Here is a 411408-nt window from a genome sequence, read left to right on the forward strand (position 1 = left end):
CAAGGGAAATGAAAGCAAAAATGAACTATTGGGACCTGATCAAGATAAAAATCTTCTGCCTAATGAAGGAAATAATCAACAAACTAAAAGGCAACCAACAGGATGGGAGAAGATATTTGCAAATGACAAATCTGATAAAGGTTAGTATCCAAAATCTATAAGTAACTTATCAAACTCAACACCCCAAACCCAAATAATCTAGTGAAGAAATGGGCAGAGGACATGAACAGACACTTTTCCAAAGAAGACATCCAGATGGCTAAAAGACACATGAAAACATGTTCAATATTACTCATCATCAGGGAAATGAAAATCAAAACCACAAAGAGATATTACCTCACACTTGTCAGAATGGCTAAAATTAACAACCCAGGAAACAACAGATGTTGGTGAGGATGCAGAGAAAGGGGGAATACTTTTGCATCATTGGTGGGAATGCAAACTGGTGTAGCCACCCTGGAGAACAGTACAGAGGTTTCTCAAAAAATTAAAAATAGAGCTATCCTATGACCCAGCAATTGCACTACTAGGTATTTATCCAAAGGATACGAAAATGCTGATTCAAAAGGGCACATGCACCCCAATGTTTATAGTAGCACTGTCAACAATAACCAAATTATGGAAAGAGTCCAAATATCCTAATGAGTGGATAAAGAAGATGTGGCATACATATATAATGGACTATGACTTGGTGATGAAGAAGAATGAAATCTTGCTATTTCCAACAGTGTGGATGAAACTTGAATGTATCGCACTAAGTGAAATAAGTCAGTCAGAGAAAGAGAAATATTGTATGATTTCACTCATATGTGGAATTTAAGAAACACAACCGATGAACATATGGGAAGGGAAGAAAAGATAAAAACAGAACAGTCCTAGCTCCCTTCCTTCCCATCCATCCATCCATCTTCCCATCCATCTAAGTCTAGCAGTAGCTTCTCAGAACTCCCCAGAACTTGTACTGTCTTAAATTCTTGTTTCTCTGCATGAAAATCCTCAAGAATGTTTATGAAAAAAACTAACCTGTATAGTGTACTTTTGTGTGCCAGATACTCTTAAAGTTCAACTTATTCTTGAAACCATCCTATGAGTTTGACCACAATTATTATCCCCATTTACAGATGAGGAATGAAGCACAGAGAAGATAATTGCTGAAAATCACAAACCCAGTAAGTGGTAGTGTAGGGATGTAAACCTAAGTAAGTTTGACTTTAGAATCTATGCTTTTTACTCCTACCTTCACTATGTCATAGTGAAGGCTGTATTCAAAACAGTGATTACCAAAATGTTTAACATGTTCTTTTTATTTATTTTTTAAAAAATGTTTATTTATTTATTTTGAGACAGAGAGTGAGCAGGGGAGGGGCAGAGAGAATCCCAAGCAGACTCCTTGCTGGCAGGGCAGAGCCCAGTGCGGGGCCTGATCCCACAAACCATACGCTGAGATCAAGAGTCAGATGCTTAAGTGACAGAACCACCCAAGCACCCCTGTTTAACATGTTTTCGAATATATGCTGCTGGCATACTTAACAGGATTAACAAATGTGCTGGTGCAGCTCATTTGTGAGGCTGCAGAACTAAGTGGATCTGAACTGGGCTGGTGGGCCTGGTTGTCATTTATTTTTGCAGCCATTATTTTGAGGACTTACCTTTGGTAAATGCCACCTTTCTCACAAGTTTTAGGTTTGGAAGTTACCTATGAATACAAGATTCTTTAAAAGGATTGTGGCTTCAAATTAAGCCAATATGTTCTCTTCCAATTTTTTATTATTGGTAATTGTATTGCTCCTTTGAATGCTGTCTTCCTAGGTGGTGGTCATCCACGTGGGCTATTATGGCAGAGCTCTGTTGGAAGTGGCGAAAGAGATGAAAGTAAAGTTAACAACTAAGCTTGGATGAAGCTTGAGAATGCAATAGGACAAATGGGTTATTGCTTTGGAGAGGTTTTGATCTAAATATGGAGAGTGATTGGGGCGCCTGGGTGGCTCAGTCGGTTGAGTGTCCAGCTTTGGCTCAGGTCACAATCTCGCGGTCCGTGAGTTCGAGCCCCGCGTGGGGCTCTGTGCTGACTGCTCAGAGCCTGGAGCCTGTTTCACATGCTGTGTCTCCGTCTCTCTCTGACCCTCCCCCGTTCATGCTCTGTCTCTCTCTGTCTCAAAAATAAATAAACGGTAAAAAAAAAAAAAAAATATGGAGAGTGATTATAAACTGTCTGTAAGGCTTAGAAGAATCAGTATGACCCTGTAAAGATAACAGGCAGGAATGCCATGCTTGAATCTTAATCTGCAAATTAAGACTCTGCAGTGCTCATGACTCTCAAGAACATTTCCAATGAAGTCAGACACATAGTGTGATTGACAGCCTAGTGAGATTAGTGATAATGAATGTGAATTCAGACTGGTCAGCGTCGTGGTGTGTTTTTCTCAAGCCACGTTCAGCTTTGATGGTGCAAAATTAGAGAAGGCAGAGTTGGATTTAACTGGGGTTGTGGTTTCCCAGAGCCAGATAAGGGAAGGGAGTTGAGGGAGTCTTTGCTATTCTCAACTACTCATTAAGTGTAAATTTTGTAAACATCCCATCACCCTTCATGTGAAAGTCTTGGGAATTTATTTGAACTCTCTTGAGCATACTAATCAATTTGGGACTAATCACCTCCTTTATGATATTGAGTCTTCTCTTTATAAGTTCCTATAATATCTTAAAAAAAAATTTATTTTTTACATTTATTTTTGAGAGACAGAGCACTAGTGGGGAGGGGAAAACAGAGAGAGAGAGAGAGAGAGAGAGAGAGAGAGAGAGATTGAGAGAGAGATGGAGAAGGAGAGGGAGAGAGAGAGGGAGACACAGAATCCAAAGCAGGCTCCAGGCTCTGAGCTGTCAGCACAGAGCCCGACACGGGGCTCGAACCCACATACTGTGAGATCATGACCTGAGACAAAGTTGGACGCTCAACTGACTGAGCCACCCAGGCACCCCTCCCTATAATCTCTTTTAATGTAAAGTTTTCAATTTTTCTCCAAAAAAATTTAATCACAGATACTAAATTTAGTATCAGTAGACATGAAAGAAATTGTTTATCATATTCTTGCTCATTGTTTTCATATCTAAAGTTGTCTTGTGAAAATTTTCCATCTAAGTTTCATCATAAAATTATGAAATTATTATTGCTGTCAAATTCTTATTTTGAGACTTGAATGGTTTAGTAATATCAAGTGTTGTAACTCAGCTGCCCATTTTGTAATAGTTCTCTTGAAAAAAGAGAGAAAGAAAAAAGAAATAATTCTCTAGTAGCTGTTTTTCTTTGAGTTTTCATCTTTTGAGTAGGCTGCCTTGCTTCTCTCAAAGGTACTGTGTTATTTCTCCGTTGTAAATATTTGCTTTTTTTTTTTTTACTTAGTACCCTTACAGTTCAAAATATTTGGAAATGTAGTACCTTAAAGAAATTGTGTAAATGTTATAAGGCATCATACATTACTATAATTAATAACTCAAGTTCACATCCCCAAATCATCATTATTTTAGATTTTTAGAAATCCAGTAATTTGGTTAAAATGAGGGTTCTCTTTGTGTGTGTGTGTGTGTGTGTGTGTGTGTGTGTGCGCGCGCATACATGTGTAACATTTGGCTGTATATTTGGATTAGTTTCCTATGGTTACCATAGCAAGGTACCACAAACTGGATGGTTTAAAACAATAGAAATTTGCTCTGTCACACTTCTGGAGACTAAACGTAGGAAATCAAGGTGTTGACAGAGCTGTGCTCCCTCTGAATCTTCTAGGATCCACTCTTCCCTTTCCAGCTTTTGGAAGCCACATGTATTCCTTGGCTGTGGTTCCAACACTGTAATTTCTGCCTCTGTCTTCACATGGCCAACTTCTCTATGTGTTTTTGTCTTCTCTTCTTCTTAGAAGGACACCAGTTAGATTGGATTAAGAGCCCACTCTGCTCCAGTAGGACCTCATCTTAACCAAATACATCTGTGACGACCCTATTTCCAAATAAGGTCATTCTGAAGTACTGAGGATTAGAACTTCAAAATACTTATTTGGAGGGAGATACAATTCAACTCAAAACAACACCTAATTACTTACTAAGAGATCCCATGTTACTTTTTTAGGAATATGTGCAAATTCATTTAAAAGTGTAGTTTCCAAAAAAATAAATAAAAGTGCAACTTTGAAAAAATAAAAAATAAAAATAAATAAAAATGTAACCTGAACTCTATTTGAAATAAAGAGATAAATGAAATAATATACTGTTAAAATCTTCAGGAATGAAATATTGTACATCAACTAGGTCTTTATGGTGACTCTCCATTTTTTACTTCAATAAAAATTCTGTAGGCAGTATATTTGCTTAAGGAATTTGGCTGAGTCACTGACTCTACTATGGTTTACTTGAGTGTATTTCCAAGTCTATTCAGCTTTCTACATAGTTTCATATTTGCTTCTAGAAATGAGAAAGATAAAGTTTGAGGAAAGAAGCTCATCTAAGTTAAACACACTGTGTGACTTTCTTCTATCTCTTTATTTTTTGACATTGAAATGTGTAAAAGGAAATTGCCTTCTTTCAAAAAAGTCTCTAAAAGATCTTGTTACATTTATAAAGCCTTCTGAATGCTGTAATAAGTCTGCCAGCACCATCTTTAGTTTAGAGCATTGTTGCAAATGTCCTTTTGTAAAATAGATCTTTCTGAGCTGGTCATCCCAATATTTGGTGTTGGCTCGAAAGAGAAATTAAGGTTAAAAATAAACAACAGTAAAAAAAAAAATCTTGAAGGTAGATCAGAGCTAGGGCAGTCATCTAGTTCAACTCCCTGATTTACAGTGGAGATATCAAGGCCCAAAGGTTCCTGAAGGTCACTTTGCTGAAGCATGGCAGAACTGACTCTAAAATCTTGCTCTACAGAATCACATTGTCTTTTCTTTCATATCATATTCAGACCTTGTACAAAGGTGAACAATGGCTGGCACTGAATTGTACACTTTTTTGTTGAAGTATAGTTGACACACAATGTTATATTAGTTTCAGGTGTACCACAGTTATTCAACTTCTCTGTATGCTATGCTCACCACAAGTGTAGCTACCATATGTCACCATGCAATGCTACAGTACCATTGTCTACATTCCCTATGCTGGACTTTTCATCCCCATGATTTATTCATTCCATAACTGGAAGATGGTACTTCCCACTCTCTTTCATTCATTTTGCCCATTCCCCCTTCCTCTTCCCTGTGGCAACCATTAATTTGTGTTCTGTATTTATCAGTCTATTTCTTTAAAAAAATTTTTTTTTAATCTTTATTTTTGAGAGAGAGACGGAGAGAGAGAGAGAATGAGTGGGGAGAGGGGCAGAGAGAGAGGGAGACACAGAACCCAAAGCAGGCTCCAAGCTTTAAGCTGTCAGCACAGAGCCTGACATGGGGCTTGAACCCACAAACCAAGAAATCATGACCTGAGCCAAAGTTGGATGCCCAACCGCCTGAGCTACACAGGTGCCCCTGGGTCTGTTTCTGCTTTTGTTTGTTCATTTGTTTTGTTTTCTAGATTCCACTTATAAGTGAAATCATATGGTACTTGTCTTTCTTCATCTGACTTATTTCACTTAGCATAACCTCTAGGTCCAACTGTGTTGTTGCAAAAGGTAAGATCTTATTATTTATTTTTTTAGGGCTGAGTAATACTCTATTGTACGTGTGTGTATGTGTGTGTGTATCGTCTTTATCCATTCACCTATTAATGGACACTTGGACTGCTTCCATATCTTGGGTATTGTAAATAATGCTGCAGTAAACATATATCTTTTCCAGGTAATATTTTTTGTTTTCTTTGGGAAATTACCCAGTAGTGAAATTATTGGATCATATGGTATTTCTATTTTTAACTTTTTGAGGAACCTCTGTATTGTTTTCCACAATGGTTGCACCAATTTGCATTCTCACCAACAGTGCAGGAGGGTTCTGTTTTCTTTACATCCTTGCCAATGCTTGTTATTTCTTCTCTTTTTGATGCTAACCATTCTGACTAGTGTGAGATACTATCTCATTGTGGTTTTGATTTGCATTTCCCTGATGATGGATGATGTTGAGCATCTTTTCATGTGTCTATTGGCAATCTGTATGTCTGATGAATTGCATACTTTATATTTTTTATGTTTATTTATTTTTGAGAGAGAGAGAGACAGAGTGTGAGCAGAGGAGGGGAAGAGAAAGAGGGAGACACAGAATTTGAGGCAGTCTCCAGGCTCTGAGCTGTCAGCACAGAGCCTGACACAGGGCTTTAACTCACGGACTGCGGGATCATGACCTGAGTGAAGTCAGACACTTAACTGAGCCACCCAGGTGCCCCTGAATTGCATACTTTAACTGCATAAATCTTATGGTATGAGAATTATATCTCAATAAAATTGTTTTTAAAAAAAGATGAATGGCTGGCTTTCAGGGCAATAGCAATGAAAGTACAGTATGCTTGAGAAACATTTATTTTAAATAATAAATGATTTCTTCTAAAAAAAATTGCACAGGTTTGTTCCTCTTTCTCAAGATTGCTTTGGCTATTCAGGGTATTTAGTGCTTTGACACAAATTTAAGGATTGTTAGTTCTGTTTCTGTGAAAAAGGTCATTGAAATTTTAATAGGGACTGCATTGTATCTGTAGATTGCTTTGGCATTTAACAACAATAATTGTTCTAGTCCATGAGCCTGGAATATCTTTGTGTCATCTTCAATTTCTCTCATTTATGTCTTACAGTTTTTTTTTTTTTTTTTTTTTTTAATTTATTTTTGGGACAGAGAGAGACAGAGCATGAACGGGGGAGGGGCAGAGAGAGAGGGAGACACAGAATCGGAAACAGGCTCCAGGCTCCGAGCCATCAGCCCAGAGCCTGACGCGGGGCTCGAACTCACGGACCGCGAGATCGTGACCTGGCTGAAGTCGGACGCTTAACCGACTGCGCCACCCAGGCGCCCCATCTTACAGTTTTTAACATATAGATCTTTCACCTCCTTGGGTAAGTTTATTCCTAGGTTGTTTTTTGATGTAATTGTAAATAGGATTGCTTTCTTAATTTCTTTCTGATAGTTCATCATTAGTGTCTAAAAACACAACAGATTTTTGTGTATTGATTTTGTACCCTGTAACTTTACTGAATTTATTTATTAGCTTTAACAGTTTTTTGATGGAATCTTTAAGGTTTTGTGTATAAAATGTTAGGTCATCTATAACAGTGACAGTTTTTTACTTCTTTCCAATTTGGATGCATTTTATTTTTTTCTTGCCTAATTGCTATGGCTAGGACTTTCAATACTATGTTGAATAAAAGTGGCAAGAATGGGCATCCTTGTCGTGCTTCTGCTCTTAGAGGAAAAGCTTTCAGCTTTTCACTGTTGACTATATTAGCTGTAGGCTTGTTATATATGTCCTTTATCGTGTTGAGGTATGTTCCCTTTATATCTACTTTGTTGAATTTTTATCATAAGTGGATGTTGAATTTTGTCATATGCTTTTTCTATGTCTATTGCGATGATAATATGACTTTTATCCTGTATTTTGTTAATGTGGCATATCACATTGACTGATTTGCTGTGTTAAACCATCCTTGCATCCCTGGAATAAATCTCACTTGATTATGGTATATGATCCTTGTAATGTTTTGCTGACTTCAATTTGCTAATATTTTGTTGAGGATTTTGTGACTATGTTCATCAGGAATATTGGCCTATAATTTTCTTTTCTTATGGAATCTTTGTTTGCTTTGGTATCCAAGTAATGCTGGTCTAATAAAATGAGTTTGGAAGAGTTCCCTCCTCTTCTATTTTTGGTAGAGTTTGTGAAGGATTACTATTAGTACTTCTTTAAATGTTTGATAGTATTTACCAGTGAAGCCATCTGGTTCTGGATTTTTGTTTGTTGGATATTTTTTGATTACTGATGCAAACTCCTTACTAGTAATTATTCTGTTAGATTTTCTTTCTTTCTTTCTTTCTTTCTTTCTTTCTTTCTTTCTTTCTTTCTTTCTTTTTTAAAGTTTATTTATCTTGAGAGAGAGAGAGAGAGAGAGAGAGCGAGCAAGTAGGGCAGGGGCAGGGAGAGAGAGAGAGAGAGAGAGAGAGAGAGAGAGAGAGAGAGAGAGAGAATCCCAAGCAGGCTCTGCACATCAGGGCAGAACCCCATGTGAGGCTCAAGCACATAAACTGTGAGATCATGACCTGAGTTGAAACCAAGAGTCAGCTGCTTAACTGACTGAGCCACCAGGTGCCCCCTGTTCAGATTTTCTATTTCGTCATGCTTTAGTCTTGATAAGTTGTATGTTTTTAGAAATTTATCTATTTCTTCTAGGTGGTCCAATTTGTTGATATGTAATTGTTCATAGTAGACTCTTATGATCCTTTGTAGTTCTGTGGTGTCAGTTGTAACATCTCTTTCATCTCTGATTCTATTTATTTGAGTCCTTTTTTGGGTGAGTCTAGCTAGAGCTCTGTCGATTTTGTTTATCTCTTAAAATAACTACCTCTTCATTTCATTGATCTTTTCTACTGTCTTTTTAGTCTCTATTTCACTAATGTCTGCTATAATCTTTGTTATTTTCTCCTACTAACTTCAGCTTCATTTGTTTTTCTTTTTCTAGTTCATTGAGGTGCAAAGATGGGTGGTTTAAGACTTTTCTTTTTTCTTGAGGTAGACATTCATCACTATTAACTTTACTTTTAGAACTGCTTTGCTGCATCCTGTAAGTTTTGTGACATCATATTTCTGTTTTCATCTATCTCAAGGTATTTTTTATTTACTTTTAAAATTTCTTCTTTAATTCATTGGTTGTTCCATAGCAAGTTTAATCTTCACATATTTGTGAATTTTCTGGTTTTCTTTGTATAATTAATTTCTAGTTCATACCACTGGTTCAGAAAAGATACTTGATATAATTTCAATTCTCTCAAATTTATTAAGACTTGTTTTGTGGACTAACATATGATCTATCTTGGAAAATGTTCTTTGTGCACTTGAGAAGAATGTGTATTCTGCTGCTTTGGGATGGAATGTTCTGTAAATATTGACGTCCATCTCATCTAATATGTCATTTGAGGCTGATGATTCTTTATTGATTCCATCTGGGGGATTTATCCATTGATGTAAGTGGTGTACTCAAGTTCCCTACTATTATTGTGTAGCTATTTCTCCCTCAAGGTCTATTAATAGTTTGTTTGTTTTTATCTGTTAATACCCTCTTTTACAATTTACAATTGTTGTACCCTCTTGTCTGATTGACCCCTTAATCATTATGTACCCTTCATTGTCTCATTACAGTCTTTCTTTTAAAGTCTATTTTATCTGATGTATAAAAAAATAAAGTCTATTTTGTCTGATGTAAGTATAGTTATTCCAGCTTTCTTTTGGTTTCCATTTATATAGGATTTTTTTTTCCATCCTGTCACTTTCAGTCTTTGTATGTGTTCTTATGTCTAAAGTAAGTCTCTTGTAGGGAGCATATAGATGGAACTTGTCTTTTTATCCATTCAACTACTCTATCAATTGGAGAATTTAGTCCATTTACATTTAAAGTAATTACTAGTAGCTATGTGCTTATTGCCATTCTGTTGTTTTATGGCTGTTTTGTAGTTCCTCTCTGTTCCTTTCTTTTTCCCTTGCTCTCTCAATCTCTCTCTATCTCTCTCTCTCTCCCTCTTTGTGTGTGTGTGTGTGTGTGTGTGTGTGTGTGTGTGTGTGTGTGTGGTTTGGTGACTTTCTTTACTGGTGTGCTTATATTCCTTTCTCTTTATTGTTTGTGTATTTACTATACATTTTTGCTTTGTGTTTATCATGAGGCTTACCTATAAAACTTGTATCTATAACTGTCTATTTTAAGTTGATAGCAACTTAGGTTTGATCCCATTCTAAAACTCAACAATTTTACTCTCACCCCTCCCCACAGGTTTTGCTTTGATGTCACATTCTACGTCTTTTTCTATTGTATATCTCTTGAAGAATTATAGTAATCATAGTCATTTTTATAATTTTGTCTTTTAGTCTTCATACTAGCTTTACAAGTGATCAATCCACTACCTTTAGTATATATTTACCTTTCCAGTGATGGTTTATATTCTTGACTGGAAGTTTTTTCTTTTAGCACTTTAAATATATTTTGCCCTTCTCTTCTGGTCTACAAAATTTCTGCTGAAAAATCTGATTCATTGTATGAAGGTTCTCTTGTATGTTAGAAGTTGTTCTTCTCTTGCTGCTTTTAATATTCTCTTCTTGTTCTTTTTTTTTTTTTTAATTTTTTTTTAACGTTTATTTATTTTTGAGACAGAGAGAGACACAGCATGAACGGTGGAGGGGCAGAGAGAGAGGGAGACACAGAATCAGAAGCCTTCTCTTCTTGTTCTTAACTTTGGACATTTTAATCATGTTTTGTTGTGGATCTCTTTGAGCATCACAATCCCTGATTTTTAGATTATATTACAAAACAATAGTAATTAAAACAGTATGGTATTGGCATAAAAACAGACACATAGATAAAGAGAACAGAATAGAGACCCCAGAATTGAACCCACACTATATATGGTCAATTAATTTATGTCAAAGGAGACAAGAATATACATAGAAAGGACAGTCTCTTTAGTAAATGATGTTAGGAAAACTGGACAGCCACATGCAAAAGAATGAAATTGGACTACAATTTTATACCATACATAAAACTTAACTCAAAATGGATTAAAGACTTGCATGTAAGACTTACCATAAAACTCCTAGCAGAAACATAGGTGGTGAACTCCTCAACTTAGGTATTAGTGATGATTTTTTTTTTGAAACTGACACCAAAAGCAAAAGAAATAGAAGCAAAGTAAACAAGTGCAAACTACATTAAACTATAAAGCTCTTTATAGCAAAGGATGCCATCAAGAAAATGAAAAGACAATTTACCAGATGGGAAAAAATATTTTCAAATCACATATCTGATAAGGAGCTAATATCCAAAATATAGAAACAAACTGCTATAACTCAATAGCAAAAAACAATCTGAATTAAAAATGGGCAGAAGATCTGAATAGGTAATTTTCTAAAGAAGACATGCAAAAAACCAACAGGCACATGAAAAGATGTTCAACATCATTAATCATCAGGGAGATGCAAGTCAAAACCACAATGAAATATCACCTTAAACCAATAAGAATGGCTAGTATCAAAAAGACAAGAAATAAATATTAGCAGGATGTGGAGAAAAAGGAGCCTCATGCACTATTGGTGGGAATGCAAATTGGTGCAACCATTGTGGAAAACACTATGGAGGTTCCTCAAAAAATTAAAAATAGAAATACCATATGATCCAGTAATTCCACTACAGGATATTCACCCAAAGAAAACACAAACACTAATTAGAAAGATATATGCACCCCTATGTTTACTGCAGCATTATTTACAATAGCCAAGATATAGAAATAAGCCAAGGATTAGATAGAATAGATGAATAGATAAAGAAGATGTGGTCTGTATGTGTATATATATGTTACTCAGCCACAAAAAAGAATGAGATCTTGCCATTTGAAGAACATGGATGGACCTACGAGGTATTACGCTAAGTGAAATGAGTCAGAGGGAGACACATAGATCCCATATGATTTCACTGCTATGTGGATCTAAAAAACAAAACAAAACCCAAGCTCATAGATACAGGGAACAGACGAGCAGCTGCCAGAGGTGGGGGTGAGGGGTGGGAGAAATGGGTGAACTGTGTATTTTTTTGTTTGTTTTTTAGTTTAAATAAATTCAATTTTGTGGGGGGCGGCAGGAGAAAAATAGAACTCAAAAAAAAAATTGCACCTTACATAATCATCTGAAAATAGCAACCAAACCCAACTCTAAGATCTAAATAAGAACTTAAGGTAGACTTAGATTGTATTTACAGCACTATCAATTTCATAGAGATAAAGGGTGATTGATTTAGAGAAGGAAAACTGTTTAAGAAATAGTCTTAAAACATTTCTTGACATTCAAACAATCTGCACACAATTATAAGGTTGAGTTAAAATGTAAACTCTTAAATAATGCTCTGTCATGGAGCATGTAGTACTGTACTGCAAGTTCACCTTTCTAGAGGGCAAGTTAGATTAATAGAAAACTTAGTGTTTTTTCTGGTCTTTCTTTGTGGATCTCTTGTTAGTGATTCATAGGCCTTCCAAACTGATCTTCTAACTTTCTTTCTTTTTTTTTTTAATTTTATTTTTTTCATTTACATCCAAATTAGTTAGCATATAATGCAACAATGATTTCAGGAGTAGATTCCTTAATGCCCCTTACCCATTTAGCCCATCCCCCCTCCCATCACCCTTCCAGTAACCCTCCGTTTGTTCTCCATATTTAAGAGTCTCTTATGTTTTGTCCCCCTCCCTGTTTTTATATTATTTTTGCTTACCTTCTCTTATATTCATCTGTTTTTTGTCTTCAAGTCCTCATATGAGTGAAGTCATATGATATTTGTCTTTTTCTGACTGACTAATTTTGCTTAGCATAATACCCTCTAGTTCCATCCTTGAGATCTTCTAACTTTCCTATCTTTTGTCCTCTGTATTATATCTTTGTCTTTTTTTAAAAAAACATCTGTATTGAGATAAAATTTTTACTCAATAAATGTCACTCATTTTAATTGTACAGTTCAATGAGTTTTGACAATGTATATAGTTGTATAGCCTTCACCACTATTACTCCAAAAAGTTCCCTCATCTCTGACTTTGACTCAGGTCATGATCTCATGGTTCATGGATTTGAGCCCTGCACTGGGCTCTGTGCTGATGGTGTGGAGCCTGCTTGGGATTCTTGCTCTCTTCTCTCTCTCTGCCCCTCCCCTCCCCTTCTCTCAATATAAATAAACTTAAAAAAACCAAACAAACCCCCAAAATTCCCTCATCCTCTCTGCAGTCACCCTCCTTCCCTTCCCTACCCCCTGGGAGTTTTGCCTGTTTTAAAATGTCACATAAACAGAATCATATAGAATGTAGGCTTTTGTGTCTTGCTTCTTTCATTTAATATAATTTCTTTGGAGTTTCTTTTATGCTATATACATCAATAGTTTGTTCCTTATTATTGCTGAGTGGATTTCCAAAGTCATGTGTTGTTGGTCTATTCACTAGTTGGTGGACATATAGGTCATTTCTGGTTTTCATTTCTTCTGGATAAATACCCGAGTATGGAATTTCTGGGTCATGTGATTAGGTATGTTTAACTTCATAGGAAATTGCCAGATGATTTTCTACAGTTATTGTGCCATTTTATACTTGCAAAAGCGTTTATTATAAATCCTTGCCAAGATTTTATTCTATGTTTGCTTCAAGAAATTTTATTGTTTTATAGTTTATAGCCGTTCTATTTAGGCCCATGATTCATTTGGGTTAATTTTTTTGCATGTGAGATTAGAATCTAAGTTTTTTTATTTATTGATTTCTTTTTTTTTTGTATATGGATATCCATTTGTTCTAGCACCATTTATTTGAAAAGACAATTTTTATCCCATTGAAATACCTTGGTACTCTTGTCAAAAATTAATTGGCTATATATGTGTGTGTCTCTGAGTCTATTTTTTGGACTCTTTATTCTGTCCCACTCATCTCTTTGTCTATCTTTATGCCAATACCACACTGTCTTCATCGTTGTAGCTTTCTCATAAATGTTGAAATCAAAGTTGAAGTCCTTTTAGTTTTTCAAATTTCTCTCAGCAATATTTGTAGTGTAATGGTAGTGGGCATATTTTGTTTAATCCATCCTTAAATATTTCATGTTTTCTGATGCTATTGTAAATGATATTGATTTAAAAAAAGAAACCTTTAATTTCTACTTGTTTGTTGTTGATGTATCTTTTTGTTCTTTTTTCTGTTTTCTGGGAGATTTTTCAAGTTTATCTTCTAACTTATGTTAATTTTTTTATAATTGCAATAAAAATTTTTTAGTGTGGTCAAATATGCATGGCATAAAATTTACCATTTTAACCACTTTTAAATACACAGTTCAGTGGCATTAAGTACATTCATATTGTTGTACAACCATCATGACCATCTATCTCCAGAAATTTTGCATCATTCCATCCTGAAGCTGTCTACTCATTAAACACTAACTCCCCATTGCTTGCCCCTCCCTCTAGCCCCTGAGACCCACTGTTCTACTCCCTGCCTCTATGTATTTGACTATGCTAGGTCCTTATTCACAAATGACTTACCTTTCTTTTACCACCTGACAGGATAAATTTCCACCTAGGACAATAAATAATACTAAGATAAGATGGAAATGTAGATCACAGTGAGTCTGTAGCAATAAAAGGAAAGGGAGTTTCAAAAAAGACACAGGCAAGGCAATATATTATGGCATTTCCAGTGATGAATGTATTTCTGAGTTCTCTGGAAAGCAGAAAACAAGTTGAGTATGAGCAATGTAGATCTGTTGATTAAAAAAAAAAATCCCATACCTCATAAATACAAGTAGTATACAAAAGAACCATTTATTGTCTAGTTAATTTTTTAATTTAATGGAGCTTGCTTAATCTCTTATTGCTTTTCTTTCAACCATTTCCTTCTCTTCAGCACCTTCATTAGAGGGTGGTCAGTTACACGTAGAGGTTAAAGACCACCAGGCAATTCTACTACTTGTTTTTGGCTAAGAGGCTGGTGCTACCAGCTTAATGAGGGTTTAAGGATTATCTGTGGTTTAAATTATTGGTATTGTCCCTACTGCTATAGATTACTTAGTGCTAAATGTAATTATATTGAGTACTTACTGGAATACTACTTGGAGTTCTGAGTTTAATATTTAAAGAGGATGGAGAAGATAAAATGAAACTGAACAACTAGACCTATGAAAAAAAGCAAAAGGGAGGTTTTTTGTTTTGCCCAGGAAAAGTAAAGATTATGTGGAAATAGCATTGTTCTAGTACATCCAGAGATATTTCGTGTTGGTGTTTCCCATGGCTCCTTTCTAGGCCCTGTTCTCTGAGAATAGCAAACAATATGCATCAACCTGCTCCACTGCCCCCACCCCACACTTTCCCCCCAAGACTTTACCCATGAAACTTAACTAACACTTAGGTACCTGCTGTCCAGACTACAACGTCATCCTAAGTCTCAGCCCTGGCTTTGCAGCTGCTTCCTGATTGTTTCTACTCAATATTCCAAAGGCAACTCAAGGTCACTGTATCTAAAAATTAAGGTCATTATATTCTCCCCAGCATTACTCACCAGTTCTGTGCTTCCTCTCCTGATTTCTTTGCTTTCACCATGGTAGCACCAATATACCTTGCCACCTAAGCATAAAGCTTATTTCAGCTCTTCTTCTTTTCCATCAGCCCCTCCATCCTATTAGTCACCAAATTCTATGAATTCAGCTTCTTCAGTGTTTTTCAATTTTATCTTCTCCTATTTCCTGAACTATTGGTTCAGGCTTTCATCAATTTTTTGCCCAAACTCTAAGCAGTAATTATGTTTCACTTAAACTATAGTAGCTATAATCAAGTTACTGGGCAAAGATTACCTGTAATATTATATAATTGCATCCTAAATGTTATTTCCTTATTCTAGCATCCATACTCATCTATGTTTATAACACTATCACTACTATTTTTGTAAATTAGCAATCAGGTCATCTCACCATTTTACTTAAAGCCTTTTTTTTTTTAAGTTTATTTATTTATTTTGAGAGTAAGAGAGACAGAGAGAGACAGAGAACATGGGGAAGGGGCAGAGAGAGAGAGGAAGAGAGAGAAAATCCCAAGCAGGCTCTGCACTGTTAGAGCAGAGCCCAGTGAGGGGCTTGATCCCAGGAACTGTGAGATCATGACCTGAACCTAGATGAAGAGTTGGATGCTTAATCCAATCAGCCACCCAGGTGTCCCCATTTTGCTTAAAGACTTTTAGTAACTCTTTACGTAGAGAATAATAGCTTCACTCTTTAGCATGGCATTTGAGACCCTTCATAGTCTGTATTTGATTTCTTTATTTGGTTTTATCTTCAGTCATTTTCTACCTCTCTAACCATACCTGATGTCTCTCTATGCCTTGAATCTATATTGGAGTTTAACTCCTCTTCCTCTATAGGTGCTATTTTTCCTTCATTAGATGCCTTCCCTTCTTTCTTTACCTTAAAAGAGTAGCACCTTTTATGAAGCCTTCCCAAACTCTGCTGGAATATGTCTGTTTCACTCTTTCTCTAATATATACATATATATAGCATGAATTATATTGTATTAATTATGTAAGTATATAATATACATATTATATACTTAGAGTATGAATTATATTAATATATGTATATTCTATATATTCACATACATATATACACATATATATGAATATGTTTACACATATATGTGTATACATACCTATATATTTTTCTGTAAACTAGATTATATGTTCCTTGATGGTAAGAAGTGTGTTTTATTTACCCTTTATCACCAGAACCTAGAAGCTCAATAGATTTTAGTTGAGTAAATGAGTCATGTTTATTGTAAAGATAGTGAATACCTGGTTTCTATTTCCACTGAAAATAAAACAGCAGAAATTATACTTCAGTTTTTAGGTATTAGGAAGAATAGGTGAGATGCTGGAATGAGTTATTTATAACTCAGATCATTTTGTGAACTCTTTTCTGTAGTTCTTTTTTCTCATGAGGATAGATTTTTATTTGTCTAAGATGGTTTAAGAATTTCTCTGCTTGGATTTGTGCTGCTAGATCAAAATTAATTTTCTTCTGAATCAAAAATAGTTTTTATATTAGATCACAATAAATTTCACCAGAGAAATGGTGCATATTGAATTTAGCCTAATGGAATGCAGTATTAATGTGGAGGACCAAAGAAGGTTAAAGGAGAAAGACTAGGTTCAATTTTAATTATGACTTTCATTTGGCTTTTATGTGATTTCTTCTTGGAACTTAAAAACTTGATTTTAGGTCCAACAGTAATTTTCTTTCTTTCTTTCTTTTTTAATGTTTATTTATTTTTGAGAGAAAGAGTGAGAAAGACAGAGCATGAATGGGGGAGGGGCAGAGAGGGAGGGAGACACAGAATCCGAAGCAGGCTCCAGGTTCTGAGCTGTCAGCACAGAGCTCCACACAGGCCTCTAACCCACGAACTGCGAGATTCTGACCTCAGTTGAAATTGGACGCTTAACCAACTGAGCCACCCAGGTGTCCCAATAATTTTCAACGCTTAACTAGCATGGCTGAAGATGTTGATCTTATAATACTTCTATTTCTATTCTCATTATAGAATGAACTTAGTATAAGTCAAGATGTTAACCAGAACCATGAACTGCATTTCATGAAAAATGGTAGGGACAATGACACAGCAAGTTTTTAGTTTTCCCCTTAGGACTGCCAACATGATGTTTCAGGTTTTGTTTTGTTTTGTTTTGTTTTGTTTTGTTTTGTTTTGTTTTTTAAAGACAAAGGTTGAATGTAATTCAGTGGTGATCTTGAATATTGGCAAGTCATTTCCAGTAGACAAAAAAGTTGTGCACAGCTCTTGATATAAGTTTGTCAGGAATTAACCTCTCATCTTTCTCCTGTGGTTGCTGAACCCACTCTACATATGTAGACAAGAATATAGCTATCCTATGCCTTTTAACTCTTTCATGGGGCATACATGATAGAAGGACAAATAACCTGTTCTGTGTACATGGATTAGGTATCAATTGAGCTTTCTGCAATAAGGTATAATATAATAGAAACAGGACGGGATATTTCCTTAAGCGGTGAGTCTCCCTGAAAATGTCCAGGCACATTTGTGCTGAGTTGTTCAGTGCTGTATTCCATGTGCATGATGAAGAGTAAATACCCAATAAATATTTCATATACGAATGAGTAAAGCACAAAACAGATGATGTTTAAACTAGCTTTTGTTCTGTAATGAACCATCCCAAAAGGTAGTAGTTTAAAACAATGATTTATTACTTTTTATGATTCTGTGGGTTGGCTGCAGAATCTGAAATGGTCTCACATTTCTGGGACCTCAGCTCCCAGAGTCAGCTAGGTCTCTTTCCCCATGTGTATCTCATCTTTAGCCTCAGTGTTCCAAGACAGTGAGAATAGAAGCTGCAGTGCCTTTGCTAGTTAGGCTTGGAACTCACTTCCAGAGCATTCTATTGGTCAAGAAAGTCACAAGGCCAGCTCAGAAGGGGTGGGGAAACTGACTTTACCTCTGAATGGGAGTTGTTGCAAAGAGTTTGTGGCTGTTTTTAACCTAGCACCGATGGTCAACTTGAAAAAACCTTCTGTAGGGAATTCTTGTAATGGTAAGGAAATTGGTCAAACTGATCTCCCAGATTCCTTCCAACTCTGAGATTCTATAATTCCATCAGGATGAATGGATTTCTTGTAGTGTTCTAACAGAACAGTTACTAACTTGTGGTATCTGAAAACTTTAATCTTCTACTTCTGGTAAGATAATTTCAAAAGTAATTCATTGAATAATTCTTTTTCTAACTATTATTATGATCAAGAATTTACATTCTTCCTTTAAGCATTTCAAATGCCCATCAGAATTTTCTTGTTAGCGAGAGTGATATTTATATGTAGTTATCCTAATGTGTAACTAACTCTACTTTTGATTCTGGTATGTCAGCAACAGTCTCCTTTCCTTATCCTTTGTTGATCATTCTACGAACACTGGGTAAACTCTTTACTCTTAATTCATCCATCAAATACTTACATTTTAGAAGTCCCTGAGCTCAATAAGATTGTTATTTTTCTTCTTCTTCAGAGGAGAGTGCTTATCTTATTGCCTCAATATTTACCATTTATTATAAAAGTTGTAAATCTACCACTTTTCCATAATTATCCTTTTACGACACTTTTAATAAATTAAAGATATTCCCTTGAGACTATTTTAGTAATAGCAGGCACACATATATATGAATGTGGAGATATCATATAAGCAAGCAACTTACAAATAATATATGAAAACTGTAAAATTTTTCTATTAAGGAGTTTCAGAACAATTATAGTGGGGAAAACAGTACAGTGAAGACTGAACTACTGATAGCTAAGTTGCTACATAACAGAAAAAGTTCATACCATAAAATTTTGCTAGTATATTTTTGTATGTGTATGCGGTTGAAGATCATATACATTTCTGATAATTTTTGACGAATACTTGAAACATGACTTTTAATAATCATTGTAGGTATCTGTTTTGTTTAAAATTTTTAGTTTGGCATTAAACTTTCCACCCCCAAATTCTACACTAATGTTTCTCTCTTCCTACTCTTCAAAAATGACACAAAATAAAAAACAAATAAACTCAAAGTACCTCAGCCATTTTGTAGAAATAAAACCAGTTGGTCTTTGTGGAATGGATATGCCAGGTCCTGAATGTCGTGGTGCTAACCGGATCAGGTAATGTTCCCAGGAAATCTCGTTCTACCCTTCCCTTCTTAAAGAATTAACACATTTTGTTTCTTAGGGCAATTTTAGATTTACAGAAAAATTGAACAGAAAGTACAGGGAGTACCATGCCCACTCTCCAACCATCCCCTATTACTAACATCTTGGTATGGTACAAGTGATGAACCAGTATTGATATATTATTAACTAACCTCCATTACATTAGGGTTCACTCTTTGTGATGGACAGTCGATGGGTTTTGCCAAAAGTATAATGTCATGTGTCCACCATTACAGTATCATACAGAATAATTCTGTTGCCCTAAAAATCTCCTGTGTTCCACCTATTCATTTCTCCTTCCTTCTTCCCTAACCACTGCCTTTCCTTTTTAATACCTAAATTAAGCCTGGAGTAATATTAATTAGTTTGAGCTAAGAATTTACTTAAATAACCCTAATGATTCCCCATGGCAATCAAAATTTCTTAATTATTTAGACTAGCACTGCCCAAAAGAAATACGTAATCTTACATATATTTAAAATATTTTAGAAGCTACATTTAAAAAGTAAGAAAAAAAAGTGAAAACAATTTAATATACTTCTTCCAACACATCAACAGCATGAATTACAAAATGTAACCATATAGAAATTGAGATGTTTTAATTTTTTTTATACTGATACTCAAAATCTGTGCATTTTAAACTTACGGCACATCTCATTTCATGTAGTCATACTTCAAGTGCTCATTAGCCACAAGTGGCCAGTGACTAAGATATTGGACAGGGCAGGCCTAGACTGTGAGCAATCTGCAAGCAGGTCATCCTGTCTCCAGGGCCTCCACAGTAGGAATGCAGTGAATATTTCTGTAAGATATACCAGAACCATAAAAGGGACTCTAACCCCTTTGCATGCTGATACTTGTATGTTCTGTGACCACTTTCCTTTAAACTCCCTCTCCCATTTTGGAAAAAGTAGAATGGGGATCATGCTCATTCCAGCATATCAAACAAACCAATACTGGGCTTCCTGACTCCCAGAAGGCCTGAATCATCTGAAATGTTGACTCATGAGCCTAAGGTGACTGAAATGTAATGTGAATCAAATTTGCCTTCCAAGGCATCGTTTTGTTTCCACTTTCTCTCTCTCTCTCTTTGGGTGACTCATCTTTCTACCATGTGAGTCCAGCAGCAGGCAGATCCCAAAACCGTCCTGGAAGGAGATGAGACGAGTTTGAAATGATTTTAGTCCTCCAGACTGTCCAAGCCCAGCTCTGTTTTGCCTACTTCATCCAGGGCCTGCAGTTTGAATAGAGAACAACATTAAAGCTGTCAAAAAAATTTCTTTTCTTTTAAGGAGGTTGCAGGTAGTACTGATGAGTCGGTCTGGTAATTTAAGTTTGAAAAAATGTAATCTTTTTATTTCAAAATCTTTTAATTCTTACTGTATACATAAATCTTTAGGGCCTACTTCATAGTACATTTCTCAACCCTGGGTTTTTCCTTTCCTGGGAGGAAAGTTACCACCCCCAGTCCCCCAGGATAACGCCCTTCCGGGGGTGCGGAGCCAAGAACCTCTCGGACCCTTCAGGGCAGACCGCCAGCCCTACCGCACGCTTATGGAGCCCTAGGGCCGCAGGCAGACCTCTAGCTCCAAGACAAGTAGAGACCCCGGCCCAACCCGCAAGTACCCAAGGTGAAGGGTGGGTCTCCCAGCTCCAAGCCCCACCCATCGAAACCACCCCAGCCGGTAGGAGAGAGGAAGTGCAAAAAGCCCCACCCACTTTTCTCTCTTTCTCTTTCCATTGGGCCAGCTGGTTGCCCGTCGTCTCTATCCCGTAGCCGATTGGCTCTCTCCCTCCCGCGCCAGACCCTGCCTCTCCCCGCCCGGGAGGGTAAGTCACGCCAAACTGGGCGGAGAATCTGCTGGCCTGTCTCCTTCGCTCGTCTGGGCGGTGGCGGCAACTGGGGACTGGGCGGGTGGCGCATCACGGGCGCGGAGGCAGGAGGAGCAGTCTCATTGTTCCGGGAGCTGTCGCCACTGCAGGTCCCTGGGCTTGTTCGGCCCTGCCCCTCTCAGTCCTCCCCAACCCCCACAACCGCCCGCGGCTCTGAAGAGAAGCGTCCCGTGGAGCCAGCAGCTGCAGCATCATCTCCGACCCGCAAGCCATGGAAGACATGGACCAGTCGCCTCTGGTCTCCTCTTCGTCGGACAGTCCACCCCGGCCTCAGCCCCCGTTCAAGTACCAGTTCGTGAGGGAGCCCGAGGACGAGGAGGAAGACGAGGAGGAAGACGAGGAGGACGAGGACGAGGACTTAGAAGAGCTGGAGGTACTGGAGAGGAAGCCCGCCGCTGGGCTGTCGGCAGCCCCAGTGCCCACCGCCCCCGCCGCTGGCGCGCCCCTGCTGGACTTCGGCAGTGACTTCGTGCCTCCGGCGCCCCGGGGGCCACTGCCGGCCGCGCCCCCCGCAGCCCCGGAGCGGCCGCCGTCTTGGGACCCGAGCCCTGTGTCGCCCTCGGTGCCCGCGCCATCCCTGCCCTCCGCTGCCGCAGCCTCGCCCTCCAAGCTCCCCGAGGACGATGAGCCTCCGGCCCGGCCTCCTCCTCCTCCCCCGGCCAGCGTGAGCCCCCAGGCCGAGCCCGTGTGGACCCCACCCGCCCCGGCCCCCGCCGCGCCCCCCTCCACCCCGGCCGCGCCCAAGCGCAGGGGCTCCTCAGGCTCAGTGGGTGAGTGCCGTGCCCTTACTCCTCGCGCAGTCCCTCGCGCCCTCTGTCTTTTGTGTGCACCCCCAGATGCCTCGGGCGGAGCCCTCCTCTCCGGCCCCGAGGGGCTTTGTCCGTGGACCTTGGGGCGAAGGCGCCCCCGCTGGTGGGAGCCGCCAGGAGCAGGGTGGGGCGGCCGAGGAAACCCGGGCTTGTTCTTTATTGTCTGTCTCGGTATCGGGGAACACGTGCACCCCGTCGGCTCCCGGCTTCTTCCCTATAGTCCCTATCCCTCTGCGTCCCGGAAGTTAGGCATCCACCCCTAATAGGAGCTGGGTTTGTATCGAGGAACTAGGGTTGAGCGTTGGGCTGGCTAAGTTCCCGGGTGAGGATGGAAAGGCCTTGGCGCCCTTAATCTTTTGTCTCCCAGGCTGGGTCATTCCTAGGGAAAAGGCGCAGTTTCGCTGCTAGTCTGTTTGCCAGCGTTGAGCCCTGGGCCCCCTCCTCACCTCCCTGGCTTGGGTGGCCCCCTAGCACCTCATCCCCCTCCCTCTCGATTCTTGGCGCTGGTGGGGAGCTGGCCCAGTGGAAAACATCCACACTGACCCAACCGCAGTGACGGGAGAGCGCCTCCAGTGGTGTGGCGCGTGGAGAATTGGGAAGGCCAGAGTTCTGGCAAAGTCCTGGCACCGCCCAGTTTATCCGGGTTGTGATGTGGCGACTCCCTAGCTAAACCGAGCCTGGGAAGTGGGATCTGGGCATTTGTGGCCCGAGGGGAGCAGTTCTGCCAGGGTCTTAGCTGCAGAATGAGACGGATTGCTGTTGCTGTGGTTTAGGCTCTTGATGCATTATAATGAATCGTAGAGGAAAAAGGCAAAATGGTTGACGTTCTTAAAGAAGAGGAAACCTGTGGATTTTTTGCCGCGAATAGGCCAATTGAATTTGTGGCAGATTTGTCAGGAGCCTTTAATACAATGTTTTGAGACAGATGTTTTCTTATAGTGGTTAGAAATACTATTTCTTAGAAGTTCTATGTTTTAGGTCGACAGAGACAAATCTGCATAGTTTATAAATAGTTTCCAAATATTTTCATTCACTTTAGTACCTGATTGTATTTTTTTTTTAAAGGAACATTGTTTTATTACCCTTTTCATTTTGGGAAATTTTTTATTTTGGAAGAGAAAAAAAATCAAGTTTGTTAGAGATGTTAAATCTTATTAGACAAGTTACTAGTTTATTAACATGTAGCTTGTTACTTTGGGGACAAAGTGTCCCACCAGCAGTAGGATCTTTCTTAATGCATAAAAGGGCAAGAATCAGGTAGTTTAACTGCCTGCTGAGAAATCTTCATAGCTTTATTGGATTTTAGAAATAGTTCGTTTTCTAGAAGAAGAGAATCAATCTGAGATCACAGAAAATACGTATATTTTTCAGTTCGTTTCTCCACAGCAGTAAAATAAACCATTTGTGATGTTTCTGAATAACATTTTGATGACACACCCCAAAGCATTAATCAAAACAATAATCATTACACTGAAGATATTAGAAGATGAGGAGTAACACGATTTTTTTCTTTTCCTGAGTCAAAAACACATTTAAGAGAACTAAAGTGAGGTAGAATAATATAAAGTAGTAAATTTGCAAATGGGCAGTTTAAGGATTAACAAAAGCATACCAATTTGTCATCTTGTATTCCAATATGGAAACAGGAGAAGGGTTCTGATCTTTGAACATTCAGGATTCAGGAGGTGACAGCATTCTCGGAATTTTGACTTTTGGAATACTAAGTTTGGAAGACAAAGGAGAAAGAATATTGCCTACTCAGGGACTCTTACCTTTATATGGTTCCCTAATTCTGTATTTATGATACCTATTTAGAAACTTTAGTTGCCTTAGTGAACCGCTGAACATCACGATTATAGTCATGGATAGTTAAACCATTTTAGTGAGTCTTAGGTTCTTAACAGTTTATTCATTCATTCAACTGAGACAGGTTCTGTTCTGGGCTATGAGGGTATAGAAATAAACAAGACACATATGTTCCCTATGCAGGGAGTATAGATAATAAGCACATAAATAAGAAACTCAGAATAGTGGTAAGTGTTACGAGGAAAATAAATTGGATGATGGCATGGAAAATTACTGAGGTGTGGTGGGGGGGAGTGCCTTTTAAGTAGTGTGGCACTGAGAAAGGCCTTTCTGAGGAGGTGAGATTTTAAGCTGCAGATAAAAATTTCCAAGCAACCCTCAAGGAGGCAAAAGCCTTGAGGCAGGAATTAGCTTTGGGTGTTTGAAAGTCTAGTAAGACTAATGAAAAAAGCTGGAGACAGAGTGGTGTAACGTGAGGGTGGGGAGGTGGGCTACACTTAGCTCATTTGGGGTCTCTAATAGGCCATTGTAAAAAGTTTTTTTTTTTTTAATTATTTTAGAAATATACTCTTTAATAATTATATTGTGATTTGAAACAAAAATACAGTTTGAAGATTTAGAGGAACCAAGAGGACTGATGTGAGTAAAGACAAGGTGAGAGATGTGCAGAGCATGGTTCAAAACAGACCAGCCCTATGGGAAGAGGGTTATATTTACTGAGTTAGGCAGACTCCTGACACTTGTGCATTTAACATTGTTTACATTATTTTTGAATAATTTTGAATTTTGTTGTTTACTGTTCTTGGAACATCCCCATTGTACAGTAATGAAATGAGATGGAAGCCTCTCACTTGACCATTTTCCATGGAGAAACATTTGGCTTCAAGTTGAAAAGGTGCTTGGTTAATGGGCTTTGAAGGTACTCCAGGGAAATGCTGCATAAAAATTGCATTGAGAGAAATGTAAACATCATTAACAATGACATTGCACTGGCCTTTGGGCATGTTCTAAACCAGTGTTAATTAAGATTGAAAACTCGCGGTAGATCTGGATTCTGAGGGGTATTGAATAACTGAATTAAGGTATTAGGGTTTTATTATCCTGTTTTTATCCATGCTCTGCCATCCACAGTTGCTCTTGGCTTTGGTAATTTATATTATGAAACAAAAAATGTTTTTGTTATTGTTTCCAAAATGTAAAAGTTCTTTCATTATTTTTCTCTTTTGTCCTGAATTACTGCTTTACGCATTGTGAGGCCATTGGAGATTATTGAACTGAGGCATGCCATTGTTAAAGCAGTGTTAGAAAAATGAATTAACGACAGTACTCAAGTTAGGTTGGAAAGAAAAACAGAACTATTTAGAATGCTTTTGCAGGTGTTTTGAAAGAGGTGAGTAGAGCCTGAACTAGTTTACTACTACCTTCAGTCAGTGAAAATGGAATAGAAGGGAAGAATATAAGAAACTCTAAGAAGTAGGATTTTTTTGGCTGCAAATCTCAATTTTTATAGTTAGGTTAAAAAAAGGTTTTATGAAAGAAGAATTGATAGAGCTTGGAGGCAGGGGATGTAAATACAAAGAAAGTGTTGGGCTTACTAAATCAATTTCAGAGACTGTCCAAATTTGTTAATTGCAATGGACATTTGTATAGAATTGAATATTGCTCGTAAGTATAGTTTATGGCTTGGGACTAAAAATTACTAGTCTTTTATGAAGTCATTTATTATATGATCATGTGTATTGGCATAGGAGCACATAGTAGAAATGCTAAAAGATTTTGAGTGATGTATAGTTTAAATCTTAAGTACTAGTTCTTAATACAAAGGCTAATTGAACAGTGATATGCATTTCTAGGAAGCAGGTGCCTCTAAAGAAGGAACTCTCATGCCCTATCCATTCCCCATCTTACTTTGAAATTGCAATCATATAGACCCTAGAAGGTCCCTCTGGGTGTGGCAGCACCAGTAATGAGAACTGTAAGGGCAGACCATAATTCATCAGTGTTTATATGGGTAAATGTGACTTTTGTGGTTAGCTAGTATAGGACATAGGCATGCAAAATGGTGGGACGCAGCTTTACTGATGCTGAGGTCTTCTCACACTGATGGCTTCATCATTCTTTTAAACTCTAAAGGAGGAGTTAATAATTTTACATTTAAGTGGTTGGTTTTTTGTTTTTTGGAATGGTGATTATTATTATTTTTTTGGAAGTAGATCGAAAGTTTATTTATTTATTTTGAGAGAGAGAAGAGTGCACCCTTGTGCATGTGAGCCGAGGAGAGGCAGAGCGAGAGGGAGAGAGAATCCCAAGAAGGCTCTGTGCTGTCAGTGCAGAGTCCTGTGTGGGGCTCAGTCTTACCAACTGTGAGATGATGACCTGAGCTGAATCAAGAGTCCAAGGCCTAACTGAGTCACCCAGACACCTCTAAATGGTGATTATTTTTAAGTATTCTAATAACATTCTATATATGTATCATACTGTATATGGTAATAGTATGTTTACTTATTTCTATTCTTTGCCAGACTATATGCTCCTTGAGGAAAGGGGCTATATAACTTTTTTTAAAATATTTTTTTTTAATGTTTGTTTAGTTTTGAGAGAGAGATTGAGAGAGAGTGAGCACGGGAGGGGCATAGGGAAAAGGAGACAGGATTCCAAGCAGGCTCTGTGCTGACTGCAGAGAGCCAGATACGGGGCTTGAACTCCGGAACTGTGAGATCATGACTTCAGCCAAAGTCGGATACTTAACTGACTGAGCCACCCAGGTGCCCCTGAACATTTTTCTCTTGAGGAAAAAGACTATGTGACATATCTTTACTGTTGATCACAGTGCATTAGATGTGGTGTTGGCACTCAGAGATTTGTTGAATGGATCTGATATTATGGATGTAAACTGATATTATGGATGTATAGTCCTAGAAGTACAATACATTCTCAATAAAAATCATATGAATGAAAGCATTTATTTACATATACAAGGTATATGGATGTTCCATATTTTATTCAATCAGTCTCTTATGGATAGTTAATTAGGTTGTTTCTCAACTTTGTTACAGATAATGTTGCTATGCACTTACTTATATATATTTCTTTGGGAATACATGCTGTTATATATATATTGTGGGATAAATTCATGCAAGTAGAATTACTGGTTCAAAGGGTATGTGCATTTAAAATGTTGATAAGTAATGCTGAATTGTATTGCAAAGTTACTGCAACCTCTATTCCACCAATAATGTGTTTAAAGTGCCTTTTTCCTTATGCCTTTATAAACACAGTGTATTGGTAATCTAGTGAATGGTTTAGCAAATTTTCTTTTTTTTAATTTACATTTCAGAGTATTTTTTGGCATAGGTGCCAGTAACTTTTTTTCTGATTACAGCTTTTGCTTATTCTTTTGGGTTTTTGTTCTTACAGATGTAGGAACACTTGATGTATTGTAAGGAAATTAGCATTTTGTTGTGTCCTGAAAACTTTTTTTCATGATTTGTTGTTTGTATTTTGACCTTCAGTATATTTTTTGCAGAAATTTTAAGTAATCACATTTAAGTATCGTTTTCTTTTATGCCTTTGAATCATACGAGTCATTGAGTTTAATGTAATTCTTAGAAAGGCCTTCTCTAAGATTGTAAAAATTTCTCCCATGTTTTTTCTTAGTACTTCCATGATTTTTATGATTTCATTTTAATATTTGATCCTTTCATTATCTGTAGTTTATTTTGTTGTAGAAAGTGAAGTAGTGATATAATTTTATTTTTCAATATGATATCTCATTTGTCCCAACACCATTTGTTGAATCATCCATCTTTACTATTTAGATATGCCACTTTTGTCATATACTTGTATTATCGGTGAAATATGTCCTCTTTTCCATTTCTTTGTCTTTTCATGTATAGGTATCAGACTGTTTTAATTGCTATAACTTTCCAATGAAATGATAGCTGATAGGGCTTTTCCAGAATGACTTTTTCTGGTCATCTGCTTTTTACCTGATCTTTAAAATTTGTTTATTTAATTCCCTCTCCTCTGTTGAAATTACAGTGGGGCTACATTACATTTAATCATTAATTTAGGGGAAAATTGATATTTTTTTGGACCAGTATTATGTATTTTTCTACAAACACGGTTTTTATTAACCTGTATTTTTTTTAACCTGTATTTTTAAAAATTAGTTTGTAATTATGTGAAATACAGGCTTTAAAAAGTAATTATTAAATACTCTAGCCTGCTTAGTATAAGACACTTGATATACTGGGTTATATAGATATTTGGACCCCTCTTTTCAGTTAATTATAGATAGACAGGTAAAGAAAGAAATCTTGCTTTTTTATTTCTAAAAAAAAAACAAAAACAAAAAACTTGTTTTGAGAAGGGGAGAAACATTTTCTATACTCTCATAGTATAGAGCTATGGCTACTAAATATTGGACTATTGTTTTAGCAGTCTCTAAATTCTTAAATTTAGAGAGGGCCTTAAGTGGTCCTCTAGTTTTAAGGAAAAACATGATTTCTTTAATAGTTTGTTCTTCCCATTGATGGAATTGTTACCATAGGTGAAGAAGGCTTATAAAGTTTTGTTATTCAAACAAATTTAGCGGTTGTTTGGTTATGTTAGTATTCCCTTGAAGTTCAACGTTAGTTAAAAAATTAGCATACCCCTTTTCCTTTTCCTTTTTTTTTTTTTTTTTTTTTAAGCAATGCTTAGGGCTAAATATGGGGACAAAAAGATGAGTAGAGGTTGTACTTAAGAGAGGCATAGGTAGCAGATTAAGGGAAAAACACAAGTTCCTAGTTGTAAAGAATTTTCTGCTGTCTTAAAACTGGAGGAGCCTTGTGATTGTACTGTAGGGATAGTCATAAACTTACCTATTTGTCAACAGCTTTTGTGAAAAGAGAAAAAACCTTAATTGAGTTCTAGGTCAGTCTGCATATTTTTTCTTCAGTTTTACAGATTGACTTGTAAACTTGAGTAGTTGGAAGGTGCCATTATTAAATTTACTTATATTAGTGTTTTGACAGTGCTAGGTAAAGCAACCTAAAGCATTAAAAACATTTTTTTAAGTTACTGGTGTCTTTGATCTCAGAAAAGAAGGGAATTTCCTTTTGAAAAATTTTCTTTTTCTTTGTTCTAAGAAAGTTGTTAAACATGCTTAAACCATGCCTTTAAAACTTCTCAGTCTCGCGGCACCTGGGTGGCTCACTGGTTGAGCCTCTGGCTTCGGCTCAGGTCATGATCTCACAGTTTGTGAGTTTGAGCCCCGCGTTGGGCTCTGCGCTGACAACGCGGAGCCTGGAGCCTGCTTCGGAGTCTGTCTCCCTCACTCTCTGCCCCTCCCCAACTCATGCTCTGCCTCTTTCTCTCTAAGGAATAAAGATTAAAATAAAAAAAATTAAACTTCTCAGTCTCAACTAATCATCATTTTTAAATTATAGAAAGGTTTACTATTCTATCAAGTTCTGATATTCTGGTATTTTAATTTTTATACAAAACAATTTGATGAAAACTTAGGTACTTTTGCTTATATAAGGTGAATTATGAAAATCAGAACTTAGGACATCATATATTTCATTATGTAATGTTTTATAGGCCGTTCTACACTACATAACAGAGATATGCTATAAGGATTTGGGCTTTAAGATATCACTTGAACAAGGACTGAAAAACTACCTTTTACCAACATACTTTCTCATTTACTCATTCTTATCCCACCAAGCTTTCTTTTGACCTTACTAAAATTTTGTTAGTGAAACATGTTCAGCATGAGCTATAGTTAGCATTGATAGAATCAAATATACATATTTTAATTGCTATAAGAGTTGTGGATAAAACTGGTTAAAATTGCTTCAGTATATAGAATTTTAGTGTGCTTACATTGCCATATCTCTTTTTTGAAGGGATTTTAAAAATTATACTTCTCGTATGGAAAATTCCAAACATAGAGACAGAATAATGAAAGAAACTTGATTAGCTGTCACTGAGCCCCAGTAGCCATCGACCCATGGTCAATCCTACCAATCCCACACCCTCATAAATATTTCATTATGTATTTTGCAAACTGTAACTACTTTGCAAAACATAACCGCAACACTAAATAATCAAATGTTTCCCCAACATATTTAACAAAAATTAATGTCCTCAAATATCCAGCTAGTGTTTATATGTCATAAATGGTCTTTTTGTTTGTTTGTTTGTTTGTTTTTATCACGGTGTTTTAAGAAATCAGAATCCAAGGGCACCTGGGTGGCTCAGCTGCTTAAGCCTCTGACTCTTGATTTCAGCTCAGGTCATGCATAATCTCTCATGGGTTCATGGTTTCATGGGTTCAAACTTCACATTGGGCTCTTCACTGGCAGCAGGGAGCCTGCTTGGGATACTCTCTCTCTGCCTTGCTTGCTCTCTCTGTCCCTCAAAATAAATAAATAAACTTTAAAAAAATCAGAATCTGAAGAAGGTCTGCATATTAAAATGGTTTGATTTCAGGCGCCTAGGTGGCTCAGTCGATTAGGCTTCTGACTTTGGCTCAGGTCATGATTTCATGGCTCATGAGTTCAAGCCCCATGTGCTGACAGCTCAGAGCCTGGAGTCTCCTTCAGATTCTGTGTGTCTCTCTCTCTGCCCCTCCCCTGCTTATGCGTGCGTGCGCGTGCGCTCTCTCTCTCTCTCTCTCTCTCTCAAAAATAAACATTAAAAAAACAATAAAATGGATTGATTTGTTTTATAAGTCTTATTGACTGTCCCTTGTTTGTGTGCACTGTCTCTCCAAAATTTATTTGTTGAAGAATGCTCATATACTTTTTTTCATTTTAATGTTATTTTATTTTTTTATTTTTAAATGCTTATTTATTTATTTTGAGAGAGAACATGCATGTGTAAGCGGGAGAGGGGCAGAGGAGGGAGAGAGAATCTGAAGTAGGCTCCACAGTGTCAGCACAGAGCCTGACACATGGTTTGGTCCCACAAACCAGGAGATCATGACCTGAGCAGAAATCAAGAGTCAGAGGCCTAGCTAACTGAGCCACCCAGGCACCCCTTTGTGTTTTTTTATTAAGATATAATTTACATGCAATAAAATGCATAGATCTTAAGTTTTAACAGTTTTGTGTTCTGACAAGTGCGTCCACTCATTGACTCACTGCTGTCAAGATGTAGAACATTTATATCATCCCCAAAAGATCCCTTGGGCCCTTAGTAGTCAGTTCAGTTGAATTCTTGTTCTGTCCTTCTTCCAACTCCCCAATCCCAACAACACTGTTCTGATTTCTTTCACCACAGATCAATTTTGCCTGTTTGTTCCTATTCACATGATGCTATGTAACAGGCAAAATGCATCATGTGAATGGAATCATACAGCATGTACTCTCCTATGATTACTTGCATTAAGTATGTGTTTAAGATTTACCATTGATGTTGCAGGTCTCAGTAATTTCCTTTTTACCACTAAGTAGTATTCCATGATAAGAGTATACCACAGTTTAATTTTTCATTCACTTGTTGATGGACATATGGATTTATTTATAGCTTCTGGCTATTATGAACAAAAGAATGCCATGAACATTCTTATACAGGCCTTTCTGTGAACATATGTTTTCATTTCTCTTGGGTAAAGAGAGTAGAATTGAGTAACCAACTGAGTAACCAGCTAAGTTATGGGCTAAGTATATATTTATAAGAAATTGCCAAACAGTTCTCCAAAGTGGTTCCACTTCCATCAGCAATATACGAGAGTTCTGGTGGCTTCACATTCTCAACAACATTTGATATCAGTCTTTTTAACTTTAGCCATTTTAGTGGGTATGTAATGATTTCTCATTGTAGTGGTAATTTAGATCTCCTAAATCACTAATGAATGAGAGGACTTTTACATGTCTGTTGGCTACCTGTATATTTTCTTTTGTGATGTGTCTTTTGCTTGCTGTTACATAGCGTTGTAATGTCTTTTTCTGATTTATTGTAGGGAGTTCTTTATATACTCTGGATAAGTCTTTTGTCAGATGTATGCATTGTGAATATATTCTCCTAATCTGTAGCTTGCTTGTTAATTTTATTTATGGTTTCCTGTTATTTTTATTGATAGTTTCTTTTGATGAGTGTAATTTTCTAATTTTGAAGAAGTCTTTTAATTTATCAGTTTTTTTCTTTTATGGTTAAACCAGTGCTTTTTTTTTTTTTTTGGCAGATTACAGATACATTTAATTTTTTTTTCCCTTCCAAGATTTTACTTAAATTCAAGTTAGTTAACATATAGAATAATATTAGTTTCAGGAGTAAAATTTAGTGATTCATCACTTACATATAACACACAATGCTCATACCAACAAGTGCCTTCCTTAATGCCCATCACCCATTTAGCCCATCCCTCCCACGCAACACTCCTCCAACAACCCTCAGTTTGTTCTCTATATTTAAGAGTCTCTTATGTTTTGCCTGCCTCCCTCTCTGTTTTTATCTGGTTAGTGCTTTCTGTGTGCTGTCCAAAACATCTTTGCCTACTTCAAGGTTGTGAATATTCTGTTTTTTTCTAGAAGCTTTCTTTTAGCTTTTATGTTTATTAAAAAAATTTTTTTTTATTTTTTTAAGTTTATTTATTTGGGGAGAGAGAGAGAGCGCGCGCACAAGTACAACAAGCAGGGGAGGGGCAGAGAGAAGGAGAGACAAAATCCCAATCAGGCTTCCAGCCATCAGTGTAGAACCGATGAATTGTAAGATCATGACCTGAGGGGAAGTCGGACACTTAACCAGCTGAGCTACCCAAGTGCCCCAAGTAGCTTTTATGTTTAAATCTAACACACATTTTGAATTAATGTTTGTCCGTGGAAGTGTTACAGATCCACATTCACTTTTCCATAAAGATATCCAGTTACCCCGGCAGATTATCTTTTGGAAAGAATTTATCTTTTCTCATTGCTTTGGCACCTTTGTTGAAAATCAGTGACCAGACATACATCTGTTTTGTTCTGTTGATTTGTTTTTTCCTATCCTTTTGCCAGTATTAGACTCTTTTGATTGGTATAGTTTTACAAGCTTTAAGTAGTCTTAGAATCAAGTAGTGTGCCTACTCCAAGTGTTACTTTTTATTTTCAAAATAGTTTTGCCCTTTCTATGTCTATTGTATGTGCATATACATTTTAGAATCAGCTTGATCATGTCTACAAAATGTCTGCTTGGAATTTGATTGGTATTGCGTTGAGTCTAAAGAGCAATATGGGGAAAGTTGACATTTGAGGGTTTGAAGCATTATAACAAGCTAACAGGATAGTCTGCCGTAGTTTCTTGAATGCTGGCAGAAGACACAGATACCTGGGTCAGAGATAGAAGACTTTATTACTCAGCAATGTAAATAGCTGGAATATCAGCATTTTCTTGCGCACGTTCCCTACTCCCCATTTCCTATAGAGCAACACTGGAGAGTGCCAAATGACACTTATTCTTGCCATGGGCTGAATAAGGAAAGGAACTTAGGGAAACTGAATTGTACGATGTAGTAAGTATGCCTGGTGCTCAAAAGGAAGACACATATCTCTGTCTCCAGGATTGTTCCGTATATAAACATCTTTGAAAAGATAGTCAGGAACAAAGGTGTTCAGTACCCAGTCCTTCTGCTTATAAAATGTGCAAAAACACAGGAAGCATAGAGTACTCTTTCCTAACACTTAACATTAAATCTTTCAATCCATGAACATGATGTCTCTTTCTCTCCGTTAAGGTCTTTATAATTTCTCAGCAGTGTTTTGTAATTTTGTTTAGAGGTTTTATACGAATAATTTTTGTAAATTAATTTTCTTGTAATATCCTTGTTTAGTTTTGGTACTAATGCATAATTATAGAAGATGTTTTGGGAAGTGTTTGCTCTTTATGCATTGAAAGAATTTGTATAAACATCTTTAGATATTTACAGAGTTTAGCAGTTTAGCAGTGAAGCCATTTGGGCTTAGAGTTTTCTTTATGGAGAAGGTTTTAAATTGTAAATATACTCTATTTAAGTGATATAGGGATATTCAGATTTTCTATTTCTGCTTGTGTCACTTTTGGAAGTGTACGCCCTTCAAGGAATTTGTTCTTTCCTCTTGATGAGTGGACATGAAGGAATTTGTCCACCCATTTAAGTTGTCTTATTTGTTGGCATAAACTTGTTCATAATCGTTTATGGTTTTATGATCGTTGGTGATAATTCTTTTATTTTTAGTACTTGCTTTTCTTTTCTTTTTCTTGATCATTTTAGGGGTTGTCAATTATCTTCATCTTTTCAAGGAACCAGCTTTTAGTTTCACCGATTTTTCTCTATTTGGTTGTTTTCTGTATCATAGGATTCTGCTCTTATTTTTATTATTTATTTTCTTCTACTTATTTGGGTTTAACTTGGTTTTCTTTCTCTAGTTTCTTAAGGTGGAAACTTTAAAGTTTGAATATAACTCTTTTTTCTCAAAGTGTTTAGAGCTGTGAATTTCTGAGCATTACTTTAGCTATATCCCACAGATTTCCATTATCATTCAATTTAAAATTAAATCTTTAATTTCTTCTGTGTTATTTAGAATTGTGTTGTTTACTTTTCATACATTTGGGGATTTTCCAGATATTTTTGTCTTATTGTAATTTCAGTTTAATTCATGTGGTCAGAGAACATATACTTCATGACTTCAGTCCTTTGAAATTTACTGAGACTTGTTTTATAGACCCAGAAATGGTTAAATTGGTGAATGTACCATGTGTACTTGAGAAGGTTGTGAATTCTGTTGTTGGTTATAGTGCTCTATAAAAGTCAGGTTTAGTTTGTTGATAGTATTGTCTAAATCATCTGTATTCTTGGATTGGTGTGTGTATGTGCATGAGTGACTAGTCTGTCAGGTGAGACTTGAATGTTAAAATTTTAAAATAAAATTTGTGGATTTGTCTATGTCTTTCTTTAGTTTTTGCTTCATATATTTCCCATACACTTTAGTGTTGGTGTATCTATTTAGTGTTATGTCTGTTTACTTGTTTATCATTAACTGATGCCCCTCTTTATCTCTGGTAATCTCAAGGTAATACTCTGTCTTAGAATCTGCTTTGCTCAACATTAACATTAGGCACTTCAGATTTTGTAGGGTATATGTTTGGATGATATATATATCCTTTTACATTCTTTTACTTTTAATTACCTATGTTTTTATATTTAAAGTGTGTCCCATAAAGGGCCAAAGTATGGTTTTTATCTAGTCTAAAAACCTCTGCCTCCTAATTGGATCCATTTACATTCAGTGTGATTATTCATATGGCTCATTTAAATCTTCATTTTCTTGGGGCGCTTCGGTGACTCAGTTGGTTGAGCCACCTGGTTGAGCCCAGGCCATGATCTAGCAGTTTGTGAGTTCCAGCCCTGCGTCAAGCTCTATGCTAACAGCTTAGAGCCTGGAGCCTGCTTGGCATTCTGTGTCTCCCTCTCTCTCTGCCCCTCCCCTGCTTGCGCTCTGTCTCTATCAAAAAATAAATAAACATTTAAAAATTAAAAAAACATGTTCATTTTCTCTTTGTCTCTTCTGCTTTTGTTCTTTTATACTTTTCTATATTCCTTCCATTCTTTGTCCTTTTATTGTCCTATATTTTGCTTCCACATATATTGCATACAGTAATTAGAGCTTCAGAAATCAATTATTCTTTAAAGAAATTAAGAAATGAGAATAACAATATATATTTATCATTTTATGATATTCATCATTTCTTTGAAGAAATTATGGAACGAGAATATTTTGTGTTTACTCAGGTATTTACCAATTTTGTTTTTCTTCATTTGTTCCTGAATATCCAGGTTACTATCTAGTATCATTTTTCTTCAGTGTGAAGAACTGCATTTAACATTGATTGTAGTACAGGTCTCTTGATGATAATTTCTTTCAGTTTTTGTTTTCATCTTTTGTTTATCTGATAATACTTTTATTCATCTGTATTTTTGAAGGATATTTTTGATGAATACAGTCAGTCTTACTGTTCATGGTAGTTCTGTTCTCTAAAGTCAAGGAAAACACTTAATTAGCGAATCCTGAATCATTGCCTCAAGGGAAAATACAGGGTTAGATTCCTGTGAACCTCTAGTCACAGTATTGTTACCTGATGAATATATCTTTGTTTCATGTGTGTTTCTATTTAAAGACATGTTACTTAATATATAGTGTTGATTTATCAACATTAAACTCAAGGCCAACAGAACTATAACTTATGCCTGAATGAAGCTCATCTAACACACGTATTTTCTCTGTAAGGTACATCATGGCCTTCTTGTGGTTAAGAATACTAGCTAGCACTTAAGCACTATTCTTAGTGGCCATTTTAAACAAATCACAAAAATTTAGTGTATGACACTAAATAAACTGCAGAAAGCACACATATTTGTAGTATGAGAGCTGAAACAGGAAGGCATACGGTTGCCTTGTTTGACGTTACCTGGGAACGTGTTTTAGATGACTGGAATGTTGTGCTGCTCTGCACATGACCACTGCTAAGTATTGATCTGGGGAATATCAATTTAGTACACAATCTGACAAATAGCAGTCAGTGAATAATGATTGTATGTAATTCTAGGTTGGTAGATGTGTCATCATATAAAGATATTATCTTCCGTATTCCATTGTTTCCAGTGGCAGCTGAGGTCATTCTTATGGCTGTTTCTCTGCCTATTTCCTTTGTTTTTAAGATTTTCTATATCTTTAGTTTTCAACAGTTTGATCTCTACAATGTATTTCTTTCTGGTTTATTCTACCCAGGGTTCACTGAGCCTCTTGGATCTGTGGATTTGGTATTTTCCATCACAGTTGTCAAATTTTAGGCCATTTATATCTTTCCCTTTGTTCCTCCCTCCCTCCCTTCCTCTGCTTCAGTCACTTTTGCCTTCTTTAGGGACTCCAATTACATATACTTTAACTGCTTGATTGTCTTGCAGGTCACTGAGACTCTTCCTTTCTCTTTTTTCCATGCTGTGCTTCAGTTGGGATAGTTCTGTTGCTCTTTCTTTAAGCTTATTGATCTTTTCTTCTCCACTGCCCAGTCTGCTTTAAGTCCATCTAGTGGGTTTTTCTTTCACTTAATATAATTTTCAATCCTAGGATTTTCATTTGGTTCTCTCTTCTGTATTTCTCTTCCAGGAGTCTCTCTCCATTCACTTGTTATGTCCATCTTTTACTGTATCTACGTAGGAATATTTTAATAGCTTTTGTAATTTTCATTTTAGTGCTTATGAATACAATGTTTACATTATTTCTTTGTTTATATTGGATGTTTCTCTTTCTTATTCTCATATTTTCTTTTCATGTCCAGTAATATTTTATTCTACACTGGTTGCCATGGATTTGGTGTTAGTGTTGTTCTGGAAGTCAGTTTGCTGGCAAATCATCTTGACCTTTTCAAACTTTGATTTTAAAGTTAGGGTTTAGAGCAGGGCTTGGCTTTTTTTTTTTTTTTTTTTTAAGGGTAAAGCAGTAAATATTTTAAGCTTGTGCATCATGTAGGTTCTTTCCTAAATACATAAGTTTGCCCTTGTAATGCCAAAGTAGCCATAGAGGATACATCACACAAATGGACATGGCTGTCTTCCAATATAACTTTGGCCCACGAGCCATATTTTGCTAACTCGTGGTCTAAGTCTAGACCAAGTAACCTTTAGTTTAGGGTTAGAGTAATCCTCCTCTTAAGATGTGCCTTTCCTCGGGTCACATTTTTATACTTGGGGTGTTCAGCAAGATCTCCCCACTCTGGCTTATCAAAAACTTTCGATCATGTCTTCCAGTACAGAGTCTGACATCCAGAATATATGTTTAGTTCACAACTCTTTCATAGATTCTCTGCTTGGTCTTGGTAGGTCTTGTGCTGTATATGTGTTGCATAGTTCAACCAGAGATTTAGAAGGAATCTCTATCCAGATTTCTGGAGCTCCTTTTCTATGAAGTTTTCCTTTGTATGTTACCTTGCCCCACAAATTCCAGACAGCTTAGCTGTTAACTCAACTTGGCCAGAGTTAGTATTCTTGGGCTCCTTTCCATGTGCTGTAGACAGAGTGCCTTCAAGTAGAAAGCCAGGGCATCGTCTGGCATGCTTTCCTCTTCTCAGGAATTATACCCTTCATGTTCATGTACTTCATGTTATCCAGTGTCTCATGACAGTTGCTTCATATATTTTGCCCAGTTTTACAGTTGTTTATATGAGAGAAGTTAGTCTGATATAATTATTCTCCTAGCAAAAGTTTTTTTCTGTGACTTTAAAATGAAGTTTATTTCCTGTGCTTTATAAATTACTTATGATTTTTATTGACTGACCAGTTATACTTTTGGCTGAAAAACTGGTTTTGAAATGAACATGTCAAAGAAAATATTTAGTATGAGAGTATGTGAACATTGGTGAGATCGTGATAGCATATTTTGAATTGACCAGTAATAAATTCAAAACTGGCATACCACTTTTACTTTTTAATATTCAAAAAAAAGTTTTTAAATTAAAAAATTTTTATTTTAGAGAGAGAGTGTGAGTGGCAGAGAGGGGCAGAGGGAGAGAGAATCTTAAGTAGGCCCCATACTCAGCACAGAGCCATTGGACTCTATCCCATGACCCTGGGATCATGACTTGAGCTGAAAATCAAGAGTTGGACGCTCAACCAACTGAACCCAGGCACCCACCTTTTACTTTTTAAAAAAGTGACTTAAAAAATAAATCTTTTTCGTGAACTTTAATTTTGAAACTGATCCTTGTGTGATGGAAATAATTAGTATTCAAAGCATATAGCCCTGAAGCTTTAGTCTAAATTTACACTCTAGATTTAAGCTTGGGTAAGGAAATGAATCTAGCATCAGGGCTAACAAAGAGGAATAGCTCATTTGGAAAAAGTTTTATGAATGGTATTCATCTTTCATACTGTCGTAAGTATAGTGATTCTGTTCTTTTTACTGAGGGTAATAAGGAAATAAATGTATATCTGTTTGTAGTCACAGTTTAATTATAGTTTTCTAGCTTTGTCATTAACTAGCTATGTGACTGAATAAGTTACTTAATTCTCTGAGCTTAGATAACTGGAAATGTTATAGAAAATGAGCAGAAATAAGGATAAGTTTTAAAAAGAAAGTAAAGCTGAATATGGTAAATTTGTGTTTTAGTGGATGTCAGCATTCAGATATGCAGGAGGTGGAGGCGTGGGTTTGGTTGGGAAGAATTATTTATGTTTGATTAACATAGATGGCATGTGAGAAATTGTTGAAATAAGTTTAGACAGTTATGTGAGGACCATAAGGTACAGGACCTTATCTGAGAGTTTCAGGTATAATTCAGCAGATAACTGGGAGCTTTTAAATTTTTTTTTTCAACGTTTTTTATTTTCAACGTTTTTTATTTATTTTTTTTGGGGGACAGAGAGAGACAGACAGAGCATGAACGGGGGAGGGGCAGAGAGAGGGAGACACAGAATCGGAAACAGGCTCCAGGCTCTGAGCCATCAGCCCAGAGCCTGACGCGGGGCTTGAACTCACGGACCGCGAGATCGTGACCTGGCTGAAGTCGGACTTAACCGACTGCGCCACCCAGGCGCCCCAACTGGGAGCTTTTAAATGTTTTGAGCAAGAGAATAAATAGAACTGTCTTGTTAGAAGTATTAATTTGATGGCAGTAGAGAGACTTAATAGAAAAGTTCTGGCTTCCCTTTTGTGTATTATTTAGTGAAAACTTGTTTTTGTTTATTTAAATATGCCACTGTGTTTTTACTTAGTGTATGTATAATTAAGTCCTTAGTGTTATTTTTTCTGTTTCTTCAAAATAGCACAAATGAGGTTGATGAATAAAGTTTCAATTTCATCCAACAGTTAGAATTTGACATAGTCATAGACAAAGATCATAGAAAGAGGGGGACTTGTTGACCGTTTTTGTAAGACCAGTAATATAAGTATGTACATAACATGTCTCAGTAATTCAGAATATTATACTTTTAATACAGTGTCCCATATTATAAAGTAGTTTTTTCACTTGTGAAAGTTAGGGTCTTTTACAGAAAAAGGAAGACTAACCTAAAATTAGTAATTTTTTTCAAAAGAAGAAAGTAATTAGTAGGCATTTTAGTCTTAGAAATTTGGTAGCTTATGATATGTAAGTGTTGTCAATCAAAATTTTTCTTTAACATCCTTAATTTAGTTTATAAAAATTTTTAAACTTAAGTCCAGGAAGAAAGTACTGCAGGGTAGTTAAAGAAAAGAGCATGGACCTGTATACTCTGGATTCAGGTCTCAGATCCATCATTTTTCAGTTTTGTAACTCTGGGGAAGTTCTCTAAACTCTTAGGCCTGTTTCCTCATCTCTGAAATGAGGATAACAGTAGTACCTACTTCATAGGGTGGTTTTGAGTATTGAAAGAGCATCTGAAAAAAATGCCTGGCCGGCATTACCGTCTCTCTAAATGTTATTGTATTGTGAAGTAGAAGAAAATAACCAAATATTTCAGATAACTATAGGGTATTTCCTGGATGACAATTTATCATATTTCAGGAGATCAAACTTGAGGGGCTGATTAAGAAAGAAGACTTCACACCAGTTGCACTTATATTATAAACTCATCCCTCCAAAGATAAAGCACATAACTTAAGAGTTAGACATGTTTACATACTGGCTTTCTGGCCTCCTAGCCCTGAGACTTAGGGCAAGCTGTTTCTTATTCTTCTCCTCTTCCTCCCGCACAACATTTTGAGGGAGGTACTATTATTCTTATTTTACCAATGAGGAAGGGAGGCACAGAGGGGATAAGTAATAACTTTTCTCAGGGTCGCACAGTTGTAAGTGATGAATCTGGGATTTGAACCCAGGCAGTTTGATCCCATGATCCATGATTGTTTCAGGAGAAGTCAGAACAACTGTCCTTCTTGAGGGCCAAATGATAGTGATCTTTTCTGAAAAATTTTTTTTTTGCTAACTGCTTTTAGAAATGCAGTTCTTGTTTCATGATTAATTTTGGATTGAATCTCAATGTACAGTTTTTCTTTTTTTCAAAATTTAGTGAATATTTGAAATACCAGTTTATAAACTTTCTCAATTGGTCAAGGGCCAGGAATATAGTTTTTACTATAAGAGAGGTTCTGGTATTAGATAGGAATAAGGATACATTTAAAAAATACTTTAAGTTTTTGGCACAAAATTTTAGTTGTTGTTTGTTTTCCCTCTAATTTTAACAGTAATCAGTAACATGTTTCGAATTCACTTTCCAAGAAGACTGACCTGCATTTGTGGCTTTCAGTTATATTAACTCAGTGAAGAAGACTGCCATTTTGTTAAGGATTTGCTACCTTTTATTTAGATGTAGTAGCTATGTAATTATTTGGTTTTGCTCTTTGATCCCCAAGTCTCAGTTTTATACAAGATTATAATTCATTATTTTAGCTGAAAGGAATTTTCAAATTCCTTTATTTTACAAATGAGAAACTATGTAACAAATAAGATCACATAGCAAGTCATCTTTAAGAAGGGTGCACACAGGGGCGCCTGGGTGGCTCAGTCGGTTGAGCGTCCGACTTTGGCTCAGGTCACGATCTCACTGCTTGTGGGGTTGAGCCCCACTTTGGGCTCTGTGCTGACAGCTCAGAAACTGGAGCCTGCTTTGGCTTCTGTGTTTCCCTCGCTCTCTGCCCCTCCCCCATTCGTGTTCTCTCTCAAAAATAAATAAACATAAAGAAAAAAAAGTTTGTCTATATGTGTATGTTTTATAAAATCTCAAAAGGTGGTATGTCTTACTGGTTTGGATGAGTTGCCCATCTAACCTATTGTTCTAGGTTATAGGAGACTTTTTAAAACACGTATAATGAATTTTCCCTTCGTCACCCCATCTAAGAATCCTTTAGATATGACATCATGTCCAGTATGGATTTATCTAAAATTTATACAGCATTGTGAATTTAACTCTCTTATTCTTCAAGGGGAATATCCTTAGAAGGTATGTCCACGTTAATGATAGTCACATCTCTGTTTCGTTTTGATCAACCTTGCCTAGTTTGTCCTTCCAGATACAAATATCCAAATTTTTTAGGTTCTCTCCACTAAAGGAATACCTTCCTGCCATTCTTCAGGCTATCTCAAATTGTTTTTTGCTAGAGGCCTTTCTCTAGTATAAACCACAGAAGACCTTTAGCTCAAGATCTCCCAGCTGCAGGTATAAAGTGATGCTGTGCAAGCTTAATATACCAATAGGTACTGCATTAGTCGTCTCAGGCTGCCACATTAGAGTACCACAGACTGTGTGGCTTAAACAACAGAAATTAATTCCTCACAGCTCTGGCGGTTGGAAAGTCTAAGATCAAGATATGGGCAATGTAGGTTTCATTCTGAGGCCTCTTTTCTTGGCTTATAGGTGGCTGTCATCTCACTGTGTGCTCACATGGCTTCTTTATGTTGCTCAGAGAAGAAGAGGAGGAAGGGGGAAGTGGAGGAGCTGTTGTCACACAGGCATGAACAAGCTCTGGTGTCTCTTATAAGGGCACTAACTGTATCAGTCATGGCCCCACATGACCTCATGTAATCCTAATGACCTCTCTGCATGGCCGCATTTCCAAATGCTATCACACTGGAGGTTAAGGCTTCAACGTACGAACTTTGGGGAGGAGGACACAAAAAAAATTAAGTCCGTAACATATAGCATATAGTGGCTAAGAAAATGAGCTCTGGAGTTGCATTGCCCTGAGTCTTACTTAGTTGTAGATGGAGTGAGTTACTCCTCTGTCAGTCAGTTGTGTTTTTTGTTTCATTTTGTTTTTTTTATCTGTTAAATGGGGGATCTTAACCCCACTTATAACAAAGAGTTATAAGGAGTAAAATGAATTCCTGCATGCAAAGAACTTAGTATAACAAGTATCCCTCAGTGTTAATTTTAAACAAAACAAGAGTGATGATAATAATTATCTTCCTAATGATAATTAGTATTTTCTTTGCAATTTGGACAGTGGCACATAGGACTAATATCCTCAAGGAATAGTGCACAGTGACTATTAGAATGTTTTTCTTTAAAGGTAGACAACCTGGAATATAAGAAAATATGCATGATTCTCTGAAAGTGTTCTTCTGAACTGAACATATGCCAATAAAAAAGGATTAAGCAAAAGTAATTATTAATTTTACTCATGCATCTTTTTAATTTTAGGCTTGACTAGGGCAAATAAGTTACCTATCTGAAAATGTGAATAAAAGCTTTGGATGTCATGTTAACTGAGAATAATAATATCTTAAGGTGACTTTGGTTTATGAAATTCTTTAACATAAACATGTTATTGCCTCTTGAAAAACGATAGGTTCTGTGGATATGATTTAATCATCTTTATAATATAAATATATAATGATAATTTAATCCAAATTAATGGTACTACTTTTTCCTTTCCATCTTGGCTTTTTCTTTATAAAAGTTTTGTGTTAACTTATTACAAACTGAACCCTTGCTTGCTCCTCTTATCTTTAGTCTCCTTCAAACTCTGTCTTTATTTCTGCTGAGGTTATATTCTATTTGTTTTTCAGATGAGACACTTTTTGCTCTTCCTGCTGCATCTGAGCCTGTGATACACTCCTCTGCAGGCAAGTTCTTTCTGCTAGCCTTTTATCTTCTGTGTATTCTAACTTTGACTCTTTAGTTTTATTAACTCTGTACAGAGTGGATTCAGTTACTAAAATTTAGCATGGTTCCAAGAATGTTTGTCTATTGAAAAAGTTGAAATTTGCATTTTATATGCTATGTCCAAGAGACAAATGGGCAGAACATGATTAATAATTGATTATATGTAAGGAATTCTTGGACCCTTGATTTACATTTGTATATTGATTAGTCCTTTTCTCCAAATACAGTTTACTTGCTTATGGCTGAAAGGCTTTCATAGAAATGAATGCCACTCTATCGCATTTAATTATTCAGTGCCTTTTCTATACTGCCACACCCTCTTTTCAATTCTCTTGTCCTCTTCTAGTTAGAAGTAGCTTTTCTCAATTGATTATACTTGAGGTTTTTTTTCTTAGACTTGATTTATGTCTTTTCATAGCATGCAATTGCCTCTGTAGCCATGCACGTTTTGACAATAGCTTTAATTCTTTCCGTAATGATTCAAGACTACTTGATTATTATTTATTGTTATTTACATTTAAGTTTAGTTAACAGTAACTCTTTACTAATAGTATTTTGAATCTGTCATAAAACTTGCATTAACTCTGAGAACGCTGGCATTCTCTAACTTTCCTTTCTGTCCATGGTCACAGAAAAAATTATGGACTTGAAGGAGCAGCCAGGTAACACTGTTTCCACTGGTCAAGAGGATTTTCCATCTGTCCTGCTTGAAACTGCTGCTTCTCTTCCTTCTCTGTCTCCCCTCTCAGCTGCTTCTTTTAAAGAACATGAATATCTTGGTAATTTATCAGCAGTATTACCCACTGAAGGAACGCTTCAAGAAACATCAGCAGAAGCTTCTAAAGAGTTCACAGAGAAGGCAAAAAATCCATTTATAGACAGAGATTTAACAGAGTTTTCACAATTGGAATACTCAGAAATGAGAGTATCATTCGGTGGCTCTCCAAAAGCAGAGTCTGCCATAATAGCAAATCCTAGGGAAGAGAATAAGGATGAAAAAGAGGATTTAGTTAGTGATAATATCCTTCGAAATCAACAAGAGTTACCTGCAGCCCTTACTGAATCAGTTAAAGAAGAGGACAAAGTTATGCTTCCAGAAAAAACAAAGGATAGTTTTAATGAAAAGGGAATTGCAGCAGAAGCTCCTATGAGGGAAGAATACGCAGACTTCAAGCCATTTGAACGAGTATGGGACGTGAGAGATACAAGCAAGCAAGATAGTGATGTGTTGGCTGCTGAAGTTAATATAGAGAGCAAGTTGGAGAGTAAAGCGGATAAGAAGTGTTTTGCCGATAGCCCTGAACCAACAAATCATGAAAAAGATAGTGAAAGCAGTAATGATGATATTTCTTTTCCCAGTACACCAGAAGCTGTAAAAGATGGTTCAGGAGCATATATCACATGCGCTCCCTTTAACCCGACAGCAGCTGAAAACCTTTCAACAAACATTTTTCCTTTGTTGGCAGATCATACTTCAGAAAATAAGACAGATGAAAAAAAGATAGAAGAAAAAAAGGCCCAAATTGTAACAGAGAAGAATGTTAGTACCAAAGCATCAAATCCTTTCCTTGTAGCAACACAGGATTCTGAGACCGATTATGTCACAACAGATAATTTGTCAAAGGTGACTGAGGAAGCAGTGGCAAACATGGCTGAAGGTCTAACCCCAGATTTAGTACAGGAAGCATGTGAAAGTGAATTGAATGAAGCTACAGGCACGAAGATCGCTTTTGAAACAAAAATGGACTTGGTTCAAACATCAGAAGCTATGCAGGAGTCCCTCTACCCTGTGACACAGCTTTGCCCATCCTTTGAAGAATCCGAAGCTACTCCGTCACCAGTTTTGCCTGATATTGTTATGGAAGCACCATTAAATTCTGTAATTCCTAGTGCTGGTGCTTCTGCAGTGCAGCCCTCTTCTTCACAATCAGAAGCTCCTTCTTTAGTTAATTACGAAAGCATAAAACCTGAGCTTGAAAATCCCCCACCGTATGAAGAGGCCATGAATGTATCACTGAAAAATGTATCAGGAATAAAGGAAGAAATTAAAGAGCCTGAAAGTATTAAGGTAGCTGTTCAAGAAACAGAAGCTCCTTATATATCTATTGCATGTGATTTAATTAAAGAAACAAAGCTCCCTACTGAACCAACTTCAGATTTCTCTGATTACTCAGAAATAGCAAAAGTTGCACAGCCAGTGCCTGATCATTCTGAGTTAGTTGAAGATTCCTCACCTGATTCTGAACCAGTTGACTTATTTAGTGATGATTCAATACCTGAAGTTCCACAAAAACAGGATGAAGCTGTGATACTTGTGAGAGAAAATCTGATTGAGACTTCATCCCAGTCAGTGATAGAACCTGAACATAAGGAAAAACTCAGTGCTTCACTACCACCTGAGGGGGGAAAGCCCTATTTGGAATCTTTTCAGCCCAGTTTAGACACTACAGAAGGTACCTTCTTACCCAATGAAGTTTCAACACTGACCCAAAAGGAGAAAATTCCTTTGCAGATGAAGGAGCTCAGTGCTGCAGTTTATTCAGATGATGGCTTATTTATTGCTAAGGAAGCAAAAATAAGAGAGAGTGAAACATTCTCAGATTCATCTCCAATTGAGATTATAGATGAGTTCCCTACATTTGTCAGTTCTAAAACTGATTCTCCTCCTAAATTAACCACTGACCTAGAAGTATCCCACAAAAGTGAGATCGCTAATGTCCAGGATGAAGCTGGGTCATTACCTTGCTCAGAGTTACCCCATGACCTTTCTTTCAAGAATGTACAACCTAAAGATGAAGATAAAGTCCATGTCCCAGATGAACTCTCCAAAGATAGGTCTGATATTTTGAAGGTGCCCTTACTGCCTCCAGATGTTTCTGCTTTGGCCACTCAAACCGAAATAGGCAGTATAGTGAAACCCAAAGTTCTTGTGAAAGAAGCTGAGAAAAAAACCCCTTCTGATACAGAACAAGAGAACAGATCACCATCTGCTTTATTTTCAGCAGAGCTGAGTAAAACTTCAGGTAATCAGTCCATATGTTGTTTTGTACTTTCTTGCTAGCTTTTGACTTACAGAATATTCCACTACATTTTGTGTGGTATATTACATTCATAGTATCTAATATATCACATTGATAAGAATTCTTTACTACTGTCTCAGAAGTTCAGTGTTTTGTTTTTTTTTTTTTTTTGCACTCACTGTTCGTCCTTGCTCATAACTTTTTCCACACAATTATTTATTGCTCCTTTTTATATTGCACCATGGAACTAGAAAATTTTATTAGAATTGGCTTCATGTCTTTCTTTTCTTTTCCTTCAGTATTTCCTCATAGCATGGAGATTAGGAGATACTAAAACATAATATTTTCAGATGCATTTACTGTTGTTTTCCCAGAAATTACTTGATTTTAAATTTTTATGAAAGAACATTTCTGTAACAAGTCTCCAATATTTCAATATACTGGTGTATTTTCCAGTAATAGGTATAAAGTCATGCATATTGAGTAGTATTTTGTTGAAAAGTGTAAATTGAGGTATGCTGTTATGAATTCTTCTGAAAAGTAGGGATTGTCATTTTTTTTCTTTTGATGCTATATTCTTACACACTTGTGTAAAGTGATTTGCACCTGTGTTTTTTATTTAGCATTCTAATTTAATTGTGTTTTCTATGAAAATGTGTAGTGATTACTCCCTATTTCCTGAGTATATTTATACGTTGGAGATGGGCAGTACTAGTGGCAGAGAGACGAGGTTAGAGATTGTTGCTATAATTTAAGAAAGAGGAGATGATAAATATTAAGGCAGTGGGATGAGCATGGAGACATAGGACCTGATGTTTGATTGGATATGGACATGAAGGATAAGGGGAGAAGTTAGAGATGACTCTAACCCTGGGTTCCATGTGTTTTCAAGTACACATATGGCGGTATGAGAAACTGAGTTAGAGAACATGAGAGAATAAAGTGGGTTTAAGGAGAGAAGATGAAAAATTCAGCTTTGAATATTTTGGTGTTAAAGTGCCTATGAGGTATCCAAGAAGTGACGGATGTTGTACATATAAAGCTTTTGAGAGACCTTGGCTATATGTGTTTGTTTATCATGGGCTCAGAGATAGTAATTAAAACCACAGATATTGACTAGGGAGAGCCAAGAAAAAGAGAAGCTTTAAAGGTGGAAGGATTGGACAGCATTATCAAATGCAATAGAGCTTGGTTAAGATAAGGATTGAGAACTTGTTAAAAAGTAGGGAAGGTGTTGGCATGACAATGGCAGGTAGAGTAAATGGGCAGGGCTAGGGGTGCTGAGGGAATGACACTTGAGCAAATGGATGCTGAATGCTAATTTTTGAGAAATTTGAGATCATGGAGAAAGTGATAGCATGAATGAGGTAGAGGATAGACTTGAGGAAGAACCTTTTTGTTTTTTTAAAGATGGGAATGAAAGTCTAAAGGTGGTAGTAGAAAGTCAGGAGGGGATGGGGTAGGATGAGATCCAGAATTCAGGTGGAGGAATTGGCATATAGAAGAGGAACAATTTTGGAAGATATTGTAGTGAATGGAAGGGAAACTGTGGGTGTTGATACTGCTCGTTTTGTGGCTGGAAGTTGAGGGAGTGTATGGTGGTTTATGTTTATTTAAAGCAGTATGTTAGGTCATTTGCTGAGAATGAACTAGAACATGCTTGGGTGGAGGAGGTCTGACTAGGGAGAGAGAGAGGCATTGTATTAAGAGTCCACTCAGGGTTGGAGGTTGAGTCCATACAAGTCTGTATGGTAGAGTGACTTTTCTCTAACTTTGCCCAACATCCTGGGTATAGGTTCAGGGAAGGCAAATGCTTATATTGATTCAAGCTTCTGTTTTGCTAGAGGGCCCAGTGGAAGGAGAGTGAATCAAAGGAATTGAGGATTAATAAATAGTAAGAGAGTAGTTTGATGTGATGGACTGTGGCATCTAAGTTGAAGAATGTAAAGAAGAGAGCAGAGGGAGTTGATAGGTGTTTTTCCTGAACCATTTGACAGTAAGTTATATACATTGTTTTATCCTTAAGTTCTTCAAAAAGGGCATGTTCTTCTATAACCTCACTACATCTATTAACTTCATAAATTTACATTGATAAAGTACTTTTTCTAATCTATCTGTATTCCAGTGTGTCTGTTGTGACCTAATGTGTCCTGTACAAGTGTCATCTACTACAAGATCCAGTCTAGGGCCAAATTGTGCTTTTAGTTGTCATGTTGCTTTTGGCTGCTTTTGTCTGTTACATTTCCAGTGTTTATCCCTTACATTAACATTTTTTAAGTGTAGGCTCTTCCCCATCTCCCATTTTTTTTTTTTTAACGTTTATTTATTATTGAGAGACAGAGAGAGACAGGGCATGAGCAGAGGAGGGGCAGAGAGAGAGGGAGACACAGAATCTGAACAGGATCCAGGCTGCATAGAGCTCTCTGGCAGCACAGAACTTGACGCAGGGCTCGAACTCACAGTGAGATCATGACCTGAGCCGAAGTCGATGCTCAACTGACTGAGCCACCCAGGCGCCCCCCGCCCCCATCTCCCTTTTTAATAGAATGTTCTTATTTTACATTTGTCTGCTGTTTGTCAGAGATTCGATTGGGGTTTTGGATTCATGGCCAAAATGAAGATGTGTAGTACCCCTTACCCTTCTCATAGTATCATATCTGAAGGTACCCACTATTCATTAAGTCCCTCATTGATGAGGTTAATTTCTATCATCTGGTTAAGGTGGCCCTCATTTCCTTACTGTATAATTGCTTTCTTCTTCCCTTGGAACTAATAAGCAGTCTGAGGGGTGACATTTCAAGACTACAGATACCCTGCTCCCCATCAAAATTCCCTCCTAGATTTAGTGTCACTGTTTACCATTAAGGTTGCAAAATGATAATTTTTCAATTCCAACACTCCCTTCACATTTATCAGTCATTCCATGGCATTCTGCCACTGTTAGCATTCTGCTTTTCTGTGATTTGATTAGTTAATTACAAATATGGATTTATAAGTTTCTCTTTTCCCCCTAATGGTTTATAATTCATTACTGAATTATAATTCATTAATTGTTTTGTTTATAAATTGTCCCAGATTAGAAGGGCCCTGTTCAGGTTGGCCCAAGGATGTGCAGCTATCCTTCTTTTTGGGATGGAGAGAGAAGCTCTTCCGACTTTCTAGCCTAACAAAATATAGGCTCATCTATGTCTGTTCTACCGCAGCCCTGAAATCAATCATTTCTTGAAGGATCCCTGATTCTTTTTAGTTGAGAGTCTATTTCCAGAAGATTGTTTCTTTCTTCTCTCCTTTCATATTTGTATGTTCCTTCTGTAGTGAGAACCCTGGCAGCTAACACATTTACTCATTTACTTGATCGTTTAATATTTCTAAGATAGTTTTAGAATGTTTTCTAATATCGTTATAGTAAACACAATAAAATAATTCAAAGTTATTCTGCAAATCTACACCCCAATCCTGCCCAAGATTGAATGTATATAGTCAAGTACAAGTTACTTGGATTAGTTACCTCTCCTTTCTCCCCCTTCCTTCTCTCTTCCCCAGCCTTCAGTGTGGTTATAATTCTCATTTGAAATATAGTTAGATCAATTTGTTTAAGTTTTCTTTCTATTTAGGAGGTTTTTAACTTGAGAATTTTCAAAGACTGAGAAAAGCTGAATTTTTCTCATTTTATCTGGAAAAGGGAGCTGCCATTTATAGGAAATCTTCTAAACATCAAGCACTTTGACATAGTCTCTATGATGAGAAAGAAGGAACCATTTTATGAATGACAGCACCACTGTGTGGGACTTAGTCTTATTTCTCGAAGTTACATAGCAAATTATATAGTAAGCACAATACTTTTGAACCTCTGTATTCCAGACATTGGGCTATAACTTTCTTAAGTAATCTTAACTTAATTCCAAAAGGAAGATCATTCCACAAGGAAAATCTTTTTCCCAACAGGTGAATAACGGATTCCAACCTAGAAGGGATTTCTCCCCTTCTCAGTCGTTTTCCATTTTGGAATGAGCATTTATTATGCTAAATTTTGCAGCAATTGAGGTGCTGTGCTTTTATTACATACATGTTGTGTTGTAACCAATGTTAAGACAGGTTTTAAAAGTCAAGAAAGTTGGGTTACCATGTATATTTTTCTCACATGATTTTCCATATGTAGGGATATCAAAATGAAGGTAACAGTTTTGCTTCCATGTAGAGACTGAATAACCCTCTTGTGAACAGCTCCTATCTTTATTGTTGGTAGGCTGTTGGTAAGGAAAGGTGCTAATGTCTCTCATCCAAACCACTGACATCTTCACTTCAAAGACATTGATTGTTTACTATGTTTGTTGGTTTGTTGGTTTGCCAGTGATGCACAGAGTATTTTTAGTTCATAATTAGAGTATGGATTGTTTTGCTGACCGGCTAGAACTTTCGGTGAGTGAAGTGTAAACAACCAACAACGTGATTGTTTTTTCATTTTATTTAAAGTATGTGATATCTACGTAGTATTGCCATAATAAAGTATTGCCATAATAAAGGACTCATTTAAAAGGGGCCCTTTTATCTAGGTAAAGAATTAAAAATTATCGTTTGCAGATTTATATATGCTTCTTAAAGTGTTCATGAATAAGAGCTTTCTTTAGATAGTGTTTATAACTTAACATTTTTATTATTAATTTAGGAATTTATAGCCTTTGCAATTTCTCAGTAAAGTTTTACAGATATTAAGGTTTGGTATTTTGGTTTAAATATATTTTTAGTAAGCATATTTAGGATACTTTGATAATTATTAGTTGGACTTTGATTCTGACACTGAGCAGTTAATCTGATAAAAGTCAGAAATTTAGGGGCACCAGGGTGGCTCAGTTTGTTAAGCATCCGACTTCCAACGACTCAGGTCGTGATCTCACAGTTTGTGGGCTCGAGCCCCGCATCGGGCTCTGTGCTGACAGCTCAGGGCCTGGAGCCTGCTTTGGATTCTGTGTCTCCCTCTCTCTCTGCCCCTCCCCTGCTTGCAGTCTGCCTCTCTCTCAAAAATAAATAAACATTAAAAAAAATTTTTTTAAGAAGGAAGAAATTTAAGTACCCTGAAAAATTAACACGCTTAATCTAACAAATTGAGTAGAATACCTTTAGGTGGGAATCTGTTAGTAAATATAGCTAAATTAGAAATGCACTGTTGTTAATAAAAGAATCAATTATATTTACTTCAACAAATGTGACTTAAACAAATATCAAATTAATGAGGATTTATTTAGTGCTCACTATGAGCCCAGTACAGATTGAAAATAATTATGAAATATGTACTATAAAAGGTGACAGTAGTGTGGTTGAAAGACTTCATTTTGGGCATCTTAACAGACCTAAGTTCTAATCGTGGCTTTATTATGGATTATAGCTGTATGACCTTAAGCAAATGTTTTAATCTGTTTGAGCTTAGTAGTTAGAATTTGTCTGAAGGACCTGCTATCAGTAAAGTCAGATCAATGATACATGAAACATTCTGTAGTAATGCATGCTTATTGTACAAATTTGAGAAGTAAACTATTGAGATGAAAAAAATTTGTAATCACATTGCCCAGATATAGTAATTGTTAGTATTTTAGAATATATTCTTCTTGTCTATTTTCAATGCATATAGATACTTTATGAATGGAGTAAAAAAAATGTGTTTTAACAAATAGGGATCATAGTCTACATATTGTTTATAGCTTTAAAAAAATCAGTATCTTATATAATGCTGACATTTCCATGTCCTTATTCTGCTGCTGCATGATTTTTTAATGCTTACATTTCATGTGTATGTATATAAATATGTATATAATTTGTATATATATGTATACATATATATACATAAATATAAGTATGTATATAAAATATGTATATAATTTAACTAGTTTGCTATTGTTGGATTCTTAGGTGGTTTCCAACTTTTTAGCTTATAAATAAGGCTGCTGTTAACCTATATTTAAATATTTTACATATCTGAATTACTATTTTTCATAAATTACTAGAAATAAACCCTAGGTAAATGGGTATGACCATTTTTAAGAGTTTTGACAAAACTTGGCTGTCAGAAAAATGGTACTAATTTTTCCCCCCCAAAAGAGTAAGAAAACATCCATTTCTCCATTACCACCTACAGTTGATACTATTTATTTATTTTTGGATAGGTAATACTTCCATATTATACAAAATTCAAAGAGCCCTATGACACGAAGTCTTCTTCCTGTCTCAACAAGCTACCTTGTACTCCTTCAGAGTCCTGTGCTAGGACTTACTTCTTAGATATCCTTCCAGACATTCTGAATTTGGCACTTAAAAAAGGAAAAACCTTTACCAGTTTAATAGGTTGAAGTGGTATCTTGAAGTTTTGATCTTTGATTGTTAGTAAAAGTAAACATGTTTCATGTGTTTATTGGCTATTTTTATGTCTTTTGTGAATTGCCTGTTCATACCCTTTGCCCATTTTTAAATTTAGATGTTCATCTTTTTTCTGATTTTATGAGAGCTCTTTGTACAATGGATGCAAACTCCTGTTATGTTACAGTTTTCCAAACAATTTTTATTTTATTTTATATTTTAGTGGACATTTTCAGTTTTCACATAGGAAAATTATGTATGTATGTATGTATGTATGGTTTTATTTTTATACTTGATTCTTACCTATTTAAAATTTATTTTGAATACTGCTCAGAGATCCCTTTATCCCACATGTGTTCTTGGTGGTGGAGTTGTTTTCTATTGCTGTTATATTCTGATCTCTAGTTCCCTATTGTCAGGCAGAAAGAGCCAGAAAATTAAGAACATAGTTTTTGTTGGATTGCATGCCTAGAAAATTAGACAGTCTACTGTACTATGGGTGTTGGTGCCATCTAGTGTTGTATATAGAAAGTGAGGTCTATGGAATGTTCTGTAATTGACCATATGGAATAAATTCAGATGATCAGAGAAATTTAGTGAGTTGTGGATATTTGGTTTATATTAACAAATGACTTTATAAAAGGATTTTGACACATTGTGTTGAATCAGACAATGCTTGAATCATGTTATTTTAAACATTATGGAATGACCTTTAAGATTCCCCTAAACCTGTTTACTTTAGTGAAAACTGAAAAGTTTTAAAACATCTGTCCAGAGCCTAGTGACTATTAATTTTTTAATTCCAAATTTAGAAATGCTTTGGATCTTTTGGAATTTGTATATTTATTTTAGATTATAATACATGAAGCCAGCATTTATTTAGTTCTGGGTAGTATCACTTTAAATTTCTTTCTCTGTGGACTTTCATATTCATTTTTAGCAAATTACATGAAATTGTAGACTTTCAAATGCTCTTTTTTTTCCCATTTGAGGTTGTATTGTCATTCATTTTTCTAGACTAAAGTATTTTGCCATGTCTTAAGATTCAATTTAGTAGTTAATGTTGAAGTGCTATAATTTAGTCCATAGAGGGCATTATGATACTGCGTATGGTATTAAGCAACATTGGTTAATACCTTTCAGTAATGGAACATATGTTTAGTTTCATATTTTTGTATAGCTCAGAATAATTAAATATTTAAATAAGTTTGAAACTCCTGTGTAACCATAATTGTTTCTTTATTAACAAAAAAAAGAATCTTGTTCTCTGTTTACAGAAAGTAGAAATACTTATTTTAGCTATTAAGAATGGTATACTAGCAATCCCCAACTTAGTAACACTTTAAATCTAAATGACTACCTCTTTTTCATTTATTTCCCTTGATTTCTAAATATTGTGGGGAAAAAAAACAAATAAAAACTTGATTTTTTTCTGGGATTGAGAAGTAGAGGAAGGAAAGAAATGGAAAAGGAGGAATATCTTGGGAAAGCTGGCTGGAGTGGACTTACTGCTTAGGTATTGCTGCCTATTCCAAAATACAGTCTTGAGTCTGAAATCTTGCCACTTACAGATGCAAGCCACACACACACACACACACACACACACACACACACACACACACTTCATTAAAAGGTTACAGAGAAAGGAATTTTTATTCTTTAGCAGGAAATGATTTAATCATATGATTCTACTGGTGAGGTTAATTACACTAAGAAAATGAGAGTTTTTATTCAAGGTATGAGGAAAAGAGATATCTAGGTAATTTTAGAGCATGATATCCTTTGGGAAGGAGTTAGGATTATGCTTGGGCAGGTTTTCATTTATTTTTCTCATGCTTGGAAGAAGTACTGGGGATGTGGATATTGAGGAGTGGGAAGTTGCCAAATATGGACTTTGAACAATTTATTTCAAAAGTTCTGTGTAAGGCTGATTTTGAGTTTTAAAGAGGAAAATGCCTTCCACTCCTCTGCATATGCTGTAAGACTTAAAATTAGACTGCACTTTTATTTTACTTGCATTGTAAATAAAGGAATCTTCTGTGGCCCCCTCCTTTGAAAGCCTTTACTTTTAAGGTAAAATAGGTTTCTGTCCCAAATAATCAAAGTGCTGTTTTACAAGTTGGGATGTATCTCTTATGTTTGAAAATTGTCCTTGAAAGTATTCATTTTTTAAAAACGAAATATTAAATATTTGAAGGAAAACAAAATATGAAGGTAAGTTTCTAACAGATTTATGTCCTTTATTTGTCTGTTATGTTGGGATTTAATGTTGGACCTATAAACTCTCCCTATAAAAATTTTTCTGAGCTGGAGTATAATAGAACTGTGTAGCAAAGTATGTGTGTGCATGTGTGTGCGCATGTGCTTGCGCTTGTTTAGAAAGGTTTTGGGTTAGTCCCTAGAATGGCTTAATATATATGCTTTTTTAGATGTGGCTTATGTACCTCGTCCCTACTAGTTTGACTATTATTTGTAGCATAACAATAATGTCTAAGGCTTATATAGGGCCTACTTTTTGTCAGGCCACTGTCCTAAGGCCTTTTGCTTACACTAACTCATTTGATCCTCACTATAAGCATAGCCCATATGGTTTTATATTTTTAACAGATTTGTATTATTTATTGTGTATTTATATTTAATTACTTTTTTGCTTAACTAACCAAACTGAACCCTTTTAAAACTTTTTAAGAAAGAAATGGGCAAATGTCACATGATTTACATGAGTTAGTTTTTCCTGTAAACTTAGTAGTTTCAATTGCAAAGATCTTAATAATTAAAGAATTAGATGTCATTATATAAGATCAAACTTTAAGGCTCCTGTTTTGACTTTTAATCTACCAGGGGAGCTTTTAAGTGTATTTAATGTTTTTTGTTTGTTTGTTTGTTTGTTTGTAATGTTTTATTTATTTTTGTGAGAGAGAGATAGTGCGGGCAGGGGAGGGACAGAGAGAGGAGACAGAATCCGAAGACAGGCTCCAGTCTCTGAGCTAGCTGTCAGCAGAGTCCGATGTGGGGCTTGAATTCACTCAGGAATCGTGAGATCACAGCTTGAGCCTAAGTCAGATGCTTAACTGACTGAGCCACCCAGGTGCCCCAAGTGTATTTAATATGTAGGTAAATGGTTATTATTACACATTCTTGCTCTCTGAGACTGTTATTAAATATTTTGAGTCAAATCAAGTACCAGCGCAGGTGAAAAGTATAAATGGTAAATACCTTTGTCTCAAGAAATCTTTTTTCCCCCCTCTCTCCTATTTGTGTAGTAATCTCTGACTTGAAAACAGTTTGGGTACTATTTTTGAGTGCTTTATTCTAATACAAAAGTATTTACATGTCTTCAGTTTCAAAGGATTCATTGTTAGAAAATAAGTATTATGGAAATATTTTATACTTACTGAATAGTTTGAGATTTCAAACTATTGTTTGGAGAAGCCAGACTTTTTTAGCCATAGTATAACTTAGCAACAGAGTTGTCAAATACTCCATTATGCATAGGTCCATTGAATAAAATTTAAAGTTAGGTATTAACTTTTAAGCTTAGAATAGTAGACTCTTTAAAAATTACTTTGCTTTTTTTATGTATGGAGTTAGAAATGCAGATAGTGAAAGAACTGAGTCCTTGACCAGGCCACTTCTGATACTAAGGATTTTGCAGAGTTTTTTACAGGAAGTTCCAGAAAATATTATACCTATTTCAGTGTAGCTATGTAGTCTTAAGAAGTATAGTACATAGACTATATATCTTATAATACTTCATTATATTACACATTTTAAAATGTTTTAGCTGATTTCTCATTTTATGTTGCCCTTTGCTTGGTTAAACACTGAATCAGTTCAGCCAGTTGTGGAACATTTGTAAAGACATAATTTTCTGCACTGGAATGAATGTCAGTTTTATATAGTTGAGCAAAAATTTCAGAAATTCTATGTATAGATTTGTTTTTGTATTTTTCAGTTCAATTCTGGTTTGGTCTTAGGTCATTTTCCCAAGGCAAATGATATAATTAGCACATGAATATTTCTCTTCAAGCTGGGTCTATTAATAGTACCTGCAGTAATGTTTGATAGATATTTATTGAAAGATTGAGTTATAGCAGGTGATGATTAGGAATAAATGTATATTCTTAAGTCTGGATTTCCATAATTGTAAAAGAAGAAAAACTAGGGAACATTACATTAGAAAGATGAGACTCCCGAGATAAAATAAAACCTTTTTTCTTTTGAAGTAGCATACACTGAGTAAACATTAATAATTTGACTTTGTGATTCTCTACTTATACCCTCATAAGGATACAAAATGCTGAATGCTCTAAGCCTTAATAAACGGGAGAAAGTAAGAAGAGATTCAGCATTTCCCAGGGTTGAAATTTAAGCTATTACTTTTCTTTGGATCAGTCCATTTTTATCTTATTAGATAACTATTGATTTTAGAGTTTTAAATGAGACAAAACCAGCAGCATAATTCACCCATGTACGAAAAGAAAAAACTTGCATATGGCTGTAAGTACATTTCGCATATAATCAATGGTTAACTGTGTCACAAGAACAACCTTCCTTTCCTTTGTTTGGTAGCACTCCCCTCCCCCTGCAAAAGTAGCTCCCTTTGGTATGAGCAACAAGCAAAAGACTAGAACAATAAACACATAGGAAGAAGGCGGTAGTGCCTGAGTATTAGTAGCCTAGTTACAGATTGCACTGCGTCAGACTGTTCCACACCCAGAAGACGTCAGGTGACTTCAGTCCTGCTGCAGTTGTGCAGCAGAGACTGCAGACTTCGGTTGAGGAAACGGATATTTCATGTCTCACAGGGTAGATTTGTGCAGTTGCAGCTTTTCTGTTGGTATGCATAATTGATAATTGCATCTGGAGGGGGCAGATCGTGACAAGAGATGGACTGTCAGAAGAAAAATTGGAAGGATAAGGGTATATCTGCTTTTTAATCTTCTTTTCAGTTTTTTTCGTGTGACCGGTAATATGTTTCTATGAATAAACTTTGCAACTTTAGACACATTTTGGATTGAAAATGAAACCTATGAAAGGTTTAGGAGTAAAGGATTAAAACAGCTATTTGGTATGTGTTTTTATATTTGGTTGTGTATGAGGAAATGTCATGCTGTTCTGTTTCACTGGCATTTGATTTAGGCTTCACAGTCCTGTAGTTGATTAGGTTCTATTCTTTAATCTTGCACATTGTAAACAATATAATTTTAACATATTTCACTTGTTGGTCACTTTGGTGTGATAAATGTACATAGCTATCTTTGCATTACATAATGACATTTTCTGTGACTACGTTTTTTTTTTTTTTTAAAGCTGATTTGGTGTAGCTGAAATTCTATCCAAGATTTGTAGGTAGCAGAATACTGCGTTTGCAATAAGCTTGTTTCTTCTTTGGAAATCTGTTTAAACCTTTAAAGTCATTACCATTCACTTTTTAAGTAGATTATATTTTTATGTATCTTGAAATCATTAAAATGTATGCACAGTAGTTTTAAATGCATGTCTATATTTAAGTTGTTAACCTTTGTCCTTGTAGTAACCAATCAGTGATCTTGATCCCCTTTCCTCCCCCTTGAAAGCCCAGCAGATCCTTTCAAGTCTCAGTGGGTCATTGTGTAAGAATTTAAGCCCATAAGTGATAAAATGTTGACAGTAATGGATATTTTAAAAATACTTTATTAAAAAATATTTTTAAAAATAAAAATATTTAATATATTAAAAATATTTAAAAATGGGTTGTGTCCCATTTTTTTAAAAAAGAGAAGGTGGTAGGCTATATATCTGACCACTCATAATAAATTGTTAACAATTATTAGAACTATTTTTAAGTAGTCCATGTAGACCTTACTAAACACAATTTTTTTTCTGGCCATATTCAAGTTTTATAGTTTCTAAAAAATGTTATTTCCTTTTATGGCAGAATTATTAGCAGGATTGGTAATAATGTTTCTAAAAGCAATATGTGGGGCTAATTACAGTAATGTTCATAACATCCTTTTAAAAATTGGTTCAATAAAGAAAGGTGGGGAAAAGGTGAGTTTGAGATTGAGTTCACACTCAGATATTAGAAAGATTTTTATTAGTTATAATTTAAAGAATAGAAAACTATACAGCTTTGAAATTTTACCTTTATGGTTTCTTTATATGGGAATTTAAGGAAAAGAACGATTTTTATTTCATCTTTCTGACCATTAGCATTACAAAAGAAAGGTGAATCGATACACTAGTTTTTGATAATTAAATTGTTAGTAGTGATAACAGTACAATAAAACAAGCCTTAAAAATAGGGAAAAAGTTGTATCAGGGCCTACTCTGCAGATATGAAGGTTCTGTATTAATAATTTCCATCTTAGACCGTTTAATAACATCTTAAGTTATTTACTTGCTGAATTTAGGGATATTTTGACACAGGAGAAATTAAGATCCAGTATAGCCCATATTATGCCAGAGATTTATTTTGATTATTTTTAGACACTCAGTATAAAATTATATTTACTCTTAGAGCTCTCCGGGAGCCTGTATGTTAAATGGAATGGCTTAATATTTTAGTGCTTGTCTTTGGTTTTTTTTGTTTGGTTTTTTTTTGTTTTGTTTTTTTGCTTGGTACCTGTCTTTCTGATTTACTGGTGAAGTTCTATTTTATTATTTATCAGCAGCTAATTTTAATGTTGTAGATTATAGGTTACAACTTAAATGGAAATCACTGAGAGGTGAATCTGCCATAGAATGAGTTTTCCTCATATGTGAGGAAATGAGTGTTTTTCATTTTATGATCTGGGCTCAAATCTAGACTCTAGGTACATTTAAAAAAAATACTTGGGTCCATATTTTTTTCTGCTGTTCCCCTCCCTGCCTCCAGTGCCAGGGTTGAAATACAAGTCAGGCCTCATAACGATGATGAAGTAGAATAGTGTGACAAAAATGAGAGATACTTTGATTTCAGTGTTTTAAAAAGTTGTTTGGTTGTTTTTGCTGATTAGGCAAAGTAAGGCATTTTATCTTTCAGGCCAAGACCAATAGTAATAATTTATATTCTTCTATATGTTTTTTAATCTTCAGTTTTCTATTCTTAGCACCATACTTACATAATACCTGAGATCCATATGGGTACTTGATTATTGGGGTTATATGGAAAGCATTGATTAAGATTTTGAAGAGGTTAGAATAGGAAGGAATGAGTAGGTTTTGAGGGTTGGGTAGGGTGGAAAAATGTGATATAACCTCTAAACAAGGTATAAGTGAAAGTGAGTAGAGCTTTTTGGATAGAACAGTATTTATAAGACAGTAGTTGAAAGGTAAGATTGATACAATCAAAGAATGTAGAAGATTTGCAAGATTTAGGTCAGGTTTCCTCAAACTTCCCTGAAGATGAGAGAGAATCACCTAGTGCTTCTTAAATATTCAGAGTCCTGTGATTGTACTCAGACCTACTGAATCAGAATTGACAGGGGAAGGGTCTGGCAATCTGTATATTAAACATCTTGGTGTAAGTAATGTTATAATCAGGCAAATTTAGGAAATACTGATCTTGGTTTTTAAGTTTCTGGTCTGGTAATTTAATTTTGGCCAGAGTAAGGCACTTAGCCTTTTTGGTCTTGATTCAGTTTCCTCATTTGCGTGATTTCTAGGCTTCCAGTTTTGAAGTTCTCTGTCTTTATGAAAAGATACCCTGGACCAGATTGCAGAGGACATTGGCTTTTGGATTTTATCATAAAGGAAATAAAGAGCTTTTGGAAGTTTTAAAGTTAAGAATGATAAAATGATTATCCAGTTTGAAAGACTGGTTTGGGGTGCTGTAAAAGATAAATTCAAGTACTTAGAGGCAGAAGTTAGGATGACTGTATTTGTGCCCAGATTTAAAGCAAATAGTGCCCGAACTTGGCCTGAAATAGGAATGAAAAGGAAGTGACAGATTTGAGAAACTCAAGCGAGTAATACTTGACATCTGACATAGATTTGTAGGACTAGAATGAGGGAGGTTTTCAAAGGACAACATGAGATTCAGTCGCGTTGAGACTGGCAGTGCCAGTGCTTTTTAGTGTCCATGGAAATAGGCACAAATGATGCCAAGTTCAGTTTTAGAAGCTTGAAATTTGAAACGACTATAGAATTTCTCTGAAGCTCAGAGAAACGTTCGGTTTAATAATAAAGAACTGGAAATTGGAATGGCTAAATACTACAGAAAAGCTGTTTACTATGAAGATTGAGATATGGTTGCAGACCCTGTTGAATGAATTTTAGGAACATGTGCAACACTGTCCTTGGTTACTAATGCTTTTTGAATTTGGCAGTTAACACGCTGTAGGCGATCTTTGAGAGAAGTTTCTGTAGTGTGGGGACAGAAGTGTCTCTAGCATTAAAATCCAATTTGATTAGATCTTAAGACGAACTGCTTTTGGCCCACTTGTGGAACATATTTCTTTGCAGAGGTCCTTGTTGGCCCCCTGGTCTTTACTTCTGATAAACCACTTTCAGTTTCTTTGGAGGCTTAATGTTAACTAAGTATGTGGGTATGTTTGTTTGTTTGTTTTTAAGGTTTTTTTTATGTTTATTTATTTTTGAGAGGGAGAATCCCAAGCTGCACTGTCAGCACAGAGCCTAACGTGGGGCTCAAACTCAACAAACTCTGAGATTATGACCTGAGCCAAGATTAGGAGTCGGACGCTTGACCAACTGAGCCACCCACGTGACCCGATATGTGGGTACAGTTATATGTGCATACTGACATTCAGGTAGAGAGGAGCAGGAATCTTGCTGTGTGAAATAAATGCCTCCCTTAACTCCTGTGAAAGCCAGAAAGTACCTCAGAAGGGAACTGTGGAGTTAATCAATTTTGAGACCTGTTTTTGGGAGGAAGGTCCTTGCTTTCCATTCTAAATTTAGTTGAAACCCAATGTTTAGGCAGTCATTGGATATTTCTTTCACATCTTGGTTTAGCACAACACTATATTTGTATATACACAGATACAGATATATATAGAGAAATATATAGGTATATACATATTTGTTGTATTAGGTGTCTTAAAGAGTAAAACTGTTGTTTCACATGGAGTGGTTTTGTTTTGGTGTTTTTAGTGGTGTGTGTGTGTATGTGTTGGGGGACATATGGTACATTTTATTCTGTAATCTTTCACTAAATGGGGAAATACCTTTCATTTAAAAAATGTTCTATATTGTTTTAATGGCTATAGTATTCTAAGTATGTACAATTAATCTCCCCTAGTTAAGTATTCAAGTTCCTCATGATTTTGCGAGTATAAACAATGCTAAAGTGAATATAAATCTTTGTTTTTATCCATGATTATTTCCAAATTGCTGGTTTATAGTATTTTGGCTTTTGGTTCATGGTGCAAAATTGCCCTCCAGAAAGATGATACAAATAATAATAATTATTATTATTTTAAGATGGTACAAAGTATTATACAAATGTATGGAAGTGTCTGTCCTGAAGCTTCGGCCATATGCATTTCTGATGGTTTTAACTCTAAGATAGTCAGTTTTAAGTAGTTAAATCACTTGATGAGAACCAGGTTTATATTAAAAAATAAATTTGCGAATGCTTTCCTCTATCTGTGGTTTAAAGTCTTCTATGTGGGAGCGTTGGTGGAAATACCCTCTCTCTTCTATTTATTTATCCAAGTTTGGGTATTCCTAATTCCTTACTAAGACTCTTAACTGGTTTTCCCAGTAAATCCTATGTATTGCAGCCAAGTTAATCTTCCTAAAGTGTCGCTATAATCATAGCACTTAAGGAGTTTTTCTTTACTTTTCAAATTAAGTTCATACTGTCTATCCTGGACTTTCAAAAGGCATTCTGTGGTTTAGTCCTAACTATTATAACCTCTCATTGCTCTGTCTATAGACATATTGAAGGACGTGTTCCCTAAATATGCTAGTTCTTTGAACTTGCTTGTCTTTTTTCTGTCTAGAATGCCCCTTCTCCCATTTCATTTTGCCCAAGTATTACTTACCAAAGCCCAGTCTTCCTTGTGGTCTTTACTTATCCTCCCATGTGGAGGTTCTCCAGTGTTCCTGCAAGCTGTGCAGAGTCAACAAGGAGACTGATCAATGAAGCCACCTCTGTTTCTGCCTTTGTGGAATTTAGAAGCTAGAAAAAGTCAAGAGATCTATATCTATAGGTAGGTGTATAGATGTATATAGATATGTCTCTAGATTTACATGTATATCTAGCCTGTGAACTCCGTGAAGGCAGAGACAGTGGTGGCTTCATCGTTGGGTTTCTTCGTTGATTCTGTACACCTCAGTGATGTAAGAGGCTGGCTGAGAGCTGTGATGTTCAGCTGGGTTTATTCCTGGCTGGAACCCTATACATATATTCTTGAAAAATGCAGACAAGGCATCTTACTAGTGTTTTATTCTCACTTCCTCATTTTATAGGTAAGAAAACCAAGAAGAGTAAAGAGATTAAATTATTCAGGACCACATAGCTTATGGCATGGGGCTTTTGTTTTTATTTTACAATTTCTATTTGTACTTGAACAACTGAAGATTGAAAAATGTAAATTGACCCATGTTTTGATTTTTGCTCATTTAATAGGCTGTATCATCTTATTGAACATGGTGTATATTTCTTTTTTGTATGGTGTTTACTCTGCAATAAAATAGGCAGTAATCTTTCACATTAGCAGTGAAAGAGGGTAGGTGTGGTTAGTTGTTGAGTATTGTCAAAATGTTAAGCCTAGTGAGGATTCTGTGAGCCAGGAGTATAGTTTCTCTTTGTCCTTAGAGATTGGATTACATGCTTGAATATAGGAAAAATACTTAAGCATTGAATAAAATTCTTATTCTGATCTCTAGGTTCCCTTGTTATTTATTCAGTTTAACTCATCTCATGCTAGAATTTAGGCTAAATTATGTTAAATTTAATTTAACCAGTGTTTCTCTTTGCATCTTTGAAGTAGTATTCTGAGACCAAATTTTTTGTTTCTGTACTTCATCATGGATAATGCTGACTTTTGTTACTGGTGTGTGTGTGTGTGTGTGTGTGTGTGTGTAAACTGGCTTTCACGTTTCAGTCCAATCACCATCAGACACTTATGTTAGGTATTGATAGACACTAAAATACTGTTGTCTCTCCTAAAATACTGTATCACCACCATCTTATATTTATTCTATATAGCATTTACTTAAGGAGCTCAAAGCAACTTAAAGATTAAAAATTAGCAAATGATAATGGTATCTCTGCAGGTCCATTGTTAAAAGCTAGGCATTGACATAGATTCAGTAATTTCTACTCTCAAACTACAGACTTGTTAAAATTATGATTTTCATAAGAATAACAGGAATTATAGCTGTTCTTTGTTGTATGCTCCCATTGTGTATTTTTCTCATATAAACTAAAATAATGTAAAATATGTTATTTAGTATTCTGATATGAATACTACCTCCTTTAATCGTCTGTACTATCAGCTATTTATTCATTGAGCATTTATATTCAGTGTGGATGATAGGTATAAATGGTTATAGAAGTACAGATCTTACTTGACTTATGATGGGGTTACATCTGATAAACACATCATAAATTGAAAATACTGTAAGTTGAAAATACATTTAATACACTTAACCTACTAACCATCATAGCTTAGCCTACTTTATTATTTTTTTTTACTGGTTAAAAATTGATTTAAAATTTTTAAAGTTATTGTTTAATTTACATTCAAGTTAGTTAGCATATGGTGCAACAATGATTTCAGGAGTAGATTCCTTAATGCCCCTTACCCATTTAGACCATCCCTCGTCCCACAACTCTTCCAGCAACCCTCTGTTTGTTTTCTATATTTAAGAGTCTTTTATGTTTTGTCCCCCTCCCTGTTTTTATATTATTTTTGCTTCTCTTCCCTTATGTTCATCTGTTTTGTATCTTAAAGTCCTCATATGAGTGAAAACATATGTTATTTGTCTTTCTCTGACTAATTTCGCTTAGCATAATACCCTACAGTTCCATCCACGTAGTTGCAAATGGCAAGATTTCATTCTTTTTGATTGCCGAGTAATACTCCATTGTATGTGTATACCACATCTTCTTTATCCATTCATCCATTGATGGACATTTGGGCTCTTTCTGTACTTTGGCTGTTGTCGATAGTGCTGCTATAAACACTGGGGTGCATGTGTCCCTTCGAAACAGCACATCTGTATCCCTTGGATAAATACCTAGTAGTGCAATTGCTGGGTCGTAGAGTAGTTCTATTTTTAGTTTTTTGAGGAACCTCCATACTGTTTTCCAGAATGCCTAGCCTACTTTAAACATGCTCAGAATATATACATTAGCCAACAGTGGGGCAAAATGATCCAACACAAAGCCTCTTTTACAATAAAGTGTTGAATATCTCATGTAATTTATTGAATACTATACTGAAGTGAAAAACAGATTGCTTGTGTAAGTTGCTTACCCTCGTGATCCCATGGTTGACTGGGAGTTGCAGCTCACTGCTGCTGCCCAGCATCAAGTGAGAATATCATACCACATATCGTTAGCCCAGGAAAAGATCAAAATTCAAAGTATGGTGTCTACTGAATATGCGTTGCTTTCGCACCATCCAGCGTAGAACCATCTAAGTCAGGGACTATTTAAATATCACTGGTTTACCTACTACTGAAGTTCATTTTCTTTCCTTGTACTAATAATTTGCTTTGAGTGCCCTCCGCCATTCCAGTCTGTTAAGATTTTCAAGTTTCTAGAGTTAGGGAATAGTGTGTTTTCCATTTAGTTTATTAGTAGAAAATAGAATTTTGAGCAGTGATTTTCTACTCCTAAGGTTTGGTTCCTATTTCTTGTAATGTTGTAATGCTCAGATGCCAACAAGAAATAAAATTTAAACTATAGTATAGTATAGTTTGTATAGTCTTGTATAGTAAACAAGAAATAAAATTTAAACATTGAACCAATGTCTGTTCTAATTTTAGGTTTACATTTGTGTACGTCTGGATCAATTCTAGTAATTTAAAATAATGACTCCATACTTAACTAAAGTTACCAGAACTCAGGTGTTTTATAGGAAGAGTCCTTATTTTTACATACTTTACAACTGGGAATTGTTTAAGTTTGTGCAGGCAGGGAGAATCATTGGTTAGGACTATGTAAATTTAACATGCTCAGGGAGAAGATATTTATTTAGTTTTACCTTAGAGAAAATGGAATTAGCTATATAAATTTTCCTGTGGAGGGAAAATTATCATGGTTTAGAGAAATTGGAAGTGGGAAATTAGAATCTATCTTCTGCTGTATTTTTTGCCTTTTAATAAAGCTAGAAATAGAATGTGGGTTTTTTGTTTTTTTTTTAACGTTTATTTATTTTTGAGACAGAGACAGAGCATGAACGGGGGAGGGTCAGAGAGAGGGAGACACAGAATCCGAAACAGGCTCCAGGCTCTGAGCTGTCAGCACAGAGCCTGATGCGGGGCTCTAACTCACAGACCGCGAGATCATGACCTGAGCCGAAGTCGGCCGCTTAACCGACTGAGCCACCCAGGCGCCCCAGAATGTGGGGTTAAAGGAAGTATTGAAAGATACATGAACTACTTAAGTAAATTGATGAATTTAACTTACAAATGAGGCCTGTACGAGTACTGATATATTCCTTTAAACACAAAATGTGGTATGGTGGAAAAAAGTGAGACTTTCATGGTCAGAGCTGAATTTCAATCTATGACCTTACATAATAATTTAATACCTCTAAGCCTCACCTGCCTCATGTGTAAATACTTAGTAGAGGAATGAGATTAGTGATAATGTATGCAAATTACTCAGAACAGTTCCTTGCTCAGAATAGGGGATTACTAAATTATTATAGAAAAAGCAGGCATAGAGTTTATGCTGATTTTACTTGAAATGCTTTTTCTGCAGGTGTGTGGTGGTTGAAATTGGTCAGTATACTGTAATGTTGTTGGAAGTAAAGCAGGGAAAGATTTAATGATAAAAGAGACAAGGACCTGAAATTGTGTGAGATCTTCTCAGAAACTCTAGTTATAGGGAAGAGCAGATGACCAAGAGAGATGCTAGTATTTTTGTCAACTATTTGGTTGAAATACTTGGTAGCAATAGTAGGGATCCATCAATCTGAACTGCTCACTGAAACTAAATTAGCAGTGCTTTCAGAGAAAGTTGAATCACCCTTAAAAAAAATCTGGGCTTAGTTAATAAGCATTGCATGTAATATTTGATTGCCCAGCTTGACTTTGTCTCATAAGATACTTGTTAGTTCATCAAGCAACTTACACAAGCAATCTGTTTTTCACTTTCAGTACAGTATTCAATAAATTACATGAGATATTCAACACTTTATTGTAAAAGAGGCTTTGTGTTGGATCATTTTGCCCCACTGTTGGCTAATGAACTAGTTAGTTCATCTGTGAAATCTCTTTTCAGCTTCAACTAACTACTTAGTTTGATGTCTGTTTTCTAATTTTATATATGGGGAAACTAGGTTAAGTGATCTAGTCTAGGTCATACTGATTGTAAATCGAAGGAAGAAACAGGACGCAAGCCCATCTTAACTGTCTTTGCTTAAAGAGTTAAGTTCCCGCTCTGCACAGATCTTTTTCTGGACCTCCACCTGTCATTTATTAGCTTGGTGAGTGCTCACTTGGTGGTGGTAAAAGCTTATTACACGGGGCTAAATGATCAACTCTGAGTTTGAGTCAGCTTTTCCTGGCAATTGGGAAGAAATTGATTTAAAGTTGTGGTTCCTAATAAATACATAATGATTTATATAAAGCTTATGGTTGTGAAAAATAACAATTTTTATTATAACTTTAATATATGTTTATTAGTTTCTTATTTAACTGCCTGACTTTATTAAAGAAAACTTAATATTTGCTTTTGCTTAGGAAGAGGCATTGTCCTGCCCAGCCATTCCCTGTACTTAACAGTATTTTTAGGACCAAATAGTTCAGCTTTTCCCCCCTAGACAAAAGATTTTAAAATTGAAACCTGGCTTCAGGCTATTCAAGGAAGAGCTAGTAAGAATTTGATTTGAGGCATAATGTAATTGGATGACTTTTGCATGTAAGGCATGGACGGTAGCACTATTTTTAGCTCTGACAGATGACACTTTATGATTACCCAGTGTAGGCAAGCAACTCTTCTTACTCTAGATTGGGCCAGAGGTCTTTATTTTGAAGAAAAGATTGTAGTGTAGAGAGTTGTTTTTAAATAAAAATATTAGTTTGATAAGGATGCTGCTGCTCTGCCCACTGCACAAAACACTAAAAAGTTTTCACATTTTTATTTTGAAAATAAAAGTGGGTAGGCACTGCAGGGAGTAAATCACTTTTTTCCTAAACAACCAGAATGTATTGAAGTTAATCAGCATTATTTTAGTACAGCAATGCATAAGCATTTCCCACAGTTATAAGAGGAAAGGCACTGTTAAATTAATCTCAGATCTTTAAAAGGATATTTCATGAATATTTAATTTTTAAAAAATATTTTTATTTATTTTTGAGACAGCATGAGCAGGGGAGGGGCAGAGAGAGAGGGAGACACAGAATCCAAAGCAGCTCCAGGCTCTGAGCTGTCAGCACAGAGCCCGATGCGGAGCTTGAACTCAGGACCACGAGATCATGAGACCTGAGCCAAAGTCGGACGCCCAACCAACTGAGCCACCCAGGCGCCCCTCATGAATATTTTATAAAAGAGTAAAGTTAAGGCTACAGTAGGTTACCTTGCATGATTAACATTTTATTTTGCAGTGTAGAAGGAGACCTCAGGATCCATGAAAGATTAAGTTTTTCTTGCACAAGCCCTTTGTCTTAATTTTGGTATCTCAAGAATAAAGAGACCATTAAACTCTTTATTCATAAACAGAACTAATAAGTACAGAAGAACCCCAAATCAGCATTATAGTGAACTTAGAGTTCTTATTTAAAGATGTCCTTTATTTTAATTTGAAAATAGTATAGTCTTTAAATGTTTCTGTTCCTAAGAATAATCTGGCCTTTATTCAGACAATGCAGCAAATATTAATGAAGCAGGTAATGGGAATTTAAAGATGAGAGGTATTCATCAATCCTTTAGGGTCTAGTAAGAAGAGACAAGCCTGTAAAACAGTATTTGCTGTTTTATAAGTTACCAGACAGCAATGCTATTTGTTACTGAATAAGTATAGATATCTGAAAGTAGTTTAAATAAAACAAATGTGAAATCCAAAGCCCCCCCAAAAATTGAATAAGTTAATTTACGCCAGTTTGTTTTAAACTGGCATAAAGTATGCATTCATTCTAATCAATCAGCAATATCTATTGAAAGTTTAGTTGATTGAGGCTTTGTGCTGAGCTCTGGGGATATGGTAAATAAAGGCAACATGCTGTCTTGTGGGGTTTATAACCTAATAGAGAAACAGATGTTAAAACAAGAATTTTTTAAATTTACTTCTAAATTCTTTTAGGTATAAAATTCATTGATACTTAGTATATTCACAAAATTATGTAATCATCATCATTATCTTAATTCCATGATATTTTTATCCATACCCCCCAAAACCCCATACCCATTAGAGTCACTCCCCCATCTACTTCTCCCAGCCCCTGGTGACCACTACTTTCTGTCTCAATAGCATCACCTAGTCTATATTACATATAGACATTACATATAAAGAGAAACATATAATGTGTGACCTTTTGTGTTTGGCTTCTTTCACTTAGCATGATGTTTTCAAGGTTCATCCATGTTGTAGCATATATCAGTGCTTCATTCCTTTTTATGGACCAGTAATACTCCATTGATTGGATCTACCATATTTTGTTTATCCACTCATCAGTTTTTCAGCATTTGGGTTGTTTCCTCCTTTTTGGTTATGAATAATGCTACTCTGAACATAAGTTTTTGTATGGACACATGTTTTCTAGTCTTCTGGGTGGAAATTTCTAGGAGTAGAATTGCTGGGTAGTATGGTAACTAACTTTTTGAGGAATTGCCAACCTTTTTCACAATGGCTAAATTTTACATTTCCATCAGCAATTTAAGAGGGTCCCAGTCTTTGGGACCTTCTTGTCAACACTTGTTACTGTCCATCTTTTTAATATTAGCCATCCTGGTGGGTCTGAAGTGATATCTGATTATGCTTTTGGTTTACATTTCTCTAATAACTAATGATGTTGTTTTGTAATGAGCATTACATTGCTTTATTGGCCATTTGTATACATTCTTTGGAGAAATGTCTATTCAAATCCTTTGCCCATTTTTAATTGCCTTATTTGTCTTTTATTATTGTAAGAGTTTTTTATATACTATGAACACAAGCCCCTTATCAGATGTTCAGTTTGTGAATATTTTCTCCCATTCAGTGGGCTGTCTTCTTACTCTTTTGAAATAGTGGTTTTTGGGGGTTTTTTTTTTTTTGGCAGTTGGTTATCCAGTTGTCCCGGCACCATTTCTTGAAAAGTCTCCTCTCCACTGAATTGTCTTGATACCCTTGTCATTCAACTGACCATGAATATTAAGAGTTTATTTCTGGACTCTTAATTTTATTCTGTTGATCTGTCCTTCACCCTTGTGCCGCTACCACACTGACTTGATTACTTTAGCTTTGTAGGAAGTTTTGGAAAAAGGAAGTATGAGTTCTTCAACTTTGCGGTCCTTTTTCAAGATTGTTTTGGCGATTCTGGATACCTTGCATTTTTCCATACGATGTCTCCCAATTTCTGCTAAAGGCATTTAGGGTGTTGATAGAGATTGCGCTGTATGTAGTAGTTCAGTTTGAGGAGTATTACCATTTTAATAATCCCTCTAATCCATAAACATAGCATGTCTTTTCCATTTACTTAAATCTTTAATTTCTTTCAACAATATTTTGTAGTTTTAGGTTTCTAAGTCTTGGGTTTTTTTTTTCATTTTTCATTTTGTTCCTAAGTATTTTATTCTTTTTGATGTTAGTGTAAATGGAATTCTTCTTCTTTTTTTTTTTTTTAATGCTTATTTATTTATTTTGAGAAAGAGGCAGGGGGCAGAGAGAGAGAGAGAGGTAGAGAGATAATAAAGTAGCCTCCGTGCTGTCAGCGCAGAGCCTGACTCACTGGTAAGTCTCATAAACTGTGAGATCATGACCTCAGCCAAAATCAAGAGTCGGATGGTTAACTGACTGAGCCATCCAAGTGCCCCTGGAATTATTTTCTTAATTCTTTTTTAGGTTGTTCATTGCTTTTATAGACGTATGCTTGATTTTTTTGATACTAATCTTACATTCGGCAACCTTTCTGGACTTGTTTATTCTAGTAGCTGTTCTGTGGATTCCTTACGATTTTATGTATACAAGATCATATTATCTATATACATAAAAATAGAAAGTTTAATTTTTCCTGTTTAATTTCTCCTTTATAATCAGGATGTCTTTTATTTATTTTTTTCTTGGGGGTGGGGGGCTGATTGCTGTACCTCATACCTCCAGGACAGTGTTGACTAATGGAAAGAATGAGTGTCCTTGTCTTGTTCCTGGTCTTAGGGGGAAAGCTTTCAGTCTTTCATTAGTAAATATGATGTAAGTTGTGGGGTTTTTGTAGATATTCTTTATCAGCCTGAGGACGTTCCTTCGATTCCTAGTTTGTTGAGTGTTTTTATAATGAAAGGATGTTGGATTTTGTCAGATGCTTTTTCTTTGACTGTTGTGATGATCATGCAGTTTTTTAACCTTAATTCTGTTTATTAATATGGTGTGTTAAAGTGCTTGGTTTCCATATGTTGAACCAGCTTTACATTTCTGAGATAAATACCACTTGGCCATGGTGTATATAAAGCTTTTTATTTGTTGCTGGATCCAGTTTGCTGTATTTTGCTGAGGGTTATTGTGTCTGTATTCATAAGGGATATTGGTCTATAGTCTAAATTAATTAATGGATATAAGTCTTTTGATGAATATTAGACGCAATAGCATTTGAATATATTTCTCAGAATTTTGTTAAAACTTTGTGACTACTCCCTTATAATTGAAAATAAACAATCCTGGATAAACTTAATCTTCCAAAGTTTTTTCATTAAAACCAATTTAAGGAAATCCAAGAGACTAGAAATACTGAAGAATGTCACTTAAGGTGGCAGCCCTGTTTGCTAATATTTTTATAATCTAATATTTTTTCATCCTTTAATTTCATTAACAATCTTTAAAATTTCTTTACACAAAATTTATTTCTTTGCACAAAATTTATTTTGCACAATGACTTTGGTAACAGTGTAGACTGCCTCTCAGCCCTTCCTAGTGTAGGTTATATTAATTTTTGTCTTCTGTGTGACTTTCAGTACCTAGTTGTCTTGACTCTCTTGGCTTTTCTTCCCTTTTTTCCTCCTCAGTGCCTTGAAGGTCTGCAGCTCCACCACCACATCCCTAGGGCTTATTTCAACAAAGCTTTCAAAATATCTACTTTTGAGTATTCTTGTATAGCTATTTGCATATGTTCATGTAATCTGTGGAGGCTTGCATGTGTGATTTTCAAAGCTTTTCCAGTTTTTGAAAAGACCTTATTTCTAGGAATCATGATAGGCAGAAGGAAACTAATAGTTTAGGGTTTACTGTACCTTCATGCAGTTAAATTTATTTTAGGCTGTAATCACTGAATACTACTACACCTTATACATGACTATTTCAAGATGATGAACTTTGGGGGAAATTGACTTGGTTCAACCCAAAGCCCCATGTTAACAGCTTAGCTATATACTGCTAAAGTTTTAAGTATAATAGTAATTCATGTTTGCCATTGAAGGGAGACAATTTCAAATGGTATAGAAAGGAATAAAGCAGCAAGTCTAGACCCGGGGGTAAAAACTGTGTTTGCTAGATATCCATTCAGACTTCATGGTTACCCTAAGTTTTTAAAATTTTACTTGATGAATCTTTTTTAACATTTTGTTTCTACTTATCAATATGGACATGTTTCTTTGGTGATATAGTTCTGCATCACTGTACTTAAGGACTACATAATGTTCTTTTGCATTGATGCATTTTCTAATTTTACTTAATTAGATTCACATGGCTTTTAAAAGCTGTTTTTCACAACTTGATTAATTATAGTTTTCTACTATGGGAAGGTACCTTCAGGTATGTTGGAATAGAGCTCTTTCCTCCCTTTTGGATTTAACCATTGGTTAAGTATTCACATTAAAATTTTTGTCTCATTGATTAACAACATCTCTTGTTAGTCTTACCTTGACTTTCCTGGCCTTTGTTATTCATCTCACATGTGATTATCTGCCAACACTGCTTATTCATTATGTGTGCAAATGCATGACATTTTGAAGGACATTAATGTGCTGAACCTTCATTTTGGCATTATACATGGGGCATATGAGTTTTATCAATAGGAAGTTTGTGTTGAAATCGGTGTTCTTACCATTTACTAATTAAGTGATATCTGTCCAGTCATATATAAGAGCTTGGCTCTCACTTTCTTGTCTGAAAGCCTGCCTTTTAGGGTTTTAAGAATTGAAAGAGATAATGTTATATAGTCTATAGGTAGTATTTAGCACAATGTAAGTGCCTGGTACATACTGACTCCGGAAATAAAGGGAGGTGTGGAGAATGTAGATCAGCAACTTGGAAGAGATTTCTGAAACATCTTTCAGTCTGTCAGCCTTAAAAGGTTTGTAGCTTTCCATTCTTTTTTTTTTTTTTTTTTCTTTTTTTAGCCTTTCTCATACTGTGACCTTAATGATACGGTTTATAATTGCTTGAAAAATTGTAGAAATAAGAATTTATTGTTTTCCTAAAGTTTTAATGTTGTTTGGCACTTATAAAAGCAAAGTGTCTTTGTTAAGATTCATTTTAAAAGACTGGTATGAATAAACATATTTAAGCCCCTCCTGAAAATCTAGATCTAAAAAACAATATATTTTAAAATTTATATTTGGCACAGATAATACATGAATAAAATCTCATTAATTCAGACCCACTGATTGGGAATTTGAATGTAGGACTGATGTATATCTTTGTACTAACTGTTTATTAGTTTCTGAAGGGAAAAGAAAAATCTTTTATCTAATGCCCTGTTTACTAATGATAAAACTGAGCTCCAGAGAACTTGGAAGTCTCATCCAAAGTTGTACGGTTGCAGAGCCAGTACTAGATTGTGGTTCTCTTGAATCCCAGCCATGGGCAGTTTCCCGCCATATCTATATAGAAATTATAGACCAATTAGAAATCATTCTTATCTAGTCATTGAAACTGTTCAGACAGTAACTCTTATATTAGGTAATTTGGTTAGTCATTGATATTGTACATCTCAAATCTGAAATCATTCCTTTTAATAAAATTAGGTCTTACTGAATAGTTTCTAATGATAGTAAGGAATAGTGAAGATATCTGCATTTATTTTAGCTTATCACCAGTGGTGATTTTGAAGGTTAATAAATGTTGGAGCACATTGAGAATCCTACATTTTTATAAAGCAGTATTTGTTCATCTAAAAATTTGAGTGCTTTAGTAGAAAAATAAAGTACTTTACTTGCTGATTCTTCTAGGATGCTTTTTATTTGTTCAGTAATAGTGAAATCTTAGATAAGTTTGAAAATCCTTTTCCATGTGGGTTATAAAGTAACATGTTTATAACAGCAATACAATTCATTAACTTACAAGTTAACCATAAGGTTGAAATTTTCTTTTCTTTTTGTTCATATTTAACACCTGGATAAGATTGGTGATAGTGACTGTGATGGTGTTCATAATAATAACAGCAGATAACAGCCCTACATTTACTAAGAATTTATCATATGCTATGCACTATATTATGTCCATTATATTTGTTATCTTATTAATGAAAAATTTTGTTAGTTCATTTTCTCACCTAATCCTCACAATATCTCAATAAGATCCTTCCTATTTGTATATACATTCTATAGATGGAGAAACGAGGTACAGAAGGATTTTAGTGACTTGCCTGAGGTCATATAGCTAATGTACGGAGTGTAGGTGATAACAACACTAGAGTCTAATTGCTTGGCTTGGGGCACAGGGGAGCCTCACAGGAAAGAATTACATTACCAAGGGCAGTCTTTATCATTTGCTTCCTCTACTCTTTCACTGTACCCTGTTTTAAAAAACTGCATTAATTATGAGAACCATTCCTAGCAGAGACTTACAGTGAGGCCTGCATGTTTATATGTTCTATATCTCCCCATTCTTTAGGACCCAGCTCAGCTTCTTTTTCACAGTCTTTTAAAGTTTCCTCCAGTTTTTTTTTTTTTTTTTTTTTACTGATGAATTCTCATAGTGGTGCAATAGTTATTTTATTATTTTTGTCATTGTTTTATATGTCTGATCTTCCTAGAATTGTAGTGTTGTAGAGTTAGACAGGGCCTTAAAGAAAAGTCCACATCCCCATTTTTAGGTTTTTATTTCATTCTACTAGGTTGAATTTCTTGAACAGTATCAGCTCAATAAATGTTTGCTGAATGTCATAAAACTCCTAGCATCACTTGCTATCTCTTTATTCAGTATGATATTATTCATGACATCATTTTGATAGCATAGGTACACTGCTTCAAGTTCTGGTTATTTCTCAGTTGTGCTAATGTATTGGTACAATAGTAGAAACAAGTTGAATAGAACAAAACTGATGCAGATGTTTTAGGCAGGGTTGGAATGAACTTGAGATGGGGAAAATGAATAAATGAAATCAAAGTCTGAAAACAAAGCTATAAATCATATATAGAATATTAAATTAATAGCATTTGAATCAAATCATGGTTAGGAGAGTAGAATAAATGCTTCCCAACCATAATGAATGTTGAGCTCCCACTGTGTGTCAGAGACTGTGATGGGCATTTAAAATCTGTTCATCAGTACTCATGGTATATATATACTAACAGGAATTCAGGGCTTCAAGATGATCTTAACATTTTACATTTCACATTTCACATGCATAATTTTCCCCACAGAAGTACTGCTAACAGTAAAGGACAGTTACATACTTAAGAGAGCCTCAAGACCAAAGCAGCTCCTGGAAATGTGGTTTTTCTTTGTTACCTTCTTTACATTAAACATTAACGGATATTTAAGGGGCTCCTGGGAGGTTCAGTCAGTTAAGTGTCCAACTCTTGATTTCAGCTCAGGTTATGATCTCACAGTTTGTGAGTTTGAGCCCTGCCTAGGGCTCTATGTTGATAGCAGGGGGCCTGCCTGTGGTTCTCTCTCTGCCTCTCCCCTTAAAATAAATGAATACACTTAAAAACTAACAACTAACTAACTAACTAACTAACTAACTAACTAACTAATGGATATTTAATATTGTACTCAAGAAGGGGCACCTGGGTGGCTCAGTCGGTTAAGCCTCCGACTTTGGCTCAGGTCATGATCTCACGGGCTGTGAGTTCGAGCTCCACGTTGGGCTCTGTGCTGGCAGCTCAGAGCCTGGAGCCTGCTTCAGATTCTATGTCTCCCTTTCTCTCTGCCCCTCCCCTATTCATGCTTTGCCTCTTTCTCTCAAAAATAAATAAATGTTAAAAAATTAAAAAAAAATTCTACTCAAGAATATATCCATATTTATTTTACTGTAAGATTATCACCCCTCCCCCTGTTGTTCACAATCCATAGACAAATTATGTTTTGCCTGTGAATTCAAGAGCTCTTGGGCACACTGCAGAATTCTCTGTGGGTTGTACATAACCTGAGCTTAAGAACGTGGGCCTATGCTTATTTGATCCCCAGTGGCTCTCTGACCATAGGCCAAGAGCAAATTTGCTAAGTTTGGCTTTGTCTGACTCCTTACTATTAATAAACATTATATAACAGTGTAGCACATTTAGTTTTTCTCTTTTTCTTTACACCTAAATTTTTATGGCATTATATTTATCTACACTCACAGAGAAGTAGCTTTTCAGGTAATCCAAAAGCTGTTTCCCTTTGTCTTTAGTGTTTTATAGGAAATTTTTGTTTTAATGATAGCCAGGTTAGGTTACAATTTTATTATGTTTCCCAAAGACAGATTTTTTTTAATGTTTATTTTTGAGAGAGAGAGAGAGAGACATAGAATGAGCAAGGGGAGGGCCAGAGATAGAGGGAGACACAGAGAATCCCAAGTAGGCTCCCAAGTAGCTGTGCTGACACCTCAGAGCTGTGACATAGGGCTCGAACTCACAAACCACAGGAACATGACCTGAAGTCGGACACTTAACCAACGGAGCCACCCAGGTGCCCCTCAAAGAGAGATTTCTTAAAAGAAGAACTGTAGAACACCTTTGCGTAGTTTTTTGTAGTTTTAATTTCTTAATATTTTTTGAGTTAGTGGTTTTTCTGCAGATAAATACATTTTTACATCACTGAAGTAGCTATTATTTTAGTGAGTGTGTGTTAAGATTTTTTTCAATTAGTTGTATTTATATCCTGCATTGAACAAAGTTTGAAAGCCTTCAAGATGGTTTTTAAGAAACCTTGTTTTGGATTAGAAGTCTGCTGTACTGGGCTTGAGAATGGAGCAATCTTGTCTAGCCAGACTGATTTGGACACGAGGGAAATAGATTTGCACGAGAAAAATTGATGGTAAATAGAAATCGATGTAGGTATGATTCTAATTTACAACTTAGATGGGTTTAAAATGCAGCTTACAAAGTTCATTTTTCTTTAACAATTTAGGTTTTGATTGTACTTTAGAGACCTTTTTATTTTTATAGGTGGAGCAAATATAAGTGTGCCAAATCCAAATGGATAAAATAATGTTCTAATTTCAGATTTCTTCTTTTTTAATTTTTAGTTGTTGACCTCCTCTACTGGAGAGACATTAAGAAGACTGGAGTAGTGTTTGGTGCCAGCCTGTTCCTGCTGCTTTCATTGACAGTATTCAGCATTGTGAGTGTAACGGCCTACATTGTCTTGGCCCTGCTCTCTGTGACTATCAGCTTTAGGATATATAAGGGTGTGATCCAAGCTATCCAGAAATCAGATGAAGGCCACCCATTCAGGTGAGATGTCTGGAAAACAAGGCACACGTTGGCAACGCTGTAAACAGGATTAATTTTGAGACTTCATTCTATTTGTAGAATTACAGGCATGCATTTTTTACTGTTTAAAGATAATTGTAGATTTTTGCTCAAAACCTATTCCAAAAGCATCTGCTTTTGAGATTTTTGAGATTAAAGGTCATTTCATGGGCTCATGATGGAGAAAACTGGGATTGTGTGTTACTCGCTTAACTCTGCTGTGTGTTAGTAATATATATTTATTAGAACTAGGTATTGGTTCCCTAATTTTACTTTGGAAGCTATCTTTTTAACATGGTAAGGATTGGTGAAAGTTATATTTTCTTTACTGCATACTTTTCATGTTGATATTAGAAATACCTTTCTTTCCAACAGTGTATGTTTTTATATAATGCTGTCTTACCATCCCTTCTCTATCTAGTTTCCTCTTCTTGTTCCCTAAGGCATACTTTTGTATTACCCTTTGGTGAGCATCTGTATTAGCTTCTTGTCTCTAAACTATCATCTTCTGCCCTTATTTTTTACAAGTACACTCTAGCATCATATCTAACTGGTAATGGGACAAACCTCAGTTTGGGTCTTCTGCCCTCACTTCAGATTTACCATGTTTTTCCCTCACTTAAAAAAAAAATGAGATTTAATTCACATACTATAAAATTCAGTGGTTTTTAGTATGGTCTCAGAATTGTACAACTATCACCATCCAATTCCAGATATTCTCATCACACCAAAAAGATATTTTGTACCCATTGGTAGTCACTTCCTACCCAGCTCCTGACAACCACTAACTCCTTATGTCTTTAAATGAACCTTTTTTTCTCAGACTTGTCAATTTCTATCAGTACACCACTATTATCCTCATGTCAGTCTCCCAATTTTGATGTTATCTTTGTTAGCATCTCACATAAAGAAGATAACTATGTTGTGTTGTTTCCCCCTGCTTCCTCAGTGTAGACCACAAGTCCATAAGCTGTATCCAAATCCAGTCTGCTGCCTGCTTTTGTAAATAAAGTTTTATTAGAACATAGCCATATTCCGTCACTTAGCTGTTTTCATCATGCTCTAATAGCAGGGTTAAATACTTGTGACAGAGACCATATAGACTTCAAAGCCTGAAATATTTACAAAAAAGTTTGCCTACTCTGGCTGGACTTCACTTGTTACCAAATTGGGTTCTGGTTACTTTGGTTTACTTTGACTTTTATGGATGTTGTCAGATTAATTTTTCTCAAATACCACTTTTATTGTATTTTTAGGCATATGGGCTCCCTGTTCACTACAGGATGAAGTCCACATATCTTTATCTTCTCTCTCATGTGCCCTTTCTAGGGTTTTGTGCCCATTGATGCTGCCTTTTTAGCTTCTCAGATGACCCTATATATTACGTTTTTTTATTTGGTTCTGTGTTTGATTTCAAGATGGAGCTTTTTGAAGAAGGCTTCTCTAAAACTAGGTCCAAATGATCTGAGGATTGATTTCCTATCTCACTAAATATGGCTTTGAAATGGTCTCTGATTGTTTTGTATATGGAATTTTTTTTACTCAAATGGATCCTGAATATTTAAAAAACTATTTGGTAAGGCAAGTATCTATGTGGGCATGAATGAGTATGTAACTACCTAGAACGTTATCTAGTTGGTATTAATATGTAAATGTAAACTGATTTTCACACTTCACAGAAGAGAGCTCCATCATTTTGCTTATTGTAAAGACTGGTTATTTGTTTCTCTCTAGCTCTCTTCGTATTAAGTAATGATGCTACATAAGTTTTAGGGAGAGACCAACATTGATGAATGGTTCTTATGTCCCTAGCCATTTATGTACAGACTGAATTTTCTGTACTGAAAACTCAATGAGACCGATGGTATTATTCACTTCACAGAGAGGGAAACATACTTGAAGTTCAGTAACTTGAAATTGCAGCTTCAAAATAAATGGCAGAGCCATATCATGCCATAAATCATAGAGGAATATGGTTTTTTTTTTTTTTTTAATATATATTTTTTTTAACGTTTATTTATTTTTGAGACAGAGAGAGACACAGCATGAACGGGGGAGGGGCAGAGAGAGAGGGAAACACAGAATCGGAAGCAGGCTCCAGGCTCTGAGCCATCAGCCCAGAGCCCGACGCGGGGCTCGAACTCGCAGACCGCGAGATCGTGACCTGAGCTGAAGTCGGACGCTTAACCGACTGAGCCACCCAGGCGCCCCGAGGAATATGGTTTTTAGTTAGTTATACTGAAATATATAAAAACATTATCAAGCCAAAACTTCTAAATTATCTACGATATAAATTTCAGACGTTGTTTGATTTTAAAGAAGACTTTTGGGGAAAAACCTAGTGATTTCCTTATTCTTTATTTCCTTAGAAACACTTTATTTTTCATTCAGAAGCCTTTTTTATAGTCATTATAAATTCAGCCAACATGCCAGTTTAATCCTGTTGGACAGTTTTTGTAAGTCCTCCCAGTCACACTGCTAGCAGTGGCACCCTTCAGTTTGTATTTGATACCTATGGTCACTGGACAAGATGCTGGCGGTGCTGGCGTGGGGTTATACTATCATGTCCGTGCCGGTTGAATGAATGGAAGTATCCATGGGACTTCATTGGTTGAGAGGGCCACATGTGTGCCTGCCTGCCAGGCGTCTTGTCTTCAGCAAGGATAAGAGCAGTGGTACAAAGGAACAGAATACCAACTTCAAGCTCTGTCTGCTTCTGTTCTGTGTTTCTTAAAGCTATACAAATAAATTATTGCTGATTTAAGGGTAGATGTGAGTCTTTGATAATTTTTAACTTGATAATAACAATTTGATATTTGCTGGTTAATCAATAAAAGTTGGCTGAGTGCTATGCCATTGTAATAAAGATATATTCCTGGTTCTTAATAGTTTATACTTTAGTAGGGAAAATGTACAAGTATACACATTTCCAGGGCTGGATATGGCCAATACTATAATACTGCTACAAAAGAAAGCTACAAAAGAGTGCATTAGAATTGCATAATAGTGCCTTAGAGAAGAAGGAGCCACAGAGGCTTCATGTATGGGTGAGATTTGAGACAGGCTAACTGACTAGATATGCTATTACTAGAGGTGAGAGGAGAGCAGTGTGGATTGGGAAAACAGTATGGTGAACAAAGGCAGTAAGATTAAAAAATGTTTGATGAATGGCTCATATTTGGCTGCATCATAGTGAGTAGTGAGAAATCAGGTTGGAAAGGCTGAGGAGAGCTCTGGTTGAAAATTTGGAACCATAGAATCACAAAACATTGGAGCCTGAAGAGATTTAAGAAGGTCTGTTTCTTTAATTTTCAAGTGGGAATCATGACCCTGAGAAGTCAAATGACCACAAAGTTACCTTATCTAGATAGTAGCAAGTGTCCTAACTCCTACCTGAGGTCAATCTAAATAGCACTGTTTAGGATAGCTCAAATAAAACTGATCTGGCATTGGCTGAAGGAATGGATTAGGATGCAGACAGATTAGAGATTGGTTTGGAGACAGATAAGAATACCCGAGTTGTAAATAAATGAACACTTGAACTAGAGTGCTAGCATCGTGAGTAAAAATGAAGGGACATAGGGGCGCCTGGGTGGCGCAGTCGGTTAAGCGTCTGACTTCAGCCAGGTCACGATCTCGCGGTCCGTGAGTTCGAGCCCCACGTCAGGCTCTGGGCTGATGGCTCGGAGCCTGGAGCCTGTTTCCGATTCTGTGTCTCCCTCTCTCTCTGCCCCTCCCCCGTTCATGCTCTGTCTCTCTCTGTCCCAAAAATAAATAAAAAACGTTGGGAAAAAATTAAAAAAAAAAAAAAAAAAAAAAAAAAGAGGAAAGGAGACACTTATTAAAAAAAAAAAAAAAAAAAAAAAATGAAGGGACATAGTTGGGACATACTACAGAAGGAAACTATAGGATAAGGAGTTGTCAGAGGACTGTTGTTTCCAGTATGAGTAGCTAGTATCCATAGACATGGGGGAGTGATGAGGAGACTGGGGTTATAAGTAGCTATTTCTGACAGAAAAGTTCTTAGCATTTCTGAGTTGGTTATACTCTGCCAAGATAAAATGGCTGCTTTGAAACAATAACTGATAAAACAGTTCTTGCATTCCTGCAGATGACTTTTCTTCTTCATTACAGTTCTCTTCTTAAATAAAACAATTCCAGCTATCTTAGTATAGATTAGGGCATCAAAAAGGGCAGTAACTATTATGTTTTACTAGCATTAGCACTATACTTCTGGCAGCCATTTCACAGCCTGGGCCTTGAGATATTGGGTAGTTTCCCCTGAAAGTTAGGCTGCGAGTGTGTAGTATTTGGGAACAGATAGAATCTTTGTTAGGAAAACCCAGTGACAGCCTAATGTCGGCTTGAAGAAAAAAACCAAGTCCTTAATAATAACTACCATTTTTTGAGTGCTTCTTTGTGCCTGCTTGTGTTAATAAGCACTTTATTCAGTGACTCCTCATGATAGTAACTTTCCAAAGTGACACAAGACAAGTAAGTGGCAGAGTTTAAGATTCAAGCCCAGGTCAGTCTGACTTGAAAGCAAATGCTTTTTTCTGTGCTCCTCAGCTGACAGTGTGCATATCAATGAAATCTGCCCATTGCTTGGTGAATTTTTACATTGTGCTTCATTTAGAAAGAGTAGGTTTTTTATGGTAAAGTATTTTGTTAATGTCTTTTTTTACAGATATGTAATTGCTGATTGACAGACATCCAGGAAAAATCACTCTGATCAGTGACAGGATGTGTTTTGTTTTCCAGGGCATATTTGGAATCTGAAGTTGCTATATCTGAGGAGTTGGTTCAGAAATACAGTAATTCTGCTCTTGGTCATGTGAACTGCACGATAAAAGAACTGAGACGCCTCTTTTTAGTTGATGATTTAGTTGATTCTCTGAAGGTAAGTTTATTTGCTCTTCATTTTTGACATAGAATTCAATATCAAAAGACTGGAGTGTAAAATTCTACTTTTCCATATTTAAATGACAAGTATGTAGTGAAATCAAATGACAAAGATGTACTGTCAACTTAAGTGTCAAAAATTAGAATCCAATCAACTATTTGAGATGGAAGAAAGTACTATTCTTTTTTAAAGGAAAATAATTTAGAAATTCATACTTTTGGAGATGATAAAGATGAGAAGTGGGAAAATTATACATTTATGATGAGCACTGAGTAATGTATACAGTTGTTGAAACACTATACTGTCCACCTGAAACTAATATAACAGTGTATGTTAACTGTACTGGAATTAAAATAAAAAATTAAATTTAAAAAATGCAACAACAAAAAAAGTGAGAACATTAAAGGGAATTTTCACTGTAGGAATGAAGATTAGATTTGATACCAGAATGTGATTTAATCTCTTTGCCTTTCTTTTAGAGTCTAGCACTTAATTTCTTAGCTTATGTGTGATTTATATACACACATAAGCTATTTTATATCTTGGACTCTTTCCCGAAATGTTTATTCTGGAAAAGTTCTGATACTTGGAACACCTCAACTAATCTTCAGTTAGTAATTACTGGAAGTCTTCAGTTTTTGGATTTTGCTAGAGTGACTGTTAGAGTCTCACCTTGCAAATAAACTTTCCTGGAGTTCACTGACTCAAAGCAAGCACTAAATCACCTTGTAACATGAGTTCTAAGCACTGAGACTTGAGTTCTTTACATAGAACTTACCATTTGTGTTTTGTGTGTTACTGTCTGTGATCATGCTTAAGATAGACTCATTTCCAGTCTAAGCCTGGGTAGAAATGTACTACGGTGGTATTTATAATTTTTCTTTGGTGAGAGATATGTACGAGATAGCAATTTATCATGCAGACCAAGGATATCATAGCAATACCGTGATTGGGCCTTTTGACTCAGTGAAGCAATTTCTGAACAAGTTACAATAGGTTTAAATGCTCAGTGCTTTTGACAAACATCTTAGCTTTAATAAGCCAGTAGATGGACATTATTTTCAGCTGTGTCCTTTCAGCGTCGGACTGGGAATCTCAGTTACTTACTAATGGCATTAATGGAAAATCATTTAGTTTCCTTTTATTAATATTTCTTTTGTATTTATAGAGTGCTTGCTTTTAGTGACATTCTGCAGTAGTGCTTTGATATTATCTGATGTCAGTCTGTAAATGAAACTATGATGGCTGTGTTATTTGGGATGTTTGATTAATTACTTTCAAAGGGAAAAAATAACAAAATCCTTTGGAGTAAGTGGAATAGAACCTTGTACATATGAGTGCCACAAAAAGCCAGTTCCTATTCATTGAAGTGATATATGCTATATTATAGCTTATAGCTGGGGTAGATAGAACGTGTAAACCATTGAGGAGAAAGGTACTAGTGTGGTTTAAGAGGAAGTGGTTGTGGGTGGGAACTGGTTGAGAAAACACACTATACGTAGTGATAAAAGTTTCAAACAGCAAAGGACCATCTCTGAAGTTAGCAGTCAAAAATTGGTGGTGGGGGGTGACTTCAAACAAAAGCATTATGAAGCTTGATAGAGGAGAGTCATTGTTTTTATAGACTTAATAAAAATTGCAACACATAGAAACCAAAAGTCATCCTTCATGTTTACACAGTTTAGCCATGAAGGCAGCGCTCTGTATGTCTAAAAGATGTTCTTAAAGAAATCTGTTTAAAAATAAAACAAATTGATCTGGGAATGATGTGTTATGTTCCAGTTTTTACAAATTTTAATTGAAAGTTTCCACATGTCTTTAGTCAAAAGAAAATTCTGTTCTTTCAGATTTTATTGTCATCTATATACATTTCTAGGCGTAGACAGTTATGTGTGGAAATACTTGGCAAAGGCTAGAAGAGCATGAAAATGTTAGAGGAGGCTTGATGAAATACTCTAAACACCTTTTAAATTACAGATACGTGAAAATAGGATGAGGAAATTATATGAATAAGTTACTTCTAGAAGATGAATTATTTCATTTTGCTGTTAAAGCTCAATTTTTAATTTCCTTTGAAAATTACCTCAGGTCTTTGGTTTTTTGTTGTTTTTTTTTTGTTTGTTTGTTTGTTTGTTTTAAGCAGGTATGTTATTCACGATGGAGCTAGCATAAGTGAGAGAAACTGAACTTGATAAATTTTTGCCTTCAGTGACTTTTATATGTGTGACTTTGTAGCAGAAAATGGCACATAATGAGGCAGATTTAGTTTGTGAAACACTTTATTTTTATGAGGGTTTTTTATTTTTTTAAAACAAACATTGTTTCTTAATGTTGGGGGGAAAAAAGGACATGTGTTAGAATTATAGTTTACTACTTTTTCTCCTTACAGATTAGCAGTACTTCTGAAAAGAGAAAAAGAAAAGTTACTTGAATGGTTTCCTTTAGTAGTGTTTTTTGGCAATCCCAGAGCTCAAGGAAAGCTGCTTGATGACTTCCCAGGTGGTGATTCTTCCTGGGCTCCAAACAAGTAACTGGTGCTTCATATACTAACATATAGAATGAACTTTGTTTGCATTTAGGTCTCAAAACCTGTTGAGGCAAAAGAATAAAAGGCAGGGTGTGTCTTTTTCTCCCTACCTTTGCGAAGGTGATGGGTATGAAGCACTTGGTAATTCAGTTGTAAATTCTGATAATACACACAAATGGTCTTCCTTGATAAGCCTGATGGTTCTATTATTTGGGGGACTTCAGTTAAACCTTTTCTTTCTTTTTTGTTTCCTGTCCTGGGGTACGTAGGGTAACTCCAAAGCCAATAAACTTTTTCTTTTTACCCTTTGACCCCCTTTAAAATTAAAAATTGACCCCCTTTAATTAAAATAAAATCTTAATGTCATTGTATGTGAGTGGTACACATTCCATTTGTTTGTTTCCACTGAATAAGGGTACTGTATGTAGAAACACAGGATACTTGCCTAAAATGTCTCTTATTGAAAAAAGCTGACAAAAATCTTGACACTCTTGGCTCTTTATAAAAAATACTTAATAGTATTCCTTTTCTATAGATAGATTCTTGAGCATTTACCACTCTTAGTCCTCCACAGTTTTTGTTTATATAGAAAGCGTTTTCTTTTTAAAGAAAATGATTTTCCTTCTATTACTTTTTGCCTTTTAGCCGCAGCAGCTAATAGGGAGCCCTATTCTCTCTCCCTAAAGCAAGCAGTTCTCTCTCTCTCTCTCTTTTTTTTTTTACTTTTTCAGTATAAGAGAAATGTTGGCCCTATTAGACTGATTCATTGTATTTCCTATATTTAGATTTTCAGTGTTTTGAAAGTTTGCTAATAAATAGTCCTGGTCTCTCCAGTTTCCAGATGAATTTGTTAAATAACACTGAATTTTCAAAAACTTACAAGTACCACAGGCACCCGGGTGGCTCAGTCATTTGGACATCTGACTTCATCTCAGGTCATGATCTCATGGTTCTTGAGTTTGAGCTCCACGTTGGGTGTCAGCACAGAGTCCGCTTTGGATCCTCTGTCTGTCTCTGCTTCTGCCCTGCTTGTGTGCACACACTCTTTCTCAAAATTAAACAAACAAAAAACTTAGAGGAACCAGCTTTTTTTTTTAATATGAAATTTATTGTCAAATTGGTTTCCGTACAACACCCAGTGCTCATCCCAAAATAAGCACCAGCTTCTAATTGGAATTACTTTGATTTTGTATGATTCATCATTAGGAAAACGGATACCACCCTAAATTCAAGAAAATGAGTGGGAGTCTCATTTACAAGTTCTTAAATGTAGTTCTTAAATACACACGGTATCACGCTCTGTGGCATATTTAAAATAATAGCTTTCAAACAAAAATTTGAAAGAGGTTTCTCTATAACTCACTGCCTTCATAAATTTGGTGCCCTCAAATTTATATAATCTACATTTCTAGATTCTGGGTCACAGTTACCATTACTTTTATTTGAAACCTTCTTCCTTAGAAAATTTTAGAGCCACTATTCTTAGCATGTGAAACTTTTTCATCCCTTTGCTCATTACTTTTTTTTTTTTCCTTGACAGTGAGAGAGAGGAGCCTATTCTTTCAAATGTGATTAAAAACAAAACAAAACTCTCAAGGTTCATGAGCAGTCAGGCCTATTGAAAAAGACCTGATGTGAGATGGTGGTTATCTTTGTGCCTGGCCTAAGACTCCTTTTGGCATTTGACTTGGACAGATACAAATAAGACATGTTTTTGCAATTTCTCCTTTTTAAATTCCCGTGCAGTAGTTCAATTTGTTTTGCTCCTTTGCAGGGAATTACAAGCTTCTAAGTCCTAGAGAAGATCTCACATGTCCACAGATGTAGCAACAATATATTTCCCAAAGGATTAATTTTAGTCAAATATGGCAGAATTACTAACAAAATATATCTAATTCCATTCAGTAGAACTTATTTCAAACATTAGTTTTTCACTGCAGCCAAATATTTTGTCCAGCGTTCAGGATTTGTTTTAAAGGTTATATTTCTTAAAGGGGTTTGTTCCATTGAGTGCCAGACATCAGGTGGGGAAAGGAGAATGAATGAAAGGAAAGCAAAGGAGGAATGTTCTGTAGTAAAATTAAGTAGCAAAAGCTGTGTATGTAGCCTTTTCTTAGCCTGGTGTACTTTATTAGTCTCTGAGAAGTCAGAAAGAGGCAGGATAATTTTATTAACCCAGTGATATTTGTTAACTTCTAAATAAGATCCATGACTACCAGAAAACAAGTTTAAGGTAGTTGAACATATTTAGACCACCTAGTTAAGGTTTAATTCTGTGATTGCTCTTATGTGTGAGGGATCTTTGATTGGGTTCATTTTAAAACAGTGGTTCTCAGTCTGGGCTGCAGATTGGAACCACCTGGGAGCTATAAAATTTACTTGCTACTAGGAAGGGGGGTTGGGGAAAGGAAGGAATATTGGAATATCTGTGGATATTGCCTGGAGAATCACAGTTTTTGAAAGCTGTGGCATTAAACTCTAAGCCCCAGGCTATTGTTTTCCCCCTACTCCTTCCTCCCACTACCACCAGGCCTGTTGTAAAAGGAGGATATTTGACAGTCCCCACTGGGCTCAGCTTTGGAGCTTCATGAGTAAGGCTCCAAGTTTCATTAGTGGGATCCTGGCTTTTGAAACCTCAAATCTCAAGAAAAAAATCTAATAATTTTATTTACCAGATGCCATGTGTTTTAGGCAAAGGTTCTTATTTTTCTGTAACACAGCTTTGGGTGATAAAGCCTGGATTCAGTATGACAGTTCCGTGACTTTCAGTGAAAATATGTTAAAATTGTAAGAAAATTTCTAGCTATAGTTGTCTGAACATCAGGCATTCATAATGTTCCAGAATACAGTTCTTAAATCTGAAAGTGAGCCAAAAAAGGTCTGCACTCCAGAAATAGCTGACCCAGAAGAACTTTGAAATTCAGTTCTTGGGCTCTTATATAGTTATTAACATACACATTTTGACAGTTTCTGCTTTCTCTGGCTCACAGAAAAATTAGAAGGGAAATGGGCTAGGGAAAATGTAGGCAAAGTGATACCAATGAATAAGGCTGTAGATGTCAAAAAAAGGTCAAATAATTTTGAGTTTAAAAATGACAGCATGCACATTCGTGACAAATTTCCATTAATAATGGTTACTCTGTAGGTGGTTTTACTGTATGGCACAGCAGATAGATTCTGGAGTCAGATAAACTTTAGATCACTGTGACCTCTGGTCTGGCAACTTGCTTAATTGTTCTTTGTCTCGGTTTGCTCTTTGGGGATAATAATAGCACTTAACTTTTGGCATTGTGATGAGATTAACTGACCTAATATATTTGCCAAAGGAAAAAAAAAGTTAGTTGCTTTCATTATGTAACAGTTCCAGTAATTGTGCAATTGCTAGATGCATGTCCTTAACTACCATTCCTTTCTCTCTGATGGTGTATTCTCTGGAAAACCTTACTTAACATTTTTGTTTGGAGCCCCTGAAATGTAAAATTTTTTGCAATATTTAAAAATTCTGTGATACATAAAAATGTGAATTTCTGGTTTCTCTCTCAAAATGGGAAATTTCGGCAACATTGGCCTGACATACTTGCACGGCAATATTCTGTGGAGCCGGGGTGTACATGCCTCCCCTAGAGGGAGAATGTGTATGTCTATCTGTCTGCCTCCGTCCTTAGTCATGCTTCTTCGTGCCTGTCGGTCACTTGTTCCACATTTAGTCCTCCCTCTGTTCTTTTCTTTGCCTTTGGGTAACGTGGCTTTTAGGAAGAGTGTCCTGCAAGAAGCAAGTCCAATGACATTTGAGTCCCTTAGATAGCCTAGGTGTGAAGTCTTGGGCTTCTCTTCTTGCTGACCTGGGAGTGGAGCCTTGTGGGTGACTTAATGACCAAATTAGGACTTATTTTTAGCCTGTGTGTGTGTTAGTATCTGAATTCTGTCATGACAAAGGTGTCTTTACTGCTAAAGCAGTTTATTCTAAAATGTGGAAGGTTGATGCTTTTCCCTTTTAGACTTGTTGATAGTGATGGATGGAAACATGAAAATGTTCCTTAGCAAACTTGCTTAAATGCAGAAGTTAAAATTAGCTTCTGCAATAGGAGTCTGTAAAACTCCGAGACGGAAAAGCCTTGCTAACTGGAGTCATGCTGCAGACCTTTCTTACCTTGGCACTTGCTAAGACTGAGGTGGGGTGGGGAGGGGGGTGGTGGTGGGGGTGGGGGGGGGGGAGGTAGCATTTAATTTTTGATTTTCAGTTGGCAGGTATTAAGAATGCTTGGCATTTGGTCACTTGAACATTAAATTCAGTTGTAGAGGTAACCAGAGTGTTGCTATTTGTAGAACTGAAGTTGGTGGAGGAATCCAGATTGTATTCCTAACCTGTAGTAAATGTGAGCTTCAACACCTTAATTACTGCGTGGTACTCAGCTCTTAGTAGGTGATCAAATTTTGTTGAATGAATGAGTATCTGGAGGAAGACAGTTCAAGGGTCTGCAAACTACTGTCTGACCCATGGCGGGTTTTGATACAGCCTGAGAGCGAAGAATGGTTTTTATGTTTTTTAAAGGATAATATTCAAAAACTATTCAGAGACAACATTCCAAGAATATATGAAAGGCCCCCCCCCCCCCACTATGGCCCGTAAAAGGAAACATGGTTATTATCTTATTATCTTACTTGAAAGGAAAGGTGTGCTGATCCCTCCTCTAGGAGATGGAGGGCTGTTGTCTGTCCCTGACTAATCACTGTAGACGGTGGCATCATATTGTGTTACCTGCTGACTAGGGCAGAGCTAATGCCAGACACATGAAGGCTTTTAATAGAAAGCAAAGGTATTACTGATTAAGAATAATAAAATCCAGACTGACTTTGTGTTTTAAGTCTTCCAAGAACTGTTTCTATCATGTCATTGAGTCTGTACTATATGATGTCACCAAATTTTAGAATGGAAAGAAAACTCTGCAATCCTCTTGTCCAGCCTTTCATGAATAAAGTATGAAGAGGAAGCAAAGGACTTCTCAAAATGAAATCTCTTTTTAGAAGAGCCTTTCCCAAACTGCTTTATTTGATGATTTAAACACACACACACACACACACACACACACACACACACACACACACACACACACCTAGATTTTAAGACCATGATTACTGAAGTAGGAGAGTTTAGTTAATTCACTGCAGTCCCCTACCCGTAAAGAGGACAGTGAAATCTGACTGCTAGCAAGGTATTAAAACTCTTTATTCTTTAGTTGTCTGTATCTGCTGTGGTAATAATAGCACCCACCTCATCAAGTTAAGAGGAATAATTGAGTTAATATTTGTAAAGCATTTAAAACTGTGCCTGGCACTAATATAGTAAGAACTATATTGGTGTTTGTTAAATAAAGAAAGCAGTGACCAAAAGAATAATAATGGTTTTATTAATACATATACAAGTTTGAGACATCCTCATTCCCAGGGTTAACTGTGGCTATTAAAACATGTATCACTCGGCAGCCAGTGCTTCTGTTCCTTTGTAAAATGCCGGAGCTGGTAATTTTGGTACCTGAAACCCATTCTCGCTGATCATAAGTACTCCTGCCTGTTACTTATTCAGATGTCTGAGATTTTAATGTTTGAATTATTCAGCTTATGTGGATCTGAAGTACTTGTTAGTGCTTTAAAATCAGGTTTAATAGCAAATTCTCATCCCTTTTCAGTCTTCCCATGTAAAAGCTAAATGCTGTATTAAAGTTGAAGGAGGAAGGTATACCTTTGGCATGTTTTCTGATCTCAGAGAAAATTGAATCAACTACTTGGTAGTGTAGTCCAGACAAAATGAATCAAATCTATTTTTTTTTTTTTTTTCAACATTTTTTATTTATTTTTGGGACAGAGAGAGACAGAGCATGAACGGGGGAGGGGCAGAGAGAGAGGGAGACACAGAATCGGAAACAGGCTCCAGGCTCCGAGCCATCAGCCCAGAGCCCGACGCGGGGCTCGAACTCACGGACCGCGAGATCGTGACCTGGCTGAAGTCGGACGCTTAACCGACTGCGCCACCCAGGCGCCCCGAATCAAATCTATTTTAATTAGGATTCTGAAATTTTGAATTGAGACTGGTGACTTCAAGATGAAATATCCATATGTACCAAATCTCCAACGATTAGGCCTCTAGTAGGTTGGCCGTTAGATGGGATGCTTTTATTTGAAAGCTTCAACTTCATGTGAATTGTGGTTTTAATAGGCTAATGTTATTTTCTTACAGTTTGCAGTGTTGATGTGGGTATTTACCTATGTTGGTGCCTTGTTCAATGGTCTGACACTACTGATTTTGGGTAAGTCTATAAAACTATTTGAATGAAAAACTGTACAATAAAAGATGATTGTGTGTAGGAGCTTAAAAACATTTTAAGGGATTTTTTTGTAATGTTTATTTTGGGGAGAGAGAGAGTGAGAGTGGGGGAGGAGCAGAGAAAGGAAGACAGAATCTGAAGCAGGCTCCAGGCTCTGAGCTATCAGCACAGAACTTAATGAGGGGCTCAAACTCAACAAGCTGTGAGATCATGACCTGAGCCAAAGTCGGACACTCAACGGACTGAGCCATCCCGGCACCCCAAGAGACACTGTAGTGGAGAGAATTCTTATGTTGTGGGGAAGACAGGACATATATTTGAGGTTGTGATCTCTTCAGCTAAATTGCTGATACTGATACTGTGTATTGAATTGCTACTTTAGTTCCTGAAGAATGCTCCAGTTAATAGTGATAAACCAGATGGGGGCTGGCCTCATCTGATGGTGCAGGCATAAATCACACTAACCTGGGATGCCTGTATTTTATAAGGTCTGTGTGACGTGATTTTAAGCTAGGAATGGTTCCTGCAGCATCCCTTGGTTAATTCACTCACTGCTCTGCAGTGGTTCCCCACCAGCAGGTGCCTCCAGGAGATCCTTGTGTATTTATTCATTCGTTAGGAACACTGCCTAGCTATCTTAAGAGTTTACCATTGTCCGTGTTTGTTCCCTAAACCCTCCCAGTCGATTTTAAAGGCTGTGTATTTCCTTTTTCAGCTCTGATTTCACTCTTCAGCGTTCCTGTTATTTATGAACGGCATCAGGTAATTTCTTAAGTATAGATTTCAGGATACAAGTCTCACTTTATTACTTCAAACAGATGTATTATTGCCAGTTTCCATAGCCTTATAAATATGAAAAATGTGGTTTCTTAAGCCTTTATTAAGCCCTTAATTTGCCGGAACAGAGTAACGGTTAATAAGACTCTACCAACGTTAATTTTCTAGTAACTCCTTTATACCTCTCTTTCAGGCGCAGATAGATCATTATCTAGGACTTGCAAACAAGAATGTTAAAGATGCTATGGCTAAGTAAGTACTTAAAATCTGCAACTCTTGTTTTCTTTTTCACTAAGGACAAGGTGTACTGGACTTTGAGAACAAAATGTAGTATTTTCATCTTCTAGGCATAATGGGTAGCAAATCTTAATCACACTTAAAAAGTGCGACAGTATTGCCACACGATTTTTCTCTACATTTGGAATCGTTGATTTCTGTTTGCTTTTTGTTGTATTTAAGGCTTTGTTTAAATCCAATTCATCAGGCAAGGTGGCATAATTACAGCTTGTAGTTTGACAGCCTTAAGATTTCATTTCTTGTACAAGCTGAGCAATATACAAGTAGTTCTTGAAGGATAGTGTTTTAAAATACTTAAAATTTAAAAATATTTATATTGACCTTTTGTTCCAACCTTTCCATTTGTAGAATCCAAGCGAAAATCCCTGGATTGAAGCGCAAAGCTGAATGAAAAAGCCAGAAATCATTAACAATAGTTTATCTTTAAAAGGGGATATTCATTTGATTACATGGGGGAGGGTCAGGGAAGAAGGAAACCTTGACATTGCAGTTTCACAGATCTTTATTTTTAGCAATGCGGTGTCTGAGGAAAATTACCTGTCTTGACTGCCATGTGTTCATCATCTTAAGTATTGTAAGCTGCTATGTATGGATTTAAACCGTAATCATACTTGTTTTTCCGATATGAGGCACTGGTGAATAGAAAAAGATCTGAGTAAGCTGTATATTACACTTTGTTGCAGGTAGTCTTGCTGTTTTTTGGGAATTGCAGAGAAAGTGAAGCTGAAAAAAATAATCCTTTTCACAGTTTGTGCACTGTGTATGGTCTGTGTAGATTGATGCAGATTTTCTGAAATGAAATGTTTAGACGAGATCATACCACTAAAGCAAGAGTGAAAAAGCTTGCCTTTCTGGTATGTTCTAGGTGTATTGTGAATCTTACTGTTATATTAATTGCCAATATAAGTAAATATAGATTATATATATATCTATATATAGTGTTTCACAAAGCTTAGACCTTTACCTTCCGGCTACCCCACCACAGTGCTTGATATTTCAGAGAGTCATTAGTTATACGTGTGTAGTTCCAAAGCACATAAGCTAGAAAAAGAAAATCTATTTCTAGGAGCACTACCATCTGTTTTCAACATGAAACGATGCCATGCACATAGAACTCCTCAGCATAAACTTCATTGCACAGACTTACTGTAGTTCATTTTGTCACAGACTCTGAATCTATGGACTGAATCTAATGCTTCCAAAAACGTTGTTTGCAAATATCAAACCTTGTTATGCAAAAAATTATAAAATGAAGATTTATACATTTGTGGTTTAAGCTGTACTGAATCTGTGGAATGCATTGTGAACTGTAAAAGCAAAGTATCAATAAAGCTTATAGACAAAATATGTTTGGTATTTTGGCTCCATGAAACTGCACCAGATTAAAAGTATACACACAGTAGACTTTGCTTCAACTAGTGAGCCGTGGCTTGTACTCTTAGAAAGCTTTCCAGTGCGTAGTGCAGCTGTGTTTACATAATCAAATTTATTTGACACATACAAAATGTTTTCAAATTATGTATTTTTTATACTTTGCTAATTGAAAATAAATTCATGCACCAATATTTTAACATATAGAACACAGTGCAGGATAAACATACATAAAATCATACCATATAAATGTTTACAAATAAGATTTAAGAAGTTTTCTTGACACAGACACTATTGCTCTTTAAATATAGTTGTACATATCCTCATTGATCAATTTATTTCCACGTGGTTATTTCAATACAAGATCTGATTATTATGAAAGGTCGGTGGTACGGTATAGGCAGACATGGTCATCACTCAGCATCGCCAGTTACATGGTTACAGAAAACAGAATCAGGACTGCACAGGGACTCTTAACTGGGGACCCGACAGCCTATCAGGGGATTAATGTAAGGCATTCATAACTTGGCATATAAAAATAGCTTCATGGGTGATCTAATCCATTTAGAATGCTGAAGCACTTCTGGGGTAAATGTTAGTAATCTGTTTAATTGAAAATGCTTCATTTCACTGTCGCTAAACTGACAACTGCAAATAGCCAGAAACTCAAGACCCAGAATTTTGGTTCACTGATGGGAAGGACTGATGGGTGCACGTGTGCTCAGAGTCCCCAGGCCCTCACCAGCCTTCCTCGCGGTGTGTGCTGTCAGCCCCTCCTGGAGTCAGTGGTGAGCCAAGTGTGAAGTAGGAGTGAGGCAGGTCAGGGATGTCATCTGGTTAATACTGTCCATTGTGGTCACATTGTGTCATCTAGCCAGCTCTGACGAACGCCAAGCTAGCCTGTTTTTGTTGAATAATCTTTCAAATATTGCTTGGGCTTAGGAATTTGTTCTGCTGAGATTTTTTTCTTTTTATCTGGACTTGACCTAGATCAGTTCACCTGAACAAATCCGTGGTGTCAAGTCAGCCCCACTGGGTGGTAGACCCAGTGCAGCCTTGGGTCCCCACATTTATTATCTTAGGATTAAGAGTTCGTTAATCCTAGACCCACTTGAGCTTTTTTTTTCTTTTTTTCTTTTTTTTCCTACTGTTTTGTAGTAGAGGTTAATTTTACTTCTATTTTGGATTTTGTAGGTTTGGCACTAAACAGTGAAAACCCATTTTTACCCCCTCCCTCCTGAATTTAAGTTTCTTTGCTGCTCACCTGCCACTACTTCTCAAGCAGGTAACTGATGTCTTTCATTTAGGAAGCCTCGACATAAACACATGACATGGGTGACAGACCAGGAATCTGTTAAGGGTCCTGTAGCCCTCCTCAGTTTTGAAGTTTTAGCACCATATGTAGAAAGGAGATAATTTGTGGGAGGGGAGACAGCAGCCCACACAACTGGAAACTTTCAAAGGCACTTAATGGATATAAAACTCTGCAAATGAAACGTTAAAAAATTAAGTTTCTCAACTTGTTTGTACATGGCTCATTTGGTTTTGAAAGCTAAATGTGGAGAACTGAGGCTATCAATATTTCTAGTGCTTTAGGCGCATCTAAATTAAGCTGTCTTGTTCAACTCATTTGTAAAAATGAACATTTTTAAAGTATATAGAAACATAATAGCAAAACATCTTTTGTAAAAGTTGTGATGCAAATTAAAAGCTACATATTGGTCAGGGTAACTGAGGCTTTAAATTTCGTTGGTGGGCTACATTAGCAGGATTTTTTTGTCATTGTGGTCAGTATAGTCTCAGGAACAGAGGAAAGCACTCTTAACATTTTAGAACTGACCTTCTTGGCATCACAGTTTTGGAGATTCCAGAGTCTGGGAGCAGTCACCCCACTGCACTAGCACTTGGAACTTGTGCGGCCCGCAGCGTAGGCCTTTCCCAGCAGCTGGTGGCAACGAGGGGCCTCGTCACTGCCCCTGCAGTTGCTGGGTGGTAGCAGCAGCAGCAATAAAGAGGGTTCCGGCATTTACAGACATCGCCACACAAACACACTGAAAAGGCAGATCAGACCGTCATCTTGCGTGGCTGGGCATCATAATTTTGTCAAGTGACAAAAAACAATCTTACCAAGTGCTCTCGAGTCCAACTCAGCTGATATGTGTTGGGCATTTCAACTTCTAAAGGCAAATCGGGGATCTTGTCACCGATTAAAGATTTATTGCTTGCTTTTTGGGGGCGCCTAGCTGGCTCAGTCGGTTAAACATCTGACTTCGGCTCAGGTCATGATCTCACGGTTCGTGGGTTTGAGCCCCACGTCAGGCGTGGAGCTATGTGCTGACAGCTCAGAGCCTGGTGCCTGCTTCAGATTCTGTGTCTCCCTCTCTCCCTGTCCCTTCCCCACTCGTGTGCGCTCTCTCTTTCTCGCTCACAAATAAATAAACATTAAAAAAAATAATAATAAAGATCTATTGCTTTTTAAAAAAGGTCTTGTTTTCTGTTTTGTTTGGTTCTCAGCAGCCTGAATGTGCTGAATTTAGTAAGGACTTTTGGCAATTTGACTTCACACTATCTCTCTTGTTACTATTGAAAAGGTTTTATCAACTCCACTTGAGTAGGAGAACCCTTTCTAGTGTTCAACATAGAGCCAGGGATCAGAATAGGCTCCCAGGACTACAAAGGCCTAGGGGTCCTGCATTTTAAAGGTTACTTCTAAGCCTTTCATCGTAATCAAAAGTCACCTCGGATCTCAATTCACTTATTGCTGGCTTGTTCACAGTCTGGCGGGTGCTGCTTTCAATGGGTGTTTCCACTCCACAGGGAGCTGCTGGCAGTATTATCTCAAGGGCTCTAAGCGCCAGCCGCTGTTGGCACAGCGGACCTGGAGATGGTGCTCTCCCACGGGCTATCAGCGTCCTTGGGGGTCATTTTCTACACCATGCTTTTGGATAGGAAGTGGGTTGACATTCTCTACAGGTGCCTTTTCCACAACCTCTCTCAGACCACTAAAAATATCTGGGGGAACCTGGGCAGCTCAGTTAGTTAAGTGTCCGACTCTTGATTTTGGCTCAGGTCATGATCTTCCAACTCATGGGTTTGAGCTCCACCTCGGGCTCTGCTCTGTACTGACAGTGTGGACGGAGTCCACTTGGGATTCTCTTCTCTCTCTGCCCCTCCCAGGCTCGCTTTCTAAATAAATAAATAAACTCTAAAAATACATATATATCGGGATTGGTACACTTCTTTATCCCCCCCAAGAGTTTTGCTTGGGCTGAATAGAAACCTATATTCATGTTGCGGTAAAGCCCTTCAACTACATTAGAGGTGGAGAATGAGAGATTCAGGAATGACTTTGTCCTGTTCCTCCACAATCCAAATAAGGAATGCACTTGGAGGGACAAGAGAAAGTGGCCTTCTTGGAAAGGCTGAAGAGGCTGATGTCATCTCTGGAGCAGGCTGGTAAGGGTCCTTCCAAATCACTGGAAGGCCAGTCACACCTCACGGAACATGTGCCTGTTTAACACTCAGCAGCAGTTAAGGTTAAAAGCAGCCCAGTCCAGATAGCTGGTTGAGGATCTCCTGCTACTAACTAGCACTGGGCCTAATGGCTTCACTTCTCACCAGATCTCATGTAAAACTGGGTGACACCCTTATTGTTTCTCACGGTGACTGAGGCTTTTTTTTTTTTTTTTTTTTATAATTTTGAGAGCACCTGCGAGTGCTCCTGATCAGGGGCAGAATGGAGGGAGAGAGAGAATCTTAAGCAGGCCCCATGCTCAGCATGGAGCCCAACATGGGGCTTGATCTCACAACTTGTGAGATCATGACCTGAGGTAGAATCAGTAGTTGGACACGTAACCAATGTTTAACTGACTGAGTCACCCAGGCCCCCCTAATCACCCATCTTAAGAATCCTGGTGATCAGCTGGAAGTTACGAGTTAAAAGACCTATGGATCAAGGCCATTTTAACCTGATTATATGCAATGATGCCTTGGGTTGTCCTACTGAAATCAGCCACCTGGAGTCCCTTACTCACCTGTCCCTCCACCCAGCAATGTTCAGAGGAGGAATCCTGTCCTCCCCTTCTCACCAATCCCAGGACAGCTCTAGTGGGGACATGGACCCTTCAAGACCTGGGTTCGGAGTCACCAGACCATACGTGACAAGTCCTTGTCACTATGATGTCAGCCCCTCCCTGTGTCCCATGGGACACCTGATGTGGGGACCGGAAGAGGGAGTAACAACCAGGCCCGGGGAACCAGAGCAGGTGAGTCAGGTTCATACCTGCAGTCGTCTCCTCCAGTGCTGACCACATACTTGTCATCGTGAGAGAAACGGATGTTCGTCACATGAGCTGAGTGGCCAAAGTAACGCTTATGTTTGGCCTGTGAGCAAAAGTGAATGGAGACCACTGAGACCCTGCTCCTCCTGGAAACCACAGACTACTTCCAGGACTCAAAATCTCCCCGTCCCAGAATCCTCCACTCCTGGGATTCCCATTTCGTCTTTTAGCCAGCCTTTCACTGATGGGTTTTCCTGTCCCATTCTTGCCTGGGATGGCCAATTTGTACCCCTCCCAACCTCCCTTCTCCCGGCTTCCAGAACTTCCCCTCCAAAGGGAGATGCAAAAGTTACGGGTCCCCAAATCTCCACAGGACTGGAACAAGATTCCTCTTGCTCTAGATTCTCGATGGCCATCTAGATATGGCCACTGCCTCCTGCAGACTACAGGAAAGAGCCTGGAGGCCATGTAGGGAGTTCCTCTGAGGAAGACTCACAAATTTTTCTGTGCATGGAAAATCAAAGAGCTTCACCAGCCCAAAGTCATCTCCTGTGACAATGTTGAGGCCAGCATGGGTCACACACGCGCAGTTGACATCAGCCTTGTCCGCATTTCGTGGCCAGATGCCAATGACTTCATCCCCCAGAATGCTGTTTTGAGTAAGAAGAGGTGTCAGAAGGAGGTGCATGAGAAGGCTTCCTGTAGTCAGGTGTTGCCTCCCAGGGATAAGAAGAAGAGAGGGCTATTTTGCATCATTGGCTATGATCATGTGTCTCTTCTGTCCCCTGCCCCCCTGTGCACTGACCTAGCTCTTACTGCTCTGCTCTGCCCCCCTCCTTTGCACCCCAAGAGAAAATTTACCTCCATTTTTGATTCACTCCCTCCGCCCTCTAGTCCTTTTGGATGTGTATATGCTTGGGCACCTTCAAGCTCACAGCTTGGTGGTGTCCTTTCCCTTGAACTGGCAACGCATTGCTCCTTATCCTGCTAAGTGGCAATGCCGGCCCTCCCACCCTCCCGTCCCTCCTGGCGACTGGAGGCCTCCACTGCAGTGCAGTGCCTGCAGTGCACCGGGGCTGAGCCAAAAGCTGGGAGGTAATTTCCCTTTGAACATGCTGGGTGAGTTTGCGGAGGTAGGACCAAGGGATCACACAAAAGGGAGGGCTTTGCATTTCAAAAGCCCGGGTCCAAGAAGCCTCCTGCCCCCAGCCCCCAGTCCCCAAAGACCAGACAGCTCTATCTCTGAGCTTTTTTTTACATCTGGGCCACATACAAACTTGGAGGCTGAGTCTGGCATAAGAAACTTCCTTGTGATCTTTTCCTTAAGAAGTGTCTTCCTCCAGGAGCACCTGGGTGGCTCCGTCGGTTAAGCGTCCGACTTTGGTTCAGGTCATGATCTCACAGTTCGTGAGTTTAAACCCCGTGTGGGGCTCCTGTACTGACAGCTCAGAGCCTGGAACCTGCTTCGCATTCTGTGTCTGTCTCTCTGCCCTCCCCTACTCGTGCTCTCTGTCAAAAATAAATAAACATTACAAAAAAAAAGTGTTTTCCTCCAGTCACCTTGTCCAGGAGGCCCAGGTGATCTTCTCAATGGCCACAGCTTCAGTGACCCGCTTCCCCAGGGGTACCTCATGCACCTGGCGCTTGTAGGCTCCTGTTGACACCTGCAAGGAGAAAGAGGCAACCATGTCCATCAGCTTTCTCTCCAGGCCAAAGGGCCCCCCTTTGGGTGTACTATTTTCCCAGAACACTGGCCAAGCCTCTGGATCCCTGGGACTCTTCAACAAACCCAAGTTCAGCTTGAGGCTGCAAAACCTGTGGTCAGCCTATAGCGAAATTCACATGAGCAGGACGGTTTTCCATTCATTTTCTGGCTCTTTCCAAAATCCTAAGGCAGCGGTTCCCCAAATGTGGTTCCTGACCAGCAGCTTCAGCATCATCTGCAAAGTTGTTAGAAATGCATATTCCTGGGCCCCACCCCAGACCTACCAGATCAGACACTCTGAGGGTGGGACCCAGCAATCTGTGTTTTAACAAAGCCGCCGGGTGATCTGTGATCCTCACTTAAGTTTGGGAGTCCCTGTTCTGGGACAAACAGATCCTTTGGTTCAGATGTAGGTGAATTTTCTCACAGACGGCAACCGATGTACCTGAGTTTTGAACCATCTAGGACCTGACCTTTGCTTCTTTGGGAATGTTCTAGGGGGAGATAAGCATTTTCTAGAAAATCTCCAGCCCCATCTACTGTGGGTGTCTCTAGCCTGGCCACCCTAGGTTTTCCTGCTTTTCATGGAATGCGCTGAGATCTTTCCCACCTCAGGGCCTTCATACAGATGGCCCGGAACAATGTTCCCGCCTGTCTTTGTTGGCTAACTCCTACACATCCTACCGGCCTCAACTTAAATATCACTTGTGTGGAGAGGAAGTGAATCTAAATTCAGCGACTGTTATATGCTCCCGCAGCACCCTGTACTTTTCCTTTGCAGCACATAATCACAATTTGTAATTATAGGTATATTTTGTGGTTATCTGTTCGATGCTTGTCTTCTCCCTTATAGGGAAGCTACAGGAGAGCAGTGACCAGGCCCATCCTGTCCATCCAAAAGCCTAGCACAGCACCTGGTTCAGTAAATAATCAATGAATGGGTCCCCTCTCATTTCACAATGGGTTATCCACTCCAGGCCAGCTCACTAATGCACAATATTTGTTCAGAGTGCTGGACAAGACATTGTTCTCTTTTCAGCTGTAAGTCCCAATGGTGGGACCCCTCTCTACCCCTTCCAACCTGTCAGTTGGGACCCAGTGAGGGACCCAGTGAGGAGCCCCCACTCCAGGCTTGGTGTCTGGCATCCAGACCCCAAGTGTGGACGGGCCACACCCGCCCCCCCCCCCCCCCAGACTTGCAAGTGAAATGACTAAATATGAGAAGCCACGTGGGCTTAGGTGTAGCCCTGGAGAACCAGAGGTTAGGAAGCTTTCAAAGGGAGGAAGTAAAAGGAGGGTTAAAGTTATTAGGGCTTGAGCTGCCTGCGTCTCTTACTGAAGGACAACTCTACTTTAAAAATTCTATTTCTTCAACATTTTTAAGTTCTCTAGGCCCCTGCTTCTTCATTTATAAGGTAGGGGAAAAGTTGCAATACTGAAAACATTCCTATAAAGAGGAGATGGGTGCACAGCCTGGCGCAAAGCAAGCCCTCAATTAATATAAGCCACCACTGTTGCTGTTACGATAATGGTGATGATTCTTGGTTGCCCCAGATATTAGCAAAGCTGAGACATACCTGGATGTATCTGCCATCCGCAGAAAAATCCATCTGAATGACAAAGCTTGGAATATCTTTGCAGTAGCCAATGCGGTTCAGGCTTGTGCCCTGAGTGAGGTCATAGAAGTCAACTGTGTGTTCAGAAGAACCAACGGCTAAGAATCTGCTGTCTGGGCTGATTCTAGAAAAAGCAATCCAAGAGCATGGTCTGTGAGAAGGGCTAGTCAGGTCTGCTCTGGAATGGGCCTCCCAAGCTCAAAGGCAATGAGGTCTCACTTCATGACTCACACGTGGTTAGCATTCTAGGGAGTTCAGCAATTTCTCTGTATCCAATCCCATGGAAGTACGGGAGTGGATGCATGCAGCCTTATGCAGAATGGCGTCGTACACGCAGTTTTTACCACACTCTTCGTGGAACTTAGCAAAGACATGTCTGGGAATTAATGTGTGAGGGAGTCTCCTTCCACGGCTGGCTCGTTGAAAGGGACCCTCCCACAACTGAATTCTTCATTCCAGTCATGACCCTTCCAGAAAGGTAACCACAGAGAAGGAGAATGGGTGCCCTTCTTTTCCCTGCCCAGATGACCTGCTATGTACCTGATATCTTGGATAGCAGACTTCCGGTCTCGTTTCTTCCCCCAGACTTTCAGGCTGTTCACCAACAAGATGACAAACTCTCCATTCTTCATGCCAATGGCCACCATCTCCCCGTCAGGGCTGTAGGCTGCACATCTGGCCGCGTGGCCCAGGTTCACCTTGTTAAGCAGTTTCTACATAGATACAAAGTAGCATGACCTAAGCCCTAGGCCTTCTTGGCTGGTCTCCAAGGGAAATCATGCACCCAGGCCAGAGCAGTCAGGCCATCTCTGCTGCCACTTTGGGCCTCCAAACATCTTGCTTCTTAGAGTAACTGTCCCTGAGGAACCAAGACGGGCAGTATGTTTTCATCAGAACAGCTTGGGCAGAGGTTGGTCAACTTTTTCTGTAAATGGTTTGGTAGTAAACATTGTAGGCTCTGTGGTCCATATGATCTCTCACAACCTAGACACTATGTAAACAATGAGCATGCTTTTACTTTGTAGAAACAGGCGGCAGGCCAGACTGGATCCTCCCAGTCTTAGACTGCTGACCTCTTACTCAGAGAAAAGAGTTTTAGCTTTGGCACCTCTTGGTTCAAATCCTGAATCCTGTCTGTCACTACTGGCTGGGTGTGTTTGTGTCAGTTACTTCCCCATTTTCCCATTTGAACTTTTTATTATTATTATTTATTTTTGAGAGCATGAAAGGGGGAGAGGGAGAGAGAGAGGGAGAGAGTGGGGAGAGAGAGGGAATCCCAAGCAGGCTCCGCACCATCAGTGTGGAGCCCAGTATGCAGACTGAACCCACAAACCGTGAGATCGTGAGCTGAGCTGAAGTCAGACCCCAACCAGCTGAGCCACCCAGGCACCACCCCCCCCCCCCCCATTTTCCCACTTGAAAAGAAGTGATACCAATACTAGTCTTGCAAGGTTATTGTAAGCATTGATGATCGTGTATGTGAAGCATCTGGTGTATAGCAGGTATTCAATAAATGATAGCCAGTGTTCATAATACACAAACAATTCTGAAAAGTAACTTGAGTAAAACAACTATACCTTGAGTCTGTTCTTTGATCCTCACACTAAAAATATGACTGAAATATTTACTGACTATTTTGTAATGAACCCAACTATTTTAATGATTAGAACTTACTTTTTTTAAATATCAGATACGACATGGTAACAATAATTACCGCCCCGGCCCCAACCCCGACTATTTCCTGCTATTTTTTTTACTCAAGATGAATTTTTTAAATTATTTTTTTTCCAAACTCCAAGAGGAACTTTATTGGGGATTTATTTTTTTGCTTGTTTGTTTATGTTTATTTATATTTGAGAGAGTAGAGAGAAAGAGAGAGAGCGCACATGAGTGGGGCAGGGGGCAGACAGAAAGGGCCACACAGAATCCGAAGCAGGCTCCAGGCTCTGAGCTGTCAGCACAGCCCAATGCGGGGCTCGAATTCAGGAACTCTGAGATCATGACCTGAGCTGAAGTAGGATGCTCAACCGCCTGAGCCACCCGGGTGCCCCATGAACTTTGTTGGGGTTTTGACTGAAATGTCCTATTTGGGAACATTTGAAATTTTAAGTCATTTTTAGTCTTCCCATACAGGGAAGACATATCTCTTTATTTTTTAGGTTTTGTGGATTTTTTTTACAACAAAGAAACTTCATTTCCAGATTATTCCTGTCCTGTAGTTACATGTGGGTATATGCAGCTAACAGACAGACAGATTGGGCGTGTGTGAGTGGGACTTTCATCACAAGGCTTTCTAACTTAATTGCAGACCCACTGCATCCCCCAACTCTGGATCCAACCCTCCTCACTCTGGGCTCTGGCCAGGCCCCACCTGTGGGCATCAGAGCACAGCGGACCCCTCACCTTGTCGGCCAGGTCCCAGATGCGGGCTGTGCCATCGTTGCTGGCAGAGATGAAGATGTCCTTGGAGGGGTGTGTGGCCAGACCCCAGATCTCCCCTTCCATGTGCCCATCAATCAGGATGTTAGAAGCGGCATTTTTCTCACCAACTTCAATTATTTCTCCGTCTTTGGTTCCTACTAAAATTTTCCCCTGTTGTCATAAAAACATTATTAGGAAAAAGACAGACGCTGTATGATAGTACTCCAATGGTGTACCTGGTCCAACATGTAGAAGTCCAACGGTGGTTGCTGAGTGTTGGGGAGGGGGAGGGGCAAGGGGAGTGAGGACTTCATAGCTACAGAGTTTCAGTTCTACAAGACGCAAAATGTTCTGTGGGTGGATGGTGGCGATGCCTGCACGACAGTGGGAATGTACTTTATACCGCTAAACTGTACACCTAAAAATGGCTAAAATGGTAAATTTTATGTTACTTATATTTTGCTACAATTTAAAATGAAACATTTTTATGATCTATTAGGAATCTAGTAGGTGAGAGATTGGTAGGCAAATAGATGAAAATAGGTAAAAAATAAGATTTGTATTTTAAATAATAACTTAAAGGCAAACACTATTAGAGCAACGTGGGAAAGTGGCCCCTGCTGGCAATGGTATTAACGCCGGAAGAGCCGGAACAGGTTGTGTTGTTAACAACAAAATCGCCCGCCCTTCCGTGACCTCCTCACTTTTCCTTTTCTCCCTCAGCCATGGATGAGAGCGTCGGCACAGAGATTGCCATCATCTGGTCTCTGCCAGAACATTCCACTGACGGCAAGCTCATTACAGAGCGGGGTAGTCCATTTCTGTTGTTGGACCGTTCAATGTCTTCCCAAATTCTTCCTCGCACTGAACAACGAGCCATCTCTCGAGGACTTCCACATTCCAGGCCTACCTCTGCCTTCATCTCCCAGATGTCTGCCTACCTACCAGATGACTGGTATTTATCTATCTAAAAACAAAGCTCTCGATTTCTAATTATGGAGACTCTAAGTCAGGTCTGCCTTTTTCAATGGGGAACATCCAGAAGGCACATTCTTAGACTGCTAACAATTCCAAAGTATAGACACAGGGTATGAACCAGAGGTTAAGATTTATTTTTTTAAGGACCTCAGAATTTCTTGGGGAATTAAAAAAAGAAAAGAAGAAAAGGAACACACAAGTCATGGCTAAGACTCTGATTTGGCAGCTCTGGGTAAGTATGTGGACAGCCATATATTAAAAACAACAACAACAAGAAACAACTCCACAGTTGTTTCTGATATTCAGCCCAGGTAGGACTTGACAACCTATGGCTTTGAGTCAGACAGTTTGATGGCCCTTTACTGTCCCCCCTTACGGACCATGTAACCGTGCGCATGGCAAATTATTTACTATCTCTGCGCCTACAGTAATAATCACATCTATAACAGTAGCAGCTGACATCCACAGAATGTGGCTCTGAGCCAGGCATAATGGAAGGCATCGCGCATTATAACGCACGCGACCCTCACAATCACCCGCCTGGACACAGAAAGGGTACGTAACACACCCAAGGTCATACAGCCAGTGCTAACTCGGAAGAGTCTGCGCCTGGGTCTGTGGGAGCCTGCTAAGCCGACTCCCACCGCAGTGCAAGTAGCACCTTGGAAGCCTGTTTTAAGGATTTAGCACCCGGGCACAGGGAAAGAGTATGGCTGAAGTCCCTCTCTCTCTTGGGCCCCTTCTGGGCCCAGCCCCCTAGGGACAGCTGGGGGAAGACCGGCCCGCCCACTCACTTTGCCACGGCACACAGAGCGCACACACTCCACCGGCTGCCCCGTCTCCAGCTGGAAGGCCCGGCAGCGCTTCATCTCCTGGTCCCACAATTTCACAGCACCTCCTTCTTTGGTCCTAAAAAGGAGTGAGAGGATCTTGGCAAGTTGGGCCTTGTCCTAAGACTTGCCCTTGATGCTCCATGTCCCCTGTCCCTATCATCAAGGCCACCGGGTCCCAGCAGGACAGACCCTCCAGGGTGGCTTCTTTTTTGGCCCTGCCGACGGGTAGTGACAACCCTTTCACTAGAATACTTTCAAATGCCACTATGGCAGAAGGAAAGAGGACTGCGATCTAAAATACCAAACCGTGTCTTGATTAGATCAAACACGAAGAGAAACGTTTCTCTGCTGCTCTGCTTCCTTCTTACATCTCTGTCCCCAGGGGAACTTCTCTCCCCGCCTCTCCGTCCTCCCATCCCCGAGACCTACGGGAAGTAACACTCGATGAAGAGCATAGTCACTCGAGTCTATTCAAGAATACCTCTCTGGATTTGCCACTACCATTAAACCACCTCTCTCCTTCTCTGACTTGTACTCTGAAGGTTTTTGCCCAGGGCCCTCTTGGAGAGATGGCAGACTCATCTCCCTGATGCAGGCAAGATGGGGGAAAGAAAATCTGCTTTTTCTCCCAGTGGGAGATGCTTCTGTCAGTTTCTCCCAGCACAATAAGAAAAGATCGGTTGTTCCCAGAGGAGTTTCGCCTTACGGCCGCTCTTTGCCACCGGTCACTATGAGTCCATCCCGGAGGGTCGTGTACATGGTGAAGACAGGGCCCGTGTGAGCCTTGGCCACCAGTCGGACGAGGAAGTGGTCCTTCCACACGTAGACGTCTCCGTTGATGGCACCCGTGAAAGTGAGGTTGTTCTGTAAACAAAGGGACACCTTCCACACTAGGACACTCACAGCACCTCTCAAGAGGGTCCCCTCCCAGCCACCTGCTCCTTGGTTAGGGAACTAGAACTAGAGAAAGAGAAACACACTCAAATCGACCTTCTGTGCTAAGGAAAGGGATAAAGGAATAAAGGTTGCAAGTAAGCCAATAAAGGTGAAAATGTGGAAACAGCTTTCTTGCTGTTTGTAGCTTTGTGGCTATCTGTGCTCCCCATGCCCATGCCCGGGGTTCAGGGTCCCCTCTCAGGAAGCTTCTGCTGGAACTCACAGCACCGAAGGCCACGGAAAGCATCGTCTGCATCTTGGCAGCCTCCATGGATCCAATGACCCCTTTCTTGTAAAGCAGGGCACTGCCTGCCAGGGTCCAGAACTTCATATGTTTGACCCCGACAGACACAAATTGCGTGTCCGAGTCAGGGCGAAATTCCACTACAAATATGCGCTCCAGGTGACCCCCTCGGCTGGCAACCTTGGCGCCTGTATGGGTGAGAGAGTCTGGTGAGGTGGGTCCTCCCACACTCTGAGCTCAGGATGGCTCTCCATCCAGCAAAGCCCAGGGTACACTTCAGGTGTTCCTTCTTCCTCCACGGTACCCTCCCTGCCTCAGGCATGACCCCCAAGGTGGGGAAGAGAGAGGTTGGGAAATTTCCAGAACAGCAGGTGCTGCTAACATAACCCCAATCCCGCTCCACCCCCACAAAGCCACATCCAGGCACCCATGAATGTGCAGGAAGGGATGGCCCTGAAGATATAAGCTTCCAGATATCAGAAAAGGACAAAGGACACCCTTCATCTTCCTATCTCCAGTCTCTGACCTCATCACAGGATTCCTGCCTACCAGAAGTTGAACCTTCCCCTCGAGTGTAATTAGAGACTCACATTCCTTTAGACTGTTCTTAATTTCTTTCCAAGATTCTCTGCTTTTACTTTCCTAAGAAAAAAAAAATCCTTCATATTCCTTTGTCTTTCATGGCTTTTAGGTTTAAAAATTCTACCTTTAATATTTAATTACCAGTTTTTTTTTCCTCAAGCCCATTCATTTATGTTTTTGGATTCATTTGCTTTTTAACTTTTGTCCCCACCAAATCCCAGCTCCACCATTTATCTGTAGAGCAACTTTGGGAAAATTATTGTCATCTCTCGGTGCCTCAGTTTGCTCATCTGTAATTTGGGGATAATAACAGTTCCCATTTTATAAGGTGTTGTGAGGATTAAGCGATCTGGTGCAAGCAAAGCCCCCAGGAGCTGAGCCTGGTGCCACGACTTCTCCACAAATATCCACTTAGTAGTGTCACCACCCTCTATACCTCCTGCCTTGTTGTCTTTCAGCCTATATTGTAAACCCATCTGTTTTTACCTCATCATTATTTTTCTGGCTTCGAGTTTTTAATTTTTATTTTAAACTTTTCTTTCCATTTTCTTCTAATTTAGTCTTAATGTTTTAGTTCCCATTTCCTCTTAATTATCTCCCCTATTACCTCATGTGTACTTTTTCCTGCCCCTCCTCATCATTTACCTTTTTAAAAAATTCCGGTATAGTTAACGTACAGTGTTATGTTAGTTTCAGGTGTACGATATGGTGATTCATATGGTGTCTAAACATTTCTCCGTGCTCATCATGGTCAGTGTATTCTTAATCCCCTTTTTCTGTTTCCCTATGTGTTTGTTTTTAAGTGGCTCCCCAGTGGAGTGGTGGTGGGTTCTGGCATAGCTGGCCTGGCATCTCAGACTCATCCTCCTGGAGGCCCTTCCTAGGACCAGCTGCACGTCACCTCTCACAACAGTCATTCCCTCTCCACATATGGAAAGTTCGACTTACCAGAAAATACCTCCATACTGAGAGCTCAGAGGTTTAAAAACCCATGCTCTTCAAGGATACCGTAAACTAAGTTAAGAGACAAATACCACACTGGGGGAAAACAATTACAACACTTACAGGAGATGAAGAAGTAACCAGATCAGTAAAAACTACACATCATAAGGAAAACACAAACAACTCTCCCTTCCCCAGCAGAAAAAGGATTCCAATGACTGGATTACAGAAGAAGTGGCCCAAGTGGCCACTAAAGACATAGAGGATCATTCTTGGGAGTCAAGGGGGGTATGCCGTTTTATTTTGCGCTTTCTTCTTTGTCTTTAAATTTTTTAATGTTTATTTACTTTTGAGAGACAGAGAGAGACAGAGGGCGAGCAGGGGAGGGGCAGAGAGAGAGGGAGACACAGAATCCGAAGCAGGCTCCAGGCTCTGAGCCATCAGCACAGAGCCCAAGGCGGGGCTCCAAGTCACGAACCCTGAGATCACGACCTGAGCTAAAGCCTGATGCTTAACCAACTGAGCCACCCAGGCACCCCTGCACTTTCTTCTAAGCAAGTGTTTGTTTTTTCCTGGTCTTAATCTATGGACACTTCTGACCGTGGAAATGCCTGTATCCTGCCTTACATTGGCTTCTACGTTGCTCAGAACAAGTTTCATACAATTATCTAGGACCTGACAACATTCATTTTATACATAATAAGCTCATTTCTTACTCAACTTTGTTTCTGAACTACACACACACATACATACCTGGAGTTCGACAAAACAGTCCTTTAACAAAAGAAGAGTAACACGCATATAAACCTCTCTCAAAACTGTCTCATTTATAAGCAGAACTTGAAGCTAAGGGAGGCCCTCACACAACCATCTCAGGAGAGGTGGTGGTTGGTTACATACCATTAGATATCAATGGCTCAGAACCCTTCTGCAGACAGCCACGGGCCGATTCCAGCAAAGACAAGGGGAGAAAGTTACCAAAGAGAAGGCATCTGTTGACCATGTTTAGAAGCTGGTTTAAAAGTCCTGGCTCCACCAGTCTGCCCTGCGGTGGTCAAAAGGGGCCCAGGGTGAGAAGGGGTCTGTGCTGGGGCAGGTCCAGAGCAGGAACTGCCCAGAGGAGCGGATGGCAGAAGTGAGGACAGCGAGCCTGGAAAGACTAGCCTGTGCACAGGGCCCAACAGGATTAACTCTCTTCTGAGGAACTAGGCACAGACCTGGTCTTGGCCACTGCAGAAGCGGAGTTAGTGCAGTACAAGAAAGGCATAAGGAAGCAAGTTAGGCTTTATGAGGAAGGGCTTTATGAGACATTTCCAGCAGGGGGTGGCTGCCTTGGGAAGTGATACAGGCCACAGCCCTGCAAGTGTTTGGCGGAGGAGGGGAGTCAGCCTGTCAGGAATGCACTTGTAGGAACTGCCCCATGGGACGGTCGGGACCAGGCAGGAAGACTTCTCCAGTCCTTTCAACACCACGAGGCTATGAGTCTGTTGTTTAAGACACTCAGCGTCTCATCCGGGCCTGAGTCTATTTCAGGCCAACTCGACAGGACAAGAAATGAAGCTGCATCCCCAAAACATAGATTGTGGGGCCCTCTGGACACAATGCACTGATGAACAAGAAAATGAGAAAGGGACTGAATATGATAAAGGAATCTCATTAAAAAAGTCTGTAGGTCCCCAACCTCTTTTTCTCACATGGGGGCTCAGGAGGGATTGGAACTTAGCTGCCATCTCTTTACAGCTCCCTCCATGGGGAGGTGCTGAGATAATAGGTCTCTAGAAGCCCTGAATTGGAGAAGAGCCACCTCTGTGCGCGCCTGGCTCTGAGTGCCCTAGATACAGGCTGCCCTGCCGGAGACAGACCTCATTAACGTCCTAACTAATTGGATCTGTTCTGCCAACCTGAGAATACACTTGAAAGATTACACATCTTTGGTTCTAACATGAACATAAATTTAACAGCAGCATGTGTGTGTGTGTGTGTGTGTGTGTGTGTGTGTGTGTGTGTGTTGGGCGAAGACAAGAGAGAAATCCTGTTACGGGAAATGTAAACCTTGATTATAAGGTGAGTCCCCATTTTACAAAAGCGAAATATAAAGTGTTTTTGAGACTACGGTGGTAAGATCCTGTCCCAGTTCCTGGAATAAGGGAACCAGGGTGATAAGGCTGTGGCAGGATCTGGAGGTCACAGAAGGAATACCAAGGACAAGGAAACTTGGGTAGAAAGGGAGTTAAGACGGAAAAGGGGGAGGCTGAGGTCTTCTTTGTGAGGAGGAAGGCTGCCTGCACTGGGTCACTTTTCCAGAGTGCACAGACCCTCCACTAGCTAGCCCAGCACTCCCCCGGCCATGGAGTCCAGGGATCTGATAGGCAGCTTCTCCAGGAACTGGAGATGGCCGATTTCGGCTGACCCAGCAGCAGTGCCCTTGATGGTTTTCGGGGTGAGGCCCCTCTAGGTCTGAGCCCAGCACGCAACACAAGCAAGCCTCCCAGATGGACAGACAGCCCGGCTCCTTTTACCTTCCTGCCAACGCCAGACAGTGATGGTGTGCTCAGGGTCCACTCCCACCGATACAAGGAGCTTCCCAGTGGCGCTGAAGTTGATGTAATTCACCCCCTTCGAGTGGAAGCACCGCAGCATAGACAGAGTGTGTTTGGTCATGGCGTCCCAGATGTGGATTGAGGGTGTTGTTCCTGAATGTGGGAGGCATGACACACAACTAAGGCTGAAGAATGGCGGGGCCAAGGCAAAGCTTACGTTCACCCGGAAGACTTTTTAAGACAAATACTTGGGGGTGTTACAGTTACTGGGCCTAAGAGACCTATAGCCTGACCTGGCCGGAGATGAAGCAACGAGAAACATCTGTTGTGCTTTTAGAGCCAGAGGCCTAAGAGCGTTTATGTCCACACACACTTGTGGAGGAGTTTACACAGAGGCAACTGCTGAGATCAGTGATTTGTATCTGCAGTTTGGCCAGATACAAGCAGCAAACACGATACAGCGACACAATTTTGCTGTGAGGATTCAAACTACTCACGGATGGAACAGCCTTACCTTGGGTCTCCGTAATATCAACTGCATTGGGTGGGCAATGGCAATGAGGAAGCGTCAAGGGAAAACAATAGCTAAAATAAGTCATGTTTCTGATAGTGAAGCACTTAACACCAGCATCAGGAAGTTCCAAATTAAATTTAAAAATGGACATGGGTTCAATGAAAACAAGCAGAAGGGCGTGTTCATAAAAAACTGCCTTTGAAACGACAGAGTTCAAAAAAAACACACACAACTTTTCACAAATGTGAAGTGTCAATCAGTTCACATTTGTCATTGGCAGTTTGCTAGGGTGCAGAAGAGCTGGGCACACAGACAAGCTACCCTTGCCAAGGACAATCACCAGGCTTCGGACACAGGGCTCTTTAACTGACACCTGGCCGGTGAAAAATTATTCTCCACAAGTCCACAGCGATAGGGGCATCCATTTATTTGGATTATCGGGCTCTGGTCTGACTTTATGATCCCTAAGAATCAACAATCACTGGCTATTTCAACTGAGATGACACAGATATACTGAGTGCTCAAAAAAGAACAGCAATGTCCAGAATGGGTAGATGTCCACAACCCACCAACCCCCTTTCCAGATATTTGCTATTAAGTCAATGTCCCTGCTCAGCTGGGAAAAAGCTCAGCTAGGGCACGACCCTCCTACCTATCTGGCTGGTGGCCACCACGTTCCTGTACTTGGGGTGCTGGTTCACCGTGAGGCAAAGGATGTCATCCGTGTGCTCCAGGTAGAAGCTTTGGCTCCCTAGGGGGAAGACACGGGATGGTGAGCAGGGGAGCCTTCGAGACCTCTCAGGACAACCTTGAAGGATTATATAGGGTCTGGAAATGCCTTGTCAAAGTGAGAGATCAAGGCCACAAGCTCGCAATTTTAGAATCATCCTTGGGGAGATGGGAGATCATTTTTTCACATTTACACATTCTCTTCCAGGCCTGGCGGAAGAGCTGGTATCTATTCTCTAGCACACACCAGCTCCCCCGCCATCCCTCCCGCAGCCTGTGTGGGTCCAGAACACAGTCCAAGTGCAAGGCTTCCAGGGTCCAAAGTGATAATGGAGATAATACTTAACTGAACAAAATGGCACCACTTACTCATCTGAAAGGGAAGTCTGTGGAATAAGAAAATACTTCGGGTATCTCTTTTAAACCATTGTTATTTCTCAAAGTGCCAATCCACTTGGGAGCCTACTGGATGGCACAGGTGATGTATTCACCCCCTAAATGCCCTAACTCGACATGTAACACAGAAAATAGAAGAAATCACAGGAAGTATTTATTATCTACTATGGAAAATGGGTTTGTTGACTTCCAAAGTGGCCACTGTAAACCCATCCAAGTAGCCAACACTACTAGGAGGTAAGTGATGGCACTGATAGACAAGGAAACAGCACATTGTTGCTAAAATGATAGTATGTCTAAAAAAAAAAAAAGGAGAAAATGTATAGAAAATTTCAAGGTCCTCCTCCCCAAAAAGAGATCATTATGTGCTCAGTGACTTCCCTGTCTAAAAACGTATGCATTAAATAAGTGTGTGGAATTGGGAAGGAGCATAAAAATTTGAAAAAAAGAAAGGGGGTCTGTTTTAAGATATAAAGCAAATAAGGCAAGAAGTTAACATATTTAAATCTGGTGGCAAAGGTACGTGTCAAATTCATTTCTACATGCTCCCTTTGCCTTGCAGTGTTTTTTTTCAAACTATTTGTTTCATGTGACTCACCCTACCAGTTAAGGGACACTTTGGGGTGTTTACAGTTTAAGTGTTCTCATCCTTATGGTAAATCTGGTTAACTACTCAAAACAAGCAAAACTTGAAAATTTGAGCTACTAAAAAATTGGTCGCCCCTAACAAATTAGCAAGAAAATCTCCCCTGTGCTCTGTTCTTGGTAACCTGCCACAAGGAATTTCTCCACTCCCTACACCCTCTTTCTGGCTTCTGTCCATCCCTCCCAGCATCTGAGCAGCTGATGGGAAACAGGGACACCTCCCTCAGAGGGCTGACAGCAGGGTGTTGTTCGAAAGAAAGACGGCTGTGACCTTTGAACGAGGCCTCCACACTTTCTAGGACCAAATGATACCAGTCTGGAATCGAGTGAAAGGGCTCTATCAGGATAAGAATGCGTCAGTTTGGGGGGCATCTCCAGAGTGGGTGAGTACACACAAAGGGACTAAAGAGTGGGGTCCTGTCCTCAGAGGGGGGTTCTCGGGCTGAGTTACCCGTGGAGAGGCTCTGGAGCACGCCAGCCGCCGCGGTGTGGAAGATGATGTCCGCACCGTCGTTCAGGTAATGCAGGTTGTTGCGACAGTCGAATCCCCTGTAGCCAAACACGTGATCGAGAGCCAGCTCCTACGTTCCCACACACAGATAAAAGCGGCTCTCAGAGGAAGTAAGCGCAGAGGCACAAACCCACACTCTGGGAGCAGCCACTTACCTCATGGGAACCGCATGGCTGGTTAGACAGCCAATACCCCACAAAAAGCATTTTGCTTCTTGACTAGCTGAGGCTACAACGCAGCCCTTTCTTTAGTTCCCTGAAAAGCTAGGGGGACAGGCCAACACACAGAATTACAGGGAGCTTTCTAAATAGGCTAGATAGGTTTCCAGGCACTGCAGGGGAGTCAAGGTCTACTGATTAGAAGCCCTATAAAGGTCACCTAGAAGTTGTATGTCTGTCCCTTGGCAGGCACTCTTCAGGGGAGCTGAATGGTGGCCTGGAGGTTTGCTTTGATTCCCGCAAATGCCACTGGGCCTGGCAGGGGCCGGATACTGAGGCAAATGCCACGTTCATTCTGTTGCTTGGTGCTTGCCCTACAGAGTTTCAACATAATTTGCATTTTTTCCCCCAACAACTAGATGCTGTTCTGGGTTTATAGTCTTTTTCTTCTTCCTGTCTTATCTTCCATGATTAAGCTCAGGATCAGCTATTAATGCGATTTGATGCACACTTCCTGTTGCCAGCACTTCTGTGCCAGGCACTGTGTTGGTTGGTGGGATACAAGGTTAAGAAGACGTGGGTCCCTGATTCTAGGTTCCCTGATTTCTTTCCCCAAAGCTCCTAAAATACCACAACCCCTCCTTACTCCAGAACATTCACTGACTTTCACTGCCTTCGGGATAAAGCCCAAACTACTAAGGTGGCACAATTACTTCTACTCACACATCTCCTGTACCCTCTGTGAAGCTGCATTGTCTATTTAGCCCATACATCATGAGCTTTCCTACCTTTATAATTCTGCTTTGTAAAATAGCCCTTGCCTGAAGAGCATTTCTCCTCCTTTCATCTCAGCCTTCCCCTACCCCCACGTGTTTCCCAGAAACTGTCTATGTAAAATGTGACCCCTCATCCCAGTGGACAACTGACTCAAGCTGGGCCAGTCACATGGTTTCTCCCAGGAATTTAGAATTGAGGACACTGGTAGGCTGGGCTGTTTAACTAAGTGAGGAGATATAAACTCAGGTGCTGGGTCATACCCATTTGTCTACCAAAATAGTTCAGGAAGTGTGCAGAAAAAGAGAAGAATGCATCAGACAGACAACCACAGTGGGCAGAAAGTGGTGCCATCTTGGTTTATGATGGCTTTTCACCTTCCGGATCCTGCATCTTCTGGCTTGTGCTCTGTTTCATGATAAATTCCCCAATTAGTCCCCCTTTTCCAATAAAAAGTTTTAAGATGGATTCTTCTGTCTTTAGAGAGTTCAAAGTGTGGTAGGAGAGACAGATGAGTAAGAAATAATGGCAGTAGTGTGTGTGACAAGGGCTGTGAGTGAGGGGTGTGTGTGAGGGAGTGTAGGAATGTTCAGGATGAGGAGAATCAAGGAAGACTACACTGAGAAGATGCCAGAGAAGAGCTTGGAAAGACCAGGGTGTGGGCATAGAAGAGGAGGGGACTGAAAGCCCATGGTAGCTTCAGAAAACATTAGGTATAGGGCTTGGGGGCTGGAGATTTGAGTTGCAGTGGCAAATCACAGGTGCTGAGGCTGCAAAGGTGGCTCCTGGGTCAGGTTTTGAAACCATGCACTTGAATCCCACAGGCAATGTGGGAATCTCCTGGGTCTTAAAGCTGAGGTGAAGTGTGAAGTATTCTATTTGAGAGAGCTAATTCTGTGGGAAGCAAGACGTGTCAGAGAGGGAGGGGACTCTGGAGGCAGATACAACAGTTAAGAGGCCTCTCTTAGAAAAGAGCAGGTCCACAAAGCTGCAATCCTCAAGTATGAACAACTAAATTTAAATCTCTCTGCACTTCCTGGCTTGGAGATCTTGGGCACAGGACCTAATTAGTCGCTTAGCTTTTCTGAGCTACTGTCCTTATCTGTAAAATGGAAATAACAGTGCCTTCCTCATGGGTTTGACAGATTATATGAAATACTTCATGGAAAGTACATACGTAGTACCTGGCTCATGGTGGGTGCTCAGACAACGTTAGAGACAAAGAACAAGCTTTCATTCTCCCTGTGTCTTCCCTGCCCCTGAGTGGGACTGGTCTAGGGGAAAGGAGACAGGTTTGAAGGACATGGGACATTTGCAAGTCAGGACCTGGTGGCAGGGCTGAAGGAATATGAGCCGGTGGGTGTGATTCTGGGATGGGGGACACAACACTCTGTAGAAGAGAGAGGAGACAAGAGAGACCCATCAACTGCACTCAAGTTTACTTGAAGGTATCTCGCCATAAGCAGATGGTAGTGTCCACTGGGCAGGTCTTAGAACACTGATCCTAGAGGAAGACCAAAACAGCTTAACTTTCTCACCTCAACCAGTTTCTTTTTTTTGGTGATGTTGTTCTTCTGGAGTTTCTCAGGCTGGGGGGCTGCTCTGCTAACAGGCGGTCTGGAACAGAGAGTGACAAAAACAGAACAAAACAAAACAAAAACAAAAACACAGTGTTGAACAAAAGGCAGCAAAGTTGCTTGTCCAGTGTGCTCAGCTAAGGCCAGAGCCAGGCTCCCCGCTCTCTTGTCCCCCACTCTGAGGACCTTCCACTGGGTTTGTTTGGTCCTGTTCCCTCCCTTGCTCCCCCAGAAAAAGTAGATTCTGACATTCAGGGTCCCATGTGATGGGGCCTGGATTTATTGGCGTTGGGGTGGGCTTCCTCACACACCTAAGGCATCATAGTCAGGGATCAGTCCCTCTACCTCCTGGGAGCCAGGAAGAACACCTGGGCCAGAGAGCCTGGTTTTAAAACTAAAGAGAAGCCTAACAATGAGAAGGAAGGGGCTGTGCTTCCCGAGTCTACTGGCCATTTTTCACACAGGGATATGCTTATGTTGTTCAGAATTAGGTGGTCAGAGATCATGCCGCGGTGTGAAGTGGGCCTTACAAGCAGGTTTGGGAAAAGGCTTGGCTGGCCAAGTGCCCAGGTCATTTATGCTACACAAAAGGGCAAGTAGGAAGTATGGGAATAAAAGACAGAAAGAGCGCCCACTCTGCCCTATACCTTAGGGTTATGGTCTACATTAAACTGCTATCATCATCCCAAAGTTTGCCTTTCCCTTCTCAGTCTTGGATCTGGGCCTCCAAACTTAGGAAAGAGTTTTTATAACGGGTAAGCTCTCTACTCTTACATGAGCAGGCCAAGGTTTTGTAACACGGGGCTCCCTTAAATCAGACTTCTCGGAGTTTAGGAGATGGGTAAGGGAGACCTGTAGCAGGTCCTGCTGCATGTTGCAAATCCATTAGTTATTGCTCTTGGGCTATGCAAAGAGAAAGGATTACCTTGATCCCCTTGTAAGCAGCAAACAAAGCCAAGTGAGAAACTTAGTACAGTTTAGAGCCGCATTAGCAACCACCTCATTCATGCACAAGCATTATCCAAGTGAACAGACATTCCTGTGTGGCACAAACCATGCTTCCCGAGCATGCCAGCAAAGAACTAAAACAGAAATGAAAGAGTGCACCAGTCTACAAATTCAGAAAGCTCATACCCTGGCGTCTCTGGGCAAACTCTGCACTAAAGCGCCTACAGAATAGGGAGAAAAAAGGAAGCCTTGTCAATGCTTCCCGCACGCTCTCCGCGCCTTTGCGGATGCGCCTGGGGACTCTGCTTATTTGAGAGTGTGCTGGGGGAAAACTTGTTGTCAGAAAAACAATAACATCCTCCTGGATGTCGTTGGGAGTTATGCACAATGGATGCTTTGTTTCCGAATCCAGTTCGACTCATAATTTAGCCTACTAATTCCCAGTGTTTCTTGGTAGGGCAGCTTGCCCGCTGGAAAGGCTTGCATTTTCAGGCTGGGGAAAAACAAGTTACCTTTATTTTCTGAGAAAGTCTTCAATCAAAACATGTTATGTAATCATAAGTGATAATTGGACCAAATGGTATTATTATCTGCACTGAAGAATAGGGAGTGAGCACATCTCTGCAAAACGACACCCCCGGCTGATGTCACCGCTGCCAAATTGAGCAAAACCGGGAGGCTGGGGGCATGCCAGTTCTCGCAATTAGACACTTCCTTCACATTAATTATCACTTCCCAGGACATCTGCTCTTTCTTCTGTTTTAGTGGGACTTTCAAATGAAATCCGTGGGTTTCTTCTTTCACCTAAGAATGTTTGAGTGTGTGACAAAAGCAAGCCGAGGTCTGAGATGGGAGCAGTACACTGGGGCTACAGCGTGGTTCAAAGGCAGAACTGGAGATTAAACGCAGGGCTTGTTCCCAGGGTACACACAGGTTGTATAATATGTCACATATTATACAGTGTATACGAGGTATGCATACAAGCACAAACACTGCGTATTTATATATACAGGAGATTGTATATATATACACATAAAGGCAATCCGATGCTTTTTTTCACCTTGATTTTCAGTTAAGAACTGAAAAGTAAAGCAATCTCAGAATGTTTCTTTCTTATTTCACAAGCATATGTTTATGGCTGTATTGCTTCAAAACTGAAGATGAGAGGGGCAAAAGGAAGAAACCTGCATGGTGGCAAATTCAGCGGATTGTTAAGTATAGACCCTTCGCGGTTGTGGATTCTGCATGAACGCTTAGTACTGGATGCTCATCGAACACCTGGGCTTTTCCAGAGTGCTGTGAATACTTACTTGACAATTCCCTGCCTCCAAAGGAAAGCAAGTTAAAACACAATACAAGCATTAAAGGCTTCTTTCCAGGCATCTGTAAACAGTGTTCGTAACATCAGACGTGGGAGGAACTGCCAAAAATCTCAAACGCAGCCAAATGCTGGAGGTTTGGCATTTTTCAGCAGATCTAAATCCTTCCAGATTCAGATTCCATTGGAAATGTGACTCTGAAAAGCTTTGCTGAGGTGGGAAAGAGCAGGGTGTGTGAGAACATTCACTCACTTTTCAGTCCAATAAACTCTTTATAGCTGGTTGCCCCAGCTGGCACTCAGGACGGGAGAGCCAGGAAGGGAGTGAGAGCAGTGAGGATTAGCGCTGGAGGGTGGGGGGGGGGGGGGGCGGGGGGAACTCAGGAAGGTTAAGAGCCTGGTAGGTAAGGTGGTGGGGAGCCCCGGTTGGGGGAGGGGCAGAGACACAAAGGGACCTCTGGGGGCAAGTGGAACTTTGAAGTCACTCAGGGAAACAAAGAAGAAATAGAGTTTCCACTGGGCAAGAAACTTAAGAAGGGAACCTGGCAAGAGAGCAAACAAATTGGATAATCAGGAGACAGGACTATGGACTGGCTTGAGCTCCAAGAGAGCACAAGAGCAGTTTGCCAAGGAAGAGAGTAGAGGCAAGAAGCCAAGGGGAGGCCTGCAGACTCAAGCACGTGACTTGGTGTTAAGTAACGAGGCAGCACTGTTCTTGTCCAGTGCCAGGGGTGCAGGCTGCCAAAGACGCACCCCTACCCGTGGACACAGTCCCTACCTCATGTCCCCATGTCCTCTGTGGAAACAGCACACTCTTGGGCAGGGAAGGACCATGAGGAGGTCAGTCCATGCTGCAATCCTGTTGTTCAGCAGCTGGGCTGCTTAAGAGAAAGCTTAGGCTCACTTAAAGATGAGTGGGGTCTTAAAACATGGGCTTGCACCTCACAGAGGCCACCAGAGGTAGCCAGTGCCCAGTGTTTGCCCCTCTTTGTCCCCTCCCCAGGGTGCTGGGATGACAGAATGAAGGGTAGAGCAGAGCACATGATTACCTGAGATGCACAGGAGAGGGTTCGGAGCCAAGGTTTTTAGGGAAGCTTCTGAAACGACTGAAGATGTAATGAAAATCAGTCACAACCCCAGATGAGCACAACACGAAAGCCAACTGGAGAGTGAGGTTCAGAAAGCTAGTAAGAAACAAAGTTGTTGCAAACAGCTTCTATAAAGAGGGGTGTTGGTGTGGAGAAAATCAGCTATATTTAGCCAAGAAATGCAAGTTTAGATTTGTTTTCAGTGTTGTTAGTCAGACAATGTTCAAAGTGTCCTTGGAGTATGAAACATAGCTTTCTTCAGATTCCAAAATGGGCCATAAAATGCTCCAAGGGTTTTCAAAGTATCTTGGGAAACTAAACTTTTGATCCCTTTTGGTGGGAGCCAGCAGACGACCTGAGCACTATTTCAACATTGTCTTCCAGCAAGACCTATCAGCCCAGGTGGGCTTCAGGTACTCAGGCCTAGTTGTGTTTGCACCTGTGCATTTTTCTGGGGGAAACAAGGCTGTTTTCAACAAATTTTCAAAGATGTACATGATTTGAGAGAGAGAGAAAGAGATTAAGAATCATTGCTTTAGGATAAATCCATGTTGAGGAAAATGCTACAAAGCCATGGGAGATCTCTATTATCAAAACAAAAGGAACTGGATTCTGTTAAATGTATTCCTATGTCTTCCAGAACCTCCTGTAGAGCTGCTCAGTAGTAAAGTGGAGTGGAAGGAAAAGAGTCAGACAGGAGAATTATGGGATGCCCTCAGGGAAGCCTGCCATCTTGAAAATGCTTTGGACTGAAGCCTATAACACAGTCTCATCTCCCCACGCTTTTGAAAAAATGGGGACACAGTCCCAGACTTGGACATTTTAAATGAGTATCAATTTATTGGGGGAGAGGGTGAAAAACTGAGGTCATAAAGGATGGAAAGGAGGGAACTATGAGTAAGGTGGGCAGGCTACTGAAGAGGCTACTCTAATAATCCAAGGGAGGGATGATGAGGATCTTGACTAAAGCAATGGTTGTAGAAAAGGAAACAAGTGAATATTTAAAGAAATAGTGGTGAAGTAGACTTCAAAAACTCTTGAATTGATTAGATCTAGGGGTTGAAGGAGGAAGAGAATGCAAGTGGAATACCAGTTTTCTGCCTGGGCACCTGGCAGGAGAAGAGTGAGGTTGTAAGATGGTGCCATGTCAAACTTCAGACGTCTATGGTCTGGCTTTACTCACTAGAAGTGCAAGTCAGAGGTGGGACTCAGAGAATCATCAGCCAATGGGTGAAATACAGGAGATTAATCAGGAAGAGAGTTGCAAGCCTGAGGCCCAACAACATGTGAATGGCTAGAAGAGGAGGCAGACAAGGGACACTGAGAAGAAATGATGGAAGAGGTAGGACGAGGGCCAGGAAAGATGGTTTCTAAAAAGATATAACTTCACTATCCAATATGGTATCCACTGGCTACATGTGGCTCGTCCAAATTAAGGTGTGCTGTAACTGTAAAATATATACCAGATTTTGAAGACCCAGTAAAAATAATTTTTAAAAAATATAAAATGACTCAATAATTTTCACGATGACATGTCAAAATAATATTTTTAACATATTGGGTAAATAAAACACATTGTTAAAATCAACTTCACCATCTCTTTTAACTTTTTAAGTGTTTTAAATGTGATTACTAGAAAAATTACCTATGTGGCTTGCATTGTATTTCTATCGCACAATGCTACTCCAGAAGAAACAAGTTCTTCCTTTTTAACAAGACAAAGAGAAGATTTGGGAATCAGAAAGTCACCATGCCAGCAGAATGGCAGGGACAGAAGACAGATGGAATGGACTAGAGAGTGAAGGAGAGATTTGGTAAAGCCTGGATGAGAAGGGGAAAGGGGAAGGAAGGTAAGGGTTGGAATATGTGTGTAAATGTTTGGATCAAAGGATTTACTTATTTCCTGAACAGAGTTTGGTAAGGACGGCAAAGACTGAAATGCATTTCTTGGCTGAGGACATGAATCCTGAGGGAGCAGCACAGGAGATATAGGAGAGGAGAGCAATGGTCAGGGAGCACCGATGGCTGGGAGGCTAAGGTCCAAGCAACCGCTGAGGAACCCACCTTGAATAGGAGGAGGGACTTCATCTCTCTGAGAGTAAAGGATGTGAATGGTTTACATGGGTTGGAAGATGGGAAACAAGATGGAGGAGAGATAAAGAAGTGCCAAGATGGAGTTTCATGCCCAATAGCTTCTGTTTTCTTGATCAAGTAGGGGAGGAAAGCCATCTACCAAGAGTGGAGGGGTAGGGTTTGGGCAGAAAGGTAAGGAAGGGGCAAAATTGTGTTTGACTGATGAGTGGCTGGCAGAGGGAGCCAATCAAAGACAAGAAAGAAAACAAAGGAACAGTGGAGAGCACCTCAGTGTAGGTGGCAACATGGAGTCTGGTGAGGGCAATCTGCACCAGCGTGACCTTCTAGTCAGAAGAATGGAAGTATGTGCTGTAGGAGAAATACAGGGATGAAGGGCCAAGAAGACTGGAAAAGTGGCATTCAGGCAGAGAAAAAATGAAGGTATCAAGGCATATAGGATGCTTTAATGAGGATCAAGATTAGGATTACCGGGGATGAGAAATCTAGAGGAGAGAAGTTTAAGTCACTGAGGGAGAGGAGAGCTACTGATGGTGATGTAACTCATGGCTGGCAGGAGCCAGCTCAGCCAAGTTGACCATTAGCTGAACTCCTCAGACAGGAAGTTGATAAGTGACAGGGACAGGGAGGGGGAGAAGATGGAGCATGATGGAAACTTCAAAGGATTGGGGTGGGGCTGCTTAAAGAGAGAGCCAATATGCTTTACACACACCCACAAAAACACCCAGATACTCCAAACCTTACAGTCAAGGACACTGTTTCAAGGGGGGCATATCATGCACCCCAACAATTGCTTCTGCAAACACCTCCCCAGTTACCACCTCGTGACCATACAACAGTAGAAAAAGGGAGAGTAACCACCCCGGTAGCGCCCACTCCCTCCAAATGGAGATCTGAGAGATGTTCAGACACTTGATAAAAATAACTGTTTCCAATCCTGCCACTGTCATGTAAGAGAAGTTCCCTTTCATCAGAAAATCCCTCACCTGTGTGTGATGCATTCTTTATCCCCAGGAGCAAGTGGGTTTGAGTCAACTGATTACACTGTAAGAAGATGATTTCCTGGGTCTATTAATCTTTCAAAAAAGTCACTTTACCTCTGCATTTTCAAGCCCTGGCACATTTTCTTTTTATGATAAAAAGTGAACAAACTACTCTTTCATGAATGGCAGGTTTAACTCCTAAAATTATCAGTTATACGGAAGTCATTATTTTGCTTCAAACAATATGTAAAATCAAGAGAATAAGGAAAGTCATTTATGAAGGTAGCTTTAAATTCCCTTTAAAGAACCAACTATTCGGCTTTCGGCAGAGTTACATAGCCAAACAATAGGCCTTTGAAATGGTTAATTTCAGCATGTGGGGGGTTTAATAGATATTGTAACTTCACTTCCTTCCACCCTATTAGAGAACAGGAAACTTGCTACCTTTTGTAGCAGCTGTGAGTGCAGAACTCTACAGAATTAAGGGGCAGAGTAAAGAAAAACTCTGCCTAGAGAGAAAAGCTCTGGGTGAATGAGGTCACACTTTGCCGAGGTCACGGTGTGCACTTGCTGTCCTAGAGGAAAGTTTGAGCCTAGCTTACACACAACAGACAGGCAATGGCGGGTCTCTGTATGAACTCTGAGGCTTGTTAAGATCACTCCATCATCACAGATTGGAATGAAATGTAGAATCAGAGGTTCCTCCCCATTTATCAGACCAAGTTTAGGATAGGATGTAGTGGTTTTGACAGATCTCAAAATAGTAAATTTTAGAGTAAATTTAGAAGCACCTGTTAGCAAGATTGTCAGTTCTTAGCAGCTCTTACAATCCGAGCTCACAAAGCAGCTACTGATCAATGATGACAAAGGGCCTATGTGAGGCCAGTGGAGCGAGGAAAAGGGAAGTGCCAGGCTGTTTAGTCGTGTATTTCTCCATGGAGGGGAGAACTGTCCTGATGTGTCAAGCTCATCATGCTTCAGGCAGACGTGAAATGGGCAGTGACTGATTACATACAGCATCTCTTAAAAACTGGGGGCAGGTTTCTCTCCCTAGATATAGCATAAAAGGTTAGAAGAAAAATTGGGATTATCTAGAGATGGTGGTTTCTTCCAATTCAGGGAACTCTATCAAATCTTTGCAGTATTTTTACACTTCGCCACTTGTGAGCATGATCTTTGTTTCACTGTAAATCCGCTGACAAAGAAGGCCTTGCATGTAAAATAGGTTCGGATGGCTTTCAGTTCTTTTTGCCTTGGGTTATTAGATTTAAACCAAACAGACATTTAATTCCTAACAGACAGATGGTACGAAGATAAAATTATTTAACCAAGAGCAGTCTCATGGCCAGATTCTACATGGGTCACACCATTCCCCACAAAGATGAGATCACCCATCGGTGCTAACCAAATGAAGGTAAATGTGGTTGTTGACCAAGAAGGGATTTGTAGAGCATTTTGAGAACAGATTAATTCATGTATATATTAAGAGAAGCAGGCTAAGTAAATTCATTCATTCATCTACTCATTCAAAAAATATTTGTTGACTATGTGCTATGAGCAAGACACTGTGTTAGGCACATGGTGAGAACTATGACAGTCACAGTGCTGACCCTTAAGGAACTAAGACACCCATACGCATAGTTTACAATCCAGCAGAACTTTAAATATCTTGATACCAAGGACCAAAATATTAAGAATCCAAGGATTTGGGGCTAAAACAATGAAACAAAAATAAAATTTCCTTTATGTTTCTTTATAAACCCGTAATGTATGGTTTTCTTTATAGGATCTTCTTTTTGCTTAAGTTCATAAATCTATACAAGTGGATTCAGAGGGGATATGATAAAGTAGGAGAAGATAGATTTTAGGGCCTTCCCCGTTCAGCCCTAAGCACAATTTAGGAAAAGGTCTGTAAACCCCGAGTGCTGGAGTACAGCCTTGAGGTCATTTGGTGGTGGGATCCATCAGTTCAGAGATGAGGAAACCAACATTTATAAAAGGCTCAGAACCTGCTTCTAACTGTGGATTGGTAAAAGTTTCTTGGTTTCCTAAGGAACATATGGCATAAGATTGAAAGTTAAAAATGTATCAGGGGAACTAAAATATTAATGTAGAAGCATTCCCAGATTCCTTCGTTATAATTCTCGGCTAAGAATAATTCTGGCAATGCCATCCCAGAGTCTCCTCATACTGGGTGGCTGAGATGGATGGAGGGTGACATTATTTTGTGCATCAGGAAGGACTGGGAGAGGGATTCCGCTGAGAACCAAACATCCCCTCATACATGCTTGGGGGTACCCAAACCATCTCTTCATAGTGGGGGGCTACTGAGATGGGGAGGAGAGGATCGCCCTTCAGGATCCTGGTTTGCCTATAGGTCCACAAGTGGGGGTGACTGAAAGATACTGAGATGCTGACAGCTGAGGTTAGTCAAATGGGGGTGAGTAGTGCAGGGGCCCCCTGGTGCCTGGGGACAAGTCCCTGTGTGGGGGGACTACTGGAGGCACCACTCATCCACCCACATGGAAGGAAGCTCACGGCACATATGAATGAGGACGGGAGGTGCCTGGTCCCCTGGATCCCTTCTAATCACCTATGTCACACACTCCCTGCCAGAAAAAGGGGACAGTTACCCTCAAAGCTGCAGATACTAGGAGTAAGGACCTCTCCATTTTACGCCATTGTTTGGAATTGCCTAAAGGCAGGAGCCAGATGGTGACTAACCTGAGAGCTGGAAGGATAGCCAGGGGTGCCAAATGCTTAAGAGGCAGAAATTTCCAAGCTGGATTATGGGTATACAAGCAAGATGCCAACAAAATCTCAGATTTTGATACCTAACCAGTGGGTATCAGTGACTAGAAATGAACCTAAATCTTGTTAAATTGTTAAGGAGTTTATTCACTCAATCAACAATCATTTACTGAACGCTAGCAGTGTTATCAAATTTGGAGAAAAGGCAGTGTATCAGAAATTTTGCTTTCACGGAGTTGACATCCTAGCTGCAGGAGAGGAGCTTTATGCCCCAAATCTGGCAAACAACAAAGGCTTGTGATTTCCCAACTCTTAAGGCCTCCAACCAATAGGAGGAGAATAATAAAGTGAAACCCAAAAAGGTCATCCCCCACAAAGCCAATCTCGACTTGGCAAAAAAGAACAAGGACAAACAAAGATCTTGGCAAGTACAACACGTAGACCAGAAGGATGACCAAGGACCCTATCTCACTGTGCTGGAGATAACCTCACACAACCTGAAACCAGAGCATGCTGAGGCAAGATTCTGGTAAAGCCAAAGTCAGTTTCCTTGATCTCATGTAAACACATTGCAGTGTGTGAGAATTGTTTTATAGTGGTTATACCTCCCGAGCTTGTAGGCATGGATTCAGACTATCCTCAACATTTGGGTATGTGTTTACGGCAGAGAGAGAATATAAAAAGGTATAAGATAAAACCTCAGGAGAACATTAAGGGAAGCCTCTTCTACTTGGAAAAAAATCCTCATAAGCATGGCTGTCTGTCTCACTGGGGCACTCTGGGAACTTGGGAAGCCTTAACGCTGGCTTAGGAAATGCTGTTAGTTCCTGCCTTATGTAACCATGCCTAAAGCTTTCCAGTACTTCAAAATTAAAGAAACTGTGCATCTCTAACTTTTGTATTGTCATCTTTCCATCATTGGAATGACTGTCCTATTGTGATGACCAAGCAGATTCCTGTCACAAGTGGGATTAATGCCAAGGACTCTCTCATGCCCTTGTCACAATGTAGCCAGCCACTTTCTAGATAAACATGACATCTACTGAGATTTTAGATATAAAAGGAAACCCCAAGGGAGTGGAGTGTTGCTTTGACTTTCACTGAGCCAACTCTTTCTGTAAAAGTTAGAGACTCCAGAATCAAAAAACAAGAGGAATTCAAAGATGCCAAGGGTTTCAAATGTTTGAGGTAATGGAAGTAATGACAGAGTTGATATAAAACTCTGTTACCAATTAACATTTACTTTTAAAAATGGCCAAAGTGGAGAATAATTTCAAATTAAAAATTGTAACTGAAAATTTCTACTGAAAAATATGTGAATTATCCCAATGAAGGAAAGCCCAGAATGAGGTGGCTTTACTAGTGAAATCTACCAAGCATTTAAAGAAGAATTAACACTAATTCTTCTCTAACTCTTCCAAAAAAACAAAGAGGAAGGACCATTCCCAAACTCTTTTTACAAGGCCAGTATTATCTGGATACCAAAACCAGAAAAGGACACCACTAGAAAAGAAAAATAACAGGTCATTATCTCTGATGAATACAGATGCCAAAATTATCAATAAAATACCAGCAAACTGAATTTAGCAGCACACTGAAAAGATCATTCACCATGAGCAAGTGGGATTTATTATGGGGATGCAAGGATGGTTCAAAATATGCAAATCATCAGTGTGATACATCACAACAGGATGAAAGAAGAGAATCATATGATCATCTCAATAGATGCAGAAAAGGCATTTGACAAAATTCAATATCCAATCATGATAATAACTCTTAACAAACTAGTCACAGAAGGAACAAATCTGAACATGATAAAGGTCATACAGAACAAGCTCACAGATAACATTATATTCAATGGTGAAATGTTGAAAGCTTTTCCTCTGAGTTCAGGATGAAGACAAGGATGCCCATTTTCACCACTGCCGTTCAACACAGTACTGAGAGTCCTAGCCACAAACAATTAGCTAAATAAATAAATAAATGTATGTATGTATGTATGTATGAGAATTGGAAAGGAAGAAGTAAAATTGTTTTTATTTGCAGATGATGTGATTTTATATATAGAAAATACTAAAGACTCCACCAAAAACCTGTTAGACCCAATCAATGAATTCAGCAAAGTTGCAGGATACAAAATTAACATACAAAATATCAGTGGCATTTCTATGTGCTAACAACAAATTTTCTGAAAAAGACATAAAGAAATTGATCCCATTTACACTAGCATCAAAACAATAAAATACTTCAGGAATTAATTTAACTAACAAGGCGAAAATCTCTATGCTGTAAAGTCTAGGACCTTGATGAAAGAAGTTGAAGAAGATACACATAAATGGGAAGGTATCCCATGTTCACAGATTAGAAGTATATTGTTAAAATGTCAATACCACCAAAATCCATCTATAGATTCAATGCAACAATCCCTATTTAAGATTCCAATGGCATTTTTCCAATGGTCAGAGGTAGAAAAAAACCCTCCTAAAATTTATATGGAACCACAAAAGAGCCCTAGTAGCCAAAGAAATCTTAGGAAAAAAAAGAACAAAGCAGGAGGCATCACATTTCCTTATTTCAGGCTATCCTGTAAAGCTACAGTCATTAAAGCAGAATGGTACCAGTTTAAAAACAGATAAATAGACCAATGGAACTGAATCAAGAGCCCAGAAATAAACCCAACCATACGTAGTCAACCTAACATTTGACAAAGGAGCTAAGAATATTCAATGAAGAAAAGACAGTCTCTTCAATAAATAGTTCTGGGATGATTGGATATTCATATGTAAAAGAATGAAACTGGACCCATATCTTATACCACTCTCTAAAATTAACTCAAATGGATTAAAGACTGAAAAGGGAGACATGACACCTTGAAACTCCTAGAAGAAAACAGAACAACAAAGTTCCTTGACATGGGTCTTGGTGATGAGTTTTTGGATAGAACACAAGCACAACAAACTAAAAAATAAACAAGTGGGACTACATCAAATTGAAAAGCTAATGCACAGCAAAACAAACCATCAAAAAGTGAAAAGACAACCTACGGAATGGGAAAAAATAATTGCGAACCATGTATCTGATAAGGGGTTAGTATACAAAATATATTTTAAAAAACTCATACAGTCCAGTGGCAAAAAACAAAAACCTTAAAAAAAAAAATGGGCTAAAGACCTAAAGAGACATATCTCCAGAAAAGATATATGAAAGGTCAACAGGTATGTGAAAAGATGGTGAACATCACTAGCATGAGGGAAATGCAAATTAAAACTGCCATGAGATGTCATCTCGCACCTGTTAGGCCATCATCAGGAAGTCAAGAGATAAATACTGGCATGGAAGGGGAGCAAGGAGAATCCTTGTGCACTGTTGTGGGGAATGCAAACTGGTGCAGCCCTATGGAAAACAGTAGGGAGGTTCCTCAAAAAAAATTAAAAATAGAACTACAATATGATTGAGCAGTTCTGTATCTGGGAATTACATCCAAAGGAGCCAAAACCCCTAACTCAAAAAGATATGTGCACCCCCATGTGCGCAGCAGCATTACCTACAATAGCCAAGACACAGAAACAACCTAAGTGTCCCTCAAGGGATAAAGATAAAGAAAATGTGGTATACACACACAATATTATTCAGCCATTAAAAACCGAGGGAATCCTGGCATTTGTTAGGTGCTGTCACTTTTACATGGAATCTAAAACAAACCAAACCCACAGAAAAAGAGACAAACTTTTGGTTACTAAAGGTGGAGGGGGAGATGAAGGGAACCTGGAAGAAGGTGATCAAAAGTATAAACTTGCAGTTATAAGTAAGTCTTAGGGATATCACGTGGAGCATGTGGAACTATACAGTGAATACCGCTGTATGAAAAATGGGAAAGAGAAGAAATCCTAAGAGTTCTCATCACAAGGAGTAGGTTTTTCTCCTCCCTTTTCTTCTTTCTTTCATTTTTGCTGTATTTCTATGAGAGGATGGAGGCTAGCTGAACCTACTGCAGTAATCATTTCAAAATATATGTAAATCGGCCATTGTGCTGCAGGTCTTAAATTTATACAGTAATGTCAATTATTTCTTAATAAAACTGGAGGAAAAAAACAAAACAAAAAAGAGGTATGTTGATATTTACCCAATACTGGATGACAGGGAAATGAAGAAATATATATATATGTGTGTGTACTAAATATTTCCCTTGGCAGCAGCTGGACCTTATAATTCTATATTATTTAGAAACATCCCACTAAAGGTGATATTCAAATTTAAAAACAGTTTTTAAATTATATTCCATACGCCTTCTTTGGAAAACAAATAGTATTTAATTAAGACACAAAGCTTGCTTGATACAAGTGTATGAAAGCACTGTTTCTTGAAACTTCTTTTTACAACATGATTGTGTGCTTGTTACCTAGTCCCAGGTAAAACAGCTCAACATCTAGACTAAATACATTTAATAAAATGATGACCACAACTAGAAATGTCCCAATTTCTAGTTATCCATAATTCCTAAGAAAGCTACACTAAACTGGTGCTAAGACAATATAATATCAGTATTAAAAGTGAACTTTTCTACCTCAGACATCTATTTATTTATTTACTTGTTTATTTATTTAGCAGTCACTGCAGAGCCCAATATGGTGCTTGATCTTGCAAACTGTGAAATCATGACCTGAGCTGTAATCAAGAGTTGGACGCTTAACTGACTGAGGCACCCAGGCATCCCTGGACATTTTTTTAAAGGGAGAGATGATTTTCCCAGTATGAGACAGGCAGGAAAGGGGAGAGCAAGCCTAGGGCTCTGCTGTGGAAGGGAAAACATGGTTTAGGTCGGTTTGGGATTCAGATTTGTGACCATAACTTAAGCAGGTTCTGAGGTGAGAAGTCAGGGGGAAGGTTTTGAACCTCTCCTTCTTTAAGGAAAAGGTGGAAAACATAATGTTATAAAGATAGAACCTGGAAGGGTTAATCCCACATTCTTCTCTTTACCCCTGGACAAACAGCCAAAAGCTGCAAGCCTCAGCACTTATTACTGAAGAACCTTGAAAACATATAGACTGCTGACTGAGGTACAGTGAGAAAGCAACCCCTGAGCTAATGATCACATCCACTTAGAAAAACATAAGTTGGTGAATATTTATATGCCAGTTTCCATTAAAATAGTTCAATTGGTGTTTATTTTGTCTCTTTCATCACAGAGTTAGGTTTTTGTCTGAATGCATGTTACAACTAAATACATCAAATAAAAATCTCCATCATTTCTGTTCCCTACTCAGATGGTTAACCTAAGCAGTTGGGGGAGGAGGAGATGGGCTAAGTGTGTCAAACAGTACATATTTAAAAATAAATTATGAACCATGGCTCAACCAGGTGAAACTTGGAAGACCAGTGGCTGGTCACTTCATCTGGATTTTACTACCAGACCACATGCCACATGGAGACATTATTAGATCCTATCTGTACATCATGAAAAAGATGCTTTTGTGATCCACCTCTGTGGTGATCACACATCCAAAATTGGGTTGTACGATAATTTGACCCTTACAAAAAATGGGTATTTGCACTAGACATGTGCACAGTTGTAAGTTTCTAATTTGCTTTTTCCCTTAATGTGAAAATAAAGACCTCTGGACATAGGCCAAAGATGTTTACACATTATTTTTGAAGATATGTGAGAATACAAAAATGTAATGTTAATATAAAATATCAGTTTAAAAAAGTTACCATTCTCAGTGTACTTCATGTTGTCTCTAAGTTAATTCTCTGGCACCCCTAGACAGTGGTGTAAAACTATGGCTCATCAAAACTGATCCATTTAAATTGGGTAGAGTTTTAAATGTCTCTAATGATTCTTGATATCGATTTGGTTATATCTAGTCCTATCTTTAATTGATAGTATATATTCAAAGACATTTATAAATGATAGGAATTACTGTTCAACGTTAAAATGGCAAGAGGTTCTTTTCTGTGATAATGATACCAGTTTCCATTAAAAAAAAAAAAGTAAGGAGCATGAGCTGGATATTTTCCATGCACCCCTCCATGTCTACTCTCCACCCTTCTCTCCTCCTGTGCTGTGCCCTCTACAGCTGGCCTTCAGGGACGACATCAATAGACTCTTTTGCCCTTCAGCCTCTGATAGGCTTCAGCTGAAGACAGGCATCAGTGGAAGATGAGAGGGTCAGAGGAGAATGCAGTTGGGGAATTTATCCCCCCCCCCACCCCCCCCCCCCCCCACCCAGAGACCTCCTTGCTGGGACTCAGACTGGTTACCTTCAACCTTCCCCTTCAGGTCTCAGCTCCTGTAAGTAGTCTGCTCCTACAGCTAATGTTCCCCACATTTGGCAACAGCTTCCCCCCTGGCCCCTTCAGACCCAAGGGTGGTGATGGCTTCCAGCCATTGCTATTTCTGAGGTGCTACTCCATCCCTGTTGTATCTTAATCCTGCCCACACCTTTGTTACTAGTCCTTTCACTAAACTCTCCCCACATTACTTCCTTTTCAGAGTGCTTTATCTCCTGCTGGGGACACAACCAACAGAGGGCTTGGGTCAAACCTAAAAGACTTAGGTTCTACCTCTCACTGTCCACTAATTCTAAGAAATTCTAAGATACCAGCTGCCCTGCATTTTTACATTCTTTGAAGCTAGAGAGCTAGAACCAAGAATCAAAACCAGAAAAGGAAAAGAAGCTTTCTCATCTTTTAGACAACATGCTACCCAATATAATGTTTAGAAATACAGTATATAATATGAGGAAAAGATAGCATGACAAAGCTCCTATTAAAACAAGGCAAAAAGAGAGTCTCTCTCTCCCTCTCAAAAATAAAAATAAACATTAAAAAAATTTTTAACAAATTTTTTAATGTTTATTTTTATTTTTGAGAGAGACAGAGGGCAAATGGGGGAGGGACAGAGAGAGAGGGAGACACAGAAAAAGAAGCAGGCTCCAGTTTCCGAGCTGTCAGCACAGAGCCCAACACAGGGCTTGAACCCACAAACTGCAAGATCATGAACCAGGTTGAAGTCAGAAGCTTAACCGACTGAGCCACCCGGGCGTCCCAACATTAAAAAATTTTTTAAATAACATAACATAAATAAAATAAAATAAAATAAAATAAAATAAAATAAAATAAAATAAAATAAAATAAAATATCAGTATACCTGATGACCTTTAAAAAAGTGTTTTCTTTTTCTGTTTTAGGTCTGCAATAATTTAAGCAACCTCCAGTAGTTATGGGGAACTAATGCGCCCTCACAGAAACCAGATTCCCCATAACTACTGGAGGTTGCTTGAAAATCAATGATAATCATGGGACCTCTTGACGATTTCAGAAGTACATGATAGTGTTGTGGAAAGGCCACATACACCAACCCAAAGAAAGGTCTGCTAAAGACCACACAGTCACAATTTAAACATTAAACAATGGCAACAATAACAGACCATCAGAATCAGCTGAACCTAAAAAGGGTATCCTATTGCTTCAAGAGACAAATAATAAGTATGCTTTTAAAAGGGAATACATACCAACAGTGAACAATTAGCTGGTGCTCAGTTTATCATCAAAAAAATGAGGAAAGAATGAAAAATAATTAAATGATTTTTAAAAAGAAAACAGTTATTTTCTTTAATTGGTATGATAATTAATTATGAAGTTTAACTACTTGATACTTTGAGAACTCAGGTAGTTACCATTCTGCGATGTCCAAAGTATTTTTCTTGCTAAGGTGTGCTATGAAATGCCAAATCTTAGGCCAGAAGGTAAATGGTAAAAATGGAATTAGATGGACCTGAAGCTTGGGCCATCTGAGAGATGTCTCTAAAAACTGGCCATCCCCTACCCTGTCTGACTGTGTGCACGGGTCATGGTCATCTGGGGAGTGCCAAGCACAGAGCAAGAGTTTTTGCAAGAGTTGGGGTGGGTAGGGAGGGAATTCAGGGGAGGGTGGGAGGATTCAATTCTCCCATGGGAATGACTAAGGAGTTTCTGGCCTGGGAGAATTCTTACCCCATAGGGGCATCATTTACATTCCAGGAGGCATTTGAGAGGCTTGGGGAAGCTGGTTCTCTTAGAGGACATTGTGTCACTTCCTACTTTATGTTTTCACTTGGTGTATCTTTTGTCATCACCAACACAAGCTTTACATCCTCCGATTGTTGACATCTTCCAACATTTGTATTGCTGTCGAGCTGTGCAAGAACACGCGCATGGCAAGGGCAGGAGTCTGTGACCATCTCAGCCAGCAAAGGATTATATGGACATGGACCAGTGACTACTACATATTGTGTCTCACTCTCTCTCTTTCCAAATGGCAATTAAACAAACCAACAAACTATCCTCGTTCTGTCCTGTCTTCACCACTGTCTATTTGGTATGTGATGGTGGTCAACACTATCTTTAGTCACAGGACTATGAAGAGCTTTATCCCAACCTGGATGAGAAGACTTCACAACTCCCTAAGATTCTGGACGTGAGGCTGGATACAGTAACTGACCAAGACTCTTTGTGGAGGGGCTAACTGCATTTTCAATCATTCATGTAGATAGTTTAAACTGGAACTTTTTTTAAAGTTTATTTTTATTTATTTTGATAGAGTACACGTATTCCAGGCGACAGGCAGAGAAAGAGGGAGACAGAGAGAATCTCAAGCAGGCTCTGCACTGTTAACACAGAGCCCTATGAGGAGCTTGATCCTACAAACTGTGAGATTATGACCTGAGCTGAAATCAAGAATCCAAACTCTTAACAGACTGAACCACTCAGGCACCCCTAAATTAGAGCATTTCAAGAGTGTGCATATGAAAAAAAAAAAAGGTGGAGCGGAGTAGACGTGTGTTCTTTTGGGTCTATCCAGAAATCAAATTTTGTTAGCCACCTTGGACTTTTACTTCTGGTGGAGGTGATTACACCGCTACTCTACAGGTGGCATGTGACTAATTACGAACAGTCAATAAAAGGCTCATATTTTATAGGTCACCGGTGACTGCTTCAAGGGTGGTCACGTGACCCACCAGAGCCAGCAGCACATCATAAAACATTTGTGAGGACTTATCAGATGCAGTTCTTTTGAGCCGCAGACACTTGTAAGGTCCAGGCACTGTAGTCATTTTGCTGCCTGAATTGCAATAACCTAGAGGAAGCAGAACTGAAATATGGAGAGAGAACAGAGAGAATAGCAAGATGAGTTTCTATATCAAGTGACACCTAAAGTTACTCTATCCATGGATTTCAGGTGTCTCAGCCAATAGGTTCCTTTTGCTGAGGCCAGTTTGTGTTGGGAGCTCCCTGAAACTAAAAGTCCTACCTTATAAATTAAAAAAAAAATGACATATAAACTTGGTGTGTCCTTGGTAAAGTGGTGAAAGAAACTTCTTAATTTTATAGGCAACTCTAGTAACCTGATGCTGAGGAAATTTCAGGGATGTGTTGCCTGATGAGTTCAGAAGAAGTCTTTTTTACTGAAGTAAGAACCCAGTGTTTGGGTACTATCCCTTGTGCTGTGACAGTGGTAGGCATTTTATATGCTAAATTGCTCTAAAAAACTACGTTTCCCCCCTCCTGTTTTTCCTTTTCTGAAAAAGAACTGGCATTTCAAGTACTTATTAAGTAATAATTTAAGTTTGCGGATGGACGCGACAGCTGTAATGTTGAGAAAACATGGCCAAGTAGGAATGAGGTCAAAAGTTGAAAGCTGTGTCAGGGTAGAGGTGGGAACTTGAGAGACATGAGAGGTTTGGAAAGGTTGCTCTAGACCAGAATTGGAAACAGCAGGGGAAGAAGGAAAGCACTATGGGGCAGGCCTGAGCGTCCAGATAAGGCCTAAAGCATTGGTTCCCCGCACTGGAAAAGATTCCACGGCTTTCCTCAGCCACATGCCACACATGGGCAGCTGACCAGCAGGATTACCCAAGGGTTCAGCCAAGTTGGGCACTGGCTAGCCAAGTGTGGCTAGGGGAAAGAGGCAAGGGTGCTAGAGCAAAGTTGAAGTGGGTGACCAGGGTACACACCCACAAGGGATTACATACTTGGTAGGTAAAACTCAGTATTCTTTTGAGAGCAATTACACACTTCTCTCCACTTTCCCACTTCTCAGAAGAATTGAACTAAAGATCTTATGACTTCTGAAAAATAACAACTCGTGTGTGTGTAGACATTGTATAAAGAAGAACAATCCAAAGCCTCACAGCTATTTTAAAATCAAATAACTGAGTCTAATTAGAAACAATTTAGGACTATCTGAAATGTTAGGAATTAGAAACGCATTTGCTTAAAAAATAACCGATGCATAATGTACAGCTGTCTGCAAGGCACTGTTTTCAATATGATGGATCCTGTGCTCGTCGCATGGTTCTAAAGAGGAAAAGGATTTAAACCGGGAGTAGAACTTTCTGAAACACTGGTACGAGGCAAAGTAAGTCCGTGCGTTGAGTGGTTGTTCCAAGCTCACTTCTCTTGCAATCCTCAAGTGTTTGTCTCCTGTTAGTCTTACTGGGACTCGTCTTGGCCCAGGTGTTTAGAAAAGGCACACAGGTATACGTAGGTATCATCAGGTACACACAGGAGGGAACAATGAAGGACAGGTCAAGAAAAGCCTCTGTCTCTCCACGCAGGAGGGCGTCAAGTAGTCAAAGGTTAGAGTGTCAGGGTTGACAGTCCTGAATACTATCAGGGAAAAGCCAGGTGCTGCCTGACCCCATATTCCTGTGGTCTGAAAGACCCCAGCATTTCTGTCCCTGCCTCTCTCTTCAGCCTGGGATGCTGGAATCCACAGATCCCATTTCTTTTCCCAGGTGAGGACTCAGGTGAGGTGTCTTCCCAGCTTACTGCCAAGAGCCCTGCCTACCCTACCTTCCTTCTCTCATCCTGCTTTCTCACAAAGTCTCTGAACACCCACCTTGTCTGTACCCCCTTCCCTCTTCTGCAGTTCAGATGCTGTCTACCATCCTATCTCTGAGTTTCAAGTTCCCCTAAAATTACTGAGGAGGACTGGTGGAGACTGACGATTCTTGGTTCTGATTAGGATTTGCCTCCAAGGAGGCTGTGGATTCAGACACCAGTTGCTGCTCCTTCCCCGCTCACCCCTTCCTGCTGTGGTCGAGCTTTGCTCCCAGCATGCTGTGCAGCTGGCACCCTGCTCTCTGGTTACAGCCCACTCTAGGAACTGAAGCTATCAAGGCCTTTAAGTTATCAAAGATGTTGCTTTCTGTAAAGAAGGCTTGATTATTCCTCCAGACCCTATATTTATCTCAAAAAATGTTTTGTTCGCTACATGTTTTCTTCACTACACCCTAGTGTGAATTATTTTTTAAAATGCCAACAGAGTACTGAAAGGCCTACCCCTGTATCTCTTAATACCATGCAGCATTTAGTTTTCTTTTGTATATATAAGAAAGTCAATCCTGTGGATGCTAATATATGTACAGCAAGTTCCCCAACTGATGTGATGAGGTCGCTTCAGAATTCTGGAGTTTAAGACTGAAAATTCTTAGGGTCCTCTGTACCTTCACCTCTCATAACTTTTCCTAAGCTCAACAGGTTTGAGATCTTTACAGACCTACCCAAAGAGACATCACAACACAGAAAGGTTAAGATGACCCTCAGTTTAGGTCAGAAACCAGCTGCAGCGTTTGGAATTGTGAATTTGCTTAGATAGATAGATAGATTTATTTGCATTTTAAACAACTTTTATTGAGATATAATTTACATGCCATGAAAACCACCCACTATAAGTATATAATTCAGTTTTGATTTTTTTTTTTTAGTATGTAAAAGGTTGTACAATCATGACTATAATTTTAGAATATTCCCATCACCCCAAAAAGAAACTTGGTACCCATTAGCTGTCACTCCCCATCAATGCCCTCTGGCAGCCAGGGACTTTGCTTAGATTTCTAAATCTTAGTGGCTGGCCTAAGTCTCAGCATGACGAAGCACTGGCTTGTGCAAATCAGCCAGAAACAACCTTGGAATAATAGCCAAGTCAACTCATTTCATAATGTTATGTGACACTGGAGAGGTTGGGTAATTTTTTTTCAAAAGAATGTTTAATTTAGGGCAAATGTTTTTAAGAGTTCATTATTTAAGGGGGAGGCTTATTTAGGCACTAACATGTATATGGGTTTTTTTTCTTTACTCTTAAAATTAGGTCCTTTAAAATTATTTCATCTTTGTGACCACTAAAAAACTATGTTGCAAGCAAGATAAACTGTAATTTATAGACTACTGCAAAAAAATTTTTCAATAATTTTTTTTCATCAAAAGAGAATTCTGAACCTTCGTAGTGACATCTAACAAAGATGCTAGGGACGAGTTAGGGAATTTTGCATCAGAGTCCCTCTTTGTGCCTGTAGCACACCCACTTTTTATCTAGCTGATTTATTTATTTGTTTATTTATGTACTTTTGAAAGCGAGCGAGCGAGAGAGAGAGAGATGAGTGGGGAAGGGGCAGAGAGAGAGAGAGGGAGACACAGAATCTGAAGCAGTCTCCAGGCTCTGAGCAGTCAGCACAGAGCCCGATGTGAAGATGGAACTCAGCCACGAGATCCTGACCTGAGCCAAAGTCAGATGCTTAACTGACCAAGCCACCCAGGTGCCCCTATCAAGCTTATTTTAACATGTGGCACTGAACTGAGGCAAGAGGAAGAAATATTTTACTTCTTTATATTTATATTCCTACATACTAGTAAAAAGTGATAGAATAAATTTTTGAAATAATTACTATTAGGAAGAAAGCCATGCTGAATGCAAAAAAAACCAAAAACAAAAACAAAAAAAAAACACAACAAAACAAAACAACAACAACAAAAAACAACCTGAATCTCATTTCTTATAGTGGATCCAGGGTACCTGTGAACAACCAATCCATGGCAAAACATCTTTGGGATCCATGAAATTCTCTTCAGATGTGAGAGTTTTTACTGAGTATTTATCCTTTCTAGTATGAATATGGTAAATTAAATAACTGTAGAAACGATGAGCTTTTTTCCAAAAAAAGCCTAAATATTTGGCTATTTCTCTTATTGATACTTACAATAACATATCAAAAAGGCCTAAAATAACATCTGAAACCTTCTTTCTGTATAAGAATCCCAAGGCAGCCAAATCAAATTGGTTAGGTCTGGAGTCACCAAACCCACCTGAACAAATTGGGGCAGGTGAAAACACAGTATGAGATGGTACCACCAAGTGACCCCGTGTAATGCACAGACTCTGGTTCGAACAGAGGGTTATTTCTCAGGACCCACAGACATTCCTTCTGGACCTTAGAAGCCCACCCTCCCTCTCTGATCAGCACGTCTCCTGTTGGCCATCACATTTCAGACAGTGCATAGGCTACCCTGACATCCTCTCTGGGCAAGGATAAGCCTGGTCCAATCAAACCTCATGTCTATTCAAGTCATTTTCCACAACCAACTTCTGCAAAGTGTAACCCACCCTTTGCCACTTATCGAGGGCCATGGATGATTTTCAGCAGCTTAACTCTGTATGCAGGTTAACACTCTGCACATAGACACAAAAGACTAGCTTAAGTAACAACTCTGAGGGCAAAGAAAATGAACTCTTGTTGAAATCAGGTATAATAAATGCAAACCTGGTGACACCATACCTTTCTTCCACTGAAACTTCTTTCAGCTGCTGGTGAGGTTTGGTGCCTTCCATCTCCCTGATGCTCACAGCATAGATCTTGGTGGTGTAATCAATGGCCTTCTCTCTGGCAACGTCACTGTCATAGCCTCAAACAACGGAAAGAGATGGGCATGGGGTTGGTCGGCAGTGGCACGGGGTTGGGGGTGGGGTGGGATGTGTGGAAGAGGCAGGCGGCACATGGGGCTCACTCACCTCCGTCCTCTTCGGCATCGGTGTCCGACTCCTCGCTGTCCACCAGCTTGCTCTCCTGGGTCCCCACAAACTCCCTCGTCCAGATCATCAAGGCTGTGTCAGCACCACCAACTGTGAGCAGCACAGAGTCGTTGTGCAGCCACCTCACGTTGGTGACGTGTGCGCTGTGCCCCACATACTTCTTGAATCTTGCATGCTGGCCCTGTAAAGCCCAGGAACTGGTGACTACCCCAACCAGTCTCATGACTCCTGTCTCCAGACTATTTCATCCATATTATTTTCCAGAGCGGCTTCTAGTGGATACCAATTAAGCAGTTCATCCAAGCAGCAGTTTTCCTCCCGTTCTTTAGAGGGTAAGCTCCATGAGGGCAGGAACTAGGTCCCTTTTTTTTTTTTTTTTTTTTTTTTTTTATAAAACATTACCTGGCTCATCATGGGTCCTCAGTAGGTGGTTTGTGAGGAAACAAATGAAATGTTAGATTACAGAACCTATTTCTGGGAACCTAACGAAATAGAAGCAGCTTGATTCTGTTTCTCTCAAATATGAAATGTACATTCTCCATAGGTCTCCTGTGTAAACTCCTGATGGTGAGTCTGGCTGACATTTGACATCACAAGTGTCTTCCCAGTAATCCCCACAGCCCCACAGTTGTACCACAGCCCAGGCTAAGACAGAAGAGCAAGGGACTTCTAATTCTGGGGCCTCAAGTAAGATTTAAAACAAACACAACAGTTGCTGCCACAGATGTTTGAAACAAATTTGGACACTGGAAACACAAATAATTGGTTTTAAAACAAAGTGAGCTACTTTTCTTTTTAAAAAATTTTTAATGTTTATTTTTGAGAGAGAGCGAGTGCACGTGCACGTGAGCAGGGGAGAGGCAGAGAGAGAAGGAAGGAGACACAGAATCCAAGCAGGCTCTAGGCTCTGAGCTGTCAGCACAGAGCCCGATATGGGGCTTGAACTCACAGACCAAGAGATCATGACCTGAGCTGACGTCAGACACTTAACTGACTGAGCCATCCAGGTGCCCTAGTAAGCTTCTTTTCAACAAACCAAATAAAAGGTCCGGTTTATTAGTAATTATGGAAAGCTCTTCAGCACTGCACACAGGGCCATACAACTTTCATTCCAGGTGGGGAAGGATGAGGTGGAATAGCAGTTGGCTGCTCACACTGTGCAATCCTGATAAGTGGTGGGAAGCCGAAGCTGCCACCAGAAACCAGCTTCCATTTCTGGCTCATGAGCCATAGCCTGGCAAAAACAGCTCCAGTGAGAGCCATTTAAAGAGGGAGTTTTTTTTCCATCCTCTCAGCAACTCTTGGAGAATACCTTAAGCAATGTGGGTAGCCACATGTTCTTTCTGAGGTTGTGAGAGGGCCATCAGTGTCCCCACTGAAAACTTGACTCAATAACGGAAGAGACTTCCAGAGGGTTTTGGACTGGCATGCTAGGGAACCCGAAACCAGCACAGATACATGGCAGGAGACAGGTGCAGCAGAGTGCATGACTTTGAAATTCTCTTACTCAAGATCTCTCTGTATTTAGCAGACATCTACCTGACAGCAAAGTGGAAATGCCCACTCTGTCGCAGAGTAGTGAGTGTAGAAAGGTTAGGGAAGCAAATAGGCAGGCCATATTTTCAGGAAGCCCTCCAGAGCCACTAGTTTGCTAGAAAATAGGCAGAGCAAAATAAGGATTTCCAAGGGAAACCACTATGTGACTATGTGAGATCCAGAAGGCATGGAAACAAAGAGGACAGTCATAGTGGCTGCAGCCATGTGTCCTGCTGGTCTTCCAGCTGGAAGCAGGAACCTACCCATTATATGTACTACAAACACAAGCTGGTTTTGAGGAGGAGAAAGTAAAAGAGCCTGAAAAATGCCTCTCCGTGCCCTGACTTATTTAAAGCATTACAGGATTTCTAGACAGGGTGGAAGAAGAAATCCAAAAACAAAAGTTCAGAGAAAAATTATTCTAAGTTGATCATAATCAGGTTGTGAAGGAAAAGAAAGGAACAGAGGAGAAAGAGGAAAAAATTCTGAGTCACTGAAGCTATTTAACAAAGCTGGGATTCTTGCAGCAGAGGGGGATTCAAGATTCTCAGAATAGGAACAAGATAACTGCTGGGTAGAACAATAAAGGGAATTTGCAGTTACTAGAAGTTTCTAGGAAACCAGCTGCTCTGCCACGAGAAAAAGGCCAGCAGGGATGTTTGGTGGCTCCCTTAGGACCTGTGGAAGGAGTCTCGTGAAGACATGACACAGATGGTCAGATGAGCTGTCCTTCTGGGTCATCATGTCAAACCATGCATTTCTGTAATACTCATAGAGATTCACTACCACAACTTTCCTCTTCCACTGAGTCATGAAAGAACAGAGAATGTCTCCACAAGGCTGGGTGTTAACTGCTGTTAGGTGAGAAATTCCTGAGAGTTTGATGGAAACCTATGTATCCTCTCCCACATTCACAACGTTTTGCATAGTTTCTCTGTCTGTAACATTTAACAGAGAGAAGGTTCCTCTCTGAAGAACCATTGTCCAGAGTCTTTGACTTTCTGGGGAGGAGACGTGAGAACTTGAGGGTGGGTTTTAGAAATGTAAATGGCATGGTCGTATTTTAACCTCTCTGGTATAGTGGAGAGTCACAGCTTTGCAAGGGAAGGGAGGCTATGGGAGTAATGGGCCAGGTGTCCAAGGATGGAACTGGGTCTTGTGATACATAATTTAAGGTACTAGAAAAATGGGCGGGCTCTGGGAAGGAGAGTCTATTTTATGGAGGCTGGCAATAATGTGATTATCAAGGGACTAATGACCTCATTGAGAAGATTTTAAACTGAAAAGAACACCTTTTTGTCATTGAGAGAATACTGCCTGGAAGAGAGACAGAGTAACTCCTAGCAAAGGAGAATAGGGAAAAGGGTCAAGAAGAAGATATGACATTAGAGTCTAACAAATGCAACCTGAATTTTGGGCAAAGAGGTTGCTGTGTGGTGTTGAGATCTCATAAGTATCATTAAGACTTGATGACATAGAACTCAATGTTAGAACACTACAGTGGGATGGTGTCTTAAAGTGGTAAGTCTGTCCTAACAAAATATCACATTCTGGGAGGCTTAAACAACAGAAACTCATTTCTCACAGTTCTGGGAAGAGGCTGGAAAGTATAAGACCAATTTGGCTCCTGGTGAGAGCTCTCTTCCTGGCCTAGACATACCATGCATGAGCACATAGAAAGTGTGCTTATGGCCTTTCCTCAGTGTGCATGGAGACAGAATATGAGCTTTTTGGTGTCTCTGCTTCTTCTTCTTCTTTTTTTAATGTTTATTTATTTTTGAGAGAGAGAGACAGAGTACAAGCAGGGGAGGGGCAGAGAGAGAGAGAGAGAGGGAGACACAGAATCTGAAGAGGCTCCAGGCTCTGTCAGCACAGAACCTGATGCAGGGCTTGAACTCACAAACTGTGAGGTCATGACCTGAGCCAAAGTCAGATGCTCAACTGACTGAGCCATCCAGGCGCCCCTCTTTGGTGTCTCTTCTTAGAAGGACACTAATTCTATCAGATCAGAGTCCCACCCTGTGACCTCATTTAACCTTAATTATTTCCATAAATGCCCTCTCTACATATACAGTCACATTGGATGATAGGGCTTCGATACATGAATTTTGGTGGGGAAACATTCGGTCTACAACAGACGGTGAGCTCTGTCCAACAGATTCAAAGCATTGGAGGAGGAGGACTACAAAGCTAGAACTATTCATCAGCCTGGGTCCATGTATTTGGGAGCAAAAGTGTGCCAGAAAAATCAGGTTAAGAGGAGAAAGAGAAGTGACACTGTCAAAGTTGTTTACATTGACCAGTGGTTTTCAAATGCTTTTAAATTATGAAACTCTTTCTTGCATCAAATCTTACATAGAACTCAAGAATAACAAGAAACAATCCAACTTATTATAGTGGATAAAGGATTTGTATGAACACTTCACAAATGCCCAGTAAGGAAACAAAGAAATGCTTAGTGTCATTAGTCATCAGGGAAACATAAATTACAAACACAGTGAGATCCCTGGGACAGCTAAATTTTGCAAGTGTGACAATACTGAATGTTGGCACCTGGAACTCTCTTACATTCATTATGAGAATATAAAATGATACAACCACTTTGGAAAGAGGTCTGGTGGTTTCTTAAAAAGTTAAACATGCATTTTCCCCTACGACCCAGAAATTCCACTCTTATGTATTTACATAAGAAGGAGAAAACATGTCTACAAGATTTGTCCAAAAAATGTTGATAGCAGCTTTCTTACAACGAAACACTGGAAAAGCATATGCCCTTTGACAGCCATGCGGGTACACAAACTCTGTTCTATCCATACAATGGACTTCTGCTCAGCTATAAAAAGGAACAGACTATTATTAGGAGGAATCTCAGAAACATTATCTGCGTGAAAAGAAGCCAGACACAAAACAGTACCTACTTGATCATTTATATGAAGTTCTAGAACAGGTAAAACTTATCTATTATGGAAAACAATGGAATAGTCTTTTCATGTGAGAATGATGGGGGGTGGGGGCATTGACCCAGAAGTTAGCATGAGGAAACTTCCTGGGGTGATGATAGTGATCTATATCTTGAATCTGTATCTTGACAGGTGTTCGGATTATGTAGGTGTATTTGTTTGTCAACGTTCATCAAAAGGAACCTTAAAAAAAAACTGTGTAATTCAACTATATGTAAATTTTACTTAAAAATCACCATAAGCACATTGCGCTAATGGTGTGGAGCCTCCTTAGGATTCTTTCTCCTTCTCTCTCTGCCCCTCCCCTGCTCTCTCTTTCTCTCAAAATAAATAAACTTAAAAACACCATAAGCAAATGTTGAACTACAGGTAATGATAGGCATGCTGAAACATTTAGGGGTAAGTATCCTTATATCAACAATTTACTTTGTTTAAAAAAAATTTTTTTTTAATTTTAATGTTTATTTTAGAGAGAGACAGAGTGCCAGCTGGGGAGGGGCAGAGAGAGAGGGAGTCACAGAACCAGAAGCAGGCTCCAGGCTCTGGGCTGTCAGCACAGGGCCTGATGCAGGACTCAAACTTATGAACTACAAGATCAAGACCTGAGTTGAAGTCGGCCACTTAACTGACTGAGCCACCCAGGTGCCCCTAAAAAACATTTTTTTAAAAATGTTTATTTATTTGAGAGACAGAGACAGAGTGTGAGTGACGGAGGGGCAGCGGGAGGGGAACAATGAATCCAAAGCAGTCTCCAGGCTCTGAGCTGTCAGTACAGAGCTCGATGTGGGGCTTTAACTGGTCAACTTGAGATCATGACCTGAATCAAAGTTGGATGCTTAACCGAGCCACCCAGGCACCCCTACAATTTACTTTGAATTATATATAGAATCAGGGCGCCTGGGTGGCTCAGTCAGTTAAGCTTCCGACTTCAGCTCAGGTCATGATCTCGTGGTTTGTGGGTTCGAGCCCCACAATGGGCTCTGTGCTGACAGCTCAGAGCCTGAAGCCTGCTTCAGATTCTGTGTCTCCCTCTCCTTATGCCCCTCCCCTACTTGTGCTCTATCTCCCTCTCTCAAAAATAAATAAACATTTAAAAAAAATTTTAAGTTTGAATATGTATAGAATCTATGAATTCTTTATAGAACTCCAGGAGTTCACTGTATCATTTTTTGCCTAATCTGTATGCTTGAAAATTTTCATAACAAAATGTTGGGAAAATAAATCTTATACGGAAACTCAATGTATAAAATATAAAATGCAGAATGGCTCTGGGGTAGTAGGGGTGGGGTCCCAGAGCCCCTTCAGTTGGCCCCTACTTTGTTTGTTGAGGTTGTCCTTGAGGAGCCTCCTTGGAACTCTGGGAGTTGGAGGAACACAGCTTGAAATTTCTGCTATAGACAGCCTACCTGGGCAGGCTGGGGATGCAGATGATGAATTGCCAGGACCAACAACAAATGTAGCTCAGGAGCACGATGGAGTTGTACCATGGGGATTTTAGCTACTTAAAGATCTGCCACAACCCATCTACTAAAGCCAGGGTATCACTAACTTTTTGACTTGTCCTACGAGCAATCTCTTTCTAAAAAATGTAAAAGTAGGAAGGAAAAGTGCTACAGAGAACTGAACTGTGACCACACAGGAAGGGGGTGCTGATAAGTGATGGTGAATTGATGGGAAGGACAATGAAGGGAACACTGGATATACTCAGAAGCGTATCTTAGAAAAACTACCAAAATCATACCCTGACAGGATGTTTACAAATGAAGAATTAAAGAGGAAGGCATTTAAGGAAACTAAAGTTGCTGCTGAGGGAACTGGTGTGTTCAACGTCTTAAGCGCACAAATGATGGAGGAGCGGATAACCAAGGATGAACGCAGAAGTCTTACACAGAAAACTTTAATAGTTTCAGGAATGCTAAAGTCAAAAACTAAGATAACCGTAAAGGAATTCAAAGATACAGGGAGGACTAGAAAAAAAATAGGCAAAAGTTAGAACACATCTTAGATCACATGATTTAATACAAACGGAAAGGAGATTTACTTATCTCCTCTGTAAAGAGAATGCTCTTCAAACCAGAAAGGGCAAAAAAGAACTATGTGCTTGAGTGCAGGTTCTTTTAACATGACCACACAAGTAAAGTCAGGAACAGCTGAGGAGTTTAGAAGCCAGGAGAGGTGGCCTCAAACACAAAAACGTTCCTGTATTCAAAAGGGAAAACAAGCAGACTCTGGCAAATATTGATTCATGAGTTGATGCAATCCCTGGAAAATTCTAGGGTGAATTATTACACAAAAGGTCAATAAGCACTTGGAAAAGGAAGTAATGATCACTAGACAGCAACAACGGTTCAGTGTGAAATACGTGTCTTTTACCGATTGGTTTATTAAAAGGGGAGATTTGCTTGCTTGCTTTCAGCAAGATATCTGCCAAATCATTAATGATGTGTTATCCAGAGTAGGATAGAAACGTGAGCTCCAAGATAGCACAGTCAGGTAAATGTAAATGTCTGATCCTGACTGAAGAACTAGAACTCAATGTGTACATTAATAAACAGAATAACTGAATAGGGCTCCTGACGGTGATGTTTGGTTGTCCTTGTCTTTTTTTATTTCCCGTGATTTAAAACTTACACTTGTGAAATGAGAAGATGACATGATGCTGGAAGGGAAAGTAAACATTTTGAAAAGGTACTTAAAACGTGTTGACAGGTTAGAACAAGGAGGTGAAGTAAGATAAATCTTATTTGGTACAAATATAAAGTTCTGTGCTCAAATTTAGAGTATCAATTGTGTAAGGACAAGATGAGGGATAAGCTGAACATTTCTTTGGAATGAAATCTAGGATTCAGTTGCATAGTGTGGCAGCCCAAAGAGTTGGTGCTATTTTAGTTTGATTTAATACAAATACAAAACAAGAAGGTAAAATTCCCCCTGACCCTGAACTCGTCAGATTACATCTGAGATGGTGAATTCCATCTCAGAGGAGACAGTTTAGAATGGAATTGATAACATGGAGTGTGCCTAGAGGGAGGGGCAGCAGGAAACCATGTCCTGTGGGAAATGGCTGAAGAACTGGACACGTTTAGGCTGGAGAAACTGAGATTTCAGGGAGTCGAGGACTATCTTGCTCCATATGAAGGCTGTTCAGCTGAATATAGAGCTAAACGTTTTAATAACTGAACTATTTAAAAATGAATTGGGCTGCTTTGTGAGGTAGTAAGACCTTCCTCTCTCCAAGGAAGTACCTATTAGAAGGCACTGGCCCAAGATGTTGTAAAGAAATTCTTCCTCTGCAGTTTGTGAGATGTTGGATTTGATGACCAGTGAAGGCCTTTCAAGGAGGAATTCTATACCATGAGACTCTGACACCTAGTAGTAAACAGTGTCATAAAGGTTTTTAGATAGCATAAATAACAATGGTGATGTAGATAACATTATTGATTGCTTATATTTAAAAATCCACTTGGAGGGGCACCTTAACTGCCTCAGTAGGTTAAGCTTCTGACTCTTGGTTTCATCTTAGGTCATGATCTCATGGTTCGTGAGTTCGAACCCTGTGTTGGGCTCCATGCTGACAGCGCAGAGCCTGCTTGGGATTCTCTCTCTCTCTCTCTCTCTCTGCCCTCCCCCACTCACACACTCTCTCTCAAAATAAATAAATAAACTTTAAAAAAGTCTTTAAAAAATAAAAATAAATATCCATTTAGATACTATGCATAGATTTTAGGTTATTAATGAGACTGAGCAAGTAAATATAATAAACATGCAGTATTACCTTGACAGGATATGAAAAAAGCTTAACAAAACCGAAATCATCTCCAGTGGCTAAGAGGGAACAGTCTTTGGTAAGACTGGCAGCATTTACATCAGTCACATCGCTGTGTGCAGGCCAGATTCCCTCACACGTAGGCCCCAGCACGCAGGTCCACGTGTCCCACTCTATTTTCTCAATCTTAAAAAGAAGGAAAGAAATCAATATATTTTTGCACAACCTAGAGATCTTTTTCTTTATTGTAGTTGACATGCAACGTTACATTAATTTCAGGTGGACAGCATGGTGATTCGACAACTCTACGTGTTCATTAAGGTACACTTAACAAAAGTGTAGCTACCACCTGTCACCACGTGACTCTGTTACACTACCAATGACTGACTATATTCCTTATGCCGTACTATTTAAAAAAAAAATAAACAGCAATAAAAAATGCAGCTGAATAGTCCTTACTGATGACTTTGCCAGCACCAGGCAATTGTGTTGTGATCTGAGGTGCTAAGTTCTAAGATGCAGTTTTTAAGTGGCATATGGATTATCTAAGTAAACACTACAGTCAGATAACCATTTATTTTTTTATGTATAAAATCATTATTTTGGAATTGTGGAAATCTGACAATAAGCAAGTTTTTTAGGGGGCGCCTGGGGTGGCTCAGTCAGTTAAGTATCTGACTCTTGATTTCGTCTCAGATCATGATTGCATGGTTGTGAGATCGAACCCCTTATCATCAGGCTCTGAGTTGACTGTGGAGCCTGTTTAAGATTCTCTCATTCTCTGGCTCTCAAAAAATAAATAGAATAGAAGAGAATAGAATAGAATAGAATAGAATAGAATAGAATAGAATAGAATAGAATAGAAAAGAAAATCTAAAAAAATAGTTTTTTAGTTCTTGTAGGTTTTAGCATCATTTAAGCCATAAGCTAGATCAGGGTTTCTCAGTGTCAGCACTATTAATGTTTTAGGACAGTTGATTCTTTGTTGTCAAGGGCTGTCCTGTGCATGGTAGTATTTTAGCAGCATTCCTGTCCTTTACCCACAGGCCAGCAGCCCTCCTTCCCAAGCTGTCCCTAGACATTGACAAATGTCCCTGCGGGAAGAGGCAATATTGCTCCCAAATAAGAACTACTGAGCTGCATTGATCAATGGGGCTGATTATTTAGCAAATTATTTTAAAAAGTCACAAGATGTAACTTTTTTTGAAGGAGTGCTTCTAGAAGGAATGAGTAATAAGATTCTGCAGCTAGCCTAATATCCTGTATGCTAGAGAGAGACCACCTTACGAACTTGAAGAGCTGTTCATATTGCATTACTATGACTATATTCTATCCTTTAAAACTGTTTTCTCTGAAATTCATGGACAAAAGATTTGAAATTCATATAGGTGAAATCCTGATATAATCTAGGCTTTCCTTTTTAAAATAAACAATAGTAACAACACTGTGTATTAGACTTTCCTGGGGGATTTGATCTGTTAACGCACCTACGCATTACAGAGAAATGGCAAGATAAAGATGCAGTTGGGTTTTAGTCACAACGTGGGGAGGTATTAAATGTATTTTAGTCACTCAAATTTCTCCTCATTTAACATTCTGTGCTCCTCCTGGAACCATGCCGAACTGGAACCAAAAAGCAGCACTCGCCCTGGTGATTTGGGGTGCCTCAGGCAGGACCACAGACTGAGTTGACTTGAGGTGCCTCCTCAGCAATCATCTCCATTTTCTGGGGTTCTTATCCACTAAACTGGCCTTCTCAGGAAGAGAAGGCAAACGGTCCTGCTGGTTCTGCAAGCAGGCTTTCTGGCCACTGACTCCCTTCCACGTTCCAGATTCTGTTTCTGAGACTTTCCTGTCCATCTCCAGTGCCAGCGCCCTATGTGGCAGTTTCCCTGACCTCGTTATCTAGGCACAAAAGCGGGCAGTTGGGGCGGGGGCGAGCTGTTATTGCTCACCCTGAGATCACCCCAGCAGATCATCCTTGGCCAGATCTGGACACTGAGGTCCCCAAGCAAATACCCAATTTGTTGGAAGCTACAGAAATTGCATTTAAAAGGGAGCATTAAAAAATGATCCCTCTAACCCACAAAACCCAAAAGAGGCAAACTTGTTAAAAATCCTGAACCTAAGATGGAAGAGGGGTCCTCAAAGGGTCTCTTCCATAGCACCTTGCCTTGGGCAGATGTGTCATTACCATCATCATTTTCCAGGGGAAGGAAGATCCAGAGAGGTGAGTCACTTAAATCACAGCTGGTTTAGGAGGCAGAGGGAAGTGGGCTCAAGAGAGCCGGCCTCCTAGTTTAGTGCTGCTTTGACTGTGCTGTGCTGTACCAGATGGATTTAAATGGACATTTTAGTATTCGTCATACTTAACAATTTGTCGAGTAAGGTTTGTATTAGTTTCACCATGGCTGTTAAAAAAAAAAAAAAAAAAAAAAAAACCAAAACCTTTTTTGAAAAGAGGGTTTCTATAGTGCCTGGGTGGCTCAGTTGGTTAAGCGTCTGACTCTTGATTTTGGTTCAGGTCATGATCTCGTGGTTCTTGAGTTCGAGCCCAGTGTTGGGCTCTGCAGAGCAGTGAAGAGCCTGTTTCGGATTCATTTTCTCTGTCTCTCTCTCTCAAAATAAATAAATAAACTTAAAAAAGAAAAAAGAAACCAATACTCAATTCTGCCTCACTGGCTTTATTATAGCAAGAACATTTTTGTTCTCTGACAGTGTGGAGCCTGCTTGGGATTCATTCTCTCTCTCTCTCTCTCTCTCTCTCTCTCTCTCTCTCTCTCTCTCTCCTCCCACTCCCCCAAGATAAATAAACTTTTTTTTTTAAGAGGATTTCGTCATCCTTCATAGGTAGCTAAAGGGCCTGACACTACTGGTGGAAGAAATGCTGAGCTGCGTCTCCAGTGCCCTTAGGTGGCAATACCAGAGAATCCCAGGTGTGAAAACATCAGCTGGATGGCCTCCGCAAACAGCAGCACCAGAGATCAGCCTCTGGAATACCAACTGTGTACCTCAGAGTGACAGATGAACTCTTCAGAGCCAGAGTCTGGTATGTGAAGAAGCCTTCTTATAACACAAATTTTCCTCTTGTGCAGATTCTTAAACACAGTAATTGCTCATCGGTCCCAAGTTGGTATCCTTCCCCCTCCACCATTTGGTTCGACTGAATTTTATTTTAGTGCACTTATTTTGGGGCACCAGAACATGAAGGGAAAACACAGATGAAGTGATGTAAAATGATGCTTAAATACACAGGAAAAATCCAAAAGGCCCCATGGTCTAGGCTGCCAAGTAGTCACACATGGACCCCTCGAGACTGGGACCACAGCTCCATGGTCCTCTTACTCTCCTGGAGGCTTAATCTCCCTGTCTGTAAAATGAGACTGACAGCCATCACACAAGAATGTTCACAAGACAATAACACAGGCGTACGAAGTGTCCAGTGAATAAAGGACTTAATTTAAAATATCTCTTACTCAAGGCTACAGAAGTTTCTTTAAAAAAGTTAGAATGACAACTGATCAGAGATAAATACATTGGAATCTGGGAGTGAGATCGATTGATCAGCAAACAATTTCCATTAATATAATGCCAGCATCTCTAACAACTTATACTTCTTAAGTACCGCACATAGACTTCTTTTAGAAACCATGAAAACATTATGAATGGGCACATATCCCAATGTTTCTGGGAGTACTTTGCAATGATGGGACGGTTTCTCTTAATGACAGACTGAAGTTAGAGGCAGATGCCTATCCCTCAGTGGTGTACCCTCTGACACCTTTCCCTCTAAGGAAGCAATTATTTCCTTTTCGTTCATCAAAGGTTATATAGCAAATAAACGACTCAGGTTGTCTCCTGGGGCTAAGAAGAGGTCCTTAATGCTCAACCAGGCAACCACCTTTCAGCCATCCATGTTCACTCTGTGGAACCTCCATACAGACCCTGGAAGAAGCACTTGGCTGCAAAAGCACCTTAGCCTTTAGAAAGGCATTAGTTCATGGATTCAAAAGTTGTATAGAGGCTTTGATTTCAACAACTAAGAAATTATGTATGTGGCCAAAGACATGAGGAAAACAGGGAAAAGGGAAACAGTTTGATACAAATGGATGGTCAGGTTGTACATAGTTTTTGTTTTAAAAAGTAATTTTTCTTACCGCAGAAGATAGTGTTGTTACAAATACTTACTGAGAAAGTAAGTTTCAAAAGTTTATGTTCACAGAAAGCTTTGCACCAAAGGACAGGGCATGTCCAATGGAAGAAGTAATATGTAGCATTCAAATTATAAGCTTAGTCATTGTCTTGCAGCAGAGGAAGATTAAGCACAAGGCTGACTGTCCAATGCTCCATCAGCAGACCAGTGAATTCGTAGGTTCTCAGAATGTAGGGAACCAGATTAAGGACTCAGATTTAAGAAACAATCAAGCTTAAAGGTACACTAAATATAACCCATACTAATGGATAATAATGGACAGGCTTTATTAAAAATGCACATATTAAATCTTCACGAAACACTTTTAAAAAGCTCTGTGTATGACTGTTACCTCCGAAGGTCTTATTATATGCCGCTTGCCTCTCGGAGCTTCAAAAAAGAGTTGTTCTTTGGCACCCGAATTAACTTGCAATAATTTTCCTAATATGATAGAATGAAGCAAAAAGACAATTAACATCTGCATTTATCTTTCTGTTGTAAAGATACAAGCACGGTTGCAACTATTTTGATTCATTTTAATCAGGCTCATAAACTGAGCAAATGAATGCTGGATTATCCAGAAGTGCACGTAAAGTCAATTATATGGCAGGGCAGAAACCCCAAAGCTATGAATTTTTTAATGTGGGCCTCATAAAATCTGACCTTGCACATCCCTCATAGAATCAAGCCTGCTAGGTTTTACTCTGTTATAAAAGGAATATCTGTTTTTCAAAAGCTTGACTAAATCTAGGCTTTTTGCTCATTTTCCTGGTTGCACAAATGTGTAGTAAAAGGAAACTGCTTTGGCAAGAATTGTGGCATCACAAATGAGAACCTTGTGGTAAGCACTCACATTTACCCAGGTCTAAATTCTAAATTTGTACTTTAAAGCCTAGAAACTAGAATATAGTGACACATAAAACAACATAAAAATGCTTGTCCTCTCCCCCTATCTTACTTGAAAAATTGTAAAGAAATCCAAGATTTTCCCAAAACAACACGTTGAGCAAAAACAGTCTTTCGGTCTGATGTAAAATTAAAATCTAGTAATCACTATGATTAATGCTGAAGAAGAATAGACACCCTGATTCTCCTCTTTATACCTCATTGATCCTTTATGGCTTGAAATTTAAATGACTCAAAAGACACACACTCTAGTATTTTTTTCAGCATTTTTAAATCATGGGACATTTCAAACACATATAGAAGTAAGAAGAATATAAAAAACTCCTACTGCCCAGTTAATGTTCAGTTTCAACAGTTATTAGCACATGGCCAGCCCTGTTTCATGAGCCTCCACTCAAGGCTTTCACCCCAGATGATTCCGAAGCAGATGTCCCAATACTTCATTGGTAAAAAATTCAGTGTACATTTACATCATACTATTTCTTCCCCTGCTCTCTTTTCCCCCATAACTCTGTACATCTAGTAGTCTTGAAATGTCTTTCTTGCAAAAGTAATATCAAAATAACTTGTCATGGTCTTTAACGTTTAAGTGGGTGCCACCTGGGTCTGAAATCTAGTTTGGCTAACCTTCAGAAGTTACAGGTCTATTTCTCAGTGAATAATTAAAAATAAGGCTCTCTAATTTTGTAACTGAAAACCTTAATTGTTTCTAATTTGCTGGGTTATAATATGGTGATGAGGGGCCTCGACTGTGAGGAGCAAGTGAATTTGAAAAAGTTTCTTTTGAAATGGGCACATTTCCCTGAATTTATGGCTGAACATATACAAACAAAGTAGGTAGTTAAATTAGCTTTGGCTATTTAGTATTGTAAGAAAATGAATAATATTTCTCCAGTGAACTAAATAGACCTACAAAGTATTTTTTAGTATTTTAAAGAAAACTCCAAAATTATCATAATAGTTAAGTGAAATACTTTAAGACTGCAAGATTATTAGAGGATCTAAACACAAGACACAGGCACCAGAATGCTGTGTAGCACCACAGACACCTGTGGGGTACCAACCTGGCTCATGTCCCACCCCTGAGAACTTCCTTCCCACCTTGCCTGGACCCCTGTGGTTGCGTTTGTCCTCTGGTAGAAGACGCTGCCCCAGACGCTCCCAGAGCCTGACCCAGTCAGGCTGCAGATGGGAGTGGGCACTCAAATTCTCTTTCCTGGAAACTTAGGATCTGGGAAACTCAATCGGTGGGTGCCTAGCTGGGATAAGATGGACTTTGGAACTTAGGGTGACTTTGGGGAGCAACAGAACAGACCATGTGCAAATGAATTAAGGAAAGTTGTCCTGCAGAGACAGGGGCCGAAAACCCAGGAGAGCAGTAGACTCTGAAATGAGCTGCCTCACAGCAGGAGAAGAGAGAGGAGCGAAGTGCCTGCTTGCTTTTCTGGTTCATTCCTAAAGCCAGTTCCTCAGGAGATGTTGCTTCCTGCTCTTAGATTCTATGAGCTATCCCTATATCTTCCAAATAACCTCATTCTTTACTATTATTTAGAAAATTTAAGCTGAGTGGGTTTGAGTTCCTTGCAACCAAGGATGTGAAGAAATTTTTAAAACCGCAGCTATTCTTATATTAGGAAAGAGGAATTATGGGTATGATTCCCACCCCCAACCCCAACCCCCTACCATATTCTTTACTGCAGTTACTACTTTTTTTTTCAAGCACACAGAAAATATTTAGGTCACCACTCTTTTTTTCTGCTGCCTCTGCTCTGTCATAAAGGCACTGAAATATTCTGAGAACAGAAGCAAAGAGCAAAAAATCTGTATAATCCATGTATAATTGCCACTTAGTAACAATAACTCTATTCTTTCAGAAGTGTCACATTTTTTTATTCACTAGAAATGTCTACTCACAAGGTGGAAGAGAATCAGAAGAGCCAGATGTCCTCATTACTAAGCAGGTATAGGAAACCACACACCCTGCAGGTGGATAGAGCTATATAATCCACGAAATGATTCACACCCATCATCCTAGTTGTTATATAATTTTTAAGTTAGAACAATTCCAAAATTCATACTAAATGTACCAAATATATCAGATCATTTGCAATGAAAATGGGAATGAGAGTTCTATTATGGCCCAAACTGTTGACTGGACTTATAGTCCTGATATTTCTAGAAATGAACTAATATCAACTAGGAAATATTCTTCCAAATTTTATCTCTCTCCACATTTTCCCCCTTCTCAGCAGCTTTCATTCAGGGGCAGCTGACATTCCTGCAAAAGGCTGATGGGCTTTTTGGTTCCTTAGGACCCATGGTTGCCATGGACACGAAAGGCTGTGCCACCCCCCACCCCTGATGAGCCAGCTGGCTCTAGCAAATGTGTTCACTATTTTTGACAAGATCAAAGGCATGAAATAGAATCCTGCTCCTAAATTCTGCTCTCTGCCCTTGCCGGACCCTCAAGGCCCTGCTGTGAAAAACTAGGCTGGTCTTGAGGCAGTATGGCACATTCCTGAGGTCAGCCACTTTGGGAACTGGGATATCAGGAGCACAATACCAACATGACACATGCCTCATGGCAATCAAATTGGAGTTAAACCAGAGAAGGTCCATGGGCATACTTGCTCTGATTCTCCAGGTAATATAACTCCTCCCTGAAAATCAAAAGTATTCTATTTTCCTCTCCGTCCATAGAACACATTTGGTCTGATGCTCTCATTTGACCAAAGGGGCCACATAGGACAGGAGATGAGGTAGGTTTTCAAAGACCTCGGCCTCCTTACTCCCAGTGCCTTTTCTATCACCCTGAGCTCTGGTTGGACCACAGAAGCTGGCTTAGGGCAAAATTGTGGAAATAGTGAGGTTTGCTCCTCTGCCTGCAAAGTGATGGCTCTACATTGGGGGCCTTTATATATAAAGACTATCACCTCCATGATTGCAACCCACTGATCCTGGCCAAGATCTTGTTCTTTCCACCTAGGACTTATTCCTCTTTATAGCCCTAGCATCCAACACAGGGCCTACACATTTGCAGATTAAAAAAAAAATCCCCAAATGCAAATAAAAACCAAAATAAGATACCATTTCATACCTATCAGGATGGCTATTATAAAAAAGACCTCCTCCCAAACCAGAAAATGGCAGGTGTTGGTGAGGACGTAGAGAAACTGGAACACTTGTGCCCTGTTGGTAGGAATGTCAAGTGATACAACAGCTGTGCAAAATAGTATGGTGGTTCCTCAAGAAGTTAAAAATAGAATTACCATTTGATTCAGCAATTCCCCTTCTGGGTAGATGCCCCAAAAGAATTAAAAGCAGGGTCTAGTACACTCACGTTCATGGCAGCATTATGCACAATAGCTAAAAGGTGGAAACAACACACATGTCTGTCTGTAGATAAACAAAATGTGGCATATACACACTTTGGAGTATTATTCAGCTTTAAAAAGGACGGAAAATAAACAAGAATTTTTTTTTTTTGATACTAAAAAAGGGGAGGGGTTGCCAGGGTGGCTCAGTCAGTTAAGAGTCTGACTCTTGGTTTCCGCTCAGGTCATGATCTTGCGTTTTTATGAGTTCGAGCCCTGCGTTAGGCTCTGTGCTGGCAGCACAGGAAACTGCTTGGGGTTCTCTGTCTCCCTCTCACTCTGCCCCTTGCCTACTTGCACTGTCTCTGTCTCTCTCAGAATAAATGAATAAATTTTAAAAATTTTAAAAAGGAAGGAAATTCTGACACATGCTATAATATGGATTAATCTTGAGGACATCATGTTAGGTGAAATAAATCAGTTACAAAAAGACAAATACCATATGATTCCACTTACATGAAATACCTCGAGGAGTCAAATTCATAGCGACATAAAGTAGAATGGTGGTTAGCAGGGTCCGGGAGAAGGGGAAAAGGGGAGTTCTTGACTGATGGGTATAGAGGTTCGGTTTATAGAAATGGACAGTGGTGAAGGTTGCACAACAGTATGAATGCAGTTAATGGCACTGAACCGTACATTTAAAAATGGTTAGGATGGTAAACTTTATGTGTATTTTACCAAAATTAAAACAAATGTAAAAGAGTCTTCCCCATTGAAATTGATTCTTCCTATGTCCCATTTTCTCTTATAAATAATATGTAACATGTAAATAAGAACCAAGTGTAGCCTCCAGTGACCACTGTCATGGTGGGATTTCACATATTGTGCTATGTATTTTGTGGGTGTTGGATTCCCAACAAAACACACCGTACTCTATTCTACAGATGCATAAGGCTGCCCCTGACTGTTCTAAATTCTCCTCCCAACATGACATAAATCGGGACATTAGCAGGAGAATTTACAGGGGAATCACTGTCTTTTTTTTTTTTTTTTTTTTTTTTTAACAATAAAGCAGATAACATCCAAGAAGGGTGGCTGAGAAGTAGCTGTCTCCCTCTATCTGTTTGGCCTCAATGGTTCCTAGAGGACTGTCAGGCCACCAGTGTCACCTCTGATCACAAATGCCAGCCTAAGCCCTCAGCGCTGTGTCTGGCAGGGCTCTGACATGAAAGTGAGAGAGACTTATCTGATCTCCCTTTGCCCTTGTTGGGACTTGCACCTCTCGCAGTAAAGAGCAGGCTTTCTTCCATCTATTGCACTATATAAAGTGCCTGAAAGTTGTAAGGCTCAAATAAAGTCCAAATTCCAATGCATCAAGTACAGTTACACATGAATACCTGCTTGGCAGAAGGATCAGTCTATGGCCAGTACTTCAAAAAAAATACTTGAAATAAAATATTCTGGCAACTCTGAAATAATCTCTATTTGGTGGAAGATCTCAGCACCTCTTTCTCCTGGCTGATTTTAGTTGCTTTTCCACTCCAGGCTTACTCATCCTTCCAAAGATGGCAGAGAACACCCCCCTCCTGCCCCACCTCTAAATCTTTTAGAATTACTTAATTACCTCCAGGATAAAGTTCAGTGCTCAGCTTCCTAGTAGGAGGTAAAGGTTCCTTTGCATCCTGTCCTGGTCGCTCCCTCCACATTCATCTCTCTTCTCGCCCTCAGTCACTCAATATTATTATTTCTTAATTTCCCCTGTTTCTCCCACCACCTCATCTTGACACGCCATGTTCCTTCTGAGCCTGGAATGCTTCACCATCTGGTGAACTTCTGGTCATCTTTCAAGACCTACCTTAAAGGACACTGCTTCTGTGAGGCTCCATGGACTCCCTGTTGTGAGCTCCTTCCTTAGAGACACCACTGGGCTTGGTGCTTTCTACCATAGTCAACTAAAACTCCTTTCAAAACTGGGACCCTGCCCATTCCTAAATGCCTACTCCAAACTCTAACAACAGCTAAGTCCCTGGGATGAGATTTAAAAGTGACCCCCCCTGGGGCAATGATGCTCCATCTTGGGTGCTGAATGCTGACATGGCCCACTCAGAGGCCCTGCATAACACCTCCCTGTGACTCTCCAGTTCTTGTCCCCATGCCTTAACATTTGGGCGTCTATTTTTTTCAAGCACAAGTATGTCTCCCCCACTAAATTATAAACTCTTGTGGACTACTACAGGAACTGTGTCTCACTTCTGAATCATCCACATTTCCTGCCTTAAGACTTTGCACATGTAGAAACTAGATTTGTTAAATAAACAGGCAAATTCCCATGGCATCTGTGGGCATGACTTGCAGGAGGTAGGGGGTCGGCTGGGAGTTTTGGAGAGCAGGGTAACTTCAGGTGAGCTGCGTGCAGAGTTCTACCTCTGTCAGAAGATGAAAATTGCTAGAGACTTCTTGGGCAGTTCTTGGAGAGGTGGAGCATTGGTAGAAAAAGGAAAACAGTAAGGAGGAGATACAAGGCAAGGACAAGGAACGCCGAATCCAAAGGTGAAGTGGTGGCTTGCCAGGGTAACAGAAGGCATCGTGTATCTTCAATGGTCTTAAAACTCAATGGCTTGAATTAACAATAATAATAGTAGGAGTAGTGGCGGTGGTAATAAGACAGAAAAACTACGCAAAATGTTAACAGCAGGTGCCCCTGCGTTGTAAAATTACAGTTGCTTATATTTGCTGTGGGTTCTCCACTCTGTCTTTCTCTAAAGCTCCACTGTTCTTCTCTCTGGAAACATATATGAATGGATATTGACTTTTTTGAAACAAAAATTTTGTCGTGAAAGCCACAACATACTTTACCTCTAGAGTCCCAGTCAATATGGGTAATATAACTAGAAGCACCTTTACAGATGCCCACCCGTTTGCTTGTCAGTACGTTGTAAATATCCACAAAGTTATCATGGGATGCCACGGCAAGGTATTTTCCTGTATCTGTAAAGACAAACGTGCAGTTAACACCCAAACATTTTATTTTATTTATTTATTTATTTTCCAATATATGAAATTTATTGTCAAATTGGTTTCCATACAACACCCAGTGCTCATCCCAAAAGGTGCCCTCCTCAATACCCATCACCCACCCTCCCCTCCCTCCCACCCTCCATCAACCCTCAGTTTGTTCTCAGTTTTTAACAGTCTCTTATGCTTAACACCCAAACATTTTAGATGAGAATTTACTTCCAGGAACTTATTTCAAATGGGGAAAAGGTCAAGGAAGTATTTAAAGAGTCCACTCTCATAAATTTTTGCCCCAAACACATTTTAGAAAGTTTCTGCTTTAATCTTCACCTTTTGAAAATTTAATATCAGAGATCATTTCTTTTCTGTGATGGAAGGAGACCATGTCTTCAACAGTGTCAGCATTTACGACCAGGAAACTCCCATCATTCAAGCCAACTGCTAAGGCTTTCCCGTCAGGGGAGAAGGCACAGCATCTTCCACCTACAAAAGAATCCACAAAGAACAGTTATTAACCAGGATTCTACTATCAAACATATTCAATGAAGAGATGGAGAAATGTGCCTATGTGCATTATGCATAGACATGTTACTGTGTCTTTAACACTACTTGTGAGGAAAACTAAAACTTGGTCATTTAAAATATATCTTCCTGGGGTGCCTGGGTGGGTCGGACCATTGAGCGTCTGACTTCAGCTCAGGTCATTATCTCCCTGTTCGTGGGTTCAAGCCCCGCGTCAGGCTCTGTGCTGACAGCTCAGAGCCAGGAGCCTGCTTCGGATTCTGTGTCTCCCTCTCTCTGCCCCTCCCCCCTCAGGGTCTGTCTCTGTCTCTCAAAAATATACATTAAAAACAATTTAAAAAACATATCTTCCCTTCAAACCCAAGGACAAAGATCAGAATGCTAAAAAACAAAACAAAACATTTTCACTTTGAGGTTTATCCATTCATTTCTTACTACTTGAATACTGGGATTTTCAAAAGACACATGGAGTCAACGGATGAAAGGAGTGAAAGATTAAGAAAACCAATATCTTTGTTCCCAAGAAAAGAGATGATACTTACAAATAGGAATTCTGGAATTCAATTTCTAGAAACCGTTTTTTGGTTATCATGACCTACACCCAAAACTTGCTTCAGAGACCTTGTGGATCTTGTAGTCACTCCAAGTCTGATCCACGGATCATAATGTGTGATTCTACAGGTGAAAGATTTTATCTTGCCTCTTGTGTACTGGATAACACTCTCTCAAGAGGTGTCTACAAAACTAAACAGTATGGGCTGACAGGGCTCCATGAGCAATGTTTTGTACTGCTCTCTGCAGGGTCACAGGGAGACATTTCTGAATGAGTATGGACTCTGTTGGGGGAGTGGTATTTAATAGGATATATGTTTAAGAATAGCACCCCCCCCCCCCCCCACCTTACTGTCAAGGCTTTGGTAAGCAGAGCTCCGGGCATGGAAAAGTCACACAGCATTGTGCTAAGGCATTCCAAAGTCAGCTTCCACACAATCCCCTCCATCACTGTTCATGGTATGCTGAAAGCCATGTTATACCAGTAACTTCAAATTGACTTATCTAAATTGTATCTTCATTCATTCACTCAGTAATAAGTTATTTATGTACTGCTATGAGTCATGCACGGTGCTAGGGCCAAGAGGACAAAAGACAAACCTGTCCTTGAGGAGAGTCATCAAGATTAGGTTAGCCATATATTTTAGTGAACAAACCATGACACTTCTGAGAGTGAAAGGAAAAGCTATTAATAATTACACAGGGACAAGCTTTCTAAACTGGGTGGAAAGGTCAGCCCATCTAAGATACATTAGTAGATGTTCTTTTGAACTAAGACTTAACCTAGTGAATAAAGCCCACTGTCTGACATTGAAGTCACTCACAAGGAGGTCTTGGTGTATCATTTTCCCAGTATAAATTAGTGGTCAAATGATTCAATCAGGTAGTGGTTTAAGAGCACAGGCTTTGGACTCAGACATGGGTCTGAATCCCGGCCTCACCACTTACTAAGGGTCCACAAGTCCACTGTAAAGAGAGGCTATAGTATGGCAGAAAAAAACAGCCTCAAGCAGTAGCCACAGGTGTGCTCTCTGAAGCCATGCTGCCTGGGTTTGAATTCAGTTCCGTCACCTACTAGCGGTGCAAGACCAAATGCAAATTGTTAGTAGTCACTGGCTCAACAATATTAGCCACCATTGTTACTATCGTCTTGACATCGTTTCTCGTTTTATCCCCCTAGAGTACATTCTCCACATCTCTCTCACTTGTAAAGCTACCAGGTACAAGTATTTTAGGGCCAGACCCCAATCTCATCCTTTCCTGAGAACTTTTACAAATCCTCTGAGCCTCAGCTCTCATGTTTCCTCCTTGATGAAGTTGTCCCTGGCAGCATGCCTTCCTCTGAGTCTCACCGGTCTCTCCACAGCACTCTCCACCCCACTCTGTGTCTTCTGCAGGCCTATGTAGATGGCATCGACAGGCTCCCTTGCCTTCTGGCTTTGATTGCCTTTGGCCAAGGGGGAGCGTGGACAGGAGGCTCGTGGGAGGGAACGAGGAAAGAAGGGAGAACAGAGAGTCTGGGGTATGTACCCCCTCCCCCCCCAGCAGCTTCCCGTGGGCCTACTGCATGCTGGCTGCATCCCCAGCCTGACGGATGGTCCTAGTTCCTGCCAGCCCCATCATCTCATACAGCTCTAACTTTCAAGGTTCCGGCACTGCTCTCTCTCTCTCCTCTTGCCCCTCAGGCCCAGGGCTGGTAAAGGCACCAGGCTGTTACTGGTGCTGCACTATCCCTGGTCACTTCTCACCACTCTGCCCACTCCTCTAACAAATGGTCTCCTTTTGAGACTCTCCTCCGATTGCTGTATTTGAATGGACCGTCTGTTGCTGGGCTCTGTTCAACTCTTGTCCACCTCTGACACTAGAGATGGGACCACTCACTGTGGGATCCCCAGTACCTGACACATAGCAGCTACTCACTAACTTGTACTTCCTGGTATACCTCTCTGTTCTGGTGCACATAGGGGTTAAATACAGGTTTACTCATTTTTTGATATTAACTATTTTTTTTTTAATAAAACTGACTTGTTTTTCAGTAACAAAATCAGTTGTTAGAGGCTGTTAGACATAAAGATAAACAGCATTCTGGAAATCTGATGTGTTTCAACAGATTCCCATAGCTCTCCATGAGAAGAAGAAGGACATATTGCCCCCAGGTGGCAAACGTCTGTGCAATGCAAGGGAAATGAAGGAAATAGTAGATGAGGCCAGCCTTCTGGAATTTACGTCTGTAGCGAAGAACATTGAATTCCCATTCCCTTGCAGATCTGGGGGCATGTGACAGGCACACTCGGGAAATATTACTTGAGCGAATGAATGAACACACCACATTCTGTTGTTTGTAAATACTTTTACAGATGTGTAAGGTGATTGCATGTACCTTTTTTGAGCTTGCGCACTGCCAGCATGCGGTGCTGGGAGGATAATTCCCATATCCGGAGAGTTTTATCGTCACTCACGGTTGCACAGACGGGCAGGAGAGGGTGAGCTGCCAGCCCCCACACTTCTCCTTCCATGTGCCCCTGTGGGAGAGGAAACAGGGCAAGACAAACGCGGCTCATGCTTCCTGGCTAGCCCTTTGGTGGCACTGCACTGCATACCTAGCCGAAGAGGATCTTAAACAGCTCACAGTTTGAGCTTCCTTGAGCCAAGATGAAGGCACTAATTTTTTTTTCATCTGAACTTGACTCTAAAGCTGGTCCTACATGATGCTGAAGCATTCACTGTAAAGCAAAACGTGGACTCATTGCTCATAAGCTTTGTTCATATGATGCCAAACATCTTTCCTTTTAGAAACATCTGGATGAATAAGGAAATGCCATCATTTTATCCTCTTGCTTGATATTGAGTTAACCCAGTATATATAGATACAAATATATTTGGAAAACAGCTTGATCATGACATAAAACACCTTTTTCGATAAACTCATTTTCTAAAAGATATAGGTACCACCTATCTCTATCAGAGCAATATTCTTGTTCATTTAATTCCATTTTAGTCCTGTGAATGCATAGTATTTGGCAAAACAAAAGTAAAGAGAGCTCAGTTCAAATCAAGCGTCCTGGGAATAACTCAAGTTCAGTGTTGGTTCAGAAATTATCCTACCCAGTGTATATCAGAAAACTGAAAGGTGCTTAATTGACATTGAACCAATTCCATATACCTATATTGTATCACAAACACACCTAACTGGATTAGAAATATTGAGATAAAACAATTTTAAAAATGAACAATTAGGAAGAAAATGACTCTGATTCCTACAATTTATTACTTGATAAAGCAGTGTAGAGAATAGATTGGTGCACAGAACAATAAAAGAGACCAGACTGGGGGCACCTGGGTGGCTCAGTCAGTTAAGCGGCCGACTTCAGCTCAGGTCATGATCTCGGGGTCTGCGAGCTCGAGCCCCGCGTCGGGCTCTGTGCTGACAGCTCTGAGCCTGGAGCCTGTTTCCGATTCTGTGTCTCCCTCTCTCTGACCCTCCCCCGTTCATGCTCTGTCTCTCTCTGTCTCAAAAAAAAAAAAAATAAACGTTAAAAAATTAAAAAAAAAAAAAAAAAAGAGACCAGACTGTTCACTGAATTTCTGCTTTTAGTGGCTAATTACAAAAAGGCTTTGCTTAGTAAAGCAAAAAGGAAGACCATACAGGCAAGTGAAAGGTGTTTGTACTTGGAATGCTTCAGGGAACAGGTGGCTTTCCAGAGACAAACTGGATGATTCTGGTTTAACAGGGAAATTGTTTGAGCAAAAGAGTAATTTGGCAGAAGATACAAAGTTCCAAATAGAGCTGACATTCAACTAGCTGACAAGGGCCAAAGAGTGAATATATTGCATCTGGAGCACCTCATTAATTTTCTAGTTGTCTTCCCATCTGAAGCCTTCTACCACAAAGGTCATGGTCAGAGGACAGGTCAGGTGTCAACCCCAGTTTTCCTCCAGAATGGATCTGCTTGGAGCCATTTCACAGACCAAGTTCCTTTTACATTTGGCTTGAGGACAGGACACACCTCTGAGATCCTTTTCAACAACTGCCTCATATATTTACTTAGACATCATATTTCCCTAACGTGACAGGACTAAATTTCTGTGTAACATAAGAATGGACAGTGAGCAAGATAGGCTGGAAGTATCTCAAGTGGCAGAGGAATGAGCTTGGAATCTTACCTTCCTACTGATCACCCATAAAGCTGGTAGTAAATAGGTGCATAATTCAGAGTTGATTATATTCAAAGAATACACAATGGGAATTTTCAGAACTCATCTCCTATCACTTCTCTCCCCCAACCCAGACTGCCTTCTCTTAAAAAAATAAGGAATCTATTTCAAGTGACATTGAGTTGCCATGTTATTGAAACTGGCAAAGTGGTTCTGACATCTTCCCACAGCAGGGTAGTTGATGGTCTTAATCATGCTTCCTGTTCCTTAACTTTCCCTCAGTGTCCAACCTCTCTCAGAGCAGGCCTGTGAGCCCCAAGAGGATAGGAAGCCCGATTCCACTGTGTACAGTATGTAGCACAAGGCTGATCTCAGCACGAGCCCAACAAACACTGATTGAATTGAACTACTTAGTTCTGCTTAGGAGGAAATGGCAAAGGAGTGACAGACAAGAAGAGGAAAGAGAGATGCTGACAGAAAAGGAAAAGAATGGTACAAGCGTAAGGAGACAAGATGGTGGTAACCAACATTTTTCTGAAGGTTCCACCAGCATTACTGCCTGCCCATGGATCAGGAGGCCACGCCTTCTGCATGGCTCTCTGGCAGTCTCCATGCTGAGACATTTGGAGAACAGCCCGGTGTAGTGCAAAAGGAAAGGCTCTGGTATCTGACAAACCTTGGTTTGAAATCCAGCTCTATAGTTCTTAGCACATGGATGTGGACAATTTACTGGGTAGTGGGTCCCTCATCTTTTAAACAATTTCAACTGAGCAAATCTGTTGTGGAGAAATAAATTCTGTGCAACAGTATTGCCTGACACATAGTAGGCACTCAATAAGTGGTACTCGTGGCTGCTTTTATTATTAGAGCAACAGAAACAAATAGGGGAAAGAACAGAATTATAGAGAATGAAAGGCTAAAAGCTTTTATTTTCAAGTTTAAAACATATTTAAATGAAATTAAGCTCAACTGTAATATTTTTTAAATTAGAAAACAGAATTTAAATCTTACAGTATTGTTTAAGTCATAATATAGTAAGGATGTGAACAAATATTTAGCAATATAGTATGCGTGCAAACAAATTAAAGTTCAAACACTCGGGCATTAGAAAGAAATAGTCACTTTTCAATAAAATTCAGTAAGAAGTCATGGCCAGAAAGAAAAAGAGATTCATTGGGAAGGAAACAAAATCAAGATCAGCTGGAGAACAGAGAAGTGACACCTCCTGGATGTACCTCCAGCACATTCTCAATCCTGTCTGCGAGGCACAATCAGCGACAGAGCTTTGGAGGTTTGTTTTTAACACGGAATTCTTTTTTAAACACATTCTTATTCGGGACGTACTGAGTGGGGCTTGGGTACATGCATTTTTAAAACCTCACAATGTTCTAAACCATGGTATGTGTGCACACCTGTCCCCAAGGTGCAGCAGATCAGAGGGCCGCTCTCAGTGGGATTTGGGGGTTCATCTCTAACATAGCAAGCTTGCAGGAGACAGAGATGGAGCTCCTCCACTGGACCCACAGAAGTCCTGAAACTTATATAATCAGTGCATATTTTTTTTCACTCCACCTTCTGAATGTACCCCCACCCTCTTCCACAAGCCTCTTCCACCCATAAATAAGGTCCATCCATCACCAAATTGGGCAGGACTATCTGTCATCTCCACACACTCCCACCCCCTCAAGTGAGATTTTGCCACTTCACTGATCTTTGAAGACTCTGTTGATGTTTATTTTAATGTGATTTTACCTGAATATAATTCTTGAGGGGAGAGGGAGGGTAAGAAGTAGGTCATACATTTATATGCCTCAAGACTGAGACTAGACTGAGGCATAAAATCTAAGGAGACACTTGCAGATTTGGCGTGGGTCGAGAAAATAATTTTTTCTGACAGTTTTCTAGATTGAGAGATTGAGAAGAAATATACCTAAAAAGCCTCGTCCATAGCTGGACTTGATTTAGACATGAGGTTACGGACTTTGAAGAGATACTGTAATGGGATAACACTCTTGGGGACTCTAGGGGAGAGGAATGTACTCTACATGTGGTAGGGATAGTAATAATCAGTGACCAGAGAAAAGAATGCAATGGACACATTCACGAGGTGACCCTCATGATTCTCCTGGTTTTCACTCCTGCGTAAGCCCTCCTTTTGAGTGTAGCATGACCTGTGGCTATTTGCCAGCCAATAAAATATGGCAAAGGATATGGATGTTCAAGATTACATGTATTTGATGATATGATTATGTCATATAAGACCATATTGCCTTTTTTTTTTTTCTCTTTCTTTTGGTGGCCTCAAGGAAGCAAGCAGCCATGTTGGGGAATCCCATGTGGCAAGGAACTGTGCGCAGACTCTAGGAGCTGAAGGTGGCCTCTGGCCAACAGCCAACAAGAAATGGAGTACTCTTGGGGCCGCTGGCTGGCTCAGTTGGTTAAGCGTCTGACCCCGGCTCATGTCATGATCTCATGGTTCATGAGTTTGAGCCCTGCTTTGGGCTCTGTGCTAACAGCTCAGAGCCTGGAGCCTGCTTTGGATTCTGTCTCTCTCTGCCCTCCTCCACTCGCACTCTATCTCAAAAATAAATAAACATTAATTTTTTTTTTTTAAGAAATGGAGCCCTGAGTCCTACAACAAGGAAGTGAATTTTGCCAACAACATGAGTGATCCTGGAGGCAGATCCTTCCTCAGGTGGACCTCTGATGAGACACTGCAGCCGTTTACTGTAACCTTGTGAAACTTTAAGCAGAGGACCCAGTTAAGCCACACTTGGACTCCTGACCCACAAAAACCTTCAAATAAACATGTATTGTTTTAAGTTGCTAAATTTGTGGCAATTCATTATACAGCAATAGGTAATTAACACAGCAGTTGCATAACCCTGAGACTGAGTACCTACTTACACACTGAACCCTAAGTGGCCTCCTTGCCTCACCCTAGTCCCAGCTCTGACGGGAACTGTGCTTTAGAATCTGTAAACTGTACCTGAACGAGCAGTGTCATTGGGCCACTTTTGTCAATTTCCAGGATCTCCCCATTTTTTGTTCCCACCAGGATATGCCCATGTCCCAAAGTAATGGCACGAATTGAAGGGTTATCTTCCAAAAGCAAGCCTGAGGGGGGAAATACAGTACTTAATATTGCAAATATTATATTTAGTAGAACAACAACAAGAAGCCTGATTATTATATACATTCTGTCTTTGTAGTTCAAAAGCAGATACTAGGCAATCCCCCTCGATATCTCTACCAGGGGCTAAGAGCTCTAAATGCAGAAGAAGGAGAAGTGATTTGGTAATGGTCGTCTAAGAACGTTGGCACCATCTTTTCCATTCCTATGAAAAGAAAGATTCCTATTACGTATTTGGGAGTGGCACCTTTTGAGCTGGTTGACAATGCTGCTCTTTTAATGGCATAAGTCTTCAAGCATCTTTCAAACATGTCATCCCAGAGCTCCACAATTCCGTCCTTTCCACCCGTTACAAAACCCTGCAAAGATACACGTGGGAAGAATTAAATATACATCAAAATGACAAGTTACCCACCCGGCCTCAAAAGGGGTCCCCCTTGGGAAAAGCAGCTTTGTCTGTGTTTTCTTCCTAAGTATAGGAGACTGAAAAACCTGGTAACATAGAATATTAATATAATATTGGCTGGAAGCACGCTCCCCTACTTCTGCAGCGGATAGCATGTTCTCACTGTGTGTTCTTTACATTTTCCTCAGACCTTTGGTTGGCACTTGGCACCCCGGGTCATGGATGGCCGTTTCTGTGCCCAGCCCCCTCCTTCAGTGTGGGTACCTGGGGAATAGGACCAGCCTGAAAGCCTGGCAGAGTTTCTGGCACCTCATCTCTTCCTAGTGAATGAACTGGAATTAATGTTACAATTAAAAATGATTATTAAATACTTTAAAATTAAACACTTACTTCCAGGAGAGAACACCATTATTTACTAAGAGTAACTTAGGCAGTTCATGTAACAAAACTATCCTATTTTGTTCGGTGAACATCAATTTCCAGGTTAATTTTTATAAAACCTGGAAAGTAAAATGCCTAACATATTGTTTTACTGAACAGTGTTTGTTTGTTTGTTTTACTGAACAGTGGTTTTTATTCTCATTCTAGGCTTATGATTTCTTGGCTTTACTAGTTTTCCTTTCCGGCAAATACATATACCAAACTGCTCTTAGGAAAATCCTTTTTTCGGATGAAAAATACTCAGTAATTCATTGTTTTCTCGGAGACTTAGTTTACTTTACTTCAGCGAAGTTCACGTGGAAATAATATTTTAAAGTTTTTTTACCTTAAATTCTGTATTCTTATTACAGGTTTGTAGGGAAGATTTAATTCCCAAATTAAATTTAAATCCGGTTTATTATGCTGTGTCATCCTCATCTTTTCCAGGATGTTTCAGGTTAACTTACCAAGCAATAAAAGAGTTTAAACAAGTTATTGCACATGAACTTCTAGACCTGCTCAAATTTTGCATTCTACCTTAATCTTATCCAATGTGCACTTTCACCCAAAACAAATTTGCCAATATGCAACAGCTTAACCACTAAAACAACCATTATAACTGCACATCTAATGAGGACCTACTTCTGTACCTGGATCAGAAGTTCCCTCCTGGGAACAGGTAAATGCAAAATGAAGATTGGCTTAGTTAGGTTTGTTGGCCTCCACTGTTTGGAGGTCAGAGAATACAGATAAATTGGTACCACCAGCAAGCTGGCGGTGATTAAAAAACAGGTTTTTCTGGCAAATGGGTTGAACAAAGTATTTTAGCAGTACTGACAGTGTGATCTTTCTTAAAAACAAATAAAATCGCTGCAAGGCAGGAAGGTAGCTGGACAGATCAGGACAAAGGTGAACTTAAGTGGAGATATAGCAGAGGTGATGATTAATTTTGTGTCATCTTGATTGTTCAGAGGGTGCTCTGATCAAATATTATTTCTCTATTTATCTGTGAGGGTATTTCCAGAGGAGAGCAGTCTTTGAATTGGTGGACTCAACACACTTGACCTTAGCCAAAAGGCCGAGAAGCGATGAATTGGTGGACCCAATAAAGTAGATGGCCTTCCCCAAGGTGGGTGAGCAACGTGGGTGAGAATTGGATAATTCTTTGAGAGCCCAAATAAAAAAGGCAGAGGAGGAGGAATTCATCCCTGTTTTTCCTGTCTCACTGATTGAGCTGACTCATCTCATCTTTTCCCACCCTCAGACAGATTTACACTACTGGCATCCCTCGTTGTCTGGCCTTTGGACTTGCTGTGAATCATACCACCAGCTTTCCAGGGTCTACAGCTTGCCGAGGGCAGAGTGGGACTTCTTAGTCTCCATAACTGCACGGACCAGCTCCTTACAGTACATCTGGTTTCTGTGTATGTGTAATCTGTAATCCCACTGGTTCTGTTTCTCTGGAAAACCCTTACACAGCCAGTGAAAAGCTTTCGCTCCAACACTCTTGTGAAAGCTGAACCTGTCCACACAGGAACAAACTGGTTATCAACTTGACTTTTGGTCAGATTGCTGAGCAGGATAATAATTGAACCGGTTGGTACTTTGAGGTCTTTCCTTATTGTGTACAAAGGGGGAAGAGAGTGCTGAAATATTCCTCAGGACTCATCTGCTACTGGGTGTGTACATTATCCCAACACTTCTTAAGGGATTTTGAGAGGTGAGAGCCACGAAGAAGGAGTGTGAATAAAGTGGAGAGAAACTGCATGTAAAGAAATAATTATAAATGAGTGAAATTTTAAAAATATTTGTACTCATTTCCATTCATGACAACTACTTCCCAATTCAGATAGGACTGGTTTTAGAAACAAGCATCCTGTTGACGTGGGCCTTCCAAAGACTAATGTATAATTTTTGAAAGCTAATGATGAAAATATGTCATACCTTATCCAATGCATACATAGCAAACACAGGCCCATCATGAGCTTTCACTGTCTTCAGTAGGAGGATATCTTTCCAAATAAAAATATCTCCAGTAGCTGCTCCTGAGAACACTAGATCTTCCATTCGCCCATAAGAAACACACATCATTGTTTCCAATTTTCCAACACTTCCAAAAATTCCTCTTTTAGAAGTGAAGCCCCCACCTGAAGTGGACCAAGAATATGTATTATTTTTTGAAAAGCTGACACCTTCTATGAGCATTTGGAATGACTGTCTTCAATGAAAACCCAGGGTATCTACATTATATATATATGTACAGATGTATAAATATGGCAGAAAAATCATAAAAATATTTTAAGAGGGTTTCTCATTTACACATTCATTAATTCAATGTTTACTGAATCCCTCCTTTGCAGCAGATACAGTGGGTGATGATGGGGTATAAAGATGAGAAGAAGAAGTTTCTTCATTCGATGGATTTAGGTTCTGGTCGGAGAGAGGACGTCATCTCGGTCCAACAAGATATGTGGCTAACCAAGGTTCAGTGCCAGTTCTGTGCCAGACAGAGGAAGGAGTGACTAAGTGCCAGGGGTAACTGGGAAAGTCTACATGCATGCTGACCAAGGAGAATGAAAACAGCACTGGCAGGAATGTAAAATGTAAACATGTTATGTATGTCTTACCTCAATTATTATCATAAGACCTTTAGGGTAAGAAAATGAATCACTGTGTAGGAAAAGGTACATACTTCAGATTTGTCCTTGCAATGTTCACATTTCCCTGCACTTCCCAACTAGCATTGAGAAGCCCATACCCATTCCAGAAAACTATGCACAGGCTGGTTCTCCAGACATGTTGGATGCCATTGTCTCTTCTTTAAAAGTAGAAAGCACTGGAACAGTTGCTTATGTTTTGTTCAGTGTAAGATTAAGCCTGGTATCAAAGCCAATACTAAGAATTCACAATCCCAATAACAGGTCTGGTTTATTAGTGAGAAAAATAAAATGTGCCTGTTCTGACATGCTTACTTACTCATCCTTATCAACATTATGATGCATAAAAATTTATTCGGATCACCTACTGTGTATAGTGTCAGGGATTAATTCATGTGTTAAATTCAGTGATAAATAAAAGAACCTTCAAAGTAGTGAAAAATTTATCCACCCAATCAAAGTGATTATTTTATTTCCTGCTCAGTAGTCTAACACAATGACTGCTTTCAGAACAGATGACTATGAAAATAATTATTTTCACAGTGGAACATTTCCCAAAGCTTTCTAGTTATTGATAAACATGCTTAGCATCATATAAAGTGTTTTAAAACTTAGACATCAAGTAGCCGAGTGAATATGGGATAGCATGTCTTCCTGACACATTTTAATTTTAAATTGCTCGGTAGTGGTGTTGGCCTTTTTTTCAGTTGGATTTTGTTTGTTTTTTTTTTTTTTTTTTTAAAGCTCTTCAACCACATAAACGATAAACCCAAAGAACAGTACCTGCTTGCTGCCAGAATTTGATGTGCTTCATCCCAACTGTAACCAGTTTGTCAACATGGTGTGGGTTACACTTTACCACAAATATTTTATCCTTATGTCCTCTGCAAGAGACCGACAAGAAAAAAAAATCCAGTTTTCATGGAAGCACTGATACAGAGTTTTATTAAAAGTATACATTTGGTTTAACTTTCATCAAACACATGTAACAGGACAAGTAAATTAGAAAATAGTTTAAAATACACATGAGGTCTATATTAAAATCACAAGCTTTGCTTTTCTTTGCACGTTTGAGCCCTCTCTTCTTACTCTAATGTTGCTACCAAAGTGTATTCAGTTATGTTTTAAACAAATTAACAAAGTATTTATAATGGATCACAATGTCTCCACAAGATAAAATTCATGCCACCAGCATAAGATTGTACTTCTCAGGATATAGAGGTCTTGTATAGGAAAAAGGGGAAGATATGGAATCATATTAATGAGAAGCTTCAAATATAATATTCTTTGCTGTGGGCAGCATAACTTTAGGTTATATGAAAGGTCAGCTAGAAATTATTCACTAGGAATGGAAGCCCTTGGCTCATACCCATGGGGAGAGAAAGGATGTTGTATGTTGATTCAAGGTACTTTAGGATGCTCTGCATTCAGAAATACGAGTTGATAACCAAAGATACAGAAGGACAAATATAAAAATGAAGACTGATTGTAGACCTGGAGCTTTAGACCTGGTGTTCCATAGCGCCAGGGAAATTTTGCTATAGACTATAATCACGTTAGAATTTAAGGATTTACTGGACTTCATAGATTTTAATGGATTTAATGGACTATTTGATGGTCTTCTTTGGTATATTATGAGAAAACCTTCATTATGTAAATTAAAACAGTTAACAAAAAGAGCACAGCTGACCAATATCTCTAATGAATATAAATAGTAATACCCTGAATAAAATTCTAGCCAAGAAAATTCACTAGAACATCAAACAATCAGACTTTATGACTGAATGCAAGGGTAGTTTATTATGAAGGACTCGAATAGTACAATTCATCATATTAACATGCTTAAGAAAAATTATGTCATTTCACAGATACTGAAAAGTTATTTTACAAAAATCTAACGCTCATGTGTGATTAAAAAACAGTCAATTCACACTCAGTAAAGTAGGAATTAATGGAGACTTATCTCTTAGACATTTATATTTCCCTCAAGTCCTTGGCTCTCATTGAAAAACCCAGATTCATTCAAGAATAACTATACACAGGCTGACTCTCCATATGTTATGTGCCATTATCCTTTAGAAGCATAAAGTGCTGAAACAGTAGTTTATTCAAGATGTGTTTTTGTGTGTGTGAACTCAAAGTCAGATTCTTACTTAATGTCATTCCCAATAAAATCAGGAACAAGATTATTACCACTGCCATTTAACCTTGTATTGAACATATTAACAAATGCAATTAGGTAAGATTTTAAAATTAAAGGCTTAAGAGCTGGAATGGAAGAGGTAATACTATTTCTATTTGCAGATGATATGATTATTTACCTAGGAAATTCAAAAGAAGTAATGTAAAAACAATGACAAACAAGATAATTTAGTCAAGCTGCAGTGTATAAAATTAAACAATCAATAACCTTAATATATACAAAAAAAAAAAAAAAACAACAACCAAAAAGTATAACAAGTGACTCTATAAACAGCAAAAAAATCAAGGCATAAATTTACAAGAAATTTGTATCAAACATAAGTGAGTGAAACAAAACTCCACATCTGTAAGATGGAAAAAAAGATTTAAAAAATGGTAATACATTCCATGTTCTTGGTTGGAAAATTCAATCATAAAAGTGTCAATACTCCCTAACTTAAAAAATTTTTTTCAACTTGATTGCAATAAAAAAAGAGCTTTTGGTGTTTATTTGCTTTTTAATCTGGGGTTAGACTCCTTGATTTTAAAGTTCTCATGGAAGAATAAACCAGCAGCAATCATCAGGAAAACTCTAAAAAGGAAAAGTGGGAAGAGTAGCTCTCCTAGATATTAATATAATTTATAAAGCCTCCATAATTAAAACAGTGGGGTATTGGTGCACAAATTGATAAACTAGTGGCAAAATAGAACATGTATAAAGAGACCCAAATGAATATGAAAATGTAGTATATAACAAAGATAGGATCTCAAATCAAGGGGGAAAAGATGAACTTTTAAAGTAATTGGTGTATGTCACCAAATGCTGGAGGATGTGGGGCAATAGGAGCTCTCGTACATTGCTGATGGTAATGCAGAATGGTACAGGTACCTTGGAAGACAGGCTGTTTCTTACAAAACTAAACATATTCTCAACAAAACTAAAAGGCAGCCTATGAAATGAGAGACGATATTTACAACCACATATCTGATAAAGGGTTAGTATCCAAAATCTATAAAGAACTTATCAAACTCAACACCCAAAAAACAACCAACCTAGTAAAGAAGCGGGCAGAAGACATGGATAGACACTTTTCCAAAGAAGACATCTAGATGGCTAACAAATGCAAGAAAAGATGCTCCACATCGTTCATAATCGGGGAAATACAAATCAAAACCATGATGAGATACCACCTCGCATGTGTCAGAATGGCTAAAATTAGCACTACAAGAAACAACAGGTGTTGGCAAGAATGCAGACAAAGGGGAACCTCTTGCACTGTTGGTAGAAGTGAAACTAGTACCATCACTCTGGGGAACAGTATGGAGGCTCCTTAGAAAGTTAAAAATAGAACCACCCTACAATCCAGCAATTGCACTACCAGGTATTTACCCAAAAGATACAAAAATACAGATTCAAAGGGGGTACATGCACCCCAATTTTTATAGCAGCATTATCAACAATAGCCAAACTATGAAGAAAGCTCAAATGTCCATTGACTGTTAAATGGATAAACAAGATATGGTACATATATACAATGGAATATTACTCAGCCACCAAAAAATGAAATCTTGCCATTTGAAATGAGTGGATGGAGCTAGAATGTATTATGCTAAGCCAAATAAGTCAATCAGAGAAAGACAAATACCATATGATTTCATTCATATGTGGAATTTAGGAAGCAAAACAGATGAGCATATGGGAAGGGCGGGGGAGAAGACAGAGGGAAACAAACCACAACCAATTCTTAACAATAGAGAACAAACTGAGGGTTGATGGAGAGTGGTGGGTGAGAGATGGATTAGATGAGTGATGGGTACTAAGGAGGGCACTTGACGGGATGAGCACTAGGTGTTGAAGGTAAGTGATGAATCATTGAATTCCACTCTGGAAACCAATATTGCACCATACGTTAGCTAACTAAAATTTAAATTAAAAAAAGCAATGAACCGCCCCCCCTGACCTCGCACGTGTGCACACACGCACACACACACACAAAAACCCCTCAAAACTAAATATATTCTTACCACGATACCCTGCAATTGTGTTCCTCAGTATTTACTTAAAGGACTTGAAAACTTATATCCACACAAAAACCTGTATGGATGTTTACAGCAGCTTTAATTGGCAAAGAGAAGACATGGAGGAAACTTTGGTGGAGTCTTTTAGGGTTTTCTCTATATACAATCATGACATATGCAAATAGTGACAGTTTTACTTTTGCCTTACCAATTTGGATGCCTTTTATTTCTTTTTCTTGCCTGATTTCTGCAGTTAATATTTCCAGTACTATGTTGAATAAAAGTGGTAAGAGTGTACATCCTTGTCTTGTTCCTGATCTTAGAGGAAAAGCTTTCAGTTTTTCACCATTCAGTATGATGTTAGCTGTGGGTGTTTCATATATGGTCTTACTATTGGAACTAATAAATGAGCTTAATAAAGTTGCAGAATACAAAATTAATACACAGAAATCAGTTGCATTTCTATACACCAATAACAAAACAGCAGCAAGAGAAATTTAAAAAGATCCCATTTATAATTGCACCAAAAAGCATAAAATATCTACAAATTTAACCACAGAGGTTGAAGAACTACACTCTGAAAATTTTAAGATATTGATGAAATTTTTAAGATATTGATGAAAATTTTAAGATATTGATGAAACTGAAGACAACACAAACTAAAGGAAAAACACATGATGCTCATGGATTGGAAGAATTAATATTGTTAAAATGCCCATAATACCCAAAGCACTTTAAAGATTCAGTGCAATCCCTATCAAAATAACAATAGCACTTTTCAAAGAACTACAACAAATAATCCTAAAGTTTGTATGGAACCACAAAGACCTTGAATAGCCAAAGAAATATTGGGAAAGAACAACGCAGGAGGTTATCAAAATCCCAGATTTTAAGATACACTATAAAGTTATAGTGATCGAAACAGTATGGTACTGGCACAAAAACAAACACATGAATCAATGGAACAGTATAAGGAGCCTAGAAACAAATCCACGCCTGTAAGGTCAATTAATTTATGAAAAAGGAGGCAAGAATTTATAATGGATAAAAGACAGCCTTTCAATGAAAGGTGCTGGGGAAATTGGAAAGGTACACGAAAAGTAATTTCTTGTATCTTATACAAAAGTAAACACAAATAGATTAAAGACCGAAATGTGAGACCTGAAACCACCAAAGTCCTAAAATAAAACATGGGCAGTAATGTCTTGGACACTGACCTCAATAACGTATGTCTAGATAGGTGTCCTCAGGCAAGGGAAACAAAAGCAAAAATAAATTATCAAGACACCAAAATAAAAAGCTTTTGCACAGCAAAGGAAACTGTCAACAAAACAAAAAGGCAACCTAGTGAATGGGAGAAGACATTTGCGAATGACATATCCAATAAGAGGTTAATATCCAGAATAAAGAACTTATACAACTCAACACCATAGAAAAATCCCATTAAAAAATGGACAGGCGTGAATGGGTGGCTCAGGTGGTTGAGCATCTAACTCTTGGTTTCGGCTCAGGTCATAATCTTGCAGTTTTGTTGAGTTCAAGCTTCGCATTGGGCTCTGAGTGCTGACCTCATGGAACCTGCTCGGGATTCTCTTTTCCCCTCTCTCTGCTCATTCCCCGCTCTCATACTTTTTGTGTCTCTCAAAATAAATAAGTTTAAAAAAAAATGGGCAGAAGACCTGAATAGATATTTTTCAAAAGAAGACATACAGGTGGCCAACAGACACATGAAAAGATGTTCTATATCACTCATTATCAGAAAAATGCAAATCAAAACCACAATGAGGTATTACCCCACACGCATCAGAATGACTACTATCAAAAAGACAAGAAATAACAAGTGCTGGTGAGGATATGGAGAAAAGGGAAACCTATGTACCACTGGTAGGAATGTAAATTGGTGCAGCCACTGTTCACAAAATAGTATGGAGGTTCCTCAATAAATTAAAAACAGAAATATTATAGGATGCAGTAATTTCACTACTGGGTATTTACCCAAAGAAAATGAAAACACTAATTCTGAAAGATATATGTGCCCCTATGTTTACTGCAGCTTTATTTAGAATAAACAAGCTATGGAGGCAACCCAAGTGTTCATCCATACATGAATGGATTAAGAAGATGTGGTGTGTACACACACACACACACACACACACACACACACACACACACTGGAATACTACTCAGCTATTAAAAAGAATGAAATCTTGTCATTGTGGCAACATAGATGGACATAAAGGGTATTGCGCTAAGTGAAAAAAGTCAGACAGTGATAAATGCCATATGATTTCACTCACATGTGGAACCTAAAAACCAAAGCAAATGAACAAATCAAACAAAATAGAAAGATTCATAAATACAGAAAACAAACTGGCGGGGAATGAGCAAAATACCTGAAAGGGACTAAGAAGTACAATCTTAAAGTTACAAAATAACTAAGTCACTGATGCAAAGTACAGCAAGAAACAAAGTAATATTTTAAAAATTTTGTATGGTGACAGATAACTACCCTTATCATGGTAAGCATTTCATAATGTATATAAATGTCAAATCATTATGTTGTACACCTAAAACTAACATAATATTGTACACTCTGCTTCAATTAAATAATAAAATAAAAATATGCTTTTAAAATTAGAAATGCTTAATGAAGTATATACAGGTCAAATGACAAGTGGTCTTAAACTTTCTTTAAAATATTTTAGCAAAAAAATGAGGGGGGAGAGATCTGTACCATCTGTAGGTTGATGCAACAGGGCTGAAGGGAGTCTGTTATGCTGTTTCCTCCACTTCTGCGCAACTTTGAAATTTTCCACAGTAAGTTAAAAGAACAGGACAGACATCTCCATACCCATTGCATGGGCCCCAGAATGACAGGCAGGGAAAGGAGAAGGAATTGATTTTTGAACTTTCTCCCTTCGTTTCTATCAAAGTCCAAAGTGAAGCACGGACACTAAGGCCAAGACACATCACTGGAAGTATTAGGGAGACAGAGATACAAGTTTATTTGTGTAAGAAGAGAAAATGTGCTGAACACCAAGAGGACAAATAAACCAGATAATCCTAAGAGACTTTACGCATCCAAAGATTTCTCGATTGGAGGAAAATCCCCACAGATTCTAAATCATTAATAAAAACTTTAAAGAAAAGATGCTAGAGAAAACTGACAGGAAAATTGAGAGCAGGTATAACGAATTACATTCCCTGTACAGACATGAACACTGTTTTGTGTTTATATAATCTCACCTATGAATAAAAATGGATCAAAATACTAGACCAATGTTTACCGAAGAATGTATGCTAAAACGTTGGCTACGTCGTGGGCAGTGTAATTGTGATTTTCATTTTCTTCTCAGTGCTTTTTTGGACTTTGAATTTCTGTAAGGATCACACAGTATTTTGAAAACTCTCTGTTTTCACTTTAAGAAATGTTATTCTAAAAAAAAATACACATTTTTAAAAAGGAAAGTGAGAAAAGAAATGTGCCAATTTGGTATACAGGAGGCTTCGTCATATTCACTAAAGGTGTGTAAAGGTAGGGACCTATAATAAATCAAGCAACAAAGCTAAAACAGAAGTACATACACACCTGCTCATCCTGGGCCTACATTGTGTCCCAGGCTTTCCAGTAGCATAATTATTTCACATTGACAGCCCAAGTATTCTTGTTAGGCACCTTGATAACTCTACCTTTTGCCTACTGCATTCAAACTTTTGAGATGAAACATATCAAGAATAATTAGCCATTGTCCCCCATAGCCCTATTGCTGGTGCATTAGAAATGCAAGTAAAGGGAAAGAAAGGTACCAGATTATCTCATTATTCATCTCTGACACTGACATTAGGCCATTTAATCACAGCCCGTAAGAGATTGACTTTGGTTATTAAATGGGTTACTTGTAGGTTACACTAAAACATGAACAAACTTCAAAAGGAAAAAAAAAAAGACTTAAAAATTCATTTTTAATGGAGGGAACTGAAATCTTTCATGAAAGTTAGCAAAGAGGAAAAAAAAAATTGTTCCAAGAGATTCAATCAAGTCTCAGAGAGATCTTGCAATAAGATCTCTACATGCCAATCTTGAATTTCTCTAATTTCTCTGAGCTGATAAAAAAGAAGCTTCAATTAAACATTTTCACAACGGAGGGGTGGGTTTGGAGAGTGCAGTGTTGTTCTGGAGGCACACCTTCCCACTGGGCACCTGCAGCATTGATGGTGACACCATCATGGCTACTGACTTGCCCGTCCCTCCACAGGGAACTCTCACATCCTGGGAGATAGGGATTATTGTAGAAGACCGTCTGGCCAAAGCAGTGCCCGCTGCCAGAAGCAGGCTCACTGCTAAGCCTTGCTAGTGCCCAACGCTGGCAATGATTTGACACACAAAAGTGCAAAGGAGGGGTGTCACTGATCTGGCCTTTCTAAGAGTAAATTAAGCCCTCTCAGGAACCAAGAAGACTCCTTGAAGCCACTAAGGTACCATCAGTAAAGTGTCACCTGTTTTCCGTTGTCACTTCTTTCAGGTCCCAGTTTTTTTCTTTTTAAGGTATGTGTGTGTGTGTGTATATATATATATATATATATATATATATATATATGTATATATATGTGTGTATGCATATATATATGTGTGTATGTATATATATATGTGTGTGTGTGTGTATGTATGTATGTGTATATATATATATATATATATATATATATATATATATATAGTACTCTCTACACCCAATATGGGGCTCAAACTTATAAACCCAAAATCAAGAGTTGCATGCTCTACTGACTGAGCCAGCCAGACACCCTTATGCCTCAGTTTTTAATGTTTCTATCTGCTTAAGTATGTAACTTAATGTCATAAATAGGTTTTTATTTATGTGTATATTTATATGATCATATAAATATGTGTAAATGTGATGGAAATAGGCATTTATGGAAATATTTACTTATTTGTTATTTTAAAATCTAGTAGTCCTCAAAGAACTTTAGCAATCCTTGACATTCCTTCTTGGAAAGAGCCCTGGTTAATATTACAATGCAAAAATATTCTTGGAGGGCAATTTTGCAGGTGTCCTGTTTTAGGAATGTGACATAAGGCTTGGGAGCAATTCCACAAATAAAGTGTGTTACTAACATAATGATGTTAAGTCACTTTGTGTTAATTAAATAGAAGTGACACCACCAAGCATATCGAATAGATACCTTGGACATATTAATAAAAATTTCTCTCTTCCATTTCTATGAATGTTTCTGGCATACAACAGGGGAGACACAGAAGGTTGCAGAGGGTTTTTTTAGCAGGAAAATTGCTTTTCTGTTGCTTTGGAGATGCAGACAAAGGCTTTGCCTGCAATAATCTGCACTGCAGTTGGTATGTTATCAGAAATATTAAACTAAAATTCAGTACATGAGTCTAAAGGGAAAGGAGAGTTCTAATTAAGAGCGGAATCCGAGTGCCAGTTGGGGGTGATAGAACAGTGAGGAATACTTGACAGATACCAGGAAGGCCCACGTGGGCAGGCAGATTTGGGAGCTGTCTTTTGCTGCCAAGAATTTAATCTCAACTGCACTTATCAGAAAAGCTTTTCTTTTTCTCCTAAGACAGTCAGCTGGAGTCCTCAGGGCTCCATCTGCTCCTCCTCTGAGTCCCCGGCAACGGAGAGATCTTCGTTTACTAAACCAAATTGCAAAAAACCCTTTTTTTCTTATTTAATATTGTGAAGGGAAGTATTAATTTACAAAGTGAATACTGGGGTTCAAAGCCATTAACTTAAAAATGATTTTATACCGAAAGACAGAAGGGAAATTGGTTAATGTAGACAAGAACTAGTGGAGAGGGAAAGTGATAACCTGTCTTGGGCAACAAATTCGATCACTGGGCCTTGGCTGCCAACCGTGCTGACCTCTGATCATGGCTGGGCACACAGCTAAGCCCTATGTAAGTAGGAGTAGAAAGCAGTGTTGAGACTTCAGGCTGATTCAGCAGGGAGGCAGCCTGGGGTAACGGAGGACAGGTGGTCTATAAACAGCAGACGGTCTTAGAAAAGTCTATTTATAAGACAGGGAGATTAGGGAAACAATTTGCCTGCTTTGAAAGCGAGTGGCAGATGCACACGATGGGGCCTCCTTTTCCAGCATGCAACAGCTTCACGACAAATGGTACCTCTGACTAGAGTGACATTGACACTCCTTCACCAGATGCAAGACTGTAGAAAAACAAGGGACAAGGCCCAAGTCTGAGAAAAGCTGCTTTTCTACTGCTGGAAAAAGCTTTGATAAAGACAGTGCATATATTACTAAAACCCAAGTGACAAGTAACTCCCCGGAAAGTGTTTCAGAATTTTCCAGTTCCCTGAAACAAACATTAACTGCTGTAAGTCAGGTTTGTCACCAGGAAATATTGCAGTATGTTTTCCCTCAGGTGTTAAGCTTTCGGTATGAATTCCATCTGAGTTTGAAGATGAAAGAAATCTCCCTAGAAAATGAAAACTAGTGACCTTTACTGGAGCGAGATAATCAGCAGGATGCTGCAAGACCTCAGCACCTTCTTACCTTGTGGTGGCTATCTTTTCTCCCTTTTTCCAGTCCCAAAACACAATACTGTGAAAATCGTCTAAACCAACCGACACCAGACATTTTCCATCAGCTGTATGAAAACAACACAAATGTCAAGTGACTCATTTCTTCGATGAAACACCAAAACATTTCATTCACTGTAACGATGAATACAAAATTGATCTTAAGAATATTATTTAGGCTCCAATACATTAGAAGTATCATATGCTGAAGGGACCTCACTGAATGAAATGTGTAACAGTGATAGCTGAGCTTCTTAATGTACAACAACTGGTTGATGAATTAAATCACTGATCTAACATTCCAGTGTCAGACACGGAGCCAGGAGAAGCCTCTCAGTTATATCTCAAAAACCTTGTCTATTTTATGACAAATCTCATGACATTTATTCAAAGAACCATTTGGCTTTGTGACTATATTTTCAGCTTAAAAAAACTGGATTCTATTTAAACCTCCAAGATAAGAGCATTTGTAGAAAATAAATTTAATCTCAAAAATTCTTTCACAAGATGATTTTATAATTTAAAAATCCTAACCTCTTTGTTTCTCTATTTTAAATGTAGTAGGCTTGTTATAGGACACTTAGAAAATATAGATAAAGGAAATTTATAAATCACCTCAATTTATAGGCCTACCTTTGGTGTATTTCCTGTCAGTTTCTCTACATAAATGTGTTTTTGAAAAACAAAACGAGGATGATAATGAACATCCTATTTTCTGATCTTTTTTCAATTGTTATATAGTGAACATTTTCCCTTAGTATTAAATATTATTTATAAGATTACCAATGGTTACTATAATGTAGACACTTGGGCTGTTTTCCAAGAAAAAAAACTTAAAAAAAATACTTTGTATGTACAATTAAATTTGAAAACCAAAATTGTTAACTTGCTTTTTCCCTTCAAGACCAAAGAAGCCGTGCAGTCAGTCTTTCCTTTGCTGCCTCCTCACAAGCCAGATTCATAGGAGGAGTATATGGAGTCAGCGATTCTACCCTAGCTTCGTGCTGGTTAGGATATAGGTGACCAGACTCAACATGTATCAGTTGAACAGAGTGTCTTCCTGGTCTACGGAGGACCCACAATATGAGAGGATAAAGAAACACAAGTATGTGATCAACTATTTCCAAGTCTGGGGTCAATGCCACATTAGAGTTGCCAGGTAAAATAAAGGAAGCCTACTTAAACTGTAATTTCAGATAAGTAATGAATAATTTCTTATTGTAGGTCCATGTAATATTTAAATTATGTATTTACAGTTATATGGCCTGAGACATACTTTGTATTAAAATTTATTTGACTTCCTGTATTTCTATTTGCTACATCTGGCAACGCTCCCCAAATGCTAACCAATGCCCAACCTGTGAGTGCCCTTACTGGGGCCAGACACTATTCCCCAAGCTACCGGGAACCATGGTCTGCTCCTTCTCCAGAGGAAGGAGCAGAGTCAGAGGAAGGAAGAACCTGGCTTCACTAACAGATCCTCCTCAATCCTGGACTGCTGGTAAGTATGAGGCAAGGATTTGGAAGTTACATTAACCATTTCAAGCTACTAGGCTCAGTATTAGAAGAGACATTCATGCTTTCCACAAGTCCTAAATGATCATCAGGTGATTACTATAAACAAATGTGTCTTCTGAATCACAAAGAATGATATGTCCTTACGCTGAACCGTTATCAGGCTTTAAATTGTGTGAGGTTTCTTTTTTCTTTTCTTTTCTTTCTTTCTTTTTTTTTTTTTTTTAACAGAGTCGGGGGTCAAATTCATTACCCTGAGATCAAGACCTGAGCTGAGCTCAAGAGTTGGACCCTTAACCAACTGAGTCACCCTGGTGTCCTCAAGGCCTCTTTTCTATACGTTTGGGAGAGGGGACTGGTAATGGCTTCCTATTCATTACCAATATTACTCACTCTTTCCATACCTTTTGGGATGGCTTGGTTGTGCTTCTGTATTAGCATGCTTCTGTATTTTTGTGATTTGATTGACGGATTGGAGCTTCCTCTCTCTGTTTTTAGATTATAAGCTCTGCTAAGGCTTATAGTAATCATATCACATTTCCTCTGTGATCCTCCCACTAAGCTAGTTTCCAATGAGCGTGGAGGAGATTGGTGACACTGAGGATGACGAGGGAGATAAAGATAGAATGTGTGTACGGATGCTATGAAGGGAAAGAAATGGGCTATGTTATCTAGCTATACAAATTTTAATTGTTTTAATGATCAGTTCTTTAAAAAACATGGCACTGGTATTCAGTGTCTTTTTTCCATTTATTAAGTCTACCTTTTGTGTTTTCCTTTGTAAACTGTGTAGCCCTATTAATATGTTCTTAGATGGCAAGCATCCACACATTTAAAATGGCAGTTCAAGTTTTATGTCTTTTAAAGAAGTTCTCAGGGTACATTAATTTTTTTGGCTTTTTATTGGAATTTCTGCAAGGCCCCATCAGCTTGTCTTCACAATTATACAGCTTTCTACCCCAGTCTGTGACTATGAGGAGAAACAAAGAAATAGCACAAATCCAGGGGCGCCTCTACAATCACACCTCTTCTTTAAGATGGTGACCTTTTCTAAAATTCTGCAGGTGGAGGCTATTTCTGCCTGGTTTGGAAATAGAATTGGCTACATTTTTATTTTTTCCCAGTTTTCACACCCCAACCCTCCCCCCAAAGAGACTTGGCTTTAGCTTTGAAAATCCATTGTTCCTTGACCAGTTGGAGGTTTTTGAGGGGTTTTTTTGCCATGTTTTTAGAGTCGAGGTAATGTCCTTTTAAATCTTTCCAGTCACAGTATGTATTAATTATGGATAGTGACAAACTCCAAAAATAATTCTAAGGTACTTAATGTCAATAGTAAAGGGCATATTAGAAAGAGAGAATTTCTACTCAATTACAAGTTGGTCCTTGCATTCAGGGCTCATAAAAAATGCATAGATTTTCAGAATTGAACACAGTGAAATCCAGTTAGTCTTAGAGGTGTCCTTGGAGAAATCAGTATTATTCAGTGAAGATTTTAAAAAATATGAGGATAATATTAAACTAAAAAAGATTTATGTGGCTGAACCTTTCTGTCTCTACTCTGGTTTTCTATTCATGTGGAAGCACCTTCTATCTTGTAAGCACAAAAACAAAGATGGCCCCATTTTCCCTAGACAATGCTAATACGTTCACAAAGCTAAGGAGTCACTCAATTAAGTGAGATAATGTAAATTCATTCATTCCTGTTCACAGAGAGTTACAGATTATATTGTAAGAAATGCTTTTCATTAAAAATGTCTTTCCATTTGCTGTGGAACAGTGGCAAGTATAGATTAATCTAAACCCCAAAGTATAATTGCTTATTTGTTGTCTATTTTTCACATCATTTGCCTGTTTTGTATTTCCATGATAATTTCTTTTTCTAATAAGGGGCAAATGTACTATCAGGTCTCCACAGAACCTCCCCAAACGAGCTGGCCTATAAGAGATGGCTGGATATGGGGTCCAGAGTACACAGATGGTGCCACCAGCTAGGTAATGACCAATGTTGGTGCCCTGTTCACATGGTTAAGTAGGGAAATCTTAATAATCTCCTGTTTTGACTACTCACTTTTCTATCACTTTTCAAAAGAAAGGTAGAGCTGCTCCTGTTCCAATTCATATACATGTGTGATCTGAGGCTGTTCTAGGACAAGACTCTCTTTTCACTGGGGGATGTTCATGTGGAAGCCTCTCTGTACCACCTGTCCATTCCACCTTTACACTGGCGAATAGGGGTGGGGCAGCTGGAGACACGTGCCTTTGGGCGGAGTCGGTGACACTGAGTGCTCCAGGTAGGACTCTCATGCTAAGAGTTCACACTAGCCCTGGTGGAGCGCAGAGGCAGCAGCAGGCAAGAGGACTCAGCGGGGAGGGCTCTAGGCACAGCTTCTGCCAGCTCACAACCCCAGGCTTAGTGGCCTTTTCCCTGCACTGAGGCCAGGAGATGTGGGTTCTAGCTCAGGATCTGCCACGGTTTGACTTTTACCACAGCCAAACCACCAAACTCTGTGGATCTCCCATTCTTGGTTGGTAAGGTGATATAGGGCTTTCAGCACATCGTTGCTGAAGAAATATGGCTCACCCTCTCCCCCACCACCCCAGTCATTGTTATCTGGGCAACAGAGACTATATTGTTGAGACTGAAATATCCTTTTTATGCAGAGAATATTTGTATCACAATATTCCTTTATTTGCCCAAAATGGGAATTAGAAGCAATGACAGAATCAGCTTCTCAACCTCTTTCTAAAACATCTGGTTTCTCTCCCCAGGCAACTGGTGTGAGGGGCTACCTTATGAGGAAAAGATTTCAAAGTTCACTTAACTCTCTTGATCTTTCCTTCTACAAACTACTAGGTCCGGAAGAGAGAGAACTTCCTGGAAATACAGAGGTCAAGTTACTGGGTACCAGTGTATCTGTATTCAATGTCTTTGATCCTCTAATGCCATCCCTAAAAGGTATGTAAGTAACCTTTTGATGTATCTAAATGTAAAAACCAAGAAATTAATTTTACAGAGAAAAGATATCCTAATGATTATTAAATTCTATTTATATTATTCTAAATTTCCTGCCCCTCTGTTTATATGTTAATTTACATACACACATTTTCAGTGGAAATCAGTGAATAGATGCTATTTTGAGTTCTATTTTTCTCTTTCACTTAACTTGATACATAGAAATATGTATGAAATACACACAGTCAACATACTTGTCATTTTGAATTACAGCTTTTATTATATGCTGTCAAACTGTCTGCTGGAGTTACTGAGTCAATTTTTAATGTTGCCAAAAATATGAATACTGTATATTAGGTTCTCCATAATTTAGTGCACAATTATGTTTTATTATTTTATTTAGTTTTGCTACTTTAATGGGTGTCTTACTACTTTTTCAGAGTATATTTATTAATACAATTTTTATATTAAGTATACACATATGTATTGGCTAGCAAAGTTAATTTTAGGAAAAGGGAGGCCTGGCTATTGAGGGAAAAAAAGCAGAAGAAATTCACTCACATCCTTAGAAGAGAACCATGTTTGAACTCAAATTATGATTTCCTTTTAGATTTTACTGCTTTATCAAGGATGTATGACACTTCCAGTTTAAAACTGTATGTCCATCAAACTTCTGGAAGTTTAGGACTTTGCATTTGCTGTGACTTGGTGTGTTATCTGGGCTTCCCAATGTTCTCGCTTCCTCAGTATTCACATGCTTTCTCGACCTCACATGCCTGCCAGTGTGGAGTAGGAACTCTTTAGCCTTAAGTTTTACTGGTTCAATAACCACAGAGAGTATTGAATAACTTCTAATATGATGTAACAATTCAGATTTCTACAGCAATTTACAGTATATGAGGATGTGCATGTCACAAAAATATTGCCCCAAACCGTTCCATGTTGCTATAGGTGAAAAAATAAAGTTAATTTTCACCCCAACACAGTTTACAATGTGAAGTTCCCGTAGTAATAGTGAAAGGCAAGACAAAGTATATTAGGCAAAGCTCCATTCATGCCTTCACAGTTTTGGAAGAGCTTCTGTGTCCATAGCACTACAATATGTGCAGTGGGGAAGAGAGACATGGGCTCTGCTGCCCAAGTAGCTTATTGAATGAGAAACATTGACCCAGACAGCTACTGTACCACATGGACTCCAACAGGTAGCATGAGAGCAATGACAACAATGGGCTAAGAGATGTAGAAGAAGGGACAAGGTTATTTCTCCCTGGAGGGCTGTAGGAGAAACTTTCAGCTTGGTCTTAAAGGATGGTAGAACTTGAACAGACACATGGCGGCAGCATGAACAAAGGGACACGGGCAAAAAGAAGGACAGTCCTGAATTTAGGGAGATGTAAAGGAACACGAATGGGTAAGTGGGTAGAAACACTGCCAAGGAAGGTTGAAGCCAGATCATGGAAGGTCATGAATGTCCAACCAAGGGCTCAGCCCTGAGTCAGTCAACTGACATGAGTCTACAGGGAGGCAATGTAACTGTGCTTCCAGAAGATTCCAGAACTGGGTAGGATGGACCAGAGAACATGGGACTGGAATCAAAGACCAATATGACAGAGATGAGAGGGAGTTTGGGCTTGAGCAAGGAGAGTAGAGAGTGAGGGATGTAGGAAAGAGAATGCGGTTGTGGAGTCATGGAATTTAATGACTACCATTACACACACTGCACGTATTAAACATTTGAATGGGATTTAGAAATAAAGAAATTACAGTATCAGTTTCCAGTAAAAAGTTTATACTTTTTTTCTACCGATCTAACTTTTACTATTGGGATTAAAAATTGTAGGTAAAAATACCTTCTGTAACAGGCCCTTATTCTCCTTTCTAGCTTAAAGAAACGGCCTCACCCTAAAGAAAATTACATTCATCAGTTAGTATTCTACTAGCACTGCGTTCAAATTCTAAATTAAAGAGATGGAAAATCCAGTTCTATTTTTCAAATATGAAATTTATTTTCAAAACACGAGTGTTGTAAAGTGGCCTTTTGCAGAGAATTTGCAGCCCTCCTCTAGTTCTTTATATTTTAAATTGCAAGTGCTATGCTCCCACCTCTTTGGAGAGATGAAATTGATGTTCTGAGTCACTGCCAGACGTTTGCAACTAAAACTATCTACAGCAACAGCTGCTCTGGATTTCAAATTGCTCAAGCAAATGCAGAACACAGTGTGAGCTCTGGGTAATGACTTGGGAGAGAGGAAATGAACAAGACCGGGAAAGGCCTTTAGTATAATCCAAAGGCCACATATTTTTTTTGTGAGGTATTCACATATCTGATTTCTAGTCTAAGAATGGGTAGCTAACATACAAAGGGCTTACTTACCTTATTACAAACAGAACTCAACTAAATAGGAGGTTGTAAAACAAAACAAAACAAAACAAAACAAAACAAAACAAAACCCAGCCCTAAGTAAAGCAGAACCATCAGTGACTTCAGCAGAAAACTGGTGCTTACCTGAAAAATCAAGTGCACACACTCCTCTCTGGTGTTGTCCTTTCAATAGTGACAAACATTTTAGAGTTTGTGTGTCCCACACATGAATAGCAGCATCTCTTCCAACCTTAAATAATAGGATGAGTGTAATTAACCACTTATAAATCATAACAAGAATGATGCCTTAGAATCGCTTTCAGAGTTCCTTAGAGTCAAGTGCTGCCCAGACATCCACACATTTGGGGAGCAGGAAGACACTTGGAAATCATTGTTGTCAGGATAAAACTAAGTTACAAAGAGTCTAAGAGGCTTGTTCTGGGCATCAAATTGGGGGCCAGCCCAGCCTAACCTGGTACATGGCTCCCAGGCAAGGTACTTTAAAACTGTAAGTCAAACGTCCACTGTGCTTTTTGTATGAGTTCTAGATTTTTCTCTCCTGCCTTTCCAACTCCGCATAAGATTCCACTTCCTGGTCAAGCAAGTCACCTGTGTGTTGTTACAGGAATAGCTTCAGAGTTCTTTCACCATCTCAAATATTTTACTCATCCCAAGAAGGCCTGGCTCTGCTTTTCCTCCCAGGAAGTGACAGTTTCATGGCCTACCTGTTGGTAAGATGGATTCTTCTTGAGGGAATACAAGCTTCTCTGACACTAATCCCCAACAACAAAATTTTAATAAAGTGGTTTTCCTCACTTAATTGTAAGGGAAAGAAGAACCTTGTTGGGTGTAGTGACTATAAAAGGGAAAATGGGACATAAAACAATGCACATAACTGGGCAGAATCCAGCCAACTGCCTCACTGGTGTCTGGAGCCCCAGTTACCCCTGGAATGGCTACTGGTGCACTGGTTTGTCAATGGTCTGCCTCACACCAATTACAGTATAGAATGTGGTGTATTAAGTATACACACATGCACTGGCTAGCAAAGTTAGCCAATATATCGGTTAAAATATAAAATAATGACTTAGGCAAAATGCATGACTTTAAGTTTTATAAAAATAACTATTCACTAGATGTTATACTAGCACTAAAAGATGGTTCATTCAATAAACACTCACTGGTTACCTAGGATATACGAAGTACTGGGTATACAGCGATGAGGAAAATATATTAAGACTGCATCCATGGAACTTACTTCAGTTTTAGCTAATCCTATTTATGGATATCATGTCAGAAGGAAATCTCTCAGAGGCTTCCCAACAGTGCTGTGTAATGTACTGGTTAATTCTTCTACTATCATGAAATGACCCAGCATTTACTGAATCCTCAGCTTATTGCCTCTTGTTTGTTTCTACCAAGTATTTCTTGAACTAGTATGTAAAGTGGATTCAAAATGAAATCCTCTTGGGCTAGACCACCATCCTAGAGGAGAACTACACACCTGCCCGGTGGCCACGTAGTCTTTCACTGGATGGATGGTCAGGCTGAGAATGTCATCATCGTGCCCCAGGTACAGCCTCTGGGAGTGTTGCTGCCTGTTGTACACAACAGCAACTGCAGCAATGTGATAGACCACTTCTCCGGTCTGCGTGTAGAACAGATTGTTTCTACAGTCGTAGCCCCTGTAACTGAAGCACAGGTCCAAGACATGCATGGTAGTTGAATGAACAGTGAATGAACAGAGCAGGAGAGGTCAGGAGGTAAAGCTAACATGTTGATATGGACATGCACAAGGAGAATCCCAGGGATCTCCATAGCTGCCTAGGACAGTCGTCTTCAACACGGGTGTGAGGGCGTCTGAGGACATGTGGCAACTCTCTAACAGGGCTAATGTGTGCTGATAATTTTAACAGAACTTGTTTCTAGATCCTCAGCTACTGTATGTGCTCTTTCTTTTTTTTTTTTTTTTTTATGTTTATTTATTTTTGACAGAGAGAGAGAGAGAGAGAGAGAGAGAGAGAGAGACAGAGCATGATTGGGGAGGGGCAGAGAGAGAGGGAAATGCAGAATCTGAAGCAGGCTTCAGGCTCTGAGCTGTCAGCACATAGCTCCACGTGGGGCTTAAACTCACAGACCGTGCGATCATGACCTGAGCCCAAGTCGGACGCTCAACCAACTGAGCCACCCAGGTGCCCCTGTATGTGCTCTTTCTTAAAACTGACCAGTCTGAGAACACATCTACGATGGGGAGCAGGTTTCCCTTCTCACCTCCCCTTTCTCAATCACCTTCCTCTCATGTTAGAAAGTCATTCCTCTTGTCCACCTGGACTTTCACTGTGGTGTATTACCCTGGGGCATCGAACCATCCAGGGACACCAAAACAAACTCAAGTGTGGATGTTGAAAGTGAATAATTCCAACAACTAGGTATGAAATTTTTCTGTAAGTCAAGTCATTTCCAATTCTTTGCTTTTAACAAAATTGAAGAGTGATTTGATTGAATTGACTGGCGGCAGATTAAACTATATTATTGTGTGATGTATCAAAATCATGAAATAGATCATCTGTATTGCAAGAAAAATTTAAAGAATTGAGTAACATTGCTATGATAAAGTTGCTTCCATTCTCTTTTACTTATTCATGTGAATAAACTCTCTCTGTGCTTATAACTATTAAAAAATGAAAAATGGGAATAGAACCAATGCTAAACTCTGTCACAACCTAGCAATAATACACACACACACACACACACACACACACACACACACACACGCATATCTGAACTCAGTGAAAAAATAATCTTAATTTTTTTCCAATAAAATTTTTAGAATTTACTTATTAGAATCTGTACTATATTTATGTTGGTCTGATAAACTTTGTAATACTAATAGTTGTAACAAGAATTCAATCCAGAAAAAAATTAACACTCATAGCATCAATGTTCAATAGAAATATTATGCAAGCCATGTGGGTAAGTGAAAACTTTCTATTGTCATATTAAAAAAAGATAAAGACAAACAGATGAAAAATTTTAAGAACTTTTAACCCATTATGTCTAAAATATTATCATGCAATCAATAGAAAACATTTAATGAAATCTCTTTCTTTCTTTTTTCATGCTAAGTCTTCGAAATCCAGTGTGCATTTTACACGTACAACACGTGTGCATTCAGACTAGCCACATTTCAAGCACTCAGTGGCTTTCAGTGGCTAGTGGGCACCATACTAGATAACACGAGTTAGAGACTTAGGATTGCAGGGAATTAAATTTAAACTGCACTTATATACATTTCTTCCCTTGCAGAAGGTATGATAGGGTGATCAACAAAAGGCTTTCAAGCATAAAAATATTACATTAGTGTACTATTCATGTAATATTCTATGGGAGAAGTGGAACAGAAATATGAGCTCATGTATTTTTAAAATTGATGATGGTGAGAAACAAATATCAATGACATTTAGGTTCCAACTGATCCATGTAAATGAATGATGTATTAATAAAACACTAGATGTTATATTCTTCACAATCATTTAACCTTACGTTGAAAAAAAAATTTTTTTAGTTTTTTTAATGTTTATTTATTTTTGAAGGGGAGAGAGATAGAGAGAGAGAGAGAGCATGAGCCAGGAAGGGGCAAAGAGGGAGACACCGAATCCAAAGCAAGCTCTGAGCTGTCAGCACTGAACCCAATGTGGGGCTCAAACTTATGAACTGTGAGATCATGACCTGGGCTGGAGTTGGGACAGTCAACCAACTGAGCCACGCAGGCGCCCCCAAAAATTTTAGATGTCAACCTCAAGGATGATAGTTTGTGTATGATATGATTTTCAAAATTCAAAATTATTTTGGGTATATGTGAGCAAAATTGTTTAAAGAAAATACTGTCCGAGTGGAGCCAGCTAAATAGAACAGGAGATATGGGAATAATGGGAGCAGCAATGGCAGAGACAATGGAGCATGATAACAATGGGCCACAGAAACATACCCATCATGGAAGTCACTGAAGCAGGAAACATCTAGATACACACAGTTATGGCCAGAGAACATCAACTAAGAATACTGGACAGATAATCATGGTTAAAATATTAAGTTCAGGTAAGTACACACTGGAGAGAAGAGCCAGCCTGAAGTGGGTCAGCACCAAGAAGAGAGGACCCCACTGCTTTGCTGATAAGGCTGGTGACAGGCACCCACCCGTGTATGAACTGGAGTTTCAAGCTGTCCTCAGGAGCCTTTTCTCTTTTGAGGAAGGGCACTGCATGGTTTTTCTCTTTACTTTGTTGCTTTAGCTGAGGTAGATCTTCTTTGTAAACCTTAAAGCATAGCAGAAACATTTAGTTGAGACTCTTCAGGTTTCAAAATTATTAATATCTTGGCATTCTCAGGAGGTCTTTAACTGTAGGAAATCAAGTTTTTAAGAACATGAGAAGCTAAAAATGGTCACAAGAGACAAAGTAGGTCATTATATAATGATAAAGGGGTCAAATTCATCAAGAAGGTATGAGTTTTAAATATGCACCCAACATCAGAGCACCTCAATACATAAAGCACATACTAACAGAACTAAAAGGAGAAATAAACATCAATGTGTAATAGTCGGGAAGAGTCACTCTGAATAATGGATAGATGATCCAGACAAAGAATCAATAAGGAAACAGCAGATGAAGAACACTGCAGACCAAGTAACCTAGCAGACATAACCAGAACATTCCATGTCTCAGTAGCAACATACACATTCTTCTCAGGATGCCTCATATGTTAGGCCACAAAACATGTCTCAATAAATTGAAAAATATAGAAATCATATCAAGTATATTTTCTGGACACTGTGGTATGAAAGTAAAATCAGTAACAGGAAGAAAGCTGGAAAATTCTTAAGTATGTGTAAATTAAACCACACACTTTTGAACAACCAGTGGATCAAAGAAGAACATAGAAACATAGAAAATATCTTGAAACAAAAGAAAATGGAAACAATGTAACAAAACTTATGGGCTACAGCAAAAGCAGTTCCAAGAGCAAAGTGTGTAGCTATATAAACATATGTTAAGGAAAAAAAAACCTCTCTGATAAACAACGGAACAATATACCTCAAGGAACAAGAAAAAGAATACATTAAACCCAAAGTTACCAGAAGGAAGGAAATAATAAACATTAGAGTAGAGGGGTGCCTGGGTGGCTCAGTCAGTTTAGTGACGGCTTCGGCTCAGGTCATGATCTCCTCATTCATGGCTTGTGGGTTTGAGCCTAGCGTTGGGCTCTGTGCTGACAGCTCAGATCCTGGAGCCTCTTCAAATTCTGTGTCTCCCTCTCTCTCTGCCCCTCCCCAACTTGCATTCTGTCCTATCTCTCAAAAAATAAATAAACATCAAAAAAAAATTTTTAAACCATTAGAAATAAATGAAATAGATAATAGAAAACAGACAAAAGAAAAGACAAACAAGAGTGGCTTCTTTGAAAAGATAAACCGAACTGAATACCTAAGACATGAGACTGCATTTTACTTCCTAATGAACAAAACTAACTGGAAATATCTTTTAAATCACTGGGGTTCAAGATTTTAAGTTTAAATAATACATATTCAGAAAATATGGTATTAATTTTCTGGTAAATAAGAAAGGAAATTACTTGATAAAAATCAATAAAATATTTTGTTATAATTTTTTCTAAGGTGAGAAATGATTCATTTGCAAAACACAGACCTCATGAATCATGGTGATCACTCTCTGGAATTATCTTCAGTCATAATCTTATGCATCTTGACAGATTAGACTCTGAGATTTAGAGCAAAGTTTGGTCTAACCTAGGACCTAAAACGTGCTGCTGATTCAGAGAACATTTCCTACAATTTAAATGTAGATAAAAAATTAGTCTGTTTCGCTACCATGTATATATGCCCTACTATCAACAGATATCAATTTAACACATTCAAAATGAAGTACAATCTATTAGTAATGGCTCATCTTCATAGGGAAATTTTCATTTGATAAAGCTATGTAACTAGAAAGATGATACATTATAATTAAGTCTGTTTTAGATTTAATAAAAAGTTTTAAAAAAAAGGATTCAGAAGATACCTTATTATTGCTCTGCCTACTGCAGATACAATGAACTAAGCTTGTAAAATCTAAAGCTAATTATCCATCTGAGTCCATGATGCTTTCTTCAGCTCATCAACTCCTCAAGAGCACTGAATTCTGGTCTTGGCATTTCTACAGGTTATTGGAACAAGTCTCATAAACTCTGTGGACCTAAGATTCTTATTTGTAGAACAGAATAAAACTTTCTGCTCAGGAGTAATTCAAGAACAAAAAATAATGTAAATCAAGTAATATAGACGAAAGCTTCAGAAACTAAGATACCAGGGAGAATATATAAATCCTAGGCATGGATTTCAGTATAGTCAAATCTTTTCATTCTTTGACTAACACCTTTTATTACATAAAAAAATCCCAACTAAGATATTGCTTTTCTTTTTTTCCTAAATTTTATGTTCACTTTGCTTAAATTCCATGTCCCCTGGATATGAGGGCATAACATTATTCACTGTGTATATATTTCTACGTTAATTTCTTTTCAATCCTCATCTTTAGTTTTGTTGCATAATTCATTGTATCAACACATGGTCAAGCTGACTTAGTCATGAAGTTGACCCAAACCATCAGTCAGACTGCCTCTAATTTTTCAAACACTAAATCAATGAGTGATAATTATCATCTGGAAAGTTTCAGTGCTTACGCAGTGGCAAAGCCAAGCAATATGCAGAATGTGTGCTTTGGAGAGAAGCCCAGATCCTCATTCTTATCTCAATACTACGGGTGAGGTGGACGTGGGCAAAATAGTTAACATCTCAGGGTTATTGTGAGGTTGGATTTGGTGTATATAAAGAGCAGGATCCGGCCCTGTAGAGACAGGTCATACACAGCAGCTGCCACAGGCCTATATGGTAAGTCTCCATGGGCAACAGTGACATTTGCTATGACTGAAACCGGAAATCTTACTCCATGTTCACTGACAGAGTCTGCTTCACATACTTTCATGATATGACAAGAAAGAAAATAGAACACCTTCAGTTACCAACCATAAAAAAGGTGAGATGTCTCCAGATTCCTATGAAGGAATGTTCTCTTTAACACTCACTGTTCACCACTAAAATGAAATGCCTACTTTAAAAAAACTAGGACCCAATTTTTTTGAAATTGTGTCACTTTTCTACTAGCGATAATTTCGGACTGGAGAGATCATACGTATTGTATTTGGGTTTTAACTTCAATTAAATGGATAACGGTATACGGAAGTTGAGAGAGAAACCAGGACGCTAGTTATCTTGAAAACTACCATGGCTTTAAAGCTACCAATTCTGTAAAGAAAACATGCTTTAAAATTTTATTATTTATTTATTTATATTTAGAGAGAGAGTGTGTGCATGAATGAGGGAGGGGCAGAGTAAGAGGGAGAGCAAGAGAATCCCAAGCAGGCTCCACACTGTCAGTGCACAGAGCCCTACATAGGGCTCTAACTCATGAACCATGTGATTATGACCTGGGCCAAAACCAAGAGATGGATGCCTAACCAACTGAGCCACCCAGGCACCCCAGAAAACATATGCTTTCAGATCTGCTAAGAAAATTAAGAATCCTTTAGCTTACTTGCACATTTTTCTGCAAAAAAATATTTTAAGTTTTAGGCGCTCGAAAGGCAGAAAACTCTGTCATGGGTTCAATTTAAAAATTTGGTACTACTTTCCACTAAAAAATTTTTTTTTAATAATGTGAATGGGTAAATGCCTTATTTTCAATCTGTGCTTAAAGACAAGAAGTAGGTAATTTTCCTTATTCTTGTCTGGATTCTCTTCTGCTCAAGTACCAGTCATTTTTAGTGCAACATCCAAATCCAGTGAGATCGACATTCTGGGCTGTAAGGCATTTGTTAGGAGGCCCTCTGCTTACTGACCTGGCGATCATAATTGATTTGAGTTTCTTGCTCAATATCAGAGTCCAACTCTGGCACATCAGATAAATCCGAATCAGACTCTTCACTGTAAGAATCAGTGCCACCTTCTGCAGAAACACAACCCGTGAGAAACAAGCAAAAGTTCTGAGACCCAAAATAGCTTATACATTTATTTAAAATATTTTCTTTCTTCTAGCAAAGTAAATTAAAAAAATCAATACAGCTTAGTTTTCCTTTGATGTAGGTTCTTAAAACGTCTCCCACCCCCCCCCCCCATCCCTTCCATCTTTTGGTTAAGTTCAGCACATCATCTCACCCCTTACAGTAGCGTTAACAGACCTGGGCAATTCTCCCCCACCCCTCCCCAGCAGACAGAACTCATTGCCACACTTCTGTAACAAATCTTTGTGTTTTAAATCTTGCTTTGAAAAGGGCCAGAGAGAGAGAGAGAGAGAGAGAGAGAATGAAAGAACGAAAGAATGAAAGAACGAAAGAACGAAAGAAAGAAAGGGAAAGAACGAAACAGAGAGAGAGAGAAAGAAAAGGCAAGGCCAGGGGAACGTTTTACCAAAATGAAGGCTGAAATAAAGGGAAATCTAACCACTTAGTTCTTAGCCTTTGCCACATCTACCAAATGGCAGTAATTGCCAGGATCAAAACCCCTGCAGAAACTGTCCCAATGAAAACATTTCCTCACATGGTTTCAAATTTTATTACCTGATTACTCCTGCTGGCATGACAGTAAATTAAAAGACTACACATCCAGTGAACTGGAAGACTTCAGTCCCAACTGTGGACCATTCTTTGAACTTCACTCTGGAGCCAACTCCTAAGGTCACTCTGTCCCTCTGTCCCCCTGCAGCCTGAGTAGACCCACCACAGTTATAGTTGTCCTAAGGAGGCTGAGGTAGATTTGTTCCTGACATTCTCAAAGGCTAATTCTTCATGTAAACCTTTGATCTTCAACTGGCATCTGGTATAAACAAAATCTTTTGAAGGAAATTAACCAACTAATTCACATATAACTCAAAAGTTTTGTTTTTACTTTTAATTTTAAATTTTATTATAGGGATGAATTTTTCAAAAATTGCTTTAACTCTTTATGTCCAGGAGAGATGTTAGAACATTCTTTGAAATTTTTATTGACAAAAAAAAAAAAAAAGCTTGAAAAATTATAATTGGTTTTACCCTGGGGTGCAGTTTCCAGCAGACCGTTGCTGACACCTTCTGGAATAAATCTCCACTGGAAAACTGAGTGGTCAGCCCCTCCTGTGCTCAATACCCACTGAAAGTCATGGGACCAGCGGACATTTGTGACATGTGCAGAATGGCCCACATACTTTCTAAATTTGGCTCCTGAAAAGATATTTTGAAGAGATTAGCAACGCAAAAAATACAATTCATTGATTAAAATATTACATTCTGATTCATGCTGAAAAGTGAAATCTTTAAATACATTAGAAAATATAATTTTCAGTACTATATATCTTAACAAGCAAAGCCTCCAAAAATTATCTCAATTATTCCAGTATGGATTAAGCTAAAAATGGCCTTAAAATTTAAGTCCTGCAGCTGAAGACACATCTGAACCTTTTCCAGATAATGCCTACTGCTTCACTGATTCTGCAACTAAAATGCTTAAGAATGATTATCTTACACATTCTTATTTAAATACAAGATAAGACAGGTGGTCCTTTGCAATAGGGAAACAGAGAATCATTCTGTGGGGAAAAAAAAAAAAGTCAAATTACTGTTCAGGGTCATGTGGATGTAGAGCTGGAAGAATTAAAGTTGGTTCCCTGATTGCTTTACTTAGTAAACACTATCCCCAAGGTCATGAATGCAGAAGAAAAGCTATTTGTACTTATGGTTGTAGCTGAACTACTGCAGTAAAGTATCCAGTATGTAGTTGGTACACAGCAGCATGAAGGAAGTCAGGGAAGTAAGCAGGGTCCATGCTATCGTGTGGAGGCCTCATACTCCAAAGGCTACGGGAGATTTCAGGGGCCGGCAATCCTCCTTCAGAAATCATTCTACCTATTGCAGGCCCTCTAATGGAGCCTCTTTAATGGGGGAGAAAGCCACCTGTTCAACTAAAACATGTTTAAAATTCAAATACCCATTAGAGAGGTAATGATTGAAAGTTATATGAAGGTGGGGCGCCTGGGTGGCTCAGTCGATAAAGTGTCCAACTTCAGCTCAGGTCATGATCTCACAGCTTGTGAGTTTGAGCCCTGAGTCAGGCTCTGTGCTGACAGGTCAGAGCCTGGAGCCTGCTTTGGATTCTGTCTCTCTCTCTCTCTCTCTCTCTCTCTCTCTCAAAAATAAATAAACATTAAAAAATATTAAAAAAATAAAGTTATATGAAGGTGAAAATGACCATGCTATTTAAAATATACCACCAAGCTGCCCGATTAGAGCGCTCCTGCTACTGTTTGCTTTTGTTTCCTTCATAGCCTTTCTCACCAGATGTGTTTACATTTTGTTTATTGACTGTGTCCCCTCAGTAGAACAAAAGCTCCATGAGGACAGGGATTTGTGCTTGTTTTACTCACTGATGTATCTCCAGCCTCTAGAATAGCACGTAACAAATATTTATTGAATACATGAAAACCACATCCATCTCTTCCCAGGCTTTCCTCAGGACGTGTCACTTTTTAAGGCCTCTCTTTATTCTCTGAACCACAGGGAAGGCTCTTATCTCTCTGCTGGTCCTCTCTCCCACGGCTTTACGTACTGTCAATATGCCCTCAATTGCTGAACATTCATTTTTCAGCTCTCAATTCTCCCTGGACTGCAGATGGCCTGTGTGCCATGTCTACTTGGATATCTAACAGGCGCCTCAAACTTATCATGGACAGCACAGACCAAGGAGTGCCCCTTACCCTTCTCTCTTATCCCCATGTCTTTCTCTCTCTCTCTCTCTCTCACACACACACACCTTTTTCCTTGCTCATTTTCCCATCTTCATAAGTGGTGTCATCATCCACCCCCACTGTTCACGCCCAAAACTCATCCTTGGCTCTTTGCCTCTATTCCCACATCCAAATCCATCAGCAATACCTTCATCTCTACCTTGACACTGTTTCCTAACCTCATGCACCTGTATTCACATCTGTTCCTAATACCTTTGTCCAAGCCACAAAATCTCTCACCTGGACTTATGTGAAAATCTCTCTACTTGGAGCCTTCACTTCCCTAATTCATCCTACATGCTATTAAAGTGGTCTTTTAACAACTTAGATGGGTCATGTCGCTCCTCCATTTTAAATCTTCAATAGTTTCCTACCACACTGAAAAGAAGACCCAAATTTTTCACAATGGCTACAAGGCCTTTGTGACATAGTCCCCACTGCCCTCTGCAGCCTCTGAGTACACAATGCTCCCCTCATTCACCATGCTGTGGCCACCTTGACCTTTCTGTTTCTGTACTGCCTCAAGCTCATTCAAGCTCTACTGGAGGCCAATGCTTTTTCCTTCAAGGCCCAGACCTTATGCAACTCATGTCTTACAACATCCAGGACATTTTTCTTGGGAGTTCTTCAAGGAGTGTGTGTGTGTGTGTGTGTGTGTGTGTGTGTGTGTGTGCATGTGCACGTTTGTGTGAAGGATTAATGGGGCAGCAGCACAGAGGTAAAACAGGATCCTCAGCCTTGAGCCTTCCTTTGGAGAAGGGGTGGTAAGACACGGCAAATGTCAATGAGCTAGGCTTTGGATTTTTACCTCATGGAAGTGTCTGTGCGATGATGGTTAAACAGAATGTAGTCTAAGCGACACCAGGGAAAATGATCAGGATTGATACTAGTTATATGAAAAGATTTGAAAACTGTCAAAACGAAATGAGAAAAATTGGTTTGACCATGTAAAAATAATAACCATTGTAGTCATTTTCATTAACTGCAGAACATTTACATCTCAATACTATGCAGCAGAATCCTATACACAAGTAATTGTAAATGTGCCAATGAACTTGGTTGAGAGTTTGATTTAATCACAGAGAACTATAATATTTGCTCAGTCTCTACACTTCTCATGGTCACTAGCCCCTTCTCATATTTGGCTGTTTACAGGTTCAAAAGTTGGGGGACTACCCACCACTGATACCCTGGGCTACAGGGAGACAAGAGCCACCAATTGTCACCATTCCCTTCAACAATCCCCCTTTAGAAACTTCCCTGCCAGTAGTTCTGGCACAGAAAGGCCACAAAAGCCTGAATGGCTCTGAGACAAATTGCAAGATTTATAAACCACTTGCCATGAAGAGTAGAACAAGTAAATTTGCTATGAGAATACGAATAGTTCCACAGATTGCTGAGGTGGGTTTTATTATTCCCATGATACCATCACTCAGCAGTCAACCTCCCCTTACTCTGCAGGTGTCTCCTGGTTTCCATCATCCTCAGGGTCAGTTTACCCATCAGGGGGTCTTGTTTGGACAGGCAGCACTATTCATCGCCTCCCACCCCCCTTCCCCCATTCTTATCAATACATTCAGGATCTCCATTTCTAGACCCAAAGCCACTCTACAAGGCTTGGGAATACGCAGGAAATAACAATTCTGGGTGAGTTACCTTCTTTCCTAGTCTTCACATGTGAGGCCAACAGTATTGTTTCTGGCATCAGGGATGTATGTTTCTTCTCAGTTCCCAGACCGGTTGCCTAACTCACGTTCTGCAAGTACATTACTCAATCCAACAGGACACACCCTATTACTCAAAAAGCCCGTTAGGGAGAGGAGAGTGTGAATTAGGCACGGGAGGTAATTTTGTGCCTCAAGCATTTTAAACTGATGGCCATGCTGTCAAGCGTAAATGATGGCTTGCTATGTGTTTTATGTTCAATTCTCTACCATAACTGTTGCTGCTTCAAAACTGCCAGTTAGCCGAAAATGACTTTCTGATTACATTTTCCATCCCTTCCCTTTCTTAATTTAAAAATTGTTCAAGTGAATGAATTTTCAAGCAATAACACGTCCCTGATGATTACTTTCCAAACATCTGATTTTCAGGGTGCTAGTGGGGAGTCTCAGAAAAGCCTGTGTATGGGCTTTGTCTAAACTTTTTAAGGAAGAAGAAGACAGGGTCATTACATGGTTAACTCAGTCACATTCCACAAAGTCTAAAGGTGCAACAAAAATTAAAGTAACAACATTTTAACAACAGTAAGACAAAACAACAAAATGTGAGAGGAGGAAGAGTTCTTTTGAACCAATCTTCACTCTCAAAAATTTCACCAGTTATGTAAATTGGGTTTGCAAAATAAGCACTACAACAAGCGGTCCACGAATTGTGTTATCACCAGAGTATTCAGTTTTAGATTTTATCTAAAAAGATTTTGCTTTGCTTTCCATGTGTAAGCACAATTAGCAGTGAAGCCTAAGAGAATTTTAATTACAATATTTTAATGTAATGTGATTTAAATTATGAGTATTTATTCACATAAATAAAAACAAAACAAACTATGATTTGGTTAAAATGTAAAACATGAAGCTTATGAATTACAAACTGGTTAGTAATAACTGTGAACAAATTCTGCCTTAAATTAGTAATTTTAGAATATCAAATAGTCTGGTTTACACTGTGTATACCTTCTAGATTAAATATTTATTCAATGAAATATCTCTTTTGGCCTTACCTTTCTTGAGACAAGGAAATTTAAACAATTTAACCAGTCCAAAATCATCTCCAGACACCAGCACTGAGCTGTTGTAATTTGCATCCACCGAATTGATATCAGTGATGTCGGTGTATTTAGGCCAAATTCCACTCACTTCAGGGCCTTTCACACATGTCCAGGAGGCCCAGGGAATCCCTTTGATTTCTTCTTTACTTGTTAAAGGCTTCCCAGCTGAAAATAATCAATACATGGCAACATAATGTTACATTTAAATAAAAAGCATATTCTGGGGTGCCTGGGTGGCTCAGTCGGTTGGGCATCCGACTTTGGCTCAGGTCATGATCTCGCAGTCCGTGAGTTCGAGCCCCGCATCGGGCTCTGTGCTCAGAGCCTGCAGCCTGTTTCAGATTCTGTGTCTCCCTCTCTCTCTGACCCTCCCCCATTCATGCTCTGTCTCTCTCTGTCTCAAAAATAAATAAATGTAAAAAAAAAAAAAATTAAAAAATAAATAAATAAAAAGCATATTCCAATTTGTTTTATTCCTTTTCCGTATAGAGGTCTATATGGAGGGTTTTTAAAAAAAAAAAAAACTTCCATAAATCAAGGAAACTGTAGATTCTAATCTCTTTACCAAATTTATGATTTTTTTTTTCTTCCAGCAGGGTTTAAAGAAAGTGTATGATCAAAACTCAGATACGGAGACAAGAAAGAAAATGATCACTGTACTCAATGTAATATCTGAAACTACTATACAGCTGGTATGCTTTGATTATTGAAAGTCATATTGACTTTTATGCAATCGTATGTTATCACATTTAGTCACCAACATTTTGCCTGATTTCTAAGAAGTTTATTCTGGACTTCTACCTTTCATAATTCAAGGAAACATAGAAGTGATTTTTTAAAATTTAGGCTCAAAAAATTAGTATAAAAAGTTAATGGATTTTAAATTTAAAAGCATTAGACAATGAAAACTGTAAGTGGTTGGGAAAAATAGCCTTGACAGTGTGCTAGATATGTTCTCAAATGTGTGGCAACTCCCGGCTTGTACCAAAAGCAGGTGAGGGATGTCCCCAGAGGGCATGCAAAGGCAGAACCACACTGATACAGAAATGCTTGGGAAAATGTCCAGCCATACACAGTTTTAAAATTCAAAATCAAGACAATTTAGTGTACCACCTCAGAGTTTCTTCTTCAAAAATAAATATTTTCAAATAAAGAATCATCTGTGAGAGTAGGTGCTCTTATGCATTACTGGTGCACTGCCAAACTGGCATGCAGAAATTCTGGACTGGAACAGCATGACATAAAAATTCATTAAGATGACCATAAAATGAGAGAGTTGACAGAACATAGTCCTTGACCCAGCATTCCCCCTTTGGAGAATATCGTCCAAGGAAGTGACTCAGAAGAGAAAATCCCACCTGTACCAACATATTTCGAGATGCACGGTCTGTACCAGCAAAGAAACAGGAAATAAGCCTAAATGCTCACTAACGGGAGAATGAGATAGCAAATTGTGATGTTATCACTAAGAGGATTTTACTTTGTTATTGCAGGTGAGAAATGTGTATCCCTTATTTTTTCACATACAGAAAATACATATGAAATAATTTCAAGCAAAGAAAGTAGACACACAGAAATATGTTCCTAGTAATGGTGTGCTAATGATTTGACAGGGCAGAGAACTCTAAAAAGCTGAAGTTACATTAGATGGTGTATATTATTTTACATATAAATTAATTATTCAATAAAAATTTTAAGATGAAATATAATTACTTGAGGACAAGATTCATGTCAAATATTATACTTTTCCACTTACATTAAAAAATCATTAGTCACAGATTACAATACAGAAACTTGTCTTTTATTTCTACCATTTTAGTATTACAAACTAAATGTTACTGAATGTTATCGAAGTCTGATGAATCTCTTCTAAAAGAGACAGCGGAGGTCACAAATAGAAATTGTGTATTTTAAATCCTAATTAGCATATTTCACCAAATAATACCTTAAGGGCTTCCAACTATGAAGAACACAGATTTTGGAATAAAATCATCATAGTAAATAAGGACGGTGATCCTCAAATATTTAGCGTTTTTTTTAGTATTTTTCTAGGCTATTTTTCCTTTCACTTATCTTTAGGCATTCTTTTAATTTCTAAGTATATATCTTTTGCCCATTATAACCATTTCAAGTATTTACATCCAGTCTGCACCTCATGTTTTCATGATCTCTTTCACTGTGCAGTATTTTTTAAAATTTTAACGTGTTCCAATTTAGTTATCTTTTCTTTGGGAGTGTGAGATTTGGGGGGTCGTGTTTCTGAAAACATTCCTTGCCCTGAGGTCATGATGACATTCTCATACATTTGCTGACTCTGGTTCGAAGTTTTGATTTTCACCACCATCCAGGGCCTGCGTGACTCACATGGCATCTTGTAGAACAGGCGTTCTCCCGCGCCGTCATTGGTCTGCAAGTATTTGCTATCCAAAGACCAGTCAATGTGTGTGATGAAACTAAGCGACTTGCTGCATTCTCCAATTTTCTTATACCGCTGGGCAACGGCATACACGTCCACTGGGCCATCATTGGATCCCACCGCGAGGTAAGAGCCATCTGGAGAAAATTTCATTTCATGAATGACTTCTTTTCGATCTTTGATATGAACCACTTCTGTCATATCTCTATAAGAATAAAAACCAGCAATAAAAAGTGATAAGCAGCAAATCTAGAAATAGGAACCCCAAGCCATGTTTTAAAATTTGTATGTCAGAGAAAAAAATGTTTCAAAAGAGAGAGAACACGTGTAAGAATTAAAGGAATAACTTTTGGGGAAAAATATAAAACTACTTAGTTTCTGGCCAAGTTAGGCAAAATTAACCAACATTTTAAATACTATCTGGGCTTCCAAAGTAAAAACAAAACAAAACAAAATTTAATGAAATGCATATTTGCTTTCATGTTTAATTGTTATTTTCCCCTAAAACTTTGTGCTTCAAAAATTTGGGGTTTGTAAAATTGTTTTCAAAACATGCCCTGGAGAAAGGTAAACGTCCACCAAGGGTAGCATAAACATCAACCATCTTTTTTATACTTTAAGATCAAGTAACCAGTGGCTGTGAAGCTTGATGCCTACTGTTGCAAAAAAGAGCAAGTCCAAAAAGCATAAGAGGAAAATTTCTTTTTAAATATTAAATTCTTATGTCATTATTTAATTGTTACCAGGAAAGGTCAACAATGCATACGTCATGTCACTGGAATATTTTGTATCCTTTCCGATCAGGTTCTGGTAAGAAATGCTGCCTGCATTTGAAAGCTGCCACCATGAGACAGAATTGTGGCTAGCAGTCTCCTAGGCCAGCACCGAAGACTTCACCCACTGCCAACAAAATCAGTGCATAAATGATGGCAAATATGTGCTTCTATGTGGTAATTCCCCTCACCAGCTATCACTTATTAATAGCAATATATTATATAATATAATGTTTACTATAATGTCATCAAATAGGTTTTATGGATTTTTGTTTGTTTTGGCTTGGGAAACCCATCAAAAAGAAAAGAAAATCTGGTAACTGGCCATCTTTCCATACCATCACTAAGCAGAGAAAGAAAACGTTGCCCATAACCCAGCACTAAGTTATGTGTGGTTGGTAAGGAGAATTTAGTGTAATAAACTGTGCCAAGATCATTTTTCAAACCTATATAGAATTTTCTATGTGCAAAACATGCAGCATCTATTTACAGCTGCATTTTCTTTCTGTAATCACAAATTGTAGAAGCCATAAAAAACAACCAGTGTTATTTAGAGAAATTACAAGTGTGGGTCATAATTTTTGTCCAGTAAATATAGCGTGTTAATAAATATGAAATATTCCATTTTATTTTTCATTATAGGTGGAAGAAATTTTTACTCAAGCTCACCTCTAAAAATCTGGTACTGCTAGAGACTGCTTTCTCATTTCTTTCTCTTTTCTTGGTTTCCTATAAGCCCAAACCCCCTTGGGACCAGATGAGCTTAGGAGTTCATTATTCAGTGGATTTTAGAAAGGTTCATATACAATATATTATGTAATACCCTCCACAGGAGCTAGGGCAACACCCCGTATTAAAAACATTAATATTTTTGTAGCGAATCACATTATAGAGAATTATTCCTACTAGGAGATTAATAGGCAATAAACAGTCTCAGATCAGTTCATTGGGTCAAGACATGCTGTCAAAGAAGTTGCCAAAGAACGGTGGATTTTCAGAGTGTTTGGATTTGGGAATTACAGATCGGTGACTGAATCTAGAATGTTCCTACTTGAAAGAATAAATGCATTTCTCCTAAAGTCCAGGCATACATTGTGACCAGGAGAACTAGTTTAACACAAGAGCATTTCTGATATCATTTTCTCTAGCAGCACGTGCCTGACTCGGAGAACAATGAAAGAGCCGTCCTTCATGCCCAGGGCCAGCTGAGATCCATCCGGGCTGAAGGCCACACTGCGAACTGCTTCCTCCATGTTACAGCGGGCGATCAAGGCATGGTCAGCCAGGCTCCACAGCCTAAGCACAAGGACAAAGTAAAAACAAAACCAGTTTCTCAGCCATCGGCCAGCCCTAGGCTGGAAGGCTGTTCACCACTCTGATGATGATGACAACACAGGACGCACTAATTTCATACTAGTGTCCTTCCTCACGGCATGTCTGGCAATCTAAGAAGGTGTTTAGATTATCATTGGGTCATTTGCACCATTTGAAATCCCCAGAAAGAACTCTAAGACCAGAAAACCATTTCCAAAGATTTTGAGATTAATCAAGTAAGGACATTTTAAACACTACTTCACACAACATCTTGCTATTCTCTTTGGAAATTAAACATTGTTCTTTATTTATACCAAGAATTGTTAATAACGTTCAGAGAAAAAGAAATACTACTAGCTGTTATTATTGTTAGTTTGTTTAAAATAATATGAGTGTCCTTCTAATAACTGTGTTATTTAAGTGCAGATAAATGGAAACACACATTACATTTATTGGCCTCCCTGGCAAGAAAGAGTATCTGTCTACAGTCACCTGCTGTCATGCTTCACAAGGCCTCTGGGTGTCCCACTGCAGATAGATCCACCCTCCCTGGTTGAGGCAGATACTTTAAGTGCCCCTGGCTGATGGGCACAGCTACTGCTGGAGAAATGGAGGTCAAGGGGCACGTGCCCCTAACACAGTTTGCTGCAGCTCCTGGAACACCTAATCCAGGCACTTCAGACTGAGTGAACGTGGACTAGGTATTTGAAGATGCAAATAAGCATTTAAATGTCAGTTGTGATTGGGTAACTGACCTCTATCTGTTAGTACTCTTAAGACAGGCTTCTCTTAACATACAAACATTAGTATCTGCCAGAGGGGACAGAGAATCTCGAGTTCCGCCATAGGGAAGCAAGAATAAGTCACATGTGGTGCAGTTTCTCTAAATGCATTGTGCCATCAGGACGGACGGGGGCATGCTCCTTAAAATGGAGAGTTGCACAGTGAAGAGCTTACTGATCCCTTAGGCAGCCTGCACTGTTCAGCCTAAAGCTCATGGTAGTCTTTCAATACCTCGTCCATTATTCATAATCTCATGCTGCTTTTAGCCTTGTACTATTTTAAGCAATGTAAGCTTTGCTTTACTAGCATGCAGAAACCATCACTCCCCAGTAGACTGTACCATCCTATAAAGTCACTGAGCTGATCTTGCTCAAGAAATTAGGAGTCAGACCCTTCTTAAACTTCAATACTCAGTGTAAAATAACATTTGTCATTTGAGCCAAATTAATGGTTAAGAGGAATAAGACAAATTCTGACAGCCAGGGCTCCTTGGAGATGTTTGCAATTTTGAGACTCAACTAATTTGTCGAAATACAAAAGCCAAAGACTTTCTTGAAATCATTTCTACCTGGATAAATATAAATCGAGTATCTCAGGTGTTTGAGTAAGTTGGTGGTACCATTTTGCCTGTTTGGGGAAAGCTCAGAGTAAAGGAAGGAAAAGGAAGAGAAGAGGAGGAAGTTGGTTAAAGAGAAACTTAAGCCAAATAAACACTGATTCCACATGGAGACACACTGTGTTTTCACTGATCGTTAGATTGATGGGGCTTCAGGGCCTGGTAAAGATCACAAAATGGATTTACTTTTAAAATTATACCTCAGTAATGAGCACACCGTGTCTTGATCAGATTCACAGACATACAAAGTAAGAGCAAGGGAGAAGCAGGAACCTGCTTCTAGTCTACAAAATTCTAATTTAGCTACTAGAGACCAGAAGCAGTAATCAATCAACAAACTGATGGACCAGCCTCTCCCTCCCACTGGCATACACTCTTTCTGGCCTGCTTGTCATTGGGCACATTTAAAGGTCAGCAGTAAATACAAAAATATTGAAGTCAATGTAACAAACTTCATCACACACTTCTAAACCCTGTGTTCAGTCCTTCAACAGTCACAAGGACATCAGAGGTGTCCTCGTATTGCTCATTTTATGCAATGCTGTGCTCTCAAAGAATGACAAATGATCCACAGCAAGAATCCTTGAGGCCCTAATAAAATTGCCTATTTTCTCAGGAACCAGCACTTTCCTTTGATTTGAGGACAATGTCCAAAATTCCATTCGAGAATTTGCAAAGAAAGAACTGTTTACTCACATACTGAAGGCAACTCCGAAAATCAGAACTTAAGTTCTTTTGAAGACGAGTTCATGAATTCACCAGTGGAGATGAAGGTAGGAGAAAACGGAAATGCCGTGTGCAGCCCCCTGCAGATGACCCAGCATATGAGGGGCAAATATGATCTTAGCACAGATGAATGCGCTGAGCTCTTATCTTTGATTGAAAGAGACCTAGGAGCCTATCTAACCAGGAGCAGTGTATTTTCACTCACTCAGAGCACTTTCACAACTTAAGATACAGCCAGAGAAAGGCGGCAACAACAAAATGCTAAGAAGCCAAGTGTGGTTGGGCTTAGTGTCTCAACGTTCTGTTTGGAACACGTGTGGTTCTACACTGTGGTTTATCCGTCTCTTACGTAACAAGCAAATTTGGGCACAGTAACTCTGTTGTCCCAAGGCAGTCAGTGCATGACGACCGCCAATGCCAAGGCCTCACCTGACAGAGCGATCGTCACTTCCCGTCACAGCCAGGGGCTTCTTGGGGTGCAGGGCCAGAGCCCAGAGCTCCCCCTCACAGTGGCCTTGCAGGATCAGCATTGGCTTGTCTCGTTCGCGCACAATCACTTCAAATATCTCACTGTCCTGGGTCCCTGCTAGGAGGCGGTCTGCTTTCCAGCACACGCTCCGGATGGAGAGGCCTGAGGGAAACAAGCAATTAAATAAAATGAAAGCGTGTATTCACACCATTGACGAAGAAAGGAAAACACCTACATGTCCTTTCACCAGGATAGCATCTAATGTAACACATCTTAAAAACTCCTGAAGGAGAAACACCAACACCACACGCCATCCTGTATTATTTACCATTTCCTTACCCCTCACCATCTGGATTTTACACATGAGTAGTCCTGACTTAGGATAACCATGTGTTTTTACATCAGGATGCATGTGAAATACTACATCTTAAAATGAGTATGAGAAGAAATAGGTCTTTATGAAAACCTATCCCTTTTTGAAATAATGTACTTCTGATTTACTACGGAAAAGTTAACAGTCACTTCAGTCTTTAGGATGCTAACACTGTATTAAAACTTAAAAACAAAAAAAAAATTTAATGTTTAGTTTTAGTTTTGAGAGAGTGAGAGAAAGAGAGAGAGCACGTGCGCACGCAAACGAGCATGCACCAGTGGGGGAGGGGCAGAGAGAGAGGGAGACACAGAAGCAGGCCCCAGGCTCTGAGCTGTCAGCACAGAGCCCCATGCGGGGCTCAAACTCATGAGCTGCGAGATCATAACATGAGCCAAAGTCAGACAGCTTCACCGACTGAGCCACCCGGGCGCCCCTAACGCTATGTTAAAATTCTATGTGGGTGATACTCCAGAATGGCTAATTGTCATATTGGGTAAGTTTACTATGATCAGAACCTAGACTCATTTTGCTGGATAAACAGATGTACCATGTCCCAGAAATATGCAAATGAAACTGATTTCAGTCTCAAAATACCATCAAACATTTGTCAGTGAAGATGCTATTCTTCCCCCACTTAACATTTTATACAATGCTCTCTAAAGGCACAGTACTTCTTTGAAACACAATCTTCCACCTCAGGAGTACTTCATACTCTCCAGGCAGGTCTTTATTTGCCTGTCTGATTTGTGATGTCTTGAACTTCTTGTCAGTTTTGATGCTTACCAGGTACATTATTTATTCACTTGGTGAGTTTTCTCAGGTCTGAATTAGAAATACAGATAGAATCCCACTTTCATAAGTACTGTAAATAAGGCAGGGATGTGGTAAGCTTTGAGATCTGAGTCGTCTCCCTAGTGGGCTTCGTGTCTTCGGCGTAGAAAGTACCAGAAGTCAGAGCACAGGTCTTTAGTCCTGCTCTACACTTGACTGGCCAGACACACCAGGAGTGTCCCTTTCTCTCTGGAGACCAGTTTTTCTCTGCATTAAATGCAGACTATAACTAAGGAGACCATGTAATTTATCATCCAAATTGTGACTACTGTGAAAGTCAAATTAAAGTTACATACTTCAAAAATGTTTATTTTTTTCACCAAGAAAGCAGCTTTACCATGTTAAAATAAAAAGTTCTATCAAAATATTTTCAAAGATAAAATTATAGTGACACTGCATTACAAAATGAAAAGTCCAGAACAGAGGAACGAATAGGCAGGGCACAGAGGATTTCCAAGGCCCTGAAACTCCTCACTATCATGGTAGATACATGTTACTATGCATGTAATATGCACAGAATATACAACACTGAATGTGAACTCTAATGCCAACTACGGGCTTTGAGTGATGATGCATCAATGTAGCTTCTCCCACGGTAACAAATGTACCACTCCGGTGGGGGGTGTGGATAGTCAGGGAGGCGGGGCATACATGGTGGCAGGGGGGATAGGAGAAATCTCTATACCTTCCATTTAATTTTGCTGTGAACCTGAAGCTGCTCTAAAAAAATTAAGTCCATAAAAAAAAAAATCCAGGACAAATGCTAAGGCAAATGGGATGCTGGGACAAAAGAAGGGTTAACTGGCGGTATACGGGCACACTTTGTAATCCTCACTTTAACCAATTCACAGTGGCCTTAAAAGGATCCGATGAGATGATGCATTTATTTACAAAAAAAAGTATTTTTTTTTTTTTTTTTTTGAGGCACAAGCCTATTTTTACACGCAGTAACTCTCTTTACCCCTTGCTCTGAATGCAGTTACATGTCTTGAAATGGAAGGAGAAAGCACACCGGCAGATTTATTATTCCTGCTTTTAGTAAGTAGAGATACCTTGGCAACGGTTAGTTCAGGGTCATTCAAAACCTTTCTAGCAAACATCGTGACAGGCTTTCAAGGTTGGGACGGACAGGGACGTGGTGAAAGCAGCCAGAGGAAGACTGCAGAATGACAGGGCAGGCAGCTTAGCGGCAGGCAACTCTGCCTTATAGCAACAATCTCTTTGCCCTGTCCCTTTCTTGTCCTTATCTCTTTCTCACGCTTTTCTATTCTAGAGGTTTAGTTACCACTCTGTAATTAACACAGTCCAGTTTCTTCCAGGAGGGGAGTCAATGTGTCTCCCTGCTGTCCTCCCAGCAGATCCTCCCTTAGGATCACCTATGATTTTATTCCAGAAGAGGTACAACACCTTGTTCTTCAGAAAACAGGAAGTAAAGAGGGATGTTAATTCCACGGCAGTATCAGTAAAATCTCAAATAATTTACTTTTTATTATATTTATTGTCTGTTTCATCTCACTAATGTCTGTGAATACAGGAGTTCTCTCAGTTTTATACACTGTTGCATCCTCAGTACCTACCACAGTGTTTGACATGTAGTACATGCTCAATGAAAATGGCTGAATAAAATAAAACATTAGAATCACAAACATTTCTTGTGTCCTTGGAGATGACCAAGAAATAAAAGAATATCCTCATCCTCAATGAAACCATTTAAAGGAGGGATATATTGACTCACTCATTCAAACAATTTTTTTAAGTGCCTACCATGTGCCCAAGACCAGAGCTTGAACAGTGAACAAGCCAGCCCATGCCCTATTGGAAATTACATTCTAAAGAGGAGCAAGACATTTGTAAGCAGACATTTATACACCAAAAATCAATTAAAATGATATATACAAGGTTCTGGTTCAAGATGGAATGTAGGAGGATCCCGAATTCACCTCCTCCCATGGTCACACCTAATCGACAGCGACATATGGGACAATTCCCTCTGAAAGAAATCCAAAAGTACTTGAACAATTCCTATGTATCAGGCAAACAACAAAACAGACACACACACACACACACACACACACACACACACACACACACACACACAAACCCTCACATCTAAATGAGTAAGGTAGGCTCAGACATAATCTCAATATAAATCCCACCCTTGGGCCAGTAACCCACGATTGGGAAGCTCACAACTATGAGCTTCTTTCTGAGAAGTGGAGGGTTTGAACACCACATCTGGCACTCCACTACTTAAGACCTGCACCTGAGAGGTGAACCCCCCAAATACCTAGTTTTGAAAGCCAATAGGGCTTGTATCCACAAGATCCACAAGGTTATAGCAAACTGAAAAACAGTGGGTTCACTGTGCCTATATTCCAGGGTCTGGTGCAGGGGTAGCTGAAATACCCAGTCTTTCAGTGAAACAGGCCTTTTTGCTTAAAGTTTCAGTCTGAAGGGCAGGCATCTAACCTAGCACACATCTAGAGGCCTACTGAAATACTCCGCAAAGACTGAAGAGGCCGGAGGGTGCCACATAGACACTTCCCTCTGCCTTCCAGCTTGCTGTTATCTCCAGGAAAGATACAAGGGGCACCATGGTTTTTGTGGCTACTGCCCAAGGGTCACCCCTTGAACTTTCCGCCAGCAGTGCCTACATTCATTGATCCTACAGGACTGTAACAAATGGAAAAACAGTTTTATTTTTTATCCTTCACTCAGATTTAATAATTATCAAATTTTCCCACATAAGCCTCTATTTCTTTTTTTTTTTAAAAGCAAATTTCAGTAATCATATAATTTTGTACCTCCCATACTTTAGTTGGCATCTCTAATAATATGGACCTTTGATATAGCCATAGTACCATAACCATACTTGACAAAATTTGGTATCGTCCAGTTCACAATAAAATTTCCCTTATTATCTATAAAATATATTTTACTTTTATTTATTTTCCCTTTCCAAACTTTTATTTAAATCCTAGTTAGTTAACATACAGTGCAATATTAGTTTCAGGAGCAGAATTCAGTGATTCGTCACTTACATACAACACCCAGAGGCAAATGGAGAAATCTGAGAAACCATTGTTAATCAACTACCCCCTAAGGCAGCAGAGACAAAGAAGACTGAGGTACCATCTTCAAAGCTGTGGCCTGAAGGGCCAACTTCTAAATAAATACACATCTAGAGGTTGAATGCAATCCTCTCCAGAGATCAGGGAGGCCGGTGGGTACCATCTTTACACTGTCCCTCTGTCCTACCAGGTCATCAGTGTCTCCAAGAAAGGAGCTTATGCACAGGTCTGGGACCCCAGCTTTTGTACCTTGCCCTCAAAGGATACATCTCTTGATAACCTGGTTCTGAAAGCCACCAGAGCTTGTGTTCACAGATGCAATGGCAGGGTAAGCAAACAAACAAAAAATTCTTAACTAGCTATCACCCCAGGGCTCAGTGCAGAGAGAACAAACAAAAATGCCCATCTCTGGCTCTTTCTCTGAAATAGCTACATGTATTTACTTTAAAAGCTGCTGTCTGAGGTTTGGCTCCCAGTCAGATTGAATATAGGTGCTAAGATCCTACCTTTTGGGACACTGACAGGTCTTAGCTTACCTTCAACTACCAGAAGTGACAAAGAACGAAGTAGGCTGTTTATACCATCATAAAGGTTTGAAAGACAATCAAGAGCTAGGGCAGCGTTAAACAGTAAGATTCAGGGGCTCCTGGGTGGCTCAGTCAGCTAATCATCCAATTTCAGCTCAGGTCAGGATCTTGCAGATAGTGATTTCGAGTCCCATGTCCAGCTCCGTCCAGTTCAGAGCCTGGAGCCTGCTTACAATTCTGTGTCTCCCTCTCTTTCTTCCCCTCTCCCACTCATGCTCTGTCTCTCTAATAAACATTACAAAGAAAAAACTTAAAAAAACCCAGTAAGATTCATCTACATGAGGCCATCTCTTTAAGACTGGAGAGGTGGCTGTTTTATCTGAAGCTGAGAAACCAAGAATGAGAGTCAAGGAAAAAATGAACAAACAGAAGTACATGCTCAAGAGAACAACATAAAAATCTCAGAAAAAAACACAATGAATTGGTAATAAGTCATCTACCTGATAAAGAGTTCAAAAATAACAGCCATTCAGATGCTTACTAAACTCAGGAGAACAAAGCATGAACAAAGTGAGAATTTCAATGAAGAAATTAAAACTATAAGAAAGCACGAAAGAGAAATCACAGAGATGAAGAATATAATAACTGAATAATACACTAGAGGGGTTCAACAGCAGACTAGATGAGGAAGGAAAAACATCAGTAAACTCAAACATGGGGCAGTGGAATGCACCCAATGAGAGCAACAGAAAGAAAAAAGGATGAAAAAGAGTGAAGACAGCTTAAGGGACTTATGCAACAATATCAAGTAGACTAACATTGGCATTATAAGGGTCCTAGGGGAGAAGAGAGAGAGAATGGGGCAGAAAACTCATTTGCAGAAATAATGGCTGAAAATTTCCCTACCATGGGGAAGGAAACAGACATCCAGATCCAGGACACACAGAGAACTCCACATAAGGTAACCCAAAGAAACCTATACTATGACTCATTATAATTAAAGTGTCAAAAGTTAAAGACAAGGAATCTGATAGGCAGCAAGAGAAAAACAATTTAAGACTTAAAGCAGATTTTTCAGCAGAAACCTTGCAGTCCAGAGGGAGTGGCACAATATATTTAACTTGCTGAAGAAAAAAACTGCCAACTAAAAACATACTACCTGTAATAGTTGTCCTTCAGAATTGAAAGAGAAAGACTTCACCACACAATTAAAAGTTCAAAGACTTCATCGCCACTGGAACAGCCTGACAAGAAATGTTCTAGGGACTTCTTCAAGTTGAGATAAAAGGGCACCAATCAATAATAGGAAAACATAAGAAAGTCTAAATCCCATCTGTAAAGGCAAATATAGAGTACAATTCAGAATAATTTAATGTTGTACAGGTGGTGGGTTAATTACATATAAAGATAGTATGAAAGTTAAAAGACAAAAGTAATAAAAACTATAACTATAATAATTTGTTAATGGACAAAAGAAAAAAGATATTAAGTTGTAACATCAAAAACAAAATAGGGGGGCAGGGAGGAGTAAAAATGTTAAGCTTTATCAGGCATTCAAACTATTATCAACTTAAAATATTCTGTTATAAGTTGTTTTGTAAAAGCCTCATGACAATCACAAAACAAAACTATAATAGATACAGTAAAGATAAAGAAATCTAAGCATACCACTACTGAAAATCATCAAATCACAAAGGAAGAAAGCAAGAGAAGAACAAAGGAATTACAAAATAGTCATAAAACGATGAACAAAATGACAGTAATACCGATCAATAATTACTTTAAATGTAAATGGAAAAAATTCTCCAATCCAAAGACACAGGGTGGCTGATGGATAAAAAAAACCCAAAGACCTATCTATGCACTGCCTACAACAGACTTATTTCAGATTTAAGGACACACAAAGACTAAAAGTAAAGGGATAGAAAAAGATATTCCATGGAAACAGAAACCAAAAGAAATCTGGGATACCTATACAAGATAGGCTTGAAGACAAAGACTGCAGTAAGAGACAAAGAAGGTCATTATATAATGATAAAGTTGTCAATCCAGCAAGAAGACATATTTGTAAATGTTTATGCACACATCACAAGAAAACCTAAATATATAAAGCAAACATTAACAGACCTAAATGGATAAATATGTAGAGCAATACAATACAGTAGCAGACTTTAATACCCTACTTTCCTCAAAGGATAGATGATCTAGACATTAAATCATAAGGAAACAATGGCCTTAAACGACACATTAGACAGATGGACTTAAAAGACATTTAAAAAACATTCCATCCAAAAGCAACAGAAGGTGAGTTCTTCTCAAGTGCATATGGAATATTCTCCAGGATAGATCACACATTAGGCCACAATTCTTAACAAATTTAAGAAGACTGAAATCATACTAAACATCTTTTCTGATCACAAAGGTATGAAATTAGGTATCAATGACAAGAACAAAATTAGAAAATTCACATATATGTGATGATGAAACAACATGCTACTAAACAATCAATGGGTCAAACAAGAAATCAAAAGAAATTTTTAAAAATGAAAATAGAAATATAACATACCAAAACCTTTAAGATGCAGCAAGGGCAGTTCTAAGAGCGAAGTTCACTGAGATAAAAACCTACATTAAATAACAGAAAAGATCTTAAATTAGCAACCTAACTTTATACTTCAAGGAACTAGAAAAAGAAGAACAGATGAAGCTCAAAGTAAGGAGAAGGAAGGAAATAAAGAGCAGTGCAGAAATAAATTAAGTAAGAGACTAAAAAACAATAGAAAATATCAACAAAATATCAACAATAGCAACAAAACTAAGAGTTGGGTGTTTTTTTGTTTGTTTGGTTGTTTTTTTTTGTTAAGAGAAAAGCAAAATAGACAAACCTTAAGCTAAACTCACCAAGAAACAAGACAGGACTTAAATAAAATCAGAAGTGAAAGAGGAGACCTTGTAACTGATACCACAGAAATACAAAGGATTGTAAGAGACTGCTATAAAGAGACATATACATACAAACTGGACAAACTAAAAGAAATGGAAAAATCCCTAGAAACATACAATCTACCAAGACTGAATTATGAAGAAGTAGAAAATATGAGCAGACCAATACTGAGTAAGGAAATTGAATCAGTAATCAAAAACCTCCAGCAAAGGAAAACCCAGTATCAAATGGCCTCACTGGCAAATTCTACTACACATTTAAAGAATTATTATCAATCCTTCTGAAATGCTTCCAAAAAATATAAGAGGAGGAAACCCTTCCAAACTGATTGTATGAGGCCTCAATAAACTCGATATAAAAACCAGGCAAAGATTTCACAAAAAAATTTACAGGCCCGAGTTTAAGCTATATTACAAAGCTGTAATCATCAAGACAGTATGGTACTGGCACAAGAATAGACACTCAGATCAATGAAACAGAATTGAGAAACCAGAAATGGACCCAGAAACATATGGCCAACTAATCTTTGACAAATACTTAATAGAATAAAGACAGTCTCTTCAGCAAGTGGTGCTGGGAAAACCGGACAGCGATATGCAGAAAAATGAACCTGGATCACTTTCCTACCACCATACACAAAAATACTCAAAATGGATGAAAGACCTAAATGTAAGACAGAAAGCCATCAAAATCTTTGAGGAGAGAGCAGGCAAAAACCTCCTTGACCTTGGCCGCAGCAACTTTTTACTCATCACGTCTCCAGGGGCAAGGGAAACAAGAGCAAAAATAGACTATTGGGACCTTGTCAAAATAAAAACCTTCTGCACAGCAAAGGAAACAATCAGCAAAACTAAAAGGCAACCAATGGAGTGGGAGAAGATATTTGCAAATGACATATCAGATAAAGGGTTAGTATCCAAAATCTATAAAGAACTTATCAAACCCAACACCCAAAAAACAAATAATCCAGTGAAGAAATGGGCAAAAAACATGAATAGACACTTCTCCAAAGAAGACATCCAGATGGCCAACCGACACATGAAAAAATGCTCCACATCACTCATCATTAGGGAAATACAAATCAAAACCACAATGAGATACTATGTCACACCTGTCAGAATGGCTAACATTAACAACTCAGGCAACAACAGATGTTGGCGAGGATGTAGACAAAGAGGATCTCTTTTGCACTGCTGGTGGGAATGCCAACTTGTGCAGCCACTCTGGAAGACAGTGTGGAGGTTCCCCAAAAAATTAAAAATAGAACTACCCTATGACCCAGCAATTGCACTAATAGGTATTTATCCAAGGGATAGAGGTATGCTGTTTTGAAGGGGCACATGCACCCCAATGTTTATAGCAGCACTATCAACAATAGTCAAAGTATGGAAAATGCACAAATGTCCCTCGATGGATGAATGGATAAAGAAGATGTGGTATAAATATACAATGGAGTATTACTAAGCAATCAAAAAGAATGAAATCTTGCCATTTGCAACTATGTGGATGGAGCTCGAGGGTATTATGCTAAGCGAAATTAGAGAAAGACAAATATCATATGACTTCACTGATATGAGGACTTTTAAGATACAAAACAGATGAACATAAGGGAAGGGAAGCAAAAATAATATAAAAACAGGGAGGGAGACAAAACATGAGACTCTTAAATATGGAGAACAGAGGGTTACTGGAGGGGTTGTGGGAATGGGGACGGGCTAAATGGGTAAGGGGCATTAAGGAATCTACTCCTGAAATCGTTGTTGCACTATACTCTAACTAACTTGGATGTAAATTTTAAAAATTAATTAAAATAAATAAATACAGAGAATAAACTAAGGTGGATGAGGGGGTGGGGCAGAGGGAAACTGGCTGATGGGCACTGAGGAGGGCACTTGTTGGGATGAGCACTGGGTTTTGTATGTAAGCCAATCTGACAGTAAATTATATACATTAAAAAAAATTATAGGCCACTTGCCTGATAAGCATAGATTTGAAAGTCATGAAAAAATTTTTACAAATCAAATTCAACAATACCATAAAAGATTCTTACACCATGGTCAAGAGGGATTTATTCCAGGGATGCAAGAATGGTACAACATCTATGTACCAATCAATATGGTACACCACATTAACAAAGTGAAGGATATAAGTCATATGATCATCTCAATAGATACAGAAAACGCATCTGACAAAACTCATTATTCATTTATGATAAAAACTCTCAACAAAGCACACATAGAGGGAATGTAACTCAACATAACAAAGGCCACATACGACAAGTATACAGCTAACATTATACTCAATGGGGAAAAGCTAAAAGCTTTTTTCTAAGATGAGGAACAAGATAAGGATACCTACTCTTGTCACTTATTCAGTGTAGTATTTGAAAGTCCTACTCAGGGCAACTTGGCAAAAAAAAGAAGTAAAAGGCACCTAAATTGTTAAGGAAGAAGTGAAACTGCCACTATTTGCAGATAACATGATTTGATATATAGAAAACACTAAAGGATCACAAAAAATTTAGAACTTAATCACAAATTCAATGAAGTTGCAGGATACAAAATCAATACCCCCAATCAGCTGCATTTGTATATGCTAAAAATGACCTATCAACAAGAGAAATTAAGTAAACAAACCCACCTATAATTGCATCAAAAAGAATAAATACCTAGGAATAAATTTAACTAAGGAGGTAAAAGACCTGTACACTAAAAACTATAAGACATTGATGAAAAAAACTGATGATGACACAAATCCATGGAAAGATATTCCATGCTTATGAACTGAAAAAAATTAAGACTTTTAAAATAAGTAGAATGCCCATACGACACAAAGCACTTTGCAGTTTCAATGCAATCCCTATCAAAATGCTAATGGCATTTTTTGTAGAATAAACAACCCTAAAATTTGTTGTATGGAACCACGAAAGACCCTGAATAGACAAAACAATCTTAAGAACAAAGCTGGAGGCAACATGCTTCCTGAATTCAAATTCTATCACAAAGCTACAGTAACCCAAACAGTATGATATTGGTATAAACAGAGATACACACAGATCAGTGGAACAGAATTGAGACTCCAGAAAGCAACCCATAGATATATGGTCAATTGATTTATGACAAAGGAATCAAGGGACAGTGGGAAAGGGACAGTCTTTTCAATAGTGAGTGTTGGGAAGACTGGACAGCCACACACAGAAGAATGTAACTGGACCACTATCTTACACCATACATAGAAGTTAACTCCTTATGGATTCAAGAATATATGAGCTGGGTGGCTCAGTTGGTTAAGCATCAGACTCTTGAATGCAGCTCAGGTTGTGATCTCATGGTGATTGTGGTATGTTGAGTATGGGGCCTGCTTGGGACTCTCTCTCCCTCTCTCTCTCTCCCTTCCCTACTCACACTCACACACACACTCTCTTTCAAAACAAATAAATAAACATTTAAAAACAAAAAAGAGCATAAGAGCTGAAACCATAAAACTCCTAGAAGGAAATGTAGGCTTTCTGAAGTCACTCTTGGCAATGATTTTTTTGCCTGACACCAAAAGTAAAGGCAACAAAAGCAAAAATAAACAACTGAGACTACTTCAAACTAAGAAGCTCCTGCACAGCAAAGGAAAGCAAAAGCAAAAGCAAAATGAAAAGGTAACCTACTGAAGAAAGTATTGGCATATCAAATATCTGATAAGATGTGAATATCCAAAATACATAAATAACTCATGCAGCTCAAGCAAAAAAATAAAATAAAGAATCCAATTTAAAAATGGGCAGAGAATGTGAATAGACATTTTCTCCAAAGAAGACCTACAGCTAACCAACAGATGCATGAAAAAGTGCTGGATATCACCCATCATCAGGGAAATGCAAATCAAAACCACAATGAGATACCATTGCACAATGGCTATCATTTAAAGAGACAAGAAATAACATGTGTTGGTGAGGATGTGGAGAAAAGGGAACCCTTGTGCACCGCTGGCGGAAAGGTAAACTGGTGCAGCCACTGTAGTAAGCGACGTGGAGGTTTCTCAAAAATTAAAAATACAACTAGCACATGATCAAGCAATTCCACAGACAGATATTTACCCAAAGGAAACAAGAACACTAATTCAAAAGGAAAACGAAACTCCATTTTCACTGTAGCATTATTTACAATAGGCTGCTTCCAGGTTCGGGCTAAGGGTTTATCGGTGGATAAATGAATGTGGCATACATGCATACACACACACACACAGGAATATTATTCGGCCATAAAAAAGGAGACACCAATTGAGGGCATTATGCTAAGTGAAATAAGTCAGAGAAATACAAATATTATATGAAGTCACTTTTATGTGGAATCTAAAAAACAAACAAGCAAACCCGAATTCACTGATACAGGGAACAGATTGGTGGTTGTTCAGGTGTGGGGTGGGGGTGTGAGGTAGGCAAGAGGTAGTCAAAACATACAAACATAGAGTTCTAAAATAAGTTAAGTCCTGGGAATGTAACAAACAACATGACGACTATAGGCTCACAACACTGTGTTGTATATCTGTAACTTGATCAGAGAGTAGATCTTAAAAGTTCGCAGTAAAAGAAAAAAATTGTAACTGTGTGGTGACAGACATTAACTACACTTACTGCAGTGATCATTTTGCAATATATACACATATTGAATCATTATGTACACCTGAGATGATGTCATATCAATTACATCTCAACAAAAATGATGGACACGTACAGATATACGCACAGGTCTCAGCAGTGTGTTTAACTGTTATTGAAAGAGCCAAACCACAATCCCCTCCTAATTCCACTGTCTTCAAGACTCCCCCTTTCTGAGCAGGCCTGGCACCTGTGGCTGTCCCGTAAGCATGAGTATGCCAGTTCTCCCCATGGCCTCCAACAGCACATCCTCTTCCATGAGGCTAAATGGCTCGAAAACTGAAATTTCTCCCAGAGATCTGGCATTTTATTTGGTCCAGTATACAAACAGTTTTTTCTCGCCACCACCCCGACTATTCTTGTACCTACTTATTTTGGGGAACAGATTCAGAAAGGTTCAAGATTATAAAAAACAATCTGCCACCTGGAAGTGACAAATGTTAACATTTTTACAATGTTTGATTTGTCTTTTAAAAAGAGGTTTAGGAACAAAGAAAAACTTTCCAACTCAGTGAAGACTGATGAGCCTGTCAAGTTATACAGTGCCCACTGTGTTCTCAGACTGTATCCAGAGGGTTCTTGGATTCCTCCCTAGGGCCTACAGGGTTTGGCAAGGAGAGGGTGGGAAATCAAGAGACCAAGAGTCAGAGTTTGAGGATCCCACCTCTGTTTTCCCTCAGCACCTCACAATTTTTTTCACAGCAGATTTCATTTGCTAAAAAAGATTCCACTCAACTAATCAACATATGGGAGAGGCTTTACAGAAGGCAAAAGCAATAGAATAAAGTTGATATGGATAATTTCTGACTAAATATGGGCAGAGGGAGGAGAAAGAAGGAGGGAAGGAGTTGTTACATTTTCATTGTTTACAATATAAACTTAATGAGATGTGAACATTTTCTCTCAGAGACCAACTCAGTCTCTCCATAAATACTTAGTTCTTCCAACAGATAAATTATGTTTTGCCACATCAGATAGGTCAATCCCAGGAGTCTACCTAAAAAGATGGAATAGGATACTGGACCACTCTGACATCCAAGGTAACTGTTTAAAATAGGAATCACTTCCTGAAAACACCTCAGCAGGCATAGAACTGTATTCAAGTTTGCTAATAATATCCTATTTTCATCATTTCTGAACCTAATTGCTGTTCTGCATGCAAGACTGGTGAAGAGAACAGCGAAGTCTCTTCTGGGTACATTCTGGAGAGTCCCTGGTGTTGTGGCAGATCCCTGACAGGGTTCTGACAGTATTGTTCTTCTCTTGTCTACTAAGACTCGGTTTTACCTTCTCTGACACAAATGCAGAGAACAGTAATGTAATCGTGGTTTCCTAGCCAGACTGGCCAAGATTGCCGTTGCATTGAGAAATGACTAAGCTGTTTTCGCTTTTTGTCTTCTGTTATGGGAGTCAGAAAAACATAAGCTATTATTTTAAATACGGATAGAAATCCACTAATAATAAAGAGAGCTCCAGGAAAAACCATCCTAAGTATTTAAAATCACAGTTCTCTTTTCTTCTGGACAAGTGCATGTTTCAGAGACTTTTGACAGTATGGGCTGAAGGCATTTTGAATAGGTGAGGTTGCCTTCTTGGGCACTCCTCTATGAGAAATGTGGGGCTCTGGCCTGTGCTTGGTCCAGATAGCCAGCAGATGGCAGTAAAGAGCAACCACCCACCTAAACAAAAATCTACAGCAAAGACCAAAATCTCACCAACCCTTCGCACAGCTTCATACTCAGAGCAGAGAATGAGTGGTAAACAGCATCCTTCTAATCCTTTTGGCGCATGTCCTGAAACCAGGGCAGGGGTATATCTAGTCCATGAGTACATGAATATCCATACAGATCTAGAGGACACTGCTTATTTTTCATTAGTTCACCAAGTGGTTGAGTATCTGGGCTGATTTATATGCCAGCCCCAACCCCTCCCAGCTGTGACCATGGCAAGCTATTTAATCTTTCAAATCTTCAGTGTCCCTGTCTGTGAAGTGGAGAGAATATCAGCACTCATACTTTGCGGCACTCTTATGAGGAATCCATGCAATCATATATTTAAACACTTCACCTAGTGTTTGGCACTTAAGAAATTAATAAATCTCAGATGCTACCTTAACCAGCAAGTTTTTGTTAGTCTCAGTGGAATGCACCTTACTGTATGTGCAGTCCGAGTCCAGCTCCAGGAAGATTTAACACCAGGAGCTACAAAGAAGTTGCAGTTACTTCCTTGTGTTACATCTTAGGTGCTGTTGTTGTTTTGATGTGCCAGCACCACAGACTGGTGGAAGGAAAGGCTATGGTCCAACACGCAAAGACAGAACAAACTATTTGGGGAATAAAATGGTCTTTTCCCCCAATTATTTGGTCCAAGAAGGGAAGACAGTGTGTGTGTGGATGGGGGAGTGGGGGGATATTTGTGTTCTTAAATCAAGGGCTCGTAGGTCTGCTATACAGCAAAGGGACAAGAGCAGTTGCTCGGTCCTCATTGTGCATTATAATCTACAAGAAAAGCATTTTTTAAAAATGTTTTATTTATTTTTATGTTGAGACAGAGCATGCGAGCAGAGGAGGGGCAGAGAGAGAGAGAGAGAGAGAGAGAGAGAGAGAGAGAGAGAGAGAGAAAGAGAATCCCAAGCAGGCTACGTAAAAAGTGTTTTTTAAAAATATGGATGCCTGGGGGCGCCTGGGTGGCTCAGTCGGTTGGGCGTCCGACTTCGGCTCAGGTCACGATCTCGCAGTCGGTGAGTTCGAGCCCCGCGGTCGGTGAGTTCGAGCCCCGTGGTTGGTGAGTTCGAGCCCCGCGTCGGGCTCTGGGCTGATGGCTCAGAGCCTGGAGCCTGCTTCCGATTCTGTGTCTCCCTCTCTCTCTGCCCCTCCCCCGTTCATGCTCTGTCTCTGTCTCAAAAATAAATAAAACGTTAAAAAAAAAATTAAAAAAAAAATATGGATGCCTGAACCCCAACAAGAAATTCCTCTTGGTTGGCCAGGAGTGGGGCTAGGCATAGGTATTTTTAGCACCCCAGGGCAGAGGACTGCTTGTTGAGAACCACTACCAAGTGGTTCCCAAGCCAGCGTGTGTTATCAGATTTAGTTCCATTGTTGAAAATTCAGATTTCCAGCTACATCACCAGCTGATTCTAATGCAATGGTTTTTCAGGTACAGGTTGGAAAACTCTGCCCTAGAGGATTAGAGAGTCCAAGTCTGATGACCAGAAGGCAAAAGAAAGTGCAATGATGAGAAGTCAATTCTGAGTCAAACAAGCCAGCTGTGTAAATGGGCAGGCATGATCCTCACTGGCATTACCCAGGCCTGTGCCCAGAACTGCACATATATGCTGGGAATGTTCACGACTCGGGAGGAGGCCCCATGGACAGCACCAGGCCCTAAATGGGGACGGTAAATATCTGTTGAATAAATGATGAAATTACAGCAATGACCATGTATATTAATAGCCCAAAGTCCCAGAGTGATCATGCGACAGAGAACAAAAATGAGGATTAGGGCAGACCAAGTCTGGAGCAAACACTCTTCCCCACAAAGGTAATGCCCTTCTCCGTGGATATGCTTCCAGGACATGGTACCAATAATGAAACAAGATATGGTGATGGCTTGCACCTATAAACCTAACCTTATTAAAGATGGATTACTAAGGAGCACCCTCAGTAAAGAGGTAAAAGGTAATAAAAAAAAAACACAAGAGAGAATTCACTCAGTTGGAGGGAATGTAGGGGGAGGATGAGGACATGACAACAAGGACTTCTGATGCCCCTTGATTCATCTTAGGATAAAGCGGCTGAGGCCACCAAAGGGGTCTGGAGCAGGCCAGGGACTCCTGATGTCCTAAGAATAATGCTGAAGGCAGAGTTTGGGATCATGGAGGAAACTAGGAGGAGGGAAGGTGTGCATCTTCCATGGATTTGTGAGCACAGACGACTAAGCAACAGGCCTGGCATTATGATTTTCAGAGCTCAACACAAAATGCCAACATGGGACCCCTTGTTAAAAAAAAATCATTAAGAATTTCAAAGATGGCCACAGAAAAGCACTCAACCAAGTGCTGAGCCCTTCTGAGAGGGGGCCCTGTGATCACACAGATCTCATGCCCTAGGAGCTGCCATGCCTGGAGACCCCCGGTTAAGGGTTAAATGGGATCCTGCAGGGGCGTCTGGGTGGCTCCGTCAGTTGGGCACCAACTTTGGCTCAGGTCATGATCTCATGGTCCATGAGTTTGAGCCCCACGTCGGGCTCTGTGCTGACAGCTCAAAGCCTAGACCCTGCTTCGGATTCTGTGTCTCCCTTTCTGTCTGCCCCTCACCTCTTCACACTCTGTCTCTCTCTCCTTCAAAAATAAATAAACATTTTGAAAAAATTTAAAATGGGATCCTGCAGAGCACTTAGCACAAAGGTCTCCATGGACGCTGGGAGCTGCTGCATGAGTTGTCGGGCCTTGCCACAGGCTGGGCAGGGGCTAGTCCTAAATTAGTCTGCAGGCTTCCTGCAGCAGGAAGGACTCATGGCCGGCTGCTCATGTCTCTAAGGGCTCTCTGCCTGAGAATTCCAACAGACTTCATAATGAAAGTTACTCTTTACTAAATCCTTGGCTATTGCAAAATTCAGTCCACAAGATTCCAAATCCTGTGGCCATAGGAACTCTGAAGAATCCACACAGCCTAACAGGACCTCTGAAGGCAGAAACACATGACCAAACCCACACAGCAAAGGAACTCCCAGGCTGGTTTTTATCTAAGACACGTTCAAGAAGAGTGTTCACAGGGGAATTACTATCAGAACAAACCAGACAGTCAGCTTCTGCTCGTGTGACAGCACATTCCACCTCGAGTCTGAACAAACAACACCACATATGTCCCCTGGCGGCCTATTTCACCATCCCACCTTCTGCTCATGCTTGGTCTCCTGTAGTACCTCCAGTTCTTGAGCAGAACAACAGTGAAGCAGGTGGCCTGGCCCCAAGGACAATCATGGGCAGACAGGGGGAGAGGTGACAGAGGGAGGTAAGAAAGACAGCCAAGGAACCACCAGAACAAAAGAAGGCGCTTTCTCTGTTTCTACTGTAAACCAGGGTGCTCACAGATTTGAGAGTTGGTCTCTTGAATATTCTATACCAGGTCTGCTCAGCCACAGCACTGTTTAACATTGAGTGCTGGATAGTTCTTCCTCATGATGGTGATCATTGCAAGGTGTCACTGTAAGATGTTCAGCAGTATCCCTGGTCTCTACTCAGATATGCCAGTAGCACTCCACAGTTGTGACAGCCAAAAACATCTCCAAACAATGCCAACTGTCCTCTAGCAGACAGAATCAGCCATGACTGAGAACCACTTCACTCTATGATCCTCAGTGTACTTTGAGGAAGCCAAAGGGCATTAAGATTAGTGGGGAAGAATAACCTGGACTGCCACTTGCAATCCTGTCCTCCACCCTTCCCTCTGTGCTCCAGAACAGGGTGACCTATCTGAGGTGATGGGCATGATATGTGCCTCCCTAAACCTTTCTCTGACCTCTGACCACTGGTGTTTAAGGGCTTAAGCTTGAATACAGCAGGCTGACCAAAGAAAGGAACCAAGCTCTGTGTCTCCCTCTGTGTCCTTGTCACTTGTGCTCCTTCCCAAGGCTCTGTACCCCAGTCACTCACATAACGTACCTTTCATTCCCTCATCGGCAGCTATTTCCAGGGCACCTGCAGGTGCCAGGCACTGTTTTAAGCCCTTAGGAAGCATCAGTGAACAAAATTTCCTGCTTTTGTGGAAACAGACAAGAGCAGTAAACATAATAAAAGGCAAATTATATTGTTTGTTACAAGGTGAGAAGGACATCTGGCAGAAGGAGATGGGGAGTGCCTGGGGGAGTAGAGGCTGAGGGGATTTCAATTTTAAATAAGACATTAGGACAGGTTCATCTGAGCTAAGTCCTGAAGAGGAGGGCAGTAGTCACGCAGACCCCTGGGGACAGTGTTGCAGAAAGACAGAACAGCCTGGGAGCTCAGAGGTCACAGGAGACAGTGGCAGCCAGGGCAGAGGGCAGAATGGAAGGAGGAAGGCATGAAGGGGAGGAGTTGGTAGGCCATCTGGAGGACTTTGACTCTTTTTCGAGGAGAATAATGTGATTTGGCTCATGTAAGATTTTTTTTAAGTTTATTGATTTATTTTGAGAGAGAGAAAGTCCAAGTCATGGAGGGGCAGAGAGAAAGGAAGACAGAGAGAATCCCAAGCAGGCTCTGCTCTGTCAGTGTGGAGCCTAACACAGGGCTCAAACCCATGAACCATGATGAGATCATCACCTGAGCTGAAGTCAGATGCTTAACCAACTGAGCCATCCAGGTGCCCCTGGCTCACATAAATTTTGAACAATCTCTCCAGCTGCTATTCTGAGAAGCAGGGACACGAGGTATAAATATAAAGCAACTGCAGAAATCTATGTTAAAAACAGTGGTTCAGGCCACCAAAGGGGCAGCAGATGTGATGAAAAGTCTACGAAGGGTTATCTTGTAAGGGGACATGAGCCTCCTACTCTTGCTTAATGCTGAGGTAATGCTGCCTAACCTAATACAAGACATCTCTGGATTTGAAGTTTATATAGTTTATTAGAGAGAGCTACGATTCAACAAATACGTGTTTGAAGTTAAAATAAATACACAAAAAACTCCTAAGTAAAATGCCTGAAACATGCTTTTTAGATGAGCTCATCCAATTGCTAGGCATGTATCTGACACTTAGTAAATGCTTAATAAATGTTTATTCAATGAGTAAATATATAATACATCCTATACTGTGTGAATAATTACCCTATTTCTTTAGACATAATCATTTACAACCACTATATCCAAGTATTTTATTACCATTGATGTAATTCATTTTGGTTGCCTTAAGAGTTATTTTTGGCTTTTTTGTTATCGCTGTAAGTCATTTAAGCTTCATTATTTTATGCATATCATAAATTTGTTTTAAAAATGATCAAACTCAAAATGCATTGTTAAGTTTAAAGTGAGATAGGAGTTAGAGCCTGAATCCTACAATTAGCTGAATGCCAAGGACTCTGACCTCACTGTATTCATCCATAAGGTGAGAGCTCTACACTCTGAAATCCAAGGTCTCTACCAGCTTGCAAATTCCCGAATTTTTCACTGAAAAACATTTAGGGGTTCCACTATCCCATATATCTGAGGTTCCTTGGGGCAGGTTGCACTTGGAATTGTGGAATTCAGAAAATTTTGGGTTTTGGACTCATGTAATACATCCAATGGGGTCTGGGGCAGCACCTTGAAATCAAATATTTCTGTAGTAATGTGTAAGAATATTCACACATATGAAGACAAAGAGCCTCATTTAAGTTCGGGTCAAGTTTCACTGCTAAATTAGTTATTAAAAATATTTTAGAGAAAAAAAGAATGAAGTTAGACCCTTGGCCTACACCATATACAAAAATTAACTCAAGGGACACCTGGGTGGCTCAGCCAGTTAAGCATCTGACTTTAGTTCAGGTCATGAACTCACGGTTAGTAAGTTCCAGCCCTACCCCTGGTGAGCTTGAGTCCTGCCTGGTTCGGGTGAGCACAAGCACTGCTTCAGGTAAGCATGAGCCCCACGTACGGTGAACCCTGCATCTCTCTCTCCCTTTCTTTCTCCCTCTCTCTCTCTCTCTCTCTCTCTGCCCCTTGTGAGATTCTTTTTCTCCCTGTCTCTGCTCCTCACTCACTCCCTCTCTCTCTCTTTCCAAGAAAAAAAAATTAATTCAAAATGGATCAAAGATCTAAACATAAAAGCTAAAACCATAAAATATTGTAAGAAAATATGGGGGGGGGACTTCATGATACAGTATCTTTGGCAATGACTGTTTGGATAAGCATAGGTAACAAAAAAAAATTGGGCATCAAAATAAAAAAAACTTTTGTGCATCACAGAACATAATCAACATAGTGAAAAGGCAATTTATGGCATGGGAAAAAATATTTGCAAACCATGTATCTAATAAAGAGAGAATATCTAGAATATATAAAGAACTCTTAAGATATGACAACAAAACACTAAACAACCTGATTTTAACATGGGTAAAAGACTTGAACAGAAATTTCCAATGAAGACATATAAAGGGCCAACAGGCTTATCAAAAAATGCTCAACATCATTAATCATTGGGAAATGCATATCAAACCCAAGATGACATAACACTTCATACATATTAGAATGGCTGCTAGTAAAAAAAATAATATTTGGCAAGGATGTAGAGAAATTGGAATTCTGTGCCATGTTAGTGGGAATGTAAAATAGTGCAGCTGCTATGGAAAACAGTATGGCAGTTTCTCAAAAAAATTAAAAATAGAAATACCATACGATTCAATAATTCTACTTCTATCTAGATCTATCTATCTACATATTCAAAGGAACTGAATGTAAGGTCTCAAAGAAATATTTATGCATCTATGTTCATTGCCGCATTATTTACAATAGCCAAAAGGTGGAAGCAAGTATCCTTCACAGATGAATGAATAAACAAAATGTAGTATATACAAAAGAGTATTAATCAGCTTTAGGAAATTCTGGCACATGATACAACATGTAAAGATATGTTGCTAAGAGAAAACATGCTAAGAGAAGTCAGTCAGTCAAAAAAGAGAAAATCCTGTATGACTTCATTTATATGAGGTAATTAAAACAGGCAAATTCATAGAGATGGTAAGTAGAACGGTGGCTGCCAGAGGCCAAGAGAAGAGGGGAAAAGAGAGTTACTGTTTAATGGGTATGAAATTTCAGTTTAAGAAGATGAAAATGTCTGGTGATGATGGTCATGATGGTTGTACTACAGTGTGAATGGACTTAAATGATGCCACTGATTATATCCACTTAGAAATGGTTAAAGTGGAAGACTTCTGGGGAAGATGGTGGAGTGGGAAGATCCTAAGCTCACTTCAACCCACAGATATCACTAGATAATACCTACATCAGTGTAAGGAACCCAGAAAAGGACCCAGAGATTGGCAGAACAAACTTTCCTCAGCTAAATATACAGAAGAGATCACACCAAAGAGGAGAGGAGGAGCAGAGATGTGGTTGGAAGCTAAATGGACCCACAAGACTGTCCATGGAAGGAAGGGATACTGCAGGAACAGAAAACAGAAAAACAGACTCTGACACCAGGGAGCCCACTGAGAGAAGATCAATCACCATAACATTTGTCTTCGAAAACCAGAGGAGCCAAATTTTGTGAGTTCTTACAATCAGTAGGTCCTAAAACCTGGAACTTTAAAAATCAGCAGGCTTGGCTCTGGGAGAGCCAGGAGGATGAGAGGAAACTGAGTCCCCACCCTTAAAGAGCACAACAAACAGCCCTGTGGAGATATAGCATAAAAGGAGCAGTTTGAAGAATGCCAGTGGTATACAGGAAGGAAATTTGCTTACTAATCTCAGAGCATGCAGGAGGGGCAAGGATCATTGGGCGACTTCTCCAGGAACACAGGCACTATTTCTTACATCCATCCCCAAACTAGACACATGGACACCTGCAGGAACCAGAACAGCACGAACATTTCTACCTACCTTGCTTAATACTGCATCCTACCCTTGTGTTCCCTTGTGGATATTACCCCTCCAGAAAGGCCTCAGCTCCAGGTTCCCTTCCACAGTAGACCCAAGCAGACCTTGCTAACACCACGCACTCCACCCCCATGTTCTTCTGCAGTTCACTGCTACCGCATCTCTGGTAAATGCCTGGTCTGACTGAACTCAAGCCCAAGAAGAATCCAGACAGGACCACTAACAACATATGGGACAAACACTGCTTATAACAGGCAAAGAGACCTAATGCAGATGACAAAAATGAAAGCAAAAGTGGCTCAGCCCCAACAGCAGGGCACATGCAACAACATGGGAGACACCCTTGAAGTGCCAGGTTCTGGAAAACAGGGGACATTAAACTTCAGGGTACTAAGGACCTCTTCTAAGGCCACCACTTTCAAGGACAGGAGAAATAGCTGGCTTGCCTAACACAGAGAAGAAGATAAAGAGAGTTAGACAAAATGAGGACACAAAGAAGTTAAGTGCCAAATGAAAGAACAGAACAAAATCACAGCAAAAGAGCTAAATGAAATGGAGATAAGTAATATGCCTGATATAGAATTTAAAGTAAATGTCACAAAGATACTCACTGGACTTGAGAAAAGAATGGAGGACCTCAGTGAGACCCTTAAAGACACAAAAACAAAAAAAGAACCAATCAGAGGTGAAGAACTCAATAACTAAATTAAAAATACACTAGACGAAATAAATAGCAGACTAGAGGAGGCAGAAGAATAGATCAGTAATCTGGAGGACAAAGTAATGGAAAGCAAGCAAGCTGAATGGGAGAAAGAAAGAAATAATAAAAAATGAAAATAGTGTTAGGGAACTCAGTGACACCATCAAGCATAATAGCATTTGCATTATAGGTATCCCAGACAGAGAAGAGAGAGAAAAGGGGACAGAAAATTTATTTGAAGAAATAATAGGTGAAACCATCCTGAATTTGGAGAAAGAAACAGAAATCCAGATCCAGGAGGCACAGAGAGGCCCTGACAAAATCACACACACCAAGGAGGTCCACACCAAGACACACTGTAATTAAAATGGTGAAAAGCAGTCATAAAGAGAGAGTTTTAAAAGCAGAAAGAGAAGGGTGCCTGGGTGGCTCAGTTGGTTGGTTTTGGCTCAAGCCATCATCCTAGGGTTATGGGATTAAGCCCTGTGTTGGGCTCTGTGCTGGGTATGCAGCCTGCTTAAGATCTCTAGATCTCTCAATCTCTCTCTCTCCCTTTCCCCTCCTTTTCCCCTTTCACTGCTTGCACTCCCTCTCTCTAAAATAAAAAAAGAAAGCAGAAAGAGAAAATAAAAGTTACATACAAGGGAAACTCCATAAGACTATAAGCTAATTTTTCAGCAGAAACTTTGCAGACCAGAAGAGAGTGGCATGATATAATCAAAGTGCTGAAAAACAAACAAACAAAAAAACAAAACAAAACAAAAAAAACACCTAAAGCCAAAAATATCCTATCCAGCAAAGCTATCATTCAAAATGGAGAGAGTTGGGGTGCCTGGGCCACTCAATTGGTCAAGCATTTGACTACAGCTCAGGTCATGACTTGCATTTCCTGAGTTCAAGCCCCACGTCAGTCTCTGGGCTGACAGCTCAGAATCTGGAGATTGTTTCAGATTCTGTGTCTCCATCTCTCTCTGCCCCTCACCTGTTCACACTGTCTCTCTCTCTGTCTCTCTCAAAAATAAATAAACAATTTTTTTTTTTAAATGAAGGAGAAGGTTAAAAGAACTTACAACCACTAAACCAGTGCTACGGAAAATGTTAAAAGGGACTGATTGGAAAGACCGTAAGCAGTAGTGCAAAGAGTAGGAAACACAAAAGGAGTAAAATTAAGCATATCTATAAAAATTCAGTCAAGAGATTCACAAAATAAAAGGATATAAAGCATGAAACAATACACCTAAAACCTGAGGAGAGGACAGGAGTAAATAATGGATTCAAATTTCAGTAACTACCAACTTAATATAGATTGCTCTATGCACAAGATGCTATGTACAAGATGCTATGTAACCACAAATCAAAAACCACTAATAGATATGCAAAAAACAAAGAGAAAGGAATCCAAGTATATCAGTAAAGAAAGCCAAAAAACTGAGACAAAAGAACAATAGAAGAAAGGAACAGAGAAGAATTACTAAAACCACCATAAAATAAGCAATAAAATGGCATTATGTACATACGTATCAGTAATTACTTTGAACATAAATGGACTAAACACTGCAATCAAAAGACATAGGGTGATGGAATGGATAAAAAACAAGACCTATCTATATACTGCCTACAAAAGACTTGTTTCAAACTAAAAGCAACATGCAGATTGAAAGGGAAGGGACAGAAAAGCATTTATCATACAAATGGGAGTAAAAAGAAAGCTGGGGTAGCAAAACTTACATTGGACAAAATAGACTTTAAAACAAAGACTATAAGGGGTGCCTGGGTGGCTCAGTCAGTTAATCATCTGACTTTGGCTCAGGTCATGACTTCATGGTTCATGGGTTTGAGTCCTGTGTCAGGCTCTGTGCTGACAGCTTGGAGCCTGGAGCCTGCTTCAAATTCTGTGTCTCCCTCTCTCTCTGCCTCTTCTCTGCTCATGCTCTCTCTCTCAAAAATAAAAATGAACATTAAAAAATTTTTTTAAAACAAAGACTGTAACAAGAGACAAAGATGACACTATATAGTCATTAAGGGCACAATCCCAAAAGAAAACATAACAATTGTAAATATTTATGCACCCAACATAGAAGCACCCAAATACATACAGCAGCTAATAATAAACAAAAAAGAAATAATCAATAGTAATACAGTTACAGTAGGGGACTTTAACATACCACTTACATCAATGGACGCATCATTCAAACAGAAAATCAACAAGGAAACAGTGGCTTTGAATGACACATTGGGCAAGATAGACCTAACAGATAATATTCAGAACATTCCAACTTAAAACAGAATACACATTCTCTTGAAGTTCACATGGAACATTCTCCAGAATAGATCACTTATTAGGCCACAAAACAACTCTCAACAAATTAAAAAACAACAAAGTCATAGTATGCATCTTTTCTGACCACAACTCTATGAAACTAGAAATAAACCACAAGAAAAAAATCTAGAAAGAACACAAATACAGGGAGGTCAAATAACATGCTAGTAAACAATGAATGGGTGAACCAAGAAATCAAAGAGAAAATCAAAATGACATGGAAATGAATGAAAATGAAAACATATAGGTCCAAAATCTTTGGGATGCTTCAAAAGCTATTCTAAGAAAGAAGTTTATAGCATTCCAGGTCTACCCAAAAAGCAAAAAAACCCCAAAAAACAAAAAAACCAATCTCAATAAACAACCTAACCTTTCACTTAAAGGAGCTAGAAAAAGAACAACAAACAAAACTCCAAACCAGTAGAAGGAAGAAAATAATAAAGACTAAACCAGAAATAAATGAAACAGACTAAAAAACCAATAGAACAGATCAAGAAACCAGGAGCTGGTTCCTTGAAAAGAGCAACAATATTTATTAACTTTTAGTCAGTCTCACCTCCCCACTCACCAAAAAAGATAGAGAGGACTCAAATAAAAATCTTTTCAAGTTGGGCAGTAAACAGTGGATTTCTGTTACAACATTTTTAAAGTGTGACAGGTGGGGCACCTGGGTGGTTCAGTTCATCGAGTGTTCAACTTCGGCTCAGGTCATGATCTCAGGGCTTATGAGTTCAAGCCCCACATTGGGCTTGCTGGTGTCAGCACAGAGCCTGCTTCAGATCTTCAGTTCCCCTCTCTCTGCCCTTCCCCCACTTATACTGTCTCAAAAATAAATAAAACGTTTAAAAAAGTAGTGAAGGCTTTATAAAGGATGCATATTTTTTAAAAAAGTGTTTTACTGTTTATAGTAAGGAGAAGTAAAAAAAGAGATGTATTAAAATCAATTTGGGGGTGCCTGGGTGGCTCAGTTGGTTAAGAGTCCAACTTCAGCTCAGGTCATGATCTCATGGCTCGCGAGTTCAAGCCTCACGTAGGGCTCTGTGCTGACAGCTCAGAGCCTGAAGGCTGCTTCTGATTTTCTGTCTCTCTCTCTCTCTCAAAACTAAATAAACATTAAAATAAGTAAATAAATAAAATAAAATAAATTTAAAGTAAAATATTGAGAAAATAAGAGTATTGGTAGTAAGCAGTGATTGTAAAAATCAAGAAGGTGGCAGGAAAGTGGCTGCCATTTGAGGAATGGCACAACTTCTCAAGGCTCCCTTGGGTTCAAACTGCAGCATGGTCTTTAAGATCCTTTGAAAGCACAGTCCATTACTCCCATGGAAATAGGGATCTTGTCTCACTGGTCATCCATCTACAAATGCATGCATGCCTGTCTGTCTCCTGATAAACTGTAAGCCCAGGCACCATAGGCCACATTTATGATGTACAGGCACACTTCCTGTCTACCATGGACCACCTCTATCTGCTTTGACCTTGGCAAGGACATGTATGTAGGAATGTGTTGAGAGTGAAAAAAATGCAGGCTGTTCCTGACCATCTTCCTCTGACTCCAGGGACAGGAGTTGGCCATGCAATCAATATAAACCCCCACTTACCTGGATGCACATTGTGCACTGGCTTGTGAACTCTCCTTTGAGACCCTTAAGTCAGGGACTCAGTATCAGGTAAAAAAGTACAACACGGTAAGTATGACTTCTGCTATGATATCCACTTTAAAATCTATCTTTTAATTTTGTGATATAGTTTCTGGATGAGCTGGATAAAGTGCCAAAAAGGAATCATCATTGCTGGTTTATGCTCCCCAACATCTAGCCAGTTTATGGTCAATAATCCCACCTAGTAAATTAACTCATCTCTTGTCTAAGTACATGATTTTCTCTCCATTTACCTTGAAATATATACCAAGAAGTTTCATGATTCAAAGTCAAACGTTTTTGGCTGCTTTACCAATATTTTTTACATTGCTCTTATGGATGCTTGCTTGCTCATATCTGTTTTAAGTATTTTTCTGAATAAAGTTATACTGGCTCATGCACTATGGCAGAGAACTAAAGGGCCTCAACTGTCTCCTTGTCAATGCAGTGAAGTGGACACTACATTTTACAACTTGGTATGGTGACCCCTGTACCTGGTATTCAGAAATGCATCCAAACATGATCCCGAGCTTCCATAAGAAAATAACAATCCAATCTCCAGATTAGCTTTTTGTATTTAAAAGATATTTTAGGAAACTGGACTCTGAGTACATATAGGAAGTACAAGATCCAGCTCACTTCTGTACTGCATAATTTTTAAGAAAGGTTTGGTTGACAACAATATTATTCAAGGAGGATGGCCTAAAGAATAGGTAGTATTCTTCTCTCAGTCCTCTGGAATCTACCTCAGGTCAGGAGAGAGCTCTGAGCACCACCAGACCACTTGGCCTTTGAAGAAACCTCTGTGGCCACACTGCTGTCAGCCTGCATCAAGGGGCTTTGTGGAAAAGAACCTGATGAGTAATGGCTCACTTCAGGCCTTTCGAGGACTTGGGTCTCCTGTCACAGAACACTCTCTAGGAAGATCCTTGGGAAATTTCTCTCTCATTTCAGCACTGGGAGAAATTCACCTTCACCTGAGCAGTGAGTCAGTTTTCATCTTGTGGACAGCATAAGTCACGGTACTGAGCAACCCCTCCCTCAGCGATGGCTGGAGGAGCCAAGAGCAGCGTCTGGGGCCCCTCTGCAGCAAATAGTAGAGCCCCCCCTCCACGTACTTAGTGTACCGACATCGCCTAGGACTTCATCTTATCTTTTCTGTTTACATTTCCACTTTAAATTCTCTCAAACCCCAATTCTTTGCCTGTAAGGATGAGATTATAATATGATGAGAATTTAAATAGATGTATATAAACTGCTTTGTATTGCCTGGTACCTATGGTGAAAATTTATTTTTTTTTAAGTTTTTTTTTTAATTTTTTTTAACATTTATTTATTTTTGAGACAGAGAGAGACAGAGCATGAATGGGAGAGGGGCAGAGAGAGAGGGAGACACAGAATCCGAAGCAAGCTCCAGGCTCTGAGCCATCAGCCCAGAGCCCGACGCGGGGCTCAAACCCACGGACCGTGAGATCGTGACCTGAGCTGAAGTCGGAGGCTTAACCGACTGAGCCACCCAGGCGCCCCCTTATGATGAAAATTTAAATAGATGTATATAAACTGTTTTGTATTGCCTGGTACACATACTCAGTATATTGTAATAATAGCTAATATTTATTGAGGGCTGTCTTCCATGACTTACTCTAAGCACTCTGTACATGTTTTTAATCCTCATACAACTCTACGTGGCTGTTGCTAGTAATTATCCTCATCTTAGAGAGGAGGAAACTGAGACCCAGAGATTTTTAAACATTTGACTCAAATCTATCATAGGCAAAACTTGGATTTGAATCCAGGTCCCCAGCCCTGATCCCAAGTTAACTTCTACTACTCTGATAGCTACTACTTTAAAGCTAATTTTTTGGTCTTGTTTTACCTAGCAATTATTTATTTACTTATTTTCAGAGGCTGGATGCAGTCTCATTTAGGGTCACCAACTTGTCCAGAATTTCCCAGTTTTATAATTCAAAGTCTCATTTCCCAAGATACCACTCGGTGGTTTTCTCATTATGTTATTGATCTTTGTAGGAGGACCACTGCTAGTACACACAGATACCTTCATGCAAATGAGAAAGAAGGGGTATCCATTTGTTTTTAACACACTTTTGATCGTGTATGCAATCCATTTATGTAAACTACCTTAAATCCTTTCCGGAATAAGATGGGTACAGAAACAAATATAAATACAGAACTTCACATTGTATTTAACACTTTTAGAGTTATGGGTAATTATTACCACATGCATTACCTTTATATCCTTGTTCTGTCTCCCTGAGATCAATTTTGGTTATTGGTTTGAAATCAGTATCCCATAATCGAATACACCCATCTCGTCCACCAGTGGCAAAGCCTTCTTCACAAGCATACATGCTAAAGATTCCAGCCTGTTGAGTAAGGCAGATTATACTCAATACTTGAAGGATTCTAAGTAGTCATTATAGTTGGAGCTTCATGATTAAAAAAAAAAAAAGCAAAAACAAAAACATTTTTAAAAACCCTTGTTCTCGGGGCACCTGGATGGCTCAGTCGGTTGAGTGTCCAACTTCGGCTCAGGTCATGATCTCACAGTCTGTGGGTTCGAGCCCCGCGTCGGGCTCTGTGCTGACAGCTCAGAGCCTGGAGCCTGCTTCTGATCCTGTGTCTCCCTCTCTCTGCCCCTCCCCTGCTCTCACTTTGTCTCACTCCGTCTCTCAAAAATAAATAAATGTAAAAAAACAAACAAACAAAAAACCTTGTTCTCTATTGCAATCCTGACAATAGAACAAGTAGCCATTTATAATATCCTTCATTTTGGCTAGAGTAAAAGTTAATCATGACTACCACCAAAGCAAATCAGTTCAAATGCTCCTTTACCATTACTAAACTGATGGCAATTTGAAAAAAAATATTATTCACTAATTCCTTGGTTAAAGTAGATATGAAGATCAAACTCCTTTAGGTGACAACTGATCCTTATAAAGAAAAGACAACAATAGAGGTGTTTCATATAAATCACTTCTCAAAATAATCAGGCAAAGATATCTGAGCTAGGAACAGAAACACTTTTACTGGTACACAGGTGCCTGAAATGCATCTCAATGAGTTCAAGAAAGCAACACCTGAGCCTAATTGAAAGCAAATTACATTTGTGTTAATTTGTTAAGCATTATATGAAGATGCTTTTTTTTTTTCACACCTGAAATAGTCCCATAACTTAAAGATGTTTCTCCATAGGAAAATATTTTATCTGGTCTATTGAGAAGTGCTGTAAGAATATACTGTTGACATAAGATCCAGTGTGAAGAGAAATGAGGTTACTAAGGCAGCTGCTTTTATGCATGGGGACAAATGCTGACCTCTGAATGGTTTCAAGATTGGTTTCATAATTAGTGAAGCCAAGAAAATTGGTTCAACATACAAGCCAATGAAAGATCTAAAATTTTACAGCTCTTTTGCTAAGACGTGCTTAAACTTTTCTTTATTTAAGAGTAATGGGGACCAATTTGAGGTCAGGACCTAAGCTACAGGTCTGGTGAGTTTCTAAAAATTGTTTACCAAATTTCCATTTACTATAATAGGCTTTAGCTTTCACATCTCCCCATTCTTCTGGGCATTTCCATTTTATCATCTATAGATACAGCAGTGTAACCATTATTATAGGTGTCAAAAGAGAGCAGAATGGTCAGAAGTAAAGTTTGCCCATGTTCTTACAGAGCAGATCATCAAAAAAGAAGTGTGTCAATGGTTTCTGTTTGCATTTTAAGAACTTGTGATTTGGATTTAGAGGTTACTTACTCAGAGTGCGGAAAATCTACCCTTACTAACAAATGTAAAAACAAGAGTTGTCTACATATGGGCCACAGGCCAGCAGCAAAGGCATCATCTCAGACTTACTGAATCGGAATGTGCATTTTTAACAAGATCCCCAGGAAATTCACAGGTACATTAAAATTTGAGAAGTACTGATCTATAAGATAAAACTGATGATGAAACAGTCCTGTTCTTCTAGATGTGGATGAATAACACTAATCAACCAATCAATGACTGAAGTGAAGGTTAATTAAATTATTGAGCTTTTGAACTATTTCTTTTAAGGTGAACAAGAATAGCTATAATTGGGGAAATCTTTGATGAAGGTTTAGGTAGTTTTCAGCAGAGTTCTGCTGATTTTAATACAACAGGAAAACACACTTATTTGTGATATCAACTTATTTAATAATAACCAAATTTCCACATGGACATACTCACACTGTGTGCTCCTTGAATGGTGCGGACTAAATTGAGCCCTTTCCAGACATAGATGTCGCCATTTAAAGCACCAGAATAGGTGATGTCATCTTTGGCACATGCAAGGCAAAGGATGGTCTGAAGATCCCCTGTTTTGCCAAATATCCCTCTTTTTGCAGTCAGGGCATTTCCACAGAGTGTCCAAAACTGGAAAGTGATTAAAATACATAGATCCAAAAATAATGTATTCATCCTGATGCATCACATCATTGGTATTTGCTTACATTTCAGTACGTTTCACATAATTTGCTATAGCTGAACTAGGCACATGTAATTTAAGTTGTTCTGCGGCAACCAATGGAATCACAAAACCTTTTAGCCAACTACTAGCAGCATAATAAACACTTTTAGCAGTGTTATTAAAACTTTCCAAGCTCCAAAATTTCCAAACTTTGCTAATTGTTTAATGATGATTAAATACAAAAGCTCAATGTTCTCAGAGTTGGAATAAAGTGGGTGAATCATCATGTCTTTAATTTTTGGTCAAATTACAAAAGCAGTATAGGTTCATTGTAGAGGAGTTTAGAAATAAAGAGAAGTATAAAGAGGAAAAATGAAGTATCTACAGCCTCCTGTTAACACGTGGATGTATCTTCCAGATGTTTTTTTGGTGTGTGTGCATGTGTGTGTATGTATGTATTTGGATATCATGTGTTTCTAACTTGAAATGTTATATATCTTCACTGTAGAAATCTTACTCAAAAGCTTTCTGAATATGAGTTATCTTCCCATATAGCCAAATAACTAAGCTTTTCAATTTTCACTGAATAATTTATCATGTGGAAGACCATAAGCATAAAGCTTGAGCCACTTTATAGAAAGCAACAAGTAGACTTCTGTGGCTATACAGAAATTAACTGTTTTGTTTTGGCATAGTTTTTAAAATGTATGAACTGGTATAACTTTACTGCTAAGTATACAGCCCCTCAACATTTATAAAGGCTCTTTACATTTATTTGATCTTCATAATACTCTTGAGAACAGGCTAAAGCAGCTATTCCTATCAGCCCCACCTGGAAGTGAGGGAAAGGGGGCCTAAGTGGTTTGTTGAAGGTAAGGATTCAATGGGGGTTATACATGAGAAAATACTGAGGTCTTGATATTTGCTTTGAGAAATTTCAATCATTTTTAAAAATTTATTTTGAGAGAATGAGAGAGAGAGGAGAGAGAGAGCAGGAAAGGGACAAAAAGAGAGGAGAGAGTGAATCCCAAGCAGGCTCTGCATTGTCAGTGCAAACCCCAACTCCAGGCTCAAACTTACAAACTGTGAAATCATGACCTGAGCTGAAACCAAGAGTCAGATGCTTAACCAGCTGAGCCACCTGGGCACCCCTGCCTTGAGAAGTTTGAATCTAATGAAGATACATATAAAACCAGAAATAATTTCAAAGCAGCATATTTAGACTACATACAAGTGCCAAGAAAATTCAGAGAGAACCATGTTGAATTAACTGGAACAAGCAAAGCTAGGATTTGGATCAGTGGTGAGAAACAAGGTGCATCTGGGATTAGGAGAGCAGGATCAGGCAAGTCCAGGTGACAAATGTGTGAGGAAAAATCAGTGACAAGCCAAATATTTTGTGCCTTAGGAGAGGAAAAATGGTGGCCCTCTTAGTTAAGTATTGAGGGAAGGAGTTCTGGGCTGACTGTACTACCTTGGAGGTGCAGGACTCTGGCAGCTATGGAGGTGACGGCCTTTATGGAGGATGAGAGGCAGGTGTGCAACCACTTGAGACAATATAGAATTCTTCTCTCATTGGGGCGCCTGGGTGGCTCAGTCGGTTGGGCGGCCGACTTCGACTCAGGTCAAGATCTCGCGGTCCGTGAGTTCGAGCCCCGCATCGGGCTCTGTGCTGACTGCTCAGAGCCTGGAGCCTGTTTCAGATTCTGTGTCTCCCTCTCTCTGACCCTCCCCCGTTCATGCTCTGTCCCTCTCTGTCTCAAAAATAAATAAATGTTAAAAAAAAAAAAAAAAGAATTCTTCTCTCATTAAGGAGCAATTCTTCTCTCTTCTGTCAACTCCAGTGATTTGTTTCTTGGGTATTTACTATTTCTATGAAAAGGTACTCAAGTATAATACAGAAAGAACAAAAAGATTTGGGGAAAAGAGGAGTATGTATAAGCTTTGGGAAAACATTTAAGTATTAGCTTTGAACCTGAACAGGGGTGCCTGAGCAGCTCAGTTGGTTGGGCGTCAGACTTTGGCTCAGGTCATGATCTTGCGGTTCTTGAGTTTGAGACCAGCATCGGGCTATCTTCTGTCAGCACAGAGCCCACTTTGAATCCTCTGACCCGTCCCCCTCTCTGCCCCTCCCCTGCTTGTAATTGCTCTCTCTCTCAAAATTAAATAAACTTAAAAAAAAAAATAATTTTGAACCTGAACAAACTATTAAATGTAAACACCTACTGGTAGTATAAACATGCCAAAACCCAAAGGCAGATGTTTCCTTTTCTCACCATACACGAAGATTAAAAGGACAATAATTTTAAAATCATTATTCCTAAAGAAGGGTAATTACTTTGCAGTTATTATTTCTCTAACTCTAGAATGTGCACCTCTGATCTGAGTTACTGAAATATTCTAATGAAAAACCACAAAGCATAAAGAGACCATTATTCTCAGACACAAAGGTTTCTAATGAAATCACCCAGTCAGATGGAACAAGGCCAACATGAAACATTCCAAATAATCAAATGACTCTCTAAAAAGGCACATATAGATGTAACACCAGGATAGGTATGAGAGTTTTTGTAGAAATGGCAAATCTCTGAATTCTCGGTTCCTGAAAAGCGCTTCCTGTTTGGAAAACAGTGACAATTTTGGATAGCAACGTACCAGCAAATCCACATCAAAAGAACAGATGTAGTTTATCTTTCCCAGTCTCCATTCCCAGATTGTAATGCAAATTTTGTTAGAACTGGCAGATACCTTGGAGTTCATTTGGCCCTAGGTAATCTCCAAAGTCCCTTCTGTCTGTGACTAGAGACTAGAGAAGGATCAACAATATCCACAAACCTGGTAGGCTCATTTGCTGTAAAACCAACCAAGCATGACAATGATCAACTGCTACTGTTTTCAAGCTTTCATTTCAGATAATTGTTATTTGCCTGTCTGCCAACACTGGGGATTTGCAAAAACACAAAGGATTTCACCCTAGCTACAAAAATGTCACATAACAATATTTTCTTGGAGTACATCAAAGATTTTGCATTCAGCTTGTGACTGGAATCTTTAATTTGCTGTTAGGTAGGTTTTTGCAGGGCCGGGGGGGGGGGGGGGGTGAAGTGGGGATCATGGAATTGCTTGTAGAAAATAAAGAAGCCTGTAGAAAATAAAGAAGAAAATAAAGAAGCTTGTTGGAAGCCTGCTAAAATTTGTTATGGATTTCTTTCTTTTTAAAATATTTTTTTACGTTTTTACTTATTTTTGAGAAAGAGCGCAAGCACTTGTGCACAAGGCGGGGAGGAGCAGAGAGACGGAGACACAGAATCTGAAGCAGAATCCAAGCTCAGAGCTGTCAGTGCAGAGCCTGATGTGGGGCTTGAACTCACGAACCTCGAGATCATGACCAGAGCCGAAGTCGGATGCTTAATTGACTGAGTCACTCAGGTGCCCCTGTTGTGGATTTCTTTCTAAACAAAATTAATAAAGATGGGTAGACGGGCATTGGGAGATTATTCTATTTGAGGTAAAAATACTTAATTTTGCTTAGAAAAAAAAAAGTGCCTGTCTGCTAAAACAATTTATTGTTTATTATAAATTATTAACAATTTATTTTTCTAAATGTTTATTTTTTGAGAGAGACAGAGTGCAAGTGGGGGAGGGGCAGAGAGAGTGAGACAGAATCGGAAACAGGCTCCAGGCTCTGAGCTGTCAGCACAAATCCCAACGTGGGGCTAGAAATTACAAACCGTGAGATCATGACCTGAGCCGAAGTCAGACACTCAACCGACTAAGCCACCCAGGTGCCCCCATAATTAACAAATTTAATGGGATAAACAGCTCTTAGTGTTTTCAAATGAAGCTCCTGGGTTTTATATGTCTTTGTTTTTGGAATTAACTGATTAGAAGAGTTAACCAAGGATGAAAACAAACAGGGAAGAAGCTGGAGAATTCCATCAGTTAAGCAGCTAATCTATTTTTTTAATATTTTGTTTTTTGGGGGAAAATCAGGCCAAAATAGATTACTGAAGAAATAATTTCCAATGGAAAGACCTCTACACAGGGAGCCAGAGACTGAGTTTAAATCTTATCTGTACCACCATTTTTGTGATCCCAGAAGATGGGAAAAGAAATTAACATTGTGCCCCTACTGGTTTCACACACTGTGTAATGTAACTCTTAACACACTCCTAAAGTAGTGATCCACAACCCCCTGGTTTCATGGGGGTGTTTTTTGGGAGAGAAATTCAGCCTCAGGGAGATTGAACAGCTTTCCCAGAGACAAGCAGGAGATACAAAGAGGATTCCAAGTCAAATAACCGCCTAGGTCTTGGCTTCCTCACTGCAGAATATGCAGACTGGATGATGGCCCTGTGATCAGAGTCCTAGACTTCCATAAAGCCACCATCACCTGATGGAAACCAGTCTCATCATGAACTCACATAATTCTTTGCTTGTGGGTAAAAGAACAATTCAGTGCCTTTGCCATTTGTCAGACAGATTAGAAATTCATGTTGATGGGTATATATCTTTGATTAATAAAAATTATAAAGGAAATTATTGGTAGGACACTTGATACCTTTGAATAATAGAACCTATACGCTTATCTTTTTTTCTTCTGTTTTTTTTCATTACTTTTTTCTGATTTTGGAAAAATATGTGTTATTGTAAAATAATTTTAAAAATAAAGAGACAATTTAATCATAAACTCCATAGCCAGTGTTAACTGCTTAACATTTTTTGGTATCTTTCCAATTTATTTCCTATACAAAAATATACTTTACTTCTAAAGTAAAAAGAAAAAAATCAAAAAAAAATTACCTCACCTAGTAGACTGTAAATAAATCTTGAATATTTCCTAATAACATTAAATAATCATCTAAACCATGACTTATAATGATTGTACAGTATTTCTTCCTATGGATCTACCATATTGTATTTAACCACCTGGGGGCAGTTTGGTGGCTTCAGGCCTTCTTTAGTCTGGTTTTATTTGCTGTTGGTAAGTTATTCAGCAATGAACCTATTCTGGTTCACACTCCTAATAATTTCCTTGAGATAAATTCCAAGATATGAAAATATGAGCGGTGTTCTCTTCACAGCAGCACATATACTAATACTGAAAAAAAAATCACTACCGCAAAGGATATTAACATTTTTTTAAATTAAAAAAAAATTTTTTAATGTTACTCTTTTTAGAGAGAGTGAGAGAGACAGAGCACGAGTGGGGGGAGGGGCAGAGAGAGAGGGAGACACAGAATCTGAAGCAGGCTCTAGGCTCTGAGCCATCAGCACAGAGGCAGAGGTGGGGCTCGAACCCCCGGAAACCAGGAGATTGTGACCTGGGCCAGAGTCGGAGGCTTAACTCACTGAGCCACCCAGGCACCCCAGGATACTAACATTTCTAAAGCTATTGATAGATATTATCAAATTTCTGGACTTAAAGACTAGAAATACTCATTTATAGTACTCATTTACATCTCCCCCAGCAAGGTTTGACAGTGTTCAGTCACTAAATCTTTGTCAGCACTGGATACACTTTAATCCTAATTCTGATAGATTAAGCATTGTTATTTAAAAATTGTTATTCCTAACTAAGAAGATTTAGCATTTTCATCTATCTGTTAGCCAACGTTTCCATTTTTGTCAATTATACATGTCCTTTCTCCGTTGTACAGGTTTGCTGAAGGTCTTTACATTTCAAGAACAAACCAAAATTCTATCTAACACGCTTGTGGCTTACACTTTGCTCATGTGTGGTTTATCTCTCTTGTTTCTTAGCAGTTGGGGGCAGGTAGACAGAAAGTTTTAATGTTTATATAATTGAATCTATAATATTATCTTTATGGTTTCTTTGCTTCTACATTCAGAAAGGCCTTTCACCCACTTGAGAGCAGTTAAACATTTATTTAGATATTCATATAATTATTTTATAGTTTTTTAAACACTTAACTCTTTAATTCATAAAGAATTTATTTTAATGTATGGTATGAAGTAATGATATATAACTTTTTTCTCCCAAATAGATAACAAACTGTCCTAGGGCCCACTGGTCAAGATACTATTATATTCTAAATTGTTATACATATTAACCTCTATTTCTCAGCTTTGTTTTTTTTTGGGGGGGGGGTATTGTTATTTATCCTTATCCCAATCTGATACATTTTAATTATTTTAGTTTCATAATATGCTTTAGTAAATACAGTATTTTCCTCTTCATTATCCTTTTTTTATTCAAGTTCTTGGTTATTCTCATTCTTTTATCCATCTAGACTAACTCAGAATAATTTAAAAGGAAATGTCAGATAACAATAACAAAACTTCTTGAGATTTTAACTGAAATTGCACTGAATATAATTGAAGTGATGTGTTTAATTATTAGACTTCACGTCCAGAACCAAGGTTGTCTCTCCATTTGTTCAAGCCTTTTGTATTCCTCTGTGAAGTTTTGTAATATTCTTTAAGCAAGTCTTGCATATCTCTTGTTATATTTATTTCTGGACATCTGATCATCTGTCCCTTTCTAACAATTAAGTCAGAACAATGGGAAGGATCATAAAAAACGAGACTGAAAAAAGAACAAAAGAACAGGGAAACAGGAGGAGTTGGTTGGGGAAATAATACAGATACCTATTCCGTTCATACAAAAATGCAGCAATTTGGTACTAGCAGAGATCCACACATGCTGTAGTCAAGCAAGTAATCCTCACACTCTTTCAATTATGAACTTTAATCTCTATTGTGTACAAATCTGTAGACAGAAGATTCTGGGTCACATCCCAGGGTCCAGAGGAAATTTCTGCTATGTTGGAGCAAAGAAAGTTAATGGTGTTAACCGTGCTACCCATTTAACAAAGTAGAAAGAAGCAAATAGCTAAAGGTAGGTCCTGGGCTACCTGTGGTATTTGAAGCTGTGTAGTCTAGGGGAAGACAGAGGCATTTAAAAATCAATGGCTCAGGTAGGCTCGTACTGTGTATCCCTCTATTTTTATGTCCAACCCAACGCTGTTCCTTCTAAAATAACTTCTCAACATGACAGAAAATGTTTTGATATGCAGTATGTGTAAACATTCATCAAAATGTAAAAACTTAATTTACAATATTAAAATCAGAACTGTTTTAAAGCATGCAATCCTTGAAATACTAGGAGTATTTGATTTAGCATTTGATTAACACAAAGTTTTCTTTTCAGCTGCCTGCTGGGCACTTCACCTGATGGTCCTTACACTGTAGTTCTGAAAGAGAGCCCCCTCAGCTGATGCTAGCTTGCTTCAAGATCAATGCAGTAAAAGGCTCCAAATTTTAGAAAAATAGAGCCATTCCTCAACATCAAATTATATATATATAAACACCTTAAATTCTTCTCATAAAAGTTACCAAAAAAATTTTTTTTAAATAACTACTTTACCTTTATATGTTTTACTCCACAGCTAACCACTCTGTTTGGCTGATATGGATCCCAGGAAATATCAAAAATCTGTTTAAAAGAATTAAAAATTACTCTGTTGGTAATATATGTGTTTTTGCCTTCTTTCAGCTATCAGTTCAACTGCCAAGACTCTATCCAAAATTTAGAATACACTGTTACTTGCATGGACTGAAAAATGGGCGATTTGGCTCTGGGGTTGGTTCAGGAATTGCTAACACATATTTTGTTGCCTATCTACTTACCTTAGACCTGAATAAAGAAATAATAATTAACCACAATCAGTGAGACAAACTGGTGTCATATTTTTAACATGGTTCATCCAGGGTAAACAAATTGCAATGCTTTAGAATAATTTTTTGATCCAATTTTTCTATACCTGTACACAATGCTAGTAACATACTTTGACATAGCTTTACAATAAAAATCAAGAGAAGTATGAAGTGTTTTATTTTGAGTAGGAAAATGTTTAACAGTCAAATGCAATTCAATGTGGCCAACACTTTCTTGTAATCATGGGCAGGGGCATTTATTTGGCACCTAAATTAGCCCACCAAAAATAGTCCTTTAGCCTCTCATTTTAATCTGACCCAAAATACTATTCTATTTTGCATTCCCCAAGGAACTGAAAACATATCCATTAACACTACTGAATGTTCTTTAAGGAAAGCTACTAGACGGTTTGCAGGCAGTTCTTTTTCCATTTTTGGAACAAGGAAGAGAAGACTGTCAACCTTGAGGGTCAGATCACCTGTGGCAAAGTACATATTTCACCAGCCAAACTGAAAGATTCGTATCTAGTGGCTCTGAAATTTGGTCCATGCAGCTGCATTTTTAAACAGACCCCAAGAGATTCTGATGCAGTCAGTCCAAGGACCGCATTCTGTGAAGCTCTAATAGAAAAAAAGAGTAATTGTTAGGGCCAATGTCTCAACCAGATAAAGAGCTCATGACACTCATTTCTCATCACATAGGAAGGAGCAATATGGATCAATCATCAGAGAGAAAAGGAGGACCTAACCTTCAGTTAGGTAGAAAGAAGCAATTATGAACTACAGAAACAACACTGAAGAAAGAGCACTTGGTCCAAGTACCAAGTTTCAATAAGGTCCAGTGCCCATTTTAGCTATGCAACCTCAGGCTAGTCTCATCATCTCTAAAATACATGACACCACCTCAGTTCTGTTATGAGGGCAATGAGTGTTATGAGCACTCAATTACAAAAATGAGTGCTAGGGATTAAGTATTTTCTCCACTAAAATAATCTTGAAGATAATCATTTGCCCATAAGGAGACATTAATGATTCATATTGGCACCAGTAATAAAGAACAAAACTGTGTTCTCCCAGTTTTGGGAGACACTGTGTTTCTCCCAGACAAATCATGGAGTCTGGGAGAACAGTGTTCAAAAAGAACAGTATTTCATTAAAACATTCTAGGATCTTAAAATTATACATTTGCACTAGAGTAGCATTGTACTTTTCATAATCTACTTCTAAGTGGAAGGTATAAAGTACATGAACAAAACAGTAAGAAATAAATTCACATTGATCTAGTCTAACTCAACTTACTTTATATGATATGATGGGATTATCACATAAGCAGAAACAGTAATATACAAAATGTGAGCATTACAAGTATTTTCAAACTGTTCATTAAGTACTAAGTTAATACTGATTAATTACCAGTAAGTTAATAATCTGGGAGCAGAGCCCAAGCATCACTGCACTATAAAATCTCCCTAAGGAATTCTTACATGTTGCCAGGGGTAGGAACCATTGGGAACAAAAGGGTGCTGGAGCTCCTCCAACACTAAAGTTCCAAGGCTGGTCATTTCTGGACTTTCTGAGAACTTAATCCTTGAGTACAATTTGCTCAAATGTGCCACAACAACTATCAGGTCACCTTAAAATTATGATTCTCCCTCAATGAATATGCTGTTCATTTGAAAAAAATTTTTCAGAGTTCACACTAAGAAAGAGATGATGAATTTCATATTTAATTCAGGCTTCATTCTCACTTACACTGAGAAGAAATACAAAACTATTAATCAATGTAAGATAATCATGCCAATTCACTTTGTTTGAAATTATAAAAAATAAAGTGGTCACATTATTTTAATTATGCAAGAGAATGGAGAAATAGATTTCTGACCTGCTTCATAACCTACCTTGCCTGCTATGACTGTATGAAATTATTTCTGAGCACACTAACTTCAATATGATAAGCAAGCCACAATCTTAAGATTCTCAAATATAACAAAAATCCCTAAGTTGTCACTATACTCATTTGAAGTTAAAATGTATACACCTGTAAACATATTTTGTGAGTATTATTTTCTAACAACTACTTCCATTTCTAAAGGAATACATCAAAACTTTACAATTTCAAATTCAATTCTATTTTGACTTTATGATGAAGAAGCTAGATGCCAATATCAAAAATTTGCTTTGCCTCTGAAAGGTAGTAACAATTTAAAGAAAGCATCCAATCACCAGAAGAGATCATGCCAACACAGCTATTAGTCAGGAATTGATTTTTTTTTTTAAAGTCAGTTTTTAGGTTGAATATGTAGGAGAAATCTTTACATGGAGAATTTACTTTTAAAAATAGTACAAATCTGGGAAGCTACTTCACAATTCGTTCATAGTTATGAAAACTGCGTGGCTTGATCCAATAAGCTCTTCTTACCCGGTCAGAGTGGCCGGTGGCTGAGGCCAGAAGTTTTCCCTTCCTCCAGTCCCAAATGCAGACTGTGTTTTTTGCATCCAGTCCCACAGAGGCCAAACGCTAAGAATAAGAACAATAATTTAATAGCTGAAACTGATAGGCACATTCCTGACTATCCAGGTCTTCTTTCAACAAATGGTCACTGATTACCTACTCTGGGCCAGGCATTGAATGTATGCAAAAAAAAAAAAAAAAAACAAATGATTTCTCAAAATCTATTTAAAGTCCACTGCTAAAGGCATCACAAATGACTTCCATTAGCATATACTACAATTTCAAAAACCCAAAAGCTGTGACTTGTTTGTCACAAAGCCTCTGATTTAACCAGGTGAAATCAGAGGAACACAACTTGAAGACAAGGTTCAGATTTTTTAATTTTTAAATTTAAAATATTAATGTGAGATTAAAGATAATCTAGGATTCCATAATCTAAAAGCCTTGCCAAACTGCTAAAATCAAAGGGATTGACGAACACATAGGGAAGAAAAACCCATAAATGAACGTTACATTCATTCTTAATCTTCATAGTTTCACAAACGTTTCGGGTGACTAAAGAGAGTATATACTGCTGGTAAAAGAAATCTGGTACTTCATCTTCCCGTCTACATTCTTTGGGTTCATTTCAGAACTCGTTTTCAAGGAAAAAGAAAATTCAACACATTTAAGTATACACAACATCAAAAGTATCAAAATATGTATTAGAAACACCAACATCAGAGGACCTAGTAGGATGCCACACCTAAGGAAACAGCCCTGTGTCATGGACAGAGGTCTGGAATGGGTGTAAGGAGATTTGGCTTCTGTTTTGACTTGTGAGGAACCAGATCTTGAAAAATTAATTAACCTCATTAAATTAGGTTTTCTCATTTGTAAAATAAATGCAAAATATCTGTTATGTCTACCTTGTAGGATTATTGTATGGGTCAATGCAATCAGTGAAATGATGTAAGTCAAAGTGTTTTGAAAATACAGTGTCACTCAAGTTTAAGAGTATCTGAGCTTATGTGTTTCACTATGTTTGAGTGTGTGTGTTTATGTGTGTACATATATGTGGGATGACATATGGCCACATATAGCTACATGTATATATGTGTTGTTATGCAGGGATTACTCAGGTTTCTTCAGTAAAGATGGCTTCTATTAGTAATGTTTAGTATAAAAAATATATAGTTGGAAGTTTTAAAAATATGCCCTCAAGAAAGAGGGTCTTTGTGGTGTTTTTTCCCGTTTTAATTGTGCATTCAAGCAATGAAAACTGTAATATGTGGTTGCATTTTTATCCATGTAAGAAAACAAAGTGGTGAATTTCATTTGGCTTATTCTTTTGCCTTTTTTTTTTTTTTAATAAACACAGGCACTAAAGTAAAATCCACATTTCCTGATGGAAAAAAAAAGCCAAAAGTTATCTATTTTGTTCATTTGTAGACAGTGACAGGCCCCATAGCTACCTAAAAAGCATTTCTATTCCCTTTTGTTGTTGGAGAGGTGATGGGCCATTTGTCATTTTCTAAATATCACTTGATTCCAGTGAACTCTGTCCAAGGAATAAGGCAGATCTGAAGCAGTAGGCATCAACAAGCCAAGAAATTCATCACAGCAAGCAAATAGGTTATTCTTCTCAACTGACAGTTAAGTGCCATGCAGTCCACCCCCAACGTCACCCTTCCAAATGGAACCTACAAGTGAACAAGTAAGATTCCAACACAAATCACATGGACAAAGAATTAAACATTAAAGCTGGATTTCCTTCTGCTGCATGGCATTTTCTTGTGATGCTTCTGAACACATTTTTGACAATGTTTGCTAGAAAAACACAATCAGACAACGTGCATATAAGTACACATCTAAGCATACATTTACACTTAGACTTGTGTATGCATTCTGGTATTCATTGATTTAGTCAGGAAGTCTGGAACTACAAATCTGGACAAATGTGACTACCCAGGTATTTCTCCTTATACATGGAATCACAGTGGAATGGATGCATTATCCTAACTAAAGTAGATGTGATTAGAGTAGTAAAATAAAAAACTATACATTCCAGGGGTCTACATATGTAGTGAAGCTAGTCCAAGAAAGAAAAATGCAATAGTGATCATTACCCTCTCAAAACAGCAGGAAACACTAAGTAAGCTGTTTAAAAAGTGACTCAAACCAGCTCAAGTCCCGTGATCCACTCAACTTGCCCCAAACTCTCAGGCCTGTCAAGCCTCTATGAAGAATTTCACAGGTCTTTACACAGCAAGGACTTACAAAATGAATGCTGAAATTTGCCAAAACCTGGACTGAAATATTAACTGGCAGAAATACAGAGGAAGGGTGGCCCAGGATCATGGAGAAGGCTGGGGAAAAGGCACAGCCCTAGTTCGGAGGTGGAGGCAGTGGAAGCCAGGAAAGGTGCCTTTCTGTGTGCACTGCCCTTTCTGTAACATATTTTTAAAATGGACATGTAACTGACATCTGTAACGTTAACAAACCTTTTCTGCCAAAGGTTGCTGGAAGTCAAAGGCAAGAAAGAAAGCTTGTTAGGGGTCCTGGGAAGGCTTCAGGAAGTATGTCCCTTAAAGCCCTTTGAAATGTCTTAGAAGAATGAATCATTTTAAGGGGCAAAGAAGGTGAGTAGGGCACCAGAGACGGAGAAACACAGCATGAGGGAGGGGCTGGAGGAGCCAAAGTGCAAGGTCTGGTAGAGGAATCTCACCGCCTTGTCCAATCTGACTTCAAGGAGATAGTGAAGCCAAGGCTAAAAGAGTCAGTTAGCCCACAACACCCAGACACAAATTATAGACTTATTCACGGAGTTCTCCAAGCTTTGGTTGTTTTTAAAATAATGCTCTCACACTTTTTCTAGTTGGTGAAATACATTAGCAAGAAACTGTGTGGAGACCAGTCAGAGGATACTTCAAATGTCAGGCAGGACATGGATTTGTAACTTACAGGATGGTGGCAGAGAATGGGAGGGGAGAATGCATGTAAGGGTCACTGTAGAGATACTCACAAACACTCATGAATCAGTGGCAGCTTGAACTGTGGGGAGTGGGTAGGGAGAAGGAGGAGTTAGAAGAGGAACTTAAAAAGTCAAAGAGAATTTTCTCAGTGAATTATTAGGAGGTGGTGAATTATTAAGAGAGGACATTCTCAAAGCAAAGGGAACCAAGGAGATGCTCAGGGCTTGAAGTATATGAAAAACGTTTGGGCCAACACTAATTCCAAATAGGAAGCTAACATTGGACCTGGGTCATGATGGACCCAATCAGCATGAGTTCATGACTTCCTTCCGGAAGCTTTTCAACCAACGCTAAGACTGGGGGAACCAAAACTGGGGCCTACCCAGAGCTGGGTATCAGTGCCACAGCTTGGAAAAGGATCCGACATGATTCTAGGAGGCAGACAAGGGGAGGTGGCAAGGGTTAGTAGACTTTCTGAGCCTATAAGCTTCATGAACTATAACTCTAGGTGACTCGTGAGAAGTCATTACAGAAAACAGAAATGGAAAAAGATACATACCTGTCCATCTGAGTCGAAAGCCAAGCAGGCGACTCCATGTGTATGGACATCCTTAAGAATAGACACAGTCTGGACATTATAGGAATCCCATATACATATATATGGCTCCTTTCCAACTTGGCCAGTTGCAACAAGAGTTTTATCTGGGTGTAAGGCAAGGCTGAAAAATAAAAAAGCCTCTTTTCATTTCCTCCTGAACAAAGTTAGGAAAAATATTGATTTTCTTTTATCCACATTTATTTCTCAATCATCTAGCAAGATAATCTCAACAGAAAAAGTCTGAACTGTCCTCAAAGTAGTAAGTTACCTGACTGGTCTGATGGAAATGTTGAATGGAAAAGAGAGGCTTAGCACAGTTTAACAATAATTTCATCTGATTTTACCCATTTGGTTACCTTGAAAATCAGACACTATTATAATCCAGGATTAGAAAACCTCCATGGTTCTAGAATTGTTTTATGTCAAGATATTTACTTAATGACTTTCAAAGTATTACTCAGCTTTTTCAAGTTAGCTTTTGACTTTAATTTGAGGGGGAAAAAAACATTGTTGCTAGGAGACAATGTGCTTCTCAGAATTAATTAAACCTGCCTGCACAAGTGCTGGATCCCAACTTCATTAGGATTTCAAACCACGAAGGGGTCCCAGAGTCAAGTGCTGTTTCTGTGTCTGTTACCATAGATTATGCATTTTCAATGACAATTTCTATTTTACACAAATCACTGTAACACCAAGAGAACCACAAATTACTATGCTTGTGGTCTTTGTAACATTTTTCCTCTGTAGTCCGGTCAAAATAAAACTTTGTCAAATGCCAAGAGAATTTCAGAGAGTCTGTACTAGTCCAGAGGGGGAAATGTCATTATTGTTATTCCTAGATGAGCAAGGACTCTCATGTTTTAAAATCATTGTGTAAAGAAGTTGTGCCTTTCTAAAAACAGGTGTTGGGAATTGAAAAAAACAAAAGGGCACATACCTATATGAAAAACTAGCAGATTACTGTTTACACAATATAAGCGGAATTTTTTTTCTTTTTCCGATTTCAACATCTATTTACACAATTAGCAGAGTTTTGTTTTGTTTTTACTTTTCAACTTCAGCACGGTTTTAATACAAGTAAACGCTCTATAATCAGATACCTGAATTTGCACTCAATGCCCCTATGACCTCTGGTTCTTTGGGCCTGTTGATCTCTTTTGCCTCAGGTTCCTCATCTAGAAAATGGAGTTACTACATAAAAGTAGACAATATACAGAACACAGAGCATTCAGCACTGCACCGGCTCAGAGTAAGCACTCAAAGCAAGTATCATTATCATCATTGTTTTGTGTAACTGACATCTAGATACAATTATTATTTTTTTTTAAATATATGAAATTTACTGTCAAATTGGTTTCCATACAACACCCAGTGCTCATCCCAAAAGGTGCCCTCCTCAATACCCATCACCCACCCTGCCCTCCCTCCCACCCCCCATCAACCCTCAGTTTGTTCTCAGTTTTTAACAGTCTCTTATGCTTTGGCTCTCTCCCACTCTAGCCTCTTTTTTTTTTTTTTTTTCCTTCCCCTCCCCCATGGGTTTCTGTTATGTTTCTCAGGATCCACATAAGAGTGAAACCATATGGTATCTGTCTTTCTCTGTATGGCTTATTTCACTTAGCATCACACTCTCCAGTTCCATCCATGTTGCTACAAAAGGCCATATTTCATTTTTTCTCATTGCCACGTAGTATTCCATTGTGTATATAAACCACAATTTCTTTATCCATTCATCAGTTGATGGACATTTAGGCTCTTTCCATAATTTGGCTATTGTTGAGAGTGCCGCTATAAACATTGGGGTACAGGTGCCCCTATGCATCAGTACTCCTGTATCCCTTGGGTAAATTCCTAGCAGTGCTATTGCTGGGTCATAGGGTAGGTCTATTTTTAATTTTCTGAGGAACCTCCACACTGCTTTCCAGAGCGGCTGCACCAATTTGCATTCCCACCAACAGTGCAAGAGGGTTCCTGTTTCTCCACATCCTCTCCAGCATCTATAGTCTCCTGATTTGTTCATTTTGGCCACTCTGACTGGCGTGAGGTGATATCTGAGTGTGGTTTTGATTTGTATTTCCCTGATAAGGAGCGACGTTGAACATCTTTTCATGTGCCTGTTGGCCATCCGGATGTCTTCTTTAGAGAAGTGTCTATTCATGTTTTCTGCCCATTTCTTCACTGGGTTATTTGTTTTTCGGGTGTGGAGTTTGATGAGCTCTTCATAGATTTTGGATACTAGCCCTTTGTCCGTTGTGTCATTTGCAAATATCTTTTCCCATTCCGTTGGTTGCCTTTTAGTTTTGTTGGTTGTTTCCTTTGCTGTGCAGAAGCTTTTTATCTTCATAAGGTCCCAGTAATTCACTTTTGCTTTTAATTCCCTTGCCTTTGGGGATGTGCCGAGTAAGAGATTGCTACGGCTGAGGTCAGAGAGGTCTTTTCCTGCTTTCTCCTCTAAGGTTTTGATGGTTTCCTGTCTCACATTCAGGTCCTTTATCCATTTTGAGTTTATTTTTGTGAATGGTGTGAGAAAGTGGTCTAGTTTCAACCTTCTGCATGTTGCTGTCCAGTTCTCCCAGCACCATTTGTTAAAGAGACTGTCTTTTTTCCATTGGATGTTCTTTCCTGCTTTGTCAAAGATGAGTTGGCCATACGTTTGTGGGTCTAGTTCTGGGGTTTCTATTCTATTCCATTGGTCTATGTGTCTGTTTCTGTGCCAATACCATGCTGTCTTGATGATGACAGCTTTGTAGTAGAGGCTAAAGTCTGGGATTGTGATGCCTCCTGCTTTGGTCTTCTTCTTCAAAATTACTTTGGCTATTCGGGGCCTTTTGTGGTTCCATATGAATTTTAGGATTGCTTGTTCTAGTTTCGAGAAGAATGCTGGTGCAATTTTGATTGGGATTGCATTGAATGTGTAGATAGCTTTGGGTAGTATTGACATTTTGACAATATTTATTCTTCCAATCCATGAGCAGGGAATGTCTTTCCATTTCTTTATATCTTCTTCAATTACCTGCATAAGCTTTCTATAGTTTTCAGCATACAGATCTTTTACATCTTTGGTTAGATTTATTCCTAGGTATTTTATGCTTCTTGGTGCAATTGTGAATGGGATCAGTTTCTTCATTTGTCTTTCTGTTGCTTCATTGTTAGTGTATAAGAATGCAACTGATTTCTGCACATTGATTTTGTATCCTGCAACTTTGCTGAATTCATGTATCAGTTCTAGCAGACTTTTGGTGGAGTCTATCGGATTTTCCATGTATAATATCATGTCATCTGCAAAAAGCGAAAGCTTGACTTCATCTTTGCCAATTTTGATGCCTTTGATTTCCTTTTGTTGTCTGATTGCTGATGCTAGAACTTCCAGCACTATGTTAAACAAGAGCGGTGACAGTGGGCATCCCTGTCGTGTTCCTGATCTCAGGGAAAAAGCTCTCAGTTTTTCCCCGTTGAGGATGATGTTAGCTGTGGGCTTTTCATAAATGGCCTTTATGATCTTTAAGTATGTTCCTTCTATCCCGACTTTCTCAAGGGTTTTTATTAAGAAAGGGTGCTGGATTTTGTCAAAGGCCTTTTCTGCATCGATTGACAGGATCATATGGTTCTTCTCTTTTTTTTTGTTAATGTGATGTATCACGTTGATCGATTTGCGAATGTTGAACCAGCCCTGCATCCCAGGAATGAATCCCACTTGATCATGGTGAATAATTCTTTTTATATGCTGTTGAATTCGATTTGCTAGTATCTTATTAAGAATTTTTGCATCCATATTCATCAGGGATATTGGCCTGTAGTTCTCTTTTTTTACTGGGTCTCTGTCTGGTTTAGGAATCAAAGTAATACTGGCTTCATAGAATGAGTCTGGAAGTTTTCCTTCCCTTTCTATTTCTTGGAATAGCTTGAGAAGGATAGGCATTATCTCTGCTTTAAACGTCTGGTAGAACTCCCCTGGGAAGCCATCTGGTCCTGGACTCTTATTTATTGGGAGATTTTTGATAACCGATTCAATTTCTTCGCTGGTTATGGGTCTGTTCAAGCTTTCTATTTCCTCCTGATTGAGTTTTGGAAGAGTGTGGGTGTTTAGAAATTTGTCCATTTCTTCCAGGTTGTCCAATTTGCTGGCATATAATTTTTCATAGTATTCCCTGATAATTGTTTGTATCTCTGAGGGATTGGTTGTAATCATTCCATTTTCATTCATGATTTTATCTATTTGGGTCATCTCCCTTTTCTTTTTGAGAAGCCTGGCTAGAGGTTTGTCAATTTTGTTTATTTTTTCAAAAAACCAACTCTTGGTTTCGTTGATCTGCTCTACAGTTTTTTTAGATTCTATATTGTTTATTTCTGCTCTGATCTTTATTATTTCTCTTCTTCTGCTGGGTTTAGGCTGCCTTTGCTGTTCTGCTTCTATTTCCTTTAGGTGTGCTGTTAGATTTTGTATTTGGGATTTTTCTTGTTTCTTGAGATAGGCCTGGATTGCAATGTATTTTCCTCTCAGGACTGCCTTCGCTGCATCCCAAAGCGTTTGGATTGTTGTATTTTCATTTTCATTTGTTTCCATGTATATTTTAATTTCTTCTCTAATTGCCTGGTTGACCCACTCATTCGTTAGTAGGGTGTTCTTTAACCTCCATGCTTTTGGAGGTTTTCCAGACTTTTTCCTGTGGTTGATTTCAAGCTTCATAGCATTGTGGTCTGAAAGTATGCATGGTGTAATTTCAATTCTTGTAAACTTATGAAGGGCTGTTTTGTGACCCAGTATATGATCTGTCTTGGAGAATGTTCCATGTGCACTCGAGAAGAAAGTATATTCTGTTGCTTTGGGATGCAGAGTTCTAAATATATCTGTCAAGTCCATCTGATCCAATGTATCATTCAGGGCCCTTGTTTCTTTATTGACCGTGTGTCTAGATGATCTATCCATTTCTGTAAGTGGGGTGTTAAAGTCCCCTGCAATGACCACATTCTTATCAATAAGGTTGCTTATGTTTATGAGTAATTGTTTTATATATCTGGGGGCTCGGGTATTTGGCGCATAGACATTTATAATAGTTAGCTCTTCCTGGTGGATAGACCCTGTGATTATTATATAATGCCCTTCTTCATCTCTTGTTACAGCCTTTAATTTAAAGTCTAGTTTGTCTGATATAAGTATGGCTACTCCAGCTTTCTTTTGGCTTCCAGGAGCATGATAAATAGTTCTCCATCCCCTCACTCTCAATCTAAAGGTGTCCTCAGATCTAAAATGAGTCTCTTATAGACAGCAAATAGATGGGTCTTGCTTTTTTATCCATTCTGATACCCTATGTCTTTTAGTTGGCGCATTTAATCCATTTACATTCAGTGTTATTATAGAAAGATACGGGTTTAGAGTCATTGTGATGTCTGTATGTTTTATGCTTGTAGTGATGTCTCTGGTACTTCGTCTCACAGGATCCCCCTTAGGATCTCTTGTAGGGCTGGTTTCGTGGTGACAAATTCCTTCAGTTTTTGTTTGTTTGGGAAGACCTTTATCTCTCCTTCTATTCTAAATGACAGACTTGCTGGATAAAGGATTCTCGGCTGCATATTTTTTCTGTTTAGCACACTGTAGATATCGTGCCAAGCCTTTCTGGCCTGCCAAGTTTCAAAGGAGAGATCAGTCACGAGTCTTATAGGTCTCCCTTTATATGTGAGGGCACGTTTATCCCTTGCTGCTTTCAGAATTTTCTCTTTATCCTTGTATTTTGCCAGTTTCACTATGATATGTCGTGCAGAAGATCGATTCAAGTTACGTCTGAAGGGAGTTCTCTGTGCCTCTTGGATTTCAATGCCTTTTTCCTTCCCCAGTTCAGGGAAGTTCTCAGCTATAATTTGTTCAAGTACCCCTTCAGCACCTTTCCCTCTCTCTTCCTCCTCTGGGATACCAATTATGCGTATATTATTTTTTTTTAGTGTATCACTTAGTTCTCTAATTTTCCCCTCATACTCCTGGATTTTTTTATCTCTCTTTCTTTCAGCTTCCTCTTTCTCCATAACTTTATCTTCTAGTTCACCTATTCTCTCCTCTGCCTCTTCAAGCCGAGCCATCGTGGATTCCATTTTGTTTTGCATTTCGTTTAAAGCGTTTTTCAACTCCTCGTGACTGTTCCTTAGTCCCTCGATCTTTGTGGCAAGAGATTCTCTGCTGTCCTGTATACTGTTTTCAAGCCCAGCGATTAATTTTATGACTATTATTCTAAATTCACTTTCTGTTATATTATTTAAATCCTTTTTGATCAGTTCATTAGCTGTTGTTATTTCCTGGAGATTCTTCTGAGGGGAATTCTTCCGTTTGGTCATTTTGGAGAGTCCCTTGCGTGGTGAGGACCTGCAGTGCACTTCCCCTGTGCTGTGGTGTATAACTGGAGTTAGTGGGCGGGGCCGCAGTCCGATCCGATGTCTGCCCCCAGCCCACTGCTGGGGCCACAGTCAGACTGGTGTGTGCCTTCTCTTCCCCTCTCCTAGGGGCGGGATTCACTGTGGGGTGGCGTGTCCCATCTGGGCTACTTGCACACTGCCAGGCTTGTGTTGCTGGGGATCTGGCGTATTAGCTGGGGTGGGTAGGCAAGGTGCACGGGGGGTGGAGGTGCAGGCTTAGCTCGCTTCTCCTTAGGTGATCCACTTCAGGAGGAGCCCTGTGGCAGCGGGAGGGAGTCAGATCCGCTGCCGGAGGTTTGGCTCCGCAGAAGCACAGAGTTGGGTGTTTGCGCGGAGCGAGCAAGTTCCCTGGCAGGAACTGGTTCCCTTTGGGATTTTGGCTGGGGGATGGGTGGGGGAGATGGCGCTGGCGCCTTTGTTCCCCGCCAAGCTGAGCTCTGCCGTCCGGGGGCTCAGCAGCTCTCCCTCCCTTTGTCCTCCAGCCTTCCCGCTTTCCAAGCAGAGCTGTTAACTTATGACCTCCCAGACGCTAAGTCGCGCTTGCTGTCGGAACACAGTCCGTCCGGCCCCTCCGCTTTTGCCAGCCAGACTCGGGGGCTCTGCTTGGCCGGCGAGCCGCCCCTCCGCCCCGGCTCCCTCCCGCCAGTCCGTGGAGCGCGCACCGCCTCGCCGCCCTTCCTACCCTCTTCCGTGGGCCTCTAGTCTGCGCTTGACTCCGGAGACTCCCTTCTGCTAATCCTCTGGCGGTTTTCTGGGTTCTTTAGGCAGGTGTAGGTGGAATCTAAGTGATCGGCAGGACGCGCTGTGAGCCCCGCGTCCTCCTACGCCGCCATCTTCCGGAACCTCTCTGATCTAGATACAATTAACATATGCACAGCTCGGTGGATACAGTGCCTCTTTCAAACACAAATTACTTCCTGCTTCTTTCACGGCCCACTTGTGTTCTCCACAAATTCTGCAGCAACCTAGCCCCTAAACTATCCCCCAGGGCACTCTTTCCACCAAGCTCCCTTCCTGGGCCTCCACCAAACCTAGTGTCTTTTGCACGGGACGGGGAGTACTATCCCCTTTCAGCATTGAGGGTCCTCCCAGACTCCTGTACCCTGGTGCTGGAGTGCAGCTGGTCTTCCCAGGAGCTCCTAACACCTGTCACTGCACACGTCCTTGTTCCTGGAACTGCTCCCTAGACTGGAGGTGCCTTCTATCTGCATTCTCCTCCCAGGCTGGGTGCTACATGGGGTTTTTGTCTTCTTAGACAAATAGAGTGCAGGTGGAGCCTGCAGTGGGTGCTCTGTAGCTGTGGGGAAGGAAGGTGCAATTATGGGGCTAGATGCAGGGGCAGGGAGAGGATGGCTGGGAGGCACTGAGCATCAGGGGCCCAGAGGACCAGAAATCAGGCCCCAAGTGCTGCTGCCACAACTACTCTTGCCAGAAGTCTGATCTAAGGGGAGCTCAAGAGTTCTGCAAGAGGCGGTGGAGGAGTACAGGGAGAAGTAATACCTGGGCGCCTCAGGTGCCAGAGGCCCCTCATGAAGGATTCATCTATAAGAAGTTTGGCTCACATCACCTGTCAAGCAAACCCCAATCCTCCACAATGCCTCCTGCCCCTTCCCCTCCACTCAGAGTTGCAGTGTAGGGCACTTGTCCCAGGGGCCAGTCCTGGTGTTGGGGACCTGGTTTTGGCCCAAAGGCAGGGAGGTACCGCTGGAGGCCAGAGCTAGGGAGTGAAATGCACATACCCCAGCCACAAGTCTACCACCTTCCAGGAGGAAGAAGGGCTCAGACAGCAATCTTCTTCTGCAGGGGTCCCTGGGGCCCAATCCAACAAGTGCAAAGGTCCAAGCCCGCAGCAACAAGAATGCACCATCATCGTGCATCCTCAGGGCCAGTGGTTTCTCCTGGCAGCAGCAAGGTGTCTAGAATTGTCCCAGGAAATCAGTGCTTCCTGTTCCTTGAGACTCTCCCTGAACAACATTCTCAAGGCTTTGCTCTCCCTCTCTCTGCGGTAGCATTCTGCAAGCGTTCTGCCAGTGTTCTGCGATGGGTCAGCTGGCTTCTCCACCCCAGCGCCCTCCATCAGCAAATGTTCTCCTGTGAATGGGCTCTGGATGGCCATAAGCCTGTGCAGGGTGGGGGCGGTGCACGTTTCCCATAACGGCAAACAAGGGGCAGGTGTGCTCTACGGCTTGCTATGTGGGGGGAGTGAGTGCAGACCCAGATGCACCAGCAGGGAGGGGATGCGCTGGTAGGTGCTGAGCGCCAGAGCAATCTCAGAGTGCAGATATCAGGTGCCCTGGTACTGCCCTCCACCACTCTCCCCAGAGGAAGCCCCTCCTCACCAGATCTAGGGAATTCTAAAAGCTGGTAAGAAGAGGCTTGGGATAAGAAACACCTGGGTGCCCCAGATCTGCGTGGCCATCTAACAAGTGCTTGCTGGCAAATGTATCCTCAGGAATCTTTATAAGGAGAACCAGAGAAAAATAACATACATAAAAGGTGCAGAGGGCATCCAGGTGAAAAGATGGCACTCACAGTTAGTCTTGCAGAGAATAGCAGAAAATGAGATGGGTCAGGTAAGCCAGGGCAGCCTTGTAAGGCTTTTTAAGCAGGCCAGGAAGTTAGGGCACCACTGACAATTATTAGAAGACATGACATGAACAGGTGCATATTTTAGTAAGGTAACTCTAACAGCAGTGAGGCAGTGGGGAGGACAGATGGGTGGGAAATGTTACGAGAGGAGGCCGTGAGGCCAGGAAGGGAACAGGTGACAGACAGTGAGGTAAGAAGAGGTAGATGGGGCAGAAAAAAGGATCAGTTAAGAGATATTTAAGGGAAAGAGGTAAAGAGGTTGAAAATGCCAAAAGCGAAGGAAAAGGCTGAGCATGTCAGAGCTGACTGAAATTTTTTGCTTGGGCAACTTTTAAAGTCACAGAACTTGTAGCACTAGAGTTTAAAGCCTATGAGGCCTGATTCTGGGAAAAGATGGTCTTAACCCAATTTTTAGTGGGAAACCAAGGAGACCCCCCCCTCAAGTTAGCACCACACCTAGAGTCCTAAGTGCTATAAAAAAGAGGATCTGATTGGACAGTATGATCCACGAGGGCAGGGGCTCTTTCCATCACTCTACACATAGTTCCTGAGGCAGAGTTCACGCGGCAGAGTATTCACTAACAAAGTGCTTGCCAAAGAGGGAGCAAATGATGCCACCAATCATGGCTGCCATACTGCCTCTCCACACTGACAGTAAGTTCTTTTTTTTTTAATATATGAAATTTATCGTCAAATTGGTTTCCATACAACACCCAGTGCTCATCCCAAAAGATGCCCTCTTCAATACCTATCACCTACCCTCCCCTCCCTCCCACCCCCCATCAACCCTCGGTTTGTTCTCAGTTTTTAAGTCTTTCATGCTTTGGCTCTCTCCCACTCTAACCTCTTTTTTTTTTCCTTCCCCTCCCCCATGGGTTTCTGTTAAGTTTCTCAGGATCCACATAAGAGTGAAAAAATATGGTATCTGTCTTTCTCTGTATGGCTTGTTTCACTTAGCATCACACTCTCCAGTTCCATCCACATTGCTACAAAGGGCCATATTTCATTCTTTCTCATTGCCACGTAGTATTCCATTGTGTATATAAACCACAATTTCTTTATCCATTCGTCAGTTGATGGACATTTAGGCTCTTTCCATAATTTGGCTATTGTTGAGAGTGCCGCTATAAACATTGGGGTACAAGTGCCCCTATGCATCAGTACTCCTGTATCCCTTGGATAAATTCCTAGCAGTGCTATTGCTGGGTCATAGGGTAGGTCTATTTTTAAGTTTTTGAGGAACCTCCACACTGTTTTCCAGAGTGGCTGCACCAGTTTGCATTCCCACCAACAGTGCAAGAGGGTTCCCGTTTCTCCACATCCTCTCCAGCATCTATAGTCTCCTGATTTGTTCATTTTGGCCACTCTGACTGGTGTGAGGTGATATCTGAGTGTGGTTTTGATTTGTATTTCCCTGATGAGGAGCGACGTTGAGCATCTTTTCATGTTCCTGTTGGCCATCTGGATGTCTTCTTTAGAGAAGTGTCTATTCATGTTTTCTGCCCATTTCTTCACTGGATTACTTGTTTTTCAGGTGTGGAGTTTGGTGAGCTCTTTATAGATTTTGGATACTAGCCCTTTGTCTGATATGTCATTTGCAAATATCTTTTCCCATTCCGTTGGTTGCCTTTTAGTTTTGTTGGTTGTTTCCTTTGCTGTGCAGAAGTTTTTTATCTTCATGAGGTCCCAATAGTTCATTTTTGCTTTTAATTCCCTTGCCTTTGGGGATGTGTCAAGTAAGAAATTGCTGTGGCTGAGGTCAGAGAGGTCTTTTCCTGCTTTCTCCTCTAGGGTTTTGATGGTTTCCTGTCTCACATTCAAGTCCTTTATCCATTTTGAGTTTATTTTTGTGAATGGTGTGAGAAAGTGGTCTAGTTTCATTCTTCTGCATGTTGCTGTCCAGTTCTCCCAGCACCATTTGTTAAAGAGACAACACTGACAGTAAGTTCTATACAGGAACTAGAAAATGAAGAGGAATGAGTGTTTTCCCCCTAGATGGTCAGAGATGCTATCAAGAAACAAACAAAACTCTTGCTGTGATCACAGCTTCTGTTTCTTCTGGTTTTTTTTTTTAAGTTTTTTAAAAGTTATTTATTTTGAGAGAGAGAGAGAGAAAGTGAGGTAGGGGCAGAGAGAGAGACGGGAGAGAACGAATTCCAAGCAGGCTCTGCACAGTCAGCACAGGACCCGATGTGGGGCTTGAACTCACAAACCATGAGATCATGACCTGAGCCGAAATCAAGAGTCAGACACTTAACCGACTGAGCCACCCAGGCACCCCTGTTTATTCTGTTTTAAAATGCTTGAGATATTTGGTAAACTCCTGGGGTCCTGAAGCACTCAGAATTAAAAAAAAAAAAAAATCACTCTTCCAGGCAGTTGTCCTTACTATAATGTCAGGATTCCTGACCTTTCTCACTTCCTTGAATTGGGGGGGGGGGGGGGGGGGGAGGGGGAGTAGTGAAAGAGACAGCTTTCAACAAATATTTTTTTCTTTTTTTCTAAAAATTTTTAAAAGTTTGCTTTTGAGAGACAGAGAGAAAAAGAGACAGAGCACGAGGAGGGGAGGGGCAGAGAGAGAGGGAGACAGAATCTGAAGCAGGCTCCAGGCTCTGAACTGTCAGCACAGAGCCCGATGCGGGGCTCGAACTCATGAACTGTGAGATCATGGCCTGAGCTGAAGTCCAGCACTTATCTGACTGAGCCACCCAGGAGCCCTCAACAAATCTTTAAAGAGGCCTTCAAAATAACTTTCCAGTCTCACTCAGTTAGTGTGACCCAAAAACATTCCATTATGGATTTCAAGTATTTTTACTCGGGTTATTAATTGTTCTTTTCCCTCATACCAAAGCCCATAAATTTATCACATTCATTAAAAAGTTCACATTGGAAATTTTCATTTTTGGATTTTTTGCCAGAAGTTTCTTTATGCTGTTCTTGATATCCTCTCATCCTAGCACATGATATTCACCGATCTAGCTTCCTGCTTTGCTGTTTGCATACATTATCAGTTATCAATTTCTCCTTTTGTAAGCCTAGAGTCTCTGACCTGACCTCTCTGGCTTACATGCCACTTGATTGCTTAAAATGACTCCCAATGTTCCTGTTTATCCATGTCCATATCAAGAATAGAGAGAACAGAGAACACAGACTTTATTCACTTTGCCATTTGTTACCTCGCGATCAGCTCCCCAGAAACATCACTCCTTCCACCCAATAAGAGAACAACAGTATCCATGTATCTTTTAGAGCACAGCCAAGTGGCACTTTATTTTTATTTTAAATTTGTCATATCATTTCAACAGCACTTTTAAACAACCTTTTCCGGGGGGAAAACCAACAAACTTTAATCCCTGCATTTGCAAGAGCATAGTGTTAAAGGTATCTGTAATAGGGCAGTTGCAGAAGCAGGGACAGCATAAGCAGGTTGGAAGTTACCATCAAAGTATCTAGTCCTTTCTCACATCTTTGCATTCAGGAACTCAAGAATTTCATGAAAAGTCATTTTGAGCAGGATCTGCTTTTGTTTAAATCCCAAAACATGTTTGGAATGTTAGTTCAGAGGCATTCAAGTGACAGATGTGTATATATGTAGCATTTTCCTCACATCAAGACCAAACCCACCCCCTGCTGCATACTTCAGAACCTGCTCCTTCCACAGAAGCGCCCTGAGCCTAAAAAGCTACCCTACAGTAATGCCTTTAGATGAGCCAACGGATTAAAAGAGGTTAGGTCCCCTTATCCGATTAAGGGGCTGTCATGGAAAGAATCATGCCTCTTGAGTTCCTTCTGATAAGATTTCATCTATGAAATGGTCAACTATTATGTACTTCCAGGGAGAAAATGACAGAAGTGGAAAGTACCGTCATTACACAAAATACCTGTTTGACGTTGAACTTCCCAACATCTTTACCATATCACAGTGTTGTAAGTCTTGGTGACAGAAAGTATTGATGCTGTTTACCTATATTTTAAGTCCATCTGCCATTAGAGAGATCATAAATTCCCATCTCTTCTGTTTTTCTAAGAAAACTTGCAAATTTTACAAATCGTTTTTTTTTTCAAATCATTTTAATAGCAATGCCACAATATTAAAACTTTAAAAATTGACTCTTTCACTAAAGGTCTCATTCCACACCTATATAAAAAGGGTTCGTGTCATTCTGTTTTTCCTTTGGTGCTCAGTTTATTACATTGATTATATTATACACACAGCAACAAAAAAAGGGATCAAGCTTTTAAAGAACTGCTTTTCTCTGTGTATATAAAAATCTGGTTCCCTTAGGAAATCCCATCTTCTGTTACCATAGCAATAGAAAGCACTGCAGAGAAGGACTTTCATCACCCTATCTGGGAGAAGGAATTGATTTGTTTCTCCAGCATGCCAGGAGGGCAAAACCATGTCTTTCTGATGTCAAATGAAATCAGGAAGATTTCCAAATATGTTGTCTGAGGAAAAGATGAGAATTAATAGGGTTGTGGAAAGAGGCAGGCTTGCTTATATAGGTTAAAGAGAAAACACTAATCAACACTAATCATTCCTGAAGGCAAAAAATTATATTTGAGTATTTGTTCCAAGTCCGGCATTTGAAAAATGTTCATTATTCTGACTTCATTTTTTAAATTTTTTTTTCAACGTTTTTTATTTATTTTTGGGACAGAGAGAGACAGAGCATGAACGGGGGAGGGGCAGAGAGAGAGGGAGACACAGAATGGGAAACCGGCTCCAGGCTCCGAGCCATCAGCCCAGAGCCTGACGCGGGGCTCGAACTCACGGACCGCGAGATCGTGACCTGGCTGAAGTCGGAGGCTTAACCGACTGCGCCACCCAGGCGCCCCCTGACTTCACTTTTTAAAGCCTCATTTCATTTTTGCCCAGGCTGCTTCAGTGATTCTCTAAGTAATAAATTTACATTATTATCTCTTTTTTAAAGTACCCTCACCAGGAAAGCATGAAAGCTTTCTCTTTGACTACCCTACAGATAACACTGAGAGAAGTTTGCCAGTGTTGAGGCATAAGTGCATCCTGGTGACTGGGCTGAACTGTCTGAGAGCAGCGGCGAGGTGGCTGCTTTCTGGGCTGGAGAGAGAATGGCCAGCCTTAGTGGATGGGCACTGGAGGAAGAAAAGGCAAAGGAAGGCTTTATTTGAACACAGTCATCTGGAGGTAGTGTGGCCACAAATGGAGGTGGCTGTGCTCTAGTCCTTGTACCCCAGGATACCCTTAGCACTGGAGTACCATCACTGGGACTGTGAGGGAGGGCCCTGCCTTCCAGGTGGGCCTGAGCAGGATGAATGGAAGTGATGGCAACATGTACAGACTACCAATGGTCCATTGCCGTGTTCTTGACCTATGTGAGCCTCAGGGTACCTGTATAATCCACGATTGAGTATGACGGTCCCTCACATTGGACTTCTCAACAAACTTGATGAGTGGTACATCTAATAGGAATTAATGCAATTTAGAAAAATGAAGAATGCAATATATCTTGCATGCTTAGTACCACCATACCTGTATTGGTATGGAAGCATATTCTAGCAATACTTTAATACCGCATCAAAGAGTGGTTAAGAGCATAGTGGTTTTGCTGCCTGGGATCAAAGCGTGCAGTGGCATGGTGAAGCCGGCTCAGACTGACCAGCCAGAGCTGTTAAATGTTAGCAATTCTGAGAATCAGTTGTTAAACACGACCACTGTTAGATAGTAAATTATAAAACTTACAAGTAAAGAAATTATATTAAAAACAAAAATATATATACTAAAATTAATTATTTCCTAATTATTTTACTACATTTGACTTTATCTTGAGGTTATTTACCACTATCCTCTCTCTCTGGTAGAAATACTATAGAGCGACGTACCGCTATGGGAGCATTTACATCATGGAAATCAACAAACACTACAAATTAAGGATTGACTTGTTGTTTTGTTGGTTGTCTACACTTAAGACATAGAAAGATAAAATGTTAATAATGCAGAATAAACTTAAAAGGGTGTCATGTCTGTAGCTGTTACATTCTGAATAACACAAAAAATGAGAAATATTCTTCCAGTATTCAAAAAATATCATCCAGTTCAGCAAAGGAGTCGCTCATATCATTGGCAAATGATTCAAGTTCTGATATATGTCTTTGTGGTTTCACTTTTGTCTTAGTAATATAGTCAAAAATACCAACATTTATGTCAGAACTACACGCATTTGTCAATGATGTGAGAGACTTCTTTTCTGAACCAGATAGTAATCAAGCATTCATTCTTTGTCTGACTTTGTCAGATCATAGTTGAACTGCAAAGTTTGGCCACAGATACATGAGTTCAACAAAAATCAATGAAAGCATTCTAAGGGAATCGATTGGCTGTATGGGATTTACAACAGATGGTTATATATACTTTTTTACTTATAAACTGTGTGCCACCCATCATTTTTACCAGTAAAATTTATCACAAACCTTTGAGGGCATATGCGTACATTTTTTCTAAGAGCTGGTTGTTAAACAGTCATCAATACATCACTGAAGCATATCTCCTCTACTCACTGGCACATAAAGTTCCTCACAAATCATCTTCAGCAAATTACTCAACTTCTCTGTGCCCCAGTTTCTCTTCCATAAAATAAGAATAATAACAGTACCTACCTGAAAGAAGGTAGGAATAACTGTGAGGATTTAATAAATCCTAAGGCAGTGATTAAAACAGTACTGCTTAAAACCTAGTGAGCACCAAATAGATATTATTATTAATTAACTGCTATGTGATAGAATCTGCTCAAAACAAACACATATGAAGCCTGTCCTTCACCCCTGAGGATTGACATTCTAAGCCAAGGAAACTAGTCCCCAGAGAAGTTATTGTGAACTAACCTGCAAAATTTTAAAATAAGACTACCCTCTGAGAATTAAACAGTTAAGAACCACATAAAATGGACAAGATTGGTTATCTAAAGAAGTCATCCTAAGGAGAAAATATATCAGACAAGAACAGACTTTGAAAATCTAATCCGCTCATGATCAACAGGGAGATAATTTAGATTCCACTACTGAAATCAATAAATCTGAGTAAAAATGTTAATAGAAGGGGAAGTTCTGTGTAAATCCTCTATAGGAAAGAGTCAGAATTAAGCCAGTATAGTATTGGCGTAAGGATAGACATATAGATTGATGGAACAGAATTGAGTCTAGAAATAGACCCACACTTTTATGGTCAATTAATTTCCAACAAAGGTGTTAGGATAACTCAAAGGGGGAAGGATAGTTTTTTTAACAAGTAGTGCTGGAACAATTAGACATCCATATGGAAAAAAATGAACCTTACCATTTACATTTCATTATTCACAAAAATTATCTCGAAAGACCAGAGACCTCAGTATAAGAGCTAAAAGTCTACAACTGATAGAAAAAAAACACATAGCCAAACCTTTGGAATCTTTGAAAGACAATGTTTCTTAGAGAAGACAAAAAACATGAGCCATAAGAGAGAAAAATTGATAAACTGGATTTTAAAATTAAAACTTCTGCTCTTTGAAAGACACCAGTAGGAAAAGGAAAAGGAAGAGGCAAGCCAAGGACTGGAAAAGAAAATTCACAAAGGACTTTTGCCCATAATACAGGAGGAATGCTTATAATTCAATAGTATGAAGAAAACCAAAATTAAAATATGGCCAAAACACTTGAACATTGTCAAAGACATCTAAAATTAGTAAGACTGACATTACTAGGTGATGCGAAAGATGTAGAGTAATTGGAATGCACATACTTTGCTGATGGGAATATAAAATAATAAATCATTTTGGAAAGTATTTGGCAGTTTCGTATAAAGTTAAATATATACTTACTATATATGATCTAGCAATTCCATTTCCATATATTTACCCAAGAGAAATAGTGCATCTGAAGACCTATACAAATGTACAAAATGGCCATCAACAGGTGAATGGATAAAGAAATTATTATACATTTATACAGTGGAATAGTTCCCAGGAACAAAGAAGAACGAACTACTGACATACATGTCAACACGGATGACTCAAAAACATTACAGTGACTGAAAGAATCCTAGAGTATTCAGTGGAATATTCACATCAGTATCTTCACCATACAAAGGTGGCAGCCAAGAGATACTGTCCAAAGTTGATGACCCCAAAAATAAAGGTATAAAAATATAACTTAAAGTTACAAAGGTAAATGTTAAGGGTATTAAAAGTAAAATAACCCTTTGTGTAAGAGAAGGAAAGGAATATAAGAATGGTATATGTAAACTACATCCTCAAGTATTTTAGAAGGAAGTCAATCATGGATTATATCTAAAATAGATTAAGCACAAAATAGCAGTTAATCCCACTGTTTTGAGATGTGGAGGTAACCATCAGAAAAAAAACCAGTCCTAAGAATTAAAAGTGTTCCTTTGGAAAGTAGATTGTGGATGGGAAAGGGTAGGGCAGAGGCATCTTTTTTTTCATTAAAAATTTTTTTACATTTACATTTTTTTCATTATGTAATGAAAATTACCTTCTGTACTCTTTGATTTGTGTATCTATATTGCTTTGATACAAATATAAAATTAAAACAAATAAAAACAAAAAAGCACTTACAGAGAAATAAAAATGGATTCACTTACGCAAAAAAGAATGTATCTGGTGGTTTAGAAGTCTTCCACAGGCAGGAAGTAGGAAGGGATATCTGATGACTCTGTCAGATTTATCAGCCCCCAGATGTTCTCATCAAGTACAATTGTTACTGATAAAATGAATTTGATCAGCATGGCTTGTCTTACAATTCATTCTTGAAAAAGGAGAAATACCGCCTTAAGACTCCAACACAACAATTTGGTAATGAGAAGTTTCACTAATGAAAGGGGTCTATGTGAAACCCAGCTTTCTGGAGCTATTCATCTTGTTTTTTCCTCTTCAAGCAAGGAGCATGACTCAAGCATTGAGGGCTATATTTGGCAGAAGTCCTGTTAATTTAGGATAATTAAATATGCCAGTCATGTGTTTCAGTAAGGTCTGATTAAATACTTTAGAGAAGTCATTAGTGAATCCATCTGGTCTAGTGGCTTTGCCAGATGGCAAAATGTTACTACCTCTATCTGTTCTGCTCTTGGAATATTCTACTTCTATTGTAAAATAGCATGCAGTTATTTTCAGGGTAAGTCTTAATTTGCTAGTTTATATTCTCAAGGGATCTGAAAGGTGGAAGGCAAGCTTCACAACTGTGTTAACACCATGCCAACTGAGCCACAAGATCCTAAGGCTGTATTAAACGGCCTGTTGTTGCATTGTTGAATTCTAAATGATTTCGTCATTTCCGTTTCCTTAAAATGCTCTTTGCCAAACGTTTCAGATGGTGCTTCATTCGTGACTGGAGAGTCAAAACCGCAGGGGGAGGTAACAAGATGTATTTCACATCCATGATATTATAATACTACAAGATAAGGAGAACCCTGGAAGTACTTCCTCCATGTAGATGGTTATCTAAATGGAAAAGTGGCCAGTTTTGATTTTTTTTAATTACAGAGTCACACAGCCCTGTGAGAGTGCCATAAAATGACTAATTTAACTTTGTTTTGATTCTTTGACCATGCAGAGTTAACCTCTGACTTACTAATTTCCTAACCAGCTGGGTCAAAATGCAAGGTATTCTCCAACACATTGACAACAGCAATTTATTTCATTTTTTAAAGTATATTTATTTATTTTGAGAGATATTTATGGGGGGGAGGGGCAGAGAGAGAGGAAGAGAGAGAATCCCAAGTAGACTCCACGCTGTCAGCACAGAGCTCAAAGTGGGGCTTGATCTCACAAACTGCAAGATCATGACCTGAGCCAAAATCAAGAGTTGAACGCTCCACTGTGAGAGCCACCCAGACACCCTAACAATGGCAAATTTAATAAGATCACTTCATTAGTTGGTGTCTAAAGTAAATAATTAAACCCAAATCATAAGTGGGGATTGCTGGAGGAAAGTAAGGGGTGGCTTGATGAAGACATGAGGCAAAGATAAAGCTAGAAAAGAGCCCCAAATTTTATTGCCACTCTCAACCTCCAATCTCTCAAGTCTATTCTAAGGCTAAGCATTAGGTTGAGCTGAAGCCCCACTCTCTCCTAATAAAGGCCATATTTGGATATCTAATTGACTGAGTTGACTGTAATCAGAATTTACATTCATGGAAACGTTGCTACCAAGACCAACCCCTCAGCATCTGGGAACTATGGCAACTTTTGCACTTAGAGCTTTGTTTTTATTTTATGCTTTGTTGACAGCACTTTCCTTTGTTTTTACTTTATTCCTCTTCCTTTCCTGACTTCCCTCCTTTTCAAGTTTTTCTCTATCTTTACTCTAGGGTGTTAGGTTTTTTCCAGCATTTCTAGGTGTTTGGAGAGGAGCAGGAAGGATGAGAAGGTATGTGTCTGTCACCTCAGTCCCATATGTTGCCAGAATGGCAAGTCCATGCTTGACTCCTGACCACCACCCTCAATTCTGAACAGCTGGGATTCTATCATTGTAGAGCTAACACTGAACTTGGCATAATGACTAATTAAAATCTTTTTAAGATCTGCATGTGTATCTGTTTCTACTGAGTAGAGATGGTTGCAGAGCAATGCCCCCTACCACTACCATTATCTCTCATCACTGCCGACACCTTCAATGTAATGTGGACAACAGCTGGAAAGATCAAAATGGGGTTCAGGGGGCGCTGGGGTGGCTCAGTCGGTTAAGCATCTGACTTTGGCTCAGGTCATGATCTCATGGTCCATTGGTTCGAGCCCCACGTTGGGGTCTGTGCTAACAGCTCAGAGCCTGGAACCTGCTTCAGATTCCTTCCTCCATCTCTCTATGCCCACACCCCCCTTCCCCACCTGCTAGAGCTCTGTCTCTTTCTCTCTTTCTCAAAAATAAATAAAACATTTTAAAAAATTCAAAATGGGGTTTGGGATCATCTATCTTTGAACCACCTGTGCTCTATGGTAAAGCAAGAATAGGTGATCCCAGAGGCCCAGGTAGAAGGGGCCAGAATCAGCAAACTGGCTTTTTCATGTGGGTATGAATTAGGATAGAGAAGGGATGATCTCCATAAAAAACCGCTGAGCAAATGTCTAGCACCTCTGCCTCTAGCAGACCAGGTGCCAAAGAGCACTATTGACCTTCAGTCCAGGGAAACGAGTGGTTATAGCTTGGACTCTGCAGTGCTAAAAGAGAAGAAAGGAGGAGTACTCTTCTGATGACTGGACTCTCAAAAGACTGACCAAAAAAAAAGAAGAGTCTTTCAAGCTGCTCCTTCCTTTGCTGGTTTTTTTTTTTTGACTGCTTGATCTATCAACCACAGAAAGGAGTGCCAGTATTTCCCACTGGTTGTGAATGGATCAATTTCTCCAAGTAGGTCTGCTGAGTTTTGGTTTACATTTTTTAGGCTATGTTATTAGGTACATACAAGCTTAGAACTTTTTATTTTCCTGGCAAACAACTGTATCATCATGTAGTTACTCTCTTTATCTCTAGTATTTGATCATACTTTAAATTATATTTTATAAGATATTGAGTTATATAAGCTTCTTTTGGGTTAGAATTTGCCTGCTATATCTTTCCTGTCTTTACCATCCACCTTTCTGCATTCTTAACCTTTAGGGGTATCTCTTCAAAAAGCATATAGCTGGATTTTTTTAACCTCAAGTGAAAATCTGTATCTATTAACTGGAAAGTTCAGCTTATTTGTACTTCATATAATCACTGAGATTTTTGGATTTATTTCTGCCACTTATTTTATGCATTATTCATCCTTTTTTTTTGTTTTCTAGTTTTTCTTCCCTTTTTAATCTTTTTAAAATGTGTTTCTTTCTCATTCTATTTTTCCATTCTATTGTTTTACTGATTACTCTAGAAATGTTAACATATGTTCTTACAAAAATCTAAAGTTAAAAGAGTTTTCTGTACCTTCTTCTTTAATCATGGAAGAACCTGAGAACACTTTTTAACTCCTGTCTGTCCTGGCTCACATTCTAATTCTACCACTGTTTTAGTTTTTTTTTTTTTTTTTTTTTTTAACTTACAAGTTAGACGTTATTATTATTGTTTCATGCAGTCAATGTTTATTTAGTTGTAAACATATACATTGGCCACTTTGCTCACATTTCTCTTGCCTCTAAGACACTTCAGTTTCAGATCATTTTCTTTCTATCTTAAGTATATCCCTTACATTCTTTTAGTGGAGGTCTGAAAAAATTCTTGTTTTACCTGAAAAATTCTTTATTTTGTCCCTGATCTTGAAATTCAGTCTCACCAGATACATAATTCTAGTAAGACTTGTCACTCTATTCTCGACATTTCTAAACCTCTCTGTCCTAAACCATTTATTCAGATATACCTTCTTTATCCAATTGTGTTTATTCTGCTGTTTATTTCAAAGCTCTAATTGGTTCTTTTTCAAATCTTAGTTATTTGAAAAAATTTTAACATTTATTTATTTTTGAGAGACAGAGAGTGACAGAGCATGAGCAGGGGAGGGGCAAAGAGAGAGGGAGACAAAATTTGAAGTAGGTTCCAGGCTCTGAGCTGTCAGCACAGAGCCTGACGGGGGGCTTGAACCCATGAACCATAAAATCATGAGCTGAGCCAAAGTCAGATGCTTACCCTACTGAGCCACCTAGGCACCCCTCAAATCTTAGTTATTTTAAATAGTGTCTTGCTCCTAATTCATATTTTAATTCCTTATTTATTTCTTTAAACATATTAATCATACTCATTTTTAATATATAAAGTCTTCATGGACCTTATTCTATTCCCTACATTTTCCTATCTCCACTTATGATGTCTTATTTTCTTATATATATTGTGATTTTTGTTATTTATTTTAAATAATTTTTTTAAGTTTATTTATTTATTTTGAAAGAGAGGGAGTGTGAGCAGGGGAGGGGCAGAGAGAGAGAGAGAGGCAGAGACAGAGACAGAGACAGAGAATATCCCAAGCAGGCTCCATACTGTCAGTGTGGAGCTCCATATGGGGCTTGAACTCATAAATCATGAGATAATGACCTGAGCCAAAGTCAAGAGTCGAACACTTAACCAACTGAGCCACCCAGGCGCCCCTATTTATTTATTTTTATTGAAGCTTCGTGGTTCTTGGAATTTTACCTGTGGGACTTCTTTGAGACTCAGGGAAAAAGTACATTCCTTTAGAGTACTTATACTTGCTTTTCTGGGCACTTGGGAACACCACTGTCCAAGGATCACTGTGTGAGGTTTTGTGAGACCGCACAGCAGTGTGAATTTGTGTTTTAAGCCTATATGAGAGCCATCACATGATCATAAATTTTCAAAAAGGAGATTTTATTTCTCTCTTCCTTACTAACCTCTTATGCAAGGGATTGGCTTTGTTTTGTTTTGTTTCTAGTTTACTATTACAATGTGGGTCCAGGTCTTTGGGGTTCTAGTTACACCAGCATCTGCTATTAGACAATTTTTCCTCTGTCACCATGAGGTCACCCAAATGGAAGCTCAAGAACATCAGAGTTTAGCACATGCCCCAGAGAAAAGATCATCTTGAATACTGACTAATCTCTCTGGGTCTCGACCTCCACTTCATTTTTGGCCTCTAAGCATTCCTTGACTTACCAGCTTATGCAGAAATAAATTAAAAATGTGTTTTACGATATTGAAGTATGTTCCATTTACCCCTACTTTGTTGAGGGTTTTTATCAAGAATGGACACTAGGGACACCTGGGTGGCTCAGTCAGTTAAGCATCCAAGTCCTGATTTTAGCTCAGGCCATGATCTCACAGTTTGTGGGATTGACCCTCATGGGATTTTCTCTTTCCCTCTTTCTCTGCTCCTTCCTCCCTCTCTCTCTCTCAAAATAAATAAATAAGCTTAAAAAAATAAAGAACGGATGCTGTATTTTTTCAAATGCTTTTTCTGAATCTATTCACAGGATCATATGGTTCTTACCCTTTCTTTTATTAAGTGGTATATCGTGTTGATTGATTTGTCAGTATTGAAGCATGCAGTCCTGGAATAAATCCCATTTGATCATGGTGAATAATTCTTTTAATGTACTTTTGAAATCAGTTTGTTAGTTTTTGTTGAGAATTTTTGCACCCATGTTCATCAGAGATATTGGCCTGTATTTCTCCTTTTTAGTGGGGTCTTTCTCTGGTTTTGGAATTAAGGTAATGCTGGATTTGTAGGATGAGTTTGGAAGTTTTCCTTCCATTTCTTTTCTTTGGAACAGTTTGGGAGGAATAGGTTTTAACTCTTCTTTAAATGTCTGCCAGAATTCCCCTGGGAAGGGATCTGGCCCATGACTCTTGTTTGTTGGGACATTTGTTAATACTGATTCAATTTCTTTGCTGGTTATGGGTCTGTTCAAATTTTCCATTTCTTCCTTTTTCAGTTTTGATACTTTTTGAGTTTCAAAGAATTTGTCCATGTCTTCCAGATTGCCCAGTTTGAACATAATTCCAGTTGGAATATAATTTTTCATAGTATTCTCTTATAATTGTTTGTATTTATGTGGTATTGGTTGTGATATCTCCACTTTCAGTTGTGATTTTATCTATTTTGACCCTTTCTCTTTTCTTTTTGGTAAGTTTGGCTAGGGTTTATCAATTTCGTTTATTCTTTCAAAGAACCACCTCTTAGTTTTGTTGATCTGTTTTACTGGTTTTTTTGTTTTTATATTGTTTATTTCTGCTCTAACCTTGATTATTACCCTTCTTCTGCTGGCTTTACACTTTACTTGCTGTTCTTTTCCTAATTCCTTTAGGTGTAAGGTTCGATTGTATATTTAGGGCCTTTCTTGCTTCTTGACATAGGCCTGAATTGCAATAAACTTTACTATTAGGACTGCTCTTGCTGCATCCCAAAGGACTTTGTTTTTATTTTCATTTGCTTCCATGTATTTCTTTTTTTTTTTTTTTTTTTACTTATTTATTTATTTTATTTTATTTTATTTTTTTTTTAATTTTTTTTATTTTTTAATATATGAAATTTACTGTCAAATTGGTTTCCATACAACACCCAGTGCTCATCCCAAAAGGTGCCCTCCTCAATACCCATCACCCACCCTGCCCTCCCTCCCACCCCCCATCAACCCTCAGTTTGTTCTCAGTTTTTAACAGTCTCTTATGCTTTGGCTCTCTCCCACTCTAACCTCTTTTTTTTTTTTTTTTTTCCTTTTTATTTCTTCTTTAATTTCCCGGTTAACCCATTATTACTTAGTAGGATGTTCTTTAACCTCCATGCATGTGAAGGTTTTCCAAATTTTTTCTTGTGGTTGACTTCAAGTTTCATAGCATTGTGATCTGAAAATATGCACAGTATGATCTGGATATTTTTGTACTGGTTGAGGGCTGATTTATGACTCAGTATGTGATCTATTCTCAAGAATGTTCCATGTGCACTCGAGAAGAAGGTGTATTCTGCTTCTTTAAGATGAAATGTTCTGAATATATCTGTTAAGTCCATCTGGTCCAGTGTGTCATTCAAAGCCATTGTTTCCTTGTTGATTTTCTACTTATATGATCTGTGCATTGCTGTAAGTGAGATGTTAAAGTCCCTTACTATTATTGTATTATTTTCAATGAGTTTCTTTATGTTTGTTATTGATTGATTTATTTATTTGGGTGCTTCCAAGTTGGGGCATAAATATTTACAATTGTTGAGAAGATGGCGGTGTAGGAGGACGCTGGGCTCACCGCGCCTCCTGCTAATCACTTAGATTCCACCTACACCTGCCTAAATAACCCAGAAAACCACCAGAAGACTAGCAGCACAGAGTCTCTGAAGCCAAGCGCAGATGAGAGGCCCACGGAAGAGGGTAGGAAGGGCGGAGAGGCGGTGCACACTGCACGGACTGGCGGGAGGGAGCTGGGGCAGAGGGGCAGCCCGCCAGCCAAGCAGAGCCCCTGAGTCTGGCTTGCAAAAGCAGAGGGGCTGGACAGAGTGTGTTCCGGCAGCAAGTGTGACTTAGCATCTGGGAGGTCATAAGTTAACAGCTCTGCTCAGAGGCGGGAAGGCTGGAGGACAAAGGGAGGGAGAGTTGCTGAGCCCCGGGATGACAGAGCTCAGTTTGGCGGGGAACAAAGGCGCTAGCCAGCGCCATCTCCCTCGCCCATCCCCCAGCCAAAATCCCAAAGGGAACCAGTTCCTACAAGGAAACTTGCTTGCCCCGCGCAAACACCCAACGCTGTGCTTCTGCACAGCCACCCCTCCAGCAGTGGGTCTGACTCCCTCCTGCTGCCACAGGGCCCCTCCTGAAGTGGATCACCTAAGGAGAAGTGAGCTAAGCCTGCCCCTCCTGCCCCCATGCACCTTGCCTACCCACCCCAGCTAATACGCCAAATTCCCAGCACCACAAGCCTGGCAGTGTGCAAGTAGCCCAGACGGGCCACATCACCCCACCCCACAGTGAATTCTGCCCCTAGGAGAGGGGAAGAGAAGGCACACACCAGTCTGACTGTGGCCCCAGCGATGGGCTGGGGGCAGACATCAGGTCTGACTGCGGCCCTGCCCACCAACTCCAGTTATACACCACAGCACAGGGGAAGTGCCCTGCAGGTCCGCACCACTCCAGGGACTATCCAAAATGCCCAAATGGAAGAATTCCCCTCAAAAGAATCTCCAGGAAATAACAACAGCCAATGAACTGATCAAAAAGGATTTAAATAATAGAAAGTGAATTTAGAATAATAGTCATAAAATTAATCGCTGGGCTTGAAAACAGTATAGAGGACAGCAGAGAATCTCTTGCTACAGAGATCAAGGGACTAAGGAATAGTCAGGAGGAGCTGAAAAACTCTTTAAACGAGATGCAAAATAAAATGGAAACGACCACGGCTCGGATTGAAGAGGCAGAGGAGAGAATAGGTGAACTAGAAGATAAAATTATGGAAAAAGAGGAAGCTGAGAAAAAGAGAGATAAAAAAATCCAGGAGTATGAGGGGAAAATTAGAGAACTAAGTGATACACTAAAAAGAAATAATATACGCATAATTGGTATCCCAGAGGAGGAAGAGAGAGGGAAAGGTGCTGAAGGTGTACTTGAAGAAATAATAGCTGAGAACTTCCCTGAACTGGGGAAGGAAAAAGGCATTGAAATCCAAGAGGCACAGAGAACTCCCTTCAGACTTAACTTGAATTGATCTTCTGCACGACATATCATAGTGAAACTGGCAAAATACAAGGATAAAGAGAAAATTCTGAAAGCAGCAAGGGATAAATGTGCCCTAACATATAAAGGAAGACCTATAAGACTCATGACCCTTCTCTCTTTTGAAACTTGGCAGGCCAGAAAGGATTCGCAGGAGATCTTCCATGTGTTGAACAGAAAAAATATGCAGCCGAGAATCCTTTACCCAGCAAGTCTGTCATTTAGAATAGAAGGAGAGATAAAGGTCTTCCCAAACAAACAAAAACTGAAGGAATTCATCACCACGAAACCAGCCCTACAAGAGATCCTAAGGGGGATCCTGTGAGACAAAGTACCAGAGACATCGCTACAAGCATAAAACATACAGACATCACAATGACTCTAAACCTGTATCTTTCTATAATAACACTGAATGTAAATGGACTAAATGCGCCAACCAAAAGACATAGGGTATCAGAATGGATAAAAAAACAAGACCCATCTATTTGCTGTCTACAAGAGACTCATTTTAGACCTGAGGACACCTTTAGATTGAGAGTGAGGGGATAGAGAACTATTTATCATGCTACCGGAAGCCAAAAGAAAGCTGGAGTAGCCATACTTATATCAGACAAACTAGACTTTAAATTAAAGGCTGTAACAAGAGATGAAGAAGGGCATTAAATAATAATTACAGGGTCTATCCATCAGGAAGAGCTAACAATTATAAATGTCTATGCGCCGAATACCGGAGCCCCCAGATATATAAAACAATTACTCATAAACATAAGCAACCTTATTGATAAGAATGTGGTCATTGCAGGGGACTTTAACACCCCACTTACAGAAATGGATAGATCATCTAGACACACGGTCAATAAAGAAACAAGGGCCCTGAATGATACATTGGATCAGATGGACTTGACAGATATATTTAGAACTCTGCATCCCAAAGCAACAGAATATACTTTCTTCTCGAGTGCACATGGAACATTCTCCAAGACAGATCATATACTGGGTCACAAAACAGCCCTTCATAAGTTTACAAGAATTGAAATTACACCATGCATACTTTCAGACCACAATGCTATGAAGCTTGAAATCAACCACAGGAAAAAGTCTGGAAAACCTCCAAAAGCATGGAGGTTAAAGAACACCCTACTAACGAATGAGTGGGTCAACCAGGCAATTAGAGAAGAAATTTAAAAATATATAGAAACAAATGAAAATGAAAATACAACAATCCAAACGCTTTGGGACGCAGTGAAGGCAGTCCTGAGAGGAAAATACATTGCAATCCAGGCCTATCTCAAGAAACAAGAAAAATCCCAAATACAAAATCTAACAGCACACCTAAAGGAAATAGAAGCAGAACAGCAAAGACACCCCAAACCCAGGAGAAGAAGAGAAATAATAAAGATCAGAGGAGAAATAAACAGTATGGAATCTAAAAAAACTGTAGAGCAGATCAACAAAACCAAGAGTTGGTTTTTTGAAAAAATAAACAAAATTGACAAACCTCTAGCCAGGCTTCTCAAAAAGAAAAGGGAGAGGACCCAAATAGATAAAATCATGAATGAAAATGGAATTATTACAACCAATCCCTCAGAACTACAAGCAATTATCAGGGAATACTATGAAAAATTATATGCCAACAAACTGGACAACCTGGAAGAAATGGACAAATTCCTAAACACCCACACTCTTCCAAAACTCAATCAGGAGGAAATAGAAAGCTTGAACAGACCCATAACCAGTGAAGAAATTGAATCGGTTATCAAAAATCTCCCAACAAATAAGAGTCCAGGACCAGATGGCTTCCCAGGGGAGTTCTACCAGACATTTAAAGCAGAGATAATACCTATCCTTCTCAAGCTATTCCAAGAAATAGAAAGGGAAGGAAAACTTCCAGACTCATTCTATGAAGCCAGTATTACTTTGATTCCTAAACCAGACAGAGATCCAGTAAAAAAAAGAGAACTACAGGCCAATATCTCTGATGAATATGGATGCAAAAATTCTCAATAAGATACTAGCAAATCGAATTCAACAGCATATAAAAAGAATTATTCACCATGATCAAGTGGGATTCATTCCTGGGATGCAGGGCTGGTTCAACATTTGCAAATCAATCAATGTGATACATCACATTAATAAAAGAAAAGATAAGAACCATATGATCCTGTCAATTGATGCAGAAAAGGCCTTTCACAAAATTCAGCACCCTTTCTTAATAAAAACCCTTGAGAAAGTCGGGATAGAAGGAACATACTTAAAGATCATAAAAGCCATTTATGAAAAGCCCACAGCTAACGTCATCCTCAATGGGGAAAAACTGAGACCTTTTTCCCTGAGATCAGGAACACGACAGGGATGCCCACTGTCACCGCTCTTGTTTAACATAGTGTTGGAAGTTCTAGCATCAGCAATCAGACAACAAAAGGAAATCAAAGGCATCAAAATTGGCAAAGATGAAGTCAAGCTTTCACTTTTTGCAGATGACATGATACTATACATGGAAAATCCGATAGACTCTACCAAAAGTCTGCTAGAACTCATACATGAATTCAGCAAAGTTGCAGGATACAAAATCAATGTACAGAAATCAGTTGCATTCTTATACGCTAACAATGAAGCAACAGAAAGACAAATGAAGAAACTGATCCCATTCACAATTGCACCAAGAAGCATAAAATACCTAGGAATAAATCTAACCAAAGATGTAAAAGATCTGTATGCTGAAAACTATAGAAAGCTTATGAAGGTAACTGAAGAAGATATAAAGAAATGGAAAGACATTCCCTGCTCATGGATTGGAAGAATAAATATTGTCAAAATGTCAATACTACCCAAAGCTATCTACACATTCAATGCAATCCCAATCAAAATTGCACCAGCATTCTTCTCGAAACTAGAACAAGCAATCCTAAAATTCATATGGAACCACAAAAGGCCCCGAATAGCCAAAGTAATTTTGAAGAAGAAGACCAAAGCAGGAGGCATCACAATCCCAGACTTTAGCCTCTACTACAAAGCTGTCATCATCAAGTCAGCATGGTATTGGCATAAAAACAGACACATAGACCAATGGAATAGAATAGAAACCCCAGAACTAGACCCACAAACGTATGGCCAACTCATCTTTGACAAAGCAGGAAAGAACATCCAATGGAAAAAAGACAGTCTCTTTAACAAATGGTGCTGGGAGAACTGGACAGCAACATGCAGAAGGTTGAAACTAGACCACTTTCTCACACCATTCACAAAAATAAACTCAAAATGGATAAAGGACCTGAATGTGAGACAGGAAACTATCAAAACCCTAGAGGAGAAAGCAGGAAAAGACCTCTCTGACCTCAGCCGTAGCAATCTCTTACTTGACACATCCCCAAAGGCAAGGGAATTAAAAGCAAAAATGAATTACTGGGACTTATGAAGATAAAAAGCTTCTGCACAGCAAAGAAAACAACCAACAAAACTAAAAGGCAACCAACGGAATGGGAAAAGATATTTGCAAATGACATATCAGACAAAGGGCTAGTATCCAAAATCTATAAAGAGCTCACCAAACTCCACACCCAAAAAACAAATAACCCAGTGAAGAAATGGGCAGAAAACATGAATAGACACTTCTCTAAAGAAGACATCCGGATGGCCAACAGGCACATGAAAACATGCTCAACGTCGCTCCTTATCAGGGAAATACAAATCAAAACCACACAGATATCACCTCATGCCAGTCAGAGTGGCCAAAATGAACAAATCAGGAAACTATAGATGCTGGAGAGGATGTGGAGAAACGGGAACCCTCTTGCACTGTTGGTGGGAATGCAAATTGGTGCAGCCACTCTGGAAAACAGTGTGGAGGTTCCTCAGAAAATTAAAAATAGACCTACCCTATGACCCAGCAATAGCACTGCTAGGAATTTACCCAAGGGATACAGGAGTACTGATGCATAGGGGTACTTGTACCCCAATGTTTATAGCAACACTCTCAACAATAGCCAAATTATGGAAAGAGCCTAAATGTCCATCAACTGACGAATGGATAAAGAAATTGTGGTTTATATACACAATGGAGTACTACATGGCAATGAGAAAGAATGAAATATGGCCCTTTGTAGCAACGTGGATGGAACTGGAGAGTGTGATGCTAAGTGAAATAAGCCATACAGAGAAAGACAGATACCATATGTTTTCACTCTTATGTGGATCCTGAGAAACTTAACAGAAACCCATGGGGGAGGGGAAGGAAAAAAAAAGAGGTTAGAGTGGGAGAGAGCCAAAGCATGAAAGACTTAAAAACTGAGAACAAACTGAGGGTTGATGGGGGGTGGGAGGGAGGGGAGGGTGGCTGATGGGTATTGAGGAGGGCACCTTTTGGGATGAGCACTGGGTGTTGTATGGAAACCAATTTGACAATAAATTTCATATATTGAAAAAAAATATTTACAATTGTTAGATCTTTTTGATGGGTAGACCCCTTAATTATGATATAAGGCCCTTCTTCATCTCTTATTACAGTCCTTGTTATAAAGTCTAGTTTGTCTTGTCTCCAGAGGCAAGGGAAACAAAACCAAAAATGAACTATTGGGATCTCATCAAGATAAAAAGCTTCTGCACAGTGAAGGAAACAACCAACAAACCCAAAAGGCAACCAATGGAATGGGAGAAGCTATTTGCAAATGACATATCAGATAAAAAGTTAGTATCCAAAGTCTATAAAGAACTTAATCAAACTCAACACCCAAAAAACAAATAATCCAGTGAAGAAATGGATAAAAGACATGAACAGACACTTTTCCAAAGAAGACATCCAGATGGCTAACAGACACATGAAAAGATGCACAACATCACTCATCATCATCAGAGAAATACGAATCAAAACCACAATGAGATACCACCTCACATCTGTCAGAATAGCTAAAATTAACAACTCAGGAAACAACAGATGTTGGCAAGGATATGGAGGAAGGGGAGCCCTCTTGCACTGTTGGTGAGAATGCCAATTGGTGCAGCCACTCTGGAGAACAGTATGGAGGTTCCTCAAAAAATTAAAAATATAGCTCCCCTATGATCCAGCAATTGCAGTATTAGAGGTTTTTATCCAAAGGATATGAAAATGTTGATTGAAAGGGGCACATGCACCCCAATGTTTATTAACATCATTATCAACAACAGCCAAATTATGGAAAGAGCCCAAATGTCTACTGACTGATGAATGGATAACATATACACACACAAGGGAATATTATTCAGTGATCAAAAAGAATGAAATCTTGCCATTTGCAACAATCTGGATGGAACTAGAATGATTATGCTAAGTGAAATAAGTCAGTCAGAGAAAAACAAATATCATATGATTTCACTCATATATGCAATTTAAGAAACAAAATGGATGAACATAGGGGAAGGGAAGGAAAAATAATATAAAAACAGAGAGGGAGGCAAACCATAAGAGACTCAAATACAGAGAACAAACTGAGGGTGGCTGGAGGGGTGTTGGGTGGGGGGATGGGCTAAATGGGTGATGGTCATTAAGGAGGGCACTTGTTAGGATGAGCACTGAGTGTTATATGTAATTGATGAATCACCTAATTCTACTCCTGAAACCATTATTACATTACATGTTAACTAAATTGGATTTTAAATAGATAAATAAATAAACAAACAAATAAAATAAAGTCTAGTTTGTCTGATAGAAGTATAGCTATTCCAGCTTTCTTTTGATGCCCATTAGCATGACAGATCCCCTCACTTTCAATCTGCAGGTATCTTTAGATCTAAAATGAGTCTCTTGTAGGAAACATATAGATTGATCTTATTTTTTTTTTTTATCCATTCTGATATCCTATGTCTTTTGATTTGAGTATTTAGTCCATTTACACTGAGAGTGATTATTGAAAGATGAATTTAGTGCCATTGCGTTGCCTATAGAGTTGGTGTTTCTAGTGATGTTCTTTGGTCCTTTCTAGTCTTTGTTGCTTTTGGTCTTTTTTTATTTGTTTTTTCTCCACTCAAAGATCCCCCTCCTTAAAATTTCTTGCGAGGCTGGTTTAGTGGTCACGAATTCTTTTAGTTTTTGTTTGTCTGGAAAACTCTTTATCTCTCCTTCTATTCTGAATGACAATCTTGCTGGATAAGGAGTTCTTGGCTGCATATTTTTCCCGTTCCGCACATTGAATATATCCTGTCACTCCTTTCTGGCCTGCCAAGTTTCTGTGGACAGATCTGCTATGAACCTGATCTTTCTTCTTTTGTGGGTTAAGGGCTTTTTTTCCCTTGCTGGTTTCATGATTCCTTACCTGTGTATTTTATGAATTTGACTATGATATCCCTTGGTGATGGTCAGCTTTTGTTGAATTTAATGGGAGTTCTCTGGACTTCTTGGATTTTGATGTCTCTGTCTTTCCCCAGATTAGGGAAGTTTTTATGTATTTGCTCACATGAACATTCTGCCCCTTTTTTTTCCTCTTCATCTTCTGGGACTCCTACGATACAAATATTATTCCTCTTTAATAAGTTGCTGAGTCCTCTAAGTCTTGTATCATGATATTCTGCCTTTGTTTCCCTCTTCTTTTCAGCTTCATTATATTCAATAATTTTTATCTTCTATACAACTGAATCACTGCTCTGCCTTGTCCATCCTCACACTCATGGCAGTCATTTCAGATTGCCTCTTGGTTATAGCATTTTCAATTTCAACCCGACTAGGTTTTAGATCTTTTATCTCTGCAGAAAGGGATTCTCTGGTGTCTTCTATGCTTTTTTCAACCCAAGCTGGTATTCTATAATCATGGTTTTAAATTCTAGTTCAGACATCTTACTTATATCTGTGTTGATTAAATTCCTGGCCATGAGTTCTATTGCCCATTCTTTCTTTCAGGGTGAGTTTCTCCATTTCATCATTTTGTCCAGAAAAGAAAACAAAACAAACAAAAAACAAAGAAACAAAAAAACAAAAAAGTAGATCGTGGGTGTGTTTAGTCTGCTTATTAAAAGAATTTAGATAATAAATTAAAATAAAATAAAATAAAATAAAATAAAATAAAATAAAATAATAAATAATAAAAATTAAAAGAATATATATATATATATATAATGTATATATAAAAATAAAAAATAGGGGCACTTGGGTGACTCAGTCAGTTAAGTGTCCAACTCTTGATTTCAGTTCAGGATAATCTCATGGTTATGATATCAAGCCCCACATTGGACTCAGTGCAGGGCATGAAGCCGGCTTAGAATTCTCTCTCTTCCTCTCTCTCTGCCCCACCCTGGCTCGTTCTCTCCTCTCTCTCTCTCTCTTTCAAAATAGAGAAATAAACTTAAAAATAAATAAATAATAAAAATAATAATAGTAAAAAGTAAAAAAATAATTGAAAAAATAATAAAATAAATTTTAAAAACCATAAAAAATAGAGAATAAAAGGAAAACAATATGCGAATCAAAACCACAATGAAATATCACCTCACACCTGTCCAAATGGCTAAAATTAACAACACAAGAAACAATAGGTGTTGGCAAGGATGTGGAGAAAGGGGAACACTTTTGGACTGTTGGTGGGAATGCAAACTGGTGCAGCCACTCTGGAAGACAGTATGGAGGTTCCTCAAAAAACTAAAAATAGAACTACCCTATTATCCAGCAATTGCACTATTAGGTTTTTACCCAAAGTATATGAAAATGCAGATTTGAAGGAGTACATGCACCCCAATGTTTATAGCAGCATTGTTAATAATAGCCAAACTATGGAGAGATCCCAAATGTCCATTGACTGATGAATGGATAAAGATGATGTGGTGTGTGTGTGTGTATGTATATATATATATATATATATATGTATATATGTATATATATATATATATACATATATATATATATGTATATATATATATATACATACACACACACACACAATGGAATATTACTCAGTCATCAAAAAATTGAAATCTTGCCATTTGCAACAAGATAGATGGAGCTAGAATGTATTATGCCAAGCAAAATAAGTCAATCAGAGAAAGACAAATACCATATGACTTCACTCATATAAGGAATTTAAGAAACAAAACAGATGAACACATAGGAAGGGCAAGGAAAGAGAAGAGAGGGAAACAAACCTCAAGAGACTCTTAGTGATAGAGAACAAACTGAGGGTTGATGGAGGGAGGTGGGAAGATGGGCTAGATGAGTGATGGGTATTAAGGAGGGCACTTGGTGTGGTGAGCACTGGTTTTTGTATGTAAGTGATGAATCACTGAATTCTACTCCTGAAACCAATACCACACTGTATGCTAACTAAATTAAAAAAAAAAAAAAAAAAAACAGATGTGAAAATAAAAAGTCCAGGAGCAAAAAATGAAATAAAATAAAATATATTTTAAATATTTTATCTAGCATTTTCAATCATTCTCAGTGGGAGAGTTGTTCAGGTTATCGGATCTTGCACATCACTAAAAATATGAAATCTGTCCCTTTTTCTGCAATCTCACTATTACTGCTGTGGTTTAGTCTCCTAGCTAATGTTTAGAAATCACTCTGTAATCCTTCACTGCTTCACTTACTACAGTCTATCTAGAATCATAATTAGGCCTATTTTGAACATGCATCTCATGTTGTGAGCTATACAAGGGCAGCCTGATTATTGATTATTATTTCACAGTGCCACCATCCACTACACATAAAAAGCACACACAAACACAAATACGCTTACACACACTGACCCCCTTGCACACACTCATCCACCTACCCTCATACACACAGACTCACATGTTTTCATCCACACACACATTGCATGGCACTGTACCTTGCACAGGAAATGCTCAATACAGGCTTAGGTGAATCACATTTTATTTTCATATCTTTAATTTGTGATGCCCAACTTATATCAAGTTTTTGTGAACTCTGTGATTTCTAGATCTGGTGGCCATCTAGGATCTTGTTCTGAGTATATATTGTAATGTCATTGATTTGGGCTCCTGATCTGTGACCCTCAATGGAAGAAATGTGTGTGATGGATAAGAACTCTGACTCAGGAGTCCTATAGACCTGCGTTTGGCTTGAATCTCAACTCTACCACTTACTGACTATAGGAATGTCAAAAGTTAAGTAATTTCTCTGAGCCTCAATTTTTTTTTTATCTGCTAAATGGGGTAAATGTAAACATTTAGCACAGGGTCTGGGACTCAATGAGCGCTCAACAAATAGAAGTTATAAGTGACAACACCTTTTAGTATGACCACTAAAATTATCACTAAATTTAGTGAACTAAATATAAAGCCTTAAAGATGTAAGATAAGTTATTTATTCTGGTTTTTAGATGTGGGAAATAAAAGCTGAAATGAACATGTTTTTCTCATTCTTTCTCTTCTAGGGATCACTAGTTATAATTCTACCATTACTTCTAAAGAATGTTAGCTACAAGAGGACAGGGATTTTAGTTTGTTTTCTCATCAGTGACACTGGATCAACACAGTGCCTGGCACCTAATGGATGCTTTATAAATACTTGCTGAATCAGTAAATACATCTACACACATAGCTCTAAATGTCTGAATAAGAGGAAGACAGGTATGCGAATACATAAATGATAGAGGCACCCTTCATGCATACAACTCCTGTCATAAACTCTGCAGAGAAGAAAGATCATGAAAAATGCAATTTGTACTTGACATTAATAGTTCCCCCAAAATATTTATTTAAAATTATCCAGAAGATTAAAATCCAATTTTGTAAGTGCCATTCTGGGAATTATGGCCTAACATTTTAATTCATGGGGCCTCAAGCTTTTATGACTAAATTAAGTACAAAATTTAAAATAACCATGTTTGTGATACTGGTTTTGAAAACTTGTATATTAGATTCCTCACAAGAGTTTGTATAGCAAAAATGTTAAACAGAAATGAAGAAAGGGTCTTTGAAAGCCAAGAACACAGCAAACAAGCCTAATTCAAGGTCAGTGATTTTCTTTTGTATTTTAGTTCAGCACAAGTGGTTCATCCAGGAGAAAAAGAGCTTTGTCGATATTGTATTATTCTACAGAAAAGAATCGTGCCCTTCTCCGAGCAGAGGCATGAATCAAGAGAAGAGTCAAGCATGAATAAACTCCCACTTTAAAAGAAGCCTCCCTCCAGAGACAGGAATTCATGCAAGCAGCCTTTCAGTGTCCAGGCCAACCTAGCCCACTTGCATTACTTCATAATCTCAGATATGTCATGGGAAATGATTTTCAACTCTAATGAGCAATTTTTACAGAGCAGAAATTAATGTCCAGGGTTAAGTAAATTCAAGAAAACAAAGTACATGAAGGAAAACTCTATTTTGGCTCCTCAATCCTTAATGCAATGGGAGTCCCCTGCCAGCTCCTATTCCAGAGGCTTTGCCTGCATGGTCAGGTTTAACCTCCAAGAAGGGTCTAGCTTGGGGGCACCTGAGTGTCTTAGTTGGGTGAGCATCTGACTCTTGATTTCAGCTTAGGTCATGATCCCAGGGTCGTGGGATCGAGCCCCGTGTCAGGCTCCAATACTGACTGTGGATCCTGGTTGAGATTCTCTCCCTCTCCCTCTGTCCCTCTCCCTTCCCAATTCTTTCTCTCTCTAAAAAAAAAAAAAACTTAAGTTAAAAGAAAAAAAAGAAGGGTCTAGCTGGCCTGGAACTATGGGTCCTATACATGTACTGTGCAGAGTACTCTACCTCCCTCACATTCTACCATATCTGATTTTATCCACTAAGGGTAAAAAATTTAAAAAAAATTGTTTGAGGCCAAAAATTTTGCACTCTGTCCAGAATGGTGGTCCATCTATCTCCCTATCCCAATATCTGATATGTCAGGGGGTGCAATGAGAATGCAAGGGCTGTGTCAACAGGCCCAGAAAAGAATTTACCATCTTGGAAGGCAAAGTGATGTCCGTTAGTTTTAAGAATAATGAAAGCACCCTGTGATGGGGGTCTCTGAATATGGTGATTATTTTAGGACTTGTTTGATGATTAAAAAAATGTCCATAGTTTTAAAACGGGTACTCCTCCCAAAAATTTTGGCTAAAGCATACTCCTTAATTCAAGCTTTGTTTCGATGGAATAGTGGATACCTTTAACACCTAAGTCCTGAGCTTATTTGATCCTTCTAGGCAGCTATCTGATCTTTCTTCAAATACAAAAAAAAAAAAAAAAAAAAAAGACACAGAGTAGTTAAGTGTTGTGCCCAAAATCTCCCAATTAGTGGCAAAGCCCTAGATCAGGTTGACCACTATACCTCTAGATCATCTCCCTTGCTGGCCTTAAAAACAACAAAACAACAAAAACAAAACCAAAACAAAAAAAGGCTGGATTTCAAATGAATGACATGCTCTCTGGAAAAAGGTACCATACAAATAACCAGATTGTAAGCAAAGGACTTGAACTAACAACGATTGCTTTTGCTAATCCCCCCATAAACTTGGGGGATAGTTGTTATGGTCTTAGTTTACAGATGGGGAAAGTGAGGCTCAAAATATAAAGTGATTTGTCTAAGTTCAGTCCATAGATGCAAATTATCCAAACATGACTAATATAAACATGCAAAGAATCAAGAAAAGTCTTACTCAGATCCCTCAAGCGATTATAAGACAGACTTTGATCTCAAAAGGAAAGGAACAATTAAGCCTTTAATGTGTGCCAGTGGTTTGCAAGGCCTTTTCACACTGACTGTCCTTTTAAAGAAGTTCTATTGAGGAGCAGAGAACACCATATAATATGGAGCTGAGCGAAGATTCAAAGTGAGTTTAGAACCAATTAATTTTACCTCTCCACACCAGTTTCCTTTCCATCACATGTGAGGCCAGCAAACTTTTTCTATAGAGTCAGATAGTAAACAGTTTAGTCTTTGAAGGCCATAGCATCTCTGTTGCAACTACTTGACCCTGTCATAGTGTGAAAGCAGCCAAGAACAATATGTAAATGAACGAACACATCTATGTTCCAGTAAAACTCTATTTACAGACACTGAAACTTGTATATCATAAAATTTTCACATGTCATGAGATATTATTCTTCTCTGGATCTTTTTCATTCAAAATGAAAATTTCATTTAGGGGCACCTGGGTGGCTCAGTTGGTTATGCATCCAATGCCTGATTTCAGTTCAGGTCATGATCTCACAGTTTGTGAGATCAAGCCCCATGCCGAGCTCTGAACTGATAGCTGGAATCTGCCCGGGATTCTCTCTCTCTCTGCCCCTCCCCTGCTTGCATGCCCACACAGTCTCTCTCTCTCTCTCTCTCATTCAAAATAAATAAACATCTAAAAAAGATTTTCTATAAAATGAAAATTTCATTTAAAAATAACTTTAAAATGCAAAAACCATTTTAGCTCATGGACCATACAAAAACAGGCAGTCAGCTAGATTTGGCCTGTGGGATGTTGTTTAATAATCTGAGTTATATTATCCTTCTTTTAGTATCTACTGGATGCCAACAGTCAATTAAGGTTTCCTAAAAATCTAGTTTGTCAAAGGGTTATTTTACTTCTCAGCACCAAAATCCATAATTTTGATGTTATGCACATGGCTTACAAGGGAAAATAATTTTTTTTATAAAATATTTCAAACATATAAATATGTATATATATACTCATATGTACATATAATATGTATATATAAGGCATAAACAATAAAATGAACACCCATGGGCCCATTATCCAGTTTAAGAAATACATTACCAAACAATGATGCTCCTGCCTACCCTTCCCCAATCACATCTCCTCCCTCCCCAAGAAAATACCAGTATCCTGAATTTTGTCTTTATCATTCATTAGTCTTTTTAATATATAGTTTGATTATGCATGTATGCAAGTTTGTATTTGAGCTTTATTTAAATGGTGTATTATTATATGTATTTTTCTAGGACTCACATTCTTTCATTCAACATCACATTGTGGGATTCCATCCACATTGGGCATGGCTGTACCGAGAAAAGAAGAAGAAGGAGAAGGAGAAGGAGAAGGAGAGGAAGAGGAAGAGGAAGAGGAAGAGAAGAAAAATGAAAGAAAGAAAGCAGTCAATATATCTACCCACAAGAGCATGGATGATGACATCATGGTATGTGGAATTGATTCAGCAGTAAATTTAAATAAAATAAAAACAATAGATTTCTGAAACCAAATGGTGAGGGGCCTTATGGCAAAACTCATCCCAGAGTCACAAGGACTCGACCAGACTCCCTGATTGAAAACAGAGGATATTACTCTGAGACACTGGCTCTGAATGGATCCAGGCAGAACCTTGTTTCAAAAAAAAAAAAGAGCAAAGGTATGTAACTGGAAACATGGAGGGAAAAAAAGTAAAAAGAAAAAACAAACAAGAACAATAGATTTCTAACTAAAAATATAAATTAGATTTCAAATAGTCTATTGATGTTTAAAAATAAATGCCAAAATCCTTTAAATAAAAACGTATCTTCTGGGAAGTTATCAATCTCAAATATGATCTACATACATAGAGTTCACTGATGAGAGAGAGGGCAGGAGAGAGAGAGGAAGGCTGCAAGTGAATCCCTTTGGAGAGTGTAATACTGGTGACAGGAGTCAGGGTGGGGCAAATTTTCACTGCTTGAAAGTATTTCCTCTTCTAGAAAAATGGATTACACAGTTGTGCATGGAGGCCCAAATTTAGCTGCTTGGAAGGTATACCAGTGAATCATAGACATGACTGATTGAAACTCAAGTGATGTGAACCACCAGTCTTCTTTTCGTGCCATAAAATGAATAGTCCTATTAATGCTACTGAAATTGTATATTTATCTAACTAGAATGACTAGGGTCCTTTATGAAAAAAATACATCTGTAAATTAATGTTAAAACAAGATTTCTCACTAATAAATCTAGGAAAAAGTATCTGTACAACATTGTTGCATTAATTTATACTAATGACTTTAAAATTCGCTGCAAATTACTGATTGACCTAGAAATGAAAAAATGTACTTAGAAATAAAAAGCAAGAGAATAAAATATGGCATGTACATCTTATAATTTCATGGAAAATATGTTGGGATACAGATAAAATTTCAAGTGTCTTTCTAGAACCTGTTTGCCAATGTTAAAAAGCACAAAGCTGACACACCCCAGTGACAATATGGCTGACCCTGTGGCAGAGTTCATCTATTTCTATGGCTACACCCTGGAGCTTTTCCTCTCTTCCCCAAAATTCTTTCCTTCTAAGATTCTGAAATAGGCTATTTACTCCAACATAATGTTGTGAATATTCTAAATATAATGTAATACTCTAAGATATTATTTACACCCAGCTCTTCCCCAATATCTTTCTCCAGGATTCCAGGAAGATTCAAGTGTAATTATGTTGAGTACCCACTAGGTACAGGGAAGTTAAAAGTAAGTGTGGGTATACAGCGAGTTAAAGAACCTGACTTTAAGACATTTAAATTCAGTAAGAAAGACATGCATGTAAACAATGTATAAGATAGACTAGGTTGTGCTGCAGTAACCAAGAACTCTATAGTCTCAGTGGCTTAGTCCTTCTTCATGCTACCTGGCTATTGTGAGTCCAGCAGAAGGGCTCTCTCAGGGACTAGGCTGATCAAGTGGCCACTATCTTGAACATGCCAGAAGGAAAAAAACATGGTAAAGTACCACTGGCTTTTAAAACTTAAGCAACACATATTACTTCTACTCCTATTTCATTGGCTAACACAAGTCACATGGCCATACCTAACTCTAAGAGGGTGGGGAGGTGCAATCAGACCTTGTGCCAGGAAGGAGAGACAACTGGAATATCTGTGAATAGCATTAATGACAACACAGGAACCAATGGCTGTATAATAAAAGGAAAAATAATCAAGGTGTTGAATGGTGCTAAAGAATAGAAGGATATAGAGGTCTTCAGGAACAGTGGCACTTAAGTTAGACCTAAGAGGACTGTATTAGGTAAAGGCTGTGGGGTGGGAAGACAATTGAGGGTGAGGTGGGAAGACAATTGAGGGTGAGAAACAAGATAAGCAAAGATACTGAGGCATGCACCTACCTGCAGGGGTGTCCAGAGTGTACAGGAAATGAGAACCAGGAAGTATAGACAGAGTTCACATGCATGTAGGATGAAGAAGACGCTGACCATCAAACCATGCTTAGCATAAATACTATACTGAAAATTTTCAATTTGAAAAGCAGGAGGCCTGGCTGGCTCAGTTGGTGATAAATACAACTCTTGATCTCAGGGTCATGAGTTTAAGCCCCACATTGGGTGTGGAGCCTACTTAAAATAAATAAATAGATTTTTAAAAATCAAATAAAATAGAAAGAAGGAGGCCACTGAAAAAATGTTTTGTGTATTAATAACAACATTTAAGCAGCTTGATAATTTTTTAAGTGATATTATCTTTTATAACTTTTAACCCTCACACCAACCTGGACAAGATGTAGTATTGACATATCCACTATAAATTTTTTTTTACATTTTATTTTTTGAGAGACTGAGGAAGAGCACAAGCAGGGAAGGAGCAGAGACAGGGAGACACAGAATCCAAAGCAGGCTCCAGGCTCTGAGCTGTCAGCACAGAGCCCGATGCAGGACTTGAATCCATGGATACGAGATCATGACCTGGGCCAAAGCCAGATGCTCAGCCAACTGAGCCACCCAGGTGCCCCACATACTCACTATAAATATAAGGAAAGTGAGGCCTAGATCACAACACAGGTAAGGAGGGAACTCAAATTCAAAAACCATGCTATATTCACTAAATCACATTACCAAGACATGAATGAAACTGGTTTTCATTCATTCATTCATTCATTCAACAAATACTTACTGAATGCCACTGTGGGAGGTACTGGGATATACTGAAGAATAAGATAGTCTGTAATGTCACATCATCCAAAGTATACTTCAGGAGACAGACAAACAAGCAAATACAATGAGTTAAGGGATGCATAAGAAGCACAGGAGAATGAACAATCAACAGAGGGGATGCTGGGACCTTTCCTAAAGCTATTGAGAAATGAGAAGTTGCTGTTCAACCGGTACACAGTTTCAGTTATGCAAGATCAACAAGTTCTAGACACATGCTGGACGATACTGTGCCTATGATACTGTAATATGCACTTCAAAATTTTTGTTAAGGAGGTAGATCTCGTGTTACATGTTCTTACCACAATTTTTAAAAATAATTTTTTTAAAAAACTATTAGGAGGCCACTGAACCAGGGCAACGTGGGCAGGGACACAAAGGGGAGGATAGATATGGAGGCAGACCTCACAGATGGGATCAGCCGACTGACAAACAGCAGGAGGAATGGATGGGATGGAGGACAGTTCTCAGGGTGGGACAGCAAAGGAACCCAGGAAGGAAGCCAATGGGGAGAGACGATGAACTGTAGGCAGGGAATATGTCTCTTCTGTTCACTGTGCCTGACAGACAGTGGGATCTGATGAAAAACTGCTCAAGTAATGAATACTTCCATTTTGGATAGACTGAGTTTTGAGCAGCTTCAGATGGTCTAGCAAGGGGTAGGAAATCTCTGTCTGGTGCTCTGGAGAGAGGTTAAGGCTGGAGACATGGATTGGAAGGTACATGATGAAGGTCACACCAGTGCCAAAGCCAAATGATACATCCAGTCTCACCAGCCTTGCTTTCCTGGTTTTGGCATTCTCAGTAATTTTAACATTCCTGGGTTCACTTTTCTCCCTTGGGGTTATCTTTAATAAGTCCTCTTCAGTTATTCCACAGCAGATACTCTCCTCCTGACTGTAGAAGATGCCAGGGCACTGTTCTTTCAATCTACACACTTTCACTATACACTGAGGCATTCTGGCTCTCTGGAGAATGTTCTTTCTCATTAAGCCAGGAAGATTATGATATGTTATGAAATGACAATGGTTTATTTTTTTCCTCCAGTAATGAACATATATGGATGAAAAATTTTCATCAATTAACTTAGGATTATTATCATTACTGCAAATATTATGAGCTTGTGTTTACCAAATACTAGATTTGAGAAGACTAGTATGTTGGGTTATACAATGCTTAGAGAGAGTATTTTATTATATTTTAACAAAATATGTATAAAATTACTTTTTATGAAAAAGGATTTGTTATCCATTGCAAATTCCTGAGAGACCTTCCTACCTCACATAATAAAGGAAACTAAAATAAACAATATTTATTGAGTATCTCTTTTGGGTACAGGCATCAGACACTTACATACCTGAATAAATGCACAAAAATTAAATTCTCATATGCATGAAAAGATTATACAAAATCAGTATAAATAGGGGCGCCTGGGGGGCTCAGTTGATTAAGCATCCGATTTCGGCTCAGGACACGATCTCAAGGTTTGTGAGTTCGAGCCCTGCATTGGATTCTCTGTCTCCCTCTCTCTATGTCCCTCTCCCCTCACACTTGCTCTCCCTCTCTCTCTCTAAATAAACAAATAAACAAACAAATTTTTAAAAATCCGTATAATTTTAAACAACTGACACATTATTGTAATGTCAACATCAAAGTACACCGTTAGATTTCAAAATTCTAAAGTTGTACAAACAGTTTGGAAGGACCATTTCTCGGGATATAGCAAAGCAATGCCATTTACTTGAAGTGAAAAGACTGTGCACACAGAAAGGCTGTGTGATTCAGCCTGGGATTTCACTCACATGGACTAGGAGCTATGCACACACTGCAGGGGCTCACAGTGGGGGACAGACAGGCAGGAAGAGGAGAGGAAACCAGGTTCCCTGGGGTCTATAGTCTGACAGATGGGGAGGTAGATGAAGAACAGCTAGGCACAATGTTTCAGAATCTAGGCAGCCAAGCAGGACTGAGGAAGGATCAGCTGTGTTTAGCGATGCGGTAGGTACTAGGGTAGGCCCAGGAGCAAGGTCCCGTATTAGGGAAGATAACTAATAAGCGCAGAGGTTAAGACTAAAGACACAGATTTGGAAGTTACATGATGAAGTGGCCAAAGCCAAAAGATACGTCTTCAGACTCACCAGCCTCACCCTCTTGGTTTTAACATTTTATAGAAGGTAACTAACAAGTTCCTAAAGGGAACTTAAGAATGGAGTACATACTAGCAACCTCAATTCACAGGTATGAAAGTGGGGAACAATACACAAACCCATAGGCAGGGGTTTCAGGGAGCCAAGAAAGGGGCTAGAACTACCTCCATCAGAGTTGTCTCAGGAGCTCAGCCAGAATAGTCTGCAGGTAGAGGATACAATGGTTTTAGCTATGGGCTGAGACGTGGGTACTGCAGAGGGAAGGAGAAAAGAAGGGCTGACAGGAACTCACAGAAGGGTTATTAATTGAAGTTAAAGTTAACTCAATTTAGGAGTGAACTCAAGATATTCTTTTAAACTCAAATCTAAGTATTAATGTTACTGGCAGAGATTAATCATTTATTACAGATTCACATGGAATTTTCATGACATCTGAAGCCTAATATTGGGCCAAGTTTCTTATTCACTGCCATTTCTCCAAAAGTAGTATTCTCTTTAATGATTCAATTTGCAGGAAAAAAAAAATGTAGGAGTCCTACATAATTATCAAATGGGAAATTTTTTACTCACTGAAGTTTTATGTGAATTGCTAATTTAAATAGAAAAAAAGTCTACTATTTAAAAATCTAAGCAGTGTACAGGGAGTAGATAACACTCTTTTAAAGATGAATGAACACACCTATCAGAAAATGAAAAAGCTCTCAAAAGTTACAAATTTTCAGAACTACCTAAATGTTAAATCATGGCAAGTAGAAAGAATTGAAAATATTGGAATAAATTACCCTTAAATTGGCTTCCACAAACTACACCAAAAATAAGCAGGAAGGGAGAAACAAAGGTAAGAGCAGAAATCAATGAAACAGAAAACTGAAAATGATACAGAAAATTAACAGTTCAAAAGTTGGTTCTTTGAAAAGATTAATAAAAATGACAAGCCACCAGAAATACTGATTTAAGAGAGAGGGAGAAAAAGAGGAAGAGAGAACAGAAATTATCAATATAGGGGCACATAGGTGGCTCAGTTGGTTAAGCATCTGACTCTTGATTTTGGCTCAGGTCATGATCCCAGGGTCGTGGGATAGAGCCCCGCATTGGGCTCTGCACTGAGCGTGGAGCCTGTTTGAGATTCTCTCTCCCTCTCTCTGCCCATCCTCTGCTCGCATGCATGCGCATGATCTCTCTCTCAAAATAAATGGACAACAACAAAAAAAGAAATTATCAACATAAAGAATGAAAGAAAGGATATCACTGCAGATCCTGCAGACTAAACAGATAATAAGAGAATACTAAAATAACATTATGCACCATAGAAATACAATGGATTATAAGAGACTACTATGGAAAATTATATGCCAAAACATTAGACAACCTAGAAAATGAGTAAATTCTTAGACACAAAAAATCTTCCAAAATTGAATCAGGAAGAAACACTAGCAATGAAATTGAATCAGTAATCAAAAAACTACAAATAATCAAAAGTCCAAGACCAGATAGATTCACAGGCGAATTCTACCAAATATTTAAAGAAGAGTTAATACTCATTCTCCTCAGCTATTCAAAAAATAGGAAAAGTGGGAAAATTTCCAAATACATTCTATGAGGCCAGCATTACCCTGATACCAAAACCAGACAAAGACACCACATACACACACAGACACACAGACACACACACACACACAGACACACAGACACACACACAAATTATAGGCCAATATCACTGATGAACACAGATGCAAAAATCCTCAACAAAATATTAGCAAGACACGTTCAACAATACAGTAAAAGGATCATTCACCACAATCAAGTGATATTTATTCCAGGGATGGAAGGATGGTTCAATATTTGCAAATAAATCAATATGATATCCTACACTAATAAAATGAAGGATAAAAATAATATAATCATTTTAATAGATGCAATGAAACCATTTGACAAAATTAAGTATTTGTTCATAATAAAAACTCTCAACAAAGCTGGTTTAGAGGGAATATACCTCAACATAATTAAGACCATATATGAAAAACCCACAGATAACATCTTACTCAGTGGTGAAAAAGTGAGGGATTTTCCTCAGGTCAGGAACAAGACAAGGATGTCCACTCATCACTTTTATCTAACATAGTACTGGAAATCTTAGCCACGTCAATCAGTCAAGAAAAAGAAAAAAAAAAGCATCTATATTGGATAGGGAGAAGTTAAACTGTCCCTATTTGCAGATGACATGATAATACACATAGAAAATCCTAAAAACTCCTCCAAAAAACTACTAGAAATAATAAATAAATCAGTAAAGTCACAGGATACAAAATTAATACACAGAAATTGGTTGTGTTTCTATACACTAATAACAAAATACCAAAAAGAGAAATTAAGAAAACAATTCCACTTACAATTGCACCAAAAATAATAAAATACCTAAGGAATAAATTTAACCAAGGAGGTAAAAGACCTGTACTCTGAAAACTATAAGACACTGATGAAAGAAACTGAGGATGACACAAACAAATTGAAAGACATTTCCATGCTCATGGATTGGAATAACAAATATTGTTCAAATGTCCATGCCACCCAAAGAAATCTACAGATTTATGTAATCTCTATCAAAATGCCAACATTTTTCATAGAACTAGAACCAAAAAACACTAAAATTTCTATAGAACCACAAAAGACCCAAAATAGTCAACACAATCTTGAGAAAGAAGAACAGAGCTAGAGGTATCACAATCCCAGATTTTAAGATTTATATACTACAAAGCTGTAGTAATCAAAACGGCGCGATACTGGCATAATAATAGACACAGATCAATGGAACAGAATAGAGAGCCTGGAAATAAATTCACACTTGTATAATTAATTAATCTATGACAAAGGAGACAAGAATATACAATGGGGGAAAATACAGTCTTTTCTATAACTGCTGCTGGGAAAACTGGACAGCTACATGCAAAAGAATGAAACTAGACCATTTTCTAACACCATATACAAAAATAAACTCAAAATGGTTTCAGACCTAAATGGCATGTGAGATGTGAAAATGTGAGATGTGAAAGTATAAATCTCCTAGAAGAAAACATAGGCAGTAATTTTTTTGACATCAGCCATTAACAACATTTTTCTAATGTGTCTTTTAAGGCAAGGGAAACAAAAGCAAAATTAAATTATTGGCACTACACCAAAATAAAAAGCTCTTGCACAGCAAAGGAAACAATCAACAAAATGAAAAGGCAGCTTACTGAATGGAGAAGATATTTGCAAATGATATGACCAGTAAGGGGTTAATATCCAAAATACATAAAGAACTTATATAACACACACAAAAAAACAAAGAATCCAATTAAAAAATTGGCCAAGGACCTGAACAGTCATTTTTCCAAAGAAGATATACAGATGGCAAACAGACACATGAAAAGACATTCAACATCACCAATCATCAGGAAAATGCAAATTAAAACCACAATTAGATATTACCTTACACCTGTCAGAATGGCTAGAATAAAAAAGACAAGAAATAACAAGTGTTGATGAGGATGTGGAGAAAAGGAACTCTCATGTACTGTTGGTGGGAATGTAAATTGCTGCAGCCACAGTGGAAACAGTATGGAGTTTCCTCAATAAATCAAAAACAGAAATACCCTATGATCCAGTAATTCTAGTACTCAGTATTTACCCAAAGAAAACAAAAACACAAATTCAAAAAGATAAATGCACCCCTATGTTTACTACAGCATTATTTATAATAGCCAAGATATGGAAGCCACCCAAGTGTTCATTAATGGATGAATGAAGAATGGATAAAAAAAATGGATAAAGAAGATGTGATACACACACACACACACACACACACACACACACACACACACACTGGAATATTACTCAGCCATAAAAAAAAGAATGAGATCTTGCTATTTTCAACAACATGGATGGACCCAGAGGGTATTAAGCTAAGCAAAATAAGTCAGAGAAAGACAACTAACATAAGATCTCACTTATATGTAGAATCTAAATACTCCCAGGTGTAGTAAAAAATGTGGTCTTGTCCAAAAAGATGTGGCAGGTGCCCTCTGCTACTGGGGATAATCTCTGGACCCTTAAAATGTCATGCCTTATAAGAATGTCTTTGTCTGCTTGGGGGTCTTGGGTCATTCAGAGAGTCTAACAATACAACCAACAATGGGGATTTAGGTCATACAGTTCATCTGGAGGCTGAGATCAAACACATGGGCAATCACTCAATCAATCATGGAGACGCAGTAAAACCTCTGAATACTGAAGCCTGGGTGAGCCTCCCTGGTTGTCAACATTCTGTATGTATTGTGACACATCAATATCCAAAGAGTAACATGCCCTCACTCCACAAGGAGAGGACAATGAAAGCTTTGTATTTAGAAACCTCCTAGACTCCTGGGCCTGGGTGGCTCAGTTAGTTAAGCATCTGACTTTGGCCCAGGTCATGATCGCCTGGTTTGTGGGCTTGAGCACTGTGTCAGGCTCTGTGCTGACAGCTCAAAGCCTGGAGCTTGCTTCAGATTCTGTGTCTCTCTCTCTCTGCCTCTCCCCTGATTGCACTTTGTCTCTCTCTCTCAAAAATAAGTAAACATTAAAAAAAATTTTTTTAGGTGGCTCAGTCGGTTGAGCGTCCGACTTAGGCTCAGGTCGTGATCTTGCCGTTCGTGAGTTCAAGCCCTGCATCGGGCTTGCAGCTGTTAGCCTATCAGCATGGAGCCCGCTTCGGATCTTCTGTCCCCTCTCTCTCTGTCCCTCTCCTGCTCATGCTCTCTCTCCCTCTCAAAAAATAAATAAAAAACATTAAAAAAAAAGGAAGAAAAAGAAACCTCCTAGACTCTGCCTTATCCTCCTCTTTCTTTGGCTGATCTTAATCTGTATCTTTTCCTTATAATAGAACAGTGAGTATAACAGCTTTCAGGGAGTTCTATGAGTCTTTCTAGCTAGTCATCCGAACAGAGTGGTTTTGGGAACCCTCAAACTTGGCAGTTGGTGTCAGAGGTAAGAGTGGTCTTATGTGGAACCTTTGCCCTTTAACTGTACAGTTGGGCCTGAAATGCCATGCACTCCCCAAGACAATCATGTTCAATGAAATCAAATGTGAACATGATCCAAAATCCTTGAGACAGTCACTAAGAAACTTCAGAACACTGACAACCAAGCTGCAAACAACTCCCAAGAAAATTCTAAGTCACTAAATGATTTCCTATAAACTTAGAGATTTCAATTATTTTCTCACTAAATAAACAAGACATCCAGACCCATGATTACATTGCATGATGTGATGCACAAATGTAGATTTACAATGACTGACAAAAGATCTTTTCAAAAATAGGGCAATCAAATAAATACCATTATTTTTCAGAAAGTCAACTGTGGTGCAAATGTAGAAAATTAACTCAGAATCTAAAGTTCAGTACTTTATTTATTTGATTTATACCTATTCATATTACTAAAGGTAAAGAGGATCAGAGAGAGGTCTCCATGCCAGACCATATCAATTCTTCCTTCTTTGAACTCCTATGGTTATTATTGTTCTACACTAGCCCCCAGCGTGGTCCTCAGACCAGTAGCATTGACAACAGGTGAGGCTTTTTATAAATGTAGAGCCTCGGGTCCCCCTTCAGACCGATTTTACCTTTTAAAAAGATCCCAGACACCTCCCCTCCCCCCTTATGACCACCCCAGCCCCCCACTCCCACCTCATAACACAAGCGTCAGTGTAAGAAGCATAATAAAGGCAAAAAGTGCTGGTCTGAATCACTTACTCCTGCACTGGATCCTATATGGTCTGGTGGTGCTCTAAAATGGCTTGTTCTGGGGCGCCTGGGTGGCGCAGTCGGTTGAGCGTCCGACTTCAGCCAGGTCACGATCTCGCGCTCCGTGAGTTCGAGCCCCGCGTCAGGCTCTGGGCTGATGGCTCGGAGCCTGAAGCCTGTTTCTGATTCTGTGTCTCCCTCTCTCTCTGCCCCTCCCCCGTTCATGCTCTGTCTCTCTCTGTCCCAAAAATAAATAAAAAACGTTGGAAACGTTGGAAAAAAAGAAAAAATTAAAATGGCTTGTTCTATGCATTCACATCATGTCACTACAACAGAAACTGAAAATTTCTTCTAAGTGGGGTTGTGCCTAGTATGCCTAGTATGCTTAAAGCCCTGTTACTGAGTCTTTTGGTGCTGAGCCAATGATAGTCGCGTGTGTGTGTGTGTGTGTGTGTGTGTGTGTGTGTTCAGGCATGTTTATTATATCCAACCTTTCTTATAAAAGGATTAAAATCTTCCTTTAAAATAGTGAAATCTCCAAGCATATTTCAAACAGGATTTAATTTACCAAAAAATCCACTAAAACCGAAACCAAAACTCTCAATTTACTCAATGCTCTTCAAAAAGGCACAAATCACATAAACGTGAATTCCAACTGAAGTGGGAATATTTCATTTCTCCTTTAAGAAACAGATTCTCTAAAGAAATAGGTCATGTAGCTTTTTTATGCCCTTATTATGTTATTTTGAGTGTAATAAGTAAGAACTGAAGAGAATAGGAAATTCAGGAGGAGATATTTTCTCTCTCATCAGTCATTTTTAGAATCCATTAATCAGACTGATTCCCAAGGGGACTACTTTTGGTTAAAGTTAGATATAGATACAGAGATATTGAGATGTCATATATAGATATGATACCCTAGAGGTTTCAATTATACACGAGATGGGTTATGTATCATACTTGCTTTTTTTTTTCGGAATCTTTCGAAATCTTTATCTCCTTAAACTTTCATACATAGAAAGATAGAAGTTTCATTTATTTATATAATTTTATCTAGTATCCAATGTTTTGAATAAATTTAGATAATGGGAGCATCTCATCTACATTTTAGTGTTGGTTTTTTAATGCTGACGATTGCAACCTGCTGATTAAGTTTGTCCATGAAATAGAAATTATGCAAATTCCACAGAAGCAGCTTCCTCTGAAGCCAAATGAGTACCATTTGTCTTAAACATTGAAAATGTACCTCACTAACCTGCTCCTCTGTTTCATCACTATTTCCTCCAGAGACCAGGGAATCGGGCTCACTCAGTTATCAAGTACTGAATATGTGGAGTCACATCTGCTACAAGGGGCTGGATTTGACACCTTGCTCTAGTCAGTCCCTTAGCTTACCATCAGGAACAGCAGTGCATGTGGCTGGTGTATATGACTCTGTAACAACGCTGAGGTCCCCTGAAGAAACCAAACCACTCCATGGGATATACACTCCTTGCAGGGAGTGGTAGGAGGCCAGCCGTGCTTCCACCCCACCCTCTCTCTTTCCAGGATATGTGAGCTAAATGTGTGTTTGATAAGGCTCACTATGTTAGTTTCATACCCTCAAGAAACTTACAACCTCGTTGAAGAAGGAAAACCAACCTACAGGCACAGTTGCCAAATAACTGAATGATATGGCAAAAGTCTGGGGTAAAGACTATCATTGATGAAGGAGTTTAAAGAAGAATAGGTCAATGGCAGATGGTGCGGTCAAAGCAGAGTTAACAAGTGAATCAGCATTCTGAATTTAGCTGCTGTCATAATAGAGCCAGTCCCAGTCCTGGAACCTACTGACACAGTGACCCTCCTTTAGGCATTTACAAAACACAACAAATATGGCATTTGTCATGTAAGAATGCTTAGTACCTTTTATTATTAAAGTTAATTCCTGAGCTCACCAAATGTTTATAGAAAACCAAGACCTTACTCCACTTAAAGGAAAAGGGGACTGCTGGGCATTAAGAAGGTTTTATGGGGAAACATTAGACAGACAGGATCCCTAGTAGAGCATGTGGACCAGTTTAAGGAGTCAGAGGGGTGTAGTCAGAGGGAGGGGTTTGGATTAAAGAGAACTGAGTTGACTCTTGCCCTCTCCTCTCCACCCCTTAAACATATACTCTCACAACAACAGAGACATTGTTGTGATATACTCTCAGACATTTCTGCCAGAGAAGAGGATTGAGAACTAATATTTTAATAATGAAGTTGCACAGCTGGCAAGTGGTCAAATTTAGACTTTTGCTATAAAAAAATTGTAAAATATAGGTTAATGATACTCAGTGGCAGAGAAAGAGGTGACGGATAGCTTCTGCAGTGCTGAATTGGTGTCTCTAATGTATTTAAATGATCTATAGTAACAAAAGTTTGAGTGAAGATGAACAGGCGGCATGGTGTTATGGGCCAGTCTGGAAGCAAAGAAGCCTCAGCTGTAATCCCAGCTCCCATGCTGTGCAACTAAGCTATGGGGCCAGTTAGGTAATCTGTCCTGGCCTTTTAATTTCTTTATCTGTGAAATGTTGGTACTAACAAGATTTGCTTCCGAGGGACGTGAGACTTATATGAAAAGATGTATGGAATGTGTTTAATGCACTGCCGGGAAAGTATTAAATGCTCAGTAAGGATCAGCTTTTTTCATGTTTACTGGGCCATGGCAGGTGAAGAGAGAGGGTCAAAGAGCCATTTAAAGGAAACCAGTGATGAGGATTGTTCATCAACTGTTAAGTAGAGAATTTTTCTCTCAGGGCGCCTGGGTGGCTCAGTCGGTTAAGTGACTGACTCTTCATTTTGGCTCAGGTCATGACCTCACAGTTTGTGGATTCAAGCCCCACATTGGGCTCTGCACTGACAGCATGGAGCCTGCCTGGGATTCTCTCTCTACCTCTCTGGCTCTCGCAAAATAAACATTTAAAAAAAAAGAATTTTTCTCTCAGTGTGGAGACAGTGTGGTGCCCTAGGGGTTCATCGAGGGGGCAGGGGGAGAGAAGTAAACTAGTCTGAAGTTCCAACCATCATGCCTGTATTCCAGGCAGCAGGAGGAGGGGAGAGGCAGAGGTCCCATGGCCCTTACCACCCTAGCGGAGCCAGCTCCCCTATGAGTGACTTCCTGGAAATCCACACAACACTTAATGCAGTGTCACCCAGCCATGTCTGACTCCAATAAAGGCTGGTAAATGCCATTTTTCAGGGATACATTGCTACCCTGAAAAAAATGGGGTTCTGTTGCTAAGGAGGGTGAGAAAAGATATTTGGTAGGCAACCAGCAGTCTTCCCAAGTCTTTGAGATGATAATTGCCTGTGCTGAGTGTGCGTGAGGAAGTTCAACAGGATTTAGTGTTTATAGTAATCATTCATCTTTCTTAAATTGCACAGAAAAATTAAATATACATAGATATGCTTCGTAAGGTAAATGTTCTTTGAAATAAAGGTCATCAAAGGTGGTGTTGTCACCAAAATTAAATTCATAAATACTGACCTTGTACCTTTTCAGAAAAACAAGGCTAATCTGTGTTTTATTATTTATTTTATGACTTGGTTCTTCTCTCCTGTCCCTCAAGGTTGAAAAGTAAAAAAATTTAAACCAACATATAAAAAAACCCAGATGCCATACTTTAAACATTGTTTATGTCTTGTTTATTTCTTAACCATGTTTCAGGTTTCCCACTCCTATATTAACTCCAGCTGTCTAGCAACAACAACAGCAAAAAGTGACTGCTTCCAATAAATCTTTGTGTCCTAATAATATACCTTTTAAAAATTCTAAATTTTGATCTCCTAAATAAAGTATAAATTGCTTGTGAACAATGACTTCTTTGTCTATAAAATCTTTATTTCTATGTTATCCCAAAGTGCCCAACAGAGTATCAGTCATAAAAAACACCTCAATAAATATTTGAAATATTCTTGTCTTTCCAGATCCTTTTTTAACAGTAACTTTAATTCATTTTTTTAAAAAATTGAGCTATAATTTAATAAAGGGAAACTCAACCTTTTTAATGTATGGTTCTGTGAGTTTCGACAAACACCTGTGGTCATATAACCACCACCACTACAATCAAGATACATAACAGTTTTGGGGCACCTGGGTGCCAACTTCGACTCAGGTCATGATCTTGTGGTTCAAAAGTTTGAGCCCTGTGTTGGGCTTTGTGCTGACAGCTCAGAGCCTGGAACCTGCTTCAAATTCTGTGTCTCCCTCTCTCTAAACCCCTCTGCTGCTCGCACTCTGTCTCTCTCTCTCTCTCAAAAATAAATAAACATTAATACACACACACACACACACACACACACACACACACACACACACCAGTTCTGCCACCCTCCACAGTTCTGTCTTTGCCCCTTTTTAGTTGACTATTCCCCTTGTATTTGGCAATTACAAATATAGCTGCTATAAACTTTGTGACGTAGGTTTCTGTGTGAACAGAAGTCCTTATTTCACTTAGGTAAATATGTAGGCATAGTATTGCTGGGTCACCAGTTCCCTACTCAAAGCCCCAAAGCAAGAGTTAGCTTAGATATAAATTTTTTATTAAGCATTTTGACAGTCATCCCCAAAGATGTGCATAATAACTTACTAAAAAGAGAAATTGGCACCAATACTATAAGAGACAGCCCAAGGGACATTAACAAAGTAGGCTAGAAGTGAAGGGACAAAACGTATCAAGATCCATTTTTCATTCTGCCCAACACAACAGAAATAAGAGGAAATATTAGATGTTGAAAAGCAGTAAGGAAATACATGGTTTTAAGATTAATGTTTCCCATCAGTGCTGTAATTTAAACTTCCTTCTATTACCCCTCTTACAAATCACATTTCTGAACTTTAAAAAGATTGTTGAAGAGAATGAGGATGACTTTGGGAGGTCCTGGTGACTTCTGATGTCTGCTTATGTGGAAACTTCTGAAGAGCTCCCTGTAAAAAATTATATGCTAGACCTTAAAGAGATCTGATGGGATTTTCTGGGTGAAACAAGACTTATTACTCCATAGAAGATGAACTAAAAGAACACCCAAATACAATCTCATCCCACACTCACAGTTCATAGATAACCCAAAGCCAGAGAAATGACTTGCCCAAGGGCACAAGCTACCTGAGATAGGACCTAGGGCTGGACTTAACGAGGGGAAGGTAAGCAGAAGGATGGACAGTATGGAACTTTTAATATAATTCCATTATATAAATCTTCAATTTTCACTGGCTGTAGCACACAGGCTAACATCACGGGTATGTTTGCTTTACGTAGGCGCATAAATAGAGAAGAACAAAAGGGGTACTTGTGTGGCTTTTTGTTTGTTTAAGATAAATATTTTATTATAGTCTCTCAGCAATTCTTCCTTCTAATTATAGAGTGTACTAACTGGAACTAGAGATGGGGACACATTGACCAACTGCAGGATTTGTATTGCTAGAGAATTCTACCAATGATGAATAATCTTCTATGACAGATACAAAAGGGGGTGATACTGCTGGATTTCTTTTACTCTTGAAGGTGCATTGATTTATGTAAAAAACAAAAACCAAAGCTAGGACTCATCTCATCTTAGCAAACTATCAATGAAATCCCTCACTGAACTGAATGTGAGCACCTCGCTGATAAAAGATGAAAGAGATGAGAAAAAGGCCCACTTGAAACAGCATGCAGTGGGGTGACAGTTGGGACTACAAAAGCACTAATCCCATTCCTGATGGCTCCACCCTGAAGACCTAATCACCTCCCATAGGCCTCACCTCCTGATTCTAATACATTAAGGACTGGGCTTCAACATATCAATCTGCAGGGGACACAAACATCCAGCCTATAGCACTTCCTGATCAGGCATCTACTCATCACCTCATCTGTGTTCCCAAACACAACTCAAGAAAAGCAGAAAATAAAGTTGAAACCTTCATACCCCACTCTGAATTACTTTTGATACCAATATTATTTTTGTACAGAAGAAACTTTTGCAATGTAGTAACTTAGGCCTGTAGCTAATATTTATTTTAAAGCTTAAAACGTAAATTATAAATTGCATCATACATTATGGGGTACTGATATTGACCTGGGCATGACTGATCAACCATGGCAAGGCCTGGTGCTAAGTATTTCTTAAATATAACTAACTTTGATTTTGTTTCCAAGTCTATTAGAACTATGTCTTTGGCTCCCAAATGTTCATATCTGAATGTCATGACACAAGATAAGAACAGACCCTTTACTTATTGATTTATGTCTGTATTTATTTATTTTATTTTATTTTGAGAGAGAGAGAGAGAGAGAACATAAGTGGGGGAGGGGCAGAGAAAGAGGGAGAGAGAATCTCAAGCAGGCTCTGCACTGTCAGCACAGAGCCTGATGCAGGGCTTGAACTCACAAATCATGAGATCATGACTTGAGCTGAAATCAAGAGTCAGCCGCTAAACCAACTGAGCCACCCAGGTGCTTGAAGAACAGGCCTTTTAGCTTTAAAATGGGTAGTGATTACAAAGAACAAAGTGGTCATGCATACGCAGACTAAGAGTGAATAGTATGTAAATATCATTTATATTTCTCACTCCTTGTAAATGTATTCCATTATTCAGAGTACAACACAAGATGAAGATGCTTCCCCCCACCCCCACCAACAGTAAATCTGAAATTAATTATCCAAACATTCTCTTGGGCACAATATAAAATTTTTAACCTAATTAACTTGCTAATGTATCAATGAAAACAATATGTATATGTGTGGAAAAACAGCGGGAGATAAATTATCATAAAATGGTTAAATTGCCATTGTACACACAGAAAATAACCCAGTTTTTTTATCTGGCTTGTTAGAAATAACTGCCCATTATTCAATCTTTACTATTTAAGATGATAGTAATTAATGAGTTTTAAGATACATAAATTAATATTATTATCTATTTAAAATTTGGGAAGACATTCTTCAAACAAATAATGTATAGGTTACCTTTACATTTGTCATCATGTAAAAATAATATAATACAAATAGGTATGTAGCTTTGAAAAAATGAGGTAAACACATACTCTGAAGCTTGTTCGAATTTAATGTTCAAGATCTAGAGAAATCATGGTCTTTGTAGATATTCTGTGTTCTAAAGCTTTTTTGTACTAATTGACTAAAAGATGGATATTAAAAATGGTACAGTTATTAAAAATTCAGGAGGAATAAATTTTCATCTTCTGAAAGAATGTTCCAAAAAGTTTGGTCCTATTTAAAAAGCCAATTAAGGGTGCCTCAGTGGCTCAGTTGGTTAAGTAGCTGACTCTTGATTTTGGCTAAGTCATGATCTCATGGTTCATGAGTTTGAGCCCCACATCAGGCTCAGTATGGAGCTTGCTTGGGATTCTCTCCCTCTCTCTCTCTCTGCCCCTTGCCCCCTAATTCTTGCCTGCTCTCTCTCTCTCTCTCTCTCTCTCAAAATAAATAAACTTAAAAAAAAAAAGAAATCTTATCATTAAAAAGAAAAAGCCAATTAACACTCATCACTACTTCTCAACCAAACAAGTACAGAAATAGCACCTTTGAGAACTTTCAACATCATGACTGATCCACCAGTCTGTCAGACTCTACAAAGTGGTAAAAGCAGCCAAATACCCAGTTTTTTTAAACGTTTATTTATTTTTGAGAGAAAGAGAGAGAGAGAGAGGAGGAGGAGAGAGAGGGGGTGTGGAGGGGCAGAGAGAGAGGGAGAGAATCCCAAGCAGGCTCTATGCTGTCAGTGTAGAGCATGGTGAGCGGCTCAATCTCATGAACCTGACATCATGACCAGAGCCGAAATCAAGAGTTGGATGCTCAACCTACTGAGCCACCCAGGTGCCCCAAACCATTTATTTTTCTAATAAAAACTGTTGTTTGATCATTTCACTAAATTTCAAAGACATTGAACAAATTCCATTTAAACACATAGGCTACCTTAGAGAAGGTACTGTAAACCTTCAATAAAATTTGAACTGAGGGACCTCAAGAAAGCCCCCCAAACCAAAACAGACCTCTCCATACATATGACTCTAAGTTCCTCATTAGCAAGTTGGTCTACTTTATAATTAAAATTGCATTTAAAAAATTGCATTCAATTCCATAAGCATTTATTAATCATTGAATGACTACTATCTACTATCTTTTGGTCAATTACTATGTGCTACTTTACACAAGAACTCATTTAGCCTCAAGAACACTCCAGGGGGATACAGATGATACAGATACTTATCCCTCTTTACACACAAGCATACTGAGACTCAAAAAGGTTAAGGAACTTTCCCAAGGTCACATAGGTTGTACATGCAGAGCCAGGATTCAGATTCAGGTCTATGTGACTTTAAAGTCTTTTCACAATTCAATCTTCCTATGGTTCCCTTTTAAAATATAAATACTCTTGAACTTCTCAAAAAAAACCTGACATTTAGGTACAAATAAAGTTTCATTTCCTTTCTTTCATCTCTGTTGTTGACAAGGACCAAACCAAGGGGGAACCAAATTTTTATATGAAAGTTAGGATATTGATGAGAAAATGAGAGCTTTTGGTCAATTTGAGCACTACCAGCCTCTGAGTGACCTTCTCCAAAGCACTCTCCCCTCCACAATCATGACTTCTTGGAGCCCAGATGGGTCTCCTTTGGCACTATCTGCCTTGCTTGGAGACAAGATAAGAACTTATCTGAGGCATGCATCCCTCAAGGAGGACCTGTCTTCTCATGTCCCACCCACACGTGCACCATTGTTTACAGACCCACAATCCCAGCCTGATCTCAACTGTACTAGAGACCAAAGAAAAAGTAAAATCTAGAGAAAAAGGCTAACACACCAAAAGAATGGCAATATTTTTATAAACTTACAAACTTGTAAAAGTTGAACAAGTTTCCCTTGGCCAGTATAAGCTTGGAGAATCTTTGTGGGAAAGCATTCTAAAGGAAGGGAAGAACATGATTCTAACTTAGGCTTTACAGATCAGTTGTCTTAACAGAGCTTCTGGATTCAACTCTCTAGCAACTGGGAGTAATTGCAATTGTTTGCTCTATTTCTTCACTTAAATCTGGATTCGATGGTGACCTATACTATTTGCCAGAAAATTCTTACTCTAATGGAGAGGAAGGAATCTAAAGACTTTGATATGTGTGTGGTGGGTTTTATCTTGTGCAAACTGTTCACTCACCCCGATGTCCCCTGAGAGGGCACAACAGACTCTTCCTTCACCACAACTCACTACAGCCATGGGTAGGAGTCCAATATGGCAATTGAGCTGGAGAGCCCAGTGTGGCTAGGCTCTGTTCTGAGTTGTGTGGCCTCTGGCTCTTCTAGAGACTCACTGAACATCCCAATACCTGTGACTTTTCTGCTTATACTACCAAGAATAAATTCTGTTTGTTGCCAAGCACTCTGACACCTCAGCCCAGGACATTCTTTACTGCCATAGGGTAATGAAGACAAGAGCAGCAAAGGAGGGCTGGAACCAAAGACTTAAGGTGGGAGCAGCCTCCTTCAAGCAGTACAGGGAGAAATCTTTTAGGAAAAGCAGAGGAGCCACAAGGTCCAGTCATCTCACCTTCTCTGTTGCCAACCTTGCACATCTAAAATTGATTATACTAGAGAAACAGAAGGTTCTTTAAATGCTCTCAGTTAACTGCTTTACCACAGCACTCTCGACAGCCACTCCATCCCCAGTCACTGCTAATCCTAGCCAGTGCTCCCTGTGTCTGCTGCACAGGCCCAACCAGCTCCTCTCTCCTGGTCGCAACCATCCTGGCTTCTTTCTGGAAGCAACTGGCTTATGTGGGCTGATCGCTTATAAAACCAAGTCTCCCTGAATATTTATTAATGTTCTTTGTCACTTCTTTAATAAGATAGAGAATTTTTTGTTTGTTTCATCTAGTTAAATATGCTTTTAATTTAAATTTTAGTTGGTTAACATACAGTGCAATATTGGCTTCAGGAGTAGAATTCAGTGATTTATCACTTACAACACCCGGTGCTCATCACAAAGTACCCGCCTTAATGCCCATCCCCCATCTAGCCCATTCCCCACCCACTTCCCTCCTTCAACCTTCAGTTTGTTCTCTATCATTAAGACTCTCTTGTGGTTTGTTTCCCTCTCTTCTCTTCCCCCTCTCTTCCTATATATTCATCTGTTTTGTTTCTTAAATTCCACATATGAGTGAAATCATATGGTATTTGTATTTCTCTGATTGACTTATTTCACTTAGCACAATACATCCTAGCTCCATCCATGTAACACAGAAGATTTTATTATCCAGGAGGTTTGCTCTGCTTCTCCTCAGAGAAAAGCAGGTAAAACTGGAAACCAGACTATACTTCCGAGGAGGCGGCACCCAGCAGGGAGGTTCATGAGTCAGGAGAGAGTTGTAGGGAAGAAGTAGAAACAAAGGAGGAAAAAGCAGATGCCATGGAGAAAGTGGGGGAAGAGAGGGAAAGTGAGAATGAGAGAGGATATGATAGGAACAAACGTGAATGGTGAACAAAGAGGAGCAGGACTGGGGAAGCACTTTGGGAAGACAGAGGAAATAGGATATTTTGCTCAATGGTATACTGTGTAAAGCTCTGTATAACCTCTTTAAGGAAAGCTATAACCAGGATTTACATTATTCTGCAAGGCTGCTAGAGTTGCATTTAATTTTGGAAGGGTGGTGGTAGAAAGAAGGTTTAGATAGGCCAGGAAGTAGAGGCAGGTTTCGAGCCCAACAGTTATTCTGTTTACACCTCTAATAGCTTATTTTTTTACAAATGACACAATTATGCAATAATCTACACAACATTTAGTCATCTTAATCATGACAGTGCAAAAGAGACAAATTGAGGTAAAATTATAGAAAAGCCCCCAAAATTTCATCAAGATGCTTCATTTCTTCATGATCTTAGTTTTTAAAACTAAAATTAAAATAACATGTTATGTAGCGTTTACGTCTTAGTTTAGAAAAAGTGAGGCCCTTCAAAATTGAACTTGTCTTTAGAAAGAAACCAAAATAATTTCACCCAGTCCAAGGTCTACGTGTTACCGCTGGTGCAGTGCTCTCTCAAAGGTGAGTTCTCGTCACGTTAAGTCTAATTTGGAATAAGCAAGACAATGTGGTAAGGGGTGTCCAGGCCACATATGCCCTGTCCTTCACTCCCTACTTCTGCTGAGGAAACATAGCATCTTTGATGGAAGGAAGGTGACAGAATTTTGTCTACGACATACTAACCATCCTGTTGTCTTCTGTCTGACTCGACAAAGACCACAGTAGAGCTAAAATAACAAAAAGGTCCAGGAATCTAATTCACTGTGGCCCAGCAAGAGAGTCCCAAAAGCAATGATGAACTGTAAATACACAAATTCTGTAAATTGGCATGGTAGTCTACATGTATCGAAACCATAACCAATCACCAGAACAAGACATAAGTGACAAATACAGCAAGGAGAAAAAATGGACAGTGGAGAAATAATCCAAATATAGAGACAGAAATATATACACATAAACTAACAGTTCATAAATTTTTATTTCTAAGACAAAGAATAAGGAAGGATTGTTTAAAACATTATGTTGGGTAGGGGAGTTCAAAAGCATCTATTCACCAAAATGAACTACAGAGGAATCACAAAATCTTAAATAAATACAATAATTGAAATTACTGGCAAAAAATGCAGAATATCAGATATGTTAAAGATAATATTTCTTAGCTTTGAAGCAACAGACATCAAGAAAAAGATCGCATTTTTAAAAATGAACACATTTAAACATTTAAGAGGGCAAAGACTCCTGCAAATATTTGCATTACATGGAACCAATGTCAAAATCTGTACATATGGAGGAAGACTTTAGTTTTAATTTTAGAATCCTATGGCCTGAGTTCAAATTTCTAATTACTACTTATTTAGCTGGGTAACTTTGAGCCAGTTACTTCTCCTTCAACTCAGTTTCCTCATCTGTAAATGAGGACATAAGAATTGCTAGCTCATGGGGCTGCTGGGAGCATTATTAGTACAATGCCTGGAACATGACAAAGGACTTCAAGAAATGATATAGCTCTGAAGGTGAACAGGGATTCTGGACAAACAATATGCCCAAGAAGAGGTCAAGAGAAAACTGAAGGTGTTTTTATTCCTGATTCGCAAAATTAGAATATTTTTTAAAGCCATGTTACATTCCTAAAGTGCAAAAAAATACAACATCCAATGATGCCAAAGCAGGGTTATACATATTCACTCTTGGTGGTATAGTAAAACATTACAACACTTTTAGAAACATAGTAATGTGTGGCAAAAGCTTTATTAGTATTTATGCTAATTCACATGGTAATTCTACTTCTATTTATCCTAATTTAACATAAAAGAGAGAGCCATAATAGAGTTAATTGCTGGTAACTGATTTAAAAACGTTAACTACATAAAGGTCGAACATTAAGGAAACAGCTTAATAAATTATGGGACATGAACATGATACACTAGAATGCAAATATTTAAAATAATTATGTTGCAATGTGAATTTACTTATATTAATATTAAATGAAATAGCAGAATATAAAATAGCATCACAGTCCCATTACAACTATATTATTATATATGCCAACAGAGACATATTTCATTTTATACAAAATGAAAAATAGTCAATATTTTTAGGGTGGTAAAAAAATGACTGATTTTAATATCATATTTAAAAGCCTTGTCTTCCCCAAATCTATTTTTTTTTTTTTTAAATCAAGCCTTGGGGAGCATGGGTGGCTCAATCAGTTAAGCGTTCAACTCTTGATTATGGCTCAGGTCATGATCTCACTGTTCATGAGATCGAGCCCCCACGTCAGGCTCTATGCTGACACCATGGAGCCTACTTGGGATTCTCTATCTCTCTCCCTCTCTCTCTCTCACTAAATAAATAAATAAATAAATAAATAAATAAACAAACTAACTAACTAACTAACTTAAAAAATCAAGCCTCAAAACTTTTCAGTGTATATGACTCTGTCACAGTTGGGTCAAGCTAGCCTCAATTCATTATAAACAGCAACTAACTTTATGGACATTTTTGTGTGCAACACCAGATACCCACATTCAACTACATTCTAAAAATTAGATTAAGAACAGGTATATGTCTCTATTTCATCTCCTTTCTAGTTAGAAAAGCTCCTAAAATCAAGTATAATTTTGTTCAAGATGTGAAAAAGGATTTTACAAGCTGGACACAAACTGACCACATGGTAATACAGAAAACTATTTGTGATGTTCAGAGGATTACTGAAAATATTGACTAAAGAGAAGATTATAAGGTATAAATTTAAAATACAGACTTAAGCTTGGTTTTTGCTTGCAATATATTATACTGTTTCATTACATACTTATATATCATCCATAACAAAAAAATATGTGTATACATCATATGCTATCATATATGAATAATATCTTGTTTCATGAGACAAGATAGGAGGACTGTAACCTTCCATGTAACATGTAGGATATGATGTAGTATAAGGCTCTCCTCGGTTACTATTTACTGATTGACATAATGTATGCCCGCATATATACATATATTAACTTCCCCATCATGTAGAATAATACATAGGGACAAAGCTAATGGTCACTGACAGCAATAAAAATACCTATAATTTACTGGGCTTTCCCGGTGCACTGGGCAGGATGCTAAGCCCTTTACATGGATTATTTCATTTAATCATCCCAACAGCCCTAAGGCAGGTGCTACCCTCATCTTCTCTTTACAAATGAGACACCTGGGGCTTACCATGGGTTACACAATAGACAGATGGTAGTAAAGGTCTGAAACATAACATTGTCTCAACCTACAGATAATAACCTTTATGTTTATATTCAGTAAATATACTTCTTGGGGAAGAATGTAAAAATACAGCTTAGAAAAACTTCAAACCTGGTTTTTGCAATAAGTTTTTTTATATATATATTGGCTCTCAATTAACTTAAAATTAATTAATCAGAACACTCTAATATCCCCTGCAAACATTCTCAATAGTGGAGGTTATGGCTTTTAATCAAGTAAGGAGTTTACAAAATGGAGATAGAGTTGGGGAGATGAGCAATGAATGAAGGCAGGAAGGGTGAAGCATCTTGGAGAAAACAGAAAGACAGAACCTAGTGAAAAAAAAAAATTCAAGTTGATCCAGTAGAGTTATTTGTAACCCCTTATGCTTTGATTAGACATGTTCATTTTACTTGTTAGAGAAGTCGAAAGAGCATCCAGAACACCATAATAATTAATGGACGATCAGTGCATGTATCTTAGGTGGGCTCTAGAAGCAAGAAGAACTGGACCTTTGAAATTAAAAGCAAGACCCTGAATTTGATCAAGAAAAAAGAAATGATCCCAATCTTTTGGGAAAAGCATTTTAATGCATGTCTTTTTCAATTTCCCTAAGAAACCTTCCTAATATTTCAAAACACTATGTCAATTATTCTAACATCTCATTTTTAATATGCTTCCCAATATTTAATTTGATTTTTAAAACACCAAATAATATTTCACAAGAAATGAAATGACACTTTATAAATATTTTAAAGGTTTCATTTACTAGAGGAATACTAAAGGAAACTAATTACCAAACTAATCATCAAACAAGATTAGCAACAAAAGAAAATTTAATATTTGAGCTAAAATTTAACATAGGTGCAGAAAGACCCTTATTAGGTGATACAGAAATTTAGAATATAAGTTGGTAAAAGCACAGATTTATTTTTAACGTTTTATTATTTTATGCCTGATTTCTATACAACATAGAATGCCATCTGTTGGCATGAAAGACATAACCTTTTTGTTACATGTGCTATTACTAAAAGTAGCAAAGATAACTCAATATGAACCAATTTTTCAATATTTTTAAATGTGTTTGTAAATTTATACATGTATTTTACTATAACATTTGTATGCTTTTTAGTATTAGATACATACAAGCTTTAAAACATATTTAGGATTCACTAACCTCAATAATTTGTCACTATTGCCCAGATACAGTTAGATTTCAAAATGTTCACCAGTAGAGGAAAACTGCCATCATTTGGGCAAGAGTTTCAGACATTTTGTTTAAGCACGGTGTTAATACTTTAATTTCTATGTGAGCCAATTATGGGAACGAAAATGTTTTCCATTTCCTAGCCACAAGCTGTATCTTCTTATTAAGAAACCACCTAGCCAGTCCCGCCACTCACTAGCTCTCTTTCCTTGCGTAAGATACTTCCCTTCTATGCCTCATGTGTAAAGTGAGGATAATATAGGTTTATCTAGTAGGGTTCTGGGGATCATTCAATGCTTAAGTGCTCGGAGAAGTGCAGGCACATAGTTAGCAATCAATAAAGGCAAATCGTTTTTATTATTTGGTAGTATCTCCTCATGTACAGAAAACCATACACTAGTATTACCTTTAAAATTTTCACATACGGGGCACCTGGGTGGCTCAGTAGGTGAAACATCCAAGTCTTGATTTCGGCTCAGGTCATGATCCTGCAGTTGGTGATTTGGAGCCCTGCATTAGGCTCTGCACTGACAGAGGGGAGCCTGCTTGGGATTCTCTGTCTCTCTCTGTCTCTGTCTCTGCCCCTCCTCCACTCTCTCTCTCTCTCAAAATAAATACATAAACTTAAAAAAATGTAAATACAAACCCATAATATCAAAGATGATCATTGCTTTCCTACTGCCTAAATAAAAATTATAAACAGGTATAGGATTTGGACCTTTATAATTAAGTAGCATGCCAATTGCTTAGAGGCAAGAACCAACCATCTACCATACTCCTGCAACAATTCCAGCATTCACAGAATTTAAACTACTATTCATGTGATGCACAAGCAAAAATGCAGTTTATTCTTAAGCACCATCCTTTAACCATGTTTCCATGAAAATACCTTGTTCAGATCACCATTGCATATTTAAAGCTATGGTTCAATTATTCCACTGGAAAACTAGGTAGGATTTGTGGTATTTTCCTAAAGAATTGTAATTATTATTCCTTATCTTAGAGAAAGACATAACCACTGTGTATTTTTTTTAACCTTGAATTCTCCTCCAGATCTCCGATATTATCATTTCCTTAATTTCTGGGGAAAAGAAATAGAGAGCATAGGAAGAAGAGCCGTTTTGAACCACTCACCCAGAGCAGCCCTCTTTGGAGAGCAAGAACATGCAAAGAAGTTCTCTGCATCGAAAGTCAATAATTTTCCTGTACAGTCAACCAACTACTCATGTAAATCTAAAGCTATACCCATCATTTCTGCCAATGCACTTTAAATACTAAGGGATATTAAATCACTCTGGTTTTTGAAATGGCATTTTCAACAGCCTAGTCCAGTAAATTGTTCAGGCTTAAGTGGCACAGACTGAAATAATTTTTATCATATCTAATTAATTATTGATTTCCAATTACATTTCAATAAATATTATGCTATTTGGGTTAAAAGGCTCTTAGTTGTGTAATATTTATAACAGTGAAAAACCGTAAAAAACCAAACATCCCTCAGTTAAATGCATATATGTTGGCATCCACATAGATAACTGCCTATAAGGATATACTCCCAACTTGAAGAACAGTGACCTTTGAAAAACAAGATCAGGAGTTGGGGGGTACAGGAGAGTCTCATTCCACATTGTACGTTTCTGTATTATTTGAAAGTTTTAGAATCATCTCGTGTAACTTTTTCAACTTTTGTAAAGATTTGGTTTTTTAAAGGATATTCTAAAAGAGCAAAGCAGTACCACGTCAGACAAGGCTAAGGGAAACATGTCAAGATCTTGGATTCTCTTCCTGAGTTCTACCACTGATGAGCTCATGAGACTGTGACCACAATGGTTTTCCTCACCTATTGGCTCCTCCGTTTAGAACACCTACTCAGATTTTATTACACTGTACTTAAAGAAATCAAATTCCAAAGCTCTGCTATTTCTCACGTAAAAGCATGAAGTAGTCACCATTTTTTATCATCGCAATTATAGAGAGTGTAAAGTAGGATCTTTTATACATTTAAAAAATATAAATTTTATTATTTAAAATGCACTTCTAATTATATTTCAGTTCTTTCTCTTCTCTCTGAAAACAATAAAAAGAAATACATGGGACCTGACTTAGAGCCTGGTTTCCACATCTCAAGCAGACTAAAAAAAAATGGACTATGATCATTACCATCACTTGGGAATAGAGCAGCTTTAGGAGTCAAAATTATGATTCAGCCCCACCTTGGGAGCGGGTATGGAACTTTCCTGACAGAAAACTATCTTCTCTCTCTCTCTCTCTTCAGAACCTTCTTTAGTAATACATTTTAGCACTTAATAAGCTTTACTGGGATCTAACACAAACCTTTCATCTGTCGTCTTAAATTGATTTTATCTCATTTTCCTTTGAAAATTAATGCTGGATTTGCACACTCTGACATAATCCCAAACAAATCAAACATTTTGAGATTCCCAGGTACATATAAATAGAAAAGAACTCTTATTCCAACATGTCTAAATGAGGAGAAAAAAAGGAAAGTCTGCTCAAGTTGAAATTTCCAATCTTTTGTATGTTTACATGATAAACTACAGGTTATCTTTTCATTTAAGCATTAAAATAATTTTTCCTCCTAGTTATAAGCCTAGATTTGAAAATAGAACTCCTATTAGTATCAGTTCACATGTAAATATTGCCCATTTTATTAAATGCATTTAGAAAGTCTATTTTGAAGGCAATAGAAACCTATAAATAAATCATACTATAAAATAATTTCTTCACTGAAGAAAATGTGAGTACTTCCAAGTGAGTTTGCACCAATATAACATTCCATGCCAATATCCCAAGCATGGAGAAAGCTCCTTCTGCCACTGGAATCACTGCACTGAGAGTCACTGTCACTCTCAGGGTGAGTAAAGGATTCTAGTTGCTGGATGGAACTCACGACTCTGTCTCTCCCAAATAGCCAATTACAACATAAAGAAGTTAAATGAGGCCTCTGAAGGACACAACAAAAACAGTAATTGTGTTTCTGATTTCCAGAGCTTTTTCTGCATTGTCAGGATCATGTTAGAGTTGGGGCACCTGGGCGGCTCAGGCGGTTGAGCATCCGAGTCTTGATTTCAGCTCAGGTCATGATCCCAGGGTCATGATATTGAGCCCCACACCTGGCTCTACGCTGCACATGGACCCTGCTCAAGATTCTCTCTCTCTCTCTCTATCCCTCCCTCTCCTTCTGTCCCTCTGTCCAGCTAATGCTGTCTCTCTCTCTCCTTCCCTCTCTTGCTCTCCCTCCCTCTACTTCTGTCCCTCTATCCGGCTCATGCTATCTCTCTCTCTCTCAAATAAAATAAAAATAAAAAAGATCACACTAGAGTCTTATTTTGCTGAACATTAAATACTGGAAAAGGGTGCTAATAGTAGACTAAACCTTTTGAGGCATATCTGGAATACAGAAAGCAAAGGGCTCAAATTTACATGGAACCTGAAGCAAAAAACTGCAAACTAGATATGGGCATAAAAGTTCAAGCTTAGAGTCAAACAAAGGTAGGGAGCAGGAGTCATCAAAATACTCCATTAAATGACCTCCTGCAAAACAAAGTCCCCCACCCCAATACTTAGCCGACAGTGAAAAGACATTTGGCTCCATGCTAAAACCTTAAGATGTCCACCAAATGCATCTTCAGGGCTGGGAAACTTCCCTTCTGTAAGTGTTGAGATCAAAGAGAAGGAAGTTAGAGACTGTGGTAATGCCAGGTCTCTACGGGTAGGGATGGAGGCAGACAGCAATGCTGTGTCCAGAAGTACCTGTGTCCTTATGTTCACAAATGTGGTAGAATAAAAAGAGGCCCCCAAGAAAATAAAGAAAGAACAACTGTTACAACAACAAAGCAGACTTGATTAATAAAATCAAAGGTGGTTTTCTAAAATAACAACAAAGTAGGTAAAACTGTGTCAAGCTTGATTAAAGCCAATGAAAGAAAACACAAATAAGCAATATTAGGAATGATAAAGGAGACACAATTATAGATACAAGAAAACTTGAGGAACTTATTATGTAAAATATATTCAAAACTCTTGGTGAAATGAAACCTTTTCTTGAAAATAAAATTATAGAAATGTACTCAAAAAAATGAAACTAATCGAATAGGCCAAAAATCATAAAAATTATAAAGATAATCAAACTTCTACCCAACACGAAGATACCAAGTCAATTTTATAGGCAAGTTTCACCAAACCTAGATAACACAGGGATACCTATGTTATTTAAACTGTTCCAGAAAACAGAAGTAGATAGATAGTATCCCAAGTCCTCCTATGAGGCTAATATAACCATGACAATGTTAATGATTATCAAAACTGGATAAAGATAGTAGAAAGCTACAGAAAACTGTTCTTACATGCCAATACTAAATAAAATACATAATAGCAAACCCAAGAAGAGCATTTTAAAAAGTTGTATATCAGAGTGCCTGGGTGGCTCAGTTGGTTAAGCATCTGACTCTTATTTTGGCTCAGGTCATGATCTCATGACTTGTGAGTTTGAGCCCCACATCAGGCTCTGTGCTCCCAGTGTAGCACAGAACATGCTTGGGATGCTCTGTCTCCCTTTCTGCCCCTCTCTCACTCATGCTCTCTTTCTGTCTGTCTGTCTCTCTCTCTCAAAAATAAGCAAACAAAATTCTATAAAAAGTTGTATATCATGACCAAGTAGGGTTGTTATAAGAATACAAGGATAGTTCAACATTCTATCATTTTCATTGCACCTTCCGTTTGAATGGGCCTTAGTTGTAGACTATATACCCCATGAAGGCAGAGTCCACAACTGTCCTAGTTATCACTGAATTCCCAGAAACTAGCATACTCACTCCTTCATTCACAAAAATGTATGGAGTGCCTGCTTGGTGACACTCTTCTGGGGAAAAAGCAGTATGAAAAATAAAGTCCTGTTCTCTCAGATCCTACAGTCTGGTTACAGAGACAAACAATGAACAATAACCAAATAAATACACAATTTCAGGAAATAGTAAGCACCATGAAGAGAAGTAAAGTGGGGTGAAAGAGGGAGACAGAGAGACAAATGGTACACCTTAGACAGAGGACTCAGGAAATGCAGGAAATGCCTCTCTGATAGGGTAGCAGGGCACAGAGACCTGCATGAAATGGGGGAGCAAGCCACACACAGACAGAGGGAAAGAGCATTCCAGCACAGGGAAGAACAAGGACAGAAGTCCTGGGTCAGGAACTTGCTAGGATATCTGCAAGACGACAGAGGCCAGCATGGCTGGAGCAAACTGGCTGGGTGGAAATGAGATCAGAGATGTGGCCAAGATCCAGAACTGCGGGGCCTGGCAAGGGATGGCCAGTACTTTGAATTTCATTGGAAATGCACTGGGCAGCTATCGCAGGATTGAGAACAAAGGGAATGAGAAGACTGATTTAAACGTTTAAAGGATCACTCTGGCTGCTGCAAGAACACCCTACAGAGAGCAGAAGTGGAAACAGTTGACACCAGATGGGAAAGCACGGCAGAGCACGGGAGAGATTTGCATGACTGGGGCAGACCCACCCACAGAGTGCATGCTCAATAAGTATTTGCTTAACGAATGATTTTTTTTCATTTCTTAATCTTATTTTCAGTAAATTTCTATGTTACACATTTGCTAACAGAAACAATGCATATCAATGATACAGAATCTTAAGTTTAGAAAAGCTCTTTCTGAATTTCCACTTTGGTGAAAACCAAAATCAAAAGCAATGTAAACACTCTTTTTTTTTTTTAAGTTTTTAAATGTTTATTTGTTTTTGAGAGAGACAGAGCACAGTGAGGGGAGGGGCAGAGAGACAGGGAGACACAGAATCCCAAGCAGGCTCCAGGCTCTGAGTTGTCAGCACAGAGCCTGATGCAGGGCTTGAACCCACGAACTGTGAAATCACGACCTGAGTCAAAGTCAGACGTTTAACCAACTGAGCCACCCAGATGTCCCTAAACACTCTTTTCTAATGCAACTCACTAGAAGAGGCCTTGACTAAACATCAACCATAGAAATCAAAGATTATGCAACCCAATATTTCCTAAATTTGATCATTAGACTAGGGATGGTCAATTCTTTTTAGTCCCACAGGATGCTATGGGAGAAAAATATCCCATTAAAATAACTTAGGGAAATGCTGATACCACATCTAGGACTGACTGGATACTTACCATAAGTCTAGTCCTCTGCAAAAGCCCTGGACATTTTGTGTGTTCCTCACAACCACTCTGTGATGTAGTGTGGCAGATATTCTAGCTCCCTCATTCTCCCTGTGGTAGACAACAAGAGAAGTCATCCAGAATCCCCTTCCGTAAAGGACGTGTGGGCCCAATTGCTGGTAGTGCTGCTGGCAGACAACCTCCAGCTACCGGTCTTCAGGGGTCACTTTAACTGACAAGAGTTGCCTTGCCCAAGGTCACACCTACTGCCAGGCCAGCCATAACCAACAACTGATCAATACAGGAATATAAAGGCTTGGCCATCTCATCTCTAAAGCAACCTGTGTGGCCCACTGAGGCTGTCAGGGACTCTTCCTTCTGCCTCTCTTCAATCACTACTGACACATAGAGCACCCTTCTTTAATAAATATCCCACAACCTAAAGTTTGTTTCCCTGGGGAATTCAACCTATGCTACTTCCCTTCTTTCTCAGAGATAGGACATCCAAGTGTCAGCTGGGCACAATGCCAGGAATAAAGATTATATCTCCTAGGTTCCCTTGGCGCCAGTGAGAGCCTGCAACCAAGCTCTGCCCAACACCGTGAAGATGGAAGTCCTACAATTTCCAGGAGTGTTTCTACCGGGAGGAGAAGGGCCTTGCCCCCCTTTCTCCTACTTGCTGGCCGGAATGCAGACATGAAGCCCAGAGCAGGAGCAGCCACCTTCTTGAGGATACCAAAGCAACAAGATAAAAAGAGGCTGTGTCAGTCATCAGAAGGAGTATTTCATACTTAATCCAGTGAGGTAGGTAATATTTTCCCACTTTACAAATGAAGAAACTGAGAGTTAAAATGTGCACAAAGGCAAACTGATGGTAAGCAGCAGCACTAGATTTGAATCCAGATCTGACTCCCAAGTTTATGATCTTATACCACAATGAGCTGCCTCCGAGAGAAAAATTTAGGGATAACTTTGCTTAGTGGAAGTACAAATTATGACTATCCATCTCTTCTGAGCACAGAATAGAGATATGAATGTTAAATAAAGTATGCAGACTTTAAGTCAGCTGCAAGAAAGAAGTTCCCAGTTGTAAATATTGTAGATTAAACAAGAGAGGACAGAGATATGGCTCCTCCCTTGGAGATCTGAGAGATTAGACAATGTAAATGGGAGGCAGTTATTTAATGATGCTATGCCTACAGACAGAGAGATCAGCTCATAAATCTTCTAGGCCTGCAATTCCTTCTAAATATGAGCAATGCCTTTTCCTGTCTTGAGCAATGAGAGGTAGAAGAAAGCTCGCCCTTCAGGCATGATCTGCAGGGATAGGGGAGGAAGGGAGGAGTCATCCTGGGCTATGGGCTGAGGAGAGGAAGACCAGGCTCAGTTATGGATGTGAGATAAGCAGCATGATGGCCTGGCTGAGAATACTGGCAGACAGAGGTAGGCACACAATATGCCCCGGAAAAAGCAATTCTGAAGCTTCTCTGACATGACTGGTCCTCCCAGTTTTGGGTTACATACTGGGCCTCACGGCTAAGTGGTGCCTCCGGATCCCTAAGAACTTAGGTCACTTACTGTACCTCTAGCTTCTTTTGAGAGAAAAGGTTTCTCTTAGTGTAGCCAGAGGCCTGCAGCATCAGCACCTGGAAAGACCCCTAGCCTCTAGTGGCACAGTTAGTTCACAAAGGCTGACCCTTGCTGAGGCAGCGTGGCTGGGATCTCTTGAGCATTTGGGCCTCACCTCCCATGAGTCAGCTGCCCTCTTACAAGGGGACAGAGGAATAGGCCAGTGTTGTCCTGTCCTGGGCCATTAGTACTTGAGCTCTCAGATCACTGAGCCAACAAAATATTGGAAAGCCTGGTTCCAAGACTTGGCCAAATGTAACATTTGGTTAAATTAATCCAGAATAGTACACATGGATTCTTCCTACAGCATCACTTGCATCAACCAGCAGGCACACGTATAACAGCTGTGTGTAAAAGAGACCATATTCTTGGGGCTGGGGGAGGAAGCGTGGTCTCTGAAGTCAAACAGACCTGGTGTGAAGCCCAGCTCTGCCATTTACCTCCTATATGCCAGCCTATTGACCTCTCCCATCTAAACTATTTTAATATTATCTACATTACAGAGCTTCTGTTGAGTAGTATCTGGGAAGGTGCATAAGGCATCCAGCACATGGTAGGTATTCAATAAATGTTCGCTATTCTCATGAACAAAAATGTAGCCTCAGTTCAGGGAAAATTTTATCTTGGAATGAAATTATGAAATCTCTATAAAGGTAACAAAACACAGTTAAAGTTAAACTTGGTCCCACGGTATTTTACTTTACATGGAATGTTTGGTAATTTCCACAGTTCTGGATGATCATTCTCTGGCTGGTGTTAGTCATTGAAGTTCACATCTACTATTACCTATTTCATTTTGGTCCAAGACAAGCAGGTGAAATTAATTCCCCTTTCCCTCCATATTTCCACAGGACTTCTCTCACACCACTAAGCAAGACACTAGAACTTGGTTTTACAGATAGCTATTTCTCCCATTAGATTGGAAGCCCTTCAATGATAAGACTCATGATTCGTGACCATTCTTAATTCTTATTGCCTAGCACAGTGCCTGGTACAGAGGAGGAATTCCATTAATACTTGGCAAAACTGTACCGAATTTAATAAATGCTGTGGATTCTATGTATATCATAAAGACCGCTCTCAGTTTTATAATCCTTATGGCAACTGTGATCCTAGAGCATAAAGCATTTCAGACACTACTTAGTGCCAGTACATTTCACTGGAGAAAATTTCATTTTAATGAGAGATTGTCAATTTCATTTGTATAGCCCACAGGGTCCTAGTTAACACTGAGAAGGAGAGATCCAATTTTTCATTACAAATCTGAAATTAATTCAATTTTCAGCTTTGCTTGCCTAGTCAATTCAATTCTAATCCTCATGTTGAAGAGGCAACACAAATGAAACTATCAGAGTAGAAAACTAGGCTGCAGTCTTGCTGCCCAGTGTGCGGTCATTTTGTACATCAAGGAAACTGTGTGGACACTACATCAGTCAACAGATTATCGGACAACTGTGAGGAACTGTCTCAACCCCAACTACATATGTGTCTATGTGTGTGTAACACACACATATATATACATACACACACAACACAACGTATGTATAGAAGGCATTCTGAAAATGTCATTAAGAGAATTCATTCTCACAGAAGGCATCCTGCATCCAGAATTACCTACATTTGCATTTATTTATGTAATTAGCATATTTCTATTTGCAATAGAAATGCAGCTGATAAATACTTGATAAAGATTAGTTGAGGCAGAAAAGCAACATAGTTTAAACATTGGTTTTTGCATAACTGCAGACAGAGCATGAGATACTTACAATTAATGTATCTGTTCTGGTACGAGTAAGAAATGGTGCCTGGGGCATTAAAAGTGACGTGGTGGGGTGCCTGGGTGGCTTAGTCGGTTGAGCATCCGACTTTGGCTCCGGTCATGATCTCACTGCCCGGGAGTTCGAGCCCCGCGTCAGGCTCTGTGCTGACAACTCAGAGCCTGTGGAGCCTGTTTCAGATTCTGTGTCTCCCTCTCTCTCTGACCCTCCCCCGTTCATGCTCTGTCTCTCTCTGTCACAAAAAAAAATAAACGTTAAAAAATAAAAGTGACGTGGTGACTCAGAAGATGACAGAGAATGAGTATGCTGAAAAAAAAGAATTGGAGACCAGAATACCAAAGAACACTTAATCTGGCCAGTGCAGGTTAAGGGCCTTAGGGATAATCTGGTGAGTAGGTAGCGAACCCAAACTGTAATCAGAACTGCCAAGTTTGTAGCATACCATGAGGATAGCACAATAAATTACACAGGATGGATGAGAGGGCTCAGTTTCTCTTGACTAATTCTTTTGTCATCTCCACAAAGTGCTGAGTTAATGAAAACTCTTTAGGAATAGGTGAGGGGAGTTACAGAATCAATTTTCAAACTGACTACGTGGATGCTCAAATTAGCTTAATGGAGCAAACAGCCTGGAGTGGTGTCTTAACAAGTGGGCCACTCTCTGCATAAACACTGTGGGGAAGATAATGATTTGACATCATTACAAGAAAAAGCACGTACAAAGCTTACAAAGGCCCGCAGCCAGAAGACCATGCAGGGCTGAACAAGAGATAGAGGAGACAGAACAATAAACAGTGCTGGCTTTGAAATGAATATGGGTCACTCATGATGTTGAAGAGCTGCCTGGGACATAAGTCATCCCAGGTCAGAGTGACCCGTGTTTGTTCATTCAACAAGAATCAAGTGCCTAACATGCACCAGGCACCGTTTTACGTGCTGAGACACGAAAGTAAACAAAATAGACACCATCCTTGCTGGTAAGAAGTTTACATTCTAGTAGGCAAAGGAGGTGGAAGATGACAATAGATACATACCCTATAGAGAAAGTACATAAAGTAATGGCATAAACACTGATTTGGACGGGGACTACTACTATCTAAAGTCAGGAAAGTCCTCTTTAAGGAGATGAAATTAGGCTACAACCTGAATGAGAAGAAACCACTCATGCATTAAAACCCAGACAGAAGGAATAGCAGGTGCAAAGACCATGACATAGGGTGAGTTTGGTGGCTCTGAGGACCAACAAAACCAGTGAGTTGTCAGTGCTCAGCAATCAGAGGAGAGCAAGAGAAGGGGCTAAACAAAAAGCCAGATAGCCACACAAGGAGTTTGGATTTTTTTTTTCTATCTGCAGTGTGATGCCTCAAGCCAATTTTGAATAGGAAAGTACCTTCTTTTAAAAGCTCTCTGGCCACTGGGGAGGCAGGTGGGGTGATGGATGAAATAGGTGAAGGGGATTAAGAGTACACTTATCATGAAGAGCACTGGGTCACATATAGAACTGTTGAATCGCTATACTGCACACCTGAAACTAATATAACACTGTATGTTAACTATACTGAAATTATAAGCATACCTTTATTACATACATTAACAAGGGCAGATTTGATGGATGTTGGTAAGAGATGCCCAACTGGAGCTGACTGAAGAGAGAAGAGGAAGTGAAAGTGGAAAAGAAGGAATGTGGACTATTCTTTTTTTTTTTTTTTAATTTATTTTTGAGACAGAGAGAGACAGAGCATGAACGGGGGAGGGGCAGAGAGAGAGAGAGAGAGAGAGAGAGAGAGAGAGAGAGACAGAATCAGAAGCAGGCTCCAGGCTCTAAGCCATCAGCCCAGAGCCCGACGCGGGGCTCCAACTCACGGACCGCGAGATCGTTACCTGAGCCGAAGTCGGCCGCTTAACCGACTGAGCCACCCAGGCGCCCCGGACTATTCTTGCATTAAGAGTTAAGGAAACGTAAGAGTCTGAGCTCTGAGTGCTAGTAGGTTATCCTAAGAATTAATGCAGATTCCCTATTAGAAACACCAAAGAGCAAGAAAAGAATCTGTAGTTTAGGGCCAGGGCCCAGATGCAGTAGAGTTCATGACCATGTAATTCAACAGGAGCCAGGAACCATGGAACAGAACAGGATAGCTAGTAGTCCCAAGTTAACCTAGAGTGACCATATATGTGGACAGTCCCAGTTGATATCTTATTCCAGTGTAATTATTAGGGTCTCTCAAAGTGTCCTGGTTTGGATGATAAATTATATTGCTACCCTATTTATAATTCACCATCTCCTTAACCAGCACTGCACCAAAAGTAAGAAGTCTTACTTTTCATTTTATACACTTCAGTAGTTTTCACTGTTTTAAGTCTACCGTGAACATGTATTACTTTTGTGATTTACATTTCTTACATTTATTTAAACCAATACCTAAGTATTTCTCAAGAATAAGAATCCATGGTAGATCAGGTGCACGGTATTAAACTCTCTACCTCCAGGCCTAGTCCCATAGCACCCGATGCTTTTAGCTCTGATAGATAAATTGAAGTGAAATCAGATGTCCTCTGCAGAACCCTCTATGGCAATATTTAAGCCTAGAATTATGGTGAAGTCTCCTGACATCACTACTAATTCATCGAAGTTTCCTGACAACCCACCAGGTGCATAATGCAGCCAGGCTGACTCATATAAATCTCTGCCAGTTTATTTACAAAGTCCCATCAGATTCTGGTATCTCAACCAGCTTGTCTGTACATTATATTTTTATTAATGAGCATAAGTCATTTCCCAGCTTCTTGGCTGGTGTGGTTCTCAGATGCCCAGCTTTCAGCTAAAAGTTAAGACCTGCACAGTCAAAATCTTGTGCAAACAACATCCCTGCCACTCTCACAGATATGTAAGCTTGTATCAACTCTAGCTCTGTGATCAGAAGCAGGAAATTGAATGGGAAGCTATTTGAGCCCTATTTACAACAGGGCACAACCCTGTAACCCTGTTACAACCATCCCACATTTTTCCATGTCATGCTAAGATTCTAAGTCATCGTTATCCACATGTGTTGGCATTATGGAAATATAAACCTGACATACTTCTATTGGAACCCATATGCCACACACTTTGGATTGAGAATATTTTGTGTGATTTTCATATGCATAGAAACCAAAGTTCCATTCATTTTCTGAGAAAAAAGATATAATTTTGAGTAGAACCAATTACATAAAAATATTGAACCAGAAAAGAGGTGTAAGAATCCTTAGAGTTGATCTAATCTATACTTTTTGCAAATGAGAAAACAGATTGACAGGAGATGGTGGCTTGTCCAAGATCACACAGAAAGTTAACAGCAAATCTTGGACTAGAGTCTGGGTCTCCTGAGTCCTAATATCTCTACTATGTTGCTTTCCATGAAAAAAGTAAATTCGGATGGACACTTCACAGACAGATATTTATACAAGTTGACTATACAATAATGAAATATAATCTACTTAATGTAAATAAACCATTTACAAGTGTAATTGCTGTGTTGCCTGCCACACTGAAAACCTTTCAAGAGTCAGTTCAGAATGCCTTCACTCCCACTGACAAGAATAGCAGTGAGGACAAACTTAGAAAGGTCCTTGCATATAATCCTTGAGATGCCATATCTCTCAGTAAGTTCTAGCAATATAAGAAGCCAAGACAATGCTAAATCAGTCTGATTCTTTGATAGTTGCTGAATCTTTTTAATTAAAATATAAGTGATACAAATATTATTAAAATATAAATGAGTGGCATTGCTGGGATCAGCTAAAGCTAAACAAAATGTTTTCAGTGTTCTCAAAGACCAGTGAGGCATCAAAAAATTTGTTTCTCTGATCTTCTTAGGGAGGAGAACTAAAACAAAATATCACAAGTCAGGAAGAATCCTTCAAATATGATCTCATCCACAAGGTTACCTTTCAGGACGTCCACTCCTGAACAATGTAAAAAACTTGCCTAGAAGACAGTTCAATAATCTTTGAAAGAATATTTCTCCAGAATGCAATATCATACAGATGTCTGTAAGGGAATTTAACATTAAATGAAAAGTATTTCAGTATATATACACAATGGAATATTACTCAGCCATCAAAAAGAATGAAATCTTGCCATTTGAAACAACATGGATGGAGCTAGAAAATATTATGCTAAATGAAATAAGTCAGAGAAAGACAGATACCATATGATTTCACTCATATGTGGAATTTAAGAAATGAAACAGATGAGCACACAGGGGAAAAAGAGAGAGAGAGAGAGAGAGAGAGAGAGAGAGAGAGAGAGAGAGAGAGACAAACCATAAAATAGGCTCTTAGCTATAGAGAACAAACTGAGGGTTGCTGGAGGGGTGATGGGGATGGATGGGCTAAATGGGTGGTGGGTATTAAGGAGGGCATTTGTGATGAGCATGGGGGGTTATATGTATGGGATGAATCACTAAATGCTACTCCTGAAACTAATATTACACTATATGCTAACTAACTAGAATTTAAATAAAAACTTGAAACAAAAAATCAATCAAAAATATTTCTTTAAATATTTTTTTGCAAGTTAAAGCTATCACAATTGCATGTGTTTAAATTTTTTTTTAATGTTTTTATTTATTTTTGAGACAGAGAGAGACAAAGCATGAGCAGGGGAGGGGCAGAAAGAGAGGGAGACACAGAATCTGAAGCAGGCTCCAGGCTCTGAGCTGTCAGCACAGAGCCCAACGTGGGGCTCAAACTCACAGACTGTGAGATCATGACCTGAGCTGAAGTTGGACGCTTAACCGATTGAGCCACCCAGGCGCCCCTACAATTGCATATGTTTATACATACACAAATATGTATACATACCTGTGTATATATGTGTGTGTGTGTGTGTGTGTGTGTGTATGTTATACATGCAATGTGTATAATATACATATACATATACATATACATATACATATACATATACATACCTATTTTTCACGTTACTAATTACTGCACAGGCCCAGGCAGGCTATTCAATAAATATGCGTTACACAGAACTAAATTAAAATAGAAACAGTAGAAATAAAATCATCTGCATGTGAAATATCTTTTCAGACTCCAGACTAAAAGTATAAGCTTGGGTGTTTTTTTAGATGAAATAAAATATGCTTTCCAGTCTTGATAAAAATACTTACATACATTTATTTATTTTTATCTAGCAGATTCTACTTTATCACCATATAATAAAACTGCAAAAGTATCTCTGTGTGGATCCCTGAGAATCTAGGATTTTCTTAGCTGCAGATTCTTCTTCATTGATACAGCATCCTGAAGAGGTTAGCAATTGTCAAACTGTCATGTTAATACTGAGCTAAACTGTATTTATGCTGCACAAGTTAATACTTTGTCACAACAACAGTGTCTGAAGAGGATTCGAGATGCTTCAAAGAAACAGTGACAGCAAATAGATGCTCTACAAAAACCTACCATGATCACCTCACTTAAGGAGAGTAATTTTGACAAAATGATGTGAAAGCAGGCTATTCTGCGAGACATATTTAATATATTAGGTGCTACTTTTAGCTGCAATTACAAATAAAGGGGAACAGATGATTCTATCATCAAAAAAAGCATTCGTCATGAAGTTATTTGTGGTAAACACCAGGTAATGCACAAATAGAATAATGCATAGTGCTGACTTAAGAGAGCTATGAGAGAGGTGCCTGGGTGGCTCAGTTGGTTAAGCATCTGACTTTAGCTCAGGTCATGATCTCACAGTTTGTGAGTTCAACCCCATGTCAGGCTCTGTGCTGACAGCTCAGACCCTGGAGCCTGCTTCAGATTCTGTGTCACTGCCCACGCCCCCCCCCTTCTCTCTCTGTCTCTCTCTCAAAAATAAATAAAAACAAAAAAAATTTTTTTAAGAGAACAATGAGAGAATTCTGAAGCTAAATAAAGGGTACTTACACTCAAAATAATAACCAGAATCTAATTAGAAAACCACCATTTGGAGACCATCATAGTAATGAATCATCAATTGATGCTAAATTCCCGAGTGAAAGTTTGATGAGAAACATATTCACATAGTCTCAAGGTATATTCCCAAGAGATACTTCTTAGTTACAAAGGATAAAATAGTAACTTTATATGAGAAATCTGACAGGTACCACCTAAATAAGTCACCAAAGTTCACATCACCAGTAATTGTACAAATCAACATTATGTGCCTCTTGATAACAGGTACAGAGAATATAATATCACTTCTGTGATATTTCTGCCAAAAATGTATAACCCAAATTGTGAGGAAAATTGGACAAAGCCAAATTGAGAGACATTCTACAAAAGAACTGGCCTGTATACTTCAAAAATGTGAAGCCCATGGAAGACAAGGAAAGATGGAGCAAATGTCCTAGAATAAAGGAGACAAAGGAGACTTGATATATAAATATAACACAAGATGGGGCGCCTGCATGGCTCCGTTGGTTAAGCATCTGACTCTTGATTTTGGCTCAATTCATGATCTCCTGGTTCTTGAGATCAAGCCCTCCATAGGGCTCTGTGCTGACAGCGCAGAGGCTGCTTGGGATTCTCTCTCTCCCTCCCTCTCTCTCTGCCCCTTTCCCACTGTCTCTCTCTCAAAATGAATAAATAAACATTAAAATTAAATAAATGTAACACGTGATCTGGGATTTTCTTTTGCTCTTAAGAATATTATTGGGACAACTGCCAAAATGTTAATCAGCTTTGTAGATCGGAGAATAATGTCATTTAAATGTTAATTCACTCATTTTGAGAACTGTATGTAGTTAGGTTTAAAAAAAGTCCTTGTTGTTAGTAACTACACATTGAAGTAATCAGGGAAAAGAGCTATAGAACAGGTCTACAACTTACTCTAAATGGCTTCAAAAATGTATATACATATACATACTTGTATATATGTGTGTGCATGTGTGTGTGTGTGTGTGTGTGTGTGTGTACTATGGGTAGAGGAACAGATGGCTGGATACATAGCTAAGTAGGTATGGAGGGAGGAAGGGAGGTAGATGAAGGAAGGGGAGAGGCAGGGTGGAAAGAATGGATGAAAGGAGGAGGTGGAAGAAAAAGATAAAATATTAAAGCAAACGTGCCAAAATATTAACATTTGGGGAATCGGGGGGAAGCATATATGCGTAGCCGCTGTATTAATCTTGGAACATGCCTGTAAGTCTGAAATTATTTCAAAATAAAAAGTAAACTAAAAAAGGAAGTAAAATATATGTGCATAAAGAATGGCCAAGAATTAAAAATAATAATTGAGTATTAAGTACCTACATGAAAAAGAATGTATAAAATGTTTTTTTCCCTTAAACTTATAGAGAAAAAAGAATTAATACAATAAAGTAATCAGAGAGCAGTTCAAAAGGGTAGATATTTAATTAAATGCTAAAGATTACAAGTATGCATAATTGATTCATAATAATTTTAAGCCACTGTTAAAGACTTAAAATAAGGACAAACCATACCAAAAATATGAGATCTAACAGCATTTCTATTCTTATAAATATGTTTGTAAACAATTTCTAAAGATATGCTTATGTGTGCCCACAATCACACATAAGAATTTAGAGGCTAACTATAATAAAATATTTACTGCTTCTAAAACTTCTGTAATCACCTGGATCTAAAATACAGGTAATTTTTCCACTCAAAGTAAGGTATCCAGAAAATGTTACTATATAATAAAGTGGAAAACAGAAAGAATACTTGGATGGCAAAAATAAAAGTGAGAGAAAAAAAGAAACAAATACACGCTGCCAACACATACATTAGCTAAGCATTCATATGTGTGATTTCACCATTTCCCAGTAATCAAATATCAACAACCCCAGAGGAAGAAAATCCTGTAAAAGCTTTATGCAAGCACTCATGGATGAATTTTACCATAAGCAATTTTGTAAACAGAAGAGTTAAATAGGAGAATCTGGTGTCTCTTATACTCATACACTGAATAGAAGCTGAAAAAGCCACCTTGACCTTTTGTTACCCCATTTCCCCAACCTGGGTTCAATTCTGCTATGGGGAGGACATTATTTCGTCATTGCACTGATGAGATAGGTGATATTCTTAAAAATCAAGTCCATCTTTCAGTTCATCCTTGTATTTACTGATGAGGGCACAATTCCATTTTGTCTCTCTCAAAGTGAAAGCCAGAGGATATCACTTTAGCCACTGAATGACTAAGCATTAATGTAAGCAATGCAAATAAGCCTACATAAGCAACAAGAGGCAAGCAAGTGCAATTACGGTTAATGTACCTCAGATTCCTTATACAAGTGGAGGGCCCCAAGGTTTTACAGGCAACCAGGGATAATGAATTTATTTATGATTACTTTGGGGGAATCAGATGTTGAGTTAATTACAAATTTCACTTTTTTCCTCTTGGTCTAATCTCATTAATTCCATATTTACTTTAATTGGCTCTAGTTTGAATTTTCTGATTTCATAATGGATGACTAATAATACTTCTACCATGGCCACTTTGTGCCAGTTTGTGTGGTATGAGGAAATTTTAGGAGTCAATCTAATTTTACATGCAGATAGGCACACAGTATACATGGTTGTTCTTTACGACATTTTTTAAATGGCAGAATGAAAGCATTAGAAAGCGTGAGGTTGAATTATGACCTTGGACAGGTTACTTAACTCAACCATTCTTGCCAAACTAAGGAAAATAAAACATGGACTAAAAAAGCACGCAGATAAGATCAAAGAAGAAGAACCGGGGGCCTGAGAATTACCCTATCTCTTAACTTCCGCCTCATTCCTGGGTCAATCTAACACACAGCACGGAACCACCAAGAAAGTTTTGGGAGGCCTCCAGGGCTGGGGATGTTGCACCTCTCCTCCCACACTCAGCCTGAGAGAGGAGGCCTACAGGTGCATCTCAGCCAACGCGCCCCCTAGTGTCTAGCCTGGAAAGCACCACGGCTCTTCAGAGTCCCCAAACCTCCTGAGGCTTTTTTCCAAAGAAATTAATGTTATTCCCAATCTGGACCTTAACCATTTTGAACTACATTCAGTTTTTTAGGCTCCTAGTATTTCACTTCTACATTTTTTCTATGACTTAGAGAAGAGACACCAATATCCTCTACTCAGATCATCAAAAAACACAAAGGCCTTCAACCTTGCTTGATTTTAAATTATCATTATGCTATGCTATTTATGCTATTTAAATTATCAATATTCCTTAAGAGCAGATTACTAACTTAAAAAATAAAAAAATAAAGAAGTTGTCATACTTTTCTGAGTATATACTGTTTTCTATAGTCAAGTTTTAAAGTCACATTACTGCTCCTGAAACCAAAATTGCACTGTATATTAACTAAAATTTAAATTAAAAAATAAAATAAAATCATGTTATGTTCTATATATTCAAAAAATTAAATCAGATCAACAGAGATGGTGGGGAGGATCCTAAAACTGAATGCAAATTAAAATAAATGAACCCAACTATATTTAAAATGAATAACATTATCATGTTAAATTTTTAAAAACAGAACTTACCCAAGTAACTTCTGAATATAGAACTCTACTTCCAATATAAAGAAAAGTAAAATAATTGCAAATAATTTGAACTCTTTTTAGTAGGTCTGTTTTTTAGTCAGTATATAGCAGTCCTGAAACTATTTTATATGTATTGCAGACCTGATCAAAGGACTAAATGTTTCTTGTGAGCCAGGTTTTCACTATGGAAGGAAGGAGATACAAATAAGGAATGGCGGAAGACAAGGAGGAACCCAGGGTAGGAGCTATGTTGGAATTGGAAGTATCAGTATAAATTCAGGATTTTTAATATATCTTCATTTTTTTAGCTGCATCTATGAGAATATGTATGTATATTTATTCCCCATATCTGTCTGCTGAAAAGATCAAGAAGCAATGGCAATGCAGTTCAGCAATGATCACAATCTTGGGCTTTCAATTCCAGTCCCCAATAAAAGGACAAGGGCTCCTTGGGAAAATAATGGTTGATTCCAGTACTGGGGCATGGAAAGTACAAGATGGACCTCAAATAGCTAATTATGCCAAAGAGTAATAAAATATTAAAAAATTATAAGAGCATGTGAAAAGGATGCAGGAAATAGCTACCTGGGGATAATCTGAGCATCAAACTAAATAAAATAAAAGCAGGAAGTATTTCATTATAGTAGAATGCTGATTAATAAAACATAGAAGGAATGATAGAGTTAAAAATTATCAATTCAGACATAAATTAGTAGCAATGGATCCCAGATTTGGGGGTGAGAGAAGCTTGATGAGGACTAAGATATTTACATAGTCTTAAAGTGTTTACCCACAAATTATTTATTAACTACAAAAGGAAAAACAGTAAATATACAGCATGGAAAATGGGTAACACTTTAACGATCAATTTTAACATGATCAAACGTAACATCACCAATAATGGGTGAATACACATCAGGCATCTCCAGATGTGATGCCCCGAGGAGGATACAATATCATTCCTGAGGTACTCCAGCCAGAAATGCATACATTGAACCTAATCACAAGGAAACACATGAACCCAACTGAAAGAACATTCTGTAAGATAACTGTCCTGTGTTCCACAAAAACATCCGTATCCTAAGAGACAAAAAACAAAAACAAAAACAGCTGAGATACTTCTCCAGATGAAAGGAGACAAAAGAGACATGACAACTAAGTTCAATACATGATGTGGGCTGGAGCCTGTACCAGAAAAAAACTGCCCTAAAGGCAATTACTGGGACGACTGACTAAATTAGAATATAGACTGGATAAAAGTATTACATCATATTAAATTTCCTGAATTTAATAACTATACTGTGGTTATGTAAGAGAATATCCTTATTCTTGAAGTTGCATGTTTTAGTATTAAGAGTAAAGAGGAATAATGTATGCAACCTACTTTCAAATGATTCAGGGAAAAAAAGCAACATTAATATGTCACTAAAAAAGAGGAAAACCGGTATGTCAAAATACTGAAGATGGATGAAATCCATGGGCTATTCTTGCTATTTTTCTGTAAGTTAGAAATTATTTCAAAATTAAAAACTGAAAAAGACTTTATATTTTGAATTTACAATATAGCTGCCTATAACTAGTCTTTTAAAACCATTTAAATGTTTCCATAATATAACTCAGACAAATTAAGGTCAAGCTGTATCTGCAGAGTTTATGATTCATATTAGCAAAAGAAGCACTTTCAATCAAATTGCATGTGATTCATAAATATCTACTTTTATGCCATTGTGGTTTTCAAAATGATGAAGCAAATATTTGGTATCTCAGGTATATTCATATATTAAAGCATACTTTAGATAAAACTGGTAAATTCCTCTGAAAATGGATAATACCTTATTTGACTTTCTTATCAGTAATCATAAACATGGAAGTAACCACATTTTTTTAAATCCCTGATATTTCCCCAAGGTTAGTAGAAATAGGCACCTTAATTTGTGCATTTTTGCAATAGCATTTATTTTTAAAAACACATATTATTCACTGTTCTACTCTCCAGTCTACAAAATCATACAAAATTCAAGTTTATAACACTGAACAAGTTCACTCCACAAACTCAGAGTATCAATGACATTTGTAATCTGTTTAGAATCATATTCTCAGATGAAATAGTTGTATGAAAAACAACTTCTCAATTTCATAACAATGATGAGATTCAATGTCATTCAGCTACACTACTCAGGCGAATAAACCAGGAATTAAAATCATAAAGCAGAGAAGCTGAGAATCTAGGTTTTAAAATAACTTGGGATTAATTTCACTGGCATAAACCTCAAAGATAACTGGTTACTGAACTCAGAATTTCCCCAATTAATTAAAACATCATTGATCACCATTCATCAGGCTAAGCCTCATCTCTTCTCTTTATTCAGGAAGTTTGTATGTCTGGGCTCCCCCAGACACAGAGGGCACCTCCATTCTTTCCATTGGTCCCAGTAAATATATTCTATTTCTTTGTCTATTATTAAATACAGTCCCTTCATTCCAAAGCAGGGGAAAGAATTGGGGGGTGGCTCATGTGCACATCCACCATTTCTGAAGTCTTATTAATTCTAAGGTATGAGGAGCAGTTAGCTGTTAGGGTTTGCTGTGAGAGGAAACGATGGAACATTCACAGGCTTACTTCTTTATGTAAGCAAAGAAACCCCAATAGAATTATATTTGGCAAAAAGAATTACATTTGACAGTGTCGTATATGGGAAAGGTGTGGGGAAATGGGTCCTCTTCTAGCCTGCTGCCTTTTGGTAGTGCAATTATGCAGAATATATCACAAATGAAAACAGGTAGCCCAGGTCCATTTCTAGATACTTCCATAGAAGTACATTCTCCCGTGTGTACAGTATTTACCAAAACACTGTTTACAAAGCAAAACAACCTAAATGTCTATCAGCAGGGGAATTTATTTACAAAGAGAAGAAAAATCAATGCACAAAGAACCATGTCAATTCTTAGGGAGATATGTGAATATAAAGATCTAAAAAGATATACATCAAACTCATAGCAGTGCTTAACTTCTGGGGATTCTGGAGGCAGAGCACAAATAGAAAATAAAGCCTTATCTGGGATGTTTTAAGTTTAAAGAAAAATGTATTCATGTGTTAGTTAAGTAATTAAAAATTAATTTTCAAAGATTAAAAAGATGGATCAAATTAAAAACCAAGTGAATCTAAAACAGAGGCCAACTTGACTATAAAATGGTAGAAAGTGAGAAAGAGCGAAAATTAGGCTAACTTTGAATTACTAACTTTTAATACATCAGAACAATAGCTCAGAATCATAGCCTGAATCTCGATCTTTTTGCATATAATGAATCCTGCTGACTCCTAAAGAGAATTAGCTGTCTTATTTCCTCATCTATACTTAAAAATTTTAATAAACCATTCAAAAGAAAGGAAAGGAACATAGGAGGGAGGGAGGGAAGGAAGTTTCCCCAAGTTTTACACCTAATTTTATTTGTATGACTTCAAGCTTCAATCTTGGATCATGTAGAAGATTTGTGTGATGGGAAGAGGAATGTCAGCAGAAAGTTCTCTCAAAAACCTTTGATTTAAAATAAAACAATAGGGGCGCCTGGGCAGCTCAGTCAGTTAAGCATCTGACTCTTGATTTCAGCTCAGGTCATGATCTCAGGTTCATGGTTTTCAGCCCTGTGTTGGGCTCTGTGCTGACAACGTGGAGCCTTCTTCGGATTCTCTCTCTCTCTCTCTCTCTCTCTCCCTCTCTCTCTCTCTCTGACTCTCCCCTGCTCATGCTCTCTCTCTTTCTCTTTCTCCTTCTCTTTCTCTCTCAAAGTGAATCGATAAACTTTAGAAAAAATAAAACAACAAAACAAGAGGGAAGGGGACATTCTACTACAGAGACTTTGAGGTTGCCAGACTCTAGAGAGTTGAAATTTTCAACTCTTTTTCAATAGCGGTTATAGAAACAACTCGCAAAGTCTAGGGAAATACATTTAGGACACACCGGCAGTTAGCAAGATGAAGGGATCCACTTATTTTAAATAATTTCTGAAAAGAAAATGGATACATTAATTTGCAACTTTCTTTAACCCTTTTTAGTAAAATTTAAGGAACTATTCTCTCACATATGTAAATTTATTTCCTTAAATGCAAAAGAAAATAGCACTAGGAAGACAAGAAGGCTAGTTTCTTGTTGGCATGAAGGTTGGCAAATAATACATCTTCTAGAAAAGATCAGAAGTTTATCATGACATTTATTTTATGCTCTATTAGTTTGTAATTCTTCTGGTCATTACTCCAGGAATTACAACATACACCCTTCACCACTAAAAGCTTAATGTTAATCCATACTTCCACCCACTTTCCAGAAAAAATTTGGAAGACTTTAAGTCCATTTAGCCCCTTTCACTTAAATGTTATTGTTGTTACACAGTTTTGAAATATTACATATCTTTTTAAAAAAATTTTAAATTTATTTATTATTGAGAGAGAGAGACAGAGACAGAGACAGAGAGAGAGAGAGAGAGAGAGAGCAGGAAAGGGACAGAGAGAGAGGGAAACACAGAATCTGAAGCAGGCTCCAGGCTCTGAGCTGTCAGCACAGAGCCCAACGTGGGGCTCGAACTCATGAGCTATGAGACCATGATCTGAGTTGAAGTTGGACACTTAACTGACTGAGCCACCAGGTGCCCTGAAATATTACACACATTCTTAAAACTTAACAAGATATTACCACCATTGTTTCATATAGTCAATGTTTATTTATCCACATATGTATCACTAGTCTTTGTTATCTCTAGCTTTCCAACTAGGATCATTCTCCTTCTGCCTAAAGAATATCCTTTAGAATTAAAACTGAGGGATTTGCCACCAGTAGACCCACACTAAAAGAAATTCTAAATGGTATTCTTCATTTAGCATGGTCTCCAAAAGCCCAGCTTCTCAGACCCCTCTAGAGATAACCCCAGGGGGAAAACAGCAACCCTCTCTGGATTCTCCACTTCTCTGAAATCTCAGCTCTAGTAACTATTCACTATATTACTAACTTTGTGATGCTTTTCAGAAGATTTTATTTATTTATTTCATCTAACTGTTTTAGTTATCTTCATTGGGAGAATTGGCTCGAAGTGCCCAGTCTACCATTACTAGGAATTACTAGAACATGGTCAGAGAATTTACAGCAGCAATTATCACCTTAGCACAGCCTAACATTTGGATGTAATTAAAATGTCTCCAATTCCAAACAGATTCTGAAGGCTCTTTCCTGAGCACTCACATCACAGCTTGATGATAAAGATTTACTGATGCAAATCCAATTTTTCTTTGTACTTAAATGAGTTCACACATGTTGTTTTTAGAAGAGTGCCTGGCACATACTAAGCACTCAATAAACAATAGTAAATATTATTGCTACTTCCAAAACAAGTGGATCCTTACAGTTTTCTTCCACAACCTTACAAGTTACCACCACTATTCTTAATTCTAGTATTACCAAAAGAAATACTCCAGAAAACTCAAATCACTCATTCATTTAGTTATTTACACACACACACACACACACACACACACACACACAGAGTTTAGGCAGTATTCCTAAACTCAAGTTTTGAGGGTAGCTATAAGAAGTACCAGTCAAAGCCACTGTAAACTGTGGGCCTAATTATCAGATATGCTCATTATTATTTACCTACTAAGAATGTGTCATTTCTTACTACCTGAAAAGAGGGCACTATAACTACAACAGGTTTTTACACAGCTGTTCTACAGTCACACATTTCATAAATGAGAGATGAATTGAAAACATTCACTTAATGGAAGCTGTTTCATTGTGCATAAGAGTGAGACACACAGACCACTGATCTGTTCTTCTGTATCTTCTAATCTCCTACTGATTCCCTCTAGGGTATTTTTTATTTCGGTTACTGAGTTCTTCGTTTCTCACTGGCTCCTTTATATATTTTCTATCTCTGTTGAGAGTCTCACTGAGATCCTCCATTCTTTCCTCAAGTCTAGTAAGTATCCTTCTGACCATTACTTTGAATTTTTTATCAGGCATATATTGCCTATCTCTGTTTCATTCAGCTCTTTTACTGTGGTTTTATCCTGTTCTTTCATTTGGGACATATTCCTCTGTCTCCTCATTTTGTCTAACTCCGTGTCTGTTTCTATGTATTAGGAAAGTCAGCTACATCTTCACCATCTTGAAAGTAGTGGCCTTATGAAGAAGAGACCCTGTGGTTCCCTGGAGCACAGTGCACCAGAACCAGGCACTCCAGGGATGTCTCCTATGTGGGCTGCTTGTGCTCTTCTGTGTTGTCTGAGCCAAGTTTGCCCTCAGTCCAGTTGGCTGCAATGGCCCATTTTGCCTATAGTGGGCACACTGCAGGGTTTGGTTCCTGTGCTCTTTGGGGACCTGCCTGAGGCTGCTGCAGGCTTGCAGTTGGTCAGTGTCAGCAGTCTGTCCATCTTCCAGGGCCGCAGTCACACTGAACTGCAGGATGCTCTCCCTGTGATGCCCTCTGAGAGGTTTTGTTGGTGGGTGGGAAGAGTGAGCCATGTAGAAAGCTGTACCATACGCTGAGTGCCAAGCATTCCACCACAATTTTTTGTGTTCAAGCATGGGATCCATTTATGTGTTATTATGTGGAAGTGATGACAACAGGAAGAATGTCTATAGCTCCAAAAGGCAACCTATGAGCCATGCACAGTTTCTGCTTGGACAGTAGCTTCCCTGAATCACCCTATGTTGTTCTATGAAGGACTGTCATTTAGAGTGCAGTGAAACCAGGACAAAGAACAATGCTCCCAGACCAACCTATAATCCATTCCTGCAAAGCCTCTTAAAATAAGATACAGCATCATACTCATTTAAGAATATTTACTGACACCTGGTTTCAGCCAGCTATTTTGGTAGGAACTGGGCATTTAATGGTGAATAAGATAACATGATCCTGGCCTCCCAGAATTTAGTCTAGTCATGCAGAAGAGAGAGAAATAAATGTGTGACTATATTACAGGGTGAGAAGTGCTATGATGGAGGAAGTATAGGCTACTGAGGGAGAATATAGGGAACGGAGATCAGGAAAAGAGTCCCAGGGAAAATCATTTCTAAACTGAGACATGAGAGATGAGTAAGAGCCAAGCAAAGATGAGAAAATAGAACATTCCAGAAACCACATGTATACAGAGAGGCTCAGAAATAAGAGAAACCATAGGGCACATTCTGGCCAAACAGAAGCAAAGGCTAAGCTGACTTGGTAGGGATGTCTCCATAACCAGGACAGGCAGGACTTCCAGAAAAAACAACATTCCCACCAAAAACATACCACAAAGGGAAACAAACCACCATATGGAAGAGTCAGGAGACAGAGCAAATGAGATGATCACACACACACAAACCCAAAGACTTGGAAATAATAGAACAATTTAAAAGATTCTAAATATACTTAAAGTCGATAAAAAGATTAAAGGAGGTATAATTACCACATGGCAAGAATAATAGAGAATAAAACAGAACACAGAAAACTGAAAACCAAATAGAACTTGTAGAAATGAAAAATACAGTCATTGGCATTTAAAGTCCTTGGGGCGCCTGGGTGGCTCAGTCGGCTGGGTGTCCAAGTTCAGCTGAGGTCATGATCTCATGGTTTGTGGGTTCGAACCCCGCGTTGGGCTCTGTGCTGACAACCTGGAGCCTGCTTCTGATTCTGTGCCTCTCTCTCTCTGCCCCTCCCCTGCTCATGCTCTGTCTGTCTCTCTCTCTCTCAAAAATAAATAAAACATTAAAAAAAAAAGTCCAGCACAAGACTTCTAGTTTTAAAGCATTCATCTATGTTTTTCGCAAAACCAAACTAAAAAGATAGGTACTTGTTTTAAAAGATACAAACTCACAAAGAGAATAAGAAAGGAAATAATATCCAAGAGAAACTTTAAAAAAAGGAGGGGGAGGGGGCAAAAAGCAAATGATAAAGTGGTAACTGATTTGAGAGCCTTAAGAAAGTTGAAATCTAAGCCTACAGGGCAGGAGAGGAGGAGTGGGAGGAAGCCAGAAATCTGGAAAGGCTCAGGGTTTAGCAGTGTGAGATCACCCTGAAGGCAGGAGTGAGGGTGAGGGAAAAGAGGAGGACTGGCTGAGAGTTTGTCTAGAGAGTAGTTAGACCACCAGATACCCTCCTCCCACCCAGCAGAAGTCTAGAGGTTTACTCTCTGGGGAGGTTGCCCAGCGGGGCAGAGGGTTGATGCCTATTCAGAGGGTTAAGTGTGTCTGCTTAATTGTAAAACCCCTCCCCACTTGGCTATTGGAATCCTGGCAGATAGGCCCAGGGCCCACCTATCCCACCCCCAGGCAAGAGATTCAGGTACTTTTCTGGGAAAACTGGCCAATGCAAGAGAAAATACCTCTCAGTTCTGGCATTTTATCATCCTTCAATGAAAACAACGGGCTTACCTCCTCAGCACCCTATGGTAAGGCCACTGAACAGCCCTGTCCACCCCCCACCCCCCGACAGAGCTTCCCCTAAGCTTTTCAGAGTCTTGCTCTTAAATATAAAAGGAACCAAAGGCTACCCAACATGTGATGAAAGCCTCGAACCTAAAAGATAAACACCAATACAAATATATATAGAGAAAAAAAAAGGAATATGCTGAAGTAATAGAGACAATGAAAGGGACAGAAGAAAAAACAATAATTAATATCCCTAGAGAAATAAGAGAAAATGCTTGGAATATACTGAAACAAGAACAAGAAGCTGTAGGATGCTGGGGCAGCTCAGTCGGTTGAGCATCTGACTCTTGATTTTAGCTCAGGTCATGATCCCAGGGTCGTGGGATTTAGCCCTGCATCGGGCTCTGTGCTGAGCATGGAGCCTGCTTGAGATTCTCTCTCTCTCTCTTTCTCTGCCCCTCCCCCTGTGCTCTCTCTCTAAACAATAATTTTTAAAAATCTTTAAAAAAAGGACAAGAAGCTATAAAAAGAAAACATTCAGTAAATTTAAAATTGCTTCTCAAAATACAAAATATGGTAACCGAAATAAAAATTCAATAGAAGTTTTAGAAGATAGAACTGAAAAAAATCTACCAGAAAATGGGAAACATAACAATGATAAGGAAAATATAATTACAATCGTAGATGAATCTATAGAAAGTCTCAAAACTACTAAAAAGGACTTTGGAGGGAAAAAAAAAAAGATCAGAGAGAATGACAGACATTATCACAGTAACAATGCAAGAAAACATTCCAGAACTGAGGCTCATGAGTATGCAAACTGAAAGGTCCCAAGAGAGGAGGCTAGAACAATGGATAGAAAGAGACTTAAACAGGCATATGATTATTAAATTTCAGCATGAAAAGAATAAAGAGAAGTTCCTAAAAGTTTCAGAGAAAATAACAACACAAACAGCAATAAATGAATAATTCTACTTTTTAAGTAAATAATCCCAAATCCAGAACAGGATTTTTATATAAAAGTGCTCATTGGAGCCTCATTTATGAAAAGGAAAAGAAAAGAAACCACCTAAGAGAAATAGTTAAGCAATTTATGTTGTAAACAACATAAAATCAGGACCTAAACTTGTATAAACAGGACACAGAAGGTATTAACCATAAAGTGTAAGAATGATAAATTGGACTTCATTAAATTAAGAATTTGTGGTTATCAAAAGGCACCACTAAGAGTAAAAATGCGGGGCGCCTGGGTGGCTCAGTTGGTTGAGCGTCTGACTTCAACTCTGGTCATGATCTCACAGTTTGTGGGTTCGAGCCTTGTGTTGGGCTCTGTGCTGACAGCTCAGAGCCTGGAGCCTGCTTCAGATTCTGTGTTTCCCTCTCTGCCCCTCCCCTGCTCGAGCTCTGTCTCTCTCTGTCTCTCAAAAATAAATTTTAAAAATGTTTAAAAACTTAAAAAAAAAGAGTAAAAATGCAAGTTACAGGATGGAAGGAGATAATTGCAATACAGACTTGACAAAGGTCTCATCTCTGGAATATATACAGAATTCCTGTGTATCAATAAGAACAAGAAAATCAGTTATTTTAAATGGTCAAAAGACCTGAACAGGGACTTTGCAAAAGAAGGCATCCAAATGGTCAAGCATATGAAAAGGTGCTTACATGAGTTTCCTATTGCTGCCCTAACAGCAAGTTCCCACAAACTTGGTGGCTTAAAACAACACAAATGTATTACCTCACAGTTCTGGAAGTCTGGAGTTCACAGTGGGCCTCATTGGGCAAAAATTGAGATACCCTCAGTGCTGTGTTCTTTCTGGAGGCTCTAGCGAAGAATTCATTCCAACTCTGTAGAGGCTGCCCCCCATCCTTGGCTAGTGGGCCCCTTCCATCTTCAAAGCCAACAACAGCCATTCAGGGCCTCTCACACTACATGGCTGCTTCCAACATGACACTCCCTTCCCATACTCTTCTGCCACCCTCTTTCACATGTAAGGACTTTATGATTGCATTGGGCCCCTGGGATAATCCAGAACAAGCTCCTCAATTTAAGATTGAGCTTTAACAAGCTCCTTAATTTAATTAACATCTGCAAAGCCCCTTTTGTGATGGAAGGTCACAGATTCACAAGTTCCAGGTATTAGAACATGGACATCTTTTGAGCGACATTATTCTGACTACAATGTACTCGCTTTATTGATTATCAAAGAAAACATAAGTACCATGTGCTGTTACCCACAAAGATGGCTAAAACTGAAAAATACAGATGATACAAAGCAGTAGCTAGAATGTGTAGACTCTAGAACTCTTATATATGGCTGATTCATAAATTAACACACTCGCTCGGGCAACCTGTTCAGTAGCATATGTATTAAATAAAGCTGAACACATGCTTTCTCTATGAGAAAGATACTTCCACATGCAGCAACATGGATGGATCTCCTAGACAAGCTGCTGGGCAAGCCAAGCCTTGCACAAAAGAATACATATTGTATGATGATTCACTTTACATAACGTTCCGCCACAAGTGAAACATCTCCACATGAAGGGAGGGAGCAGTGGTTATCTTCAAGAAGGGATAAAGATGGGAGGGGCAGGTGAGAGGTTCTGGAGCATAGCAATGTTGTATTTCTTGATCTCTAGGGTAGTTAAATGGGTGTATTCACTTTGCTAAGTTCCACTGACAATTTGTGTGCCTTTTATATATACACACTTAAACTGTAACATTTACAAAAATGTAGACAGACATTGGAGTCCAACTATGGGCAATTTTTTCTTTCTTGTCTTATTTTCAAATTTGTGTCTAATGAGCATATATAGATATTATAATGGGGAAAGAGAGCAACTCTTAGAAAACAGAAGACCTGAGATTCTGTGAGGTTCCTGACAAATCTAAGTACAGTGTGTAATTTAAACACAGTGTAACTGAAAACACAGTGTAATTGGGCTGCTAGACATGCTGAAATGATGCCCTAGAATGAACTTATCCTTAAGGTGGGGAAGCAGAAAAAAAGTTTTGGAAGCTTAAGTTACAAACACAGGATGTGAAAGTTTTCCTTAAAAGCAGCTCACCATGGGATACACACACTTAAAACATTTCAGACATCATTATGAGACCCTAAAGGTCCATTGCCTTTATTTCCTGGGACTTGATTATAAAATTCACATCCTGTTTTCGATACTCTCTTGTTGCCTTTCTTTTCAGAAAGCAAACTGGAGGTACTTATTAGCTAAAAAGCAACAATAAATGGCACAGAACACTCTGCATCCTAAACCTTGCATGATCAACCAGGAAAACATTTAGGCTACTGTGTGCCAACATGGAATAACATTCTGTCTGAACTGAAAAATAAATTTTATTTATTTTGTTTTTGTTTTTAAAGTTTATTTATTTTGAGACAGAGAGAGAGAGAGAGAGAGGGAGAGAGGGAGAGAGAGAGCAGGGGAGGGACAGATAGATAGGGAGAGAGAGAATCCCAAGCAGGCTCCCCACTGGCAGCACAAAGCCCGACGTGGGGCTGAAACTCATGAATCATGAGATCATGACCTGAGCCTAAACCAAGAGTTGGATGCTTAACCAACTGAGCCACCCAGGTGCCCCTGAAAAATAAATTTTAAATGTGACACCACAAAATAGCTTCAGCGATTTTTTTTTAAATTTTTTTTTTAACGTTTATTTATTTTTGAGACAGAGAGAGACAGAGCATGAACGGGGGAGGGGCAGAGAGAGAGGGAGACACAGAATCGGAAACAGGCTCCAGGCTCTGAGCCATCAGCCCAGAGCCTGACGCGGGGCTCGAACTCTCGGACCGCGAGATCGTGACCTGAGCTGAAGTCGGACGTTTAACCAACTGAGCCACCCAGGCGCCCCAAGCTTCAGCGATTTTTAAAAGTGAACCTAAAGTTTAATAAGGAGGTGGGGGACAGGGTGTGAGTATACTGTGTGTTGCAGAGCATCTGTCCTACGTTTTGTGAATTTCTTTAAACCCAATCCTATTTTTTTTTCTAGATGTAGAACCGCTAATTTAATCCTCTCTGTTCCCTCGTGATTTGCATGAAATAACTAAAGTTCCTTGTGACACTTCTGCTCAGTAATGTAAAGGTACTTTTTTGTTAAGCATCTTCCATTTTACTCCATTAGAGCCCTGACAAGAATAAGCTTGTGCCCAAACTCCCTCATCCCTTGGTCTGTTTCTCAGGAATTAAACCAAGCAAGTGAGCCCTGTCCTCCACACCAGCGGTAGGTTTCATATTCCCTGTTACACATGCCCATATCAGTCTGCCCTTTGACTAAGAATGGCTTAATAAAATAAAATAAAATAAAATAAAATAAAATAAAATAAAACAAAACAAAACAAAATAAAAATGGCTTTTATTCTCAAATTAGAAAGATGTTGGAGAGGCAACCCAACATTTCTTTCTCCTTCTGGTACTAACACTTTTACCTTTTTGTAGGTATTAACCTTTCCCCGGCCCACATAGCTCTGGAGGGACTGTCAATCACAATTCCTTACACTGGCTAAACAACCATGATACCTAGATTCTAGATCCAAAGGATGGACACATGACTCCTGCAAGGCAAATCACAGAGTGTCCCCTGCAATGTTATAATCTGATATGGGAAAAACTCCCTGTTTCCTCTGAGGTGTCAGAGCTGAGACGCTGAAAATCTGCAGCCCTCCATGGCCATGGCATCACTTCTGCCCACTCCCCTGGCTTGGAAGAAATTTGTCATCGAAAGGAGAAGGAGGCCAATGGCCAGAGAGAAACAGCCAAGAGGTGGACAAAGAGTCTAAGAGAGTACTGACAATGTCATTTGAGTCCCTGTAGGCCCTGATGTCAGCACCAATCTGGAACTTTCCAGTGACATAAGGCACTAAAATCCTTTATTTCCTCAGGCCAATTTAAACTAGGTCCTGTTACTCTGACCCAAAAGTCTGAAAACATCACAAACTTGTAGTGGTGGTGATGCCAATCACTAGCTGCCCACATCAACTCCTTATGGCTTACCAGAGGAGCGAGTATTTCAGGGTGTGGTCTGATTGCTGAATAAGTGACCATGGAACCACTCTGAATGGTAGATTTCCAGGTCAGTCATTCTGGGTCTAAAAAATGAGTCCAGTCCCAGGAGACAAGGATTATCAATCTGCATGTCACCCGAGTTTTCTCTAGGCCACATCTAGAAGTCAGAACCCAGGCTTTCCAGCTGGGCTGCAGGGCCAGGGAATGTGGGGTGCAGGGACACCTTTGAATAGTCTTGGAGCTCACTGCAGCAGGGCTCTTCTCTGTGCCCAAGCACGGTGTTTCTGTCATCACCAATGTCTTTTTTGGGTAAAGCAAATGGGCGCCCTGTTCAAGGGATAGGTGATGGGGATTGTTACCTTTGATTTCAGCAGATCCATCAAGGAAAAAAGTTGTTCAGGACCTAGAGCCCAGCAAGTTCTTGGGAGAGGAGACCTAGATTCCTTAACTGGGACCACTCTGATTGCCATGAGGAAGTATCCTTAATGGGTATTCGTATTAGATGCATGCCAGTATTTTTCTTTGGAAAATATCCTTGGGGCGCCTGGCTGGCTCAGTCAGTAAAGCATGGCACTCTTGATCTTGGGGTTGTAGGTGCAAATCCAATGTTGGGTATAGAGATTACTTAAAAATAAAATCTTTAAAAACTTTTTTTTGAAAAGGCCAGGCAATTAGGTAAATGATAAACTAGGCAACTGGAGCCTGGGGTAAGAGAGGCTGGGTTTGAATCCCAACTTGACAGCTTTTAGCTATTGTTCTCAGGCATATTACTAAATTCTCTAGGCCTCACATTCTCCTTCAGTAAAAGGGGAATAGGAGCATCTATCTTAAAGTCTTGTTATGAAGAATACATAAGATAATGTACACAAAATGCCCAGCAATGTGCTTGCACATAATAATGTATTATTAACCAATGAAGTACATGTACAAAAACTTGATTTTTATCTTCTCTCTGAATCAACAATATATATTAATAGAAGTATTCCGCAGACAATATCATAAATAAATTCTTATTATAATATTATATCAATAAAATTATATTAAATCAAGCCAAAAACACTTGAATATTTATTATTAAATATTTTAACTGAATCTATTTCTGTGAGTCTTCACATGTTATAGATGCAGACATCACCATTAAAAGGGCCAAACAGGGGCGCCTGGGTGGCGCAGTCGGTTAAGCGTCCGACTTCAGCCAGGTCACGATCTCGCGGTCCGTGAGTTCGAGCCCCGCGTCAGGCTCTGGGCTGATGGCTCGGAGCCTGGAGCCTGTTTCCGATTCTGTGTCTCCCTCTCTCTCTGCCCCTCCCCCGTTCATGCTCTGTCTCTCTCTGTCCCAAAAATAAATAAAAAACGTTGAAAAAAAAAAATTTAAAAAAAAAAATAAATAAAAAAAAAAATAAAAGGGCCAAACAGGGGCACCCGGGTGGCTCAGTTGGTCAAGCGTCAGACTTCGGCTCAGGTCATGATCTCATGGTTTGTGAGTTCAAGCCCCATGTCGGGCTCTGTGCTGACAGCTGGGAGTCTGAAGCCTGCTTCGGATTCTGTGTCTCCCTCTCTCTCTACCCCTACCCCGCTTGCGCTCTGTCTCTGTCTCTCAAAAAAAGGGACCAAACAGAAAAGAAGAAACTTTATGTTTACCTTCACCCAGAAATGTCTCACTTTCTTAAATTATAAAATGTCTACATTTGTTCTGATTTCAGAGGAGTTCAAATGAATCTCATGCCAGATCAGTAGAAGGTGCAGAGGAAGGTCACTCTCCTACATGTATATCGGTGCATCTCTTTTTGGAATGTAATTTGCCAGTATCTATCACAATATACAAAGTACACATTCTCTGACCCTAGCCACAGCTACAGAAATACTCTAGAGAGCAGATATAAGGATGTGTGCTACAGTATTGCTTGCAACAGTGGACAATAAAAGTGCCCATCAACAGGAATGCAGAGGGGCGCCTGGGTGGCTCAGCCGGTTACGTGTCCGACTTCGGCTCAGGTCATGATCTCATGGTTCGTGGGTTCCACATTGGGTTCTGTGCTGACAGCTCAGAGCCTGGAGCCTGCTTTGGATTCTATGTCCCCCCCCCCCCCCCCCCCCCCCCCGCTCATGCTCTGTCTCTCTCTCTCTCATTCAAAAGTAAATAAACATTAAAAAAAAAAAAAAGGAATGTAGAAATACAAAACAGAGACTGAATTGATGAAGCCCAAGGGTCCTTCTGATATCCATATTCAGGGAGATTCTGGCCTCTGAGTCCATTCTAGTCGAAAAAATATATTCAGTGTCTGCCCCGTGCCAGATGTTGTGCTGGGCATGTGTGGACAATGATGAATAAGACAGATTCTGACCCTTTAGCTAGAAGAAGAAAACCCAAAACCAGATTCCATATTTGCCTAATACATGTAAGTTCTTATTAAGACTTTCTAATAGCACCTGTGATTTTTATTTTGTAATTTCAACTAAGGTTCATTTAAAAATGATGCCAACTGAAAGCATGGGGACAATGAAAAGGAAATAAATCTTTATTGAGTCTTTCTTTTGCACTATAAGAATCACAGTTTTGATCATATCTTATGTCATCTTACTGTTTATTTCTCCTGAGGTTTCTGCCAAATAGCTGTAATTTCTTTTTGGTAGCTTGCCAAAAATCAATAAACAATTTGCCCTTCACAATTTTTGTAATAAACTGTGCTGAAAGGAATCTGTTTTCTCTAGAATTACTGGAACACCTTGCATATATTAAAGTGAAGTATTCTTAACCTATAAATTATAGAAAATATAACCAGGCACAAAATTAGGATGAGTAATAGTGGCTCAGTTCTGTAATCCAGGTAACAATATGAAGTAGTAATCCTAGATAAATTTCCATAATGTAGTTATGAATAAATAAGATTAAAATAAGTATAGGAATAAAAACAAGAACTCTTTAACATTCTTCCACATATGCCTCAAAGATTTTTTCCCCCACATATCTCAAGGATAAATAACATCCCATAAAACCAATCACACTAGGGGCGCCTGGGTGACTCAGTTGGTTGGGTGTTCAACTTCAGCCCAGGTCATGATCTCATGGTTTGGTTAGTGAGTTCAAGCCCCACGTCAGGCTCACAGCTGTCAGCTAGGAGCCCGCTTTGGATTCTCTGTCCCTCTCTCTGCCCCTCCCCTGCTTGTACTCCCTCTCTCTCTCTGTCTCAAAAACAAACATAAAAAGAAAAGATCATTCATTGTGTGAGCTTTAGACATACATGCTAGTGTTTTCATAACATAGCAATAAGCAAGGTTATAGCAGAAATACATAAAGAGTTAGCAGTTTGGTTTTCTGTCATTTCACAAATATTTGTTTAGCTCCTATATCAGGGTTTTTGGAACCCCGAACAAAACTAATTTGATTTTATTTAAATAGAGTTTTTGATCTCATTATTAATTTGAACTGTTGTGAATTTCTGGGATTCTGTCTTGTAGTATAATTTCTGGCTTTCATCCGCCACTACCCAAATATCAATCCAGCAGACCTTTTACCTTATTATTCAGAAAGCACACTTGTTATGAAAAGAAAGATGCCCTTTGGTAGATGCGCTTCTTTTGTGGGAAAGAAAAGTAAAGTGGCAGGGCACCTGAATGGCTCAGGCAGTTGAGTGTCTGACTCTTGATTTCCACTCAGGTCATGATCCCAGTGTCATGGGATTGAGCCACACTTCGGGCTACATGCTGAGTGTGGAGCCTGCTTAAGATTCTCTCTCTTCCTTTGCCCCTCTCTCCTGCTTACACGTGCTCTCTTTCTCTCTCTCTAGCTCTCTAAGAGAAAAGACAAAAAAAAGAGGACTGCTCTGAACATGTGAAGACCTTAGACTCTCAAGTCACTGTACAGGGTGGCCTTATTATGAAAACAAATGAAGCATTTTATTCACTTACATAATGGAGACATTTGGTGAAGTTCTATAATTATTATTACTTACTCTTTATATATTTACATATTTATCAAAATATTGTGTATCTCCTTGATACTTCATAAAATTACTTTTCAAAATCCTGTAATTACAATTCCCAAAAATGTTTAAGGGAAAAGACCAAGGATTTGTGTTCATTTCAAATGAGCACAGGTTTTGGAAAATATACAATGCTATATTGCAGTCTCTCTGAAATGCACATAGAGCAGGAGAAACATAACTCAGACTTCCACTAACTGACAACCTGTAAGCTCTTCTGGAAGATCTCCTGAGTGATTGCCTCCTTGATACGGCTCCTCTGTGTAATCCCTCACGGCATGCTACTGCTTGATACTTTCATTGATTTATTGCTAGAAATATGATTTCCACTTTTTTGTGGCACCCAGAAGGAAAAACCAAGCTGCTGAATTAGCTTCTGAGATTTGGATGAAACTAGGACATGTATGGAATCAAAATACCTATACGCAGATAATCATTTTCCATCTGTAAAATAACAAGAAAAAAAAGCAATGACTTAAAGAGAAAAGCTACTTTTCTCTTTAATAAGCTCTGAATTTTGTGAAATTTGAGCCTATAATTTAATTTAGTCTTTGCAGTTTGACAGACTATAAGGACAAGCAACAACAACAAAAAACTGTTTTCTTTTCTCCTTTTCTCTAAGGCATTTAAATCAAATATTGTACAAGTCTTGAATTGAAATGATATTTGCCTATGAAATCACAAGCCTGTCCTAAAGAAAACGATACATGGATTTTCAAGTCTCTGATTTGTTGCTCCACTGAAGCAGATGTGCCTCTTGGTTAAGGACAGTTTGGGAGGAAGAGACACAGTTGATGGTCACTCGTACCTTCATTCAGTATTCCCTACTGAAACAGATAGCATCTTGGGGGTGTTTCATCTCCCAGAATAGGTGCCTATGAGCAAGATGGCTCTTCTAATCTCCCAGGTACCAGGAAGTGTCTGCCCAAGTATGTACCCTAATTAGGCTACATTTTGCTGTTGCCTCCACATGTTTATTCTTACTCATTGCTCTAGCCATCTGGGTCCTGCCCCCACGCTACTAGAGTGAAAATGCTCTCCCCATGACCTCTTTTGAGTACTAATCCTGGTCCCTTTCTTTGCTGAGCTCCAAAGCGGACCCCTCTCCCATCCCCTCAGCAAGAGCCCTTCCACAACACATCTCATCCCCAGGCCCTGCACTCCCTGCCTTCTTCCTGTCTGCCCACTCTTTTGCACGTGCCTTTGTGCCCCTTGTCCTCTGCTCCTAACCTGAAGGTAAGCGTGTCTCACAGGTTCTATCTCAAGCCCTTGTCCTTTTCACTTAACGTGCTGTCCTTTGATGTCGCAAATATGGTAATCACAAGTGTCTCCTGGCAGGCACTCAGTCAGTGTCTGTGACAGGACTCTCACCCTCATCCATTCTGCCAGCCACCCACACACTGTCTACTCTGGGTCTCCACCTGCCTACCTGCTCTGACCAGTGCACCCTCCCATGAAGGGGTGACTTAGAGACTCCAACTCGACTTAACATTTTCACATTCGGCTACTTAGCTAAGGTGATTTTGACTCTCTCTCCTGTCCTTCCTGGTTTATTGTCTCCACCTAACAGAAAGAGTGTGGCTTTGGAGTCCAATAGAAATGAGTTCCAAACTGGGTCTGTTAATTACGAGATATGTGACTATACCTTTACATTTTTGCAGGATTATCAGGAAAATGTTTATATGTAAAATACATGTATGGGTTTCTAAAACTTACTCAGCACCTAGTGAGCTCTCTTTTTCTCTATTTCTCTTTAATTTACTTTGCAAAGTTCCTTACATGCATTATCTCGCTGAATTCTCACAGTAACCTACCAGTAGGTCTCAAGGAAGAAGCTGAGACTGGCTGGGTGACAACCAATAAGTGGTAGAAACAGATTCAAACCTAAGTCTGACCAGCTCTGAAGCCCCAGCTTCCCAGAGATGGTGTGCTGGAGTTGCCTCTTGGATAACATGAATCTGCCCCACAGACAGACTGGGAAGGGCATTCTAAGCAGCAATGCCATGAGCAGTAACGGAGAGCAAACCATCTAAGTCACTGCAAAGAGTATGATGTGATGGCAGTAAAGGTGGGGAAGGGGCAGTAATGGAGTTGTGATAGGAGACGATGGCAAAAAGGTAGGGGGTGGGCATGCTCGAGTGTTTGAATCCCATTCCAGAATCAACAGAGCCAGCGGGAATTTTGAAGCAGGGCAGGAACAGATCAGATCAGTGCTTTTGAAGGATAATCTCAGTGCTAGTATTGTGCAGGAATTCTGGAACCCAGAACCAGTTTGGGAAGCTTTCTTTTCCTTTCTTTTTTTTTTTTTAATAACTTGGTTTGTGTCGTTGTGTTAGCTACTTTGATTATTATCATATTAATTTTGGTTATTAATTATTGCTTTAACTTTGATAATTAATGTTAACTTTGATCATCTGGTTAAGGTGGTGTCTGCCAGGTTTTTTCTACACTAAGTATCTTGTGGTGAAGTACTATGTAAATATCATGTTCTTCAACAAACTTTCATCACTGGTTATAACATCTATTGATTTTCTAAATACATCATTCCATGTATATTTAATAGTTGATGTTTTACTCAAGAAAGAGCTTTCAGGGAGCCTGGGAGCCTCAGTCGGTTGAACATCCAACTTTGGCCCAGGTCATGATCTCAAGGTTCATGAGTTCGAGCCCTGCATCGGGCTCTGTGCTGACGGCTCAGAGCCTGGAGCCTGCTTCGGATTCTGTGTCTCCCTCTCTGTCTGCCCCTCCCCAACTCATGCTCTGTCTCTCTGTCTCTCTCTCTCTCTGTCTGTCTCTCTCTCTCTCTCTCAAAAATGAATAAAAACATTTAAAAAAGAAAGAAAGAAAGAAAGAAAGAAAGAAAGAAAGAAAGAGCTTTCTCTTGGGGCGCTTGGGTGATTCAGCAGATTGACTGTCCGACTTTGGCTCAGGTCATGATCTCACGGTTTGTGGGTTTGAACCCTACATTGGGCTCTGTGCTGACAGCATGAAGCCTGCTTCAGATTCTCTTTCTCTTTCTGCCCCTCCCCTGCTCTTTCAGAAATAAATTTTAAAAAAAAAAAGAATAAGAGCTTTCTCTTCTCCTCATTAGTTAAAATAACATTACAGATGCAGGAATTTTTATCTTATTCAATGGTTTATAATTCATGCTCAAATTTTCCCAGATGTGGCCAATAGAAGTTCCTTTAAGCTGGCTCCTATGTCATTTTAATATCTCCCCTATTCTTTCAGCATTGCTGTACTTTCTGGCACAAGAAGATATTCCAAACTCATCTTCCCTGCCCTAGGCCTAGACTCAGCTTCTTTTTGAAAAAAAACTCTCACTTTTGGTGGGGGGGGGAGGGTGGGGGGGAGTGGGAATGGTATTTAGAAACAAGTTCTGGGTGCCAGATGTGTTCCTGCTATCGGTGTGTCATTGCTCGCCAGTCCTCTGAATGGAGAGAGCAAGGAAATGGTGTGTGCATGTGTACATGTCTGTATACACGTGCATCTGTATTTCTAGGGGAAAATTCTTTAAATTTTCTTGGGAGGGCTCCTAGCCAGACTGACTAAATCAGAATTTTTAGAAGCGGGCTCATAAATCTGTATTTTTTAAAAGTTGAGCCAGGTTTTCAAACAGAGGATTGAGTAGGGGAGTGACAGCAGAGGCAAGCAGACCTGCAAGGAGGCCACTACAACTGTCCAGACAAAAGTTAACAACAGTATGAACTAGGGCGGAAGCAGCACGATAGAGAGGACATGAGGAACCTCACTTGGGGCCGGCTGGATAATGGAGATGAGACGGGGAGGGAAAGGCACTCAATGTTTCCTGCTTAGATAAATGTCACTGCTGAGGCCCACACACTGTCATTTACACAGTGAGCACTAAACACATGTTTATTTAATTGAACATCCTCTCACTTTCCTCCTATAGATTATATAAAAATCCAAGTGACATTTCAGGATGAAAATAATTATAAAACATTCTGGAGTTTATATCTCTTCCATTACATTGTATCGTATGGACTAAAAGCTGAGTGTTACTCCAGGCAAGAAGGATGACTCATGAATTCATTGTCAGCAGGGCAGTCTCTGGACAGATAAACATAGCCTGGCCCAAGTGATTGCATTCATGTCTATTATGCAGAATAGATCCGGAAGGCTTTTTACCAAGAAGCAATATAACAGTATCTCTTATAGTAAAAAAAAAAAAAAAAAAAAGGTGGGGTGGGGGGAGTGAGAGAGAGAGAGCTAGAGTCTGCTCCAGATAGGACAGAAGTCATTAAGCAGAGATGACTGCTTACTATCACTGCAGCATAAAACTCACTGGAGCATGAGCAAAATACATAAAGAAGATGTAAGAAGAAAAGCAGAGCTAAAAGCAAATGACCCTTGAATTCTAACTGCTATAACAGAAAGTTTAAAATACAGATAAAAGTACAACCCAGAGAAAAATAATCATTTCCACTGTTGGTGTAGTAAAAGCAATTCAACACTGATCTTTCAAAGCCAGTACAGAGGGCCCTTTTCCAGATTGCTGAGGTCTCCTTGACACCCTCTCTGCTCTTGGCCACCAGGGCACCCCTCTTACCTGGTTTTCCTCCTACTCCTGTGACTGTTCCCATCTGTCACAAGCACTTCTTTCTCTGCTGATCTACTAAAAGTTGATCGTCCTCAAATCCTGACCCTGGCTTCTTCTCTTTCCTCCCTGTGGCCTCTGAGACACCTCATCCACCCCTACATACTCACTGCAACTCCCATGGCTCTCTCCTAAGCAAGCGACCCATACATATGTATAGTCACCTCTTGGATGTCCCACAGACACCTCAATTTAACTATGTCCAAAGCTGAACTCATCACCACCTGACCTTGAATCTGTTCCTCAATCTATTTCAGTAAATAATAACCACCCTCCAAATAGGTGACTAAGACAGAAACTAGACCATTTCCTTACACCTTCTTTCTCTCCCACTGCCTATCTCCAATCACCAGGAATCCAGAATCTCCAGAATATATTCACTGCGTTTTTGCATACCACCATAATGATCTCACCCCTGAATAACTTCAAGTGCCTCTTCTCTGCACTAATCCATTATCCACACTGTATAGTAATCAGCCCAAAGCCTAAATATAGTGATGCTCCTTCCTCCAGAGAGCCTTCTCTGACCACCACCCCTTCTCATGAATGAGTTAGGTGTATGTCCTAAGGCTCTCATATACTTTGAGCTACCTATCATAGAACTAAACACACCATATCCAGCTGCTCATTCATTTATGAATATTGCCCTCATGATCATAAATTTCCTGAGAGGAGATGCATATTTTTCACTGATGGGCCCTCAGGACCTTGCACAGTGAATGGCACATAGTAAACACTCAAGAGATCTTTGCTGTAAGTCATTTTCGTTCCTCTAAGCTAGGGGGTCTTAACCTGGAGTCCAAATACCCCTTAATAGAATTCAGGAAGGTTTATGTACTCCGACTAAAAACTACTAAAAATCTTTACTTTTACCAGCTTGTAACAGACTTTAGTATTGCCTATCATTCAGAATATAGGCAACAAATTAGAGTAGTATCAGCAGTACCTGTCACCCTGAGACCAATAACATCACAGATATTTTCATATTACATTAAAGCTGTAGCAGATCCCTAAAATACCATGTATATTCATCACTACTTTGAAATCCATAATTATTAAGACTGCTAGACCTTTCAGTTGTGTGAGTTAATAAAGCACATGTAATACACCATGACATATTAAAAATAGTTTTATAACTATATTTCAAAACAGCTCATTTTCTTTCTAATCCTCCTTATGTATTATATTATATGCATTAAGAAACATTATTCTGTGATAGTGTGAGTATAAATTGATATACTCTGGAAAACTGTATGGGGGGCCTAGCAACACTGACCTATCATGCACCCAGTGCCCCAGAAATACCACTCCTGTGTGGAATTACATGTATATGTTTACTTGTACTAGAATGGCGAAGTAGCCAAAAGAAACAAAAATCCACACAAGTGCCCAGATACAGTAAAATGGATCAATAAATTATAGTATCGAACTGAGAATAATCATGTAGAAACACAGATGCGTCTCATAAATGTAATGTTGGTTGAAAGGAGCCAGACACAAAAGAATGCATACTGTACTATTCCTTTTTAAAGTACATTAGGCAAAACTAATCTACCCTGTTAAAAGTCAGAATAGAAGTTACCTTTACAATGGGGGTTATGGCTGGAAGAGGGCACCAGAGTTTCTCTGTGGTGCTGGTAATGTTCTGGTTCTTGATGTGGGTGAGGTTTATAGGTGCATTAGTTTGTGAAGACTGATCCAAATGTGAACTTTTCAGTATCTATATTACACTTTGATCAAAGGATAGAACAAAACAAACAAACCCATTATTCTAAGATGGAATCCATAGGCTTCACAATCTATCAAAGGGGATCCAAAAAAGAAGTCCTATTCTAAGCTGAAATTCCAAAGGGGTTATATTAAATGAGCAAACACAATTTGCTCATTTATTCATTCAAAAATTACTTATTAAGTATCTTCTACATACCAGGCACCATTCTGGGCACTGTAGGCAGGGCAGTGAACAAAACAGTCCTGCCCAAAGAGAGCTTAGATTCTAGTGAAGAGAACAACAAGTAACAAAATAAATAAGAACTAAGGGGAAAAATAAAACAGGGATGGATAATAAAGAATGTGCTGGAGAGGGGTCTGAATGTTAAATAGGGTAATCAGGGAAGGCCTCACTGACTGATGCAGGGAACTAAGGGAGGTGAGTAAAGTCACATGGATGTCTGGGGGAAGAAGGAACCAGACAGAAAGAACAGTTAGTGCAAAGGCCTTGTGGCAGAGAAGCACTTGGGTTTTCAAGCAGCAGTCAAGAGGTCAGTGAGGCTGGAGTGAAGCAAGACATGGGGAAAAAATAGTTTAGATCACAGAGGTAACAACAGTAGGCCAAATTCTCCCATAGAGGCTTAGAGGCCCATTATTAGGACTTTGGTTTGTAGTCTGAGGATTCCAAGCAGAGAATTGACATGACCTGACTCCCAATGCAACGAGATCAACTGGCTGCCATGTTGAGAACAGAATGTGAGGGCAAGAATGGAGGCAGGGGGGAGGCAGTGTAAGAGGTCTTGGGGAAAGAGCACAGAATAAGAAGAGGAAAGAACAGATGCCATGAGGAACACAGACACAGACACACATTCAAACACACACAGACACATTATTGTTGTCATATTTGCTGCTGCTGTTACTTAAATGGTTGAGAGCAATTCGCAGCTTTCATGACTCTTCACTCCTTAATAGTCCAGCATGTATCTCCTAAGACAAGAGCTTTTTCCTACATAACTGCATTGCTAGAGTAGAATCCTGCTGCTTTCTCCTACATAACTGCATTGCTAGAGTCGAATCCTGCTAGTACCTGAAATGTGGTCCCATCTTCAAATCTCACCAATTATCCCAATACCATCATTTGTAACCATCCTCCCCACTCCAATCCAGGATCTCACACTGCCCTACAGTGGATCTTTTTAGTCCCCCTTAATCTGGAACCACTCTACAATCTCTTGTCTTTTATGAGAATGACTTTTTTTTTTTTTTTTTTTTTTGCAAAGTACAGGCCAGCCGTGTTGAAGAAAGTCCCTTATTTTGTATTCCTCATGATTACCCTCAGATCATGCATTTGGGGCAGGAACACCTGGTGAGCAATGTTGAGGGTCCTTACACATAAAAGGTGGGTTTAGGGAAGAGAAGACCAAGGTCAGTCAGAGAGGTAAGAGAAAACCAGGGGCTACAACCTCTGGAACAGAAAAGGGAGACTGTCGAGTAGAGGCTGGCTAGCAGTACCCAATGCTGTGAAGAGGTTAAGCTTGATGCGGCCTCCTTCAGCACTGGAGGTCACTGGGGCTGCTTCAGAAATGACTGCAGTGGCTGGTAGAAGGAGAAACCAGTTCTTTACATTAAGGAGTGAATAAGGATATGAAGGCAGTAAATGGAGACAACTCCGAATCACAGCACTTTGATTAGAAAAGATTTTAGAAGGGTCTTAGAGATCACACAGTCTGCCAGCTCATTTTTAGATGAGGCCCACATTAAGCACCATACCTAAACTCACTCATCTGGCTAGAGACAGGGCCAGTGCTGTGTTAGATCCCCCAGGACTCCATCCCCCGTATGATGCCGTGTTCCCGCTTCTGAGAAGTTTGGCACTGAAGGAAAAAAGCCTTCAGTGGGGAGGAATCTCAAAGAAAAGGTTAATATAAATAAAGTAGAAATTATCTGCCTTCAGTGATCTTCCTAAAATGTAAATTGGCCTTGTCTCACCCTGTTTAAATCCTCTCACTGGTCCCCATAATTCGTGGGGGGAAATGCAAATCCCCCCTCGTGATCTAGTCCCAGGCCACGTAACCGGCTTCATCTCCCACGATATCTTCCTCACTCCAGCAATACTGAACCACTGCCTCTCCCTTCAGGAGACCTTGTTCCCAAGCCCCTGGGCCTCTGCACAAGCTGTGCCCTCCCTGGTGTTCCTTCCCTCCCCTATTCCCGTTCCACCTGCTTGCCAAATTGCTCTTCATCCTTCAAAAGTCACTTGCCCTAGGAGGCCTGCCCTTGAACGCCTACTTCTGTATTTTGTGGGGGGGAAACTCTTCTGGAGTGGGAACGAAGAGCCAGCAGATGTTACTTTACAATCTCTGCAAACATGTTTCTTACAAGCATTCCATCATGTTTTCAAAAGTTGCTTAAAAGATCACGATGTTTCCTAAAGCTAAAGGGATATAAATCAAGATTTTCCTCATAACACAGTCAAAAATCTTAAGTCATTCAAAAAAAGTGTTTCATTCATTATAAGATCCATAGATATATTTCAATAGAAAAACACGTTATGTCTTCAATGGCTAGATTTTCCATCTAGACCAGGAAAACAGGAGGAAGAAGATAAATAGGATTTGGTGTCTGACTTAAGAACAGTGAAGGTCACTATTGTCACCCAAATATTTTTTAAAAACAAGATTCTGCATCCTGCCTCTACATGCCAGCTGACAGTATATCTTCAGGATTTTCTCTCTGCAAAGTATGTATGGAATGAGTTCTATAGAAATATCATCTGTTTTACACCTCACTCCTTCCAAATAATTTGAGATATGAAGAACCACAAATAAAAATATGTTAAGCACTTACTAAGCCCACAACGCATGTGACACAAGGGGACACACTCAGAACTCAGATCGGAGTAGATCTATAAGTAAAGATCTGTAAGGTAGAGAGATGAATAAGCCAACAAACACAACACAATCCAATGACTCCAGAAGGCAGGTACTTGCATTGTTGCCTGGATGTATAGAGAAAGAAGGGCCTAAAAATAGGCCCTTTAGTGTCAGGTGAGGCTTTGGGGGAGAGGACACTACACTGAGACTGAAGGAAGAAAGAGACTGTACAAGCAGAGAAGTGAGGGTCATTTCAGGCAGCCAACATGGCACATGCAAAGATGAAGATACACAAAATAGGCAGCCAGGCTCAGGGAACAGCAAGGAGTTTGTTGTGGCTGGAGGATGTTAGGACAGGGAGAGACATCAGCCTGGAGGAGGGGCAAGGAACCAGATTGTAATAAGCCTTGGAGACTCTGCGAAAGAAGTCTGAACCCTGTCCTGTGCAACCGGGAGCCTTAAGCAGAGTCCAAGTCTGGCTTTAGGAAGATTCGTTTTCAGTACCTGTTAGATGGCCAACCTCACAAAATCATCTAAGGATTCACTCATGTCACTCATGGCCAGGGCTGGTGTTCAGCAGATGCGCAACAGTATGTGTGTCAGGTAAATAGTATGAAAATATTTCTTCACCAATTGGCAAAGAGCTGCACCTCCATCATCTTGCAGGCTGCACCGGCCCCTCCTACGAGTGCCGTCTGGCCACCTCGCTGGTACCTGCTGGCATCAGCCCCCATTCCCATATACTTCCCTCTCCCTTCTACCACCAGACCCCAGCAGGGAGACAACACCCTCGATAGTAGTACTGACACTCCAGGAGGAAAATGTTTGATGTCCACTTTACCCTCTGAGGCTGTGGTCGCCAGCCATCGGACAGCATTCCCTAAGCACACCCTGGCATCGCCTCTCATGAGAATTGAAAATCCCATGATGTATCATATCACCAATATTTTGGGGTTTTTAAAATTTTATTTATTTTGAAAGAGAGCAAGCAACTGCACACACAAGTGGGGAAGGCGCAAAGAGACTGGGAGACAGGGAATCCCAAGCAGGCTCCACAGTCAACATGGAGCCGATGCGGGGCTCATCCCTCAACCTTGAGATCACGACCTGAGCTGAAATCAAGAGTCGGTAGCTCAACCCACTGAGCCACCCAGGTGTCCCTTCATCACCAATATTTTGTATTTAAAGCCCTCTTCATATCCGCTTTCCTTGCCTTTTCTCACCTTCGACTCATCACTCTCCTGTTTTTTCTATCTATCAAGAAATCATTTGCCTCCTTTTCTTATCTACCTCCTCTAGGAGAGCTGCCATTTATTCCTTCTCAGCCCATACCTCCCTTCTTAGACAATCTTTCTTTTTAAATTTTAATTCCAGTACACTTAACATACTGTTGTATTAGTTTCAGGTGTACAGTACAGCGATTCAACACTTCCATGTTACTTAGTCCTCATCAAGATTAAGTATAATCCCAATTCCCTTTGCCTATTTTATCCATCCCCCCAATAACCCCCCTTTAGTATCCATCAGTTTGTTCTCTATAGTTGAGTCTGTTTTTTTAATTTTACTCTTTTTTCCCCCTTTGCTTGCTGTTTTCTTCCTTCAATGCCACGTTTGAGTGAAATCATATGGCAGTTGCCTTTCTCTGACAGGATTATTTCACTTAGCATTATGCCCTCTAGATCCACCCATGACATTACAAGTGGCAAGGTTTCATTACTTTTTTGGCTGAATACTATTCCATTGCATCTCAATACCACCTCTTCTTTATTCATTCATCTGTCGATGGACACTTGAGCTGCTCTTACAGTTTAGTTAATGTAAATAATGCTGCAAAAAACATAGGGGTGCAAATATCCTGGTGAATTAGTGTTTCATATTCTTTGAGTAAATACCGGTAGTGCAATTACTAGATCAATCATAGGATAGTTCTATATTTAATTTTTTGAGGACCCTCCATACTGTTTATCACAGTGGCTGTACCAGTTTGCATTCCTGCCAACAGTCCATGAGGCTTCCTTTTTCTCCACATCCTCACCAACACTTGTTTTGTCTTGTGTTTTTTTGTTTGTTTTTATTCCTTTTTGTTTTGTTTTTTGGGCTTTTTAGAGAGAGAGTGAGTATAAGTAGGGGAGAGGGGCAGAGGGAGAGAGAGAATTTTTTTTTAAGTTTATTTATTTTGGGGGGGGGACCTTGAATGGGAGGGGAGACAGAGAGTGGGGGGCGAGGAGGGATTCCCAAGCAGGCTTAATGTTGTCAGCATAGCGCCTGATGTGAGGCTTAAACTCACTATCTGTGAGATCATAACCTGAGCCAAAATCAAGAGCCAGATGCTCAACTGACTGAGCTACCCAGGTGTCTCATTATCTTGTGTTTTGATTTTAGCCACCCTGACAGGTGTGAGATGACATCTCACTATGGTTTTGATTTGCATCTCCCTGATGATGAGTGATGAGCATCTATTCATGTGTCTACTGGCCACCTGTAGGTCTTCTTTGGAAAATGTCTATTCATGTTTTCTGCCCATTTTTTAATTGGATTATAGTAGGGGTTTTGGTGTTGAGTTGTATAAGTTCTTTATATACTTTGGATACTAACCCTTTATCAGATATGTCATTTGCAAATATCTTCTCCCATTCAGTATGTTGTCTCTTAGTTTTATTAGTTGTTTCCTTTGTTGTACAGCTTTTTATTTTGATGTAATCCTAATATTTTATTTTTGTTTTGATATCCCTTGCCTCAGGAGACATAACTAGAAAAATATTACTACAGTCAATGTCAGAGAGTTACTGCCTATGCTCTCTTCTAGGATTTTTATGGTTTCAGGTCTCACATTTAGGTTCTTTATCCATTTTGGGTTTACTTTCATGTATGATGTAATAAAGTGGCCCAGTTTCATTCTTTTGCATGTTGCTGCCTAGTTTTCCCAGCGCCATTTGTTGAAGAGACTGTCCTTTCCTCACTACATATTCTTGCCTCCTTTATCGAAGATTAATTGACCATATAATTGTGGGTTTATTTCTGGGCTTGCTATTCTGTTCCATTGATCTATGTGTCTATTTTTGTGCCCATACCATACTGTTTTCATTACAACAGCTTTGTAACATAACTTGAAGTCTGGAATTGTGGTACCTCCAGTTTTTTCTTTTTCAAGATTGCTTTGGCTATTCAGGGTCTTTTGTAGTTCCATACAAATTTTAGGATTGTTTGTTCTAGCTCTGTGAAAGATGCTGTTGGTATTTTGATAGGGACTGCATTAAATACGTAGATTGCTTTGGGTAGTATTTAACAATACTACCAGTATTGTTACTGGGACAGTTTAACAATATTTGTTCTTCCAATCCAATGGCATGGAATGTCTTTCCATTTGTTTGTGTCATCTTCTGTTTCTTCCACCAGTGCTTTATAGTTTTCAAAGTACAGGTCTTTCACTTGTTTGGTAAGTTCACTCCTAGGTATTTTATTATTTTTGGTGCAATTGTAAATGGAATTATTTCCTTAATTTCTCTTTATGGTACTTTGTTATTAGTGTATTTCAGAAACAACCTATTTCTGTGTATTAATTTTGATCCTGAAACTTTACTGAATTTATCAGTTCTAATAGTTCCTCAGGGGAGTCTTCAAGGTTTTCTATATATAGTGTCATGTCATCTGCAAGTAGTGAAAATTTTATTTATTCCTTATCAATTTGGATACCTTTTATTCCTTTTTGTATTCTAAGACTGTAATCTTAGTCAGATTGTAATCTGGCTAAGACTTCCAGCTGAAGTCCTATGTTGAATAAAAGTGATGAGAGTGGACATCCTTGTCTTGTTTCTGACCTTAGGGGAAAAGCTCTCAGTTCTTCCCCATTGAGTATGATGTTGTCTTAGACAAACTTTATTAAAGGGGCAGCCCTTTGAAACATGGTCCCACCCTCTAGGCTACAGCTGATTGGACTGGGTGGACATGGTGACCAATGCTAAGTCAATTAGATTCTCTTTCCTGGGAATTTGGAATTAAGATTCAAAAGTTCAATCGATTCAACTGTATTATAGGACCAAGCTGGATAGTCATGTGTGCTGAAGGGCTGAGATGAATTTTGGAGAGGGATGACTATGTGCAAAATGGATCATTGAGTTAAGAAGACAGTCTGCAGTCATAGAAAATCAAAGCATATATTATCCAGAGAGAGGCAGAGGTATGAATCCCTGTGATTCTTACAAGAGAAAGAACTAGGGAAAGACTAGCTCCCTAATAACCGCACAATGCCTAAAAGGTCAGCCACACTTCCTCTAATTGAATTCCAAAAGATTCTCTTGTCACCTTATGATCCTCTCCTTAATTGGATTTCTTTGAAAAAGTTTCAGTCTTGCAACCGATCGCTTATTTAGAAGGCATCCTGTCATTTGTGGATGTTGTTTTCATCTTACCCATAGAATCAATTCACAATGAACACAGAAAAATGTTTTAATGACATTGTTGAGTAGCAGCTAAACTTAACAAGAATCCTCATGCCTTAAAACAATTCTCAATAGCTTTAGAAAAATTCTCTGACCAACGTATTATGTACTGCCAGTCAGGAGAAAGATTCTTTCATCTCAGGGAGGTATTGCTGGCCGGCCACTCCCCTCCTTCATGCTAATGGGAAGAGAGGTGGCAAAAAACAAACAAACAAACAAATACACCAGGGGGTAACTGTGGAATACTTCAATTTCTGTGTTGAGGTCATCCAGGTGCCTGCCTCCCAATGGGGGAAGAAAGGAATGAACTGAAAAAGGAGTAGAGGTCAAGGGGCACATTCACATTCTCTGACTATTCCCTCTGCTTTCCCTTCTGCTGCCTCAATAGATCTGTCTTGAGCAGCAAGGATGAAGGCTGGAAATTCATTTTTAAAAAGCAAGAATCTTTGGGAGTAAACAAAGCTAACGTATATATAGACTGTCGGTGGTCCCTAAACCAGCAGTTACTAACTACTGCACTGGTTCCTCAAAGTATAAATATAGTTATATTCTTTAAATATTTAAAAATCTTAATATCCTTATAGTTTCTAACACCATCTTTTCAAACAGGATAGCAACCAAAGCCTCAGATTTCTATTACTTCTGGATTAATCTTTTTAATGACTGTTTCATGGTTTCTGGGTCTCCAAATGTTCAGTATCTTCTAAATGAAAACAATGGGCCCTCTACCAAGGGAATTCAAAGGTTAGAGCCATCCAAGGCAGTTCAATGGGGAAAAAGTAGGCTTTTCAACAAATAGTGTTGGGACAACTAGATATCCACCCGCAAAAGAATGAAGCTAGACACCCCTACTTCACACAATACATAAAAATTAACTAAAAATGTATCATCTGTCTAAATGTCAAAGCTAAAACTCTTAGAAGAAAACACAGGCCTAAATCTTCATGACCCTAAATTAGGCAATGGTTTATTAGTTTAACACCAAAAGTACAAGGGACAAAAGAAAAAAAAGAAATTGGACATCATCAAAATTTAAAACTTTGTGCCTCAAAGGACACCATTAAGAAAGTGAAAAGACAACTCACTGAATGGGAGAAAATATTTGCAAATAACATAGCAGATAAGGGACTCATATTCAGAATACATAAAGAACTTTTACAACCCAACAATAAAAAACAATTAAAATGGGCAAAGGATTTGAGTAGACATTTTCTCCAAAGAAAATATACAAATCATCAATACATTTATGAATTGATGGTCAGTGCTATTAGTCATTAGGGAAATGAAAACCAAAATCACAAAGAGATACCACTTCACACCCAGGAAGATGACTATTATCAAAAAAGACAGAACATAATTGTGGGCAAGGCCACAGAAGAGCTGGCACTCTCAGACATTGCTGGTGGGATTACACATCGCTTTGGAAAACAATCTGGCAGGACTTCAATAAGTTAAACACACAGTTACCGTATGATTCAGCAAGTCCACTCCTAGGTATATACTCAAGAGACTAGAAAAACGTATGTCTACACGAGGGCAGTGGACACACTCTTCCACTGCCTGCAGGGACAAGCTCACCATTTCCTTAACTTGAGCCAACAAGTGCCTGCTTGGTTCTTTCTGGAGAATTTACAACACGGGGCTAGGAATCACCTTAATGAAAACATCAATTCTCTTAATTTAAGAATTTAATAAATGTATAGATTACATATATTATTAAAAGTCTATTTCACGGGCTACCTGGGTGGCTAAATTGGTTAAATGTCCAACTCTTGATTTCAGCTCAGGTCATGATCTCACTGTTCATGGGTTCAAGCCCCGTGTTGGGCTCTGTGCTCACAGTGAGAAGCCTGCTTGAGATTCTCTCTCTCTCTCTCTCTCTCTCTCTCTCTCTCTGCCTCTCCCTTGTGCACGTGTGAGTGCTCTCTCTTCCCTTTCTCAAAATAAATAAATAAACTTTTTTTTAAAAGTCTACTTCACCAGCTGAAAATATCACGTGGGTTGAAAAAAACACTGGTCAACTGAGTTCTGAAACACACCAGTGCAGTCCTTAAAATCTTGCTGTGGCCTGTGGACCAGAAACAATGGGCATCACTTGGGAGCTGGTTGGAAATGCAGACTGTCAGCTCTCATATAAGATTCACTGACTCAGAATCTAGATTTTAGCAAGTGCTCAGGTGACTCCTATGAACAAGGATATTTGAGAAGAAATGTTTGCTCTCAAACATTTTAATTACACTTAAGACCAATCCACATATGACAAACTTGCGTTAAACCTGCAAGAGGAGCCTGACTGCTGAAGTTGTACAGAGTCTGGTGGCTTATGGATGGTTTTCCATATGGCTTCAGGAAGAGGAAGTCCCAGAAGCAAAGCCAGCAAGTCAGCTTTCCCAGCAGCTTCCTTCTTTTGGTGGCAAAAATGTCACCTACATTGCAAGAGTGTTCAGATCCAAATCCTGGTGGGTAGGAGAGGCCCTAGGACAACTCTGCTTAGAGATGCTGTCACGGGACAGTTTTTCAATTACCACAGTATAATCCACATCCCAATTGACCATTGCCTGTGGGACCAATATCATTCTTTGTAAGAGAGTATATTCTGCTATGACGTTTTTCAAACAATGACCCTTTATGGAGTAACCATATTTTCTAAATAAAAACATAGTCATATATTCTGAATTAAAAATAGACACCCATGATATGATAAGAACAAAGATATCTATCACAATAATTGAATGGAATATTTGTGACTGTCCAGGGAAATCTAGGACATATGGTACCAAGACCCCTGAGGCATTAATGACATGGATGAGAATTACAACGACCTTGATCCTTCTCTGGGTATCTACACCAGAATTCTGGGTACACCAAGTTCCTCCCCACCCTGGTGCTTTTGCATGTAACCTCTCCTCTGCCATGCCATCTTCACTTGTCTGCCCCATCTCATCCTTCAGGTCTCCACTCCAATGCCATCTCCCTAGAGAGCATAGAATTCCAGCTCTGGAATTCTATGACAAGTAGCATCCACCAACCCAGCCCCTCTCTATGATCATTCCCTTCTCAGTACTTTTTACAATCTCTATTCACCATGTCTTCTTGTTCTTTCACTGTTGGCCTCCCCCACCAGAACAGAGGCAAGAATGTGGTCTTGTTCACTGCCGCACTCCCTGCATCTGGTACCTTCTAGAAATTAAATGAGTTTTTGAGGAATAAACAAGTAAAATGTACCCAATTTAGAGAATAAATAAATATTAATAAAAATCACCAAATATACTATAGCTTATTAATAAGAATAACAATAATAAGATCATTTGTGAACAGATCATAAACTTCCATCAGAACCTTTCACTTCATGCTCTTGCAAATGAACAGGATCCAACAAATAGTTGATAGTACTACCAAGATAACTTTGCTTAAATCTTTTTCCTTCTCAGAGCCTCTTCCCTCTCAGAGCCATTCCCTCTCAGAGTGAAACGAGAAGACTGTATCTCAGAATTGGGGGAGAGGGAAATGCAAGATGAAATATAGATATATTCTGATGCAAAACAGGCACTCAATATGGGCTTGATCCTTTATAGTTACCCCCGTGCTTCCCTTATTCAAACTGGTCAATGAATATGAAATCACATCTCCAGGCCTTCATGTGAACCTGTTTACTCAACACTCTAGACCCAGCCATAGCTGTTAGACCCCTCTTTTTAAATTCAGCAAGTTCAACTGTGTTTGCAGCACCAATTATTTCAGCCACATCACAATTGAGACTTAATTTAATTTTTAAAGAATACCTCCAGTAGATCATTGTTTCAGGTCATTGTCTCAAAGTTGGTAATGTTCCTGAGGTGAACTTGAACATGGTTCCATTTCTAGACTGAGTTGTAGCAATGTGCTTCAAATGCTCCTGAATAAAGCACCGGACTGATAAACAGAGTTACAAGAAGCAAAAAGCTCCCTAAGTACTCGTTAGAAACAAGGCACAGTGGTAGTGACCACAGCAACTGAGAAAAATAAAGAGTTTGTAAAACAGTGAAGCAATTTTGGAATCAGACTTGGGTTCCAATTCCCATTTGATAGCCTGCTAAATAGTGACCATGGGCAAGATCCTCAACATCTCTGTGCCCTGGTTTCCTCATCAGTACACTGGGGCTAACAACAGTATTGATGTCAGGAGGTTGTTGAGAAGATGGTTAAGGTAAATCTGTAGACACATTTAGTGCTGAGTATGCACTCAAAAAATGTTGGCTCTGGTTATTAAATTGATTCTCATCCTCAAAGATCTTATATACACTTATCAATGAAAATATTCAGAAGGAAAGAATGGTACTAAATGATACATATTAAGTGAGCAGTACTGGTCACGAAAGATGCAAAACTTTAGGAATGCAAGGCACCCCTTCATCTAGGGATGGTAGAAGGTCTCCTGGGAGTGGTAAAACCAAAGCAGATGGGGCCGTGCAGGACTACAGGCCCCCTGCAGCGGGCACTGGCTGTTTGCCAAACACAGTGGGGCACCTTGTATGTAATCGCCACAAGCTACAAGGTAGATACCTTTAAATCCCCAATTTATAGATGAGAAGCTGTTTTACGGATGATGGCTGAAGCTCACACAGGTTTAGTCATTTCCCCAAGTCACCCAACCGGTGGCAGATCGAAGTTCAAAATCATGTCCGTCTGACAACCCATCACTGTGCCATTGTTGGGAAGAAGGGTTGATGGGAAGATAAATCATTCCAGTGTGAGGCAGGAAGGGACAAAGTAATCTTATTAAATGGCAAGTGGGAAGCAAACAATATATAATTTAAAAAGAGAAAATAAGGGTAGAAAGGTGGGTTAGAGCCACAGGGAATGGAAAGCTACGGAGTTTGAGCTTCAGCCTGTGGACAATGAAGAATCTGTTTTGTTTGTGGTTTAAGTGTGTGCTTTTGATCAAATACTACCACCACCACCACTACCAAGAGCATTTATAGAATACCAACTAAGGGCCGGGTCCCAGGCTAAACCTGCATACATTACTTCCAAAAGTTACAATTTGCAGTTTAGGTATTATTACCTCCATTTCACAAATAAACAAAGCCCTGAGTGGTCAAGCCCCTCACTGGGACGACTCCAGCATGGTGGGGTTCATAAGTGAGTGTGAGCAAAGTCAAAGTCAATACACTTCCCTCTAAGAGAGTACTGCAGAAAAACCTCCCTTGCAAAAGAGAGTGGGGGAAAAAAAGAAAAAGAAAAACAGAGACAGGGAACTAGTCTGAAACAATATACCAATCCAGAGTAAGGAGACAAATGTCTTAAATGGAGTCACTGAAAATGGAAGGGAGGTGACAGAGAGCAAATGTGTTCATGACCTTTTCTTTCATTTACTCCATTTCTGTGTCATGATCTGCTCCCTGAAGTAGAAACTAAGTTAGTAATTATTCCAGTTTCTATTACAGCCTTGCCTGTAAGCCTGATTTGAGCCCTGTTGTAAGCCGGAGAGCGAACACTGCGTTTAGTATTTACCTGTCCTGTCACAGTGTTATCAGGGCTAAAATATGGCATCATCCTCTAATCTGTTATCTGTATTGAAGCGTAATCATTCAAAAGAATAAAACTAAGCCTCCACATCCAATAAATCACATTATGCTTCACATATCAACGCTTTAAAAAATCTGACCTAAACACATAGTCTGTCAAAACAGGAGGACACATACGCTTAAGCTCTAATGAGCTCTGCCAAATCCTACATTATTATTAAAGTTCATCGTGAGCTCAGAGGTCACACATTTTTATAAAATGGAATGTGGTATCAATATTTGTTGGGCTGCTTTCTAGTTAATATTCTAGAGAAAGTTGCATAATAAAGCAGTAGGAAATACATGCATTATGAATATATCTTTCAAGCTAAGGCAAAAGCTAAATAGACAATTACTTAACATTATCTCATTTTTCGGAATTAAGAGTTAGGAGCTTGGACATTCATGTAATTTTTCCAAAAACCCAAAACACTTTTGCACTAAAACCTTAGCTATAGTGCTCCTCATTCAATAGCTAACTGCAATATGTTAAGTGGGAAATCAGTAGTAGAACAGGAACACGCAGAGTTGAAATTCATAAAGATAAAAGAGTATAATTTTCCTGTCCAAATCCACAAGTTAATACATGAATATTCCCAACAATTTACAATATTAATTTGAAATATCAAATGTGTTTCTGAGAATAAAATTATGAAAGAAATGGCACCTAAGAGTCTCACTTACTAAGGATAAAAACAAACATGGTTTGTGTACTGCATTCACCAAAAAAAAGATACATATATAGACACATGTATATACATATAAATGTCTATATATCATACATATATATGTCTATACATCATATATATATATTTATGATAAAGCAAAGTAACAGCATAAACAGTCTAATTTTACAGCTCTTAATTACATAATGATCTGTGGTTTGTGCTTTTTAATCTGTTGGACTTAATTTTATTTCTATGTGCAAACACATACGTGGATATTAAAGAATTCTACTCACCTGTGCATATTCAGACCCAAATATCATGAAACATTTAGCAGTAAAATCCAATCTCTGAAGGCAGGCTTACCACTACGCCACTATTCAGTGTAAAAGATACAACTGCCTTCATAATAGACAGAAGCTAAATCGTTTTTTTTTTTTTCTTTGCATCACTTGAGGCTTCCTGCAAACCCAGTCATATAAACAACTTCCTTCACCTTTTCTTCAAATCTGAGTGTTTAATTAAGCCATATATCATCGCAACCCCTCTAGTCCAGCTGTCTGTCAGAACAGAGGTTTACTGCAACTCCACCCTTTTCCCACCTTCAGCTTCAACAGTGCATTTCATTTTTTTTTCCTATCAGAGAAAAAAATTAAGATGAAGAGTTCCAATCCTCAAAGTAGTTCAGTGAACTGTCACAATAATATCATTTAACCCCAGGGAATTTTCTGTTTAATTGCCACTCTCTCCCTTCCCCCAAAGGGCTACATCTTCTTTCAATGGTGTAATGGAAAGCACCGAATTAAGAAAGACAGAGAGAAAACATAATCGGTTTAAATTTTTAAACATCTAACCTTTTCACCAGTCACTTTTAATCATTTGCACCTGTGACTTTAATAATCAGCCTGGCAATCAGAGGACAGATCTAGGAGAGATGCCCCAATCACAACCATTATTGTATTAAGGAGCAAAGAAGAAAGCGATTTTCTCACATGTGACACGAAGAAAGTTTTACATGTCAGTAACACCCAATCTTGGGAAGAATAGAGCTCCTAGTACTTAAAATCTTCATTTTCTAAAAGTCAAAAGATTTTCTTAAAATATATACCTTACTGTATTTGTAAATATTAAGTTTTTACATTTTGTAACAATTTTTCAACTTTAGGGCTCAGAAAAAAAAAAGGCTCTAGAATAAGCAGAACATTGGGGGAGGCAGTGAGATGTTTGAACCATTCTCCCCAAGGAGAAATCAAAACCATTACATTATACCACATAACCATTTATTTCACTCTGCAAGGCAAACTTAGAGCACAGTGGTAATATTCTGAAAATGTGATAGAAGTTCTACATCAGTGAACACACAAGTTTGGAAGGGACAAATATGGTCGCTGTCAGTTGTAGTATGCCCTCAGCAAGTCAATAGCCCTGTGGGTGAGGCTCCCATATGGAAATCTTCCTTGACTGCCCAAGGCTGCATGGGATTCCCTGTGAACAGCATCTGGACCACACCTTGTTTGGTCACACAAGCAGCTGACAAGAGCTGGAGGAAAATGCGTCTGGCCCAGAGATGAGAGGACAGGGCCAAGAATCAAAATATGCCCCTCTAAAATTTGATGGGGAGGGCCCCTTAAAAAGGCTATTTATCCAGTCATGTTTTTCTAATCAGTCCTGGCCATTCACCGGCAGATGTTGGTCATTCTGGGGACTAACTGGTAGGATTTTGTGGTCCTGCAGCTGCCAGCCTTTCATAACCTCAGTGATGTTGTGGAAGCATCCATTTAGTGTATAAATATGCTTTTTTTTTTTTTTTTGCATTAAAACACTGCCAAGTGAAATATTAGAGAACAAACTCCCCACCCAGTGCAGAAATTTTCCAGTTTCAAAGCATCTGGGATGAAGATTCCAAATTACCTGTAGCAAAAATTTCTTCTAGATTTTTTAAAATCCTCTTGCTTGTTGAGGAACCTACTGAGGAGCCTGCCAAAGATGACACCCACAGTTCAGATTATTGGTCCTACATTTACCTAGTTAGGGCAGGAAGAAGTGTTTGATGGTTACCCAGGATCCTTCCACTTGTAGCAGTAATGAACACCAAAAAAAAAAAAAAAAAAACACATCAGGACACTCAACTCCTTAGAGATTTAAAAGACTTCCAGAGGAATAAAGAGGAAAGAAATCTCTCCCTCCCCACTTTCACCCCCCACCCCGTGTGTGCCCTAGCCATGTAATTCCATGCAGTTCCAGAGAGAATCCTTTACTCCACAGGGCTCCTAGATCTGACCCCAGCAAAGCCAGGTTGGTCATCCTTCTCCCCACGCTTCCAATCTCCATACCAACCCCTCCCCACCACCTCGGGCCACCTCCTTACCTGATAATGTCGTCGTTGTGTCCCAAGAAGAATTTTTGGCTGTGCTCTCGGGTGTTGTAAACCACCCCGACCCCAGCCACAAAGTAGACCACCTCCTTGCCGGCCGTGTAGTACAGGTTGTTGCGGCACTGGTGACCCCGGTACCCGTACACCCACTCCAGCCGGAGCTGGCAGCTGGGAGCTGTCCGATCCGCCATGATAAGCCGACCCCACTCGTCCCCCGGCCCCCCCGCGCGCGGGTCCGCGGCTCCTGCGCTCCGGGTCTGTCCTCGCCAAGACTCGGGCTGCGGAGGACCTGCAAGGGCTCAGTGTGCAGCGCTGGGCGCTGATTTCCGCGGCGACGCACAGACACAGCCCAGTGCGCCGGCCGCCACCATCATCCGCCGCCGCCGCCGGAGATGAGCCGCCAGTGCGCGGCCGCCAGACCCCGCCGGGCGCCCCAGCTCCCTCTCCCCGGGCAAGGCGTCTTCGCGGGCGCCAACACCCGCACACGCCTCACTGCACCTGCGGGCTTCTTCCCCCAGGAGAGGTTCTTGGGGGGGTCACCCCGCCTTTTAAATCAGGGATCTGCATATCCAAACACTGATTACCCAGTTCGCTCACTGAAGTTTGCAGTGCGTGGGGGCTTCGCAGCAGGCAACGGGATTTATTCTGTGACAGCTTTGATTTGACAGAAAACCCGGGTAAGCTTTGCCATCACCATCCTTGGATCCGAAACTGACAGTCTATACCCAGGATGCAGGAGAAAGGAAGAAAGAAACAGATTTTTTGTATAAGTCACCAGTCCAAGAAAATGATCCTCAAACTAAACCAAGGTTTTTTTGTTTTTTGTTTTTTTAATTGTCAACTATTCTCCTTCTCCCTCCAGATCCATTTCCTTAATGATATGAAATATGCCCAAAATGCTTCTGGTTGCTGATATGATTGAAGAGAATACTTGCTGTTTCCCCATTAAGCCAGGGTGAATATGCAACGGTCATTTTTTTTAGATCCTTCAATTAGTTGTCACGTATTTTAAAATTACATCCTCCGTGAAACCTCTCTTGACCGAAAAAAATCATGAAGAACTTAGCAGTTCTCACTAATCAGCAACTCCAAGTGCAAGCGTCATGAAAGATTTTTCTGAATTGGAGGAAACGAGACACTAGTGCAGTTGGAGGCAGGAAAGCACTACCTACTAACGCTCCTGGTCCCGAAGAAATTAAATAATTAACAAGTGGCAAAAATCGAGTGCCCCGCTTCACGAAGGTCTGAACTAGCTACGGGGACCCGTGGGCTCAAAGGTCAGCCTCTAGCCAGGCGGGGGGTGGGGGCCGGGACGCACTCCGCGCCCCCCACTCCCCCAACAACGGGCGCCCACATTACCCTAGCTTCGGCTGCCGCAGGTCCGAGGGAATGCCAGCCCCCAGGGACAGCCCGACCCGCGCGCACTGCCTCCCTGTCAACGTCCTGCACTCCTCCCACACCGGATCCAGCCTAGTCTGCAGAGCATCCCCGCTCTCTCCGCCTCTAACCTCTGCTCGGAGCGGGCGCCGCCAGCACGTCCCGGATCTCGCACGGGCGAGCGAAATCCTCTGCCTGCCCTCCCTTCCCCACCTCCCGCACCCGAGGATGGGCTTCGTCACTGGGGCGCAGCGGGAGACAGGTTCTTCCTCCAGCGGGCGCTCCGGGGGCGGGGCCACAGCGCAGCTTTCGGGAACCGCGGCGGCCGGTTACTAGGCGAGATCACGGCGCTTGGAAACCGCGACGCCCCAGAGCCTGGGGCCGCCCCTCTCTCTCCCCGCCCAGGTTTCTCCCTTCCTCGATGCATTCTGGGAATCGTAGTCCTTTCAATGCCTACTCGGTTAGGGAGCCCTCGGAGCTGGACCACAAGTCCCAGGATTCCGCACGCCCAGAGGGGGCCGTGCAGAGGCCATTACCGGCGTCGGTGGTGCCTCCTGTTCTCCCGCTGAGCAGAGGAAGGCGCATCAAGGGCGAACGGTTGTCAACCGCCCTGCGATCCCTAAGCGACTGAGGCGGTGGCGGGCGTGCGTGTGTATCTATGGAGAAGAGCAGTGGAGTTGGAGTAGAGATAATCTCTGTGGCCCACCTCGAGAATTTCTTCTGCACCAGTGCCTGAGGGTTACTCTAGCTAGCCGACTGAAGCCCAAGTTTGTTTCCTACTTCAGTTTTCCTTTTTGTTCAGATGGGTTCTAATCTGTTAAAGTGCGGTGCTGCCACATTTAAGAAAAATGCTGGGGGATGTGGGCTCACTCTGCCTTAACCAGAGCCTTCCGTGAGCTACCTCCTAAATTACGACGGGATTGGGGAATTGAAGGACAACCAGATTTTGAAAATGGGAAGGTGAGAACCAGCCTTGGCCTTCAAACACGGATGTCTGTGAATGCCACTGCCCAAAGTGAACTATGAATTCCGGAGTAGCCCATTTTCATATTGGGACCACAGCAGACCTGTGGAAAGAGGTTTCAAAATTCCAGTGACTAAAGACTCAAAGGATGATAGAAGGGATATTGGGAGCATATCGTTTATTTTCCTCTCTGAGCTCTCCTGCAACCACTTAACTAGTTCTTCAACTACCTCAAGTTTTTGTTTTGTTTTGTTTTTTTTAACGTTTATTTATTTTTTGAGACAGAGAGAGACAGAGCATGAACGGGGGAGGGTCAGAGAGAGGGAGACACAGAATCTGAAACAGGCTCCAGGCTCTGAACTGTCAGCACAGAGCCCGACGCGGGGCTCGGACTCACGGACCGCGAGATCGTGACCTGAGCCGAAGTCGGCCACTTAACCAACTGAGCCACCCAGGCGCCCCCAACTACCTCAAGTTTTAATACAGCCCTCTGAGCGGTAGGAAAGCCTCCAGAAGATTAGAAGTGCCAGAGTTTGGAAGAGCAGTTGCTGCCTGCAACAATGAAGATGTGAATTGGTTTCAATGTTATTTTTAAGGGAACAGGAATCTACAAATATGTGAGGTGGCATTGTGCAGATAAGGGCACTACCAAGAACAAAAACAAAATTCCTGAAGAAGATTTGAGACATAAGCAAAAATATAAATGACCAGTAATGCCTTACCATAAAACACTGCCAATGAATTATGTAGAGACAATAGATTCTATACAGGAATTCAAAAGATGAAGAGCTTTTCCAGTTATAATAAGTCAGGAAAGACTTCATGGAGGAAATAGGAAGTACGGTAGAATTGAGATCGATCAAGATAACACTCTACATGGGTCTATGGAATAAAAAGATAGATGTAGGAAAACATAGATTTAGAAACAGTGAATAGAATCCGTGTGAGAGAGAATTCACGTAAGATGAAAAGGTTACATAAACCTGAAAGGTTAGATTGTGGATGGAGCTGAACCTAGAGGTTTCCACTATATCCTTAAAATAATGGAGAGCTGTTGATTTTTTTTTCCTTGACAAGGAGAAAAACAATAAAAACAGTAGTCTTCAATAGGAATAAAAAGTTTCATCAGGACCTGCCCATTATCAGGGGACTGCAGAGCCAGGGGAATAAGCCAAAATATATGGAACTAAGATACATAATTGGCTGCATGGAAAGGGCTGTGGAACAGGATGTTTCATAGGCTCTCAAGAAAGAGCAAAGGCCTGTCCCCTAGCAGAGGCTATACTGAATCCCAATAGATCTCACCCTTGTCCCTACTCCATCCTTTTCCAATATTAGACTATAGAAAAGTAGACAAAACAGTGCCCAGCCACCAAGCTATGACTCTAAGAAGATCAACTTATTCCTAGATAAAGTAGGAAGTATGTCAAAAATTCATGCACAGCGTATCAGAATAAATGATTCTGGAAAGAGCTGTCCCATCAAACAAGCAACAAAACAGGGCATAACCAATGCAAACCAAGATCCTGAAAGTTACATTATGTAGAACCCCATCTGGAAGAAAATTTATGTCAAAAAAGCAGATTGTCTACCAAAGAAGAATTTAGTTATAGTATGAACTCAAAATATCAAGAGCTTGAGGTGCCTGGGTGGCTCAGTCCATTAAGCATCCAACTCTTGATTTCAGATCAGGTCATGATTTCCTGGTTACTGAGATATTCCTGAGTTGGGCTCCATGCTTAACAGCACAGAGACTGTTTGGGATTTCTCTTGCCCTCTTTCACTGCCCCTCCCACTCATGTGCTCTCTCTCTCTCTCTCTCTCTCTCTCTCAAGGTAAATAAATAAACTTTAATTTATTTTAAATAATAAGAGTAACACAATAACAAAATACCAAGAGCTTAAAGATGGATACTAAAAATAAAAGCCAAGCTAAAAAAATAAATATAAACACAGTTTCAGATCTAGTGAATAGCTTTGAAACAACAGAACAACAACAAAAAAAGGAAATCAAATTACCAGTATGGAAAAAACACTGGAAATTATCACAAGAAATGCAGAGAGAAAAAGGAGATTCAAGAGAAATGAGGGGCACGTGGGTGGGTCAGTCGGTTAAATGTCTGACTCCTGATTTCAGCTCAGGTCATGATATGGTTTGTGGGTTCAAGACCCACATCAGGCTCTGTGCTGACACTGTGGAGCCTGGTTGGGATTCGCTGTCTCCCTCTCTATCTCTACCCCTCCCCTACTCGCTATTGTCTCTCTTTCTCTCAAAAATAAGTTAACATTAAAAAAATAAAATAGATGATGCTTAAGAGAGCAAAGCAAATCCAGCATATAGATCATTGGTATTCCTAAATTAGAAAAGTCAACAAATGGAACAGAAAAAGTATTCAGAAATAAAGTAATATATTAACTGAATCTGCACGTTAAAGGCATACAGTATATACCAGAAAAAAAAAAGATGATAAAGTCTCCATGGAGGCAAAATTATTTAACTTCAAGAATAATACCTCAAAATCATTCATGAACTTTAGAGAGAACTATTGCACCATCTCTGCCAATTAGTAATTAAAAGGAAACGTTTAAGCATTTATTGTGTGTTCTGGGGGGAACTGAGGTTTATCCTCAGTTGATAAAGGAAAGCTATTTACCTAAGGATACCAGCTAATAAATGTAAGAAAAATGGTAGATTTAGAAAATTATTCAATGATGTAATTGATGCAGACAAAGGTCGTAAATGTATACTAAAATGATTAGATGAAAGAGTAATGCTAAAGAATCACTCTCACAGATTATGTACATTTAAATGGAAAGATCTGGAGGTCAAAATCTCAAACAAATTATAGTATCAGTGGGGTGCCTGGCTGGCTCAGTCAGTGGAGCATACAACTCTTAATCTCAGGGTTGTGGGTTTGAGCCCAATATTGGGTGTAAAGATTAATTAAAAATAAAATCTTAAAAAAAACAGTTTAGTATAAAAAATTTTTTTGTCAGTCTGTTGAATGTAAAGCAGAGGTTCTCAAAGTGTTGTCCAGGAACCTCTGAGAGTACTTGAGGGGCTTTTAAGGGGTCCACAAGGTCAAAACTATTTCCATACTAATATTAAGACACTATTTGGTCTTTGAAATCTCATTCTTGCAGGAGAGTGTAGTGATGTTTTCCAGAGGCTGCATGATATGTAGTATTTCAGTGGACTGACTGCCAAGGCAGATGTAAGTTTCCTTCCATCTTCTGTTAAACCAGATATTCAGAGATTTGCAAAACTGTAAAACAGGGTCACTTTTCTAAGTTTTTGTTTTGTTTTGGAAAATAGAGTTATTTTTCATACACACAAAAAACAGTTTAGTATCATCAATACCAGAACAAACTGCATCTTCTACCTCTTGATATGATGCAATATGAAATACTGCATAAAATATTTTTGGCCAAATAATATCAAACCCAAGTCTAATCATGTCTTAACACCTAACTCAGTTTACAGAAAATATGGGATAGGTGAACAAACAAGTTAATTGAAACCACAAGGAAACAATCAGGTAAAGCCAGAAGATAGGAGAGGATACAACACAACTGGTCTGGCCTCATCAAAAAAAGTAAATGTATGAAACAACAAAAAATACAAAACAAAGTGCGGAATTATTCTTGTTTAAAAGAAACTAAAGAGACAAAAAAACTAAATACAATGTGATTAGATCTTGGGTCCTTTTAGTATTTTTTAAGGCTACAAAAGATAGTGTGGGTAGAAGGAATAATAGGGGACATCTGAACACAAAGTGGACACTAGAGGATATTAGGGAATTTGTTATTTTTTAGAAAATCTTATTCTTTGGAAATATATCCTGAAGTATTTAGGAGTAAAATGTTATGTCAGCAACTTACTTTCAAAAGATTCAGAAAGAAGTGTTATCTGTATACATACAAACACACACATGCACATATGCATAAGGAGAAATAAAGCAAATAAGGCAAATATTAGCAATTGCTAAATCTAGCTATTTTTTAACTTTTTCTGCATGTTTGAATTTTTTTAATAGAAAATTGGAAAAGAATGTTTTTTGATCTAGCCAGAAACAAAAATGGAGGATGGGTACGGAAAGAAATTAGGCTGGCTTCAGCTATCTGCCCTGCAACCTCCAATGCCAGAAAAAATGAAATAGTATCTATATATACTGATAGAGAAGCAAAGTATAACATCAGAATTATACACAGCTAAATTGTGTAAGTGTAAAGGCAACAGACATTCTTAGCACTAAAGAACCTAATGGCATTGTTTAGCACTTGTGACAATTATAATGAATTTTAATGGCAGATGACTAAGGACCCCAAATAAGCCATTTAAAAAGGTAGAGATTTCATGGCTACATTGAAATACAAGTTATGCTTCTTCCATCACAGCAAGTTTATTTCAGTGGTGACAATGAGACCTGTAACATTTTCTGCTAGGCCCATGGGGTAGAGTGGAAGTAACAAGACTTTTCAACATTAAAAACAATTAAAGAATACTTATATTTTAGGTCATTTGCCAAAATAGCAATCAATGTGCTTCCTGCAGTTTGACTTCTAGGGCCCTAAAGTAATTTGCTTGAAGAAATTGGATTCCAAAGATTACAGGGGGGAATTTTTGAAGTATGTCCATTTTCAAGTGGAGATCAAAAGAAGCCCAAAAGAAACAATTGTGGACTGACTGACAGTGACAATTGCGGATTGGACAAAAGTTCTTTTTAAAGGGGCTGTTTTGAAGATTATGATTCTGACTTTGGAGGAACCAAAGTGATTGGCAGTAGAAGGAATCACATGTGAAATTCCTTAAAAATTGACTTTAAAAATAACAAAAATAAAAAGTTTCTCTCATAAAAAGTCTGGAGGTATAGCAGCTTAAGGAAATGGTCGGCTGCTCAGAATCCTTTTATCTTGTTGTTATACTACATTCAGTACAGATCTTCCACCTCATGGTTGAAGATGACAAATCAAACTTCAGTGTTTACATTTGCGTAACAGCTAGCAGGAAGAAGAGCAGAAGATGGGCATATCCTCTCTAAGGATATTTTCTGTAATTTTCATACAACACTTCTGCTTATATCTCATTGGCCAGAACTTACTTAGCATCTAGCTGCAAGGGAGGCTATGCTTAAACACTGTATTCTTGGGGGCAATGTGTACATTTAAAATCAGGAGTATTAAGGGCACCTGAGTGGCTCAGTTGGTTGAGCATCTCACTCTTGATCTTGGCTCAGGTCATGATCTCATGGTTCATGAGTTTGAGCCCCAAGTTGGTCTCTGTACTGACAGCACAGAGTCTGCTTGGGATTCTTTCTCTCCCTCTCTCTCTGCCCCTACCCCATGTGCACATGTGAGCACTCCCTCTCTCTCTCTCTCTCTCTCAAGATAAATAAACTTTAAAAAAATAAATAAAATCAGGAGTATTATACTGAACAATGGAAAAGTAATGTTGCTGTTCAGTAGTTTCTACTATCACACTCATGGGTCCTTTATGAAAAAATTCTGTTGATGATATTCAGCAACTCGAGAAGTGAACAAGAGGGTCAGAATTAGAGAAGTCGTGATAAAAAGATGGGAGGTGAGCTCTGAATCAATTTTATAGAGAAAAAGTTTTCTCTGTTCATTCCTCAGTTTCACTTAAGTGTTTTTTTTCTTTTTTTATTGTTAACTCAAGTAAAATTAAAACCTTTTTATTTTTAAAAAGCGGATACAATATGATCCCATTCTCATGAAATTATTTCTACCCATTCAACCATCTGACCCTGAGTCTAACTGTATCTGTTTGGAAGTATTATACTTCCCCAAAACCTAACTGGTTATTTCTGGAAAAGTGAGGTTTATAACAATTTATTGCTTTCTTCTTTATATCTTTTTGATGGTTCAAAAATGTTTGAAATGAGCATGTACCATTTTCAATAAAACAATAGGTCATTGCTCCTGAAAATATGTGTTGATAATAAATTACATTTTTATTGGAATAATATTTGGAGTCATTAGGACATACCCTTTGGTTGATACATGCACACCCTCTTAACTGGCAAGATCAAAGTCCTGTCAGATCACAACAGAGTTAGGACCAATGAGTGTAGCTATTTAACTACCATTTTCTTTGTAAAAGCCAACCAATTTATTAGAGCTAGACTTTGCAGTCTTGATCTCATCATAAATGAACTACTAAAAATTGACAATGATATTTTACCAGCTATCAACTAATGGGGTTAAAGTCCACATTTAAAAAAATTTTTTAACATTTATTTATTTTTGAGAAACAGAGAAGGAGTGGGAGAGGGGCATAGAGAGAGGGAGACAAAGAATCCGAACCAGGCTCCAAGTGGTCAGCACAGAGCCCAGTGCAGGGCTCGAACTCACAAACGGTGAGATCATGACCAGAGCCGAAGTTGGACACTTAACCGACTGAGCCACCCAGGTGCCCCAGAGAGTCCACATTTTTAACCGAGTAAAAGATTTAAAAACAGACCATTAAAAGATGCTCAACATCATTAAGCACCACAAAACTCCAAATTAAAACCACAATGAGATACCACTTCATGCCCATTGGAATGGCTATAATCAAAAAGACAATTACAAGCATCAGAGAGGATGTGGAAAAATTGGAACTCTTATATGTTGCTAGTGAGGCTATAAGATGGTGCAGCTGCTTTAGAAAACATTTGGGCAATTCCTCAAAAAAGTTAAACATAGGGTCACCATGTGACCCAGCAATTCCACTTCTAGACATATACCAAGCAATGTAACATCCATCCACATGAAAATTTGTACATGAATGTTCATGGCAGAATTACTCATAAATAGACAAAAAGTGGAAGTAATCCAAATGTCCATCAACTGATTGACAAATAAGATATGTATAACCATATGAGATATTATTCCTCAATGAAAAGGAATGAAGTACTAATACAAGCTACAACATGGAACCTTAAAATTATTCTCAACAAAAGAAGCCAATCACAAAAGATCACATGATGGATGATTCTATTTACAGATGGAATGTTCAGAAGAGGCAAATCTATGTAAACATAAAGTAGAGTACTGGCTTTCTACAAGAAAGAATGGGTAGGTGGGGGAAATGTGTGTGACTATTAATGGGTATGGGATTTGGGGGTGGATGATACAAATGTTCTAAAATTACATTGTGATGATGGTTGCACAACTCTGAATACACTAAAAACCATTGAATTGTATATTTTAAATGGGTGAATTTATAGTATGTAAATTTCAATAGGACTAATAAAAATAAAATTAGTGTCTCACTTATTTTATTTGGTTGTTGCATGTTGATTTCCTGTGTATTGTACATAATAACCATTTCCATGTAACTCCTTAAATGTCATTCATTTTTAGAGAAGATATTATTATTATTTATAGAGGAAAAGATTGATTTTAAAATTTAAGTTTATCATTTTAGACTATTATCCAGAATGTATCCCATGTTAAATATTTTTATAGGAATATCAAACATTGTGAGTAAACTATAGAAGTCACATCAGAAGGAACAAATTCTAAGGCTAAAGAAATGGGAATTTATCAGTCATTTGTGGAGAAAAGAACTTCTCAAGTTTTTTCCCCACCTCTTTTCAAACACTTCTAACAAAGGATAAAGAAGCTCTATTGAGCTGTAATAGACACTACAGTCTAAGATCAAATCAATAAAAAGTTTCCAGGATTTTTCATTAAAGGTAGAGTTTCTCTATATTCTCTATTCAATAAGGATAACATGAAAGAACTAGATCAGACAAGTAGGAAAAGACCTCTTTAATCCATGTTTGAAAAGGTACTATTCTAAAAAGCATTCCCAGATACCCAGAGAGAGTCTGTCTTTCAAATTGTAATTAGCTATGATTCTATGTAAAGTCTAGTTTACCTCAAGACCAACTTGCAATGTATAGACATCCAACTTGAGCACATTTGATATTTCATACTCCAAACATGGGTCCTGGTATAATTCTTTTTTTCTACTCCTGGTAATAATTCAGTTGCAGTGTTCCTTCCTACTAAAGCCTCCACTGAAACTTTTGCATGAGATCTCTAATCTCAAAGAGAGACTATGAAAAATTAGTCATACAACTAATAATATATGCCATACTTTCAGTACACTTGAAATGTTTTAGGTCAGTTATAATAGGGGTAACATCTAGTTGTTAAATGTGGATCACTGTATCTGACATCATATATTCTTCCTAAGTAGACCCTATAGGCTAATTAATATGTCTTCTGTAAAATTTTTGCAGTGTTTCCTATTAAGAGCAATGAGAAGTTCCTATAGAAGATGTTAATTTGTGTTTCCAAGTTTTAAATATGTGGTAATCTCAATGATAGGTAGGATCCTATAATTATAATTTAATAATTATTATTACTAATTATTGTTATTAATTATTAGTAGTTTTGTAATGCCTTCAGGTACACTTTCTGGAGCATTGTTCAAGCTTACACTGAAGGGATATTTGTAATCATGTCTAGAATCACAGGATTCTAGAGCTGAAAAATATCTTAGAGATACCTTAATTTTACTAGTAAAGGAGGTTCAAGTGATGGTCAAGAATGAAGATCCCTAACAACTTTGTTGAGTACTTGTATAGTCAAGCAGATAACTCCTTAGTACTGCTATGGGGAGGGATTAATAATGCTACACAGAAAGTATCATGGAACGGTGTGAGGGGGAAATCCTTTCAGTTCAGAAGACAAGGCTCTGGAGCCAGATTGCCCAAATTGTAATCCTTACTCTTCCATTTAGTAGTCTCTTGGCCTTGGGCAGTTTACCTAATCTCTCTAAGCCTCAGTTTCCTCATTGGTAAAATGGACATAATAGCACCTACCTCATAGGATTGTTGTTAAGGATTGAATGAGTTAAATACATATAAAGCAACCTGGAGTCCCATAGGGACTCTCCTTTTCCTTGTGGAGCAGATTTTACAGGAATACGGAGATATGCCCACCCAGAACCCATCACCTCCCCCATCTCTTATAGACCATACTCCAGGTATCCAACACACTGGAATTATCAACACAAATGGCCCTGAGCCCACTTATAGGGTTACCTTGGACTGCTCTGCTGGAGTGTACTCTCCTGGGTCAGAGGATGACCCGAAGGGACAGCTATTTGTGGAGTGAAAGGCATGTATCTGAAACTTGGGTAAATGGGCTGAATGTCCACAAACTTGTATGCAAGGCCCATCGTGGACACAGGAGGAGGTAGGATGAGAAGAGAGGCAGCCTAGAGGCAGGGGATGAATTCTTCTCACACTGTCACCTTCTGGCATGGAACTCAAGGAATTCTAAGAATCTGCATTTAAATCTGTCCTTCCAGGTTATTATGAAGGCACATTTGACAAGGTAAAAGGAAAGAACATATGTGATAGTCTACTCAATATCTAACTTTTAAGTGTATAGACATATACCATGGACCCCTTTAGTATTCTTGCCTTGCCCCAACTGGTGTTAGGGGTAAGCCTGGTGCCTTACCCATAGTAAGCATTCGATACATTTTAATCATTATTATTGCTGTTGTTATCACAAAAGTTAGCAAAATAAAATCTTTCCTTTCCCTCACTCACCAGAGAGAATACAGCCTGCCAAGAGAATGCTGATGTACAAGCACTCTCAGGTTAGAGATTTCTTAAGGCCCAAACAGAGAGGCAAAACCACTTTTCAGGTTAGCAAGTACAACAGGGAGGTAAGCAAAGCCCTTTGCAAAGATCAACTGACAGAAATTCCATACTAAACATGAACTGAGCATCAGCATTTGTAAATGTGAAGAATAGCTTCCAGGGAAGGCCTGTGCAACAACGAAACCACACTCCCAGCACAGAGCTGCACAGGGTAACTGTCCTTAGGACAAGAGAGTGATCCTAGAGAGGACAAGACAGTGACAAATTCTGTCAGATCTGACAGAAGAGGAAGCTAGACCCGAGGAGAGCAGAGCATGGATTATTCTCCCGGCCTCCAGGGCTAGGCTAGGCCTTAGCACCATTTCCTCAGTAAGGATGAGCTGGAAGTGGAACAGAACCCTACTGTTGTCTTTCACTATCTACTTTGAATATAGCAGAGAATGTGCTTCCGGGCATTCTGAATAGATCCCTTTGTTATTTTTATAAAGTCCTGAATTTTACAACGTGTTCTGAAAAAGATAGAATTTGATCCAATCCTTACACCTCACACCTGCTGGTCATGATTTCATGGTTCATGAGATCAAGACATGCATTGGGATCTGCGCTGACAGAATTGAGCAGAACCGACTCAGAACTGAGACGTTTTGGGATTCTCTCTCTCTGTTTCTCCCCAGCTTGTGCTCTCTCACTCTCTCTCTCCTCTCTCAAAATAAATAAAAATAAACTTAAAAAAAATATATATATATATATAAATGGAAAAATAATACCGTGGAAGTATAAAACAAAAACATGAGTTAATTCATCTACAACTTGGAGCAACATTTCTGATCATGATGCAAACTCCAGAACTAAAAAAGGCAAAAGTTGATGCATTCAATTACCAAAAAAATGAAGACTTTTTGCATGGCAGAGAATACCATAGGACAGTGAAAAGAAAAATTATTAACTAGGAAAAATATTTGTAATCAATATCACAAAGAAAGGGGAAATATCTCTAATATATGAGCTTCTTTTGATAAAAATTTTGATAAAATATTTTGACAAAAATAAGAACCCTCACTCTATGGAAAAAAGTCAGTAGGCACTTCACATAAGAAATCAAAATAGCCCTTAATCATGTGAAAAAAGGAATGGTCAAAATAAGAGAAATGCAAATTAAAAACTACACAGATTTCAAAACATGGAAGATCAACTGTACAGTCTCAAGGATACCTAAGGATGAAAAGAATAAAATGGACACGTCCTGGAGGATAGAGTCTAAAGTTAAAAAAAAAAAAATTAAAATGTTTTCAGTTGTCATATTGGAGCATAATAAATAATATGACCAGAATACAGTCAGCAAATTTCCAGACTTTTGGCATTTCCCAAGGAAAACCTGTTTTTGGTATTTTAAAAAATCAATTACAAGAAATAAAAATGAGAGGTGGAGGGGTGCCTGGGGGGCTCAGTTGGTTAAGCAACCAACTCTTGATTTCCAATCAGGTCATGATGTCACAATTCCTGAGTTTGATCCTTGCCTTAGGCTCTGGGCTGACAGTGCTGAGCCTGCTTGGGATTCTCTGTCTCCCCCTTTGTCTGTGCCTCCCTTTCTCTCTCTCAAAAATAAATAAGCATTAAAAAAAAAGAGAGAGAGGTGAAGGGGAAACTGTATATTAGAAGGATACTTAAAAGACATACCAGTCTCATGGAGCTTATTTGGATTCTGATTTGAACAAACTTAAAAAAAAACAAAAACCAAAAAACCTCTATGAGATACCATAGAAATGTTAGCAGTGACTTAATCTTTGATGGTTTTAAAGGTATTAATTTTTAAGTGTCATAATGGCAGTATGATATGCTTTTTAAAAGGAATCTTATCTTTTAGAGATACATGCTGAAAGATTTATGTGGGGAAAGTTTTGAGGTCTGAATTTGCTTAATTTGCTAAAAATAATCTGGAGAGGATAGGGAGAAGTGGGTGGGGCTATAGGTAAAATCAGATTGGCCCTAAATTGGTCATTACTGAAGTTGGGTTATGGCTACAAGTTGGTTCACGATACTATTCTGTTTTTAAAATTTTTTTTAATGTTTATTTATTTTTGACACAGAGAGAGAGACAGAGCATGAGCGGGGGAGTGGCAGAGAGAGAGGGAGACACAGAATCTGAAGCAGGCTCCAGGCTCTGAGCTGTCAGCACAGAGCCCCTCGCGGGGCTCAAACTCACAGACCGCGAGATCATGACCTGAGCGAAAGTCAGATGCTCAACCAACTGAGCCACCCAGGCGCCCCCTATTCTGCTTTTTTAATGTTTGAAATGTTCCATATGTTTCATATTTCCAATTAAAAAAAAACTGCTTTGAATACTGTTAGAGCCAGGACTCTGGACAGGACCCCACCTCTCTGATTGTCACAGCCAAGATTCTAAGTGGAACATCAGAAAAACAGCATCCTCTACAGAATCTTCTTTTGGATTTATTTCCATCTGAAGGCGTTTATCCATTCCCTGTGCACAGTGTTTTGTTATTATGGTCCCATTAAAATGGGTCAAGTAAAATCTTGGGTTATTATTTCCTCCAATGAGAAACAGCAAATACAGCACGACGGTTAAGGACTCAGGCTCCGGAGTCAGATGGCTGCACTCATGTCCAGCTCTGCCATCTGGATATGAGACCCTGGGCAAGTTGTGGAGATAACACTGATAACCATTTCATAAACATGTGAGGATTCAGCGATTGACATAATGCATGCAGTGTTGAGAATACCCAGAGCATAGTAAATACCCAAAATATTTATTATTGTTAATAATAGTAAATATAACCAACATTTAAAATATCTGCCAATAATAGTAAATATAACCAACATTTAAAATATCTGCCCACAGAAGTTTCCCACCAAAGAATTTAAAATAAGATTTTAACTTAGTTATGCCCAAGCCTGTGTGATTGCCTGAGTTACTATTGCTGTGTTTATATGCTGCCTGGCCATGAATTTGGCATCTGTTCATGGAACCAAAGTTTTCGGATAAAGCTGTAGAATATGTTGGAACTGATGCTGCATCAATGTAAAAATTCTCCACGGCCTTAAAAGCATCAACATTACTTATATGCAAAGACTTCAATGAGCTGAATAATATGCCACAAATTCATTAAGTTGCTACCTTTATTGAATGTAGCCCAAAAGTTTTAAAATTGTACACAGAAGGCACCGTACTATGTCATCAAATTAACAGCAGCAGAGTCCTCAGAACCAAGAAGTTGTGCCCTGGAGTGAGGAAACCACAGACACATTTAAAATCAAATGGCTTGGCCCCTGAAACCCTGGATTTCTGAAAACACTTTACTAATGGAAAGGAAACTAAAAAACTTACTTTTGTGAAGGGCCCTTCTGGTGCCTACAAATACCAACCTGATCTTCCATTTTAGTGAGGAGTTTTGGACAAAAGGTGGACAATCTGAATGGGGAGGGGGGCAGAATTACTGAGCCCGGGGCACACGGAATGAAACAAGACCTGGGGTCCTGCCCTAATCACTTTCTGCATGCCTTTGGACAAGGCACTCGGTCTCTTCAGGTCTTGGTTTGCTCAACTGTAAAGTGAGGGAGCCAGACTGACCTGTAGGACCTCTTCCACCGCTAAAACGTTACGGCCAATTCAAAGCATTAATTTGTTCTTGGCAATATGTATTTCAGGGAAGTCGTGTCATTTGACATCACTTATTGACATCCTACTTCAGAGAGTGGTGAAAACAAGGCAGAGTTGAACCCACTGCCCACAAGGCAGTGTGGGCTCTTTAAAAAGACTGGGTTAACCTTGTGAATATACTTAAAATTGTGTTGTCAATTATAGGTCAATAAAACTGGGGGGGGGGGGACTTAAAACAGTGGAATTGTATATTTTCAAATGTTAAGTTTTATGGTATGTGAATTACATCTGAAGAAGAAGAAAAAAAAAGACTGCTCATCTTCCACGAGCATCTTAGGTGGCCCAAAGGAGCTTAAATAGTGATGTGAACCAGAGTAGGAACCTTCATACCATAACCAAGAAAACCAGGGCAGCAACTTAGCTAGACCAACAGTGAAAATCACCCTTTACCATGACCAGCTACAAAATTTGCATGGCCCAGGACAAAATGAAAATACAAAGCCCTTGGTCAAAAATTGTGAATAATTTCCACATAGTGACAGCACAGCGTTAAACAAGCTTGTGCCCCTTCTGGTCATGGTACCCTTTGTGACCACACGGGTCACAGGCCTATGAGCCAACTGTATTTACTGAATTGTTAAGATTTTCTAGGCCCAGGGCAGAACACTTCACAGGCAGTTCTTTCAGTTTTCATCACAACTTTGCAAAAGTAAAATTATTATCCCTATTTTATGAGAGAGGAAATAAAGGCTTCAAGAGGTTAAAGAACTTCACACTGAGGCCTAATTCCAAAGTCATGTCTTCACCAGTTGGTCTTCAAACTTACTAGTAAAAATTTTTGAGTGAATACGCCAATGTATGTGGAAACACAGAAAGATAAATTATATACATATACTATTGTAGTATTTTCTTCGCATACCTCAATCAATCGTCTTTCACAATCCCTAGAGTACTCAGGGGTTAAGGCTGTCCTTGACCCAGACAAAATTAGAGTTAACAGTACTCAAGATGTTAATTTTCCTAGGAAGTGTGACATTTTCATAAGATATTCTTAAAGGGTAACACTCAAAAAGGTGAGTTGCTCATAATGGAATTTTAGGCCCTGTGAAAATCAAGGGGCATTTATTTACTTTTTTAATCCTGGAGGCTGACTTGCCTTGGAGAAATCTCATTTTGTTCACTGATAAAAAACAAGCAGGCAGGGCCTGACCAAGAGTTTTGGTATATTCTAGGTTATCTGCACAGTTATACAGAAAAGCCTAATTAAGAGAACACAGAAAAGAAAACATTCACTTGACAAGTGTTTACTGAGTGCCTAAGACAGGCCAGAAACCTTGCTGGTTGCTAGGGATAGAGTGAGCCAGATGGACAGGGTCCTGCCAGCAAAGAGCTAAGTGTGTTCTAAAGGAACAGAGGGGGTCTCATGCCAACAGAAATAGCCTTGGAAAGAGATGCGGTTTTTCATCTCCTCCTTGAACATAAACCTGTAGAAAGCAAGGACTGTGCTTACAGGAGTATTTTATGAAAAAATAGCTCAATACATTAGAACTTGATGAAAACCACACATTTTCCTTAAAAGTGTGAGAATCAACTTTTCATAACACTCTTCTTTCTCTAAACTATAGTCTAGTTTTTAGACCTCTTGACATACTGGGATGCAATGAAGTACACTACAGAATTTATTTTTTAATTCTGCTTTTATCTCTCTGTACATAATAAATAATAATCTGCGGTTGAGTCATGAAGGTGCTAAAGACTGACTGCCCAAATACAGATAAAGGAGGTTTTTATACATCTTCCTCCAGATGGCGACATAGGACCGTGTCTTTAAAACAGGGATCTAGTTTGTGTCCTAACTCTGTGCTGTTTAAATAAATGGAACATTCAGAGTTTATTTCCTTACCAAATCTACATGAAAAAAAAAGTGTAAATAAATGACATCTACAGGGCTACATTTCTCTAGTATCCTGTTGGTTTAAAGGGTGAATTATTTGGATAGCTCGTGTGCTTTGTAAAAGTAGCACCAAGGGAAGGAAAAAAAAGGCTGGGAGTAGAAAGAAGAAAATCAGAGTTGCAGATTATGTATTGAGATGGGTATGTCAACAACTCTTCAGATTCCTTTCTTTGGTTGCTATGGTAACCCCAGGTTCATTTACTCAGTCTTTGCTTTAATAGGGCTCTGAAATCAGTAGAATGTTGGGGATGTAGTCAGACTGCCTGGGTCAGATCTTATCACCACCATTTACTAAACATGTGACTCTCACCAAGGGAGTTAACATCTATCTCTGTGTCTCGGTTTCTTTATTTGTGAAATGAGGATGATGATAAACTGAGAATAAGCATGTAAAACACTTAGCACAGTACCTGGCACATATCGTGCATCCAATAAATCAGTACTCACCACCAAACCACCATCATGGCAACAACTACATGAGCTAAAGACTCATCGAAACATTTGTTTCACCTTTTTTTAGGAAGAAGCATGGTACTTGGTATTGGCCAACCCCAGACAAGGAGGAATACTTTGGGGCTAAGCAATATAATTTGAATATCTGGCTTATTGCTTAAAATGTCAAATTGTTGGGGCACCTGGGTGGCTTAGTCGGCTAAGCGTCTGGCTCTTGATTTCAGCTCAGGTCATGATCTCATGATTCATGAGATTGGGCCCCACTTCTGGCTCTGCACTGATAGCATGAAGGCTGCCTGGGATTCTCTCTCTCTCCCTCTTTATCTGTGCCCCCACCCCAAGTGCACACACACTCTCACTCTCTCTCTCAAAATAAATGAATAAACATTTTTAAAAACTCAGATTGCTCAGTTTTTCATTCTGTTGCAATCAAATAATTTGATCAATGAATCACTTCATTTTGTTTAACTGTCATTTAGAATCTTTTTAGTTTTTGCCTTAACAAATTATCATTTTCCAAATTACACAGCCTTCATGAACAAGTTTAATCTTCTCATATTTGTAGGAGATGCTTGGTTTTAATTTATTATTATCCTCCTTTTGTCTTTCCTTCTCGATACTGCTAACTTTCTCAGGGTTTAAGCAGTTCTTTCAACATTCATTCTTTCACTGTCATTAATTTTTTTAATCGTCAAAATAACTTTCCATATCAACATGCCTGCTCCCAGCTGGTCAAGATTCAGTTAGTCTGTTGATCTGGTTGATCTGTTTTGTTTTTCCTTCTAAACAGTTCAATTTATCTACAAAATCCCAAGTTTCTTGCTAGCTTCCCTCAGCTAATTAGTTGTTTATCTTCTACACAGCATTGTTTTTTGAGTTTGCTTTTGAAAATGCTTTGCTTTTGATAGAATCATTTCTCATTTTTTTTTCTACTTACTATCAGTAAGATTGAAGCCCTTTCATAGCATGACAGTCAGCACTGTATCATCCATCCATATTCATGTCTCCCTGCTTCAGCCTGATGGCAGAAATTGCAGAGAAATATGGAACCACAGGCACAGGCAGAGATCCTCCCAAGAATCTTGGGCAAGGAGAGACAAAAGAACCCATCTATATAGTAAAGCTTGTCTCCCATTAACTGGATAAACTGACACTTTCTAAAATTATGCTGCAGTTTACACATTTTACTTTGTAATCAACATTACTTGGCTGCACTCTAAGATTTTTGACAAATGGTTTTTAAAGTCAGAGAAACTTGACTTGTGTGATCTCTGGTACTATTTCCTACTTGCAACTTTATTAGAGAGAGGAAAGAAAATAAGCCCATCCTTTCAAACAAAATATTAGAGAAAAACATGGTATGGCAGTCTGTTACTTTGGTGCCCCCAGTGAAATATTTCCTGGTATTTGTACCCTTGTGTATTCAAGCCCTTGACTCTGGCCTTGGCCATGTGACTGGCTTTGGCCGATGGGACATTAACAAGTGTGACACAACCAGAGGCTTAATAAGTACTTGCACATGGGGTCTTGTCCTCTTGTAATGCTTCATTTAGAGCCCTTGAAAGGCCAAATGGAGGGAAACCATGGGAGCCATTTGGACTTTCCAGCTCCAACCAAGCTGTCAATGGAGTAAAAGAGCATGAGTGACCTCAGCCAGACAACATGGAGCAGAAGTTCCTCCCAATGGAGTGGAGGTCAACCCACAGAATTATGACAAGTAACAAGCTGTTGTTGAGCTGCTATGTTTGGGGATGGCTTGTTACACAGCAATAGATAGCTTGGACACATGGTAACAAAGTACCTTCTTAATTACACATGGCATTTACCCTAGGTTTCCTCTAAGGGCAGCATCACTGTGTACACATTTCATTTTAATAAAGATTCAGGTCTAAATTTATATCCAGCTGAAATGTCAGAATGATGCCTGACACCCTGCATTGTGCTTTGGCCTTTGAGCTATTTAAAAACATGTCACCCAGTGCAGCCCTGTCCTCAATGACATCTCCACCAGGAAGCCTGGCTGGCTGGTGCTCTAGGCATTGCAAATCCTATTTCGGAAAATGCTGACAGATTATTCCACAGAACATTGTCATAATACCGTGTCACAGAACATTGAGTTGCCTTCATGGTAGCAGGTTTCTGCAGGGTTTGGGCTTATCTTTCTAGATTCCTATGACTCCAAAGTTTCCTTTTTCTTAAAATGTAAACTTACGAAAGGTAATTATGAAACTGTAGAAAACTAAAAAAAGAAAAAAAAGTTTGCCTACAAAAAGAGTATGGACATTAACAGTGGACTAGTTTAATAAACTCCAGTATGTCCACACAATGGAGTGCTATGTACCTATACAAAAATGAGTAAGTTCTATAATATTGATATGGAAAGTGCTCCCTGATACAATATTAAATTAAAAAAAAAGCAATTTCAGAACAGCGAGTATGGTATGTTACTCTTTGGGTTAAAAGGGAAAAATCTATATTTGTATTTGCGTGTATGTGTAATGGATTTAAAAATCTAAGAACAGGAGTAGGAAACTGACCCTGGGGTTGGAAGGAATAAGCACAAGAAGGAAACTTCACTGTATACCTTTTTATACTTTCTGGTTTTTAAACCATATTAATGTGCCACCTATTCAAAATATAAAGTAAGTTGTTTAAGTTTGGGAAGACATGAACTAAAATGTTAACAGTGATTGCCTCTGGGTGATAAGATTTCACATATGTTTTTCTTTTTGTTTATTTGTATATCTTATTTTTTCTGCAAAAAAAAAAAAAACCCATCCATGTAATTTAAAAAGCACTATCTAAAAGTTACCAAATAAAACCAAAATCCACTGATAGTCTCACCATTCAATCCTGATACAACTATTTTTTAAATTTATTTTAAAGACTTTATTTTTAAGTAATCTCTATACCCAACATGGGGCTTGAAGTCACAACCCCGAGATCAAGAATCTCATGCTCTTCCAACTGAGCCAGCCAGATGCCCCATAACTATTATTTTTCTATGCATAAACTTTGTAATCACAAAGTATATGTATCCCTTATCTGAATATACCAAGGTATATTTAACCATTTCCCTGGAGGTGAACACTCTGACATTTTTTAAAAGAGATGATTGTCTTTTTTTTTTTTTTTAAGTTTATTTATTTTGAGAGAGAGAGAGATTGCGAGCAGTGGAGGGGCAGAGAGAGAGGGAAAGAGAGTAGATCCCAAGCAGACTCTGTGCTATCAGTACAGAGCCCAAAGTGGGGCTCAAACTCACAAACTGAGAGATCATGCATGACCTGAACAGAAATCAAGAGCCACTTAACCAACTGAGCCACCCAGGCACACCAACACTTCAAGATTTTTTTATTGTATCCTTTCGTAAATGATGATGCAATACATCTGCTTATATAAAAAGTCTTCTATCTGTGCGTTAGATCCTCAAAAATGAAATTCTGCTTCAAACAGTATAAACATTTTCAGATGTGTGATATGTACTGTCTAAATGTTTTCCAAAGGGATTGCTACCCATAGAAATTTATGAGAACTTCAGGTTCATTAAGGTATCACTAGCATTGATTAACATTTTAAGAATCTTTGCTAATAGGCTAAATTTGAATGTCTTTATAACTTGTCTTTCTATTTCTTTTGCAACTAATGAAGATGAACATTTTTCTACTTATGTGTTGACAAGTTCAATTCCTCCCTAAAATTTCATTTTCAAGTCTTTTGCCCATATGGAGATTTTAGAGAATTTTCTTTATTTACAGGTTTTTAAGTATATTTTAGTCATTAGCAAGTGTGAACCACCTTATGTGTCCTTTTCATTGGAAATAGTTTTCCTCTGTCATCTGCATTTTGTTTTATTTTATTGCATTTAGAGTATTAGGTTTTTATTCATATCTTTTTTTTTAATTTTTAAAATTTTATTTATTTGAGAGAGTGAGCACAGGTGAGCAGGGAAGGGGGAGAGGGAGAGAGAGAGAGCCTGAAGCAGGCTCCATGCTCAGTGCACAGCCTGACACGAGGCTCAGTCTCATGATCCTGGGATCATGACCTGAGCCAAAATCAAGAGTCGGGTCCTCAACCAACTGAGCCACCCAGGTGCCCCTATTCATATTTATTTTATATGCTTTGACATTGCTCATCTTCCATCAGAGGTCTAATAAAAATTCACTTCTATTTTCTTCTAATTTGATATATTTTTATTTAAAAACCTCTTTCTTTAGAACTAATTGCTGTGTGCAATGTTAGAAGATTTGAATAGATAATTTTAAGGCTACTCACATTCCTTACAAACCTTTATTGAATAATCTTTCCTTTTCCCATTGATCATATGGCCTTCTTTATAATATTTTTGGTTCTATAATATTTTGGTTCTATTATGCATAATAGTGTCCATTTCTATAATAGATACTATGTCCACTGATTTACATCAGTATCACACTCTCTATGAAAGTTTGAGAATATCTTTTCACAAATAGCAGTGCTCCAACCCATCATGATTATTATGGTCATTTCTTTGATGCCACCTCTTAATTGGAGGTTTATTCATCAGCTTCCTCAGGTAAATAATTTTATCTTTCAAAAATATTCCATGGTTTTTGTTGGAAATTTGTCAAATTTATGAACTAGTTTGAATATCAATTGGTGTTTCGTTTTTTGTTTTTTGTTGTTAATATTTTTGCTTCCAAAAGGAACATGCTTCTCATTTCCATTTAGTCAGCACTTCCTGCAGCTTGCCACCATTTTTGTTTGTTAATTTCATTGGTTGGTTAGGTTTCTTCTCGTAGGTCACCTGTATTTCACATTAAAAGCACTCCTTAGTACTTGATGTGCTTTGTTTTGTGAATGGGGTCTCTTTTTGTTATATCTTTCTAGCTGATTATACCTCAGCTAGAGGCATGGTAGTGACTATATATATATATATATATATATATATATATATCTCACATCTGGTTCTTTTGGTGGCTTTATTATCCTGGAAAACAATTTCCAGTTGAGGTTTTCTGGGGATACAGGTTGTTTTAACACTTAAATTGGCCTGAAACTGTTAATTCGGGGGGGGGGGCGGGAATCATTAATGGTGTCACAATGGCCAATTAATGGGGTGACCTAAATGTTCACTTCCCATCAGTTTTACTGTTTTGTGGACACAGCCTGTTTTAGGGATGTTACCATGGGACCTTGTAAAAATAGAAATGTGAAAGTATGCTGATGAATTACAAATACAAGAATAGTCTTTGATTTAGATGTGAGCAGTGCACCCAGCTAACTCACTCTGTTTTGACAATCGCAGGTGAGGAGAGGTGAGAATCCTAAAATAGAAAGGAAATTGAAGAAATCGGCAGAATGCCTGAATCAGTGGCTGGTTTTAATTACCTGCCCAGATGTCTGAGTACTTTCCATATTTAATTGGTTCTATCATACTACCTTTGTACAGATAAAGATTCCTAAGAGAACTGGAAAGACGTGGAGATTTATCCCTTGGTGCTGCTACAGAGATTACCCATATTACTTTCCTTTCCTCCTGGCCAAGAAATGAGGTCATTCTGTGTCCTCTTCATTGCAAGCCTCCTGTAGATACACATAGAAGTGGGCGCTGGTTCATTTTGACCAATGTGGCCAACAGTGTTCTGGTGCAAAAAGCCACCTTGCCCAAGCTCCTGACTACAAGGATGGGAGCAGGGCATTCTACCCCAGTGAAGAAGACCCACAGGGAGGACAGGAAATACAAACACTGAGAGAGCAGTTAGGAGGGGGGATGGGACAGAGGGAAATGGAAAGCCTGATATGAACTAACAGATGTCTTAAGGGTAAATTAAGAATTGTTTATGTTCTCTGTGTTCTGTGTATGCTCCAGCATCTAACATCCAATTTTCCTTCAGATAATTGTTGCAACTTCCTTCCTGTTAAAGACCTGGTTGATGAGTTACCTAACAATGTGTATCTCCAAGGCCCAGAAAAAAGGTGAAGAGAAAGGATTTAACATGTAAACAGCTGCATTTGTTTATAACTCCGTTTCGCAGTCAAGATCAGTGAGCAGAAAGTCAAGATGGAGCAGCAGTGTAGCAGAGGATAAATGTTCAAGTGAGACACATGCGTTAGAAGGAGTATTTTCACTGAGCAGTGCCAGTAACATGGTAGGCGTTTCAAAGCAATACAGCTGGCAAAGAACTAAGAGAAATGACTTGTGCCCTGAGAAGCAGCAGGAAGATGATAGAAAAAGGTCATTTAAAAAAAAAATTTAATGTTTACTTTTTAAAAAAAATTTTTTTTTAACGTTTATTCATTTTTGAGACAGAGAGAGACAGAGCATGAATGGGGGAAGGTCAGAGAGAGAGGGAGACACAGAATCTGAAACAGGCTGTCAGCACAGAGCCCGACGCGGGGCTCGAACTCACAGACCATGAGATCATGACCTGAGCCAAAGTCAGCCGCCTAACCGACTGAGCCACCCAGGCACCCCTAATGTTTACTTATTTTTGAAAGAGAGAGACAGGCAGGGTGTGAGAGGGGAGGGGCAGAGAGAGAGGGGGAGACACAGAATCCAAAGTGGGCTCCAGGCTCTGAGCTGTCAGCACAGAGCCTGATGCAGGGCTTGAACTCATGAACTGTGAGATCATGACCTGAGCCGAAGTCAGACGCTTAACCAACTGAACCACCCAGGCGTCCGGAAAAAGGTCATTTTTTTACAATAGTAAATTAAGAGTAAAGCAGGCAATCTCTTTAATAAGATCTGTAATAAAGAACCCCTATCCTGAAAATCGGTGTCAGGATGGACAGAGGCACACCTCATCTTGGAGAAGCCCCCTCAGGCTGCCACAGCTTAGTATTTGGAAGGTCAGAAGACACAAATATTTAATTGCTTTTCTTCTTTATTTGTATGTTCTCACCCAGTGACTCTCTCCCTTTTTCCTCCTAGATAGGTGCTCTCTTTGTGGATTATTCTGGTATAAAATTAGGATGCACTATCATTCCTGGTTACAGGGGCAGGGGGAGAGATGAGTTCGATGATATCCTGTTCTGGCAAAGCTGTTCTTCCTCCAAGCCAGAAGCGAAATCTGACCACATGCATGTGGGGATGCACAGGCCCACCTCGTTCACAACTGCACCCCAGACCCTGACACAGTGCGTGGCACCATGGGTCACAATAAATTGTTGAATAAAGGCAACGCCTAACTATATTTCCAACCTTTCATCTGTTCTCCTGCAGCTCCACAGGACCTCTGATCCTTCAGAATGTTGTTTTAGAACTTGGGGTCCATTACAGAAGCAGGGACTATTTTCTTCTATCTTCCTTTCCTTAGATACCACTGTCTCAGCTGTGATCTCCGTCAACACTAAGAACTTATGTATTTATTTTTCCTGGGAAAATGGATCCAGGATTGGAGAGTCACTAATTTCCTCAATTTGGAAACCAAGGCTGTGCCCTGTGGAACTGCCTCCGTTCCTGGTAGAGACGGCCCAAGTTAGAGTTTCCACAAGGGCCTCAACTCACCCAGGCCTGGAGACACCTCCATCTGTCAGGGAGCTGTTAGGAATTGGGAGTGGGGTGCAGAGATGTACTGTTTTCAATTTTAGACTTCCATTTATTTGGACTTTGACTCAAGGGGAGGGTTATCTGATTTCAAATTTTAACTCCTTTGGACTTTACTGTCTTTGGACTTTACCATATCCCTAGGTCTATTCTTTAAACTTTCTTTCTCCCTGACAATTTGTAACAGATGAAAAATTTATATTCACATCTGGGACCTCTTCATAATGTTTGCATTTTATGTATGGCATATCTTACTGTCAGCATTTGCCCTCATCAAAGAACCTCTGGTGATAGACAATGTGACTGACTTAAATGTGGGCTGGAAACAGGACAGATGTGAATTTCCAGCTCTGTGTAGAGTAACCTTGGGGCTTTGTGTGCAGTTCTGATCCATCTCAGAGCCTTCTGAAGACAACACCTAAACTACCCAGCAGGTTTAGGGGGACCTGAATCTTATACAATTTGTAGGGAGGGAGCAGTTTAAGGAAAAAGGAACATAAAATGATGACTACAAAATTAGATATAGGGCCATGGAAGGGAGCTGAATAGTGAGGGTCCTGTAGCATCAGTGCCCTTAGTTTTGCTAAATCCACCCCGCTGCCCACCTGTGGTCTCGAGGACACCCAAAGAAACTGGCTTAGTCCACAAGGACAGGAGCAGGAGCGTCCCGGAAGAGTTGCTGACCTCTCCCCAGATAGCTGCACCCCCTGGTGGATCACAGACTCAACAGCTGTGGAAAACCCATATAAAGCGATGCTGTTATTCATAACTGACTCCTTTCACCAATAATTGTGGCCTCCACTGTAACCTCACTACCAAGTTATAAGGAAAGTGAGTCTTAGATAGAATTCTTCCACTCATGGAAATGTTGATTACCAAGCAGGCATGACACAGTCCTACAACCTGTTCTGGGATCTATGAAGTCCCATCACTGTTCTCTGCATGGAAGGTTAACCAGATGCAAATATAACAATATTATGGTGACAAGATATAGTCGATTCAGGCACAATAATTGTCCACCAAGGATTTCAGAGTGGTTTTTTTTTCTCCCTAAGAACAAGGACATTCTCCTACACAAGAACAGTACTAATATCAAAATCAGGAAATTTAACATTGACATATACCTATTAGCTAATCCATAGTCTATATTCAAATTTTGTCGTGTCAGTAATGTTCTTTTTTTTTTTTTTTTTAAGTTCATTTATTTATCTTGAGATAGAGCACAAGCAGGTGAGGGGCAGAGAGGAGAGACAGAATCCTAAGTAGGCTCCATGCCATCAGCACAGAGCCCAATTCGAGGCTAAAACCCACAAACCACAAGATCATGACCTGAGCCGAGATCAGAGTTGGATGTTTAACCGACTGAGCCACCCAGGTGCCCCCTGGTAATGTTTTTTATACCTATTTTTTTGTCTTGGTCCAGGATCCATTCCAGGATCACAGATTGCATGTGGTCATGAAATCTCTCTGCCTGGAACAGTTTCTCAGTTATTGTTTTGCCTTTGTCAACCTTGACATTTCTGAAGAGTAAAGACCAGTTCATTTGTAGAATATTCCTCATTTTGGCTTTGTCTGATATCTCCTTGTGATTAAATTAAGATTATATATTTTTGGTGCTACAGAAATGATGCTATGCAGCATATCAGGAAGCACATGATATTGGTTTTCCCCAATATTGGGTGATATTAGTTTTGATGGCTTGGTTACAATGGGGCACTCCAAGATTCTTCACTATGAAGTCACTACTTTCCTCTCACGGGATGAATAAACAATGTCCAGGAAAGACCTTTGAGACTATGTAAAAATACAGTTTGTCATGAAACTCACCCACTATTTTGGGTAACATTGATGAGTTTCTAATTCAATCATTTATCTTTATTGTTTAATTTCTATTAAATGGAGAACTTTATTTGTTTCAGTATGAACTCATGAAGTTTTTATTTGGGTTGTACAATGAGTTATGATCCACTATCACTAAAATTTTAAAACCTGTTTAGGTAATAGTGGAATTGTCTGTAATTTCCAACCCACATCTTGCATACCTCTCATTTGATTGATGACATCCATTTGTCTAATTAACAGAGCCTCTGTTGCTAATCAGAGATTAAGAGAGCTGAAGCATTTTTAGTAGCAAAATGACCCATGGAGTGTATTCCTGAATTAGGAAAATTGAATACTCACAGAGTGTAGATTAAAGAACATATTTACATCACAGTGCCTATTCTGAAGAACTTAAATTACACAGTACATCAGTCATTAAACCTGAGAGGTCAACAGAATGAAAAGTTGGGCAATATTAAGAGGAAATGTACCCTCCCCCTGCCCCACCTCTTCTTGGAGCTAAATTAGTATGGTTTTTGATCTCTGTCTGAATTCAAGCTCAGCTCAGCCGCTCCCTACCCATTTTGTTCTTAGAAACCCAGTCTGCTTGTGTGGAGCTTGGAGGTGGTTAAGCATTTGACTTCGGCTCAGGTCGTGATCTCACTGCTTGTGAGTTTAAGCCCCGCATAGGGCTCTGTGCTGACAGCTCGGAGCCTAGAGCCTGCTTCAGATTCTGTGTCTCCTTCTCTCTCTGCCCCTCCCCAGCTCATGCTCTGTCTCTCAAAAATAAATAAACATTTGAAAACAAAACAAAACACAACAATGACTTGCCCTCAGAGGATGAGGCCTGAGAAAGTCCAGCACTTTCTGTAACTGGTAGGTACATCTGTCTAATGCTCAGATTCCGTTACAAAGCCCATGTGCCCTAACATAAAGCCACTTCTTCTAACCTACCCTTGACCCTGTAACATACCTGATATTTTGGCCTTTCTCCACATACCTCTTATTTTCCCATTGGTTTGGAACATGGTTGGGAGGAGGCTAAATTTACCGGACCCATCAGAGACTTCAACCTTCCAAGACCCACCCCTTTCATTTCTGCTGCAAGGCAGTCAAGCAGCCTGTCTCTGTGTTGATGACTCTCTCAGCTTTCCAACATACTGAAGTAACTTATAGGTTAAGAGAAAAAGCCCAAAGCCTGCTTTGATCCTCCTCACTAGAATGGCGGTGCTCTCCAGGGTCTACATATGCACCTCACTGCTCAGCCTCACCTCCTCCCAGTTGATATTCCCTACAGCAACTAGAATTAAGCTGTGTTACAAAACCAAACCACTTCTCTGTTCAAAATCTTTCATGATCCCCTCTCTTCTTCAGCATATAAGTCCAAGTTCTTACCATGGCCTATTGAAATAAAAACATGGTTTGGATTGCAAAGTGGGTGGATTGTACTAATTTTATCTTGCCTGTGGCCTAGCCTCTCTTACCTGTCTACCTCCTCCTCCTTGCCTTCCCCTTGCTCACTTCTTTCCAGCCACTCTGGCCTTACTTTGTTGCTCAAACACATCAGGAGCATTTCATCCCCAAAACCTCTGCCCTGGATGTTCCCTCTTCCTGGAACAATTCCCTACTTAATCTTCATTGCTCATTTCTTTAACTTCTTTGAAATTTACTCAAACGTCTTCTTCGGAGGGAACCCATTTCCAGGACCCCCTAAGTTGCAACCCCCTCTCAAATACATACAACTCTCAAATGTTTCTTCAGCATATATCAGGACTTTTTAAAAAATTTTTGTTCTTAATGTTTATTTATTTTTGAGAGAGAGAGAGAGAGAGACAGAGAGCACAAGCAGGGGAGGGGCAGAGAAAGAGGGAGACACAGAATCCAAAGCAGGCTCCAGGCTCTGAGCTGTCAGCATGGAGCCCGATGTGGGACTCAAACGCACGAACTGTGAGATCATGACCTGAGCTGAAGTTGGATGCTTAACCAACTGAGCCACCAGGTGCCTCTGTATCAGGATTTAATATAACTATATATTCTATTTAATATTGTGTTAATTGTCTATGTCTCCCCACTAGAACGTAAGATCTTCCAGAATAGAGCATATACCCAAAGAGAGAAGTAGAACTCTGGAATATAGAGAGATAATCTAGAATGCCACTGGTATGTACTTAATATACCACCCCAGCCCTCATTTATATGTTTATGCCCTACCCTTCAGTATGGCTATATTTGGAGATGAGCCCTCTAAGCAAGTAATTAAGGGTAGGATGGATCCAATGGGATTAGTGTCCTTACAGGAAGAGACACCAGAAAACTCCCCACACCTCTGCCTCTCTGTGTGCACAAAAAAGGTCATGTGAGCACACAGCAAGATGGTGGCTGTCTACACGCCAGGAAGCGAATTCTCACCGAGAGCATCTTGATCTGAGACTTCTAGCCTCCAGTGCTGTGAGAACACTAACTGCTATTGTTTAAGCCACTGAGTCTGTGGTATTTTGTTATAGCAGCCTGAGTAGACTAATACAACCACTTAGAGAGATTTTGTTTTTCAAAGACACATATTATGATGGTAGAAATAAATCCAATACATGAGTAGTTACAACAAAGAGTTTAAACTCTACAATTAAAACAAACAAACAAACAAAAAACCCAGAGTTTACCAGGGGTGCCTGGCTGGCTCAGTAGGGCATGTGACTTCTGATCTTGGGGTCATGAGTTCAAGCCCCATGTGGGGTGTAGAGATTAATTTTTAAAAAAACACGGAGTTCACCGGCTTAAAATTTTAAGAATCCAGGTATATGGTATATATAAGAGATACACCTAAAACATAAAATAATAGACCAGGGGAAAACAATAATTAAAAAATATGCAGTAGGCAAATATTAGCAAAGTGAAATTTCTATACTAGCCAAATGAACAAAACTAACATCAGACAAAATAAAGTTTAAGGCAAAATCATTACTAGACAGAAGATAAATAGATATTATTTAAAAACTTCAGGGGAGCCTGGGTGGCTCAGTCGGTTAAGCGGCCAACTTCGGCTCAGGTCATGATCTCGCGGTCAGTGAGTTCAAGCCCCGCGTCGGACTCTGTGCTGACAGCTCAGAGCCTGGAGCCTGTTTCAGATTCTGTGTCTCCCTCTCTCTGACCCTCCCCCGTTCATGCTCTGTCTCTCTCTGTCTCAAAAATAAATAAACGTTAAAAAAAAATTAAAAAAAAATAAAAACTTCAACTCATCAGGAATATATAAAAATTCTCAACTTATATAGACCTAATGTTAAAGTTTGAAACAACATAAAGCACAATGGGTAAAATACTTTCTGACCCATTTATAAAGCTATCAGACTGTCATACCACAAACATATAAAGACAGGAAAATTATGCCAGTCTCACTCCCATGTGACTGCAAAAATCCTAAATCAAATTTAGTACACCATATGTAGTAATGTAAAAACAAACAAAATCATACATCATGACTAATTTGAGTTCATCTTAGGAACACAAATTTTGTTCAATATTATTGTAGATGCAATTCATTTTGCCACAATTTATTTATTTATTTTAATGTTTATTTATTTTTAAGCGAGAGAGAGACAGAGACAGAGTATGAGTGGGGGAGGGGCAGAGAGAGAGGGAGACAGAATCTGAAGCAGGCTCCAGGCTCTGAGCTGTCAGCACAGAGCCTGACACGGGACTTGAACTTGGAAAGGGAGAGATATGACCTGACCAATGTCAGACACTTAATCGACTGAGCCACCCAGGTGTCCCTCATTTTCCCACAATTTAAAGGAGAAAGCAACATACACTTATCTCAACAGACCCAAACAGTTCTGCCCCCAACTCCTTCAGGGCTTGGGGCAAGAGTGCAAATGAAGGCCCAAAAATCATTGAAATGATTTTTTAAAGTTATAAATCAGTCTAAGATATTGATAGATAAAATATGCTTTATCCTACTCCCTTGATAAATATACCTCCACAAGGACAACATTTTTTAAATACGCACAAAGCCTTAGGGTTCTATACCATCAAAAGCATGCCACAATATCCAAGATAACTTAATGTTAGTGTTATTCTACATATCTGGATAGTGTTTTAATGGACTGGCTATGTTGAGATGAGAAATAACGTTGAAACATATGTAATTGATAAAGTATATATTTTTTCCATAAAATATATTTTTCTCATCTTTTTTTTTTTAGAAAAATTACTAATTTTGGGGCACCTGGGTGGCTCAGTTGGTTAAGCATCTGACTTTGGCTCAGGTCATGATCTCACGGTTCATGGGTTCAAGCCCTGTGTCGGGCTCTGTTTGTGCTGACAGTTCAGAGCCTAGAGCCTGCTTCAGATTCTGTGTATGTGTCTCTCTCTGCTCCTCCCCTGCTTGTGCTGTGTCTCTAAAAAATAAATACACGTTAAAAAAAAAAAAGAAAAATCACTAATTTTGATGTTACCATCAAGCTTTTCATATAATTTATTGATAGTAATGATCTAAGTAGTTGAATGTAAAATATAAATGTATTGAAAGCATACAAAATTTGAATATAGTTTATCGAAAATGCAAATTAAGATAAATGCAAAAATTAAAACATAAAATTTTTCTTATTACATTTTCTGAGAGAGCTATTTTATTTATACCTGGTACCAAAGTATAATTAATGTATTTTTTAAATGTTTACTTATTTTTGAGAGAGGGAGACAGACAGAGCATGAGTGGGGGAGAAGCAGAAAGAGAGGGAGACACAGAATCCGAAGCAGGCTCCAGGATCTGAGCTGTCAGCACAGAGCCTGACGCGGGGCTTGAACCCACTAACTGTGAGATCAAGACCTGAGCAGAAGTCAGACGCTTAATCGACTGAGCCACCCAGGTGCCCTAAAGCGTTCATTTAAAAAAAAAAAAAATTAATGTTTTATTTATTTCCTGAGAGAGAGAGAGCAGGGGAGGGGCAGAGAGAGAGGGAGACACAGAATACAAAGCAGGCTCCAGGCTCTGAGTTGTCAGCGCAGAGCCCAATGCAGGACTTGAACCCATGAATTGTGAGGTCATGACCTGAGCAGAAGTCGAACGCTTAACCAACCGAGCTACCCCAGCGCCCCATATATATTTGTGAATAGAAGTTGCAAATAAGTTGAGCAGGCCACAGGTTGTCCTCCCTAGTTTTCATCATCCTGTGGACTATCTATCTGTGGGCTAGATGCTATTAATTAAATACAAAATGAAGGACTAACCAGTCTGAGGTTCCACATCTGTGCTGACCTAGCAGAGGCACACGTTTGATTGTTCAGATTCTCCCTTCCTTCACTTTCATGAAAAACGAATACCAGTGGTACATGGAATACATGAATGCTTGTTGACTCACAACTAGGTAGGTAAAACAATGCAAGAGAATTTAAATTGTACTGAGTTGGAATTTTTCAAATGAGACATTGTCATGGATTGCTAAAAACATTCTAACTGTGCTGGGATCTACAGGAACAAAAAAGGGCACTAGAAACAATTTCACTTCAAAATAGAAACCCCTCTGGGAAGGAAGAAAAAAGTGCTTACATTTTTAAATTAATTAATTAATTAAAGTTTATTTATTTTGAGAGTGAGAGAGAGAGAACACGAGCAGAGGAAGGGCAGAAAGAGAGGGAGACAGAGGATCCGAAGCAGGCTCTGCACCCAAGGCATGGCTCAAACTCACAAATCGTGAGATTACCACCTGAGCTCATATGCTTAACCGACCGAGCCACCAAGGTGCCCCAAAAGTGCTTACATTTTAAATGGCTGTTTATTCTCCCACTGCCTCTCAAATTGCACATGATTGTGCAAAGCTCAATTGTGAGAGAAAAATTCTATACTAGTGAGTGAAGTTATCAACAGGTGTGTCACTCAAGGGACTTTTTTATTAGATTCTTTTGCACTTGTGACCATCACAGTCTTTAGAATTGAAAGCTTTGTCCAAACCCCACCAGGCATGTGCCTACCACCTCTCTCATTCCTCCTTAGCTCAAAATCTGACCATGGATATTCAAACCTGATCAAATACTATGTCAACAAAATAAAATGGTAAGAAAACAACAGTATTAAACCCTTGGGATTAGAAAATGACAATAGAATGTGTGGTGCTGGTGGAAAAACATCTATAGTTAAGAAACTAGAAATAGGCCCCCAAATACAGAAAAGAGGATCATAGGGGCGCCTGGGTGGCGCAGTCGGTTAAGCGTCCGACTTCAGCCAGGTCACGATCTCGCGGTCCGTGAGTTCGAGCCCCGCGTCAGGCTCTGGGCTGATGGCTCGGAGCCTGGAGCCTGTTTCCGATTCTGTGTCTCCCTCTCTCTCTCTGCCCCTCCCCCGTTCATGCTCTGTCTCTCTCTGTCCCAAAAATAAATAAAAAACGTTGAAAAAAAAAAATTTAAAAAAAAAAAAAATAAAAAAAAAGAAAAGAGGATCATAGGGTGGATTTGTGAAATCAATAAGAACTGACTGAAATTTAAATTTATTATTAATACCCCTTCCTTCCTTCAACAAATGCTTACTGAGT

At 39.1% G+C, this 411408-nt stretch overlaps 2 protein-coding genes, 1 long non-coding RNA gene and 1 other non-coding gene across 10 annotated transcripts; 3 read left to right on the forward strand and 1 right to left on the reverse strand.

Moving 5' to 3' along the window:
- Positions 1-21270: 21270 nt before the first annotated feature.
- On the forward strand, positions 21271-93970 carry RTN4 (reticulon 4). Of its 4 annotated transcripts, XM_078444481.2 has the most exons (9): positions 21271-22079; positions 43413-43469; positions 44142-46532; positions 77571-77778; positions 82558-82696; positions 91462-91531; positions 92265-92311; positions 92520-92578; positions 92972-93970. In XM_078444481.2, exons 1-9 carry the CDS (start codon positions 21521-21523, stop codon positions 93012-93014), a joined length of 3573 nt encoding a protein of 1190 aa, XP_078300607.2. In that variant the 5' UTR covers positions 21271-21520; the 3' UTR covers positions 93015-93970. The 4 variants fall into 4 exon arrangements, with proteins under 4 accessions (XP_078300607.2, XP_078300608.1, XP_078300609.1 ...); XM_078444482.2 differs by lacking the exon at positions 44142-46532 and having other exon boundaries at positions 21289-22079; XM_078444483.2 differs by lacking the exons at positions 43413-43469; positions 44142-46532 and having other exon boundaries at positions 21290-22079.
- A 120-nt stretch (positions 93971-94090) lies between these two features.
- Positions 94091-379467, reverse strand: EML6 (EMAP like 6). Of its 4 annotated transcripts, XR_009602202.3 has the most exons (44): positions 379052-379453; positions 377538-378262; positions 253971-254130; positions 250425-250523; positions 247716-247784; positions 240106-240291; positions 238127-238262; positions 209238-209439; positions 206528-206665; positions 204545-204801; positions 202133-202345; positions 197687-197854; positions 196499-196605; positions 192740-192858; positions 190047-190233; positions 188687-188792; positions 181687-181780; positions 171721-171821; positions 170225-170427; positions 167702-167813; positions 167311-167438; positions 162547-162688; positions 159423-159575; positions 158934-159065; positions 152210-152298; positions 147675-147851; positions 139383-139584; positions 139150-139276; positions 116337-116415; positions 113807-113936; positions 112238-112336; positions 111586-111606; positions 111051-111224; positions 106987-107195; positions 106534-106691; positions 105789-105903; positions 103999-104187; positions 102136-102308; positions 101557-101719; positions 99835-99938; positions 98771-98924; positions 98277-98377; positions 95835-96045; positions 94091-95478 (listed from the first exon to the last, which is right to left on the reverse strand). XR_009602202.3 is itself a non-coding variant. In XM_060605862.3 (43 exons), exons 2-43 carry the CDS (start codon positions 377732-377734, stop codon positions 96021-96023), a joined length of 5898 nt encoding a protein of 1965 aa, XP_060461845.1. In that variant the 5' UTR covers positions 377735-378262; positions 379052-379453; the 3' UTR covers positions 94091-96020. The 4 variants fall into 4 exon arrangements, 3 of the variants coding, with proteins under 3 accessions (XP_060461845.1, XP_060461856.1, XP_060461864.1); XM_060605862.3 differs by having other exon boundaries at positions 94091-96045; XM_060605873.3 differs by lacking the exon at positions 111586-111606 and having other exon boundaries at positions 94091-96045.
- On the forward strand, positions 102302-106560 carry LOC132661412 (uncharacterized). Its single transcript, XR_009602209.3, has 3 exons — positions 102302-102505; positions 104740-105226; positions 106210-106560. It is a non-coding gene; the product is annotated as an uncharacterized LOC132661412 (long non-coding RNA).
- A 4748-nt stretch (positions 379468-384215) lies between the features above and the next one.
- Positions 384216-384321, forward strand: LOC132672765 (small nucleolar RNA SNORA1). Its single transcript, XR_009607680.2, has one exon. It is a non-coding gene; the product is annotated as a small nucleolar RNA SNORA1 (small nucleolar RNA).
- The last annotated feature ends 27087 nt before the right edge of the window (positions 384322-411408 follow it).

The sequence above is a fragment of the Panthera onca genome, chromosome A3 (assembly GCF_046562875.1).
Source record: "Panthera onca isolate mPanOnc1 chromosome A3, mPanOnc1 haplotype 2, whole genome shotgun sequence".
Lineage (NCBI taxonomy): Eukaryota > Metazoa > Chordata > Mammalia > Carnivora > Felidae > Panthera > Panthera onca.

Coding starts and splice junctions, on each gene's coding strand:
- RTN4 (XM_078444481.2), top strand. CDS start 21,521: ATGGAAGACATGGACCAGTCGCCTCTGGTCTCCTCTTCGTCGGACAGT. Junction 46,533..77,570: donor AGAGCTGAGTAAAACTTCAG/GTAATCAGTCCA, acceptor TTTAATTTTTAG/TTGTTGACCTCCTCTACTGG. Junction 92,312..92,519: donor TTATTTATGAACGGCATCAG/GTAATTTCTTAA, acceptor CCTCTCTTTCAG/GCGCAGATAGATCATTATCT.
- EML6 (XM_060605862.3), bottom strand. CDS start 377,734: ATGGCGGATCGGACAGCTCCCAGCTGCCAGCTCCGGCTGGAGTGGGTG. Junction 102,309..103,998: donor TCTGGGACCTGGCCGACAAG/GTGAGGGGTCCG, acceptor GTATCTATGTAG/AAACTGCTTAACAAGGTGAA. Junction 101,720..102,135: donor TCTGCTATCCAAGATATCAG/GTACATAGCAGG, acceptor TGCTTTTTCTAG/AATCAGCCCAGACAGCAGAT.